This window comes from Sorex araneus, chromosome 3 (genome assembly GCF_027595985.1).
Source record: "Sorex araneus isolate mSorAra2 chromosome 3, mSorAra2.pri, whole genome shotgun sequence".
Taxonomy (NCBI): domain Eukaryota; kingdom Metazoa; phylum Chordata; class Mammalia; order Eulipotyphla; family Soricidae; genus Sorex; species Sorex araneus.
This window is the reverse complement of record NC_073304.1, coordinates 34,553,533-35,111,172: the sequence shown is the minus strand read 5'-3', so window position 1 is coordinate 35,111,172 and position 557,640 is coordinate 34,553,533. Positions and strand designations below refer to the sequence as shown.

At 39.4% G+C, this 557,640-nt stretch overlaps 2 protein-coding genes across 5 annotated transcripts; one reads left to right on the top strand and one right to left on the bottom strand.

Annotated features, from left to right (window-relative positions):
- Positions 1 to 264,397: 264,397 nt before the first annotated feature.
- On the top strand, positions 264,398 to 545,040 carry FUT8 (fucosyltransferase 8). 4 transcript variants are annotated; one of them, XM_055132353.1, is made up of 13 exons: positions 264,398 to 264,544; positions 311,951 to 312,040; positions 368,177 to 368,224; positions 382,667 to 383,094; positions 396,574 to 396,609; positions 408,951 to 409,066; positions 409,177 to 409,339; positions 427,291 to 427,405; positions 460,656 to 460,893; positions 502,143 to 502,389; positions 514,309 to 514,485; positions 522,274 to 522,424; positions 542,288 to 545,040. In XM_055132353.1, exons 4-13 carry the CDS (start codon positions 382,892 to 382,894, stop codon positions 542,603 to 542,605), a joined length of 1,764 nt encoding a protein of 587 aa, XP_054988328.1. In that variant the 5' UTR covers positions 264,398 to 264,544; positions 311,951 to 312,040; positions 368,177 to 368,224; positions 382,667 to 382,891; the 3' UTR covers positions 542,606 to 545,040. The 4 variants fall into 4 exon arrangements, with proteins under 4 accessions (XP_054988328.1, XP_054988329.1, XP_054988327.1 ...); XM_055132354.1 differs by lacking the exon at positions 368,177 to 368,224; XM_055132352.1 differs by lacking the exons at positions 264,398 to 264,544; positions 368,177 to 368,224 and adding an exon at positions 265,686 to 265,733.
- Positions 385,360 to 385,866, bottom strand: LOC101554322 (mitochondrial import inner membrane translocase subunit Tim23-like). Its single transcript, XM_055132355.1, has one exon. The coding sequence runs from the start codon at positions 385,864 to 385,866 to the stop codon at positions 385,360 to 385,362; it is 507 nt and encodes a 168-aa protein (XP_054988330.1).
- Positions 545,041 to 557,640: the final 12,600 nt, after the last annotated feature.

Sequence of the window (557,640 nt, the reverse complement as noted above, 5' to 3'; positions counted from 1 at the left end):
TGAAATTCTTGACTGGAAGGCCCAGGTTGGGTCAGCTAGGGAGCAGCTTTGTAAGCAGGTGAAAGCTTGAGATATTCTTTCATGGTATTCTCTTGATTAAAAAAAAATGATGTGAATTTTATTTCCACATATTTTAAAAAAATTATGCTCGATATAGAAATATTTATAAAAACCTACCTCAATATAGTCTCCTTTGATTAAAATACTTTTATTTGTTTTTTTGTGTCATACACTATGGTCCTCAGGGATTATTCCTTGTTCTGCACTCAGAGATCAGTCTTGGTGGAGTTCAGGGAACCATATGTGATGCTGGGAATCAAACCTGGATTGAGACTTTTTCACTGTACTATCTCTCCAGCCCCAGAATAATTACTGCTTATAGTAGTTCTGGGTCATAATTCAATTTGTGCTGGGTTTATTTGAGGGTGAGTTTTGTATAATTTTTCTGGGTTTCAGGATACACCTGGTAGTACTGGGTTACTACCAGGATATACCTGGTAGTACTGGCTTACTCCTGGGTCTATGCTAATGGATCACTTCTGATGTGTATGGGGAACCATAGGGGTCCCGAGGCTCGAATCCAAGTCGGCTGCTTGCAAGACAAGTGCCATACCCACTATACTATCTCTCCAGCCTTCATTACAAATCTTGGATTCTCTGTTATAGGGACTCCTGGGAAATCCTGTATGGGGCCTGAGACCTATTAGGAGGTCATTACCAAGAAATGATCTGATCTTGGGGGAGGAACATAAGTTGAATAGTTATTGGTATTTATATATTTACTTCACAAATCCTTCTCTATTCCATTATTGGAATTATATGCATAGTAGGTCACGGAAACCAAATGCTCCTGAGTGGTGACAATCATAAGTTCTATCAGGTGAAGGTGCACTGAGACTGACTGCAAACATGGTCCCATAGCCGTGGAAGCACCCGGCAATCTGATAGTAGAAGAGGTGTTGAAGAAGCAGGTCCTAGACTCTCATTCTGAATTTCTTGGTAAGAGATAAGCCAAAAGGAGGGTGAGATGGATCCATTTCTAGGGCAATTAGAAAAAAAGGGAAAAAAAATTTTTTTTCTCAGTAAATGTGGTTAAGAAGGTTGAGATGGAAGCCAGTTGTCCATATTGTAGAATGAAGTTTCCAAAGACAGTCATCTCAGATCTGGTGCTTTTGTTTTTTGTTTGGGGCAGCACCGGATGGTGCTCTGGGCTGCCTGTGGTGGTGCTCAGGGGATCATGTTACATCAGGGATTGAATCCGCCGGCCTGTATGCAAAGCATTCACTCCAGCCCTTTTAGTTCTGGCTCTAGCTTTTGAGATGCCAGCACAAGAATGGATAAGGTCGAGAGAGAGAGAGAGAGAGAGAGAGAGAGAGAGAGAGAGAGAGAGAGAGAGAGAGAGAGAGAGGCAGACAGAGACAGAAACAGAGACAGAGGGAGAGGAAGTACCTGATATAGAGACAGGCTGGCTAGAGATAGGGGGGTAGTGGTGGGAGGGAAACTGGGGACATTGATGGTGGGAAATGAACGCTAGTGAAGGAATGGGTATGGGAACACTGACTGAAATCCAATCATGAACAACTTTGTAACTGTGTATCTCATAGTGATTAAATTTTTTAAAAGGGGGGTAGGGTGGGAGGAAGAGGGGGTAAGGTCCTGTTCTGTCTTTCTCATTCTCTTCTATTCAGGGGATCTCTGACCATGTCCTGTCCCAAGTACCATCTCTCTGATTGGAAGGTCCCACAATGCCCAAAACACAGGAGAAGTAGGAGAACCATGTGTTTACTCTGCTCAGATTGCCTGGGATACAGAGAGAAAATGAGTTAGGTACTCGGACAAAGATATGGCTGGCTGTCCCTCCATGCCTCTTGCAGGCTCCAGGCTTAGCTGAGTCCCCCTGTCAGGCCCCCAGTTTTCCTCTCTCAGGATGGGAAAGTTGGGAAACCCAGATACTGGTCTGTTGCCAGTGAGGGTGAGTTAACATCGGATGCCCGACCCTCTCCTCTTGTCTAGCTCACAATAACAGCTCTGGACAAGAGGCAGGACAAGTTGGGTACCTACAACACAGCTTTTAAGGAGGTGCTCACCCTCAGGATTGAGTAAGGGCCCCATTTCCAGAGTTTTGGCCCCTAACCTGGTACTAGGCAATGGGTTGTCAGGAAATGGCCTTTCTCAGGCTTAAACTTTCCGTTATCCCAAGGCAGTGATGGAGTTTAGCCTGAGAGATCAAACCAACACACTGTTCTCTGCTTCCTCCTCCCAGGCCTCGCGCCTATCAAACCTTCCTCTCCCTCATGAGTGAGTTCTGAGAGGAGAGAAAATTGCTCACTATCCCTCTGGGTTCCTTCAAGGCTGCTGAGCAAATTAGCACCAAATTACTTGGGAAAAGAACACATTTGATTAAGCACATAAAGAATGTCGATTCCAAAGACAGTAAGGTGAAGTGGGGTTATATTTCCTGAGCTAAGGAGCTGGCGGTTTCAGGGAGAGAAGCAGAGACATGCATGGCGCTGAGAGGGTGACTCAAGAGAAAGATGCAATACTCTGTAGTGAGCTGTTTGCCTAGTGATATAGATTTTTGATAGAAATATTATTTCTGGTTAAAAAATCCTACTTCTGGTCTGCCCGCCCTCCCTCCTTCCCACCCTCCCTGCCTCCTTTTCACCCTTCCTTCCTTCCTTCCTTCCTTCCTTCCTTCCTTCCTTCCTTCCTTCCTTCCTTCCTTCCTTCCTTCCTTCCTTCCTTCCTCCCTCCCTCCCTCCCTCCCTCCCTCCCTCCCTCCCTCCCTCCCTCCCTCCCTCCCTCCCTCCCTCCCTTCCTTCCTTCCTTCCTTCCTTCCTTCCTTCCTTCCTTCCTTCCTTCCTTCCTTCTTCCCTCCTTCCCTCCCTCTCTCCCTCCCTCCCTCCCTCCTCTCTCCCTTTCTACCCTCCTTCCCTCCCTCCCTCCTTCCCTCCTTCCCTCCCTCCCTTCCTCTCTTCCTTCCTTCCTCCCTCCCTCCCTCCCTTCCTTCCTTCCTTCCTTCCTTCTTTCCTTCCTTCCTTCCTTCCTTCCTTCCTTCCTTCCTTCCTTCCTTCCTTCCTTCCTTCCTTCCTTCCTCCCTCCCTCCCTCCCTCCCTCCCTCCTTCCCTCCCTCCCTCCCTTCCTTCCTTCCTTCCTTCCTTCCTTCCTTCCTTCCTTCCTTCCTTCCTTCCTTCCTTCCTTCCTTCCTTCCTTCCTTCCTTCCTTCCTTCCTTCCTCCCTCCCTCCCTCCCTCCCTCCCTCCTTCCCTCCCTCCCTTCCTTCCTTCCTTCCTTCCTTCCTTCCTTCCTTCCTTCCTTCCTTCCTTCCTTCCTTCCTTCCTTCCTTCCTTCCTTCCTTCCTTCCTTTAAAAAAATTTATTAATGAATCACCAGGGGGCACAGTTACAGATTTACAAACATTCGTGCTTGCATTTCAGTCATACAATGATCGAATATCCATCCCTCTACCAGTGCCCATTCTCCACCACCAATGATCCCAGTATCCCTCCCACCACTTCCCCCCTTCCTCCCCCACCCCTGTGGCAAGGCATTCCCTTTTATTCTCTCTTTCCTTTTGAGTGTTGTAGTTTGCACTAGAGGCATTGAGTGGCCATTCCTTTCATTCTTTTCAACTATTAAATAAAAGCTTTTACCAGTCTATAGGGCCCTGCTTGCTTTTAGCTTGAAAAACATCTGCTTGCAAATAGCACATCTTGGGAAGGCCTGTTCTGACCCTTCCCTGGGGAAGTCTACCCTTCCGTGCCAACCATGTTACCTGGGTGCTCTGCCTCTGTGCTTGGAAGACACTTTAGGACTCCAAGGAATGTGAGAAGGAGCTGCCTGGCACCCCTGTGCATACTCAGTGCAGCAAATCTACTTCCAAATCTCCAGGGCTTGCCAGATACTTTATCCCTCAGCCCTTCCATAAGAAACACAGGCTGGTGCCCATTTAGATGGTCTCACAGGGCTTATTATTCTGAGAAATGCACCACTCCTTTCCTCTGTGGCTTCATCAAATTCTCAGGGGAGAAAAAAGGAAAATTCTTTGTGTTTCCAGTCACCAGATGCCTTTCACACATATCTTTCCTTTAAGCTTATAAAAAACCAAGGTTGGGTCTGGAGCACTGGCCTACATGGGGAGCCCAGATTTGAGCCCTGGCAACACATGATTCCCTAAGAACTGCTGCCTGGAAAAGCCCCTGAGCACTACTGGGTATGATTCAAAACCAAAACCAAGTCAAAACAAATTTCAGGGCTGCCTCCCAGTCACAGAAAGAAGCCTGGCCTGTTCTTCGACCAGAAGTGACTACTGAAAATGAAGCAAGAATTTTCATTTCCTTTGAACCTGCACAAGGCATGGCAGAGTTGTTTATGTCTCCTGAAGAAAGCGTTAGTTATCGGGGCTGGAGTGATAGCACAGAGGGTAGGGCGTTTGTCTTGCATGCGGCTGGCCTGGGTTTAATTCCGAGCATACTATATGGTCCCCGAGCACCGCAAGGAGTAACCTCTGTGCATCGCTGGGTGTGACCTAAAAAGAAAAAAAAAGGTGTTGGTTCTCTTGCTCAGTTCAGTTGGGGATTAAAAGTCTAGCTTTAATGTTCTCCCTGCTAGGAATAAACACAGGTCTTTGCAAATCTAGCACAACACTGAATCTACATTCTTAGGTATAAGACGAAGAAAGGACAAAATGGGCACTGGTTGTCAACTTTGTTGTCCGAAGCGCTGGATACTGTCTAGAAATGAGCCATCCCATGCCTATGCAGGACCCTGGGCATGTGAACCAAGGGAGGCAGCCCTCACAGGCCTTGATCTTCGGAAGTTGCACATCAGGCCAGAGAACCGCTTCCTAAAACTGACTGTAGCTCCTACCTCAATCAGTCAACATGGCCTGAAAGGTCATGCTCAAAATGAAGCTCCAGAGCTCAGCACAGGGGCCCTGCAGCCCTGGGCATGCCTCCCAGTCCTGGCCCAACCCTCTTCTTCCTTCTCTGCTTCCGCCCTGCATTGGGAGGGGCCTGTGTGTACGTGTAGACACCTAGTCCACAAGCCAGGGCTTCATGCCGTGTGTCACCCTGTGCCCATCCCTGGGGTTTGGGGAAGCATTTGCTTGTTGAGAGTTTGTTTAGGATGATACACCAAGAGGAGACCAGCATATCAGGAATGAATCATATCAGGCAGGAAACTCTGGGGATGTTATCCAGAACAAAGCCTCTTAAACCTTTCCGACTCATGACCCCTTTTTGCCTGAGAAGTTTTTACAGGAACTGGGATATACCAAATAGCTATACAAATCAAATACTTACTGATAGCAAATCTAAAATTTATTTCATAGCACAGCAGGTAGGGCGTTTGCCTTGCACCTGGGAGACCCGGGTTCTGTTCCTCTGTCCCTCTTGGAGAGCCTGGCAAGCTACCGAGATTATCTTGCCTGCACGGCAGAGCCTGGCAAGCTACTCGTGGCATATTCAATATGCCAAAAACAGTAACAGCAAGTCTCATAATAGAGATGTTACTGGTGCCTGCTTGAACAAATTGATGAACAACGGGATGACAGTGCTATGACAGTGCTAATTATTAATTTGGGCTTGGGTTGCATCCCGCAAGGCTGAGGGATTGATCACTCCTCGCTCTGTGTTCAGGAACGACACCTGGTGGTTCACATGTGGTGTCAGGGATTCTAATTGGTATTGGCCACATGCTAGATAAGTGCTAAGCCTCTGTACTGTCTCTATGGACCTTATGTTTATTTTGAAGCAAATATTTCACACCATTCCCCTTCAGTTATGGGACTCAGTTTTAAGAAGCAAGGATCCAGAAGATGAGGCTGACTGGACCATCAGGGAAGAAGTTAGTTGGGAGTAATGAACCAGAGTTCAATGCCTCATAGACACAAGCCTACCAGAAATTCATTAGCCACCTTCTTATCAGCACCCAGGTCTCCAGTAATAGCTAATGACCAACACATTGAATTAGAGCCACAACCTGGTTGGAAAAATGGCCTTTCTCAACTTCTCTGGGATCCAATCAAATGCCAGATGAGCTGAGTCAGGGAATGAATGTTGTTCATCATGTAGGGGCCAGGCAGACTCATTGCTCATCTTTAGACAGTTTTACGCTCTGCATGGGGAAGGAAAGTGGTGGCAACAATATAAGCCTGTTCCTTTTGACTAATCTATGAGGGGTGGTGAGAATACAGCCTGTTCTTTTTGACTAATCTATGAGGGGTGGTGACAAAACAGCCTGTTCTTTTTGACCAATCTATGGAGGGTGGTGACAATACAGCCCAGCCCCTCTCACAAGCCTGTTGAAGGTGTCCCTGTTTGTTCTCTGCATAAACATGGCTTAGGCACTCTCCAAATCCTCGTCTTCTAGGCAGAACAGGCAGAACACTTTCTGACTTTTCCTACAAAATACACAGTCTCCTTTCCAAAATACATCAATGTTCATACTGCACTTTGGTTTCAAAGTTTTTTTTTTTTTATGACTGGAAATAACCTGTTTATAGCTTAAAACTTTCTTATGGGATATACTGTGTCAGCATTCTTTCTATTTCCTTGACTCTTTCATATGTTTATTTAACTTCATTGATTACTTGGGAAGAGCAGTTTGTATTCTAAGTCTTAATTACTTAGAAAGAAATATTGTCCAACAAAAACAATATTGATTAACATTTTTTTAATTTAAAAGGTAGGTAGAGCCCTTTGGTACATTTTCAGTGTTTTAAATACATTCTCTCTAGGAAATCCTAGAAATAAGATTCATAAGACAGTCTTTTTTTCTTTGTTTGTTTGTTTGTTATTTTCTTTTTGGGTGGAGGAGTGTGAACCAGCTGTGTTCAGAGTTTACTCCTGGCTCTGCACTCAGGGATAACTCCTGATGGTGTTTAAGGGACAATTTGGGGTGTCAGGAATTGAACCTGGGTCGGCCACATGCAAGGCGAATGCCCTATCTGCTGTATTATCACTCTTGCCCCAGTTTGTTTGGTCTTTGGACCACATACAGTGGTGCTTGGTGGGCTATTCCCAGCTCTGTGCTTGAGGGTTATTCCTCATGATATTCTGGGAACAATGCATCTCTTGGGATCAAACTGGACCTTCTGCATGCAAAGCATGTGTTCAGCTCCCTGAGGTATCTCTCTAGCTCAAGCCCTATATGTTTGAATTTGTGGACTTCCTAGAGAAGATAAGCTATTAAGCATCTGGTAATGAGTATGGACAAAATAGAACTTGGAGAGGGAAATTTAAGTTCACCAGCCATTTAGTGTCTTGACCAAGACGTCAGTATCATTATCTTCTGATTCATGACACTTGATGTCACAGCCACTGGAGTTGGCTGTGCTGAAGGTGTACTTGCTCTATTACCCTTCTCTTCCATAAAGTGATGCCTGCGGTCATAAACATGAACAGTATCAGTGGCTTTCCTGCTGGAATATTGCTTTGATGAGTTCCCTCAGATAGCTCTCCCATAGATTAGTCAAAACATACGCCTGGAGATGCTTAATGATGCATATGTGTTTGGTCAGAAAAATAGTACAGGGGTTAAGGCCCTTTTTTGCATGTGGCCAACCAAAGTTTGGTCCCTGGCATTGCATATGGTCCCCTGAGAACTACGAGGAGTGATCCCCAAGCATGTTCAGGAATAAACCATAAGCATAGCCAGATATGGCCTAAACAACTCCACTGCAAAAAGATGGGTTAGTATTGCCAGCAAGTCACCCACCCATTTTGCCTTCACCCAGATGCTTGGTGTCTCATTTCATCTATGTTGAAGACTCTATTGATCCAGTTTGAGTGACTGAGGAGAGCCTCCTCATGTAAGACTTTGTTCATAGGCTCATAGTTATATCCTGAATTGGTTTGTTGATGTGCCCAAAAAATTGGTGGAGCTTCTAAAGCTCTCAGGTAAGTTTTAGCCATTTGGTTTCTGTTTATTTCTAAAATAGAAATAATGATCACAGGAGCATAAAAAATCATACACTACTTTCCTTTTCAACATTGCCCAGATGCGGCCCTGTAATTTTCTTTGTTTTATTTTATTCTCATCACATACCAACTACAAAGGGATTAAAAAAAACCAAACAAACAAAGCATAAACATACTTAAGAGCTTTTAAGTGCCTGGCATGCAGAGTTCCAAGCTGAGGGTTTTTTTGTTGGTGGTATTGTTGTCAGTTGTTTTGTTTGTTTTTTGTTTTGTGTCACACCTGGCGATGCTCAGGGGTTACTCTTGGCTCTTGGCTCTGCACTCAGGAATTACTCCTTGTGCTTTTGGGTGACTATATGGGGTACTGGGCATTGAACCTGGGTTGATTATAAGCAAGGCAAATGACAAATTTGCTGTAGCCCCCAAACTGAATTTTTGTAAGTCTAAGACCACTTTTAGCTAATCTCAGAAATCATCTGAATAATGAACTTCACCTTTTTTAAAAATAGAAATGTTTATTGGAAAGTAGAAGGGAAAGAAAAAGATACTTCACAGCTGGGGAGCAAATTTCTTAGAAAATTAATTCATTTGATTAAAAAATTGATTGGAGAAATCGCTTATTTTTCAGAGGAGTGTGGGATATATTGTGAAGTCAGAAGCACGTGTCTGTGGGTGTCATTTATGAAGATTAGGAACGCATGAGTGACTGCAAAGCAGGCAGTTGTCTGTGGCTAGCTTCTTCGGTTTTGTTATTGGGCTCTAGGGAAATAGATTTCTCATAAAACACACAAATGAGTAGACTTCAAAGATCAAACCTAGTTCTGCTGTGTTCTCAGACTATTCTTAATGAGTAGCAGCAAGACTGGACTGTAGTTTGAAGAGGGAATAAAATATGCATTGAACAGGTGCTCCTGAGAGCTAGCCTGCTTGGACCAGGAGAGTGTGTGCTGAGACACAGTAGCAGATGTAAGAAGCTAAAAATTTGCCACCAGGAGCTGAATTAATCTAAGCTGAAACTGTCTGAAGAATATTCACTTTATCACTATCATCCTGCCTGTTGTTCGTCGATTTACTCAAGCGGGCACTGGTAACATCTCTATTGCTCCCAGCCCTGAGATTTTAGCAGCCTCTCCTTACTCGTCTTTCCCAACAATTGGAGGCTCTTTCGGGGTCAGGGGAATGAGACCTATCGTTACTGTTTTTGGCATATCGAATACATCACGGGTAACTTGCCAAGCTCTGCCCTTGCGGGCGGGATACTCTTGGTAGCTTGCTGGGCTCTCTGAGAGGTATATATATACATATATATGTATATACATATATATTAGATAATATATACAATTATATATAATATACATATATATATTAGAAACTAATATACATACATAAATATATTACTCTATAATTTATTGCCTACTGTCTGAACTCCTTCAAATATAGTGTGGTAATTATGGAAAATGGGTAGGAAGTATCTTATGATGTGTCTGGAAAGCGGCCTGGAGCATGCCGGCGGTTGGGTAGTGGAGATCAGCTGCCAGGGCTGGGTCCCTTGCAGTGGGGAGAGTTCTCACCCGCCCCACTCTGGGGCTCCCCAAGTGAAAATAGCCTGGAGTGGAGTCTGGTGGCATGGATATGGGGGTCTTATTTTATACTCTTGTCTGGGAGGAGCAGCCATTGAGATCTTTGAAGAGTATTAGGATAATGTTTTTTAAGAGTCCAAATAGAAAAGAAAAGAAACTACTCAATCAAAAAAGGAGAAGGTGGAAAAACTATCCAATTTACATTCCTGAGTTATTTACTTATTTATTTTTTTGGTCTCTAAGTCAGGATCTGGCAAAATACTGTCTGCTGGCCAAGAACCATCAACCATCTGTTTTTGTTTGGCCCCTGAACTGAGAATGGTTTGTTGGTTTTTTTTTTTTACATTTTTAAATAGTTGGGGAAAAAAATCAAAAGGAGACTATTTTGCAACATGTGAAAATGATAGGAAATTCAAATTTCAGTGTCCAAAAATAAAATATCCTTGGCACACAGCCCCACACATTCATTTTATGTACCATGTTCACTTTTAAGCTGCAGGAGCAGAGGTGAGTAACAGCACGGGAGACTTTACACTTCAAACTCTTCAAGCTCTTCAAACTTTAAATAGTTACTATTACCCCCCTTTTAGGACAAGCTTGTTTTCTCAAAAGAAATGCTTACCAGTGGGCTGTTAGTAGCTGTCCTTAAAACAAAAAAATAGCCTTTCATTTTATATAAGCCATAAATATATTGGAAAATGTAATTTTAAATAAATCAATTTTCTTAATAAGTTAATGTGTCATGGAAATCTACAAAAAGGAGCATGGGGAAGGGAAGCCTGGGAAACTTGCTGGTTATGGAATTTTTGTTTTGTTTTTGTGCCACACCCAGTTGCGCTCAGGGCATACTTCTGTCTCTTCACTCAGGGATCACGCCTGGAGGGAGCCAGGGGACCATATGCTGTGCTGGGGATTGAATCAGGGTCAGCTGCACAGAGGGCCAGTGCCTTACCCACTGTACTGTTTAGCTCCAGGCTCGGAATATTTTTCTTACTTTTCTTTTTAAAGTGATCTCTTGTGGAATTAACATTTCAGGAAACATGTGTTGGTAAATACAGCTAAAAAGTAATTGTTTATATATCCATAGTAGTTAAGAGAAGAAAATCGTCCACTTAAAGGACTGGGCAGTAGAAAAACTTTGGTGAGAGGAAAGCCTACTTTTGTTTCACAAGCACTTTAGGTAGTGGGTCATTTGGTCATGAAAAGTTAGATTCCAGAAACTTCATCTACAAGATGGAAAATGAAAACAAAGTGAGTCTTAAATAATTCTGCCTAGAATCACGAGGGTACCTGGAGTTTGGGCTAGTCTAAGAGAAGGATTAAGGAGTGAACAGGACAAAAAAAAAGGGAGGTGAGAAGGGTCTGTGGGAGCTGGAGAAGAATCAAGGAACAGGGCAAAGTCAGCCAGAGAAGAACTCACACAATACTGGGTGGCGGGACAGTCATGGCCAAGTAAGATCCTCTGTGGAGCCCATTGCAACATGGAAATCATAATGTTCGAAATGCAGCCAAAGGTGCGGTTAGAGGAATTAAAAAGTTAAGGGTTTTCCTTTTAGCTGCAGTTTCTCTCTTAAGCTGGTCAAGCTGTTTGCAATTTATTATTGAATATGGGGCTCTCTTGGGCACTGGGAGATCGTGAGCCAGCACAGGTCCTTGCTTACACTGAGGGCAGGTATAGGGGGTGAGGGTCTTGTTCTATGCCCCTTCAGAACAAATAGCGACTGGAGCGATAGCACAGTGGGTAGGGTGTTTCCCTTGCATCCAGCCAACGCCAGCTGGATTCCTCTGTCCCTCTCTGAGAGTCCAGCAAGCTACCGAGAGTATCTCACCTACATGAGAGTATCTCACCCACATGACAGAGCCTGGCAAGCTACCCGTGGCGTATTAGATATACCAAAAACAGTAACAAGTCTCACAATGGAGAAGATACTGGTGCCCGCTCGAGCAAATTGATGAAGGGGACAACAACGACGGTACTACCCTGCCTTCCCCTAGGGACTGGAGTGCAGTACGCAGCTAGGGCAGAGGAGTGTGACTCGACCCTGTCACATCCCCACCACACCAAGCACTGACAGAGTAAGAAGGTAATTAGTTTGAGGCGTGTGTGTGTGTGTGTGTGTGTGTGTGTGTGTGTGTGTTGGAAAATCCAGCACAAGAAAAATGTCCGGAAGGAAGGCTGAGTATGAGACTCTCTGTCCTTGGCATGTGTTTCACTGACCCATCATTTGCAAGCACAGACTCAAGGAGAAAACTGCTAAGAATCAGAAGATAGTGGCCACGGGTAGTGAAACCTCAAGTTGTGAGCTTAGGGTCCTTGGGGGACAGCCATGACTGAACAGCTATGAAGCCAGTGCCCGAGAGGCCTCTTCCCTTTGTTGTGTTTGAAAGAATGTCTCCTCCAACTTTTATTTCCATATCTGTAAGAAGCTGCTGCATGAATTGCTTGATGCTGGGCTAATGGCTACCTTGGCAAATAAAAAAGGGCCTGATTTCCTTGTGTGGCGCCATGCCAGTGGAGGCAACTAAACAGCAGTAAAGAGGTAGTAAGGCTAGAGGGTGATTCTGATTTCGGCATCAATAAGAAATTGAAGGCGAGGTGGCTGTGAGAACACTCCTCCTCCAGAGTAGGAGCACATGGGCATATTTTTGTTTGTTCATCTTACCCACTATTTTACCTTATTTTTATTTGTAAAAGGAAAGAAGATAGAAATTTAATAATTTATAAATTAAAAATATGCAAATATATTACAAGCCAAAGTATAAGGAACAATTTATATATAGACCTAATAAGGACTTAGACTCAAAACTATTCTTCATCTATTACCATTCAGATTTTCCTTCAACTCAAAATTGCTCGTGTGCTGCTGGCATGCCCAATCCTCATACCCTAACCCCTTTTTTTAAAAAAAATTGAATCCTTGTGAGATAGACCCTTACAAAACTGCTCATGATGAGATTTCGATCACACAGTGTTCCAACACCTATCCCTCCATATACCTGGCCCAAGCTGGTCCCCAGCACCACACGACCCAGTGTGTATTTCCAAGCATCAAGCACATAGGTTTTTTGGATTTCCTGGCAGGCAGGAAGGTGACCAGCTGGCTGGGAACCTGGGTACTTGGACTTTCCATAGCATGACGTTGTTGTTGTGGGGAACATGTTAAGGACACGCAAAAATCATCTAAGGATATTTTCTAGTCTACTTTCCATCTTCTATTCCCCTATTGCCTTATTAAGGTTAACTCTGTGGTGCATGGCATTGTGGGCTGAAGCCAAACATCGAACCCTTTGTGTCACTAAACTATTTGAGGGTCTACCACTAAGCCATGTCCCTGAGACCTGTAGTCTATTTTTGGGGATTTTTTTCTAACTAGTATAAAATATTCAGTCTATTCTTCTAACTGGTGCTCAGGGGAAATGGGGAACACTCCCCACCTACCATAATACTTGGTTAACTGGGCCTGAGTTCAGTGAGCAGGCCTGGAGATGAAATGCTGCTTGGGTCGTGTGGTGCTGGGGACCAGCCTGGGCCAGGTATATGTCAGGTAAGCACCCTAACCACTGTACTATCTATCAACCCCTCCAACCTGATTTTAGTAAGTGCATTTTTTTTTTGTCTTTGGATCATATCTGGTGCCGCATACTCCTGGCTTTGTGCTCAGGGTTCACTGCTGGTTGTGCTTTTGAGACCGTATGTGGTACCAGAGATTGTACTGGAATTAGTCACATGCAAAGCTAGCATCTAAACTCCTGTACTCTCTCTCTGGTCCAAGTGTATTTTCCGGTGTTAGAAGTAAGCCTAACCATGGCCTTATGCTCCCCTACTTTGTCAGCTAACAATCATGCAGACAGGAGCTGGCAAAGAAGCCTGGTAAAAGATCTTAGGTTAAGCTCTGGTTCCTGTCTAATTTGCCATATTACTTAGTGTAGAAGTTGGCCACATGTCAAGAGGCACTCTTACCAAATAAAGAACATATAATGTGGGGGCTGGAGCAATAGCTCAGCGGGTAGGGCATTTGCCTTGCATGCAACAGACCCAGGTTTGATTCCCAGCATCCCATATGGTCCCCTGAACACCACTAGGAGTAATTCCTGAGTACAGAGCCAGGAGTAACCCGTGTGCATTGCCGTATGTGACACCGCTCACCCCCCCAAAAAAGAACATATTATGCTCCTTTTTTGTTTTCATAGAGAGCAAACTAAAATATGACAGAGGAGAATCAGTCTGCACAAGAAAATGGGCTTTGAATCAGAGAAGAACGTTGCAGAGAGACAGCCACTATGTGTAGCTCACCTGCCCAAGTGGGACATTGACTAAATAAGCCCACTAATTATTGATTTCAAGTGTTGGACATTTTACCAAACAATTCTCATGTGTAATTTCACTGGGTTTTCATATTGGCCCTATCAGGTGTATTATTTATTATTATTATTTTTTGAGCCACACATACAGTGCTTGGGGGCTACTTTTGGAACATTGCTTGGGGTCATTCTTAGATGTGCTTAGGGAACCATGTGGCGCTGGGAAACAAATTCAGGCCACTGACAAGCAAAGCATGTGCTCAAGTCATTTGAGTTATTTTCCTCAAAATTATTTATTATTTTATAGATGATAATTCTGAGCCTCAGACTGGTCACAGCTATGCATGGTCATATAGCTAGTTCCCAAGCCCTGACCAAATCCAGGTCTGTCTGCTTGGAAGGCCCAACCTTTCCAGTTGATATTAATGGGTTCAGGGGTGTAAGGTACGGCAGTGCACCCACCACCAGGGTGTCAACATCCCTCTACCACTGTCTCTAGGTCGTCCCTTCTTATCATTCCCACCTTCAGCAGACCCAGCTCTTTGTTTTCAAATTTATTTATTTTTAGTGAATCACTGTGAGGTACAGTTACAGACTTACAAATTTTCATGCTTACATTTGTGTCATACAATGGTTCAAGTGCCCATCCCTCCACCAGTGCCTGTTCTCCACCACCAATGTTTCCACTCTCTCTCTCATCCTCCCATCCCCCCACTCCCTCCCTCCACCTCTGTGACAGGCATTTTTCCTTTTACTTTCTCTCTCTTTTAGGGTTTTGTGCTCTGCAATGCAAGTATTGAGCGGCCATCATGTTCAATCTATAGTCTACTTTCGGCACACATCTCCCATCCTGATTGGGCCCTCTAAACACCCTTTACTTGGCAGTCCTTTTTCAAATCTGAGCTGTCTTTTCCCGCAGCATATGAGACCGGCTTCCAAGCCCTGGAGCACATCTCCTGGTACTTATCTCTACTATCCTTGGGTGTTAGTCTCCCATTTTGTTACTTTATATTCCACAAATGAGTGTAATCTTTCTATGTCTGTCTCTCTCTTTCTGACTCATTCCACTTAACATGATACTTTCCATGTTTATGCACTTATATGCAAATTTCATGACTTAATCTTTTCTAAAAGCTGCATAGTATTACATTGTGTAGATGTGCCAAAGTTTCTTTAACTAGTCATCTGTTCTTGGGCACTCTGGATTTTTCCAGATTCTGGCTATTGTAAACAGTGATTCAATGAACATACAAATAGAGATGTCATTTCTACTATACTTTTTTTGCGTCTCTGGGATATATTCCCAGAAGTGGTATTGCTGGGTCAAATGGGAGCTCAATTTCTAATTTTTTGAGAAGCATTCATACTGTTTTCCAAAGGGGATGAACCAGTTGGCATTCCATCAGTAGTGAAGGAGAGTCCCTTTCTCCCCATATCCACGCCAACACTGGTTGCTTGTGTTTTGGATGTGGGCCAGCAGTTCTGTAGGCAGACTCAGGGTCTGTTATTATTAACCAGTGCTTATTCCAGGTGTTATCTTATAATCCATATATGAGTGAGATCAATCATGGCAATGCCTTATAATTCCATCCAAGTTTGTAGCAAACTGCGGGATTTTACATTTCTCCTAGCTGAGTAGTATTCCACTGAGTATGCTACAGTTTCTTTGTCACTTGTCTGCTTTGGAGGTCTCTCCCAGAGGTGCACATGGAACCATGTGTTACCAGCAATGAACCTGGGGTTTTGAACATGCAGATGTTTCTATAGATCTTCCAAGAATCAACACACATACCAATTCTTCTGTGAGACCTTTCTTTGAGTTCATGTTTCTTCATGAGGCTTCCACCAGGCCACTACACAACTCTAGGGGCCACTACATTATTTATACTTGAGTCCACATGTATGAACTCTTCCAGATTTGTGCTGTGGTCTGCACTATAATTCCAGACTTGTTTTGTACTTGTTGCTTTTTTTGATATAAAACTTTTATTCATTCATTAATGAGACTCTGGGCTTGGCCTGCTTGTGACTTTAGCCATTTGTTTTCCTGACTTATTACCATGCCACTCTGTGTGTCCCTGAGGGCCATGATCCTGTATCCTTAACACCTGACTTAGTGCCCAGCATGTAACAGAAAGTCCATAAACATCTGTCAAAGCAGAGCTGGCTGACTATGGCCTGCAGGTCAACTCCAGGTCACTGCCTGCTTTGGAACAGATTGTGAGCCATGAAGCATTTTTACATTTTGTGTTTGATGAAAAAACAAAACAAGACAAAAAAGAACAGTCTTTTGTGATATATAAAAATTCGGTAGTTTCTATTTCAGTGTCAGTCGCCAGGCTTCATTGGAACAGAGACACAGTGTTCATTTAAGTATTGTCTTGGCTCCTTTTGCCTTGCAACTGCAGACTTGAGAAGTTGCAACAGAGACTATGTGGTCAACAAAGCTAAAAATATTTACTATCTGACCCTTTACAGCAGAGTTTGCTGACTCTGTTGAAGGAAGACGTGAACCAGTTCCCTCCTGCTTAGAGCTTACGACTCCACTCCTTCCTGGCAAGCAGCCTCAGAGGAAAACGTGGTCCCTGTCCTTGCCAGACTCCTCACTCTAGCTTCTCACTCATGCATGCCATCATGTTTTACTCTTTCATAGCCCACTGTTCTTTTTGTTGTTATTTTTGGTCTATACCTGACAGTGCTCAGGGCATACTCCTCACTCTGCACCCAGGGAATCATTCCTGGTGCACTCAGGGGCCTACTGGGATGTCAGGGATCAAACCCTGATTGGACACATGCAAGGCAAGCACCTTACCTGTTGTACTAATGCTCCAGCCGAGTCATTATTTTAGACTCGTGGTCAACGTTCCAGAAATGCTCAAGCTGTGTATTTCTACACTTCCCAGATCATCCCATGACACAAGATTCCAAGATTTTAGATCTCTTCCCTCCCCTCTACCCAACATGTCCACTTTAGCCCTGGGTTCCTTCTGGGAAACAAGCAAATAATTCAAACCCAGAAAATTGTTCCCATTTCCTCCTCCTTCCTATAAATATAACCACTGGCTCTCTGTGTGTACAGATTATCCACCTACTTAGTTTGCTAACTATCATATTAGGTCCTAATGAGTTATGGTTCTAAATCTTTCCCAACATTTCATTAATTAGCTAATTCATGTAGCTCACAGATATTTGCTTAGTACCCATATGTACTGGGCACCACACCAAATCAGATGTGATTTCTGTTTTGCCTAGCTGGAAGACAGCTATTAAACATGAAATGGATATGTAATTGTATATCTCCAGAATGATATGGATTTGAAATTAGGACATTCTGAAAAGCTTATTCTGCATGTCTGTAAGAGGCATTCACAACTGACAGTCAATTGGTGCTGAATAGGAAGGGATGGGCCTTGACTTTGCTTCAATAGAGGCAAAGAGATATTGGTTGGTTAGGTAGTTCACAAAGCCTCCAACGGTTATCAATAACTAAATACATTCTGTTATTTGAATTAATTTGGTTACTTCAAATCTGACGTCTTTATATTATTGTTTATAGCCCAGCAAATGTTTTCACCAAGAGTCATTGAGTACCAGTGTGAGAATTCTGTATGCATGCTTTAATAACTTGCTTACCTAACTTTGGTACCAGTTTATCAGGCCTGTTGATGAACTGCTGAAAGGAGCTGCAAATAAAAGTGACAGGTTTTCCTTTATTTGCCTTGACACCATGTATTCCTCCGCCGTCTGCCGTCAGCATCTTAGCCCTCCACACGCTGATGAAGGACGTGCTTTGTTTTAGTTTTCCCAGAAATGGTGCTGAAAGCAGAGTGACAAGAACAGTTCATTCCCCACTCTATAAAACTATCCCCCCACCCCTCATGTGACCGGAAATAGCCAGTTCCTGTCAGAGTTGCCACCCTCCCCCCCGCAGCCCTCTCCTGCCCCCTCCCCCTCCTCCGTGGGGAAGTTGAGACTGACTCAGCATGTGCTGAGTCTCACTGAAGTCTGGTGAGAATGGACTCACCAGTGCCGATATTGAGATGTTGATTTTGAGATGCCAATATTGAGAGTCACCAGTGCTAATATTGAGATGGAGGCTGCCAAAGTGATTGGGAGCAATGGAGGTGGACAGGCCATAAAGATGCATGGCCTTGCTCTGCTTAAAATACCTATTTTGGCCACAGGAGATGGTATAAGGATTGTTCAGGGGTGGTACATGCCTTGCATGTGTGGGACCCCTATTCTATTCCCCACACCACATGTTCTGGCAGCGTTGCAATGTGTAGCCCTGTGGTCAAGCCCTGCAATGAGGTGTAAGCGCACGAAGAAGCAGGGTCTTCTGTTTCAAATGGCTATCTCAATGGGCATCCACCTATGTTCACAATGTGCAGTGTGGTGGCAATTGCAAGAGTTCTGAGGGGGCACATTGAACTCTGACCCCTCTATTTTGGGGGTGAGTGACTTGGTTATGCCACTTAACTTTGTAAGACTCACTTTCTTTAAGTGTCTATGAAATAGTTGGGAACCTATCTCAGAGGGCTGTTTTGTGGTTTGAATGAATTCATATGGATAGAAGTTAGCAAATTAATCTGGATAAAAATTAGTATCCAGTGCAGAGTAAGGTCTGGGAACAAGTGTACCCCACAAAGACCTGACTCTGTTCTGAGATTGATGGATGTGACAACATAATTAATCTTTATCCCTCCTCTCTCCCAAACTAGGTACTATGCTCCTCAGGATACCAAGGCACAGAGGTTAACTAACTTGTCCAGATTACCCAGTAAGTAAGTCCCAACGCTGGAACTTGAACTCAGAAAGATTGAATCTGACTTCTGTGATCATCATCATGATATTACACAACCTCTCAATCAAGATGGCCTATTACTCTGCTTTTATTTGTGTGTTTTAACTTTTACTGTTCCTGTCTCTTCCAGGAAACTGCCAATTCCTTCTTACCAGGTATTCTCTGATGACCTTATTTTCTAAGCCAAAAATCTGAGACACATATTCTGAGGGAGGATTTTGTGACACAGAAGGTAAGTGGTGTGGAGGAATGAGTCAGTCTAAAAGATGTGGTTTAGCTACTGTAAAGGAAGGGTTTCTAAAATATTTGTGGTTGCTCCAGGAGACTAAGGGCTAGAATATTTGAAATCAATATTGTCCTGGAGAAGCCAGCAGAGTGAATGAAGATATTCTTTCTTTGTTCTTTAAATCCTTCTCCAAATAGACCTTTGTGTCAAAAGCCCTCAGTCAAGGCAGGTGGCTGGAACTGGGGTGGGTCAAAGTTTCTCTTTATACCCAAGTTGCCCACCAGGAGCTCTTATTTCCCTCCTCAGATTCCAAAGCAAGCTTTCTTTTGCTTTAGAGTGTCCAAAGAGTCACTGGAATCCTAGAGACAAAGAAATAAATCAAAGATAAATTTTCGTTTTGTTTTCTAGGCCATACACAGTGGTGCTCAGGGCTAACTCTTGAGCTCAGAGGACTCTCTGGGGTACTAGGGATCAGTCCCAGGTCAGTCATGTGTGAGACAAGCACCTGACCTGTACTTTATCTCCTGTCCAAACCAAAGATGATTTTAAAAGGATTTTAATGCTTGGGTTGTTATTTTCTGAAAAATTTTCTACGCCAGCATTCTGGGCGTGGCCCTGTTTGATCTGTACTCATGGCAGATGGATGAGAAGGGGGTGGGTGGAGAGGGACATTCTGGTACAGCTTCGAGATGGAGGGCAGACATGGTGGTGATATTGTCTGTGGGAGGAGATGGTGACTGGAAGATGGGAGGGACATGTGGAGCCCATTGTATGTTTTGGGCCCATTGTATGTATTGGAATAGGTACTTCAGAATGTACCTATTCCAAAATGAATAGATAAAATAAAGAAGCAAAGATGGCATGGGAGGCTGTACACTCTTCTTTAAGCAGAGAAAGTGGTGCAGGCACTTATATTGGAATGATAATCTCCCAAGGTAGGCTGGGAGGAAGAGGCAGCTTTGATAAACTGGCACACAGCCACAATCACTTTTTTTTTAATCTAATCTCTGTCAGGTAAAGGATGACAATTTCATAAAAAAATAACTCCCTCCCTCCGGCTGAAGTGGCTGGAGCTATAGGACAGCAGGTAAGGCACTTGCATGTGGTCGACCCGTGTTTGATCTCCAGCATCCCATTTGGTCTCCTGAGCCCTGCCAGGAGTGATTTTGAGTGCAGAGCCAGGAGTGACCCTTGAACATTGCTGGGTGTGGCCCCCAAACCAAAAAATAAAATAAAACAAAACACCTCACCCCACCCTCCAAAACAAATAATTAAAAACCCACAGTATGGGGATTAAGGGACTGTGAATAGTTCAGTGGGTGAGTGCCTGCCCAATCTATGCTGAATACCATTCCAGCAGTTGTGTTCTTTGCAATGCCTACACCACAACCTTGGATGTACCGCAACCAAGTGTGTGTGACCTATGGTCATCACAACCACTACTTACAAAGGCAAGGGAAAGGGGATACATTAAACATACAAACACAGACTCAGTTCCACCACATGCCAGCTATGTGACCTTGGACACTGTGAGTTTGTGGTGGTTCAGTTTTCTCATCTGTTGAATGGAATTAATGGTGCTACCTGTTTTGTAGGTTTGGGACGATTCCATGGCTTAAAGCCCTTAGCACAAGACCTGGCACATAGCAAACAGTCAAGCGTGCATTATCTTTATGAGCAGTCCTTGCTTTGTATGCTTCCATTATGTACTATCCTAAGTTGTCAGAGTTAGTTAAAGAATACCAGTATCCAAATAATATGGGCCAAATTTCAGTTCCCACTTTTATGAAATATGAATCACTGTGTAAAGTACAAATTTTGCAGCTAACTACTCTTCAGCTCACAAATCCCTATGGAAATGACAGATGCACATAGTGATTAGTGACAAATTGTGTCACCTCTTTTAATGTCTGTTGGTCTTTTGGTTACTGTGCATCTGTAATTCTTAGCACACAGACAGTAAAGCAATTAGTTCTGTTTCTTCATTGTCTCCCAGTGAGAACCCACCTGTCACTTTACAGAAATGGTTAGCCAGAAAGGGAAGTGACCAACTGAAAGTGCAGAACAGAAAGGAAAAGTGGTAAAAAGTGAAATGCGATAGGATTTGAAGATTTGAAAATGGCAACAAAAAGAATGAGATATAAACTTGCGTGAATCTCTGGCACAAATTGTATTAAGTTTTATATTCATACTCAATATGAAAACCACCCAAAATAAAGTTAAAGTCTTTTAAATTGCTCTAGAAACAGAGAGCTACTAAATGGTTGAAAGGTGTATTGACTTCTGGTCTTGGGAAATGTAGAAGTGGTGTTTATCCCTCAGAAAAGGAGAAGCTACAGGAGTATCTAAAAGTTGTGAAAGGAGGGGCCAGAGCGATAGCACAGCGGGTAGGGCGTTTGCCTTGCACGCGGCCGACCCGGGTTCGATCCCCGGCATCCCATATAGTCCCCCAAGCACTGCCAGGAGTAATTCCTGAGTGCAGAGCCAGGAGTAACCCCTGAGCATCGCTGGGTGTGACCCAAAAAGCAAAAAAAAAAATAAAAAATAAAAAAATAAAAGTTGTGAAAGGAGCATCATGAGTTCAAAAGTTTCCCTGCCACAACACCTTGGTTAGCTTTTATGTATGCAGAGAACTTTAGGCCAAGAAAATCTGGTGAAAGCTATTCTTTGCTTTTTCCACTGGAGAAGCCCACAGTGGAAATACGAGTTCTCTCTCTTTCTTTTGTTTTTAAAAAATTTTATTGATTCACCGTGAGATATGTAAAAAGCTTGTAACTACAAGTTTTCGTGTCTGAGTTACATGAATGAATCACACAATGATCAAACACCCATCCCTCCACCAGTGCACATGCCCCACCACCAATATCCCCAGTATACCCTCACCTTTTCCACCATCCCCCTGCCTCCATGGCAGACAATATTCCCCATTCTTTCTACTTTTGGGCATTATGGTTTGCAATGCAGATATTGAGAGGTTATTATGTTTGGTCCTTTATCTGCTTTCGGCACACATTTCCCATCCCGACTGATTCCTCTAACCATCATTTTCTTAGTGATCCCTTCTCTATTCCAGCTGTCCTCTCCCCACCCACTCATGAGGCAGGTTTCCAACTATGGAGCAATCTTTCTGACCCTTCTATCTACTGTCCCTGGGTGTTGGTTTCATGTTTTGTTATTTTATACAAGATCTCTCTTGAACACATATTCCTCTTTCTCTTCCTTCACATTTCTCAAAGTCAATTTCTTTAAGTAAAACAATTTTGCTTCACTAAAATAAGTACCTAAATATTTATATTATTATAGATATATTTATTCATTATTATATAAATATAATTTATTTATAATTTATATAATTATAATAAAATATAATTACAATTTATTATAATAGCAAAATAAATAGCTAAATAGCTTACTAAATAAGTATTTAAAATACTCTTGATAGGCACTGGAGGAATTTACTGGAGATCGGGTTTTGTATGGAAACAAGAAAAGTGGTTGTGATGAAAAGGGGAGAGATATTCCAAAGGAAGTTACATCAGCAAAAATATTTGGTGTTAGAGAACTCCTAGAGATATTTCACAACAAAACTGTAATGCAGAGAATATGGAAAATTCCAAAGGAACATGAGAATTCATAGTAGCATATAATTGCTTCTTATTCTGTGCGCTAAGTTCCAGGGTAAAAAAAGGAAACAGGTGCTCAAACATTTTTATTCTAAGAGGGGATCTCACAAACAGTGCTCAGGGGGCCTTGGGCCCTCTCCCAGAAAACCTCACTGAGTCAGGGATTTGGAGTTAGTCGTTATCTAGCTTCATACCCCTATTCTGCCTAATCCTTTGGGGGCCACCTTGGACAGGAGTCAATCTGTCTAAACCTCCATTTGCTCATCTATACAGTAAATGACTATAGTTTCTATCTCTTAGGCTTATCAAAAGGATCAAATCAAGCAATATTTATAAATAACTTAACTCAGTACTTGGCATCTGGTAAGCTCTTGGTTGTTGTTGTTCTATTGATTTCTATTGTCATTAGTAGTGAACAATCATCAGAATTAACACAGCCTAGGATCCCAAATCTAACTCTAATGGAATATGATGCATTTCAATCCTTGCATGACAGGAACTGTAAGACCAGTTTTTATAATTACCTGAATTGGGGAAGGGGTAATGTTTTCTCTATAGTGTTCAGTGGCCCTAGTTTCATCTAAGAAATCTATTTGCTAGGCATATTACAAGCATAAACCTAGGATGAAAGCACACAATTTGATTTCTTCTTAAAAAGACTGAAGTAATATGGACTAGTAACTATAGCTTAGTAACACCCCAGACAAGGACTTATTGTCTTCTTGGTGAGATATGACAATTTAATAAATTTTCTTTAACTGAAGTTTTTTTTATAATTCCATTAGCTATTTAGTGGCAACAGGCAATATAAAATAAACATTTTTGGGCCTTCTATAGGGGCAGGCTTAGGGGTGGGAAAATGGGGACAATGATGAGGGAAGGTCTCAGTGTTGGTGGGATTATTGTTGGAATATTGAATGTCTATAAAAAAAGCACCATGAATAACTTTGTAAACCACAGCATTTAAACTAAGTGGGAATAATTGAGGAAACAGAGGTCTACAAGAGTGTAAATATCACACTTTAAGGGTACAATGTTACCATACCACATCCACCTGCACACTGCCCAGGTCTTTCTGCCACAGTCCATAAGTCTCTGCCACCATCTCAGCCTACTCCCCACCCCTTGGTAACTTCAGTTCTATGGCCAGAGCCTAAGGGTTGGTTTCCTTTAGACATGGACTCTTCCTGTTCTACTCCTATATATACCAAATGTAAGTGAGATCATCAAGCCTTTATGTTTCTCCTTCTGATTTATCTACTTGGCATGACATTCTCCAATTCCATCCATGTTGTCATAAATCAAGATTTCATTTATCTTTGTAAAGAAATGATATTACATTGTATGTATATACCACATCTTCTATATTTACTCATCTGTCTTTGGGTACTTGGAGTGTCTCCAGATCTTGGCTATTGTAAATAGTGCTGTGATGAACACAGGTATGCATATATCTTTTAAAATTAGTGTTTTGTGTTCTTTGGATAGACACCTTGGAGTAGAACTGTTGGAACATATGGCAGATCTATCTTTAATTTCTTGAGGCATCTCCAAACTGTTTTCCATAGTACCTGGACCAATTTACATTAGTACTAGCAGTGAATGAGGATTCCTTTTTGTTCACACCCATGTCAGCTCTTGCCTCTTATTTTCCTACATCTTATTCCTTCTTTTCTTTTTCTGGCAGAGGCCAACTCCACGGAGCATGGGCTTCCAACAGCCTCTTTCCTTTGGTAACCCAAACAGATCCAGCTCCTCTTGCTTCTGTGTCATCCACCACGTTTCTAACTCGAGGGCTGGAAACTCTCTGGCCTGGGGCTTCTGGTGTGCCTGAGGGTGAGGAAGCAGGAGAGCAGGTGAGGCTCTTTCCAGCAGCAGCACGAGGAAGCTGACTGATGCTGTGGCTCTCACAAGTTATGGAGGACCATGGAACAAAAGAGGCCACTTTCCCTTCCCTCATCTGAAACTGTCTTCATCCTCTCCTGCCTGGAGCAGAGCTACCCCTCTTGTAGACTAGCCCTTACAAGAAACCAAAGCTTTCTGGCTCTTGGTTCCTTTCAGTTTGACAGTCAGAAATTGAGAGAGAGAAAGAGAGAGGGTGGGGGGGAAGTAAAGTGCTTGTCATAGAGACAGGCTGGAAGGAGGGTGGCAGAAGTGATACTGCAGACACTGGTGGTGGGAAATATTCACAGGTGGTGGGATGGGTGTTGGAACACTATATGACGGAAACTGAACCATGAGCAGCTTTTTTTTTTTTTACTATTTTTATACATTTTATTTTCATAAAGTAGTTCACAATAGTTTATTACAGATAATATTCAAACACCCACCCAATCAGCGAGCACCTTCCCACCAAAGAAGAGGGATGTGTGTGAAGGTTGTTGTATTTCATTCTGGGGCCATTTAAGCCCATATGTAAGAGAATACAAACAAGTATGTTAAAACCAAACACATGTGTGCTACTTTAGGTACATCAGTGGGCTAGAATATAAGAGGTTGTGTGGCCAAGAATGCAGCTGCGTGGCATGAGCCGCTTTGTAACTGTGTATCTCATGGTGATTCAATGAAAGAAAGGAAGAAAGAAGGAAAGAAAGAAAGAAAGAAAGAAAGAAAGAAAGAAAGAAAGAAAGAAAGAAAGAAAGAAAGAAAGAAAGAAAGAAAGAAGAAGGGAGGAAGGAAGGAAGGAAGGAAGGAAGAAGGAAAGAAAGGAAGGAAGGAAGGAAGGAAGGAAGGAAGAGAGAGAGAAAGAAAGAGAGAAAGAGAGAAAGAAAGAAAGAAAGAAAGAAAGAAAGAAAGAAAGAAAGAAAGAAAGAAAGAAAGAAAGAAAGAAAGAACGGAAGGAAGAAAGACATTGCTCCAAAAACTTTTCTCTTTTGCAGGCCTCATGGGGATGGTGTGTATAAATGGGGATGGGAGGTGGGGTGGAGAGGGATGCGGGGGGGGTAGCTCTTGCAATGGAAGAGGAAGGTTGCTTAGGGTGCAGGGAATCTGAAGGGAGTTCTTTATCACTACTATTCCAAGGTCCAAGGGGGATCAGCCTTTGTCAGACCAGGATCTTTGACAACTGTTATGTTGGCCCTGGGGACCTCTCGGAGTTCTGGCTGCTCCCAGGCCTGGAGGAGGGGCCGGAAGTCTGGCTTCCTGAAGGCTCAGAAGGACTCCAAGAAGTTGGCAGGGTGACATCATCTGAGTCACAGATCTCAAGAGAATATGGAAGGAGTTTGCTTTTCTAAAGCATTTCTTCATGGAATATGAAACTTTTTGCCTTCCACAAGGAACAGGGACTCTGAAGTGGTGGAGAAGAGGTGCTTTTCCCAGAGCTGATCTGACTTGAATGGGGAAGAGAATCGAGGATAAGACAGAAACTGGACATTCTGTGACTTGGGGGCGACTGTTGAAGCTCTGATTGAAATGATCTTGATGATCTCGGGTCTCACAGCTCCTGCTCCTGTATTGGCTTCTGCCTCCTATGGAGAGGTCGAGTGATCCTGCTTTGCTGGTGGCAATTGACCTGGGGAGAATCATGTCCTGCTTGGAAGTTCTGGAGCCCAGCTCTGGAGCCTGGAATTGGAATGAGACCAGTACTGTGCTTGGGTGTGGGAGGCAAGACTATGGAATGAGAAGAGATGGGGGTAGAAAATGGGCTTTTGCAAGAGTTGCAGGTGGCAGCTCAACATTTTCCCCCAGGTGTCCGGGCTGGTGAGGTCTGTCTGGTTGAAAGCTGGGGAAAGGTCTCAGGAGCACTCAGCAGCGCTGTTCAAACTGAGAGGAACAGCCTGGCCAATTAGGTGCTGACTGTTGGGTGGGCAGAGGTGAAGCTGTGATAGTCCAGTGAAGAGACAGTTGTCAGCAGGGATGGGAGAAAGTGAGAACCACTCTGGCTGAGTCTGCTGATTCCCACTGCTGCTGCTTTGCTCGAGAGTTGAGTGTTGAGTGGCTGTTTCCGGAGTCGCTTATCTCTCCCTACCAGCTCCTCAGCACTCACCGGGCCTGTTCAGCGGTCCTCTGCGCATGACCTCGGAGCTACTCAAAGCCTCTCTCTCCTCCAAGTCCAGTAGTTAGTGGCAGTGACCTTATCTTCCCAGGAGGCCCAGACTTCCCAGGAAGTGGTGGCCCTGGGATGTAAGCCCAGGTTGGCCAGAGCCCAAAGATCAGGCTTCGTACCAAGGATTCTGGATAATCTTGCCCACAGAGTGAGGGGCTGGGAAAGAATAGATTGCCTGCTTCTGGGCTGGGGCTGAGCATTCTCTCAGGAGACAGAGGTCCCTGGGATATTTTTTTCTGGCACAAGCAGAGGGGACCTTGGAAGGTGGCCTTTGTTTCTTGCACTTCTCTCTGGAGAAAAGCAGGGGCAGGAAGCTACTGGACTTGTCCTAAGCATTTAAGGCAGAAAATCTGCCTGTGAAAAATCTGGTCTGGCAGTATTTAGCTCCAAGATCTTCTAGTATATGCAGTCACTTGGGAGGGGCATTTGGAATTTGGCTCTTTGGACACAATTTTCCAACAATACACTTAAGTCATGTGAGCATCTATTCCCCCTCTCAGTGCTCAGAGACCTGAAGCTACCCCAGTGCAGTGGGGCTGGATGAAATCTGGGTGAAGCAGGAGGGGCCAGCTTTATCATTCCAGGGAAGAAGAGACTTGATCAATTTCTGCCAACTAGAAAACATGGTTTATTTATTTTTTTACTTTATTTTTTGGTTTGGGGTCACAAACAATGATGCTCAGGAGTTAATCCTGACTCTGTGCTCAGGGATTACTTGTGAGGGTGCTTGGGGGACCAGATGGGATGCTGGAATTGAACCTGGGTCAGCCATATGCAAGACAAGTGCCTTACCTGCCATACTATCTCTCCAGCTCAGGAAAGACCTGTATTAGGGCATGAGTGAAGTATAAGCTTGGTGCTGTTGATGCAAAATTCATCAGATGCTGTAGGGAGCCCTATAGAACACATTTGCATTTATCGTCTATATGGGTACTTCTGGTGATTTCCGGCCAGACACAGAAAAATGTGAGGTTTTCAAAAGTATTTCCTAGAGGTAAGCCACTAAGTTTCACATCAGAAGGGTCCAAGATTAGCATTTTAGCAACATGGCTGCAGCAATATATGCTGTATTGAGTGGAAGAATTTTTAGAATTCTATTTCACAAATCAGGATAGGCAGAGCAGGTAATTCCTCAGGAGTCAGGGTCTTTCCACAATGGCAGAAGAGCAAAGAGTGTGAAGGACTCTGTCAGGAAGAGCAGATTCTATTCCCTAGGTTTTCTAATTTGGGAGTCCAGAAGGCCATACAAAGCCCCTCAGTTTTCTTAGTGTGGCACTAAGTCCTCCTCTTTTCCATTGCAGAGACTTAAAAAAAAATTGTGTCATCAGGTCTGTGCTCTGGAGAAAGGAGAGACAGGTACCCTGAGTCATGAGGATCTTCGTCCTTACTTTTGAATTTTTGGGCCACACTAAGTGGTGCTCAGGGTTTACTCCTGTTTCTGTGCTCAAAAATTATCTTGGCAAGGCTGGATTGATAGCATAGCATGTAGTACATTTGCCTTGCATGCGGTCGACCCAAGTTCGATTCCCAGCATCCCATATGGTCCCCCAAGCACTGCCAGTAATTCCTGAGTGCAGAGCCAGTAGTAACTCCTGTGCATCGCTGGGTGAGACCCAAAAAAGGGGAAAAAAGATCTTGGCAGGGTTCAAGGGACTATATGTGGTGCCGGGGATCAAATTCAGGTCAGTTGTATGCAAGGCAAGTGCCCTACTGACTGTGCTATACCCTGACCCTCATCCTTTCTTTGATGCAAGGTATGTATTTAGATACACATAGAGACTGGGAAGACACCAAAGCTTCGGGTTATTCTTATGTTGAAAAATAACCAAAATTCATTTCCCCCCCAAAAATGTCTACTAAAAATACATATTCCTTATATTGGGAGAGGAAAAATACCCGTATTGTTGATATTTTTTCTCTTTCAGGAAGAAAAAAACCCGTTTATGTAATGCTCTGAGTTATAGAGTGCTTTAAACACAATCACAATCACAAATTCTAAATTAATCCACTCAACAGCACTCTCTGATGATAAATTCTATTTAGGCATCAGAACACAAGCCTCAGGAGGTTTAGAGACTTTGTCAAGGACACACAGCTCCCTGCAGCCCAGCCCTAGTGGCATCCAGGCCTGCCATGTGGGTTTCATCATCCATCAGGAGAGAGGGATCTTGGAAGGCCCAAAGAAATGGAGGGCAGAAGGGAGCCAGGAGGCTCAGCACTGCCCCAGCTCACATGACTTAGCTGTGACTTCTGAGTTTACTGGATCCTGAGTCCAAGCTGAACAGAACTCACATGCTCAGGATATCTCTCCTCCTGGGCCTCCTCCTGGGCTGGATTTTTCTTTTCCTTTTTTTTTTTTGCTTTTTGGGTCACACCTGGATATGCACAGAGGTCACTCCTGGCTCTGCACTCAGGGGTGCTCAGGGGACCATCTGGGATGCTGGGAATCAAACCCGAGTCGGCTACGTGCAAGACAAACACTGTGTTATCACTCCAGCCCCCTGTCAGCTGGATTTTTTCCTGCCAGTCTCAGCTTTCTAATCGAGAGGAAAGAAAACTGTCCCCTCCACCCCACCCCTACTACATAAAGTCCCCCACATTCCTTTTCTTTCTTGGGCCCAAAGTGCATATGATAAAGAACTGCACTTTATTTTGTTTTCTTGTTCATTTTACTTACATAGAAGAATTGCACTCATCTGTGGAATATAAAACAACAGAATGGAGTCCTAACACCCAAGAATAACAGAAGCAAGTACCAGATTTGCTCCATGGCTTGGAGACCAGCCTCACATGCTGGGGGAAAGGGCAGCTCAGATAGAGAAGGGAATACCAAGCAAAACTGTGGTGGGAGGACCCGTTTGGGATGGGAGAGGCGTGCACGGAGCAGACTATAGACCGAACACATTGGCCACCCAAGACCTCCATTACTAACCACAATGCCAAAAGGGAGAGAAGGAACAGAGGGGAATGCTCTGCCAATAAGGCGGGGTGGGGAGGGGATTCGGGTGGGAGGGGGTGGGAGGGATGATGGGGTCATCAGTGGAGAACGGGTACTGGTGGAGGGATAGATACTCAAGCTGTATATGACTGAAACACAAGCACGAGAATATGTAAACCTGTATCTGTACCCCCACGATGATTCATTAATAAAAAAATTAAAATTTTTTTAAAAATTGAGTATTTGTGAGATACAGTTACAAAGTTCTTCATAATTGGGTTTAAGTCATATGGTGCTCCAACACCCATCCCTTCACCAGTATACATTTCCCACCACCAGTGTCCCCAGTTTCCCTCCTGCCCCTCTCCCCCTGCCTCCATGACAAGATGACAAGCCCTTCTCTCTCTCTCTCTCTCTCTCTCTCTCTCTCTCCATTTGGGCATTATGGTTTGTAATACAGGTATTGAAAGGTTATCATGTTTGTCCCTTTACCTACTTTCAGCACTTGGTTCTTGTCCAGAGTGATCATTTCCAACTGCCTTTGTCACAGTGTCCCTTCTCTATCCTTGTTGCACCGGCCCTCCTCCCCCTGTTCCACCACTTGTGGCAAGCTTCAAATCATGGGAAAAGAGCTATACTTTATAGACCATTTGATTGACAGCTATAAGGTCCAGGATTGACAATTGCCTCATACCAGAAGGTCTGGGCTCTTTCTCTGTTTTTTTTCTTTCTATTTTTTTTTTAATGAAAAGAATAGGGAAGGAGGAGGAAGAATATGGTAAAAGGGACTGTTGGTTACAGACAACTGAGGATGCATCAGGAATCATTCAGTTTCGAACAGAGTCCCTTTAATCACTGGCTGACAGGTGAAGCAAGTCCACAAGTTGCTTGTGGACTTTAGATTAACCCCTGCTTTAGGCGTCACTGCCAGGGTCTCTCTGGGCTTTGCCCTCCCTGCTGGGGGAATGATCTGTCCCTGTTCATGAATGGATGCCAACTGGAAGAATTCTAGAGTGCAGCTGATTGGGAAAGGAAGATGCATTGTTTTTCTTTTTCCAGAAGATCAAAGAGGTCTCATGTTGGAGTCAACTCTGATCTGCTTGTGAGAGGCCACCTATTACATTGTCTAGAGTTTTGTGAACCATCATGTTGGTAACTTGAAATCACAGCAGCATTTACACTACGGAAATGGGCAATCATGACAAGTCCAGGCTTCTCCCTGCCAAAAAACTGGAAATAAACATTTACCAATTTCTCCTTGGACAGCATTGTCTTCCTGGTTTGGGGTTCACAGTCGGACCCCCACAGTGAGGGACACCAGGACAAAAATATCTGCCTCTGGCCTCTTTCTTCTGTAATTTCAAAAGGAAAGCCTGGATTTCCTTTTCCTCTCCCCACATCTCAGACAGGACCTGGCCCAGGAGGGTCCTGGGCCCTCCATTCCCTGTTCACTCAAACAAGGCCCAGGACAAAGGGGGGAGTTAGAAAAAGTTTTTCAAGGGGTCTAAGGGAGCCAATATCCTCACGATTCAAATTCCACAAGCTTTCTGATTGTGGCCAGCAGAGGGCACTACAGGACTAATGATGTGTCTGAATTCCAACTCTGATTTTAGGAGGAAAAAAAAATCTTTTTAAAAGAAGAAGAAAAAGAAAGAAAAAAACCCACCTCATTAATTAAAAAAAAAATCAGGGAGGGGTCAAACTGGATCGGTGATTTTTAAGTATATCATCAATTAATAATCAAACTGTAGGGCACGAGTGATAATAATGAGTACTGCTATAGGACTTTACAATTTATAAAAACCAAATGATCGACAACGTGCGATTCTCAGACATCCCCTCCGTGCTCCCCCCATTCCCCACCCCCCACCCCCAAATCAGGTGGCAGCAGCACAATGTAGTTTCTGCATGCTAATCCATGGGTGAGATCCAGGGTCAGAGTCTGGGCCTCAAAGCCTGGCCCTGCCCTTTGCCCACAATCTGACTTTAGACAGGTCACAGCACCTTCCTTCCTGGCGTTGGATACAGCACTAACACTTGACATGGGGCTCCTCTGGAATGCAGGAAGGGATGCTTGCAAACACTGTTCTGGAAGTAATCACCCCCCAGTGAATGTTCGTTCACTCTTCTTGTGCAACACCAGGAAGGGAGTCTGCAGGAAAGGCCCAAGACGTGCCTGAAATCACACCACAGAGTTGCAGAACTGACCTGATCATAAAGTAAACACTCAGAGTCGCATCACTAATGAAGGCACTGCCAGATCTGAGGTCTTGTCTCTTCACACCATGTGTCCCTCCCTCCTTCTCCCAACCCGACACTGCTAACAAACCCTCACGCTGGGCTAATAATGCCCAGCATTCCTGCTAGAGTTCTTGAAAGCCACTTAAAAATTCCTCTTTGAAATCCTATTTATTTAATTCGTTATTCTTTCCTCTCCTCCCACCCCCTCCCCCTTCCCCACTTTCCATTCCACCTCCCCCGTGGTGCTGGGAATTCAACCCAGTGTCTCCCACCAGTGATCTAGTGTTGAGCTATCGTCCTGACTTCAGATGACTCACTTTTTCCTAGAGAGTTCAGTTCACTTTAGCCACCGATTTTCAGGCTTCATGGATTATGTAGTTGCGTGGGCCAGGGGAGACTGGGTCAAGAGCTCAGAGGACTTGAGGGCAGGCAGGTTAATGAGCTGTGAGGAACAATTGGGACATAAAGATGTAAGGTGAAAGATCTTATCTGAAGCCAGGAGAGAATACACAGGCCTGCTGGGATCAGGCCTTGTGACTTTTCTATTTTCATTTTGAAGTAAATTAGTTTTACGTAGAGAACTGTAAGGTAAGTCAGGGAGAGAAAGTCTTCTCAGGTTGTGATGTAGGCAGCTGAGAACGTGCCCTTTTGATTTTCTGCTCTTGAGGAGTAGAAACTCCAGATTTTGGTATGAAATATCCCAATTTCATTCACTCTTTATTATTATCTTTATTATTATTATTATTTTTTAATGTTTTATTTTTTTATTATTAGTTTATTTTTAATTAGAGAGTCATTGTGAGGGTACAGTTACAGATCCATACATCTTTGTGCTCATGTTTCCCCCATACAAAGTTTGATAACCCATCCCTTCACCAGTGCCCATTCTCTACCACCAGTAAACCCAACATCCCTCCCCCCCTCCCCAGTCCCGTCACCCCCCACCCCACCCTGCCACTATGGCAGGGAATTCCCTTTTGTTCTCTCTTTCTGATTATTGATACCTTTTTTTTGGGGGGGGGGGCACACACAATAGTGCTGAGGATTCATCCGTGGCATGTTTCTCGGGAGCTGCTCCTGGCCAGGCTAGGGGACCATGGTGCCAGGCTTCCTGAATGCAAAGCAAAAGCTCCAGCTCTTTGAATCATCTCCTTTTGTGTTTAATTGGAAAAAAAAACCACCTTGATTGAGGCCCACATATCTGATTATATATTCATAGCACCTGTCCTGGGTGCTAGTTTATAATCACTGGCGGAGCCCTGAAGTGGGGTATGGTAACCCATGAGGGTTTTGTTTTTTGGTCAGTGCTCAAAGGGCAGCATGATTGTAATCTCTGATATAAGGGCGTAGGTGGCTACAGGGTGAAATGTAACAAACTTAACACACTTTCCTCTTATGGTGATGGGAAGGTGCCTGGTGGTGGAATTGGTGTTTGAACATTATCTATAATGAACTATTGTGAACAACTTTATAAAAATAAAAATGATGAAAAAATTTTTTTTTGCTTTTTGGGTCACACCTGGCAATGCACAGGGGTTACTCCTGGCTCTGCAATCAGGAATTACCCGTGGCCATGCTCAGGGGACCATATGGGATGCTGGGATTTGAACCCAGGTCGGCCGCATGCAAGGCAAACGCCCTATCCACTGTGCTAAATCTCCAAGTCCCTGAAAAAATTTTTTTAAATTAAAAAAATCAAAGGGCAGCATGAATAACCCTTTTATAAAAAATAATTTGCCCCCCACTTTATTTATTTAGTTTGCTTTTTGGGTCACACCTGGTGATCCTCAGGGGTTACTCCTGGCTCATGCACTCAAGAATTACTCCTGGCAGTGCTCAGGGGACCATATGGGATGCTGGGAATTGAACCTGGGTTGGCTGCACGCAAGGCAAATGCCCTACCTGCTGTACTATGGCTCCAGCACCCCCTCACTTTATTAAACACTGTGGTCTACAATATTGTTCGTGATGATTTGTTATTGTCATTCAATATTCCAGTACCAGTCCTACCTCCACTATTTCATCTTACCTCCACCATTTTTTTAACCACCCTTCAAGCCTGTCCCCATAGCATGCTGACAATAGTTTAGTTTATGTTGCTTGTTACCTCAAAATGGCTAATAAAATGACAAAAACTATTTTAGTAAAAGAAAATTTGTGATAATTGTTGTATCTAGCCATGTGGACATTAAGTCTTTGTCTGAGGCTTTACTAAGCTGTTGTTGCAAGGTAACCTTAGGTGTTAATATTCCTGTTAGTTGAGATTGGTTGGCTTCTACATTATATCCAGTCCACCGACTACTGGGACGTCACTGTTGGAGATATTGGGTATAACCTCTCTAAGAGAGCCCCAGAGAGCTCAGCTGGGAATGTGTGTCAGGTTCAATTCCCAGCATCCCATATAGTCCCCCGAGCAGCGCCAGGAGGAATCCCTGAGCTCAGAGCCATGAGTAACCCCTTTGCATTGCTGGGTGTGAGCCAAAAAGCAAAAAAAAAAAAAGAATCACTGAGGCATGAGGCTGGAGCAATACTACAGCAGGTAGAGTGCTTAACTTGGATGCAGTTGATCTAAGTGCTGCCAAGAGTAATCCCTGAACACAGAGCTAGGAGTAAGGCTGAACATAGCTAGCTGGCCCAAAAAAAATCAATGAGAAAAAAAAAAGAATCACTGAGGCACAATAGCCACCAACACCATGTGCTTACTCCTACTGGAACATGGTTCAACTGTAAGTTTATCTTACAGATCAACAAACTAAGTGCAGAGAGGGTATTTTTTGGGAGAGGGACAGTCAGGTTTTGGGCCACATTCAGAAATAGTGGGGTTACTCCCTGCACAATTATCAGTACTGCTTAAGAACAAGTGCTGCTCAGGGACCATGTGGGGTTGAGATTAAAGCCAGTTCCCACATGCAAAGAATGAGTTCCAGTCCTCTGAATGATCACCTTGACCCTGAGAGAGGTCTTGGTGATGTGGTGATCACTCAGGTATAATCAATTGCATTGCAGCCCCTTGGTCAGGGCTGAAGAGAGGACCCAATGAGAACAAAGGAGATGCAATGAGATCAACCAGAGTAGCTGCAAAGAGGTTACGCTTCCTTATTAATGGATTTGAACCATGGAGGGTATGAGGCTGATTTTAACATTGTTTTATCTCCTCAAATATAAACCTCTCTAAAAATGTGGCAAGGGAAGAAATAGTTGGCTTTTAATCCTACAGCAGTTCAAATCCTCTCTATTTTAGCTGCCCTAGAGGAGGTTGCTCATTGTCCCCCAGTACTTCTCTCCATGACTGGGGGGGAGTGGGCCAAGACCAGTAGTGTTGGGAACTACTCCTAATATGATGCTTGGAGGTTTGGGGTCTCTTCCAGTGGTACTTCGAGGAACAAGCTGTGCTGGAAACTCAAACCAGGGCTCCTGCAGACAAAGCATGCACTCCACCTCTGAGCCATCTCCTGGGGCCCTACCCTTTACCCTTTCTATACCTCCTCACCCTGTTTTTTATGTTACAAATTGAACTCTTTGAGTTTTAGCTGGGCAAGTGGCTGCCCAAATTCTCCACTTCCCCGGTTTCCTTGTAGCCAGATTTGAGCAAATGACTAGATTCTGGTCCGAAGAATATGAGCAGAAGGGCAGGGATGAGTGCGTCTTTGGCACAGGCATCACATCTTGAAAAGGAAGTCTCTTCCCCTTTCCTCCTTTAGCTCCTCCTCATGGGAGGAGAAGTGGCAACAATGGTATGATGAATCAGACCCTGGAATGAAGCTACAGAACTATCCCTCTACCTCGGTTTGGCTTCCCTTTGTTGCATAAAACGAGCAAGCAAAAACAAAAAAAAAGTTTGCCTCTACTATAAGGGCCAGAAAACCGAACACTGGGCTTTTTCTCACTTCCTCAGTGGTGAGCAGGACGGCTCTGTGTTCAGTCAAATGGAAAGAGAAATCAGCTGCTGGCCTTGAGACGGATTTGTTTCCAGCATAAAAGAATGGGTTGCGGTCACCTCTCTTGTCTTGATGGCCTGGAGCTGAGGCAGTCCTCTGAGTCCCCGCAGATAGCAGAACCAGAGTGAAAGAAGAGGCCAGGGGGCTTGATAATGTAATGAGCTGCTGTCTGGTAACGTCATCGAGGCCTATTCTGGGTGACTCGTTTTATGAGAAAAATAAATCTCTGGATTTCCTATGTGAGAAAAGCAAACCGCACTTCGCTGAAGTCTCTGTTAGTTGAGGTTTATGTTATCAGAGCCAAAATGCCAAAACAGCAGTGGAACTTGGTGTGAGAGAGAAACCAGATGTGGATGATGTCATCTGCCCTGTGAAGACAGCTATGTCTGAGGTTATCCAATGTCGTTGGCCTTTCAGTTCTAAGAGACAGGAAGGGAGCCTGGACACTCTGCAAAGCGCCTGCCTTGTGAGTCTGAGCCACCAGCTCCGCCTGTGGCACCACCCCCGCCCCCATGCCATGCAACAGCCCTGCTGCTGGGGATTGCCAGAGCCACAACAAAGTGTGTGAGCCACTGTGAACACTGCAACCAAGAATGTGTGACCTTTGGTTATCACAACAATAACCACATCAACAAAAGGAAGGGAAAGGGAATAAATGTAAGACACAGGAAGTTTTCTCTTTGCTTTAACCTTTTAGATTGGGTTTTTAGTTGCCACAAAAGCAAACAGTATTGAGTTTTGAACTGAATTGGCAGAAGGTTAGCATACTCTTTTTGTTTAGAAAACCCAATCCTAGTTGCCCTCACTTGACATTCTAATTTCTGTCTCCTGGGGCTTGCCACAACGCCAGGTGATACCAAATTGTGAATCATATGGCTCAGTTTCCCATTCCTAGCATCGAAATATGCTGTATTCCTGGAGCTTTTCATCTTCTTTTGCTCTCTCTTAGATGCGCAGTGTGGCTCTAATTAATCTGTGTCCTGAGCAATCTCACGCTGCTCCTAGGTTACCTCTGGGTCCATGGGCCATAACCCTCTTGTACTTACTGATCTCCAGAGTTTTCATCACTCTGAGAACAGACCTTTTAGTCCAATCTTGGTGCAGACCAACATTAATAAGCAATTGCCACAGGGAGATAATACAGAAGAAAAATGACTAAAAATATACAGTGAATCACAGAAAATTACATCTCTTAAAACCTACAGTGTATTCCTTATTGCCATAGCAACCCCTGGCTGGTAAAGACAGACCTGATTTATTGCAGGCTTTCCCCAGCATTGGATTCCGCCGGAAGTGCCTCCAGCCTGTGGTGCAAGTCCCAATAAGGAGGAGGATGTCACTTACCCGCTGTTTGTTCTCCTCCATCCCTTCCAGTGGTGTTTCTGTGGTGAGGATACTATTATTCTTTCAGTGTAACTCAAATTGCCTTCCAGTATCTTTGAGATAAGGGTGAAAGTTTCTAATTTTTGACAAAATATTCTGTCTGCTCAGGAGTTTTTGTGGCAGAGGAGAGCTGGCTTCCTGGGGTGAGGAGGATGGCTCTGTGGGTAGAAATGTGAACAAAGGAAGAAAGGAGTTTCTCTTTTCCTTTTATTTCCTTCTGGTCCCCCCTATTCTGTCCTACACCTCCCTGACTATTCTCTCGCCCCTGTCCACTGTGGAACAACAAGAAGATGGGTGTGTTAAGATTTGACTTGCTGCAGGTTGGCAAATGGAAGGATAGTAAAATGCATGTATATAGACACTATGTCACTCCATTAAAACTCTAAAATTAATTGATATATTAGGGGGTACTTTGTCATAGTGTTAAATGAGATTTTTTGGTTTGTTGTTTGGGTTATACCCAACAATAATGCTCAGGGGTCAGTCCTGGCTCTGCATACAGAAATTTCTCCTAGTGGTGCTTAGGGGACAAAATTTGATGTCTAGGATCAAACTTGTTTTGGCTGCATGCAAGGCAAATGGCCTACCTGCTCCAGTCCTGAAAATGAGGTTCTTTTTATTTATTTATTTGAATCACCATGAGATACAATTAGAAAACTTTCATGACTGAGTTTCAGTCATACAATGATCGAACACCAGTGCACATTTTCCACCACCAATGTCCACAGTATCCCTCTTTTCACCCCCACCCCACACCACCCCTTGCCTCCATGGCAGATACTTATAAGCAAATTTCATAACTTCATTTTTTTCTAATGGCTACATAGTATTCCATTGTGTAGATGTACCAATCTGGAGTTCCGACCTCCATCGACCATCAAGAATCAGGGACACTGTCTCATTTGCCAAGGCGTCAAAAATCAGATGGACTGGGCATGTAATGCAATTCAGAGACATCCACTGGGCTAGAGCTTTAACAACTGGATTCCATGGGACGTCGAAAGATCCCGTGGCCACCCACCTACAAGATGGTCAGACTTCTTTGTCAAAACCCTGAATGAATGGTTTGAGGCTCTTCGTGTTCCTGGAGTGAGCAGATACCATTGGACTACACTAGCACGTGACAGGGACGAATGGAGATGTTACTGGCACCTGCTTGAGCAAATCGAAGATCATCTGGACAGGTGATACAAGTGATACAAGGGATGCACTGTAGCTTCTTTAACCAGTTGTCTGTTCTTGGGCACTTGGGTTGTTTCCAGTTTCTGGTTATTGTGAACAGTGCAGCAATAAACATACAAGTGCAGATGTCATTTCTACTGTGCTTTTTTTGCACCCCCAGTAAATATTCCCAGAAATGGTATTACTGGCTCACATGGAAGCTCAGTTTCTGGTTTTTTGAGGAATGCCTATATTGTTTTTCAAAAAAAGTTGGACAAGTCAGCATTCTCACCAAAATGAATGAGAATCTCTTTCTCCCCACATCTGCACCAGCACTGATTATTCTTGTTCTTTTAGATGTGTGCCAGTCTCTATGGTGTAAGATGATATCTCATTGTTGTTTTGATTTTCATCTCCCTGATGATTAGTGATGCAGAACATTTTTTCGTGTGCCTTTTGGCCATTTGTATTTATTTTTTGAGGAAGTTTTTGTTCATTTCTTCTCCCCATTTTTTTGACGGGGTTGGAGGTTTTCTTTTTCATACAGTTCTACTAATATCTTATATATTCTGGATATTAGTCCCTTATTTGATGGATATTGGGTAAATATTCTTTCCCATTCCATAGTCTCTCTCTGTATTTTGGTCACTGTTTCTTTCTTTTTTTTTCTAGCTTTTTGAGTCAGACCTGGCAAGGTTCAGGGGCTACTCCTGGCTCTGTACTCAGAAATTCCTCCAGGTGGTACTCGGAGGACCATATGGGATCCTGGGAATCGAATCCTGGTTGGTCGCATGCAAGGAAAATGCCCTACCTGCTGTGTTATGGCTCCAGCCCCATGGTCACTGTTTCTTTTGAGGTGGATAAGCTTCTTAGTTTAATGTAGTCCCATTTGTTTATCTCTGTTTCCACTTTTTTGGTCAGTGGAGTTTCATCCTTAAAGACAACTTTAATTTCAATGTCATGGAGAGTTCTGCCTATATTTTCTTCCCTGTATCTTATGGTTTCAGGTTTGATATTGAGGTCTTTAGTCCAGAAAATGAAAATGAGATTCTTTATTTTTTATTTATTTATTTATTTTTTGCTTTTTGGGTCACAGCCTGCGATGCACAGGGGTTACTCCTGGCTCTTGCACTCAGGAATTACTCCTGGTGGTGCTCGGGGGACCATATGGGATGCTGGGAATCGAACCTGGGTTGACCGGGTGCAAGACAAATGCCCTACCTGCTGTGCTATTGCTCCAGCCCCTAGAAAATGAGATTCTTAATGTTGCCCAGGTTATAATAATTTTGGAGAAAAGTTTAGGCCAGAGGTTGGGGGATCTTCTCTAAAAACTAGCTCTACTCTAGAAAAAAACCCATGCCGGCAGGGATATGGGGGAAAAGGAACCCTCATCTATTTTTTTTTTTTACCCAACCAAGTAATTGCCTGGAATCCACTAAGAACTAAGGTAGTATGAAGTTTCACCCCTTACGTAGGCAGGTTCCACACCCCTCTGTCAGCATGAAGCAGCTTCAGAAGATGGACCACCGACCATTTTCCCCTTAAAGATTTAAGGTGGTGAAATCTCTAGTGGGGGGAATGTGATGTAGGCAGGTAGATAGGGAAAGGCCCTGGACAATGAAACTGGTCAGCAAAAATTTTGGAAAGAAAAATTCCAAGGCTGATCCACTTTGTGGATAAGATAAGACCTTGAGCAGTGGACTCTGAGGAGATTGGACCCCCTCCCCATGAAGGAAATTCCTCGAAGTCCCTCAGACCTCTCCCTCAATCTGATTAACTTTAGTGATTCAGCCCAAAGAAGACCATCACCACTCCCAACCTCCCTGTAACCTCCTTAGCAACAGACTTTTACCTGGAACCCTCATCTATTACTTGTGGGAATGTGTCTAGTTTAAGTTCTATAGAAAAGAGTATAGAAACTTCTCAAAAAATATTTAGTATTGAGAATCAGATACATAGTACAATAGGTTTGCCTTTTATGCAGCTGATATGGATTCTATCTCCTACACTACCCACCAAGCCCTGCCAGGAGTGATCCCTGAGCAACGAGCCAGGAGTAAGCCCTAAGCACTTACAGATATGTCTCCAAAACAGACAAAAATTCAGATTGAGCTTTTATTCTTCTAAGAATTGACCCAGTGATTTCTCTTCCTGGCATCTACCCCAAGAGCTCAAATAATATTCCAAAATAGATATTTGAACTTCTATATTCATTGTAGCACTATTCATGATAGTCAGGATTTGGAAATAATCTACATGTCCAATAACAGAAAATAAACTCTGGCGTATAAATACACAATGAAATACCATCCAGCTCTAAGAAAGGATGAAATCATACAGTTTGCTGCTATGTAGATTGAACTAGAGGGAATCATGCTGAGTGAAGATAGTCATAGGGAGAGGGGGCAAATATTAGATGATCTCTCTCATACACAGAATAAAAACAAACTTAGAAAGGGTTCCTTCTCTATGACTAGTCTTCGTGGTGTCTGCATGAGAGCTGATAAATAGCAGGATGTTTTGAGGAAATGCCAAAATTTGGCATACTGGTCCCAACTTCAGAGAGATTCAAAGATGGTATTCAAAGGTTAGCCTTTCTGACTATAAAGGAAATTATGCCATTCTTTTTTTTTTTTACCCTTAGGACCTCACATTTGTGTGCCCATGGAGATCACTGCTTTCAGTGATAGGGCAGAAGAACTTAAGAAACTCAAGTGCCAACTGAAGATGCTTCTATAGATTCTCACTTTTGCCACCTGGCATGGATCAGAACACAGGAAACAGGGACGACTGGAACCCATGAACATTTTCTTGGTCTCCAACCCCAAGGAAATCATTGCTTGGGATGATGGCATCTTAAACACTGATGAAGGTATTCTATTCAAGGGCCTTTATTCATGGATGATAAGTGTATCCTTTGGCAGGTTGCTATAACTGATCTTCTGGTTGGCTGCTCTGTGGGTGAGACTAGTTCTGGGCTTCCAGTCCTCTGAAAAACATGGTGATGTGTGCCTAGCTGGCTGGAAGCCTGGTAATGATACCATCAAGCCTGATATACAGAAGAACAAAGAATGTTTCTCTAGGCACAATTGAACCCGGAGTCATTTTAGGCAGTCTGCAGTGAGAAGCCATAAGAACAAAACCTCTTGTTACTATTGTCAAGCTTCAAACACTGGACCTTGGACTCAACCCAGATGTGATATGGGATTGGAACAGTCTCTCCAGTAGGGGTAGGGGTGGGGCTGTCTTCCTTCCCTTGGAGAGAATAGACTGAGTTGTACTGTGGGTCAGGTCTACTGATGTGTATAGAAGACATCAGGTTTGACCTTTTGTAGTTTCTATTAAAATTGAACTGAGGGGGAAAAATTAAGAAACATAGCAAGGAAATAACAAATGGCCAATGTACTAGATCCTGAGAGATGGGCCACAGAACTAAATTTGCTAAAAGAGGGGTGTGGGGGTGGAAGTGACCTGGAGCCGTTGGTGGAGGGACACTGACACTCTGGGGGTGGGTGTGGTGTTGGTACATTGTATTCCAGAAACTCTATTATTAACAGTACTGTAAATTGCAGTGCCTAAATAAGAATCAGAAAAAAAAATAAAAAGCTTTGCCTGAACATGTCAAAGGGATAAAGGAAGCAGTTGGAAGGAGCTCATATTGTGGCCAAATAAATATGCCACCATCTGAACTTCAAAAAGAAAAAAACAGTGAAAGTAGGGGTTTATAATTCATTGAATAAAGTGAGAAATACAAATCCATACTGCTATTAAACAAAGAAGTTAAGAAAAAAAAGGAAAACTTCTGTACAGTAACATCCCAATTAATGAATGGAGAATAAATTGTAGAGCTAGAAAATCACCATTGACAACCTTCATAGTATTGATTCAGGCAAGATTGATCAGATAATATAGAAATCAATAAGTGGATATTTGACGAGAAACTGTATATTTATACAATCTAAAATTATCTTCCTACAGAATGCTTATTGATTTTAAAGAGAAAAATACTAACTTGACACTGGAAAGGCTTGACAGACTTAACCTGAACCAAGTGAGCAAAGTTCCCATCAAGGGACAATGAGACAAATCAATATCCTTTTTTTTCTCCTGCTGGGGTGCACTGAGGACATTACCACTTTTGCAATCTTCCTTCCCAAATGTGCCACCTGAATCCAACTGGGAGACAACATCAGACAATCCTGAAACGAGAGACAGCCTATTCAATCAGTAGCTGATAGTCTTCAAAAATGTCAGTGTCATTAAGGGCAAAGAAAGATGGAGGAACCATTCTAATTGAAGGAACCTAAAGAAATGTGGCAATGTGGCTTGAATTCTGGATCGATTTTTCCCCTCTTCTTCTGCTGTAAAAAATGTTGTTAGCAGAGCCAGAAAGATAGCACTGGGGGAAAGATACCATAGATGACACTGAGTTGGCAGCAATCCTAGTTCAAATCCCTAGTATGACATATGGTCCCCTGAACACTGCCCAAGGTTACTCCTGAGCACAGGACTAGGAACAGCCCCTGAGCACTGACTGGCGAAGGGGAGATGAAGAGTACTGTAGGTAGTGTGCTTGTCTTATAGGTGGCTGCCCTGGATTTAATCCCTGTCACCCCCAGAAGGTCCTCAGGTAACCCTTGAGCACAGAGCCAGGAGTAAGACCTGAGCAACACTGAGTACCAAAGCACATCAAAAACAGAAAAAGATAAATTTTCAAAAGATATGTAGATAGGGACCAGAGCAATAGTACATCAGGTAGGGCAATAGCCTTGCACGCGGCTGACCCAGGTTTGATCCCTAGCATCCATATGGTCCCCTGAAAACTACACCAGGAATAATTACTGAGCACAAAACCATGAGTAACTCCCTGAGCATCACTGGGTGTGACCAAAAGAGCAAAATAACAAATAAATAAAGATGTGTAGGTAATACTATTTTAACAAAATTAATTTTCCAGTTTTTATAATGTGAGGGGCATATGAAAGAGAATAAGAAAATACTCATGTTTTTCCTAAGGATACACACACTTTTAGATCTTTAGGGCTAAAGAAGTATCATATTTATAACTCACTTTACCTTTATCAGCTAGTTCAGAACAAAAGTATATATTTAAAGAAGGAAAATGACAATGAGATTAAATGTACAGACCTTGAATTTCTTATATTTTTCTGTAAAGCCTATTCAGTGTTTTTCTATAAGCCTGAAATGATTTCAAAATAAAATTTTAAAAGTGGCTTCCTATACATACTAAAAGTTGTTTGGAGTGTGTTTCCCCTTTCCTTCCCTCGCTCTGATGATGCTCAGAGTTCAGCCCTCACACACAGCACAATGCAATTGAATCCCTCCTTAAAATGGGTGTGGGAAGATGGTGTGTGTTTTGTGTGTGTGTGTACACGTATGTATGAGGAAACAACTTCCTCAGGCATCACAAATGTATAGGCATAAGATCAGGGTAAAGTCACTTGTTGCCACACTGAAATTAAGAGTAGTGAATGGAGTTGAAGGCACCTTGGTAATTTCTACTGAAGCCAGTCCAATGAATTAGGTGTTGAATTCAATAGTTGAAACCAGAAAATATGTCTGTCTAGGAATAGTTCAAAATGTTGAGAAAGGGTAAGCCATCAGAAGGCTTATTCAGAAATCTTTATTTACTGTTACCTGGAGTAACGGACTAGTTCCTGATGTTCCATTTGCCCTCAATGGTACAAACATCTCCGAATGTAGCAGTTATGTATACCTAGGTTGAGAACTCAACATGACAAACAACCTGGCATCTGAACTGTGCAGGAGGAAGAGAGCAGCGTGAAACATCTTTAAGAGCGTCAAAGAAGTTATTAAGAGGATGAAGAACTTCCGGTTCCAGGCACATCTTTTCGACTCTACCATTCTTCCTGCACTAATATTTGCCTCAGAGTCCTGAGCCCTACTGAAAATAGGATGAGAACGCTATTTGGGTATTCCAAAGAGGAATAGAAAGAGCTATGCTTGGAGTATCACGTTTAACTCAAGTGAGAGAATGAATTCGGAGTTCTGACCTCCGTGGACAATCAAGAATCAGGGACGCTGTCTTGTTTGCCAAGGCGTCGAAAATCAGATGGGCCAGACACGTAGTGCAATTTAGAGAAGACTGCTGGACTAGAGCTTTTACCTACTGGATTCCACGGGATGTCAAAAGAACGCATGGCCACCCACCTACGAGATGGTCAGACTTCTTTGTCAAAACCCTGAACAAATGGTTTGAGGCTCTTCATGTTCCTGGAGTGAGCAGATGCCAATGGGCTACACTAGCATGTGACAGGGACGAATAGAGATGTTACTGGTGCCCGCTTGAGCAAATAGAAGATCAATGGAATGACAAGTGATACAAGCGGGCACCAGTAACGTCTCTCATTGAGAGACTTATTGTTACTGTTTTTGGCATATCCAATACGGATGGGTAGCTTGCCAGGCTCTGCCGTGCGGGCGCAATATTCTCAGTAGCTTGCCGGACTCTCCGAGAGGGGCGGAGGAATCCAACACGGGTTGGCTGCGTGAAAGGCAAACGCCCAACCGCTGTGCTATCGCTCCAGCCCAGCCCCAGAGTGAATTTATTAATTGCCTTTGTGTCTACCAGTCTTCAACCTACTTCCAGAAAATGTGTTTCCTTCTTATCTTTTCTTATAAAACTATTTCTTCTGACCATACTGGTTAGGTGGTTTTGGGGGGACATTTTCTCAGATTGCTAGCCCTTTAGTAAACCTGCTTGTTTCTCAATCTTATTTCTCGTCTCTTATTTATTGGCCTTTAGAGGCAAGCACCCATGCTTGCTTATGGTAACACTTGAGCTTCTGTGAGATGTAGTGACCAGCTCAGAAAGAGCAAGAGCAAGCCAACAATGTGAGAAAGCTCAGGACAGCTGTCTGTTTGTCTCTCTTCCTCTCATATACATACACGTACACACACAATCTCCTAGAATACTTCAAACAGACAGCACTTGGTTAAGAGGACTTCTTTTTTATTAACCTTATTTTACACTTTTTTTAAAAATTGAAATATTGTGAGATACAGTTACAAAGTTTTCATGTTTGAGTTTCAGTCATACAATGATCCAACACCCATCTCTCCACCAGTGCATATTTCCCATCACCAATGTCCCCAGTAACCCCACCTACCCACCTTTTCCCCTGCCTCTATGGCAGCCAATTTCCCACTTATTCTCTCTCTCTACTTCTGGTTATTATGGTTTGCAATACAGATAATGAGAGGCCATCATGTTTGGTCCTTTATCTACTTTCAGCACACATCTCCCATCCCGAATGATCCCTCCAACCATCATTGACTCAGTGATCCCTTCTCGATCCCAGCCGCCTTCTCCCTCCCCTCCCACCCCCCACTCATGAGGCATGCTTCCAACTGTGGAAAAAATGAGGAGGACTTCTAACTCTCCCCCAAAAGGGGAGTTTTCTGCCCCTAAAGTCATGGAATGAAGCTCGGGATATGGAAACTTCGTACTTTCAGGAGCCAGGTGGTGTGAAGACAACCATAAAAAAACTAGTGCCTTGGGGGCTGGAGAGATAGCACAGCGGTAGGGCGTTTGCCTTGCACGCGGCCGACCCGGGTTCTAATCCCAGCATCCCATATGGTCCCCTGAGCACCGCCAGGAGTAATTCCTGAGTGAAGAGCCAGGAGTAACCCCTGTGCATCGCCAGGTGTGACCCAAAAACCAAAAAAAAAAAAAAAAAAAAAAAAAACTAGTGCCTTACCACTTACATTTGGCTTTGCCTGCCCAGAGCCTTGCATCTAAGACCAGGACCTGGTGTACAAACCTCACAGTACTTTCTACAGTGCCTATATAATGGTTGTGACATGAAAAATTTCAAAGGGAAGCCTGCTATATGCTGCACTAAAATCATCCACCTCTTCTCTAATAGCTGTTTGCTTTAATTCACTCATCTCAATATTGGAAGCTGCAGTGAAGCAGAAAGCAGTTCTACTATTTATAAATAATCCTCATAAAACCAACTAAAATAAAATTCTTCCCAGTGGTCTATAGGCAATAACAAGAGAAGTCTCAGGGATGGGTGGGGCAGAGTTCACCTCTTTCCTGGAAGAGAACATTCATCTCACCCCATGAAAGTCTTCAGGACATTTTTCTTGTGTTTGGAGAAAAGTATAGGAATTGGGGGGAAAAGTTACTTTTCAGTTCTAAATAGATGATATTTGTCTCAGTTCACCAATATCTACTAGATGTGAGCTGTACAAATCAAAAAGGCACAAGATTTCAGGAGAGTCATGAGAAAGAACCTTTAAGTATTTGAGAGATGATCAGCCCTGATCGGATTAGTTTAGGAGTAAAAATAAAGACACTGAGTCTAAACTACCTCAGTGCTCAGGAGTTGCTCCCAGCAGTGTGCAGGAGAATAGGCAGTGCCAGGGACTGAACTCAGGCCTCCTGTGTGTAGAGCATCCATTTTAGTCCTTTGAACAATTGCTGGTCCTTCTAACTTTTCTTTTTCTTTTTTTTAAAGAGGTCACCATCTGTCCTTTTCTGCATCAGAGATGAACCTAAATGACTGGCCAAAGGTTGTCAATAGATTATAGAGGCTCCACCTTCCCATGCATCAGATGGCTCATTTGCTACCATACAAATGATTTTGTTTCTAAGCTGCTGGTTAACAAGTAACCATTTCATTATCAATCAATGGGAATCAGGCAATGAACCGTCCACTACTACATTAGAACTTGCTTAGACAGGACTGGAAGAAATGATAAGACTGGTTCTCAAATGGGAGTGGATGTGACCAAGAAATTCCCTTTCTTGTTACCCTAATGCTTGTGATGGGGATGTCAGAGTCTTTCCTTTGGCCCATGCACTGAGACCTCTATGTTGCCATTATGGGACATGGACAATAGTTGTCCCACATGAAAGGATGTTTAATTAGCTCTTACATGGAAATTGCTATTTTTGTAGTACAACCTATGCCTTACTTCCATTCTGAGAAGCATATCAATATTTTTCAAACCAATATTTGCAACTTTAAGGAAAAGTTTCTCATAAAGATCTCAACACACATGTTTAACACAGACTTTAAAAAGAGTTACTAAGTTTGGGGCTGGGAGACTTATATCTAGCATATGCCTAACCTGGGTTTATTTCCCGGCACCACGTGGTACTCTGAGCACTGCACGATGTAGCCCTAGAAGCCATGGAACATGGGTTTGGCCATAAAGGTTCCCGGCACCCCACTGGGGTGGCCTGGGTGGTCTTTTGCACCGCAATGCCCCCGAGCAGCCTCTCATTCTCTGGCCCTGCCCTGAATCACTGACCTGATTGGCCAAGAATCACCATAGTTAAGGTGTGCATAGTCTGCAAAATATGGAGCACATGTTGTGTAGGAGCCCTGAGGTAAGAAGAGTTCCAAGCAGAAAGGAGGTGGCTAATGCCCAGTTTAAGTCAGAAGGCCTAGGAGTGAGGCTGCATGTCAGGATGAGTGGGCTGTTGTCTCTAGGGGTGAGAATGGCCGGAGAATCCATTTGTCCTCATAATGGTCTCTGGTAATGGTTTATTGCTATGAATTTGGGAAACTCCTAGTTGGTGGAGAGGGCACTTCAGAGTTAGCAGGATACCATAACATTCTGTTTCTTGATTGTAGAAGAACCCTATGACTCTTTGATCCTCATTGCATTTATTGTAATAGGTTAGTGATGGCTGTGAAATTTTTGTCTCTTTTCCCATAAAAAATGGGATCCATTTCCTTTTTAAAAAATCTATATCCTTAGACTGGCTTTGATAAATAGAATATATTGGAAGTGACAATGTAAAACCTTCTAAGGGTCTTAAGACATTAGCAGCTTCCAATTTTGTCCAACTTGGAAGCAGTTGCTATGTAAGAAATCTTCCATGCATCGAGGAAGCCCAACGTAATTAAGTCGAGAGAGAAAGGTATAGAGAAGAGTCAAAGTTCCAGAAATGTGAAAGATCTTAGCTACTTTTTTTTTTTTTGCTCACATACAGACTATGAAAAATTAGCCAATATAGCAAATGTAACTAATATAGATCAGCAGTGGTGTTGCTTGTCTTGCAGGTGTGAGGCCCTGGGATTAAATCCAGCACTGCAAGAGAAAATAAGAAAGATGTAGCCTAGTAAATGGCTTGAACCAATGACACATAAAACAGGCTATTTATCCAACAGATCCTTATCCAGATTGCTAACTCACAGATCACAGAATCATAAATCAGTAAGTTTGGGGGTTACTTGTTATCCAGTAATAGTTAATAGAAACATAAAATAAAAGCTAATGGAATTATTGGCTCATCTACCACTACCACAAAGAAACTATAAACTCAAGAGGATAAAAGATTTGTTGTTGTTATTTTTTATTTGTTTTTAAAAATGTATTTCAAATAGCAAACACTTCAGTAAATTAGGAACAGTGTTTCCTCAAAACTCCAGATTCCAGGAGCTAGAGAGAAAGTACAATGGGTAAGGAGCTTGCTTTACACATGATCCAACTGGTTTGGACCCCTAGTACCCCATATGGTTCCTTGAGCCCCAGCAAGAATGATCCCTGAGTTCAGAGTCAGAAGTAAGTTCTAAACACCAGTGGGTATGCCCCCAAACTAAGCCAAATCAAAACAAACAAAAACCAACTCCCCCTCTCCCAGAATCCAGCTATGGCCTATATGTCAGAATAAAATATTTTTCCTCAAAGGAGTTCCTCTTTATTTTCTGTGCTGTACCCCATATTTTCTACTCTGTTTGGCCATTATACCTTTTTATGGGAACCCCATTGTCCAAGGAGTACATTCATTTTACTTTTAAATGATTCCAGAGAGTGCCATAATAGCAACATTTATAAACAATTTAGCTATTTAGCAATAGGGAACTTGGTAAATAATTTATATATCCTCTATATAATAAAAACCTTGAATTTATTAAAATTGATGCTATAGAAGGGTACCAATAGGCATAGAGAGGTATTTCCAACTGTTTGATTCCACTTCAAAAATCTTATATGCAATGTTTATGTATGCCTAGGAACTAATGTTGAGTAACATAGGGATTCTAAGCTTTCATTTGAGTTTCCACAAATAACTACATATCTAGCTTATGTGGTATGATAAAAAAAAAAGTAAGAAAAGTGTAATTTAGAAAGTGGAGGTAATAATGGAAATGGGAGGAAGCCTGCCAGGCACCTAAGGTAAATGGTATAAGGCTGAAATGATGAAACATAGATTCAAATGTCCTTGGTTGCCTGGGGCTCCCACTTGATATTTGTTCTCCTGTGACCAGAACTCACTTCCGGTAACAACATGACCTCAATTAATACCTGAAATTTGGACTCCTGTAGAGTCTTTCCTGAAATAGGAATCAGAGTCGGAATAGTGGTTATTAAGTGGGGTAATTGTGAGAACTTCCTCATCAAACAGTGTTTATTAAACACTCTGTCTTTTGTATGAGTCAGGGAATAGGGTTTTCTTCCCTTTTATCATTCACAGATGTGTTTCTCGACAAGAATAAAGCTCCCTTCCTAAAACGGACCAGAATCTTCATTTGCTTGAAATCACACTACTTACCAGAATTTTCCAGGGAAAAAAGTAAGACTTCAACCACAGACCACCGAGTAAATGCCTGGTTGCTCTTTGGGACTTTTTGCCTGGCTCTCACTTTGCTTTATTATAACCAACCAGAAAATACAATAGTATATAGTGGACAGCTGTTGCTGAGGATCTTCTTTTCTTCTATTAGAAACATTACCCTGATTTTCCTCTAGGGAATGACTTCCTTCTTTCCTTTTTCATGGTTGGGTGTGGAATCATCTCTTCCACTGGTGTATGTGATGTCCAAATGACTCGGCATGTCAGTCAGCCTGGTTCCTTCTCCCAGACATAGGTGAAAGGGCCACAGCAGGCACATGAACCAGGTTCTAGTTCCTAGATTGCTAAGACTCGGTGCTGGATTTTTTTCTGAACTATGGAGAAAGGTATTAGCTATTTATTTGGAACACTGGAACACTAAACTGATAAGTTAAGGTAAGAATTACTTGGGGACAGCTTATCACCTCTCAGGGTAAGTTTGCTGAGAGTAAAAACAACCAAAGGAAAGCAGAGTTAAAAGGAGAAAATCCAAGTTTTAATGCCATCTTTTGAAAACCTCAATCCAGCTTTTCTAGAATTTTCTCTGCAATTTTTTTTTCAGGTTGCAATTTTCAGTTGCATTTGCTACCTGTCCCCCAAAGATGGCTTAGGTTGGTTTTTTCTCATTGAAAGGTAGGACTTGGATGAACTACCTTTGATAAGACCGAATGAATAATAACCTTCTCCTTTTTCATAGTATTTTATAGCTTTTGAAGCATATTCTCACATAATTCTATTTGAACTTTACCTTAATTGACAGAGTTTTTATTATTATTTTTGAGGCAGACCATAGATCAGGGGCCTCTGGCTATGTTTTTTTGGAAGTAATAAAACCAAGATGTGACCTAAATAAAAGAAGTAATTTTGTTGCCAGTCTTCTTGCTAACTCAAACATTCTTTGGACATGTAGGAACAGAGGTCTGATAAGACTCTGAGTGACCCAAAGATAGTGGCCACCCCTGCCTCTACCTCACCCCTGCCAGAGGAGAATCTCTGTAGTAAGAATTTGAAGGAAGACCACCAAAGTTCAAAGTTCTTTTCCTTTGACAACACCCTACTTAGAAAGCTCCAAGCAGGACAATTTGAGGGAAGATCCCATTAAAACCAACTTTGTGAAAACAAGGGGTACACTTCCCAGTCTGGGATTGCCCACATTCCACTTGGGATATATATCTCCTTTCTTTTACCTTATGGGATTCCCTCTTCTCTCTCTCTCATCTTAGATTTCCTAAATAAAACTATTTTACTTAATTATCTTCTCTGGAAAAAAATTTTTCCTGCAACATAAAGACAAGAACCTGATTTTGCGGGGATATGAATTCCCAATACCTCTTACTCCCTCAATCCAACATTCAATTTATGAAACTGAGTTTCAAAGAAACTATCTGCTAGGCAGGGAAGCAGAGGGCTGTGGAGTGGCAGAACTGTGGCACAAATCCAGGCTCTTTCCACTACATGGAGAATCTCCTATAGCTGAATCAGATTTGGGTGGTCAAAGAGGAATCAGGGTGGGCTCCTATTTTTACTCTTTGTCTCATGATTGCCTGGTCAAGCACTAAATACACCATAACAGCAATAGCTAATATTTGCTCTTCACCATGTGTTCAGCATATGGCAAATAATTCTACGGCCAAGGAATATAGGTCTGACTCATCTTCTCCGGCTGTTCCCAACAGTCAGTTCATTCTAGGGGTTATTACCATCACCAGCACCTAAGATAATGTAAGTAAAACTCTGAACAAGGACTGAAATCCAAATCCATCCCCAAACATCTCTGCCCTTTTAATCACTGGCTCAAATCAGCCCCACAGCATTGACTTGTCAATGGTTCCTGACTTGGCTGTTGGATGTCCTCTTGGAGCTGGGATATACGGTTCTAGTTTTCTTTTGGCTCACACATCTCCCCTCCTGGCCACGGAGTGGTGCTCTTTCACACTGCACAAGAACAGGTTCTCTCAGCGTCTCCAGTGTCCTGGCTGTTCTCTCTTTTCTACTGCGTGCTGACATTCAGAAGCCCTGTGCTGTGTTGTAGGGAGATCAGGAGAAGGTGGTACCAGCAGAGAGGTGGATCAGCACCCCCAAAACCTTGCAAAGCTTCCCAGTTTGTCTCTGGGCCAGGATCTCTGGCTCATTATCTGTTTGTTCTACAAAGAGCTGCCCTCCTATGCAAATCCCGCCAGGGCACACGGCAGGAGAGATGAAAACAATGACTGACTATCAAACAGAGGGTTTATGGGAACCTGCAGTTAAACAAACAAACAAACAATAATACAGTAGATGACAAGGAACCCCAGCCCACTCAGCACCCCACAGCGACTCTGCCAACGGGAGGGCCTCTATCTGGGCTGTTTGCTCCCGCAGCAGGAAGAAGCTCCCCTGTATCTCTCTTAGTCTCTCGCATCTGAGTCTTTATGACTCACTCAAGGTTGGCACCCATTTATCTTTGCCTGTGCCCTGTGGTTTTAGGCTGGCAGGGGGCCTGCTCCAAGTGTGGAGTTTGGGGGATGGTGTAGTTCTTGGTGTATCCCTGCTCGGGTCCTGCCACTCGTGGTTATTATCCAATAATTAATGTGATGATGACAATATTGATAATGAGAGCTAAGAATGGCTGAGTCTTTTGCTTTGTCATGAGAGGAAAAGTGGCCCATCAATATGAGATAGCCAGCTTCAGAAGATGTGTAGTTTAAAAAAAGGAGACAAAAATAGCCATGGTGCCCAGATTAGAAGAGAACTTAGGTCAAGGAAAGCAACCTGGTTAAGGGTGAGCCAGAATGAATGGGGACCAGGTGGTCACTGCAGATGGCTTTGCAGTGAACCCTGTCTCAGAGCTATGATTCATAACTTATTCAGTGCCCATGTGACCATGGATGGGCAAGGCCTTCACCTCCAAGCCTCTAGAAATATCCCCCAGAATTATCCCCCCAGAAATATCCCCCAGAATATTCCAAGAGGACCACTGTCAGGAAAAGGCTAAGAAACAGTGGCCTATATAACATCATTAGAATGCTATCTTACAAGTTTCTGATTCCCAGAACTCAGGTAATCATTGCCAAATATTTGTTGACCACCTCTGGTGCCAGGCATCTGTAGAAATCTCTTGGGAAAGAAAACATGTTCCAGGGTCAGAGAGACAGCTCAAAGGGGTTGGGACACATGCTTAACAAGTGGAAGACCTGAGTTTGATACCTGCACCACGTGGTCCTCTGAGCACATCCAGGAGGACCTATTGAGCACCAAATTGGAAATAATCCCAGAGCACCACCAGATGAACTCCCCAAACAGAAAACAAACATATCCCAGTTTCTCCAAAGTACACAAGTTTCTTTCCAGTGGCCAATCTTCTCTCTGAAGCGACACATTATTGATCTCTTACCTGCTGCCCCACCCCCCAGCAGGTGGTTTCCATTCATCCGTTGTTTCCCTTTGTTTCTCCTGCAATCACTCTGCATGATGGGCAGCCCCTGTCTCTCCCAGACACTCCTCTCTCAGCTCTGCTTCCACTCCACCAAGCAGTCTCCTGACTGCTTGCATTTCTTTCTGCCTGTGTTCTCCGCTCTGCAAGATATCTGTCACCAGAGGTTGTCACAGCCTAATTGGGCTTCAATTTACCTTTTCTTCTGCCCCTTTCACAGAGCTCATATGTGAATCTGGTATTTTTGCTGTGGAAATTCTCTGACCCCCTTTGCTCTTGCCTCAAATGGAAGCCCCGTGGCTTTGCAGAAAAATCCCATATTTATCTTCAACCTAAACGCCACAGCCGTTTGTTGAATACTCACATGATGCTTACAACTGGCATGCCCTCAAGGGGCTTGTAATGTTGGTGAAATGAAGCAGACCCATGTAAAATGATTTGAAACAGGAGAGCATGGTGAGGGTGTCAGTATTATTATTAGGTGCCCAAGTGTGTGTTGCTCTAATACAACCACTAACATCAGCAACAGATGCTCACATATGTCACAAATTTACACACATTTTATGAAAATCTTATTATAAGCCTATGAGGTTGAGATTATTGCCCCCCTTTCATGTGCCAGTAAACTGAGTCCTGGAGAATTTAATTATCCTGTGGGTTCCTGGATAGTAAGACAATCCAGCTCTTTTCAACTCTAAATGTTGTGTATTTAAAATCCCAATTCTGGATCTTGAGGATGTTTCAAAGCACCTACCTTGCAACATGAGGCTATGATTTCAAGATCTGATGTCACCCATGTGCATTGATTCTATTGTCTTGGACCCTGAGAGACACACTGAAGTGTTTGCTTTCTGGTGCTCAGCCAGGTGTTTGCAAACACCACAATAAAACTGTGCATCTTTCAGCCAGCACTGCAATGAAGATGTGCAGCAAACATTGAGGCCAGGAGTGCAATCCTTGGAGGATGTGTGAGAGGCTTACAGTGCCTTCTGATGAGCACTGCAACCAGAATGTGCTTGATTACCCTAACTAAATTAATGTGACCCACTGCGAGCATGTATGCATACAGTACCACTAAAGTGTGTGATCCCTGGGAGCACCTCAGACAAGTACATGCAACCCATAGTCATTGCATATATGTGGGTTGCAACAGAAATATAAAAGGGGGAGAAGGGAAAGGAAGTAAGTGTGACCTTCATATCTGTAGGCTACACATAGGGGGGGTCTTTGGATATTTTGCTCGTGACTGTTTTTCTAGACCTGTTTTCTCAGAGTTTACCATGGTAAATGTCTAGTTAAAAATATTTTTATATCTGGGGTCAGAAGGGAGCTCAAAGTCTAGTACACATGCTTTGCATGCAGATGACCTGTGTTCCATCCCTAGCACCACCGGGAGCAACCTCTGAGCAATGTGCTGATAGTGGGCCCTGGGCAGCACAGAGGTGTAGTACAAAACCAAGGTAAATTTTTATTGTTAAATATCACAACTTTTATAACTATCATATTGTTGAATATCATATATTATTATTATATCTCATTGACACAAAGACTTAAAAAAATATAGACAAATGGTCTGTTTCCTAGTTAGATGTGGGAGGGATGCTGGGTGTTTGGAGACTGTGCAGATTAAGTTAGGCCTCAGTGGTCTGAGAGATGAGCTTGTTGGAGGAGTGGAGGGGATAGAAAGGCAGGAGGGCGAAGAGAGAGTGTTTATAGGAGCCTAGGTTCAATCTCTAGCATACAATTCCTGGAATTCCCGCCACCCACACACCCCCACAAGCCAGGGAGTAGCTCTGCCTGGTGTGGCCCCAAAACAAAACAAAAAAAAGGCAAGTAAGAAAATCAGAACAGGACTGGAAATAATAATACAGTTGGTAGGGCATTTACCTTGCACTCAGCTGATCCACGTTTGATCCCTGGCATACCATGTGGTCCCCTGAGCACTGCCAGGAGTGATTCTTGAGGGAAGAGCCAGGAGTTACCTGAGCATCACTGGGTGTGACCCAACCCCCCCTCCCAAAAAAAAGAAAGAAAAAGAAAATCAAAACAGCAGAAATGAAACACTATCGCAAGAATGAATCTCATACACTACAACATGCTTTTCTTTTTGACATTTGAAATCTAGTTTTTGTCCCTGCCCAGTTCTTCTGTCCTGGCTTCTCTGTGGGGTCCCGGATAACCCCTTTACTGCCTGCGTCAGAGTCTCTCACAAAACGATAGAGTCAGAAGGGTGGGTGCTGCTTCCTGCTCCTTGTATCCCCAGGAGGGTTGACCCTGGAGAGCAAAAGCAAGTTGAAGTGAATTGAAATTAGCAAGTGTCTCATGCCAGTCAGTCTTAAAACATTTTTAACATTTAAAAAAATAATCTTTATTTTTCTTCTGCTTCTTAATGTGATGCTTTTTGAAAGTAGTAATGCAGAAAGAGCTGGGTAGAGAAAGCCCTGGGTGGTTATAAGGGGAAATGAATGTGGTGCTGTTATTTGTTTTTTAAGCCCTGGGTCTGATCTGTCCCAGATTGGATTCTCATTCTTGCTAATATATTTTTTAAAAAATGGGGTGTGGGGGGAATAAATAAAGTTGTATCTCCCCCTTCAAGTCAGCCTGGAGGGTCTGCTGCAAAGAGGATTGAGGGGGAAATTTTCAATTTTCTTGGTTTGCTCTGCGGGTCCTTGGCTCCAGGACACTGTTTAGTGCATGGAGTGAAGTGGAAAATGAAGAACAGGTGAGCACTCAGCTGTGAAAAGCTTTAATGGCCCCAGCACCCCTTTGGGAGTGAGGGAAGGTTCTTGCTAGTGCTCGGGACCAGCTTTCTTCCAGTTCAGTGGACTTTGTTTTTGTAATGGGAATTGAATTCCCTTGGGATGCCTGTACAGAGGAATGGCACTGCCTGCTGCCAGCCTGGAGGGGCTTCAGCATCCTTAAAAAGAGCCAAAGGCTTTTGGTGAGTGGGGCTCTGGCCCTTGGAAATATTTTTATTTTTTTCCCCTTGGAAATCTTGAACTGCCAAAAAAGCAGCTCAGGTGACTGTGAGCTGGGTGATGTGGAAACTATTTGGGGCTTCCAAGCAATGAGCGCATTTCTGGAGAGGAAAGGGGAGCTGTGGATTGATGAAGAGGATTCAGACCCTTGGGACTTGGGGATCCACACCGTATTTCCAGGGGAGCAATGCTGTGGATAGGCCTCATTCAAGCACTCTTTTGTTTTGTTTTGGGGGCCACGGTCGTTGTTGCTCAGAGATTAATTCTGGTTCTGTGCTTAGAACTGGCAGTTCTGAGGGGGGTCAGATGTGGTGCCAGGAATTCCACTGGCATTGGCTGCATGCAGGACAAGCATCCTAAGCCCTATCCTATCTTTCCAGCCCATCCTTCAAGCTCTTTTTTTTAAAAAAAAAATTTCTTTGACTTTGGGGCCACATCCATTGGTACTTGGGGCCTAGCTTCACCTTAGTCAGTGCTTGGGGGTTACTCTTAGAGGTGCTTGGAGGACTGCGTGGGACTGGGGATAAATCTTGGGGCTCCTGCAGGTAAAAAATGCATTTCAATCCTCTGCTCTGTCTCTTTTAAGCTCGTAAGCTTCCAAGAATGAGGCCTTAGATTTGGGTCGAGAGGCCAGGAAAGGATGTCTAGCCAAAAATAACAGAAAAGAATCAGTAGTGAGCGCAAACACTGTTTTTACTTTATTCCAGACCTGTGCTAACAAGTGAGAGCTATGCTTCCAGTCCCTAATTTTAATAGAATTTGTCAAGTCCCTTCTCTTCTGCCCTGCAAAGTTTTCCTGGCTACCGGACATTGAATCAGGGGAATGGAGGGAGGGAGAATTGAAGCAACAGGAAGGAAAAGGAAAAATTTGTTGTTGCTGTTGTTGTTGTCGTCTGCTTTGAATTTTAAAGTCATACCTTGCATGCTCAGGACTACTTCCAGCTCTGTGCTCAGGAGACACTCATGCAGTGCCAGGTACCGAACCCAGGCTTCCACGAATATAAAGCATGTGTACTCAGCCTGTTGAGCCATCTCTCTGGCATGAGAAAGGTTCTTCTTGCTGGGTCCTTCAAAATTCTCTTTTGCTGGGGAAAATGTTTGCTCTGAGAAAAGTGTCGATGAAGGTTAAAAACTGAAGTAAGAGAAACGTTCTTAGCTAATTCAGCCTATATAACAAATATGAAATTGGGAAGTAGGAAAAGCAGAAAAAGAATTGTGGGCTGGGTGTTAGGTAGAGTTGTCAGATAAAATAAGGACACTAGTTCCATTTGAATTTCAGATAAACAACAAATACTCTTTTAGAATAATGTCTGTATTATTTTAGGGTGTCCCAAATATTGCAAGGGAAATCATTATACTAAAAAATGATTTGTTGCATATATGCTGATTCAAATTTAACTGGATATCATTTTATGTTGTTTTGTTTTATTTTGCTAAATCTGGAAGTCAAGGGCAGAGTTTTATGAGATGCTTAGAGTTGAGATTTTGGAGCAGTTGGTGTATAGGGGCGGGGGACAAGGACGACTGGACAGAAGAGGCTATGATTTTTTTTTTTTTGCTTTACGGGTCACACCCAATGATACACAGGGGTTACTCCTGGCTCTACACTCAGGAATTACTCCTGGCAGTGCTGGGGGACCATATGGGATGCTGGGAATCGAATCTGGGTCGGCCGAGTGCAAGGCAAACACCTACCCACTGTGCTATCACTCCAGCCCCAAGGCTATGATATTTTTTTAAATGTTGTGGTGGGCCACAAATTGGATCCCCCTGTTCTTTGATGCTAATAGGATTAGAAAACAAAGTAAAATATACATTTGGTTTTAGAGCTGTCTTCTTTAATTGTCACTGTGTAGAGATTAGGTGATAGAAGATTCTGACTGTGTCTCAGATACATGTACATTATTTCATATAATTATATGTTGTGAGATATGAGATATCTCATCATATGAGATGATACGTATCTCATATCATCATGCATGTACATTATCTCATATATGATATCTCATATCATCCTTACATGTTGGGTGGACAGCATTATTCTTGCCTCTTAGATGAGACAATTTAAGGGTCAAGCTTAAATAAGTTGCCCCGGGTCACACTTGTGGGTCTGGGTTCTAAACTTAAATCCACTTGACCATCTGTGTTTGAAACATAAGTCTAGAGTCCCCTTTAGAGACCCAGGGAATGGATGAATGGTAGTTCTATCCCCAGCACCACCCCACCTGCTGAATAAGATCTTCTGGGTACTCACTGTGAAAAGGTACTATCTCTGATACATTGCAACCAAGTGCATGACCTGTATTGACATCACAACCAAGTGTGCAGTCACTGGTCATAACCTCAAATCATAACAGAAAAGGAAAAGGGAAAATGTAAATAATAATAAAAAACACTTGAATATAAATATAAATAAATATGTAATCATCTCATAGCCTGATCATGTTCATTTTTCAATTGAAAAAGAAAAAGCTCTCTGGAAGTAAGAGGGAAAGAGGGATTGTGCCTGCCACAGAGGCAGGAGGTAGGAAGGAGTGGGGGTGCTGGGAGAGATACTAGGAACACTGGGGTGGAGAATGGGCACTGGTACGGGGATGGGTACTCAAACATTGTTTGACTGAAACGCAATCATGAAAGTCTGTAAGTTTGGAAATGTATCTCACTATGATTCATTACAATAAAAAATAATAAAATAAAAACTCTAAAAGAGAAGAAAGAAAAAATGGTATATGTATTCAATAGAATAATAATAGCTCTAAAGAGATGTGACAATTTTGCCATTTTCCATAATTGGATATAACAAAGATCTGGAAAAAACCCGAGTGCCCAAGGACTGATGACTGGTTAAAGAAACTCTGGTACATCTATACAATGGAATACTATGCAGCTGTTAGAAAAAAATGAAGTAATGAACTTTGCATATAAGTGGATCAACATGGAAAGTATCATGCTAAGTGAAATGAGTCAGAAAGAGAGAGACAGAAAGATTGCACTCATCTGTGGAATATAAAATAACAGAATAGGAGACTAATATCCAAGAATAGTAGAAATAAGTACCAGTAGGTTGGCTCCATGGCTTGGAAGCTGGTCTCACATGCTGGGGAAAAAAGGCAGCTCAGATAGAGAAGGGAACACCAAGTAAAATGTGGTTGGAGATCCTGCCTGGGAAGGGAGATGTGTGCTGAAAGTAGACTAGAGACTGAACACAATGACCACTCAATACCCCTATTGCAAAGCACAACACCTAATTGGAGAGAGAGAAAGATCAAAAGGGAGTACCCTGCCACAGAGGCAGGGTGGGGTGGGGGGGAGATGGGATTGGGGGGAGGATACTGGGTTTATTGGTGATGGAGAACAGGCACTGGTGGAGGGATGTGTTTGTGAACATTGTATGAGGGAAGAACAAGTTCTAATATGTGTGAATCTGTATCTGTACCCTCATGGTGATTCACTAATTAAAGAATAAAATAAATTAAAATGAATAAATAAATAAATAAAATAGTGAGTTCTGTGTTGAAACTCCAACAACAGTAGTGAGTTTTGTGTTGAAATATGGAATGTAATCAGGGTAAAGAGAAAATGAAGTGAAATTTATCAGTTATGCAGGTGGGGGTGGGGGTGGGGGCTGAGGGGTGGGGAGTATACTGGGTTTTTTTGTGTGGTGGAATATGGGCACTGGTGAAAGGAGTTCACCAGTGCGGTGTTTGAGCATTGTATAACTGAGACATAAGCCTGAGAACTTTGTAACTTTCCACATGGTGATTCAATAAAATAAATTTTAAAAAATTAAAAAAAAAAGTATCAAGATTGAAAAAAAAGATGTGTCATTTTAAGAGAAATAAAAAATAAACAACTGTAGTATGACCTTAAAAAAAAAGCTCTCTGGAGAACAGTGTTACATATAGTGAGTGGCAGCATTAAGCCTAGACCCTAAGTGGGGATCTGGGGATTGAGAGCTCCAGGGACAATTGTAGAAAATGCAGAGCAGGTCACTGACTGAACGTTTATTTTCTGCCTCTCATGGCTTCCAATGCTCCCCACCTTTCTCTGCTCCATTCTGCCCTTCTCACGCATTGATCTGTGTCGCATTTCTATGGGTTCCTGCTCTGAGCCAGTTGCCACAATATCTGCCAGGTGTTAACCGATAAAGCCCAGGGGAGGATCAACCATGTCAGTCCAGGGGAGAATATTAAAAGTAGCAGGAGTCTAACAAATAAATGTGTGCTAGGACAGACATGGGGCCTAGCCACTAGGCAGCCTTGCAAGGTGGCATTGACTGGGGACATTCACGATGGTCCTGCTGTTCCCGTGTTTGTGAATCTAGCACCCCATCTCTGCAAGACCTAAGTCTGATCAGTTTTGGTACTGATGGTTCATAATAACAAAGCTCAGAGAGAAATGCAATCAAAAAGCCCATTTAAAATTTTACATAAGGCATCAAAGAACTAAGTTAACCAGTGCCTTCTCTGTTATGGGGAGGCAAGATACATGAGAGGTCAAATATGATGTGGTTGCTTGAATCTTGTGGAATCAGAGCAGGGGAAGCTGGGTGGGGAAGACCAGATTTGGATGGCATTAAAATCTAAGGTCTCAGGCTATCACTTCCACATAGCAGATGCTCCCAAAATGGACCTACACCCCAGCAATCCAGGCATACTCTCTTCTGGGTAAGGAGGTAACCCACAGACCTGGGGGGGAGGGGTGCAGATATGATCCCCATCCTAAGAGGGTAGGTGTAAAAACTAAAGCACGCCGACGGGCGGCTCTGTCTCACCGCCCGCGTCCGGTGCTTCGGAACCGCTGTGTGTGCTGTCAGTCAAGGGAAGGTGACGGAAGGAAGAAGGCTAAACTGGTTGCTCGATCAGTTTATTTCTTCTCTCCTTCTCCTGAGTCTGGCCTCCCCTTTTGCCCCACAGTCTTAGTTTATATAGCAAATTACATAGGGCAGTAGCACAAAGGTGGGTTTAACATCAACAGATCGACAAAGAAGGGTAAGACCATTTCTTGAGGAGATTAACAAAATCTCATCTAAGGAAATCTCATCTAAGGAGATCCACTCAAGGGAGTGATTCCAAACAAGGGTGTGTTAGGGTGTGAGCTAGTAATCTGCTTAAATAGTTACAGTAAATCTACTTCTAATATTTCTAGCAATGTCATTCTGTATGAGCACAGTAAGAGATATAAAGTTTGGTTTTTCCTGAGGACATCTCACTGTATAGTCCTCAGGCCAGGTTAGTCTTCCTAACCCCAGCAGGGTCCTAGTCTCGTCGTTACCTTTGGATCATGACAGCATTGTCCATGATCATGCCCTCAACTTATAGTTGAGTATTATGGGGCTTTGGCCTGGCCTATCTCGATGCCAGGGTAGCACATAACTCACCGCTTGCCCTGGATCCATCCTGTCCCTCGTCGGGACCCTGCTTTTGGGGTTCTAGAAACTGAGGGCAACTAAGTTAAGAAAGCAGATGCCCAGGAGTAAATATTATTGGAGTCAGTCAACTCCCAAGTTACAAGCACAATATTGTCTTCCTGTGTCCATACAGAAAGGACATTGCTTTAAGGTAAACTATGTTCCCTAGGTCAAGGCTAAAAGGACAAACCCCATGTTATCCTACAGGTAGGGAGTGCAGAGAGTTGAAGGAATTCTTCTGGAATATAGCCCCAATTTCTCAGTAATGGGAGTAATTACCAGCACCAGGGTAGGAAACATGCAGTTTCCAGGAAAGAGAGAACTGTGGCTGCAGGAAGATCACATCTAAGCATCCATGGATTTTGGTAGGGAATACAGTCACCACCAAAATAGCCTAACAGACAGGGAACTGGGATGGAATACTCTAGACTTTCTTCCTTACTGATCTCTGTGTGCCTGCCACAGAATTCTAGAATTCCTTCATTCTGATTACACGAGTCTCTTCCTGCTCCAAGAGTAATATTCTTCCTTTAACCTGAATGTAGATATTTCTGTTCTCATCAGTTAGGTGAAGAGTTTATTCATGTAATCTCATACTCTAATTTTTCTCCTTATGTCATGGTTTTTAGGGCTAGGATAGATAGGTATTTCTCAGGGGCCTTCTTAAACCAAACTAATTCAACTTTACTGAAGAGAAGAGTTAAGAGGGGGAGAAAATTCAAGAGCAATCCACGACTCTTAGTTTCTTGGTGAAAGTGGAGAAATAGTAGAGCAGGTAGGGCAGTTACCTTTCATGCAACTGACCTGGGTCCGAACTTTGACACCACGTCCTGCTGAGCCCACCAGAGATGATTCTTGAGCTGAGAGCAGGAGCAAGCCCTGAGAACTGCTGGGTGTGGTCCAAAAATTTAAAAATATATTATTCTCTTGACATTGCCTTTACCAGAAGCATCTGTGTTTTATGGTTTCGGGGCCACACCTGACAATGCACAGGATTTATTCTTGGCTTTGCACTCAGGACTTACTACTGGTGGTGCTTGGGATACCAGAGATCAAACCCAGGTCAGCCATGTGCAAGGTAAGCACTTTACCCTCTGTACTATCCCTGTGGCCCCAAGAGAGTTTATATTTTATTATTATTACTACTATTATTATTATTCCCCCACTTTATTTAAATACCATAGTTACAAAGTTGTTCATGATGATTTATTACAGGCATTCAGTATTTCAACACCAATCCCACAACCACTGTCACCTTCCCTCTACCATTGTCTCCATTTTTCCCATTTACCACTCAAGCCTGCCTCTGTAGCAGGCCCACAATAATTTATATTTTATTGTTTGTTACCACTACATGGGTAATGGAATGATTGAAAAATTCTGCAGTGAAAGAAAATTTCTGAAATTTGTTTTATCTCACCCTGTGGATATTAAGTCAGTGTGTCTGAGGATTTACTAAGCTGTTGTTGCTAGTTAAGCCTTCAGGGTTAATGTTTTTGTTAATTGAATTTAGTTGGCTTCTATGTTACATTCTCATCCAATCTGGTGTGCTTCTACTGGTGTATTAGCATTGTAAGGTTTGGAGATTCTGCTCAGCCACTGATACAGCTGTACACTCCAGAAAATCCAGAATATTTAATGGGGCTTTGAGCTTACATGTTGTTGGTGGTGAAATATAGGTGTGGCTGCTGGGGCTTCCAGAACTACAGGAAAGTGGAGGGAGGTCGCCCACCCCAACTCTGAGAAGGCCTAGAGTTTTAAGCCAAAAAAGCACCCCAAAATAAAAAAAAAACCCATACCTGAAGTTTCTGGCAATTTGGCATCTCTGTGGAGCTCAGTTGTCAGGTGGTGGAGTCTGGCTGTAGGCATAGCTGCATTGGTGTGTGAGTGTGTGTCTGCTGGGGCTTTGGTGGGCAGGAAGTTGGCCTGCCCTCGTCTTCCTGAGATTGCCCTGGAGGTCTCAATCAGGACTAGTGTATCCGAGAAATTGTTGCAGCTAGTTGATTTCTTTCAAGGTTTAATTATGAGTCTCTGGAACAGGGCGGTAAATGAGTTTATATGACGGTGGCAGTGGAACAGGGGCGTTGCTGCCACTGTTTGTGTTTTAAAGGCATCTCTTACACATAGATGATTTGAGACCCAAAGGGATGTTTCTCCAGTGGCTGACTTTCAGGTCAGTAAAGGGAGGTGATGAGGGTGAAAAATGGCCTCCACCAAGAGAGGCTCACTTCCTAATCCCTGGAATCTGTGAAGATAATACTTTTTATGAAAGGGAGACTTTACAGATATGGTAAAAATGAAAGATATTAAGGTGTGGGGGTTTCCTGGTTTTTCCACTGGATTACAGGGACCTTTAAAGAAGGCAGCAGGTAGTGAGGAGCCTGCAGAGGCAGAGGTTGGATTTGAGTTCTAAGAAGGTCGGGAAAGGACCAAAAGCTGAGAAATAGAGACATCCTCTAGGTTCTATATATTCATACCTTCTGCCCAGAGCTTCCAGAAGTACAAAATGATGCGCCTCCCCACCCCCCGCCCCCTGCCAACCCACCACCACACACATATACACACTGCAATGATTTTAGTCTTATGAAATTCATTATAAATATCTGACCCTCAGAACTGTAAGAATCCATTTGTATTATTTGAAGCTACTCAATTTGTGGTGATTTGTAACTGAAGTCATAGAAAACCCACACAGAGGGTATCTTTGGCAGAAAGGTTCCTCTCAGGCATCCTTCAGTCCCAGGCTACATTAAGAACTATTTTACATGGCTTCTGGCCAACGGTTTCGGGTCTCCATGTACCCAGGGTCTGAACTTCTGAGCATAGCAGTTGCTGGGGTAGTCTGTCCTATGACCAGCTGGTGTCAAAGTGGGTTCATTTGCTCACCCCATTCCAAGATCTCTGACAGAGAGCCTCATCACCTCAGAAAGGTGAATAAGAGAGTTTGGCATAGGTGGCAAGCATAGAAGGTTGGTAGTAAAAGAGTAACAGAGGACTGGAGCCATAATACAATGAGTAAGACGTTTTTCATACATGCAGTTGACCTGGGTTCAATCCCCCGCATCCCATATGGACCTTCAAGCACCGCCAGGAGTAATTCCTGGGTACAGCGCCATCACTAGGTGTGACCCAAAACAAAAACAAAAAATAAAAATAAAAAGAGTGATGCACAGGTAAACTGTCTTCTTGCCCTTGATTGTAAAAGCAGCTAAAGGGAAGGAGCTTTGAATCTGCTTTGCACTTGAAGGCTGGAAAAATCCCAAACAGAAACTTCATGCCATCTAGCAGATTGCTTTCCTTTTTAGGGGGATGGTGATGGTGGTGTTTGGGCCATAGCCAATAGCGTAATCAGGGATATTGCTGACTCTATGCTTAGGGTAGTACTGGGGTCAGTCACAAGCAAGGCAAGCACCTTAGCTCTCTGTATCTTTCCAGATCAACTTTAGCAGGACTTCCTTAGTCCTGTTTTCCAGGTCCTTGGGTGATCATTAGAAGTTGTCAGGCAGAGGTCCTTCTCTGTTAAGCTGTTTTCTTTCTTATTCAATTAAGTCACACACATGAAATGGAAATGAAGAGGATGTTGCTTACAATGTGTCTTTAGAGTGAAATGGAAATGAAAAGGCTAAAATCCATCTGCGAGACAGCCTTTTAAGTCAGAAATCAATACAGTGCTCGCCTTCTACAATGTGCCAGTTCAGAAAGCAAAAATGGCTCCAACTCTCAATTTAACATTTCAAAACTGATATTAAATTCCAAGATTTTATATCTGCTATTACCCATTTAAGATCAAGTTATAAATCTGAAGTCTCTCCCCAGTTTATGAGTCTGGCAGTGCGCGATAAAAACTTTCAGAATCAAGCTCAATAAAAAAATCACAAATCTCGATCTTGTGATTTTTAACTACCAACATTCTTTGTAAATAACATCTTCCTGTCTCAAGGTTTGCCAATATTTGTAATTTAAAATAAATAGGTATAAAATAGAAATGTCATGTAAATGCTTACCTCTTGGATAGAAATTGTTAGGAAAGGATTTAATTAACAAGATGTCTTCAGAGTGGTGTGTATAAAGATGATCATGAAAAGTCAGAAGACAGAATCTTTAGTGACAACCATGTCCTACTATCAATGACATTCACAGGGAAATAGAAGACAAGCAATCATCTGGAAGTCTTAAAAAAGACTCCTCCTTTCTCTTTAGCATTTGTTCCAGTCCTAAAATGGCTGATCATGTGCCTAGCCTCCCATCTATTTGGGCTTTAGGCTAGAATTTCATTCCACATCTGTGTCGGGTGAGTGAGATTCATTATTCAGAACTAGAGACTTGTAAAAATGAAGAGGATCCAAAGAGATGGTACAAATGTTAAGGTGCTTGCCTTGCATTTAGCTGACCCCAGCTCAATTCCTAAAACTTCTGGGAGATACCCCAAGTGCAGAGCTGGGAGTCGCACTCAAGTACTGCAAGGTATGGCCCCCAAGCAAACAAAAAATGAAAAAAGGAGATATTTTTATTCAAGTAGGTTGAAATTTGATTTTTCTGGGGATCCACACCTGGCTGTGCTCAGGGCTTACTCCTTACTCTGGGCACAGGGATCACTCCTGGAAGGAGTGAATATGTGAAGTTGTGAAGTTGTGATCTGACCCAGGTATACCAAGTACAAGACAAGTGCTTTAACCACTGTACTATCTCTCCATCTTTCAATCAAACAGGACTTTGAATTCTCTGGGTTTCCTATCTATAAAGAGAAGTTAAATAATATGCCTATGTATATGTACTCATGTGTGTAGTATAATATATGCTAACATTATTAAAACAAGTTAAAATGATTATCCCCAAATCCAGGACAGTGGTCAGCTCTGAGGAGGAGGGATAGGGATGCAATAAGGAGGATATGTAGAAAACTAGAAAATTTGTGGTCTTATTTTTTCAAACATGTAGTTCACAAATGTTCATTATTTTATTGTTTTGTCTTTCTTTCTTTTTATTTCTTTTTTGGGTCACACTCAGCTATGCTCAAGGGTTACTCCTGGCTCTGCACTCAGGAATTACTCCTGGTGGTGCTTCAGGGACCATATGGGATGCCAGGGATTGAACTCAGGTCAGCCGTGTGCAAGGCAAATGCCCTACCCACTGTACTATTGCTCTGGCCCCTATTTTGTCTTTCTTTGCCCAACTGTTATATTTCATTGTTAAATAAAATTTAAATAACAGTCTAGGGTTGTTTGGGTTAAATTTTTTGGGGTGTGTGTGGGCATACCTGGTAGTATTTGGGGGACCATATGTGGTGCCAAGAATGTAACCTGGGCCAGCTATATACAAAACAAGAACCTTACTTGTTGTACTATCTCTCCAGATCATTTATGGTTATTTTTACATTCAACTGGACTGGGTGAAGGGATGTCCAGGTAGTCAGTAAGCATTATTTCTGGATGTTTGTAAGGCTCTTCATTAGATAGTAGCATTTGATTCAGAGTTGAATGGAGAAGAGCTATTCAATTGTCAATCTATTCAAAGTATCAACTGTCAATCTCCCTCATAGTTCCCCACCCATATGGGAACGCATCATTCAATCTGCAGGGTGTCTGAATAGGAGCGTTGGAGGAAGAGTGAATTCTTCTTTTCTTGAGCTAAGATATCCATTTTTTCTAACACTTAAACATCAGAGCTCCTAATTCTGGAAAGCTTGGACTCAGGAACTCACAACATTACCTCTCTAACCCCCACCCCAATTTATTATATTTTTATGCCTTAAGTCTGGGACTGGAGGGATCACACATTTTGCTCCCCTGGTTCTCAGGCTTTGGGCTGCTTTTTTGACTTTCCAGGAAGGTGGCAGACAATGTGACTTCTGGGCTTCCATAATCCAAACCTATTCCTGTAAAGAATCCCATTTTCTCATTTCTTTCTATCTCTTTTTCTGTTTCTCTGCCTTTATCTCTGCCTGTCTCTTTGTCTGTCTGCCTGCCTGCCTGTCTGTCTGTCTGTCTCTCTTTCATATTTTAATGATGTTCCAGGTTGTTCTGCTGGCTCTACAGTGAAGAAGGGAGTAAAGAATGTAAGTGGCAGGGTTGGATAAAAGGCAGAATAGTTTTCTGCCTAGGACTAACTCATACAAACTGCTTAATTTTCAGGACTTTTGCAAGTCACCAGTTGAAAACCAATTCTTAAATATTAAATTGTAGAAGATCACAATTAAGTAAATTCTACTAAAACTAAGGTTAATAAGTAAACCCCAACAAATAATAATTATTTTACTATTTTACACTAATATTTGTGCTCTTGAAGTTATTCCTATCTAGTGTATCTGTGTGGTAAACATACTATATAATGCACATCTTTTCTTTACAGCTCTGTACTCAATGACATAATACTGAAAGATTGAAACTGTCCAGGCTGGGAGTATTTACATCATAAAAATTGACAACACTAATTGGGGCTTTCTAAAATCCCAGTACTCCCTGGTTGACACTTAAGAGCCTGTTGTTAAATAGTCATTTGTGTATTAGTGGACAGAACCTAAATGCCTCAACATCTTCTTAGCTCTAACTTCATTCTGAACATTCTTAATCATCTTAATCATGTCTTGCTCCTCTACAATGACTTCCACAAAACCAACCCAACAGATTCTCAAGGTATTAGGCAACAGACTCTGAAGTATGAACTGTCAATGTTGCTCACAGTTTGCTGTTAATGGTGCATTCTTCTTTTTGACTATTTCACTTCCAGATGTCCATGCTGTCAGGCCAAAGTGACAGGGCCTGACACTATCTCTTTGCTCTGCTTGGCTCTTCATGCTCAAATTATCTCTCCTTACCAATCCCTATTTGTCTTCAGCTGACAAATCTCTGGAAGCCTAAGATCTTGGTTTATATGGCATGAAACTGGCAAAGTGTGGTACATTGTCCTGCAGGAACTCTGGCATGTGTAGTTTGCAAATTCCCTGCTGGATTGAAAGAGTACCCTTTGGTCTGTGTCCTACTGCTTTCAGATTTAGGAGCATCCTGAGCTTAACAAGAAGCAGGCAGGTAGATAAAGAAACTGTGATATATATATAGATATATATATATATATATATATACACACACACACACATAATATACACACATAATGGATTACTACTTGGCTATAAGAAAAACAAAATCATGTAATTTGCCGCTAAGTGAATGGAACTGGTGAATATCATGCCAAGTGAAGTCAGCTGGAAGAAGAGGGACAGGTAGAGAATGATCTCTCATATGTGATATCAAGAAACAAGGTATGGGAATGAAAAATGGTTGAAGACAACAGAACCTGAGAAATAGTCTACAGAACTACTTCTCCAGGGGAGATATGGGAGGAGGGGATGACTGAAAGGGGACCCTGAGAAATCGTGTAAAGAAGAGGACACTCTGGTGGAGGATGTGATTTGGAATGTTGTATGCATGAAACCCTGCCATTAACAGTATTGCAAATTACATTGTTTCGAATGAAAAAAAAAAAAAGCAGGAACTGGAAGAACTATTATGTACCTCTCCTTAGGCTACAGAAATGCCTGGTACTCAACCCGCTGAGTACTAGAAATGGTCAAAGAATAACAGGAGTTCTAAAGGGACTTTAGATAACTTGGTTGCTATTCAGAAAGCAGAAGGATGCTGCTAAGAATAGTCAACAATAAGGGTGAGGATAAGTGAATAAGGCATTTACTTTGCATATGGTTGATCTGGTTTGATCTGATTTGATCTCGATGGTCCCCCTAGCACTGCTAGGAGTAATCCCTGAGCACAGAGCAGGGAGTGCCCCTAAGCACTGCCAAGTGTGGCCCAGTCCCAATACCTGGCAGTAAGAAGAGTGAAAAATAGGAGCTGCAGTGATAGTACAGTGGATAGGGTGCTTGCTTTGCACGTGGCTGAGCTGGGTTGATCCCCTGCACCCCACTGGTCCTCTGAGTCTGCCAGGAGTGATCCCTGAGTGCAGAGTCAGGAGTACATCCTGAGTAAAACTGGGTGTGACCCAAATACAACCCCCCACAAAATTGTTAAAAATAGAGGTTAGGGCACTGGGGAGACAGTTCAGTGGTCAGGGGTCCATGTATCCCGGATCTGAGTTTAAATTCTGGCCCCACATGGTTTCTCATATGGCCAAGATGGCCACCCAAAGCTTCGTTGGCTCCCAGCACTGCCTTCAGGTTGAGCAACCCCACATGGGCAGCCAGAGCTCCAAACCCTCTGACCTGGCTGGCTGAGTAGGGCATGGCTCTGTGTCCCCTGAGCATTGCTTGGGAGTTTTTCCTGCCCAAACAGAAAACAACAAGAGCTGGAGCAATAGTAGTTTTTTGGGAAACGGCTTAGAGAAGAACTGAAGAGAGGTAGGACATTTGCTACTACCCACTACTGAGTTTGATCTCTGGCCCCGATATGGTCCCTCGAGCCCTGCCAGGAGTAAGCTCTGAGCACTGGTAGGTGTGGCCCTTAAACCAAAATAAATGAGTAAATAAAAAAAACTATAAACATTAAGAGTGGGGGCGGGGAAGTAGGGTAGGGGACTCAAAAGGTTGAGAGCACACTCTTGCAGTCTGGAATCCAAGTTTAATCTTCAATCACATGGTCCCCTAACGCTGTGCTTGGAATAGCCCTCAACACCACTAGGTGTGGTTCCCTCCACCACCACCACCACCACCACAACAACAACATCAAACAAAACAAGAAAATAAAGGTTATTTCAAAGTAGAGCTTGACTTTTTTCCTTTCTTCAGTTCTACCCTAAGCCATTTCCAAAATAAACTCCATAAAAGATAGAAAAAACCCCAATCCCTTCTAAAAGGGCAGGGGTCAGGGTAGGAGGAAGCGAAGTTATAGGACTGTAAATTCTATAACTTAAAAAGAATATGAGGGACCAATGAAAATTTTCCTTTCCTTTTAACTACTACTTTATGTCCACATAATACTTATTTGAGATGTAACATTAAAATTTTGTAAATGGTTATCTTGTCATGACCACGTGGTCCATGGAACTCTACCTTCTATTACTTTACACATTGTTTAAGAATAAAAATCAAGCCATTTTGAAAGGAGTCAAATGGTTCCTCTGTGGTTTAGGATAGAATTTGCAGTGACAGCAAGTAGATTCAAAAAGAGTTGTAACTCAAACAATTTAGATGGAAAAGAAGGCAATACACTCTAGAAACCTGCAAGATGATTCAACAGGAGGCTCTGGGGAAGGATAGTGGCTCTAATGTAGAAAAGACATGGGCAGAGTTTGAATAGATTTTGTCATGAAATGTGAGAGAGGGAAAAAGGTCATATGTCTACCTTCCTGTGTAATCTTATATAATGCATGATTTTAAAGATGTATGTGCTACTGAATTAATGTATGGCTTAACTTAAAAATCATGTTATAGAAGACCAATGATATGAGGAAAAGATCATGGCAGTGATAAATCATCATGAACATTCTTAGTATATAAAACCTATCCAAGTGTAAGTCCAAAGGCAGATGAAAGAAAATAAATTTACCTGGAAGGAAAGTTGCTAAAAAGAATCAGGGGTTATATTTGTATGTAAGATTGAAGATGACTTTTATTTTTTCTTTATACATTTTTATAGTTTCCAAATTTTACATAATAAATACTTAGAAATTTTATTTTTATAAGGAAACTTATACCACAGAGCAACATTTCTTATTTTTAAAATAATATGCTAAGACCTTAAACGCTGCTATCTCAGTACCTCTGTGTTCTTTCTAAGTAGAGGAGTGTGGAAGAGGAATGAAATTATGGCTAACCCTTACTGTCTCAGACACCCAGCCCCATACTGAACTTTGCATGGATTATTCCATGTAAGCACCATCCCCCTTCTAGAAAGTTGCCACGAATATTGTGATGTCACAGGTGAGAAAACTTACCATCAAAGAGATTTCATTTTTGCCCAAGTCCCACCACTAAAGCATGGGGTCAAAGCACTTAAGCCTCCCAGCATGCTGATGCTTTTTGTCACAATTTCAGTCCCTCGAATTGTGTTTCAAGTTTGCTTCAATGTCGTTTCTGTTCTTACTCTAATTCTTCTGTTTCAGGTAATTTGCAGCATCCCTTTTGAAGGAGCATCCCAATCAGAGGGTGTGTATTCCTTGGGAGCATAACCTGCTTAGTTTGGTATTATACACAGGAAAACACGTAGAGCCGGGTCCATATCGGAGCCGTTTCTCTAGGAGGCACTCACACCTGGTTGCTATTGTCCTTGCTATCCCAGTTTCCCTCACTAGGAACTCAAAATTTGGATTTGGGAAAGGGAGCAGCCACATTTTTTTGCTCATTTTTTCAATTTGGATTGGATCAAGCCTTTTTGGTGGGGCCAAAGCATGTGCTCTGGCCCTTTGAGCCAGTTTCCTGGCCCAGGATCCAGCCATTCTTGATCCTTACAAATGTATTTGTACTGCTCCATAGAACTGGTCTGTGGAGACTGCAGTGGAACCTTTCTTGACCTATTTCCTCACAACTAAAAACACGTGCCATGGCATTTCTTCACTGTTTACAGTATATGTGATGTGTAAGTTTACCTCGGCCTGCTAACTATTCTCCCTTCTCCATTAACACTCATGATTTTTCCTAGAAGACTCCTACACACACACACACACACACACACACACACACACACACACACACACGCACAGATTGTTACAGGATCCTAACTCCTTGGAATACAGCCAGGACCTTCTCACTGCTTCCGAAGCTTGCTCAATAGCCTGTTCTGGCGAGACTGACTTTTCAGCTAATAAGTTGTTTTTCTGCCAACAAAGTGCTTTTTCCTATTGAACTGTTCCTGTCATTTTTGGGTGACATGGCCTTGTGTTGGGAACATACGCTATCACTTCTCCACCTTCCATTGTTGGACAAAAAGCACTAATGTCTCTCAGAGGGCAAATGATTTATCTTCCAAAATAAATAAAGGAGAATAAAAATAACCTTGGAGATGGTGCAGTGGCCAGGGCATATGCCAAGCATGTGCCTGACTCAGGTTTGATTTTGGCACCACAAGGTCCCCCAAGTGTGACCAGGGGTGACCCTGGAGGCTTCCAGCACTGCTTAGTGGCCCACCACATTCTCTGGCCCTTGTGCTGAACTAATGGCCTGACTGGCTGAGGCTTGCTGGTGGGGTCCCTGGATCTTCTAAGCACCACTTGAGAGCACTCCTCCACAACAACAAAAACTTATGGAAAAAACATTAAAATAACTGTAGCAGACCTCCAGCAATATTTTTTCTTAAATGAAAAATAGTATCTTCTGTTAAAACTGCCTTGGTATCGTCCCTTTTTGTGATTATGAGTTTAGATCTCCTAGATCCAAGTCCGGTTTCTCCCTTCAGTGACCATAATCTCACGCAAATGTTTTAAGCTTTCTATTCCAGTTTCTTTATTTTTAAACTAAATGGGCCAAATAAAAAGGTTGATAGGGTAATAGTGAGACTCATGATTTAATGTATTAAAGAACTTAAAATAATAACATAAAAAAGGCAGTATGTACTAGCTCTTAATTTATCTTAATAAATTTTTGTTTGTTTTGTTTTGGGCCACACCCAGTGGCGCTTAGGGCACTCATGCCTGGTTCTGCCTTCAGGGATCACTCCTGGTGGGGAAGGGGGCTGGGGGGTGGGGGGGTTTGGAGGGCCTTGTGTGGTGCTAGGTATCGAATCTGGGTCAGCCACGTGCAAGACTACTGTAATATTGCTCTAATTCCTTAATTCATTTTTGTCTTTTGGGTTTTGGGCCATACCCATTGGCACTCAACACTTAGTCCTGACTCCCCCCTCCAAAAGAAAGAAAACAAAAATATAAATATAAATAAAAAGAAGTGTATCAAGTATAATAGTAATTTTTGGTGAATTTTCTGGTGAAGATGCTTATGGAAATTTTTTTTCACTATGGAGACATTTGAAAGTGGTTAAAATTTACTCCAGAGAAATAAATGCACATTTGAAACTTCTGAAATTAAATGTAACACACGAGCTTTGTCTGACAAACCCATTCTGCTTAATATTTCTTATTATTTGTAGATCTGTTGATCATGTAAAAGAATTTTTTGTAAATAAAAATTGATTAAATGTGAACCACAATATACCAACAGCCCACTGAACATAAAAAATATGAAGATCAATTTTGACGAAGTCATTAACAAATTTGTAGAGGATAAGCTTGGAAAACAGAAACTGTAATGCAGTTTTATGGTACTAAATTGACATTTCGGTATTTGTCCCACTTTTTAAAAGTATTGATGTAATTAAAATATAACAACCAATTACTTTTTCTCATTTAAAAAAATCTTTTAACATTGATCTGTTTATTTTTACTGACATAATTATATATATATATATATTTGAAACTCAATAAAATAATCTTTTTACCGTGTTTTTTTTTTCCTGGACATTTTTTTTTTACTTGTTTCACATCATAGTTATGCTGGTCATGGTAGCATGGAGGAGGAAACCCCAAGACCTGCCTGTGGTTTCCCTGGCATGTCGCTGATCTGAGTTCTGCAACAGCCATGTGGACTATGAGGTGTGGAAACTCCAGAGCCTATTAGGGCTGTGACCAGGTAAAGAGAAAGTTTTCTCACCATCATTATGTTTATTGGGGGTGAAGGGTATTATTGGGCCACTTTGGCAGTGCTCAAGGATTACTGCTGGCTCTGTGCTCAGGGATCACTCCTGTGGTACTCAGGAGATTGTATGCAGTACCAGGGATCAAACCAGAGTTGATGACATGCAAGGTAAGCACCTTAATCTCTCATTATACTGAAGCACTTTCCCAATATGTAGGATAACATTGATTTGTCCTTTCAGCCTTGCTGCAGGGAACTTAGGTTTATCGGGTTATACCCATCACAGTGCTCCCAAGTCACTCCCATTCCTTTATTTATTGTAAACTCTTCTCTATGCTCTCCCCCACAACCAGTTAATCACCTTTCCCCCTAATCATAGATTCTGTTAACTTGTAAGATCAGCATCTAAGGACACTGAACTTTCATTCTAAATTATGCTTTTGCATAGATTACCTTAGAGCAGTGTCCTTTTTGTATGGACACAGGAAGACCGTTAATATTATGCTTTTGTAACTTGGGAGCTAATTGACTCTGAATAATATTCACTCCTGGACATCTGCTTTCTTGACTCAGTTACCCTTAGTTCCTAACACTCTAAAAGCAGGGTCCCGACAAGGGACTGAACGGACCCAGGGCAATTGTGAGTTACCCTGGCATTGAAATGGGCCAGGGCAAGTGCCATAATACTTAACTATGAATTAAGAGCATGTTCATGGACAAACTCTGTCATGACCCAAAAGAGGTAACTGGATAAGGATCCTGCTGGGGTTAGGAAGACTAACCTGGCTTGAGGACTGTAGTCTGGAATAGATAGTGAGATGTCCTCAGGAAGAACCAAACTTTAACTTTGATATGTCTCTTACTGTGCTCATACAGAATAACACTGCTAGAAATATTAGAAGTAGATTCACTACAACTATTTAAGTGAATTACTAGCTGAGGAAAGAAGAAAGCAACACACTCTGGATGGGATCCCACCCTTGAGCGGATCTCCTATAGTAATCTGGAGTAATCTCTTTAGATGAGATTTTGTCTCTGAGTTAATCTCCTAGAGGAGTGACTTTACCTCTCTTAGTTGATTTTTTTTCTTTTTGGGTCACATCTGGTGATGCACAGGGGTTACTCCTGGCGGTGCTCAGGGGACCATATGGGATGCTGGGAATCGAACCTGGGTTGGCCGAGTGCAAGGCAAACGCCCTACCCACTGTGCTATTGCTCCAGCCCCTTAGTTGATTTGTTAATGTTCAACCCCACCTTTGTATCACCACTCTATGTGATTGCTAAATAAACCAAGACTGTAAGAGCAGAGGGGGTCAGAGTCAGAGTTAGAAGGGGGGGGCAAGGAATGAAGAGTGTGTGAGATAGGAGAGATGAGATATTGAATGAATAGCAACTAATCAGCAACCAGCTTGGTCCTCGTTCTTTCCTTCGTCTGCCCATCACCAACAGCCATCCCTACCGGAGCATACCGCTCAAGATCACTGAACTAGGGCGACAAGAGAGAGAGCCGCCAAGAAAGCCAGCGAACACATCCTTGCACATATATATATTTTAACACCAATACAGGAGAATATTTGACACTACTTGACCCCAGCCATAAATGGTGTGATTGGAGAGTTCTTCTTGGTTGCATAGCACAGACTTAAAACAGTCATGGAAACAATAATATCTAAAAATTTGGCCCAGGAGAAGTGAGTCTCATTCCCATCACTTAAGAATAAAATTTTGGGGGCTGGAGCAATAGCATAGCGGGTAGGGCGTTTGCCTTGTATGCGGCCAACCCGGGTTCGAATCCCAGCATCCCATATGGTCCCCTGAGCACCGCCAGGAGTAATTCTTGAGTGCAAAGCCAGGAGTAACCCCTGTGCATCGCCAGGTGTGACCCCCCCCAAAAAAAAGCAAAAAAAAAAGAATAAAATATTGGTGCTAGAGAGATATTAAAACAGATAAAGCACTTGCCTTGCATGCGGCCATCGTGAGTTTAAACTCTGGCACCCTAAGTGGTCTCCAGAGACTACCAGAAGTGATCCCTGAGCATGGACCCAGGAATAAGTCCTCAGCACTGCCAGATAAAGCCCAAAGCCAATTTTTAAAAAAAGAATGAAAATATTATTTCCAGCATCCCCTATGTCCCCTCCAATGCCAGGAATGAGCTCTGAGCTCAGAGTGAGGAGTAAGCTCTAAACACCATCAGCTGTGCCCCCCCTAAAAAAACCCCAACAAACAAACAAAAAGAAGGAAAATATTGTGGGGTCTTTCTAGTGCTGGTCATGATTGAAAGAAGAGGGGTTTCACAGATGTAGCACTCCTGCACTGGGAGACATTGAGCCGAGGATGGTAAGGATCTTGTCTACCCTTGGGCACTCAGCGCTCAAGCAGACTTTTCACTGGTGTCATGACTTTTCAGGTCATGATACTTTTCACTGTACCAAAGTTACCCTTGCAGAATAAGTAGGAGAGATTCATTATTTCTGGAAAAGAGGAGATACAAAGACCCCAAACCAACTCTGACAGACTGAGCTAGTCTGCAGTCCATTTGTCTAGCTCTAGGTGGGCAAATAAATCTCAGGAATAACTGGAAAGGTTACTGACCTCAAATAGTTGTTCTTATAATAGCACCACCTCCCATTCCCATCCATAACATTCTTACTACTGCTATCACTTCATTATAGTATCATTGCTACTACTGTAACCCTTTCTATTCTGCTTCTTAGAAACATTTTTTTTTGGGGGGGCGCTATTCCTGGAAGCTCAAGACTATCATTCTCAAGGATGATAGTGCTCAAGGATTATTCCTAATGGGATTCAGGGATCCATATGCTATGCCAGGGATCAAGCCAGGTTGACCACATGTAAAGCAAGTGACCTAGATGCTGTACCATCTCTCTGGCCCTTAGAAACTCTTCTGAATGTACAGAAGTGGTACCTGGAGGGATGGGGATGAGAGTGCCACATTTACCTTCTACATGACAAGGACACATCTCAGTGTTCATCTGATCACCAGGGCCCTGAAGTCCAGGGCTGCAGAGTAGGGGTGGTCAATGGTGAGTCATAGGTGACCCAGATGTGACAGTAGGATAGGAAAAAACAGACAGGAGAAGGCAGGGGAGTGTGCAGGGCCATGCAGTCAGGGCACCAGTTCTCCTGTCAGTTCAGTCAAAGAATCTAAAATGGTCAGGTGCCAGGAAGAGAGAGTGATGGCACAGGATTCCAAAGGCAACTGATTTCTTCTTTAAAGCAATTAAGGTTATTGATTTAAATCGTGACAGGCTCAAGGGCACTAAGAGATTCTCAAAAGGAAATAAAACTGCTTCTCCAGGTGAGTACTGCTTTTTATTTAGGCAGGGGTCTAAATCTATTCAGGTGAAAGCTACTGGGTCTTGCCTTGGAGCAACCTGAGGAGACCTATAAAGGTTATTGATTGGACTTACTAAACTTACACTGTCTAATAATAAACCAGCTAGACCCATCAATCAGTCCCTGGCATTCCCGAGAGAATGATTACCGGGTGGATTGATTGCCCCACGGAGAGGGCAGTTTGTGGGAAAAGCACCAAAGAGGTGGGGACAAGAGAAGCTGCACAATGACAGTCTAGGGCAGCATGCTGGGGAAGTCACTTCTTGCTCAGGAGAGGTCCTGGAGGAAGACCAGTTCTCTGGGAACAGGCTATGACGTCTCTGGAGAGCAGAGAGCTCAACAGTTTCATCAAGAGGGCACAAGGAAGCTGCCTGCTTAATGCAGGCTGGCTAGAAAAGGGCAAGAGGTTGAGGAAATTGACACAAGGCAAGGAAGGAGGAGGCTATGGAGAGCAGCAGAGAGCTGGAAGACCAAGCAGCCGACAACCTGCCTTGACAACTGCAACAGGGGGCCCTAAAGCAGGCATCTTCAACCTGTTTTTACACTTGAAGACCAGCCCTTGTCTATATTCTGTCCCACAGATCAGCAATGATAACCCCTGCAGCAGGCCAGTGGTTTTCAATCTTTGTACACCTATGGATGTGCCATGCTCTGGAGCACAGGCTGTCAGCCAACAGGAAGGACTTAGATGAGGAGCTATTCAACTTCACTGTCTCCATTGCCTTGAGAAGTGAGACATTCTTCCCTGGAGCTATTTACAGTCTACTGGAGAGACTCCATGTTCCTTCTTGAAAAAGTCAATTGATCTGAGACTTTGGACAATGAAATGTGGAGTCATTGGCATATGTATAAATTCCATGAGAATTTAGGAAAAGTGAAATGAGAGATGTAGTGATAGAAAGGGTCTTAGAGACAAGATGAGACGTCAACTTGGCTTCCTTACTTCAAGAAAGGAGTTAGACGAGTAAATACCCCTCCTAGAAATGGAGCAGTCATTGTCTAAGAGGACAAGGAAATATTTAAGGACTATGGAATTATGAAGTGTCTAAATGTTAAAGCTTTGGAATGTTTTAGTCCCAGCCTAGGCTCAACCAATTAATACCTATAGGGTCAAATGACTTGTCTTAGTTTTATCATCTATAAAAAGGGGATAAAGGGGCCAGGAGTTAGTACAGTCATTACGGTTCATGCTTTGCCTAGAGTCAACCCTGATTCAACTTCTGGCACAATATAATCCCCCCAAAATACTACTGAGTGTGGCTCTGAAGGCCCACAAGCAACACTGAGTTCATTGTGTTGGTCTTGTTGATCTCAGCACCTCAGGACCAGAGCAATACCACATATTTGGACCCTTGTATTAAACTGTCACCTATTGACTGAGAGAGAGTGCAGGGGCCCTGGAACACTTGGGAGTTCCCCACTATATCCTAAATGTTGATAGTAATAGCACTTGTATGGTAAAGGGATTGTCAAGATTAAAAGATAGAGGAGTTTGCAAAGCATATAACAGAGACTGGAGTATAGGCAACATGCAGTGAATAATAGTCACTGCCATTATTACTATTATTATTATTACTACTAATAATAATAATTACTATTATTACTATTATTTTGTGATGATAATAACAGAGTTTAGATTACAGCCAGACTGTAGAGAGGCTCTGGTTGCTCATTGACTAACTGGAAGAATGAATAATGTGCAGGAAGAGATTCTTTTACTATCTTGAGTGACTCTGCATAGGAAACCACATCCAAAGCATGAGTGTTTTCTCCCAGTGGAATGATCTTCCAAGGAGTTCCATGAGGTTATTTATTCACCTTCCGAAGTCCAAACTATCTTCCCTTCTCTTCTCCCTGTCCTATTTTTGCTTCTTTCAGTGTCTAAAGAAATCACTACTGAGGGCTGCCCCCTTCCTTCCTGTGTCAGGTGTTCTTTCCCTGGCTTATTACCTGTTTCTCTTTGTGCACAAGAAGTCAGAGTTGAATTCTGTCCTCCTAAGTCACTTTTATAGCTCTGATCTGTTCAGTAAGCTGTGTGTTTCTCGAATATTGAAACAATGAAAGTATGTACTATACTACTGTTGGGACAATAATAGTACTGTGGGTCGAGCACATACCTTGCACATGGCCGACCTGGGTTTGATCTCTAGTGCTAAGACGCTGCCAGAGTTATCCCTGAGTTCAGAGCCAGGAGCAAGCCCTGAACACCTCTAGGTGTGGTCCCAAAACCAAACAGCCCCCTTCACCCCACTCCCCACCTCATGCAAAATGTAAAAAAGCTGGAGCTGAAGCCTCAGACTTTATTCTTTGTTGACTCTGAAGTTTCTGTGCATGCTTTCCCCTGCAGCTCCCATTTCGTTCCCCCAAGTCCATACCTACTGTTTTGTTCTGGAATCCAGGGGCACCGTGGGGTTCTGACCTCAAAATTTCTTCGAATGCTTCCATGGGAAGAAGCAGTGCCACTGGCTAGATCTCAGAATGAAGGAAAGAGAAGCAGCTGCCATCACTTCAGGCCCAGGCTTTGATCAATACTGGTCTACAAGAGGGAGAATCTTCTAGTGTCATGTGGGTCTTCACAAGTTCCCACTTGTTCCACCAGAGCTCTCTAGCAGTTTATCTCCCACAGGTTCACAGGTGTTCTTCCTTCTCAGAACGTGTAGTTGTTATTTTTCCTGCTTGGAATCCTCTTCCTCTCAGGACCTTCATAGACATCTCTTTGTCATACTTTAGTTTTCAGGTTAAATGTCACTTTTCAGAGCTGCAGAGATGACTCAACAGGTTGAGTGTATGCTTGGCATGCAGGGGCCCTGAGTGATCCCTGGTGCCAGATGGTAACTAAAGCACTGCAGGTGTCACACCAAAACAAAGCAAAAACAAACAAACCAAAACAAAAGTAATATTTTATTTATTTATTTATTTATTTATTTATTTATTTATTGTGGGGGGAATCACTCAGCTGTGCTTAGGAGTTATTCCTGGCTCTTGTGCTTAGGGATCCCACCGGCAGTTCTCAGGGTACTGTATTTGCAGTTTCCAGGGACTGAACTGGGATCGACCACCAGCAAGGCAAGTGCTTCAAACCTTGTAATATATATTTTTTATTTTATTATAAAAATATATATTATAAAAATATTATTTTTTCAGCCTAACAAATTACTTTCAAAAGGGCTTGCATGACCACTGTGTTTCTCTGACAGCATTAATTCAAGTTCATGATTACTATAGGCCTGCTCACTGGCTTGCTCACTTGTTGCTTATTGCCTAATTAGAATGAAAACTCCAGGAAGGAAGGTATGTCATCACTTCCCTTCACTGCTATGTCCCTAGTCCTGAGTCCACATTCTAACACCAAAAAGGAATCTAATGACTAGCTAGCTCATCCTCTCCCCTTATAATATTCATATCACTCCACTCCCTTTTATCAGATCATTCCCATCAGTGGAGATGCATGCTCTAATTTATCCTGTAATAAAAAGAAAAACCAAAACAGACAATGCTCTTGACTCTTGTTTCCTTTCAGCCTACACACTTACATATTATTTATTTATTTATTTAGTCTGTTTGCTATTGGTTTGCTCCAATACCCTGAAGTGTTCCGGGCTTACTCCTGGCTCAGTGCTCAAGAATCATTCTTGGCAGTGATTGGGTAGACCATATTAAGTGCCCAGGATCTAACCAGGGTTGGCCATCACCAAGGCAAGCATTTTAACCCCTCTACTATCTCTCCAGTCCACATGTCATTTACTTATTTTATACTGCATTAAATGAGAAGCAGCATGAGGGAAAGATCTATTTCTATTTTGTTTGTTGCTATACTCTTAGTGTTTCAAAAATGTTTCATGACTTAAAAGTGCATATAGGTGTGGGTATTTCAATCAAAACTTATAGAATGAATGAATCATTTTGCTGGATAAATTAATAAAACAGCAAAGTCTTCTTTAATTAGCAGAGAAAAACTGCAGTTTCTATCTTTAGCAACATTTTAATAACTTGAAAGATCAACATCCAACTAAGAAGTAAATATATATAAGTCTGATCTGTGTGAGGATAACACTACATCTGTGTAAATACTGTCAGGAATAATTCTCTTCTGCTCTTTGTTGCTACCTTCTAATGTGGAAAATGCAACAAGATAGTTTAATGGAGTAAGGATAACTATCAATAGACTCTTCAGCATTTAGATAATGGCCCCAATGCTAAAAATGAGGCTCAGTTGTAATAACTTTCCCCAAACTCTGTGATCTCCTCTAATGGCCCAGGGCATAATCTTCCACAAAAGTGCAAGCAGAAACAAAACACCAGGAATTGCTTTCTAAAAAATTGGGATGCAATTAAAGTGTCATCCAGGAGATGGCGACCTTTTTTTCCAGGAAGGGCTATTTTTTAGGGTAGAGAGATGTTGGGATTCTGCCAGGTTCGTAGACTGGGGCAGCCGGGGTCCTTTTGGGAGAAGAGACCCTGAAAACAGGGTCTGCAACAGAATACCTCACTCCTATTAGCAGACTCCTGTAAGTAAAATGATTGTTGCTGAAAAAGACACATTTTTAAAGGCCTCAGATGCAAGAGCAACAAATGCAGGATAGCTGGCAGGTCCACAGTCAGGATGTTTTTCTCAAATCCAGGGAATTTGAAAATCTAGGCCAGCTCCGTGGCAACCAGGAAGAATGGTCCTTGCTTTTAGACTTTTCTTAGGCTTGAGTGAAAGCTTCCAAGAGCCAACTAGAAACTTCTCCAAGATGGGCACTCAACTTGGCCAGCATTCTACCACAAAAATTAATCTGGGGGCTGGAGTGATAGCATGGCGGGTAGGCTGTTTGTCTTGCACGCGGCTGACCCGTGTTCGATGCCCAGCATCCCATATGGTCCCCTGAGCACTGCCAGAAGTGATTCCTGAGTGCAAAGCCAAGAGTAATCCCTGAGTATTGCCAAGTGTGACCCCAAAAGCAAAAACAAAACAAAACAAAACAAAACAAAAATATTAAGCTGGGTTTGAGGTGAGGGTGCATCAGTCACTGTAAGTGGTAAAAAATTGTGTGGAGTTGGAACATGGGTATTCATTTCATTTTTAGAGAATGTCCATTGTTCTGATTTGATCTGATCTCAGAGGGCTCTTAAGAGGGCTCCATGGTCCAAAAATGGTGAACTCTGAGGTTGAAGAGTGGACAGTGGGTAAAGTACTTGTCTTCCATGTGGGTTTGATTTCCAGTGCCCCATATAGTCCCCTGCTAAGAGTGACCCCCAAGTGTAAAGCCAGGAGGAAACATAGCCAGGGGCAGTCCCTCAACCCCAAGATAAACTTGCTCTAAAAACTTTCTTAGCTTTTCTCCCCAGAGGCTTCATGACATGACTTTTTATTCCAAACAATCCCTGAGAGACTTCAATTTCCCATTTTTAATAATGAGCTGTGTCAGACAGAGGCCTACCAGAGACAGATGCATCACCTGTTATTTGAACAGAGAAATTAATATTAATATGATAACTGACAAAGCGTGAAGTTGTCAAACTGAAAAGATTTTAGTAAGCTCACTGTTTATTTATTAATTTATTTGTTTGTTTGTTTATTTATTTATTTATTTATTTATTTATTTTATGGTGCCAAAAGTTGAACAGAGGTCTCACACACGCCAGGCCTATGCTTTTCTGTTGAGCTGCATCTCTGACCCAGGCTGAGGAGGTTCTAGAACTGAGGTAGAATCAATTCAGATAGTCTCCCAAACATCTTATTTACTATAACATTCATAGCCCTTATTCATTCTGTTCATCCAGAAGATTTCATGCTCCTAATGGAGTCATCACTAAAGTAGTCTCTGGGGACACATGAAAGGAATTTTTTTTTCCCCACTGAGTTTGGGATTCCCAGTGCTAAGAGAGCAGTCATTAGCCTCCTGGGGCCTACAGCATGGATAGCAGTGGCAGCTCTTTCTGTTTTCATTCTCTGGTCAGGAGAGGCTTCTCAGCTGGGTGGGAAGCAGTGGAGAACTCTTGGCCAAGGCCCCTTGGCATCTGTAAGCACTGGTCTATTTATAGACTTGGTGTTATCTCTCTAGGGAAATTTTCTGGAATTCTAAACCACAGGCCAGTTCCTAAAGCACAATCTCTTTTTTTTTTCCCCTGGGCACAAGAGAAATCTCCCAGTACTATAAATGTGCATGATCATCATATCAAATAAATCTGATTCATGGAATGTAATCAAAGAAAATTTGTTTTGATTTCCCACTCTCCTTTCTCATCTATTTAAGGGAATAAGCTGTTTTCCTGCCTCAGATAAAATTTAGGGCAAGTTCAATTACTTTTTGAACATGTTAAAAATCCCAAACAATCAACTATTCACACCACACAATATACATTTAATAACTGAAAAACTCAGTATCATGATTTGTTACTTTGAAGTTGAAGCTTTCCTCAAGTCCCAGTGCAGACTTCTTGGAAGGAAGCAAGAAAGGAAGCTGAGGGTTGGCAGATGTGGTACGTGGACACGGTGCGTGGACAAGGGCATCTGCTCTACCCCCTGCTCCAGCTGACAAACTCTGAGTTCTGCCTGAGTTGTCATTCTAGAAATGAGAAGAGGTGAGCCAGACAGAAGCATTCTGGCTTGATTGTGTCGACATGGACCTTCAGCCTCTGATCTCTCTGTATCTAGCAAAAGTTGAAAGCTGACTCTAATGGCCTCTTTCCGATGGCATTTAGTTCCAATCACAGAGGAGCTTTTCTCTCAAAATTGCTTCACAGGAAAAGTACTCTCTATTCCAGCCACTCACTTACTCACTACTTCCTCAGCCCGAGAGACGGAGGAGATTCAGTGAGCAGCCCTCCTAGCTCTCAATATCTCAGTGCTGGTGAGGGTGGGTTGGAGACTTTTCCACAACTGTCAGATAGATGAGCTTCCAGGAGGACTGCAAATTAAACTGACAAAAGACAGATGAACAGGAAAACAGGTTAATTTTGTATGTACATGATACGCTTCACAGAAAAGCAATGAAAACCTGCAAATTCAAATCTGCTATCTTCTTTAGTTCTTTATTTTACTTTGATTTGGTTTTGGGGCCATACCCTGCTGTGCTCGGGACTTTCTTCTGACTGCTGGGCTCACTCATGAAGGTGCTCAGGGGACAGTATGTAGCGTGTGTGGGGGGGGTAGGGGGGGCGGCTGGGGCAGGGTAGAACCCAGGTCAAGAGAATGCAAGGCAAGTACTTTATTTTTTATTTATTTAAAAAAAATTTATTCTTTTATTGAATCACCATGTGGAAAGTTACAAAGCTTTCAGGTTTAAGTTTTGGTTATACAATGCTGGAACACCCATCCCTTCACCAGTGCACATATTCCACCACCAAGAATCACAGTATACCTCCCCCCCAACCCCCCCCACCTCCCCAGCCCCCTTCTCTCCCACCCCATTTACTTTTTTTTTTTTTTTTGCTTTTTGCTTTTTGGGTCACACCCAGCATTGCACAGGGGTTACTCCTGGCTCATACACTCAGGAATTACTCTTGGCGGTGCTCGGGGGACCAAAGGGGATGCTGGGAATTGAACCAGGTCGGCTGCGTGCAAGGCAAACGCCCTACCCACTGTTCTATCGCTCCAGGCTCCCCCCTCCCTCCTTCCCCACCATGTATCATTTTTAAAAAGAGCAACATGGGCCTGAGAGATAGGAAAGGAGGTAAGGCTTTTGCTTATATGTGACTGCAGAAGCTGTGCCCCTTGTTCAAATCCCTGGCACCACATATGTTTCCCTGAGCACCAGCAGGGGTTACCCCTAGCATAGAGTCAGGAATAACTCTAGAGAATTTAGAGAATTGCAATCTAGAGAATTGCGAAACAAAGCAAAACAAAACACAGAAGGGTAACAAATTTTGAAGTGATAGGTTTAAAGGGTTTGTTCTTGGAGGGGTGATACATTGTGATAAGGGAAAATATGGGGAAAATTAATAGGAGATAGAGGTTATTTTAGTAAGACTCATTATGCAGATTCCAGTCAGGGGCAAAGGTGATAAGAGTCATTCTCTCTAATTATGTGAGACAGGGAAGGGCACACTTTCCCAGAGGGAAATGTCTGGGTTGCTCTAAGGAAGAGAAGGAGGTCAGAACATTTCTCTTATGCCTATTGTTTCTTTGCTGTCTTCTGCTCAAAAGAAGCCTTATGCCTACATGGCACATTTGGGGATGGCATATTTTGTCACCCTCACTGCCTGTCTTGTCTTTTTTTTGTGTGTGACTATTTATAAATACTTGGAATTTTATTTGAAAAACAACAACAACAACAACATCACAGCCATGAACATTGTTGCACTTGAGCCCCTCTTGGTTCTCCACAATGATACTGAGCATGCTCACAAAGGGTTCCCATTGTTAGTCTTAGTTAAACAACCATCTTCTTTTAAGAGAAGGGAAAAAAACACCCAGCATACTACCATTTAACTTCTTTTAATGTTTATTAACAAATGCTGAAAAATACTAAAGTATAGACAAGGAATAATCATAATTTTGTGGCCAACATTACAAATACAAAATTATAAATTTAAAAACATCCTTAGTAGGGACAAACGGGAGTACCAAATATCATAGCATCGTAGCTACTTCCTCTTCAACTTCCAAGTACTGCACAAAGTTAGAATTAGTCTTCTCCTCCTCCTCTTCTGTCTCCTCCTCTCCATCCTTCTTTTCCTGCTCCTCCTCCTCCTTCTTCTTTGTATTGGAGTCACACCCAGTGTTGCTCAGGGACTACTCCCATCTCAGTGCTCAGAGGGAATGTACAGTGTTGAGGATTGAGGCCTCACACATGTGAGACAAATGCTCCACCACCTGTTACATACCCTGTCCAGCATACATTCTGTTTTAACATCTTGCACATGTGTATTTTGAGAAAAATGAATAAAGTAATGGTTGTTTTATTATTTAAAATATTACAATATTCTTCAGTTTTCCAAACCTGAAGAAAATGGACAGAACAGGTCTTTTTAGGTTCTTTAGGTCCTGGCAGGCACACAATGGTGTAAAATTGTCCCCACGGCCCCAGAATCATCTTAACAGAAATCACTAAACTGTTTCTAATCCCTTGTAAAAGGATAAAGAATTCTGGGATTGCTAAGTAGGACTATCACCCACCTCACTGGTTTACCATGAGGATTAAATGAGATTTTACAAACATATTTTGTAATTTGTATTAAAAGGCACAAGGCACAGCCGTACATAGGACTCTTATAATTCCAGATACTTGACAGTAATCATGATTACGTAGAATTTCTAGACCACTCAAAGCAGGCACTTATGATTCAAAAAGGAAACTTTGCTCTTTCAAACTAGACCTAGAGCAAACAATGGTGCTGCTTGGCAAGTGCTGATGAAAATACAACACAAAACAAAACACCTCTGCTTAGCAGCAATGGGAAGTTACTGTGTAACGGCAAGCAGCGCCCCACCTAGATATAGTTGGTTTGCTTAGGGGCACCTCCAAATTATTACCTGATATGACGACAGTTTCTGCTCCTTTTGTTTAGTTTTAGCTTTTTATTGAATTAATATTGGTTAGCAAATGTCCAGTTCCTGTCCTTCATCATAGGATTGGCTGCTTTTACCCATTTACCTATCTTCCTTTAGGATAGTCATTAATTTGTTCAAATTAGTGTAAGAATTTGTTCCCTTTGTGCATTAGTTTTGCTTTGTCTTCCTCTGTATGTGATCTTAACTCAGGTGGTCTTCAAATTGCACCAATAGCGGGAGCTGGAGCGATAGCACAATGGGTAGGGCGTTTGCCTTGCACTCGGCCGACCCCGGTTCTAATCCCAGCATCCCATATGGTCCCCTGAGCACCGCAAGGGGTAATTCCTGAGTGAAGAGCCAGGAGTAACCCCTGTGCATTGCCGGGTGTGACCCAAAAACCAAAAAAAAAAAAAAAAACCACCAAATTGTACCAATAGCGTCAGCTTCTTGTTGCCTGCCTTGTGCTCTGTGGGCATGCTTGCTCTCCTAAGGAGGCACAGGGCCAAGCTGCTAACTTAGGTCCTTTATCCGCTGCTTATCTTCCTTCACTGCCTGGCTGTCTCACTCTCTCTCATGGCTTTCTCCCATCACTACCCCAGTCATCTATCTGCATGAGATCATTAGCATAGAACCTGCCTTTAGGGGAGGGACATAAGCAGAGACAGATGCCTGGAGGATTGCCCTTTGGCTGGAAAATGCAAATTATATTAAGAGAAATTCTCTGCACTTCTAGATCCTGGATGCTAGTAGAAGTTGCTAAATGATAGTAATTTTTTGCATTTAATGATTGCTCACTACAGGTTCCTTTCAAACATTTCTCACATTATTTTGTTCATAGTGGTCCCACATGATCTCATCTGTGATCTCAGAAGCAGCACTATTGCTACCTTTTTATTTTAAAAATATTTATTTGGTTTTGGGGCCACATCTAACTGTGTTCAAGGCTTACTTTTGTCCATGTACTCAAGGAACACTAGGGGGTGGTGAGCTAGGGGGTGGGTGATGGGGAGAGGGCAATATTCAGTGCCTGGGATAGAACCTAGGCTGGTTGTATGCAAGGCAAGTGCCTTATCTCCCTTATCTGCGGTACTATCTCTCTGGATTTCCATATGGGGTTTTGATGAGGTTCAAATGAGATAATGCTTGTGAAGCACTGCTGAACTTGATGGATGATTCTGGATGTAGTGGCATGGGTTATGTTTGTGCATTTGGGCTCCCAACTCACTCCTCTGCAGAGTGTTGTCCCTTTGTGCCTACCTCCAGGTCCAGGGCTCTCCCTTGCTGCCTCCCTAAAGGAGTTGTTCTGATGATGCAGGTAGTGGATGGAATTGCAGCATCTAACAAGAATTTAAGTCCCAGAATCTTGCTTTTCTGTTACAACAATGATGATGATGATGATGACGACGACGACAATGACCACCACCACTACACACACACACACACACACACACACACACACACACACACACACACACACACACACACACCTTGATTACTGTATCTCCCCAAGCCCCTGTTTTCTTACCTGAAAAACAAGGATAATAAAGTAGGACTGTGAAAATGGTTAAGTAAAGCAATGCTTATGATCAGCTCATGCTGGTGCTCAAAACATGGTGGTTCGGGGCTGGAGAGATAGCACAGCGGGTTGGGCGTTTGCCTTGCAAGCGGCCAACCCGGGTTCAAATCCCAGCATCCCATATGGTCCCCTGAGCATGACCAGGGGTAATTCCTGAGTGCAAAACCAGGAGTAACCCTTTGCATTGCCAGGTGTGACCCAAAAAGCAAAAAAACAAAAACAAAAAAAAAAAACATGGTGGTTCTTGTTCTTGTTATTGATTTCACAAGAGAAAGCAGGATTTGTATTCAAAGGTAGAAAGAGAAAAGTTTGTTTGATTTTGCCTGATATTTAAAAAGAGAATTATTAGATATCAACTTAAGAAAGTGAGAGTACCTCAATCTGTCATTACATTCTTGTTTGCATTCAAATCCATTTGTCTTACTGGGGATAAAGATGATTTGAAGAAAAAATAGTTTGGAAGTCATTTAAAACAACAAGGATTTAATACAAAAAAATCCATAGCACTGAATGCTCATATATTTCTTAACATAAAAGCTTTTACTTTGGAATCTTGTTCACCCTTCCTTCCAAATCAGACTGTGGATGTGTGTGTGTATGTGTGTGTGTATGTGTGTGTGTGTCTGTGTGTGTGTCTGTGTGTGTGTGTCTATGAGAGAGAGAAGGAGAGAGTGTGTGTGTGTAAGAGAGAGAGAGTTTGTATGTGTGTGTGTTCATGTGTGTGTGTATATCTTAGGGGTGGGGAATACAAACAATTCATTAGGAAAAGTACACTGGATTAGTAAGTGTTCCTTGGGCAACAAGGCAGGGACTTTGAAAGGAACAAGGCAGCAGTGTGGGCAAAGAGGCAGGAAGACTGAAGACTTGGTGAGGCCGGCAGGACTTGGGGAAAAGAGAGCTGGCACTAGTCTCCCTGCAGCAAGGTTTCTAAGGACTGATTCCTGTCCACTTGTCCCAGAGGCTTATGGAAGTGGCCCTGCTGGGTAGTCCCGACTCCTGCTGAGAGGGACTTAAGTGGCGATGCTCAGAACTCATTCATTTGTCACAGTATGAGAGCAGGGGGAGAGGCCTGACACTTTCTCAACCCCCAAACGTCAAAGAAATACAGGTTCTTTGCTTCCAGGGAAAATTCTGAATGACAGAGGTCAGTGTTTGTGAAAGGCATGGGCTTCAGATAATTTCCTGGATAACTTGTTATCTATTAGCCATGAGGCTTCTTGCCAGAATGTGCTAATATCTCCAGACTTTCTCTTTCAGACTCTGGGGAATGGATTTTGTTGTTATTGTTGTTGTTTGCTTTTTTAAGGGGAAAGGGACTGGGGTCAGGCAGCTGTCTGCCGGCCCCTGTGGCCAGAAGGGAGTCTCTGCTGTGCACTTAAGCTGTTGGAGTGAGTGAGCCTCCAGGTCACCTGTTGTCTCCTCCCCCTAGCCCCAGCAGGGTTCCCTCTTCCTCAGGCTCCTTGGCTCACACCCCTTAGGGAAAATTTGGCCTTTCTCAGAAAGTTTTGGAAATTTTTCTGAGAGAAATATTTTTCTGGGCTGATATCATATACTTAAGAGAACAAGGAAACTCTTCAAATAAGCTTTTGTTTGAGGAAAGGGCAAGGAGGGTGTCAGAATTCAATAGGCCTGTTCTGTAGTGTAAGGGCAGAACTTGGCTGAAACCCAGGTGGACTCAGTATCATTAACCATCAGTTACACCCATGACCTCTATATTTATACTAAGGCACAATGAAATGTCATCAAGTGGGAGAGGTACACAAACAAAGAGCATCGTTCTTTTTTTGTATTATAAGGATAGCTGTATGATAAGTTCACTATTTTAAATGTGACAACCTCTGGAAGAGCCAAAAGAAAAAAATATATAAAGTTTCATTCCTTAGAGGTTTATAAAATGTCACATTAGTATATTTGCTACATTTTTCCTTATGATATTTTATACTAGTCTATGAAAAGGGGGTTTGATTTAAAAAAAACAATAGTGTACAGAGGATAGGGATCAGAGGATAGTATGTCTGCTGTCTGCTAGCACTGGGGTTTGGGACTTGCTTACTGTAACAGAGAGTCAGATTTATGAGGAAAAATAGGGCAGAGGGCAGGGGAGATAACAAAAAGTGCTGGCACATGTGCTTTGCATGAGGGGGCCTGGTACGAGAGACTCTGAGCTCTGTGCTAGGAATAGTCTGTGAGCACCTAGTGTGGCCCCCAAACTAACCAACTAACTAAAACTAGAGCAGAGACTACTGTCAAGCAGGGTTTAGTCTTTTAGGAGCTTCTGTTTAAGCATCTATTTTCATTTGCATGCATATGGAGGTAGGCCAGGCAGAGCTTTCCTATGAAAAGAAAGAGTTCATGTCAATTTATGTGATCATTAAGCAAGAAGGTAGAAACTGGGGCATTCTTCTCACAGTAAATCTGTAGAAAACCAGCTAAAATATTTGAAATAGCAGTTTTTCCAAATTGCAGAGAGAAGGGAAGCAAATGAGGTGATCCCTAGATTGTCCTATCTTTTTTTTTTTTTTTCTGTCTAGAAGTGCGCAAGCAGAATACAGACAGGAGACAGAGACCAGGGGAGGCTGATAATTGCCAAGGAGAGAGGCAGGGAGGAGGGAATCACACAGAGAAAGCCCTCTGAAACTTTGGAAGCTGAACTCATAAATATTTGGCAGGACACTGAGACACATACAAAGGCTCCCTGAATCTGAATAAAGAACAAGTTGGGGGTGGTGGTGGTAGAAAACAAGTACTGGGGAGCTATAGACTCACTATGTCCAGAAGTTTCTACACAGTGGGAGTTATTTGAGCTTTCCCAAGCTAGAATAGGGACTTCGTTGAGCATTTGGGATATTCAAGAGAGAACCCCCTCTCCCCTAAAGTAAGATCTTAGTAAGACTAGCTCCAGAGAAAAGTTTATTCTAAACTGTCCCTAACAAAACTTCAATTGAACCTCAAAAGGATGGTGATACTCCTTGAGAAACTTAAAGTATACACCAGAACCGAAGTCAATACCCTATAAAAGAGGAGGGAGGGGGGAGAAAAAAACAACCAGATACTCCATAATGTGGCTTCCATAATGTCCAGCATATATTAAAAATTTATTTTATGTGTGGAAAAAAAACAGCAGGAAAAATGTCAAGAAATAAGATATAATTAGCAGGTGAGATCTTAAAAGCTATACTAAATATGCTCAAGGAGTTAACAGGGAGTTAAGGGAAAATATAAACATAAATAAAGAGAGAAATAGAAACTTCAAAAATGGGACAAATGGAACTTTTAGAACTGAAAAATACACCACTTGAAATGAAAAATTAGGTACTATAATGGATATCAGTGAATTGAAGATATACAATAGAAACTATTTCAACTGAAACATGCAGAGCAAAAAATAAATAAATAAATAAATAAATAAATAAACAAAAATGAACAAGTTAAATGACCCGTAGGACAATATCATAAGTTCTGACATGCAGGTAATGGGAATATCAGAATTAGGGGAAGTAGAAAAGTATTTTAAGAAATAATGGCTTGAAAAACTTTCCAGTTTCAATCCACATATTCAAGAAATGAAACCATCCTGAAGTGGCATAATCTCAAAGTAAACTATACCAAGGCACATAATAATCAAATTGCTAAAAGAAAAAAATTGATACAGAGAATTTTTTTAAACAATCACAGGGAATAGACAGGAGAGATTGTACTGCAGATAAGGCTCTTGCCTTGCATGAGGCCAACTTAAGCCCTTGTCCCTGGCACTTTATATGATCTCATGAGCATGTCAGGACCGATCCCTGAGTCTAGAGCCTGGCGTAAGCCCTAAGCACCACTGGGTGTGACCCCAAAACAAAACAACAGTAGAAAGAAAAATGCACAAAACAAAGCACAGGTTGCATGCAGTCAAAAGTAGTGTAAGGGGACTGATGGCCAGAAGAACAAGACTTCTTGAGTGATGAAGTATTTTGTATCTTCGAAACAGTGGTGGGCTGGAGCAGTAGCACAGTGGGCAGGGCTACTTTGCCTTGCACGAGGCTGAGCCAGGTTTGATTCCTCCGTCCCTCTTGGAGAGCTGGCAAGCTACCGAGAGTATCCCGCCCGTACAGCAGAGCCTGGCAAGCTACCCGTGGCATATTCGGTATGCCAAAAACAGTAACAAGTCTCACAATGGAGATGTTACTGGTGCCCGCTCGAGCAAATTGATGAACAACTGGACCACAGTGCTACAGTGTGCAGCAATGGTAAGGGTAGTAGTTTTGATTGTATATGTCTGTGTGTGTCTAAATTTTGATATCATGAGTTCATATTCACACAGCCAATTCTCATCCAGCCTATTTCACAACTCCTTTCTATGATAGATTTCCGGCCCCAACATTCACAGCTGGGGCTCAGAGGACGGCACAGTGCCTGAAAGCACCTTTCTTGAAAGTATGAGGCAGGAGATTGTACCTGCCACCTGCATGTACTGAACTTTGTCTCAGCAGCTTGGCAATTTGGAACCACCAGCTCCACAACTAAATGGTGATATCTGGTGCACAACCAGATGTGCGGTGTCCCCTGCTCATTCCCCACAAGTACCACAACCAAACATGTGAGCACCAATATTAAAGTGGTGTGTGTCCCCAAGTCACTGCAATGATAGCCTACGAAAGAAAGGAAATAAAATTAACATATTTACTCAAGAGTTACAGGTTCACCCAATGTACTATTATAGAATGTTACTATAAAAAACACATTTACTAAAATATGCTCAAGATTTTTTTTATCAGATCAAATGAGTGTATAGTCAAACACGTACAATCATTTTTTTTTCTTTTCCCCCCTCATCCCCCTTCCTGTGCCTCATAGTATGGTGTACGCCACGCCGCGTTGGCCAGCGTGGGGCTTTTGCTTAGTTCACAGTCCAGAGGTGGCTGCTACATTAAAAACCTTCAATATTTCAACAAAAACTTACTGTTATTATTTGGAGTTTCCCCCCCAAGTCAGACCTGTTCAAATGGAACCCTTTCACATTGCTGACAATTATAAATGTTAAGTTTTGGATTTCTGTATAAAGTCCAGGGAAAATTCTGCCAGAAATTACATAGCCCAGCTCACAGTCCCAGTGCACTGCTGTAAGAAGTCTCTGAATTCAAAGTCTTTAGGCACAGAGTGTCCGATTTGCGCTCAGCGGCTCCGGATTTATCTGGGCCGAGGGCGTGCCGGTTACGCCCCCTTCCCATGAGTTCCTGGGAGCCCAAAAAGTAAAAACCGAATACCTGTGGGTTTGGAGTCACAGAAGATGGCGCCTGCCACGTGGGTGCCGCCAGGCCGCTGCTTTCCGTGCAGGAAGACAGGGTGGGGAGGAAAAAAATCGTAGCAGTGGGGCTACATATCTCTTCATTTCCAGCAATGAAAAACTAATTATCAAATGTAGTAGGTCTGTCTCTCTTGGTTGGAAATTCCAACAACTATAGTGAGTTTTGTGTTGAATTATGGAATGTAATCAAAATAAAGAAAAAATGAAGTGAAATTCATTAGTTATACAGTAGGGGGTAGGGGGTGGGGGCGGGGGGTATACTGGGGTTTCTGGTGGTGGAATATGGGCACTGGTGAAGGGATGGGTGCTTGAATATTGTATAACTGACATATAAACCTGAGAACTTTGTAACTTTCCACATGGTGATTTAATAAAAAGTTTTTTTAAAAAAAACACGTACAATCAAACTTGTGTTGAAAAAATTATCTGAGATTTTCTCCTTACCAGTGTGGTTGGTTATTTATATATTTTATTAACTAATTAGATTCTCTTTGGAAGCCCTGAACCCTTTTCCAAAGCACGTTACTGGGGGCTGCTTCTTGTGGCGCTTGGGGGTTTATGTGCTTGGGGGATCTAACGCACTGACCCTTTGAGCTATACCTGGTCCCTTAAATATACTTGAATGTCTAGAGCCCAGTCAAAGGAAAAAAACCCACAAAAGTTATTTTATTTATTTATTTAATTTTCCCAGTCCTGGCAGTTCTCAGAGTTTACTCGTGGCTCTGTGTTAAGGATCACTCTTTGGGGGCTTAGGGGACCATATTGTGTGCAGGGGATTGAACCCGGGTCAACGGCATGCAAGGCAAATGCCCTACCTGCTGTATTATTGCTCCAGCCCCACAAAAATTATTTTAAAATAAAAAATTATATATAAACATTTATTGTTATCCAAGTAGTAAAGAAAGTTAAAGAATGCTAAGGGAGCAGTTGTAAACATTTTTGTTTCTGTTTTTTATACTTATATACATTTATTGAGATTCTTAAGTAATCCTGTGTAGGATAAGGTCACTGGTCGGGACTGAAGATATAGTGTAATGCAAAGATAAGCACTTGTCTAGCATGGGGCTGCGGCCACAACCCTAATTTGAATCCCAGCACCACATAGGATTCCCCAAGCAGCACCAGGCATGGCCCCTGAGCACTGGGCCAGTTGTGGTCCTTGAGCACCTGCAGGTGACAAAAAAAGAGCAGTATGACAAAAAGGAGAGCCATTGGTATTTATAATCAGTATTATAGTAAAGACAAAGACTTTTAAAAAACAATATTTATGTTTTACTTTTACTATTATTATATTTTTGGGGTTTGGATCTACACCCTACTGTGCTCAGCACTCCTGCTCTGGTCTCAGAGATCACTCCTTGTGAGACTGAGGGGACCATGTGTGATGCTGAGAATCAAACCTGGGTTGGTCATATGCAAGGTAAGCACCTTACCCACTGTATTTTCTCTTTAGCCCTTATTTAAAAATTTTAAAACAGTAAGCAAGGGAGGTGGAAGAAATGGTGGGAATGGTCAAAGAGTATAAACTTCCACTTAAAGACAAACAAATTGAGGGGTTAAGGAGATGGCTCAGAGGTTTGAAGCACATGTTTGTGTATGCCTGGATTTGAAGCCTAGTAGCACACGGTCTCCAAACACTCTCAGGAGTTGTTCTCCCCTCAAAACATAAGACTTTCTGGGACTGATGTGCAGCATGGTAACTATTGCCAACAGTGTTGTTTATCACGCTTCAAAGTTGCTAAAAGTATTTCCTTTCCCTGTTGGACAGTGAATGTTCCATTTCTAGGAGAGGGATTTACTTATCCAATTCCCCTCTGTTCTTCTTGAAACAAAGAAGCCTAATTGGCATTTTAATTTTTCTCTAAGATCCTATTCAGACCTCTATCCCTCATACCACTTTTTCTGAATTCTCACAGAACATATGATAAGCGTCAATGACTTTACATTTCATTGCATATGGGCTGTATAACTCAGTAGTAGAGCATGTGCCTGGTATGCAGTGAGACCCTGGGTTCATCCCTGACACTGAAAAAAAAAGAAACCATTGCTGCTTCATACACACAAACAGTAACAATATGAGTTGATGTGTTATGTAACCTTATTACAATAATAATTTTTTTTTTTATTTTTGGGTCATACCTGGCAATACACAGGGGTTAACTCCTGGCTCTGCACTCAGGAATAACTCCTGGTGGTGCTCGAGTGACCATGTGGGATGCTGGGAATAGAACCCGGGTCGGCTGCGTGCAAGGCAAACACCCTACCCGCTGTCCTATCACTCTAGCCCCTACAATAATAATTTTGAGGGTGACAATAATAGCTGGAGATGATCACGCTGGACAAGAACTGAGTGTCAAAAGTAAGTAAAGGGATATACCAGATAATCTTTCAATATCTGTATTGCAAACCAAAATGCCCAAAAGCAGAGAGAGAAATAGAGAGAGAGACAGAGACAGAGAGAAAGAGAGAGAAAAAAACTGGAGATGATGGGAGGGAAACTGGGGACACTGATGCTGGGAAACATACACTGGTGGTGTTGGAACATTGCATGACAGAAACCTAATCATGAACAACTTTGTAAGGTTCTATCTGACAGTGATTCAATAATAAAATCTTAAAAAATATTTTTTTTTGCTGTACATACATATGTCAAGTGATCATATTGTTCTCTTACACTTACACTATGATAAACACCAATTGTATCTCCATAAGACTGGAAAAAATAACATCAAACCCTTTTCCTGTTACTATAAATACTTTTTTTTGTTCTGTTTTGTTTTGGGCCACACCCAGCTCTGTTCAGGGTTTATTCCTAGCTCTGCACTCAGGAATCACTCTGTCAGTTCTTGGGGAACCATGTATACTCCTGGGGATCTAATCCATACAGAACTGGCTGTGTGCAAGTCAAGTGCCTTACCCCTGTACCATATTGTTGGCCATTAACATTTTTTTTTAAATAAGAAACAATTACATAAACCATTTAGTGAGAAGAGTGGCCTTATTTAAAACATTTTCAAATATTTTTAATGTTAGTCTTAGTAGAAGACAGATATTCATTTGCTTATGCATTGGTAAGTTATTTTAGTCAAAGCATATGAAGAAAACTCAGTCTCACACAGATATAAATGAGAAAAGTAGGACTTTTTTTTTTTTTTTGTGTGTGTGTGTGTGTGTGTGGTGCTGGGGATTGAACTCAGTGCCTCACACATGCAAAGTAAAGCTCTACACTGAAATACCTCCCTGACCTAAAGCAAGGGCCATTTTAATTAACTTTTTAGATAATTATTATCCTTTTTTGCTTTCTATTTTTAAAATTAATTTTCTTGGGGGCTGGAGTGATAGCACAGCAGGTAGGGCATCTGCCTTGCATGAGGCTGACCCAGCTTCGATTCCCAGCATCCCATATGGTACCCTGAGCACCGCCAGGGGTGATTCCTGAGTGCAGAGCCAGGAGTGACCCCTGTGCATCACCGGGTATGACCCAAAAAGCAAAAACAAAAAAATTAATTTTCTTACCTTTACTTAAATGTCATATTTTACAAACTTGTTCATAATATAGCTTTTATTGGTATTCAATGTTCCAACACCAAACCCACCACCAAAGTGATCTTCTCTCCACCATTGTTCCCATCTTCCCAACCATCCCCCAAACCTGCCCCTTTAGCAGGCACAAAATAATTTATTTTATATTGCTTTTTAAAATAAAATGGTTAATGAAATTATCAAAAATACGTCAGTAAAAGAAAATGTGCGAAAATTATTATATCATACCATAGGGTTATTAGAGCCTTATCTGAGGATTTACTATGCTGTTTGTTGCTAATTGAATCTTCTGTGATTGTTCTCATTTGTGGAGTTTAGCTGGCTTCTGTGTTATTTTCCTATCAAATTTTGTGTGTTCCTACTGGGATGCCAGAGTTGTAGAATTTGGAGGTATATGTGACTGCACAGTCTAGAAACTTTAGGATCTATATTGTGAGACCAATGTACCCATAAATCTCTTCTGTGCTTTAATAGTGAATCAAAAGAGCAGGACTGGTGGGTGATTTGACATGGCTTGGATGTGAGTGTCTGAAGCTTCTGAAAATATGGGGTGAGGATTGGGTGAGGCTGCCTGCCTCTACTCTGAGAAGATCCCACAGTTGTCAGTCTGAAAACTAACTGGAATTTTCGAGGTTTGATGTCTCTACAGAGATTAGATGCGAAGCAGTGGAGTTGGACCATTCATGTGGTGGCAATTGTGGGATGTGGGTGTGACTGCTGAGACTTCATCAGGGTGAGACTTAGCCCTCCCCTTCCTGAGGAGTTTTCAGTCATAAGACCATTATAACCATGAGTTATCATGGCTTAGTTGGCATCTCCTCTGAGATTTAGTCACTGTCACTGCCACTGTCATCCCGTTGCTCATCGATTTGTTCAAGCAGGCACCAGTAACGTCTCTCATTGTGAGACTTATTGTTACTGGTTTTTGGTGTATCGAATATGCCACGGGTAGCTTGCCAGGCTCTGCCATGCAGGCGCAATACTCTCGGTAGCTTGCCGGGCTCCTCGAGAGGGGCAGAGGAATCGAAAACTGGTCGGCCACGTGCAAGGCAAATACCCTACTGCTGTGCTATTGCTCCAGCCACCAGAGAATTAGTAATGAATCATAAAAGCAGGGCTGATGGATGAATTGATGTGGTGGTGACTATGGGATGTGGGATTGGCAGCCTTATGTTTTGAGTTTTAGTCACACTTGCTGGTGTTCAGTGGCTACTCTCTGAGTGGTGCTCAGGTGAGGTCATACCTTTAATGCTTGGGGACCATACAGTGACAGGGATTGAACCAAGGGTTCCTGCATGCAGAGTATGTGCTCCAGCACACTGAGCTACCTCCCTAGTCCCTATTATCTTTTTTGATATCATACCAAAGGTAGACAAATGGTAGTTTCTTAATAATTGGTTGCAGGGTGGAATCTGAAACTAGGCCTATGAAACATTTTGTTGGTCAGAGAGATGGTAAGTGGGGAAAGGCACTTGCTTGCCTTGCATGCTGCTTCTTGGGCTGCAACTCTTGTTTGGTTCCTGGCATTGCATAAGTTTCCCTGAGCACTGCCAGGTGTCATTCCTGAGCACAGAACCAGGAATAGTCCCTGAGCACTGTTGGGTATAGCCCAACCCAGCCTCATTCTCAGAAAGAATATATATGTCATAATAAAACTTATTTTTAAAGCATTTTATTAATCTATTGCATTAGTATTCATTGCTCTATCTCATGCTTTGAATGGATTTCTTTTATCCATGCATGATTTTGTAATCCCATGAGAAAATAGTTAACAGGGAGTCAAAGCAGATATTCTGAATGTTAACACATTTCATTATACATTATCCAGAAAATTCACTGGTAGTAATATCACCACCAATCTTATCAAAAAGGTTTTTAAGTATTGAGAACTATCAAGCACAACATGGCAGAAGTATGTCTTCCAAATTTCTAATTTTAGCTTTAAAGTTCAAATTTTATCTTCGGCAACAAACACTATCAGTGTTTTTCTTGAAGTGACAGGCTCACTTTGTTCATTTTTGAGAAAATGTCTGCTAAATGTCCAAGTCTGAATAACGATAGTTTATCTGTCAGTTGTTCTTTCAAGCAAAAATTGTGTTCAATAAAAAAAAGTGGCTAGCTCAGCTAACAGCTCAAACAATTGCACAAGAACTACTCCTTGAGACAACCATTATATTTTGCTCTGCATCAAAAGTGCTTCCCAGCTATCAAAAGAATGTTGAAATAACATACATAAGGACCATGAAGTAATAGTTACTAATTTGGACTGCTTAATCAAGGATTATTCTTAAGTTTAACTGGGTTTTTTCTTCCTGTAGTGCATGATGGTGAAAAACTTAAGAACTACTAGTACAGAGCTGCCTCTATCAGTACAAATGTCAACACAGTCCAAAAGAAAAATAATCACTTTGTGAGGGAGAAAGAAAGAGGTCTATACCCTTCTAAGTTCTTAGCTCAAGAATCCTATAAATAAAGGACATACTAACAGGAGAAAAAGGTAGCAAATTTCATGTGCATAGAGGGTGTCATTATGAATATGGAACCCAAGCAGCCAGTTTATGTGACTTCTAGATGTAGAAGTCATAAATCTGGAGAGAACTGACATGACAAAGACAGTTTTCGGTTTGGATATTAGTTTAATGATGGAAGCAGGGCTTGTTTACATAGCTTCCCATCCCTGTCTTCATGATAAGGGTGTCTCCAGCTGGGTCTGCATGGAAGGGTCAGAGAAAGTTCTTAGGTTTTTTTTTTTAAGGAAACTTTCTTCACTGTTCATTTCTTTCTTCATTTGCTGCTTTCTTCCATTCAAAATCATCAGTATGGGGCCATAGCTACAGTACAGTGAGTAGGTTACTTGCCTTGTACATGGCCATCTAGGGCTGATTCCCAGCACCTCATATGGTGTCCTGAGCCCACTCAGGAGTGATTCCCTGAGTGCAGAGTCAGGAGTAAGCTTTAAGCACAGCTAGCTATGTTCCCCCCTAACTCAGCCCCCCACCCCCTGCCACATACACAACCCCCCACCTCACCACCACCAACAAAAAAATCCCTAAGACAAAAATCCAAACTCATAAGTATGCCATTTCGGCACATCTTGGGCAACCTGATCTGGAAGCATCTTATGATTATTATCAAGCATCTTATGATTATCATTTCATAATAATTTTAGGATTATTATGAAAATATTTTTTCCCATGGATACCCTAAAATGCCTCTAGAACCCTCCACAGGAATCTATGACACACTTTAAAAACGATGGCTATATATTCTCATTGTAAGCAATGGTAGTAAAGGTAGTAGTAGCATAGTGGCAACAACTACTCTGGTCACTGACAGCATAGAAGGAGAATGGTCAAATTATTAAAACTTAGAAAGTTAGAAGGAGGGCTTTGGGGAGTTGAGTTTTGACTGGGCCAAAGAGATAGTAGGGGGTTCAGGTTCTTGTTTTGCATGCAGCTGACCTGGGTTTCATTGCTGACACTGCATATTGCTGTCCCAAGCACAGAGCCAGGAGTAGCCCTTGTATCCCTTGAGCACTGCAGGGTTTGGCCCCCTCCCTCCAAAATACAGACATGTTGACCTCCTTGGGGAAAAATAATCACATATGTGGATTCCAACCATAAGGGCCTCACTTTGGAAAACAGAGCCCTGAGAAGGGGAGTAGACAGGTCTGGGTAGCTCGCTCTCTCTCTCTCTCTCTCTCTCTCTCTCTCTCTCTCTCTCTCTCTCTCTCTCTCTCTCTCTCTCTCTCTTTCTCTCTCCCTGCAGTGAGGAGAGAATACTGCTTTTCTGTCTTGCAAAAGCTGCAAGCTGCATGGTGCACTGTGTTATGTGAAGAGGAGTTGTCATGTGAAGAGGCGTTGCTGAAGGGAGACTCACAGGAACTGAACCAGATGAGCAAACAGGAAGAAACAAGTCCTTTCTCGCTCCTGCAGGCAGAAATGCAGCTTTTTAACCCAGCAGTTCCCTCTGCCCCCTGATTGGCAGGGACCAGCAGAGGCAGTAGGCAAATTGGAAATGCAGTTTGCAGTCTTAGCTCCAGAGTCTCAAAGCAGAGGGTGAGTTTGGAACTGAGAGACAATAACAAGCATGTCTGGATTTAGTTGTTCCTGTTTGCATAAATATTTAGATATCCTCCTGTCCTTTATTTTTATCTTCTGACTGTATAGAACGTTATCAGGCTTCCCAAGGACCAAAACTGTACATGCACAAGGAGATACCAAAGTCGTGTCCTCCCCCACCCCACCCCACCCCACCCCTTTAATCTCCTACCCTTTTTATCTGATTTATCCTTCTCTAGCAGCTTTCCCCAAATTAAGCAAAAGGGGATTGTTTTCTAATTCCCTCTTATTCTGTTTTTTAGATTTAAAAGCAGTTGTTTATTAACAGATTATAAACATATGGGAGGGAGATACTTTAGTTCTTCCTTCTAACAAGGTTGATTGGTTGCCAGCTTTCTATCTTCTACAGAATGGGTGGTCTTTTTCCTTCATTCCTTCTCATGAAGCAGATTATTGGAAGGGCCAGAGGAAGTTGTTAGCCTCTTGGAAACATTTCAGCAGTATAAATCTCATCAATCAGGTCCTCCATGCAGATGATGCCATATTTACCAAGAGATTGAGCAATCAGCGCATTCTCCGTTAGGATACTTTGCTGCTTGTGGATTTTGCTGCAGCTACATTGTAGATCAATTCAGTTACTGGCTTCAGATTCTGGCACCCACACTCACAATGTATGGTTCAATATGTTCACTGACACTTCCAGGTGCCATGGAAGATCTAATGAAGGCAGAGAATCTGCAACACCTTTCAGATTTTGGGGCTCACACCATTGATACCTCTGGTTCTGATGACAAAAAACAATTTGTGTTCTGCAGGTAAGTAAAAACTACCGCCTTTTCTTGCCATCTTCATTCTGTACAGCTGCCTATATTCCTTGTGACACTGCTTAGCTTTTTCCTAGATAAGCTTCCTTCTCGCTTTTCAAAGCATTCTTGGGGCAAACTTCTCTTCAAGTAGTTGGCCATCAACTCTGTGGATTCCCTTCACTTTTTCTTAAGGGTTTCTGGCACAGTGGGAACCTTCTTTTTCTTCTCTCAGATTTCTGGCTTAGCAAAAACCTCCTTTTTCTTTTCTATATCCTTCATGGTGCCAATCAGGAGTCACTTTTATCTTTCACACAAAAGTGTAGTATTTTTTTTTCACTTTGAATTTTTTGTTTTTTATATTCTTGAAATTAGCTGAGATTTTTTAGTTATGTTATACAGTATTTCATAGTTCTTCAGTCAAACTCTATTATTTATTTAACCATCCTTCTATGTTTGGGTATATAGGCTATTAATAATTTTCTTGAAGTTATAATTATGTTTCATGAGGTTACTAGGGTGCATGAGTATTTTTAAATTATTGGAGGTGTGTTTTCTGAGTAAATTACTAGAGTTGGAACTTTTCAGTCAAAGAGTGATGCTTTTATTGCTAAATTTATTTCCACAGAGATTGTGCCATTTTTTTATTACCACCAGCAATATATGAGAATATGTTTCTCTGCAACCTCATCATCTGACTTACCATTAATGTTTATAATTTTTGCCAGTCTGATTAATCATTAATGCTATCTCAATATAGTTTCAATTTGCATTTTTCTTAAAATTGAGGTGAAAATAGAATATGCATGTAAAGTGTCAGTTTTGCATTTCTTGTTAATTTTCTATTCATGACTTTTGCTCATCTCTCTAGAGAATGTGGTCTTTTCCACGCAATTCAAAAAAAGCTACTTAAGATACCTTATTAGCCAACCAATAACACATCAGTTTCATAAAATAGTTGCTTATCTATAGGTCCTGGGAGACAGTTTAAAGGGCTGGAACACCTGCTTTTCAGGGGTTCACTTTCCAGCACTGCATAGTCCTTTTAGCACCCATGAGCACTGGCGGGTGGTCCACACCTCCTGTCAATGTTATTTATTTATTAGAGATATTGATCTTTTTGTCTATGTTTTGAGAATATTTTCTATAAATTTGACGCTGGGGCTAGAGCAATAGCATGGCGGGTAGGGCGTTTTCCTTGCACGCGGCCGACCAGGGCTCGATTCCTCCGCCCCTCTCAGAGAGCCCGACAAGCTATCGAGAGTATCTAGCCCGCATGGTAGAGCCTGGCAAGCTCCCCATGGTGCATTCAATATGCCAAAAACAGTAACAACAAGTCTCACATGGAGAGAGATTTTACTGGTGCCCACTTGAGCAAATTGATGAGCAACAATGAGCAATGGGATGACAGTGACACTGCCAGTGCTTGATGCTAGGGGGAGGAGGTCAGCTGGAATGCTGGTGGCTACTCTCAGTGTGGTGCTTAGGAGACCATGTGGTGCTGAGGATCGAGCCCAGGCCTCCCTGGAAAGCAGGCATTCTGGTTCTCTGAACTTTTTCCATAGCCCTGACATTTAAATTTTTTAAATTGGGGCTGGAGAGATAGCATAGCTGGTAGGGCGTTTGCCTTGCACGTGGCTGACCCTGGATGGATTCCCAGCATCCCATATGGTCCCCTGAGCACTGCCAGGGGTAATTCCTGAATGCAGAGCCAAGAGTGACCCCTGTGCATCGCCAGGTGTGACCCAAAAAGCAAAAAAAAAAAAAAAATTTTTTTAAATTGTAGTTTTTAGGCCCACAAAAACAAAAAAAAAAATTTAAGTTAACTTCATTCCATAATCTTTTTTTATTGAATTTTTCATTTTGAAATATTAGGAAGAGTTCACCCTCCTCTCCCACCCACACCCCTACACACACACACACACACACACACACACACACACACACACACACACACACATACACACACATGCCACGGACAGGTTGTAGGGGAATTTACTCATATTTTATTCCATCATTTGGTCTATATTCATGTTTTTTTAAATTTTTATTGAATCACTATGTGGAAAGTTACAAAGTTCTCAGGTTTATGTCTCAGTTATACAATATTGAAACACCCATCCCTTCACCAGTGCCCGTATTCCACCACCAAAAACCCCAGTATACCCCCGCCCCCGCCCCCCGCCCCCAACTGTATAACTGATGAATTTCACTTCATTTTCTCTTTACCTTGATTACGTTCCATATTTCAACACAAAACTCACTATTGTTGTTGGAGTTTCCCCCCAACCCTAAACCTCAATCTGAATCTTCCCTCTTTATCTGTCCTACCTCTGTAATCTTGAACATGTCTCTCAAATTTCTTTTAGCCTATTTCCCTGCCTATATATATTTTGCAATTTTAGTTTTGGTTTGTCTTTAAAAAAATTTAATGTTGAGAGGAGAAGGATAGGGAAGGAAAGAAATTGGGAGAGGATGTCAGAAGAGGCTGATGGGAATTAACAGGGGCGGGGAAAGGGACTTTCAAGGTTGTGGAGGTTGTGGCATAGCTGTATGTCAAAATCACAGAGTCAACAATACTGAAACCAGGAGATCTGAACCACACCAAAACTTAAAAATGTGCCTGTCAAGGAGGCAGGCTGGGGGATGGGAGGAAACTTAGGGACATTGGTAGAAAGAAGTTGACACTAGTGGTGGGACTAGTGCTGGACCATTGTATACCTGAAACTCAACTATGAATAACTTTGTAAATCATGGTGTCTTAGTAAAAATATTTTTTTAATTAGTAAAAACAAAAAAAAAAAAAGAAAGACAGCCCTACTACCAAGGAAGCATTTGATAATTAGTTTTCCATTGCTGAGAATGAAGAGATATGAAGAGATATGTAGCCCCACTGCTCCAAGTACATAACTCTCTTTTTTTTCCTTTTTCCTTTTCCTTTTTTTTCCCCCCCTCATCCCCCTTCCTGCGCCTCATAGTATGGTGGACTTTTATGAGGCATTTCTCTCTGAAAATGGGAAACTACCAGGAAAGAGGGATATTTCCTCTTCTCGGCCGGCGTGGGGCTGTTGCCTAGTTCACAGTCCAGAGAAGTGGCTGCTACTTTAATAACCTTCAATATTTCAACAAAAACTCACTGTTATTATTTGGAGTTTCCCCCCCAAGTCAGACCTGTTAAAAAGGAACCGTTTCACATTGCTGACAATTATAGATGTTAAGTCTATAAGTTTTGGATTTCCATATAAAGTCCAGGGAAAATTCTGCCAGAAATTGCATAGCCCAGCTCACAGTCCCAGAGCATTGCTATAAGAAGTCTCTGGAATCAAAGTCTTTAGGCGCAGAGGGTCCGTTTCACTCTAAGCAGCTCTGAATTTATCTGGGCCAAGGGTGTGCCAGTTACACCCACTTCCCATGATTCCCTAGGAGCCCCAAGTGTGAAAATCATATACCTCTGGGTTAGGAGTCTTAGAAGATGGCTCCTGCCATGTGGATGCTGCTGCCACCACCATTTTCCGTGCAGGAAGACAGGGTGGGGAGGAAAGATCCACCCCTGGGCAGCACGGAGTTGTAGCCCAGTTTACAGTCCCAGTGCATTAAGAAGCTGCGCTGGATGCCCGAATGTGTTAGGTCTCTGGAATCAAAGTCTTTAGGCGCAGAGGGTCCTCTATATTCATTTTTACATCTTGATTTCTGACCCATTTGAAGTTTGTGATACCTTTTCCCTATTTATCATTACTTATGACATATCATAATCTACTCTAAAACTTGGGATACTAGTGGCTTGAATAAGACTTCTTCTATTATTTTGTGCCAGTTCTGTGTGTAGATTTGGCCCAGCCGAGCAGCTCTCCTACTCACCTTGCTTGCATCCTCTCTTGCAGTGCATGGGTTTAAAGGCTTGGTTTGGGGCCAAAGAGATAATAAAGGGGTCAAGGCAGTTGTCTTGCATGTGGCCAATCAGGTATTATCTCAGACACCACATTGATCTCGCAAGCAATGCCAGGAGTCATCTCTGAGCACAGAGCCAGGAGTAAACCCTGAGCAGTACTGGATGTACCATGTCTCCCCCTATCCCTACACCCCACCCTTCTCCCATTAAATAAAAATTCTTGGGCAAGATCTCTCTGCATCCCCATGTTGTTTCACAGCTTGTCCACATGTTCTTTTCAGTAGGGTAACAGAACTGCTTCCTCTTTTAAAAAAAGTGTTTTTGTTATGTTATATTTCACATCGTTTCCCTATTAAAAGGATCAGTAGTATACAATCATCACTGTAATCTAATTTTAGAGACTCTAATATCCCCCCTCCCCAAGACATCCTGCATTCATTAGCAGTCTTTCTTCATTTGTAACAACCCACACCTCTGTTCGAGCCTTGGATAGCCACTTATTTATTTTCTCTCTCTGTAAACTTGTCTATTGGAATCATATAATATAGTCTTTTTTAAAAAATGACCTTCATTCACTTAGAATAATATTTCAAGTTTCATCATGTTGAGGCATGTATCAGAACCTCATTCCTTTTATGTACAAAGTATAATTCATTCTATGTCTAGATCTCATTTTGCTTATCTAGTCACGTCTTGGTGGGCATTTGGGTTGTTTTCACTTTTGTGCAATTATAAATAATGTTCTTTATACAAGTGTTTGTACAGACATGCATTTTGATTTCTCTCAGCTTTTTACCTATGCGTGGAATTGCTGGGTCATAAGAGACTATGTTTAGTCTTTTGAGAAACTGCCAAACTCTTTTCCAAAGCAGTTGTACCATTTAAATAATTTTTTTCAAAAGCTTTATTATCATTTAAGACAAATCATCTGATTGTTTTCTTTTTAGACCCATGATGACCTCAAACAAAAAGCAATTAGTTATTCTACTACCGGATAAGTTTATTCAGAGAAAACAATAATAACAAATCTGATTCAGCTTGCTTTCCTATGAACACATCTCTCTCTCTCTTTTTCTCTCTCTCCACAATTCTAAATTTCTTTCAATAAAAACTATTTTGCATCACAAAAAAAAGAAATTTGATGCATATGCACTTTACCAATTCCAGGGTCAGCACCTCTTATACTGAGTAGAGGTGCCACCTTCTTTACATTTTGTTAAGAAAGCAAAAATCATTTCCCTTCAGAGATGCAAGGCAATGTGTTGGGCTCTGTTGTTTGCTAACTGTGGAAGCATGGGCAGGCCCTTCTAGGGTCCTACTTCCAGTGACGTAAGGTGAATTATTGTTAATGTTATTACTTGGTAGTCAATTATGCTTGCATTTTTAATACAATCTTCAATAATTTTTTCCCTAAATTTAGTTATTGAATCACCGTGAGAACAGTTACAAAGCTTTTGGGTTTAAGTCTTAGTCATACAATGATGAAACACCCGTCCCTTCACCAGTGCACATTTTCCGTCCCCAAAAACACCAGTATACCCTCCATCCCACACCCTCCCCGCACCTGTGTGGCAGATGATTTCCACATTATTCTCTCTTTACTTTGGAGAAGTCTGTTTGGATAGCAATACATCACTTCACTTGTATCACTTGTAGTCCCATTGATCTTCGATTTGCTCAAGCGGGCGCCAGTAATATCTCCATTTGTCCCTGTCTCGAGCTGGTGTAGCCCAATGATACATGCTCACTCCAGGAACAGAAGAGCCTCAAACCATTCACTCAGAGATTTGACGAAGAAATCTGACCATCTAGTTGGTGGGCGGCCATGAGGTCTTCTGACATCCCGTGGAATCCATTCTGTAACAGCTCTAGCCCAACGGTCATCTCTGAATTGCATTACATGACCGGCCCATCTGATTTTTGATGCCTTGGCAAACGAGACAGCATCCCTGATTTTTGACCGTCAACGGAGGTCAGAACTCCGGATTCCTTCTCTCACTTGAGTGAGACATGTTATTCCCAGCATAGCTCTTTCGATTCCTCTTTGGGATACCCTAATAGCATTCTCATCAAGCAATACATAGATAACATTTATTGAGCATTTACTATACAATGAGCACTTCATTATCTCACTTCATATCTCAATACATATTCACAACCTACTTTGTGGATACTATTATTCACATAAACTTCTCCAAAATTCAGCCACAAAGTCTGAGACATATTTCTGTGCAGAGAAATGTCCTTTAGGAGCAGTACACTAAAAATTTAAGGTATGATAAGCATATGTTTGGTCTTCCACCCCAATTCCTTGAATAGTGCTAAAACCATTGTACTATCCAGAATGACAAGGGTGATAGTAGTATCTTTTGTCATCCATAATAAAACCTGTTCAAGTGATCTCTTTTGGGAGTTTTAGTTTATAGTCCCTGGGTCTTGGCCATTAATGAGATTACATGTGTTGGGGGCAGTTTGTGGATGTGACTGCCAAGTTACTGGAAAACTGGGGGCCAGGGGGAGAGGCCCAGTTTCAATCCAAGCAGGCCCATTGGAGCTCTCAGTCATGGATTCCCGCCTACTTCTGTGCTACAGGCCCTAACTGTATCTTTTGATCTCTTTTGAGATTTGTGGGTCTCTGAAATAAGGCCAATAAATGAGGTTATATAGCTGAGCTGGAGGTGGTTTGTGGGTATGTCTCCCACATACCTAACTTTTGGCGTTTAGTTTCTTGATAAACTTGGCTCCAAGTTGTTGGGGTCTGACCAAAGACACAGCAGCAATTTTGGGGTATCTGGAAGTTGAAGGCACCATCAGGCTGCTGATGCACTCACCCCACAGGTATAGGTTGACCTGCTGGCAGCACCATTCCCCTGTAAAAATTTTTAAAAGATAGGGGGCTGCCCATAAATAGCTAAAGCAATTCTTGGGAAAAAGAAAATGGGAGGAATGAACCTCCCCAACTTCCAACCCTACTACAAAGCGGTAGTCATTAAAACAGCTTGGTACTGGAACAAAGGCAGAGCGCCAGACCAATGGAACAGGGTTGAATACTCTGACACACACATCCCAAATATATGACCATCTAATCTTTGATAAGGGAGCAAGAAATGTGAAGTGGAGCAAGGAAAGCATGTTTAACAAATTGTGCTGGCAAAACTGGACAGCTACATGCAAAAAAATGGGCTTAGACCTCCACCTATTACATGTACAAAAGTCAGATCAAAATGGATTTAAGACCTTAACATCAGAACAGAATCCCTAAGGTACATTGAAGACAAGGTCGGCAAAATCCTCCACGACATTGAAGACACTGGTATCTTCAAAGCTGACACACCACTGGCCAAGCAAGTGAAAACAGAGATAAATAAATGGGACTATCTCAAACTAAGAAGCTTCTGCACCTCAAGAAAAACAGTGACCAAAGTACAAAGATAATCTACAGAATGGGAAAGGATATCTACGCAGTACCCACCCGATAAAGGATTGATATCAAAGATATACAATGCATTGGTTGAACTCCACAAGAAGAAAACTGCTAACCCGATCAAAAAATGGGGTGATGAAATGAAAAGAAACTTTCCCAAAGAAAAAATCCGAATGGCTCAGAGGCACATGAGAAAATGTTCCACATCACTAATCATCAGGGAGATGCAGATCAAAACAACAATGAGATATCTCACACCACAGAGACTGGCCCACATCCCCAAACACAAAAACAACCGGTGTTGGCGTGTATGTGGGGAGAAAGGGACTCTTCTTCACTGCTGGTGGGAATGCCGACTGGTTCAGCCCTTTTGGAAAACAATATGGACGATTCTCAAAAAACAAGAAATTGAGTTTGCATTTGACCCAGAATACCACTCCTGGGAATATATCCTGGAGAGGCAAAAAGGTATAGTAGAGATGGCATCTGCATTTCTATGTTCATTGCAGCACTGTTTACAATAGCTAGAATCTGGAAAAAACCAGAACGCCCAAAACAGATGACTGGTTAAAGAAACTCTGGTACATATACACAATGGAATACTATGTAGCTGTCAGAAAACATGAAGTCATGAAATTTGCATATAAATGGATCAACATGGAAAGTATCATGTTGAGTGAAATGAGTCAGAAAGAAAGAGACAGACATAGAAAGATTGCACTCATATGTGGAATATAATATAACTGAGAAGTACAAGTTGGCAGTGATGCAATTTCTGGCAGATATTTCTCTGGACTTAGTTACTAAAATACTAAAATACAGAAACCCAAAACCGTGAGGCCGCTAGTGCGGTCACTCGACCTCATATCTCTTCATTCTCAGCAATGGAAAACAAATTATCAAATGCTTCCCTTTCAGCAGGTCTGACTTTAGGGGGGAGAAACTCCAAACAATAATAGTGAGTTTTGTTGAAATATTGAATGTAATCAATGTGAAAGTAAAGTGAAATTTATTAGTTACACAGGCGCAGTGGGGGACTAGGGGTGTGGGGGGGCTAGAGGTATGTGGGGGTGGGATGGAGTTATACTGTGATTCTTGGTGATGGAATATGTGCACTGGTAAAGGGATGGGTGTTCGAGCATTGTATAACTGAGACTTAAATCTGAAAACTTTGTAACTTTCCACATGGTGACTCAATAAAAAAATTAAAAAAAAAATAAAGATAGGGGGCTGGAGCGATAGCACAGCGGGTAGGGTGTCTGCCTTGCACAAAGCTGACCCGGGTTCAATTCCCAGCATCCCATATGGTCCCCTGAGCACCACCAGGAGTAATTTCTGAGAGCAGAGCCAGGAGTAACCCCTGTGCATCGCCAGGTTTGACCCCAAAGGCAAAAAAAAAAATTAAAGATAAACTAAGATATCGAATCAAATATTCGTGTGTTCAATATGCTAAACAATAACAAGTCTCACAATGGAGACATTACTGATTCCCACTTGAGCAAATCAATGAGTAACGGGATGACAGTGATACAGTGAAACTAAGATATATAATTTTTTGTAAGAGTTTATTTGAATAAAAACCCATTCCAGCTGGGCAGCATCCAGTGTAGCAGATAAGAAGCTCCAAGAATCTGTATGAAGGAAAACTTTAAGAGTCAGTGGGGATTGAGAACAAGAAAGTTATTCTAGACTGAAAGACAAGTTGATTATTGCAAGGTTAGTCTCCTTCAGGAATGACAGGGACCTATCAGGCAGATTGCCTTGTGCTGACCAGGAAATCCTTGCTGAGGATTCAGGCTAGCCACATCTGTAATGACATCTAGATTTGGTGCATGGTATCTGTATGAGTGACTCCATCTGGAGTCTGTTGTGTTACCTTTAAGAAATGGCAAAGTTGAAAGAAAGGGTGGGCAACCTGGGAGTCACTGCTTGAGCATCTGAACTGAAGGGGACTCTTGGGGGACTGAGTCCTTAAACAGGGTAGTCAGTATCAGAATTGAATTAAATGTTATGATACCCAGTTGTTGGTCTAGAGAAGTGGAGAGTTGTTGATGCAGAGAATGCACATAGTTGACATCAGAATCACTGGGAAGGTATCAGACACAGGCATTAAACATATCTGAATTTGAATACTAGATTTCATTTTCCATCACTGTGTCTTTAGGCATGCTATGATCTTTCAGAATTTTCACTTTCGTCCTCTGAAAAATAGGGATATTAATTTCAACTTCACTCAGCTAATCCAGATGATTAATCTAAAGCATTTAAGTCATAGTAATAGTATATAGTCATTTGGACTTTGAAGGGGGCAAAACAGTAAGTCTGGCAAAAGAAGCCTATTCCATGACATAGCAATAAATGGACTCATGTGAGGAACTGTTTTGACCAGGACAAACCATCTCCTCTTCCTCTTTTCTCTTCTCAAAAATAGAAAGAGCATTTCCTAACCCCAGTATGATATGATAAGTATGCATTAACAGAAAGACCTGGATCCTAATTTTGTTTTTTCCTTGAATTACTGCTCACGATCATGAATAAATCACTCTAACAAAATGAAAGGATTTCCAAGTTGAGATCACATTTCAAAATGAAAAGTGCATTTTTACCAGGGTCTATAGATTTATATACACAAGTGGGGGAAAGTTCCATAATATAATACCATTACTTACTATCGGGGAATGGGACAGAGGAATTGAACCCGGGTCAGCCGCATAACACAGCGGGGAGGGCGTTTGCCTTGCATGTGGCCAACCCGGGTTCGATTCCTCTGTTCCTCTCAGAGAGCTGACCAGCTATGGAGAGTATCCCGCCTGCACAGCAGAGCCTGGCAAGCTACCCTGGCATATTCGATATGCCAAAAACAGTAACAACAAGTCTCACAATGGAGATGTTACTGGTGCCCGCTCGAGCAAATCGATGAACAATGGGATGACTGTGCTACAGTGATACTTACTATTGGAATCTTTCATTAGCATGCCGTTGTTTTGTAGAAAAGTGCCACAAAGGTTGTGGTTTAAAATAACGCACACTAATAATGTCATGAATTAGGCAGAGCTTAGCTGGATACTTCAGGGTCTCACAAGATTCTAGTTGAAGTGTTGGCTGGGCTGCTGTCTTACCTGATGCTCAATGTTCTCCTCCAAGCTCCTGTGGTGGTTGGCAGAATTAATTTGCTTCCAGTTGCAGAGTACTTCTCTTTCAATGCCAGCAAGGGAATTGCCTTATTTGGTCAGGATAATTTCTCATGCTTATCTCAAAATCAACTGACAATGGACCTTAAATGCAAAATCCCTTCCTTTGTTACACAAGGAACTTTAATCTTGGGAATAACACTGTCATTGTTTGTGACACAAACTCAAGGGAGATCATTAGATAAGGTCTTGGTGGGGGAGGAAGCAGTCACCTGAAATTTTGCTTAGTATGAATACGACAACTTGATATTTTCTATTCTTTTATCCACTTTATTGGGTGGTTCTGGGACTTGAATCTAGTGCCCTACACCTTCAAGGCAAGTGCTCCAACATAAAGTCACATGCTTAGCTCACTTTTCTATCTGGAAAATTAGATTGTATCACCCATTTGGTGAATAGCAAAGTGGGTAGGGCCTTTGCCTTGCACGTGGCCGACCCAAGTTCCATTCCTCCATCCCTCTTGGAGAGCCCGGCAAGTTACCCCACAAGGCAGAGCCTGGAAAGCTACCCGTGGCATATTCGATATGCCAAAAACAGTAATAACAAGTCTCACGATGGAGACGTTACTGGTGCCCACTCAAACAAATTGATGAACAACGGGAAGACAGTGCTACAGTGCTACCACCCAATTAATTGGTTAGAACCACCAACTTGAAAACTGTGATGTGGATGATTTTCAAGGGTCAAAATCCATGCTTTACAACACAAACTAATCCCTTAGACGCACAGAGGAGCTGGAGACAAATGTACTAATGACCTCAAAGCCTTACTTCTAACACACTGGCTCCTTGACCTTCCAAGTTGGAGGGTGAGCTTTTCAGCATGCTGGGGAATTTCTCTGAGTAAGTTCCAGAGGAGGGGATATCAGGACAAATCCAGAAGTCACCAGCTATCATCAGGTTCATTAGCTCCATGGAAGGCCCAAGAGTCAGGGTAGTGGGGGAGGGCCCAGGCACAACCAGCCACCAACCAGCATTAAGCCCTGCTCTGGATTATTTATTCAGAGGGGAGGGGAGGGGAGGAACAGGGAGGAGAGGGGAGGAGACCTCACCCAGGGCTAGAGTCTCGCATCTAAATATTTCTTCAGTTAGAAAAGGGGGTTCTGGAAGGAGGTTCCTTTCATTTTGTTTGTTTTGCTTTTGGTTCAGACCTCCCAGATTCTATTATGAAAGGACAGATCCTGTAAATTCTGCCCTCTGAGGAATCAAAAAGAAATCTAAGGGCTCCTTGAGCAGCTGCTTTCAGGCCCAAGCCCTGCACTTCGATCCTCAGTGCTGGACCATGCATCAGGCATGATCCTGGCAACACTGATGTTTGAGCCTACGCAGCTCTGCTAGATCTTAGATGCCACCAGTGTTTTGGGGCTGTGCTGTGGTCAAGAGTGTGCAAGCACCACATCTAAAAGGGCTCATTCCCCAGTGAGCTCCACAATGAAAGAGTTGTGTGAAACTGCAGCCAGGAGTTTGCGCTCTGGTAAGTACATGAGTGAGCATGGCAGTGTCCTCGGGACAGTATCACAGCTCGAATGTGCACAAACACTGCCACTAAAGGAGCGTGATTCCCAGCAAACACCGCAATAAAAGGTTTGAGAGCCACAACCAAACAAGCACACAACCCCTCGCCACAACAGCAACACTAACAGAGGGGTAAGAAGTGGGTTAAAGAAAGAATATATATATGTATATATATGCATACATATGTGTGTGCATGTGTGTGTGTGTGTGTGTGTGTGTGTGTGTGCATAAAATAAGTAAAGGAAACTCAAGTTCTTTTCCCGATTTTTTTTTTTGCCACACCCATTGGTGCTTTGTGCTTATTCCTGGCTCTGAGCTCAGGTATTCACTCCTGGCAGTGCTCAAAAAACATGCGGTGCTGGGAATTGAATCCAAGTTAGCTGTACATCTCTTCAGCCTTCAAGTTTTTCTCCCTCCCTCTCTCCGTCCTCCCTCCCTCCCTCCCTTCCTTCCTTCCTTCCTTCCTTCCTTCCTTCCTTCCTTCCTTCCTTCCTTCCTTCCTTCCTTCCTTCCTTCCTTCCTTCCTCCCTCCCTCCCTTCCGCCCTCCCTTCCTCCTTGCCTGCCTTCCTTCCTTCCTTCCTTCCTTCCTTCCTTCCTTCCTTCCTTCCTTCCTTCCTTCCTTCCTTCCTTCCTTCCTTCCTTTTCTCTCTTTCTCTCTTTTTTCCCCTCAAATACAAGATCTCCCCGAGCCACATTTCTGATTCACAATTTCTTTCTTTCTTTCTTTCTTTCCTTCTTCTTTCTTTCTTTCTTTCTTTCTTTCTTTCTTTCTTTCTTTCTTTCTTTCTTTCTTTCTTTCTTTCTTTCTTTCTTTCTTTCTTTCTTTCTTTCTTTCTTTCTTTCTTTCTTTCTTTCTTTCTTTCTTTCTTTCTTTTCTTTCTTTCTTTTTTGCAGTGGGTAGACCATTTGACTTGCATGTGGCTGACCCGGGTTTGATTCCTCCATCCCTCTCAGAGAGCCCAGCAAGCTACAGAGAGTATCCCACCCACACGACAGAGCCTGGCAAGCTACCCATGGTGTATTTGATATCCCAAAAACAGTAACAAGTCTCACAATGGAGACATTACTGGTGATCGCTCAAGCAAATCGATGAACAACCGGACGACAGTGCTACAGTGCTACCCAGTCTCACAAATTTAACACAAGTGCTCTGATGCACTACATGTCAGCCCACAAATTCTTTCTAATCAAAAGCAGCTGGGGCCATGGGCCTGTGCTGAGGCTGCTGGTAAGAGTCCTAAATTCTGTTCCATGGGTCTGTCTGAGAATCTAGGGATCTGCAGGGTGGTATATAGTATTACATACACTTCCAGTCTTTGTGTGAGTTGGGAGCTGAGGTAAGAATACTGGAGGGTCAGGGCCAGAGAGATAATACAGTGGGTTAAGGTGTTTGCCTACAGGTGACTGGCCTGGTTCAATCCCCAGTCCCACCACGAGTGATCCCTGAACAAAGAATCAGGAGTAAACCCTGAGAAATATTTGATATAGCCCCCAAACCAAAAAGCCAAATAGAATGACAGGCCAGCATAGAATTTGTATAGGAAGGAGGGTGTAAATGACCAGCCCCCTCAAATGCTCCACATGGCAGAAAACTCTGCCCGCCTCTGGGGTGGCTGGGAAGAAGAGGCGTTTACAAGGAGCCCTTATACATCTCACAAAGGAAACTCAGTTGAGGAGGATGTGGGACAAATCTGTTCACGAGGCTCTCTCCCCCTGACAGTTTGCAGCTTCCAGAGGCGGCTGCAGGCTGCGAGGTGGGTGGAATGTGTCCTGACCTTTGTGAGCTGCGAGGAGCTCCAGAATGACTCATCAGCAGCTGCTTCGAGGCCCCACATTGGTGTCAGGAGGAGAAGCTGGTGTTCGTAGGGGCTCAGGTCCAGACTAGGGAGCCCCGGCTCCCCACCAAGGCCCAGGGGCATGGAAACCTAGGGGTGTTCTAGTCTCTTGGTTAAGAAAGATTAGCCATCCTGCAGGGAATACCCTGACTGAGATTTCAAGGTACTGCAATCTACTCTGGGGTGGGGGAGGGGCACAGTCTGCAGGAAAACTTGGTTTGAGTCTTTGAGGTCTTTTTGACTGTTACTGGTGCAGGCGCTCGGGAATGCTCATTCATTTGAACATTAACTGAAAGAAAGTTAATCAGGAAGTTGAAGGCACTGCAAAATAAATGCAGGGTCCATTTATAAAGGGTCAAATTATCTATTGTTTGGATTCATTAAAAAAATTTTAAAAATTTTATTTTCATAAGTTTGTTCACGTTAATTGATCACATTCAATATTTCAACACCAATCCCACCACCCCGTTATACCTTCCGACCACCATTATTTAAACTTTTCCCACCACCACACAGGCCTGCCTGCCACAGGCAGACACTAGATAATTTATTTTCTATTGCTTATTATGAATATTATGAGAGGTCGCATGACCGCAAAAGTGGCCGTGAGCTCCTGGAATTCTAAAATTGTAAGTGGTTGGGGTTTAAAGACATCTCTGTAGGGAACTAATCCATTCTAGGATTCATTTGTGAGTCTCTGGATCAAGGCCATTGATCCACTTATAAGGCACCCCGAGGCGTTCGTGGGCATGGCAGCCAAGATCCTGAAGGGGTGGGGAGCTGGGAAGGGATGGCCTGTCCCCGCTGCCATGTGGCCTGGAGTCTTCAGTCCCTGGCCCCATGTACTAGGTTTTCCTTCTGGAAGTTTTCAACCACCGAAGATTCTTTTGGAGTAGGCAGAGAGGGAACACTTGCTCTATCTGAGCTACCCCGGTGAAATCGGGTAGACACGGGGTCCAGAGAAATCTCTGGGGAGCTGCTGTCTTCTGGGATTCATTGCTGCATCCTATTGTTTGAATTCTTTTGCCCCATTTTTCTTCCCTTAGCATAGCACATGGAGAGCCAAGTGTGAAACAGTTCCATAATGGAGTCCTATGTGATAAAAACCAGAGGAATGCTAGAGAAAATATGCATAAGAGGCCAAGAAGAAAGAGGTCATTTCAGTCTGAGTGGCCAGAAAATAAAGTAGGAAAATAACTGAGGGTTTGAGTCTGGGGTTATAGGTGACAACATAACTTTCAGAGCTTCTGTTATTTATTGTACATTTCATAATCAATTAATTGAGTTATGATCAATCATTTAATCGTTTCCTTGCTTGGGGGATTGGAGCTACTTTATAAATGTTTGTGCTATAAATAACACTGTAGTGAAAATTCTTAAATCATTTTTATGAATTTACCAACTTTTAAAAAGATTTTTTTTCTTGGAAAGGAACAAATGAGTTAAGGTATGTGCACAATTTAAAAAACCCATTTCCTTTTTTTGGGGCTGGAGAGATAGTAAGCAGGTAAGGCACTTACTTTGCATACAACTGAGTCAGGTTCTATCCCTGGCACCCTATATGGTCCCCCCAGCCCCTTTAGAATGAACTGAGCACATAGCTTGCCAGAAGAAAGCCATGAATACCTCCTGGTATGGCCCAAACAACCAACCCCCTCTCCCATCATCACCAAATCTCTTCCTTTTCTCACTACCGAAGCTATAAACACTCACTACAAGACATTCCAACACAACAGAAAGGTGTGGTTTTGAAAATGAAAGTCTCCTATGACCTCATGTCAGACATATTTTGTAAATAGCATACCCAGTATACTTAGTTTTTAATCTTTTTTTCAATGAAATGCTAATATGTAACAGACATGTCCTCAGACTTACTTTCAGAGCCCTCTCATGCTTGGTCCCATTTGGGTGGGGGCTCAGTTTCCCACTGTAATTTCTTCCCCTGGCTTTCCTCCAGTCTTTGGTTGTTTACAGAGACAGTGAAACTGGAGTCCTGAACTAGACTGATCCTTCTGATTAGAATTGCTTTCCCCTCATTTGTGATGATTACAGAAGGTACTTCCAACCATCTCCCTAAATATGCTATCTTATCATCTGACTTTTCATCTTCCTCCCTCCCTCCTTCCCTCCCTTCCTTCCTTCCTTCCTTCCTTCCTTCCTTCCTTCCTTCCTTCCTTCCTTCCTTCCTTCCTTCCTTCCTTCCTTCCTTCCTTCCTTCCTTCCTTCCTTCCTTCCTTCCTCCCTCCCTCCCTCCCTCCCTCCCTCCCTCCCTCCCTCCCTCCCTCCCTCCCTCCGTCTCTTCCTTCCTTCCTTCCTTCCTTCCTCCTCCCTCCACCCTTTCTTTCTTCTTGTTTTATGTCTAGAAAGCTCTGTGAGAACCCAGGTGTTGTTTTATTCTCTGCATATTCCAGCACCTGGAACAGAGACTATCACACATGCTGAATAACTGAGTAAGATCAAACCAAGGAACAGTTACAGTTTTGAAAAATGCCTTCTAATATATTTAACAGTATATCAAGGATATCTTTTCACAGCAATATATAAATCTTTTTTGCTTCCTAAGGCTAGAGGGTAGTACCATAACTTATTTACCTCTTTTTACAGGCATTTAGGTTGTTTTCAAATTTTCAGTAGTGTAAAAAATGTTTTATTACACATATTTTGAGGGCAGGAAATGATTTTAGGCCATTCCTGGAGATATTTAGGAGTTATTCTTGGCTCTGTGTTTAGGAGTCACCCCTGGCAGTGCTCTGGGGTCCACATACAGTGAAGAGGATGGAAGGCAAGCTCATTACCTCCTGTACTATCTCTGGTCTGCATTATATAGTCTTATATATGTTTCTTAATGTTTGCTAGACTTTTCTGAAGTGATGGACAAACCTACAAGCGCAAATATCTAGCTTAATACTGGAAATGTAGACTGGTCCTAAGAGATAGCTAGCATGGGGGAATAAATAGGAGATTTAACACAGACCCTATACTGAAGGCATTGAAGTAATAGGAATCACTGGAATATATGGAAGGAAATTTAAAAAACTCAGAAATATAAATCTTAAAGTCTGTTTTGGGAGAACAGGAGGAGGAGGGCAAGAAATTATCCATCATTTAACAAATGTGTGTTGATGGGTACTTCCTAAAGGTGGTGAATATAATAATACAATGAGTGACATAGACCTTGTTCTTACTTTCAGTGGCTTAGAGGCCAAAGAAGGGAAGGATAGGAGAATAACAAAAGCAATCAGGCCCTGAAGTAAAGAAGAGGAAATAACCCCAGAAGACATTTTAAGGAAACTGTTCTAGAGGTCATGTAAACTGAGACTGGAGTAAGTAGGAACTAGCCAGATAATAGTAATAGGATGAGGAGTGGGTGATGGTGGGATGTGTTTCAGACTGGGGAAACAGCACTTCTAATGCTTGGTGTGTGGGAAGGGGCGTGGCTATCCAGGGCATTAAAAGAAAAAAGGTTTCACTTGACAAGAGAGCTATAGGCAGTCATGAGATGGAGAGAGAAGCAGGGACTTTTGAGTTATATGAAAGGGGTTGGTTCGGGAGCCAGACCAGCAGTGCTTGAAGGCTACTCCCAGTTCGGTGCTCCTAGGCTACTTCAGAAGTATCTGGGGGCTATGGAGATTCAGGGATCAAACCCAGGGCCCCAGCATGCAAAGCATGCACTTCTACCTTCAAGCTCTCTTCCTAATCCCAGGGGGTGGTTTTTCCTTTTTTTCTCCTCATATATCATTTAATGAAAAATAATTTTTTAAACAAAACTTGAGTGCATTCATATTAATGGTATGATTAGTGATAAGAAGATATTTCTTTGAACCAATTTTTTACAAATTCTAAAATTTAGAATGAAATTCGTTAGAACATTATTTGTCACTTTTTGCTAACTATAATAATAAAGTATCCTAGGACCATGAGCAATGTATCTTGAGAGAAAATAGTAACTGAAGTAGGTGGAAAAATATCATTGTAGCAAACATCCTTGTTTCTTAAAATATTAATTTTTATTAAAAACTCCATTATTCACTAAGTTGTTCGTTACACAGCTGTTTCAAGCATTTAGTGTTACAAAACCAGCAGTGTGGTCCTCCTTCCACCCAAATCCCCAGTTTCTCTTCCAATCCCATCCTACCCCCTTAGGCACATAAAAAATTTACTTTATATTGCTTATTCCAACAAAATTTTAAGAAATGACAAATAGAATAATTAGAAACTCAATCAGTAAGAGCCAATTTGTGATTGCTATGTGATTTTGACCTATGTAAAATAATTTAAAACCATTTAATAAAATAGAATAAAATACCTATTTTTATTTATATATGTTTTCAACTCTGGAATCTAAAGTATCACTGTATCACTGTTATCCCATTGCTCATCGATTTGCTAAAGCGGGCACCAGTAACGTCTCCATTGTTAGTCTTGTTGTTACTGTTTTTGGTATATTGAATACGCTACAAGTAGCTTGCCAGGCTACCTGTAGGGCAGGCTATCTGCGGGCAAGATACTCTTGGTAGCTTGCCAAGCTCTCTGAGAGGAGCAGAGGAATCAAACCCGGGTTGGTCGCATGCAAAGCAAATGCCCTACCCACTATATATTAAATTTTGTTTTATATTTGGTTCTCATTATTGTAATAATCATGTCTTACCTATCATTAATAAACATTTTAAACCAACCTATATTAAAATATTTTGGAATTTGCATGGAATAGGTAAAGCCTACATATGTTAATTTCCCTGCTATATTTTTTATAAACACTGTGATTTACAAAGTTGTTCATGATAGCTTTGTTATAGGCATTCAATGTTCCAACATAAGTCCCACCACCATTATTCCTTCTTTCATCATGGTCTCTAATTTTTCCAAGCGTCCTTCAAGCCTGCCCCCATAGCAGACCCTCAATAATTTATTTTATATTGCTTGTTATCAATAATTTTGCTAACAGAATAATAAAAAACTGTTTTCTTAGAAGAAAATAAGTAAATTGTTATATCTACCATGGAAATATTAAGTTCTTGTATGAGAAATTATTAAGGTGTCTGTGTTTATGTTTTATTAATCAAGATTGGTTGCTTTCTACTTTACATCCCATCCAATCTGGTCTGCTACTAGTAGTTTATTAGTGTTGTAGAGATTGACATGTCACTCTAGGAAGTGCATAAATGTTAACAGGGTGATACATCTGTATATTTATAACTGGGAAGTGCCTTTGGGGTATGGGCTAGACTGCTGGGGCTTCCGAAAGTACTAGGAACTGGGGAGAAGTAGTCCATTCCAACTCTGAGAAAAACCTGGAGATTTCAGTCACAAAACTCACATCCCTGATTTTTTCCAACAGATTAATTTCTGGATGAAACTCAATCCCGAAGCAGTGGAGTCTGACCCAGGGCATCGCGATGATTTTGGAATGTGGGAGGTTGGCTGTTGGGGCTCTATTTGGGTGGGCAATGTGCTGACCTGCTCTTCTCCAGGGTGCCCTGGACATCTCAGCCTTTCATGTGTGTCCAGAGGAATTTTTCCAGCTTGCTGATCTCTTTCAAGATTTATTTATTTATGGTCAAAGAGGACCTTACATGACAGAGGTGCTGGAGGTATGGAATGGCTTTACTTTTTAAGACAGTGAGAAATTGTGAGCATGAAGATGGTATGGTCAAGATTTTCTAAAATTAAAAACAAGTTAATTTTGATGTTGAGAAAAAAACAGATTTAAGTTTCAAGAACAAGGAATGAGGCTGTAGAGCATTTGCTTTGCCTGCATGTGACCTTAGTCTGATCTCTGGCATAGAAAAAAAAAAAGAGAGTCAAAACCAAGAAAGGTGAATTGGACAGGTATTGATCTTCCAAATGGAGGAACTGTTGCTCATGTGTGAGAGACAGTGTTTATTTGACCAGAAAAATTATGACTGTTCACATTTGCAGGTGGGAGGTTGGGGTGTTTGGTGACTTTAGTCTCTTGGTGAGGCCACTGGCAATGAGTAATGCTGGGAATAGGCTTAGAGGAAGGCACTCACAGCAGTGCAGGGCGTGGATAATTGACCAAAAAGAGAGATCCACTAGGCGAGAACTGAGGAAGGGTGAATCCTGAGCCTGGCAAATTGTGAATTATTTAGAATACTGAAAAGTTCTAAAGGGATCAACATTTTACTGCAAGGATTTATGCAGTGAGCAGATGTATGCGTAATAGGAGATTTGGATTCCAAGAGTGCTAACTGCCATCTTTATGTGGACAGGTTTCACATTACAACTTTAGCCAATTGCATATAATTATGATGGGGTTTTATTGGGGGGAAGTCCATATTACAACAACAAAGCATGCAATTAAATTAGCAATAAAGTGTGGCGGGAGGATTCTGAACCACTTCAGCTGGTGGCAGGCACACAGCAGTGAGGAGCTTGTCTATTTTCAGGAAGGTAAAATCTCAGTGGAGGAGACTTTAGGACCACGGATGGAGTTCATAAGGTATCTCAAATCTAACCCAATTTGAGGCCCAAATTTATACTACATTTTCAGAGGTGTGTTAGTTATCAGGACCACCTGCTAATTTTAATTTATGTGAGCCCTCTCACAGAGTCAGGTCTTTATCTGTCCTTGACTTTGTCCTATCTGCATTTATTTGATAAGTCACTCTATTGCCCCAAGTTTGCATCAGTGGGGTGTCACTTATCTTAACAGCCCCTACCTTTTTTATCAGTTGAGGGCATTACAATGTCAACACATATAGCATTTCCATCTATCAGGGCTATTATAGTATCCTTGTGTATAACAGTGTGTGTGTGGGAGGAGAGTGGGAGGGGGAGGTGACAGTTTTATATAATTGGAGAGAATTCTAGAATGAGAAAGTAGGAGGTGGAATGGGTACTAAGGGTCATTTGAACTTAATTCAGAATTGTTTTTGAACTGCAAGGTTTAATGACAGGGAGGGAGGGGACAAAGTAGGTTTAAAGTGTTGGAGAAGAAAAGAACCAAGGGGCCAGAGATTCCATCAAAAGCTTGGTGAAGTAGTTAGTGCTGAAAATATAAAGGGTTGCTCTTTTGTGACAGGAAAAAAGATGGACAGGATCAATAGAGCAGCAGAGAAAGAGACTGAAGTGTGTGTGGCATTGTGATTTATATTAAGACGTGTATACTTGGTCTTTGTCCTGGTTCCTAGAATAGGGCTTCTCAAACCCTTGGAATTTCCTAGGATGAGAGAGTGGGAAAGGCACCTTTTGTCATGTTAATAAGGTAACTTTTGGAAACCCCCTTGGTAATCTACAGATGGAGATAGGTTGCCAGGGAAACCAGCCTCTGATTAGAGGGGTTGAGATTTTTGGTATCCCATCCTCCCTCAGCCTCTGGGAAACAAAAAGTAATTGAAGACTGAGTTCAACCTTAGTCTCCAATAACCAATGACTTAATCAATCATGTCTTTGCAATGAAGCCTCCATAAAAACACCTAAGGTTCAGAGAGCTTCTAAATTAAAGAACACAGGAATTGCCCCTAGATGTGCCACAGTGGTATGCTGGTAGTTTTGAGTTCAAGTTGTTTAAGAAACAAGAAATAACAGATAAAAGAATGATTCCTTAACCCTCTGGTTCACTAAAAGAAAGGAGGGGAGAATACTTTCTGTTCGTAATATTCCTCCCCTTCCCCCCCCACCAACCCAACACGTGTCTAGGCCTGACTGCAAATATGTGTATGCTGTCATTCCTCACAGATTTATTTGTGTATCTTTTCTAAAGCCCCATGCCTTGGGGCTTTTTTCATTTTTCATTGTTCCCAGTCCTCCATGTACATGAAATTGGATTTGTCTTTTCTCATGTTAATTGATTTTATGCCACTTTAATTATTTAGTAATTTTAATGATTTATTTTTAGTGTCCAGTCATAAAGACCTAGATGGTCAGAAAAATTCTTTCTTCCTTGTAATAGTTACATAAATCAAAACCAGATAGAGAATCTGGAGAGAACCCGCATTTACAGTCATTATTATAATTTTGACAATATCAACCACTCTCTTCAATGGGAAAACAATAATGTTTTCCATAAATAGTAATGAAACAACTGGATTTTCATATTATAAAGTTCAACTTTGATTTTTACATCACATTCGTTATTTACATAATTTAAGAAAGATCATAGACCTTATACACACAGGTGAAACAAGAAACTTTTAGAGACTATAAAAGGAGGATATCTTCTTTTCACAAGTCAGTTTATATAAAACCAGAGCTATATAAGAAAAAAGTGATCAGGCCACATTCAAATAAAAAGTTTGTACCATCTTAAGGGATTGAATAGGTAAAGCATAGACTGGGAGAAAGTATATGCAGATCAAAGAAAGTTGCCAATAAAATCAAAGCATTCCTGGGCAGAGAGGTGGTTCAAAGGCCTGGGGCCCTGGGTTAGATTCCCTGCACGGCACAGCATGCTTCCCTGAGCACAGCTGAAGCAACCTGTAAACACTGCCAGGTGTGATCCCCAAAAAACAAAGAAGCACTTCAAATTAAACACTACACTAAATACCACAACGAAATAATAATAAAAATATGTAACTCAATGGAATGTTAACTCAAGTGTCTAAAAAGGCAGACACTTCACAAATGAGGAGGTATGATGAACGACTGATATGAAGAAATACAGAAATACTCAACATCATTAATCAGCAGGGAAATGCAAATTAAACATTCACCCTAGATTTGGGTAAATGTAGAAAATATACTTATTTGTACAAATAGTTGCATAAATATTTACTAATACTTGTAAAACTCAAGTGTAAGTCCAGTATTTACCTATTTATTATTAAGATATTGACAACATCATATATAGATAAGGATTTGGATCAACCAAAACACTTATAAACAAAAGTGAAACAAGTGTTTCCTTACTTTAGGAAAACAGTTTGATGTTAGAAATGCATAGACTCTATGAGCCAGCAACTACATTTCTAGGAATTTTCTCACGAGGAATAAAAAGCATATGTCCACATAAAGATTTATACAGGAATACTCATAACTCTGTTAATTTGCTGAATAACCTTAAGCCATTTAATTTACCACTCTGTGCCTTCTCTTTTAAAAATGGGGTTACAATCAATGTATTGATAACTTGTTGCGAAATTGTGATGCCATATCTACGAACTCCTGAGGAAAAAATACAAAACCAAGAACAACAGCACCAGTTCTTTCCAATGTGGCTGTTCTGGTTTGTGTAACTTGCTTTGCTACTGAACAAACTTTAGACCCATGAAGGCAGAAGACAGGTGTGATCTTTGGCACAAGCTGGAAGCGTCCATACAATGAAAGTCATAAGTAGACAAAAGATAATGAATTCTGTCAGCATAAAGAGTACGAATCATTCCTCCAGGGCATACCTTCTAGGAGCTATCTCCACTAAAGAATATCCTGAAACACAAAAGCCACAAACAACATTCTTATTTGGAATTTGGACATTGGTAAATAAGTTTAAGAATCTTTCAAGCTACATATGGAGATGCTTAGGCAGCCCCTACCCCCTGCCCCCAGCATTTAACATATATAAAGAACTATCCTACCCCAGGCTGAGAAGGGGAGATATCTGTGAGACCTCATGATGGGCAAGACTTATTTTGGTTATGTCAGGTATCACTCTCTCTCTTTCTCTTTACTGACTGCTATTCCTGCCTTTGTGCTTGGGTTTGATCTCAGCAGTGCTCCAGCATCCATGTGGTGCTGGGAATTGAACCTGGATCTTCTATGTGCGAAGCATGTATTCAGCCCTTTGAGCTCTCTCTCCAGCCTGCAAGGCTTTATTTGGGAGGTGAAAGGACTTATTAGTGCTCTTTGTGGTTGACACTTGGGGCTTTCTTCAAGCCCACTACTAGTGGGATCCTGTTTCCAGGGACTGGCTTAAGAATAAGAACACACTCAATCTTGGCCAATGATATACAAAGGGAATTTTATAGGGCTCTTTTAGGAAAAGTTTTTGTGGGTCTAGTAAGCAGTCACAGGCAGAACATCCGTTTTTTTCCCTGAATGTCCTTGTGCCTGCTGAAGGGACATCTTCTCACACAAAGGGAGCCAGCTGAAGGACAGAGGCAGCCCTTGTGAGTTCAGCAAAGCAGAGAAATGCAAACAAGGTCCTCCATGACAACACTGCTCCACTCACTGTATTATATCTGGAACCCATCACTACTAGTCTTCCCATCCTGTGAAACAATTTATGTCCTGCACTTTTTTTTTTCTTTTTGGGTCACACCTGGCGATGCACAGGGGTTACTCCTGGCTCATGCACTCAGGAATCACCCCTGGTGGGGCTCAGGGGACCATACGGGATGCTGGGAATAGAACCTGGGTCTGCCAAGTGCAAGGCAAACGCCCTACCCACTGTGCTATTGCTCCACTTTTTGCCCCTCTCCTGCACTTTTTGATCTGGCATTTTTATTACTTGTGCCTCAGGCCTCCTAACAGGATGAGATTAGACAAAACCCCCTTATTAGCTAGTGGGAGCTTAAAGCTAATGCAATTTGTGTATTAAAAGAGATAAAGGGCCACAGGCTGGGGCACCAGGACAATGGAGCCATTCACACTTTTATCCAGGTCAGTTCTAACTCCCACATCACCACTAAGGTTATTGTATTTCTTGGCTTTCTTGTTTTAAAATCAAAGTTAGTCTAACTCTGAGCAGTTCAACGGGCAGATAATCTGTCCTGTGGGTTTCAACCTTTGGAAAAACAATGCCAAGGTGCATAAACGTGTAGGGGTGTGGATTTGATCTGTTTCTTTGCCAGGAGTCCCACTGAATCGGGATTCAAACCTTGGGGCTCTTCCAGTGACTTTGCTATTTCTGAGTCAGAACTGGGGTTAAGGAATCTTGGGTGAGGTTGGAAACTCAATGCCCAAGGCATTCCACCCCCGGAAGTCTGCCCTTCTCCATGCTCCTACTGGAAGGAGTTCAAGTCTCCTAATCAGAGTTGTTTTCTTTTTCTGTCTTTCTGATCTTAGAGCTCTGGGATCTCTTGCTCTCTCCTGTCCTTCAAAGGCGTCCTTCCCTCACGCTCTCCTCCCTCAGAGTAACTGTATCATCTCATCTCTAAGCCTTGGCTTTTACCAAAGACAGGAAGCTCTATTAGCTTTAAGCAGTTTCTGCCTTCTATCCTGTAAGACTTCCTAAGGCAAGCAGACCTAAAAAAAAAAAAAAGACAGAAAGAAAGAAAAAATAAAAAAAAAAAAAAAAAGAAAGCCTGACTAGCAGTGTCTGCTTGGTAAGAGAAGCAGCCAGTGGAAAAATACAGCAAATAAATTAGTAACGCAATTATCTTGTCACAGGTGCCTGAGGGGAAAAAGGGGGAGGGGGAAGAACTCCGCCCAATGGGAGGGCTGGCTCCATGCTGAGTGGCAGTCAGCCAACCCAAGAGGGTGAGACCAAGAGGAAGTTGGTGGGATCTGAGCCTTGCTGGGGAACCTTTCCCAGTAACTTGCAAAACCTGCCTCACAGCCTAGAATTGAGAGCCTGACTACCAATTTCCTGCCTTGAGGTCCCAGTTCTGTAGTGTCCTTAAAAATACATCCCTATAAGCATTTTCTCTGTCTCTCCCTTGTGGGCACACATGGATGACTATAAATACTAACCTCAGTAGGGAGAGGGAAGGATCAAATGATCTTTTAGTCATCCAACATGGAGAGAGGCCCTGGCAGCCCGCCTGGACCTGGTCTTCCCAGCAGTCTCTTGGAGGTCACCCTTCCCTCAGCCCTGAAGTGCCCGTCAGCCTGTACCTGTCACAGTGCTCTGGTGGCAACAGGACTCCTGCACTTCTAGACTTGTCACAAGGATAAACAAGGCAGCAGGTGTATATTGTAACCTGGGTTTAATAGAACCTTCCACCGCAAGACTGAAGACCTTAGAGATCATTAAGGTTTACTCCCTATTTTTACAGAGGAGGGTCCAGAGACCCAAAGAAACCAGGGATTTGGCTAAGGTCATGGGATGCACTGAGATAGTAGCTCAGTTTGACTCTTTGCCATCAGCCTAGTTTTAAAATCCTGAGTCTGTCCTTTGGTCCTGACTGCATGCTCATGTCCTTTGGAATGAGCCACCTGCACTTCACCTTGTCTCTAGGGTTGCACAGCTTGCTGCTAAAGGCTCTCTCCAGTGGTGGGATGACTGACCCAATAGAGGTGTGCAGAGCCTGTAGACCCTGGACTTCAACCAGGCTCTTTGTCAGTCTCACTGTCATCCTTCAAGCAGTTTTAGAAGGAACTGGAAGTATCAGTTACTCATAAGATAATCCTGAGCATTTTTCTAGACATGTTCATTTGTGACTTTGTGGCAGCATTGAACTCCCTTTGGTGTCAAAGAAACAACTCGGGCACTCTGATGGCATAGAGAGCCTATAAGGCATGGTAACAAATGTCAACAGGGGCCAGAAAGATATAATATGGCAGGAAGATCTTTGCATGCTACCAACTGGAATTGGTCTCTGGTACTCCATATAGTCACCTGAGCATTGCCAGGAGTGATCGCTGAGCACAAAGCTAACACACTGCTGTACGTGGTCCCAAATAGAAATGTCAGCAGTGCACAAGATTGAGTTGATGCATGTGACAGTCATTAGTCTCTCAAATGAGGATAAGAATACCAACTTCATAAAATAGTTGAGTTAAATAAGATGAAGGAACATAAAGGTCTTTTACCTTTTAGCTATTATGGCTATTGATTTCTTTTTTCAGTTTTGGGGCCATACCTGCTGTGCTCAGGGCTTACTCCTGGTTTGTCGTTCAGTGATTACTCTTGACAGTACTTGGGGACCATAAATTGGTGCCAGGGATAGAACTGGGTCAGCCATGTGCAAGGTAAATGCTTTAACTCCTGTACTATTTCTCCATCTCTATAGATATCTCTTATTTATTTATATTGGAGTTTTGGGGCCATACCTCCCCGTGTCTAAGGGCTACTCTGTTTGTGCTCAGAATCTACCCTGGGTGGTACTCAGGGGAACTATGTGGTTCTAGAATAAAAACAGGGCCAGATACATATAAGGGAGCAGTCTATATTAGCTGACCCTACTATAAAGTCTTATCGCTTATTCCTGAGCATAGATTTAAATACTAGACCAGCTAGGATCCCTTCCCAGACTCACCCCCCCCCACCCCCAAACTGTTTACCATCTGTGCATGTCACCTCCTACAAATCTGGTTGTCAAGGTGCTGAGGTATTGATAACAGCTGTCTCTGAGTTGATGAGATTGTGGGTGGGTTTTTATTTCTTTTATTTCTTTGCATGTCTGTATTTTCTGATTTGTTTGTCACGAGCATTTGTACCAAGAAAACTTTATGTTTAGTTTCTATAACTCTATTCATTATCTCTAGGAAACTTTCCCTGAAGGATCTCACTGTTCTGAGTACTCCATTTAACTTTAACCTCCTCAAAATCTTTCTCTTTGGGCTATAAGCTCTCTTTGCATTTTCTTGTGAGCTGATTTGTAGATAGTCTTAAAGGGGTTTGGCATCTGTGCATAGGTACAACTCTGACTACAACTCTCTCAATTTCCCCATGGCACTCAGCCCAGGTGACAGAGAATTTAAGGGTGCTTGGTTAGAGTGGGACTTAGTCCTCTCAATTGAACTCGAATTTTCCATCTTATAATCCCTTGACACCAAGGCTTGCAGCTGAGTGCCATTTCTGGGAACCCTGACAAATACACTGAGCTGCTTTCAGCAGGAATTGGATGTGTCACAAGGCTTGAGGCAGTGTCTTGGTTGATGCATGACCCTTGGCCTAACTCTTACAAAATCACCAGACAGCTTGAAACGTGTAAGACATGAGAGTGAGTCTCAGGTGTTATTATCACAGAGAAGAGGAGGCGAGAGCAGAAGAAAATGGTGGAGGGTCATACAAAGGGATACGGTCTGCAAAGTCTTCAGAAAGAAGGTAAGTCTTGGATATGCCTGAAAGGTGAAGTGAAGAAATGATGAGATGGAGAGAAAAGCATGAGTCGGGCATTGTACAGAGGAGCTTGCAGATAGGATTGTAGCTATAGCAATATAGTGGTTAGGGTCTATTTTTTTTAGGTTGTTTGTATGAATTTTGCTAATAATTTATTCAGCGAACTTGATAGATTACATAGATTACAGGAGGTAAAGATACTCTTACAGCAGTGACTAAACAGATCTTGAAAAAGGGATTAGAAAACTCCAATGAAATTAACTGGAATAGTTCTTGTGTAGGTATATAGAGGACTGATGACTTAAGTCATATGAGATGTAAATTCTTCACTAAATTTAATTATTTTTTCCTTTTCATCCTTTTAAATTTATAATTAATTAATTTTTAATTTATTTTTATCTTTCATATTGACATTCTTTAATTTCTTTTTTTAAAAAAAATTATTGAATCACCATGAGATAGTTACAAGCTTTCATGTTTGGGTTACAATCTCACAATGATCAAACACCCATCGTTCCACCAGTGCACATTCCCCACCACCAATATCCCAGGTATATGCCCCCTTTCCCACCCTTCCCCTGCCTCTATGACAGACAATATTCCCCATACTCTTTCTCTACTTTGGGGCATTATGGTTAGGATCTTAAGCTCAAGAACCAAAGGACTTGCCAGAGTGATAGTACAGTCAGTAGGGCACTTGCCTTACATAAGGCTGATCTGGCAATTTCCTGGCACCTCATGCAGTCCCTTAAGCTCCTTAGGAGTGATCCCTGAGGACAGAGCCAGGAGAAAGCCCTGAGCACCAGCATGTGTAACAAAACAAAACAAAACAAACAAAAAGAGTCAGAGGACTTGTATTTGAGTCATTACCTAACTGTGGTCTTGGGAAACTCACTTACCTTCCACAGACCTGGGTTTTCTTATTATTTTTTTTTTTTTGCTTTTTGGATCACGCCTGGCAATGCACAGGGGTTTCTCCTGGCTCCGTACTCAGGAATTACTCCTGGCGATGCTCAAGGGGACCATATGAGATGCTGGGAGTCTAACCCAAGTTGGCTGCGTGCAAGGCAAACATCCTACCTGCTCTGCTATCACTCCAGACCCCAGACCTGGGTTTTCTTATCTAACCCAACTAATTATAGTTCTTGCCTATCAGGGTTTTTATAGAGTTAAAGAAATAATGTTTGCAAAAGGTGTTTTATTTATTTTAAAAAGTCTTGTTTCTTTATTATTAAAACTGCCTCCCCCCACCCCGCCCCTCTCTGCCCCTACCCCATCCTTTCCCTTTGTTGCTGTTGTGATGACCAGGATTTGCCATTCTCGCTTGTGCAACTCACTCATCAGATTGGGGTGCTGCCGTTTTGCTGCAGTGGTGGCTGAAGTTTACACACTTCAGTTGTGGTTATTACAGGCATGCGGACCAAGAGTTATACTTGTTTAGTGATAATTCTTGAGGCCTCCGAGGGTCATATCCTTGACACAGTACTCAAACATTTTTTTGTTGCCAGACTTGTTGGGAGGTCACACTCTGAAGTCCACACATACCTGATTGTGTTCTAGAGATTACATACTCTGTGGTGGCAACAGGGGTCACAGGAAGCAGAGGCGCTGGGGCCATGTGATCAGTGCCTGTGGACAGTACCAGGAACTGAACTCATGACTTGATGTCTGCAAGAAAGAACTATTAGCCCTTGAATCATCCCTAGGGCTGTTAGCTCTTTAAGTAGATCCCACTAACTTCATGCCTGGCTTTTTGCCAGAGACCATGGAAGGCTGATGAAAGAATGTATTTGGATGGGCATAAAACAACAACAACAACAACAACCTCCAAGTACACAGTTTATGTTGGGTCCTTGCTTCATTGATGCATTACATCATGCACCAGCTGACAGAATTTCAGTTCTGTATTCTGTGCTGAATAATACACTGAAAAATATTTTTTATTTTTCTCCTGAACAAACTTCCAAAATGGATAGAATTATTCCATTCAGATCTTCCCAGCTTAAAAAAGGGAAGGTTACTGACTTATCCTTTAGTACAAAGAGTGTTGGCATAAAAGATATCCTTGATATTCTGAACACTTACATTTTTTGAAAATTTTTAAGCCAATTGTTAAATGCAGTCATTATGAAAACTTGAAGGCTATAAACATAAAATTTTAAATTATTAAAATAATGGTAATAAGTACTCAAAACTCATGCTTCACAATTGTCCTATTTGGTATGCTACTCTATCCCTTGATCTATATTTAGAGATGTGACATCAGTAGCTTGGATATAGCCATGGTGGTCAGACTTCTATCCCAGAAGCCAGCGAAAATCTCAAATTATCAGCCCCTACCCCAAGTCCCTAAAAATGTTTGAGTCTAGGGACAGTGGTCCTCAGAGTGCCTGGTATTGCCATAGAAGATGAAAGTGTTTATTGGACAAGAACTGAATCCCTAACCAGGTGAGGAGTATATTTGCTTGCTTTTAATATGATCTTATGCTCAAGCGTTTGATTAAAATTATTTGCAGAGATAAAAACCATTTCAAATGACTAGTCTGGTTCAATCTTCTTTTAGAGTTCAGGAAATGAAAATAGTTACAGTGAAATTCCAGCAGAGTGATGTAACTTGCTCTACGTCTTCCAGAATCTAGTCTACTGCCCTGTAAGAGGGAACATACCCCATGATAGGAGACAGATTCCAATAAATAGTTATTGGAGAGGAGGGATCAGCCTGGCTTCACAGGGCCCTGGGTTTGAAACCTTTCTCTCTGCTACTTTCAGGTTCTAGACAGAGCAGTGATCACTGTGTGTGTGTCACTGCTTTGCCTGGGAGATGGAGCAGCTCCCTCCCAAGTCTTCCTTATACTCTGGTTTCTCTTCAGATCGCATAAATCTTTTGCCTTTTACCAAGTCTTCCTTTTCTCCTATAATAGAACTGGCTTCTGATCACAGAATTACTACTGGCTGTTTCAAATTCATCTTTCCTAATTAGAGGCCAAGTTGAAAATCGTATCCTCTCAGAGTTTCTAAAGTCAATCCCAATTTTTGGTTGGGGAAAACCTGAGTAGAGCCTTAAACACACATGCACACATGGACACACACACACAAACACAGATTTATTTACCTGGTTTTTATAGCAGACAAAGCTATGTTCAGGGTTTACTCCTGGTTCTGTGCTCAGAGGTCACTTGAAATGTAGTGCTGGAGACTGAACCCAGGTCAGCTATATGCAAGGTAAGCACCTTACTACCTATCAAACCCCAGCTATTTATTTTATTATAAAAATCCAGAAAAGAGTGAAAGAAGCTGCTGTGGAGTCAAGTGGGTATGGTGGTGGTATTATACATGTTTGAGAGGGGAGAGCTGGGAGGGTGGCAAAGTGGAGAGAGAATAGATATGAGAGTGAAAAGATAATAGAAACATTTAGGCACATTTTCTGCTGCTGGCATCATAATCTTTCAAAATATTCTCTCTCTCTCTCCTTAAATTTCTGTAAATAAAACTATCAGAGTTTAAAACACACACACACACACACACACACACACACACACACACACATTTAAAAGAACCAGGCTGGGCAGATGACTCAATGGGCTGAGCAGATGCTTTGCATATGAATAGTCTGAGTTCAATATCCTGAACTACATGGTCTCCTGAGCACCTCTGGGCTTGACTCTTGAGGTCTGGGCTGGAGTAGGACCTCCGTACAGGCAGGTGTGGCTCAAAAACTAAAGCAAAAATAAGACAAAAAATTCATTTTTAGGAGTAGGATCATGGCTGAGCCTGGCAAGCTACCTGTGGGGTATTCGATATGCCAAAACCTGTAACAAAAAGTCTCACAATGGAGACATTACCGGTGGCCACTTGAGCAAATCAATGAACAATGGGACAACAGTGCTACAGTGCTACAGTGCTAGGAGTAGGATAATTTTAGCTCTGGACATGAAGAAGTACACAATTTCCTGAGACTTCATAAAGTCTTACTAACTGCTTCCCTCTAGTGAACCCTGTTCTGTGTTATCTGCTGGACATGCTTCATTATGCCATATCAATCACACAGTGCCCACAGTACATGAATGCTTCACACAAAAAGATCTTTATAGTTACACTAATGAAAAATTCTGTAATCTATTTGTATCACAGAGCTAGGGCTTCCATTAAAAAATTTCTAAGAGTAGGTGACTAAAACAACCAAAAATTAATTTTCTCACAGTTCTGAAACTTGAAGTCCAAGAATAAATTATGGACAGGTTTATTTTCCTCTGGGCCTCTCTTCTTGTCTTGAAGACAATCCCCTTCTAGCTGTATCTCACAGGGTCTTTCACAGATGTCTGGCACCTCTGTTTTTCCAGAGCTTCTTCTTAGAAGCTCACTCTAATAGCCTCATTATAGGGTCAGATTTGTCCCACTCTAATGATATTATTTTAACTTAATCACCTTTCAAAAATGTACCTTTGTGGGCAGGATAAATATTACACCAGTATTCTACTGAACTTCAGGGACCAGTTCGCTTTTCATGAACATCGTCTTGTTGAGATTCAGCTGCAATCCGACCTTTCCACACTCATGGTCGAAGTCGGTCAGTATTTGTGCTGCTTGGCTAATGGTTGGTGTTATGAGAACAATGTCATCAGCGAAACGGAGGTGGTGTAATTGCCGATCATCTATCTTCACTCCCATTCCTTCCCATTCCAGTTGTCACATGATGTTCTCAAGGGTGGCACTGGAGAGTTTTGGTGAAATGGTATCACCCTGCTGCACCCCTCTCTTTACATCAATGATCACTTCCTTGTAGAATGGTGAGTTCCTGGTGGTGAATCCACAATACAGCTCATGGAGGATTTTGATATACTGAGTTTGGCCAGGGCTTCGATGACCGCCTCAGTCTCAACAGAATCAAAGGCCTTCTTTAAGTTGATGAACGTTAGACAGAGCGGCATCTTGAACTCTCGTGAAACTTCAATGAGTTTGGTCACTGTGTGGATATGGTCTATCATGCTGAATCCCCTTCGGAACCTGGCTTGCTTGCATTGTTGTCCTGCGTCTAGCGTTCTGCCTATTCTATTCAGGATGACACGAGCGAACAACTTGTAGACGACAGACAGCAGGCAGATTGGGCGATAGTTGCTGATGTCATGGATGTCTCCCTTCTTGTACAACAGAATGGTCCTACTGGGACAGAACCTTGCATTTAGACAGGTAGCGTGTAAAGAGTTGGGCCAGTGTATTGATGAGTACTGGTAGTAGATTCTTCAGGTGTTCGGCTCTGACCTTGTCCAGACCAGGTGCTGTTCACGTCTTTACCAGTGAAATGGCGTGTCGGATTTCAGAAGGGAGAACGTTGGGAACAACATATCCATCCTGCGGAATTTGGTATGTGGGCAGGTGGACATGGCTGTCAAAGAGATCTGAGTAGAAGTCGTGAATAATTTTCTCCATTGCCTTTCTGGATGTGATAGATCCATCGGGACTTTGGAGGGCAGTCATATTGGTCTTGTAGTTGGCAAAGGACAGGCGAGCGTTGCGAATACTTTTCCCGGCTTCTGCACTGGCCAACACTGCTGCTCTTATCTCTTTGAGGTCTTCCTTTATCGCATTCTGCACAGCTTTGTGAGCTCGGACGTTAGCTTGTGGTTGCCTGAGGCTCGTGCCAAACCACATTGACAAATGAGCTCGAGAGTTTTCGAAGACAGGCGTCTGTTTGTGGCTTTCTCACTCTCGGCATTCTCCGAACAGACATGAAAAATAAACTGGTCCCTGAATCTCCATTTGCTCTCAATGGAACGAACATCTCCAAATGCAGCAGCTATGTGTACCTGGGTCAAGAAATCAACATGAGGAATGACTTGGTGCCAGAATTGCGCAGGAGGAAGAGAGAAGTGTGGAATGCATTCAAGAGTGTCGAAGAGGTGGTTAAGAGAATTAAGAACCTCCAACTCTGGGCACATCTTTTCGATTCCACCGTTCTTCTTGCACTAACATATGCCTCAGAGACCTGGGCCCTACGCAAAAAGGATGAGAATACTATTAGGGTATCCCAAAGAGGAATCGAAAGAGCTATGCTGGGAATATCATGTCTCACTCAAGTGAGAGAAGGAATCCAGAGTTCTGACCTCCATCGATGGTCAAAAATCAGGGACACTGTTTCTTTTGCCAAGGCATCAAAAATCAGATGGGCCGGTCATGTAATGCGTTTCAGAGATGACCGCTGGACTAGAGCTGTTACGGACTGGAATCCACGGGACGTCAGAAGACCTCGTGGCCGCCCACCAACTAGATGGTCAGATTTCTTTGTTAAATCTCTGGACGAACGATTTGAGGCTCTTCCTGTTCCTGGAGCGAGCAGATATCATTGGGCTACACTAGCTCGAGACAGGGACAAATGGAGACGTTACTGGTGCCTGCTCGAGCAAATCAAAGACCAATGGGGCTACAAGTGATATAAGTGATATTCTACTGAAATAGCAGTTGAGGCATTTGCCTTGCCTGTGGCCACCTCTGGTTTGGTCCTAGGAACTACATAAGGTTCCCCCAAGCCCTTCCAGGAGTGATCCCTGACACTGTCACTTGTGCCCCCAACACCCCCACAAAAAGAAAAACTTTCCCAAACAAAAAAATGTTTATCTTTAAATACTGTTAGATTCTGAGGGAACTAATGAGTGAGGTTAGAGCTTCAATATGTGAATTTAAGAGTATAAAATTCAGCTCGTAACTATTCAGGAAGCTTTTTTTCTGTAGTACATGAATAGGACCCTGATCAAACACTTGAATATTAGGGTGCCTCCACATTGGGTAAAGTGCCTCCAATAAAAACAAAAACAAAAACACGTTGATTTGATTATTTCTACAAGTTCCATGTCTTCTTCAGATTGCTTCTCCTGTTTTGGAAGGAGAAGAGTTTGGGGCTAGCAGTTCTCAGGGGCTACTCCTGGTTCAGTGCTTATAGGTCGCTCCTGGTGCTGCCTGAGGGAATCACACGGAGCAGGAATGGAACAAGGGCCTCCTGCATTAAAGTATGTATTCCCAGTGAGGAATCTCTCCAGATCCTTTTGGCTTGGTTTTTACAGGAGTTTATAGTCATTGGTGAGAAATACTCAAAGGAGTTTCAATAGTAGCAGAAGCTGCTGATGACATGGCAGCAAGTGCATTTGTTCAGTTTGGAGGAAGAACAGGGAGAATATTGGTAGATTAACTAGGGTGAGTAATATCAAACTGTCCCCATATAAAATATACATTATGCAAAAATGCCCAGATAATTCATTTTTTAAAGTTTATTTTTAACTACCCAGGTCATTAAAGAGACACCAAGCAATCATATTTCTCAATCCTTCTAAATGTATCTTATGGCGAGACAGGAAAGACTTTTACTACAGCTCATAAAAAAATTTTACATTGCAAACTTTTTGCATTGCAACTCCAAAGTCCTTTTGTAAAGCTAGAAAGAATAAAACCACTATTCTGGGTCCAAGAGAATTGATGGTCAGATTCCCTTTGGTATTCTTTCTGCATATTAGGCAAGGGCTATGTTTACTTGCATTTCTTGCCCCTGTCCTATCAGATTATAAACCATATGAAGATAAAAACAAATGTGAAGTGTCAGGGATGTGGCTCAGTGGTTCTGCATATACTTTGCATGTGAGGCTCCAGCTTCACCAAACAAACAAGCCCAGCTATGTAATCACTAGCTTCAAATATTCTTGCATGAAGTGGATACTCAGTCTAACTTTGAGTGGCCACAGAGAAGTTATCACTCTCCTGACTTTGATTGACCAATGATCTTTGTTCCTCTGGCAATGAATTGAAGACAAGGGTCAGCAAGGGTCAGGCAGTGAGTTCCACCCAAATTTCCTACCACCACTCCATAATATTCAATGGGCTATTTCTGAAATTTTCTTTTTTTTTTCCTTTTTTATTTTCTTCTGCTTTTTTTTTTTTTTTTTTTTTTTTTTTTTTTTTTGCTTTTTGGATCACACCTGGCGATGCACAGGGGTTACTCCTGGCTTTGCACTCAGGAATTACCCCTGGCCATGCTCGAGGGACCATATAGGATGCTGGGATTTGAACCCGGGTCGGCCGCGTGCAAGGCAAAGGCCCTATTCGCTGCGCTATCTCTCCAGCCCCAGGGTGGAGGGGGGAGGAGGGAGGGAGGAGAGCCGAAGAGTGGAGAGATTGGGGGGAGGGGGAGGGTGGGAGGACGGGAGGGGGAGGCGGGGGCCGTGGCGGGGGATGCTCGGCTCTCGCGAGAAGACAGCGGTGAGTCTGTTTCTGAAATTTTCAGACTTAGAAATTAAATCAATTCAACAGATACTTATTGTGTAGTTCAAGACAAAAGTGCTTTCAAACACCTTAGATTATAAATTGAAAAGAAGGGCCAGAGAGATAGTATAGGAATTAATGCACTTGCCTTGCATACAGTTGGCCCTGGTTTGATCCCCAGCACCACATATTTGTTTCCTGAGCACCCTAGGAGAGATCCCTTAGCACAGAGCCTGAAGTAAGTCCTGATTACTGCTGGGTATGGCCTGAAAACAAAAATAAAAAATAAATGAGTTGAGATGAAGATAATTATCTAGAGAGGTAGCTTAAAACCAGACTTATTAAACCTTTCCTATTTCCAAATTTTTTTGTTCAAAAAAAATTTTAATGACCCCAAGTATATAAAACAGGGCCACAAGTCAAGCATTTACTGATAATAAATCACACACTTATTTTATTTTTGATACCTGATGTGTTGAAAAGTTGTATGGCTAAAACCCAATCATAAACAACTTTGTAACTGTATGTCTCATGGTGACTCAATAAAAAGAAGAAAGAGAGAGAAAAATAAAAAAGAAGTGATCCTTGAGAGCAGAGCCAGAAGAAAGTCCTACACGCCAGGTATGGCCCTCCAAAACAAAAATAAACAAATAAAAACATGTTATGGAAAAGGTCAAAATTCTTTTTTAGTAGGATAGACTTGCAAAGTATTTTTCTTGTTTATTAAAAAAAGAAGACTGATACAAAAAGATCAACATAAACTTTGTAAAACTGTTTTAATGAATCTCCTAGAGCACCAAAAAAAAATCCATTGCTTTATATTTCTAGTTTCCAAATTTAAAAGAAAAGAGGGGGAAAAAAGTAAGTCCTTTTCAGAAAGGCAAAATTTACTTGGAGCTTGGGCAACTATATGTGGTACCCGGAGTTGAACCCATATTGGCCTTGTGCAAGGCAATCACCTGACCTGCTCTGGTGTGTAGCTCTAGCCCATAAAACATGTGCTATTTGAAAAAGAAAAGCTACGTGTTAAATGTACGTCAGATGGGGAAGAAAAATTAAGCTACTTTGAGACCCTCCACTTTCTGTAAACAGCTGCTCACAAAGATTGAAGGGATTATAGTTTCAAACTACTATTGTCTGTAAACTGCATTGACACACTTATTGAAGAGGTGGTCCACTGTAATCATTGACAAGGGAATAAAAATTGGTTATTTGTGTGATTTGTACTCTTAACTAGGGAATAAAAATTGGTTATTTGTGTGATTTCTGACCTTTTTTACCTCCATAAATGCTTTAATATATCTGTGGTGATGTGTATTTTACATGAATATATGTGCATAATTATATTCTTATTTTCTGGTGCCATACAACAAAATTTCAGGTACACCACATCCAAGTATGTCAGAACCACATTGGTCATTACAAGTACAGATGGGAAATAAAGGTTAGAGAAGGAGGAGAAGGTAAAAGGGGAAGGAGCAGGATAAGAAGGTGAAAAGAAGAAGGAGTAGGAGAAAAAGGAGGAAGAATAGGAGTATTAGTTGATATGAGAAACTTAATGCTTTGCTTGGTGTTTGGGCACAAGTATTTTTAGGGTTGGATCACTGCATTTTCATGAGCAGGCTTCTACTCATTAAAGTTCTGTTTTTAGCTTGTGTAAACTGTACCTGAAACTCATTTATTCTACACATATTTGTTGTGTTCCTACTATGGGCAAGGCACATTCAGGCTCTGGGGATTCAGAAATACCAGCACCATGTCTGAACACTCATGAAACTTACATTCAATTGGGATCTTCTAGATTGTGTGGGTTTCTTTGAAATGAGTAAGAACTTAAAAGACACAGGGCAAGTCTGAGCACAAAGTTTTCCTAAGTTGTTTAATTCCTACCCACCCACCCCACCCCATCATTTCTATAGCAATTCAGTAGCAATTTGTATGTGTATGAATTGTCCTTCTCAAGTCTTTCCAAAGTATACAGCATCAGTTTTCACAGGGAAAAGAACTTCTTTCTACACTCACATTTCACTGGCTTTTTGCAATAATTAAATAACATAATCAGAACTGCATGTACAGCAGAGAGAAATGGTTCGGGGAACAAATAGCACTACCTCCTAGTGAGCACTCAGCTCTATTTGTGGGAACAGAAGCACCTGAGAGCACCTCTTCTAAGTGAGTGCCTGGCACACAAGAGTACTGATGGCTTTTCCATGGGAAACAAAACAGCCGTCAACCCAGGACACAGTGGGGTACGGGTCTGTTTGGAGAGTTGCTGATCCACCTGTCTTCTCCAGACCAGATACAAATTAGACTTGTAGGTGGCTTATGTCATCCTTTTATTAGGGTCTCAAATACTAAGTACAAAGAAGTCCTCTCTCTTTCTTTCTTTTCTTTTCTTTCTTTCTTTCTTTCTTTCTTTCTTTCTTTCTTTCTTTCTTTCTTTCTTTCTTTCTTTCTTTCTTTCTTTCTTTCTTTCTTTCTTTCTTTCTTTCTTTCTTTCTTTCTTTCTTTCTTTCTTTCTTTCTTTCTTTCTTTCTTTCTTTCTTTCTTTCTTTCTTTCTTTCTTTCTTTCTTTCTTTCTTTCTTTCTTTCTTTCTTCATTTCTCCCTTCCTTTCTTTCTTCTTCCTTCCTTCCTTCCCTTCCTTCCTTCCTTCCTTCCTTCCTTCCTTCCTTCCTTCCTTCCTTCCTTCCTTCCTTCCTTCCTTCCTTCCTTCCTTCCTTCCTCCTTCCTTCTTTCTTCCTTTCCTTCTTCCTTTCCTTCTTCCTTTCCTCCTTCTTCTTTCCCTTCCCTCCTTCCCTCCTTCCCTCCTTCCCTCCTTCCTTCCTTCCTTCCTTCCTTCCTTCCTTCCTTCCTTCCTTCCTTCCTTCCTCCCTCCCTCCCTCCCTCCCTCCCTCCCTCCCTTCCTTCCTTCCTTCCTTCCTTCCTTCCTTCCTTCCTTCCTTCCTTCCTTCCTTCCTTCCTTCCTTCTTCCTTTCCTTCTTCCTTTCCTTCTTCCTTTCCTCCTTCTTCCTTCCCTTCTTCCTTCCCTCCTTTCCTCCTTCCCTCCTTCCTTCCTTCCTTCCTTCCTTCCTTCCTTCCTTCCTTCCTTCCTTCCTTCCTTCCTTCCTTCCTTCCTTCCTTCCTTCCTCCCTCCCTCCCTCCCTCCCTCCCTCCCTCCCTCCCTCCCTCCCTCCCTCCCTCCCTCCTTCCTTCCTTCCTTCCTTCCTTCCTTCCTTCCTTCCTTCCTTCCTTCCTTCCTTCCTTCCTTCCTACATTTGGCAGTGCTCAGGTCTTACTCCCAACTCTGTACTCAGGAATCACTCCTGACAATGCTTGGGGGAAGGTGGGGATTGAACCCAGGCCACGTGAAAGACAAGCAGTCCAGCCCCCAAAGATGTTTTTAAAATAATTTTAATAAAGATAGGGTAATGTATCTCTATCGTAGAGCACATGCCTCACAAGCTTGACTTCCTAGATTTGATCCATGGCATCGCAAATAAAAATTAAAATTCATCAAGGGGAAAACAGGTTTTACCCTCCTATATTTTATTTTGGATTGGAGCAATAGCACAGTGGGTAGGGCATTTGCCTTGCACGCGGCCAACCTGGGTTCAATTTCTCCATCCTTCTCCCAGAGCCTGGCAAGCTACCGAGAGTATCCTGCCCACAAGGCAGAGCCTAGCAAGCTACCCGTGGCGTACTGGATATGCCAAAAACAGTAATAACAAGTCTCATAATGGAGACATTACTGTTGCCTGCTCGAGCAAATTGATGAACAATGGGGACGACAGTGCTACTGTCACTGTCACTGTCACTGTTATCCCGTTGCTGTATTTTATTAAACCCTGTGATTTAGAGATATTCATAGTTGGGCTTTAGACATACAACATTCCAGCACCTATCCTGCCTCCAGTGACAAATTCCCTCCACAAGTGTTCCCAGTCCCCTCTCTTACCCTCTTATCATCAGCCTGCCATATTGAGAGGCACCTTTTAAAGTTTGGTTGTTAAACTTTGGGTCTCATGATTTCCGTGTTGTTGACTGTGATTTGGATATTGAACTCTATAATTTCTTAACACCACATGTACCTTGCCCCTTGCCCCTATTGTTTCTCATCTGTGTCTTCTCCCTGGCCCTCCATTCAATGTCCCTATATTTTGGAATGAAGGTTTGATCTAGGCACCACCCTCCCCATCCTTAAAACCATTGCATTTTCTCTTCCAGTTACTCTAAAATACCAGAGGGGGAGTGGAATGTGGTATTTTGTTGACTATTCTTCTTTTCCCTGCAATTTTTTCTTATGTATCTTCTTAGTTGGGGGTCCCCAACCCTTTCATCTGGGATATTACATATGTCAGATTAAGGCAGCCCCAACACAGTGTCACTTTGGTTTTCATGCCTTCCAAGCTCCATTCCTTGGGCTCTGGCTGCCTTTCAGTGCATTTTTCTGGGACTCAGCCTTCTGCAACTCTACAAAATTGGAAAGATCTAGTACATGGGTGGGGTAAAGGATGAGCGGCAGGTAAGTGGTTTCTTTCCATCGGAGATCAAATGTGAGTCAACATTTCAGCCCTCTTTTCTAGTTGCTGTCCTTTGGGCTTGGGGTGACAATTATCTGTTCTCAAAGAGTGGTCCATAGATCCCCAAAGCTTTCCAAGAAACTTCTGAGGCATTCACGTAATATAAACTATTTTCAGGGCCAAGGAATATGACTCAGAGATAGTGTGCCTGCCTTGTAATCATGAGGTTGTGAGTTTCAATCCATGGCACTGCCTGATTGCCAAATGTGATCCTGGTGGTGCTGCCATTGGGATTCCTGGTGTCACAACAAGTATGTGTGAGGTCACACCCTGTGATCCCGAGTAAACATCCCGGTCAAATGCATTACTATCTTTCACTGTGGAACTTCACAACTTCTCCATAGTTAAGGTCTTTTCTAGTGAAACTGATGGTGATTCATGAATGTGATTCAAATAAATATGTTCTACAATGAAATGTGTCAACATTTAGAATGTTTGCCGAACTCAACTAGTTTTCTAATGATCACGGTTATACAAAATATTTCAAGGTTATACAATTTTCTAATGATCACGGTTATACAAAATATTTCAAGGTTAAAAGACCTATGTAAAGAGCACAGTAAGAGGCTGAGAGCTGGCTCAAATGTCTGGAGTGTGTGTTCTGCATGTGGGAGCTCTGGTTTCTGTTTTCCAAGCACTTCCAGAAACATTACCTGGTGTGACTCTCAAACCAACCAACCTACCTCCCTATCAATCAACCTACTGCACAATAAACTAATGAACTTTAATGCAACAAAAAATGTTCACTGATAGACATTCAGATTTTACATTGCAGCTAACCTTTAAGAAACTCATTACATTTTTGTATAGCATGGAAAAAGAATACTCACAATTATCTAAAAAGGCTATAATATACTCTTAGTTTGCTAAAGCAGACATGATAATCTGATCACCTATTAATCCAATATTTTAAACATTTGTGAAAACAGAAAGCAATTTCACTCTTCACTAAATTTTTGCTGCTGTTCTGCAAGATGTGGCTTTTTATTTATATATTATTACATTTTTTGTTTGGTTTTGGGCTATATCCAGCGATGCTCAGGAGTTACTCCTGGCTCTGAACTCAGGAATAACTGAGCTCAGGAATCACTCAGGAATCACTCCTGGCAGAGCTTAGGGGATTATATGGGATATTGGGGATCAAACCTAGGTTGACAGCATGCAAGGTGGGCCTCCTATCAGCCGTACAATCTTTCTGGCCCCAAGATGTGGCTTTTTTTTCTTTTTGGGTCATACCTGACGATGCACAGGAGTTACTCCTGGCTCTGGGCTCAGGAATCACCCCTCGCGATGCTCAGGGGACCATATGGAATGCTGGGAATCAAACCCGGGTCAGCTGCATGCAAGGCAAATGCCCTACCCGCTGTGCTATCACTCCAGCCCCAAGATGTGGTTTTTTAAAATGAAAGTTCTATTTATGCTAACATGCAATGGGCTTATTATTTTTTTAATTATTTAATTATTATTTCAAATTTTCTTAGATTAGACATAACCTACACAAATATTAAGAATAGAAAGGCTAGGTCCTGAAAAGTTTGTAAATAGCTGAATTAAATCATTCCATTGTCTGGAGAGCCAATCAGAGAGAGGAATTGTTTTCCCCTTTACCCAAACAACTCAATAAGCCCATATCACTACCTTTGGGCTTTTATTTTATTTTGGCTTTGATTTGGGGCCACACCTGGTGATGCTCAGGGATTACTTCTAGCTCTGTATTCAGAAATCACTCCTGGTGGTGCTCAGAGGACCATACGGGATGCTGAGGATCCAACCCAGTTGGCCTCATGCAAGACAAGTACCTTACCTGCTGTACCATCTCTCCTGCCCCTGTGTTGTGTTTAAACTCAGTGTGCCTTTTTCCTGCAGAACTGCTAAGAAGTATAGAAAATTGCAAAAGAACTGCAGATTTCTGAAATCCAAGGACCCCAAACAAAGAGAGAGCAAACTAATTAAATAAGGAGTTTCTCTGAGATGTGCCAGGCTGACCCAGGCACCCCCACCCTCCCTGCAGCCTGGTCAGAGCTGCTTATTTTTTTCTGCTTCATAGGCCTGACCTCAGCCACCCACCCACACCCACTGGCTAAGTCTCAACCCCATCCTGGATGCTATTGTTCTCCAGGGCCTCCAAACACAAAGAAACATTTTTAAAGCTTTGAATTGATCCCCACACCCTGAAAGCTCCCGGATCCCCTCTGATCCAGATAGGAGGCTCTTTGGTGGGGCCGGAGAGGCAGTTTTAGCTTGTGTATCCACTAGCCCCCTGTTCTCAGTAACAGAGCTCAGATGAAAAGGGAAGTCCCCAAAACTTAGACTGAAAGGAAAATGTGATTCTCACAGAGGCCGTAAGCCAGAACCTGCCAGTAGAACATTTCCATGTAAATAAACAGGGCCACCTGGACCATCTTTCTCTTCTTTAATAACCAATGGGACACCTATTGATTGCACATGCCAGTCCCTTGTAAATTAGAAGAGGAATGCCTTCAAGTCGCTCCGGAGCTGCAGGGATGGCAAAATTGGCTCACTCATACTTCTTGCTCATGGAGCAGGGTGTATTGGGCCACATAAACATAAAGCATATCCATCATCAGGCACTGCGAACGCCTGGGAAACAATTCTGAAGGCTAGGGAGGCTTCTGGGCATGCTGCAGACTTTAATTAGGCAGTTCCTTCAACGCATCCTGGAGAGTGACAGGAACGCTGATTGCAGGCCTTCTGCGGTGCCTGCTCAGCTTTCACATGGGAGGAAGGGCTTGCCAGAGAGAGACCACAGGAGGTAATTGCCTTGCACGTGCTTGTTTGCACACAGCTAACCCTGGTTCATCTCTAGCACCACATAAAATTCCCCAAGTCCAAGCACTGCCAGGTGTGACCTCTGAGCACCGAGCCAGGAATAAGCCTTGAGCACCACCCTGTGTGGCCCCAAAACTAAACCAATCCAAACTAAAACAAACCCAAATAATCAAATGGGAGAAAGTCCAAGCAAGCATAGGTGAGAAGAAGAAGGGCTGACTCCCACCTCTCCCCCTCACCAGGATGGGTGCTAGCAGGTCCACAATCACGATCATGAAATCCCGTTAATCATCGATTTCTTGAGCGGGCTCAGTAACCTCTCCATTCGTCCTTTCCCTGATATCTTAGAAGTTTTTCTCGACTACGCCCTCCCAATGATGTCGCACTGGAGGCTGTTTCAGGGTCAGGGGAATGGGATCCAGCTTGTTACTGGCTTTAGCATATGGATACACCATGGGAAGCTTGCAAGGCTGTCCCATGTGGGCAGGAAACTCTCAAAAGCTTGCCAGTTTCTCCCAGAGGGAGAAGTAGGCTACAATATATCTTCAGGGAGCTCACTTTTAAGTCTCTGGATGTTAGCCGTTGATGGAATTACACACACCTGGGTTCCTCTGCCATACCTTCATGTGTGAAGCCTGTCCGAACGTGTGGAGAGGGGCCTCGAGTATGGCTGCATCTAGGTTCCGATGATCTTCGGCCGCCGGGAGCTCTGCTTGGGGTGGGGAGGGAAGCTGGAGCTCGTCCCCTCCGAGGGGCCCTGGGGAAGACAGCCAGGTGTGCGGGCAAGAGACTCTCTGCATCACTCTCTTCTGGGAGCTTGCTTTTAAGTCTCTGGATGTTGGCCACTGATGGGATTACACACACCTGGGTTCCTCTGCCGGTACCTTCATGCATGAGGCCCGTTCTAGCAGGTAGAAAGAAATATTTATCCCTCCTCCTATGATAGAAAGTGCATCAGGTTAGGGATCAAAAATAGTGGAAAACCTTCAGCTTCAAGTGCTTAAAGATATGCCATCTTGAACAAGACCCTCAAACTCTCTGAAGTTATGGAAAGTGGCAAAAGTGTGAATAGCTAGATAGTCATAAAGTTTGTGGACAATAAGATCAGTCTGGTGCCCTGTAAGAAGTACTTGCCAAAATTGAATTCTAATCAACTGAAGGACAGGCAGCTTCATGAACAGCCTGGCATCATGAACTTTCCACCAATGAACCTTAGCAAGCACCTTGCTCTTTAACTAAAAAGTAAGGCCATGTACCTCATTCCTTAGCAACTTCTTGGAAATATGTTTATCATCCCCTTCTCTCTTCCTCAACTCCTCTGACTTGGCTTATGAGTTTAAATTTTGTTTTAGGGGTAGAGCAATCACTCAGGGCTGATTGCATATTTGCAGGCAGGGGGCCCATGTTTGATCCTTGGTACCTGTCGAAGTTGATTCCTGAATGCCATCAGGTATGGTCCCACTCACATTTTTTTTTTTTATTTCACAGGGTACTTCTTAAAAATAGATAGTAAATTTAGAAAAGCATGCTAACATAGCTTACAATTTTTCTAAAAGAATTAAAAACTTGGAACCCCCAACCCCTCACAGGCAGATTTCAGAGTTTCTCTAATGTTAAGCAGCCCTGGACCATGGGGCCACTTTCACTTTCTCAGAGTGAGCTGCACTGCTCACTCTGAGAAAATAGAGAGTATGGGGTGAAAATAGAGAGTATGGGGAATATTGTCTGCCATGGAGGCAGGGGGAGGGTGAGAAAGGGGGGGTATACCAGGGATATTGGTGGTGGGGAATGTGCACTGATAAGGGATGGGTATTTGATCATTGTATGATTATAACCCAAACATGAAAGCTTGTGACTATCTCACGGCGATTCAATAAAATTTTCAAAAAAAAAAAGAAAGAAAATGGACCAGAAGGGCAATGCATATGGTCCTATTTTTCCGCATCATACATGATCCTGAAAATGGTAATTGCTGCCTTGGGAGGAAGTGAAGTGATAGTGGCTTGAATGGTTGTTCCCAGAAGAGTATATTCACTTCCCAGAACCTGTCAAAGTGACCTTTCTTGGAAAAGGCATGTGGGTAGAGACAATTAAAAGAAATATCTTAAGACAAGATGATCCAGGTTGCCTGGGGGAGTGGGATGGCTTAAACCCAAAGCCAGCAGAGAAGATGCTGACTGAGAGAAGCCAGCTGACTTCCCACACAAACACAGATCAGAGCAATGTAGCTACCAGCCCAGGGACTCTTGTGCCACCTGACACTACAAGAACCAGAGCTTCTTGAGTGCCTGGCCTCACTAACACATTGATGTCACACCTCATATTTCCCATCAATAAGACCATACATTTCTGCTGCTTTAAACAACCCTGTTAGTGGCAATGTTTCTGCAGCTCATGGAAACTACCAAAAGTTTTCTCTCTGACAGTGGACTCCAGTTCCCATTCTTCTTTAAATATACTTTCTTCTCTCATATGGGAGAGCCATGGTCTCAGCCAATCCCTTCTGTAGCTAAATCTCAGGAATTTCGAGCATGCACGTTAGGGTTGTGACTGAGGAGCTTCTCGGGCAGAATCTGCCAACAAGCAAAGTGTGGGGGAAATGACCTAACTTCTGAGCTAGACAAATCTTGACTTAAAATTTCACAGGACTGGAGAGATAATACAAGAAGTAAGGACTTGCATACAACTGACTCTACTTTAATTCCTGTTTCCTCTGAGTACCTCCAAGGGTCACTACTAAGCACAGAGCTAGGAATAGCCCCTGAACACCACCAGATGTGGCCCCCAAATTCCAAAAGAATAAACCAAACAAGCAAACAAACTTTATTACTGGCTCTGTGACTTCAAATGACTTGCCCTTCTTTCCTTCTTTCCTTCCTCCCTCCCTCGCTCCCTCCCTCCTTCGCTCCCTCCCTCCCTCTCTCCCTCCCTCCCTCCCTCCCTCCTTCCCTCTCTCCCTTCTTCCCTCCCTTCCTTCCTTCCTTCCTTCCTTCCTTCCTTCCTTCCTTCCTTCCTTCCTTCCTTCCTTCCTTCCTTCCTTCCTTCCTTCCTTCCTTCCAAAAACCACCTCTAGCTCAGTCACACAAGCTCATTTATCAGCCTTGCTCCAGAGACCCATAAATAAATCTCAAAAGAGATCAAACCCACCGTTAATCTTGGGCCCACACAAGGCTGAACATATTTAAATAGACTCGAGGGGGGCTAGTTTGCCTGATGCCTGCTCAAGCAGAGTCCCCGGCAGCAGCTTGCCCTCACAATCCAAATTGTCGCCATGTCCCCCAGCCAGACTCCATCATCTTAGGACAGACCTCACTGAGATATTGATCTGCTGAAAATTTGAGTATGTGGTTTTTGAGATTGAAATCTCCAAGCTTTCTCTAAGTCGGGATGGGCTACCTCCCCTCACTTCTCTATATTCCTGGAGGCACTGGCAGTCACGCCCCTGAATCAAATCTGGCGCTACTATGTAGTCTTATACTGGCCTCGCTTCAGAGACCTATAAATAAATCTTGAAAGAGATTGAAAGCCACAGTTAACCTTAGACATGTACAAGGCTAAACAGATCTGGGTAGATTGGAGGGGGGCAGGTTTGCTTGGTGCCCATCCAAACAGAGTCCCTAGTAGCTGCTTGCTCCCACAATCCAAACTTGCCACCATGCCCAGAGCTGGACTCCACTGTCTTGGGATGAACCCCACCAACATATTAATTTGCTGAAAATTCGGGTATGCAGGTTTAGTGACTAATATCTCCAGACTTTCTCGGGTCAGAATGAACTATCTCCCCCCACCTCCCTGTGTCTCTGAAAGTCCTGGCAGTCATGTCCACACCCAAAGCTGCCACCTAGTTAAAAAAAAAACAAAACAGGGGCTGGAGTGATAGCACAGTGGGTAGGGCGTTTGCCTTGCACATAGACGACCCGGGTTCGAGTCCCAGCGTCCCGTATGGTCCCCTGAGCACTGCCAGGAGTGATTTCTGAGTGCAGAGCCAGGAGTAACCCCTGTGCATTGCCAGGTGTGACCCAAAAAGAAAAAAAAAACCCATAAAACAAAACAAACAAACAAAAAAATCAACTCCAACTGTACTTTCCTGATAAAAATACTGAATGCCCCGAACAAACATGATGACCCCAAACAAGATGCAATACAGCACCTGTATTGCAAACCATAATGCACAAAAGAAAGAGAGAGAGAAAAGAAAGGTGCCTGCCATAGAGGCAGGTGGGGGGAGGGGGATTGAGGTGGTGGTGAGAGGAAATCTGGGGACATTGGTGTGGGAAATGTACACTAGTGGAGAGATGGGTGTTGGAACATTATATTACTGAAACCCAATCATAAACAGCTTTGTAATGGTCTATCTCGTGGTGATTCAATAAATTAGAGAGAGAGAGAGCACATGGGCTTCTCTAAGGTGGAAAAAGCAAAAAAAAAAAAAGAAAGAGAGAGACACTAGAGAAAGCAAGTGAAATATGTATTCAAGAGAGAGCACAGGTTTGAATAGCAAGTCTGACTTGCCCTTTCTATGTTTCAAAATCCTCAACTCTAAAATGAGAGTTAAAAAAACGGGAATAATGTTGACCTCATACGCAGAGGCAGATATAGGATCTAAAACTCACATAACTTTGGAAATTCTTCTAAATAAAATAAACAGAGGGAGTTGAGAGATATTACACATGTTAAGGCACATGCCTTACAGGTTCCATTCCCAACATCACATATGGTCCTCAGAGGCACTATCAAGAATGGCCTGTGATCACAGAGCTAGGAGTAGGTTTATTCCTACTGCCGGTTTGGCCCAACCCACCCACCCACTACCAAAAAAAATTACAAAGTTTCACATCCAAAATTATGAATGAGGCTTGGCAGGGCCAGGTGCAAGTGACTGAAGGTGCAAGTTTAAACTGTGAAGGTTAAAGTAATTCCCTGCTGTTTGCAGGGGGCTTTAGAGAGTACAGAGGAAAACATCAAGTCCTGGACAGTGCCTGGCTCCTGGCAGGTGTGCTGTAAAATTGTCTGGGATGAGGAACTCAGCACTTAAGTGTTTGCTGAAAAATGTGGAGATGTGTTTTTAACACATAGAAAAATGTCTGGTAGAATACGTTCTATGACAGTTTGCCTCTTGTTGTTTGACATCGATTTTTTCCTTCCTTTTCTGTAACAGAAAACTGACTTGGGGATGATCACATGCTCAGTGAAAGCCTAGCTACTGGGCGCCTCTTGCAGCTAGGTATGATCATAGAACCAAAGAAGTTACAATCAAAGAAGTAAAGGTAAAGAGGTGTAAGAGACATCTAGTTAAAAGACACTATTAAATGGTGTCCCTCCAAAATTCATATAATCCCAATATTTCAGAATATGGTCTTATTTCAAAATAGGGTCTTTATATAAGTAATTAGAGGGTAGGCCTAATTCACTGAATATGGTCTTATATGTGAAGGTCAGGATAGACAATGGGATGATTTATGTGAAGGTCAGTTTAGAGTAGGATTGCCAAGAAAGGGGAGAGGCATGGAACAGATTTTCCCTTATAGCTTTCAAAAAGAACCATTTTTACTGACATCCTGGATATCTCACTTCTAGCCTCCAGAATGATGGGACAATAATCAGAGGAGGCAGAGAACGATATGATAAATCCTCCAGTAGCCATCTTTGGCCATGATGATGAGGGCTGTATTTGAAAAAGGGAGAACAGCTAGAAGAAGGCTGAACCTTAAAAACTTTGTGGAACTACCACACTAGCCTTGAACAACCTATTTTGGGGCTGATTTTCCTGGGGAGGAAAAAATATAAACTTGAAACTTCTTTTTTCTTTTTGGGTCACACCTGGTGATGCTCAGGGGTTACTCCTGGCTCTGCACTCAGGAATTACTCCTAGTGGTGCTCAGGGGACCATATGGGATGCTGGGAATCGAACCGGAGTCGGTTGCATGCAAGGCAAATGCCCTACCTGCTGTGCTATCTCTCCAGCCCCTAAACTTGAAACTTTTATTGTTGCAATTACTTCCTTTTGGGGGAAAAATGTACAGCTGAACATTAAGTTTAACTGATGCACACATACTTCTTATGCATTAGTTATCCTTTGTGATGAGGATTAGTATTGGGATACCAGTGGTTTAAGATGGTTAAGCATTGCTTTACCTATAACACTTCAATTTTAATCTCAAAAATGTATTCATGGGTCAGGGAGATAGATCAAAGTGCTGCATATGGGAGGCCCGGTTTGATATCACATGGCTTGGTATCACATGGTTTGAGCACCACTGGGAGTGACCCCTTAGCACTAATTTGGGAATGACTAAAAATAAACAAAGAAAGAAAGAAACAATGCATTCATGTATTTTTTATAATTAAAAACAGATATATTTTATAATAGGTAAATCACATTTTAAAAAAGATGGATGAGAATCTATTGATTAAAGAGTTCAAAGGACTGGCGTCCATTCTTTAGATGCAGGAGGCACAGGTGTGATCCTGGTGTTGCATGGTCTCGAGAACCCTTTAGCACAAGCCTCATGCAGAGCTGGGAACAGCCCAAATAGTGCTGCGTGAGGCCACAAAAATCACGATGAAAGAGATATAAGATATAAGATATACACAGTCAACTACAATTTGCGAACTTTACTTAGATTTGAATTAAAAAATTATTTATGATTGAGGAAATTTTAATATTGAGTGTTTTGTAAAAATGAATTTTTAGTTTTTATATGTGCCTATAGTATTTTCATTATGTATTTAAAATATCCTTATGTTTCTGAGTCTAAAACCAGGTTTTCAGCTTTGGTATTACAGTATTTGGGATCATATAATTCTTTGTTGTGGAGCTGCCTGTGCATTTGATGTTTAGCAACATCTCTGGTTTCAATTCACCAGATGCCAGTAGCACATTGCTGCTCCCCCACCCCCAACCCACCCAACACACACAGGTTGTGACCATCAGTGCTATTTCTCCAGACTAGAGGTGGGGGTCAGGGAGACATTGCTCTGCATTGAAAACTATTGCTTTAAAATTTTAGGAATATTCCTCAAAAAAAGAGTAGAACTCCCATATGACACTATACTTTCATTTCATGGTATCTACCCCTCCCCCAACACAATAACATTAATTGGAAAAGGTATTCACACCTATGATCATTGGATCACTTAATATAGTTAGGATATAGAGATAGCCCAAATGTTCAATAACAGATGAATGAATACAGAAGTTGTGTGATATATACACAATGGAATGCTATGTAGCTGTAACAAAGATAAAATCAGGGGCTGGAGTGATAACATAGCGGGTAGGGCGTTTGCCTTGCACGCGGCCGACCCGGGTTTGATTCCCAGCATCCCATATGGTCTCCTGAGCACCGCCAGGAGTAATTCCTGAGTGCAGAGCCAGGAGTAACCTCTGTGCATTGCCAGGTGTGACCCAAAAAAGCAAAAAAAAAAAAAAAAAAAAATCAGAAAGTTTTCTGCAATGTGTTGGAACTGGAGGAAATCATGCAAGCCAAGTCAGTCAGAGAAAGGACAAGTATCATACGAGGGCCTGAAGAGACAGTACAGCAGGTAGGGTGCTTGCCTGATACACAGCTGATCTAAGTTTGATCCCCTAACTAACCACAGTCATAATGACTTTTTGTCCCAGGAGAACCAGTGAGAGTCAGTACTAGGCTTCTTGCTGAAAGAGATACTCTTTATCCCCCTGGAATTGCTTGATTCAGAAGATGTAATCAAAGCCAACGGTGACTATCTTTGCCACTACATGGGAAGCCTGCCCAAGAATAAAGACAACAGAGAAAAGAGAAAATTACTGACTTCTGGAGTAGGAGATAATACAGATGTCTTATTGATCTTGCTGAGTACCCCAGAGCAGGCCATTTCTGTATATGTAGAGTTTTAGATGATGTGAACTAACCTTTTAAAAAAAAAGAGCTTGAGAGCCAGAGAGATAGTGCAGGTATTCAGTTACTTGCCTTGCATGCTGCTGACCTCAGTTCAATCCCCAGCACTATAAGTTTCCCTGAGCATTCCCAGGTATAGCTCTGGAGGCTCCTAGCAGCACCAGATGTCACTCTAGAGACATGGATGTCACTTTAGAGACACTCTAGAGGATGGATCCCCATCATTCTTAAAAGACAGCTTGAAATAGTGTTCTGTTAAAAAAAAAAGGGGGGGTTCTGAGGTTCTGACTAATGCATCTTTCTATTTATTCTCTATTTTGATGAAAAATTTGCAGTTTTTACATTGTGGGATTAAACATAACTCTGACATGTTTGACAACCTACTTTGACAGTTCTATCTCTGACAAGGACGTGCTGAGAAGTTGTAGGAACACATCCCCTGTGTCTGTCCCCTCCTTTCCAGCCCCTCACTTTTACCAAGAACTACATAAATGAATGCTAATGATCACATGATGAAGACAATCAGAATGTTCTCCAGAAGGATTGTAGAAGGTTTGGGCAGGATTAAGGAGAGACAAGAAGCATAAAGACTTGTAATGAAGCCAACATAATAATTCAAATGAGAAGCAAGAAAAATGTGTAGGCACTACTAGCCACCAAAATTTAGAGACCCAATGGAAGAGGGATTTTCATGGTGTGGCAACAGACAGGGTAAAGGAGTCAAAAGAGAATGCTTTTACCTACAAGGCACTGGACGACCTGCTGATCTTTCCTCTTGTGTCCTTAGTTATCTCCTCCTATTCTTTCCTTTATCCTGTTACCTGGACTCACCCACCTTTGCACAAACTGTGCCCTCTCTCGGGACACTCCTACACTCTTACTCTTCACTTCCTTTAACCTCTGCTCAATTGGCATTGCACAAAAAATGGCAGCCATCCACTCCTCCCTTCAGGCTATCTAATTTTAAAATTCCCAACTCAGTCCTCATACCTGCTTGGGTTTTCTCCATAACTTCCCAAAGTTCTCTATATCTTTGATATCTTAAGTAGAATGTAAATGCTATGAAGAAAAGTCACCCTAAAAAGACCCTTCCATTTAGGGAGACTAATGGAAAAGGCTGGTTGGAAAATACAGGAGAAAGCAGCCTGGTACTTTCCCAAGGACATCAGGACAGACGGGCCTTCTAGAAAGAACAGGTGTTCTTTCTTTACCTCCCCCCCTCAAGGCCAGTTTGTTTCTGACCTTCTGAGATCAGGAAAGCTGAGTTATATTTGTGAGTCCCCTCCCCCATTTTACAGTAGTGCTAGCCATGGTTTGGTTCCCTGGCTCTTGACTCAGCTCACTAGCTGAAGTAAACATGAATCCTTACAGACTGCCGTATAGGGTCTTAGTGATGCCCTGGATAAGGGGTTCTCATGATCACTTTCTGTTCCTCCTAAGGCACAATTTAAGAGTATCAGCAACTTTGCATTTGCCTAGACACTGTGGATAAAGAAACAGTAAACCGTCTCTCTTCTTGTAAACAACATTGTCCCTAAATTTAAGCAGCACTTGTAAGGTTTCAGCTCTTAGCAGTGGGCCCATAGTTGTACCCAGGACTGACATTCAAATGCAGGAAAGGGCTACTGGATACACAGAAACACAGATACACAAAGACAATGATGGAGGGGTTTGGGTACTTCGGTAGTAGTGAAGGTGCAAAAATTCTGTATACTACCAGGAGTGACCCCCAAACACTAGGTTTAGAGTAGCCCCTGAGAGCCGTGGGTGTGGACCCTTCCAAAATTAGTGAAATAAAACCAAAACCTAGTGGGTATTTTTAAATCTCTTTCTGAACTTGATGATAGAGTAAATCTTAAGTCAAGTATTTGGATTATTAGTTATTGTAAAAGTTAAATGAGATAATAAATTAGAAATTTTAATTGCATGATTTAATTGCATAATTAATTATGACATCATTTAATTGTATGGTTAGATATACAAATATAAATTCTTTTCAGTGGGTATTGTTTGAAATAAAAATAAACATTAGTATATGATCTATAAAAAACATAGTCCTTGTCCCTCAGAAATTTTGTGACTGGTCAAAGCAAAAGTATAGCATGTAGGGGAATTGCTTTGCATGTGGTCACACCCAGGTTCTATCCTCAGCCCCAAACACGGTCCCGAGCCCCACCAGGAGTGGTCCATGGGTGCAGAGCCAGGAGTGAGTCCCGAGCACTATTGGGTGTGGCCGAAAGAACAATGGAAAAGAAAAAAAACTTTATAGCATACCCATAGAGGAAGAATATCTAATACATAAATATATAATTTTTACTAACAAAATATGAATTTCAAAGAATCATAGCTTAGGTAACATGATTATAAATTGTTATGTTAAATAATAGTATAGTAATAAGTTTATGTTAAATTTTGAGCACCAAAGTACTCAATATTGGTCCAGAGGGACAGTTCAGGAGGCATGGCCTTGCATGTGCTTAACTCAGGTTCAATCCCTGGCATGACATGTGATCCCCTCAACTCCACCAGAAGTGATCCCTGAGCACAGGGCCAGGAGTAAATCCTGAACATAGACAGGTGTGGCTGAGAAAACAAACAATTCTCAAAGTACAGGAGATCTTCCACCACTGTCCTTATGTTCCTTCTAGTATGAATTTTCCTACTCCTCCCACCCCACCCCAACCCTTCAAATCCTCTCCTGCTACTACTTGGTAACTTCAATTTCATAGCCAAAGTCATTTTCATAGTCAAGGGAAGGTTTGTCATCATTCCACACTTCTATTCCCTTGCTTTGTTTCTTTATATATAGCAGAATCATCTAATTTGTGCATTTTAGGATAAGAACATAACTCTATTTAATCAATGTATAAGTAAAAATAAATGTTGTGGCAAATTCTTCAATCACCTTTTTCTTTCTTCCTAATCCACCATACAGAAATACGTCTCCGAGAGAGAGAGAGAGAGAGAGAGAGAGAGAGAGAGAGAGAGAGAGAGAGAGACAGACAGACAGACAGACAGACAGACAGAGACAGAGACAGAGACACAGAGACACAGAGAGACAGAGAGACAGAGAGAAGAAAAGCACCTGCCATAGAGACTGGCAGTGGGGGAAATGGGGGGTGATGTGAAATGAACCAGGGGACACTGGTGCTGGGAATGTACACTGGTGGAGGGATGGGTGTTGGAATATTGTATAACTTAAATCCAATCATAAACAGCTTTGTAAGGGCCTATCTCACAGCAATTCAATAAAAAAGTAAAAAAAAAAAAAAGGAAAAAAAGATATATGTCCTAAAGGGCATGAAGAAGGGCATCATAATTCAGATCAGAGCACAACATTGTTTCAGATATTGTTCTTTGCCCACAAACCTGTTTTGGTGGCAAAAGGTTAAAAATAGTAAGCCTGAGCTTAAATATGTTGTCTACAAGTTTAATTTAGTTAATATTTCTAGGTCATCTACTTGAGGTTCATAGCTATGTTAGTCCCCAGGTGGGATTAAAAAAGGTCCCTGCCCTTAATCTCCTGTAGCACTGTTGCGCTGTTGTTCTGTTGTTCACTGATTTGCTCGAGTGGGCACCAGTAACGTCTCCATTGTGAGACTTGTTACTATTTTTGGCATATTGAATACGCCACAGGTAGTTTGCCAGGCTCTCTGAGAGGGACAGAGGAATTGAACCCGGGTGGGCTGCATGCAAGGCAAATGCCCTACCCACTGTGCTATCACTCCAGCCCTTAATCTTCTAGAGTGAAAAAAATATAAGGTCCCACAAATGAGGTGTTGCATTATTAAGTGGCAATGATAGTGATAAGCACAATTAAATTCTATAAAAGGGAAACATTAATATATATATATTTTTTTGCTTTTTGGGTCACACCTGGCGATGCACAGGGGTTACTCCTGGCTCTGCACTCCTGGCAGTGCTCAGGGGACCATATTGAATGCTGGGGATCGAACCCGGGTCGGCCGCGTGCAAGGCAAACGCCCTACCCGCTGTGCTATCGCTCCAGCCCCGGGAAACATTAATATTTAAATAAACTTTATACTTTACAAAGTCTGAGTCAAGAATTACACAGATTTCAAGACAGAAGGAAACTCTGATGAATCAGGTTATACTAGAATGAATGCGCATAGTGTCTGGAAAAACAGTGGCAAGACTTTATGTTGAGATCCAGCATGAAGGAAGGGAAAATGTTTTATAATTTCTTACAAAATCTGGGTTGATTTCAGTATTATTAAAATAATCTGTGATTCTTAAGAAGGCAAAGGAGTTTAAAGGAAACTTGAGGACTTGAGCAGATAACTTGACACTTAAGCATTTTAAATCTCAAGTGTTTCTGAAACTGGAAGGCCCATTGTGCTGATAAGAAGCACCAGCAACTTACTGATGTGACTTTATAAATTCTTGTTGGAAACAAAAAAAATCCATCATTATGTGCTCAATAAAAATCATGATCCCTGTCCTCAGAGATTTCAGGGCTTAATAGAAGATATTGATATAAGAGCCTGGAGTCCAAGGCTCTTATAACAGGACAAGGACGCTATTCAGTATCCCAAAGAGGAATCGAAAGAGCTATGCTTGGAGTATCACGTTTCACTCAAGTGAGAGAAGGAATCCAGAGTTCTGATTCTTTCGTCAACATCAAGAATCAGGGACCCTGTCTCATTTGCCAACACGTCAAAAATCAGATGGGCCAGACAAATAATGTGATTTAGAGATGACCGCTGGACTAGAGCTTTTACCAACTGGATTTCATAGGACATCAAAAGACCGCGTGGCTGCCCATCTATGAGATGGTCAGACTTCTTCATCATAACCCTGAACGGACAGTTTGAGGCTCTTTGTGTTCCTGGAGCGAGCAGATACCATTGGGCTATACTAGCACTCAACAGGGACGAACAGAGACGTTACTGGTGCCTGCTCGTGCAAATCAAAGATCAATGGGATGACAAGTGACAAATGATATAAGAATTTGATATGACTAAGGTTATGCTGGAGAAATAATAAGCCTACACATCTCAGGGAACATTTATTTATTGCTCAAGATATATATCCACTGTGGATAATCATCTGGGAGTGTTGCAATCTTGTCGTATGGTTCCAGGATTGTTGTAGCACAAACAATGGTTCCAGGATTGTTGTAGGACAAAGAGAACTGGAGAAAGTTTGAGCAAAGAGAACATAGAAAGTTTGTAAGCTATAGATTTAGGTGATTTTTATCACTTCTACCAATAGCCAATTGGCTAAAACTCAACTATAAGTGATCAAAGAAAGAATCATCTTCTTGGTGCTCCTTGGAAGAAAACTAAAACAGGACTTGACAAACCCATAACATTTCTTTTATATGCTTTATGATCCAAAATATTCTTAGTAATAGCTAATATTCATATTTTCAAATTCTTTTGCTAATATTTGAGATAACTTTTACTATATCTTCTTTTTATTTTTACTTTTGGGCCACACACAGAGGTTGTCAAAGTTTACTCCTGGTCTCGTGTTCAGAGATCACTCCTGATGTTGCTTCGGTGTTGGATAACATTGGTTTATCCTTGCTCCTCCCAGAGGGAGCTTAGATTTATTTAGTTACTCCCACGATAGTGCCCCTGAGGCACACCCAATTTCATCAAACACTAGTAATCTTATATTACTCTTCTCTTTCCTCTATGTCATTTGCATGGTGTAGCAATGTCCTTATTATATAGACACAGGAAGGCAGTTGATGCTATACTTTTGTAACATGGGAGTTAATTGACTCCAAGTAATATTTCCCCCTGGGCATCCACCATATTTACTTGACTTAAGCCTCAGTTGCCTTTACCCTCAAAAGGAGGGTCCCGGTTCCTAATACCCTAAAAGGAGGTTCCCAGTGAGGGACAACAATGGACCCAGGGCAAGATGTAGGCTATCTTGGCATCAGAAAGAACAGGCTAAGTATTATAAGAAGTATAATAAGTTAAGAGCATGGTCATGGAACAAACTCTGTCATGACCCAATAAAAAAGTAACTGAATAAGGACCCTTCTGGGGTTAGGAAAGACTAACCTTGACTGAGGACTATAGTCTGGTATATAAGCGAGATGTCTCCAGTAAGAGCCAACCTTTAAGCTTAGTATATCTCTTACTGTGTTCATATAAAATATTATAAGAAGTAAATTTCCTATTATTGTTTAAATGGATTACTAGCTAAGAAAAGGAGAAATCAATACCCTGGATGGAATCCCACCCTTGAGCGGATCTCCTAGTAATCTGGAGTGCTGAACCCTCAGATGAAATCTTGTCCTTAAATTAATCTCCTAGAATTTTCCCTGAAGGAGTGGCTTTATATCTCTTTGTTGTCATGACGTTGTTTAACCCTACCTATGTGTACCCTCACCTTTCGTGATTTCTATATAACTATGCTGTTAGGGGAAGAGGATGAACAAGGCTAGGGAAAAGGGATGAGCGGGACTATGACTATGACTATAACTATGACTAAGACTACGACTAGGACAAGTGCTACAATGATGGGGAAAGGGAGAGAAATTATTGTGCTGCAAGGAAAGAGGTCAAACTCCACTGGGGAGGAAGGAGGAGAAATTATTATGCTGAAAGGGGAGAAAGCAAACTATGTTGGGGAGGAGAGAGAAATAAACTGTCTACCAACCAGCCTGGGACCCTGTTTCTCCATTCTCCTGGTTCTTTGCCTGTAGGCCACCTAGGGGAATGGTTCTGTCACCGAACACACTTGGTTTTTCCTTGCCTCCACACTTCTTTTGAAACTCACACTTGAGGGACCATCTGGAGTCTAACAGGGATCAAATCCAGGTCAACCATGTATAAAACAATCACCCTCCTATTTATTGCACTATCTCAACAACCCCTATTATTTTTATTTTAATGATGGTTAACTTGAAGCAAAGAACTTACATAACTTATTCAAAGAATTGGTCAAAAAAGATTAAAATTCAAGTAGTTTTTCGCTACAGTTCACTCTTGACTGCTATCTATAATACCTTGTCATTGATTTAATCAAAACGGAAATCAAGTCATGATCCTATGTATGCCATGCCTATTCATTTGGGTACATAATATAATCTAGCAATGTTGTTATGTTTGATTCTCACCAGGTTCCACTTACCAATATTCCCATTGTGCAAGTTGTAAAAATATATTCACAATGCTCGTGACCTGCCTATCTTGATTTCCCATCTGTTACAAAGAATGTGGACTAGAACTTGATTATGTATAGGCTATATGGGTTGATTCTGTTTCTAAATGCAACATATTCTTGCATCAGCAATCATCAAAAGCATTGTGTCCTCTATTTCTGTCCTTGGGTGAGGCGTTCTGTTTCCCCTGTCCTTAACTGCTCTCAGCACACGTTCTTCTTATTCTTTGGAGAACAGAAGTTAAGTAGACTCTATTTTTCTCCTAAATCAACGTAATGGAGCAGATTATATAGCAGACAAGTGATGGGGGAGATATTGGCAGCTGGGCCCAAGCATAGCTGAATAATGAATGTACTAGGAATCCAAGTTACTGCAAGCCTTAGACTTATTCAAGTTTCCTTATGTAACTCATGTGTCCAATGTCAGGCTAGCCTAAAACATTATAGCTATAATTTTAATAACATCTGGACTTCAAAATTGAGGAGGCATTTTATTTATTTTGTTCAATAATATATAGTGAACATCTAGACAGTGTCCTGCTGGTGCAACAAATGTTAGTTGAATGAAGATACCGATTAAATTGTACTCCTCTTGGGATACTCAGGTATAAGAAAGTGGGAGCACAGACTTTAGAATCAAAACCTTGGGTTCAAATCTCACAAGCTGAGGTCAGAGGGATAGCTTGAAGCACTGAGGGCATGCCTTGCATGCAGAAGACCCAAGTTCAATTGCTGTCACTACAAGGTCTTCTGAGCACTACTGGAAATGACTCAAGCACAGAGCCAAGAAATGACCCCAATTTCTACCTCTATTTCCCAACAACAACAGTCTTCCCCAGGCACCCCCCACCCAAAGGATCCGGCATAAAATGTGCTATCCTTTGGAAGTTGTTTATTCTCACTGAATTCTTCTTCCTTCTTCCTTAAAATAAATAAGAAATAAAAGAAATTACCATCTCTTAGATTGTTACAATAATTAATGTGGGGCCAGATAGACAGTATAGAAGGTAAGACACTTACCTTGCATGTAACCTACCCCTTTAGATCCCATGCACTGTATGGTCCCCAGAGCCAGGGGTCACTCCTGAGCACAGAACCAGGGGTCATTCCTGATAGCAGACAGGAATAAACCTTCTCTGGCTATGGTCCCCATCCAAAATTAAATGTAATAGTTTATGTCAAGCTCTCAACACACTGTAGTTGTTATGGACATTGTCACTATCAGAAAAATTCTTGAAAACCCAGTACTGTTTTCAACACTGCCCTCAAACATTTAGTAATTTCTCAGGCACATTCACCAGTATGTTTTATTTACAAAATCTCACACATCTCTTGGATTTCCCCACTAGTTTCCTCTTTGTCAGTTGTATTTCTGAAGTAGGCAGGCAGGGAAATTAATTTCATCAAGTCATAAAACCAAGAAAAGCTTGGAGAGTTAAGAAATTACCTGAGGCTGGGGAAATCCTTGGCACCAATATTCCACATTGCCCTGTGCATGGCCCCATCTCTCCCATCCCCCAACACACCAAATATTGTGTTGGTGAACCCTGAACACTACAAGGTGTGGTCTTGTTGATCTTCAGCACCATCAGCTCATATTATTGGGTCATCAGGCCCACACAGTCCTGCCTGGGATCTCTGGAGCAGCCCACATAGCCACTGAACACTGGTGGACAACCTGCCCCCTTAAAAACAAGAGATATGTTATAAAAAGGAGTTATCCAGTCCTTGGCTCAAGATTTAATGACAACTAAGAGCCTAGGCTGGAACCCCTTTAGAGACAATTCAGCAGGAACAAAGCCAGTAAGAATGAAGAATAACAAACTCCAAGGCCTTTTTCTTTGACAAGACCCTAGCAAGAACTCTTTTTTCTTTCTTTTTTTTTTCTTTTTGGGTCACACCCAGCGATGCTCAGGGGTTACTCCTGGCTTTGCACTCAGAAATTCCTCCTGGCAGTGCTTGGGGGACCATATGGGATGCTGGGGATCGAACCTGGGTCGGCCACGTGCAAGGCAAACACCCTACCTGCTGTGCTATCGCTCCGGCCCTGAACTCTTTTGTTTTAATTTAATCTTATTTTTATAAAGTTGTTAATAATAATTTATTACATCCACTATTCCAACAGCAATTCCACCACCATTACACCTTCCCACCACCATATTTTGAATTTTTCCACCCCAACCCCCAAAGCCTGCCCCCAAAGCAGACCTAAATAATTTGTTTTGTTATTTGATCATTGTGAGATTGTAACCCAAACATGAAAGCTTGTAACTATCTTATGATGATTCAATAAAATAAAATTTAAAAAAATTATTTTGTATTGCTTGTTATGAATAACACACTAAAAATGATCCAAAAAAGTTTCCTTAGAGGAAAGTGTGTGAAGATTGTCATATTTTACCCTGAAGCCATTAAGCCCTTTTAAAAGAGATTACTAACATGTTGTTAAAGGTTGAGCCTTTTGTGCTAATATATACATATATATTTTTTTAAATTAAAAAAAATTTTTCTGAAATTGGTTGACTTCTACTTTATACCCCATCCAATGTGGTGTACTACTCTTGGTACATCAGTGGTGTAGAGTATGAGATGCTGCTCCAGGAATTCTAAAATTTTAAATAGGGTGATACAGCTGAGATTTAATTATTTACTCATTTGTTTGTTTTAACTGAATGGTGACTTTGGGGTCTGGAGGCATCTTTGTGGCATGCTGCTCTCGTGTTGCTCTCTTCTGAGAGCTTTATTTGTGAGTCTCTGGGTCATGGCTATTAATGAATTTATATGGTGCCAGAGGCAGTTCATGAGCGTGACTGCCAGGCTCCTGGAAGAACAGGGAGATGTGGGGAAGGTCGCCCATTCCCAACTCTGTGTGAGCCTGGAGATATTGGTCACAAAATTTTCATTTTCAGCAAATTCACTCATGGATGAGGCTTGTCTGAGCCTGTGAAGAATGGCTGTGAGCACGGCCTTGAGCATGGCTGTGATTGAATTCTGGAGGCTTTTGGCTGCCAGGGCTCTGTTGGGGTGGAAAGCCTCACTGTCCACACCTCCCCACCCCCAAGGTTGCCCTGAATGAGATAGCCTGGTGCCGGGTCTGGAGGCTTTTCTGGGGTGTATTTAAGGAGGACTCTTATCTGTACAGAGCTTCCCAGTTGGAAGAGCATGGGAGACCCAGAATTACAGGAAAATTACTCAAAGAGCCAAAGCACAGTCTTTGCATGTAGGACGTTCAGGTTTAATTCCTGGCACGGCATAATCCCCCAGCACTGCCAGGAGCAACCCAAGCACACAGCTGGAAGTAGCCTCTGAACACTTCAAGTATGGGTCCCAAAGTCAAATGAACAAAAAACGCAAAAGTAACATATCTTCATTCTGGGATCATCTATATCTCAACCTGGGGTGCATAACTCCTTTCTTTTACTTTATAGGCTATCCTCTACTCTTTCTCCTCTGGGGAAGACTTCCTTCTTGAAGGGTCTCTCCTCTCCCTCCTTATATTTTCTAAATAAAACTATTTTAATTTTTTTAAAACAGCAACCCAGGCATTCATTTTGGAGTGTGCCCCACCCTCTTTGGTGTGCATTTCCTCCCTTTCATTCTCAGACACTCCATCCTGGCATGCATCTCTGCTTCAGATGTACAAATCTTGTTCCTTTACTTTGGGGTTGTCTCTTCTCTCTCTCTCTCTCTCTCTCTCTCTCTCTCTCTCTCTCTCTCTCTCTCTCTCTCTCTATCTGGAGAACCCCACAGTCTCTATGGATTCAATTTCATTTCTCCTTCACAAAACTTTTCTACTTAACTCTTCTGCTCCTGAAATTACTTCCTGCAAGAGAGACAAGAGAACCTGGTAGCAGGTTGGAGGTCGGGACTGATTCTTTTCCTAAGAGGGCACAATCTCATCTCAGCCTAAAAACCTTTGCTGGCAGTTCCCTGAACACCCCAGTGATAGGAAGCAGTTTCCATGCTCTTCAGGCCAGGTGGGATGCAGACACAGCAGTAAGATGGCTGTGTTGGTGAGACTGGCAGGCAGGTTCGTGTTCTGTCTCTGTCATGTAAGAGCTTGTGCAGACTTTGAACAGCCCTGGCCTCCCTGGGTACTCATTTCATGAAAACACAAAGCAGTGAACCAGCAGAGAATGAGATTAACCTCTTTCTGGAGGCCACCTCCTCCTATATAAGGGAACTTTTGCACTAATATCAAATCAGGTTTTTTGGGGGCGGGTTTTGTCTGATACTGGGTTTTCAGTTTTGTAGACCTTCCAGTTAGGCTGCTAATGACACTGCGTCCCGCTTGAATGTCAACTCTGAGTCAATAGCATTGAAACTGCTGCGGCTGCCACCCTCTTCTTCGGAGTGGTATGCTCGGGGTTCCGGAGAGGAAATAATCTGAGAAGCATTGCCAGCTGTTACTTAGAACCACGCCTGCCTCCAAAAGTCAAGGTCATCACCACCTATGGTAGCCGATGCCTGCCAGTTTCTCTCTCTTTTAGAAACTGTTCTTTGTTGGCAGCTCCTCTGTCCATCATACAAATAGGTTCCTGGCAGGCCTCCCAGCTGGTCCTCCAGACAAAATCAGACATATCTGAGCTCCAGCATGTTTCGTTTTGTTTCCACTCCCCTACCCCCACCCCCCCACCCCTGCACCTGGTGATGCTCAGGGGCCACATCTGATTCTTGCTCAGAGACTGCTCTTGACTGTGTGCTCAGGAGTGACCCAAGGTTGTGGTTGCAGCAGCTACCTACTAGGTAAAAACCTTAACCTTTGAACTATCTCTGGAGGGGGAGGATCGACATTTTTAAAAGGGAAGAATTATGAAATAAAGTGCAAAAGCCTAGGGCTGGAGTGATAGCACAGCACATAGGGCATTTGCCTTGCATGCGGCTGACCTGGGTTCGATTCCCAGCATCCCATAGGGTTCCCTGAGCACTGCCAGGAGTAATTCCAAGTGCAGAGCCAGGAGTAACCCCTGTGCATCGCTGGGTGTGACCCAAAAAGCAAAAAAAATAAAAATATTTTTTAAAAAGTGCAAAAGCCTAATTTTCTTGGGAGCTGATTAATGGAAAAGTAATATCTAGGGACAGAATGAGGACTTCAGGGAGAAACAGTGGAAAAAGCGAAGGGGGTCCGGTTGGGGATGATTGGATGATTGATGATGTGGAGAGAAATCAGTAGTCTCCAAGAACAGCCAGCAGAACCTGCCTGCCCCTGTTGCAGAGGAGGGGTCTGCAGAGCTGGTCACAATCTCCTGAGAATACCAATGAAGCTGGGAGCTCAAAAGCTCCAAGACACACCCTTGGTGCTGTTTGATAAAACTAGCGTAATCACCTCTAAAGCCTGTGCTGAGAGTTTTTCTAACTGCTATCTCTAATCTTCAAACAGCCTTGTGTTACTGGAAAAAGCCAACACCCACATCCACTACCACCCCTTCTCCAGGCAGGGCGTTGGAGGTGAAGGGCCTTGTTGCCCTGAGTGTAACCTGCGCCCTCCCTAAGCATGATGGTCATTTTAAAGCCTAGGTGGGTCCTGGACATGTTAAGGAAGAGCAATTCCAGTGAGAGGGATAGAAAGATGTAGATTGTTAGTGTACAATATAGAAAGAATCTGTTTTTTGAGAGGGTAGGGGCAAAGAAGAGAAAAATTAGAAAAGAAAGAGGAAGTCTGAGAGCAGGGTGGGAGAGACCCAAGACAGAACTAAGAGATTCCTGGAGACCCATAACTAAGAGAAAGAACATCCATTTGTTGGGATGTTTAGGAAAATGTGAATCCTAGTTCTCTGTGCATGGCTCTGTGGAAAAAAATTGTTTCCAGTATCTTTCACATCTCTAGATAAAATCATCTGATCCAAACTAGGATTCATAACTTCGATCTTCCTGGAAACACTGACAATACAATGAACAATGGCCACCTCATATTTAAAAACTTAACTGGAGTGTTGGAGAGATAGCTCAATAAGCTGAGCACAGCTTTGCCTGAGAAAGGCCTGATTTCCATTCCTAGTACTGATTCCATGGTTCTCTGGAACTTCTGGGAATGTCCAAGCATGGAGCTGGGAGTGGTCCCTGAACACAGCTGGGTGTGGCCCCCAAAGCAAAAATAAATTTAGAAAATAAATACACAAATGGAACTGTGACCCATATCCGCTGTAATAAGCTACCCAATCACAACCTCTATAAACAATAATCCACAATCTCCAACTTCCTTAAAATTTGTTCCTACTTCCAACTCAGGGCGAAGCAGAAAAAGTCAGATATGCCCTCTAACCCAGGCACATGGGTGCCCTGCTCTTGCTTAACCCATTTCCAGCTTCTCTCCACCAACAGCTGCCAATGTCAGAGGCCCCCTGAAATATCTCTACTTCTCACCTTGAACTTTGCCACTCCTATCTTGGAGTTTCTGCCCGAAGCAAGTGTACACTATGTCCCAGCAAATCCTTCATACAAGTTGCTGCTGCTTTTCTCCCTTAGGTGTCTTTGTAGGACTTGTCTAAATTAACCTGGTAACACCTTCAAGAATGCCTGAAGCAAAGCATTATACCCAAACTCTTCCCTCTCGAAGCATTGGAAAACACAAGCTTTTTCTGTTGAGCACAAAGATCCTCTCCCACTATTGCTTGAGAGTCAATGAATGAGGCAACAGACTTTATTGGTAACCGAAAGATAGTGGGTGGACTTATGTCCTCAAAATAACCATCTTGCCTGCAAAGTCACAAAACAGCAGGTATTTGGGGGTTGGGGGTGAAGGAGCTACTTTCAACATGGTGATTATCAGTGGCTCCCAGTGAACCATAAAATATTAGGGATCAAACTCAGGGATCCTGCATGCAAAGCATGTGCTCCATTCACCCCTTAGTTATCCCCTTGGTAAAAAATAGCTTTTAGAAAAAAGAGAACCAGGAAGCACAGTTTTAGAGACTCCAGTTGCAGACTGGTAGGCGGCTGCAGACTGGTGGACGCCAGTGAGTTCAATAAACTCCCTCCTGGGAGGGTCCCAGGAGGTTCACAAACAAAGGCTTCTGAGTAAGGGTTTCACCTGTCTTTATCGCAGGTTTTTGAGGGAAAGACAAGATAAGGGTAATGACAATCCCTGCCCAGAGAAGCTATATAGACTTAAATTTTGAAGCCAGCTCTTAATCTCTTTGGGATTAGTTTCATTTCTAGAAAGTTATCTAGAGAAACTTCAATGCCACACCCCACGCATGCCTATGAACCAGTCTTCCTGGCCAACAAGCTCTCTATCCATGGACACAAAATAGCACCACCACTACCAGTAGGAAGTTACAGAAAATAAATCGGTTTTATTAAAACTGCTGAATTCCCATTATTCTGCTCTGTCATGCTGCCCTGTCACCAACCCCTGTGCGATGCCAATTACCACCACAAGCACCAAAGCCACTTTTCAAAACATGGTCAAACACATTCCAACAGGACCAGTCAGGCGTTAAAACACTGGGACACAATTGTCAAAGCAAAGAGTTACGTGCCAGTAAATATGAGTTTGGGCTCTAGTTAAATAAACACTTGGCCGAAAGCCTGAGGTTAACACTTTATGGGCAGATGCACCCATTATTGCTTCACTGGAACATGGGTAAAGGAAGGACAAAAAAGGGTGAGGTGAAGAGAACGGGCACAGAATTTGGTCAGACTGAAACTGGCTGGTTTTCTGTGCATCATCTCTGGGCAACCACAGCTGTAGGGATTATGGGTAATGCTGTCAGCTCAGATCATCTGTAAGACTGGTTTAGGTATTTTTAGGGGTTCTTTCCAGTGGTTCTTGAGGGCACCAGGGAGCCACTTCTGGTGGTACAGCAACTGGCAGTGTGCGCTTAGAAGTTAATGAACTCAGGCTCAGGGAAGGGAGTAAGGGGCGGGGGTGGAGGAGTGTGTGAACAGGGAGTGTGTGAACACATACAGCACTGCTGATAGATGTGGGGAGCATGAAGTGTTGGAGATCGAACTCGGCGCCTCATGCATGCCAGGCATGCAGTCCAGTGCACTTGCTATCTCCCTGAATTCTTAATGCTTAGGTTTCATAGTTACTCAGAACAGCCAGGAAACCAACAACTATTTCCTGACCACTATGTGTAGCCGCTGTGTTTCCAGGACTGATTCCTCAGGGGTGTCCACGGAGGATACAAAACAAAAGCCCTCCACGATCTTTTTGAGGCTCCTTCTCCAGGGGTGCTATCTGCGCTACATAGATGCTCACATTCCCTGAGCCAAATTTCTGAAAATATCCTCTTCTGACTTTCTAACATCGGAAGATGTGTTTAGTTCTGTTCAGCACCATTTACTGGTTTTTTGTTCTCTGCAGACCGTGCAGGCTGGTATTGCCATTATCCCCTCACCTAAAGGCTCATGTTGCCTCCATCCCACCACAGGGAAGGTAAGGTAGACTGTACCAGCTCCTGTGACTGACTGTGTAGACTCTGGAGTGGGTAGCGTTACTGGGGGCAGGGACAGGGGGTGCTGGAGATGGTGTGTTTGTGTAGTGGGGCGGAGGGTAAATGGGGAGGGGTGGTGTTAGGACTAGCAGCTCTCCCAGAGCCCTGGGTTGTTCACCCTAGCCTCCTTTTCAAGCCATTCTAGATAAACAAAAATGATAATAGGGGCAAGGCCTTGGGGTGGGGCAGCTGGAAATAACCCAGTTTTTTTTTTTTTTTCTAGCCCTGTATAGGGAGTGCCTCAGTGAAACAATTCTTCTGGGATTCTAATGGCACAGAAAGCAGGAAATGCACTCGAGTTAGCTAGTTATTGGGACGGCCCCTAATATGCACTTTAACTGTAAAGAACGGGTCATTTCCTGGATATAAAGGAATAGTTTTAAGAAAAAAGTCACCTACTCCCAGCTGCCAGACCAGCCAGCTGCAGGGAGGAAACAAATGAGCTTCTATAGATGGCACCGTTTGTTTCAAGAGAGGTAAATTGTGGCTTCTTTTTGTCTGTACCCTGGGGGTGGGGAGCTAATACTTTAAAAGCTTCCCTTAGGGCACTAACTAGAATGGCCACAGTTGGCACCCCAGAGAGGACCACTTTTAAGAAAGGCTCAAAAATCAAGGGATCAAGTCAGTAAAGGACACGGAGTTTTGGGGTTATTTTGGCTGCTGCTTGTTTTGTCTGGGGGCCACACTCCACACACCACATTTGGTGCTTCCTGTTACTCCTGGTTGGGGAGATTAGGGTCCGGTCCTGGTGGTGCTCCTGTTGACCATTCAGGACCAGGGACCAAGCTGCAGATGAAGCATGTGCTTCAGCCTGTTGAGTCAGGCTGGGAAGGACATTACTTGCCAAGTTCCTCTTCTTGGGTCAAGAATGTAATTCAGTTGTAGAGCTTTGCATGGATAAGACTCTGAGATTATTCTCCTGCAAACTGTTCCCCTCCCCCCCAACACACACACACACACACACAATTCTTCTCATCTTTCCCCATCACCTTTGGTTAATAAGATCCAACAATAAAATCTCACCCATCCCATTGTCCAACCACATTTGGCATGTCCAAAGTATCTACTGAGCAGCCTGTCTATGCGCCTGGGCTGGGGGGGGGGGGGTGGTCTCAAAGCAGGCAGGCCTGTTCCATCTTGTCCTGCCGCTGGTACTCCCCACCCTGCTGAGTGAGGAGCAAAGGGTGCCGGGAAGGCGGGGACCCCGCCCAGTTCCTCAGCGTGTCTCTCCCAGGACTCTGTGCAGCTTTCTCCCACCCGCTCTTTGCGACCTGCCCAGGGGGGCCAGCCTGGAGTATGGATTCTGACGGGCTTGTTTTACTAAGCCATCCCGGACATGCTCGCTCGCTCTCTCTCCCCCCTGGTTGCTGAGCGCACGCCGGACCTGGGAGCTTCAGAGACTGGGCAGCCGCAGGAGGAAACCACACTGCGGGCGTGGTCAGCTCCCTGGAGGAAGAGTGCCCAGGAGGGGCAGCCCCTTACTTGCCGAGACTGCCCGAGTGGGGGCAGGGCGCTCAGTGCCCCAGCCCAGCAAGTGGCCTCTCAGGGCCTCGCACCTGCATCCCCCCGGAGGACCCTGCAGTCCCCCAGACATGGGATGTGTGAGCTGGGGCTGAGTTTGGGTCTGAAGATCCTTGAAGTGTACGTGAAGAGAATGGAAGACACAGCTGGCCAATAAATCCGGGCTTTAAAGCGGCCGTAGGAGAGCACTGAGTTTTGTAAGAGACAAAATTTGGATACAGCTGTAGGGCAGATGGCTACTTAGTCCCGAAAACCGAAGTAAAGACCCGTTTAATTAAGCAAATGTGGGGACCAAGTAGCTGCAAGGGAAACCTGCTGTGGGCGGTGGCTGCCATGGCTGCCATCTGTGTTGGGACTCCGCTGAGAAAGGACCGGGTCTGCTGGAGGGCCGTTGGCAGGTGCCAGACTGATCCTTGGCTCTCCCGTTTTCTCTGGGTGAGGCATAGAGTTTCTTTCTAGTTTCTTTATAGTTATTTCTGACCCATGTGCACTTCCAACCTCAGAGGTCAGAGAGTAGAACCTGGAGATGTTCACTGACTGTCACGGTATCACTGCCATCCTGCTGTTCATCGATTTACTCGAGTGGGCGCCAGTAACGTTTCCATTCGTCCCAGCCCTGAGATTTTCAGCAGCCTCTCCTTACTTGTTTTTCCCAATGATTGGAGGCTCTTTTTTTTTTAAAAAAAATTTTATTTATTTATTTATTTAAAATTTATTTTTTTATTGAATCACCATGTGGAAAGTTACAAAGCTTTCAGGTTTAAGTCCCAGTTATACAATGCCCGAACACCCATCCCTGATTGGAGGCTCTTTTCAGGGTCAGGGAAATGAGATTGTTATTGTTATTGCATTTGGAATATCGAATACACGACAGGGAACTTGCCAGGCTCTTCCATGTGGGTGGGATACTCTCAGTAGTTTGCCGGGCTCTCCAAGAGGCATATATATATATATATATATACATATACATATATATATACATATATACACATGCATATATACATATATATAGGCATAGGCATAGGCTGGAGCAATAGCACAGTGGTAGGGTGGTAGGGTGTTCGCCTTGCACGCGGCCGACCGGGGTTTGATTCCTCTGCCCCTCTCAAGAGCCCAGCAAGCTATTGAGAGTATCCTGCCCGCGCGCAGAGCCTGGCAAGCTACCCATGGTGCATTCAATATGCCAAAAACAGTAATAAGTCTCAAAATGGAGACGTTACTGGTTCCCACTCGAGCAAATCGGTGAGCAATGGGATTACAGTGATACAGTGATATGTATACATATATATGTTTCCATTATGAATGGCAATGTTATGTATAAAAAATAAATTTTCATTTTACTAACCTTAAAATCCTGTAGGACTTTCTTCCAAGATCCTACAGGCAATAAATCGCAAGATCACTAGCAAGAAATTTGAGATTTTTCATCATCAATCATCATAGATACTTTAATTTTACTTTGGTTGGTATTAATAGTGTGCATTCTCGTTGCTGCTTAAAAATTAGAGTGACTGGGATTGAATACTGGTTAAGACACTTGCTTGCACGCATCTGATCCTGTCTTGATCCCCCACCATGTATGCTACCCAGAGCACTGTCAGGAATGATCTCTGAGAACAGTGTCAAAAGAAAGCCCAGAGCAGGTTTTTGTCCCCTGAGCCCCCCTAAAGAACCAAATTACAGTAAATATTAAGCACCACTGACTGGGGAGCAACCCTGAGCTCTGTGGCAGGAGTAACTCCTAAGCACCACCAGGTTTGCCCCCAAACCAAACCCCAAGCCCTATAAATCATACCAACTATTAGACCTGTTTCTAGAACTTGGAAGAATTAAATGACATTTATAGCTAGAATCAGGAACTAGAATTGTTTGTTAGGTGAGTTTGATAGGCCTGGACTGAATCCTTGGTTTACATTATCTTGAAAACAGTTCAATACTGAACTGTTTATGTAAAGTAGATGTGCCTACAGATTTTCAGCTACTGTGCCCATTCTGAACACAACTTTGAATACAAGTGAAAACTAATATCTAACATCTGCTATGCTAATTAACAAGTCTTCTGGTTTATATTAATAGTTGAAGTTGTAGTATACTTCTTTCATTTGTCTTTTTTTTTTCCTACTTAGAGCTTTGCTTAGAGTTTTTTAGATACTATTTATCTCCAAAGACCACATCTCTTTTAGGTGATCATAAATTTTAATTGACTGCTTTTTTGATGTAGATGACATATAAATCATATCAACTATGTGAAATGATTATAAATGACAATGAAGGCACAAATTAAGGTTAACTTAAAAAGTTTGATAAGAATTGTAGGTCAGCTGATCTCTACTTCAACTTCACCATGAAGTTAGAGTCACTTGGTTTCCGATATAGATAGAAATAGCTACATAAGGTCACATGGTGCCACAGGCTGACAAACTATGCCAAGTTACTAGAAAAAAAGAAAGAACTTATGATGTATACAACTTATGATGTATAATTTTTTTCTCTATGGGGGTTCCCTCTTCTCTCTCATGGCTTTCATACTTCTGAAAATAATTATTTTATGCCCCCCTTCGAAAGAAAAAAGTTATGGGCAACACACTCCACAGTACTTCAGTGTAGGGGGCCGAAGTCAGGGCCTGCTCATAGTAGGCATCATTTGAACAAAATGTTCTTTCGTTGGGCAGGGGCAATGGTTCAAGGATTAGAGTGCCTGTTTTGCATGTGTGAAGCTGGAGTTGCATCTCTGTCACCACATGCATCACCTAATCTGGCCTCTGAAGTTAAAACACAAACACAAACCAAATTTGCTTTCCTTAAAAGCAGCAGACCACTGCAACTCCCCCTTCCAATGTCTTTGGGATAAAAAAGCAGGTTATTTCACCGAAAGCCAACAGTGTTCAACGAATGGTTAGCTTCCCCTGCTCTCAGCTCTATATTGCAACTGTCCTGTCCCCAAGCACAGGGTGCTAGATCTAGCTAAAAATAAACCAGGGATCGAATCCAGAAGCAGGGGTGCTAATCTTCCTCCCCTGCCGTATCATTTTCATATGTAAAGAAGCTCAATGCCCTTTAGCAACTAGGGTAACAGGATTGTTTTCTCCTCTTTGAAATTAAACTACTTTTTGGCTAGAAAGAAGTTATTTAAAACCTTAGCATTATTAATGCAGGAAGGAACTGCAAAGAACATTTGGTCCAAGTTCCCCATTTAACAGATAAGGAAAGGAAGGTCAAGATACACAGTTTAATAGCTACACAGCAGACCTGCTGACCAGTCTGAGAGGATCTTCCTTCCACACAACAGTCTCAGTCCTACTGAGATAGGACTCTGGGAGATGATGAAATTGAATCTTAAGTATGTACGTATTAAGTATTGAAGTTAAGTATGTTGTCTAAATACTAGCAATTAGTGCTCAGGAAAATGGGATGATAAAAATATGTTCTCACTTACAGTAGCAATAAAAGTCAGGAAATGTGTGGCTGTGACTGTGACCCTAGTTTGAATTCCAGGCACCACATATGGTCCTCTGAACACCACCAGGGATCATTCTTGAGCATATAGTCAGGAATAGGCCCTGAAAAATGCATGCTATAACCCGAACCCTTTTCCCCCAATAAAGACAAAATTCTCTAGGTAGATTTCTGAATAAAGTAAAAACACACAATACTCAAAATGAAAAAAATGCTGAAAGAATAAATAGGAGAATATTGCTATGGTCATTGGTTAAGAATTAATGCTCTTCCTAAATAAGTCATGAGATTTGACATCATAAATGAAAATACCTACAAATATAACGGAATTGCTCGGGCAGGCACCAGTAACATCTCCATTGCGAGACTTGTTGTTACTGCTTTTGGCATATCGAATACACCATGGGTAGCTTGCCAGGCTCTGCCATACGGGTGGATACTCTTTGTAGCCTCTTTGAGAGGGATGGAGAAATTGAAGTATGGTCAGCCATGTGCAAGGCAAACGCCCTACCTGCTGTGCTATCACTCCAATCTTATAACAATAACAATGGTAAAACTGGGGCTAGAGAGATTGCACAACAGGTGGGGTACTTGCCTTACATGCAGCTAACTCAGCATCTTGTATGGTCTCCTGAGTACCACCAGGAGTAATTCCCAAGTACAGAGCCAGGAGTAACCCCTGAGTGTCACCAGGAGTGGCCCCCCAAACAAAAACCAAACAAATATCGACAATTGGTCAGGCAGGTGGCTATTGAGTCTGGAGCTCGTGATTTGCAAGTGGAAGCCCTGTTTGATCCTTGGCACCAACTGGTTTCTCCAAGCACTGCCAGGTGTGTCCCCCCAAAACAAAGTTCTCAAATAAAGAAAACTCTGTAAGCAGAGACAAATACAAAAGCAGCTAATTAGCAATAAATATAATACACAAAAGGTTGATATCCACAATAGAAAGGTTTGATAAATAAATACAAAATACAAATAATTCAGCAAGGAAAGAATGGGCACTGGATAGGGACTGGTCAGCCGTAGAAAGAAATGCATATTGGGACATCCCACAGTTGCCACCATGTAAATTCATCCATGGGCCCAGCTTGACAGAATCGTGACTAAATCTCTGAAGAGATGCAAGCTGAGCCCCTAAAATTCACTGCTACGCTGGTTTTGCTGAAAACTCTGAAGCATTCTTTTGGGGGCGCAGGGGATGGCCAAGTTCTGCCCTACTGAAGCCCTGGCAGTTGTACTCACACCCCACAGCTGCCGCCATGTCAACGTCCCGACTCCACTGCTTCATGACTAATCTCTGTAGAGACTCCAAACCAATGTAAATTCCAGTTATACCAGTTTTCAGATTGAGAATTCTGAAGAATTCTCAGAGTAAGGGCGAGCAGCTTCCCCAGCCTCTCTACACTACACCCCATACTTCTGGAAGTCCCAACAGTCACACCCATAATCTGTCACATGTTAACTCATCAGCCCAGTTTTACAGATCCTGAAGTTTCTGGAACTCCCAGTATGTGCACATCCAATCAGATGGGAAAGTAACATAGAAGCCAAGTAAACTCAGTAAACAAAAACAATAACATGAAAGGCCCAACTAGCAACAAACAGCTTAGTAAACTCTCAGACAAGGATTTAATGACCCGATGGTGAGACATAACAATTTCCACAAATTTTATTTTACTGGAGTATTTTGGTAATTCCATTAGCCATTTAGTTGTAACAAGCAATCTAAAATAAGTTATTTTGTGCCTGCTAAGGGGACAGACTTGGGGGTTAGTTGGGAAAATGGGGATAATGGTGGAGGGGAGGTCACTCTGGTGGTGGAATTGGTGTTGCAATTCTGAATGCCAGAAACAACTATATTGTGAATAACTTTGTAAACTATGGTGCTTAAATAAAATAAATTAAAAAATGAAATGTGAATTGAGTCAGAGATAATACAGGGATTCAGACACTTACCTTGCATATGGCTGACCTGACTTTGGTATCTCCCATCGCATATGATCCCCTAAGCACTACCAGTGATAACCCTTGTGCATAGAGCTCTGAGACCTCCCTGAGCACTGCAGTCAATTGTCCAAATGTACAACTCATTCACCCCCAAAATTAATCATCATTGAACATATGAAGAGATGGGAAATAGATTTTAGTTGTGGTTTTCAGACCAGGCACAGTTTCAGAGCCATCCAGTTAAGGGTATTTAAAGGCAAGGGATGGTCTTCAAGAAAAGGGACTTTTCAGAAAGTTGGAAAGGTACAGCACTATGACTCAGGGAGGTCTATTCTTATTGTTTATTTCAAGAACAGAAGTTTGGTAAACTGTTTTTCAGAAACACAGTTTGTGTTTATAATGGTAACAATACTGCTGAGAATAGCAAGGTTAGGTCACAAATTTGAATATTTCCACAACTATCTTCACCCCACTTTTAGGTGTAATGTGCTCCTCTGTAAGACCTAGGGACCAGAAAAAGCTATGCAAACACCCACTTTTGCTCTTTTGGACTACCTTACTGCTGAAAATAATTGTTACCAGCGGCTAATTGAGCCTAGATGTTCAGACATTGGGTATGTGGGATTTGTGTATGTTCTCCTCCCTTTAATTGGTGACTACCAAAACTGTTGTTACTTTAATACTGTCACTGTCATCCCGTTTGCTCATTGATTTGCTTGAGTGAGCACCAGTAACGTCTCCATTATGAGACTTGTTGTTACTGTTTTTGGCATATTGAATACGCCATGGGGAGCTTGCCAGGCTCTGCTGTGTAGGCGGGATACTCTCAGTAGCTTGCCAGGCTCTCTGAGAGGGGTGGAGGAATCAAACCCAGTTGGCTGAGTTCAAGGCAAATGCCTACCTGCTGTGCTCTTGCTCCAGCCCTGCTTGAGAAAAGTAAATTGAAATATGATACATCAATTTTTGTCTAGTTGATTAGAAAATAATGAAAATATCTACACTATCCAGATGTAGATATAAGGTAAAATACATTTTTAACTAACAACTGGTAATAATATTATAATTAGGGCCAGGGGCCAAGGTGTTGCCTTGGTACCTGGTACCATATTGCCAGGTGTATGGCCTATTCAGGTTTGACCTCTGAACACCATCAGAAGTGGCCCTTGAGGACAGAGCCAGGAATAAACCCTGAACACTTCTGGATGTTTCTTCCCCAAAATAACTCCATCATCATCATCATCATCATCATCATCATCCCATTGATCGTCGATTTTCTCGAGCGGTCTCAGTAACGTCTCCATTAGTCCTAGCCCTGAGATTTTAGAAGCCTCTCTTTACTTGTCCTTTCCAACGGTGTCGCATTGGAGGCTCTTTCAGGATCAGGGGAATGAGACCCATTATTGTTACTGGTTTTGGCATATGAATACACCATGGGGAGCTTGCCAGGCTCTCCCATGCAGGCAGTAAACTCTCGGTAGCTTGCCAGGTTCTCTGAGAGGGAGAACTAGGCTATAAGATGTTGCTTCCCGGAGATTGGCTTTATAGTCTCTGGATTTGGCTGTTGATGGGATTACACAGCGCCGCCGGAACCGGCACAGAAACCCAGGTGTGCAGGAACAGGGCTGAGATCTCCAAGCCTGCTTGGATCGGGACTGAGCCTCTTCCGCCCAGATCCCCCATTTTCCAGTAGTAATCACACCGAGAAACTGCCCCCGGCATGGTGTAATCCCATCTGTATAAGATGCAGTTAAAAGTAGGAAAGGAGCAGAATGTTTTTCATACTTTGAGAAGTAGTTTTCTTTATTTTTAGTTGCTGAGTAAAACAGCATTGGTTCTGAAGATGGTATAGATTGTACTAGAATCTCTCAAATGTGCACTTCGCAGAATAAGATGCTAGCTAGACCTGCACAGGGCCACCCAGCTGAGAGTTTGCACAGTCTGCTCTGGGTCCAAGTGACTCCACATGTAGCTGAAATGAAACTTCCAAGAGTTTCAAGTCACTTTGTTGATCACCTTATTGAAACAAATCGGACAGGGAGTTTGGGTAATGCCACCTTGAAACGAGGTGGTGACTTAGTCATTTTCACACTGATTTATGGCACTAACCATCTTTTTATAACTTGCTGATGGTAAGACTGGTCCTGAAAGAAATCAACCTGAAACCTACTTAATCTGGGACAGAGAAATTTGAGTGCTCAGCTATACCAATCTTTCCCTGCTCTTGTGTTTTTGGGGGCATGAGATGGGGTGTCCTCAGCATTCGGGGAAGAGGCCAAGATCATGCGTTGGCATGGCATAGGTTTGAATTTGTTTTCTTAACACACACACAAAAAAATGTTTCATCATTTTATGATTAGCAAGACACTTGCAGCAAAACCAGCCTTCTCCAATAATTGCAATTCTCACATTATTAATCAGACGTGACTTTAAAGAGCTTTGACCATAATCATAGTAACACCATTTATAATCTTATTCAGAAGAAAAACTTATTATTATTATTATTATTATTATTATTATTATTATTATTATTTTGCTTTTTTGGGTCACATTCAGCAATGCTCAGGGGTTACTCCTGGCTCAGTGCTCAGGGGACCATACGGGATGCCAGGGATCAAACCCTGGTTGACCACGTGCAAGGCAAACACCCTACCTGCTGTACTATTGCTCCAGCCCCAATTTTTAAAATATATAATACATATATAATTTTTACTGCAATTGTTTGACGATATCAGACACTTGCACCCATGTATGATGGAGAGTTTATTTATCTATTTGTTTGTTTATTTGATTTTGGGCCACATCCAGTAGTATTCAGGGCTTATACCTGACTCTGTGCTCAGGAATCACTTCTGGTGCTCAAGGGTCCCTGTGTGGGGCTGAGGATCTAATCAGGGTTGAACAAAAGTAAAACAAGTGTCTTGCCCCTATATTATCTCTTCAGCACCAAAGATGGTGTATTTAACGACCCCCCAAATGTTTGTGTGTTCTGACTGCCACACTGTCCTGCCATTGATTCTTCTCTCTCCTCCTCAGGTCCCCTACTTCCTGAGACAACAATTTCAAAAGAGAGCAAGTAATAACTCTACAATGGTATCTAAATATTGAAGTGGAAAGAAATAGTCACACATCTCTTACTTTCAATCAGAGATCAGAAACAACTAAGCCTAATGAGGAAGCCATGATGAAAATTGAGACAGGTCAATAGCTGGCCTTCTTGAGTCAAACAGTCAAGTTGGGAAAACAAAAAAACAATTTCTTGGGAGGAGTGAAAAGGCTAGTCCAGTGAACACATGAATGATGTAAATAAGTGGTAGAGGCCAGGGAAATAGCCGAGGAACTAGCATGCATGCTGAACAACCAAACTAGCATGCATGCTGAACATGTCCAAACATGGACAGACTTCATCCCATCACTGCATGATTTCCTACTGGCAGCAACCCCTGAGCACAAAGCTGGGAGTAGTTCCTGAATACTTTGAGGTATGATTCCCTTCCTGCTTCCTGCTCTCAAAAACTGAAACAGTTTTACTGCAGATATAGAGATAGCATAAAAGCATAGAAGATCTAACCAGACACAACATTTTCTTTAGCCAAAGCCTAGTCCAGAGCCAAATCTGAACTCTTTAACCATATGAAGGCTTAAAGAAGTGAGGAAGCTGCAGAAGCAAAGTCTGAAAGTAGCAGAACTTGGTTCATGAGATTTAGGGGAAAGTAATCATTTTAACGTCAAAAGGCAAGGTGAAGTGGCAGAAGTTGCAGCAAGTTATTGGAAGATCTAGCAAAAATCACAGTTTAAGGGGGTAATGAAAAACCAATTTTTCAATGCAGCAAAGACATTATTGGACATCAATTGGAAGAAGATGTCATCTAGGACTTTCATATCTAGAGAGGAAAAGTCAAAGTATGCCTTCAACTTCAAAAAAACAAACTTACTAATGCAGCTGGTGACCACTGCTTAAAAAGCTATATACTGTTCTTTAAGGCAAACCTAAAACTTAGTATTTCTCATTCATTAAAGTCTTTTCATTCATTTACTCATTCATTCAGTGTTCAGCACTGAGAGGAATACAAAGTTGTATAAGACTCAGCTTTTGCCTTCAGTTTAATTCTAGTTATGATTTATGAAGCATCCACTCTGTGGCAGGCACTGAACTCAGGCCCTGGACTTTTTTTGTTTTCTTGTTTTGGGGCTACATCTGGTGGTGCTCAGGACTTAACCTGGTTCTGTGTCAAGGAATCACTCCTGGTATGCTCAGAGGACAATATGAGGACAACATTGTGGACTCATTCTTCACTGCCACTGTCACTGTATCAGTGTCATCCCGTTGCTCATAGATTTGCTCGAGTGGGCACCAGTACGTCTCCATTGTGAGACATTTTTGTTACTGTTTTTGGCATATCGAATATGCCACGGGTAGCTTACCAGGCTCTGCCGTGCAGGCGAGATACTCTCGGTATCTTGTGGGGCTCTCCGAGAGGGGCAGAGAAATCGAACCTGAGTCAGCTGCATGCAAGGCAAACGCCCTACCGTTGTACTATCACTCCAGGACTCATTCTTACAGTTAAAAAATAAAAAATAAAGTACAATTTTCTACCTCAGGGAGCTTATAGTTTGATCAATATGCTAATAAATATCTTTTCACTTGCAATATTTTATTTTTAAATAATTGCAGGTATTGAACCCAGGGCCTTATACATGAAAAACAAGTACTCTACTGCTAAACCACTTAGAATTCTTATTTAGAATATTCAAAAATACATCTTTATTTCTTATTATTAGGACAGTTCTCTGGCCCTTGTTGGGAGATTGATTCTAGAAACTCGACAGATAAGCTCTGAGCTCACTATTATTTGTGACTGAAAGGGGCAAAACAGACATTTCCCTATCATTCCTCAATAGGTTTAACAGTGCATCTGCCTCGACTAGAAACATCCACTTTGTTCTCCAAATGAGGTCTTACATATACTGAGTCATTTTTCTGGCTTTTGGAAGAGCTCAGTTCAACCCTTCAATTTCCCACCTGCTTTGTTTAATAATTCAATGATTTAATAAATGCTTTTGAGGAGGAGGGGAAGGATGGTGATGGTTAGGGTTTACAAGGCCTCAGGGAAATTAGCTGCTTATTATTCCAGAGTCTTCATGTTCTGAGTTGTGTCCTCGAGCTTCTGTCTGGCTGAACAAAATGTCCAAAGGCCTTTCCTGCTTTAAGGGCCTAACTTGACTATCCCGAGGGTCTTCTTTTTTTCCCTGAGAATAACACAGATCATACATACAAAAAACCATGGCTGGTTCCTGTCTCTTAGTCTCCTTCTTGTGGCTGCTTTTAACTAATCCTTTCTTCATTTTAATTTCTTCAGATTGCATTAACATGAAACAGTTGTTTTTCAAACTCCCATAGGGCTTGGAAGGTAAAGGGCAGATAAGTCTGGGTGTGGTTATGGAGAGTGTCTGGGACAATTTGTAGTCCTGAAGAGGGACAGGTAGACTCATTGGAGGGGCACTTGAATAGGAAGATACTAATGGCATAGAATCAGGAAAAGGAGTGTGTGTGTTGAGGGTGGGTGTTGGAATCATAGAGATGTGGGTTTAGATTCCAACTCTATTATTACTAGCTACATGTTCTTAAGCAATTTCCTCAGTCTTCTTCAGCTTCAGTTTCCTCATCTGTAAAATGGAGTGAATGATACCCACCTTGTCGTTGTGAGAACAAGTAATAAAAGTTTCTTGAAAGTAACGGGCACTCAGTTCACGGTCACTGTGGCTATTTGCTGAGTACCTTTCTTGTGCAACATGCTTATCTAATTTGGGGAATATGTGTTGAAAGTGTGGCTGATAGCAATTTCCTGTTCTTGGTCTTTGGAAGTTTGCAGGTGCAGATAGGGAAAAGTCCTACTGAATATGACATTAAAGAAAGGGCATTTGCCTTGCACATGGCCAACCCGGGTTCAATTCCAGCATCATCCCATGTGGTCCCCTGAGCACCACCAGGGGTAATTCCTGAGTGCAGAGCCAGGAGTGACGCCTGTGCATCTCTGGGTGTGACCCAAAAAGCAAAAAAAAAAAAAAAAAAAAGGAGAATCCAGTTTTGGGAGTCTCTGCCTTTTCCTGATGTTATCTCAAGACAGCTTTCATGTCAGAGGGATGTGGGCTTTGCAGAACCACCTCTAAAGTGTCGATTCTTACAGAAGAATCGACAAAGTATATTGTTTTCTAGCAAATAAGGCATACTCAATTTATTCATGCTTGTCAGTTCCTGAGACTGAGCCTACAATGGCACAAAGAGGTAAAACTTTCTACTTAAAGTGTGATACTGGCTATCCCTTCAGGGGGTACTTTTCTCTAACTACCCATATCAGCATCTTTCCTAGAGTGCCCTTTGAGATTACTTACATGCAGTAATCCAGTGGTGTAGGTTTTATCATTACCACATTTAAAAGAGTGGAAAACTGTAGCCAAGTTGCCTAAGATCAGATCAAGGGCCCCAAATAAGTAGGTGTGCTGAGGTTCAACTCAGTAGTATTTGATTTATATCCTTGTTCTTCCCTCTAACCTGATCACCTCCTTGGATGTTGACACAGGACTCACCAAAATTTTCTATTTTAGCCCAGTGCTTTATAAACCCATGGTTGTATGATTAATTGGGCAGAGGAAGGCTATAGACATTCTTCTACTCTAATCCTTGGACTCAAATATGGACTGGACTACCCATGTATGATCTGTGTTATTCTCAGGAAAAAAGATGTCCTTATTCACTGACACAGCTGTCATTATGCTTGCCATCAGCAGCATAGTGTTAGGATAAGGGCATGGGGCCAAAACTACTGGGGTGGGCTCCTTGTCTTTTTGTCAGAGTCCTGTCTTCCAAATAGATAAGCCTAGATGGCAACCTACATGTTTAATACCAATAACCACTTCTCTTAAGTGAGGATGGGAAAAGGAATGCTAGTACCCATAAGTTTCCTCTCTCTTCTCTCCCTCTCATCCTCCCTTCCCCCCACTCCTCTTTTTTCTCTCTTTTATGTTGGAGTGAGAGCCTGATAGCCTATTTCTGGCTTGACCTGATGCTCAGGGGTAGTTCCTGGTGATGCTCAGAGACCATGCACTGGTAAGAATTGAACCCACTTTTCCACTGTCTATGGGTGACCGGCAGAGAACAACAGGGCAAATACAGCATCCTCTTAGCTATAAATGACCTTCAAGTGGCTGGATAGTTCAACAGGCTGAGAACATACTTTGTATGCAGGTGGCCTGGTTTCAAGTCCTACATTGCAAGATCCCTGAGCAGTACCAGCATCCAGTTCAGGGCCAGAGGTAGCCCCTGAGGACCATGGGTATGACTCTAAAACAAACAGACAAACAAACAAACCCTCCAAATCTCTTTTTGTTTAATTTAGCATTTAATTCTCTCTGCTTCCATTGACAGCTTAAGAAAAACCAAATTGCTGGTTAGCTGGTTTGAATTTTTTTTTTAAAAAAAATTTTTTTTAGCCTAATGAAAAGCCTGACTTAGAACTCTTCAACTATTCTTTTCCCAATACTGTGTGTCTATAGATAAACAGGCATATATATTATCTCCTTTTGTTTACTTCTCCCCAAATGGAAGTCCATTAATTTCCCAATATATTTAACAGAATGACTTGCCTATTGCCAGCATTGGGAGGATATATTAATCCTTAGTCCTGAAATGTTTGAGTTAGAAAATAATGGGAAATAGAAGAAATAAAAGGACCTAGATGACTCATTTATCTCAGATGTTCACCCTAAACTACTTCAGAAATGCCAGCAATGAATTAAAACAAGAATTCTAGAGGAATGGTCTAAATCACACTTTACCACAGAGACTCTCAAGTTCCTTAGCAAGAAAAAGGCACTTTGTGTCCAGAAAGGAGGAACTTGATGATAGTTTGAACCAAATGGCATGAACTTAGCTTCAACTGGTCTGGAGATAAAGGATGTCTATAGGCTCTCAATGGGCAAAACCCCTTTAGAAGATAACAAAGGGAAACAAGGGTCAAGCTTAAGTGCTGACATCCTGTGATAAGTTAGTGCTTAGTAGGAGAGTGGGCTTAGAAAAGAGCATGATCTTTACTTGCTCACTGAATCAGAAATCAAATCTGCACTTCTGATTCTTTTGTGGTATTCTTTCTGCTCTAATATTTCCTGGATATAACTACAGTATTCCTTCAGGGGTCCATTACAGATTTTTCTGTCAAGTGATCTGGAAGCTGATGATGGAAGAGTGCAATGAATGGTAAAGACAAATGTTCTGACAGAGGCAAAATTAGGGAAAAGACATGATATATATTAACATACAGGAAATTTCTCACTGATTTTTTTGCCACACCCAGTGGTGCTTGGGGCTTACTCCTAGTTCTATGCTCAGGTATCAGTCCTGGTGAGGTTTAGGGGATCATGTGTGATATTTAGGATCAACCCCCTCAAGATGACTGTGTGTGCAAGGCAAGCACCCTACTTGGTATATTTGCTCACGTCTTAAAAGTTGATTTTTAAAAATTGTGTTTAACTAGGTGCTACGGGAAAATAATCTTACAACAAAATAGACATTGTTGATAATGTTAATTACCCCTTTGGTTGCTATTAAGAAGTGGCTTTGATTTTATTCAATTATTGTCAAAGTTGTAGACATGGCATTGGAATTGATTGGTAACACAGACCAGGAAGCTTAATAAAGAAGGTTATTTATTTAGAGCGAAAATGTAAATAATATGACAGTGGCATAAGCTAATCAGTGGAGTTACCTGATCTCCCTAGAAAGGAGTATTCATAAGTTTCATCTATGGTCACTCCCTTCAAAGCTTACCTAGTATTCTACACCCACACCATTGTTCCTTCTTCTCTGAGTATACCCATTCCCAGGACAGTGCAGAGGGCAGGGTGAGAAGAAGTGGTGCTGGTGTGTCTTTTGAAGTTCACAAATCTCTATGTAGTGCACTTTTTCATTGTGTTTGGATGGGTTGAAAACTGGGAAGGAGCTTTTGGGGATCAGTTCTATTTGCCATCTGGTTGGGCAAGTGGCTCTTGAATGCCAAGAAAACTGTTTCTTCCACATCTAGGTATTATGTTCAGATAATAGCATTTGAATTCAAAAGTTCAGCTATGGACTTTTCATTTTGGTGCCATTTCAGCTGTGGCAACTCTACCTGCCTGGGCAGGTCATGCTCAACCTGTTAAAAAAGGAGAGGGCAATGAAGACTGACGATAGCAAGACTGCTAATGACACAAACCTGGCTTCCTCTGGATCTTTCTTTTAGCACCAGAAGGATTCACTCTTCAAGGACTTAATATAAGCACAATATTAAGACAAAATTCCAAACCTAACACCCTCTCCTAATTGTGCCATCAAATATTTTTTGATGGGTAAACAAAAAGCTTCATTGGTGACAAGGTGGAAGATGGTTGTCAAAGCAGCTGGCTTATCTACACATACACAGTCACAGAAGTTTTTTTTTATTATTTAATTTTATTTTTGGCAGATGTGGGGTTAGGGGTGGGGTCATACCTGGAGGTGTTCAGGGCTTATTCCTAACTCTGTGCTCAGGGATCACTTTTGGTGGTGCTTGGGGGAACATGTATGGTGCTGGGGATGGAACTAGGGTTGGCCACATACAGAGTAAATACTATAACCCTCATACTACCTCTCTGTATCCAATAAGGGGTTATATAGGAGGAGGATAGGGAAGAAAGGTTGATCTTCAGACTAGTAAACACCAGGATGAACAATAAAATCCCCTTATAGTCTGGTTCCCTGAGGCAATCTCCATCTTTTCAACAAACTTAAATGAAGTAAAGAGTTAGACTTTGGAGGTGGGAGAAAGGATAAACTGAGATCAAACTGCCTATCTTTAGACTTTGGAGCAAGGAAAGTTGTCCTCATGTAATATTGCCCCAGGTACAATTTCCCATTCCACTGTCAGTTTTCACCTCTGTTTCAATGGAATTTGGAGGTATGAGTTAAAACTGATGCTTCCTGCTGCTGAAATAACCCTTTCTACATTTTATTGGGGATTAATTTTATAAGGGGAAGTTGCTCTCTCTATTCTTTTTAAACCTAGTTCTTTGATTCCCCACTGCAGGTTGTTCAAAAGAAATGGGGTTCAGACTCAGATCTGGCCATATCCTGCTGAATGAGGTGATCATGGGTGGGGGGTATGGGTGGAATAGAACAAACAGATCTGGTGGGTAAAATATTCCTGCAATGGTAAGCTATGTTCTACCTTCAGGATTCTTTCCCATGAAAGCAACCGTTTACCCAGATCTATTTTGGTGTAAAAGACTTGCCACTTAATAATTCCATTTTGGAACTTCTAGAGAAATTTCCACAATTCACAACTTGTTTTGTCCAATTACTTTATAAAACCAGTATCACAATCCTGAGAGTATATCAGTCCATATTGAAAGTCGTGTCTAAATTCTTCTGTCTCAGCTGAAGAGATAGTACATGGGATAAGGTGCTTGCCTTTCATGCAACTTACCTTGGTTCAATTCCCAGTATTCCATATGATCGCCCGAGCACCAACAGGAGTGACCCACTGAACACAGAGCCAAAAGTAAACTCTAAGCACCACTGGGTATGACCCATAGACTTTCACCCTTTCCCTCTTCCCCCATCTTCTGAAAAAAAAAAAAAACAACTTTCTCTCTGCTGAACTGGCAGTGGGATTGTCAATATTACAGACCTGGATCAATCCTCTGAACTGTGATAATTCCCATTTCCAGATAAAGATATTGATGCTCATAGAAAGGATAGGTAAAGTTTCTCAGATTAAAATTATGAATGATGGAGTGAGGATGGAACCCAGGATAATCTAATTCTATCCTATGTGAATAGGATTTTTTTTGTGTGTGTGGCAGTGCTGGGGATCAAACTCAGTACCTCACAGAAGCAAGACATGTGCCCTACTGCTGAGCTACATCCTAGTCTTAAAACCTTCATGTATTATTATTAGCATTATTTTCATAATCATTATTATTATTATTTTGGGACCATGCTTGGTGGTACATAGGGGCTCTTCCAAGCTTGGTAGAGAGGGTTTCTTCTGGTGTTACTTGGGGACCATGTCTAGCCAGTGCTCAAACTTGGGCATCCTGAATGTAAAACATGTGCTCCAGTCTGTTAATATATCTCTCTAGTCCTAGAATCTTCATTTTTATAAAAAGTTTTAAAATTTTTATTTAATCACGATGTGGAAAGTTACAAAGTTTTCAGGTTTATGTCTCAGTTATACAATATTCAAACACCATCCCTTCACCAGTGCCCATATTCCACCACCAAAATCCCCAGTATACCCACTGCCCCCGCCCCCCCACCCCAAACTGTATAACTGAAGAATTTCACTTTATTTTCTCTTTACCTTGATTACGTTCCATATTGCAACACAAAAGTCACTATTGTTGTTGGAGTTTCCCCCAAAGAAAGACAGCCCTACTAAGGAAGCATTTGATAATTGGTTTTCCATCAAAAGATTGCATGTTTTCAGTTTTTAGAAATTGATGTGTCCCAGTCCCGCAAGCCGGAGCCGTGTTAGTTGCTGCTCAGTGTCGCCAGGGCTCCATCTGGAGAAGGTGTTGAGAATCTTCATTTTGAAACCCAGCAGTGATCTCATTTACTTGGCAAACAACTCACTGTCCAATATATTTATTAAGCATGATTTTGGTGACGATTATCATCAACCTATATACCCTCCTCATAAGATCCAGCTACTTGTAAAATTACCTTACCTTCCAGTGCTTTGGTTTCATCATTTGTTAAATGGAGGATGATTATAGTATTTATACCACTGAGTTGCAGGGAATATTAAATGAATTCAAAATGAAAGTACTAGGAAGAGAACATGGCATATAGTAAGTTCTCCATAAGTATTAAAGATGATTATTTTTGTTGCCTCTTAGTTACAACTAAAAAAACATTTTCAAGAGCACTATTTCCTGGACAAATGACATATAGGATAATTGCCTGCACTTACATAGATTTGTGATAGTTTGTGAATCAGAGAATAACTACTTTTTTAGTTCTTTTCCCCAAACCTAGCTTGATGCCTAATTTGAAGTTCAGGGTCTTATGTGTTCCTGATATGTTCTGAAGGTTAATTGAAGTTAGTTCTAGTTGTAATGGTGATGGCAGACAAAATAGAAGTAGATCCCTAGTTTTCAATATTGGTTGTGCCTTAGAAAGTGTCTGGAGAGCTTTAAGCCATGCCCAAGTTACGTCTCAGACCATGAATATCAGAATCTTTGGGAACAGGACCCAGCCTTCAGTATATTATTGCTGTTAATATCCTTTTTGTTTGGGGGACATTCCCAACTGTACTTAGAGCTTACTCCCAACTCTGCCCAGGGATCACTCCTGGCAGTGCTGGGGAACCAGATGCTTGCCAGGGATTGACTACATGGAAAGCAAGTGCTTTATCTGCTGCATTATTTCTCCTGCCCACAGTATATTTTAATCTCCAGGTGATTCTATTATGTAGCCATTGTGCTCCTCCCAAGATATGCTGGTCAGCAATTCTGGAGATGGGATCCAGTTTTCACATGCCTCTACAAATCTAAGGACCTTTGATGGAAACTACTCCATATCCTTCCCATGTGCAGGTCTATGATTTTGCTTCTCTGCCCAATAGGGTGTGAAGTGAAAGGAAAAGAGACAGTGCTTTAGTCCTGAGTTTCCCTAAGGAGGTGCAAGCAGATCAGTACCGTAAGAAAATCCTGTTTATTCCAACCAGACCTCCACTAGCCTAGAAGAAAAAGGGGTTCTTCGGCCTCAAAGTCTATTTCTTTAGGGGCAGATGATCCTATGTAAAAAGTAAGAATATTTTGCCTAAGACACCCTCTTCTCCATTTTTTTCCAGTCCTAACTCTGCCCTAGAAGTTTCTCAGGCCAAGAATATGTAAACAAGCTCCAAACCAACCCCATCTGCTTTTCATTTCCTGCAGAAAGCTAAAATGAGTTTTTAAAGGTTGCTTAAAATACGTCCCTCTCCCCTTGCTGCCCTGTGGGGCATTTGCTCTGCGTCCTCAGAGCACCTCAGCTCTTCCTCCTCCTCCTCCACCTGGTCTTTTCTGTAGTTTTGGCTTCAAACAATGCTTAGTTATTCCTGGCATTTGCTTTTTTGGTTTAACGCACAGCCAATGATGTCTTTTTATTCTTTTTAAAGCACTGTCTTCAGTCTCCTCATTTGTCCTTTTCTCCTCCAGCAAGTATAGTGCTGTCAAGATTTGAAAGTAGCCTGGTTCCCTTGGGTCTGGAAAATGGCCTTTCTGTTAGAATCAGTGAGAGAGAATTGTGGGTGGACCAAAAGGACCTGTCCTCCTGGGACTCAGATACCCATCCCTGGCCCTCCAGAGCACACTTGGGAGCTTGAAGTGCATTGAGGCTAGAGGGTGGGAATGGAGTAAGTCTGAGTTTGCTTCCTGAAGTTGAGCAATGACCTCTAGTGACCTTAAACCACTCTGGATTTGTTTGGCTTCTGTTTAGCATCTGTTAAGTAGAGACCTTTGCCACCAATTAACAAGAAAGAAAGAGGCCCTGTTCAGTTAGGGGAAAAAATTGCTAGATGGTAAGCAACTAGGAAAGACCAGTTCCTGGTGAAATCTAGGGTGCAAGAATGTGCCTCTGGATTCTACTTTCACTATCAGTGGTGATGCTGGCCTGTTTATTCAAGTACTTAGTCTGAACCCTGTTCCAGGGCAGAATCTCAAGCCCAACACCTTCTCCTAAATCTGCTGCCCTGTTTCCTACTTTATCTTAGAATCCTACCAAGAATGGGTTATGGTAATGGTAACAGCTTTTGTTGCTTTAAAGTGTCTTCCCTTCAAACCTGTCAAAACATAAATATTGGAGCAACCTCTTTCTACCAGGTATTGTGCTTTAAAATGCAGCTCTGAACTTTAAGAATCCTATGTTCCCATTAAAGAGACAGGATGTATGCACGCTCACAGATAACAGCCTGAGAACATGCCAAATGAACCAAACAGATAACAGAGGTCAGAGGAGTGTGCAATTTTTAGTGACTAGATACTGGGCACCCACTACTACATGTAATTTTGCTGTAAGAGCTGAGGTAAAATGGGCCAAAATAAAACTCATGGTTTCATTAATATTTGGTGTAATGAGATAAGGCAGAATATAAATAAATACACATTTAATATGTCAGCTTCTGTCAAGTGCCTCAAAAGAAAATGAAACAAAGCAAGGTGATTTTTAAGATAGGTGGTCAGGAAAGGCTTTCCAGATAAGGAATTTGAATCAAAACTTCGAGAAAGAGGGAGAACAAGTCAACTGAGTATCTGGAAGAGTTTCCCAAGTAAGCTAAATAGCAAGAGCAAAGGTTCTGGGCTGGGAGTGTGCTAGATGTGTTCTGAGAATGACCAGTGAGGGTGGAGGGCAATGAAATGAAGGTGAAGATAGGATAAAGTTTAGGGAGGTGATAAGGAGAATCATGCAGCATCTTGCAAGCCTTGGTAAGAATTTTATTCTAAAACTATTAGGAGATTTTGAGCAGAACGGTGACATTGTTGTAGGAAAAATCCAGGCAGGAACAAAGTTGTTAGCCTTACCACAAGAACCTAGATTATTGACTTTGTTGCATGAAAGAATGCAAAAGCAGATCTGAGCAATAAAGTACTGTAAGCAATTTATTAAAACAAAAGTATATACCAAAAACCTTAATACTTGATTGAGACTAATATTATTTCTAAGTAAGAGAAGCAGTTTATTAAAGGCAAGATACTTTGCTGGAGTGATAGTACAAGCAGTAGGGTGTTTGCCTTGTATGTGGCTGACTTGTGTTTGATCCCGAGCATTCTATCTGATATCCAGAGCCTCACCAGAAGTGATCCTTGAGCACCGAGTCAGAAGTAGCCCTGAGAACCACTGGATGTTTTCCAAAACCCAAATAAATAAATAATAATAAAAAAATACACACTCAACTGCCACAGTGTGAACATACTCAAAAGAAAGTGCTGTTTCTAATAAATATGTAGGCTGCATAGGTATAGAATGGTAAATTTATAGTGGGGCATGTATGACATAGAAGGAGGTTTTTAACATGGTGATTTCTAAGAGTCAAGGCATTGTTCAGATTCTAATCATGTTTGATAGTTTTTGTGGGGGAGAGATTTGGTAACGGCACCTATAAACTCTCAGAAAGTGAGTGGTGTGATTACATGATGTAAATGTATTATGAAGAGTGCAAAATGAACTTGGGAGTCATCTATCAGTCACACAGTCCTTTCATCTGGTCTTAGACATTTTTTTTAAAGTAGGCAGTGGGCTGGAGATGGGGGAAACTTGGCAAGGAATTTCCATAAAATCAAAATTTTTATGGAAAATTTTTATGTGATGAGGAATTACTCCTACCCTGTCCTATCCCTAGATTTAGAACTTATAAAGGACCAAAAAGTTACAAAACTTACAAAGGATCCAATCCAGGCTTAAGATCAGTGTAAGGCTTCAATTTCAGACTGACCCAACATAGGGCTGGAACAATAGTACAGAAGGGCAGGGCACTTTCCCCACTTGGCCAACCTGGGTTCAATCCACACATCCCATGTCGTCCCCAGAGCACCTCTAGGAATAATTCCTGAATACAGAGCCAGAAGTAAATCCTGAGAATTGCTGGGTGTGGCCCCCAAACAAACAAACAAGCAAATCCAAATATAAAAATCACTAACCCAACATAAATCCCAGACTGGATTTCAAGAGACATTCAGAAACAAAGGCCCAATGTGAAGACTACCAGAATTTAAAGTCCTTAATAATGACCTAGCAATATACACACACACACACATATATATATATATATATATATATATATATATATATATATATATATTTCATTTAGGGGCCATACTCAAGAGGAACTCAGTAGCTATTCCTATTTCAGTACTCAGGAATCACTCCTGGATTTGCTCAGAGGATAGATGGTGACAGGAGCTTGTATTTATCCCATTTGAACTATCTCCCCAGCAATGGATTATTTTCTCTACAGAAAGCTCCAGAATATGGCAGTTTGGGGGAGCAAAACCCTGTTCGTTCCATTCTGAAGTCACTTATACTAAACCCAGCTTGAGGTATGTAATTTATCTTCTTTTATTTTATGGAATTCTGTTTCTCTCACTTCTCTCATTTTACTCTACTCTTTCATATTTCCTAAATAAAACAGTTTACTTCATTATTTGTCTATTCTGGAAATTCTTTTCTGCAGCGAAAGATAAAGAACCTAGGCCTAATGGGACTGATTCAGTCTGAGTCATGGATCCCTGAAAATTTGGGTGTTAGGGCCCAGCTTTGATGCTTCACAGATCAGGGAGGAGACCGGTACTCAGATGTCTGCCTTAGGGAGGCTGGCAGGATTTTAATGTCCAGAATACCCTGCAGGAGCTCGTGCAAGCTTTAACCAGTATCTACCTCCTTGAGCACTCACCCCACTAACTACATTTTTACCTTTTTGGGTCCAGCACTTGTAATTTATTGATTTTATTGGCAGAAACACACCAGGCTCACAGGCTTGCAAAAAAAGCTTGATCAAAGATGGGAACTGATCAAAGATGGAAAGAGGAGGTAATTGATGCTGACATATTAAAAGACTCGGTCGAACCGTCTTTGTATAAACATACAGATGTTTGCTTAAGGGAAAAATAGAATGGTGCAGTTGTTAAATTTTGCAGTGTCTGCACAGGGAATATTTTCCAATGAGAGGCAAAAATTTCTGATTCCTTTCTTGTCTTGGTCAATTCCGTGCCACATGCACACTGCTGTTCTCCTGTCTCAACATGGAAGGATCATTTTGTGTCAGGACAGAGGCAGGTGAAAGGAGAAGGCTGAGGCCAGTGAGGAGGCTACAGTACAAATGATGGTTTGAACTAGGATGGTAGGATGTGATTGGCAAGATGTGACTGAATTCTGAATCTATTATATACTTTTTTTTCTAGTTTTCATTAGATTTTTTAATTTTTGAGCAATACCCAGTGGTGTATTGGTTGGGGGATCATTCCTGATAGTGCTTGGGAGACCATGAATTGCTGTGATTGAATCCAGGACTCCTGCATGCAAAGCATGTACACTGGCCCTTTGCACCATCTCCCTAATCCTGTGCTTTTGTTGTTTGTTTTGGGAAATACCTGGTAATGCTCAGAGGTTATTCCTGGCTCTAAATTCAGGAATTACTCTTGGTGGTGCTTGGGCAACCATATGGGATACTGGTGATTGAATCTGGGTAAGCCACGTGCAAGGTAAGCACTCTACCTGATGGACTATCTCTCTCATCTACCTGTTTTATTTATTTTGTACACATCACCCGTGATATTTAGGGAACTACATGTTGGTTGGGAATTAAATGGTCTTGAACATGCCAGAAATGTACTCTACTACCTGAACTATACTTAAGTATCAGATGAAGTAATTTTGCTTATTTTTAGAAATACTATTGGCAGTGCTGGGACTTACTCCCAGCTTTGTGCTCAGGAGTCACTCCTGACTGCTCAGCATGGTCTCCAGATTGAAACCAGGTCTTCCGCATGTAAAGCATGTATTCAGCCAATTAAGTTACCTCTTCAGTCCCAAAGAGGTCTTAACTTGTCTAGTTCTTCAGATAAAAGTAATATTAGGGACCAGAGATATGACTCAAAGAGCTAGTGTGTTTCCTTTGCTAGTGGGAGGTTTGGGTGCAGTCCCCAGCATCACATGACTTCCCCAGAATCCCTGAAAGTAACCCTCAATTGCAGAACTGGAAATAGCCCCCAGCAATTTGGAAATTTGCCTTGCATGTATGAGACCCTGGCCTAAATCCTTGCCACATATACCCCCTCCCACTGTCCCCCACTCTGACTCGAACACACACAGAAATAGAAAGATGACAGTGGAATAGTTCAAAGGTTTAGAGCACATGATTTGCATGTTGGGGAGCCCCGAGTTTCATCCTTGACATCACATGGTGCCCTGAACACTGGGGAGTGTCCTCCAAGCAGTAAGTGAGATGTAGCTCTTGATCACTACACTACTAGATGTGGCCCCTAAATCACTTGTATCACTTTTCATCCCGTTGATCTTCTATTTGCTTGAATGAATGCCAGTAACGTCTCCATTCGTCCCTGTCGCATGCTAGTGTAACCCAATGGTATCTGCTCACTCCAGGAACAGGAAGAGCCTCAAACTGTTCATTCAGGGTTTTGACAAAGAAGTCTGACCATCTTGTAGGTGGGCAGCCAGGCGTTCTTTTGACATCCATGGAATCCAGTTGGTAACAGCTTTAGTCCAGCGGTCATCTCCAAATTGCATTACGTGTCTTAGCCCATCTGATTTTTGACGCCTTGGCAAAAGAGACAGCGTCCCTGATTCTTGATCGTCGATGGAGGTCAGAACTCCGGATTCCTTCTCTTACTTGAGTGAAACGTGATACTCCAAGCATAGCTTTTTTGATTCCTCTTTGGGCGACCCGAATATTGTTCTTGTCCTGTTTTCGTAAGGCTCAGGTCTCTGAGGTGTATGTTAGTGCATGAAGAACAGTGGAGTCGAAAAGATGTGCCCGAATACAGAGGTTCTTCATCCTCTTAACAACTTCTTCGACACTCTTGAAGGTGTTCCACGCTGCTCTCTTCCTCCTGCACAGTTCTGATGCCAAGTCGTTCCTCATGTTGAGTTCTCAACCCAGGTATACATAGCTGTTGCATTCGGAGATGTTCGTTCCATTCAGAGCAAATGGAACACCAGGGACTAGTTCGTTTCTCATGAACGTTGTCTTGTTGAGATTCAGCTGCAGTCTGACCTTTCCACACTCACGGTCGAAGTCTGCCAGCATTTGTGCTGCTTGGCTAATGTTTGATGTTATTAGAACGATGTCATCAGCAAAGCAGAGGTGGTGTAGTTGCTGACCGTCTATCTGCACTCCCATTCCTTCCCATTCCAGTCATCCCATGACATTCTCGAGGGTGGCACTGAAGAGTTTTGGTGAAATTGTATCACCCTGCTGAACCCCTGTCTTTATGTCAATGATCACTTCCTTGTAGAATGGTGAGATCCTTGTGGTGAATCCATAATACAGCTCGCAGAGGATCTTGATGTACTAAGTTTGAATGGCCTATTTGGCCAGGGCTTCAATGACCACTTCAGTCTCAACAGAATCAAAGACCTTCTTTAAATCAATGAACATTAGACAGAGCAGCATCTTGAACTCTTGCAAAACTTCAATGAGCTTGGTCACTGTGTGGATATGGTCGATCATGCTGAATCCTTTTCGAAACTTGGCTTGCTCGCATGGTTGTCCTTTCGTCTAGTGTTCAGCCTATTCTATTCAGGATGACTGAAATGTACAACTTGTAAACGATGGACAACAGGCAGATTGGGCAATAGTTGCTGATGTTGTGTATGTACAACAGAACGGTCCTGCTGGTTTTCCATTGGGACGGAATCTTGCATTTGAACAGGTAGCGTGTGAAGAGCTGAGCCAGTGTATTGACGAGTACTGGTGGCAGATTCTTGACCTGAACACCTGAAGAATCTTCCACCAGTGGCCCCTAAATAAGCAAAACAAAAAAGTCAAAACAAATTTTCAAAAAGCAAAAATAAAATCCATTTGAAAAATTCACTTGAAGAATTTACATGGCAACAAATACTAAAGGAAAATAACATGGACTGGGGATAATTATCCTGTGTTAAGGGATGGAGGTAATAACATGTAGACAGCAGGGAAAGATTTCATAGAACAATGACGGTGTGACTTCACCTTTATCCAGAGAATAGAAGAATTAGTTGATCAGACAGAGACCATACATACACTGATCAGTTTACATATTGATGATACCCCATATTACATTCTTCTAGGTCATAAAAAGAGGAGCCGTGATTATTTTTTTATATTTTACTATGTTATTTAAAATTTTTTTTAAGAATTTTATTTTATTGAATCACCATGTGGAAAATTACAATGCTTTCAGGTTTAAGTCTCCGTTATACAATGCTGAAACAACCATCGCTTCACCAGTGCCCATATCCCATCACCAAAATAAAACAAACAAACAAACAAAAAAAACAGTACACCTCCCATCCCGCCCCCCGCACCCCCCCTGCCATGTAACTGATAAATTTCACTTTACTTTCTATTTACTTTGGTTACATTCAATATTTCAACACAAACCTCACTATTATTGTTAGGAGTTCCCCACTAGAGTCAGACCTGTTGTGAAGAGATATGAGGTTTTGGATTTCTGTACTTTAGCAACTAAGTCCAGGGAGATTTCTTCCAGATATTGGATCATTGCAAGCTTGTAAACCCCATCTGTGGTCGTCATAATATGGCAGTCACCACGCCCTTCACCCCCAGTAAGGAAGAGGCGAGAGAGAGAAATACCTTTCCCCTCCTGGGCTGGCATTGGGCCGCGGCTTAGTTCTCAGTCTGGAGACATTCTGCGAGGAGTTGCCCATGCCAAAAAATTTAGGAGCAGTAATTATTCCTTCTAGAACAAGGGTGAGTGACTCAGATAAGGACAAGAATTTATCCTTAGCCTCTGGGGATTTTATTGCTTTAAAGGTAAACTAATCTGCATTCTACACCCCCCCAGTGAAAATAATCTACATTCTTAAATCAGATTATTGCCCTATCTCAAGGTGACACAAGTTGGAAAAATTGAGTTTGAACTATACTGAGAAAATCTTTTCTGATCATTTATGGGGAGAATGATAGCATACTATTCACACTCCATTCACTTTCCTTCCTGAAATATGTATATTTTTTTCCTTGCCTGTTAAGAATTTTTCTAGACTCTCTCCCTTCTTTATACACAGGCTTAAAAACATTCTTCTGTTGTTACCCTGCCATCCCCTTCACACACAGTACTAAAAATCTAAGTCTATAACTTAAACTTCAAAAGCAGACATTTCTATTTGCCTTTACAATGGAAATATGTATTTTTTCATTTATTTATGCAGGCCACATAGGAAGTTTTGTAGTTTCCTTTGTAAAGAAATATATGTGTGCATGTGTGTGTGTCTGTGTGCGCGAGCACGTGTGCACGCACGTGAATGTGTACACATGCACCTGAATATTTTAAAGCATCTTAGAATGGGTTCTATAGAAACAGATGAGATGGAGTACTGTCTGCAGGTTTTCACAGAAGGCACACCTGTGACAAGCTGAGTTGCAACGCAGCTGTTATTAAGGCTTAACTGATTCTAGTGGGATGGAGCCAGGAGCAGAAGACCCTCTGGAGCTGGAATGAAATATTAAGGTTAGTAGTTAAACAAAACAAAACAAAAATAGGGGTCAGGGTAAAGCACTTGCCTTGCACATAGCCAAACAGGTTTAATCCCCAACACCAATATGGTATTTTGAGCCCCACCCAGGAGTCATCCCTGAGTACAGATCCAGGAGTCAGAGCTGAGTACTGATGTGTGTGGTCCAAACAAGCAAACATTAAAATACAATATTGAACTGGATCAAAATACTCAAGGTAGCCTCAGAGGCAACCAAAAGATCAGTTGATGTTTACCTGGGAAGTTCATAGAATGAGATAGAGAAGGGAACATTTCACATGTATTTCTCCACCAAGGTGCGTTAGTACTATTTAAAGTAGGAATGGTATGTGGGAATCAGTGTGGCTAATAATTCCCTCACAAATACCAGGTCCCAAAAAGAAAAGAAAAAAAAAGAAAGACAAATACCAGGTCTTATTCCAGTCAGGACTCAAATTTCTGTTTACATCATTACTATTGCTTAAGTGTCCTGTCTCCCTAAAATCACTACCAGACTCCCCAGCCCCCACACCCACATCCACTGCTCTTGTGTATTTGGTTTCAAATTTACAATCTCTACATTTAGCTGCATGTCTAACTAATCACATTTATGATGTTGGGATTTTTTATAAAAAAACCACTGTGAGATAGACCCTTATGAAAATGTTCATTGTTCATGATTAGGTTTCAGTCACATAGTGTTCCAACACCCATCCCTACACCAGTGTACATTTCCCAGCACTAGTGATCCCAGTTTCTCTCCCATCACCCCTCCCCGCCCCGCCGCCCACTCCCTAGCCCCAGTCTGCCTCTATGGAAGGCACTTTTCTTTTTTTAAAAAAAATTTTAAAATTTTATTGAATCACCGTGAGATAGTTACAAACTTTCATGTTTGGGTTACAATCTCACAATGATCAAACACTCATACCTCCACCAGGGCACATTCCCCACCACCAATATTCCGGGTATATCCCCCCTTTCCCACCCTCCCCCTGCCTCTAAGGCAGACAGTATTCCCCATACTCTCTACTTTTGGGCATTATAGCTTGCGACACAGACACTGAGAAGTCATCATATTTGGTCCATTTTCTACTTTCGGCATATATCTCCCATCCCAACTGGTTCCTCCAGCCATCATTTTCTTAGTGATCCCTTTTCTGTTCCATCTGCCTTCTCTCCTCTGCTCATGAAGCAGGCTTCCAGCTATGGGGCAATCCCCTTGGCCCTTGTATCTACCGTCCTTGGGTGTCAGCCTCATGTGATGCTACCCTACACTTCACAAATGAGGGAAGGCACTTTTCTTCTCTTTTTTTCTCCCTCTCTCCCTCCCTCCTTTCCTCCATCCCCCTCAACCCCCCCCCTCTCTGCCTGCCTTTTGGGTTTGTGTTAGAGATACTGAAAGGTTATCAGGAATATCCCTTACCTACTTTTAACACTCAGTTCTTATGGCACAAGATCATTTCCAGCTATTGTCACACTGTTCCCTTCTTTATCTTACATATCCTCCACCACACACAGCTTGTGGTTGACCCCAACCATTGACTAGTCCTCCTAGCCCCTGTTTTCTCTGACCATGGATATTAGTCTTCGAATATATATATATATATATGTACATATACATATATATGTTTGTATGTGTGCATATATATTATGTAAATATCCACAAATGAATGCAGTCTTTCTATATCTGTCCCTCTCCTGAATTATTTCACCCAGCATGATACTCTTCATGTCCACCCATTTATAGGCAAGTTTCATGTTTTCATTTTTTCTAACAGCTGCATAGTTTTCCATTGTGTAGATGTGCTATAGTTTCTTTATCCATTCATTTGTTCTCAGGCACTCAGGGTGTTCCCATATTCTGGCTATTATGAATAGTGCTGCAATGAACATAGGAGTGCAGATGGTGTTTCTGCTGTGTGTTTTTGGACCCCCGGTGTATGTTCCCAGAAGTGGTACAGCTGGGTCAAATGGGAGCTCAATTTCTGTTTTTTTGAAGAATGTCCGTATTGTTTTCCAAAAAGGCTGGACCATTCAGCATTCTGACATGGGGATTTTAGTCATTGAATTTTGAGATAAGCTGTATTTCTGATTTCTTGGAAGAAACTAATTGTGATTCTTAAGGATCGAAAAGTTTCTATAAAATCAGCACTTAATAAGGTATATGACATTAGGTATTTTTGTAATATTAAGAAGATTCCTTTCATACCTATTAACATTTAAAATAATATAATATATTAAATACCTTTTGCAATTTTTTTCTTTTTGGGTCACACCCGGCAATGCACAGGGCTTACTCCTGGATCTGCACTCAGGAATTACCCCTGGCAGTGCTGAGGGGACCATATGGGATGCTGGGAATTGAACCCGGATTGGCTGCATACAAGGCAAATGCTCTACCCGCTGTACGATTGCTCCGGCCCCACCTTTGGTAATTTATAGAAATAAAAATGTTCTAGTTTAATATCCTGTGATATTATCAAGTTTAGGTATTATTTTATTATTGGAACTAACCCTTGCTTCTATTAATCAGTCATTTTCAATAGCTAATATATGCGCATGGTACAAAAATCAGAAGGCACAAAGAAGTAGATAGTGAATTCCAGTCTCTCTCCTTTGACTTTCTTTCATTTAATGATCCTCCTTATGGCAGCTGATATTGACGAGGTCTTGTGTATCATTCCAGACATGGCTTATGCATTTTAAAATATTCCCTCAAAAAATACAAATACTAGAACACCCTCTGTATGACTCTGCATATGTTTTTTCTCATTTAACAAAATTTATTATAATATATATGTGAATACATATAGATCTGTTTTATTATGTAATAGTGGTTATATACAATTCAATATGTATATAAAGCAATTTAAAAATTGGTTCTTGGGGGTGGAGTGATAGCACAGTGAGTAGGGTATTTGCCTTGCACGTGGCTAGCCTGGGTTCCATTCCCAGCATCCCATATGGTCTCCAGAGCACCACCAGGAATAATTCATGAGTACAGAGCCAGGAGTAACTCCTGTACATCACTGGGTGTGACCCAAAAAGAAAAAAAAAATTGGTTCTTTACTGATGAGCAGTTCTCAGTCATTTGCACCATAAGCCATTTTCATAAGTGTATCTGTAGGGTTAAGAGCCTAAGAGTGGAGTTGCTTTTTGGTTCAAATCTACTTTTAGTTTTGAAAGCTATTATTGGGGCTCCTCAGGATGGCACCGGGGTGAACAACACCTGCCTTGAGTTTGAGCCCATTCACAGTGTGGTCCCAGAGGCTCTGCTTGCACAGAATATCCCAGGTGCACGGTCAGGGGTGTGTGAAACGAAAGTGCATGTGTCTGAGTGAGTATTCCAAGAAAAATGTTGTGCCATCACCTCGGCCAGGTTTTCGGCCCCTTCCACTCCTGCCCCAAGCATGTGTGTGATCACAACAACCCCTAGTGAGCACCACAGTCAGAATGTGAGAGTCCCACAGTCAAGTGTACCCGCAGGGAACATGTGAGTAAGTGCTTCAACTGGCAAGGCTTCTGGAGCCTCATAACTGAACTTCCTCCTGAATGATATGAAGTAGTTGTGGAAACTCTTAGCTTCACCACACCTTCCAACTAATTGGGCCATTGCAAACAAGGAACATGTGGATTGACTGTAGGGGGTAATCAGCTGTGACTGCGGGAACTTTGCACATGTTTTTTTTTCTTTACCTGATATAGCCTGTTTCTATTTATCCTCTTATCTAACTAGTATTTGTCTTTCAAGTACTCAAATTTGGCTCTGAGGAAACCATCTTTGTTTCCTCTAGGCCAGTTCCCCGCTGCTCCCAAGGCAGCCTGTGCTACCTCACCATGCTGTGTTGTAAATTTGACTTTTCATGTCAGTCTCCTGCCACAATCCAGCCCCGTAAGGCCAGTGATTGGATCTGAGAGGTTTGCACATGGTACCCTCAGACAGACACTGCAGCTCATGCTTGAGAAATGAAATCTATTTGCTATTATTTTATTTTAGCATATCAAGTCTAGGTCCACAACAGAGACCCATTTACACATTTGTGAGTGTTTTCTTGGTTGAGATTTGGAGTTGAATGATCTTTTTGCACATAAAGTAAAATAAAATATCCAAAATCGATTGCTTTTTGTTGTTATTTTTTGTTTTGGGTTCATACCTTGTGGTGTCAAGGGGCCTCAGTGGTTCCAGGGATGATGGAACCAGGAACAAAACCCTGTGAGCCCTCTTTCTGGCTCCAGAAAGCAGAAGTTCAATGCTACTCCAGAACTTAAGGACTTCAGCAGCTTTGGGCAATTCACAGGCCTTTTTAGAACATTTTATTTCCTGTGGGAGAGAAATCACCTAAATACCTGTTCCACAAGGCAATTAAGAGGAGTGAATGAAACAAAAGCATGATGTGGTTTAGCAAACTCTCCAGTTCCTCTGAGGTGAAACACAAACTTGTCCATGATATATATATATATATATATATATATATATATATTTTAAAAAAGAGCTACCTTGGGGCTGGAGCAATAGCACAGCGGGTAGGGCGTTTGCCTTGCACGCGGCCAACTTGGGTTCGATTCCCAGCATCCCATATGGTCCCCTGAGCACTGCCAGGGGTAATTCCTGAGTGCAGAGCCAGGAGCAACCCCTGTGCATCGCCAGGTGTGACCCAAAAAGCAGAAAAAAAAAGCCACCTTCTGAGAAGTGGGAAAAGATGTTTAAGAGGGGGCCACGGACAAAGTTAACAGGAATCTGAACACAAAGATGCTGCAGACATTTAGACCAAAAGGGAGGGAAATGTAAGTGTTTTCCTTCCTGTCCATTATTTTTTATTTTTCCATTATGTACACATAAGGGATATCTTCCGAGGTGCTGACTAAAAACCCCCAGTGTTGCTGACTAGGATCGTTTTTCATAAATTTTCAAGGAAAGATGGATCTGACATTCCTCCAGCTGTTGCAGAAGCTGTGATGAGGGTCACCTAGTACAGAGATGCCTCAGACCAGCAATTGTGATTGGGAGGTGAAGTGGGGAAAGAGTGGGATGTGGCCGTGTTAGTGGGAAGAGGCTTCAACCTGAGGAAGTCCCTCTGGATGGTTGGTCTATATGGAGGCTCATTCTCTAAACATTAAAAATTCTCTGTTCTGTGACTGTCTCTGAGAAATAGTCACAGAGGATGAATCAGGCACAAGATGTCCTGCTCACAGCTATAAGCAAATTGCCTTCCTGGAAATTGCTCTGCAGGTTTCACAGCCCAGGTTCTCCTCTTGTCTACTAAAGTAACAGGACACAAAGATGAGACATAGTTAGACATAGCTCTAAACTATGAGACTTAGTTTTCCACTAATTAGGGGAGGGGTGACTCTCAAGTGCTTCTTAGGAAGACTGGGGATTCCTCTGGGTGATTCTTTGTTAGCTGAGCTGGAAGTTCAATGTAGTGCTGCTCAGGCTCTGTGGTGCTAGGGAATTCCCAGTTTGCATTGCTGGGGCATAGGGGCCTCTAGGACTATACCCACAGTGCTGGGCAGGGCTGGGGGGTGGGGGGAGATGGTGGTAGGGATCAAACTGATGTTGCAAGGTGTGTACCTTAACTTAAGCTTTATCTCTCTGGCCACTAGAGTATTGTTTTTATGTGCTTGTTATTGCCCCTGGATTGTTAAGACTTGGATGAATGATTTTAGGGAATCTTCTCCCACCTCAAACTGACCATAAACTAGACAAACAGACAGACAGACAGACAGACAGACACACACACACACATGCACACATGCACTCATGCACACACACACACACACACACACACACACACACGCACGCATATGTGTACACACACCGAAATACAAGATGAGGAAGATGGAAATTTGATTCATGTTGGTGGTAACCAGAAAAGTGAAGACTGGTGCTAAGACTAGACTATGTATGTCCTCAAGGACCTCAGGACAATACAGGGGAAGAGGAAGCAGAGGAATTGCATTGCAAAGGTTTAGGTGAAGACTGGGGACCTCAGAGTGCCTGCTGGTTTTCTGCTTGTTTGTGGCATCTCATTCCTGATTCTCTGACATTTTCAAATCAGTCTTGTGCCTAAGAGTACCAGTCTTCCAAAGTAGGATCTGTGATAAGGGATGAATGAGGAAACAGGGCTAGGAAACCTTTTGTGCTGACCCTGGGGAGGAGTAAGGCCTCCAACCGTGCCTGAGTAACTGAGGTCTGGTTAATACTCCTGCGCACTGGAGGCTGTTTGCCAGTTTTTATCCCAGCTGTGCTTTCTTGAAGGTCAGCAATGGTGACCTAGTAGGCACCAAGTCTACTGGCCCTTTCTCAGGCCTCATCTTCCAATTGACTGGCTCCTCTTCCTTAAATGCTCTTTCTAGTGAGCTGGTTCTCTCTGCTGTCTTTGACAATACTTTTCCTAGTTTCTTCTTTACTTATGACTTCCTCTAGGCCCTAACTTTTTATTTTTCTACTCTTTCTCTCTCTCTCTAGGAAAACTGGCTTACTTTGTCACCACCAGTATACTAGTATATATTTTTTAGACTTTTTTTGTATTCCCCCCCCCTCTCAAACTGACAGAAATAACTGAGACAAAAGGAAGATGTACAATGTCTGCACACTCTGTGGAGCCCTGTGGAGAGCAGTGGAGGTCTTAGCCGGGGTCTGAAACCAGGGCCTCACAGACTCCCAAGAATCCAGGTAGAGTTTACTGAGCATTGTTCGCTGCTCTCTGCGTACCTGTTCTCATTCTGCTTCCTGGCTATTTCTCTCTTCTCGCTTCTCCTTTCCCACGTTCCCTAAGGCCTCTGAAGCCTCTTTGGTGATTTCCCTATTGTTGGTTGTAGCCTCCCTTGAGGCTCTCTTATTTCACTAGCCTGCTTTCTGTGGTGGGTCCTCTGATTTAACAGCCCCCCTTCCTCTTTCCCACTTTGCTACTTTCCATGGGGAATGGTACCCACAGAACTAGAGGGATCTTGCCATCCTAAGCCCCTAGTCCCCTTTTTGAGCCAATTTCCCGGCCCTGGGCCAGCCCTTACCCTCAGGTAACTTCTTTTAAGGCCACACAACTGAATCCTAGGCCAGACAGGACCTGGAGAATAGCTGTTTATTGGAAAGAGGCTGGAGAAGAGGATAGGAGTGTGGCTGGAGCTTGGCCATGTCTATGTGAATGTGTTCAAGGGCTCTCATATGGGACTGAGAAGAAAAACACAGGCAAACTAAGGGCCAGATTTCCCTCTTTTACATGTCCCAGCATGGAACTCAGAAACTCAAGAGTTCTGCATTTGGACCTGCCTTTAACCTTGTTGCTAGTATATGGCACAGAGCATTAAAAAATGACTTTGTTAGTTTGAGTTATAGCTTTTGGATATAGGGAAGTTGGGCCTCAATTTGTACCCATGTCCTGGACCCTGTGGAGCTGAGGGGCAAGTCTGTGTCTCACTAAGGCTAGTTTGTTGTTTCAAACATTCCCCAATGCTTTGATTATATTGTTACCTGCCTCCCAGTTTCATAGTTAATGGGATATAAGTGACTCTGGTTGCTTCATTATTCTAGATTGGAGCTGACAGTCAATTGGGAACTGCCTTCAGGGCCATAGCAATAGTACAGTGGGTAGGGCACTTACCTTGCATGCTGCTGACTGAGACTGGATCCCTGGCAATCCCATATGGTCCCCCAATCACTGCTAGGAGTCATTTCTGAGTGAAAGCCAGAAGTAACCCCTGACCACTGCTCAGCGTGTGTGTGTGTGTTGTGTCTGTAGCTGCCTTTCATGAGGAGAGGGTCGGGCCAGGCTACAGTTGGCAGGGTATATGGGGAGATCAGACTGCCTGGAGCTCCCTGGGGGAGACTTAGAGATCAGCAGGCAGGGCAGCCTGAGAACCAGTGATTGGAGCCTCCAGCAGAGAAGATGTAATTCCATAGGTCAGACAAGGGTCAGAAAACCGAAGGCTAGTCTCAGGTAAGCAGTCAAGAAGTGACAAGCCTGAAGCTGTTGGTGAGAACAGGACATACCGCATACTGGTGTGAAGGAGACTTGATTCTTTGTTTGCAGGAGGGACTAGGGCCACACCTGAGTGTGCTCAGGGCTTATACCTGGCTGCACTCAGTGATCACTTCTGGAGGGCTCAGGGGACCATATGGGGTGCAGGGATCAAACCCAGGAGCGCCACATGGAAGGTAAGTGCTCTCCCCACTGTACTATTGCTGTGGTCTGGAAACTTGCTTTTTGAGGTTACTTAAAAAAATTCTTATTGAATGTTATTGTCTCTCATCATTAAAATATAATATTAAAATATTTCACTCCTACATATTAAAGTGATACTTCTGTGTGATAAAGTACATGAGTTTAAATCTGTTTCTTTACTGAAGTTATTATCTGTGATCCAAATTTTTCCATAGTTCTCAAAGGTCGAGATTTGTCTAACCAAATCCATGCAGACCCCTCTAAGGGGAATGAATGATTAACAGGAAAAAAACTTATTACTTAGCAGGACTTAGCAACACCTGCCAATGAGAAATGCAGAACAACAGCAGCCACACTACACTGAGAATACATCTGCTAATGAGCATCTCTAAAGCAATCATGTGGCAGGGGTTGGGCATGGGGGTGGGGAGGCTTGACACCGGGACAGTGGTGGAAAGAAGTAGACACTCTGATGGAGGGTGTGGTACTGGAATGATTTATGCAAGAAACATTGCCATTAACAGTACTGGAAACCAAGGCATCCAAAATAAAATTTAAAAATTAAGGAATCATATTTGAGAAACAATTCATGAGGTAGGGGAAAAGATAAATGGGTAGGACTACAGTTAGGAGAAGTGAACTAAGGGAAGATGATACTCCAGAACCTCTCTGTACTTCCGATGCTGAGTCAGGTGCTTGTGGTATAGGAAAAAACAAAAACCAACAACAAGACTGAATCCAGGTTTCTGTTGGGCACAGCTGCACCTGCCAAAGCAGTGTAACTTGTGTTATTCTCATTCCAGATGTGCCAGAAGCAAGTGTTTGACAGGGGAGTGCTGTGGTTGAGTTGAGAGACAAATGGGTAATTTATAATATAGGGAAGATGGGGGTAATTTATAGTCTAAGAAAATTTTGAGTATCAGAAAAAAAATTTAAAAACATGTTAGCATAAATTTTCTGAGCTTCTAAAGCAGTCAAAAAGGACAGACTCTCCAAAATTCAGGGCTAGAGAGATAGCTCAATGGGCTAAGCACATAATTTGCATGAGATGAACCCTTTTTTTGTTTGTTTTGTTTTAGTTTGTTTCTTTTGAATTAAGAGACCCAGGTTTGATTCCTTGTAGTCTGTTTCCTTGAGCACTGGTGGGAGTGACCCTGGAGCAATAGTCTATGAGCACCATCAGGTGTGGCTGTCCCTTCCAAAAACAAAACAAAACCGAAATCCAGATACTGGCCTGTTCTTTCACATGAAATTGCTTTTATCGCATATTAATTAATTTGGGTTCTCTTGAGGGAACTCCTGGCCTTTTGAAGAAGTTGCTGATGCCATAGGAGGCTGCCTTGTGAGGAACTTGAAAACTCACTCTCTGCTTAACCCAGCAGGCATCAGAACCACCTGCAAGTGCTTATTCAAAATGCAGCTTCACAGGAACTACCTTTCCTTTTTCTTCATTTGAAAGTATCTCTTGAAAGTAAGAATGGTGAGGTCCTTACTTTTAACAAGTAAAAATTATCTTCTATATTTTAAATTTTTTAAAAGCTACTTCAGTTTTACTAAGAGCAAACAATATTACGTTCACCAGGGAAAACGAAATCTCACTTGTAAAGGTTTGAGAAAGAGCAAAATTAAGTTTAAAACCTCCCCATAATTACTTAGAAATAATTATAAAAGCAAAACATTCTAAAGCAATACCACTCATAGTCTGAAAAAAAACATAGTCTTTTATTGAGTTATTTGAGCATGATCTGTCATGCTGTTGGTAAGACAGAGGGTGGGCTCAATCTTCACAACCACCAGGCTGCGAAGATAGGCAGGTGGAGTAGGAACAAGTGAAGGGACCAAAAGCTGGTAGAGAGGACTACCTTTCTGGAAGGAACTAGACCATTGAATACGCCATCCTCATTGCTCAATCCTCCCTGACACCAGAGGGCATAAAGAGTCCCCAGGGTGGTCCATGTGGTCCATCCTTTCAGAGCAAAGAGCAGGGGTGGAGAATGGAGCATGAATCATACAGGACACAAGGAGAAAACCCAGCATCCAGCAGACTGCTAAGGGGTGAAGTGGCTATTGTGTTTATTTCCCAGCACTAAAGAGAAACATAAAGCAAATTCTTACTCATCATTATCTTGTTGGCATTGCCTACAACATATTTCTAATAAATGTGTTACTAAGTGGAGTGGTCTAAGGGAAAGGGAGCCAATTTTTATGTTCTACTCCTGGACTATATAACTAAGCCTCACTCTGCAAAAAGCACAAAGATCTGAACTTATTATTTTTTTATTATTTATTTATTTAATTATTGAAGCACTGTGAGATGCAGCTACAAGCTTTCATGTTTGAATTTCAATCATACAATGATCAAACACCCTTCCCTCCATCAGTGCACATTCTCCACCACCAATGTCCCCAGTATCCCCCTCCTTTCCAGCCCTACCCACTGCATCCATGGCAGACAATTTTCCCCATACCCTCTACTTTGGGGCATTGTGGTCTGCAATACAGCTACTGAGAGGTCATCATGTTTGGTCCTTTATCTACTTTCAGCAAGCATCTCCTGTCTCAAATGATCCCTCCAACCATCATTGTCTTTGTGATCCCTTCTCTATTCCAGCTGCCTTCTCCCCCAGCCCATGAGATAGGCTTCCAACTATAGGGTAATATTCCTAACCCTTGTGTCTACTGTCCTTTGGTGTCAGTTTCATATTATGTTATTTTATATTCCACAGAGATCTGAACTTTTTAACCCTCTCCACCCCAGAGGATCAAGCCCAAAGACTCAAATAAGCAAGTACTCTACTGCTGAGCCATTTCCCTAGCCCCAAAATCTCTCAGGTCCAAGTGCTTTAAAACAAGCACTTGGACCTGAGAGATAGCATAGGGGTTAAGGCACTTGCTAGGTTTGATCCCTTGTACCACGTATGGTTTCCAGAGCACCGAGGACTCCAAGGAGTGATCCTTGAGCAAGATTCAGAAATAAGTCCTGAACATTGTTGCTGGATATGGCCTCTAAATCCAAATCCAAACACACACACACACACACACACACACACACACACACACACACACACACACACCAAGCACCACAGGCAATGCACAGTCAACTTTCAGAACAACTAAGCTATAAAATGAAAGCCGAATGGTAGCAGTTACCCAGTTATGTCAGTGACAACAATTATTTGTGTGAAGGAAACAAATCTGCACAAACTGTGTATATACAGGTGAAAAGGAGGACAGAATGGTTATAAACAGTGTTAAGAGTTTGAAAACTTGTTCTGCTCTGATGACATTCATTCACATTGTCAAATATACTTCCATGAGTATATGGAGCATTGACATATAGGTCACAAACAACACCCATCCTGCTCCCAAGAGTCCTGGAAGTCGACCACAGTGTCTAAGTTTTCTTGGTCCCCATCAAACCTGTTTAGAATCCAAGACTTTCAAACTGGTCTTAACTCTAAAAAAGCATCCATCTATGGCCTGAAAGAGGTAGGTTAATCTCTAACCTGGCTTGAGAGGACCCCCAGCCTTTTAGAGAGTGGTGTTCCCAGGCAGGCATCAATGACAAGACTCACCTGTCCCCACTCCTGGTTTAAGGGACTGAGTCTTTGGTGCTTTGGCTTGGAAGCCCCTACTATTGATTACCCTGTCAGCAGTTCCCAGACAATAAGCATTACCTTCTCAAAGTAACCTTAAGCTACAATGGAAAAACCCTGAGGGCAGCAGAGTTGCACAGGAAGTTTCCAGAGCAGCATGGTTTTGTGCCTCTGTGTGCATGGAGGTTCTGGATTGGGGCCTTCTGCCTCCCCTTAAATTCTTCTTCCTTTGACTGGTATGCTGACAACCTGCAAGGCTCAGGGCAGGGCAGGGGGGTACTTGGGGGGTCCTGGGGGGGTCAGTCTGGCTTCCTTGGAATGGTCAGAGAGTTGCCGGCAAAGAGAAAGTTGAGGTGTGTAGGTCTTAGGTCAGGGAGAGAAATGCCCTCTCTAGTCCAGGAGTCAGGAAATAAACTCTCTGTTCCTTGTCAAGGGATCCCCAGTGTTTTCAGGGCTGACACAGAGAAGAAATATTTATTTTCTTTGATGCTTGTCTGAATTGGCAAGCTAGGGCAGCTGGAGCAGGGAAAAGCAGATCCAAGACAATCATGTGATGGAATTACACCTGCTGAGAGCAAGAAGCATGTGGCTCCCCAAGTAAACATTCTTGCAGACTCTGCATTGCAAACTCTGGCTCAAGAGGCGCTTGGCTAATTTGTCTTTTGCCAACTAAAGGCAAAGGGAGGAGGGCAAAGCCTGGCAGCTTTCCCAGCTGCCTGGTGATTTGAGGATCACTCTGACCACTCCCCTCCCCCACCACTGCCCTCCCACAGATGCCTAATAACAGCTACGGATATGTTCCACTTCATCAGGGAATAAGGAAATGAACATTTATTTTTCAACTAAAATTAAGCTCAGAGTCCACCCCCAACCCCCACCTTCACCCTGCCTCTGTCCTCTACCTGGTTGGTAGGATCCTTGATATTTATTATTATTATTATTATTATTATTATTGTTATTATTATTATTATTAAAATTTTCTCTTCTCTTCCTCTGGGCCATACTAGAATCTAGGGGCCTATTTAGTAACAGGAAGATGATATAGGAGTCTGAGATGGTCAGTTAAGTGTCCAACTATGAATGTTGCTTGTTTTGTTATAACATAGCAATTGAACTTAAAGGTTTCCCACTGTAGCACTTACTTTGCTTGCAGGTTCTGCCACCTGGGGTCCCATCCATATTTTCAGCTAGAGAATTCCTTCAGCATTAGTTTTGTGCCAAGTTTTAGAGAAAAGGAGCTTTAAGTGAGTGGAAGAAGCTGTCAGGAGACTTTAGACCTTCTGGTTGTCTCTGTCAGCATCTCCCAGTCTTCACTGTAGATCATTAATATGTGTCTCTGTAGTAGAGCCACATAAAACAGCTTAGGGCATGCCTGTCTCTCCCCAGCTTGCTATGTTTAAGGCACCACTACAGAGACATCCTGGAGGCCACTGCCAGGCCTGAATGCTTGCCCAGAGGCTTATAGCCTTAAAGGCTATGCTCAGAAAAAAAGGTAGGTTCCCCGCTTTAAGGATGCCTTCCCTTTAATGTTTTTGAAGAATCCTTTCTCCTCCATCCAGAAAGCTCCAATTTCTCTCTTTTAGTCCCTTCCTCATCCTTTGTATACAGGTAAGTCAATCTTGTTTTTTTGACCGGGAGTCGGGTGGAGTGCGGTGTGAGGGAGGCACACCTGGCTGTGTTCAGGGTTTATTCCTGGGGACCATATATGGTGCCAGAAATCAAACCCCGGGTTGGCTGCATGCAAGGCAAAGGCTCTACCTGCTGTACTATCACTCTGGCCCTTAATTCCTTATTAGGCTTGGCCCTTGAGTAAGTCAGTGGCTACATCCCCAAAGACCAGACTAATAGCCAACATCACCAAGATACAAAATCTTGGCTCATTTGTGGGTCTACAAGGCTACCAGGGGAAGAAAGAGTTTTCATTTTCCTAAAGCCAGAAGAAAAATAAGCATTACATTATCATGGCTAAAATCTCTCAATAAGAAGCTACTTCTTTGGCATCTCCAGGGATACCAACATGCCCCCTTGGGAGAGTAACTAGGTGTTGCTAGCACCTTACTGTGAGGTTTACCTGACATTGCCTAACAGTGTGCAGAAGAGTGGGGAGAGTGGGAAGAGGCATGGTTCTGCCCTATTTTACAAGCTTGTCCAGTTACTGACTCTGTGGTGGTTCTGTTGCATGAGGCTGACAAGGAAACCTTCTCTTTCTGCTGGAGATAAGCCTGCAATATTCCTGTGTTGGTTTAGGGCTGAACACCACAGGCAGGTAGCAGGTGGAGTAATCAGCTCGGATATCGTAACTTGAGAATTATTGTTGTTTCTTAACAAACAAAGACCTACATAGTAATGTTTAGAACAGAGGGAATTACATATCAGGCAGAGGGTTCTGAGGGCAAAAACTTATTTTATTGACATGGAGTGAAGATTTTTTTTCACTTACTGTCTACAATCTTGGGTCTTAGTTAGGGGTCATGACTTTATTATCTCCTCCATAAAATGGGTATAATAATATACTCTCTCAATAGGCATGTGGGATGGATTTAAAAACAAATTTAATGAATCACCATGAGATACAGTTACAGAATGCAAACTTTCATGATTACATTTTAGTCATACAATGATCAAGTACCCATCCCTCCACTAGTGCCCATTCTCCATCACCAATGTTCCCATTATCCCTCCCTCCCACCCACCCCCCTCCCAGCCTCTGTGGCAGGCACATTTTCTTTTACACTCTCTCTCTTTTTTGGGGTGTTATGGTTTGCAATATGGGTACTAAGTGGCCGTCATGTTCGGTCCATCTTTCAGCACACATCTCCTATCCTGAGTGAGCCCTCAAAGCATCATTTACTTGGCAGTCCTTTCTCTATCTCAGCTACCTTTTGCCCCAGCATGTGAGGCTGTCTTCCAAGCCATGGAGCAATCCTCCTGGCCCTTATCTCTACTATCCTTGGGTGTTAGTCTCCCTTTATGTTACATTATATTCCACAAATGAGTGCAGTCATTTTATGTCTGTCCCTTTCTCTCTGACTCATTTCACTTAGCATGATACTCTCCATGTTGATCCACTTATATGCAAATTTTATGACTTCATCTTTTCTAACAGCTGCATTGTATTCCCTTGTGTAGATGTACCAGCGTTTCTTTAACCAGTCATCTGTTCTCGGGCACTTGGGTTTTTTCCAGATTCTGGTTATTGTAAATAGTGCTGCAATAAACATACAAGTGCAGATGTCATTTCTACTGTACTTTTTTGCATCTCCGGGATATATTCCCAGAAGTGGTATTGCTGGGTCAAATGGGAGCTCAATTTCTAATATCTTGAGAAATGTCATATGGTTTTCCAAAAGGGCTGAACCAGTTGGCATTCCCACCAGAAGTATGGGAGAGTTCCCTTCTCCCCACATCCATGTCAACACTGATTGCTTTTGTTCTTTTGGATGTGTGCCAGTCTCTGTGGTGTGAGATATCTCAGTGTTGTTTTGATCTGCATTTCCCTGATGAAGGGCATTTTTTCATGTGCCTTTTGTCCATTCGGATTTCTTCTTTGAGAAAGTTTCTGTTCATTTCATCACCCCATTTTCTGATGGTTTTGGATGTTTTCTTCTTATAGAATTGAACCAGTGCCTTGCAGATCCTTGATATCAACCCCTTATCAGATGTATTGGGTGAGTATCCTTTCCCATTCTGTAGATTGTCTTTGTATTATGGTCACTGTTTCTTTTGAGATATAGGAGCTTCTTAGTTTAAGATAGTCCCATTTGTTTATCTCTGTTTCCACTTGCTTGGTCAGTAGCATGTCATCTTTGAAGATACCTTTAGCTTCAATGTCATAGAGGGTTTTGTCAACCCTGTCTTCAATGTACCTTATGGATTCTGGTCTGATGTTGAGGTTTTTAATCCATTTTGATCTGACTTTTGTGCATGGTGTTAGGTAGAGGTCTGAGTCCATATATATATATATATATATATATATATATATATGTATGTTTTGCATTTTGCATGTAGCTGTCCAGTTTTACCAGCACCATTTGTTAAAGAGGCTTTCCTTGCTCCACTTCACAGTTCTTGTTCCCTTATCAAAGATTAGATGATCATATATCTGAGGGTGTGTGTAAGGATATTCAACCCTGGTCCATTGGTCTGTGTTTCTGCCTTTGTTCCAATACCATGCTGTTTTAATTATTACTGCTTTGTAATAGAGTTTGAGATTGGGGAAGGTTATGCTCCCATCTTCTTTTTCCCAAGAATTGCTTTAGCTATTCGTGAGGGTTTGTTGTTCCATTTGAATTTCAGGAGTGTTTGATCAATTTCTTTGAAGAATGTCATGGGTATCCTTATCGCATTGAATCTATATAATGCTTTGGGGAATATTGCCATTTTAACAATGTTAATTCTTCCAATCCATGAGCAGGGGATATGTTTCCATTTCCTTGTGTACTCTTTTATTTCGTGAAGTAACGTTTTGTAGTTTTCTTCGTACAGGTCCTTTACCTCCTTAGTTAAGCTGATTCCAAGGTACTTGATTTTCTGAGGCATGACTGTGAATGGGATTGATTTTTTCCTATAGCTTTCTTTTCTCTCATTATTTGCATATAGGAAAGCCATGGACTTCTGGGTATTGACTGTATAGCCTGTGACTTTACTATACAAGTTTATTGTTTCTAGAAGCTTCTTGGTAGAGGCTTTAGGGTTCTCTAAATATAGTATCATATCATCTGCAAATAGTAAGAGCTTGATTTCTTCCTTTCCTATTGGATGCCTTAATATCTTTCTCTTGCCTAACCGCTATTGCAAGTACTTCCAGTACTACATTGAATAGGAGTGGTTAGAGTGGGCCTCCTTGTCTCATCCCTGATCTTAGAGGGAAGGCTCTTAATTTTTTCCCACTGAAAATAATGCTTACCATAGGCTTGTGGTAGATGGCTATGACTATATTAAGGAAAGTTCCTTCAGTACCCATTTTGGTGAGAGTTTTCATCATAAACGGGTGCTGGATTTTGTCAAATGCTTTCTCTACATCTATTGATATCATCAGATGTTTTTTTTATCTTTTCTTTCATTGATATGATGAATTATGTTGATTGACTTCCAAATGTTAAACCACTCTTGCACCCCCAGGATGAATCCCACTTGGTCGTGGTGTGTGGTGTATGATCTTTTTGATGAGTTGTTGGATTCTATTTGCTAATATTTTGTTATCTTCACATTCATGTTCATCAAGGATATTGGCCTGTAATCTTTTTTTTATTGTGTTTAATGAGCTTAGAAGAGTGTGTTATATCACCAGTGCTGCATAAATGTTAACTGTTGTAGTCAGTTACTGTGGTGGCTGTCTAAAACCAGGTGGATCACTGACCATCCAGGCAACTGCAACCAAAGCCCTACTTGCTCCTAATTGGCCTAGGAGCTCCTAGCTGGATACCAATGAGATACTTACTGTAAGACATTCTAATTTTCCCTGGGAGGAACCCAAACCCAGGCTTACTATTAGAATCCAGGTAACAAAAATTTTTTATAGGGTTTTTTCTGCCTAAATAGACCCTCTTAATTGAAATAAGTATCCCTGAATAACCATGCCTCTGCAAAGCTTTTTGGTTTCAACACATTACTATTTTCTTTTTTTTTTTTTTTTTTTTTTTTTTTTTTAATTTATTTATTTTTAATTAGAGAATCACCGTGAGGGTACAGTTACAGATTTATACACTTCTGTGCTCACACTTCCCTCATACAAAGTTTGGGAACCCATCCCTTCACCAGTGCCCATTCTCCACCACCCGTAAACCCAGTGTCCCTCCCACCCTCCCCAATCCCATCTCCCCCCCACCCCACCCTGCCACTGTGGCAAGGCATTCCCTTCTGCTTTCTCTCTCTAATTAGCTGTTGTGGTTTGCAACAAAGGTGTTGAGTGGCCGCTGTGCTCAGTCTCTAGCCCTCATTCAGCCCGCAACTCCCTTCCCCCACATGGCCTTCGACTGCAATGTAGTTGGTGATCGCTTCTCTGAGTTGACCTTTCCCCGGAACGTGAGGCCAGCCTCGAAGCCATGGAGTCAACCTCCTGGTACTTATTTCTACAGTTCTTGGGTGTTAGTCTCCCACTCTGTTATTCTATATACCATAGATGAGTGCAATCTTTCTATGTCTGTCTCTCTCTTTCTGACTCATTTCACTCAGCATGAAACTTTTCATGCCCATCCACTTAACTACAAAATTCTTGACCTCCTTTTTTCTAACAGCTGCATAGTATTCCATTGTATAGATGTACCAAAGTTTCCTCAACCAGTCATCCGTTCTGGGGCATTCGGGTTTTTTCCAGATTCTGGCTATTGTAAACAGTGCTGCGATGAACATACATGTGCAGATGTTGTTTCGATTGTACTTTTTTGATTCTCTGGGATATATTCCCAGCAGTGGTATTGCTGGGTCAAATGGGAATTCAATATCTAATTTTTTGAGAGTCGTCCAAATTGTTTTCCAGAAGGGCTGAACCAGTCGGCATTCCCACCAGCAGTGAAGAAGGGTCCCTTTCTCCCCACATCCTCTCCAACAGCGGTTGCTTTTGTTCTTTTGGATGTGTGCTAGTCTCTGTGGTGTGAGGTGGTATCTCAAAGTTGTTTTGATCTGCATCTCTCTGATGATTAGTGATGCAGAGCATTTTTTCATGTGCCTTTTGGCCATTCGTATTTCTTCCTTGGTAAAGTTTCTGTTCATTTCTTCGCCCCATTTTTTGATGGGGTTGGATGTTTTCTTCTTGTAGAGTTCAACCAGTGCTTTATATACCATTGATATCAACCCCTTATCTGATGGGTATTGTGTAAATATCCTTTCCCATTCAACACATTACTATTTTCATACTAGATTTGTTTAAGGGTTGGGCACATAACTGTGGTGCAAGGTGGGTGGTGGCGGCACAGTGCTCAGGTATTGCTTACACTGGGGCTCAGGGACTGAGAGATTCCAGGAATTGAATTAAGGACTTCTGCCTATGAAGCTTGCACTTCAGCATGTTGAACTCTCTGTCCAGCTCTTAACAATGATTTTGGGGTGAGGTGGGGGTTGAGACCACATCTGATGATGCTGGGGGCTACTCTTAGCTCTGCGCTCAGAGACTCAGGTAGGGTCAGGGATCGAAACAGGATCAGCTGCAGACAATCATATGCCTCAACTCCTATACTATCTGGCCTCCTTGATAATTTATTTTAAAAATGTTATTTACTACTGAGTTAATATTCCCACTTTTCTCTTGTTCCCAAAATATCTTTTAGAGTTGTTTTTTTTTCCTAATAATAATGCAATCACAGCTCTTATGTGCGTTCTGTGATTTTCTTTCTTCAAATCTAGAACAAGATCTCTGGATTTTTTCTTTTTTATGTGTGTGCGGGGTGGTGGTGGAGGAAGTGTGTGTGACAAAGACTTGAAGACTCCACACCATCTGTCTTACAGGATAGACAACATCACAAGTTTGTCTCACTGCTACTTTATAGTGTTGTTTGTATGAGCATTCTGAAAAAAAGATGAAAGTCATCAGAACTTGACTGGATTCACTGGCTTTTCCAAGGACATATGGCCCTATTGTTCACAGGGAATGAATGAGAAGGCAGAAGAAGGCACATTCAGTTTCTCTCTTTTTGTTCTCTCTTTGTTGGGGAGGAAACTCTGAGTTTATAAAACAGTACCTCCCCATTCTCTCCTCTTCGTAGCTCTGTTAATCGCCATTCTACTATCTCTAAGAACTTTGTAACTATAGGAACCCCATATAAGAGGAACTGTATTTGTTCCTTTGTGACTAGCTTATTTCTCTTATTTCACTTAGCATGTCTCCATGGTTGCATACATATTGTAACGTATGTCAAAATGTCCTTTCTTTTAAAAGCTGCATGATATTCCTTTGTATGTATATATTACATTTTGCTTATCTGTTGATGGACACTTAGTTGCTTGCATCCATTTTGGCTGCCAAGAACAAAGAATGCATCTGTGAACATAAATTTACAAATGTCTGTTCATAGTCCTGCAAGTTATATTTACTTTTACCTTTTGTTCTCATGCATCCTCCAAAGTGATCATCTAAAGAAACTTGACATATTTTCATGTTGTTTTGTTTTTGTTTTCAGGCCACACCTGGCAATGTTTACAGCTACTTTTGACTTGGTGCTTCAAGGTCTCTCCCACACGGTGCCATGGCTCTAGACTGGGGTTCCTTCATGGCAAGCATTCACTCCAACCCTCAGAGCCATTTCCTAAAATGAACCCCTAAAAATCTTGTTTAAAATTCAGGTTTACTTCTCTCACTCTCTCCCTTTTACCAAGTCTAGTATAAAACTATTCTTTAATCTTGCCATTATCTGTGACTTATTGCTGTCACTAGCAACAATAAGAAACCTGGATATTACTCAAAGAACATCTTTCTTTCTCCTTTCCTTTCTCTTTTTTTTGGGGAGGAACAGGGTTCTTGGATGAAAGCAGTAGTGCTTATGTCTTGCTCCTGGCTCAATGCTCAGGAATCACCCTTTGCAGTGATCAGGATACCATATTGTAGTGCTATAGATTGAACAAGGAAAACTGAATGCAAAGCAAGTGTTTTAACCCCTGTATTATTAATCTGGTCTTTAAAAAGTTATTACTTCTGTTTAAGTTCTAGCTAGATTAAATTTATCATGGTTGTACAAAAATTCTTATTCTGTAAGGGGTATTTCATTTTTCTCCTCTTTCCTTCCCTTGGTTCTTGCCGTAATTAGGGGTTATATACTTTCTGGGTCATAAATCTGGCACATTGGACTGCAGAGCTCACTGGGGTCACATACTTTTATTTTTTAATTTTATTTAAAATGTTATTAATTGAATCCTTGTGAGATACAGTTACTAGTTTTCATGATTGAGTTTTAGTCATACAATGATCGAATATGCATCCCTCCATCAGTGCACATTTTCCATCACCAATGTTCCCAGTATCCCTCCCGCCGTCCCCACCCCGTTCCACCACCTGCCTCTGTGGCAGGCATCTTATTTCTTACTCTCTCTTTACTTTGGGGCATTATGGTTTGCAATACAGATACTGAGAGGCCATTATGTTTGATCTTTAGTCTACTTTTAGTACTCATCTCCCACCACAAGCGATCCCTCCAACCATCATTGACTTAGTGGTCCCTTCTCCAACCCATTGCCCTTTCCCCCAGCACATGAGGCAGGCTTCCAAACCACAGGGCAATTTTCCTGGCTTTTGTCTCTACTGTCCTTAGGTGTTAGTCTCATATTATGTTCTTTTATATTCCACAAATGAGCACAGTTATTCTATGTCTCTTTCTGACTCATTTCACTTAGCATGATACTCTCCATGTTCATCCACTTAAGCAAATCTCATGACTTCATCTTTTCTAACAACTTCTCAGTATTCTCTTGGGTCACACACTTTTAGATGCACCGATTACACCTCTGCTCACCAGGGATTACATTCATAGTTGAGGTGCTTTAGTGCATTCTGGTTGTAGAACTTATGTACATATTTTCCAACTCATACACCTGGTTGTGGCATTCACACATCTTTTAGTTATGGTACTTGCACTCCTCTGGCTGCTGTGTGCCAGAGATCACACTCTCTGCTGCAGCTTAGAGGATCCCAAAGAACAATTTCCAGAATCTTGCTCAGCATGTGTAGGTGGCATTGGAGATGAAGCTTATGGCCTCATGCTGGCAAGGCAGGTGATTTTTGCATTAAGCCATCTCAAGACACCTCACAAAATATTCCTATGCTCTAATACAGTGACAAAATGTGAGAACGAAAACTTTCTGAGCTAAAAGAGTTTCTAAATGCAAGTGGCTAGAGTTGTATGTGAATGTTCCATACTTCTGGAACTGGTATTCAAGGCATTTATTTCAGATTCCAAATTAACATGTGTGGTTTTCTATGTAGCTACCCACAAACCATGAGAAGAAACAAGGCAAAGTAGAACCCTGAATTGGATGGGGCTGGTGAGCTAGTACAACAGGTAAAGCAGTTTTCTTGTACATCAGTGATCTGCGTTCAATTCTCAGCACAACAGATGGTCCCCACAAGAACCACTAGGAGTGACTCCTGAGTGTAGAACCAGGAGTGAGCACTGAGCACCTCTGGGTATGATCCAGAAAATCAAAACAAACAAAAAGAACTCTGAATTGGATGATCAGGATATGGAGAACATATAGAAGTAAGGGTACTGTCTACAACTTTTTCTTGGTTTGGAGGCTTTACCCAATAATGATTAAGAGCTACTCTCATCTCAGTGCATGGGAATTGCTCCTAATGGTGCTCCAATGGTGCTCCATGGTGCTCCATTTCCTATATGGAAATGGTTTCCAGATATGAAAATGGAAATGACATACATTTCCACATTTACAAAGCACATGCAAGTCAGACCTTTGAACTATCTCCCTGGCCCCATGTTATTATTCTTATTAATTGGTACAGACTCACAACATTTTACACTAAAAATAAAATATATATATCTCTTCCTCTTCCCAAATCCATTTCTATTGGCTCTGGGTATTTCCTTAAGATTGCTTGGATGATGATAATGAGGCAGGCTTTGTCATCTGTACTTTAGAAACTTTCAACAGCTGTTGGAAAATGCTTTCATTATTCCCCTCCACAACTTGTTGCGGCATATCTTATTACAAAAACTCTGTGGTCTGCCAGAGGAGTTTTGGTTTTGCCAGTTATGATGACTCTAAAGCTCTTTGTCAATTCTCTTTAGTTCTGGAACACTTAATCAGCTAGCTGGGTTGCATGTCAATTAACCACAAAAAGCAGAATCCAAGATTTTTTTATGGTTTAAAATCTGTAATTTAATTATTATTGTTTCACCAAGAGCTCTTTATCAGAACTTCAAATAGTCCTTGTCATCTTTTTTAGTTTTTCTGTAGCACTGTAGCACTGTTATAGCACTGTCATCCCGTTGTTCATCAATTTGCTCGAGCAGGCACCAGTAATATCTCCATTATGAGACTTGTTACTGTTTTTGGCATATTGAATATGCCACAGGTAGCTTGCCAGGCTCTGCCGTGCAGGTGTGATACTCTAGAAAGCTTGCTGGGCTCTCTGAGAGGGACTGAGGAATTGAACCTGGGTCGGCCGTGTGCAAGGCAAACACCATACCTGCTGTACTATCGCTCCAGTTCTTAGTTTTCCTATTTAAAAAAATTATTTTTCTTGTTTACCCTTTACAACCAGACGGTTGTCTCTTCTACGGAGCTTACAATGTTTCTAGTTTAAGGGAAATCATTTCAGAAGAATATAGGGAAAAAAGAATTCAGATGAAGCTAGAGGCATCTCGATGATTCAAAATCATTGATCAAACTAGCTGAAACAAAGATTAACAAGTGAGACTATCAAATTAAGGAGCTTCTATATCTCAAAGAAAATGAAAGCCAGAATAAAAGATACCCCCCCCCGCCCCACACAGACTGGAAAAGGATATTTGTCCACCAATCATCGGATAAAGGGTTGCGATCCAAGATATATAAATCACTAGTAGAACTCTACAAAGAAAACAACAAGCAACCAAAAAGAAAATATGAAATCATAAAATTTTCTGCTATGTGGATGAAGCTGGAAATATCATGGTGAGTGAGGTCAGTCAGAATAAGAGGGACAGACACAGAATGATCTCTTTCATATGCAGGATATAACAAGCCATTGTAGGGAATAACAAATACCCAAAGGCAACAGAAACCGAGAACTTGTCTTCTGTAGAAAGCTAACCAGGGGGGTGGGGGCAATGAACTTCTGAACAATGATGGAGAGAAGCACACACCTGGGTGGAGGGTGTGGTGCTGGAATAATTCATGTATGAAACCCTACAAATCATTTCATTTTGGGTTTGTAGACCACAGAACCCAAAGTAAAAGTAAAATGAAATAAAGTCTTTTAAAAAGAATAGCTCAGGGTTGAATTACTGGCTCAATGGACAAATTGTTTTAGAGTTTAAGGATATTATGTCAGACCAATAATGAATGCTCATTAGTATAACTGTAAGTTGTTAATGAAAGTGCAGATTTCAGGACCCCAACCTTAGAGATCCCCTGATTTAGGAGAGTGTGTCTTAATAGAGTTTGTGTCTTCCGTGGGTGCCAGTTTAGACCAGCTCCAGGTGATTCTGATGGCAGGGCTCTGCATTTGTGAAAAACAGTATTTCTATTTTTTATTGAATCACCATGAGCTACACTTATAAAGCTTTCATGTTTGCATTTCTGTCATACAATGATCGAACACCCATCCCTCCACCAGTGTACATTTTCCACCCCCAATGTGCCCTGTATCCCTCTCCCTCCCCACTCTGCCCCCCACCCTGCTTCATCCCTTCCCTCCTCCTGCCTGTCTGAAAGACAGTTTGCCTCATACTCTAACTCTATTTATGGCCCACACGGCAGAGCCTGGCAAGCTACCTGTGGCGTATTCAATATGCCAAAAACAGTAACAACAAGTCTTACAATGAGAGATGTTACTGGTGCATGCTTGAACAAATCGATGAGCAACGGGATGATAGTGACAGTGACAGTGACAGTGACAGTGCATCCCTGGGAAAAAATATCACACTTGCTCATAGTGTGTAATGTTTTAAGACACTCCTGAATTCAGTTTGCTAAAATTTTGTTGAGTATTTTTGTGTCAATGTTCAACAAGGAGGTCATTCTTATGTTTTTGTTTTTTTTTTAAGAAATGTTTCTGTCTACTGTGGGTATTAGTGTGATATTAGCTTCATAGAAGGTGTTAGGAAGGATTCCTGTTTCTTTAATATTTTGGAAGAGCTTAATGATAAACTACAGTTAAGTCCGTTCTGATGTTTTGATAAAACTCACCAGTAAACCTATCTGGACCAGGACTTTTATTTTTAGGGAGATTCTTGATTACTGTTCCAATTTCCTTGTTGTGATTGGTTTATTTAGGCTTTCTATTTATTCTTTGTTCAGTTTTCAGAGGTTACATATTTCTAAGGATCTGTTTATTCTTCCAAGCTCTCCAATTTATACCTTTGATTTCATTTTTTTAAAATTCTGCATAATTTCTGGTGTTTTGTATTCTTTGCTTGGTCTGGGGTTGTACCTAAGGGTTTGGAGTCCATACTCACCCCTCATGCTTGACCCTATTCCCAGGTAAAGTCTGTACCTTTTGAAATTCAGAGTGATTAACTTCACATTGCTCACCTTCACTGTATTTGAGTCCTTTTGGCAAGAACCAAAAGGAATCTTTTGGCAAGAGCCTTTCCAGGGCATTCTTCATTTTGGGGGCTATATTCAACTTGAAACAAAATAATGCAAGCTTCATTTATGTTTGAATAAATTTTTTTCCATATATAGTAGAGAGCCTACCTGCATGCCCTCAACTGCTTGTGGTTCATTAAATATTCTACTTCTGAGTATTTGTGAATTTGCAACTGCCTTGACCCCAAAGAGGGGTATTACTTCCCTTCTGATGCAAGTTTTCTGTTGAGTTTCCCACCTTTTGAATCTCTCTCTCTTCCTCTTTCTCTCTCTCACATACACACACACACACACACACACACACACACTTGTTCATTCAGCAATAATTATGAGTGAGTGTCTAGTATATTACAAGCATTACAGAGATGACATAAAAGATACAATATCCTCCCTTGGTGGAATTTATGTTGCTATGGGAAGACAATTTTAGATAAACCAGAAACTTAGACAATGGCCAGTATCATGAAAAGGAGATATGTTGGTGTTATACAGCATAAACGGGACTAGAGAGCTGCTAGAGCAGGTTGAACATTTTGTTTTTTGCCTGAGGAATTTTACATGACTTCAGATATATGAAATAAGCACTGTCACTGTAACTGTCATCCCATTGCTCCAGCAGGCACCAGGAACGTCTCATTGTGAGACTGGCTGTTACTGTTTTTGGTATATCTAATATGCCAGGGGTAGCTTGCCAAGCTCTGCCGTATGAGCGAGATACTCTCGGTAGCTTGCTGGGCTCTCCGAGAGGGGCAGAGGAATCGAACTTGGATTGGTCGCGTGCAAGGTGAACGCTCTACCTGCTGTGCTATTGCTCCAGCCCATGAAATAAGCATATGAATCAGTTATTTACCAAAAAGAAATAATAGAGAAACTTATAATTTTTTTAATGACTCTCACATTTAGTTGTGCAACCCCTTATGAAATAGTGACCCACAGTTTAAGACGTTAAGTTCTAGACTGGGTGGTTATGAAAGGCATTTCTGAGGAGGTGAGACTTGAATAAACTAGCTTTGGAAAGTTTCCATACAAGTTCTCATTTTTTCTCTGATCATTTGTGTTCTTTTGCAGAGAAAATAAATCCTTAAGAAGTCACATGCTCTGATCATAGCAGCTCCATTATTGATTTTTGCTAGAACACCTGTAACTTTATACTGGAATGAGTAGTCAGGATTTACCTGCCACAGCTCTGAGCCTCCTTACAAGCACCACTCTTTATAAAGCATTTGGTTTATAAACATTGCTCTTTACAAAGCATTTGGTTCAGCAGTGGCAAATGAACCAAGGGGTCCCTGGATAAATAAACTTTATCCAATTAATCTCAAGTGTTATGCTTTTAAAAACACTGGAAATGAATTCTCACCCCTTAAAATACCCTGAACTTTCTTTCCAACTACATCTTAGAGACTGGAAATCTTTTTAATTAATAAGCTCTTCATTCTATAGCCAGTTAAAAGGCCTAAAGTGATACATACCTCATAAAGATATGTATCAAACTGGTCTTGCTTACATATTATGGCTCTAAAGAACAAATGGAGATGGTAAAGAGAGGAAAGAGGTGTTTGGGGAGAAGTAGAAAAGGAAAAATGTAGGACATGTAAGAGTTGAAGAAAGGGGAAATGGAGGAGTAAAAAAGTTTTGTGTCTTTACGTATGGTACTTAATCCCTAAGGATTGTAACTTCTTTAGACTTCTCCAAAGCTTGAGAGAGTCAAGCACATTTGTTAGAGAGGACGGCGATGATTGTCATCTATCCCTTCTCCTGCCCTGTCCTGAAAACTTGCCTCTATGTTTTGGGAGAGGAATTTCCTTAGGGAAGAGAGTAGTATATCTGAGATTTGCCTCAGGTAAAGTGTGAAGAAAGGCTTGAATAATTAAAAACGTCAATGGTAGAAAGTGGTATGCTATTAAATGTTTCTTCATTTTCAATGAAGAGTGTAGGGACTCAGAAATCCTCTGTGGGATAAAACTCCTTTAGCACGTGACCATCATACCCCAATCTCAGAGGGCTTTCAGTGAGGTCTCACAGTTCAGAAAAGGGGTGGTGGGTTGGGGTTGGATTCTTTTTTTTTTAAATTTTTTTATTGAATCACCATGTGGAAAGTTACATAGTTCTCAGGGTTATGTCAGTTATACAATACTCCAACACCCTTCCCTTCACCAGTGCCCATATTCTATCACCAACCACCCCAGTATACCTCCTGCCCCCTCCCGCCCCCCCCAGTCCCCGCCCTTGTAAGTGATAAGTTTCACTTTGTTTACTCTTTATCTTGATTACATTCCATGTTTCAACTCATAACTCACTATTGTTGCTGGAGATCCCCCTCCCCCCGAAAAAGACAGTTCTGCTGCCAAGGAAGCATCTGATAGTTAGTTTTCCATTGCTGAGAATGTAGAGATATTAAGTCCCGCTGTTTGTTACATAGCTTTTCTTCTTCTTCTTTTTTTTTTCCCCCCTCCTTCCCGTGCCACCGAGTTCATGCCTGCTTAGTAATCCTCATAGTATGATTGACGCCACGCTGCCTGACAAAGGGAAAAAAACCGAGAAAGATGGTTATTTCCCGTCATTAGCTGGCGTTGGGCTATAGCTTAGTTGATAGTCTAGCAGCATGTCTGCAAGCAGTTTCTGGAACCAAAAGTAGTGCGCTGGTATCGGCCCTGGCTCGAGACTCCACCAGTGTCCCGCTGTTCCATGTACATAATTTTTTTCCATTATATCCCGTTCTCAAGCCACCAGGTTCGTGTCTGCTTAATGGACATCATAATATGGCTAGCGCCACGCCGCATTTCTTTCCAAGAAAGAAATATTTCTTCTCCTCAGCCGGTGTGGGGTTATAGCTTAGTTCAGTCTAGAGAGATGGCTACCACTTTGATTGCCTTCAATATTTCAACAAAAGACTTACTATTCTTGTTAGGATTATCCCCCCAAAGTCCAACCCGTTACAAAGGAACCATTACATATTGCTGATGATTAGATGACATTAGGTCATTAGATGACATTAGGTTTTGGGTTTCTGTATAAAGTCCAGGGAAAATTCTGCCAGAAATTATATCACTACAAACTTTTACCCTTTTATGGTGATCATAAATGGAAAAACCTAGAGAGAAATACCCTGTGCTTAAGTATCGGCGGTGGGCGGGGACCGGTACTCCCCCGCTCCCTGGGATCTCCCGCAAGTCCCACCGCAGCAGGATTGGTGTCTCCATTTTGTGCTCAAAGAAAAGCGGTAAAAGCTGTGTTGTGCCCAGGAGGGAGGGGTTGAGAGAGAGAGATTAAAAAAAAAAAAGAGAGAGAGATACTAGGCCCCCGCTAGCAGCCTGGCGTAAACGCTCAGTTCACATTCTGGAAGAATTTCAGTGGGCTGCTGGTGTCCAAAGTAGCTCTTTTGGGCTCCTCGGTCATGCTGGAGTGGCAGCAGTGGCGAAAGGGGGGGATGGGATTCTTGATAGTACTTCCTGTATAGAACAACCTATCCTCATTTTGTTATCCTGGTTCCCAATTAGAATGGTAGAAAGAATGGCGGGTGGGGGGGGGGAGGGAGAGGAATAGGGAAAAGAAAGGCTCAAAGTGCTTTTTGGACTAATTCAATGAATAGTTCATAAAATGAAATATCACTGTATCACTGTCATCCCATTGTTCATCGATTTGCTCGAGCGGGCACCAGTAGCGTTTCCGTTCGTCCTAGCCCTGAGATTTTAGCAGCCTCTCTTTACTCATCCTTCCCAATGATGCCACATTGGAGGCTCTTTCAGGATCAGGGTAATGAGACCCATCATTGTTACTATTTTTGGCATATCAAGCTTTCCAGGAGCTTGCCAGGCTCTGCTGTGCAGGCAGGGTACTCTTGGTAGTTTGCCGGGTTCTCCAACTGCTTGGGGTGGGGAGGGAAACTCAATCTGACCCCCTCTGAGGGGCCCCAGTGAAGGCAGCCAGGTGCAGGGTGGGGCCAGCAGACTCTAATAGTAAGTTACTTACTACTTACACGACAGCAAAATTAAGTAAACCCTAGGATCCTCAGGAGGCTCAGTTTCCCAGAAGATTAATCAAAGAAGTCAAAGAAATCCAGGAGTCAAGGGAGAAAAACAACAACAGGCTACATTTCAATCTTTAGAAATGCAAATATCTAAAAGAAAAGTGAAGGAAATCTGATTCAAAATCAGTGACATTTTCTAAATTCTTTTCTCTTCTTACTCTGCATCTACCAGAGACTTTTACCCACCAAATATCCTCATTTTTAACTCTAGCACCAAGGTTATATGGTATTTCTCCTCTTTATTTATTTCCTTATACTGTGACCAGGAGTGCAAGCACCCAAGAGTACAGTTTGAGCACTACAACAACCCCCACTCTCACCCCATGCAAGCACTACAACCATGCAATGCACAAGTACCATTACAAACAATCCCAACAATTGTTTGCCAGCACATGTGCAAGTGCCACAACTAAAGTGTGTGACCCTGGATGAACATTGTGAGTGGGCTAAGTAGGTGAACCTAGCAACCCATGGGGACAGCAAAATTGGGAACAAAGGGAAGAAAAGGGGGAACAATAGAATGATGCTAGAAGTTAGGTGAAATTCTGGGAGGGGCATAGAGATGTCAAATAAAATACAGGCTGCTCAGTTTAATCAGAATTTCAGATGAGTAATGATTTTAAAAATTCTGTTTCTTGCATAGGACATATTCATACTAAGAAGTTATTTGTTCCTTTTCTGATATTCAAATTGAATTGGGAATTCAGCATTTTTATTTACAAAATCTGGCCACCCTAAGTAGTAGAAACTTAGCCAACTAGTGGGATCCTACTTTTTCTGGGGTTTATCAGTTTTCTCAGGAAAGAATATCCCTCAGCAGGGATGTTGCTCAGCAGCAGAGTACTTGCCTTACATGTGTGAGACTGGGGTATGATCCCAGCCCCAGATGAGTGGTAGTACTAAAGACATGTGATCCTGCTACCTCCCCACAGCAGGCAGGGGTACATCGAAACTTGGCTTACTACCAATTGAGAAAAGATGACAGTGCCAATATGTCTTCAGTGCCATCATTCACCTACTCAAACCTTGTCTGCTATTGCTCTCTTGAATAATGTCTGGGAGGGTTGATGAGGGAACATAGGCATGGCTTAAACTGGATTTTATATCAAGTTTTCTCTTGCTTTCAGAACTACCCAGCATTCCCCTCTTTGGAGAAACCATGTCAGCCCAATACCTGAGTCTTTCTGGGATTCATGAAATTTTATAACCAGTTTCATTCTCATATAGATTTAATTTTCAGGCTTCTTCAAATATCATTTTTTTCTTTTGCAATGGCTTTCATTAGTGCTTGTTTAGTCTTTCTGAGTACATGCCATTAAATATATATTTTAAATTGGTACCAGAGAGGCAGTACAAGGGTTAAGTTTAATGCCTTGTGTGCAGTCTGGATCAACAGTACAGTGGGTAGGGTGATTGCCTTGCACTTGGACAATTCGGGTTCGATTTTTCTCTCCCTTCTTCTTTCTTCTCTTCCTCCTCCTCCTCCTCCTCCTCCTCCTCCTCCTCCTCCTCCTCCTTCTTCTTCTCCCCCCGACCCAGAGAAAAATCAAAGATAACTTTTATATCTTTGACCTTGCAGACTTGGTACCTTGTCACTGCTGACTCCCCAAAGAGAGCTGAACTAGAGTGCCTATATATCTTCAACTTTAACCAAGTGTGGATTTTAAACCTAACCATTCCCTTTGGTCTATGGTTTTGAGTATAAAGTTAGACAAAGGCAGGATGTATTGTTTATTGCTTGCATTAAATGTTCGGGGTAATTGGTTTTTAAAACCTCTTCAGTCACAAACAAATGAATACTCAGGATCATTTGTTAAGTTGGGAGCGAAGGGTCCCAAGTTTCAATAAGGAGTGAGAATCGAGATTTCTTAGTTCTTCAAGTATATACTGATACAAACACAGAAAGTTTTATAAGAAGTTTGATGACTTGCCAAAAACCTTCTTTCTGCCAACTCATTGTCATAGTTGAGCTAGTTGGTACATATGGCAAATATCATAGGCAGTAAAATTCAGACTGATCACAGTTAAGGAATGAAAGGTAATGGTAGGTAAGAATTGGACAGGAGTACAAATAACTTTCATTAAACTTGATCCCATCTTATAAATGAAGCTGACTCAGAGACCAGTGTATGAGGTAAGAAACATCATCGTTACTTAAATTCATATATGTTAGACACTGATTCCCAGAGTTAGACTCACCTGTGAATTTAATAAGTTAAAGGGCCCATATTCATTCTGAGAAAACACAAGGTAGAACTAAAGAAACTTATGCAGAAGGAAATTTTCTTGTCTAGTTGCCAAATGTGGTTTTCCGTGATAAAAAATTTCCCTAGCAAATACTGCAGGGCAGTAAGAGTGGAAGGACATATTAGAAAGGCTTCTCTCTTGGTGGTGGTATTACCATACAGAATCAGGAAGATTATATGAAAGTCTTTCTTGATTCAATCCATAAAGAGTGTGCACGTGCACTCACACACACAGACACACACACACACAGATAGATAGATAGATAGATAGATAGATAGATAGATAGATAGATAGATAGACAGATAGATAGATGGCAGGCCTATCTCAGGAAGACCAAAATGTTCCTGATTAATATAATGAGCAAACCAACAAAAACACACCAAATGGCATCCCACCCCACCCTGAAAAAAAAAAGCAAAATCCAAATAAACCTTAAACAAAACTCTTTGATGGGACCTAGATCTGAGTCTATCTGCCACCTCTAGGCAGAGAGTAGTATTAACTAGCAAAGTGAGTTCTTAAGAAGAGTTTCACATGAGGGAGAAAGATGGATTATGTCTGTTATTTTCAGGTAGTACCGGAGAGAATGTAATATTAGATTTTATGTTTATTTTAATTGTTTTGATGTCTTAACCTAACAATAAATTGTGAGTTCATCACTTTTATGCAATAATAAAAGGTGCATAAAATCTTAGTGCTGCTTCTTACGCAGACTCCCCTCCCCAGCACTGAATGTTACTAAGATACATTTCATACAGGTAAACTGGCAATTTTATTAGAACATAAAGGACATGATAATTATCCCACATAATTATTCTTCAACAGATAATATAAAAAACCTCCAAATTCTAATTCCCCCATTCCATGAGAACATACTTAGAAAAGGGGCAGCTTTGTTGGCCCTGGAGAGTATGTTTACTAAGTGACATTTTGATTGTACAGAAAGCCCAAATTCTTTCTTCAGGATTCAAAGATCAGAGATGGCTGTGGAGGGGAAGAGAAATGATTAATGAACATGATAAAACTGACATTCTTTACTGAAATTTACACTGCATTAAATTTTAGATCAGACTATACAAGAATCTTCTTGATTTTTTCCCCCAATTATTTGTGAAGTTAGAGAGTGTGCATGGAAACAAGGCATGCATAGACACTGCAAAAAAGTTGTTACCAATTTCTGCCACAGAATCCTGGCATGACTTTGGTGATCAGACTCTTGGCTTAAAAGAAGAAAGACAAGATTACCATGTCTTTTCACAAGGTTGCCATATGGAGAAGTAATTGTAACCCGCTCTTGCAAATGTCAGAGACTTTTTGAGATTGATGCAAACTCTTGAGACTTTAGTCTACCCTAGTGCACCCCCATGTCTTCCACCAAGTGTGAGACATCAGGAGAAACTGTTGTGACATCAAGAATGATGGGGTAACACAACTCTAGAAAGGTGGAGAAAGAATACTTGCTATATTAAGGACAAAAAGTACAGAGTAAGAATGAAGTGACTTGATGTGACAATCTCAGCAGTTCACTTAGTTGCAGTTACCAAAGATGAAGGAGGAGGAAGAAAAGACAGGTAAAAGAGGGATGGAGGAAGAGCGGTTTCAGTTGTGACAGTTCTACTAAATCATAAATTAGACTAATTATTAGTATTAGCAGTTACCTATTATTTCATTCAGTGGTACTGTTTTATAATTCTACCACTCTTAAAATGACAATGCATTTTGTAACAGATCTGTATGAAGGAGCCTATATAAAATTAAGTTTACTATTATTATTAAAGTTTAGGAGTCACTAATGAACTGATATGACTGAATTTAGAAGGTGAGCTGCTAACAAAGAGGCTGAGAGAGAGAACTGAAGTTTCAAGTAGGTCATCTATAATCTGCTACTAGAAATGTGGCAGTGGGGATGTGATGCAGGATAGAGGAGGTCAAGTAGGATAAAATCTGTGATAAAATCGAAGGTGTAGGTTCTACTTCTAATTTTGTTATCATTTTGACCTTTTACAATAGAGATGAAATGAAAATGTTTGTCTTGTATCTACCTTCCTGGGATGTAATAAAGAAGAACAAGACTCTGAGAGAAATGGAGATGCTAAAGAAATACATTAAGTAAATGTCAGGTGATATAACCCTTGAAGGTCTTCTAGCCACAATAATTTCACTTGAAAGCTATTTAATTAGACAACAAAGGACAAAAAGTTCTACAGTTCCAGATTAATACTCCCTTCATATATCTAGGTTACAACAGTTCCAGGACTATAGGCAAAATAAATCCTCAGAAAAATCAGGAAAATATCTGTGTGTTTACTTAGTTGCATTTTAAAATAATTAACAAAAGGTGCTTATTCAAGTAAAAATAATAGCACTGTAGCACTGTTGTCTCATTGCTCATCGATTTGCTCCAGCGGTAACGTCTCCATTGTGAGACTTGTTGTTACTGTTTTTGTCATACCGAATAAGAGCTTGCCAGGCTCTGCTGTGTGGGTGGGATACTCTCGGTAGCTTGCCGGGCTCTCTGAGAGGGACGGAGGAATCAAACCCGGGTCAGCCACGTGCAAGGCAAATGCCCTACCTGCTGTGCAAATTCAGATCATATAAACAAAATTCAGACATTCAATAAACATCAAGTAAATACCAACTACTTTATGTACCAAGCACTCTACTTGGTGATTGGAGTAGTGAGTGCTTTCAACCAGAATCCAATCTCCACAAAAAAATCAAGCTGTTTACTGCTCTGAGTTTAAACGGGCAGGTCTGAACATCTGAAATCTGTTACTATAAAACTAGACATAAAGACTAAATTGAAATAGCGAGAGAATAAGGTAGTTTTTTAAGTCAGGGTCTAGTAACCTACGACAAGAGATCTGAGAGCTACTTTGGAAACAATTTCTTGTGATTTAGTATTCAGTCTGCAGAGAGGCAAGTAAGAATACTATCCTGATTTCACCCCAGGCTCCAGGTAGCCTCATCCTTATTCTATTCCTACTGAATTTCTGGTAGTCAAAGGATCATCTTTCTTTGGTTCCCCCAAGTCTCATAAGTCAGGTGGATCAACTTCCCTGTCCTTCATTTCAGCTACTCCTATGCCCCAACTTAGTTCATAAAGGTGCCAATGAAGGGGACTCTTGGTAGCTAACTTCTGAATTCGCTGATCCCAAGATTTGAAAGTATTTCCAAGAGAAAAGGGATTACCAAGATTCCTATTTAGAGGTTCTGTTTGCGTCTGAGGACTTAGAAGCATCTTGATTGTAGGCTTGCTTGCCACACCATATGGCATGGATAATTGTGATGGGTCTGGCAATGTAGGATGACTCCTGATTTGTTATTTACGGAGCCTCACAATAACCCAGGCATTATAGAAAGTGGTATCACGGGCTTAGCCCTTGATGGATTTGTAATCTCTGGTTATACTTTTTTTGCATGTAAAAGAGTAATTTAAAAGTATGCAAGTTCATTCCAATTCCTAAATATTTATTGATTGCCATTAACTTGGACCATTAAACACCCTCCTTTGGAAATTCTCTTTGCTCTCACTAATGGAGCATTCTCAATAATAGACTTTTTCTTTTTCTTAAATGTTCTTCTCCAGCTTCCTCTTTTTAAACTAAACTAAGGAAATATTATTATAATTGAAATCTTTTCCTATTCAACTAGAAATGAACATTTAACTTAAAACAAATTGCAGGCCAAGATTTAAGGGACCATTAATTAGTAATGCTGCCAGAGGAGTAAGGTGACTAGATGACTGAAATTGTGCAGAACAGCCTAATTTTGCCACTTATCCCAGTGCTATTGGTCCTTCAAAAACACATTAAAATATTGGATGAGGTAAGTTGGTACAATTACAGCATAGTTCCTGACTCCTCAGATAATCATGATACTTACCCCCACTATTTTCCTCCCCTTCAGTTCCATTCTTTCAGTAACCACTTCTCTATTGTGTATCCTAGAGATTCTCTCTCTCTCTCTCTCTCTCTCTCTCTCTCTCTCTCTCTCTCTCCCCATCTCTTTCCTTACGTTAAGTCAACTAATATACTCAATCTTAATATTTGATAAAACTTTCTCTCAATCTTTTTTCTTAGTGAGTTATTGGCTGTTTTATTCTATCCCTTATACAAGACTGTTTCTTTGCTTTGGGGGCTACACCCTGCGACACTTAGGGGCTACTCTTGGTTCAGTGCTCAGGTTTGCTCTATATTCAAAGAGCTCTCCAGTCATACTTACATGCATCCATACTGAGAAGTACTGATCAGTACCAAAATATCAGCAGTTAAGAGTGGACACAGGGGGCTGGAGTGATAGCACAGCGGGTAGGGCATTTGCCTTGCACGCGGCCGACCTGGTTTCGATTCCCAGCATCCCAGATAGTCTCCCGAGCACCACCAGGAGTAATCCAGAAGTAACCTCTGTGCATTGCCAGGTGTGACCCAAAAAAGCAAAAAAAAAAAAAAAAAGAGTGGACACAGGAGGACATTAGCATTAAAGTGCTGAGAGGGGGGATGATAAAGAGCACAAATGATAGTATAGCAGATAAAGGCAAGCAGAAGAATTTTTATTAGAAATCAGATAAGCACATCACATACCATAGACAGGCAGAAGAATGATCAGAGAACCATGTGGTGCTAGGGATCAAACCCAGGCCTCCTGCATGGGAAGCACATGGTACAACCCATTGGGCTATCTCTTTGGCTCCTCTACCAAACTTCTTAAGAGAATGGCTTACATCAGTACTAGTATCACATAGTCCCATGATCACTGCTGGGAATTAGCACAACTGGTATGATCCTCAAACAGAAAAAAAATTAAATTAGCATTAATAAGAGAGTCAGAGAGATAACTCATTGAGCTATAGCACATTCTTAGCTTGAGGGAGCCCCAAGTTTGATTCCTGGCATTTCATGATTCCAAGCACCATTGGGAGCAATCCCTGAGCACCATGCGGGGAGTAGTCTGCAAACAATGCCAGATGTGGCATACTCTCCCCAACCCATTCAAATCCAAAATTAAATCCACTTAAATATAATTAAATACATATGTATTAAGTTACATATCTGATCCCACTCATAAATTGAATAAGATTTGATTGATCTAAGACTGGACTCTAGTGTTTATTTTGAAAACTTCCTGAGTGATTGTCAAGTATGGCCAGAATTAAGAACCTAAGAACCACAACTCTAGAATATTTTTGTCTATTCTTCAGATCTTACCTCATTCTTTAGACCCAGACTTTCAGCTCTTTGCTGAGCAACTGAGCTTGAATGTCCCTCAGTACTTTACTTTCTAGGCTTAATCTCTACACTTGTAGGGCAACCTTTCTCCTTTCTCTCACTCTTCCAAGCTGGCAACCTAGAAACCATTCTGTAAAACTGTTTCAGAGAGAGAGAGAAAATAAAAATATCTGGCATAGAGGCAGGCTGAGAGGAGTGAGGAATGTGCACTGGTAAAAGGACACTGTATGACTGAAACTCAATCACCAACAACTTTGTAACTATGTATCTCATATGATGATTCAAGTAAAACATTTTTAAAAGTTTTTTTAACTAGGGAGACAGCTCAAAGGGTGTGTGTGCACACTCTGCATGCAGGAGGCCTACGTTTGAAATATATATATATATGTATATATATATATATATATATATATATATATCGTGCAGTGACTTCTTATTTTTCCTTTCTCCTCTTCATTTTCTCCATTTTCTCCTCCTCTCTTCTTTTTATTCTTCTCATTTTCCTCCTCCTCCTCTTTTTCCTTCTTCCTCTTCCTCCTCTTCTTCCTGTTCTTCCTCCTCCTCCTCTTCCTCTTCTCTTCCTCCTCCTCCTCTTCCTCTTCCTCTTCTCTTCCTACTCCTTCTTCCTTCCTCCTCCTCCTCCTCCTCCTCCTCCTCCTCCTCCTCCTTCTTCTTCTTCTTCTTCTTCTTCTTCTTCTTCTTCTTCTTCTTCTTCTTCTTCTTCTTCTTCTTCTTCTTCTTCTTCTTCTTCTTCTTCTTCTTCTTCTCCTCCTCCTCCTCCTCCTCCTCCTCCTCCTCCTCTTCCTCCTTTTCCTCCTCCTCCTACTCTTCCTCCTCCTCCTCCTCCTTTTACTCCTCCTCCTCCTTCTTTTTCTTCTTTCTTCTTTCTTCTTCCATATCTGGCTGTGCTCAGGGATTCCTCATGGCTCTGTAATCAGAAATTATTCCTGATTAGCTCAGAGGCCATATGTGGTAGCAGACGTTATACCTATTTCAGCTGCATTAAAGGTAAATGCCTTACCCACTGTATTGTTTCTCCAGCCCTTGTAGTAACTTAACTGATGCTGCTGTATAACTTCTTTCCTTCCTTCCTCATTCTAATATCCACACAAAGTAGAAAGATTTTTCGAGAATACAGATCTGATTGTACAAGAATCTGCCTGCTGTCTGTCGTCTACAAGTTGCTCACTCGTGTCATCCTGAATAGAATAGGCAGAACACTAGACAAAGGACAACCATGTGAGCAAGCCAGGTTCTGAAGGAGATTCAACATGATAGACCATATCCACACAGTGACCAAACTCATTGAAGTTTCGCAAGAGTTCAAGATGCCGCTCTGTCTAACGTTCATCGACTTAAAGAAGGCCTTTGATTCTGTTGAGACTGAGGCAGTCATCGAAGCCCTGGCCAAACAGGGCGTTCAAACTCAGTATAACAAAATCCTGCGCGAGCTGTATTGTGGATTCACCACCAGGATCTCATCATTCTACAAGGAAGTGATCATTGATGTAAAGAGAGGGGTGAGGCTGGGTGATACCATTTCACCGAAACTCTCCAGTGCCGCCCTTGAGAACATCATGCGACGACTGGAATGGGAAGGAATGGGAGTGAAGATAGATGGCCGGCAATTACACCACCTCCGCTTCGCTGATGACATTGTTCTCATAACACCAACCATTGGCCAAGTGGCACAAATGCTGACCGACTTCGACCACGAGTGTGGAAAGGTCGGATTGCAGCTGAATCTCAAAAAGACAATGTTCATGAAAAACGAACTGGTCCCTGAAGCTCCATTTGCTCTCAATGGAACGAACATCTCTGAATGCAGCAGCTATGTGTACCTGGGTCGAGAAATGAACATGAGGAACGACTTGGTGCCAGAACTGCACAGGAGGAAGAGAGCAGCGTGGAATGCATTCAAGAGCGTCGAAGAGGTGATTAAGAGAACGAAGAACCTCCGACTCCGGGGACATTTTTTCGATTCTACCGTTCTTCCTGCACTAACATATGCCTCAGAGACCTGGGCCCTGTGCAAACAGGATGAGAATGCTATTAGGGTATCCCAAAGAGGAATGGAAAGAGCTATGCTGGGAATATTATGTCTCACTCAAGTAAGAGAAGGAATCCGGAGTTCTGACCTCCGTCGACGGTCAAGAATCAGGGATGCTGTCTCGTTTACCAAGGCATCAAAAATCAGATGGGCCGGTCATGTAATGCAATTCAGAGACAACCACTGGACTAGAGCTGTTACGGACTGGATTCCAGGGGACGTCAGAAGACCTTGTGGATGCCCACCAACTAGATGGTCAGATTTCTTCGTCAAATCTCTGAATGAATGATTTGAGGCTCTTCCTGTTCCTGGAGCGAGCAGGTATCATTGGGCTGCACTAGCTCGCGACAGGGACAAATGGAGACATTACTGGCGCCCACTCGAGAAAATCGAAGATCAACAGGACTACAAGTGATACAAGTGACGTGATACAGATATGATTATAACCTCTCAATAGCCAGCACTGGTTTTCTCACAAACAGAATCTAAATACCTTAGTGAGTCTTTCACAATCTGGGCCCTAAGTCTATAAAACCACTCTTTTGTTTTATAGATTCCTATCCCATGATGTTTCCTGTAATATAGTCATGACTCTCAAATCATGACATATATTCTTTCTTGACTTTGCTTGTTCTTTTGGTATGTAATACTGGATTCAACTCAGATGGTTCAAATGAAAGGACCATTTATAGAAATTCAGTCAAGGTTAAGGGGACCCAACAAAAATTGTCAACACATTCAAAATATAGTGAGGAAGCTCTTGCCTTACCTATGCTTGAGGGGTCAAGGGAATGAAATAGTCTAACTACAGTTTATTGATAACTAGAATCGTAGAAAGGAGCTATCATCAGGCACTTGGGGTAGGGAGAATACTAAGTACCTCAGCCCCTTTCTCCTCCTGCCCTTTAATCTCCAGATGTCTTTAGTTTGCCAAACTCAACTAGAAACCAGCAAATTACTCAGGTCAGATGAAGTAGTATATAGATTACAAAGCAGGGCAGATAGAGTTAGATAATGAATAAAAGTAAGAGGGAGGGGCAAATTAAATAGAGAATAGTTAGATGATCCCCTTTTGTAAAAGCTCTTGGACACAGTTCAAGGCATACCTTTTATGTGGCAGCTGCTGTTATGTCTTCATTATTGCAGCTATCAGTCTGAATTATGATACAATTATTTATGCTTCCATCTCTAGCATTTTGTGCCACTGGAGGAAAGGGACAGTGCTTCATTTAGTCTCATGTCTTGCAGGTAACATGCACTCAATTACTTTTACTCAGATTTAATTACATTTTCATATTATTTCCTTCTCAGCCTCTGTCAGAGAGATTCATATATACTTGTAAACCATACTCCTCACATATTTTCCATTTCTAATTTTCATAAAAGTTTTTTTTCTAGGAACTTATTTATATTACTTGTCTAATTTTCTTCTTAATTATGTTTCTTAGGTTATAAACTACAAGCTTTACTTCACCAACAAAAGCTGAGTATACTGCTATCACTGAATCTGACAAGGGTCTAAAATATCTCTAGTTTTATTTCATGTCCTATTTGATGCTCATATAAACAACAACAACACCTTTCTGGGGCTAAGGAGATGATTCAGATGGCTTAGGGCATGCCTTGCATGGGAGAAGCCTGGTTTATTCCCTGGCACTGGCATGTTTCCCTCAACACTACTAGGCACAACCTTATGCATTGATCTGTGAATAGCCCCTGTGAACCAAATAGCACTGTCGTCCTGTCCCCGTTGTTCATCAATTTGCTCGAGTGGGCACCAGTAACGTTCCATTGTGAGACTTGTTGTTACTGTTTTTGGCATATTGATTATGCCACTGGTGATTTGCCAGACTCTGCATGCAGGCGGGATACTCTTGGTAGCTTGCCAGGCTCTGCAAGAGGGACAGAGGAATCTAACCCAGGTTGGCTGTGTGCAAGACAAATGCCCTACCCCCTGTGCTACCGCTCCAGCCTAAAAATTAGTCTAAGATTTTATTAAATTCACCAAATAGCCTCCTTAACTTATGAAAGCATCAAGCTTGAAAAGGAAGTCAAAGAATCCAATATTTGTTTTTCGTTGGACTTTAAACTCTTCTGAATACAAGATATACTTGGCTTAACATGTTTTGCATATAAAGAAGGCTAGTCCTATTCTTTATAAGTACCAAGTGCAAGTGCAGTTAACATATTTTTACTATGAAAATTCCATTGTGTATTGATGGTTTTGATCACATTGGTGTGGAACTTACAGATTTTTATGTAAAAAAGACTATTTTTAGATTCAACTAAAGTATAAGTTGAGGTTTGATAGTGAAAAATATAATGAAAAAATAACAATAACTATAGAAGTCATGAATTTTCATCTCATCTATTGTATTTTTTATCTTAAAATTTTAAACTTTGGTCTTTCTTCATCGTGTATCTCTCTTATTTCCTTAACATGCTTATCCTCCCCCTGTTTTATAAGCAAATAGAGAGTATCGTTAAACTAGACATCTTTGTCAATAAATTGTATCACCTGTGTCATCATTTCTAGATCTGTGTCTATTGTGATTGATTTGTTTTTCTTATTATGCGGTATATTTTCTTACTTCAATTTGCATACCTGGCACAAAAATTGCTGATAAAAAAATTGGATTCCAGACACTGAGACTTTCACATTTGAATCCTTGATAAGATTTTTTTTTCCATTTACTTACTACCTTTTTGTATTCCCTTCACTCATCCCTTTCCTTCATTGTTGTTTAAATTGAAGTTGCAGTGACCAGAGTCTGCACACATGTCTGGTTGTAGTGCTCAAATATTTTTACCTGTAGTGATCCTTGATCTGATTGCGGAGTTCACTGAGGTTGGTATTCCTGTAATTACAGTGCTTGCATTCCTGGTCTCTGGGGCCCCCATTCTCAGTTGAGACCATAAATTATTATTATGTGACTTGCCAGGGGTTGCTGTGATATTCGCACAGGTGCTCACAAAGTTTGCACTTCCTGGTCATCTTTTAAAAATTATTTATTTATTTTTGTTCTGTTTGGGTGCCACACTCAGTGGTGCTCAAGGCTTACTCAAGGTTCTGTGCTCAGGGATCACCGTTGAATAGGCTTGGGGACCACATAATGTGCCAAGAATCAAAAATGGTTTGGCTGTGTGCAAGGCAAGCACCCTACCCATTGTGGTATTTCTCTACTCCATCTCTTTTATTTATTTATTTATTTGCCCTTTGCGGGGGAGGGAGGGGAGGGGGGTCACATCCAGCAATGCAAAGGGGTTACTCCTGGCTCATGCACTCAGAAATTACTCCTGGAAGTGCTCTGGGGACCATATGGGATGCTGGGAATTGAACCCGGGTCGGCTGCTTGCAAGGCAAACACCCTACCTGCTGTGCTATTGCTCTAGCCCCTCCATCTCTTTGAAAAGCATAGTGCATGATGCCATTTTTGTGGTGCTTCTACACACTTTGCTGTGGTGGCCATAAATTTCCATGGCACCAGGGATCACACACAATATAGCTGTCAGGCTTAAAAAATAGAACTGCCTTGAACATCTCAGTATATATGGAATACAGGGGATTTGAACTCAAGGCAGCTTGCAGGCCGGCTTGCTAAATCAAGGCTCTATTTCTCCAGGCCTGAAAGTGTGAGTTTTGTTGTGCATTTTGTGTTATGGTGGATTGAGCCTCGGACTTCACATGTTTGAGATGTGAGATGTACATTCCTGGAACACATTGCTGGCCCTTATTTTATATTTCTTTTAATGTTTTAAAATTATGTTATGGGACACAGGTTACTTGGAAATAGTTTGATTCTTTTGAGATTTGCATTTAAGCTCTGATAGGCAAGAGCAGAGAAATCTTAAGTTTAGGGAACCTGATGGGCTAATAAGGCAATACCTTTCTGAGTACTGAGCCATGCCCAAAGTGTTGAAAAGATTTTCCATTCACAGTGAAGGGAATCTGAGCTACTTCCAGTCTTGTGTGAATGCCAATAATTGCTCCTTTCATGGGTTTCTTTCGCTGACCTCTAGTAGTTTCCTCACACATGTGTGGTGAGGAAATTCTCACCATTTCTCAAATGAAAACTCATGGGAAAGCCCCTATATCTCTCTAGAACTTTTTCTGTGTGTATGCAATTTTCTTCTTTATGATGATACATCCTACAAATTCTAGCCTTGTCAACTCTTTAACTCAGAACCTCCCACCCTCACCACAGGCTTTGTTGGAGTACATTTGCTTGTGTCTGGAATCTCACCAGCCAGTGACTGCAGTGATCATAGGCAAGTGCCCTACCTGCTGTACTATCTCTCCAGTCTTTTTTTCTCTTTATTTTTAAAGAAATACTTAGAGGGGGTTGCTGGAGAGATGGTACAGGAGTTAAGACACATGACATGCATACAACTGTTTCTGATTTGATCCCTGATAGTCATAATCTTCTGAGCACTGCCACGAGTGATCCCTGAACACAGAGCTGGGAGTTGTCCCTGAGCTTCATCGGTGTAACCCAAAGACCCCCTCCAATAAATAAATAGATGGATGATGGATAGATGAGTAAATAAATATGTGGGCCACAGCTAGCAGTGCTTAGGGAACTGTTGGCTCAGGGTTCAGGTTGCTTCTAATGTATTTGAGGATCAAGAATGTTTTCCAGTCTGTTATCTCTCTAGCCCTCAGGGTTTTTTGGTGCCTTTTTTTTTTTCAGAGAGAATTAATAAATAGCCCTCAAAGTGATTTTTTTTAAAAGATAGTACTATGTAACTCCCATTTACCCTTAGTAGAGTAAACTTAGATAAGAAAATTTATGTTTTAATAGATGAAGAAGTGTTTATTTACAAACAGGAAGGAAAATATAAATTCTGTAGCACACATATATATAAAATGACCAAACAATTTGAAAATGGGGAAATTTATAGTGTTAATTTTCGTTTCATTTTTGTTTTGAAAATGTCAGTACTATGCACTGGGTGTAATAGGTGCTTTATAAATTTGTTCAGTATCTCAGTGGTATATGAAGTAATTTTCTTAACAGGGAAATGTAATGGAAAAGTTTTCACTACATAGAAAAAATAAAAAATTAATGAAAAATCCATAGTATGATATTTGTTATTAGTGCATTTATATTATAAAATATTATATAACAACCAAAAATACTAAAGCAAAGTGATGAGCCTTTAAGCAGCATGTTTTCAAAGATGGTTTGTTAAATAAAATAAACAATATCATAATGTATATTTTAGTACTCTTATTTATTTCACAGTAAAATGATTAAAATGAATTGAAAATACAATAGTTTATTACACATAATCTATATCTTAGTCATTGTATTATATAATTTATATATTGTATGATATATATATCTTTTTCTTTACAAAAATAATTCTATTTTGTTTTAAGACCATGACCAGCTGTGCTCAGGTCTTACTCCTGCCTCTGTGCTCAGGAATCACTCATGGTGGGGGTCCAGGTACTATACATAGTAGCACTGTAGCACTGTCGTCCCATTGTTTATCGATTTGCTCGAGTGAGCACCAGTAAGTCTCTCCATTGTGAGACTTTGTTGTTACTGTTTTTGGCATATCAAATATGCCACGGGGAGCTTGCCAGGCTCTGCCATGCAGGCGGGATACTCTCGGTAGTTTGCCAGGCTCTCCGAGAGGGACAGAGGAATTGAACCTGGGTCGGCCGTGTGCAAGGCAAATGCCCTACCTGCTGTGCTGTCGCTCCAGTCCACTATACAGAGTTGAACTATATATAGTACTTGTGATCAAAACCAGATCAAGAGTTGTCAAGGTAAGCATCTTACCCACTATATTATCTCTCTGTTCCAAAAGTACAGATTAACTTTTCTTGCTGTTTTGTTTTGTGATTTTGAGTTAAGTTTGATTGTGTTCCTGGCTCTGTGCTCAAGTACTGCTCCTGGTGTGGCTTAGGGGATCACATGTAGTGCCTGGGATAGAACCCAGACTGGCTGAATTCAAGATAAGCACCTTACCCACTGAATTCTCTCTCTCACCCCTACCTTATATACCTTATTAAGATATAATATATTGTACTTGATATACTAGTATATTAAATACTTAAGGTAATATACAAGTAAATGCTGATTTATTCAGACAATACACCAAGAAGGACATGCACACTCTGAAACTAGTGCCTTGGGGAAGGGGACAAGGATAGGGGAAGGTAGGGGACAAGGGAGAGACTCACTTTTTCCTTTATGCCCTTTGCTAGATCCTTCAATTTTTTGTGCATACATTATCTACTTTTTTAAATGCTGCTACAGAACATATAGTTTTTCCAGTGAAGTAATTAAAGTTCTATAAAAGAATTAGACTTCTTTAAAGCAACCTAGGAAAGTTCTTTCATCCCTAGATTGTATTTTAAAAGGGCCAGACCACACCTACTCTTTCTACTATTATTCTAGGAAAGTATAGGGCACCTCTGTGACTATGGCTGTGATTAATTTCCTATTCCTTATGAAAAGAATTATTGTGCTGGCTATCTGAGTGATTGGCATCTGGAGCATAATGCTTGCTTGAATATGGGTGCTTGTGAGAAAGAACAAGGTCATTTGTTTCTAATGACCCTATATACATTTTATGGCATTTAATTAACCTTTATAATATAACCAACCCATCTTTCTGGCTTTTTTTTTAAGCTACTGAGAAAGTGCCTGGTGCAGGAGCTTCCCAGTAATGCTGATTCACAAGTTGTAATTTTGGCCAGTTGCTACCCTTCTAACTCCATAGTAAGAGCAAATGGCATTTAAAAGAGAGTGACACAAAGCCCATCAGTGGGGAGGCCATGTTTTTGGCTTTAAGTATGGAGTTACATCTCTGGTAAGTTATCCTAAAAGAGGGGCTGGAGAAATAGCACAGCGGGTAGGGCATTTGCCTTGCACCCCGCTGACCTGGGTTCGATTCCCAGCATCCCATATGGTCCCCTGAGCACTGCCAGGGGGTAATTCCTGAGTGCAGAGTCAGGAGTAACCCCTGTGCATCACCGGGTGTGACCCAAAAAGAAAAAAAAAGTTATCCTAAAAGAATGACTTCTAAATATATTGATTCCTAAAAATAACTGAAGTATCTCAGGTAGAAACCATTAAAATTTTTATTGGAAGACATGGGGGAAAATTGGAAACATATGTGCAAGTTCAAAATTAAAAATGCATGGCTCTTTATGCAAATCAGAAAAAGTTCTACTGTACATGCCTAAAGTATTTTCTTCTGACACTCTTATCTGCATTAAAATTTCTGGCACTACTGATAGCTTGAATTCTTGAAACGCCAATGTAGGAAGTAGATAGTGCCAGAAAGAGGTATCCAAGATCCAGCCAGCAAATGGAACAAAATAAAGAACAAGATTCCTAATTTCTAAAGCTTATTTTGTAAAATTGGAAATATTATTTAGTAGAAATCACTATAACACATGAATAAAAGGAAAAAAAAAACATTGCTACCAAAGGAAGAAACATTATTTAAGCCAGCAGTGTTTGGGTGGATTATACATTGGCAAGAAGAGTCCTGTTCTCTCCCCACCAGCAATCTAAGTCAAAGATAAAGAATTGAACCAAAGAGAAACTGGGGGACTGGAAACATAGGTCAATGGACTGAACACATACTTTTCATGCAGGAGAAACCCATGATGCCTCAAGCACTACTGAAAGAAACCCCTAAGCACAGTCAGGAGTAGCCCCTGAGACTGCCAGGTATGCCAGGTATGCCTTACCCTCCTCCAAAACAACAGCCACCACCAATAGAGAGGCTCAGTAGTGTAAGGGTTTCTCAGGTGAAAAGGAATGATGACTGGAAAAGATGAAGAAGCCCTTCCCTACATAAGTAGGTCATAAACAGGAGCAAACACACTCAAATTCTTGCTGTGTTGCAGAGCCAGAACAGAGGAACAGGCTGTGTTAATTCAAGAACATGTGAAGGAAGCCCTATGCTTCTTCCCAGAAGCAGATAGAGGGGCACTCATACTATTTGGGAAAATGTGGTGCCCAAAGACTAGGGAATGTGAAGAAGTTCTATATCACAGGAATGATTGTAAACAAGGTGAAGTTTCCAGGAGCTAGGTCAATAAATGCTGGATATTAGAGCACATATTCCTGCTGCATGGAATCTGAATGAGGAAACTACTGGCTTTGTGTCATGCTTAAAATGGGTGAGAATACACAGATTGTGATTGGTACACATAGATGGATCTGTTCAATGCATTGTGGAAGGCCTGGGAGAACTTGCCAAGCAATGGAGGATCAATCCATGAAGCAATAGAGCTTCTCTGGGTTACTGAGCATGACGCTAAATCAACACTTGTACTTTATAATCTGGCAGCTCTTTAAAAGCATACTTTTGGGTGTCAGAGAGATAGTAGAGACAGTAAAGCACTTCTGCTTTGCATGAAGCTAATTCTGATTGGATCCCAGCATTGCACTGCAGTTGGATCCCTCCACCCTCCTGCCCTAGCACCTTCAGGAGTAATAGTTGAGCACAGAATCAGGAGTAGACCCTAAGCTACTACTGTGGCTCCAACCCAGGGAGCCAAGTGATTCCAGGGATAGAACCCTTGGTCCCTATATGTAAGGCATAGACTCCAGCCCTTTCAGCATCTCCCCAGCTTGTAGGATGAATTTTCTTTTAATTCTCAGAGATAGAAGCCAACTGTTGTTGCTTATGGCTTGTGGCTCCAATCCACCCTTCAGCAGCCCCATAGTTCTTTTTATTATTTATTTGATTTCGGGACCACACTTAGCATTTATAAGGCTTACTCTTGGCTCCATATTCAGGGATACTCCTGGCAGGGACCATGTGCAGGTGGTGCTGGGGATCCAACCTGGGTTGAGCACATTTAAGGCAAATGCCCTGACTGCTGTTCTATCTCTAGAGCCCATCTTCCAAATCTTTTAAAAAGAGAAAGGGGATGGGTGACGATGGTGCAAGGGTAGGGAGGTTTGGGAGAGTTGGGTTACACCTGGCAGTGCTTAGGGCTTACTCCTGGCTCTTTGCTCAGAGATCACTCCTGGCAGGTCTTGAGGGACTATATGCAGTGCCAGAGATTGGATACATGCAAGGCAAACACCTTACTAACTGCACAATCTCTGTGGCTTAAGAAAAGAGGAATTTGAAAGATTAAAAAGTTCAAGGTTAAAATAGAGGGGTTACAAAGGGAAGAAAGAATGGACATACTTGAGAGGAAATTTAATCAGGGCCATTGTTAATTTATGCAGTATTTATGTGTAAATTTGAAATGGCACTTCTTCTGGGGTTGCAGACCAGGGCATTAATTTTGGCAAAAGACAGTGCCAAACAGCATGATTTAGTGACTAAATCAGGGCTTAGATTATGACGACCCATTAATTTTTTTGACAAGTTATAGTTAGTTGATTAGCATTAGTAGCTTGATGTAATAAAGTTTTAATCTTTATCTGTTGGGTGGCTCTCCTCCTGGATGAAACTTAGATGAGGTAGGCCTCCTTTATCTTCAAGAGAGACCATCTGTAACACACAGTTTCCAGGAAGGCAAAGAACTAAAAATTTAGTCAGGATTCTGGGGAAATAGCACAAAGGACGAGAGTACGTGCTTTGCATGTGAGAGGTCTGGATTGGCTCACCAACACCAAATAGTTCCCTGAACACTGTCAGGTTCCAGGCATATTGGGGAAACTGGATAATTTTCATTTGATTATAATAGAACATTTTTGTATTGTTTGGAACAATTTATTAATTTAATTGCATAGTAAAGTGATGGTGGTATCTGTAGATAAAATCTCCTCATGCTCCTCAGCCAGAGAAGAATCAAGCCTACACCATTAAAAAAAAAGACATAACTCAGTTGACTTCTATCTCTGAAAACTAAAATATTCAATGTCATCAGCAAAGCGGAGTTGGTGTAATTGCCGACCGTCTATCTTCACTCCCATTCCTTCCCATTCCAGTCGTCGCATGATGTTCTCAAGGGTGGCACCGAAGAGTTTCAGTGAAATGGTATCACTTTGCTGAACCCCTCTCTTTACATCAATGATCACTTCCTTGTAGAATGGTGAGATCCTGGTGGTGAATCCACAATATAGCTCTTGGAGGATTTTGATATACTGAGTTTAAATGCCCTATTTGGCCAGGGCTTCAATGACCACTTCAGTCTCAACAGAATCGAAGGCCTTCTTTAAGTTGATGAACGTTAGACAGAGTGGCATCTTGAACTCTTGCAAAACTTCAGTGAGTTTGGTCACTGTGTGGATATGGTCTATCATGCTGAATCTCCTTCGGAACCTGGCTTGCTCACATGGTTGTCCTTTGTCTAGTGTTCTGCCTATTCTATTCAGGATGACATGAGTGAACAACTTGTAGATGACAGACAGCAGGCAGATTGGGCAATAGTTGCTGATGTTGTGGATGTCTCCCTTCTTGTACAACAGAACATCCTACTGGTTTTCCACTGAGACGGAACCTTGTATTCAGACACCAATCATTCTCATAATGCCAAACATTAGCCAAGCGGCACAAATGCTGGTCGACTTCAACAATGAGTGTGGAAAGGTCGGATTGCAGCTGAATCTCAATAAGACGATGCTCATGAAAAACGAACTAGTCCCTGAAGCTCCATTTGCTCTCAATGGAACAAACATCTCCAAATGCAGCAGCTATGTGTACCTGGGTCAAGAAATCAACATGTGAATGACTTGGCGCCAGAACTGCGCAGAAGGAAGAGAGCAGCGTGGAATGCATTCAAGAGTGTTGAAGAAGTGGTTAAGAGGATGAAAAACCTCCGACTCCGGGGACGTCTTTTCGATTCCACCATTCTTCCTGCACTAACATATGCCTCAGAGACCTGGGCCATACGCAAACAGGATGAGAATGCTATTCGGGTGTCCCAAAGAGGAATGGAAAGAGCTATGCTTGGAGTATCATGTCTTACTCAACTGAGAGAAGAAATCTGGAGTTCTGACCTCTGTCAATGGTCAAGAATCAGGGACGCTATCTTGTTTGCCAAGGCATCAAAAATCAGATGGGCCGGTCATGTAATGTGATTCAGAGACAACTGCTGGACTAGAGCTGTTAGGGACTGGATTCCACAGGACGTCAGAAGACCTCGTGGCCGCCCACCAACTAGATGGTCAGATTTCTTCGTCAAATCCCTGAATGAACGATTTGAGGCTCTTCCTGTTCCTGGAGCAAGCAGATATCATTGGGCTGCACTAGCATGCGACAGGGACAAGTAGAGACATTACTGGTGCCCGCACAAGCAAATCGAAGATGAACAGGGCGACAAGTGATACAAGTGATACAAGTGAGAATATTCATCCTACAAGCTGGGAAGATGCTCAAAGGGCTGGAGTCTATGCCTTACATATAGGGACCCAGGGTTCTATTTCTGGAATCACATGGCTCCTGAGCACCACCATAAGTGGTACCAAAACAAAAAAAAACAAAACTTAGTTCTTCTGCATATAACACTTAAATTCTAGACTCAAAGTAATGCTCAGGAGTTTCTCCTGGCTCTGTGATCAGAAATTATTCCTGATGGTGCTCAGGGGACCATATGGAATGCTGGAGGTAGAACCTGGTCTGGCCACATACAAGGCAAATGCCACATCTGCTGTACTATTGTTCTGGTCCTTGTAAAATTTATTTTAATTCCTTTGGTGTCTGAGGGGTAAGTGGGAGTTGAGAGGCACTGAAGGATTAAAACTTTCTTTTTTTTTTTCTTTTTGGGTCACACCCGGTGATGCACAGGGGTTACTCCTGGCTCTGCACTCAGGAACTACTCCTGGTGGTGCTCAGGGGACCATATGGGATGCTGGGAATTGAACCTGGGTCGGCCGCGTGCAAGGCAAATGCCCTACCCACTGTGCTATTGCTCCAGCCCCAAGGATTAAAACTTTCTTACCACAAAAATCAGATCTATATGTACTGTACTTTGTTTACCAGAACTTCACTGAGCCTCTATGTTAGTAAATTAAGCTTATAGAGAATAAATATGTTCTTTGAATATTCAAAATACTCTTGTAGGAGCCCAAGTGATAGTATAGCAAGTAGGGCACTTGCCTTGAATGCAGAGAACCTGGGTTCTAACCCTAGCACCACATATGGTGTCCTGCCAGGAGTGATTTCTAAGTGCAAAGCCAGGAATAAGCCCTGAACACCACCAAGTCTGACCCTCACCCAAGGAACCTCCAACCGCCTCCCCCCACAAGTCCCCAAATTCTATTATAGGGGCATATATAACTATGATAGACCACTGATAAATAAAAACTTTGCTATACTGGTGAATAGTGGTCCTGATATACAACTAAGGACACTTTAAGTACAATGTAATAAAGAATCATAACTATAATGTCAAGCTTAAATAAGTAAATTATATTCATCTCTGTGGAATCTATATGTCTTAGGCTCTCCAGGAAAATTCAGATTTTTAAGTATTAGATTTAGTTGTTAAATTTAGTTTCACTCCATTTGGTGAGATATAAATAGTTACCACAACCATATATATCTTAGAGGAGCTGGTTAATGCATTTATTGTAAGTTGTGGAGAAAAACTAATCAAGGATATTTTGTTTTAAGAGGCACACATGATATTAAAAGTGAAGGGCTATATAGATTATTTTATTAGTCCTTTATTTAAAACATAAAAAATACTTCTATAAAAAGTAAGACAAAGTTAATTATACTTATTTTATTATTTAGGAATGTGGACATAAGTATGTATCAAGTTTTCTATGACACTTTAAGAGCCACTTAAAGTAAATAGAATATACTTGGAAACTACATGAATGTTCTAATGACATATAAAGATATTTCCTTTATTTAGCTAAGTCCTTTTTGGTGAAATAGTATATCCTTTTTCTTTTAGTTATTCATGTATCAATTTACTCAGCAACTATTCCTTGAGCATCCTCCATATGTCAGAAACTATTATAGAGACTGGGGAGAGACTGTTGCATCAAACTGATTCAACTATCCTTTGTTAGAATACTATTGTGTTCTTTGTTTTCTTTTTAAATGAAATATTGTACTTAAAAATGTATGAAATATTGGATTTGGTACCAGTATATCTGGACTCTGAATTTAATTATACTCAATCTTGAATTATATTAATGATATCAACTATTCATAGTTAACCCTAAATTTCATCCCTTAGTTAATTTTTTCTTAATTAATGTAATTAGGCATTACATTCTTCACAATTTCTGAAATTTACCTTCTGTTATCCATTTTCTCTCTCAATTGGTTCTTGTTTAAATCAGTTGAATGACTGTGAACTGTGTCACACATGATTGTATAGGTCTTTTATTGAAGTGTTTTTCAACAGTGGACTCTCAAAATATTACAAGGCCCCACTGGTGAAAATCACATAAATTCGGGGCCACTGCATTTGACAGGACAAACTACTAGGACAAGGGGGCCATAGTAAGGAAACAAGATTGGAAGGGGGCGATGATTTTTTAAAAAAGATTGATAGACACTGATCTACCAAATATGGCAGAGATATGAGGGCCCATCAAAATCCATGTGCTATTCTGTATTTTTCCAATTTAGCTAACACTAATTTAAAATCATATGATTTATATTGTCACAATTTACATGTTAGATATCAAAAATCCTTTGTTTCAATACAGAATACCATTAGCTTTAAATGCATGCTTTGCATGTGGAGGTCCTAAGTTTGACCCCTAGAACAACATATCCCTTATAGTATGGCCCTGGTGATATTCTGAGCACTGCTTGGGAGGTAAAAAAATTATATAAATAGATATAGATGTGCATTATATGAAGGATAGGGATATAGCTCAGAAGAAGAGCACCTGCCTTGCACATGTGAAACCCTGGATTTATTTCCTGGTATTGAAAAATAAATTTTAAAAATCCACAATCTCCCCCCACCCACTAGCTTTTAATAAAAGTTTTCTGAAGATTAACTTTTCAAATGTCTATCTTTCCTATGTGAAGACAATTATATTCTATTATCATAGGGCTTTCACTTTTTAAGAACCTGAAAAGCAACAATGAGCATTTGCATTTATATAACTCACATTTTTTTTTGAGCTTACCTGGAGGGCTGAAATCATTTTAGTTGGTGAGAAACTAGCTGATCCATGTGGAGTCAAACTCCAGCATACCTCACCTGACTTCAAAAACAAACCAAGACCATTAAATGAAAACAATGCCTTGGGGAATTTGCAAAGGCTAATATGAAAGAAAGGCTTACACTGAGTTTAATAGCAAAATGCTGAGAATAGAAGGAAAAAGTGGTAATATCTATATCAGAGTGATTAGGAAATATGTAGAAAATTGAAGGAGAGGACCTAGAGCAATAGCACAAATGAAAGGGTGCTTGCCTTGCATGTATCCAGCCTGTATTCAATCCTCTGGTACCCCAGATAGTCCTCTGAGCTACATCAGGAGTTATTCATGAGTGTAGAACAGGAGTAAGTCCTGGGCACCACCGGTGCAGCTCAAAAACTAACAAAAGCAACAACAAAACTTGAAGAAATGAATACAGTATTAAACCAGAGTTGTTATATTATGCTCATATTCTACTTCCCAGCATGGTGATTGGAGGTCATTTCTGGTAACATTCGGCGGTACTTGTAATGACAGGATCAAACCCAGGGCCCTTACATGCAAAATATATACTCCAGCACTTTGAGCCATTTCCTTGGCCCTAAGATGTCAATTCTTATGTGTGCCTCACTCCGTCAAAGAGTCTGTGATGTTCATGACATAATCTCTGACTGAAATAGTAGCCACCACTGTCTTGAAACAGTATTTGGGATTTAAGAAAGATCAGACCAAAAGTCAGAACACCTCTGATAGGGCTTTAGCAGAAACACCTAGTAAGCATGTGAACTAAGAAATGGTAGGAATCTGAAAATTAACATTGTATTTTATGCCATGAGGAAAAGGAAATTATAAGATAACAAAAATTTTGTGAGCAGAAGCCAAAAGGTAGAATAAATAACAGAAGAGAGTTGGTATTAAGAGCCAAAGAACAGAAATTACATGGGGAATCTGAGACAGATGTAGTAATAAAGGAGTAGATTTCTAAATGCTTCAGTATCTGATGGCAGTTCAGCTCCAATTTAAGTTTTAGTTTGTATGTTTTGAACTGAAAAGAATTCATAATCCACCTTGAAGTTATCTGAATTACTTGGTTCCTTCCATCTTTAAGAGTTCAAATAATTTAAATGGACTTCTCAGTTATTTGCTATGTTAGTATAGGATTCAGAAGACTGGGAGTATATTTTAAGCTAAATGATCAGCCTTGAAATAGATATAAATCAGCTTCTTTGACACTATCTATGTGAGTTTGTAAGTCTACTTGTAAATCATGCCAGCACAATTTATAGTGGGTTGTTATTCGAACCTTTACTCTTTGTTTTAAATACCATCAGTTGTGTTGTAGCTTTAACTATCAGAAATAAAATGACATTTAGTTTCTGGTCCAGGAAATCTTGTCAATCATCTATTTCTTTTTTTCCTAAAATTCTGTTTTTATGTTATCTGGACTTTGGATTTAGATTAGATAATAGCAATAGTGTCCACAAAGCTTGCCTTAGCTTAGAGTTTTTATATAACTATAAATAGCTAGCAGTTACTGTGTGCTTGCTTATTCTCAGGCATGTTTCTTAAGAGCCTCACACATAAAAACTCATTTCATGGTCATGGCAACCCTAAGCGGTAGATGTTATCATTCCCCTTTAATATGAATGGAAAAATGAGACAGAAAGTTTTTTAAAAGTGACTACAATAAATAACATAAAAATAACTGACTTTTCAAACAATAGTAAAAGGAGATGAGGAGGGGAGGGGGAAGAAAATAAAGGGTAAAGTGATCAATCAGTCTGTTAGTGGGAATAGTAGCACTGTCACCTTGTTACTCATCGATTTGTTCGAGTGGGCACCAGTAATATCTCCATTGTGAGACTTTTTACTGTTTTTAAATAGTACTAGAACTTTATTGGTAGGTTCTGTGAGACTTATACACATATAGAGGTATGAACCTCTATGCCCCATTTTTTATAGAATTATAAACTAATGGCAAGTCATTGTAATTTTAAATTTCCAAAGGTCCCATTACTATTAAGTGTCAGTCAGACTCAGACACTTTAAAATCTGTGTTCTGAATGAACACTCAGCACTGACTTGTTCCCATGGAAACTGTAGAAGATCCTGACTAACCAGAGGTTATGAGTTTATTGATCTCCCTGGCAGTTATATTGCAATGAAAATTAATTATCTCATTCAACAAATATGCTACATAGTGGTGATCAAGATAGAGACGTAGGATCTTTGCCCTCAAGGGGACTTCTAGTATTTCAGACTTTTGTTGGTTTGGTTAGAGTCATTCTGTTGCCTCAGAATTTAATTTTCCCTTGGAGAAAATTATAAGATTGAGTTTTTACCCTTGCAAAGCAGAACATTGGAACTTTGAGACTTCAGTGATGTTCATTGCAACTGAAACAAGTATTTATAATATACTGATAAAGGAAATTAATTTTCTTTTAGTTGAAATTTTTCTCTATGAAAAGTTTTGTTTTGCACAACCTTTTCCAGCCTGCATCTTAATTTGTAAGTATAGTAGTAGGTGTTTTTTATTTATTTCTTTACATTTCTCAGGGGTTTCACACATGTGGTTATGGTATTCATACATTCTTGGTTATTGTGCTTTCATTCATGCTCTTGTGGTGCTCCAGGAATCACACTTGTGGCATCTGGTTCTTACATGGCAGTGTAGGGATCTCACTCAGTGAAGGCTGATGTATGGGAATAGAACTTGGGTCTCATGCAAGTTAGATGCCCTACAATTTGGTTTGGCTCCTGTATTGTCTTTTTAAATTTATTTCAAGATCCTTTTTGGATTTCTCTTTTTGAAGAGCACTAGCAATACAGTTGAATGCTATATAACTTATCAAGCTTCTATGACATCACATCAGGATGCATTTTCAAGTAACAGAAAGACCTAGATAAAGGGCCAGAGAGATAGTTCAGGGGTTAAAGTGCTTGCTTTGTATGTGGCTGGTCCAGGTTTCAACTCTGAGCAATGCTGATGTGGCCCTAAACCTTCACCACCCCTCCCCCCACCAGTAAAAAGAGAATAAACCATCCTAAATTATATTGGCTTAAACGAGTTAGGAACTTCTGCCTTTATCACAGGTAAGAATTTTGGATATGGGGAGTGGAGAGATTGTACAGAGGGGTGGAGTACTTGCCTTGCACTAGTTGGACCTGGATTCAATCCCTGTAATCCCATATGATTCTCTGTGCACTGTCAGAAGTAATTCCTGAATGCAGAGCCAGGAGTAACCCCTGAGCATTCCTTGGTGTGACCTGAATACCAAATTATATATATATATAGTTATATATATAATTAATCATATTATATATATATATATATATAGTGTGTGTGTGTGTGTGTGTGTGTGTGTGTGTGAATGGTGAGGATGTGGTAGTGGTAGTAGCTCAGTGGTAGTGTCTTTGCCTTGACTTGTCAAGCCTGAGTTGCATTGCCAGCACTGCAAAAAAAAAAAAAAGGAGTAAGTGAGCACTCCAGAACTGGCCTGGAGGTTTCATAAAGCTGACAGGGACTGAACATTACCCACTCGTTTTAATGCTATTCTGGTGTATAGCTTCAAGCTCCAACTGCATTGTTCCATGAGCACCATTTGGAGAGACTGAGCCTGGGGTAGCTGCTGGGCTCTTCCAAGTGTGGCCCAAAACAAAACAAAACAAAAAACCAAAAGAAGTAAAAGAACAAGGTATCACAAAGTGTCATTTCTTTGAATAAAATTATTTTTTAATAGTTTCAATAAAATAGTTCCAAAGTGCTAATGTTTATGGTTTTGCTGTGTAGTTACTGCACCCATTGCTACCAAAGTGCCAACATCCCTGTCCTTCTGTCAATCTAATCTGCCTCTCCATTTATCATCACTCACTGTTCCCCACATTTCTTGGAAATACAGGTTTTGTAACCCAAGGACAAGGGTTTATCATAGTTTGATACTGTTTATTCCTTTGTTTTATCTCTATACCACAGATAACTGAGCCATTTGGTATTTGCTCTACTCACTCTGATTGTTTTTAAATGACATGTCACCCTCTGTTCCTTCCTCATTGCAGTGAACTGTGTTATTTTATCTTTCCTTATAGCTGCACTATACTTGTTTGTACATATATGATGACTTCTTTATCCATTCACCTGTTAATAACTTATTTTTTAATAGAAAACTCCCCCAGTTTTATGATTAGATCTCAACAACTAGAACTTAGCTATGTGGTTGCATTTGCTGTGAGAAACACAGGGACATGTTATATTTTAGCTAAGTGGCAATCACTTCACTTGTATTACTTGTCATCCCGTTGATCTTTGAATTGCTCGAGCAGGCGCCAGTAACGTCTCCATTCGTCCGTGTCATGTGCTAGTGTAGCCTGATGGTATCTGTTTGCTCCAGGAACACGAAGAGCCTCAAACCATTCGTTCAGGGTTTTGACGAAGAAGTCCGACCATCTCGTAGGTGGGCGGCCAGGCGTTCTTTTGACATCTGTGGAATCCAGTTGGTAACAGCTTTAGTCCAGCGGTCATCTTCAAATCGCATTATGTGTCCAGCCCATCTGATTTTCGATGCCTTGGCAAAAGAGACAGCGTCCCTGATTCTTGATCCTCGATGGAGGTCGGAACTCGATCCTTCTCTCAGTTGAGTGAAATGTGATATTCCAAGCAGAGCTCTTTGGATTCCTCTTTGGGATACATGAATAGCATTCTCATCCTGTTTGCCTAGGGCCCAAATCTCTGAGGCATATGTTAGCGCAGGAAGAATGGTGGAGTTGAAAAGATGTGCCCGGAGCCGGAGGTTCTTTGTTCTCTTAACAACTTCTTCCACATTCTTGAAGGCATGTTCCAGTCTGCTCTCTTCCTTCTGTGCAGTTTTGGCGCCAAGTTGTTCTCATGTTGAGTTCTCGACCCAGGTACACATAGCTGCTGCATTTGGAGATGTTTGTTCCATTGAGAGCAAATGGAACATCAGGGACTAGTTCATTTTTCATGAGCATCGTCTTGTTGAGGTTCAGCTGCAGTCAGACCTTTCTACACTCGTGGTCGAAGTCAGCCAGTATTTGTGCTGCTCGACTAATGTTTGGTGTTATGAGAACCATGTCATCAGTGAAGTGGAGATGGTGTAGTTGCCGACCTCCTATCTCCTCCTATCTTCACTGCCATTCTTTCCCATTCAAGTCATCGCATGACGTTCTCGAGGGTGGCAGTGAAGAGTTCTGGTGAAATGGTATCACTCTGCCGAACCCCTCTCTTTACGTCAATGATCACTTCCTTATAGAATGGTGAGATTCTGGTGGTGAATCCGTAATACAGCTTGCAGAGGATCTTGATGTACTGAGTTTGAATGCCCTGTTTGGCTAGGGCTTCGATGACCGCTTCAGTCTCAACAGAGTCAAAGGCCTTCTTTAAATCTATGAACGTTAGACATAGCGGCATATTGAACTCTCACAAAACTTCAATGAGCTTGGTCACGATATGGATATGGTCAATCATGCTGAATCCTTTTTGGAACCCGGCTTGCTCACATGGTTGTCCTGCATCTAGTGTTCTGCGTATTCTGTTCAGGATGACTCAAGTGAACAACTTGTAGACGATGGACAACAGGCAGATTGGGCGATAGTTGCCGATGTCATGGATGTCTCACTTTTTGTACAACAGAACAGTCCTGCTGGTTTTCCATTGGGATGGAAACTTGCACTCGGACAGGTAGCATGTAAAGAGCTGAGCCAGTGTATTGTCAAGTACTGGCAGCAGATTCTTCAGGTGTTTGAGTCTGACACTCGGGTCTAAGTGGCAATGGCACCACTAAAAAATTGGGAGCTGACTGTTATGAAGAATGAGAGACAAGATGCGGAGAAGTAATTTGAAATCTCTGCCACAAGTATTATACATGTAGTTGCATTTGGTAAACATTGATTGGTTCACTTTCATAAACTTGATGTCATATCAATCCAGGTGTTGCTTAGGCTGTTAAAGAAGAGAATAAATGCTAAATATTCCCATGTTATTTATTTATTTTTTACAATATCATAGCATATCATTCCTTCAAAATTAAACCCATCAAGAGTTGGCTTATTCAAAAGGAAAAAATATTGCAATAATAGCACTGTCACTGTAGCACTGTTGTCCTGTTTTTCATCGATTTGCTCGAGCAGGCACCAGTAACGTCTCCATTGTGAGACTTGTTGTTACTGTATTTTTGCATATTGAATACACCATGGGTAGCTTGCCAGGCTCTGCTATGCAGGCGGGATACTCTTGGTAGCTTGCTGGGCTCTCCAAGAGGGACAGAGAAATCAAACCCTGGTCGGTCATGTGCAAGGTGAATGCCCTACCAGCTGTGCCATCGCTCCAGCCCATTGGAATAATATATGGGGGAATGTAAATAGAAAAAAGGCAGAGATATAAACAAAGTCAGAACAAATAATAAAAAACTGGGACCACCCAGAATTTCATTTGAATGAATACAACTTTCTAGATCCTCTCTACTTCTTTCTGCCCATTTTCATTCACTTTGCTTCTTCATTTTGCAATATGTATCCTGTTACATCTACCAAATTTTCGGTCTGTGTAGAACTTAAGATGCTTTTTCTTTCAAAGTCTCAAAGTTTTGGATTAATGGCTTTGTTGGCCCATTTTGAGTCAAGTGTCCACTACTTGACCAATCAATTGTGGTCATGGGGCAGTCATCAGTAGCACAAGTATTTTGCTGCTATCATATGATGAAAGTGGAAATTAAAGGAACAGTCTCTCTGACCTGTATAAAAGGGTGGGGCTGGCTCTGCAATGGCTTAGGTTGCTCTATAATTTTACATGATGGGAAAACACTAGTAATCTGAATGAAATGAACGATAAAGGGGAACAGGATCTACTCAATGCAAAAATTGATGTATCACTGTATCACTATCATCCTGTTGCTCATCGATTTGCTCGAGCGGGCACCAGTAACATCTCCATTGTGAGACTCTTTGTTACTGTTTTTGGCATATTGAATACGCCACGGGTAGCTTGCCAGGCTCTGCCCTGTGGCGTGAGATACTCTTGGTAGCTTTTTTTTTTTAGCAAAATAAATAGATTTTATTTGGAGGATTTTTAAGGTGTGGAGGGGGGGAGAGTGAGAGTGAGAGAGAGAGAGAGAGAGAGAGAGAGAGAGAGAGAGAGAGAGAGAGAGAGAGAGAGAGAGAGAGAGAGAGAGAGAGAGAGCAACACACTCAAGAGAGAACACGGGCTTCTCCAATGGCGGAGATGGGCTCTCCAAGAGGGGTGGAGGAATGGAACCCCAGTGGGCCCCATGCAAGGCAAACGCCCTACCCACTGTGCTGACGTCTGGTAGGACTGTAGTATATAGAAAGTTTACTACTGTCAGGCATTATGCTAAGGTCTTTTATATGTTGAAACAACTATTCCTCACAGCTTTATCGTCATTCTTTTATTTTACAGATGGAAAATCCAGAGCACCAAAGGTTAAATAACTTGTTCAAGATCATATAACTAGAGACCAAGTAGAATTTGTGTTAACCTCAAAGTTTTAAACTAACAGAATAATACATTGTCCATTGCTTCTTCTCTATCTTCAATTAGAAATTATGGTTATTTTTGATGAAGCAATTATTAGATTTTTTCCTTCAGTTCTGCTATAATAAAGCTCTTTGAAATTGACAAATCTTATAATATATCTGGATCTTAATCTCTTCATCTGTAAAAAAGATTGGATTGAATCAAATTACTTTCCCCCCTTGTTAATATAGGCAATATTTTATTTTTGAAGGCAAGAGTGTGAGCTATTAAATTTAAAAATTTTAATTCATACAATATTTTGTGTGCTTATTGAGCAAGATCTGCATTAGTAATATGATGAAATTAAAGATATACAAAGTATAGTTTCTGCTTGCAGTATTATGGACAAACAAATGAAATTATCTTTCAGAATCATAAGTCTACACAAAAGTGATATAACAATGATTTCACCAGTGACATAACCATCAGTTTGATCATATCTTTAAGGGTTTTTCTTGGTATCTGCCATCCTTAGAGTGTTGACTTTAAGATTAGTTTCTTTTAGGGTTGCTTAATTGCTACCAGTGGCAATCTGGTTCTATAAACCAGAAGACTTGAATCCTAGTAGGAAATAAAATCCTTTCCTTTAAGCCTATACCCCAAGCTCTTTCATTTAGTCTGATTGAACCAGAACTGAAATAGGTGTATTAGAATAATAGTCTAGGACCAAACATAACCTAGATTCTAAAAATAGAATGCAGCAGAAAATAATCCTAAATTTCAGTGACTTAAAGAAAAACTTGTATTTTTACTTAAACTATATATTTGTCTTGATTTGTGAAGGATGTGGAGTAGGCTGTTACACTGTGTCCTTTTTGGGGAACCTATGCTAAAAAAGCTTTATCATCAAGGATTTGTATTTGGGATAAAATGCTTTACCTGGAAGTGAAAGATACTGTTTTGTTTCAGTGGGTTGGAGTGATAGCACAGCGGGTAGGGCGTTCACCTTGCATGCGGTCGACTCGGGTTCGATTCCTCTGTTCCTCTTGGAAAGCCCCACAAGCTACTGAGAGTATCTCGCCTGCAAGGCAGAGCCTGGAAAGGTACGATAATGCCAAAAACAGTAACAGCAAGTCTCACGATGGAGACATTTCTGGTGCCCACTCGAGCAAATCGATGAGCAATGGGATGACAGTGACGGTGCCAGTGGGTTTAACTTGGCTCTTGTAGACAGTGTGTAAGATTAGCATGCTAACCACCAGAAGTATTCAGTGTTAGTTGTTTATTTTACAGCTTGCAACATATATCCCTATTGGTTGACTTTTTGATGGAATCATTGGCAGTAGCAGTAGCAGCCCAACAATAACAACCACTACATCCAAGACAGCACTTAGACACTCCCTCCTCCCAAACTATACCACACAGCCTTAGTCTATATAAACAAGATATCTCTTCCTTTTGCTTTCAGGTAGAATACAAATTCTGTAAATGAAGACTTTTGGAAGTGACCAGTCAGGTCACGTATCCCTTATGCAAATAACAGTTTGTAAGACATTTCATCTGATAGCATGTGTAATAGGGGACCAATCAGATGTCTTGTTGATCTTGCCTCCCCTTTTCATTTTCTCCATATAAACTTCACCTCACAACCCACTCTAGATATTGGCTCTAACTAGTCACATGATCCATCTGAACTGTATGAATAGAGGTGGGTAACAGGGAAGTATATGTGAATATGTAGACTCTTTATGTGGCTGGAAAGAGGGTAAGCATGACAAGTCTTTAACAAATAGGTTAAATATGTTAGTAATCTATAGCTGGAATTTGGGTCATTAAAAAAAAACAAACAGAAACAGGGCCGGAGACATATTACAGGGCTATCATTGCTTTCTCTGCATGCAACCAACTCTGGTTTGATCCTCAGCACCACATATGGTTCCCTGAGCATGGTCAGAAATAATCATTGAGCAGAGAGCCAGAGAGCCTGAGCTGGGTGTGGCTCCAAACCCAATCTCCTCCCCATTTTCCTTTCCCACCCCAAACAGCAGAACTAAAAACAATGAATTCTAGAACAAGAGAGGCTGTTGAAGAAATAAGCAATGTGAACTATATGATGTTTTATCTCAATGGAGAAGAAAATTTCAGCCATGGAAAAAAGTAAGAGGGAGGATTAATTTGATTAGTTTCATCAGCCTCTAAATCAATCATTTTCATTTACTCTTCAGATTAGAAGATTGGCTCTAGCTCCTTAAAGAGTGTGTATATAAAGATTTAAGGAGTTGGCTCAAAAGTGACTTAAAACACTTATTGGATTTGAAACAGACTTTCTCCCTCATATTTTATTGTTGTAGTTACTGTCCTTGGTGTGTCAAGCTGGCTAGATTTATAGCTTTAGACCTGGCAAAAACCTAAATCTATCTAGTCCAACCCCTTTATTTTGCAAATGAAAAAACTACAGCTCAAAATCCACAGAATGATTATCTCAAGGTCATACTTTCTAGCATATAGCAATAACTGGGATTCTCTAGAAGACTGCCTGCAAAATGGAATCCTCTAAGTAAAATATAGAGCACACTAGAAAAAAAAATATTAATACTGTTCCCAGAACTAGTATTCAGTTGTTTCACATGGGTGGAAATGAAAAAATTTCTAAACTCTCTGATAAATAGCTGCTGATGCACTTCCAAAGAGCCTCTTCCACCTTCTCTGAAATCCTATTGCTCTCTCTGCTCTAATAATAGGTTATACATAAAAGGATTGGCTTGAGAATTTAATGATAGAGGTGGAGTTTATCATGGGACTTGACACTCAAAAATATTATACCTTGACTATTATTATTTTTATTGTAGTCATTAATAAATTGGCATTCAATTTCAAATTAGTTCCTACATAACTGTTCACAACTTTGAAAGTGTGATAGCATTTGAATTCATTAACTTTATCTAGCTAATATCTCAATAAAATAGCTATTCTATACTCTGTTTGATTTTTATGTTTTCTACTGTTTTAAGAGTCAACTCTAGGTGCTGGATAATGATAGTACAGTGGGCAAGGCACTTAATCTTGCATGTGGCTTACACAGGTTTAATTCTCAGCATCCCATGTGGTCCCCTGATCCACCAGGAATGATCCCTGAGCACCACTGAGTGTGACCTCAAAATAAAATATTAACAACAAAAGAGTCACCTTTAATACTCAATAGCCCTGATTGATGATTAAGAATTTGACAAAGGTCATAAAAGAAAATCACATGCTGATCAGGCCTTCCTTATTTTTAGTCTAGCAACTCAAGAAGAATGTTGTTAGGTCTTTTGTTGAGCAGAATTTGTAAGTTTTGGGATAAGTTAAGATAGGCCTAGAGCACAGTAAATGAGGGATGGGTTGAGAAAGTAATGGAGCACTTTAAGCAAATATCAGAAATCAGGATTGATTAAAGGCAGAGGGAGGGAGCTTTGGAAAGGAGAAAGAAGATAGAGAAGAGGGCTCATGAAGCAATGGGGCAGAGAAGGGATGGAGACTGAAGCTTTTGGAGAAAACATTATTTTACAGAGGTGTTTTCTGGTGGCCAGTGGTGCTTAGAACTGAGGTTGTTTGGGTGGTTGATCAAAAGATGCAGTTCATCAAAAAAGATTATGTGGGCTTCTCCAGAGAAGAAGGTTGAATGGAATTATATATCTCTGAGATGTAGTCAACCTCAGAATTGGGATTTATGCTGACCTGGGTTCAATTCCTCCATCCCTCTCAGAGAGCCCAGCAAGCTACCGAGAGTATCTTGCCCACACGGCAGAGCCTGGCAAGCTACCTGTGGCATTTTCAATATGCCAAAAATAGTAACAAGAAGTCTCACATGGAGATGTTACTGGTGCCCACTCGAGCAAACTGATGAGCAATAGGATGACAGTGACAGTGACCTTGTCTTTATGAAGTTTATTTTATAGGACTTCTCCCAAATTTCTCTGGCTTGGGGTTTTCTATGTAGTTAAGAGTCTGTTGCTAGAAGAAAATTTCAAATTTCTAGTGGTCCTCTCATGTTATTGTAACAGCATTTTGTTTCTCTTGAAGCTTCTCCTTTTTTAGAGTGCCCACTTTTTTCTGAACGATTTTTCAGTTTCTGCATCTCCAGAGGGGTTTAGTTTTCATGTCATTAGATTACTTCAGGGTAGGTGAGAAGGTAATTTCGTTATTACTTTTAGAAACTCATTTCTGGGAGTTGTCTTTTTCCAGAACTTTTTTTGAGTACAGGGAATTTCACTCTTCATGATTTTTTTCTCTCAGAAATTTTACATGACAAGAGAAAGGCAGAGTTTCAGAAATACTCTTCTCTGAGAGAATGTAGGAAGTATGATTTTTTAGAAAAGAAGACTATTGTGAATTTTGTTGAAATTTACTATTGACCTAGAACTTGTTTATTGCTCCCCCTCCCCCTCCAATGTCATTCCTAGCAGTGCTGGGGGTGCTACTCCCAGCTTTGTGCTTTGGGTGCTAGCTTTGCAGTGCTGGGGATTGTCTTGGCCTCCAGCATGGAAAGCATGTACTTAGCTCATTGGATTATTACTATTGCTCTGACCTGGAATATAATGTGTATGGATTTGTTCTTAAAAATCAGTTGTCCCACATTTATTTCCAGCCTGGAAAACTATTGATAACAGTGATATAACCAATTTCACTTAGCTCCATGGAGTTGGTCCTTGGGGAAGCCATATGTAAAATTATCACATAGACCCCAAAAGTTTTTGTATTATAGTTTATTTATAGCTAGAGTAGGTGCAAGTTGTTCTTGGCTATAGTTCCAGTCCCATGATGTCCTGTGTAAGAAGAAAAGTGTCCAGGCCTCAGGCAGGTCCTAATCTCCTGTTGTTCACACTTTTCGTTTGGTTCCACTGCTCATGCTGAACGGGTTCCATGCTGTTCAGTGCTCTTGATGACTTCTTGGTCTGTTGTTGGAACTCTTTGGTCTCTTGGCTTTCCCTTTGTTCTCCTGGCATGCGCAAATGTGAGAACTGCTGATTTTCTTGCCCTTCACTCAGGGGACAGATATGGGATCAAAGGAAGTAAGTTACTATGTTTTCTTTTATGTTTTAACTATGTCTTCCCTGACCTATTTCAATTGCTTGAATGTTTTCCCTCATGCTGGTGAGATTTAAAATGACCAGTTGGAATTAACTAGGTTTCCTGGCATCCCTCCCAATCTCCTCTTCCATTCCTCCCTAACAATAGGTTGAGAAGCACACTGATTCAACAAAGCAGAGAAAAAAATCACCAAGGATCTGGTTTCTGAGTATATTCCAGAATTACTAAAGTTATATGGTATTTAAATATAAATTATGCAGATACATAAAAATGCACTAAATCCTACATGAGTATTCTAGAACAGGATTTTTTTTTCTTTAAGCAGAAGGAGGTAGAAAAGATTAATATTTAGTTCCTAGGTTTGGGGGAAAGAAACATGAAAGTTAAATAAATAAGAAACTGGATGTTTTGGACAGGGGACATAGCTCAAGTGGCCAAAGTACATGTTTTATACGTGGGAACTTGGGATTCTATCTAGGCCCTGCGTGGTCCTCTAGGCAACATACTGTTTAGACCACCACAAGAAGTGATCCCTGAACAATGAGAAAGGAGTAGCCCCCCTTTTCTTTGGGTCACACCTGGCAATGCACAGGGATTACTCCTGGATCTGCACTCAGGAATTAGCCCTGGTGGTGCTCAGGGGACCATATGGGATGCTGGGAATCGAACCTGGATCGGCTGAGTGCAAGGCAAACACCCTTCCTCCTGTGCTATCATTCCAGCCCCGTGAAAGGAGTAGCCCTTGAGCACTACAGGGTGTGACCCAAAAGCCAAATTTGAAACAAAATAACTGAGGTTTTTAGGAAAATATGCGTTTTTAAATTTGGAGATCTTAAAATAATACACAGGATGGAGAGATAATACAGAAGGCTGGCACCTGCCTTGCATGCAGCAGCTATAATCCTGATTCCAATCCCTCAGCACTGAGTCAGGAATAGCCTCTGAGCACTGCCAGGTGTGACACAACTTCTGTCCCCACCCCCATATTAAACAAGTTCAGCTTTATAACCTTTATTGACATTCGTTATTTTATGATGTTAGTGAAGCAGAAATGGTTCTTTCCCGTCTTAAAAGAACTTAAGTTATACTGTTAAAACATTTTTTTGAAGTGCTGCTTAAACTAAAATATAAATATCCATCTCACCTCTGCCTTCATGACTGATAAAAGAAAATGTTAGCCTTTAATCTTACTATGGTGTAAGTCTAAAATGTCTATTCATTTTCAACAGCCAAAGCTATGTAACCCTCATAGAATTTTGTGATTTATAAGTCTGGTGTACAAATCCCCTTAGCAGAGGGCAGCAACCATTCAGTAGATGATTGCTGAATGACACCCAAGCTCTGAGTTAGAACATAATTCTTCCTCTGCCAGTACTTTTTTTTTTGTATGTGACCTTACACAAGTCACTCTGCAATTCTCTTAATGTTTTCTTCTTACAGAGAGATAACAATCACAGAAATTACTGTAAACTACTTTGTGTGTGTGTGTGTGTGGGGGGGGCGTTTAGTTTAAAGGGCTGACAAATACCAGAGTCAAAAGGTTTAGGAAACCTCCCTTGAGAAGAAACAACTTCTTGAGAGTAGGGTTTCTTCATCTTTGAATTAGCAGTATCTTAATTGTATCGCTGTAGTACAGTTGGCCAATAAGAGTTCAACAAATATCGTAAATTTACGAATGTCATTAGGCAGATTGTAGTCTTGGCAGGTCACTACCACCATAAATCTTTTTTTCTGCGATCCTTATTACAGGTAGCGTCAAAAAGCCACTGCTATTTTCTGGATAAGTTGCCAAGGCATTTACGTAAAGATAGCTAACATCTGGAAAAATAATGCTTGTCTTTAGGGTACCGTTTGGCGTCTCCACCTTTCTGCGCCCCAAGGCTTGGGATCTGGGTCTGGCGGCTACAGGGAAGAGTCCGGTACGGGAAGCTCATCCTCCGGGCCTCTGATTGGCTAGGCTGCACTACACTCACGTTCTTCGCATCTCTGATTGGCCCCCGTGACACGCTCCTCGGCCCGCGACTACTTTGTGTGACCAGGCGGCGCGCTTAGTCCTCCAGCGAGCTGTGTGAGCAGGTCAGCTCTGAGCTGGCTCTTCGGCCCACTGCTCTGCATCGCGGGCGCCAGGAATTCCCCGAGTCCGAGCGGGTAGGCAGCATCCTAGGGAAGAGACTCCCCACGCCCCTCCATGTTCTCTTTCCCGTACTGAATAAACTTCCGCTTAGGCTGTTGCAGCCGCGGGTCGGGGGAAGAGGCCAGGCATCGAACTCAGGCTCTCGTGGGGTGTCTTGATGTCGGAGTGACTGTGGAGCACACAGTTCTCTCAAGATAATACTGAGTTTCGCTAGGCATCGTGTAGGAGCGCGATGCCATCCTCTGATCGCACTGTGCTTCGGGAACTGAGCAGCAGCGACCACTGCTTAAAAAAAAAGTAACTCGGGAACCGGCCGCAAACCTTTAGGACCGGTGCTCCTGCGGGTCGCGGGCTGAGCAAGCACCCGCGTTCGGGAGACTACGGCATTCCCGGGAGGTGGCGCTCCTGGGAGTGGAGAGCGGGGCTGGACTCGCGCCCCCTCAGCCTCCGGCCTGCAGGCGGTAGAGGGCGGCCTACGCTCGCGTACGAGCCGGCGCCCGAGCGCGCAGCTGCCGCTCAGCCGCAAGTCTCTCAGTTTCGCCGTGGCCCCGCGGATCTGCCTGGCGGTGGATGCTGCGGCTCGGTTCACCGCCGGGCGCCCGGAGAAGGGGGCGCAGAGAGAAGCCCTGGCACTTGCCAGGGTCGCTGTAGGTGGCGGCGGTCGGCGCATGCGCGCCCTCTCCCAGACGCCTGGCACGCCGAGGGGCGCGCGCCCCCATTCGCGCGCGCACGCCTGCGCTAGCCGAGGCTTCCCCGCCTGCGCTTGTTGTCAGAGCCGCTCCGGCGCGTGCGCGCGTTATCTCCGGCGGACCCGAGTAGCCGGGTTCCCTCAGCTCCAGGCCCCCGCCCCCCCTTTCCCAGCCTCTCGCCCCCCCCCTCCCTCGGCTGTCCCCCTCTTCGCGGAATGGGGCTGGCGCTGCTCGGGGTCGCGCGCCCTGGACCGGGATCGCTCTTGGGCTCGCGCTGTCAACGACTGCCCGTCTCGCGCCGCCCCGCGCTCTCCCTCAGTCAGTGGCGCCCAAGGCTCCGTTAAGCGGCGGCGGCGGCGGCGGTTCCTGTTTCCGTTTCTCGCTCTCCCTTCGGTCGGGAGTAGCATCCTCCACTCCGCCTCCCCTCCCACTCCCCCAGTGCGGGCCAGCTGCGGCGGAGGGCTGTGGCGGCGGCGGCCGGGGACGGCGGAGACCGCCTGTGCTCCCGCCTCGGGTAAGGGCTGGGGAGCCGGGCCCCTGCACCTCGGGGTCTGGCGCGGGGCGAGCGCGGGAGCGGAGGGGGGCTCCGCGGCTGTTGGCGGGGGGGGGGGGGGCGCGGGGGGAGGCTGGCGTTGCTCTTTCTCCTCGGACGACCCCCCTCCGGGCCTGTTGCTGCAACTGCTGCTGCTTAGCCAGCGGCTCTGGGAAAAGTGGGGAGGGAGCCCCCGGGACGCTCGGGCGGGTGCCTTTGTGCGGCCTGGGGGGCGCCCGCGGAGCGGGATGAGGGGCGCCCGTCGCGCGGACCCCCAGTCGCGCGGACCCGGGCAGCGCCTTCTCGCTCCGGGCAGCAGAGGACAGAAGCTGGGGGGCGGGCGGGGGCGGGGAGCGGCTCTCTCTCTCTCCTTCACACCCACCTGCTCTTTCTCCGGTCACTTGGTCCCCGGAGTCTCTGTGGGGACTGTGGGGCGGAGGCAGGCGGTGCCTTCTGGGCTCTCGTGAGGGGGTGGGTGCTCGGGCTAGAAGGCAGCGGGTGGACCCGGTACCGGGGCGTGCGCCCCTCAGGGACCCAGTGCCGGGACACTTAACGGCGAGATTGGCCCCCCTGCACCCCTCGCACCCCGTTTTTGATGTGGGAGAGGATGAGCTGGCGCCTCTCTGAGCGTCTCAACTTCCTTGGGAGGGTTAGATGAGTCGGTTGGATCAGTTGCAGGAGGCCGGTGGTGCCTGTGAGCGGGTCGTGGGGTGCAGCACCTGCTCTCCCGCCGGGGGATTGCCATCTTCGCCCTCATCGGGGCAGAGACGCAGTGCATTTCGAAGTTAAAGGGCAGTGTCATAGTTAGGCTCAGCCCTGGGCAGTGGCGAGCGCTTGGCCATGTAATAGCCTTTTCATTGAGGCCTTCACGAAAGGCATGGACAGGTGGTGATTTTTCTTCCTGTGTTAGGATTAGTCCGAATCAATTAACAGCTGATTTAAGCTAACTGAAAAATATGGATCTAGGAAAGGCAGCAAAAGCGATCTACCATTTCCAGTAGATAGCTCCAAACTTGAAGGCAACACAGAGCAAATTTCAGCAAAAGTTTTCTATCAGTTTAGACTTAAAGCTCATCAAAAGTGACTGAACTTTGGCTTGGCTCTCTTCAGAAACTGTAGGTAATGTTTATAGATTTTTTTCCTGCCCCCCCCCACCCCCCACGTTATTTCTGGGGTTTGCTTATTTTCTTAGTTAGATTTAAGTTTCACGTTTCGTGAATTCTAAGGGGTTCATATAGAAAACATTTTAGAAAAAAATTAAACTTTGTTAGAGCTATGCGGAAGTAATGAAGTTGTATTCTCCCTTTAACTGGAACGTAAATACCATGCCAGATATTAAGACTATATTGCTAGCTTTGTGAAATACATCATAAACTTGTATTGGAAGTATTAATTACTTGATTTATAAATGTTACCTTTAGTTCTTAGTCTAAGGTAGATAATAAGATGTTTGGAATTGCAATTGTTTTTTAAAGCATAAAATGTATAGACATAGGAAGTTAAAAATCGATATAGGATTATAGAGGGATTGTTTGGAGGGGTGGACTTTCTCTGCTTTATGAACTGAGAATTCTACTTGGAGAGCTGGACAGCTGGAATGAAAATTGCATAAATTACAAAAAAGATCAAAAGTAATATTCATGAAGGGCATATTGTAGTTTATTAGTATAATGATTCAAAACAGTTCTCATAAAGCAGCATTGTATCTTGGGATACTCTTAAATGTAAAACAAAGTCACTTGTTTTCCTACAAATCTTTTAAAATGCATAGAATTAAAAAAATTATTCCATTCTACAATGTTTGGTTACAATTTTTTAACCAGTTATTTTAAGAAATTGGGATGTGTTTAAAAATGGTGAGTTTTGAAATTTGCGGTGTTTTGAAAAAATTTGTGTTTCTTGTTTATTTTTTTAAGTGCAGTTTTATTAGTAGGTTGGTCTAGAGGGGGAGCTAGTGCCAAAGCAAAAGGTAGCTTTTAATATATGTTTAAACACCCCAAACCAAAATTTTACTTCTAGAAGAAACAAAATTTAAATTAAGAGTATGGGGGTTAATAAGAACCTCTTTGTGTACATTGTTGTTTGTGATATATGTGTATATATTTTATACATATACTATTACAAATTAATTGAAAATTCTTTTATGATCAGAATCATGAAAGCAAAGGCATAAGGTTTATTAAACTTACTTAAATCTCTGAAAATATGCCCCTTCCCCCAATTTAGAGTTGTGATAGTGTTTTAGGCATTTGTTCCTTGCATCAAAAAGGAAGGAGTTTTGACTGTGCAATTTGTATAATTTCATTTTTTCCTTTAGATTTTTGTACAGGCAAATATATAAATTGTGTGATAAAATGGGTATTTACTGAAAGTAAAATGAGGAATGGACCCTTTAGACATCTGGAGAGCAGAATTAGCAAGGTCACTTCTTCCCTTGGATCTCCTGCAATATAATGCAGTGTCCAGCTGATGTACTAATTTGAACTTGTGGCTTTGAATATGAAGCAGTTATTTTTTGGCCTGTGGCACTTTGTCTTTTTTTTTTTTTTAGTGTTTTAAACTATAATTGGGTATGTGAATTTACTTCTCACAGTTCACATATTCTTTCAATTCAAAGCTAGGAATGGATAATGTACACACTAAAATCTTTAATTTTTTAAATATAGTCGTTGGGCTCTTTACTTTCCATTGCTTTTTATTATTTAAATGAAATTTCAGTGTGTATAAAATAATAGATTGTTTAAAAGAAATTATGTGAGCTACAGAAGTGTGAGGTACTTATTATTTTTTAGCCATTATATATAATTTTTTAATAAGTGTTTTTAAGAAACCTGCCTCGTCTCAACCTTCCTTTTTGTTTACATTCCACTCATCTACCTTCATACAGCTTAACCTACTCCTCATTATCCCACAATTTTCTCTTTGGTATACAGGAATCAAACCAATAAAATGAACTGTTTTACTTTTCCTGGCATAAGGTTTTTTCCCTTTGATTAAATGGCTTGTTAGCAGCTCTACAGTATTGTAAACATATAACGTATAAATTTTATATTTTTTACCTTTTTCTTTAAATCGGCAAAAATCAATTAGGGACTGATTGGATTATGTCATATTGAGTTACTCAGGCTTTTTTCAGAAAGTAGAATTACAGAATTAAGTTAAATTTAAAAATTAATTTATTTTCTTTGTGAGGAAATCTGGGGTCTCACACATGAAAGGTGAATGCTTTACCCCTGAACTATATCCCTGACCCCTTCATTTTTTTTTAAAAAAACAATTTATTGGCCAAAATATTGGCCTGATAATACTTCATTTAATATTTATTTAAAATACTTTTTTTGTGGTAAGCTTCTTGGTCAGAAATGACATGCTTTCAATTTTAAGATTATATATAATTTTTGCTTGAAATAAGTGTTTCAGGTGTGCATTATTATAAATCAGTGCCTGAATGTATGTACTAAATTTACTTCATTGCTATATGACCAGTTATTTTACTTTATAATTGACCCATTTTTTTTTTTTCTTTTGGGGTTTGGATCACACCTGACACAGCTTAAGGGTTATTCCTGGCAAAGTGCTTGTGAGACCATGTAGTGCTTTGCCTGAAACCTGGGTCTTTAGCACGCAAAGCGTGTGCAGTAGCTCTTGAGCTATCCCCATGACCTGAGATGTTACTTTTTTTTTTAAGTGCTAGAAAGGGATGGGGGTGGTTCTAGGAAACAAACTCAGGCCTTGTGTATGCAAGGCAAGTGCTCTACAACTTAGCTCTACAGCATTTCTGACCTAATTGATTGACAAATTAAACCATTATATGACAAATATTGATGTAGTCCAAACTCCCCTTTGCTGTTATTTTCTTTTGTGCTGGTTTTGTGAAATAACCTTTTATTGAAGTGTTGGACTAAATCGTTAAGATCCAGAGACTGGAGAGATATTAGGTGCTTACCTTACATTCACTTGACCCAGCATCCTGTATGGTTCCCCTAGTACTGCCAGGGGAATGATTCCTGAGTGCAGAGTCAGGAGTAAGTCCTGAACAGAGCAGGATATGGCCCAAAATCTCAAAACAAACAAACAAACAAACAAACAAAAAAATCCAAAACCCCAAGTGGACCCTGTTGTAAATATTGACCTAAACTGTAAGAATTAAATAAAAGCAGGGAGTGTATTATCACCACCAGAAATACATGAAGTAAACAATATTTTAAAAAGTTCACTACTGATATGCTTTTCTTATTGTTTCTTAGAATTGGGGTTTTAAAATTTGTTTTTCCAGGGTTGGAGGGAGAGTACAGGTGGATAGGACACTTGCCTTGCAGCCATCTCTGGGGTTTGATTCCCAGAGCACTGCCAAGAATAATCCTTGAGCTACAGTGTTCCAGGTGTCCCCTAAACCCCATCCCTGCCCCCAAACTTACTTTTCCAATGGGATAAAGTGACTAAAAAGGACTTAATGCCTAAATTAAAAAAAAAAAAGTTTTCTAACTTAAAAGAAGGGCCTATAGTATATTTATGTTTAGATGATATGGGGCCAGAGATATTAAGGTATCTCTGACTTAAGGTACTTGCCTTGCAGGTCGCTGCAGCAGCAGTGGCCCTGGCTCAAGTCCAGAGACCTAGGTACCAATGTTTAGTCCCCTGAGCACTGCCCAAGGGTCAGTCCTGAGCACAGAGCCAGAAATAACCCCTGATCACTGAGTGTGGTTCAAAAACAAAAATAAAAGATCAGTTTTGATGACTGTTTTTAGTATAAACAAGGTTCACTATAAAATTGCTAATAAAATATTGATAATTTAGATGTAAGTGGAAAGTTAAGCTAATGCTTATTTTAGGATTTTTTTCCCCTTATTTTAGGATTTTGCGTTATGAGAAACTCTATGAACTTTAATGCCGTGGTTTAATTGTTGTTACTGTTTTATTATAAGTGAACAAAAGTAAAATGAAAATGAAAGTCTTACTTGATTTACCTCAAACACACAGCTAAGACAAACCTATTTTGTGTCTATGTAGATTTTATTTAATTAAGATTGTTAATGAACCATGAGTGAGTTTGAATTTTTAAAAATTTTGTGCTTAGTTATTTGTAACCCTTAAATGAGATATCAAGTCCCATTAATACCTGAAGCCAGAATAACTATGTCTGTAGTAAAATCAGTATTTTCAAACATTATTTACATCAATCTTATAATAGAAATCCTAACTTTGTTATTTTAAGTTAGCATTTCATAATTTATTCATAATTGTGAATTTATTCATAATTATTCAGAAATTCACAATTAATTCCATAAATTAATTTTTAAACTAAGTTTGATTTCAAAAATATAATTGATTATAATAGTGATAAATTAAATATATAGAATTTGTAGTTTCTATATTGCATCCATTGTGGGTGATGTTGGATCTTTCAGTGAAGAGAGGGATATTGGAAAGTCAGAGGGTGTACTGGTTGATAAACCTGCCTTATTTGGAGGTGAGGGAGAGTACTTCAGGGTTTTTTCCCCCCCTTTCTTTCACATCTTCTGTTGTCCTCTTTTTCTGAACAGTAGTAAGAAATGTGGAACTTGATAGTTTTTATAATATATTTTTCATAGAATTTGTAGAATTTTCTGGCAAAACATTAACTCTTGTGTTATTTTTATTATAGTGATTATTTTTCCTTTTGAGACAGTAGGCAAGAAAGCAAAAGACCTTTAGTTGGTATAGGTTTATTGTATTTATTACAATTATTTTATTTATTCATCTATTTAGGGTTTTGGTGGTACTTAGAAGCTATTCCTGGCTCTATGTTTGGAGTTAGCTCCAGCATTGCTCAGTTAACATTTTAGTACCAAGGGTTGAATTTGGGTTTCTTGGATGTGAAGCATACACTCAGTCTTTGAGTTCTCTCTGATATTAAAAACTATAATTTCTTTCGGTAGGGGGCACATGCTGTTGCTGAAGCCTTGGTTCTTTGCTTAGGGATAACTTCTGGCAAAGCTGAGGACCATATGTAGTGCCAGATTGAACTGGTGTTGGCTGTGTGCAATGTAAATGCCTTATCCTCCATATAAAGATGTGTAGTACTATCTGACGCCCCTCCCCCTTTTAAAAAAAATATCATGTGAAAAGGGATATGGAGATAATGACTCATTGTTTTTTTTTTTTTTTTTTTTTTTCTTTTTGGGTCACACCTGGCAATGCACAGGGGTTACTCCTGGCTTTGCACTCAGGAATTACCCCTGGTCATGCTCAGGGGACCATATGGGACGCTGGGATTTGAACCCGGGTCGGCCGCGTGCAAGGCAAACGCCCTACCCGCTGTGCTATCTCTCCAGCCCCTAATGACTCATTGTTAATGGTCCTATTTCAGTTTACATTATTACTCTACTTAATATATCATAATCCCCTCTTCCAATTTTCTGGAATGCATTCTCGTGTTTATTTCTCTTTTCATCTGTGGAGTTTCTGACTACAAGAAATTAAATAGTTTTAGACCATTTCTTTACCTTTGTGTGTGTCATTGCAGAAATAAAATGTAGAAAAATACTGTGTCCATTGAAAAGAAATGTTAAAGTAAAATGAACAATATTCCCTATGCATGGCTATACTATTAAGCCAGTTCAGAAAGTGTGTATTTAATAATTAGGACACTAATCATTTGAGAACTGTCTTCAATTTCTGTAGCACATGGAACTGTATGTCAGTAGCATGTGGTATTGTATCAGTAAAAATTGTATTATATTTTTCATGTCTTGAGTTATTTGACTACTTACTTCATTATTAGCAAATGCCAAAAGATTATAATTTTGAGCATGCATACTCTTTATAATTAAAGTTTTATTTATTCTTTGGCTGCACCTGGACTGGCAGTACTCAGTGGGTGCTTTTGACTTGGTGCTCCAGGCTTGCTCCTGGTGGTGTTCATTCAGAGGACCATGCAGTAAACTGGGATATAAAACAAACTTCAGTATGGAAAGCATGTGCTCAGTTCATTGAACCATTTCTCTGGCCCTGCAATTAACATTTAAGCAGATAAACGGTTTGCTTTCCTTTTACGTAAGTTTCCTATCTCATCCCTTGCCCCTCTCCCTCTGTTGATGATTGGGGGTCACAACCATACTTTTAGAGTTTGCATTTAGTTAAGTATGGTGCTTATTCTGGTTGTAACTACTCAGAGGGGGTTCTTTCTATGTTTATACGGGCTCTCCAGGGGTTGTATTCTTAAGTTGTTTAGTTGTGCTCACTGAGGTTGTAGCCTTTAGTAGTTGTAATGCTTCTACATACTTGACTGCAGTACAACTGGAAATTGCTTGTGGCACAGCTGGCGAATGCAGGGGCCAATACCAGGGATTGAATGTGTGACCTTATGCTTGCAAGGCACTTAAGCTTGCAAGACTTCAGCCAGTGAGTCATTTCCTGGCCCGGGGTTTCAGATTTTTTTTTTTCTCTTTAGAAAGTATAGTGAAACTCAAGAGATTAGGAAGGTGATAGTTGAAATTCTTGAGGCTGAAAGAACTTTCCTTAGCCTCAGTAAACTGATCCTTAGTAACTTGTGAAATGAAGGTATATTGAATAATCCAGACTGATTCCTCTGATAAAATTACAGACAGCTGGGTCTGTAGTTTAGTAGACTGGAGCATATGCTTTGCATGCAGGAAGCCTGGGTTCTATTTCCAGCCTTGCTTAGTTCTACAGCATTGGCAGTAGTGACCCCTAAGCTCTGTGCTGAGAGTGACCAAAAAATTTTGCAGCCTATGGTAAAAGACAAAAGATATGACAGACATATGGGCCTCCATTAATTATTATTATTTTTTAAAGATGCAAGCAGTAGAAATACTAGCTTGATGCCTCATATAGGCAAAAAAGTATCCATAGGATAAAAGATTATTATGCCATAAATGCTGAGTAAGCAGTAGAGATGTATACCTGTTAAGGATGCACAAATAATAAGCTACAGAAATTTGCTAGGTGGTTAGGAATGGATTTGCTTAATAAAAATGACTAATAGTGTTCGGTTATAATGACACAAAGGTGTCTTAAAAATAAAGTTACCATTAGATTCTTTCAGAACACATGTATTGCATGACAGACAAAACTGTTTGCAGAGGCCTAGTTAGGGCAGGTTATACAAAAAGAAAGTAATGATCCATAATAAAGTTTTCATGTGAATGGTGTGCATATTTACTATGTATATATTTATGCAGTAAGTATCACTTTCTGGCAAGTAAAGGTCAGAAAGAAAGTGTAAGTTTTAGAAAGTGAAGGGCAAAGAAAATTTTGAAGTTTCTTTGTATTTCAGTGGTATTTTTGGTATATTTCTTAAAATCTCTATGAACTTAAAGCTGAGGTATGATTTCCTTCTTATACTTTTCAAAATGGCTTTATTGAAGTTCATCATAACGTTCACAGTTCAAGTGAATTACATGGTTGTGCAAGAGTTATCATAATACAGTTTTAGAAAACTTATCTTCAAAAGCTTATTCTGGGCTGGAGAGATAACTTAAAGGGCTAGTGCACATTGTTTGCTTGCAGGAGACCTGGGTGCAGTCCCCAGAATTGCATGGTTCTCTGAGAAATGCCAGGTGTGACCCAAAATAACACTGTAGCACTGTCATCTCATTGCTGTTCATTGATTTGCTTGAGTGGGCACCAGTAAAGTCTCCATTGTGAGACTTGTTACTATTTTTGGCATATTGAATACCCCCCAGGTAGCTTGCCAGGCTCTGCTGTGCAGGTGGGATACTCACGCTAGCTTGCTGGGCTCTCCGAGAGGGGTGGAGGAATCAAACCCAGGCCGGCCGCTTGCAAGGCAAACACCCTACCCACTGTGCTATAGCTTGAGTCCTAAAATAAATAAAAGTCACTGTCACTGTCATCCCATTGCTCATTGATTTGCTCGAGCGGGCACCAGTAACATCTCCATTGTGAGACTTGTTGTTACTGTTTTTGGCATATCGAATATGCCACAGGTAGCTTGCTTGGCTCTGCCCTGCAGGGGTTATACTCTCGGTAGCTTGCCGGGCTCTCCGAGAGGTGTGGAGGAATCGAACCCAGGTCAATTGCGTGCAAGGCAAATGCCCCACCAGCCCCCCCAAATATTAAAAAAATAAAAAGAAGAAAGAAAAAAAACCCTCTGTTCTCTTTGAGATGTCTGTGAGCACAGCCAGGCACCCCGGCCCCTCTGTTCTCGAGAAGCAGACGCCCCCCACTCTTCTCTCAGCCATTCCTGCCCAAGCCTCTGTTCACTGTCGCCTGGCCCTCTGGGACCTTTCCTCCACAGCGATCGGTTCAGGACAAGCCATGCTCCAAGCAGGAGCTGTCATCCGGAAGACACTGTGATCCCCGAGCGATTTTTTGAGCATGCGGAAAAGTGTTAGGACAGTTCTAGAAATGAGAGGGCTGTGGGAAGTAGAGGAAGTGCTGGAGTCTGGGACACGGTACCCGAGAGCCAGGAGACCACACAAAGGACTGGTACCGAGTACCACCGGGAGTAACCTGGAGAGGACGTCGGGACAGTAACCTTTAGGTCGCGTAGCAGCTGGCTCACTGAGGCTCAGACACCCTCCCTGGGGGGTATTCTCAGCATGGGGCACCTTCTGCGCCTGTGCTTCGCTCCCCCAGGGATCGAGCCTTGTAGGCGATGCCTTGGGGTCTGCATGGAGCTAAATGGCACGAGGGGTGGGGGAGTGTCTCGAGGGGGTTGCAGAGCATCCGCCCAAGTATGCAGGAGGCACCACCTGCAGCTAGGGGACCGTTCTGGAGGGTCACACGTGGGCAGCACCAGTTGCCGACAGACCCCCACGGAGGCCGGAATAGGTGTCTGTACCCCTGAGCAGAGTGGGAAGGCAGCTCCTCGATGCAGGCCCGACTGGCCCTGAAGGGAAGCACAGCCACTAAGCAATGCCGAGGGCTGCCTGCCCACCGGGTCTCTTCTCTTAACATTAGAACCCCGAGTGTTTTCCTCACACATCCTGACCTTCACTGGCGGCAGGTTCTAAACCAAAGGGCATTTCCCACAGAACCCTGCCTGGCCCTTTGGAATCTTCATGCTGAACTGCAGAGGCAGCTTTAAAATTTTTTTTTTTTTTGCTTTTTGGGTCATACTCAACGATGCTCAGGGATTACTCCTGGCTCTGCACTCAGGAATTACTCCTGATGGTGCTCGGGGGACCCTATGGGATGGCAGGGATTGAACCCAGGTGGGCCGTGTGCAAGGCAGACGCCCTCCCCTCTGTATTATCATTCTGGCCCCGAGGTGGCGTTTTTGTTTGTTTTTCTTTTGGCCATACTCAGGGGTGTGCCAGACCCTCTGTGCTGAGAGGACCAGGGACCGATCAGGGGCCCAAGGCAGTCGAAGCAAAGTGGTGGCCGCTCCGGCCTGACAGGGGCAGGTTAGGGATGGAAAGCCAGAGATGTCACAGAGGGGCCAGTTGACCCTCAAGTGGCCAAGCACAGCCCTCCTGTGTGAAAGGGCCTGGTCGCACCCTGGGCACCCCCTGTCCAGCTCAGCTCCCAGCACCCTCGGGCACAAGTGCTGCGAGGCTTAGTTCTGGACCTCCAAGCCCCGGGAAAAGTATATAATTAAAAAATAATAACAAAGATTCCTTTTGCTCGTTTTACTAATTCCTGCTTATATCTTCATAAACAATCATAGATTTGCTTTGTTTTTGTGTATAGTTTTGCCATTTTTAGCAATTTGACTTGAATGGAGTAACACAGTATAAATTTTCTTCTGCGTTAGGTTCCTCTTTTAATATTATTTAATAACTGAATAGGGAAAGTAGAAATGCTTTGAATTTGGTGTCAGGACACTTGGATATTAGTATTGCATATATGAGTATTGTATATAAGCAGTTGTATAAATTTGGTTAAGTTTTGTCCTTTGGAATTCTACTTTTCCACAAAATAAATAATTTTGAGGACTAGAGAGATATCTCAGGTGCCTAGTTGGATCCCAGGCACCACATTATATCTGTTGCCCCTTGCCAGGTGTGGTCCTGGTTAACACTGACCTTATCATTAGTGTGTCCCCTATTAAAGAACCACTGGGCTAGGGATATAGCTTAGGGTCATGGTACATGCCTTGAATGTGAATGTATGAGACAGGGTGTTTGATATCTGGCACCATAATGGACTTTCGTCTCCTAGCAATGTCAGATGTATCCCTGAAGGCCCCCAATACCACTGGGTTCAAGTAGCACTTCATTGCCAGGTTCTAGCATTGATCTATCTGGTCCTGTTAGCTGATTATCACAGGGAATACTCCCAAAAGTTGAATCTCAAAGCTTTTTATGTGTTAACAGCATTTTAGGAAAAGTATAGGACTTAAAATTTTTTTTTACATATCTCATTTTATTAGGGCACAATGATTTATAATATTTTTTCCCTTATGATAGTAATTTGGGCACTAAGGTTTGTAATCTGTTGGTAGGATTTCATACATGAACTGTTTTAACATCACACCCTTCACCCATATACCCACTTTTCCTGACCATTTTCTCTGTATCCTCACCTACCCTCCCCACCCATGGTAATCTTCTTATTGAAGACAAGTTTTCAGTTTCTGTTGTTTTTGGACATTTGTTTTTCTCCTATTCTGCTTCCTCATATCCTGCATATAAGAGAATTTTGCATTTGTCCCTCTCCATCTGACTGACTTCACTCAACATGAAGTCTCCTCCTCATCCACATGACAGAAAATTTCATTTGATTTTTTCTACAACTTAATAGTACCCCATTCTATATATGTATCAAAGTTTTCTTTATTCATTCACCTGGTCTTGTAATTTGATTTCAAGAATTGGGTTGCTTCCAGATTTTAACTAATGTGAATAGTAAACACAGGAGTGCAGACATCTTTTTGTAGTTGAATTGTTGGTTCCTTGGGATAGATGCCCAGATGTGAAATTGTGGGGTCATATGAAAACTCAATTCCCAATTTTTTGAGGAGTGTTCATATTTTTTTTCTGCAAAGGTTGGACCACTCTACCAGTGGTAAATGAGGATCCCGTTTTCCCCACATCACGACCAGTACTGGTTGTTTTTATTCTTTATGTGTGCCAGTCTCACTGATGTGAGATGAGATCTCATTGTTGTTTTGCATTTCTCTCATAATGAGTGATACAGAGCATTTTTTCTTATACCTTTTGGCCATCTGTATGTTTTAAAGCAGGTTTCTGTTTTCTTCATCAAATTAAAAAATTTTTTTGGAGAGTTCTACTAGCACTTTATATATCTTGGTTATCAACCCTTTATATGTTGGATGGCAGTAAAATATCCTTTCCCAGTCTGGGGTGTCTTTTTTATTCTGGCCATCATTTCCTTTGTGGTACAGAAACTTCTTAGTTTGATAGAGTTCCATTTGTTTATTTTTGTTTCAGATTGTTTGGCCTGTACTTTAGAATCTTTGAAGATAACCTGTTTTCAATGTCAAGAAGTGTTCTGACTGTGTTTTTCTCAGTATATGGATTCAGGTCTGATATGAGGTCTTTAATCCATTTTGATTTCACTTCTGTGCATGGCATTATAAAGGGATAAGAGTTCTTTTTTTTTTTTTAATGTGGTTAATTAGTTTTCTTAGCACCATTTTTTTGAAGAGGCTTTCCTTGTTCCACTTCATATTTTTTGTTTCTTTATAGAAGATTTACTGTCTTCCTATCTTTTTTTTTTCCCTAGAATTGCTTTGGCTTTTCTGGGGATTTCATTGTTTCATATAAATTTCAACAACCTTTGATTTACATCTTTAAAAAAATGTTTATTTTTGTAGGGACTGCATTGAATCTGTGGTGCTTTGGGCAGGATTGTCATTTTGACAGTATTGGACTGTCCAATCTATGAACCTGGGATGTTTGTATTTTGGAATGTCCTCTTTTATGTACTTATTTTTTTTAATAGCATTTATAGGTTTCTTTGTATAACTCTTTTGCCACTTTTGTTAAGTTAATTTCCAGGTCCTTGACTTCTGAGGCAGAATTGTGATTTTTTTTTTTTTCTCACAACTGGCAGTACTTAGGTATTCACAGGACCATATGGAATGCTGGGGATTGAACCCAGGTTGGCTGAGTGCAAGGCAAATGCCCTACCCACTGTACGACTGCTCTGGTCCCAGTATTGATTTTTTAAAATTTCTCTTCTAATGCATTATCTTCGTTTATGAAACCCATGAATTTCTCTGATTCATGATTTTGTAACCTGCCACTTTACTGTATAGATCTATTGTTTCTAGGTGCTCGTTTGTAGAGTTTTCAGGATTTTCTTAGTATCGTCATACACATAGAGTGGGAATTTAATTTCTTCTTTTCTGGATATCCTTAATACTGCTTTTTTGCCTAATTGCTATGGGTAGGAGTGATAAAATTGAGCATCCTTGTCTCATACCTGAATATTGAGTAAAGGCTTTCTCAGCTTTTTGTTTTGAATATGATGTTTGTTATGGGCTTATGATAATGGGTTTTCTATTGTCTACAAGAGACACATAGGAACAATCAGGGAAAACTCAAGCTCAAAGTTAAAGGATGGGAAACAGTATTTCAAGTGAACAGTCTATTTAAAAAGGCTGGGGTGGCCATACTCATATCAGACAACATAGACTTCAAATTAAAAGTCATAAGGGACAGAGATGGTCTTTTCTTAAGGACCAAAGGATTTGCACATCACGAAGAACTCATACTCTTAAACATTTATGCACCTAATAATGGACCATCAAAATACTTGAGATAACTAAAAGACCTGAAGGAAGATATTAATAGTAACACAATAGTGGGAGCTTTCAGCACTGCTTTGTCATCTCTGGATAAATAAACTGAACAAAAAACTCAACAAGAAAGCACTGGTGTTGAAGGAAGAAATGGGCTTAGCAAACAAATACAGATCACTACATTCCTCCCAAAGTCAAATACATATTCTTCTCCAGTGCAAATGGAACATTCTCCAAGGTAGACCTCATATTGGATCACAAAACATTCATCCTTAAGAAGAGAGAAATTGTATCAACAGTCCTCTCAGCACGATGTGTTGAAAATGGACATTAAACACAAAAAGAAGCAAGCAAAAAAAAAAAAAAACTTGGAAATCAAAAGATACCCAGAAAAAAATGACAATGAAGATACGAACTACCAGAACATATGGGACACAACAAAAGGCATGTTACGAGAAACATTTATAGCAATGCATGTGCTCATTAGGAAACAAAAAAAAAAAGGCCCACATAAATGGATTGAATATACAGCTAAAGCAGCTAGAAAAAAACCCACAGGAAGAACCTAAACCCACAGAAGAAAAGAAATAATAAAACTTAGAGCGTAAATCAAAATGAAAATTAAAAAAATAATCTAAAAGATAAATGAAATCAGCTGATTCTTTGAAAGAATAAACAAGATTGACAGATTCTTAGCCTGACTTAGATAACCCTGTAGTAAACTGAGTCAGAAATGAAAGAGGAGAGGTCACAGCAGATGCAGAGATTCAAAGGATCAGAGATTACTTCAGAAATCTTTATGCCAAGAAACTGGAGAAATCTAGAGGAAATGGATAAATTCCTAGATTTCTGTAACCTTTCAAGACTGAATCAAGAAGAAACAGAACAATAACAATAAAAGAAATAAAAATGGTAATAACAAATCTTTCCCCCTAAAAAGTTCTGGTCCAGATGGGTTTACTGGTGAGTTCTTCCAAACTGCTCAAGAAGTACTAATCTTAATCTTTTTCAGGCCCTTTGAAAAAGTTGAAGAAACAGGGACCCTCCCCAGAAGTTTATATGAAGGAACGTTAATAGAAACAAAAGGCAGACAGAGACATGACATAAAAAGAAAATTATAGACTCTGATAAACTCTAATAAACATGAATGCCAAGAACCTCAACAAAATCTGATAATACATTGAAAAATTTTGTACGTCATGACCAAGTGGAATTTATCTTGGAGATATAAGGATGGTTTAATGTATTGTAGGTCAGTCAATGTAATATACATATCAGCACAGGTAAAAGTAAAATCATTTCAATATGCAGAGAAAATATTTGATAGCAGCACTCATTCTTAAAAAAATTAAGTGAAATGAGGATGGACAGAACTTTCTTCAATTTAACTAGAGAATCCTAAAGTGACTTATTTATTTATTTATTTATTTATGTTTTACTACGCCGAGCTATGTTAAGGTTATTCACAGTTCAGTGCTTCAGATAATGCTTGGGAGAGATCATGATGCAGTGTTTGGGACTACACATGCCAGGTATGTGCTATAGCCCTTTGAGCTATCATTGTCCCTAAAGTGACTTTTTGTTAGAGGTTTTTGGGCCGTTCCTGGCATTTCTCAGGTTTACTCTTGCTCTTTGCTCAGGGATCACTCCTATCAGTGCGCTGGATATCAAACTGAAACATTTTCATCATAGAGGAAAAGAGATACTTTCTATTACTTACAAGCTTTAAAATATTGAAAATGATCATCTTCATATTTTCCCAGAAATTTTTATTTTTAATCACAATAGTGAATGAACAGCTGTCAAAATACATAGCTATTTATAGGTTTAAAATTTTTCCTTGTATAGTACTCTTAAATGCTTGCCTTTAAGAAATAGATATTAAGGATGTTTTAGTAATTAATTTTTGAATATTTAAGCAAAAACATTAGAATAAGACTAGAACCATATTTAAGCAGTGAAAAATGAGTTTTGTAACAGCCAAAAGTGACAATATAGACTGAAAAAAAGACAAACATTGTTTATTACTTAGATAAGATATCAGAAGTTATCTTTAGAAAAAGAATAACAAAATACACTAATGAGGTTGTGCCTTTCTAGTTATATGAAAATGTGATGAACAGTTAACTGGGAAGTATATTTCAAAATACTTGCTTATATTGGTTGGTATTTCCTATTGACTTCCTGAGAGGATATTCATATCTTTATTACTCTTGTTCTAGTCCATAATTCTACTCTCAGATTTTGTAGTCTGCATTTATTAAACACAGTAGGAAAATTAAAACCATCTAGCAATAACTTTATCAGATTTGTGTTTATCTGAAAATTGTGTGATTTTTCTTCCTGACCAATACTACTTTCCTTATTCTTTCTGCTCCCCCAGTTGGTTTTTGTTTTGTTACCCAGTAGCTTAGAGGAAAAGTTATTGTGATTATTGTTTCAATTTTGATGTTTTATATTTTTTGACTAAAACTATTCTATTGTTGTCAAAGACCTTTTCAATGGAGACTTTTATTCAGCCTTTCCCCCTCTTGACCGGCCCCCTCCTGGTGATATTCAGGTAGCCAGGTGTTGCTGAGGATAGAATCCAGGCTTTTGTATGCAGAGCTTGTGCTCCAGTCCTTTGGTCTCCGCAGTCTTTCCTTGCTTTTACTTCAGATATAGTACTGTAAACCCCTTTTTCCTGCTACCTTCTCCATATAACTTTGTAATTTGGGGGGCTGATTTTTTTATTCACATGGTCATTATTATTTTTTTTTTTGCATTATTTATTTGGTTTTTGGGCCACACCTGATGGTTCTCTCAGGCTTGGAGTTCAGGACTGGCCCCTAGTGGTGCTCAGAGTTCCATATGTTGTGCAGGGTATTGAGTAAGGATTTGCTACAAGCGAGGCAAGTGCCTTAACCCCTTTGCTATCCCTCCAGCCCCATATTTCTTAAGTATTTGCTGTATACATTTTGCTTTCTCTAGATTCTTTGAGATATTACCTGGTCATTTGGCTTTCAAGTGAGTTCTTTTAGATGGTGCTCATAAGAAACTGAACTTTAGAGGAGAGATCTACTTCTTTGTCATGCCATCAAGCTCTGCAAATTCAAATCTGAATTTTTTCACTTAAAATATATCTTTCTTCCTAACTTTGCTTATTATGTTGTTGACTTATTCTTCCTGTTGTCCAAACTTGAATTCTGAATCATTTTTAAATTCCCCTTCAGATTCGTTTGGTTGGCAAATGAAATGATCTTACTACAGTGTTTTTCAATTTTTGTTTGTTCTTTTCAATCTTACTTATTTATGTTTGTTAGAAGTATAGGTATCACTACTACTAGCAATCATAGTTTACTAACTACTATAATAGCAGGGAGAGAAGGCAGGCAGAGACAATTCTCTTATGATAGATGGAGAAGATTATATTGTAAGGAGGTAGCATTTACAAGCTTAACATCAAAGAATAGGGGCATTCTGGGTGTAAAAAAGTAAAGACATAGATAGAAATTTATCATATGTTAGCTCACAAAACTTTTGCTTTTATCTTTTCTCTATTTCATGTTTTTCCTATTGGCATGTATTTCCTTTCTTCAAATAATGCTGAAGATTAGTGAATGAACAATGAAAAGTCATAGTAACAAACATTAATTTATATTTTTCCACATAGCTTAGGAACATTAACTTATATTTTTCACAAAGCTTAGGATGAGTAGAGGAAAAAATGTACAAGGCCAAGTATCGTAGACATTGACTATTTAAGCTTTGACTAATATTTACTCTAGAATATGTCTTCAAGATGTTATTTTCAATCTATGTATGGCTTTTTACCTCTTTTCATATTTGTGTGATTGTCCTACAGCTTAATTTACTGTTTTTTTTACTTCCTAAAACCATGTGTCTTGTAATTTTACAACAGGAATCATTAAAACAACAATTCTAAAATGGCTTAAGGGGCTGGAGAGATAACTTAATAGTTAATTTCCATCTTTCACTTGTGAAAAATCTGGTTTGGCCCTTGGCATCACATGGTCCCCTGAGAACACCACCAGGAGCATCCCAGTTGTGCTCCCCCTTCCCTTAAGAACAGAGCAGGAGCCTAGTCTACGCCCTGAGAATCCCTGGGTATGGCCCCAAATTATAAAATATTTTTTGTTAATCACAGTGCCTCAAAGAAATTAAAAGCAGTTGAAATAAAGACTCTTCACAGTATAGGTAAGGAGAACAGAGATGAAACAATCTAGGAATAAGCATATCTAGGATCTTAAGTGATACTTTCTGACATTTTCCAATTTCACCTTTCTCTGGTGTTCATCTTATTTTCTGCTTATGTCAGAAGGCATAAGTCTGATGTGCATGACCTCAGGCTGCTGAGAATTTGTTTTTTGAAGAAAAGCCTCAAAATTTCTGGGGCTCATTCTCTGGCAATTGTCATTGACACAAAATGGGAGTTGAGTCAATTCCCTACAGGATGGAAATACTGTTAACCAGATAATGGAGGCAAATGTAAATTAGATAAAACAATCTATAGTTAGCTCCAAAAAGGAAAAAAAGAAAGAAGTGGAGATACAAGGAAAGAAAAATGCATCCAGGTAGGTAAATAGGAAGGGGGAGTAGTATCACTTAACTTCTTGTGGCAGCTTGGGATGTGACTCAGTGGTAGAGAGCACTTGCCTTTCATATTTGAGACCCTCAGTTTGATTCCTGGCACTACACAAAACAGAACCATTGTGTGGCAAGCCTTGTGTTAAGCATTTTACATTTTTATAACTCAATAGAGGCAGCTGGTATTTCCAGAGGATAACCATTTTAGAACTATAGTTTTAAAAAAGATTTTATTTGGCATATTTCTTTTTTATTTTTCTACTTACTAAAAGCTCTTTTTTTTTTAAAAAAATAATTTGTGTGCAGTGAAAGTCACACTTTCTGGTAGACAACACTGTGGCTTTTGACATAGCTATACACTATGTATCCTTCTCCATTATTGAGATAGGAATCTCTTATTGCTCGTTTATAGTTAACCTCTCTTCTGTCTTTACCCCTAGACAAACAATTCTGTAGATCAAACCTATTGTTTTGCTTCTTTCAGGTGATATAAATTGAATCATGGTTATAGACTTTTGAGTCAGCCTCTTTCACGTGAAGAGTACATTTGAGGTTCATTTATGTTGTTACCTAAATCAGAAAATTTTCCCTTTTTTTGTTGAGTGGTAATTAGTGCATAGTATGATTGTACCATTGTTTGTTTATCCGTCCAGCTTTGGGGGATGTTTGGATGGTTTGAGGGTTTTGTGTGTGTGTGTGTGTGTGTGTGTGTGTGTGCGCATGTGTGTGCAAATTTAAATAAAGCTTTGATAAACACTTGAAAATGTATGAATGTCTACTTTTATGATTATAAATTTTCTTGTATGAATGTAAGTTTTCATTTCATTTGGGTAAAACATACCTAGAAGTGGAATTGCTTTATTTACAGGTGAGTTTATGCTTAATTTGTTAAGAAACTGCCAAAATCTTCTAAAGTCTTTATCACTTAGTGGTTTTGTTGTTGTTGTTTTAGTGGTTGTGAAGGTGGATGGAAACTATTCATTCTGGAGGTGGGGGCACCAGAATCACACTAGGTGAAGCCCAGAATTACTGTGGATGGGCAGTATACGGTAGGATGGGCCATATACACTGCCAGAGATATCAGCCCCAGGACCTTACACATGTAAGGTTTGTGCCCTACCACTTTGAACTTTTTTTTTTTGGGGGGGGTCACACCTGGCAATGCAAAGGGGTTACTCCTGGCTCTGCACTCAGGAATCACCCCTGGCGGTGCTCAGAGGACCATATGGGACGCTAGGAGTTGAATCCGGGTCGCCACATGCAAGGCAAATGCCCTACCCACTGTACTATTGCTCCAGCCCCTTTGTGCCCTACCACTTTGAGCCATATTCCTAGCTCCAAATATGAGTTATTATAATTATTGTTTGCAGTGCTAAGAGTTGAGCCCAGGACCACACACACATGAGATATGTGTGCTACCACTGAGCTACATCCAACATCCAGTGACTTTTTCAGTTTGGATTTCCACTATCAAAGTACAAAAATGCAGTTAACTTACATATTAGCAATCAATACTGTTATAAATTTTTCGAAGCTCTTGTAGAAGGAATATCATTGCCATACAAACTTGGATTGTAGTTGATTGATGCTTTAAAACTCTTTCCTAAACATTCTGAGAATGTTTTTCTGCTTTTGAAAACACGATTGTAGGTTTTTTTGTTTTAAAACAGGAGCACATGACCTTGAGAAGGCCTCTGATAGCATTTAGGTCAGAACTGCTACATTGCATAATACAGAGAACATCATGTATATAGAAAAAGCTTCTTGGAGTGGTGCATTGCAGCAGTTCTAGCTATTTATAACTAGAATTATTGGGATTTAGGTTCAATGGAAAGTTTGAGTACTATCAAATTAAAAATTAAAATATCAGATTTGGCATAAGACAAGGTTGCTCACTTTCACCACCATTACTCAATAGAGTATTGGAAGCCCTTGCCATAGCAATTAGGCAAAAAGGAGATATTAAAGAAAGAAGTTGAACTAACACTTTGCAGATGATTTATACTAAGAAAACTTAGAAGATTCTATAAAAAATAAAAAGACCAAAACAAAACACCACACCCTCAACAAAACCGAACCACTCAATCTCTTAGAAACAGTGAACTTGTAAAGTAATGTAATAGGCTTCTAGAAACAAACTTGTACAGTAGTGTTTAAAATTCACTGTATCACTGTCATCCCATTGTTCATCGATTTGCTTGAGTGGGCACCAGTAATGTCTCCATTGTGAGACTTGTTATTGACTAACATAAATTTAAAAAAGAATTAAAAAAGCATTTTCACTGTTTTTGCAAAATGAAATATCTCAGAGTAGGTTCTGAAAAATGTTCTTACAGACATTATATATATTGATCAGATGTGGGAGACAGGCCTATTGAGAATAATCAGGGTCTGCCATTGAGTGTATGTGAGTGGTTTGGGAATTTATTCTGTTTGGACCATTGCTTTTTCAGCAAAACAAGGTTGATAATCTCTTCCCTTTGTGCATATAGATAAAATTATCAACTTGACCTCCTTAAGTTGCCACTACTTACTTTAGCTTCTGTTTCTTACGACTATGTAGTATTACTCAAAGGCATATATATCAAAAAAGGCTACTAGCAAAACAGAGAAATGAAATTTAAAAAAAAGGAAAACATTTAATACTTGATACTAAAACGTCTTTGATATTTTAATTATGAAAAAATAAGAACTTTGGTCTGGAAGAATAGCACAGAGCTTTATAGTGCTTTATTTGCAACATATGACCATAAGATCAAATTCCTGTGTTCTACACATACTGATTATAGTCTGGGCAGCTCTGCTATTTGAGCCTGGCAGCTCTGTTCTCTTTGATTCCTGATGCCATAGTGCTTTCTGCATGCAAAGCAGCCAGGTTTGTATAAGCACCACAAAAAGGAGCATGACCCTGGCAAGCACCACAACTGAAAAGATGTGCAAGGACCATGGTTATATAGTATGACCTCTGGCAAACTTGTTTGAGATCTTCAGTGACCCCCTGTGAGCACCACAACCATAACTTTGTGCCTCAACTCAAAGTGGGGTCTCCAGTGAGCATGTGTAACCCCCACAACTAAAGGGGTGCAAGTTTTATAGCACAACCAAATGTGTATTCTACTGATGAGCTCCATAGCCTAATACAAAATATGTGAGCACCGTAAACATGCATGTGTGCAGCTCCTGGTCATTGTAACAGTAACAACAAAAATATAAGAGCGAGGAGGAATAAAATAAATTAAAAATTACTTTATTGGCCTTAGTTGTTTAGTATTTAGTATGGAAGGAGTAGAGGGTAATATTTTTTATTACTCAGGACTTCCAGTGCTCCTAATATGCTGCTACCACTACCATAGCAATGTCTTTATAACTGTGCTAAATAGACTGAAATGGGTCACCTAATGTTTAAGGTTTTAGAAATGGAGTTTACTTGAGCCAGGATTTGTGGATGAATACTTGATCTCTTTAGTTCTAACCAGTAAAGTGAGAATATCTGAAATCCCAAGGAATTTGACAAGATTTAAAAGAACTTATAATTCTCAGTGAGTATTCGTATTGCCATTTCATGGTGATAATCATAAACTTATTAAACACCAAAAAATGATAATTTGGCAGGTTTGAGCTGTGTTAGGGTTAGTCAAAGGAGCGAGTTTTTATAAAGCAGTAAAGTTGGGTATAGAGAGGAAAGTTTAGAGGTTTAGGAACTCGAAACTTGAAAATCTCAGTAGGACAGTGTTAGTATCATTTTGTTTCCTTGGTGTTATATTACCTTTGTGTTTTCTGTACAGACAAGTTGATTTCATACCTCTCTATGGCAAGGATGTTTTACAACCAATTTTGATATAAATTATTTTGGTTCACTCTTGTTATTTTTCAAATGGAATATTTTGTAATTATGCGGAGAGGAATAGAAAATAGTCTAAGAAGTAGAATTAAAGTACCATCTTCTTTTTTTCTCCAGTGAATAAAAAAATACTTCATTTTGGAAATAGCATGTTTTCTAACTCAAACTATAAAAGTCATAGTAATAAAACTGTCAAAAACAAACAAACACTGTCATCCCATTGCTCATTGATTTGCTTGAGCGGGCACCAGTAACATCTCCATTGTGAGACTTGTTACTGTTTTTGGCATATTGAAGATGCCATGGGTAGCTTTCCAGGCTCTGCTGTGCAGGCAAGATACTCTCGGTAGCTTGCCAGGCTCTCCGAGAGGAGTGGAGGAATCGAACCCAGGTCGGCTGTATGCAAGGCAAATGCCCTACCCTCCATTTTATGGCTGCTATCACTCCAGCCCATAAAACTGTAGTATTGGAATAAAAATATATATACACAGAGCATAATATGGAATAATGGAATATTCCATTATTATGTATATTATTATTATACATTATTACATATATATTATACCCAGTTCAATTCCTCCATCCCTCTTGTAGAGCCTGGCAAGCTACCGAGAGTATCCTGCCTACAAGGCAGAGCCTGGCAAGCTACCTGTGGCATATTGGGTATACCAAAAACAGTAACAAGTCTCACAATGGAGACATTACTGGTTCCTGCTTGAGCAAATTGATGAACAACGGGATGACAGTGGTATTATAATATATTACATAATTTGTTATACGTTATTATATATTACATATTACATATTATATATTATTTCCACTGTATCACTATCACTGTCATCCCATTGTTCAATGATTTGCTCGAGCAGGCACCAGTCTCCATTCGTCCCAGCCCTAAGATTTTAGTAACCTCTCCTTACTCATCATTCCCAATTATTGGAGACTCTTTCAGGGTCAAGGGAATGAGACCTGTTATTGTTACTATATTATTTATATACACAGATAATATTATACATATATACACACAGATAATAATAATTACATTATATATTCCATTATATATACACACAGAATATATAAAATATATACACAGAGCATAATATGGAATATTGGAATAAAAAATATAATATATATATATATACACACAAAACAATGGTACAGAATTGAGAGTCCAGTATTAAATCCTAACATATAGAGTTAATTTGTGCCCTAGATTCAAAAGCATAAAATGGAGAAGTCTCTTCAAATAATAGTGTTGAGAAAACTGAATAACTGTATACAAAAGAATAAAACTGGATCACTATCTTACACCATGAATAAAATAAATAAACACTCTAATAAAAAATATATTAAAGAAAATTGGTAGAGCACTCCATGGTATTGGCTTCCCTGAAGGGTTTTGACTTCATCTTTGGGGACTTAACTTCTTTGGTGTTTTGGGCCACACCAGCCCCTTGTACTCAGGGTCACCTCCCAACTCTGTGCATTTGTGTTACTCCTGGTGGTGCTCAGGGGATCATGAGGTGGTGGGAATCCAACTCTCTCTCTTGTGTCAGGGATTTATTTTGACAACAGAGAAAAAACCAGAACTAGATAAGGTTATTTAAAAAGCTTTTGCAAGTGATACTCCTTAAAATGAAATGCCGTCTTCCTGAATATGAGAAAATATTTGCATTCTATAAGTTTGACAGAGGACTAAATAATCAAGATATATTAGGTACTTGCAAAACTCAATAAGAAAATGAAGAACCTCATTTTAAAAATGGGGAGAACTGAATAGACTTTTAAGTAAAGAAGTCATATACAAGGTTGGTAGGGACATAAAAAAAAAAAGCTCATCATTTATCAGGGGAGTGAGAAGGTATAATATCACTTTACTGTCATCACTGTCATCACTGTCACCCTGTTGTTCGTCGATTTACTCAAGAGGACACCAGTAACGTCTCTTATTTCTCCCAGACCTGAGATTTTAGCAGCCTCTCCTTACTCGTCTTTCACAACGTTTGGAAGCTCTTTCAGGGTCGGCAGCATGAGACCTATTGTTACTGTTTTTGGCATATCGAATACGAAACGGGTAGCTTGCTAGGCTCTGCCCATGCGGACAGGATTCTCTTGGTAGCTTGCTGGGCATATATGGTGTAGTAATTATGGAAAATGGGTAGAAAGTGTCTTATAATGTGTCTGGAAAGCGGCCTGGAGCGTGGTGGCGGTTGGGTAGTGGAGATCGGCTGCCAGGGCTGGGTCCCTTGGTGCGGGGAGGGTTCTCACCTGCTCCCCCTCTGGGGCTCTTCGAGTAAAAACAGCCTGGCCCAGAGTCCGGTGGCATGCTATGGGAGCCTCATTTTATACTCCCGTCTGGTAGGAGCGGCTGTTGAGATCTTTTCACCAAAGAAGTCATATAGAAGGCTGGTAGGGATATAAAAAAATGCTCATCATTTATCAGGGGAGTGAGAAGGTATAGTATCACTTCACACCTATGAAAAAGGTATATATCAAAAAGTCTAGAAACAAATTGGTAGGGGTGTTGAGAAATAATATACTCATACAGTTTTGGAGACGATGTAAATTCATTGTCACTGAGGAAAGCAGGATAGAGATTTTATTAAAATATTAAAAGTGGATCTAGTATCTGATCCAACAATTCTGTAAGTAGTATTTATCCAAAGAATACATACAAAATAGTTATAAGAGAAGATAGTATGCACAATATGATCATTGCAGCCAGTTTACAGAAGCCGAGATATGGTTTCTCAATGATGATGGGTGGCTAAAGAAGTGGCATATATACACATGACAGAATATTACTTGGCTCCAAAAAAGATGAAGAGATAGAACTGGAGAAGGGACTGATGCTAAGCAAAATACAAGAACGACATAGTGGATGATCTCACTTATGTGGTATATAAAAAGTCAAATCAAGGGAACAGAGAAAACCTAACAAAAATTCTTGTACTCTATTTGTAGAACTCAGGTTAATGAAGAGACTTGGTGGAAAATTGAAAGGGTGGAGGGGATCCAGTGAGTGGTGGAATAGTATTGGTTCTTGAGTGGTAGGCATGGTTTAATGACACATTTTAAAGAGATAGGGCATTTTAGCCCTAAACATGCAGCTTTATAAACCAATGTTACTGTGATGAAACATAAAATATTTTATTAACTGGTATTAGAGGAGGAAGTTTGCATAGATATCTGCCATCCTTTCCCTCCCCAGCCCCCTTCCCCACAATGCCAGAGCTCAGAATCAGTGCCTCAGAATCATAAAGGAAGTGCTCTACTGCTGAGCTACCTCCCTGACACTGACTTCCTTTCTTGCCTTTGAATTTTTATATCAGATTGTTTCTCTAAGGTTAACAAACCTAGATATTTGGTGTGTACTTACTGAAGGACTTAAGCTTTTGAGGTTCTTTTATGGATTTGAATATCTTACGAAGTTTTATGTAGAGGAAAGTGAGATATGCAATTCTCTTTCTTAAAGGAAAAGATATACTGATTTATTTTTCCTCCTGATTTTTGTTTTGGATCAAACCCGGCAGTGCTCAGGGCTTACTCCTGGCTCTGTGTTCAGGGATGCTCCTGGTAGGACTCCAGGGACCATACAGAGTGCTGGATTGAACCCTAGTTAGCAGCATGCAAGGCAAGCACTCAACCTGCTGCACTATGTCTCGGAACCCTTTGTTTTCCCTCTTGCCAACTTATGTGGACAAGGCCTGTTCTCTAGGTATAGAGAGTTGAAATGATACTTACTATATATTGATGACATAGTTGAACAGTTCTGGATACTCACTACCCGTTTTCAGATTATTTTATGTTATAAATAAAATTTTATTTAGTTGATTTAGGTTTTTCTTCTTCATGCTGGAATCTGCTATACACATACCTCTGTTGCAAGGCAGTTTCTCTTGTTTCCTGGTCAGTGGTTGAACTCTTCATATCATTTCACTTTTCCACTTCTAAATTCCAGAAATTTTTGTTCTCAATATTTTTGACTGTATTTGTTCATAGGCATAGCATTGCATTTAGAAGTTGCAGTGAATGATACTTACATAGTTTCTGTAGGTTATTTATTTTTGTTTTTTAGGCCACACCCGTCTGTCTCAGGGCTTATCCTGGCTCTTCACTGAGCTGTCTCAGGGTTTATTCCCTGGCTCTTCACTCCTGGGGTACTGGGGATTGAATCTGGATTTACTTTGTGCATGCAAGCACCCTACCTACTATACTGCCTCGGCAACCCCAATTTCTGAATTTTTGATTAAAAGAATTTAGACTGGAATATGAGTATATATGTGTAGTTAGATTTTTAAATTTCTTAATGAAGAATACATAATTTCTAAAAAATAATGTATGACCATTAATTCTCCTTCCCCTCATCCCTCAGATAGATAAATTGGTGGTTAATAGACTACCAACAGTTTTAGGGATTATGACTAGATCACACATATCCTCCTACTTACCTGTATTTTTGGGAAAACTCCTCTTAATCCTGCTCTAGTAACATGTTCCACATGGAAGTTTATTATTACAGTTACTGGTTCAAGGATGGTTATGTGGGATGAGCAACTAGTAGCTGTTTTAGGTTAATGTAACTGCACCTAGCATCATAATCATTCTCGCTTATGTATTTCACAGCATTTTGTTTTTCTTTTATTACTTGGTGTTTTTTATCTTTTACTTGTGTTTACAGTATATTTTATGAGGGTTAAGGGATACATCAAGGAGACTTAACACATATATATGTGTGCCTAATGAAGGAGCATCAAAGTAACAAAAGGCCTGAGGAAAGATAATTAGAATAACACTATAGTAGTGGGAGATTTAATGCTCTCATCTCACTTTTGGATAGATTAACTGGACAGAAAACCAAACCAGTAATGAAATAGCCTTAAATGAAGAAATGAAAGAGGTGTGCTTAGTAGACACATACAGGATTTGCTGCCCCTTAAAAAAGCCAAATGCATGTTCTTTTTCAGTGCACATTGGATATTCCTCAGGATGAACTGCCTTCTGGGATATAAAACAAAAGTCAATAATCATACTATGCAGAAAAAGATTCTTGTATATAAATAAAAATGAACACAGGAGTACCAGAACATATGTAGCTCAGTAAAAACTATACTGTAAGAGTAATTCATAGCTGTATAGGCTTACAACAGGAAACAATGAAAGACTCAAATAACCGTATATCTTAAGAAACTGGAGAAAAAGGGAAATGAAGTCCAAAGTAGAAGGAAACAAATAATAAAAGAGAGAAAATTGATACAGAAACCAATAAAACAAGCACACAGTATCAACTAAATCAAGAACTTCTTCCTTCCTTCCTTCCTTCCTTCCTTCCTTCCTTCCTTCCTTCCTTCCTTCCTTCCTTCCTTCCTTCCTTCCTTCCTTCCTTCCTTCCTTCCCTTCTTCCTTCCTTCCAATCAATATAAACAAAGTGAGCTAAAGACTCAGGAAGAAAAATATGAGAAAACTAAGTTGGATTAGAATGAAAGGGGGGAAGTTGTAGTGGATATTACAGAGTGCAAAAGATTACTATGAATAACTATGCAGTGGAATTGGAGAACCCAAATTGGCTAGATTTTTAGAATCCTGCAATCTCCCAAGATTGTATTTCTAATCATGCTTCTTCCCAAGGTCAGCATTACCCTCATATCAAAAGCAGGCAAAGGCATCACTAAGAAAAAAAGAAAATTATAAAAAAAATCTCAGATGATCATAGATGTAAAAATTAACAACAGATTTTTTTCTTTGTGTGTGTGTGTGTGTTGGGGAAGGTGGAGTGTTGCTCAGGACTTATTTCTGGCTCCATGTTCAGGAAGTAATCCTGGCTGGGTTCAGGGGCCCATGTGAGATGTCAGCGATGGGCCCTGGGTTGGCCACATGCAAGGCAAGTGTTCTACCTGCTTACTCTCTCTGACCCTCTCAAAAAATATCTTAATAGATTTACCATTTTTTTTTTTGTCTTAGGGTCACACCCGGTTATGCACAGGGGTTACTCCTGGTTTCTGCACTCAGGAATTACCCTGGCGGTGCTTAGGGGACCATATGGGATGCTGGGAATCGAACCCGGGTCAGCCGCGTGCAAGGCAAACGCCCTACCCGCTGTGCTATTACTCCAGCCCCTTACCAGTTCTTTTAAGGATCATACTGTATGCCCAAATGGAACTTATCTAGAGATGCAAGGATTATTTGGCATATACAGATCAATTATTATGATATAACACATCAACAAAGGGAAGGTAAAAAAATCACATCATATCAGTAGATGGAGAGAGTATGGCCAAAGTCTCTTGGGGCTAGAAAGAACTTACCTCAATATACTACAGGTCTGTAGCACTGTTGTTCTGTTGTTGTTCATCGATTTGCTAGAGTGGGCACCAGTAACGTCTCCATTGTGAGACTTGTTGTTACTGTTTTGGGCATATTGAATATGCCACGGGTGGCTTGCCAGGCTCTGCCGTGCAGGCGGGATACTCTTGGTAACTTGCTGGGCTCTCTGAGAGGGACTGGGGAATTGAACCCGGGTCAACCGTGTGCAAGGCAAACGCCCTACCCTCTATGCTATCGCTCCAGTATCCACTCCAGGTCATATGCAGCCAATTCTTAGATAACACCATAATCGTGAAATAACTGAAAGCCTTTTCTCTTAATATTGGACACAAGGTGAGGATGTCCACTTTCTCTGCCATTACTCGACATAGTATTAGAAATCCTAGCCTCAACAATTAGGCAAGAAATCAAAAAAGAATTCAAGTGTTTATTATTTGCTTAAGACATACATAAAAAAATCCTAAAAATGCCACCAAAAATCTTAGAAAAAGCTAGACAGTCAAGTGGCAAGGTATAAAACTAGTACACAAATCTGTTGCAATTTTGTATGCAAAGTTAAGAGAAAAAAAACAAAGAAAAACTCATTTCCACTTATGTAAATGAAATCAAGTACATAGAAATCAGCTTAACAAATGAGGTGGGAAAAAATAAAGTTGATCAGAAACTAGAAATCAAAATTAAAATTTAAGGTGCAAGGAAATGGATATGTTCTATAATCATAAAATGGAAGAATTAACATCATTAGAATGACCACCCAATTAGTTTTGTGTATGCTTTGTATTCAGAAGGCCTGTGTTCTTTCACTGCAAGATCCTCACAGCACTGCATGGAGTGATCCCCTGAGTACTGAGCCAAGAGTAGCTATATTTTATTTATTTATTTATTTATTTATTTATTTATTTATTTATTTATTTATTTATTTTAAAAGTTCTAGGGTTGCACCACCAGTTGCAACCCTAGAACTTTTAAAATAAAAAATGTTGGGGCCAGAGCCATAGCACAGTAGATTGCGCATTTGCCTTGCATGCAACCCACCCAAATTTAATTCTTGGCAATCCACATGGTACTCTGATCTGTCAAAAATGATCCTTGAGCGCAGAGTCAGGAGAAAGCCCTGAGACTTCCCTCAAAACAAAAAACAAGCCCTGAAAAAGAAGATAAGCAAAAAATGATCCAACCCAAAGCACTAAGATTTAGGGCAGCACTCATCAAAACTTCAATCTATTCATTAAGAAATAAAACAAATTCTGGTAAAATTTGTATGGAACCATAAAACTCCCTACTTAGCTTAAGCAAGTCTGTAAAAAGAACCAAAAACCCCCAACTCAGTGAGGCTTTAAAGTTCCTGGCTTTAAATTGTATGATCAAGTCAGAAGTAAAATAATCAAAACGTGGTTTGATTATAGAAATCATGTAGAAACCACAGAGGAAAATTTTTTATTTTTTTTAAATTTTTTATTGTGGAAAGTTACAAAGTTACAAAGTTTTCAGGTTTAAATCTCAGTTATACAATGCTCGAATACCCAGCCCTTCACCAGTGCTCATATTCCACCACCAAGAATCCCAGTATAGCTCCACCCCGCCCCCTCACACCCCAAACCCCCCCACGCCCCTAGCCCCCCCACCCTAAGGCCCCCCCGCCTGTGTAACTAATAAATTTCACTTTACTTTCATTTTGATTGCATACAATATTTCAACAAAACTCACTATTATTGTTTGGAGAGTCTCTCCCCTAAAGTCAGACCTGCTGAAAAGGAAGCATTAGGTAATTTGTTTTCCATTGCTGAGGATGAAGAAGTGTGAGGTCGAGTGACCACACTTAGCGGCCTCTCAGTTTTGGGTTTCTGTAATTTAGTATTTTAGTAACTAAGTCCAGAGAGATATCTGCCAGAAGTTGCATCGTTGCCAACTTGTACTTCTCAGTTACATTATATTCCACATATGAGTGCAATCTTTCTATGTCTGTCACAGAGGAAAATTTTTAAATAAAACTGAATCCCTGGGTCAGAGAGATTATCCAGTGTGTATGACTCTTGCACTGTATGTAGCCAACTAAACCAGGGTTTGATTGGTGCCACGACATGTGGTCTTATGAGCCCCAGTAGGAGTGATCCTTGAGCACATCTGGCTGTGCCCTCACAAAAGCCACACCCATACTTCATTTTATAGACAAAAGTTAATTCATATGAGTTAAAGACCTTGATGTTGGACTGAAATCCATACACTCTATCAAGGAAACACAGGACTCTTCTGCGTTACTGTTACTCTCAAAAACACAGTTCCACAATACCAGTACCAATAACAAGCTTAACCTGGGAGGAGATAGCTTGAAATCAGTATCATGTCTCCAGCTTTTTCTTTCTCAGGATTACTTTGGCCATTTAACAATTTTTTTTCTATACATTTGGGATATTTTTCTATTTTTATGAAAAAAGTCATTGAGGTTTTTATGAGAATTGCATTGAATCTATGGATGGCTCTGGGATAATACGGACTTTTCAACAATATTAATTCTAGGTATAGGATATATTTCCATTTGCTTATTTTTTCAATTTCTTTGGTCAGTTTTGTTGCTTTCAAAATATAGATTTTTCACCTCCTTGGTTAAACTTATTTCTAGATTATTTTATTTTAAAAATTTAATTGCTCCTGTGGATTACATCCCAAAAGTCTGCCTCTGAGAGGCACTTTTACTATTTTAGAAAAAAAATAACTTTTGGCACTATGGTTCACTACTGTTACTCGTAGGGTTTCATGCATAACACTTTACTATCTTTTAACTTCTGCTCCTCCTGGTTGAACACTTCTCTAGACCTTAGTTGTTGCCTCTTCCCTGTCCTGTCCCTCAGCTCTCCCCCCTCTCTCCGCCCCAGTAGCATGCTCTTGTGAAGGAATTGTTTTAATTTTTTTTTCTTTTTGGGTCACACCCAGCAGTGCACAGGGGTTACTCCTGGCTCTGCACGCAGGAATTACTCCTCGCGGTGCTGGGGGACCGCATGGGATGCTGGGAATTGAACCCGGGTCGGCTGCGTGCAAGGAAAACGCCCTACCCGCTGTGCAATTGCTCCAGCCCCCAATGAAGGAGTTGTTTTAATTTTTAATGCATAAGATAAAAATATTCTAAATATGATAATGTGTAGGTACAAAAAAATTTAGATAATTCAAAGTTTGGAAATAGATCCAGCAAACACACTTAGACTCACTGCAATCAAGCTACTGAAACCTAAAAAAAACAAATCTTGAAGCACCCAAATCTTAAAGCACATGATATATTATAAAAGGACATATAAAGGATGAGGTGAACTAGAGGTGATGTAGGGACAGTGGTGGAGGGTCTTGGGCACCTGGATGGCAGTGAGATACATATACATCAAAGCCCTAAATGTTAACAGTATTGTTACACATGTGATCTAAACTATGGTTCTTTCTTTAAACTTTTTTTTCTGTGTTGTTATGTACTTAAGAGAAATTTGCATTTATTTGTATGGTTTTGTTTTTTCTTGTTAAGTGTATAAAATGATGTATCGCAAAATTTAAACGATTCTCTAATACTTACATAAATCTTGTTTCTCTCTCCCCTCCTTCCTATTCCATTTTCTGTTTCCATTCAATATGTCTGCATCAAAAATCATCCCCATCTAGTCTTTTATTCCTGAAATGCTGAGAGTGTGGGGATGAGGAGGCAGAACCCAATCAATCAGGAAATCTGGTTATGGTGGGGGACATAAATCCTGATCATTGTTTGCTTATTTCACAGACCTATAGAGCTTTCTTATTTTCTCAGTTATAAAAGAATGTAAGTCTATAGACAAGATATGCTATGCCCTAAATCTTGCAATAAATTGATATTCAGAACTGATACTAGACTCTAAGTCTTTTTATTTTCTATTTCAGAATTCTTTTTTTCTGTGCTAGAATGCTCTTGAAAATCACAATACAAATCTTGGATTCTTTATATTCTATTTAAAATGTAACTAAGGCAATATATACTGGCATTTTAATTTAGTTTTATGTTGGTGCCCTTTTAAGCAATACATGGATGGTGCAAGGACCATTCTAGGTGACACTTGGGTCTGACTCTGTGGGTCTGAAGGTTCAGTGCTCTAGTCTGTGATGTGGTAAAGAAGTGCTGATAAACATGGCAGTGCTATGGCATAATGTGCTGGGGATTGAATTCAGGACTTTCCCTTTCCCCTGACCCCAATGCTTGGATGTAAAAAATGACACATTGATTTCAAAAACACAAGTGATTTACTTAATTTCAAAGACATAATGTTAGATCATCAGATTCTAGCTTGTTGATTTTTAGTGTATTTACTTGAGGGAAAAGCTAGCTAGGTTTGAGGGGGAAAAAGAAAAGTCAGTTGTTGTCAACTGTAGATCAGGAATTCATTCTGAAATTAAAAATTGTTAAATAGATATTTGACTTTTGTGCTAAGTGCTGGGATAATATAGTTATGAAAGCTTCTACCATGAATAAAGTAAACTCTAGAACCTGTGGAATATGGGAACTAGTAAAGGAGACTATAGATTCACCACGAAACTCATATTTTTTGTGAGTATCATGTTTATATGATTCCCCTGGATGAGACTTAGAATGATCATGATGAAGTAAATCTGATCATACATCTGTGCTTTATTTATCTGTTACTCTCAAATACTAAGTTTGATCTTTGCTATATCTTTGTAAGATGAGTAGAAGCAACATTGGTAAATAGAAAATGTTAAATACTAAATTGTTAAGCCAATATACTAATAACTGCTAAGATATTAAAAAGATAATGGACAGGGAGATCGTGATGGGGTTGGGGTGCTTGCTTTATGCATGGAAGACCCTAGCTTGATCCTTGGAGCCGTATACGGTCCCCTGTGCACCAGCAGGAGTGGTCCCTGAACACATGAATAAGCTGTGACCACAGCTAGGTGTGGCCTCTGTGCCAAAAGATGAATAAACAGACTGCCCTCATAGTCTGCATACAGCCTTTTAATTAATTAACAAATTTATTTATTGAGTAATCATGAGAAACACAGTTGCAAAGCTGTAAATTATGAGGTTTCAATCATACAATGTTCTAACACTCTTCCCTTCATTAGTGTACATTTCCCACCACAGTGACCCCAGTTTCCTTCTCACCATCCCAGTGTATATAATATAGTCTTATGGGAACAGAATTGGGGGAGCAATTTTAATGTAAAGGCAAGTTGAAAAGATTCAGAAATTTAATCAGTTTTCCTTTTGAGAATTTAAAAGGAACGATGATGTAACTTATGGAAATTTTAGTGTTTTGCCTTCTGACTTCCTGACTGGTTGAAAGGATAATAACCATAAAAGGATCTTGACTGTAGTAGATAATTTATAGTTTTCTTTCTTAATTTTTCTGAAAGCTTTCTGAACAAATATATGAATTAAATAGGGATGACAAGTTAAAGTTCTGTTTTAAATGAATTTTGGCATACAACGCTGGCTTGAAGTGAAAAGGGAATCAGTTTTGTAGTTTAAACAATTTCTATATTAGGACATGTTTATCTATGCCATATAAATAAAAAAATTACTGGCCTCTATAGATAAAGTTATTTGAGGTTTGAGTTTATGTTGACAGTGTAAAGTATAAGACAAACTCATAAAGAGAGGAGGGTAGTTTGGACTTCTCTTTGTTACCACTTTAGTTCCCACTTTAGTTCCTACTTTAGTTCCTTATTTTGTTCAAAGTAGGGTTACTTTTCAGGATTATATAGGAAGCATTTTCTTACTAATAGAGACTAGCTTCAGGGTCATAATAATAAATTTTTTTTGAAGTAGTGGTCCTAACAGTTTTTTTTAAATTATCTTAGTTTTTATTAAATTTCAAATACTTCCCCCCTCCCTTTAATATTACCTAATTTACTGATTTCTCTTTCCTCCAAAGAATGTTAGGAAAAGCAATTTTAAATACTACATTTAATGTTAATAATACAGGTGAAGGAGAAAGAAGGAGATAGAGTGCATACAATTTGCTTATATTCAGAAATCCTTCTTCTTTCTCTTAAAGTTCTGTGTTGAAGAAATACTGATTTTCTATCTTTTTTTCTTTTTAAAGTTAAGCCAACAGCAGTTCCCTAAATTATAATATAGACTGAAAAAAATTTGACAGTAATATTACTTATATTAAAAAGCTTCCGCTTGGTTATCCCCAATCCTACTCTATCTCACTTTTTTTTTTCCTTTTTGGGTCACACTCGGTGATGCACAGGGGTTACTCCTGGCTCTGCACTCAGGAATTACCCCTGGCTGTGCTCAGGGGACCATATGGGATGCTGGGAATAGAACCCGAGTATGCTGCATGCAAGGCAAACGCCCTGCCCGCTGTGCTATTGCTCCAGCACCTACCCTATCTCACTTTAACCTGGCAATCTTATATATACAGTATTACTTTCATGTTTGGTGTTCTTCCATGGCAACTTTTGGGATACCTTGATCTTAACTTCATGGATTATATAAAATTCTGTAGAATCTGAATTATCTTGACTAATTAAATATGTTACAGCCTTCATTATCTATGTGTAAATAATTAAAAAAATTTTAATTGGCGCATACCAGTGGTACTCATGGGATCATGTATTTTGGTTAATCAAACTCAGACCTCCCATATGCAAAGCATGTACTCATTACTTTGAACCCATCTTCCTGACTCAGTCTATTTTTATTCTGAACAGATAGTATCTTTTTTTTTTTTTAAATGATCAGCTTCAGGGATTTTGGTTTAATTCAAAGTGCTAGAGTGCTTTTATTTATTTGTTTATTTATTCATTCATTTATTCATTGAGGAGGTGCTCTCAAGCAGTTTTCAGGACTCACTGGCAATACTTGGCTGATTGGGACAGATAATTCTGTTTGTGGACATGGTTAGTGGTGCAGTTTAGGCCCAGAGGTATTGGGCATCACAAGAATAACCCTGGCTGTGCTTGGGGTCCACTAGGGTTACACGAACCTTATTTACCAGTGTTTAGGGTCTATAAGGAATATTCCTTATAGACAGCTTGCCTTGGGAACAGGTACTGGGGTGGAAGAATTAAACTGAAGTCCTTGCACATACAAATCATGAGCCCCTGATAACTGAGCTATCTTCTTTTTTTAAACCTGCGTGAATAACAGTGATGCTTTATAGTCATGTGAAGGAATGTGTTGTTTTTCTTGTTGATTCTTGAAATTTTGTATTCTTACAGATGTTTTTATTTATTTATTAGTGAATCACCGTGAGACAAAGTTACAGACTTAAAGGTTTCATGCTTGCGTTTCAGTCATACAATGATCGAGTACCCATCCCTCCACCAGTACCCCTTTTCCACCACCAATGGTCCCACAGTTTTTATTTTTAATGGTTTTCTATATTATCTGACTTAAAATTTTTTTATTCTTTGCTACTCCTGTCTTTGTTGCTGTTGACATGACTGCTCACAGGCCTGACTCTGGTACCTACACCTTTTTATATGTCGTTTATATATCAGGTTGCATTGCTCCTGTACTTGGCTGTTATTCACCAAGGTTTGTACTGCATTATTTTTGCTCACATCTGTGCTTGCCAGGGGCAACTGACTGTTGCACTTGCACATCATTTTTAGTTGTGATCACCATAGGTCATAATCCTTTCTGTGATCTTTATATATTTGACTGGTATGAATAGAAATTGCTTGTGGCTCTAGGGATTTCAGATAGAGCTACAAGACTTAAACAGGAAAACTTCCAGTATTACTTTGGTGTATGTGGGATGCTGAGGATTTGAACTCATGACCCATTGCTTGCAGAGATGGTGTGCTAAACTACTATATTATTCCTCTTGACTCTCAGCATGCACCACTAGATCTGGTGGCAGTGAAGGGAATCTAAGGTCCACTCGTAGTGATGCTCTGTGGCCTGGGCATGAGGTGTCCAGAATTGAACTCAGGGCCTTGCTTCTTATTTGTCTCCTTAACTTTTCTTTAAATTCTTCACATTTTCCTGAAATGATTTTAAGTTACTTGGAAAGTTTTGATCCTTTAAGGTATTGCTTTTAAATCTCTGCTTATTATAGAACCTTTTTGAGTACTCTTACTGATGTGCTTTGAATTATGAGTTTTTCTGTTTTGCTAATTACCTGGATACAGATATTAAGTTGAGGATTGAGGTTGTTTCTTCAAGGTTTGTTTTTAAGCTCCACTGGGATCATTGTAGAATAGTTCTTATTCTAAGATTAATATAGCACTGCTGAAGTCTCTATTACTTGAATTCTAAAAGATCTTTCTGCTCACATTATATAGAATTTAGGTGTTTCCAGCTTCGTGTGAACTTTGGATTGTTTATGTTTTTAGCTCCCTGAAAAATTTATTTTGTCCTGGCTTCACAATATTTCATCTTAAGTGTGTGCAGACAAGTATTAAGTCAAAGGATCCGTGAATTTTAAAAACAAAGTTTTTTTTTTTTTTGCAGATTTGATAGTTGCTGCTTCAGAAGAGTGTGTGTGTGTGTGTGTGTGTGTGTGTGTGTGTGTGTGTGTGTTGGTGGGGTGGGGGGGTTAGCATGGGGACACTGATGGTGAAGTGGAAAAGATGCACCTCCATACTACAAAGGAACCATGCATAGTAAAGCAGCACATAATCCCACCATGGGTAGTGGGTGAAGTGGGTGAAGATTGTAATCCTGAAGACTCAATTAGTAATATCCAACTACATAATCTCTCTGAAAAGTACTTCATAGTAGAAATTCTTAGGATATTCAGTAAGCTCAAAGAAACAAAAGGACAGCCAATAAAATAGAAGAGGATATGAGAATACTACAAATAGAAATGACAGCTGAGAAACTTGGTAGGCAATATGAAAAACTCAAAGACCTCATAAGCAGAGTTAACTAAGTATTTGAGGACAGAATTAGAGGTTTAAAAACCTCTAGACAATAGTAGAAAATGGGGGAAAAAGCCTCAAAATAAATGAACAGTAACAAGAGAATTCGGATAAATTCAAGAGGCACAGTGGAAGAACCATTGGGATGCCAGAGGGTTAGGGAGGCAACCCTGAAGAAGAAGCAATAAAGACATTATTGCTGAGAAGTTCCCAGAGCTGGAGAATATGTGCATCCAGATCCAGGAAGCCTGATGGGCACCAGCTAAAAGAGATCCATGTAAAAATATTTCAAGGCATATCCTAATCAAAATGATGAAAACCATAGAGTACTGAAAAACAGCAAGATCAAAGGAAGAAATTGCATACAAAGGAGTGCTCTTAAGATTTACAGCAGATTTATGAAATGAAACCATCTGAGCCTGAAAAAAAGTGGTGTGATAAAGAAAAAAGTCAATGAAATATGAGCCCCTCACCCAGAATACTTTACCCATCCAGACTTTCATTCAGATTTGAAGGAACATTGCACAACTTCCTGAATAAACAACAGCTCAGGAACTTCATAGGCTCGAAACAGTCTTTACAAGAGTACTAAAGGGGCTACTTTAAGATGAGAAATCCCATGAGCACACCAAACTTCTACAGAAAGATGGCACAATACAATAATCTTTCTCAATTCAACAAGCTAAATGCACCAGTTAAGAGACATAGAGGGGCAGGATGGAATAGAAAATCGAGCTCAATGATTTGCTGCCTGCAGGAAAGACATTTGCATAGTCAGAGAAAACAGACTCAGAGTCAAAGGTTGGAAGACTTTTCTTATTTAGCTCCCTCAAAAAGTGTGAGTGACCATACTAGTAATCAAATTACATAAATTTCAAGCTCACAAAGCTTATAAGAGAAGCAGGAGTCATGATCAAGGGACATGTACATCAGGAAAAACTTACACTCCTAAACATTTATACTTAACGAGAGAACAGCAAAATACTTAAAACAACTGTTAATAGACTTAAAGAAAGACATTGAGAGAGCAACATAGTAGTAATTGGAGACTTCAGACTTCTGTCACTTCTCAATAGATAACTTGGCTAAAGCTTAGTAAGGAAATACTTGGTTTGAAGCAGGAAATGGAAGAGAGGAGTTTACTATACCTACCTACCTACCTACCTACCTACCTACCTACCTACCTACCTATCTACCTATCTATTTGCTGTCACTTTTCATCCCCCCAAATCCAAATACACATTCTTTTCCAAAGGACATGGGACATTGTCTGAGATAGACCTTATGTTGGAACACAGAATGTGTCTTCACAAAGTCAAGAGGATGAAAATCATACCAACTATCTTCTTAGGCATAATGCACTGAAAATAGAAGTCAATCACAAATAGAAACAGCGAAATAAGCACCTGGAAATTAAACAGCTTGTTACTAAACAAGTGTTTCAGAGAAGAAATCAGAGGAAATTGAAGGATTCCTGTAAGCAAATGAGAATGAGGACACAAACAGCCAGAACTTGTGGGATACAGCAAAAGAGGTATTAAGAGGAAAGTTCATAGCTATGCAAGCATTCATAAAAGGAAGGAAGAAAGGGCCCACGTAAACTGGAAAATAGCTTCAACAAAAGGAGCGCAGAACAGGCAGGAAGAATGAAATAATAAAAGAGCAGAAGTTAATGAACTGGAATAAAAAAAAATCTGAAAGGTCAATGAAACCGAGAGCTGGTTCTTTTAAGAAATAAGCAAGATTTATAAACCACTGGAGGGAGGGAGGGAGGGGAGGAGAGAGAGAAATAATAAAGGGAAATGGGGAACATTCCAACTGATACTATAGAAAGTTAAAGGACCGTCAAGGATAACTTTGAGACTCTCCATGTCACAAAATGAGAGAACCAAGAGGAAATGGACAAATTCTTGGAATGTTGTAACCAACCACCCAAGGTTGAACCAAGAAGATATGGAGCATTTGAACAAACCTACACTTTTGAAGAAATGGAAATGGTATTCAAAAGTCTATCCAGAAACAAAGCTTAGTTACAGATGGATTCACTAGTGAGTTCTTCCAAACCTTTAAAGAAGATCTGCTGCCAATCCTTTTCAGTCTTTTTTTCAGGTACTTGAGAAGAAGAAAAACACTTCCAAACAGTTCCTATGAAGCAGCCATCACTATATTACCCCAAACAGACAGATACCACATAAAAAAAAGAGAATGACAGATTAATATCCAGAGGAACACAGATGCAGAGTTTCTCAACAAAATACTAGCAAATCAAATCCAGTAATTCTTCAAAAAAGATCATACACCAGTGTTTTAAAATATGCAAGTCAATCAGTGTATAATATATCAGTAAAAGAAAAAAAAACTCATATCAGTAGATGCAGAGAAAGCATTTGACAAGATCCAGTGAACATTCATAATAAACACTCTCAGCAAAGTGGGAATTGAAGGAACATTCGTCACCATAGCAAACATATTTAATGGGCCAAAACTAAAAGCCTTTCTTCTAAGATTAGGCACAAGACAAGGTTGCCTACTCTTGCCACTTCTCTTTAACATAGTACTGGAAGTACTTGCCAGAACAATTAGGCAAGGGAAAGAGATTAAGGGTACACAGATAGGAAAGGAAGAAGTCAAGCTCTCATTAATTACAGATGACATGATATTGTATTTAGAAAATCTTAAAGACTTCAAAACTCCCAGAAATGGATTTGTAAAGTGGCAGACTAAAAAATTAATATACAGATGTCTGCAGCACTCTTATATGCAAAAAAAATTAGAGGAGGGAAATATTAAAAAGAAAAAATCCCATTTTTATTTGTGCCTTGGAAAATCAAGTACCTCAAAATCAGCTTAACTAAAAAGATGAAAGATGTATACAAAGAAAACTACAGCATGTTGCTTGAATAAAAGAGGACATGAAACAGACATAGAAAGATTGCACTCATATGTGGAATATAAAGTAGCTGAAAGGTACAAGCTTACAATGTTGTGATTCCTGGCAGACATTTCACTAGACTTAGTTACTAAAATACAGAAATCCAAAACTATGCTGCTACTAGTGCGGCCTCCGGACCTCATATCTCTTCATTCTCAGCAATGGAAAACAAATTACCAAATGCTTTCTTTTCAGCAGATCGACTTTAAGGGGGGAGAAACTCCAAATCAATAATAGTGAATTTTTTTTATTGAAATATTGAATGTAATCAAAGTAAAGTGAAAGTAAAGTGAAATTTACCAGTTACACATGTGGGGTGGGGGACTGGGGAGGTGGGGGGAAGGGGGGAGGTATATTATGATTCTTGGTGGTGAATATGTGCACTGGTGAAGGGACGGGTGTTTGAGCATTGTATAACTGAGACTTAAACCTGAAAGCTTTGTAACTTTCCACATGGTGAACTAATAAAATAAAATAAAAAAAAGAGGACATGAAGAAATGGAAACACATTCCCTGCTCTTGGATTGGGAGGATTAATATAATTAAAATGGCATTACTCCTCAAACATAATACAGATTCAGTGTAGTCCCTATAAGGATATGCATGATATTTTCCAAAGAAGTGTATCAAACACTTCTGAATTTCGTCTGGAGCCATATACTCCCCCACCTTCCCAGATAGCTAAAGCCATTATTGGGAAGAAGATGGGAGGTATCCTTTACCCAGCATCAAACAATTCTACAAAGTGATAGTAATTAAATTAGCATGGTACTGGAATAAAGGCATCTCAGATCATTATAGAAAAACAGTTTTATGTCCTGAGACACACTCAGGTGATAAGTTAATCTTTAATAATGGAGTGAAAAATATGAAGTGAAGTGAAAAAAAAAACCCTCTTTAACAAATGGCGTGAAAACTGGTTAGCTACATGCAAACAAGTTTACTTAGACCTCTTTCTAATGCCGTGCACAAATGTCAAATCAAAATGGATTAAAGACTTATATGAAACTTGACTCCATAAAGTATATGGAAAAACAGGCAGAATTCTCCATGACATTGAAGCTAAAGGCATCTTTAAGGATGAAACATCACTGACCAAGCAAGTGGAAGAAGAAAACATGAATGAGGCTACATTATATTAAGAAGTTTCTGTACCTGGAAGGAAACGATGGCCAGAATACAAAGACAACCCACGCAATAGGAGAAATTATTTGCCACTGACTCATTTAATAAGGTATCAATATAAAGTATATGACACTAGTAGAACTTTACAAGAAAAAATATCCAATTCCATAAAAAAAAGAAAAAAACCAGAAACTTTGTCAAAGTGGCCAAAAGACACATGAAAAAAAAAATCATCTATATCACTAATCATGTGGAAGATGAAAATAACAATGAGGTATTGTCTCATTCCACAGAGACTAACACACATCAAAAAGAACAAGAACAACCAGTGCTGGCATGCATGCTGGAAGAAAGGGGCAGTCCCACTCATTCACTGATGGGAATGTTGATTGATCCAACCTTTCTGAAAAACAATGTGGACATTTCTTAAAAAAACCAGGAATTGGTCCAAGAGCCCCAAAATCAAAATGGAGAAAAAACATTTGCTCCTCTATGACCCTTTTAGAACTATATCCAATAGCTACAATAGGGAAACAATCTAGTTGTTCAAGAACAGCTGAGATGACTGGATAAAGGAACAGTGGTACATATAAACAGTCGACTATTACGTGGCCATAGGAAAAGATGGAATCATGCAATTTGCTGCTACATGGAGGAACTTGCTGAGTTTATGACGAGTGAAGTTAGAGGAAGAGAGGCCAATATAGAATGATCTCTCTCATATGTGGAACATAAAGAAACATAGTGATAGAAACAAAGATGTGAGAGTTGGTATTCAGTCAGAAATTGAGTTTATTAACAATTCAATAAATTGTTACTTAGGGTGGGAGCCAGGAGGAATGGGCTGGGAATAGGACACGAAGGGGCAGTGACTGTGATGGAGGGAAGTGTTTACTCGGAGGAGGAGGTGGTGTTGAAGGTTATGTATGAAATGCTATCAGCAGCAGTACTGTAAACCACAGTGCAAAAACTTATAGGGAGAAAAAGTCACATTGACAGAGGCAGACTGGTAGGTGGGCAGCAACCAGTGGGTTGCTGGGATTGGGTAGTGGGTAGGTGGGATTGATGGAGGGAAGTGGACACTGGTGAAGGGATCTGTGTTAAAATATTGTATACCTGAAAGAAAATCATGAATAACTTTGTAATTTCACGGTGACTAATGGCACATAGGGCGTTTGCCTTGCACGCAGCTGACCCGAGTTCGATTCCTCCATTTCTCTCGGAGAGCCCAGAAAGCTACCGAGTATTCCTCCCACATGGCAGAGTCTGGCAGGCTATCTGTGGTGTATTCGATATGCCAAAACAGTAACGACAAGTCTCAAAATGGAGACATTACTGGTGCCCGCTCGAGCAAATCAATGAACAACAGGATAACAGTGCTACAGTGCTTTTTAAATAAAGGAGAAATAGATATGCTTAAAAACAAACACACCCAGCCAAAAAACCAAATGTAAACCCTGAGCTTAAAAAAAAGCATTGACTGTGGATGACAGCACAGGTTGGTAGACTAATGACCCAACATACATTTTCCAGGCTGTTGGAGAGTAAATTAGTGTGGTCCAAACTAAACTGGGAGATCATGCTTTTTTTAAACAACCTTACTTGATGGCTTCTGGCCAGAGCAAGGGAGTGTCATGTAAAGTGGTGTGTGTGTGTGTGTGTGCGTGTGTGTGTGTGAGAGAGAGAGAGAGAGAGAGAGAGAGAGAGAGAGAGAGAGAGAGAGAGAGAGAGAGAGAGAGAGAGAGAGAGAGAGAGAGAGAGAGAAAACAAGGGACTTGAGGAAGAAGGAAAAAAGCAGCGCCCCTCAACGAAGGTGGGGAAGACACAGGAAAAGCCCTAAATTCCTTACGAAAGGCCACTTTCAGAGGGGAGCAGAGAACTACAATTTATGCTTTTGCCAAGGGTGATAGTGAAATGTAGGGAAAGGCTTGAAAGAGGCCATCATTTAAAAACTTAAATAAAGAACCTGCCGTGTGGGCAGGCTACTCTTGGTAGCTTGCTGGGCTCTCTGAGAGGAAAAACTGCATTGTGTCTTCCAGGAGCTTTGTTTTATAGTCTCTGGATCTTGGCTGTTGATGAGATTACATGGCACTGGGGGCAGTTTGTGGGTGACTGCCAAGCTTCTGGAAAGCTGGGGATCTGGGTGGAGGAGGCTCAATCCTGATCTGAGCAGGGTTGGAGATCTCAGCCATGGGTCTCACATACTTGGGTTCCTCTGTTGGTTCCCTCATGGGTGAGACTTGTCTGAGTGTGTGGAGAGTGGCCTTGAGTATGGCTATGACTGGGTTCTGAAGGGTTTCGGCTGCTGTGGCTTTGCTTGGAGCGGGGAGGGAAACTCAATCTGCCTCCCGCTACGAGGGGGCCCCAGTGAAGACATCCTGGCATGGTGGCAGGAGATTCTGTCCCCCCGCCATTAAAATTGTTAAATTGATACTGATTTGTGTTACAGATCTTACAAAGGAGGATGCTTCTGAGTATTTAGGTCCATCTTCTATTTTAAGACTGTATACTTGGTTTTTGTGAACTCTTCTCGGAGGCCCAGTTGTCATCCCATGTCAACAAAAATGACCATCTTTTGTTGTCATGTTTTCATTATCTTTTAGACTCCAGGAAACTGTGCCATCTCCTACTCTTTTGCTTTTTTTTGAGTTCTTCCAACAGTTGATAATTTTGATATTCCCAAGCATGTGGTGGCTGCCATCTTGCAGTGCTGTTGTTTGAAGACTGGCCCTTTCTTCTCAAATGGAATTCTCCAGAGATGTTTGGAATTTTTCAACTGCCTCCTCATGATACATTTTCCTGTAATTCTTGCTATTTAACACCTTTCTGGACACAACCAGTCTGTGATTTTTCAAGGATATACCTTATGGTATTGTGCTTTGAATCTTCCTAAATGCAGTGGTCTCTAGAACAAGTCTTTGGTAGAAATTCAAAGTGATCTTAGGTTTTATCTAGTTATTTCTTTTTAGGGAATGCATATCTGCGCTAATTGGCATCTAAAAATTATTGTGTCATGTATTTCATCTAGTTGTGGAATTTATTGTCTGAGAACAAACCTGATTTCAACTATCCCATAATGACTAGAAACACAAATTTCGTTCTGCTGGATTATTATATGAAGTTGGTATTTTCGGGTGACACTACACATAAGGAATCAGCCCTGGCAGATTTTATAATTTATGACTATTTAGGAGTGCACGGGGTCTGGAAGTAATTGACATGGTAGTGGGTTTGTGTTCTTTTCAATTAGATCTATCAGATGAGATAATATAAATAGAAGACTGAACAAATATGATTATTTTTGGTGTAGAGTAATTTATTTAATGTTCTTACAGGCCACAGGATAGATGTTTACCCTTATAATTTGAAATGAAATAGTTGGTTTACTTTTGGAATGGAGGAATTGAAGTTGGTGACCATGCTTTATTTCTAATCACCTAAAGTTGTTGTTATTATGCTTTGATGTCATTGAAGAAAGATTGCTTCTAACAGTGAATACTAATAGCATTTGAAAATAATCACATGTAATAATAAAATAACTCACTGAAACATTTCCATAAATGTATCTGTGTATTATTCTTAGGTGTTTGTACTCAGTGACTTGCATGTAAATAATCAGGGACAAGGACTGAGACCTGCAAGTAGGGAAAGGGACGAACATGATAACCTTTCAATATCTGTATTGCAAACCATAATGCCCCAAAGGAAAGACAGAGTGAGAGAGAAGATATGTGCCTGCCAGAGAGGCAGGCTGGGGTGAGGGTAGAGATGGTGGGAGTGAAACGGGGCATTTATGGTGGAAATGGACACTGTTGGAGCATTGTATAATTGAAACCCAGTCACTAATAACTTTGAAACTATATACCTCATGGTAATTCAATAAAAAAATTAGAGAAAAAGATCTTAGTCTGTCTTGTTACTTTATGTGTCAAACATAGTTATATATGTATAGGAATGATAGTGACAAAAGAAGTAGGAGATATGTTCTCTAATCAGAAAACTGTATGTGATGGTACATCTGTAAGCCAGCCAGTATTCTAAGAAAGATTGCTGGAGTGCAGAACTATAATACTTTCCATTCAGAGAAGTTATGGTGGGTTGAATTTTAGAAAGTTGAGAGATAAGCATTAATAAATAAAGAGGATAAGGGATACAAATCCCTGTTATGGAAAATAGGAATGGAATGTTTCAGGCTGACAAGAATGAGCAAAATTGTTCTTTAGAAAGCAAATTAAATGGCATGAAAGTGAATTTGTGTTGAAAAGAGATTATTTGTTTTATTGTTAAATTTTTTTAGAACTAATCAGAATGAAGGAGATTTTGAACATTAGTTTAAAAAGACAATTATGATTGCCCTAAATGTTAAAATAGCAAAAACATTCTGTGTTCACAAAGTAAGTTTTTGTGTGTTTCTACTTGTTTTACAATGCATTATGAAGCAAATTAAAATGTTGGGTTTCACTGCTGCTAAGTGTGATTTGCAAAATGAAGAAACATTTCCTTTTTTTTGATTTTTGTTTTACTTTTTTTTGCTATACCTGGCAGTGCTTAGGAACCACTCTGGGTTTTGTGCTCAGGCACCACTCTTGGCAGTGCTTGGGAGACCATATGCTGTAAGGTGTTTGAGCCAGGATTCTGGCTGCAGCTGCATGCTAGGCAAATACCTAAACCTTTGTACTATCTCTCTAACCTCTACAAAACCATTTCTTACTGATACTTGAAAAGCACTGCTTACAGAAGTGAATATACAAAAGCATTGCATGTTGTAATTAGGAAAAGGAAAAATTAAAAGCAATCAAAAAGGATAATGTTAACTGAAATTTGAGTAGGGCTGAATTACATGTGTTTTTCTTTTATTCTAGGTTATTGCTTTCACTACGAGGACAGCAATGACATTTTTCATTCAAGACAAAGTGCTCTATTGCCTTTCTTGATTAACTGAACAAACTCAGGTCAGTATGTTTTGTGGTCAGCACTTCTCTATTTCAATTGTATATAATGTTTTGAGAAATTAATAATTTTCTGTCTAAAACTACATATGTGTATTCTAGTGAAGTAGAAAGAATAAGACCATCTGTACTCTATTGCACTTAGTTAACAAATGTTTTCTGATTACTTATTAAGTGCATTCTGCAGTGCATAAAATGAAAAATATTTTACTTATTTAACAACTTTATAATAGAACAGATTGTGCAGTATATGGAGCATTGTACTTAATTTTTTAAAAAAATAATCTGGCCCTGAGGCTCAGAATGAGTACCCAAAAGTCACACACAGTGTTGCTGGTGAGGAGTACACAGGGACATGTGGCAATGATAGGGGTCACCATGCTTTACCCTGCTTGTTGTGGTTGGGGTGGCACATATAGAACTTGGAATTGAAATTAGTGCTTTACCCTTCACCTAGTTCATCAGCCATGATTCATTGTTCTTTTGGTATCATTGAATGACTTAAAGTTTGAACAATTATTCTTAAAATTTTTTGACATTTTTTAGCTGACTTTGAAAAGTTTCTTGTTCAGATTTGGCATATGTTAAAATTACTTGTTTTCAGTATTGCTTATGAGGTTTGACATTCATCATCATAATCTCATAAATCGATCATGTTATGTACTTATCATCCTTTCCTGCCATCTCAGTTCCTAATCTTTTTTTTTTTTGCCCCTATAGTTTACTTTTTCTGCTATTTTAATGGAATCGTTAGTATGTAGTTTGTAAAATCTGACTTCGTCCTAGCATAATGCATTTGGAATCACCCAGGTTGTGTGTGCCAATAGCAGGGTTTGTTGTTGTTTTTGAGTAGTGTTCTGTTGCATGGATGCTTATCCGTTCACCAGTTGATGAACTCTTAGGAAGTTTATAGGTTTTGGTGATTATTATAGTCATACATTTCTTTAAAGTTTTTTAAAATTGTAATTATATATATTTGTGTTGCTCAGTGATATTTAAAATCACTTACATTATTTGTGTAGTTATTAACATCATTCATCACTGTAACTTTTCTTTTTGTAAAATTGAAACACAATACCTTTTAAACAGTGACTCTCCATTCTTCTGGAACTTGTCAAGCACCTTTATATTTTACTGTATCTATGATTTTAGCTACTCTAAGTAGTTCTTATGAGTGAACTCTTAAGATATTTGTCTTTTTCTGACTGTCTTACTTTTCTTAGCATGATATCCTCAAGGCTCATTTATACTACAAAAGTTTGTGAAATATTTGAATAATTGAGTCACTGTGGGATATAAAGTTACAAAGTTGTTGATGATTAAGTTTCAGTAGTACTGCTGAGTACCTATCTCTTCTCTAGTATTCACTTCCCTCCACCATATGTTGCTGATCCCCAGACTGCCTCTAGGGCAGAATTCTTTTCTATTTTCCTTTTAGGCATTGTGGTTTGCAATACTGTTACTGAAAGGATATGCTTGGTATCCTTCAGTGATCACTTCCCACTATCATTGTCATAGTGATTCTTTCTCTGACTTAACCTCCCTCCTCTTGCTGTGGCAAATTTTTTATTTAGGAATAGTCCTCTTGGCTTTCATTTCTGTTGACTTTGGGTATGATTTTCCTACCATTTTTCTTTTTATCTGTCAAATGAATGTGATCCTTCTACGTCTGTCTCTCTTCTTCTGATTTATTTCACTCAGCATGATACTCTCCATGTTTACATGTATCAACAAATTTAATTTTTTTCTAATGGCTACATAGTATTCTATCTTATTTATGTAGCATAGCTTCTTTGTCCACTTGCCTGTTCTTGGGTTTCCAGATTTTGGAGAAGTTTGTTTTTTCAAAGCTGAATTTCATTGTGTATAAATGCTGTACTTGTCTGTTCACCATTTGGTAGACTTGTTTGCCTCGTGAATGATGCTTTATGAACACAGCCATCAACTTTTCTCTTTGAGAAATACAAATGGCCAAAAGGTACATTAAAAATTTCTCTGCATCACTAATTATCTGGGAGATGAAAACCAAAACAGCAATGAGATATCATCTTACTTCACAGAGACCAGCACACATCAAAAAGAACAGGAACAACCAGTGTTGGTTTGGATTCAGGGTAAAGGGGACTCTCATTCATTGTTGGTGGGAATGCCAACTGATCCAGCCTTTTTGGAAAACAATATGGACCTTCCTCAAAAAAATAGAAATTGAGGGATTGGAGCGATAGCACAGTGGGTAGGGCATTTGCCTTGCACGTGGCCAACCCAGGTTTGATTCCCAACATCCCATATGGTCCCCTGAGCACCGCCTACCTGCTGTGCTGTCACTCCAGCCCCCTATTTTTATTTTTATTTTTTTAATATTCATTAGAATTTATTCATAGTAGTTAAAAACTGGCAGTAGCCCAGGTATCTATCACAGCAAAATGACAAATAGTTATAAATGCATGCAGTAGAATACTACAACTCAGTTAAAAGAAACAAACGTGATTGCTTGGATAAATAACTTGGATAAATCTGAGAAAATTTTTGCTTTTTTTCCCTCATATTTGGTCCATACCCAGTGTTGCTAAGGGCTTATTTGTAACTCTGCACTCAGGAATTACTCCTTTCACCATATGGGATGTCATGGATCTAATCCCAGTGGTCATATGCAAGGCAAGCACCTTACCTGCTCTACTATATCACTCCAGCCCCACTAAGTCTTATATGATTAACTTTATATTAAGGTCCTAGGAGAGGACAAAGTAGTCTGTGGGGAAAAAAATCAACAGTGGTTACCTCTAAGGATATAATTGTCACCAAGATATCAGTGGAAAAAAGGGCTATAAGGGAACTTTCCAGAACATTGAAATATTCTATATCTTGATAGGGATTGGGTTATCCCATCATATAGTCCTGAAACAAAATATTTGCTTACGGTTTTGCTTCTGTAATACTGTTAGATTCATGATGTAATCCATTTAGATGCCCAGTATAGTGTTCCCTTTTATTTATTTATTTTTTTTGTCTTTTTGGGTCACTCCTGGCTCTGCACTCAGGAACTACTCCTGGCTGTGCATGGGTTGCCAGGGATTGAACCCAGGTTGCCGAGTACAAGGCAAATGCCCTACCCGCTGTATTATTGCTCAGGCCCCTAGTGTTCCTTCTTTTGAAGAATTTCTTTTAACATCTCTTATAAGGTGGGTCTAGCAACCTTTTGTTCCCTCAACTTTTATCAGAGAAAGACTTTATTTCTTTCCCACATTTTCTCCATTTCTCTTCACAGAGACTTTCTTTTTCATTTTATTTGCCCCTTTTCCTTCTCTTCATTTTTTTTATGACTGCATTCCACAGACATGCCTGACTGTGTGTTTGAACATTTCTTGGTTATGACAAGATAACATTTCTTGGTTATCTGATAGACTGAAAGAGTCTATTAGATTGCTGTGCTTGCACATTCAGCTACTATGCTTACCAATGGGTGAACCTTCTAGGGAGTCACTGTGTTTTTCACACACATACTTGCCGGGGGGTTAAACTTCATGTCTACGGGGGGTAAACTCCCATGTCCTTTATAAGCCTGATACTCACTAAAGGTCACATCTTTTATTTGTGCTCCTTCCAGGTACCTGACTATAGTGTATCTAGAAATTAATTGCTGATGATCAAAGACAGTAGAGTGTGGCAGGATCACACTTCACACAGGAGGCAGCTCCTGTGATTGAGGTTGGAATCTTATGCTAACAAGGCATTCTATTCCCTTCAGCTACCCAGAGCCTCTCTTTTATATTTTTAAAGCATACTTTTGTTGGTTATAGTATTCTAGATTGGTGTCTTTTCCTTTTAGCACTTTATTCTTTACTCCTTAATATAGTTGCTTTTAAAATTTTTATTTTTATGGTTTCCAAAGATATTTGATGTCATTTTTTACTTTGCTCTTCAGTAGGTAATATTGTCTTTTTTTTCTTTTGATTTTTAAACATTTTTGTTGGTGGTGGTGACCTGGCAATGCTCAATAGTCACAGTGTTGGTGATTGAACCAGGAATTTCCACATACAAGACCTGTACTCTTATATTTTATGTAGCTTTAATATCACTTGTGTAGGTATTTTAGTATTTGCTCTACCTCTAATATATTCTGAGCTTTTTTGGATCTAGCTTGTTATGTCACTAAAATATCCTGTTTCTGTTACAATAACGTTTTGTTGATATGCAAGATTTACTTTTGATATATTTTTTAGAGTTCCCACGTTTCTCCTTATATTACCTATCTGTTCTGCTATAGTCCTTAACACAGTTCCTTGAACTATTATTTTTTAAATACGGTTCACAGCAAACAATGCCCATATGACCTGAGGTCTTAACCAGTGATACTTTTCCCATTGGTGTCTGTCCGAGAGCTGTGGTATTTTGACCTGAGCTTATTTTATTTTATTTACTTATTTTTTTTTTGTGGCTCCAAAGATGAAACTGAGGGTCTCAGTGCTCTGCCTAAGCCACATTTTTAGACCCAGAGCAATTTTTAAAAATCTTTATAATTTTAAAGATACCCAAATGAATGGGAGAAAATATTTGCACTCAGATATAAAGAATTGATATTCAAGATATATTAAGATGTATCAAGATATATCTAAGATACCCAAATGAATGGGAGAAAATATTTGCACTCAGATATAAAGGATTGATATTCAAGATATATTAAGATATATTAGGATATATCTAAGATACCCAAATGAATGGGAGAAAATATTTGCACTCAGATATAAAGGATTGATATTCAAGATATATTAAGATATATCAAGATATATCTAAGATACCCAAATGAATGGGAGGAAATATTTGCACTCAGATATAAAGGGTTGATATTCAAGATATATAAAGTACTCACGAAGCTTAACATAAACAAAAAACCTGAAGATTTCTGTCAAAAAAATGGAGATAGGCAATAAACAGACACATCTCTGAAGACATAAATTTCATTAAATTAATTTTTTAAAATAGTACAAGAAAATCTGCAATGCTCTATTATCAGTTTTTTACATATAAATAGGAAATGAAAATAGAATGTTATACTCACTAAAATCATATGTGGTACCTTTGTAGTATAGCTTTGACTGGGACTGGGTAGTAAAGCATACAATGTATTCCATGGTGGGTCCCCAGCCACCAATGACATTGACAGTGATAATTCTAAAATCTCTGGGCATTTGAGGTTTGGTTTCTTCTTTTGGATTGTGGTTTATATTGTAAAATACTTCATGATTTTGCATTGCTAACTAGATATGAATATTAGGTAAGAGAAATAAAGGTAAATGAACTTTCACACTGAGATTTTTATGTTAATCTAAATATGATTTAGGCTGTGTTACTGTAGATGTAATGTCAGAAAGCAATAACTCTCCTACTGTTCATGTTTTTGGCTGTTCTTCTCCTTGGGTTTCATTTATAATCCTTTACTAGGGTCAGAGGTTTTCAGTTCTTTATCTGCAATGCTTTGTTATTGTAGCACTGTAGCACTGTTGTAGCACTGTCATCCCATTGTTTATCGATTTGCTTGAGCAGGCACCATCTAACATCTCCATTGTGAGTCTTGTTACTGTTTTTGGCATATCGAATACGCTACGGGTAGTTTGCCAGGCTGTGGTAGTAAGGGGGTAAGGTACTGCAGTATTGTGATCAGATCTCTTACCTGTCTCTTTGTCTCTTATCTTACCTTGCTTGGTGCTCTGTGTGTCTAGGGCTATTTCCAGCATCTCTTGGCCAACGGCAGTATGATTTAATGCAAGGGCTTGAGGATGTGGTGTTGCATGCGCCCTGCGGTGCTGGGTACCTCTAGACATCCTGATTGTGCCGGGAACTCTCAGGGCATACCTGATTATGCTTTGGGGACCTCCAGGCTATACCATGTAATGCCTAAGGGCACATATTCTGTGTTGAGGATTGAACTGGGGTTTCTTGTGCTCTAACTTCTTTACTAAACTCTCAGTTCATTAATATTTTCTTATGTTTTTCTTACTTATTTTTGAGTTAAGGTTAGTTTACATGACTGGATGCGCTTTAGGGTTACAGTTTCATCCATCTTATATCAAAGTATATGTTACCATACCACAACTGCTACTAAAGAGCCTGATTTTGGTATCTCTTTCTGAAGATTAAAAACAATGTTTTAGGAATTATATTGCCAGAGTGATTCATGCAATATGTTATTAAAATATTGAAGTTAAGTTCTCTTCCTGCTGATTGATCAAACTCTATAAAATCTCTACAGATTAAGTCTTGAAAAACTCCAGTTGGCTACAAACAGGAGAGGTAAAACTTCCTCAGAGACAAAGATTCCCTTCCAGTTTTTTATTTAAGATAGTCTACACTGAGCTTCCTGCAATTGAAAACTATAATTCTTCAATTACAATTTAAAGTATTTCTAATGAAAATGGCTTATGTTCTTGGGCTTCTGCTTTACACAGCTGTGCTTCTCAGTATTTGCTTGTTTGTCTCTCCAATATTCAAGGTTATGATTTGTCCTCTGATCTTATTTTTCTGGTGGATCTAAGAAATATTTAAAAATGTAAACATTTTAATTTTATTTAATTTGTAGAAATCTTTTTTTAGATTTTTTTTTTGTATTGGGTAGAGTGCTGAATTCCATGCTGTTTATATGCTGAACTTGATTAAAGGTTGTTTTGACTTAAGTTTTTTAAAATGTTAAGTTTTGTTATGTTAAAGATTTGGTTTAATATTCTTTGACTTGCCAGTTTATGAATTTGGAATTCGATTTCCTTTTGGTATCAGACTTACTCATTTTGAAGTAATGTGATCTAATTTTCAAGAATGAGTAGGAGGTATGTTGGTTTTAGTACTGAATCCTGTTATTGGTGAATGACTCATTTTTATCTTTTTACTGTTCTTCTGGTTGCAAGTGTATAGAGTAATATGAATTTTACTCAACTTAGTTTCATATGGCTAATTTGCAGAATTTCATATTTATACTACTAATACCATACAAAATATTTATTTTCGTAAACCTTTTTTTGGGTTTACACCGTGTCTTTTTACTAATTGCACTTTGATAACTATACTGAACATGGTTTTTAAAAACTGTAATAATACTTTGGACTTACAGAAACAGTTAATTGAGTGACTGAATCACTGATTTATTGAATCACTTTGAGATAGTTACAAGCTTTCATGTTTGGGTTACAATCACACAATGATCAAACACTCATCCTTCCATCAGTGCACATTCCCCACCACCAGTATCCCCGGTACACCCCGCTTTTCCCACCCTCCCCCTGCCTCCATGGCAGACAATATTCACCATACTCTCTCTCTACTTTTGGGCATTATGGCTTGCAACACTGAGAGGTCATCATGTGTGGTCCGTTAGAACAGGATAATATTAATTCTTAAATATTTTATGATACAGTAAAAAGTCTTAATGTATACCATGAATTTGATGCTTAGCACTGCACTATACTGTAGCACTGTTGTCCCATTGTTCATTAGTTTGCTTGTTACTGTTTTTGGCATGTTGAATATGCCATGGGTAGCTTGCCAGGCTCTGCTATGTGGGCAGGATACTCACCGTAGCTTGCCGAACTCTCCGAGAGGGACGGAGGAATTGAACTTGGGTTGGCTGTGTGCAAGGCAAGCATTCTACCTGCTGTGCTATATCACTCCAGTCCGATGCTTAGTTATCCTGCAGAAATTATAAAAAAGCAAATTGTTTTACATTATACATAAATTAACATTAAAAATATTTCCTCTGATTAAACCATCACATTAAAACATTATTGTTATAATTTAGGCTGCTTTTATTAAAATAAGAATTATCCTTATTCTACTATTTTAACTTGACTAGTTAAAATTTGGGTACATGTGCTTTCTTTATCATATGTAGAATGTTTTTTTTAATATGGTTGAATTATTTTTATTTTTATTTTTTAATTTTATTTTTATAAAGTTGTTCACAATAATTCATTACACTTGATATTTGAACATTGATCCCACCACCATTACACCTACCCACTACCATATTTTGAATGTTTCCACCCCAAATCCCAAACCGTGCCTCCCAAAATAGAACCTAAACAATTAATTTTGTATTGCTTATAATAATAATTCGCTAAAAATGGTCCAGTAAAATTTCCTTAGAAGAAAGTGTGTGAAGATTGTTGTATTTCATCCTGGAGCCATTAAGTTGGTGTATGAGCTACTGTTGGTACATCAGGGGTGTTGAATATGAGAGGGCTGCACGCTCCAGGAATTCTAAAATTTGGAATGATTATACAGATTTACTCATGGGTGAGGCTCATCCAAGCCTGTGGAGAGTGCTGTGAGCATGGCCTCAACTGAGTTTTGGAGGTTTTCAGCTGCCAGGGCTCCAGTGGGGCGGGGAGGGAAATAATTTATTTTTAAACTCATGCCTTTTTGCAATTAGCCGTGCATTTTCTCATTCTACTACTTTCTTAAAAAATGGTAATGTTTTTCATTTAGTGAGGTTTTCCATTAAGTTTATCAGACAATTTATTATACCCCTTGTGAAAAACCATGTATTTAATTTATTCGTGTCATTTGATTTAGGTTTTTTTTTTGTGCTTGTGCCATTTCCTTGGCTGGATTTCTAGAGATCTGAGTCATTTTTTTCTTCTTAGATTATTTTCTCTTTTTTTCTTTCCAAGAATCTTTTATGTATTTGTTATTTCCCATAGATCTAATTACTTTTTATTGGATCTTAAAAAAATCTATTTTTTTATAAGATTAGAAAACTGTTTTAGGAATTTTATTGCTAGAGTGATTCATGCAATATGTTATTAAAATATTGACATTTTGCAGTTGGGTGATAAGTTATCTTAATGTGTCAGACTTGCAGTTATAGGTTGTGAATTGTATTTAGTCAAATAATTTAATGTTGTGTTGTTTTTACAAATTGGGTTTTTCCTTATTAATATTTGTGGGTTTAATTTGATGTCTTTATGAGAATTTATTAGACTTTGAAATTATTCTGACTTTTCCCTTGGCCTGTCTAGCAAAGACTATGAATGTAGCCATTTGAGTAGATGGTATTAGATGGTATTAACAGAAATATCTAGAAACTTTTGCTTAATATTTAATTCTGAACTATCTCCTCACCCTAAAAGCTATCAAAGGAAAGCCTTAAGATTTTCTGTGTAGCATCATTTCTTCAAAGTTAGACATTTTATAAATGCATTTCTATTTTTTATTATTGTTATTTAAGTAACTCCTCGTGATGCTCGGGAGTTACACCTGGTTTTGTACCCAGGGTGCTTGGCGGGGACCATATGGGGTGCCAGGGATCAAACTCAGTTTGATCATATGTAGGTCAAGTGCCCTCTCTCCTGTAATATTTTTCTTTGGCCCATATTATTGTTATTTTTAAGATTTTACTATGATTTAGGGATAATCATCTTTCTCTTAAGATCTTGGTGAACCCAAGGGAAGAAAGGATTACATAAAATTACAATTTTTAAAATAAAAATAATACAATTCCTCAATTAAAATTTTGTATTATTTTATTTTCAGAAAAACTAGTATTAAAATTTATAGCACATAATATTTGTATCAGTATGTGTTATAAAGGAATATCTCTAAGAGAGTGCTTATTAAATCTTTATATCTTTGCCTCTCTCTTACTCTTGCTGTCCTGCTTTTTTTCCAGCAAGTTTAATGAATATCTATTCTGAGTTTAGATAACAAAATGATTAAGTCTCTGCTTTAGGAAACTGATATTACTAGTTGAGCTGGAAGTGTGCTTTAATAATTATATTACAGATTTATTCCACTATTTAAAGTAGAACTTTATTTTTTAATTGAATCGCCATGAGATACATAGTGACTAAGTTGTTCATGATCGAGTTTCAGTCATACAGTGTTCTAATACCTGTTTCTTCATCAGTGTACATTTCTTAATTTCTTACTGTGGTCCCCAGTTTTCCCGCCTGCATAGAGCGTTCTTATTTGGTATGATTTAATAGGGTTTTATGGGGGATGTGGGGGTCTGGGAAATTAAAACTTTTCTCCATATAAATTTATGCTAATTACATTCCCAGATTTCCACTGGGAAGTGTACTAATAGTCTATTTAAAACATTTTCTCACAGATATGCTTGAAAATAAAATATCTGCTATTAGGAGAAGGCTCAAAGAGTTAGTACATAGCCTTTTTGCAATATAGGAGGCCTGGATTTGATTCTGGGCATCACATGGTTTTCTAAGGACCCAAGGAGTGCCCCCAAATTTACAAAAAATAATCTGCGTGTCAGAGGTGTCATAGGTATTTATTAAGAATTATTCCATGGAAATCATTGGTAGAGGTGAATGGGCACTGGTGGAGGGATGGGTAAACGATCACTGTATGAGTGAAATGCAAATATATTAAATAAATTGAAAAAAATTATTCCATGGAGCTGAAATACTGTCTAATTCTAGTTCCTAGTCATTTCACCTTGGGACCAGAAATTCCTGTTGGTATATAGCTTCATAGGTGACCGAATTGGGTTGTTACTCGCCCTTAGGATTAGCAAATGAATTTTGGGCCACTCTCCTTTTAGAGAATGGATGAAATAGAGTCTTTAAGGCAGTGTTGGCAGAAAATGTGTGATACTGCCCTACAGGTGTGGGGGCTGGAAAAGTAAGTGGGTAGGTAATTGACTGCTTCACTTCCCCTAACCTCTGGTCTTGATCCCTAGCACCCCTTATCCAGTCAAGAATATGCCCACACTGCTGGATGTGGCTCCCTCACCCCCACGTCAAGAAGCTAATGATTTTCCAGGTTTTTGTTTTTTTTTGGTGGTGAAATCTTAGTGGTGGTGGTATGGAAAAAGATCTTGCATTATCAGAGATGAGTAAAGCGAATTCTGCCTCCTGGTTATTATTGCTGAAGAGCAGAGATTGTTTGGTGTTTCTGTGAGCATGAGTTTGCTCTAAGAAATTCCTGGCTTACTGGGGATTAAGGCTAGAGAAGAGTTATACATAGTATTGTTTGGGGGCCGGGGAAGGGAGCGGTGTGTGTGTGTATCTGTGAGTGAGTGAGTGAGTGAGTGTGTGTGTGTGTGTGTGTGTGTGTGTGTGTGTGTGTGTGCACGTGCGCGCACACTGGTACTGTGTGTGTGCTGGTACTGTGATATCTCTTAGGGTTTTATTTTTTTTATGAAACAAGATGGTTTTTTTCTTTTATTTGGGGGGGTCACACCTGGTGATGCACAGCGGTACTCCTGGCTTTGTACTCAGGAATCACTCTTGGTGGTGCTCAGGGGACCATATCGGATTCTGGGAATTGAACTTGGGTTGGCTGTGTGCAAGGCAAATGCCCTACCCACTGTGCTATCACTCCAGCCCCCCAAACAAGATTGTTTTTATTGAAACATTTAGAAAAATGTGAGGGAAGAAAAAGGGAGAAGTACATGTTTGAAAGAAATCACAAGTTTCTCCAGAGTGGAAATAAGAGCAAAGAAGCAGAATCAAGCAAGACACATGTTCAAAGGAGAACATAGGATTGAAGAGCAATCCTAGTTAGAGTTTTAAAGAACTCTTCCAAAGTTTGTTGTCATTCATGTTTATTCTGTTTGTATAATTAATTCCCTGTAGCAGTTTTATCTGTTTACTTCTGAACTTATTGCTCTCTGAGCATTTTTCACTGAAACCACCAAAGTTCTGTCTTATAAATGAAAACCTCAGAAAACTGTTAAATTGTTAAAATTTGTGAGTGATTAAGCATCCTCAATTTCATCATCATCTTCCTGTTCAGCATGTTGGTTCCATTTCCATGATATTCTCATTAGATAATTCTTCACTATGTGATACAAATAACTCGATTACATCTTTATTTATTTCATTACATTTAGTTTGATTGCCAGCCCAACAGTTTTATGAACTTTTTGCAATGGTTGCTAAAACTCTGGGAAGTATTCAATTGAAGTATTTGAAGTATACTTCAAAAATTTTGAAGTATTCCATTTTTTTTTATTAAATTACAGTGAGATACTTAGTTACAAAGTTGTTCATGATTGGGTTTCAGTCATACAATGTTTCAAAACTCATCCCTTCACCAGTGTATGTTTACCAGTTTTCCTCCCGCCCCCTATCTCCCACCATTTGAGTCTATGGCAGATCTTTCTCTTTCTTTCTCTTTCTCTTTCCCTTCCTCTCTCTCTCTCTCTCTCTCTCTCTCTCTCTCTCTCTCTTTCTCTCTCTCTCTCTCATCCGTCTCTTTTTATTTGACCACCAAATAACTCAAGATTATGTTCAGTAGTCTTTTATTGTTCTTGTTTTACCCTTTACCCAAATAACACAAATAAACCCGTTACTACTGTGGGTTTGTTTTTATTTATTTTGTTTAGTTTTTTGGGTCACACCTGGTGATGCTTAGGGGTTACTCCTGGCTCTGCACTCAGAAATCACTCTTTGTGGTGCTATGGGCACCATATGGGATGCCAGGGACAGAACCCAGGTCAGCAGCCTGCAAGGCAAGCACCATACCTGCTGTACTATCGCTCTGGCCCTCCCTTTACTCTTTGCCATTTCTTACTACCCCCTTGATTTCTTTCCTTTGCTGTCTTTTTCTTTCCTATACTCTGGGATCAGGGGTGATCTAGATATGGATTTATGTCTCATACTTTTCACGGAAGTCAATTTGGAACAGATCAAATTCCATCCCTCTTTTATTACATTCCATTCCCCCATCAGTTACTCTTACCACTGATAAATGAGATCATCTATATTTATCTCTCTTGTTCTGGCTTACTTCACTTAATATTATACCTTCGAGTTGCAGTGAATTACATGAGTTAATTGTTCCTTGCAGCTGTGTACATTCCATTGTGCGTAATATACCACATCTTTATACTTCACTCATTTGTTGTTGAACACCTAGGTTGGTTCCATATCTTAACTATTATACTAAGAGCTGCAAGAATAATGGTGTGCAATGAATAATATGTTCTTTTGAATGAATGGTTTTATGGATAGATACCCAGAACTGGAATTGCTGGGTCATATAGCATCTCTGTTCTTTGTTTTCTGAAAAATTTTATACTGATTTTCATAGGGATTGAACCAGACATTTCCATTGCAATGGACGAAGTGTTCCGTTTTCACCATTTTCCCCAACACAGATTGTTCTCAATATTTTTAGTATGTGTCATTTTCACTGGTATGAGATGATATCACTCTATTGTTTTGATTTGATTTTCATAATAATAAGTGATGGTCATATTTTCACGTGCCTATTGTCCATCTGTCTGTCTTTCTCCTAGAAGTGACTGTTCATTTCTCTTCCCATTTTTGAGTGTTTTTTTTTTTTTTGTGAATACTTTATATATCCTGGACAAACCCTTTATCTGATGTGTTGAGTGTGAATATTTTATTACATTCAGTTGGGTGTCTTTTAGTTTTAGTCTCTGATTCTTTTGCCCTGCAGAAACTCTTTTAGTCTTGTTTTTTTTTTTTAAATTTCTATTGTCTTTGCCAATGGAACATCATTGAAAACACCTTTGAGATCCAAATCTTGAAATATTCTGCCTATATTTCGCTCAGTGTATTTTATGGATTCTGGTCTGATTGCAAGATCTTTGATCCATTCTGAATTTCTGAATTGACTTTTGTGCAGGGTATGAAACATGGATCCAATGTTTTAGATCTATATCTATATCTACTTGTTTTTTACATGTGGTTATCCTGTTTCCTAGCACCATTTGTTGAAAAGGCTATAATAACTCCACTTCATGTTTCTAATTCCATTGTTGAAAATAAGTTAACCATAGATCTGGGCCATTTGTCTTTGGTTGCGTGATTCTTAGTATGGCGTTGGCTATTAAGGGTACTTTATGATTCTTACAAACTTGGATGATCTTATTGACAGTGTTGATTTTTGTGTCTGTATGTGGTAGGGGTTGGGGTAGGGTTTGCGCCACACCTAGTGGTGCTCAGTACTTACTCTTGGTTCTCTTCTCAGGGATCACCTTTGGTGGTACTCAGGGATCCATATATAGCGTCAGGAATTTGAACTGGGGTCTGCTGAATGCAAACAAGCACTTTAACTCCTGTATTATTGCTCTGGCTCTACTCCTAAAATCTTTTAGTGGTATGTTTGGATGGGAACTTCAGAGAAGTTGATTCCCAGATCCAGAAACAAGTGTGGAGACATCTTTGCTTAGAGTATACTGGCAAGGCTTGTGAGGGAATCCCTACTTCATAATTTTCCCCAAGGCTCCCATAAATGTTCAGGCTCTATCCTTCTTTACTCAGTAGGCTCTTGGGTCAGCAGGACAGTTTTAGGTATGACTTCATGTGCATAGATAAATGGAATTTCTATCCCTAAGAGAGCAGCAGCATGAAGACATTTACAAACAGATTTTTGAAAAGTGAACAAAAGTCAGTACTGGAGAATGAGTTAGCAATTATATTGGGAATGGTGTTTGAAAATAATGTCAGGAGTATATGATTGATATCACAAGATATTAAGTAACATAGCAGATTATAACCATTTAAAGATGTCAGAATCTGAACAAAGGTTGTCCTTTTGTCAAAAATATATATGTGTACGTTTATTTCTGACTTACAAATTTGTTTCATTATCTTAGTGCCACGGCTGTTTTCATTATTATGGTTTATAGTAAGTCATGAAACCAGGTTGTATTACTCATCTAACTTTGTTCTTTTTTAATTTTGGCCACTGTGCTAGTTATTCATTTATAGCTCCTCACCTTTTTTTCTTTTTTGCTCTGTGAAAATGCAATATTATTCTTTTGCTGACTGGCACAATAATAGGCTTTGATATAGTACACAGTGCTGAAAAGACATTATAGGAGAAAAGATTTTTCTTTAAAGCTTCTCTGTACTTTTTTAGCAAACTCCATCAGCCAATGTGGACTTCTCCAGTGTTAGCCTACCTACATAGCTTTTGGAGCATGTGTAGCATTTTCTATAGTATGCTTCTGCAGTGCTCAGAGGGCAACAGAAATGCAGCTGTCAGTAAAGACTAGCAGTTTCTCACTGTATCTCTTCCTCATGTGTGCTTGTAGCCCTACTTGATAGGGCAGTTCTAGGTGAACATGTTTTTCTAGTGTTTCAGTAATGAATTTCTGATAAATTCGAGAAGACAGTTTCTTAGCAAATTCTTTGGAATAGCACTGGACAAATTTATCTTTCACTTAGTGATACAGAACTGTGTCCTCTCCAACAGACTTTGTCCCTCAAACCTGGAGTTGGGCTAATTGGGAGCACCTCTTGTTTGGGCATTCTGTCTTTGCCCAGTAAGGTACTGGTGCACTTGTGTTCTTTGGAGTCCCCTTTGCCCTTACTTTAAAAAATTTACTCCAAACCCTTTTTTAAAGTTAATGATGCTTTACCTTTTCAAATTACTGTGTGGCTGCTGTCTGAATCTAGAGTGATAGAACTATTCTAAACCCTTTATAATTCTATACTCATTTTAGAAGCAGTTTGTGACTATCTATAAAGAAAGCCTACTGGTATTTTGACTGAAATTGCATTCACTCTGTAGGTAAATTTGGGGGAAGAATTGACATCTTAATAATGTTGAATCTTTGACTTCTGAATGAGGCATTATCTTTATTTAAATGTTCAGTTTCTTTCAGTAATGTTTTATGATTTTCATTGTACAGATATTTATCATATTTTTCTAGATATTCTTCAGTATGTTATATTTTTAATGCTTTTATGAATGGCATTTTAAACAACTCTACTTTCTAATTGTTCACTGCTAATATATGTTGGTATTATGTCCTGCAGTTTCGCTAAATACTCATGTAGTTCTTGTAAATTTTTTGGTAGATTTCATTTGACAACTTTATATTATATGAATAAAGTTTTCACTTCTTCCAGTATAATTTGGTTACTCTTTCTTTTTTTTTTTTTCCTGATTTCACTGGTTAGATTCTCTAGTACAATGTTTCCCAAATCGAGCAGTATTCTCCCAACTCCACATGAGTGTATGTGTGCTGGAATGATACAGGATGTGATAGCTTCCTGGAAAATTGGGGGACACTTTGTTTTTGCTCACTTAAAGAAGAGAGATTTACGCTTTTGTTAATTGGGCACGTTTATTTGTTTGTGGTTTTGTTTTGTTTTATTTTGTTTTGGGACCATACCTGGCAGTGCTCAGAGGTGACTCCTGGCTCTACACTGAAGAATCATTTCTGCTAGTACTCGAGGGACTGTACCTAGTGTTGGGCATTGAGCCCTGGTCAGCCTTGTATAAAGCAAGTGCCCTACCTGCTGTACTGTATCACTTACCCTGTAATACCTGTGTACATTTCTTAAAACAGTTTTATGAATTTTTTCTGTAGAATAAGTACATGCAAGAGTACTTATCCCTTGTTATACTGTGTATTAAATAGAGTGAATTGTATAAAAGTGTATAGCACTATAGTTAGGCACTTAATGTTTACCTTTTTAATTTTTTAAAAGAACAGTGAAAACTTTTCTAGTTATATGGTAGCAGAACTAATGTTCACAGTTTTCTTGGAAACCATCCAAAAAAAGAAAAGCAAAGCAAAATCCCAAAACATAAAGACAAAAATTCTTCCATTGACATCTAGAAATTTTCCTAGTTTAAAAGACACTTAACAAGAGCTGTGTTTATATAAAACACTATTAGAAAATGTTCAACATAGTAGATGGTCCTGAGGGAGAGTTCTAAGTTAGGGAAGAACTGCAGAATTTTCTTTTATATATATACTGGAACGGGGCTGGAGCAGTAGCACAGCAGGTAGAGCGTTTGCCTTGCACGCAGCCAACTTGGGTTTGATTCCTCTGCCCCTCTGGGAGAGCCTGGCAAGCTACCGAGAGTATTTTGCCCGCACAGGAGAGCCTGGCAAACTACCCATAGCGTATTCAATATGCCAAAAACAGTAACAAGAAGTCTCACAATGGAGATGTTACTGGTGCCCACTCGAGCAAATCGATGAGCAACGGAATGACAGTGACAGTGACAGTGACAGTGAACAGTGATACTGGAACAATAGCACAGCGGGTAGGGAGCTCTGCAGACCGGGATTCTATTCCTCCATCCCTCTTGGAGAGCCTGGCAAGCTACCGAGAATATCCTGCCTGCACGGCAGAGCCTGGCAAGCTACCCATGGTGTATTCGATATGCCAAAAACAGTAACAAGTCTTACAATGGAGATGTTACTGGTGCCTGCTCGAGCAAATCAATGAACAATGGGATGACAGTGCCACAGTGCTACATACATATAGAGGGTTATAGAAAGAAGAGCTTAGGCAAAATTTAGTTATTTGGTAAATAGTTTCATCTAGGATGGCTCTCAGAGAATTGATTTTATAAATTAATAGTCATTAAAAAATTTGGGTTTTATCAAGAAGGAGGTTGGCTGCAAGGGCTTAAGAAGACCAATGAAAAATTCTTAATGATTCAGTCTTCACACTAGATTTTTCTGTTTTGTCTGTTTCCCTCTGCCTGTCCATTTCCCCATCCCTAGCTCATCCCCAGAGGGTGATATAGACCTCTTCTGACTCTTGATCTTGGAAAGCAGTATCTTTATGAAACTTCAAAGAATTACTTGCTCTCTGTCATTGCACTATTTTAGATCCTATTATGTAGATATTTTGCAGTGAGGGAATGTATGTTAATGAAAGGCTTTCATGTAGACATAGCTGGAAAGGAGAGTTCAGTGAGGTTTTGCAGCAGTTATTTTAGTGATGACACATCTTCAACTTAAATTACAGTTGTCTTTTTGTTTTAGCCTTCTCTGATGGTTCTAATGGAAGTCAAACAAGAAAATTTTTTGCTTATATGCTTTTCATATGCTTTGTGAATGAAAAGATCAGCCATCATATCTTTTTTTTATTGCCATTATTTAAAAAATTATTATAGCACCATGATTTACAAAGGTTTTTTTTTTTTCTTTTTGGGTCACATCTGGTGATGCACAGGGGTTACTCCTGGCTCATGCACTGAGGAATCACTCCTGGCAGTGCTCAGGGGACCATATGGGATGCTGGGAATCGAACCAGGGTCAGCTGCGTGCAAGGCAAATGCCCTACCCACTGTACTATCGCTCTAGACCCATACAAAGTTGTTTTTAATACATTTGTTTCAGACATATGTCTCAACACAATCCCACCACCCGTGTGACCTTCTGTCCACTAGTGTCCCTAGATTTTCTCCCACACCCAACCCTACTTCCTTAGTAGGTACATAACAAATTTATTTCATATTGCTTGTTACAGCAAAATGACAAGTAGACTTATCAGGAAATAGATCAATTAGAGTCAATTTGAAACAGTTGATTGCTATATATTGTACAATGGTGTTTCTAAAGTCATAATAATGAGGATTTAATGAGATGGTTAGTGCTGGTTGAATCTTCTGTGTTGTTATTCTCACTTATGGAGTTTCATGGGATTCTACATAAATTTCCCATCAAATTTGCTGTGTTTTTGTTGGGCTTTAATGTGAAATTTGGAGAAGGTGTCATGTGGTCACTTTAGTGGTTGTGTACTTCAGGAACTATGAAGCTGGGCTGTTTAAATGGTTGAGAAGGTGGTATGTGGTGGCTGGTAGATCTAGCCCAGGGGAAGCAAATCTTCCTGCCCCTGTTCCAAAAAGACAGGAATGAAAGCTTGGCAATTGATCTACTAGAAAGTTTGGTGGTTTGGCAGTTTGTTCCATTTTATCTTTTACTGCATTACTGTTTCTAGTTGTTGGTACTTAACACAGTTCATTCTTGAGTTGGTGAGTTGTTATATGTGCTTCATGTAATTTATTTTCCTTTTATAAGATACTTCTTGACTATAGGTATAGCCAGTCACCTGTAAATATAATCTGTTCTTTGAATTTTAAATTAGTTTTGTCATTTTCAATATGGAAATTGTGTTTTATTTGACAGTTTGTTGCTTTGTGGCCTCATGTTTCTCTTGTAATGTTTGCTTATCACTGTATCACTGTATCACTGTCATCCTGTTGCTCATCGATTTGCTTGAGCAGGCACCAGTAACATCTCTATTGTGAAACTTGTTACTGGTTTTGGCCTATCAAATATGCCACAGGTAGCTTGCCAGGCTCTGCCATGCGGGCTCGATGCTCTCGGTAGCTTGCCAGACTCTCTGAGAGGGAAAGAGGAATTGAACCCCAGTCAGCCGCATGCAAGACAAAACACCCTACCTGCTGTGCTATTGCTCTTATAAACTTTTTTTTCTTTCCTTTTCTTTTGGAGTGGCCTTCACCTCCTTTGGGAACTCCCAAAGTGGTGTTCTGGAGCCCCCAAAACCTGCAGTAATTTACCAAGATGACTCAAGAAAGGGTCTGAGGATGTGGTGCTTCTTGGGCCCTGTGATGCAAAGGATTAACCCAGTAGTGCTGAGTTCTTCCAGATCCACACCTTAGGTACTTGGGGGGTGTCTTCCAGGATGCATCCAGGGATACTTAGGGGGTCATGTGGTGCTGGAAATTAAATCTGAGTAGCATGACCCCTAACTGTTGTGCTATCTCCTGTCCCATGTTTGCTTAGCTTTTAATTAGTTAAAATTTTATAAATTTAAAAATTAATCAGTTTTTAAAATCATGTTTATTAACATGATTAGCAAAGTTATTCATAATTGGCTCTTTTGTTCCAGCATCATTCCTACCACCAGTGTGTACTTCCCTCTTCCACCAGGGTCTCCAGGTTGCTTCCCTCCCCCCATATGGACATGGACGTATGCTATAACTATATAGAAAATGTATTTGATTTACTCTGAGACTATCATCATAAATATGTCAGATATAATCAGTACTTTAGTATTGTGAAGAATCACTGTTGATTGCGCTTGGGGGATCTGTATAGTGCCAAGGAGCATACTAGGATCAACTTCATGCAAGGTGAGTGCCTTAAGTCCTGTACTTAGGTCTCCATCCTACTTAATTTCTCTTTTGGGTATTTAGAGGAAGTTAGAGAACAGATAATCTACCACTAAATAATAAGACAATGGCAAAAACCTATTCTTTGTAGTATATTATTTGTTTTTAAACCTTATCTTCTTGTGATATTTGGTAACATGAAGCAAATGTTCACTATCTTCACCTTTAGCAAGGATATTTTTGACTAAAAATCATAAATCTTAGGAAATTTGAAAGCCATCTTTATTTTAGTTTCTTTTCAACAAAAAATGTACTGTTTACTATTTGTCTTATTTGGTAGAAATTAGTTATCAACATATAAAAACAAGTAAATTCTCAACTGTTTAGGATGTTAAATCCAAGACTTTTAAAAAACAATATAAATTATTTTAAGTTACTCAGATTTGTTAAAAATTTTAGCTTTATTGAGGTACATAACTGACAGATTTTAACATTTTTAAAGTTAAGTACATCGTGGCAGCCTCATACGTGAACATTGTAAAAGGATTTTTTTTTTCTTTTTGGGTCACACCTGGTGATGCACAGGGGTTACTTCTGGCTTATGCACTTAGGAATTACTCCTGGCGGTGCTCGGGGAACCATATGGGATGCTGGGAATTGAACCCGGGTCGGCCACGTGCAAGACAAATACCCTACCCACTGTGCTATCACTCCAGCCCCTCTAAAAGAATTCTTGACGGAGTTAAATATTAATGTGCCCATTTTCACTTAATTTTCTTTTATTTTTTTGCATAAGAAAATTTTTCTTAACAAATTTCAGTTGTATAATATTGTTAATGATAGTAACCAAGTTTTACATTAGAGCCTCATTCTTTAATCATGTTAGAGTTGGAAATTTGTAAGCTTTCACCAATTGCTTTTTATTTCCATGCCCTCCCCCCCCCCCAGCTCATGATTACTTTTCTGCTGTTTCTATAAGTTTCTTTTCAAGAATCTATGCAAAAAATGATACTTTGCAATATTAATCTTTATCTTAGTTTTGGGGTCAGACTTGTTGGTGCTCAGGGACATTCCAGGCTTTGGATTCAGGAATTACTCCTGGTGGTGCTTGGGAACTACATGGGATATCTGGGATCAAACCCAGGTTGACTATGTGCAAGACAAGTGCCCTGTCTCCTGTGCTATCTCTCCAGCCCACATTCCAGGCTTTCAGCTCAGGGTTTCTCACAGCAGCGCTTGGGGAGCCCTGTGGTACCTGGGTTTCCTTCATGCAAAGCATTGTGGTCACTGCTTTGTGTTAAATCTCCAGTTTTCTCCAATTTATTTTAGATAGTCTATGTGTGTATACATAGATATAGTTATATACACAAACACATGTATACGTATGACACATATATATTCGCACATACCACATCTTATTTATTCATATGTTGATGATACATAGATTGATTCCACAACTTGGCTAGTGTGAATAATGCTATAATTATGGAAGTATAGATACTGCTTCAAGATTATGTCTTTATTTCTTTTGGGTATTCCTCAGAGTAGAATTGCTGTATCATATGAGCTGCTTTTAATTTTTTGAAGATAATATTTTTCATAGTGATGACATCAATTTCTATTCTTTCCTCCATGGTCTATACAGCACTTATCACTTGGGTTTTGTTTGTTTGTTTTGTTTTGCTTTTCTTTGGGACCACACCTGGAGATGCTCAGGAATTACTCCTGGCACTGAACTAAGAAATACTTCTGGTCATGCACAGAGGACCATGTGGGATAGGGTGCCAGGGATCAATCCGGGGTTAACCATGTGCAAAACAAGAGTCCTACTCACTGTAGTATCTCTTCATCCCTTTGTCTTTTTGACAGTAAACATTCTGATAGATGTGAGGTGATACCTCATTGTGGATTTGGTATACAGTTCTCTCATAGTGATGTTGAACACATATTCATGTACTTGTTAGCCATCTATGGGGTTTCTATGGAAAAAAATGTCAGCTCAATTCCTTTGCCCACTTTAAAGTTGATTTTTTTAAATAGTTGTAAGAATTCTGTGTATTTTTAATGTTAATCCATTAACAGATAATACAAATTCCACATATTTTCTGTATGTAGGTTGCCATTTCATTTTGTTGACCATTTCCTTTGCTATGTAGAAGCTTTTTAGTTGATACAGTTCTTGCTTATTTTTGCTCTTACTGCTTTTCATTTGAGGTTATCCAACTTAAAGAAAAAAATCCTGTTAAGAATCAAGGAATTTACTTTTGTTTTCTTTTATGGTTTCAGATTTGAAGTTTGAGTTTTAGGCTTGAAGTTTGAATTTTTCAGTTTCAGGTATGAAGTTCAAGATTTCAGTCCATTTTGAGTTATATTTTGCCTATGGTATATGTAAGATAGAGGTCCAGTTTCACTTCTTTGATATAGCTCAGCATATTTTGGGGTGGGCCAGGGGATAGGGGGCTCAGAAGTGGTGCTCAGGGTGTTTGGGCCTTCCAGGGCTGCATCTGGTGATGCTTGGAGACCATGTCAAATTGGGAATTGAACTAGGGTGACTTCATGCAAGACATATATCCTTACCCCAGGTAGTCTCATCCCAACACCATTAATTGAAGAAATTATACTTTTCCCTTTGGATATTATTTACTGTTGTGTAATAAGTTAATCAGTTATATATACATATGTTCAATTTGCTTTTTATATAATGTTGATCTATGTGTGTGTTTTTAATGGCGGTTTTTGTGTTTTGAGTATTATCTTTGTAATGTGTGAAATAAGGAAGCACGATGCCTCTAGCTTTGTTCCTTTTTTTTTTCTTTTTGTTTCACACCTAGCATTGCTCAGAGGTTACTCCTGGCTCTGCACTCAGGAATTACTCCTGGCGGTGCTTGGGTGACCATATGGGATGCCAGGGATTGAACCCAGGTTGGCCACGTGCAAGGCAAATGCCCTACCCACTGTGCTATCATTCCGGACCCACTTTATTTTTTTTCTAAATGTGTTATTTGGGCTCTTTTATGTTTCTCAATACACTGTAAATTTTTTCTGATAAATTTGCCACTTGGGTGAATATCCTTTCCCATTCTGTTGTCTTTGAATTCTGTTCACTGTGTCTTTTGAGGTAGAGAAGCTTCTCAGTTTGAGGTAGTCCCATCTGTTTATCTCTGTTTCCACTTGGCTGGCCAGTGGAGTGTCCTCTTTAAAGATACCTTTAGCCTTGATGTCATAGAGCATTTTGCCGACCACATACCTTATGGACTCTGGTCTGACGTTGAGGTCTTTAATCCTTTTTGATCTGACCTTTGTGTATGGTGTTAGGTAGAGGTCTGAGCCCTTTTTTTTTGCATGTAGCTGTTCAGTTTTGCCAGCACCATATGTTAAAGAGGCTTTCCTTGCTCTATTTCACATTTCTTGCTCCCTTATCAAAGATTAGGTGATCACATATTTGAGAGTGTGTGTAAGGATATTCCACCCTGTTCCATTGGTCTGCAGCTCTGTTTTTGTTCCAGTACTATGCTGTTTTAATTATAACTGCTTGTTGTAGAGTGTAAGATTGGGGAAGGTGATGCCCTCTTCTTCTTTTTCCCAAGAATTGCTTTAGCTATTCGTGGTGGTTTGTTGTTCAATTTGAATTTCAGGAGTGTTTGATCCATTTCTTTGAGGAATGTCATGGGTATCCTTATAGGGATCGCATTGAATCTCTCTAACGCTTTGGAAAGTATTGACATTTTGATGATGTTAATTCTCCCAATCCATGAGCAGGCAATATGTTTCCATTTTCTGGTGTCCTCTTTTATTTCGTGTGGTAGCGTTTTATAATTTTCTTTGTATAGGTCCTTTACCTTTTTAGTTAAGCTCATCTCAAGGTACTTGATTTTCTGAGGCATGATTGTGAACAGCATTGCTTTTTTCAAGTCACTTTCTGCTCTCTCATATTTGAGTATAGGAAAGCCATGGACTTTTGGGTATTGATTTTATAGCCTGCAACTTTACTGTACAGATGCAACAAGGGGTTAATATCGAGGATTTACAAGGCACTGGTTGAACTTTACAAAAAGAAAACATTGAACCCCAGCAGAAAATGGGGCGATGAAATGAACAAAAACTTTCTCAAGGAAGAAATCCGAATGGCCAAAAGGCACATGAAAAAATATTCTTCATTAATGATCAGGGAGATGCAGATCAAAGCAACCATGAGATATCACCTCACACCACAGAGACTGGCCCACATCCAAAAGCACAAAAGCAACCTGTGTTGTTGCGGATGCGGGGAGAAAGGAACTCTCCTTCACAGCTGGTGGGAATGCTGACTGAATCAGCTGTTTTGGAAAACAGTATGGACGATTCTCAAAGGATTAGAAATTGAGCTCCCATTTGGCCCAGCAGTACCACTTCTGGAAATATATCCCGGAAATGCAAAATAGTATAGTATAAATGACATCTGCACTGTGTGTTCATTGCAGCACTGTGTACAGTAGACAGAATCTGGAAAAAACCTGAGTGCCCAAAAACAGATGACTGGCTAAAGGAACTCTGGTACATCTACACAATGGAATACCATGCAGCTGTTAGAAAAGATGATGGATCAACATGGAAAGTATGTTAAGCGAAATGAGTCAGAAAGAGAGGGACTGACATAGAAAAATTGCACTCATTTGTGGAATATAAAGTAACAGAATGGAAGACTAACACCCAAGATTATTAAAGATAAGTACTGGGAGGATTACTCCACAGTTTAGAAGCTGGCCTCACATATGGGGGAAAAGGCAGTTCAGTTAGAGAAGGGATTAGCAGGTAAATGGTGCTAGGAGAATCCTCTTGAGATGGGAGACACACCCTGAAAGCAGACTATAGACCAAACATGATGGCCACTTAATACCTCTATTGCAAACTACAACACCCAAAAGAAGAGAGAACAAAAGTGAATGTCCTGCCACAGAGACGGGGTAGTGGGTAGGGGAACAGGGTGGGAGGGATGCTGGGACGATTGGTGATGGAAAATGGGCACTGGTGGAGGGATGATACTTGACCATTATATGACTGAAATGCAAGCATGGAAGTTTGAAAGTCTGTAACTGTACCTCATGGTGATTCACTAATAAAATTTTTTTAATTAAAAAAAAAAGAAAAGAAAAGTGCCACTTGGAGTTTTGATAGGGATTATGATGATTCTGTAGATTGCTTTGGGAAGTATGAATATTTTAATAGTACTTTTCCAGTTCATGAGAATGGATGTTTGTGTTTTTATTGTTTGTGTCATCTTCATCTTCTTTTATCAACTTGTTACAGTTTTAAGTGTATATAGGTCTTTCATTCAATTAAATTTGTTCCTAGGCATTTCATTTATTTTAATGACAATTATGAATGGGATTATTTTCTTAATTTTCTCTTTAATAGAAACAATAGAGTTTTATATATCAATTTTGTATTCTGCACTTTCACTGAATTTATTGATTAGTTATAACAGTTCTTTTGTGGAATCTTAGGGTTTTCTATTGTGTAATATACAAATATTGACAATTTTACTAATTTGAATGTTTTTTCCTTTCCTCCCTTCTTCCTTCCCCTTTCTTTCTTTTCTTTTCCTAATCACTCTGGCGAGGACTTCCAATACTATATTGAATTTAAGTGACAGTATGTGTTGTCTTTGTTTTGTTCCTGCTCTTTGAAGAAAAGTTCTCAATTTCACCTTTGAGTATGATGTTAGCTGTGTACTTGTCATATCTGGTCTTTATTAATTATGGTGAAGTCCTTACCCTTTATTCTCACTTGGCTGAGAGTTGTTACCATAATTATATGTGGAAGTTTCGCAAATTCTTTGTCAAATTCTTACTGTGGGGATATTAATTTTGTTTTTCCCTTCATCTTGTTAATCTGGTGTATCACATTGACTTGTTATTGTTGAGCTATCCTTGCATGCCTGGAATAAATATCACTTGATCATGGAATATAATCCATTTAATGTACTATTGTATTTATTTTTCGAATATTTTGTTGAGGATTCTTGGTACCATCAGGGGCATTACTTTGTAGTTTTCTTCTCCTTTAAAAAAAAGTTTTGTCTGATTTTGTTGTCAGGGTTAAGGCTTAATTTGCAAAAGGAGTTTGAGAGTGTCCCACCTGCTCCACTTTTTGGAACAATTTATGTGGAATTGATATCATTGAAAAAAATTTGTACAGTTTACCAAAGTACTGGAGTGATAGCACAGCAGGTAGGGCCTTTGCCTTGCATGTGGCCCACCCTGGTTCGATTCCTATGTCCCTCTCAGAGAGTCTGGCAACCTACCGAGAGTATTCACCTACAGAGCAGAGCCTGGCAAGCTACGTGTGGTATATTCAATATGCCAAAAAGAGTAACAAGTCTCACAATGGAGATGTTACTGGTGCCCGCTCAAGCAAATGGATGAGCAACAGGGTGACAGTGCTACAGTGCTACAGTTTACCAAGGAAGCCATCCGTTTCATAGACACTTTTTTTGTGGTGTGGGCAAGGCGGTTGGCAGCATGCAAGGCAAACCCCCACCCGCTGTGCTATCACTCCAGTCCCAAGGCTTTATTTCTTATTTAATATGTTTACCTGTAATCGGTTTATTAAGACTTCCTGTTTCTTTGCGATTTGTTCTTGACGTTCTAAGAATAAGTCCATTTCTCCAAGGTTGTTCAGTTTGTTGATACATAGTAGTTAGTAGCACAGCCATGCATTACTTAACAACAGTTTACATTCTGTTTAGTGTGTCATTAGCCTTCCTCACCGACACCTTTTTTTTTTTAAGATCATAATAGTGTGTAATTACGCAAACCTAGATGATGTAGCCTACTGTACAATTAGGCTATATTTTATAAAGTCGTATATTCTGTATGACTACTAGTTTTTAACTGTCTCTAGAAATTTCTTACTGTTGCATGGGAAAATTATTGTTTAATACAAAGCTTATTAAACTGTGGCTCACGACCTCATGTTGGATTGTGTAACTGAGTGTGTGTGTGGGGGAGGGGGGGCGGTTCACAAAAATTGCCAGCAATAAAAAGGTTTCAAAATGTGCAGCAAATGAATTCAAAATCCAGTGTACAATGAATACGATGTGATTCTGGCAGAACTTTCCTCTGTTACATTGCATGACTCCAGTGTAACCTTGGTTCTTAAAACACATTCTGCACTTCATATTGCATAAACCATCACACCACAGTGCTAGCAAACACTGCCAGAAACTCCTTTACTCAGACTCAGGACTATTGTATGTTACGATTTGCATTGTTCTTTTTTTTTTGTTATTGATTTTATTTTCAGGGATACACCATTGAATACCCAGGTTTTACTATCAGCTCTGCTTGGGACACCATGTGCTGCCAGCGTTGAACCCGAGCCTTCTGCATGTAAAGCATATGCTCAGAACATTCAGCCATTTGTGTTGCAGTATTTTTACTGTACATACAAAGTTTTCTGCTTGTATAGAAATAATAGTTTAATTATAGAAGAAAGCACTTTTAATATTTTCATATCACCATCCCTTAACATATATCAAATTAACATAGCTTTGTATTATGTTGTATTAGAATATTTGATTAAAATTTTTTTTTCAGGCTTTTTGGGTCACACCTGATATTGCACAGAGGTTACTCCTGGCTCTGCTCTCAGGAATTACTCCTGGTGGTGCTCAGGGGACCATATGAGATGCTGGGGGCCGAACCCCAGTCAGCTATGTGCAAAGCAAATGCCTTACCTGCTATGCTATCACTCCAGCCCTTAAATCGTTAGTTTTTTACAGAAACATAATTGCAGTGTATGGGGTTGAGTGTGCCTCAAATTTTTCCTACTTATTCATTTTCTGTTTTTTTGTAACCTAAGTTTTTTTTAAAAAATTAATTTTTACAAAGTTGTTCATAATAGTTCATTATAGATAATAAACACCAATCCCACCAGCATGCACCTTCCTCCCACCATAAGAGGAATGTGAATGAAGATTTTTGTATTTCATTCTGGAGACATTGAAGCCCTTATATAAGAGATTACAAGTGTGCATATTAAAACCAAACGAATGTGTGTTACCTTTGGTACATCATTGGGCTAGAGGTTGTATGGTTGCCAATGTGGCCGCGTGCTCCAGGAGGTTCTGTGTTGCTCTATTCTGGGAGCTTTATTTCATAGTCTTAGGATCTTGGCTGTTGATGAGATTATATGGCATCAGGGGCAGTTTGTGGGTGTGACTGCCAAGCTACTGGAAAACTGGAGCTGGGGGGATGAGGCCCAGTTCTGTTCCTAGTGAGCTTGTAGATCTCAAGTCACAGGTCCTGCATACCTGGGTTCCTCTGCAGGTTCCTTCACAGGTGAGGCTCATCTGAGTTTGTGGAGAGCAGCCTTGAGCATGACTGTGATTGGGGTCTGGAGGGTCTTGGCTGCCGTCGTTCTGCTTTGGGCAGGGAGGGAAACTCAACCCGGCCTCCTCCAAGGTGCCACAGTGAAGGCTGTTCAGTCTCTAAGCTAAGTTTTTTTATTTTTTATTTTTAATTTCTAACTTTTTAAATTGAATCACAGTGAGATGCACAAGTACAATGTTGTTCATGAGTTCATGATTGAGTTTCAGTCACATGTTTCAACACCCATCCCTTTAGCAGTGTGCATTTCCCACCACAAATGATCCCAGTTTCCCTCCACCAACCCCTGCCTACCTCCAAGAAAATGTCTCTTTCTTTCTTTCTTTCTTTCTTTCTTTCTTTCTTTCTTTCTTTCTTTCTTTCTTTCTTTCTTTCTTTCTTTCTTTCTTTCTTTCTTTCTTTCTTTCTTTCTTTCTTTCTCTCTTCCTTCCTTCCTTCCTGCCTTCCTGCCTTCCTGCCTTCCTTCCTTCCTTCCTTCCTTCCTTCCTGCCTTCCTGCCTTCCTGCCTTCCTTCCTTCCTTCCTTCCTTCCTTCCTTCCTTCCTTCCTTCCTTCCTTCCTTCCTTCCTTCCTTCCTTCCTTCCTTTCCTCCCCCCCTCAATTTGGGCATTATGGTTTGCAATACAGATACTGAAGGGTTATTTATCATGTATATCCCTTTACATACTTTCAACTCTTAGTTCTTGTCCAGAGTGTTTATTTCTAACTATTATTGTCATATTAGTTTCTTCTCTACATTAACTGCCTTTCCCACACACACATACACACACACATCTTGTAGCAAGATTCCAGTCATTGACCAGTTCTCCTGGCCCCAGTTTTTCCTGGCCTTGGATATTAGTCTCACACTATTTTTTTAAAATCCCACAAATAATGCAGTCATTCTGTATCTGTCCCTTTCCTTCTGACTCATTTCACTCAGCATGATACTATCCATGTCCATCCACTTATAAACAAATTTCATGACTTCATTTTTAAACAAATTTCATGACTTCATTTTTCCTTTTATACAGTTGCATAGTATTCCATTGTGTGGATGTACCAGGGCTTCTTTATCCAGTCATCTATTCTCAGATACTTGATTTCTTCCAGATTCTGGCTATTGTGAATAGTCCTGCAATGAATGTGGCAGTGCTGATGGCTTTACTGCTGTGTTTTTGGGCCTCTGGGGCATATTCCCATAAGTGGTATTGCTGGGTCAAACGGGAGCTCAATTTCTAGTTTTTTGAGGAATATTCATATTTTCCAAAAAGACTGGACAAGTTGACATTCCAACCAACAATGAATGAGAGTACCTTTCTTCCTGCATCCACGCCAGCACTGGTTCTTGTTCTTTTTGATGTATGCCAATCTTTGTGGTGTGAGATGATATCTCATTATTGTTTTGATTCGCATTTCCCTGATGATTAGTGATGTAAGCATTTTTTAATGTGCTTTTGTTCATTTGTATTTCTTTTTTCTCTCCATTTTTTGATTGGGTTGGACTTTTTCTCTCAATTTTTTGATTGGGTTGGATTTTTTTCTTGTAAAGTTCTACCAGTGCCTTATATATCTTTGATACTAACTCCTATCAGATGGGTATTGGGTAAAAAAAATCTTCCCATTCCATGGTCTGTCTTTGTATCTTGGACACTATTGTTTTTGAGGTGCAGAAGCTTCTTAGTTTTATGTAGTCCTATTTCTTTATTTTTGATTCCACTTGCTTGGTCAGTGTAACAGTTGCCTTTAACTTCAGTGTCATGGAGGGGTTTGCCTACATGTTCCTCCATGTACCCTTTGGATTCAGATCTGCTGTAGTGGTCTTTTGATTTTGATCCGACTTTTTGTGCATGGCCTTAGATTTCTGAGTACATTGTTTTACATGTCATTGCCCAGTTTTCCCAGTATCACTTGTTGAAGGTTTTTCTTGGTTTACTTCATAATTCTTTCTCCTTTATCAAAGATTAAGTGATTATATATTTGAGGGTCTGTGTTAGGATATTCAGCTCTATTCCATTGATTTGCACCTGTGTGTTTATACCATGCTGTTTTAATTACAAATGTTTTGTAGTACAGTTTGAAGTTGGGGAGGGTGATTCCTCCCATCTTCTTTTCCCCAGGGATGTTTTTTAGCTCTATGTGGGGGTTTATTCCATATGAATTTCAGGACTTTTGGATCTATTTCTTTGAAAAATATCTAGGTACTGCATTGAGTCTGTACAGTGCTCTGGGGAATATTGCCATTTTGACAATATCAGTCCTTGAAACCATAAGCAGGACACGTGTTTTCATTTCCTTTTGTCGTCTTTTATGTCTTTTAAAAAACTAATTTTATGTTACTTCACAATATTTGATTGCAGTTAATATTCAGACACCAATCCCACCACCATTACACCTTCCACCACCAAATTTTGGATGTTTCCATCCCAAGCCCCAAGCTCTGTACCAAAACACAAACAAAATAATATATTTTGTATTGTTTGTTATGAAGAGCTGTTGTACATGCTTACAAAAGAGTGTTCATATAGAAAACAGTGTGAAGATTGTTCTATTTTGGCAGGAGCCATTAAGACATTCTATAGGATATCACTAACATGGTGTTAAAATTTGGATGATGTGAGCTTTGGTATATATGTCTGAAAATAAGTGTATGGGCATATATATGTGTATATATATATATTTCTCTCTATGATTTGTTGCCTACTGTTTGAATCCCATTAAATATGGTGTGGTAATTATGGAAAATGAGTAGGGAGTGTCTTATGATGTGTTGCGTGGCCACAAAAGCGGTAGCGTGGTCCAGGAATATGTTCACTCGTATGTGAAGCTCAGACTGAGCATGTGGAAAGCAGCCTGGAGCATGGTGGTGGTTGGGTTGTGCAGGTCGGCTGCCAGGGCTGGGTCCCTTGGGGCAGGGAGGGCTCTTATCCGCCCCTGTCTGGGGCGCCCCAAGTGAAAACAGCCTGGTGTGGAGTCTGGTGGCATGGTTATGGAAACCTCATTTATGCTCCCTTCTGGGAGAAGCAGCCGTGAGTTCTGGAGGGTGGCCGATGGGGGATGGGGAGATGATCTGGCGCCGGCAGGAGGTGGCTTATGGGTGTGACCCCCTGGAGACTGGGGGAAGCAGGCAGAGGATCTCTGCTCCCAGGTCCCACTGAGCCCAGAGTCCACCTCTTTTATGTCTTGAAATGGTTTTAGTAGTTTTCTTAGTATAGGTCCTTTACCTTTTTATTCAAGCTGATTCTGATGTACTTTATTTTCTGAGTCAAATGTGAAAAAAAATTTTTTTTAATGTCTCTTTCTTATCTTACAGTATTATTTGTATATAGGAAAACCATGAACTTGATTTTGTATACAATACATAGGGAAACCATGGACTTGATTTTGTATACAATACAATACATGAAATATTGATTTGCATCTGTGTTCATTAGGGATGTAGGCCTGTAATTCTTATTTTTTGTGGTACTCTGCTTTTGGTATCAGGGTGATATTTGCCTCACAGAAACTGTTTTGGCAGTAGGTCTCTAAAGGTATGAAAGAATTCACTAGTGAATCTCTCTGGCCAGACTTTGGATTACCATTTTGACTTCCTCGGTAGTGATAATGTGTTCAAGTCTTGCTTCAGCCTTGGGAGGTTATATGAATCCTGGAGTTTATCCATTTCTTCTTTGTCCACCTGTTCACGGCATAAAAATTCTCAATGTAATTTTGCACGATCTTTGAATTTCTATGATTTCTGTTGTGATGTCTCCTTTCATTTCTGATTTGGCTTATTAGGATTTTTCCTCTCTCTTTCTTTGTGATTCTTGTTAGTGGTTTATCAATCTTGTTTACTTTTTTAAAGAAGCAGGTCTTGGTTTCATTGATCATTTGGATTGTCTTTTGGGATTCTAGATCGTTAATTTCTACTATTACATTTTATTATTTCCTTCCTTCTGCCTTGTTTGGGCTCCTTTTGTTGGTCATTTTCCAAAATCTTAAGCTGTGAAGTCAATTTATTTATGTAGACCCTTTCTTCCTTTCTGATGTCTGCTTGCAGAGGTATAAACTTTCCTCTTAACACTGCTTTTGCTGTGTTTCACAAGTTCTAGTAGCTTGTGTCCTCATTCTTGTTTGTTTCCAGTAAGGTTACACTCTAACCTTCTGATTGTTCAGTAGCAAGTGATTCAATTTCCAGGTGTTTGATTCAATTTTCAATTCTCTGTTTCCTTGTGTGATTAACTTCTATTTTCTGTGTCTCCTGGTCTTAAAAGATAGCTGATACAATTTCTATCGTCTTAATTTTATGGAAATATGCATTATGGTCCAGCATGTGTTCTGTCTTAGAGAATTTCCATGTGCACTGGAGAAAAAGGTATATTCTGCTTTAGGGGGATGAGAAGCCATATCTGTTAGCTCCCTCTCTCATTTCATCCTTTAAAAACATTATTTCCTTGCTGAGTTTTAGTCTTGCTAATCTACCAAGGGGTGACAAATCAGTGTTGGTTTCCAGCTGCTGTTGTGTTGCTACCAATGTCCTCCTTGAAATCTATTAGCAGTTGTTTCATGTATTTTTCTGGCTCTACATTGAGTGCATATATGTTTAGGAATGTAATTCATTCATTTTTCCTTATTCACCTTAGTTCTTAGTTTGTGTTCTTTCAGAGGGACATTTTTTATGTTTAGCTGAAGGCTTAATGTATACACAAATGAGTTCAAAAGTCCTCATATTATGGCTCGACGAGAAAAAGAGATATTTCCTGTCCTCGGCCAGCATGGGGCTATGGCTTAGTTCACACTCTAGAGACATGGCTGCAAGCAGTTTCTGGAGCCAAAAGTAGTTCCTCCGGATTCTGGTTGATCTGCAGCAACGCAGCCGCACAAGAGTGTGGCTACCCAGGTCGAATCTCGGCGGAGCATGTGCTAGTATCGGCCTGAGACTCCCCAAGTGTCCTGCTGTTCCAACTACATAATTTTTTTTTTAAATTTTAATTCCCCCCCCCCCCCCATTCCTGCACCTCTAAGTTTGTGCCTGCTTCATAGACCTCATAATATGGTGGACGCCACACCGCGTTTCTTCCAGAAAAGGGAAAAGAACCGAGAAAGGAGGATATTTCCTCTCGTCGGCCGGTGTGGGGCTATGGCTTAGTTTACAGTCTAGAGAAATGGTTGCTACTTTGATTACCTTCTATATTTCAACAAACAACTCAGTATTATTGTTTGGAGTTAACCCCCACAGTGATCAGACCTGCTAAAAAGAAACCCTTTCACATTGCTGACAATAAAGATATAATAGGTCATGCGGCCGCAATAGCGGCCATGCGGTTTTTTTTTTTTTTTTTTTTTTTGTATGAAGTCCAGGGAAAATTCTGCCAGTATTTGCATCCCTGCAAGCTTTTACTTCCCTTTTGTGGTGCTCATATGGAGAAGCCTGGAGAGAAAAACCCTGCCCCGCTGGCGGCAAATGGGCCAGGGGCTCCCATCCCAGTCTGGGAGCCTCTCCGGGAGCTGCTCGTGTCCAAAGTAGCTCAGTTGCCGCTGGGGTCGAGCTCTTAGGGCAGCAGAAAGGACTGGGCCCGCATGGTGCTGTGCTTAAATATCGGTAAAGGGCGGGACCGGCAAACCCACCCTCTGGGATCACCTGGACGTCCCGCTGGTACCTGCATTCTGTGTTCTAAAACCGGCTGTTGCCTTTCTGTGCCCAATAAGGAAGAGTTGAGAGAGAAAGCCCTGCCCCGCTGGCAGCGAATGGGCCAGGGGCTCCCATCCCAGTCTGGGGGCCTCTCCGGGAGCTGCTCGTGTCCAAAGTAGCACAGTTGCCGCCGGGGTCGAGCTCGTAGGGCAGCAGAAAGGACTTAAGATCTTTTTCTTGTTTTTTGGGCTGTAGTCAGTGGAATTCAGTAACACAGTATGGAGGGAACTATGTGGTGGCCAGGGATTGAACCATAGGCTGAATGGAAAGGATGCCCTCAGGCCTATCTCCCCGTCCCAGAATTAAGATTTTTAAATAATTGTATCATTGAATAATTATGGTATTAACTGGGATACCTATAATATTTAAAATATAACCCCCAAATAAGTCTTAAAATGTGCACGACTTAATTTGTTTTTATATACAGTGTAGCTTCTTCCTTAATATGTCATTAGAAAATATATTTGGAATGTCACAGGAATTCTGTGTATTTATTGATAAGTGTGTACTTTGGATCACTGATTTATTTGATAGTTATGTTAATAGGTGACATGACAAGGGATAGGAAATATAAAATGCAAGGTTCTGCAAAAATACCATAGGAAATAAGTGCAGTGTAATTTCTTTTAAAAGAAAATTAAGAACTCTAAAACTCAAGGGAGGCTGACAAAGCTGCTTATATTTATATAATTGTTAACTATTCATTGTAGAACAAAACAATAGAATATTAATTATATAGCAAAAATAGCTTTAACTGTGAAGAAGTTCTACCAAATTCTTCATTCATTAAATCTGCTTTTGGTTATTATTTCACAAAAATGTAATTGTGGTTGGATAGTTCAAAGAAAAGCTTTAGAATAACAGTAATTATAGCTACAGACTTAGTTGAAGTAGGAATTTTTAAAGGTTTCTCACTATACTTTCACATCTCTCCCTCACTTTAAATAACCCAAATATAGATGTAAAGGTTTTGGTAAGCTCAGCATTCCTGAAAGTTAAGTGCCATATGTTTAATTGCATGCAGATGTGATGATTCTAAGTGACTTTATTAAGATTCTTGAACCTTTTAGTTCTCCTGATGCTTTACATATTTTTTTTCCAACTTGTTTCTGCACTGCATTTTTTGGATACATGTGTATTCCAAACTTAGTTCAGCTGATGATTTTTTTTCCCCACTTAGTATTTTTTTATCAAAGCCTTGCAATATGCTAAAAGTACCTACAGGGAATTTGAGTTAATATTGATGTTGCTACCCATTGACTGAAAATATTTAATAAAATCTTATATCTGTGTTTTAAGAATTGTCTTCAGATTTAATTTTGATAGGAAATTGCTTTTAACTTGGTGTAAAATAATTTGCTGGGGCCAGGGAGATCAAAGGTCTGTAGTGCTTGTTTTGTATGCTAGGAGTTCCAGCATGTATGGACCCCCAAGCACCTCAGGGAAGAACCACTCTCTTCCTCTAAATGTTGTCATGAGTAGTCCTTGAGCACCACAAGATGTAGCTCCAAAATAAAATAAAACATTTGCTGAATCTTGTAAATTTTGAAACCACAAATAATAAACCAGAAGTTACATATGCACCCATGTTTGTGCTCTCGTCAACTTTCCTTTCTTTGTTTTATGATCTGGTGGTGTGCGTCATGTCTGAGCTGTGGTATTCTATTCTGGCTAAAAACAAGGTTTGGGAGCAGTATCCCTTTGCCAATCAATTATGATATCTTTCGGAGATGCTAGTGATGCTCAGTATTGATCATAGGTTATAATAACTTGGATTGTAGTTATATGTTTTTACAGTGCTACTATGTCAGAATTTGATTCAGAATTGTAGTAATTTGCTGTTGAATTGCACATAGGGAGTTTTGAAACTCTCTTCCTATTACTAAGAAATTAACACTTTAAGGTGGAAAAGCAAATGAAACAAACTTTGTTATATTCATAACAACATATTTAAGTAAGAAGGACACAAAGATTTATGGTCTCTACTTTTAAGCAAAGTAGGCAGAAGAATGTATATATGTAAAATAAAATAAAATAATTACTATGAATGGTTAAACTTGAATTTAAATACCTGTTTTACTCAGAGATTTTTTAATTTGGAGAAATTCCATAGATCTTAATCTACTTTCTGATTGCATATAAGAAACTAATTAAAAGAAGATGATGACCTTTAAATAGGAAACTTGTAGGTCATTATACATATAAGCTTATGAGTGATAATAGGTAGCAAGATAAGTTTGTTTTTATAATATTGGATGTTAGCTAATGTTGATGTGTTGCTCATTGCAGGTACTTTTAAAGAGAAGCTGTCAGTTTTTTTTCTCACAAAAGAGTAATAGTAGTATCAGCAGAATATTGGCTTAATGTATGTTACTTTTAATTACAGAGGGTAAAACTGAACAAAAGCAATTTCAGAGTAAACTATTGAATTCAAATGAAGAGTGAAATAAATTAAAACATAACTAGAAAACCATGTACAAATAATAATGTAACATTTAATGTATACATTGGCTTATTAAAGTATGTTTTAAAATCGATAAAATTTGAGATGGAGTATAATCTTGATGAAAGTACAATTAATGTTTAAAGATAAAGGAAGAAGATAACAGAAAAGCTTTTAGGAAAAAAATAGCACTGTTGTCCCGTTGTTCATCGATTTGCTAGGGCGGGCACAGTAATGTCTCCATTGTGAGACTTGTTGTTAATGATTTTGGCATATTGAATACACCACGGGTAGCTTGCCTGGCTCTCTGAGAGGGACGGAGGAATGGAATTCGGGTTGGCCGTATGCAAGGCAAACGTCCTACCTGCTGTGCTATAGTTTAGATAGACTGAAGGAAATGTGAAAAGAAACTTATTTAAGACTTGCCATCCATCATTTATTTCATTTTAAAAACTATTTTCTTCTCTCTTCCTCTCCCTTTCCTTCTCTTCCCTCTCTCCCTCTCCTCTCTTCCCCTTTCCCTTCCCTCCCCCTCCCTTCTTTTCCTTTCCCTCTCCTCTCCCATACCCTGAAGTGCTCAGGTCTTACTTCTGACTCTCGACTCAGGGGACGGGGATTGAATATGGGTCACCTGTATGCAAGGCAAGCATCCTACCTGCTGTCCTATTGCTCTGGCCCTATTTTTCATTTTTTTCTTTTGTCATTTTTCTTCCTTTCAGTACTAGTTCTCTCTGAGAAAGACTCTTCTGTGGTGTGAGAGAGTGCAAGAGAGTTTTTTTTCTTTGTCATTTATGACCAGCATAGGTTTGGACTTAAAATGTGTTTATTAAGATAAAAGGGAATAAATTGCAATTAGATGTTTAAACTTTCAAGCTTTAGTTACTTCATGAAAAATGAGACTGTTTTTGATGTGACTTTATCAGATTGTGGGTAATTGAGTAATTCAAATAAAAGTGTTTTAAGAACAGGATACTTTATAAACATAGGCTAAATCTAGCATAATAAATATTTCAGTATCCAGTCTACAACATTGTTGAAGTTATAATTTTTAACTTTAGGTTGCTATCTTTTTTGGGGAACCAAGTGTATATAATGCTTTTATGACAGAATATGCAAAGGGTAAAAGAGAGGTTGGACTGGTTTAGAGTTGACCTAAATTATAGAGCTGTACACCTGAATCTGCTTTTAGTCCAAAAGATATGGTACTCTAAAAGGGACAAAGTAAGCATTTTGAGTTTTTCCATGTGTATCTTTGCTTCTTGAGCTTTTCTGTATAAGTGACAGTGTTTTCATTTTTTTTTTTTTTGCCATGTGGTGAAAATCTAAATTTGGGACTCTTCATTAATTGCTGATAAGTGTTTAGTTGTATGAATATGAGTCAGGGAGCTGAATTAAAGTGTGACAAAGAATTTTTAAATGTTAGCCTTAGGTATTGTCATTTGGATAGGCTCTAGATTTTTAACATCTTGCCTGGATACTTTGATGGGGCAGAGAATAATGATATGTGGATTTACATTTTTTGAAAGATACCTTTTGCATGGTCCTAGACTTGACTGTGTGTGTCAGGAGACAGTGAGAGGGGGAGAGGGAGAAGATTTGGGGAGTTTTTATGGGCTTTTATATTTGGGATCCTTTGTTACTGTCTGCTCCAGATGACCTTCCTATCTCTTGTTCTGCGTCTTCACATTTTTATATATACTCAAAATTATTTTTTACATCTTATTGGATGTGCTGTGGGCTTAACCTTTTTGTCAGTCAGCTAGGAATAGATAGAGAAGTGTGATAAGTTTACAGAGAAAGACAGAAATTGAAGTAGTTATAACATTGTTGGCTAATAGTTATTAGCACTTAAATCCCATATGCTATCTAAATACTTTTTCTATATTATATTCCCGGTACCCATGGTATTGATATTTTAATAAATATTAGTTAAATGAAATATTAACTTAAATATTAACTCACTATTAGATGATAATAACCTCGAATTCAGTTTTGCAGATGAGGGAACCAAGGAATAGGATTTTCAAAGGCTTCTTTTTGGGCAAGGGTTTATTGATTGTTGAGACTGAATATTTACCTACCACACAGTGCTTCACAGAGATAATCTGGAGGCCTCTTTGGGGGAAAATTCTCTGCCTACACTTCTCTAAGTATTATAACCATTAGCAGTAAAAGGCGAATGTATCAAGGTAAACTTGTTTGGTATGGGGGCAGGGAGATAAAATACAAAACTAATCCAATATTTTGTTTGAATGGAGGTATCAAAAAGGAAGTGGACAATGTAGTTTATTTTCAAATCCTGGAGAAGCAGATTCTGGATATTATATTACATTTATGGTGCTAAATAAGGATAAAAAAGAATTTAGTAAAAGATTATAATACTAGTTTATAGAACAGTATATTTCCATGTATAATAGAAATATGTTAACCACACGTGTAAATTTTTTGAGAAATTTCCATTCATTTTTAATTGAATTATAAAATTAATGTTTTTTTCTCATAGTGTGAGAATTTCCCCCCCCCCAAATTTTATTTTATTTTTTATTTATTTATTTCTATTATTTTTAAATTTTTTAGAAATTTTATTAGTGAATCACTATGAGGATACAGTAACAGATTTACACATTTTCATACTTGTGTTTCCCTCATATCCAAATTTTATTTTATTGAAGCTCTATGAGTTACAAAGTTATTTATCATTGGGTTTATGACATACAGTGTTCCATCACTGATCCTGCCACCAGAGTCAACTTCCCTCCACCAGTGTTCCCAGGTTCCCTCTCCTACTCCTGTCCCAGCCTCAGCCTGTCATCTTGATAGGCATCTTTTAAGTTTGCTTATTAAAGTTTGGGTCTTGTGAGTTCAGTGTTGTTGACTTTGTGATTTGAATATTTAGTTCTGTCAATCCTTAACACCACTGTTGTACCTAAATACTCTTGACCTCTGTCCTGCTGCTGCTTATCTTGTCTTCACTTCTCTCCTTCACTTTATTTTTTTCCTTCTCCATTAACTCTGGAGTCAAAGGTGATTTTTAGGCATCTCCCCACCCCCGTAAACGATAGTATTTCCTCATCCAGTTACTCTAAATTTATATCACTTTATCACATATAAGTGATATTATCCTGTTTGTCCTTCTTCTGACTTGTCATCCCATTGCCCATCGATTTGTTCGAGCAGGCACCAGTAACATCTCTCATTGAGAGACTTATTGTTACTGTTTTTGGCATATCCAATATGCACGGGTAGCTTGCCAGGCTCTGCTGTGAGGGCTCGATACTCTCGGTAGCTTGCCGGGCTCTCCGAGAGGGGCGGAGGAATCGAACTTGGGTCGGCCATGTGAAAGGCGAACACCCAACTACTGTGCTGTCGCTCCAGCCTCTTCTGACTTACTTCATATATCTTCCAGTTCCATTCAAGTTGCAGCAAGTTGCATGATTTCATTATTCCTTACAGCTGCATAGTATTCTGTTGTGTGTGCATGTGTGTATGTGAGTGTGTATGTCTATATATATCTATATACATACATATATAATATATATCTCACCTTCATGATTTCAAATTTTAGCTATTGTACTGAGTGCTGCAATGAATAATAGTGTGCATATGTCCTTTTGAGTAAATGTTTTTCTGCCCTAGAGTAGATATCCAGAAGTGTAATTACTGCTCAATTTGAAGTTTACTGAAAATGCTCCATACTGTTTTACATAGGGGTTGAACCAGACAACATTCCCACTAGCAGTGGATGAGAATTCATTTTCACCACATCCCTGCCAACACAGATTGTTCCTATTATTTTTGCTAAGTGACATTCTCACTGGTATGAAATGGTATCTCATTGATTTGGATTTACCTAAAAGCTTTCCATATTTCACATGAAGCTCAAGTGCTATTGACTACCTTACTGAACAGTGTAAATATATATATATATAAATAAAATATGCATATACACATGTATGTATATATGTATATATACACATTATTAGAAGATTTAAGAATGATATTGCTATGTTCATAAGAATTTTCTATTAAAATTCCAAATCAATGACTTATTCTTCTTCTGTTATAGAGTTAACAAGATGCTAAGAAAAAAAAAATGTAGTCACCTGTAATTTTGCAGAGATCTGATTGTGATCTGCCAGCACTATAAGTCTGGTGAAAAGAAAAATTAGCTCAATGGCAAAAAGACAGCACAGTTGTTCCTTCACAATTTTTGTTTCCTCTTTCCCCCCCCACTTCTTGTCTGAAACATAGTAACTATACTGTAGCTGTTATTTTGAAATTGCATGTTTTTTATTAGAAATAAGAAGTGTATGTAAAATCTAAAATGAATGGTCCACACCTAGATCTGGCGGTAAAAAGTAAACAGTAAGACATTAAGGAATTAAACAAAAGTACAAGGGAAGAAGTCAATGGTGATTACTCTAGATTTATGAACAGTGAGCCACACTGAGGCAGTCAGAAACAAATAAAGGCCATCAGCAGTGACATTTTTGGTAAGTAATCAAAAGCAAAATTGTATTTTATGGAAGAAAATTGTATATCATAATGGTATTTACAGTACTGTGGCTTTGGCGAGGCTGCAAGAAGCCTCTTTTCCAGATGAAGATGGTGAGCTGTATCACAATAGCCCAGCACATGCCTGTACCACATGACCAGGCCACGGTCCAGGCAGGCAGTGGGAACTTCCCGTTTGTTCACTTTTGGACAGGTGTCCAAAATTAGCTAAGCGCTATTTTTTTTTAATGAGAAAAAAATAAGAGTTACGGGCCCTATCACTTGTATCACTTGTCATCCTGTTGATCTTCGATTTGCTTCGAGTGGGCGCCAGTAACGTCTCCATTTGGCCCTGTCATGTGCTAGTGTAGCCCAGTGATATCTGCTCACTCCAGGAACAGGAAGAGCCTCAAACCATTCATTCAGGGTTTTGACGAAGAAGTCTGACCATCTCATTGGGGGGCCGCCACGTGGTCTTTTGACATCCCGTGGAATCCAGTCGGTAATGGCTCTAGTACAGCGGTCATCTCTGAATCGTACTACGTGTCCAGCCCATCTGGCCTTGGCAAATCAGTGTCCCTGATTCTTGACCGTTGATGGAGGTCGGAACTCCGGATTCCTTCTCTCACTTGAGTGAAACTCCAAGCATGGCTCTTTCAATTCCTCTTTGGGATACCCTATAGCGTTCTCATCCTATTTTCATAGGGCCCAGGTTTCTGAGACGTATGTCAGTGCAGGAAGAACGTTGGAGTCAAAAAGATGTGCCTGGAGCCGGAGGTTCTTCGTCTTCTTAACCACTTCTTCGATGCTCTTGAAGGCGTTCCATGATGCTCTCTTCCTCCTGTACAGTTCTGGCGCCAAGTCGTTCCTCATGTTGATTTCTCGACCCAGGTACACATAGCTCCTGCATTCGAAGATGCTCGTTATCTTGAGAGCAAATGGAATATCAGGAACAAGTTCATTTTTCATGAACATCATTTTGCTGAGATTCAGCTGCAGTCCGACCTTTCCACATTCGCAGTCGAAGTCGGCCCTTCTACCTATCAGTTTTGGAAAACCTCTGTGCCCTGCTTCCAAAAGTCAACCTAACTGCATTTCAAAAAGAATTTAAGACTTTACAGACCAACATCTAGAAAAATGTCTATTTTGAAAGAGAAGAGAACTTAATAGAACCCAACTTAACATAAAACCCCAGTGATTTGGACCAGCTGCTCTTTTTTTTTCTTCGCATCTTGAATAGTTGAAACTAGAAACTTAAAAATTATTACTGTCTTTGGATTCTCTACATAGTCTTCCATTTTTATGTGGCTCTCTTTGAAAAATTTAAAGCAGTTTCTTTGTAAATCAGAATTAACTTCAGTAATAATTGGGTTTTGGGGATTTTTAAAATTTTAGCTATTTAAGTTTAAAAATCAAGCATCAAAAAATAAACATAAGACAGGGCCAGGATGTTGATCATAAATAGAGTATTGCTTGACAAAACATAAACAAGCGTAGAGCAACTGAACGGCTATTTCTCTGCTTTTGTTAATTTTCTGGTATAATTTATCTTTCCCCCTCCTATTTTAACTTTTGCTGTATTTCAGTGTTGTAATTTTTAAATTAGAAAGCCTATAATTTGGGTTTTAAACATTATATGCTGTAGTGCTAAATGCCCTGATATTGGAGCGGAAGGGGCTTACTGTTTAATCACCCATCATCTATGGTTGTTTGTGGGCCGTCTGCTATAATAATGCACAGTGTAGTGGGTCCCTTTAGTTGTAATGTCAGATTTTAAGGTTTCTGACACTTTAATTTTTTACAGTTCTGATTGAAAGAAGCGATGAGTTTCAATAAAAGTTTCAACATCCAATAAAGAAATACATCTTTATTTGCTCACCCTTTGAATTGTATTAAGGCTTTTAATTAAATTTCACCATGCTCCAGGCTGCTTTCCACACTAGCTGAGCCTCACGCATGAGTGAACATATTCCTGGATTATATTATTATATATATAATTAATGTATATATTTCCCTTTATGATGAACATATTAATCATAGAGGGAAATATGTATATATATATGTATATATGCCTCTCAGAGAGCCTGGCAAACTATTGAGAGTATCCTGCCCTCACGGCAGAGCCTGGCAAGTTCCCCGTGGTGTATTTGATATGCCAAAAACAGTAACAATAGCAGGTCTCATTCCCCTGACCCTGAAAGAGCCTCCAATCATTGGGAAAGATGAGTAACAGGAGGCTGCTAAAATCTCAGGACTGGGACGAATGGAGACATTACTGGTGCCTGTTCGAATAAATCAATGAATGATGGAATGATAGTGATACAGTGACAGTGATATAGTTAACAAGATTTAAAAGACAAAGGTATTGCTATTCACTATTGTCTAGGGACTTTTTTAGGAGGTGAGCATAATTTTTTTTTTAATCTTAGGAAGAAATGGAGTTGGGAAAGATTTATTTAGGCTTCTGATATTTAAGGCTCAATGTATGCTATATAGTTAAAGCGGTTTCCAGGGGATTCCAGAGAATTATTGCTGCCATGTAAACTTCAGAGCATAGCACCTTTTAAAGGTAGATTTGGAGGAGAAGCATACTACTATTACTCTTGAGACCTGCCGTTTAAAGTTTTTTTAGTTTAGGGATTATATGTACCTCTTTCTAGAACTCTTTATAGCCTCATTATTTGCTTTTTTGGGATTAAATGTATTTAAGGATACTGTGCTCAGGTAGGAATTTTTAAAATCTTTGTTTTCCTCAAATACTACCCCCAACTTGTCATATTAAATAATATTTCTTAACTCTAAAAGTGGAATATGCATTCTTTAGGAGAAGCTTGGTAATGGAACTGCCTGCTTTTATATATAAATAGATTTCCAGCAAAGATAAATAATCTCATTTGCCTTCCTCCACTGGTTCTGGGGTTCTCTGGACAGTAACACTCTAGTAAAGTTGAGAATCTGCTTTGTACAAGATAGTAAAGATTGTGTTTTCTCTAAGGAGCATGCACAAATGGGAATTATATGTTCTTTCTGAAATTTCTTTGTTCTGTATTATGTATCTTATTTGGCAATGATCCTAATTTTAATGCATTTAATTAAAGAAATCTTAGAAAGTTATCTGTAAATTCATAGAGCTACTTGACAGCTCTTTATATTTACTTGCTGAGAAATACCAGATCAAAGAAGTTTTGTTCATGTGACAGAATAAAATGCTTTTTGTTTGTTTACTTTGGGGCCACACCTAGCTGTGTTTAGGGCTTAGTTGTGGTGGTGTTTGTGGGACCACAGTTGGTGACAGGAGTTGAACTGGAATGGGCTGTGTGCGAGGCAATGCCTTAAGCCCTGTACTAATTCTCAGGCCCAAGACTAGACTGTGCTTTTATCACCAGTAATTTCTGTTCTCTGAGTTTGTAGTTTCAGTGGTATGCTGATAACATCAATGTATAAATATAATTTTTCCCTCATGATTGTGTTTTATTTGTTGTGAATGTATTCTTAGTTTAAATTGGGTGTAAGGAAGGAGGTTTTTTGGAAAGCAGTGTTTACTAACTTGGGGATGGGTAATGGAAAAGGCAGGCTAAAAATATACTTGAATAAAATGAAATGATAGCAGCATGGGGAAATCTGACATGAGAGGGAAACAAATTATAAAACATAATTATAAGCAAATTATTGGAATATAAATGTTAAAATGTTTTGAGATGACAGTAAAAAAATAAATGATTTATGTATAACACAATCTACCTACATCAGATCTTGTAAAATTTGAGTTAAAAGCATCTTGTTTAATTGAAGATTGTGTTTTAATTTTCTAGTATGTACTCATTTTTTGTGAATGAACTATGGAAATCCCTTAGTTATTCTAAAGTGATTGCCTTTTATCTTTTTAGATGCTTGAGGTTCAATACCTACATGTGAATAGGCATGAGACTGAGTGTTTTCAAGTTTCAACAAGTCTCACAATGGAGATATTACTGGTGCCCACTCGAGCAAATCGATGAACAACGGGACTACAGTGCAGTGCTATAGCTATAGCTAACAATGATTAGACTCTGTTTCAGAACCCATTGTTCATATTTTGTGATGGTTAAAAATCATATTGGCTCTTGTCATAGAGTTAGTACTAATTTATAATTCTAATATATGGAAACATTAAATACTCTCTAGTAAATGCTGGACTGGAGCGATAGCATAGTGGGTAGAGCATTTGCCTTGCATGTGGCTGACCTGGGTTCGATTCTTCTGTCCTTCTCGGCAGAGCCTGGCAAGCTACCCATGGCGTATTCCATATGCCAGAAACAGTAAGTACAAGTTACTGTTGTGCAATGGAGACGTTACTGGTGCCTGCTTGAGCAAATCAATGAACAATGGGACTACAGTGCAGTGCAGTGCTATAGTAGATGCTGTATTTATTAAACATTCCTTAATACAGAGTAGTTTATTCATAAACCCATACATAATTTTGATTATTATAAATACATGTTCTGAGCAATCACTATAATTCTGTACCTCTCTTTCTTTACCTTTTAGATTGGGTATGGGGAACATATGATCCAATTGCCATATAAGGTCCTTGAAATCTTGTGGTAGTCCTGATACATGTATGCTTCTCATTAGCTGCTTGTGTTCTGCCTGTCTATTTTGTATGGTGTGTGAATTATGCTATTAATATCCAAATAGCCCTTGGCAGAAAAAAGGATTCTCCTGTTTAGGTATATTTTATATTTTTGGGAGGGGTATTTCCAACAACTGGTTACTATTTCTGCTCTTCATTGTTAGTTCTAAGTATGTATTTTCATCAGAAATTGTTATTGAGAGAGTAGGCTTTCTTTTTAAAAATTTACTTATATGAAAATTTGTTTTTTCCATTTTTGGGTCACACCCAACTGGGCGTTACTCTTAGTTCTGTGCTCAGGGATTACTTCTGGCTCTGTGCTCAGTAATGACTCTCGATGGTGCTCAGGGGGTTTACATGTGTGTCAAGGATTTGATACAGTGAACCACAGAAAAGGCAAGTACCTTAACCTATTCTATTTACCTCAAGTTATATTTTAATATTAGGTGTCTTTCAGTGAGTAAACTAGTTAAACTAGTAATTGTATCTTCACTGTTAATACTTTTCTCTATTACACTATTTATGCATACCATATTACAGGTATAATGTGATTATATTACTACCACAGCTCTGAGTTTTTAAATCTTTTTTGTTTGCTTTTGGGCCACACCTGGCAGTGCTCAGGGCTCTTTTCTGTTTTTTTACTCAGGGATTATCCCTGGTGGTGCTCTGGGGATCATATGAGGTATGGGGGAATTGAAGTTGGGTTGACCACATACAGGACAAGTACCCTACCCATTGTCCTATTGCTCCAGCCTCACGAAATTATTTTTAAATTGAATCACTGTGAGATAGAACATTACAAAATTGTTCATGATTACATTTCAGTCATACAATGTTCCAACACCCATCCCTCCACCAGTATAATTTCCCAGTCTCTCACTGATTTAAAAAAAAAAAAAACAAGAAACCAGAGACAGTTTTAAATATATACTCTAATAGAAGTTTTATTATCAGTAAGTATACTTTCCTATTGAATGAATTAAGCACATTATTATTTTGTGGTTAGAAGTCTATGGTCTTTGGTGGAAGAATGGGTGTTCAATCATTGTATGATCAAACTGAAAATCATGAAAGCTTTGTAAATGTATCTCACAGTGATTCAATTAAAAATAATTAATTTAAAAGAGTCTACAGTCTCAAGTACAACTGTATAAGTTCAGTTCTCAGTTTTGCGTCTTTGTAGTTATGTAACCATGGCAAGTTATTCATTTTTATGATTATTGCCCCAATTTTATCTGTAAAATGGGACTTATAAAATTAACTGATTTGTGGCTGGAGAGATAGTACACCATGGGTAAATCACTTGCCTTGCTTGTACATGTGCATCACTTGATCCCTAATGTTTTTTAGGGTTCCCTGAGTGCAGGGAATAATCCCTGCACACAGAGCCAGGCATAATCTCAGGTGAGTGTGGCCCCCAAACAAAACAAAAACAACAAAACAAAAGAAAAATTATGAGAGTAATTCATTTTGTGAAGAACAATGCTTATGAATAGTACAGGCTAAATACATATTTGTTATATGTAGTTATTTACTCACTCATAGAATATTATTAGTATAATCTAATAGGCTTTAGAAGTTAATATTTTAATTTACAAAAGTTTTGAAAGCTTCAACACAGTTGTTTTTAGTGTTATTATTGGACACATTTTTTAAACTGCTATCCAATAGTGTTTTTGAGACTCTTGTGCATACAGATTATTCAGTAACTTTGCTAATGAGTAGATTGTTACTTGGTAGCTTTAAGATTTTTTTTTGGTGGGGGGGATGTTCCACACCTGGCTATGTTTAGGGTGTGCTCCTGGCTCTGTGCTTGGGGATTATTCCTGCTTGTAAATTGGGGACCATATGGGGTACCAGGATTGAACCTATTTTGACCATGTGCGAAGTTAGTGCCCTGTATACGATTCTATCTTTTTGTATCTTATTTACTTATTTGTTTTGGAGCTATGCCTGGTAGTAATCAGGGTTTTCTCCTGGTTCTGCACTCAGGGATCTCTTCTGGAAGGTCTTGGGGAACCATATGTGATGCCGGGAATTGAATCTGGGTCAACTGCATGCTAGACAAACTCTCTACCCACTGTACTATTTTCTCAGCTCTCAATTTAATTTTTCCAAGGCATACCTGATTATACAAATAAAAGTTAAATATTTTATTTAGTTATCATTGTTTAAGTTGCACTCTGCCCTCTTCTACCCACTGTGTCCTTCACTTGAATCTTTATTTTGTTTCTACAAACCTAAATCTTCAGAGATTTCAGTGCTTTCTTTTTCTTTTCTATTGGTGTTTTTTTAAATGAATGTTATTTATTGATATTTATTTCAAAGTTTTTGTTTTTGAGTCATCCCTGGAGGTGCTTGGGGCTCTTCCCAACTCAATGATCTATATATTTGGATGCTGCACAGGATATTGAACCTAGGGCTCCTGTATGCAAAGCAGGTGCTATAGCCCATTGAGCTATCTCCACAACTTTATTCTTAAACTTTTTTTTTTATGGTGAAAAAGATTATATTTAGGACTAGCTAGCTGGACTGTTTAGATGATTCAAATTTTGTTGATGACATCCAAGTCATCGTCATGGTCAGGAGCCAACCAAACATATGCCTTATTTTCTCCATCAGGGATAATCAGAATATTGACCTTTGCCACATCAATGCCATAGAGCTTCTTCATGGCTCTGGTGCTCTGTTTAGCCTGGTGTTTTTGACCTTGACATTTACAATGAACATAAGTGCATTGTTATGTTGTAATGGAATCCACTTAATCAGTCCCACCAAAAACCATCTTTAAGCAAGAAAGCAAGGAGATTAAATTATTTAAGGTCAAGACAGACTATAACTAAACAATCACTTGAAATTGTGGTCCAGACCAGGGATACAGAAATTTTTTTATAGTTTTTCTGATAGTCATAGCAGTGGTGAAACAAAGAGATGGCCATAAGAATGACATTTCTTGGTTGGTTGCAGTTACAATACTGAGGTACATTGAGGCAGTAGGGGCATAACTTGGGACTTGGAGTGGGGACCTTTGTTGCTGGGAATCCTTGTGTTTGGATACATTGTATTTTATATATTTGGATGCATTTTTAAAATTTATTAAATTACTAATTGCTTTAGTCATCCTGCTTCTCTTCCCATCTTGTTAACAGATGGATTTGGGCCCTTCTGTTCTGTTTTAGTCAGTTTTATGATTTATGACGTATTTATCTCTGCCAGGTTCCCAGAATGGAGCTCCCGTTGTGAGAACTTCTCTGTTTACAGAACTCCTGTTTCTGGCAGTGTTTCTGGTTACCTGTGCTTAATTGCCTGCTCGTTTCTAACTTTTCCCATCACTGCAATAATCACCAAAATAAGGTATTTTTTAATCAAAGGGTACAGGGCAAAACCACAAAAACTGCAGTTTAGCCTTTGCACATAACAGTATCTTCTATTTTCTTCATGGCTGATTCAGTGGTCAGAGGGAATTTGATGATGGCATAATGGTCAAGCTTGTTTCTACAGTGGCCATTCTTCCACACTCTTCCATAGATATTTGGGCTGCCTTATCATCTGCAGCGTTTTGGGTCTTTGGATGGTAGGTGATGTGCAGATATTCTCTTTATGGTAATGATGTCTTTAGCACTGCTTTCTTGGTCTTTAAAGCTGTGGCTTTGGCTTTAGCTTTATATAGGATGGGAGATTCCTTCTTGGCTTTCAGTACATCTTTGTAGAAAGGGTCTCTATCCTTAACTTAGGCTATAATAAAGAGAAGTAATTGTTCTCTATTAGCTTAGGTGATGGTAGTTAAAATGAAAGAGAAGGATTCAAGGGATTCCTTCAGAAAATAAGAATGAAAAAAAGACCCCTAAATTTTAGGAGTCTAAACAAAGCATTTGATTGGCATATAGAGACCCTTGCATGCACATAAACGTCTATATTTGAATATTTATAGAAGATAATCTGTCAAAATTACTGTTATTTTAATTTACCAAGCTTGCTGATTGCTGCAGTTGTATGTTAGCTGAATTCTAGATGAGGAGCTGTAAATATGATCTAGTGTGAAAAAGCTTTTTTTGTCCTTGAAGCTGTTTGAATATTCCCATCCCTCATATAATCCTCCCCCCCCTTTTTTTAGTGTGGGGACCCTTGTGTCTGGACTTTTATGCTTTTTCTTAGGGAAAAGTATTAAGGTCGTATGATAAATATTAAATTTTTAGTTAAAAATTATTTACTGTAAGTGATAAAAAATATTGACATCGTTCTGTGTGACCAGTCTTTGTTTCAAAGAAGCTGTTCCAGAACTATCTAGGGATATATAACTTGTTTTAATTTTTTTTTAATGCTTTTTAAAAAAAAATTCTTCTTTGAGGAAGTTTCCGTTCATTTCTTCTTCCCATTTTTTGATTTGGTTGAAGGTTTTTCCTTGTAAAGTTCACCAGTGCCTCATTTATCTTGAATATTAACCCCTTATCTGATGGATATTGGGTAAATAATTTTTCCCATTCCCTGGGCTATCTCTATATCTTGCTCATCATTTCTTTTGAAGTGCAGTAGCTTCTTAACTTAATGTAGTCCCATTTATTTATCTTTGGCCAGTGGTGTTTTGTCTTTAAAGATGCCTTGGGCTTCAATCTCATGGAGGGATTTGCCTATATTTTCCTCCATGTCGCATATGGATTTAGTTCTGATATTGATGTCTTTAGCCCATTTTAATCTGACTTTGTGCCTGGCATTTGACAAGTCTGAGTTCTTTTTTTTTTTTTTTTGCATGTAGTTGCCCAGTTTTTCCAGCACCACTTGTTGAAGAGGCTTTCTTTGCTCCACTTCACATTTCTTGCTCCTTTGTCAATGATTAAGTGATCATATATTTGAAGATCTGTGTCAGTATGTTCAACTCTATTCTAGTTATCTATGAGTTTGTCTCTATTCCAATATCATGTTGTTTTAATTGCTACTATTTTGTAGTAGAGTTTGAAATTGGGGAAGGTGATGCATCCCATATTCTTTTCCCCAAAGATTGCTTTAGCTATTTGTGGGAGTTTATTCAATATGAATTCCAGGAGTATTTGTTTATTTCTTAGACAAAATGTCATGGGTATCTTTATAAAGGGACCACATTGAATCTGTACAATGCTTTGGGGAGTATTGTGATTTTGATGATGTTAATCGTTCCGATCCATGAGCAGGGGATGCATCTCCATTTCCTCATATCCTCATTTATTTCCTTGAAGGAAGTGTTTCGTAGTTTTCTCTATACTACGAGATCCTTCACCTCGTTAATTAAGCTGATTTCGAGGTACTTGATTTTCTGAAGCACAATTATGAATGAGATTGTTTTTATAATATCTCTCTTTTCTCTTTCATTATTTGTATGTAGGAAAGCCATGGACTTTTAGGTATTGATTTTCTAACCTGCCACTTTTACCATACAGTCCTGTTGTTTCTAGGGGCTTTTTTTTTTTTTTTAAGTATTTAGAATTTTCTAAGTATAGTATCATGTAATCTGCACATAGTGATAGCTTGACTTCTTTCTATCCTGTTTGGATGTCCTCAGTATCTTTTTCTTGCCTAACTGCTATGGCAAGTACTTCCAGCATTATATTAAAAAGAAGTAGCGAGAGGGGGCAACTTTGTCTTCTCCCCAATCTTAGAGGGAAGACTTTTTGTTTCCGCCCCCCCTCCCCCCATTGCAAATAATGCTTGCTGTGAACTTGTGGTGGATGGTTTTGAATATACTCAGGAAAGTTCCTTCAACTCCCATTTTGTTGAGCGTTTTTTACCCTAAATGGATGCTGGATCTTTTCAAATGCCTTCTCTGTATCTATTGATATGATCATATGATTTTAATCTTTTCTTTTACTGATAATTGTGTATTATGCTGATTGACTTGCAAGTGTTAAACCATCTTTGCATCTCTGGGATGAATCCTATTTGGTCATGGTGTATGACCTTTTTGATGAAGTCTAACATTTTGTTGAGGATCTTTGCATCTGTATTTGTCAGGGATATTGGGCTGTAATTCTATATTTTTTGTGTGCTGTCTCTGCCTGCTTTTGGTGTCAGGGTGATATTTGCCTCATAGAAACTGGAAATGTTTGTCTTTCTTTAATATCTTGAGGAAGCTTTTACAGGATTGGGAATAGGTCCTCTTAAAGATTTGAAATTATACACAAGCAAATCCATCTGGGCCAGGGCTTTTGTTTTTGCAAAGACTTTTGATTACTATTTCAGTTTCCTCAATAGTGATAGGTAGGTTCAGGTATTCCAGATCTTTTTGAGCCGCCTTGAGATATTATAGGAGTCCAGCAATTTATCCCATTTATTTGAGGTTCTCTTGTTTTGTGGCATAAAGATTGTCAAAATAATCTCTGATGATTCTTTGAATTTCCATGGTTTCTGTTGTGATGTTCCCTCTTTCATTTCGATGTATTTGCGTGATTTGGGGGTTAGAGATTTTAAAGGGACGCCATAAGGAGTAGTTCTGGAAGGTCCAGCCTTCCCTTTGTGTGTGGGTGGCCGGATTTCAGGCTAAGGGGAGATGAATAGCGTGCCTCAGACTATTCTATAAAATTTTAAGAGATTTTTTTTCCATGTTAGCAACAAAGAAAATACATGGTTTTAGATATTTAATGTTAAACCTTTGGTCCCATTTTTGTAGTTAATAATTTTGGTGGTCCAGATTAAAATAATATCTTTATTTAAAAAATTATTTAAGTTCTATTCCTTCTATTCTTTTTGTTGTAATGAGGATTAGGGGGATCTCACACACTTGGTTGCAGTACCATCTGGAGTAATACACTTTAGTTGTGGTATTCACGCAGCATTGCTTGTGGTGTGGAGATCACACACTTCTGTCACCAGGGATCCCAAACATCAGTGCTGCCAGGATAATGCTTCATATGGGTGGTTGAGGGATTAAGTTTGTGACATTATCTTCAAGAGAGGCACTTTGTTACTAGCTATCATTTGGTTACCAGATATTATCTTTTTTTGGAAATACTATATTTCATCAATATCGTATGTTTTAGAGTCTGACTTCTAAATCTACATCCCCAGCTCTAGATACATTTACCTTAACTTATTTAATCAGCATGCATTTTGTTAAAGTTCAGTTGAATAGAATTTAAATTAGTTGCATAAAAGCAATGAACTGTTTTACTCTGATTTGGGAAAATAGATGTATTTCATGTTACCATAGATAGCACTGTACAGTATAGTGATTTATGAAGCAAATTTTGAAAAAGATTCATCTCATGGTTATAATAAACACTGGGATTGACATCCAAATATCAAACTTCACTTCTAAAACCTAGCTTTATACTTATTATTTTTCCACCAGAAGAATAGTCTTAAAATTTGTTTGTTTGGAGGTTTTATAAAATTATCTTAAGAATTAAGAAATGGTTCTTATTTTCTGCCAGTTGAACAGTACAGATAATCAGCAAATTGCAGTACGTATGGATAGATATTTTTAATAACTTGGGGCTGGAGTAGAGAGATTAAATCACCTGCTTTGCGTGCTATTCAGGTTTGTTCTCCAGTACACATATTTTTGGTCTCTCAGCACTGCCAGGGGTGACCCCAGAGCACAGAGCTAGGAATAGCCTCTTGAGGACACTGGGTGTAGCCCCCAAACAAACAAGAACAAGAACTCTGGAAATTTAGCCAAACTTTTAGGAATCAGTTTTAGTATGTTTTAATTTATTGTGATTGGTCCTCAAAGGATTCCTATACTATTAGATTGTCCATATGGTTTCTGTTGCTTCAGAAAGAATGAAAACATGTATTCTTTGGAAATTTACATTTTAAAATTATAGGGCACAGACAGATCACTCATAGTTTAGGTAATATTGAGATAAATTTAGAGCTTCATGTTTTCTTTAATACCCTAAAAGCATTAAATATCAATTTATCATTTAGTAAGATATGAATTATTTCCTGTTCAGCCAGTAAGGGATTTAGAAAGCCATCAATTAGAAAGTCAGCAAGTAAGAGATTTAGAAAGTCACCACAAAATGAATTAAAAATGGGAGCTGGGAGTGGTGGGGGGTAAGGGGTAAGGGTAATGGGTCTCCGATCTCAACCCCAGTTAACCATCCTGTTTCCACATAACTCTTGTATGGAATTTGGAAGTAGTTGTGAGGTCACACTTAGCACAGGCTCACTAAAAATGCTAATTATGGAACCATAACATGCTTTCTCCGCACTTTTCCTCATGTTGTTAAATGCCCATTTGTTGCAGTTCCTTTTACCTAATGCATCAATTCTGGCTTCCAAGAAAACAATGAGGCATACTGGAAAGCAAAGAGAATGAAGTGTCAGAATTAGATACAGAAATGACTGGGATACTGGAATGATCAGAATAGGTATTTAAAGTAACTAAAGGGAAAAGTAGACAACATATAAGAATAGGTAGATAATGTAAATAGAGAAATCTGAGAAAGTATAGAATGAAATGCTAGAGATCAAACTGCTGTTAACAGAATTAGAGAATATTTCCATGGATGCATTTGTAGATCTCATAGTAGAATCTCTTGAAGCTTGATTAATATACCAGTACAATTTGGAACACATAAAACCAAGGAGAATATCTACTGGTGAAAAAGAAGGGATAATTTTAAATTTGCATTGTAAGCAAGATATGAGAAAAATGGTGAGGGACAGATTTAAAAAATACAACACTGTCACCTGCCTCTACCCTTTATTAAGTCTTATGTGCTTTAGGGTAAGAATTTTAGAGCATTTATCTTAGTGTTTACCATTTTTCTTGCCTAAAGTTTGGTATAATAAATGAAAGAGATAATGTAGGTTCACAAACAAAACCTCATTGGCATTTTTCATTCATTCTCTGCTACTAGGTGTTCTCATACAACAGATAAATTTTGAAAATTACTGTGAAAATATAAATTCTTGGTAGACTGGCTGGTATTTGATAATTATTGACTTTTATGTTTGAATAGTAGAGCTCCAAATACCATACATTTTATTTATTATTTTGAGTGAACTATCAGAAGAGCAGAAGCAAGTTGAAAAGAACCATGGATAGAGAGCCCTTTTATAAAACTCATTTTATTTTACCGGTTTTGAGACCAGATTAGGCAGTGCTTGGAGGCCACTCCCAGCTTAGTGCTGAAGTACTTGTGCTGCTGGGTATGGAACTTGGGTGTCCTGCATGCAGAGAATTTGCTCTTGCTCTTTGAGCTATCTCCTTTTCTCCTAAATACTTTGGTAGAGAAATGGAAAACAGTGTACACATTTCAAACTTTCTAAAAGGGGAGATGCAAATGAGTAAGGTTAAGGGTTTGTTATTATTTGGTATTATTTATTCCTTTCCCCCTCCACCCCTTTATATGTATGCTATAGATGACTGAGATCATCTTATATTTGCCTCCTCCCTTTTACTTAGTCAATGAGGCACTTTTCAGTTTCATCCAGTTTGCACTGAACTGCAGGATTTCATCTTTTCTGTTTCCTCTATAGTATTCTTTTGTGTGCATATATACCACATTTTGAAAAAAGAATTTATCTGTCATTGGACATTTAGGTTGTTTTCATGCCCTGACTTTTGTGATAAGTGCTGCAAGTGATATCTGTTGTTAGTATATCTTTTTTGGATTAATGCTGTATTTTGGGGTAGAGACCAAGAGGTAAGGTCATGGGTCATATGAAAGCTCTAGATTTTCTTTATTGAGAAATCTCCATATTGTTTTCTATAGAAACGCAACCAGACAGCATCCCCATAGATAGTTAATAAGGGCTCATTTTTTACTGTTGTTTTTTCCTCATTTTTTTGATATATGCCATTCTTATTGACATGAGATAATATCTCATTATTTTTGCTCAAAGTGGTGTTTTAAGAATTGGCATTCAATATCAGAGGGTCTGATTTTTTGCAAAGCATGCTAATAACAAAGGCGTTTGCAGTGTCTTCCTATTGAATTATTAGATTAATATTAGTGCTTATTTGCATGCTAAATGCTTTGTCATTGTCATTATCCTTTTCCTGCCTGGGAGACAAATAATTTGATAGTGACCCTTCAGGGATTTTCTTAATAAATTTGATGATGAATCTCAATATATTATAAATCATAATTAGATTGAATGGAATTGTTCTTTGTAAAAAAATCCTACCAAAATAAAACATTAAATTTCTTTCCTTGTATCACAAGTAGTAATTTGAAATACAAGAATTATTAGTTGTGTATCAACATTTGTCATGTCTTTAATTTGGGTTGGGGAGTTGGGTGGGATAGGTTGGTACACACCAGGCAAACTTAGCGAATCATGTGTCCAAGGATCAAACTTTATCATGTAAAGCATCCTTCCAACCCTTTGAAGCATCTTTCTGGCTCTTTATCCTATCTTGGCTTCTGATTCTGATTAGCTGTACCAGTCTTGATCAAGTTAAGTCACTTGATCAACTTAACTTGATCAACTTAAGTTCTAGCTCCAACTTTTAGAAGCTAGAACTTCTTTGGAGCTAGAACTTCTCTTACTCAATAATAAGAATTAAATGAGGCATGGGCCAGAGTGATAGCACAGCGTGTAGGGCGTTGCCTTATATGTGGCCAACCTGGGTTCAATACCCAGCACCCCGTATGGTCCTCCAGCATTGCTAGGAATAATTACTGAGTGCAGAGCCAGGAGTAACTCTTGAGCATTGTTGGGTGTGGCCCAAAAAACCAATAAAAATTTTTTAAAATGAGGCAATGTTTACCAAGTGCTTAGTTCATATTTAGCATGCAATAAAAGTGTTACTTTCTTCTTCCTTTCAGAATTAGTAATACCTGGATTCCAGTCCTTAACTTCACTAGTGACTAATTGTAAGTAATTTAATTTTGTTGGACAAGCCACATATTCTTTCACCATAAGATTCTAAATGCCCATTTCATTATGGGTTTTTTTTTTTTGTGATTGAAATCAGTTTCTACTATAGTTAGGAAGTTTTTGTTATATCTCTTTCTGAATGCTATAAATATATGAACCTTCCTGAGTAAATTGGTTGGGATAAATATGGTGGGATATCAAACCTAATGCATTTTAGGGATATGTAGTAGAAGGAATGTAAACTAAAATTTTTCAATGGGAAGACTGCTATTAGACTTTATTTTTGCTTAATCTAGTTTATTAGGAAAACTGAAATGATGGATTAGAAATTCTGTTGTCAATTGAAATAGCTACATCTAAAAGAAATATGTATAGGATTCAACTTCTTTTACAACCCATAAAAATTTTTGTTTTTATTTTTTTAATTTTAGGTTATTTCTTAAAATGAGTCTTTAGTAGATAATGATTTCTTTGTGGCAGATTAATTGGACATATCTAGTTGGTAAATACCAGAGAAAGAACTAATTCAACAGTAAATATTTAGCTATAAAATTGAGATTGATGTATACATGAATTACATTAAATGACTTATTAAAATTACTGTTGAATTCAGCTATATTAACTCAATTTCTTTGACATAATCACAGGAGAGAAATTGTCTGTGTGATATATTGGAAGGTGACAGAACGAAAAATCAGGTTTCATTTTTAAGGATATTACAGTTTATGAATTGCAGTTAGATTTGTTTGAATGTGAATCATCTAAAAATTGAGCAGCAAAGAAAGACATCATTGCTTTTGTATTTTATAGCACTTGAATCTTGAATTTTTTTTCAGCAAGCACTTTATTACTGAGCCAGAACTCTGGCCTGAAGATTTTATTTTGTAATATGTTGGTAACTTTTAAGAATTTCCACTTTATCATTTTGTTTGACATGTTTCAAACTTAGATGCATATTATTCATCCTGAAGAAGACGCACAAAATAGAGAAATTTTTTGTATGCATTTGTTTATTCCTAAAGAAAGGATAAAAGAAAATAGAATCAAAATTGAATTAAAAAATCCATGTGGATAAGCAAATATGTGAATATTAAAGATGTGGGTATGTTGATTATGGTTCTGTGTATTTTTATGACAAGACAGAAGTCTTTACAAAGTTAGAATATGTGCACTAAGTACGTAGTTATTGAAAACAATTTCACTTTCCAAGAGGTGTATGTTTATTTTAAAGAAGTCTGACACATTAGTATTAAGCTGAGTAATTATTTTAATTACCTTTTTGTTAATAAATACTGGATCTATTGTAATTCTATAAATTATATATACCAGTTATTATCTGGGAAAATAATAGAGTAACAGTGATATCAGTGAATATCGCATGCATATTGTATTTTATAAATTTGGTTTATAAAAAGTTGTAAAGCTCTATTTTGGTCTCATTGTTTTTGAAAAATTATCTCATGATCTAATAAGAAAAGGTGTGTTTATAAAAAGGTGGTCACATATGCTTTTTGAAACTGAAAATAGTTTACTGAAGGTCTGATTCAAACCATTATCCTGTCTTGCTTGTTATCCTTTTTGCTTGTTATTTAATAGAAGGTAGAATATATAGCCACAATCAATGTGTAGTTAGATCCACTAAAATAGTGGGTATGTCTTGCTCATTGTTATAACCTAGAATCTCAGATAGTACCAAACTCGCACTAGATCACTGTATCACTGTATCACTGTCATCCTGTTGATCATTGATTTGCTCGAGTGGGCACCAGTAACGTCTCCATTGTGAGACTTCTTGTTACTGTTTATGGAATTGAATACGCCATGGGTAGCTTGGCAGGCTCTCCGAGAGGGACGGAAGAATTGAACCTAGGTTGACTGCATACAAGGCAAACGCACTATCTGATGTGCTATTGCTTCACACTAGATAGTGGATAAATATGTATGAATTTATGAATGATGAGAAATTTTGGACAATTTTTTAAAGTTTATTATTAGACAATTATAATATTGTGAGCCACAAAGGTCTTCATAGGTCAATAGAAAATGAGTACTATTTTTTCCTGTTACTTTTTAAACTTTATCTGAAGTTACACTTTTTTATTGAGATACTAAGATTTTTTATATCAATGCTCATTATTTTTATTAATACATCATTTCAAAACCACACCCAACTACATTTCTGTTACTTTTCCCCACAGTTCTGTAAATAAAAACTGCTATGGGTGCTTTATTGAATGTTAGCTACCTGTCAACTGATAAATTAAAGTTGGTGTAACTAATGATTTATAATAGTTAATTCTTTTTTGGCACTTTCATGCCTCACTGAAGATCACTGGTTGTCCTATGATACTTAAAATTATTCAGTATAGTTCTGTGGCCAGCACTTTAATACATATTTTAGTCTTAGACTACTTTAATATTCACTTAAATTAATAAAAATAGAAATATTTTAAAATAATTTTAATAGTCTGACTATATCTATAGTCAAATAAATAATATTTATAATAATTTTAGCTATGTTTTTTACTTTTAATTGGTTCAATATGAATGTTATTAATGCTGATTTTTACACAGAGTTAATAATTTGGCCATAGTAATAGCAAGAAAATGTAGAAAAGGCAAACACTATCTTATTTTTAAGTTTTTATTAGAGAATCACTGTGATGTACAGTTAAAAACTTATGAACTTTTGTGTTTGCATTTTGCTCATACAGTGATCGTTTACCCATCCCTACACCAGTGCCCATTCTCCTCCACCAATGATCCCAGTATCCCTCTCACCATCCCCACCCCATCCCCCACCAACCCACCCTGCCTCTGTGGCAGGGCATTCCCCTTTGTTCTCTCTCCTTTTGGGTGTTGTAGTTTGCAATAGAGGTATTGAGTGGCCATCATGTTCGGTCTATAGTCTACTTTAAGCTCGCATCTTCCAACCGGAATGGGTCCTCCTGACGTCCTCTACTTGGTGTTCCTTTCTCTGTCTGAGCTAAGGCAAACACTATTTTAAACCTTTAATTATATTGCTAAATTTTATTGAATAAATTTATTTATATATATTTATGATTACTTTGTATAGTGCATTAATATATTTTACTTCCCACAGGGTATTGGTGTTCATATTTTACCAGTTTGAGTGTAGGGTGGAAAGCTTACTTCTTTTTAAATCCCATTAGCCACTTCATTTGTAATGTGTCTTTCTTTCGTGCATATATTTGAGACCATATGGACAGTATTATGCTTTTGTTTACCTGTGAAATATACTGGAGACAACCTAATAAGAGAAGGAAAATATGATTACTTTTTTGTCTTTTTTGTTGTATTCTCTTTATGTTGGAATATATGAGGCAAAAGGAAAATGACAGGATTCATTTTTGTTCTTTTAATATTTAGATCCCTAGCAGGTCTCTCATTTCCTTCCACCTTTTCCATTCTTTTCTTTTTGTTTTTAAGCCGCACTGCTCAGTATTCATAAGTTTGTAACTGTACATCGCAGTGATTCTCTTGGGGGACCGTATGGGGTGCTGGGGATTGAATCCAAGTCACCTGCAAGCAAAGCAAGTGCCCTACCCACAGTACTCTCTAGATTCTCACATTCAAACTGTATTTATTGTGTATCAACTGACTAGGGCTTCTAGCTGTTTTTTTTAATTAAAAAAATTTTATGTATTATTTTATAAAGTAGTCCACAACATTTGATTCCATTTCATATTCAAACACCAATTTCACCATCATATGCCTTCCCACCACCATATTTCGGGTGTTATCATCCTGGACCCCATCCCTGCCCCAAAGCAGAACTGAAATAATATAATATTTCCCTCTAAGGTTGGTTGCCTCCCGCTCTGAATCGCATCAAAAGTGATGCAGTACTCTTGAAGTATGGGTAGGGTGGGTCCTATGAAGTGTCACATGACCAGGAATAGGTTCGATCATGAGTGAGGTTTGGCCTGTACATGTGGAGAGCGACCGTGAGCATGGTGACTGCGGTTGAGTTCTGTAGGTTTTCAGCTTCAGGAACTGAGTCTCGGGGAAGGGGAGGGATCTCACCGGCCCCTCTTTGGGGCAAACTGAGAGAAACAGCCTGGTGCAGGGTCTGGCGGCATTGTTAGGGCGAGCATACTGTCAAGCTTCCTTCTGCGAGAGAAGGACATATGATCTCTCTTTTAGGTGTTTCAGTGGGAGGGATGTGGAGAAGTTGCACTGAAAGTCATTTCACTAAATCAAATGGAGTTATTTTTACCCCTTCTTTATTGGTGGGGGCTTTTTGGGTCACACCCGGCAATACACTGGGGTTGCTCCTCACTGCATTCGGGAATTACTCCTGGCAGTGCTTGGGGGACCATATGGGATGCTGGGGATTGAACCCGGGTTGGTTGTGTGCAAGGCAAACACCCTTCCTGCTGTACTATTACTCCAGCGTCAAATGGAGTTATTTTAACTAGTTTCTGTATTTGGGAGGAACGTTTGAGGTACTTAAATATAAACTGAATTACACTTGCTACCCCTAGTTATAACTAGGTTTCCTGTTGCTTGTTTTAAAATATGTGTAGTTGAGGATGACACCCAAGGACAGTAGATACAAGAGCCAGGGGGATTGCTCTATAGCTGGAAGACTGCATCATGAGTGGAGGGGAGAAGGCAGATGGAATAGAGAAGGGATCACTAAGAAAATGATGGCTGGAGGAACCAGTTGGGATGGGAGATGCATGCCAAAAGTAGATAATGGACCAAACATGATGAACTCTCAGTGTCTGTATTGCAAGCCATAATGCCCAAAAGTAGAGAGAGAGTATGGGGAATATTGTCTGCTATAGAGGCAGGGGGAGGGTGGGAAAGGGGGGTTATACCCGGGATATTGGTGGTGGGGAATATGTACTGGTGGAGGGATGGGTATTTGATCATTGTGAGATTGTAATCCAAACATGAAAGCTTGTAACTATCTCACGGTGATTCAATAAAATTGAAAATAAATACATATTTTTTATTTAATTTAAAATAAAACTGTCATCCCGTTGCTCATCGATTTGTTCAAGCGGGCACCAGTAACGTCTCTCATTGAGAGACATTTTGTTACTGTTTTTGTTACTGTTTTTGGCATATCCAATACGCACGGGTAGCTTGCCAGGCTCTGCCGCGTGGGCTTGATAGTCTCAGTAGCTTGCTGGTCTCTCCAAGAGAGTGGAGGAATCGAACTCGAGTCGGCCACGTGAAAGGTGAATGCCCAACCGCTGTGCTATCGCTAATAAAAAATGTGTAGTAGGATACTTTCTACCAACCCTTGAAGTTATTTCGGTCAGCAGATTTTTCTTAAAATAATCATTAAAAAAATAGATATCATTGGTTTATACTTCTTCCACTTAATTGGCTTTATGCCTTTTGGAAAATTATTTAATCTCAGTTTGCCTTGACTTTCTTAACTCTAGAATGGAAATAATGATGCATCATATAGTTGTTGAGAAGATCAAATAATTGTGAAGCAATGAGAGAAATATTATATATTCAGGAAGTACTATATAAATGTAGCTATTATCATCATTGTACAAAAACTGTAGGCCTATATGAAAGTTCTTTTAATCAATTGAAATTATTGGCATACAATATATGAAGAGTTCTTAAAATAAAAATACATATATTGTGTGTCAGGAGTTCTTACAAAATATTTAGTGCAGGGGTTAAGGTCACTTGTCTTTCATGTGACTGGCTGGTTTGATTCTGGCACCTCGTTTGATCCCCTGAACACAGCCAGGAGTAAACCCTGAGCTCTGTTGGAAGATGCCACTAAAACTTAAAACTAAAATAACCTAAATTGAACTTTAAACTCAGTGAAGATAGTATACCTAGTTCAGTTATTTATATACTTAATGCAATATAGTTTTATTGCCAGAATTTAATTGTCTGACCTTAGAGCTTTTACTTTCCAAAGTATCATGATAACCATCAGAATTATCAAATCCCTCAATCCTGTTTTTGTCAAGCATTATGTGTTTCTGTCTTCATAGTTAGCCTTTTATTTCCTGCATTTGTTGTTTTTAAAATTGTTTTTACAATAGTATAGATTTTCAAGAATTTAATTTTATACCTCTTATGTGTGTAATTGTCACAGCACCTACTAGCAAAGTTCCAGTGCTATCATATTGCAAAACAGACATTTTCTTCCTCTGGCAAATCACCATAGTTTTCACTGTCTAGAAATCAGTTTTATCATTTGCCAGTTTGTTTCCTTTAATTTTATTTTACATAGCTATGAGTGAAACTCTCAGGTAATAGTTTTTCGCTTTCTTATGTATTTCACTTGAAAATTTTTATTTCTATTACCTCATGGTAATTAGGTAATTAGGAAATTTTCTATTTCTATTACCTCTATTTTGTCCCACAGAGCACAATTTCATCTATTTAAGTGGCAAACTAATATTTTTAAAAAATCTTTAATATTTGATAACTTGACAATAATATATCACTGGCCTATCAGTGAAATTATATGTGGGTATATTTCTTTTCAGCATCTGCTTTTGATATTTACTGTCTATTAAATGTAGAAGTGAATTTGATTTTTTTGTTCTGATTCTTCAAAGCCTTTATTCAGTTGACCTAGGGTTTTGACTATAGGTAGCACTGTAGCACTGTTGTCCCATTGTTCATCGATTTGCTTGAGTGGGCACCAGTACAGTTTTCATTGTGAGACTTGTTGTTACTGTTTTTGGCATATTGAATACAAACACAGGTAGCTTGTTGGGCTCTGCCGTGCAGGGGGGATACTCTTGGTCGCTTGTCGGGCTCTCCGAGAGGATTGGAGGAGTCGAACCTGGTTGGCCACATGCAAGGCAAACGCCCTACCCGCTGTGCTATTGCTCCAGTCCATAGGTAATTTTCTATAGGTACATGGGTAATATTCATGTGTTTATCTTTATTCCCAGCATATAACAGATACAATAAATGAACACGCTCTTTTTTAGGCACTATGCTATAAAATCTCCTATTGGTATCGATTTATTTTTTTTTAATTTTTGCATCCTACCTAGTGCTTAGGGGTTGCTTCTGGCTTTTCACTCAGGAATTACTCCTGACAGTATAATTACTCCTGACCATAAGTAATACCAGGGATTGAAATTGGTTAGGTGTGTGCAAAGAAGCTCTTTACTCCTTTTATGAGCAAATCGATGAGCAACGGGATGACAGTGACAGTGACAGTGACTATCTCTTCAGCCCCTAATTTATTATTTCGGGGGCTGCTTTTTGGGTCATACCCATCAGTGCTCAGGGCTTAACTACTGGTTCTGTGCTCAGGGATCACTCTTAGTAGTTCATAGGGGACCATATATAGTGGTATTATTGAATTTGGGTAGGCCACATGAAAGGTATGTAACTAACCTCTTTGTGATGTCTCTGGCTTCTCTACCTAGTCTTTTTCAGATTAAGAAATAAGATAATCATGGTGGATGGTGAATCCTTTAAGAAGGAAGGTTTTACAGAATTTGTGGAGTCTTGTAGTGATTCTTTTATTCTCTCTTGCTTTTAAAATTCTTATTTTGTTCTGTAGACTCCATTAGGGACTCAGTTATTATTAGTTAATTAGTTTAAACAAGTAATTGTTATCCTATTCTACTTTTTAGTGATTGGTTTTGCCAGGTAGAATGACATAATCACTACTCATTCTTGGCAAATAATATATGCAAACCTTCTGAAGGAGACTTTCCTCAGTCATTTCCTCTCCCTTAAATGAGATAAATGAGGCTAATAAATTGTTCTTTTACATATTAATGGTATGTGACTGGGATTGAGGCATTCATCCTGATACCATGAAAAGTAAGCTGAAGACATAAGCTGAAGACAAAAGTTAGCAGGCCAAGGATGCAGGGGAGAATAGAAAATGAACATATATAATTGACTGTCTTGGTATGATTCAATTAAGTATCTGTCAATTAAATTAAAATTTTCTTAAAAAAATTTGGGGCTGTGTATAGGATGTGTTCAAGGCTTAGTCCTGGTTCTGTGCTCAGGCATTAATTCTGAGAGTGGTCAAGAGAGCATATGTAGTATCTAGTCATGCTTTCATGCTGCTTGTATGTACATCAGCACATTATAATCAAGTAAAATAATAAGGGGTATCTAATTTGTTTGGATTTATTAGTATAGCCACTTTTTAGTGATATTAATTTATTATGGCTAAAGATAAATGCTAGGTTTCTTGATTCCCTTTGAATAGTATAAATTAATTGCACCAGTAAACACACCTGTTATGCTAAAGTGAATGAGATACTCTTGATAGAAACCTCATAAATGATTAAAATGATTTTGTGCCTGTACTTCATAACTGGAAAGATTAATTTCCATGCTTTTCTTTGGGTTCAGTGAATTAATGGTGTATTTTCTTTGCACATATATCAGGATGCTTGGCATTTTAAATTCACATGTGCATGTATTGTGAACTTATAGATAAGCAATGTGAAAATATGATGGATAACTTAGTAATGAATGAAAATTGAATTTTACAACCTTAGAAGAGTTTTAGAAAATGCTCCTTCTTCATTTTTGCTTCCTCCCCCTTTTTCTTCCTCACTTTGTACCTTTCAGTTTAGATGGTTTCTAAAAGTGCTTGTTGATTATAGATAGCGTCAGAGGATCATTTTAGGACTGGGAGATAGCTCTTGTACGAGTTCTTGATTCAGTCACCAGCACTATTTTCTCATTCTCCCTTTTATACATAATTCCCCCCCACCCTGCCCTTGCTGCCATGTGCAGTTGGGTCTGTAGTCCCTATTAACCAAATGTCACCCTGTTGCACTGACGTCCCGTTGTTCATCGATTTGCTCGAGAGGGCACCAGTAACGTCTTCATTGTGAGACTTGTTGTTGTTTCTGGCATATTGAATATGCCTCGGGTAGCTTGCCAGGCTCTGCCATGCGGGTGGGATACTCTTGGTAGCTTGCCAGGCTCTCCTAGAGGGCTGGATGAATCGAACCTGGGTCGGCCGCATGCAAGGCAAACGCCTTACCCACTGTGCTGTCAATCCAGCCCATTATAAAATGAGTCATTTTAATTTATGATGTTTTTTATTTGCTTTTTTCTACTTAATTTAAATTAACAACTATCTAATTTTATAAAATATCTTTTCTTATAGATGGAGGCTTGATATTAAAAAAGTTTTAAATGAATTCTGTAATAGTGTTTAATTTTAAATGAATTGAGATCAAATAGAAGTCATTTGAGATGTAGTTTGGGTTGTGCTAATCTAAAATCAAATCAAATTATAGATGAATAGAGCTCTTTATTTGTAGTTTATAATCAGTTACTGCTTTTCTTCCAAAGATGCATTTTAATTAATAATATTTATTATAATATGACATAATATTATAATATTTCAGCTTTCAACTTGATGTCTTTAATATATAATAATTATTTTGTAATTGTTATCTTTTGGCAGTCACACCCATAAACTGCCCTGGTGCCATGTAATCCTATCAATGGCCAAGATCCAGAGACTATATAAAACAAAGCTGCCAGAAGCGTGTGGCCGAGAAGCAAGCGGCCATGCGACCTCTTATAGTCTACCCCACTGATGTGCCTTAAGCAGCACACATGTGTTTGGTTTTAACATACTTGCTTGTATTCCTCATATACATTCTCCCTTCCTCTTGGAGAGCCTGGCAAGCTGCCGAGAGAGAGTATCCCGCCCGCATAGGAAGAGCTTGGCAAACTCCCTGTGGTGTATTCAATATGCCAAATACAGTAACAATAACAGGTCTCATTCCCCTGATCCTGAAAGAGCCTCCAATCATTGGGAAAGACGAGTAAAGAGAGGCTACTAAAATCTTAGGCTGGGATGAATGGAAATGTTACTAGTGTCCGCTCAAGCAAATCTGTAAAAAATCTACAAAGGTGGCGTGTGCGCGCGAGGGATGGAGAGACACAATGATGTGTCGTGTCGTGCTGTTCTGTTTTCCGAGGGCACTCGGGGCAGTTCTCTCTTGCACGTGCCTCTCTCGTTTGGTGTTTTCGAGCTGCTGTGTATGACCGAATTGGGACAGTTCCTTGTGCTCTGCTTCTGTGTATGCTGCTGTGCTCTCTTCTGTCTGTCTTTCTGTCTCTGTCTCTGTAGTCTCTCCTCTGTTCTCTTCCGACCTCTCTCTGTCTCTGCTTCTGTGTCTTCTCTGTTCTTCTCCCATGTCCTCTCGTGTGTCTCCTCTGTCTCTTCTGTCTTCTTCTTCTGTCTCCCGTGTCTCCTTCCACAGTCTTAGTTTTATAGAAAATTACATAGGGCAGTAACACAAAGGTGGGTTGAACAAATCAACAAAGAAGGGTAAGACCATTTCTCTAAGGAGATTACTAGGAGATCCACTCAAGGGTGAGGTCCAGACAAGGGTGTGTCGGTGTGAGCTAGTAATCTGCTTAAATATAGTAAATTTACTTCTAATATTTCTAGCAATGTCATTCTGTATGAGTACAGTAAGAGATATATCAGACAAAGTTTGGTTCTTCTTGAGGACATTCACTGTATATTCCAGACTACAGTCCTCAGGTCAGGTTAGTCTTCCTAACCCCAGCAGGGTCCTAGTCTCGTTGTTACTTTTGGATCATGACAGCATTTGTCTATGACCATGCTCTCAACTTATAGTTGAGTATTGTGGCGCTTTGGCCTGGCCCATTTCAATGCCAGGGTAGCTCACAGCTTGCCCTGGGTCCATTCCATCCCTCCTCGGGACCCTGCTTTTGGGGTGTTAGGAACTAAGGGCAACTGAATTGAGAAAGCAGATGCCCGGGAGTAAATATTATTGGAGTTAATCAGCTCCCAAGTTTCAAAGCATATTATTAACTGTTTTCCTGTGTCCATACAGAAAGGACATAGCTTTAAGGTAAACTAAGTTCCCTGCAGCAAGACTAAAAGGACAAACCCCATGTTATCCTACACAAATCGATGAACAACGGGATGACAGTGGTACAGTGACATAGTGATCTCTTATTCTAGTACTTATACAATAAAGTTTTAAACATTTATATTTTTCTATTTCTTAGTTCATTCACCTTGAATTGCTTCTTTGTAATAGTGATTTGCCTTTTATTTCTTCCATCTATTAAGAAAATAAGTTATTTACAGAGAACTCTTATGTATGTACGTATATGCATATATATATAATTGCTATTTAGGTACTTATTAAAGACCTGTCATTATTCTCCTCTAAGTATAAGATAACCCCCTAAGAACATTTATCATTGATTTTGGTTTGTCAGTTATATTGCTAGTTATTTGATTTGAATAATTTTCTTTTAGCAAAATCATTAGTTCCTTAACTAATGAAGTAGCACCTTGCAACTGTTACTATTTTCAGTTCACAAACTAGAGATAATTTAAACTTCCTTTTAAATTTTTTCAGCTTTGTTGAGATGTAACTTAATTTATAGATTTGTAACTTAATTTATAAATTTATAAATTTTAGTTTAGTGTGGGTGACATTTCTTTATACACTTTGATATAAATGTGATTTTATTTATGTTTTAGAACCATACTTCATGATGTTTGGGGAGTTGCTCCTTAAGGTGCTGGGAGTAAGATCACGTGGTATTGGGATTGAACCCAAACCTTCAGCAGTCAAACATGTAAATTAGCTTTTTGAAGTATCTTGCTGGCCCCTCAGCTCCCTTTAATTTTTAAAAGTTTAATTTTTTAAATTAAATCACCATGAGTTAGACATAAAGTTGTTTATGATGAATTTCAGTCATACAATGTCCCAACACCCTTCTTTTCACTGGTGTACATTTTCTGCCACCAATGTCCCCGGTTTCCATTCTGGGGCATCTCCTCCCTCCCCCTCCCCCACAGCCTGCCTCTCTCTATCCCCCTTTCCTTCTCCCTCTCCCTCCCTCTCCCTTGTTCTTGCCCTCACCCTCTTTCTCTTTCCCTTGCTCTCTCTCTCTCCCCTTTGCCCTCTCTCCCTGTCTTTACTTTTAGGCACTGTAGTTTGCAATACTGTTACTGAAAGAGTATCATGCTATGACTTTACCTCCTTTCAGCACTTAGTTCTTGTCCACAATGATTATTTCCAACTATCATTGTAATAGTGGTCCCTCCTCTATCCTAACTGCATGACCCTCTCCCACCTCATTAGGCCTCTCCTCTCCCACCTCATTAGGCCTCTGCTCTCCCACCACCCCATGGCAAGCTTCCTACCATTAACCAATCCTCCTGGCCCTCATTTCCATGGTCTTGGCTATTATTTTCATCACAGTGTTTTTTTTTTATATCCCACATTCTATGAGTGTGAGCATTCTATATTTGTCCCTCTCCCTCTGACTCATTTCTCTGCATGATAGTCTCCATGTTCATCTATATATAAGCAAATTTTATGACTTCAGTTTTCCTAATTACTGTGTATCCCACTATGTAGAAGTACCATAGTTTCCTTATTCAGTCATCTGTCTCATGCACTTAGGCTGTTTCCAGATCAGGCTATTGTGAATAGTGCTGCAATGAACATAGGAGTGTAAAATGACTTTCTGCATTATATTTTTGGGACCCTAGGATATATTCCCAGGAGTGGTATTCCTGGGTCATATGGAAGCTCAATATTTAGTTTTTTATTTAGGAATAATCATATTCTTTTCCAAAAGGGCTGGGTTATTTGACATTCTCAAAAGCAGTGAATGAGAATCCCTTTCTCCCTGCATCTGCGATAGTACTTGTTGTTGTCTGCCAGTTTCAGTGATGTGAAACGATATCTCATTGTTGTTTTGATTTGTGTTGCCCTAATGATTAGTGATGTTGAGCATTTTCTATGTGCCTTTTGGAAATTTTTATTTCTTCCTTGAGGAAGCCTCTGCTTATCTTTTCTCCAGTTCTTAGGTATCTTGATTATCAACACTTTATCATATAAGTGTTGGGTAAATAATTTTTCCTGTTCTGTAGCTTTTTTTTTTTATCCTCAACATTACCTTTAAGAGTGCAGAAGCTTCTTAGTTTAATGTAGTTCCATTGGTTTATCTTTGCTTCTATTTGCTTGGGTAGTTTTATCTTTGAAAATGCCTTTAGCTTCAGTGTTATGGAAAGTTCATTTTCCTCTGTGTATCTTGTGGATTCAGGTCTGATATCAAGTTCTTTAATTCATTTTGTTTTTTTTTTTTTCTTTTTGGGTCACACCTGGCGATGCACAGGGGTTACTCCTGGCTCTGCACTCAGGAACCACCACTGGCCGTGCTCAGGGGACCATATGGGATGCTGGGATTTGAACCTGGGTCGGCCGCGTGCAAGGCAAATGCCCTACCCGCTGTGCTATCTCTCCAGCCCCTCTTTAATTCATTTTGATTTGACTTTTGTGCATGGCACAATATTTTTTGTGCAAAGAGATCTGAGTTTATTATTTATTTATATATTTTTTTTATGTAGCTGACCAGTTTTCCCAGCACCACTTGAAGAGGGTTTCCTGCTCCACTTCATATTTTTCATTCTTTTATCAAAGATTAACTGATGATATATACCTGCAGGTCTGTGTCATGAAATTCAGCTATATTCCATTTTTCTGAGGGTCTGTCTTTATTTCAATACCATGCTATTTTAAGTACTATTGTTTTGTAGTACAGTTTGAAGTTGAGGAAAGTAGTGCCTTCCATTTTCTTTTTCCCAAGTTTTGCTTTAGCTTTTTGGAAACGGGTTATTGTTCCATATGAATTTCAGGAGTGTTGTTGTAAAATACATGGGCTTCCTTACAGGGACTGCATTGAACCTGTACAATACTTTGGGGAGCATTTCCATTTTAATGATATTAATCCTCCTGGTGTGATGCACATAGTTGATTTAATATGCAGATTTAAAAGCTTTTGCTTCTGTTTTTGTTGTTTTGTTTTTGGCCTGTATCTGTGTTACTCAGGGCTTACTCCTGGCTGTGTGCTCAGGGATTATTCCTGGAGATACTCAGGGACCTATGTAGTGCTGGGGATCAAACCCAGGTCAAGTATGTGCAAGGCACAAGGACCTTACTATCTGTACAATATATATGGCCCCAAAAGCTCTTGATTTTTTATGTTACTAGGCAGTTATGGTGTAAGCCGTGTTAGCTACTGAGCACCAATATGTTTTTTTTTTTAAAGTTTATTTATTTTTAATTAGAGAATCACCATGAGGGTACAGTTACAGATTTATACACTTTTGTGCTTATACTTCCCTCATACAAAGTTTGGGAACCCATCCCTTCACCAGTGCCCATTCTCCACCACCCGTAAACCCAGCGTCCCTCCCACCCTCCCCAATCCCATCTCCCCCCCACCCCACCCTGCCACTGTGGCAGGGCATTCCCTTCTGTTCTCTCTCTCTCTATTTAGCTTCTACGGCCCCGCAATAAAGGTGTTGAGTGGCCGCTGTGAGCACCAATATGTTTAACTACATGATTCTCAGCATATTGCTATTTTACATAATTGAAATAATTTAAATGTATTTCTTACTCTTTCTATAGCATACAGAGTCCATGAAGCACAGGACAATAAAACTACCTACTCATACCAACAGGAAGATTTCTTCGAAAGATTTGTCAGACCGCTACCTGAAAGAATAATCTATCTGAAGAATCATGTGTTGAAAACAACGGAAGGCTACTACTTCTGCACAAGACAGAAACAGACTTACCATGTTTTCAATTCTTTGAACTTCATTAAATCAGGGGAGAGTTGAAAATCTGAAAATGCGGCCATGGACTGGTTCCTGGCGTTGGATTATGCTCATTCTTTTTGCCTGGGGGACCTTACTATTTTACATAGGTGGTCATTTGGTACGAGATAATGACCACCCTGATCACTCTAGCAGAGAGCTTTCCAAGATTCTGGCAAAACTTGAACGCTTAAAACAGCAAAATGAAGACCTAAGGAGAATGGCAGAATCTCTCCGGTAGGTTCAAAAAACTGAAGAATGGAGTAATAATATAACTTCTTTTTTAAGTGCAGACCACCATTTAAAAAAAATAAAGCTATACATTCTTCTTGCAAAAATTTAAATATCCTGGGTATTTTTTATACCAATGATCTCTGTGTTTAACACAGAGAATTTCTCCATATTGGCAAATCTTATTTGCTGCTATTTTGGTATAGGAAAATGATGACATTTATTTTTGTGCCTATTTCCTTTGTAGTCATCAGCATTTTCACAATTTTGTTATATTTTAATTTATATTTTCATAATTTTTATAATTTAAATTTTTATAATTAATGGTGTTGAATATATGAAGTTCCCATTCATATATTTTATTTGGTGAAATACTTATTCAAATTGGTTGCCTGCTTTTAAAAATTAAGCTTTATCTTATTGAATTATTTAAAAATTGATATATATTTTAAAATTTCATAATTATAAAAATATAATATATATAAATTAAACTTAAAATATAAATTTTAAAAATATATATCAATTTTAAAATTGATATATAATTTTAGCAGAGTGATAGCACAGCAGTAGGGCGTTCGCCTTTCACTCGGCTGACCCGTGTTCGATTTTTTTGCCCCTCTCGGAGAGCCCGGCAAGCTACCGAGAGTATCGCGCCCGCACGGCAGAGCCTGGCAAGCTACCTGTGGTGTATTGGATATGCCAAAAACAGTAACAAATAAGTCTCATGATGAGTGATGTTACTGGTGCCTGCTCGAACAAATCGATGAGCAACGGTGACAGTGACAATATATTTTAAAATTGATAATATACAATGAATTGTGGGGCCAGAGCAATAGTAAAGCAGGTAGGCAATAGTAAAGCAGCCTTGCATCTTGCTGACACAAGTTCTATCCTTGATATCACATGTGATCTCCCAAGTCACACCAGGAGTGATCCCTGAATGTGGAGCCACGAGTAAGCTCTGAGTATCACTGAGTGTGGTCTGGCCCCAAATCTAGAAATAAATTAGATATATCCATACACACATATACATCTGCCAAAATTAAAACAGTGACTTAAAACAGCAAACATTTGTTTGCTCTTAGTCATTCAGTTTGGCTTGCCTCATTTTCACTCATTTCCTGATTATAGTGGGGTCAGTCATGTGGCTACAGTAACCTGATGCTTGCATTAGGAGGTCAGTCATGTGGCATGTAACCTGATGCTTACATTAGGGGGTCAATCATGTGGCTAAAGTAACCTGATGCTTGCATTATGGTTGGGCAATACATATGACTATGCAATTTGGTGATTAGCTGGTGCCATCAACTGATTTCATCACCTACATACAACTTCTCCAGGATAGACTAGATTTCTTATGAAGTAATAATGTTCTGAGATATGACTGGGAAAGAATAAAAACTCCAAGTCCTTTTGAGCCCTAGCATTTGAACTCACACAATGTTACTTCTGATATACATTCACTTAGTCTAAGTAAGTCAAAAGAATACTCTTTATTCAGGTAATGAGGGTGAAATTGCGAAGAATTGGTAGTTACATTTAAACCAATATTTTATCCTCAGAGGTAATAATGAGAAGATTAGATTAGAGCATATCATTGTGGTCCTGAACAGCCAAAATTTACTTGATTGGTAATAGAGTACAGTAGTTGGTTTGCAGCCTATGAATAATGCAGTGAAAATGGTTGAGGAAGGTTTAGATTGTCATGTGATTTGAGGCATGTGCTAGGCTGTAGTGCAATTAACTTGGAAACAATATTAATCTAGACATGAGGTAATACTTACCTAGTTAAAATTAATGATTGAATTTGTTGGCTTTGGTTCCAAAGTACATTAGTTATTTTCCAATATTTTCTTTTTCTTTTTTTTTTTTTTTTTGGTTTTTGGGGGTCACACTTGGCAATGCACAGGGGTTACTCCTGGCTCTTCACTCCAAAGGAAAAGAGAACCACATTACTCAGCAACGAGAGTGTTTTGGTTTTAACTCATAATGGCTGGAAGGAATGCAAGTCCTGGTCAGCTATCCATGATCTTCATATAGCAAATCAGAATTTCCGTTTTTTTTTTTTTTTTCAAACTAATTGTACGTAAAAGAGTTAACTCTAGACTGACTTAGAAGTTGACGTGAATGACTAAAGTGTCCTCCATCCATGAGTTGGCAAAATCTTCAGAGAGACTGCTGGAGCAAGGACCCTTTCATGTGCTTCCAGTTATGATATATTGCATAGAGGCTGGTAAGTGTTAGTCCTGCTAGACCACCTCGTGCTACTCCTCAAAGTCCATCAGTAGATTTATGTAACATGCCTGTCGTGGTTCCAGCTGCTACTGTATTGAGATCATCTTCTGCACTTTGTGTTTTCTCAATGACAACACCAAATGCGCTAAAGAGCAAAGCCAGAGAGCCTAGAGTATTAGCCCAAACAGCCCCTTGCTTAGTCACCGTATTCAAAGTCTGGACATTTCTTGGTTTGGACCAGGCCATATTCTGGGTTTCCTTCAATCCTAGCCATAGACCACTGATTGCCCCAAATGCAGCCCCTGTCATACAACATCCTCCAATAGTTAAAAAGGCCAGCTCAAATCTTCCCCTGGTTTTATTAGCTCCAGTTGGTAAAATAAACTCATCTTTATCCTGTACGAGATATCTTAGATCCATATTTAAATAAGGAGACAAGGGATTCATACCAGTTAGTGGGACGCCAGCCAGTGCTTTGCTGGTTCCGAAAAAGCTGGCCAGCCCCCCAGTGGTTTTGTTGCCACTTCTCCTGCTGCCCTCCATGGTGATGCTAGCAACTGTCTGCCTGCTCCTCACCGCCGCCAAAGGGTCGGGGTGGTCGGCTCAACCATTGCCCCCGAGTAACCAGCGGGAAACCCCACATTCCCACTGGCTCCTTCACACTGATTTCATTTTTTTCTAACAGCTGCATAGTATTCCATTGTGTAACTATACCAAAGTTTCTTTAACCAGTCATCTATTCTTGGGCACTCGGGTTTTTTCCAGATTTTGGCTTACAATTTTATTTTTTGCTTATAATTGATTTCTACTTATACATTTATTCTTTTAATGTATCTTTAGTTTTTAAAGCATATTTTTATTAAACTATTTTAAAACAATTTTGTCATTTCTAGAGCAGTGCAAGAATTTTATCCTCCTTAAACCTGTCGCGCATCTTTATTACCTCAATACACATTTGTTATTTTTATTTTCAGTTATTTTAATCCATGTATATTCTAGGCTTCATATTTTGCTTTTAAAATTTTGAGTTAAATTATTATATATCTTCATAATTGAGCATGCATTTGTTTTTTCTAATGTTCTTTATTCCTTCCTGCAGTTCTGTTCTTTCTTGTTGAATCATTTCCTTCAGATTGAAGGATATTCTTTAGTATTTTTTTTTATAGGTCAACAATGTTTTACTAAAATCACAGTAAGACATTTTTGTAGAAGAGACAAACTTGCTCTAAAATTTATAATTAAAATGAGAGGAACAGGTATATCTAAAACAAATTTGAAAACTAGATGAAGGAATCAGTTCATTTGGTTTTAAACCTGATTACTTAGATGGCTGCAAAACTTAAGGCAAATATTATTATTAAGGCAAGATATGTAGATAGGGCTGGAGCGATAGCATAGCGGATAGGGCGCTTACCTTGCACACAGCTGACCCAGGTTCGATTCCTCTGCCCCTCTCGGAGAACCCGGCAAGCTAACGAGAGTATCTAGCCTGCATGGCAGGGCCTGGCAAGCTACCCATGGCGTATTCGATATGCCAAAACCAGTAACAACAAGTCTCACAATGGAGATGTTACTAGTGCCTGCTCGAGCAAATTGATGAGCAAAGGGATGACAGTGACAGTGATATAGATAGGGCAACAGAACATAAAAGGAATAAAAGAAAACTCACAAGTAAAACACACAAAAATAATTCAAAGAATGATGTGGCATCTCTTAATGTGACCCTGGGGCAGTTGTACATCTGTAGGCAAGAAAATCTTAACCTAAAATGAACATATTATTTAAAAATTAATTTCAAATAGATCATTTATTTAAATGTAAGACTATAAAAATTCTAGAAGTAAACAGGAGGAAATATTTTGGACTTAGAGTTCATCATTCATAAAAGAAAAAACCCAAAGAAAATAACAATTTTGAGCAACTGATAACTAGATCTGTTAGTATTTTTGTAATACAGGTTTGATGTCAATAGGTTTTTTTTTCTGAGAACATTTTTAGAATTAGTTTTTGAGGGATATTTGCTAGGGTAGAATTTAGTTCAATCATTTTTTCTTCTTTTTATTGATTCACCGTGAGGTACAGTAACAAAGCTTTCATGTTTGAGCTTCGATCATACAATCATCAAACCCCATGCCTTTGCCAGTGCACGTTTTCCACCACCAATCCACCTCCCCCCCTTCCATACCTTCCCCTGCTTGTGTGGCAGACAATTTCCCTACTCTGGTTACTTTCGATATTTGAGCCCAGTCCCACCAACTCTCATATCTGTCAAAAATGCAGTGCTAGACAATGTGCTTTGTATTGCTGTATTGTTATAGATACAATATAATGTCTCAAAGCTGCGTGCTTTGGGAATTCTAAAATTTCAATAATTAGAGTCTGGAGAAATCACTGCAGCAAGTTGCTCGGGTCCGAGATTCGTTTGTTTGTTTATGGATCATGGCTGTGTGGGAGCTTAAGTAGACGGTGGCCAGGTGTGGGCATATTCTCAGAGTACCATGGGGTGAGGGAAAGGAGAAGGATCAACTCCTCCCCTGTCCCATGAGGCCTGGCATTTCCCTCCACTGCCATTTGTACCTGGAACTTTTTGCTGAGTTCTAGAAGATGACGGCTGCTGGGAATCCTAAAGGACAGGCGGAGGGATGGCACCTGCCCCCAACTGGCCCAGCTGGGGGCCCATTTCAAAGTTCAGAGCCATCTCTGCAGCAAGTTGCTCGGGTCTGAGATTCATTTGTAGTTCAGTAATTTTTTTTTTTTTTTTTTTTTTTTTGCTTTTTGGGTCACACCCGGCGATGCACAGGGGTTACTCCTGGCTCTGCACTCAGGAATTACCCCTGGCGGTGCTCAGGGGACCATATGGGATGCTGGGATTCGAACCCGGGTCGGCCGCGTGCAAGGCAAATGCCTTACCCGCTGTGCTATTGCTCCAGCCCCTGTAGTTCAGTAATTTTTAAAATAGAATTTTAAATGTATTTCATTGTTTCCATGATCTTCATAGTTACTATTGAAAAATAAGAATTTTTAATTGAATGTATCTCTTTGGCTAATTTTGGATTTCAGTTTTTCCTTTTATATTATTGACCACGATGTACCTAGATTTAACTTTGTTTTTAAAATTCAGCTTGAAATTCACAATTTCTTGATTCTGGTAGTTGATATTGGTAGTTTTTGGAAATCCTCAGCAATTATTCTGCTCTTCTTTTCTCCTTCTCATAGCAGTCTTCTTTTTGTGGAGTCTCATATGAGTTCTATATGTCTTTTGTTCTGTAATTTCTCTTTGAACTGCTTCTATTTTATTTAAAAAAAATTATTTTCAAAGGGCTCACAGTAATTGATTATATTCAGTATTTCAATACCAATCCCACCACCATTACACCTTCCCAATACCATTGTTTAAAATATTCCAATCATCACCCAAGCCCCAAAGGCAGATGCTAAATAATTTATTTTATATTGCTTGTTATAAATAATTGACTGAAAATGATCCGAAAAGATTACCTTAGAGGAAAGTGTGTGAAAATTGTTGTATCTCATCTTGGAGCCATTAAGCCACTGTATTAGAGATCACTAATATGTTAGAGTTTGAGTCTCGTGTATATATATGTATGTATATTCATGTATACACACATACATATACATATAGCACTGTAGCACGGTCATCCCATTGCTCATCGATTTGCTCGAGTGGGTACCAGTAACGTCTCCATTGTGAGACTTGTTACTGGTTTTAGCATATTGAATATGCCACAGGTAACTGGCCAGGCTCTGCCGTGTGGGCGGGATACTCTTGGTAGCTTGCCGGGTTCTCCTAGAGGACCAGAGGAATAGAACCTGGGTTGGCCATGTGCAAGGCAAACGCCCTACCTGCTGTGCTATCGCTCCAGTCCAGTACACACATATGTATATATGTATATATAATTCTTTTATATCACTATTGATTGTCTTCTACCTTACACTCCATCAAATGTGTTATGCTACTCTTGCTATATTAGTGGAATCATTGTATGGAATGTCTCATGCACGCTCCTGTAATTCTAAAATTTTTTCAGAATTTTAGAATTCAGTGCTAGAACTGGAGTTAAATTTTTTTTAACTGGATGGTGATTTGGGGGTTTGGAGGCATCTCTGCAGTGTGTTCTCTTCCAAGATTTACTTGTGAGTCTGGATCGTGGCCATTAATATACTTAAATAGTGTCTTAAGGTAGTTTGTGGGGGTGACTGCCAGAAAAGTGGAAGCACAAGGAGATGGGGCCCATTCACAACTCTGGAAACTTTAAGATTTCAGTCACAAGTCTGGCATACCTGGGTTTTCCAACATTCAATCTCAAGCGTGGGGGACTCAGGGTGAGTCCATGAGTGTCGACTGTGAGTGTGTAGGCATTTGAATTATGGAGGTTTGCAGCTTCCTGTTCTTTTGGGGCAGGTGGTGAGACACACCTGCCCCCCTCCTGTGTCCAGATGAGATCAACCTGGTGTGGGATGTGAAGGCATCTCTGCAGTGTGTTGCTCTCTTCTGAGATTCATTTGTGAGTCTGGGTGATGGCTATTAATGTGCTTAAAATGAACTGCTTCTAATTTATTGTTGAATTCATTGCAGTGATACGTACATTAAATTAAAAATAATTTTTTTATTCTGAAGTATTACTTTATTTTTAGTATTTTTTTTACTCTATAAATACTCCATTTTCATCCATCTTATGTTTCTTTAGTTATTTATGAGTGTTGTATTTTCTGCTATACCTAGATGATACCTGGATTGCCAATTTATTTTTGTTTTATTTTTAATTACTGACCATACTTTTTACCTCTTTGCATGTCTACTGTTATTTTATACTAGATATTCTCTCTAATGAGATTATAGAGGCTTCCCTTTGTTGGTAATGTATTGTCTGACATTAATTCTTAATAATCCATTACAATGAGGGAATGGGCATGTTTGCATTATAATTTTGGTAAAAATTAGCACTCTTCTATTTTTTTCTGTCTCCAGTCATAATTATTACCTGCTTTATGTTGAGAATATTTTTCTTTAAAGATTTAAAGTTGTATAGGAAAGTTAGTCTCTTACTTTTAAGTTTAGTTTTGCTTTTTAGTGGTAAACATTCAGTCTAGTATCTCACACATGGCCCTGCATTTGGGTGTTTTAAGCTTTGTTCTTTGACTTCCTGTCCCATGTAACTCTGGCAATTCTAAAGAAAAGACTCACTGTGAGTTTAAACCTCAAGCAGGATTTTGTCTCAGAATATCATAAGACTATGAGAAATTTCAATCTGTTTTAAAATTTCTCTCTGACACTCCTTGGAGCCCCAGAATTCATGAAACATGGAGAATACTGAGTATTTATTTAGTGTTTCTATAACTTTCCAGACTTTCATAGCAACCTTTTATGGTATATAAGTAAATACCTAAAATCATTGGTTATTCCCCAGGTATAGTTACAGATCTCTTTTCTGGAATTTTAATTTGTTTTTACTCTTAATACATCCTACTCTTCACTTTTAAATGGTTATATTTTCAAGTTACATGTATATGTGCATATTATAATTATTAGAAATAACAGGGTTCTCCTGCAGAGAGTCTGTTGCCCCCGTGCCTGTCTTCACCAGGGCCCCTCAGAGGGGCTGGGTTTCAGTCTCCTTCCCCGCCCCGAGCAGAGCCCCCACAACCAAAGACCTCTGGAGCCCAGCCACAGCCATGCTCAAGGCCTCTCTCCATATGTTTAGATGAGCCTCATGCATGAAGGAACTGGCAGAGGAACCCAGGTGTGTGGGACTTGAGGCTGAGATCTCCAAGCCTTCTTGGATCGGGACTGGGCCTCTCTGCCCAGTCCCAATTTTCCAGTAGCTAAGCAAGATTTTCCAGATCCCCCATTTCCTAGTAGCTAGGCAGTCACACCCAGAAACACCCCCGGAACCGCGTAATCCCACCAACGGCCAACATCCAGAGATTGTAAAACCAAGCTCCTGGAAGCTCGCGGTCACGCAACATCTTATAGCCTAGTTTTCTCTCTGGCAGAACCTGGCAAGCTACCGAGAGTTTCCTGCCCGCATGGGAGAGCCTTGCAAACTCCCCATGGTATATTCATATGCCCAAACCAGTAACAATGATGGGTCTCATTCCCCTGACCCTGAAAGAGCCTCCAAATCAGCACCATTGGAAAGGATGAGTAAAGAGAGGCTTCTATAATCTCAGGCCTAGGACGAATGGAGACATAACTGAGACTGCTCGAGAAATTCGATGATCAGCGGGATGATGATGATGATGATGATGATGATGATGATGATGATGATGATGATGATGTTGATAGGGTTTTCCATTATATACATTATTATGGTTGGACTCAAAAGTACTTTTCCTGGATTCAAATGGTTGAAGTTCATTTTTCTTAATGTTAATGTCATTGATTCCTATACTTAAATCCCTGGAGCTCTTCTAGCTCTTGCCCTTCTAAAGACCTGATACCTTAGGATTTCCTTTGATTTGCTGTTTTGTTTTGTTTGGAGGCCATATTCAGCAGTGTTCTAAGGCTATCCCTGGTAAAGTACTAGTGGAGGGTATTTTGCTAGTGGAGGGGAGGGTTTACACTTCGCAGTGGTTGGGGGTCTTGGGATAAATTATGGGTCTCCTGAATGCAAAGCCTATACTCCAGTCCTTTGATCTATCTCTCTGGCTGGCCACTTTGACTTTGTTTTAAACCTTTCCTCACATTCTGCCCCAAGTTGGATGGTTGAGGGTAAGGAGAAATTTCAGGTGAACTGGAAATTTAAGCTCTTTGATCAATCTCTGCTTCATCAATTGATAAAGTGCACCTCAAAGGATAAAGAGATTAAGATGAGATGTATAAAGATTGTATTTGCTGAACCTATCTTATCAAAAGTTGGAAAGTAAGTCTAGAATTTAAGGGATAAAAGACAAAGTTAAAAAAGAAAGATACCTTTGATAATAATTCATAGTTAGAAAACGTGTTGCACAAAGTAAAAATTCCTTCTTCACTTCAGATAACCCATCGTTGTCATGGATTTGGAGATGCAGATTTGTGGAAATAGAATTAACATATATGTGTTGTTCTTATGTTTATAATTCATTATTTCCCAAAGGGAGTGATATTCTTGGAGGGAGCCATGGAATGAGTTAGGGGTCCAGTAGTAGCATTGGGCTCAATTTGGAAGTACTTTCTTTGATTAAAGAAGATAGATTTCCAGGTTAGTGTTGAGCATTTTTATATTTTTTTTCTGAAAAGAGCCAAAGAAATTTGGGAACCTCTGGATTTTATGCAATTCAGTAAAAGCCTAATATGGAAGAAATTTTATTTTTCAATTATAACATCTTTGTCATGGATACAACAGTTGGTTATGTAGCCGATAAACTTTATAAGGTCATACTTTTTTTTTTTAATCCTCTAATCATTCTTTTTCATGGAGACAAACTGTTAGTTGGAAGTTAGTGCACTAAAATCAGTTATCTTTTCTTTCACTCTTAAGATCTTGATTTTTCTTATTTTGTTTGCTTTGGGGCTACACTCTACAGTCCTTGGGGTTTCTCCTAGTTCAGTGTCAAGGGGTCATTCCCAGTGGTTCTTTAGTGGGAATCAAGGAGCCTAGGATATCAGACCTAGGCTTCCTGCTTGCACAGCATGCTGTTGTTGCCCATCAAGGCATTGCTCCAGCCTCAGAGTGGTAGCAATGAAAGCAGCTTGACAGTAACACTGTAGCACTGTAGCAATGCCCTCCCGTTGTTCATCGATTTGCTCGAGCGGGCACCACTAATGGCTCACAACAAATTGTGATACTTGTTATGGTTTTGGGCATATCGAATACGTCACGGGTAGCTTGCCAGGCTTTGCCATGTGGGCAATATACTCTCGGTAGCTTGCTGGGCTCTTCAAGAGGGACAGAGAAATCAAATCCGGGTCGTCCGCGTGCAAGGCAAACACCCTACCCGCTGTGCTATCACTCTAGCCCAACACTATAATTGGTACCTAAATATGTATTTCTACATATCAGACCCTGTTCTAAGCACTTACATGTACTGATTCATTTTATTTACACAACAGGCTTATGAATTATGTTGTTCCATTTTCCCAATTATGTATGTAGACTGAGGAACAGTTAAATAGTTTGCTGAAATTTATGTAACCATGAATCGTAAAACTGGGGTACAAACTTAAGCATCTGGTTTAGTAATCCAGATTATTAATCAAATTTCTTTGGTGCCTATAAAAGTAACTCCAGTGGCACCAAAATACATGCCACAATCCTTTTTCTAATACCTTTTGTTTATTTTGTGTATAGAAGAGACTAGACCATAGAACATTGATAGGCCATTAATACCCATTTGCTATCAGACTCCTTTCCTCTCTGTTTAGCATTGAACAAATTTTAGAAGAGGGAAAAATATCAGAGATAAAGAAGAGGCATTACCAAGAAAAATATCCTAATTGTTTTTTGTCTGTTGGGTTTTTTTTGGATGGAGGTGGGTGATGTTTGAGCTCCCAACCAGGCTGGTGGTTCAGTATGAGGACCTGAAGATGTAGTGCTGCTCAAAGCCTTGATTTGAGGATTATCTGGGATGACAGCAGAGCGGATAGGGCATTTGCCTTGCACATGGCCAACCTGGGTTCGATTCCTCCTCTCAGAGAGCCCGGCAAGCTACCGAGAGTATCCCACCCCCATAGCAGAGCCTGGCAAGCTACTGGCAAGCATATTACCCGTGGCATATTCGGTATGCCAAAAACAGCTAACAAGTCTCATAATTGAGACGTTACTGGTGCCCGCTCGAGCAAATCAATGAACAACGGGATGACAGTGCTACAGACAGTGCTACCCCAGTAGTACTTGGGGTCTTCCAGGGCTATACCCAGTAATGCCTGGAGGACTATGTGATGCCAGGGATGAAAGTGGGTTCAGCTACATACAAGCCATATGCTTTAATTTACCTCATAGTATTTTTTTGCCCCATAATACGATATTTGACATGCAAGCACATGACTGTTAAATTCATGAGACAAAAATATGTGAAATGAGGAAAATCTATAAATTCACTCTTTAGCTCGAGACTAACACTTAAGTAATCAAGCAAGAATGAATTTTGTAAGTGTATATTTGATCTGAAAATCATTTCATTAAAATACAGCCTAAATTCACATTTATAGAATATTATATCCAGCAGTAGTACAAAATTCACTATTGAAAAGTTACTCCGGATTAGGAGTTTTACAGTTTTTTTAGAGGTTCTTTGGAGTAACAGTGAAGGCTGATGCATATTAAAAGTTGGGCAGGAAGAAGCATTAGATTGTAGAGACATCATTAGAATACACTCTGTGGAGAAGATTGATTTTTTTTCTTTCCAACCTCTGCTCATTTTCTGCTTTCAACAAAGATGATTCAAAGGTTGTAATGTGGCCAAATGGTAGAGTGCATGCCTTGCTTGTATGAGACCCTGGGTTCAGTCCCTAACTTGGCAACAAAAAAGATCAATAAAAGCTGGCCATGTTGAATGTAGGGTATCCTCATGTATTTTCATGTCTTATAATTTCATCATCCATATTAATAAATTCATTAAGATGTCAAAATCACCACTAAGCAAAGACAATTAGATTAACTTTTAGTAATTTGGAAGTAGTACATGTGTAGGATTTCTTGAGCTAGTTATATGATTCTGAAGAGCAAAATAGCCACTAGATTTTTTTATAGCTGCTAATTAAAAAAAAGTATTATAAATAAGAAGGAAATAATAAAGCTTACTCAGAGTCACTGTGGAGTAAAAAGTGGTGAATCGTTTGACAATTCATTTCAGGTTGTTTAGAGTTAAATAACAAAATTCATCTGATTAAATTTACACTGTTAAACTCTTGTATTAGTTATATCTTGCTATGCAAAAACTTACCAAAAATTAGTATAAAACAACATGAATTACAGATTTGTAGTCTTCACTGCTCACCTGCTACCTCTACTTTGCAGTTTCTTACTAGGTTTCAGAAAGTGTTGGCTTGGTCTGTGGTTTTATCTCAGAATTAATGGGAAAGGTTAAGAAAATCACCTGGTTGTTAGCAGAATTCACTGACTTTTTGGTTGTTGGATTGAGGACCATTGGTTACTTGCTCTCTGTTGCATACTGCATGTAGTCTCTGCCAGATCTCACCTCTCTTTAAGGAAGGTTCTAAAATAATAGTTTATTACATTAAAACTAGAGAATAAGAGAATATGATATCAAAATGAAGTTTTGCTTTTTTCATAAGACAATTACAGAAGCTGTGCTTACACAGGGGAGGGGATTTATCAAGGACTTGACTACCAAAAGTCATAGATCTATAGTGGTGTCTCAGAACCAACCCTCTACAACAGGTTGATTCTACTTACATGCTTTATTGTATTTAATAATAATCATAATAAAATTCAAATTCTCCTTGAGCACCAACATGTTTTCTTATTTAGAAATAAAACATTTTTCTGTAGATCACATGGTTGTTTAGTGCCAAAAGCCTTATAAGAACCTAAACAGTCTGACAATAGGAAGTTTAATAGTGAAATTTTTACACTTAAAAAAAAACTAAATTATTTTTAAAAAGAAAATTTGAAAAGTTTTAAATGTTGCTTTTTGTGGACTTTTAAAAGTTGCATAAATGAGGTATGAGAAATTCTTACATGAAGCAGATTGCTCACTAGTTACTGATTTTCACTACTGTTTCAGACAAAATTCTGTCACTGTCAGTTTCTTTTTATGGTTTGGATATAAAGATTGAGCAGCAAATAATGGCCAAATTTGAAATTTATTTTTTTGAGAGGAATAGAAGACATAACTTGAAGGTAGAGTTGTTTAACATACTATCTTCATTTAATCAATATTTTAAGATTAATATATTATGTTCTTTCTATGAATGATGTCTTTAGTTACTAGATTCTGAAAGCTACTGTTATTAGTACGAAGTGTTTTCTAATAAAGAGTTAATTTTTTTCCTCTTTCCTCCCTCACTTTATTCCTTCTTTTTTTCTTTCCTTTTATGTAATGTTCCAGAATCACCTATGAATTACAATGCTCAAGGCTACAAATTGTGGCTAAAAAAATATCTACCCGTTGTTTTAAAATCATTTATTTATCTTTGTTATACTGTAAGTTACTCAATCCTACCTTCCATCAAAATGGAAATAATTGAATATAGCAAGAGTAAGGTGATTAAGACTGACTTTAAATTACTGTACTCAGTAATTAAAAGTTATTTTTTCCTTCCCTCCCTCCTTCTCTTTCTTTTAGTGCCAGGGATCGAGCCCAGGACCTCACACATGCAAGGCAAGTGTTTTACCAGTGAACCATATCCCCAGCCCTTTTAGTTATTTTGAACTTGCCTTTATTTTTATTTCTTTTATATAGCATCCCTGTAATTTTATGTATATATGTTTAATCTTTTTCATAAATTTTAAAGGTCTGGGTACAAAAGGACACATTTGTGAATGGTCTATCCTTTCATTCATGTAATGACAAGTTGATTATCACTGTTTACTTGGAAGCAGGTCTTTCTGATGAACACTATTCTGCTTTCAAAATATTAAATAAATATACATTGGGATTAATCAGCAATTGGACACAAACAAGTATGACAATTTTCATATTAATAATCACAAACTTAAAATATGAATGGAATATGCATTCTTTTATATCAGATATTCTTATAATAGCTCATTGTGGGATTTGGTTGTATTCATTTTTACTGAGCTCTGATAAGTTTTGGCAAACAAAAACCAGTGAGATAAATCCAGCCCTCTCTTGTCTTGTATTTTGTTTTATTTTAATGCCTATACACTAAAATTGTACATAATCTGTTGATAACTATTTGGGAAAAAACTTTTTTTGGATGATTTAAGAGAAATTTTGTTTTCCTGAAAATTTTTTTTAATGTCATATTGACATTTTAGAATTCACTTAGATAAAATCATGAAATAGTTATTGGATAAATTAGTATTCTAAACAAAACTGTCTGAAAGAGAATTAAAAAAAAGAGAATTCTTCATATTAGAGTTAACTTGTGAATTATAATAGGTAGAAGGAAGTAAAATACAAAATAGCTCATTGCTTTTCTTGTTTTTCTAGATCAAATTAATCAATTTGATTTTTATCTAATATTTTTAAATCCCAAAATCTGTAGAAATGTGTTGCTTGGCACACAGATATTTCATATAAGAAATATGTAAGATTTCTAAATGGATTAGACACTAAAAAGTACTTAATAGAGAATGTGCTGTCTGCAAATAAAGACTAACGTAACATTCAGAAGTACACTTTAATGTTATTTCTTGTTTATATTAATTTGCTCTTCAAAAATATCTCTTTACCACATGATATGTAGAAAAGCTAATTGACTTAATCATTTTATTCCAAGTTAGTGGCTGTAGTAGGAAAATTTTCTCTTGCAAAAAGGTATAAAGTAGTATTATATTCTCAGTACATTGTCAATGCAGACATTTAAAAAATAATCATTCAAATGTGTCATCTTTTAAGTATTAATTCATAACAATACAATTTGATAACCTGCAGAATATAGTATTAATTACAGTAGTTTTGATAAATATAATCAGAGGTTACCATATGACAAAATAATAAATTGCCTACTGAAATCATGACATCTCTAGGTTATATAGATACACCTGTATAAGCATCTAGATTAATATCTATTAATTTTTTTTTCTTTTTTTTTCTTCCTTTTTGCATTTTTTGGGTCATACTAAGGAATTACTCTTGGTGGTGTTCAGGGTACCATATGGGATGCTGGGAATTGAACCAGGGTCACCTGCGTGCAAGGCAATCACCCTACCCACTGTACTATTGCTCCAGTCTCAATATCTATTAAATTTACTCATAGCAATAGCTTAGAGTTATATAAATAAAAATGACTTATTTAACATAGAAGTTTCTCATTAATATTGTCACATTGTCTCACTGTTGTCCCATTGTTCATCAATTTGATCGAGCAGGCACCAGTAACATCTCCATTGTGAGATTTGTTGTTACTGTTTTTGACATATGGAATACTCCATGGGTAGCTTGCCAGGCTCTACTGTGCAGGAGTGATAATCTCGGTAGCTTGCCAGGCTCTCTGAGAGGGGCAGAGGAATCGAACCCGGGTTTGCCACGTGTAAGGTAAATGCCCTGCTGGGATTTGTGTGGTCAGAATAGGAATATATATAAATAATTACCCAAACTTAACTCTCTAAGACCGTTAGAACACATGATTGAGCACAAACTGCCTACATATTTGTTTGCATAAGATAGTGTCTTGCATAACCTAAGCTCATTTCTTATTCTACCATAATACTTTTATACCTGGGACCAATGTTGCCTTCTTCTTGAGAGAAGTTACATAACTTGCCTTGCCAGTTAAGGGGATATGTACACACTATGTGTGTCCTAGTTCCTGAACCAAGGTCACATCAGTAAAGCCTTATCCTGGGACCTGAGAAGAAAGAAAAAATCATTTCAAGTTACTTCAGTATTAAATAGGGCTCATTTCCCCAGCATGATGAATAGTGCATTCCCTGCTACTATTCATAGTGCTGCATAGCACATACATGTACCCATACACACAAAATTGTTGCAAACCAACCTAAGCCAATTTATTATTTAATTTATTTTTAAAAAACATGTATATTAGTAGCTTCCGAAAACTAGAGGTCTTTAAGGAAGTTGGTCTTGCTCCCCCATATTGTGTCAATGCTTAATATGTGATAATGAAAGCAAGTCTCAAATTGAATTCTGCCACATATGTAAACAATATTCAGTAGATGAGCATACAGTCACACAATTATTTTGTAAGTCCAATGAAGTCAAGGATTGCTTTTTCTCCTTTTAGGTGTTTCTGCAGTATTTGTGTGAATGATTTACTTGAGGAAGTTGTGACATTATTCTAACAAAATCTGACCGATCTTGTATTCATGTGTTAAGGAATATCTAAATCAGCCCAAGGAACTTATTTATTTGTTTATTTATTTATTTATTTATTTTTGTGGGGTTGAGGCACTTGGGCTGGTGCTCAAGGTAATCCCAGCAGTGCTTGGGGATCACACATGGTACAAGTCACCTGGGCTGGCTGCATGCAAGGCTAGTGCTTTCCCCACTATATTATCTCTTGTCCCTGGGTAGTTTTTCAGTACCTACGCCCAATATTTCATTCTAAAGAGTACAGACTATTGGTTTTCTCAGAATTTTGCATGTTCCAATGTTACTCACAGGTTGAGGGAGATTGCAAGGAACAAGCACTTGCCTTGCATGCTGATGACCTTGGTTCAATTCCTTGCACCACAGAAGGTCATACAGCATTGATAGGAATGATCCATGAACACAGAGGTTGGAGTAAGCCCTGAGCTTAGCTGCATGTGACCAAAAAAAAAACCCAAACTCCCCAACAAAAAAAGTTGTTCACAAAGTGCTATTCCATATTTCTAGCATTTTTATGTATATTGAATTAACCTTACTGATACAATTATATTTCTTGAGTTTGTTAATAAACCAGCAGAATCTCCTGCCCCCGCGCCAGTCTGTTCACTGGGGCCCCCTTGGAGGGGGGTGGATTGAATTTCTCTCCCCACGCCAGGCAGAGCTCTGGCAGCTGAAAACCTCCAGAACCCAGCCACAGCCATGCTCAAGGCCACTCTTCACATACTTTTACGAGCCTCACCCATGAAGGAACGGACAGAGGAACCCCGGTATGTGGGACCTGTGGCTGAGATCTCCAAGCCTGCTCGGATTGGGGGACTGGGCATCCTCCACTCAGATCCCCAGTTTTCCAGTAGCTTGGCAGTCACACCCACAAACTTTCCCCCCCACACACACACCATGCACCATGTAATCTAATCAACGGCCAAGATCCAGAGACTAAAACAAAGCTCTCCCAAAGAGAGCGATGCAGAAACTTGCATGGCAGAGCCTGACAAGTTACCTGTGGCATATATGATATTCCAAAAACAGTAACAATAATGGGCCTTATTCCCCTGACCCTGAACTCGAAAGGGATGGATGGAGACATTACTGGCGCCGGCTAGAGCACATCGATGAGCAATGGGACAACAGTGATACAGTGTTAACAAACCAGTTAATAACAGACTGTCTCATTTTGATTGGAAATAAAGTTGATTAGACTTAGTATTGCTATTGCTTTGGGGATTAAGGCTTCTCCCTCTCTTAATCCTAACCCTCCTCACCTGATTTATTGAGATTGACATTGACATTGCATACATTTAAGATGTACAGTGTGAGGGTTATTTAAAACACTATTGCCTTGCATAGTCACTTTTTGGGAGGTGTGATGAGGACTTTAAAGATTTATTTTCTTAGCAACTTTCCAATATATAACATAGGGCTGGAGAGATAGTACATTGGGTAAACTGCTTGCCTTGCATACTTCCTGACCTGGGTTTGATTCAGCCCCTTAAGATATGTCAAGAGTGATCCTTGAGTGCAGAGCCAAGAGTAAACCCTGAGCACTGTCAGATGACCAAAAGCCAAACCCAAATAAGGAAACTATATATATATATGTGTGTGTGTGTGTAGTTCATTGCATTGTTATTCACCAGAGTTACCATACTTACATTAGATTCCCAGAGCTTATTATTTTTAGCTGAAAGTGTTCCTTTTTCTCACAAATTTATTCCATAGCACCTTCATAAGATGCACGTGCAGAAGCTATATATTAACATTGCAGATTACCAGTAAGAAATATTAGTCATGACAAAGCTGCTGATATACTATGTTTAATGCAGTTTTAGGATGTATGCATCATTATTAATATTAGAGACAATATTGGGGTAGATATTTAGTTGAAACATTGCTATGGGACCTACATACCTTAATCTGAGTTGGGAAAGGGCATCATTGATACTGTATACACTGGATTGTAATGTGAAAACTTGATTATATTATTATTATATATACATATATGTGTATATACGTGTGTCAGACTTAAGGTTTGAGTAGTTGTTTAAAATTACAATGTTAGTAACATCTAAGGACTGTAGTATTTCTGATTTGTTTCATTTCCAATTAGTCTTTGAAAGGAAGGACAGATCAAGGTGAGCCTCCAGGGTTATTAATTGCATTTGCATTGCTCATGTTGTCACCATCTGCTTTATCTTACCTAAAAGTGTAATAGTAAACTCATTGAGCTAATTACATATCATTTGAGGCACTGTCATTGATCCTTATTAGTCATTAAGATAGTGCTGATTACATTGTATGTATCCATACAAAATTATACTCATAGTTCTTTAATACATTTTGATCTTTCATATGCTTTTCCTGTATTCCTGCCCTTTATTCTGCATGAAACTCTTTTGTTATCCAAAAACTCTTCCTTTAAGTTTTAAAATAGCTAAAGTATGGCTTTCCTTCAAGGCTCCTTATCTATGCCAGATATAACTCTCTTTCGCTGTCTTTTTAGTCCAGTCTTACCAGGGGTGGAGAAAGTGATTCAGTGGTAAACCATGTACGTGGTCCTAGGTTCAATTTCTGGCATCACCAAAAATCCAGAAACCAAAAAAAGTTTCACACTAAATCCTAGCTTGTTATGTATACTTTTATTCAGATTCATAGTTGATTCCACCAGGTTATGAACTATGAAAGTAGTTATTTGAATTCATACTTAGTAACTTATGAGTTACTTAGTAATTTATACTGCAGCAGTCATCGAAGCCCTAGCCCAACAGAGTGTTCAAACTCAGTACATCAGGATCTCACCATTCTACAAGGAAGTGATCATCATCTTAGGTTCAGCAGGGCGACACCATTTCACCGAAACTGGTGAAATGGTGTGTATCAGGCACTCAGAAAAATATTTTTTGTTGTGATCCTTAGCTTCGTGGACACATCATATTATCAGATTTTCATTTTCTTGCTCCTCTTCTTTCTCTGTCTCCTTCTCCTTATCTCTAATCAACACCTTAATCTGTCTTTCCTTGCCTTTCCCTTTCTTTGTTTTCTTCAGTGATGTACAGAAGCAGAACACTTTTTAGCAGTACTTCCTTTGAAAAGGATGTCATAGAATCTGTTAATTGTCATTCTTATTCTTACAAATAATCAGGGTAGGTTTGTTTATCTTAAATCATTTTTTAAAAGAATTTTAATTTCATTAGGAACTTAGTAAATATTTTAGTTAATTAATAGCATCATTCAATTGTATGCATATCAGAGAAATAAGGAATAATGGAGTTAACCTGAAATTTTCACACTTATAATTCTACAGAGAAACCAGTGCATGAATTAATGGTCAATAAAGTAACTATTAAATAAATTTATTTAATAGTTAAATAAACTATTTAAACATAAAAACAGTTCTAATACTTTGCAGTTGGCCAGATGATGAATTTTTCTCTCATGAAAATAGTTATGTGAAAAGACCCATTACAGGATTTTAAAAAACCATTGAGATGCCGAATTCCAGGCCCTGTAGAATTTCAGGGTGAAAGGAGAGGTGGACCCTGGGAAGAGAGGTTTCACCAATGTTTGAACTAAGATCCAGTGCTCCACACCAGGGTGTTTCACTCGGAGCGCACAAGGAGGGCCAGTGAGACCCCTTTCTTCCCCCTAGGGACCCAGCCCTGGCAGCCAAAAACCTCCAGAATTCTACCACTGCCCTGCTCTCAGCTGCTTTCCACATGTTCGGGCCGAGCCTCGCTCACGAGTAAACCTTACCCTGGACCACGAGACACTTCATGGGACACACGCTACTTGTAGTCCAAAAGTACTGCACCGCATTTGATGGGATTCAAAGTAGGAGGCAACCAACCTTAGAGGGAAATACTACATTTTTTTCAGTTCTGCTTTGGGGCAGACATTGGAGTTTGGGATGGAAACACCCAAAATGTGGTGGTGGCAAGGTGTAATGGTGTAAAGGGATTGGTGTTTGAATATCAAATGTAATAAAATATTGTGAACTACTTTATAAAATTAAATTTTTTTTAAAAAAAAGAACAAAGGTCCTGTGAGGAATATCAAAAGAAGATCATCTACAGCTCTTAGCTTTTCCCCCTTGGCAACCACCCTAGTGATGGACTGGGAGGTGGGGCAATGCACAGTTTGGAATAACTGTATAAAACTTGGATCTCTTAAGATGTATACTTTCATGCTTTAATGCCTATTTCCCCATTTGGCTCTCTCCATTCTGGAGAAGTTTATGTTCTTTCTTAAGCATGTATCTTTATCTACCTTTCTCCTTCCCTCCCTTTATTTCCCTAAGAAATATATTTTTCCCTTAAAAATAAAAGAATAGTTGTATGAATGTATTTCTTACTTTTTATTTTCTTTTCAATTTTTATTTAGGCACAAAGATTTTGTATTAATAATAGAGTTTTAGGCACACGCTGTTAACCACACCGTAACATCAATGTCAGCATCCCTCTACAAATGTCTCAAGGTCCCTTCAACCCCCATCCCATCTCCCTATAATAAATTCATTAAAAAATTATTTTTTGGGTCAACATGCTTTCAATAGTGTTGACACTTATGGTTTCGATATACACCCCCAAAGTGTTCAGACCCTCAGCCAGTGTCCTTGTTACCTCCAGTTGTTCTCCTTTCTACCAAGAAAGACCCCCCACCCATACTTACTTTCCTCTTAGTTCTATAATCCAGGCCAAAGGTTTACCATGATATGATACCTTCCATTCCCTTACCTTATTACTCTATATACCACAGATGAGTGAGATCGTTGGTATATGTCCTCCCCTCTAACTTATAAATTACATATTTTATATACACATTGTTACTTAAATATAGGATTAGTTTTAGCTATTTCATTATGAAGAAACTTGATTTTTGGTGTTAATAGTTTATGTGGATTTTCCTTGGCCTATCTATCATTTGTTAGTTTTCAGTAAAGGGGGAAAATGTTGATTCAAATTCAGATAGAAGTATCTGATAATCATGAAAAGGGTGTGGGTTTCTACTTCTGAGAGTTTATAATACTTTCAAACTTCAAGTTTCTTGTTCTGACTGTGACTTTAACCCTTAGCCAGGCAGCAAGGTGATCTACACATAAAGTACAAATCTTTGAAAGAAGTATCCCATAGTGTTGGTAAATTCTTACCTCGTTGGAGTTTTGACCAGTTTAACTATCATTAGCAAATCAACTTGGCACCATTGAATGAAGGTAGTTAAATTATTAAAGCTTTAAAGAGTTTGTGATTTCACAAACCGTGTTGTTACTTGTATTGTTACTGTTTGGTGCCATGGGGAGAGCTGATGAGTATCTTTAGATTGATCTTGGCCTTAAACTTTTAGGTGGTGTAGATTGAAGATAGAATAATATTTTGAACCCAGATCAGTCACGTGCAAGGCAAATGCCCTACCCACTCTGCTATTGCTCCAACCCCTCTTTTTTAACCAAGAGAAATGTAGGTTTTGGGTGTGGGGTATGTATGTTTGATTCTGACGTTCATTTTAATAGAAAGGTACTTAAATATGGTTTAACTGCAGAAAAATTATAACAATTCTCTGTACCATATTATTGGGAGCAAAAGTTTTGAAATCTAGTGTAAGATAATAATTTTTATTACTTGTATCACTTGTCATCCCGTTGCTCCTGGATTTGCTTGAGCAGACTCCAGTAATGTCTCCATTTGTCCCTGTCGCATGCTAGTGTAGCCCAGTGGTGTCTGTTCGCTCCAGGAACACAAAGAGCCTCAAACTGTTCAGGGTCTTGATGAAGAAGTCTGATCATCTCATAGGTGAGCGGCCAGACGTTCTTTTGACGTCCCATGGAATCCAGTTGGTAACAGCTCTAGTCCAGTGGTCGTCTCCAAATCACATTACATGTCTGGCCCATCTGATTTTCTATGCCTTGGCAAATGAGACAGCGTTCCTGATTCTTGATTGTCAATGGAGGTCGGAAGTCCAGATTTCTTCTCTCACTTGAGTGAAATGTGATACTTCAAGCATAGCTCTTTCGATTCCTCTTTGGGTGACCCAAATAGCGTTCTCATCCTGTTTCCGTATGTCCCAGGCCTCTGAGGCATATGTTAGTGCAGGAAGAATGGTGGAGTCTAAAAGATGTGCCTGGAGCCATCTTCGTGCTCTTAACAACTTTGATGCTCTTGGAGGCGTTTCATGCCACTCTGTTCCTCCTGTGCAGCTCAGGTGCCAGGTCATTCATCGTATTGAGTTCTCGACCTGTGTACACATAACTGCTGTATTCGGAGATGTTTGTTCCTTTGAGAGAAATTGCAACTAGTCTGTTTCTCATGAACACTGTCTTTTGTGAGATTCAGCTGCAGTCCTACCTTTTCACACTCACGGTCGAAGTCAGTCAACATTCATGCCACTTGGCTAATGTTTGGTGTTATTAGTACAAAGTCATTGTTGAAGCGGAGGTGGTGTAGTTGCCGACTTTGTATCTTCACTCCTGTTCCTTCCCATTCCAGTCATCGCATGATGTTCTCGAGGGTGGCACTGAAGAGTTTCGGTGAAATGGTATCGCCCTGCTGAACCTCTTTCTTTACAATGATGATCACTTCCTTGTAGAATGGTGAGATCCTGGTGGTGAATCTGTAATACAGCTCACGGAGGATCCTGATGTACTGAGTTTGAATACTCTGTTTGACTAGGGCTTCGATGACTGCTGCAGTCTCAACAGAATCAAAGGTCGTCTTTAAATCAATGAACGTTAGACAGAGTGCCATCTTGAACTCTCAAGAAACCTCAGTGAGCTTGCCAAGCTCAATAATTTTTTAATTGGAAATAATTGAAAGGTCTTTGCTTCGAGATCACATGTCTTAGCTCTTTAGAAGTTTCCAGTTGCTTATTAGCCAAAGGATTAATTGTGAAGACTTTTCCACAACTGTGTGCATTTCAGCCTGGTGTACAGTTGTTTGTTTTTTGGGTTTTTTTGTTTTGTTTGTTTTGTTTTTTTGGCAGCTCCATTTCAAAAGCAGCCATTGATTGTCTTTAAATACATGAAGATTTTCCACTTTGATTTTATGTCATATTTGTTCCTCTATTAGAAAGTAGAAAAATGATAGTGTGTAACTTGAAATAAAGTCCTCACAATTTCGTTGACAAGTTCTTGGAACTTTATTTTAAAAAGCATAAAATCCCACAGAGTAAGGAAGCAGCAAGTGGCTAAAAGTAACAGAATCTATATGTCACTTACAGGACAGAGTGATGTGGAGAGTGGAGTCAGGATGGTGGGAGTCAGGTGCAGTAGGAGAGAGAGAACTCTGAGACAATGGTGAGCGGAAGCAGGCATAAGGTGGAGATGGAATATTATTTTCATAAAACCCTATGGGTGATAGTATTGTTAAATTGTAAACTATGGTGACTAAAATCTTTGTATCACTGTAATCCTGTTGTTCATCAATTTACTCGAGTGGGCAACAGTAACATCTCTATTACACTCAGCCCTGAGATTTTAGTAGCCGCCTTTATTCGTCTTTCCCAATGATTGGAGGCTCTTTCAGGGTCAGGGGAATGAAACCTATTGTTATTGTTTTTGGCATATCGAATACGCCACCGGTAGCTTGCCAGGCTCTGCTGTGTGGGCAGGATACTCTTGGTAGCTTGCCGGGCTCTCAGCAAGGTATGTATATATTTATATATACATTATATATATTAATATAATGAATATAAATATAAAATATATATTTTAGTCACCAGTTAAAGATGGTGACTAAAATAAAATGTAAAATAAAAATGCAGGCCAAAAAAAAATAATGCCGGCAAAAACCATGTAAAAAGAAAACATGAGGAACAAGTAAAGTTTAGAAACATGTTTTACAGGAAGGTTTGTAATATAATTAAGTGATCCTGGGGTAATTATGCTGTTTCAACATTTTATATTGTAAAGTGATTTTTGGGTTTTGCTTTTAGCTTTTGGTTTTGGTTTTTGGGCCACACCTGCTGATGCTCAGGGTTAATTCCTTGTGGGATCAGGGGTACCAGAGATCTAACCTGGTCTGACTCATGCGATACTCTCTTAGGTCTTAGTTTATATTTCTGATTACTGATAGAATGAAATATGACATCAGTCTTCAGTTTTTCCTTGATAAAGTTTATCTATTATTCTTAATTTTCCTTCTCTGTAAAACCAGTGTTTAGTAATCTAAGGTCATATGTTTGTCAATGGAACAAGGGATTGACAAGGAGTATAGCCTGATATTGCAATTAATTTAGAAATAATCTGTATTTGATATTTGAACAGAGACTCACACTCATATATTGGCTTTCCTTATTTTCTGTAAGCCTTTTTCTTAACCCTCTCAATATCAGTTGTTATTCTCAACACTAAACTCAACACTAAAAATGATATATATATTTTTTTTTAGAGGTAGAAATTTATTTATTTATTTTTTTAAACTTTTTACTAAATCACCATGTGGAAAGTTACAAAGTTCTCAGGTTTATATGTCAGTTATACAATATTCAAACACCCATCCCTTCACCAGTGCCCATATTCCACCACCAGAAACCCCAGTATACCCCCCGCCCCCACCCCCTACCCCCTACTGAATAACTAATGAATTTCACTTCATTTTTTCTTTACCTTGATTACATTCCATAATTCAACACAAAACTCACTATAGTTGTTGGAGTTTCCAACCAAGAGAGACAGACCTACTACATTTGATAATTAGTTTTTCATTGCTGGAAATGAAGAGATATGTAGCCCCACTGCTACAAGTACATAACTCTCTCTCTCTCTCTCTTTTTTTCTTTTTCCTTTTCCCTTTTTTTTTTTTCTTTTTCCCCCTCATCCCCCTTCCCGCGCCTCATAGTATGGTGTACGCCACGCCACATCGGCCAGCGTGGGGCTTTTACTTAGTTCACAGTCCAGAGAGGTGGCTGCTACATTAAAAACCTTCAATATTTCAAAAAAAAATTACTGTTATTATTTGGAGTTTCCCCCCCAAGTCAGACCTGTTCAAAAGGAACCGTTTCACATTGCTGACAATTATAAATGTTAAGTCGGTTTTGGATTTCTGTATAAAGTCCAGGGAAAATTCTGCCAGAAATTACATAGCCCAACTCACAGTTCCAGTGCATTGCTGTAAGAAGTCTCTGAATTCAAAGTCTTTAGGCGCAGAGGGTCCAATTCGCGCTCAGCGGCTCCGGATTTATCTGGGCCGAGGGCGTGCCGGTTACGCCCCCTTCCCATGAGTTCCTGGGAGCCCCAAAAGTAAAAACCGAATACCTGTGGGTTTGGAGTCACAGAAGATGGCGCCTGCCACATGGGTGCCGCCAGGCCGCCACTTCCCATGCAGGAAGGCAGGGTGGGGAGAAAAAAATCCACCCCCGGCAGCACAGAGTTGTAGCCCAGCTCGCAGTCCCAGTGCATCGCTGTCGGATGCTGCGCTGGATGCCCGAATGTCAAAAAAATGATATATTTTTAATGTGTCTATTAGAAGACAGAACCAGAGATTACTTACTTCCTACAAAATTTTAGACCTGTGAACTAGATTTTTTTTCTGTTTATTCTATTTCATCCAGTGTTTACACTTTTTCTATACCTTTGAAGAGAAATTTTCATCTATTACTGCTAATATGCTATATGAATCAGAGACTTCTGGAGTTGCCAATAAATGTTTTAGGAAAGCAATCATACATTTCGCTATGTAATTTATAAACTAAATGTTTTTTGCTTCTCCAAACTACAGAATACCAGAAGGCCCCATTGATCAGGGGCCGGCTTCAGGAAGAGTTCGTGCTTTAGAAGAACAGCTTGTGAAGGCCAAAGAACAGATTGAAAATTATAAGAAACAAACTGGAAATGGTTGGTCCAGTGTTTTTTCTCTTCAATATATCTATAGAAGCACAAACAAATTAGAATTTTCCTTTCATCAAATGCTGAAAATTTTGATACCATATTTTCTTCGAGTGCAGGTCTGGGGAAGGATCATGAAATCCTAAGGCGGAGGATTGAAAATGGAGCTAAAGAGCTCTGGTTTTTTTTACAAAGTGAATTGAAGAAATTAAAAAACTTAGAAGGAAATGAACTCCAAAGACATGCAGATGAATTTCTGTCAGATTTGGGACATCATGAAAGGTACTTCTTTTCTTTTACATTTCACTTGGGTTTTTGTGATGATTATGATCTAAGAATGAGAAACTGAGTCTTTTTATTTCCCAGTTGAATGATAAATGAGCGCTATGATATTTAACAACAAGAACAGTACCCAAGGTCTCAAAGTGCATTAATTGTCAGATTTAATTTATCAAATCAAATATATCATTGGAAATATTTAAAATGTATTCCTAGAAACCTTCACGGTTTAAAAGTAATGATATCGGTTAACAAAATTTTGAAATATATAAGTTTCCTTTATGCATAATTAATATTTGAAGTGGTAATTTTACAGTACACTGGAATGCCTATTGATGCTGGCATCAAAAACTTTATTAGCACTTTTTTTTAATTAAATCACCGAGAGATACAGTTACAAAGCTTTCATGTTTGAGTTGCAGTCGTACAATGATGGAACACCCATCCCTCCACCAGTGCACATTCTCCACCACCAATGACCCCAGTATATCCCCACTTTCCAACCCTTCCCCTGCATCTATGGCAGACAATTTCCCACATATTCTCTCTGTACTTTTGGGCATAAAATAGCACTTTCCAAAAAATTTTCAATTAAAGGTTAACAGATTTTTGATAAAAAGGAGCTTTCTCTTAATTGCTTTTCCAATTAAATGCTAGTAAGAAGCAGCTGAAATTTTTCTAGTAAAATTTGTTTCTTCTATTTATACATTTTTTAAATTAGGCAGTTTATCTTCTATGTACAAGAAACATTTTAGTATTAGTATATCTGTACATAACAAAAATATAACTGAGAATCATCATAAGTACAGGAAAACCTGTTTTTTGACCTGTTATATTTATAAGTTTATTCCCAATAGGACTCTTATGACAATTACTGTCTCATCTGTGAACAATAAAAGAAAATTATAACAATGATATATTACCTTACCATGACCTACAGTTATGAAAAGAAAGAGAATTACAACCAGAGATTCTTATATATTAATATCATCAGTAATATTAAATTTTTTAAAAAATTGTTGTGCTGTTTTAAGTAAAATTACAAATAAAATCTATCAGTATATTAAAATAGTTTGAGCACTAATGAATCTACAGAAATAAACGCATGAATTTTAAGGGTCATTGAATTATTAGACTATATCCTAGGGCAGTCCCTTTGAAATTTTTAACCTTGTTTCCAATCAAATCATACTTAGACCATTAGACAACATGCATAGTAATTCTGTCCTAAATACCTCTTTTTCCTATTGATTATATCTGGATATCAGTATTTTTCAATTGCAGATGTGTGCTTGTGTGTGCTTTTATTATAGTTTTCAAGAAAATGTATATATGAAGATGATTGAATTGGGTAGATTATATTGTATTGAAAAAATACTATTAACTTACTTTAAAGTTTGAGTTAATATTGAGCATTTAGATTTTGTTTTAAATTAAAAGAATTATTTAACAATAATTTGTGCATATAATTTGTATGTATTTTTGTGACAGTATATACAAATGAAAAGATAAACATAAACACATGAAAGAAATTGGACTCATTAAAGTTGATGTAGGTCAGTGTTGCTCTTTTATTTTTAAAGTAAATTCCTTTCAAAATATATTTAAACTGACAGTGACGTTGCAAATAATGATGTTTCCACTGAAAACAAATAGAAAGTAAAGTACCCACATCACTTTTTTGCTTTCTTAAGCATAAATTATAATGAACTTGGCTTCAGAGGGTAGTAATTTAACCCCAGGCAACTAGATAAGAATGCAGTGATACAACTAATGAGCAAAACAGAACCAAACATTAGAGAATCAACTTTAGAACTGATGAAAGAACAAATAGATAGAATTGGCTTATATACATATACATATATATTGAATATGCAATCTTACTAATTATTTTTGAGATCTTTAAGTGCAAGAATTAAAATGAAATGAAAATTTTATTTTCCTATGGTGATTTCTATATAGCACACATTATTTTACACATACCCAAAATATAGTGTATAAGTAGTCTGACCTATATACTTATTTCTCTGAGAAGTAAGTTAGAAGTCTATCAGTTTTCTTATTTGCCTTTTTCTTAATCACCTTAACATTTTCAGTTGAGAAAGATATTATAGCAGTAAAATTGCGAGCTTTTATCTCAAGAAGAGGTTTCTTAAAATTTTGTTCTAAGAAAAGCAGTGATCCTAGTTTTTGCTTTCTTAGTCAACTTTATTGTGGCTGAATTTATATACAAATCAGCTATATATTTTATAATTTTGTACATTTTAAACAGCTCACATTCTTGTAACTACCATCGTAGTCTATACCTAAGAATATTGCTGTTCCTCAAAAAGTGTCCTTATGTCCCTTTTTTTTGTAGTTAGCACTTCTCCCAACCCTTGGCAATTGCTAGATTTTTTTGTTATTATTGCTCCTGCCCTGAGTATTTAAATTTTTTAAAACTGCTTAAGTGACACAGATATGGCTCGTTTTTTGAGAACAAAGGCTCTATATTACCACTATTTCTTTGTTTGAATTCACCTCTTGATAGAGATGATCAGTGTTTCTGGGGCCGGGAGTAGGGATAGTCACATTTTCTCTCTGGGATAGTGGTGACTACCAGTAAAGACTTTTCCTTTGCTGTTCATCATGGTGAGGGACTTTTCCTTTGCTGTTCATCATGTTTCTATTCTAAAATGTAAGTCCCATTGTTCTTTACATTCAAATAATACTCAGAATGAATACTTGAGGCCAGAATCTTATACCTGAATCTGGAATTATGTTTTCCTGACTGAACTGATCAGTAATATTTTTTTATTTCTATTTTTAAGAATATATATTAAAGTATAATACAGAGTAGCATATATTTACTATATTGATTTAAGCTTTATCACTAGACTTTCAATTTTTGATTTCATTCTTATGATTGCATATTGATCATGCATCTTAGTAATACAGTCAGATTTACCTATTGTTTTTATAACATTGATTATAAATTAGCCCTAGACTCTCTGAAATATAGGGGCATTAGAAATTCAGAATGATTAATTTAGGTTTTATTATTTATGGCTGGAGTGATAGCACAGAGGGTAGGGCGTTTGCCTTGCACGTGGTCAACCCAGGTTTGATTCCTTCATCCCTCTCGGAGAACCTGGCAAGCTACTGAGAGTATCCTGCCTGCACAGCAGAGCCTGACAAGCTACCCGTTACATATTCGATATGCCAAAAACAGTAACAATAAGTTTCACAATGGAGACGTTACTGATGCTTGCTCGAGCAAATCGATGAACAGTGGGACGACAGTGCTACAACAGTACTATTATTTATGTAGGTATGATTATGTAGGTTCAGTGCCTAAAGTTATAACCAAATAGATCTTTCCTTCAGCATTTGAAATAATGGAAATTTCATCATTTATCACCCTTTTAGGTTGCTTAGAGACATATGTAACTTAATCACTGTTGCTTTGGTTTTTGTCATCTTTATGTTGCTAGATATCGGTTTATGAAATATTTATTGGAGTTTGTTTAAAAAAAACAGCAATTACTGAGATTGGGGAGAGTTAGCTCAGAGGGCTGATGTACGTGCTTTGCATGCTGAAGATCAAGTTTTGATTCATGGCCCAGAACTACCTGGTACCCCAAGAACACAGGAGCTGTCCCTAAGCATTGCCAAGTATGGCCTAAAAACCAAAAAGAGAATAAAAAATATAGCAGTTAGTAAATTTCAGACTGAAGACAGGAAGGTTGATTTTTTTATTTAAGTAGATTGAAATCTTTGAGAAGAAATTTGGTAAAGCAGCAAGATTGATTTCTTTGTTAAATGCGTTGAAATTTTTGAGAGCAAAGTAGCAGTCTCAGTCTTAATCCCTGATTTTCATCTTTTCATTATCAATAGTAATTTATAAAGAAGCTTTGCTGAGACTGACTACAAATATAAATCTAATTAATGAACGGTATGTAGGGCTAATTATGCTGATGACTTTTCTCTACTGAACTAAGAGACATTCTTTTGATTTAAGGAAGGAATTTGAATAGTATGTGGAGTGTGAGTTCAGGTGCCTGATGCATTTTGTGGCAAAGAGCCTCCTCCTAGGCCTCTCCAGCAAAGTAACAAAGAAACAGGGGACTCTTGGTAGATGGTCAAAATGGCCCATTTAATTCCAGAGTTGAATAGCCTATATAGACAATCTGAGGAGGTTAACTGAATGTAGGTGTGATTGATCATTTACAGAGGAAAAGCTTTTTAATGGAGCAGTTCTCTTGGAGGGATTTACTCAAAGAGTTGCTCTGTCTCCCAGGAGCTATACTGAGAAAGTTGTTCAGTGGTGACAGGCATCCATATTGCTTTTCTCTTTTCTTTCAAGTCTAGTTTTCTTTCTTTTTTTTTTTTATGCCCTACACATACATTTACATAGACACAGAAGAAGGAAGGAAATCTCTTAATTCCTTTGAAATGCAACTTAATTGATGACTACTAAACTGAAATGTAGATAACTTCAGTCCTTTAGTCTCTTGGAACACAATTTTATATTATTTTCTTCAATGGAATCCAGCCTTATTTTTAAGTAGTAAGTAGATCATTCTTCCTAACAATCATGGGTATAGAAGTCATCTTTATTCTACTCATCATTTAGTCACTATTAAGCAGAACATTCTTCTTCATCTTTTGTAAGGGAATATTCCTAGTTGGGCTAATTACAAAGTCATTGTGTTTCACAACAAAAAAATGAGAAAGACACATAGAACCTCACCAAGCTCTGTGAGTGAAAATTTCATAACCACACAGAAGGCTCTACTGGTATCACCTAGTATTGTAAAATCTCAGAAGGTGACTTTAGTGATATTGTGTTGAGGATATTTCATGAATTCAGAGAAGTGGTAGCAAAAGTAGTATAAGAACTGTATGCTGAAAGTAGGTAAAGGAACAAACATGGTCACCTCTCAGTATCTATATTGCAAACCATAATGCCCAAAAGGAGAGAGAAAGAGAAAGAAAAAAGTGCCTGCCAACTGTTTCGACTTGGGGTGCTCCAGAGAGAGTGGGTAGGAGCCCTCCTTGCCCCGAGGGACCCAGCCATGGCAGTTGACCTCCACAACCCAACTGCCACCTCCACAACCCAACTGCCACCAAGCTCAAGGCTGCTCCCCACATGCTCTGGCCGAGCCTCACATATGAGTGAACATATTCCTGAACCACTTGGCCGTGACACATCATAAGACACTCCCTACCCATTCTTCATAATTACCACACCATATTTGATGGGGTTCAGACAGTAGGCAACAAATCATAGAGGGAAATATATATGCATATATGCATATATACATATTTTCAGATATATATGTACCAAGAGTATCTCGCCTGCACGGCAGAGCCTGGCAAGCCACCTGTGACATATTTGATATGCCAAAAACAGTAACAAGTCTCACAATGGAGACGTTACTGGTGCCTGCTCGAGCAATGGGATGACAGTGATACAGTGATATACCAAAGCATACATGACCCAAACTTTAACAACATGTTAGTGATATCCTATGGAATGTCTTAAAGGCTTCTGCCAAAATAGAACAATCTTCACACTGTTTCCTATATGAACACATTTTTGTAAGCATATTCAGCAATTCTTCATAACAGACAATACAAAGTATATTCTTTTGGTTTGTTTTGGGACGGGTTGGGGCTTGGGATGGAAACATTCTGAATTTGGTGGTAAGAAGGTGTAATGGTGGTGGGATGGTGTTTTAGTATTAAATGTAATTAAATATTGTAAACTAACTTATAAAATAAAAACAAATTAAAAAAAGAAAAAGAAAGTGCCTGCCATGAAAGTAGCATAAGGATGGGGCGGGGGGGGGGTGGTGTTGTGGGAGGGAAACTGGGGACATCGGTGGTGGGAAATGTACACTGATGGAGGCATGGGTATTGGAATATTCTGACTGAAGCCTGATCATGAACAGCTTTGTAACTGTATCTCACAGTGATTCAATTAAAAAAAAAGAGTAGAAATGAGAATACTACTTTTAAAAATGACAGAAGTAATATTTGGTGATATAAAAACCACAATTGCGGGTCTGAGCAGCAGAATAATGACATCTGAAAAAATGATAAAGAAGCTCCAAGATGAGATGCAGGGAGTCTCTGGAAAAAAAATACAGAAGATGGGGAGAAGATTTGAATGGAAAGGAGTAGCACATCAGAAAACTATAGGATGAGGTCAGGAAGAGCGATATAAGAATAATCAGTGTTTCTGAAGAACCAGAAGACACATTTGATGAAGAACCACTAGAAAAATCATAGCTAAGAATTTCCGATAGTTGAGAATTGTAGGCACTGAGATCTAAATGGCCTTGCAGGGTCCCACTGAAAATACACCCAAATAAAAAAAAAAAACTCCAAGATGCATTATAATCAAGTGACAAAAGCCAAGTATGAGAGACAGAATATTGAAAGCAGCAGGATCAAAAAAGGAATTTGTATATAAAGAAAAGCCAACAAAATTCATAGCATACCTATTAAATTGAATGTGGGATATAATTAAAAACAAACAAATCTAATGAAATAAACACTTCACCAGGAATCCCTATGCAGCTACGTCATCATTCAGATTTGATGGAACAATACGGAGAGCTTCATGGACAGGCAAGAGCTTAGGGAACTCATCCATAGCCTTGGAACCAGTTTTATAAGAAACAGGAAGAACCTTCCTTAAAAGACAAGACAACTTATCAAACTTTGCCACTGAGTATGGCATTCACCCATTGTGCTTATGTTTGTCCTACACAAGATTAGGAAACTGTTTATTCCTACCTTGCTAAGGGACTCCATACTTTTTTAGTAATGAAAAATGTTTCATTTATGTTGAATGTTTTATGTCTACTCAGACCATTTTGTTGCTTGTATAGAGATTTTTATTACAATCTTTTGCTTAATAACATAGATATTTAAGCATTATCTATAATATATTTGCTAACATAAAGCCTATATTCCTTTAGATGTTAAAACATACTTTTGTACTTTCATAGTCTATTCATATTTTTCTATAAAATTTTCTTAATTCTCTAACCTTACTAAATTTTATACTTGTAGGATTTATCCTTTTATGTTAAATTTAATATGTACTAACACAGAATTGTTCATTATTAATTTTTTAATTTACATACCTATAAAAAAGCTGCAGTTATTAGCAAAAATAGTTTTCAACTTAAAAATATAAAATTTGTTTTGGCAGAAGAATCTATTATTGGAAAAGATGTCTGATACAGTGAAACTTAATTCTATTTTGCTTACCCTCACCTTACATTGCTTCTGTGTAGTATTATTTTTCTCTGTGTGTGTGTGTGTGTGTGTGTGTGTGTGTGTGTGTGATTTTAAACTTAGGAATGATTTTGAGATTAGAAATAATTTTGAATCTTAGAAATAATTAGAAATAATCGTGACAGCTCCTCTAACACTGTTCTTGGCTTTAGCCTAGAACAGCTCCAGATTGTCCCAGCTTCCTGCTCTTAGACCCTGCAAGGGAGGAGCCACCCAGGATCAGCTTTACATCACATATAGAAAATCCAAAGAGTCCCAGACAGAATCAGTCCAAACAGAAAATGGCTGACACACATCATAATTAAAATGGCAAAAGCCTTAGCGATAGCATTCTAAGGACAGAGAGAACAAATAAAACTAAGAGAGAATTGGTATTCTACAATTTCGTTAAGCAACAAAATATCAGTGAAGAGTTGATTTTTTAAAAAGGAGCCAACTATAGTGACAGTCCCTAGCTAGACTCAAAGGAAAAAAGAAAATTGTTAATTGAATAAATTGAATCACTGTAGCACTGTCGTCCTGTTGTTCATCAATTTGCTCGAGTGGGCACCAGTAATGTCTCCAGTTTGAGACTTACTGTTACTGTTTTTGGCATATCGAATATGCCACGGGTAGCTTGCCAAGCTTTGCTGTGTGGGTGGGATACTCTCGGTAGCTTGCCAGGTTCTCTGAGAGGGACGGAGGAATTGAACCTAGGTCAGCCACGTGCAAGGCAAATGCCCTACCCCCTGTGCTATCGCTCCAGTCCTAAATTGAGTCAAGAATGAAAATTGCATCAGAGACCTCAGAAATACAGACCCTAAAGAGATTATGATGAGCAATTTTATGCCACTAAATTGGAAAATCTGGAAGAAATAAATAAATGTCTTGAATCCCACATCCTCCCAAGACTTCTGAGGAAGCAGAAAACCTAAATATTCCTATTACCCTCAAGGACAGGAACCTTTCTCAAAATAAAGATCAGGAGACAGATGGATTGGTTCACAAGTGAGTTCTTCCAAATCTTCAAAGAGGACCTATACTCATCTTTCTCAAGCTTTTCCACAGAATAGAAACAGCAGAAACCCTCCCAAACTGTTTTTATAAGAGTAGTGTCACATTGATACCAAAAGCTGACAGAAACTACTAAAAAGAACATTTCAGACCAGAACATAGATCCAAAGATCCTCAATGAAATTCCAGTGAATCAAATACAGTAAACATATTTATATGCCATAGTTATAGAGTGTCCAGACCCTGCACCAGGCTGTCTTCACTGGGGCAACTCAGAGGGAGGAGGGTTGAGTTTCCTTCCCCATCCCAACAGAGTCCCAACAGTAGTAAACTTCCAGAATTCAACAGCCACCATACTCAGGGCTGCTCTCCACAAACTCAGATGAGCCTCACGCATGAGGGAACCTGCAGAAAAACCCAGGTATACGGCACCCATGATTGAAATCTCCAACCTTGCTTGGAGCGGAACTGGGCATCCTTCTCCCATCTCTCAAGTTTACCAGTAGCTTGGCAGTCAACACCCACAAACTGCCCCTGGTGCCATATAATCTCATCAATGACCATGATTCAAAGACTCAGAAATAGAACTCCCAGAAGAGAGCAACATAGGCCTCACTCATGAATGAATCTTATTCTTAATTTTAGAATTCCTAGAGTGGACCTCATACTCTACACCACTGACATACCAAGCTTTGGGGGTCACGATTTGAGATTTGGGATGGAAACTTTCTAAATACGGTGGTGGGAGGTGCAATGTTGGTAGGTCTGGTGTTTGAATATTAAATGTAATGAATTATTATTAACAACTTTATAAAAAATAGACTCTGCCTTGACTACTATGACATAAAAGCATAAACTGCCAGTTTTAGTATTTTAAGAATTCTACTACTGTCCATCTTAGATTTAAAGTAGTTTTATCTTCATGGAACTATCTAATAATGTCAAATTGTAGTACTCTGTGTGAGCAGGTTTAAAGCCTTACAGAATATACTGATATTTTTTTTTCCTCCAGTAGGCATTTGCTGGCATATTTCTTTTCTGATATATTTATTATCCCATTGAATTGCATTTCTAAAAATATCATTGCTTTAGATCTGGAGAGGTAGAACAGCAGGGCAGGCGCTTTGCTTGCCTTGCATATGGCTGAACTGGGTTTGATCCTGTCACCCATACAATTCCTTGAGCACCACCAGGAGTGATCTCTGAGTGTAGAGCCAGGAGGAAGTCTTGAGGATAGCTGGGTGTGGCCCTCACCAAAAAAATAAATTTAAGGCTTGCATTTTTATTGAGGTTCTCCAAGTTACAGTACTGTTAATTATACTTTTCATGCCTGTATCATTTCAACACCACATCCATCACCATTGTGTCCACTTAGTGTCACAAAGACCACCCCCCCCGCCCGTCCCCGCCTCCTAGGCAAACTCAGTTCTATAAAAACAATCTTGAGTTTTGAGGACTTTTGCCATTTGTTATTCCCTTACTGTATTTCTTTATGTCTTACATATAATAGAGATTTTTTTAAAAGTTTATTGTGGAGGTGATAACATCTCAAATATATAGATGAATAAAGCTAAATTCCTGTAATTCCACAAGACTATAAATCAATAAGAACATTTGTTTGTTCTTTATACAAAGAAAGCCAATGACTTTTGATAAATATCATGAAATTTATGAAATAGTAAAAATAATAAACACGATGGGAAAGGACTTGCAAACTGAAAAAAATTAAATGAATTTATATTTGATCCCTACAACACTAATATAGTTAAAGACTTTTCATATGTTCATGATAAACTTCACAATTTCATCTGTGTCTTTATGGACCTGGACTTTGCCATTTTAATACACAAACACACACACACACACACACACACACACATTTGAAACTCTAGAGGCCATGGAGGTAGTTTAAATGATCCTTAGTACCTGTACTATATCCCCTGTACCACATTCCTTTTCCCAGCAGTACCATTGCAATCCTTTATACCCCTGAGCACCATCTCTAGCACTGAGCCATTAGGCCTATACTCCTAGGCCAGGAATCTCTGGAATTTGATCCTCTAAAAAAAGAGTAATCTCTATTCAGTGTGAAAAACCACAGGTTAATTATGTTGGGAGATAGTAAGCTTTCAATTTCTTTTGTTTTTTTTTGCAACTAGATCCTTTTGCATAAAAAGATGTTTTTAAATCTTAAATAATAAACATAAAAATAAGAGAGACATTATATTCCTATAATTTAGACTCGGTTTAAATTGGGTGAGAATGAAAATAGTCATGATGCAAAGTATTCTGTGTATGAATGATGTTGACACTTACCTGAAATGCTTCACAGATGACCCTCTTATTAACCATGTAAAGCTCATCTAGTGTCAATATAGGGAGTATTCTACACTAGTTATAATTTTTATTTACCCAAAGGGGCTATTATTAGGTATTCTTTTAAATGTATGTAGTTTTAATGTGGTTTATTTTTATCATAGTAAATAAGATTAATTTTTTTTCCAGTTGGCAGGCATTTTGGTTTTTTGTTTATTTTACTAAATATTTCTTAAGAACCAAGAATAAAAGACAGCTGAAATCAAGAACTAGTGTTCTCCTAGATAAATCACAGTTACTCTGAGCTAGCTCCATCATCTGTTAAAAGAATTAATCCTGCTCTTTCGGGTGTGATACAGCGCTAAGTCATATATTGCTGTTAAACCTTGCTCAATAGATCCATAGTTTTTGATTTATTACCAACGATTCTTCAGACACAAGGTAAAAGGCCCAAAAAGAGCCTGCTAACATTTAAAGTTAGCATTTTAGTTTGACAGCGGAGAATTCTACCAGTAGTCTAGCCATGCATCCTACTTAGGAATATCAAACACATGGTTGCTGAAATATAGCTGAAATTACTCTTTTGAAGATACCAACAAATTTGGGCTCATATGGTGAGGGCCTATTTTCTAGCTGATACCTGTTTTTATTTTAGTTTTTTTGCTATACCCTGTGGTGCTTAGGGGTCACTCCTGGCGGTGCTTCAGAAACTTATGTGATGTTGGGGATTGAATCAGGGTCAACTGCATACAAAATACCATAATCCCAGAACTATATCTCTTGTCCCATTATATTATAAAAGAGATAATGATACTAAGCTTGTAACAAGCAATAATAGCATACCTATATATTACTGTTTTGCATGTATTTTTCACTGTAGCACTGTTGTTCTGTTGTTCATCAGTTTGCTCAAGCAGGCACCAGTAACGTCTCCATTGTGAGAATTATTGTTACTATTTTTGGCATATTTAATATGCCACGGGTAGCTTGCCAGGCTCTGCCATGTGGGCGGTATACCCTCTGTAGCTTGCTGGGCTCTCCGAGAGGGATGGAGGAATCGAACCCCAGTCAGCCATGTGCAAGGCAAACACCCTACCCACTGTGCTATTGAAGGCATTATAATGCTTTAAGATGAAGTTGTGGGGAGATATCAAAACAGCTTTCTTAGGATAAAAATCAATACGAGTAAGCAGTATAGTCAAGTAGAGAAATAGGTTTGTCTGGCTTCCAAAGTTTTTTTTTCCCCTGATTCAGACTTTTTGCACTAAAATATTGAAAGAGATCTCATTTTTGTACTTCAGAGATCACTTACTTTAATACTTGTTAGTGAAGCAGTCAAAATCCCAAGTTCATTACTGCCATTGTAGGTGAATTTAGAAGTGTATTACTACATAATTTATATATGTACGCATTTACAAATAGAATATGTTTCTAATTTTATAATTTTCAGTTAAGTAATATTTTTATACTTTACTTTTTAATAGTTTTTAATTGAATCACCATGAGATACAGTTACAGTGCTTTCATAGGTTTCAGTCATACAATGTTCTAACACCCATCACACCACCACTGTACATTTCCCACCACGAATATCCCCCATAGCCCTCCTGCCACTCACTTTCCACTCCAGCCTGCCTTTTTGGCAGGCACTTTTCATCTATGTCTGTCTCTGTCTCTGTCTCTCTCTCTCTTCTCTCACCTCTCTCCCCCACTCTTGTTTGGGCTTTACAATTTGCTATATGGATGAGAGGCCATCTTGTTTGGTCCTTTACCCATTTTCAGCATACATCTCCCATCCAGAGCAACCCCTTCCAACCATCATTGTCGTAATGGCTCCTTCTCTATCTCAGTTGCCCTCTCCCTCAGCCCTTGAGGCAGGCTTCAACTGTGGACCATTTGTCCTGACCCTTGTTTCTATTGTCCTGGGTGTTAGTCTCATACTATATTTTTGTTTTTATTTATCCCACAAATGAGTGAAATCATTATATGTCTGTCCTTCCTCTTCTGATTTATCTCACTTAGCATGATACTCTTAAAAATTTTCATCTACTTTTAAGTGAATTTCATGATTTCATGTTTTCTAATAACTATATACATTCCATTGTGCAGATGTACCATAGTTTCTTTAACTGGTCATCTGTTCTTGGGCACTTGGGTTGTTTCCAGCTTCTGGCTGTTTTGAGCAGTGCTGCAATAAACATACAAGTGCAGGTGTCATTTCTGCTGTGTGTTTTTGCACCCCAGAGATATATTCCCAGAATTGGTACTGCTGGATCAGATAGAAGTTCAGTTTCTGGGGCTGGAGCAATAGCACAGTGGGTAGGGCATTTGCCTTGCACACGGCCGACCCGGGTTCGATTCCCAGCATCCCATATGGTCCCCCAAGCATCGCTAGGGGTGATTCCTGAGTGCAGAGCCAGGAGTAACCCCTGTAAATTGCCAAGTGTGACCCAAAAAGAAAAAAAAAAAAGCTCAGTTTCTAGTTTTTTGAGGAATGCCCATATTGTTTTCCAAAAGGCTGGACCAGGTGGCATTCCCACCAACAATGAATGAGAATCCCTTTCTCCCTGCATCTGTACCAGCACTGGTTGTTCTTATTTTTGATGTGTGCCAGTATCTATGGTGTGAGGTAATATCTCATTGTTGTTTTGATTAGCATCTCCATGAGGATTAGTGATGTAGAACATCTTTTCATGTACCTTTTGGCTATTTGTATTCCTTCTTTGAGGAAGTTTTTGTTCACTTTTTCTCCCTATTTTTTGATGGTGTTGTAAGGTTTTTTTCTTATAAAGTTCTACCAGTGCCTTATAATCCTGGCTATTAACCTCTTCTCTGATGGGCATTATTGGGTATTTTTCCCATTCGGTGGGCTATCTCTGCATTGTGATTTTTCGAGGTGCAGAAGCTTCTTAAGTTAATGTAGTGCCATTTGTTTATATTTTATTGCTTCCATTGCTTGGTCAGTGGTGTTTTATCCTTAAAGATGCTTTGGGCTTCAGTATCATGGAGGGTTCTGCCTATGTTTTCCTCCTTAAGTACTTTATGGATTTAGTTCTGATATTGAGGTTTTTAAATCATTTTGATCTGATTTTTGTGCCTGGCATTAGACAAATCTGAGGTTTTTTTTTTTTTAATGTAGTTGCTCAGTTTTCCCAGCACCACTTGTTAAAGAGTCTTTTCTTTCTCCACTTCACGTTTTTTGCTCCTTTGTTAATGATTAAGTGATCGTGTATTTGAGGTTGTGTGTCAGTATATTCAACTCCAATCCATTGGTCTTTGGGTCTGTCTCTGTTCCACTACCATGCTGTTTTTGTTACTACTGCTTTGTAGTAGAGTTCGAAGTTGAGGAAGAAGTTCCATCTTCTTTTTCCCAAGGATTGCTTAAGCTATTTGTAGGGGTTTATTGTTCCATATGAATTTCAGTAATGTTTTGCTTATTTCTTTGAAAAATGTTATGGGTATCCTTATAAGGTTATAGGGACTGCATTGAACCTGTATAATGCTTTGGGAAATATTGCTGTTTGATGATGTTAATCCTTCCTATCTATGAGCAGGGGATGTATCTACATTTCCTCATGTCCTCTTTTATTTCCTGAAGTACTGTATCATATCGTCTGCTAGTAGTGATAGTTTGACTTTCTTCCTTTCTTATCTCGATGCCCTTGATATTTTTTTATTGTCTAACTACTATGGCAAGAACTTTCAGTATTATATTGAATAGAAGTGGCAAGAGTGGGCAATCTTGTCTACTCCCTGATCTTAGAGGGAAGGCTTTTTGTTTTTCCTCATTGACTTATAAGGCTTGTGGTAGATGGCTTTGACTATAAGGAGGAAAGTTCCTTCAACTCCCATTTTGTTGACAGTTTTTATCATGAACGGATGCTGGATATTGTCAGGTGTTTTCTCTGTATCTATTGCTATGATTATATGGTTTTAATCTTTTCTTTTATTGATATGGTATATTATGTTATTTGATTTGCAAGTGTTAAATCATCCTTGTGTCCCTGGGATGAATCCTGCTTGGTCGTGGTATATGATCTTTGATCAGTTGTTGGATTCTATCTCCTAGCTTCTTATTCAGGATCTTTTAATCTGTGTTCATCAGTGATACTTGCCTGTAATTCCCTTTTTCCTGGAAAAGCTTGAACAGGATTGGGAGTAGATCCTCTCTAAAGGTTTGGAAAAATTCACTAGTGAATCCGTCTGGCCCAGGGCTTTTGTTTTTAGGGAGACTTGTTTACTATTTCAACTTCCTCAATAGTAATAGGTCTATTCAGATATTCCAAATCTTCTTGGGTTAGGCCTTGGGAGATTATAGGAGTCCAGGGGTTTATCCATTTCTTTAAGGTTCTCTTGTTTTGTGGCATAAAGATTCTCAAAGCCATCTCTGATGACCCTTTGAGTTTCTGTCTTTTCTGTTGTTATATCCCCTCTTTCATTTCTCATTCTGTTTATTAGGTTTTTTCTCTTTCTTTGTGAATCTTGCTAGTGGTTTATCAATCTTGTTTATTTCCTCGAAGAACCAGCTCTTCATTTCATTGATCTTTCAGATTGTTTTTTTGGCTTTCAGCTTGTTGGTTTCTGCTCAAACAGTAAGTTTTGTTATTTCCTTCCTCTTGCCTGGTTTGGGCTCCTTTCTTTGGTCATTTTACAAGATCGTAAGCTATGAGGTTAAGTTACTTATGTGGACTCACTCATCCTTCCTGAAGAATGTTTACAGAGCTATAAACTTTCCTCTTAACACTGCTTTTGCTGTGTCCCAGAAGTTCTGGTAACTTGCATCTTCATTCTCATTTGTTTCCAGGATTTTTTATTTCCTTTTTTTTTTTTCTATTTGGGTGACACCCAGCTATGCACAGGGGTTAGTCCTGGCTCTTGCACTCAGGAGTTACTCCTGGCGGTGTTTGGGGGACTATATGGATTGCTGGGAGTCAAACTCCAGTCAGCCACGTGCAAAGCAAACACCCTACCCACTGTGCTATTGCTCCAGCCCTGATTTCCTTCTTGATTTTCTCTGTTATCCACTGGTTGTTCAGAAGTGAGCTGTTTAATTTCCAGGTGTTTGATTTGATTCTCCTTTTGCTTATGATTCACTTCTATTTTCAGTACATTGTCTTCTGAAAATATTTTTGATACAATGTCTATCCTCTTAATTTTGTGGATTTATGTTTTGTTGCCCAGCATGTGGCCTTTTTCTGAGAATGTTCTATGTGCACTAAAGAAGAATGTGGTAATACATATTTTTAAGCATTCTTTTAGACAGAACTTAATACAGAGCAAAGAAATGGTGTCATTAGAGCTATAACTCATTACAGATTATTTCTGAAGTTTATGGTAAACTGAATCCATATATGGTAAAAATTGTCATTCTTTGGCTAGAGAGATAGTACATGGATCAAGATACATGCTAGCATGCAGCTCACCTCTTGTGGATTCCAAATGTGGTCCCCAAAGCCCTGTGGAGAGTCATTTTTGAACATAGACCTATGAGTATGCCCTGAGCACCTCTGGGTGTGGCTCAAGAACAAAATTAAGAAAATTACCATTTTTATCTCATTAAAAGTTCTTGAACATTTTTATTTTGCTACTTTCAATTGATCTTCTTATGATATTTATGACTTTCTGTGAGCAACTATTTTGAATTTTGTTTTTTAAAAAAAGCTTTTGGAAAGTTGCCATAGTTCTTTAGTTAAATAAGAAATAAATTATGTGCTTTAGAAGGTGCTAATTGCTTAGAGAAAAGTAAAAGAGGTAAGGAAGAGAAGGAAAGCTAAGGGATGATGATGGTGATTAACTGCCGAATTTTTAAGAGAGATCATCAAGGATAGCTTAATGGAGAAAATAATTTTATGAGCACAGACTTGAGAAACATTTGAGTGAGTCATGTGGGTATGTATTCTAAAACAGACATTCCATGGGAGGGAAGAGAAAATGCAAAGGCCCTAATGAGGGAACATCCTTGGTTTGTTCAGCCATTAGTAACAAGATCACCTGGTTGATGTGTTTAAAGGACAGTAATAAATGAGATGAACAGATTATGAGGGGAACATGTTGTTTGGGCATCGTAGGTCAAAATTATGACTTGCTTTGACTAAGTGAAATAAAGAGCCAATTCAGTGTTAAAAAAAACAAAGTGGTAACATTTGAGAATATTTTAATAGGACTTGGGTACTGTTTTGAGAAGGACTGTAAAGGTAGAGAGTAAAAACAGGCACATATGTGCAGAGAGGCTAATTTACTAAACCAAGTGAGAAAAGATGGTGGCCTTCTTGGTAGCAGTGTTTTGGTGGTAACATGGTCAAAAATTGGTTATATGTTCGCTGACAGACTTGTGAGGGTTTGGGGATTAGAAAGAAAGAGGAGTCTTGCTTTTATTGGTAAATGTAAGTCTCCTTTTGTTTAGTACAACATAAGTAAAACTTGTCTCCATTAGTCCTGAAGTTCTTTTCCTAGTTTTCATGGTATTTTAGCTTACCCTTCAGAAATCCCTTATTTTAATTGAAATAATTGATCTTCATTTTAGTGTGGGAAAGTATCTTAGTGATGATTTTATAAAAAGTGGCATCTAAGGGCCAAATCTGGCTTTTAGGTTGTCAGTGTAAACAAAGTTTTACCAGTGCACAGATGCAAACATTTACTCATATATTCTCTATAGCAGTTCTCTATTTGACAACAGAAGCCCATAAAACTTAAGATATTTACTGTTTGATCCTTCACAGAAAAAAAATGTTCCCACTGATTATTTAGATCAGTTTTTAAGAGGTGTCAAAAATTTCCTCTAATCTTTTTCCAGCCACTCAGAGTGTTTGCCAGTATTGACAGAAAATTTGAAAGGGTACAAAAAGATTATATAGAGAACAAAATATTCATACTAACGTCTTTCTTTCTATTGTGTTAATCTCTTTCTTCGTAATTGTATCTATCTCAACCTGACCTCTGTGGTGTTTTATGTTGGGGAATAAGTGTAGCTGACTGAGCTAGGGAGTAAAGTTGTGGTTTGTTTTTATTTTTTCCAACAGTAGAGATTTACTAAAAAAGGGCTGAGAGAGAGTTCAAATGCCTTGCATGTGCAATGTCCTGAGTTTGATTCCAGGTATCACATGACTGCTCAAGCACCATTAGACCAAGTACCATAGTTAGGACCACACCACTGGACCAAGCATTATCAGGCATGATCTGTGTTAAAAATAATGACTATAAGAGTGAATTTTTTATATTAAAGGCTAATTGTCATGTATCACTGGGTGAACATCAACCTTTTTGAAAAATTTTAATTTAATCCCTTTTTAATAATTTTTGATATCTTATGAAATACAAATAAGTTAAACCTTCAATGTTGTTTACTTTTATAGATCTATAATGACGGATCTATACTACCTCAGTCAAACAGATGGAGCAGGTGATTGGAGAGAAAAAGAGGCCAAAGACCTGACAGAGCTGGTCCAGCGGAGAATAACGTATCTTCAGGTAAGAGGTTAGGTTAAGAATTAAGCATGAGTGAAAAAAGAAGGTACATTGTAATAGAAGAAAGAGCTGTTATTGGTGGGATGGGGCAAAAATGAGTTACTTTTGATGGTTAGTCTTCTAGCCATTGTATTTGAAAGCATTTACTTACTCTTTTCTCATATTAATTAAGACAGATAATGTTATGGGTCGAGTGAAACATAGATGGTTTAAAAAAAGTTTCTGCTTTTTAAAAAGTACAATTTGGGGCCGGAGCGATAGCACAGCGGGTAGGGCGTTTGCCTTGCACGTGGCCGACCCGGGTTCGATCCCCGGCATCCCGTATGGTCCCCCAAGCACCGCCAGGAGTAATTCCTGAGTGCAAAGCCAGGAGTAACCCCTGAGCATCACTGGGTGTGACCCCCCCCCAAAAAAAAGTACAGTTCACTGGTTGTGTTTACCCATACACCACACACCCCTATGATATAAAATAAAACCATTTTTTTCCTTTGAAAGTGCTACATTTTAGGGTCAGAGTACAGCAGGTAGAGTACCTATCTTGCATGTGGTCCCTGGTATCACATATGGCCTCCTGAGACTCTCCAGGAGCTCAGATCCTTAAGATCTGAGCACCTCTGAATGTGACCAAAAACTGAAAATATATATGTATAAAAGAAGAGAGAGTGGTATGCTGAGAGTGATGCTGTAGTGTTATAAATTTGAAAGTAGTTTTTTAGTTGTTGTTGTTTAATTAGTCTTGAGACTAGAAAAAAGGAGACCATTTATGAGGACCATTCTGCAAGTAACAGATTCTGAAATATGTAGCCATTTACCTTGGAAACAAATGAATTTTAGAGAGATTTATTGGGAAAAGAATTAATAATTGACTTCCAGGTAGGTGAAAGAACTGAAATGACTGGAGTAGTTTAGGCTGGTTATGCCTAACTGATAAAGAACTTAAAGATAAAGAAGTCTTTAAGAGAAAAACAGCGAAATTTGTAAGTAGAATTCAAAGTATTCGACATTGAAATGACCAAGAAACATCCTTCACATTCATCCTTTTCTAGTACTATTGATGGTATACTAACTGTTAATAATCACTTGGCTTTCTTTTTAAAATTTGAGTGTCTTAAAAGCAAAATAATACCCATGACTTGATTCTGTATTTTAAGGTGCAGATTTCCTGTACTTAAGTAGGAAAAAAAGAGAAAATCAAGTGTTTAGAGAGATCATTAAAAATCAACCTGATCTTGGCATGCTGTCTTGGTCTCATACTCTCCTGGCTATTCATCAGAGGTGTCTGCAGAATGAGATACACTTCGCCTCCTGTAGGGAGAAGGTAATTAGCTCCTATCAAGTAGAACCTCATTCAATGAACTATGAACAGCTGGTAGTGCAGAACTATCATCCTCATTTAAAATGGAAATAACTATAGCTCCTGAGTTTCTTCCATTTCTACATATTCATTAAATTTACATCCAACAAAAATTGTATTTCAACTATGATTTGGTCATAGGTCATGGCCCCACTTTCTAACAAGTACCTGCTATCTACTTAGCTTCTTTTGTTTTCCTCTTTTGACTTTGAAATGACCAAGTCCATTCAATAAAAGTGGGTATTTGCTAGTATCTGTAGTTCTGTATTAGAAAATTGCCTTGGAATTTTCTAATTTCTTGCAAATCATATCAATGCTTTTTTAATCTTTCATTTTACTTGGGCCTTATCTTTAGTTTCACATATTAATATTTAATCAGTTCTTGTTTTCAAATACTTTCCTTCCATTGATAAAGAAAAACTGATTTTGATATTTAAGAAGATTGGGGAGGGGATCCCACAAAAGAGGTTTTAAGAAAATGTATTTTTTTTATAGTTCAGTGTATTTGTGATTATTTCTTCCACCTAAACCAAAAGTCCTTTTGTGTCATAAAGTATATTATCATATCTGCATTTACCAAGTGATGCTCTGTAGAAACTTAGAGACTGGGTCTCCTCCCTATAATTCTCAGACAGACATGCTTGCAGTTCACTGTGAGAACTTGAGGATCTTGTGCTGCTCAGACTTTGTGGTGCCAGGAATTACCGGTGCCATTCCAGCAACTCTTGACACCACAGACTGTGGTGCTCAAGGGCCTATAAGGCTGCACCTGGTGATGTTTAAGGGACCATGTGATACTAGGGATTGAACCAAGATCAGCATCATGCCAAGCATGCACTACCTCTCCAGCTCTATAAATGTATTTTTAATACATTATTTGTAAGAAATTAAAAATGCCACCCTGTTTTCTCTAGATAGAAGAGTCCATTCTTTCAGTCCAATAGAGATAAGATAAATAATCCGATATTTGTAAAGAATTTTTCTCTGACAGGAATTCTTATTCCCACATATTTTTTTAAGTTTTAGGTGCAGCAGTTACTGACAAAAGAAAGATTTTTCACTGAATTTTGTTTGTTTTGTTTTGTTTGTTTTTTTGTGCTGTGCCACAGAATGAACCCACAGCCTCACACAGGAAAAACAAGTGCGCTACTGCTGAGCTCCATCACTGGCCTTGTCACTAGATTAAATGGATTAGAGAGTTTAATCAGAAAAAATTGAGCTATTTATATAGATTTTTAAGAGTGATTATTTTCTTCCCAGTATAATTTTCTTGGTATTCAAATCTGTTGGTATTCCAGTACCATTACTTTTAGTGAAATATGACTGTAAAAAAGCTACTTAAGCAACTTAGATTCTAAAAGACTTAACAGGGCTTAGAAAATGAGTATCTTACAAGGGTATAAAATTAAAAAGGATAAAGAAAAATCATTGACTTTGATACTGGTACTCAAAATAAAGCAGTTTATATAACTTATTAGTGAAGGCTTTAGCTATCTGCCAGGAGCTATATAAAGGATAATATATAAATTGTATCTAAATAGGAAATATTAGGGGGGAAAGTACAGTAAAAAGAAATGTTTTAATATTTTAAATATGGAGACTTAGTCATTAAAATATCTTATTTCTTATAGTAATTCAAGTCATTTTATAATTTACGCTGTACAATTTGCTTGCTTAGTTGAAATTAACTTACTAGATTTTTAGTCATACAGATGAAATTTATTATCAGTTCTCATTTATCACCAACAAGCACTTTTTAAAAGACCTGGAGGTAAGCAGGACATAGTACATAGAAAACAACTTATATTAAGTCCCTATCTTAATCCATAATAGATTTTATTTTTGTGGGGTTGAGGACGGTGTCTCCCAATCCATAATGAGGAGGCCTAGGGGCAACTGGACAGGTGGTTCAATGCAACAGCCTGAGGATGCTCTGCTGTTCTGGTTCTGCAGTACTGGGCCACCCTGGTGCCACTTGGGGGCCTCCAAAACCATACCTAGTGATGCTTGAGGACCTCCAGGGTGGCATATGGTGATACTCTGGGGACTATTTGGTACTGAAGATCAAACCTGGGTCATTCAAGGCATGAGCCTTAACCACAGTTTCATAAACCTTTTTTTTTTTTTTTTTTACAGTTTTCCAGTCTTTGAACTGAGCAAATAATCAGTATGTCTCATGCAGGTCCTTGACATAAAATTCTATTAGATTTGTTCTCAGTTTCATACTTACATTCATTTATCCTATACCCTAATTTTACTTGGGAAAAGAAATTTATCACAAGATACTGGGAAATTAAAAGGTTGCTGTGGAAACTGGAATTTAGTGGTATAAAATTTTCCAAAACTGACCAAAAACTGGGAGATGACTTAAAAGACAGGCAAGCAAGCTTTATGTGCAAAAGCTTGGGTTCCATCCCTGGCAGCTCATGATACTCTGAGCACCATGCAGGAATAGCTTTGGAACATTAACAGATGTGATCTTCAAACAAAAATAGGACAAAAAGAATGAAGACTAAACAGAGGTAAGCAGAGTGTAGAAGATAAGGCATATGTCCATCCCTGATTCAAATCCCAAGCACCTCCAGGGGTCACTCCTGAGCTCAAAACCAGGAATAGCCACCCTGAACACCTGATGTGGCCCAAACCACCCCCATGTCCCCCAAAAGGTCATAGTAGTCTGATAGCAGCCCTAAATTAGCTAGTAGGCTTGGGCAGAATGAACCAAGTTTTTATATTAAGGTCTTTTGTTTGTTTCTTTTAAAGGTTTTTTTATTTATGAATGTGTACTACTTGGTTGTTTTATTTTATCAAGGTTTTTTATAAGCTGTCAGTACCACATCCTGTAGAGTTTAGGAACCAGAGACACTCACAGTGATGCTGAGAGTTGGGGATGAACATGGATGGAAGTCTTGGTCTTGCAAGTGCCAGGAATTGACCCAGAACCTCTGTCAGCAAAGGATGTGTCCACTTGAGCCACATCGCCTCTGCATCACATGGAAGAGATTCTGTTCTCAATGTGGCTATTAGAATGTACACTATAGTTTTATATTCTCAGCTCATACAATACAAAAGATTGTATATGTTAGTGCTTTAACTTATTTAGAAGATGGCTACTGTGGTAAAAAGACCTTATTAAGGTAAACAGCTTATGGCTCAAAGGTGTTTCTCACTTTAACTTGAAGTCATCTGTTTGATACAAGATGGCTTTAAAATATTTTTCCTACTGACCACGAAAAGGAATTTTTCAGAATTGAACTGATTTTCTTTTTCTTTCTTTCTTTTTTTTAATTTTCATTTTATTGAATCATGATGAAAAAAGTTACAGAGCTTTCAGGTTTAAGTCTCAGTCATATAATGATCAAACCCCCATCCCTTCACCAGTGCACATGTTCCACCACCAAGAACCCCAGTCTATCCCAGTCCCACACTCACCCCCCCCACCTGAGTGGCTAATGATCTTCACTTTATTCTCTCTATACTTTGAATACATTCAATATTTCAGCAGAGAACTCATTATTATTATTTGGAATTTTCCCCCAACAATCAAACCTGCTGAAAAGGCATCATTTGATAATTTCTTTTCCATTGCTGATAATGAAGATTATATGAGCTCGCACAGCCACAGCAGCAGCCACGCGGTTTTGGATTTCTGATATTTTAGCTCAGTTCACAGTCTAGATGCATTACTATAAAAAGCCGCTGGGTGCCAAAATGGGTGAGTAGACCTCCCGGATCATAGTCTTTAAGGAGCAGAGGGGCCGTTTCTTGTGCGGCTGCTCTGGATCTCATCTGGGCGGAGAGCATACCAGTAACACCCCCATTCCATAATCTCCGCGTACCACATCACTGCAAACTCATACCGCTGGGTTGTGAGTTCTAGAAGATGACGGACGCCACATGGGTGCCGCTGCTGCCGCCTTCCCCGCAGAAAGAAAGGGTTGAGAGAGAAAATCTTTTCCCCTCCCCGGGCGGCATGGGGTTGTAGCTCAGTTCACAGTCTAGATGCATTTCTGTAAGAAGCTGTAGTTGACCTCCTGGATCTTAGTCTTTAAGGAGCAGAGGGGCCTTTTTGTGCACAGCTGCTCCGTGAACTGATTTTCTTGTGGAAGTTTTAAAGTCTGTAAAAGGTAGAAAGAGGAAAAGGTTTTTTATTGTTGTTGTTTCCTTGAGAACTTTAAAACATACATTTTGAAAAGAGTTTTTACTGAAATTGGTAGATTAATGATGCTCTCTTTTTTGAGAAGAAAAATGAGGATGTGAAAATGAAAAATCACTGTTTTACTTTTTAAAGGAGGCTCAAGGTTTGACTTTTCAACCGAAAAAATACGTATATAACATATTGTAGAAATAACTAACTTCTCTTTTCCTGTATGGCTTCCAGTAACTGCAACTTTTCTTTAGAATGGAATATAACAGGTCACTCAAGCACAGCTTGTATGTGGCCCAAAACTAAATATGTATTTGAGATTGGGGAGAAACCCTTCAACATCGGATGTACTTGACTCCGTTTTTCTCTTACAGGACAAATTATTTGTATATCAAATTTTTTTGATTTACCATTGATTTACAGTTCTCATACCTCTGTAGGTACATGTCTGACTACAACTCACACCAAAGTTTTGTTGGTTTTGCACTCAAAATATGATCTCTTCATTTTTTTCACCTACCTTCCCCTTTCTCTTTAGCAGCCATTATTATTTCTTGAAGATAGTTTATTTTGTTGTGTTTTGCCCATTTGTTGCTTTGATTATTTGTTTTCCACATATGAGTGAAGCTACCTGGTAATTGTCTTTTACTTCCTGACTTAATTTATTTAGCATTACCAACTTGGGGTCCATCCATTTGTCATAGCAGGCATGACTTTATCACTAATGATAGAGTAGTACTTCATGACTTATTTACATATTTTTATACACACATCAGTTTTTTTAATCTTATCATCTGATGAGTATTTAGATTGAATGCATGTTTTAGTTACTATAAATAATAATTAAAAATTTGTGAACATTAAGGGTGTAAATGCCCTTCCAAGTTAGTATTTTCATATCCTTTTAATAAATTTCCCAGGAATGTGACTCATACTTGAATGAAGTTTAGTTAACACACTAATGTGTCCATAGGCACATCACATTTTTCTTGATCTTAGGAAGTTAGATAACTGTGCCCTATTCTTAAGGCTTAAGGGCCATTCTGGACTTTGAAATTATTAGGAAATGCTGCAAAAAAGTGAAAAATAGATTTTTAGAAAAAGGATATAGGCTTAGAGTATGAGATGAAACAAAAGTGCTGCTTTATATTAATTAAGCTGAGATCTGTGTTTATCAAATAACTCACATTTTTCATTGTGCTGTGCAGAATGCACCTTTAGTACTGACTTTAAGGTTACAAGTAAACTTAACTAGTAAGCAAATTTACAAATGTTTAATCTGCAGATAATGAGAATCACTTATAATTTACAATGAATTCCAATAAATTACACATTTTTTTAAGATCACAAATATTACATACACAAAATTTTGGGGGAAAATATTGTTAACTACCTTGATACTCTATAATACTTTTCCCCTACATTTGTTTTTCAGGCGTGTTTTGGGGGGGTCACTCCAGGCAATGTTCTTCGATGTATAGCAGAGGATTAAGCCCAGGCCTTCCACATGCAAAGATGCCCTCAACCCATTAAGCTCTCTCTAGCCCTCTCCTACACTTCTTAACTGTACACTACTTGATTCTACTTTGTGATATTTTCTTTGAACTGACTGGTTTTGAATCAAGAGATTATAGATACTGAACTGTACTTTTCTCTAGCAAGATTAACCAAGAGTTTTTAAATAATTGATATTTGTGATGCATAGAGTTTGCGGCTTACCTTATTCATTTGATTACTGGTACCAATAGACATTCCTTTTGTTAATGTTTGTTTGGGGGCCACGCCCCTCAATGCTCAGGAATTACTCCTAGTTCTACACTCTGGTTAACTCCTGGTGGGGTTTAGGAGACCCTATGGGTCACCTGGGATGAGGTGAGACCCCAAAGACACCTGGGATCCAATTCTGTTCAACACATGCAAGGCAAACTTAGAGTACTCTCTCTTCAGCTATAAGACATTCGATATTTTTGTAGTACTGCTATAGTTTGTGCCATACAGAAAAAAGAATTTATATACGCCTATTTCATGGTATTCTCATCAGGAAAGAAAAAGAACACATAATTGTTCATGCTACTCTTGGACTGTATATGTTACCCTTTTAAGGATATTAATGAAAGAAAAGAGCTTTGTAAAATAGACATCACTGAGATTTGACTCCACTTTTCTAGTAATTTCTATGCTGGAATTACTGTGGCACAATCTACATCACAAATCAGCCTTATGTACCATGCACCTACTTGTTCCCCAAATAGCTGTACAAAGCAACTATAAATTGAACAAATGAATCTTCAGCTTAGCTTTTTCATAACAGAACCCCACCAATGCTGATGGCCATTTCATTGTCACATAATACTTACAATGACCATATGAGATGAAAGGAAATTCTAAGTTATAGCTATCTTAAATCACTGTGATTAAATTTTGAAAAAAATTTATGAGAGTAGCAAACATTCTTATAAATATTTGGCTTGTTTGAGTTCTTAGGTGTTTGAGTATTTATTTTATGTGAACTGTCACCCAGATTTTCCCAAATTATGATAAATTTTGTGATAAATATGTGTGCAATTGCATAATTTGTATCATTTACAAATTCAAATAAAACCATTTCACAGGTTTGATTTCTCCATTTTTTATGGAAAATTAAGACATTCAAATTATTAAATTGGTCTTATATTACACTCAAAAGTTTGAGTCCTTCTAAAAACATTTTAATTTCTTATTAAGGTGCTTTTAGTGGTAAGTTTAAAGACTATGTCTCCTTTTGATATATTAAGGAAGTTTTGAGAATGAATGTTTGCCTCTTCTGTATGCTAAGTAGTTTTGCAAGTTAATTGTCATATGCATAATTAAGGAGAATAAATTGTCTTATAAGGAGAATAAAGTGTTTTGTAAACACCTTAAGGTGTTTATAAAACCATGTCTTGTAAAGGGGATATACTCTTAACTTTAAATCTTATTATTCACCATTAACAAATAGCTTAAAGGTTTCTATTTCATTTTTTTCCTGGTGTTATAATGAAGGTGACTGAATATAATGTTCAGAGTTGCTTTTATTATTGATTTGTGAAAACACACATCATCTTTTGTGTCTGCTCATCTATCACAACAGAAACCTTAAAGGATTAGATACATTTCTCATATATCTAGTTGATAGATGAAAGTATAAAATTTAAATATCTAAATGAGTAGAACAATTAAATATGAAGTTCTTAGATATGGGTTTTATCTACATAAGGTGATTAACAATTTATTGTCATTCTTAGAAATTATCTGTTGTGAAAATACAGAAATCTGAGATAGTTCACAGAATGTTTGGACTCTACCCCCTCACACACACTAAGTGTGAAGGACAAAAAAAATTGCTGATGTGAAAATTGTGTGGGAAGTTGTCTTTTAAAATAATTGTTTTATTCTCTGACCATAGTAGGTGATTTTCTTTCTCTGAATTACAAAAAAAATATGACTTTGATTTAGTAATGATAGCATGAAGAATTACATGCAAGCTAGATGTTAAACTCAGAGGTGTGAGTCAGCATCCCTACCAACAGTGAATGAGGGTTCCTTTTTTTTTTACTACATCCACATCAAACCTGGTTTATTTTGTTCTTTTTTAAATTTGTGGCACTTTCACTGGTGTGGAGTTCATTGTTGTTTTGATTTGCATTTCTCTGATGGTAAGTGATGGCAAACATTTTTTTTTTAATGTACTTGTAGGCCATCTGTATGTCTTCTACAAGGAAGTGTCTATTCATCTAGTCAACCCATTTTTTAAAAATATGGTTCTTTTTTCTCTTGGTGTTAAGATTTACAGGTGCTTTATTTTTTAAATTTAATATTTTGATTTTATTGAATCACTGTGAGATAGTTACAAGCTTTCATATTTGGGTTACAATCACACAATGATCAAACACTCATCCCTCCGCCAGTGTACATTCCTCATCACCAATCTCCCCAGTATACCCCCCCTTTCCCACACTCCTCCTGGCTCCATAGCAGACAGTCCTTCAAATATGACCCTGCAATACCACTTCTGGGAATATATTCCGAGGATGGAAAAAAGTAAAGTAGAAATGACATCCGTACCTGTATGTTCATTGCCCAGCCTGGATTAGTTGGCATTCCCACTAACAGTAAAAGAGCATCCCTTTCTCCCCACATCCATGCCAGCACTACTTGCTTTTGTTCTTTTGAATGTGTGCCAGCCTCTGTGGTGTGAGATGATATCATATTATTGTTTTGATTTGCATCTTTCTGATGACTAGTGATGTGGAGCATTTTTCATGTGCCTTTTGGCCATTTATATTTCTTTTTTGAGGAAACTTCTGTTCATTTCTTCTCCCTATTTTTTGATAGGGTTGGAGGTTTTTTCTTGCATAGCTCTACTAGTATATATATCCTAAATATTGTATATCCTAAATATTATTTATATATTGTATATCCTAAATATTAATTCCTTTTCAGATGGGTATTGGGTAAATATTCTTTCCCATTCTGTGGACTCTTTGTATTTTGGCCATTGTTTCTTTTGAAGTGCAGAAGCTTCTTAGTTTGATGTAGTCCCATTTGTTTATGTTTGCTTCCACTTGCATGGTCAGTGCTGTTTCATCCTTAAAGATGCTTTTAGCTTCAGTGTCATGGAGAATTCTGCCTACATTTTCCTCTATGGTCCTTATGGATTCATGTCTGATATTGAGGTCTTTAATCCACTTTGATCTGACTTTTGTGCCAGGCATTAGACAGAGGTCAGAGTTCATTTTTTTTTTTTTTTGCAGGTAGTTATCTAGTTTTCCCAGCACCACTTGTTGAGGAGGCTTTCCTTGTTCCACTTCACATGTCTTGCTCCTTTGTCAAAGATTAAGTAGTCATATATTTGGGGGTCTAAGACAGAATATTGAACTCTATTCCATGATCTGCAGGTCTGTTTCTTGCCCAAACCCATGCTGTTTTAATTACTACTGCTTTGTAATACAATTTGAAGGTGGGAAAGTTGATGCCACCCCCTTCTTTTTCCCAAGGATTGCTTTAGCTATTCGTGGGGGTTTATTGTTCCATATGAATTTCAGGAGTGTTTTGTCTATTCCTTTGAAGATTGTCATGAGTATCCTGATAGAGACCACATTAAATTTGTATAGCGCTTTGGGCCAATATTGCCATTTTGATAATGTTAATCCTCCCTATCCATGAACAGGGGATGTGTCTTCATTTCCTAGTGTCCTCTTTTATTTTTTGAAGTAGTGTGTTGTAATTTTCCTTGTATAAGTCCTTGGTTAAGATGATTCAAAGGTACTTGATTTTCTGAGGTACTATTGTGAATGGGATTATTTTTTTAATGTCTCTTTCTTCTCTTTCATTATTTGTATATAAGAAAGCTGTGGAGTTTTTGGTTTTGATTTTGTTAGCCTGCCACTTTACTATACCGACTTATTGTTTCTAGGAGCTTTTCTGTAGAGTCTTTAGGGTTTTCTAAGTATAGTATCATATCGTCTGCAGATAGTGATAGCTTGACCTCTTTCTTTCCTATATGTATGCCCTTGGTATCTTTTCCTTGCCTAACTTCTATGGCCAGGACCTCTAGTACTTCCAGTACTACATTGAATAGGAGTGGAGAAAGCGGGCAACTTTATCTTGTACCTGATCTTAAAGGGAAGGCTTTTAGCTTTTCCCCATTGAGAATGATACTTGCCGTGGGCTAGTGGTAGATGGCTTTGACTACATTGAGGAAAGTTCCTTCGATGCCCATTTTGCTGAGTTTTCATCATAAACAGGTGTTGGATCTTGTCAAATGTTTTCTTTGCATCTATTGATATGATCATATGGTTTTTATTTCTTTTATTGATATGATGCATTATGTTGATTGATTTGCAAATGTTAAACCATACTTGCATCCCTGGGATGAATCCTACTTGGTCATGGTGTCTGATCTTTCTGATGAGTCATTGGATTCTATTTGCTAATATTTTGTTGAGGATCTTTGCATCTGTTTTCATCAGGGATATCGGCCTGTAACTCTCTTTCTTTGTGGTATCTCCATCTGCTTTTGGTATCATGGTGGTATTTGCTTCATAAAAACTGTTTGGAAGTGTTTCTGATCCTTCGAATACCTGAGAAAGCCTAAAGAGGATTGGGAGTAAGTCCTCTCTAAAGACTTGGAAGAATTCACTAGTGATTCCATCTGGGCCAGGGCTTTTGTGCTCGGGGAGACTTTTTATTACCATTTCACTATCCTTGATGGTGATAGGTCTGTTCAGGTATCCCAGGTCTTCTTGGTTCACCCTTGGGAGGCTATAGGAATCTAGGAATTTATCATTTTCCTCGAGATTTTCTTGTTTTGTGGCATAAAGCTTCTCAAAGTAATCTGTGAGGATCCTTTAAATTTCTGTAGTTTCTGTTGTAATATCCCCCTTTTCATTTCTGATTCGACTTATTAGGGTTTTCTCTCTCCCTTATTTTGTGAGTCTCACTAAAGGTTTACCGATCTTGTTTATTTCTCAAAGAACCAGCTCTTGCTTTGATTGATCTTTCGGATTGTTTGGTAGGTTTCCATCTTGTTTATCTCTGATCTGAGTTTTATTATTTCCTTCTTCTTGCCCAGGTTGGGCTACTTTTGTTGGTCCTTCTCCAAGCTCTTGAGCTGTGAGGTTAGGTTACTTATGTGGGCTTGCTCTTCCTTCCTGAGGAATGCTTGTAGAGCTATAAACTTTACTCTTAACACAGCTTTGGCCATGTCCCATAAGTTTTGGTAACTCATGTCCTCATTTTCATTTATTTCCAGGAATCTTTTGATTTCCTCTTTGATTTCCTTTCTAAACCACTCTGTTCAATAGTGAGCTGTTTAATTTCTAGGTGTTTGATTTGATTTTCTGTTTGTGTGTGTGATTTACTTCTGTTTTCAGCGCATCATGGTCTGAGAAGATCATTGATACAATCTATATCTTCATTTTATGGAGGTATGTTTTGTGTCTCAGCATGTGGTCTATCTTGGAGAATGTCCTATGCACACTTGAAAAGAATGTGTACTCAGCTTTTTGAGGAGGGAGTGTCCTGTATATATATGTATGAAGCCTCTTCCATTTCTTCCCTCAGATAAAGTATATCCTTGCTAAGCTTGAGTCTGGTTGATCTATTGAGAGGTAATAAAGCGGTGTTGAAATCTCCCACTAGTATTGTGTTGCTATCAGTGTCTTCTTTCAAGTCATAAGTAGTTGCTTTAAGTACTTTTCTGGTCCCTCATTAGGTGCATATATATTTAGGAGTGTAAGTTCTTTCTGCTGTACATATCCCTTGATCAATAAGAAATGACCTTCACTGTCTCTTGTGACCTTCTTCAATCTGAAATCAATGTGATCTGATACCAGAATGGCCATTTCAGCGTTTTTATTGCAGTTGTTTGCTTGTAGAATTGTTTTCCAGCCTTTGATTCTGAGTTTGTGTTTGTTCTGACTGTTGAGAAGTGTTTCTTGCAGGCAGCAGAATTTTGGGTTCAATTTTCTGACTCATCCTGCCACTCTGTGTCTTTTAATTGGTGCGTTTAGATATTGAGCGAGATTATTGTTACAGGGTTTTGTTCCATTTTTCTGCCAAAGTTTGGTGTGTTTGAGGGGCTTGTCTTGTCTTAAAGTAGCCCATTTAGTTCTTGTAACCATGGTTTTGAGTCTATGAAGTCCCTGAGCCGTTGTTTGTCTGTGAAACTGTGTGTTTTTCCTTCTGTTACGAATGAGAGTCTAGATGGGTAAAGTATTTTTGGTGAGGCATTTATTTAATTAAGTTTTTTTTCACTGTATCCCACCACTGTTTTCAGGCTGTGAGGGTTTCATCAGACAAGTTGGCTGTGAATCTTAAAGATGCTCCTTTATAGGCAATTTCTTTCTTTTATCTTGCTGCTTTCAGAATTTTGTCTCTGTCTAAGGTTTTCATCATTTTGACCAGGATATGTCTTGGGGTATTTTTATTTGGGTTTCTTCTAACTGGTACCCTTCTGGCCTCCTGAATGTGGTCGCATGTCTTCTTCAGCTCTGGGAATGTCATAGCAATAATGTCTTTGACAGTTTCTTCTTCATCAGGGTTTTCTTCTTGTTCCTCTGGGACTCTGATAATTCTTATGTTATTCCTCTTGGCTACATCCCTATCTTCTCTTGACATCTGTTCTCTGATTGTGAGTCTCTTTTCCATTTTCTGCTCTTTTCTGGAGAGTCTCTGCACTTGATCTTCTAGCCTGATGATTCTATCCTCAGCAGCTGTTACTTTGTTGCTGAGGCCTTCCAAAGAGTTTTTCAATTCACTTACTAGGTTTTTCAGATCTGTCATTTTCGTTTGTATTTTTTTTGTCATTTTTGTTTGTCATTTTTGTTTGCATTTTCCCTATTTCTACTTTCAAATCCTCTTGTATTTTATTGGTGGTACATTCGATTGCTTCTTTGTAGCTCTCTATGCATCCTCAGTAGCTTCCTTCTAAATTCCTTGTCAGAGAGTTTGTCTAACACTTCACCACTGTTCGGGTCATCTGGGCTAGTCTCTTCACTAAATAAGTTTGGTGGGCTTCTGTGTTGCTTTACTATTGTGATCTATGTGGTTTATACCTTCACGTTCACTGTTACTGTTGTGTTTTTGGTGTAATATTAATTGAGGTGTGGGTAATGACTTATTGGTTTAATGTGTTTCTGTTGATTAAGATGCTCTAGTGAAGGTTCCACCTAAGAGGCTAACTATGGTTGTTGTTGTTGTTGTTGTTGTGTTGTTGTTGTTGTTGTTGTTGTTGTTGGCTTGGGATCACACCTGGCAACACACAAGGGTTACTCCTGGCTCATGCACTCAGGAATTACTCCTGACGGTGCTTGGGGGACCATATGTGATGCTGGGAATCATACCTGGGTCAGCCAAAATGACTTATCAGCTGTGCTATCGTTTCAGCCCCCAGAGGCTAACTTATGGTTCTTATGGGGTATTGAGGGAGAGAATAACTCGTGGCCGCATTAGCGGCTGCGGTGCTGGGATACCTGGATTGGATGGGAGGAGGACAAAGGGCATTTCCCGCAGGTCACCTGAGTTCCCGTTTCCTGTCCCTCACAGCTCTCTACAGGTGCTTTATGTACCTTGGATATAAACCTGATGGTAGATGAGTGTTAGACAAGTATTTTCTCCTAGTCTGCGAAATGCTTTTTAATTACAGTCATCTTTTTTGTTTAGTAGTGTAGAATCTTCTTAACTTGCTGTGGTTCCATTTGTTTATTTTTATTTCTGTTTGCTTGGCCTATACTATTGAATCATTCAAGTTGCCTCTAGATTCAGTGTATTGAAGGATTCTACTTGTGTTTTCCTCAATATAATTTACCAGTTCAAGTCTGATATCAAGGACTTTAACCCATTTTGAATTGACTTTTGTGCACGGTGTGAGTTCATTTCAACCAATTTCATAGCCACACACACTTTATGCAAAGCCCTACCATCATAGCCATACTGAAATGAAGCATTTTTCTTTACCCGCCCAACTAGAGTGGTGGTGGTAGTGGTGGTTCATGATAGAGGGAGTTAGAGAAAGGATTTTTAAAAATATGTTTCTATGTCTTTAAAATCTAAGAAAATTTCTGAACATTTTATGCATGAAACTGATCAAAATCAATATAGAAAATGGTTTAAAAACTGAACTGGGGGACTTCTCCCTCTCCTCAAGGCTGGGTTCCAGATGGCTTTGGGCCTGAGACCCTGAGGACCTCTTCTTCATGGATCCAGCTCCTAGATCAGGGAACTATACCATTTGACATCAGCTTTAATTATCCAAACCCAAAATCTTGTGAATGCTAGAGTGTCCAAGCAAGATTATTACTGAATACACTCATCATATTGAAACCCATGAAATGCAGCAACCATACTTCATAGCCCTTATACAGTCATAAATATCAGTTAATTAAACAGAATGTCAGTTGAAGAACCCTTGTCACACTCAAGTAGCACTATATGGTAAAGGAAAGAATCTGAACAGCAGAGGCATTATCAGTAGCTCTCTGGTATAAACAAATGAACAGATCAGTTCTTAAGTAACTGGAAATCTAAACCTCCACTATTAACCCACATAAGAATCAAGGAGTCTCTTGTCCCCGAACCTGGCTGTCTTCACTGGGGCCCCTCAGAGTGGTATGGGTTGAGTTTTCCCTCCTCGCCCCGAGCAGAGCCCCGGCAGCCAAAGACCTCCAGAACCCAGGTGTGCGGAAACCAGGGCTGAAATCTCCAAACCTGCTTGGATTGAGATTGGGCCTCTTCCACCCAGACCCCCCATTTTTCAGTATGTTGGCAGCCACACCCACAAGCTGCCCCTGGCACTGTGTAATCCCATCAACGGCCAAGATCCAGATACTAAAAATCAATGCTCCTGGAAGTGCGCTGCTGCATTCACAGCCACGCGACCTGCACTGCGACCTCTTGTAGCATAGTTCTCCCCCTCAGAGAACCTTACAAGGTACCGAGAGCATCCTGCCCTCATGGCAGAGCCTGGCAAGTTCTCTGTGGCATATTCAATATGCCAAATACAATAACAATGATGGGTCTCATTCCCTTTACCCTGAAAGAGCCTCCAGTGCAGCACCGCTGGGAAGAACAAGTAAAGAGAGGCTGCTAAAATCTCAGGGCTAGAATGAATGGAGATGTTATTGCTGCTGGCTTGAGCAAATCGTTGATCAATGGGATGACAGTGACAATGAAAATTCAAAGACCTGTGGGGAAACTAGGAGTCCAGCTATTGTTTCAGGTAGAGATAGAAACACAGGCAAATCCTCCAGCCTATTAAAACTCTTGGTAAATGAGGACTTGAAATCAACACTCCCTACATTGGCAGTAGAAATTATGCAAGCACTGGCCAGTGAAATTAAGCAATCACTAGACAGGAAATTAAACCAACTCAAAGAAGAACTGGAACTGATTTTAAAATGACAGATTCCATTCAAAATGAACTAAAGAATACAGTTGCAAGCCATAGAGAACCACGTAGATAAACTGGAAGATAAAATACAAGCCAGCATTGATAAGGAAGTGGCAAAAGAAAAGAGAAGCAAATATTTTTCTCCCGCTCAGTTATTGTTTAGTTTCATCCCATGTTTCTTTTGCTTTACAACAACATTTAACTTTGAATTAGTCCCATTTGTTAGTTTTGATTATGTAGCCCTTGACAGTGGCAACTTATTGTTGAAAACTCCTTTGAGGTCTTGGGGCATTCTGCCTATATTTTCTTTAATATTCTTAATAAATTCAGGCTTGATTTCAAGTCTTTGATCCACTTTGAGTTGACTTGAATGTGAGGTGTGAGATATGGATTCAGCTTTAATTTCTTGCATATAGTTATCCAATTCTCCCAGCACTCTTTGCTGAAAAGGCTGTCTATTCCATTTCATGCTCTGAACTCTTTTGACAAAAATTAGCTGACATTGCCACTAATAATGAATGAGAGTTCCTTTCTCCCAACATCTGTACCAACACTGATTATTTTTGTTCTTTTTTGATGTGTGCCATTCTCTGTGCTGTGAGATGATGTCTCATTGCTGTTTTGATTTGTATCTCTCTGATGATTAGTGATATAGAGCATTTTTTCTTGTGCCTTTTGGCTATTTGTGTTTCTTTGAGGAAGTTTCTGTTCATTTCTTCTCCCCTTTTTTTTGATGGGGTTGGGTTTTTTTTTTCAGTTGTAAAATTCTACCAGTGCCTTATAAATCTTGCTGAAAATAAGGTAATGGAACAAATATGATAACTCCTTAGCATCTGTATTGCAAACCATAGTGCCCAAAATGGGGAGGGGGGAGAGAGAGGGGGGAGGGAAGGGAAGGGGAGGGGAGGGGAGAAGAGGGAAGAGAAGAGAGAACTGCCTGTCATAGAGGCAGGCTGGGTTGTGGTGGGTGGTGGGAGAGAAACTGGGGATATTGGTGGTGGGAAATGTACACTGGTGGAGGGAAGTCTTGGTATAATAATCAGATATTTTTGGTATTTTTATCATGAATGGGTATTGAAGCATTGTATATCTGAAACCCAATCATGAGCAGCTTTGTAACTGTAAAAGCAAAATGACCATATATAGGGGTTTATCCTTGAGTATTCTATTCTGACCCATAAATCAGATCGTTTTTCTTTATTTCAGTACCATGCTGTTTTGGTTACCATGGCTTTACAGTATAGATCCAAGTTAGATGATGAGATGCCTCCCTGTTTCTTATCTTTCATTATGGTTTTGGCAATGTGGAAACCTTCATGGTTCCACACAAACTTTATGATTCACTGTTTTAAGTCCTTGAAGAATGTCTGAATTTGAATAGTGATTGCATTCAATCTATATGTTTAGGTAAGATGGTCATTTTGACAATGTTGATTTTTCAATTCATAAGCATAGAATGTTTTTCCATTTCCTAAAATGATCTTCCATTTCTTGAGTGTCTTGAAGTTTTTATGGTTTGAAAGCTTCTCAGCTCTTTCATTAAGTTGATTCCTAGATACTTGATGGGGTTTTTCTTTGACACTATTTTAAATGAGGTAGACTCTTTGATATCTTTCTACTCTGATTTATTGTATAAAGGAATGCAACTAATTTTGTGTATTGACTTTGCTGGCACTTTGCTATATTGGTTTATTGCTTCTAGGAGCTTTTGTGTGAAGTCATTAGGGTCTTCAAAATTTGACTTCCTCTTTTCCAATTTTTATCTCTTTGACCTTTTTTTCTTGCCTGATTGCTATACTAGGACTTCTGATACAATGTTAAATAAGAATGGGAACAGTGGACATCCTTGTCTTGTTCCTGATCTTAGCAGGAATGCTTTCAGTTTTTCACCAATAAGAATAATATTGGCTATGGGCTTTCTATAGATAGTTGTTACTTGCTTGTGGGAGGTTCCTTCCACTTCTGTTTTATGGAGGGTTTTTGTCATGAATAGGTGTTGGATCTTGTAGAAAGTTTTCTAGATATCAATTGATATGATCATGATTTTTGACCAACTGTATATATAAACACACATATATATCACACACATGTGTGTATAGATGGGTGTGTGTAGATGTATATATGTATATGTACAAGTTTGACTATAGGTATATATATAAATATATAAATATATATAAAGCACAGTTAAGCTTTCAAGATGTTCAAAATATTAACTGAAGCAAAAATGAATACGTGATGAGATACGATTACAAACCTGTGGCTATTCTTAGAGAAATAGTTTGTCAGTTTGCTATGAATTAAACTCATGTACCATGTTAATTCCTCATGTATAATTTATAGAAGTGAAAACATACCTACATAAAAATCTGTTTGTTCATGTGTAAAAGTACTCAATTTGCAATAATCAAAACTGACAGCAATCCAGATGTCTTTTAGTGGGTGAATAAACTGGTAAAATCCATGTAGCAGAATACCACTCAGTAAATGGCTGTAGATACACAAAACAACTTGGATTGAACTCGAGTAGTATTATATCAAAATGATTTTTTAATCAAAAAACCTAGGTATTAATATAATTTCATTTGGAACACTCAAAATAACTATGGCCCTGGAGCACAGATCAGTAATTTTCAGGGATTAAGGTTCAGGGAAAGGTGTGACTCTGAAGGAAGTAGTATAAGATGGGTTTTCAACCACTGGTCCATGGACCCGTCCTGGTCTACAAGCGTAGAAAGTTGGTCGATAGCTGCCAGTTTGTGGAGTAGTATGTTGACAGTTGTCAGTCTGCAGGTTTTAAAAAGTTGAAGTATGTTGGTATGAGAATTTCTTTGTTCTAAGGCAGCAGTTTGTATCCTGACAGTGATAAAATTTTATATGATTTCTTAAAACAAAAAGTAATAGGAAAACTGAATGAAAATAAGATCTATATTTTAGTTAATAATTTCATATAATATCAGCTTCCTAAAATTGAGTTGATTAAATCAGAGATTCTCACTGATGAAAGTATTGTTTTGTGATTTATTGTGGTTCTTTAATTATTTCAGTGTAATCAGCAAAAGTGCAGTACTAAAGATTTTTAGAACCAAATAAAAAAACATGAATTGGTAAAGCATTATTAGGCTATGAAAGTGAAAAAAAGTGGTTTGAAGAGTTTGGTTTTATAAATGGTATTGATTTCAAAGAAGTGTATGTTCAGCGTATAGTGGATTTTCAGTGCATGGCTAGCTGTGAGGAGAAATGGAACAAAGCCTCTCTAGGAGAAAAGTTAGCAATATTTGATACTTGGTTATTTTGATGGTTTAATTTAAAGTTAGAGCGTAAACAAATGTCAAAAGTACTAGTCCTACTCAGTGAAATGAACACTTTGCATAGTAGAAGAACTAGCAAAGCAGTATAAATTACTGACTTTTATTTTAAGCAAAGCATCTACAGCAGTCTGCATAAAAAAGGCATTTCAACAGTGTTTTTCTTGTGTCTGTGGGTTCGCTATTATTTTTTAAGGGGGATTAGCAGGGTCCATGACTCAGGGACCATGCAGTGCCAGGTATTGAGCCTGCACTTCTCAACATGCAAAGCTTTGCTCAGCCCAGTGAGCCCTCTGCTGCGTCTTTTCATCCTATTTAAGACTATATTAATTATTCCAAGATTTGTTTTTACTTTTTTGCCTCATTTTCTTCCATCTCCCCCTTTTATCTTCCCTATCTCCCTCTTTTTCTCTCATCTTCTATTCCTCTCTACCTCTCCTTCCTTTTTTCCTCTTTTCCTTTATGTCCTCTATTCCCATTCTGTTTTTCCTTCCTTTTCCCTCCTAATCTGAGTACTTGCTTTATCATCCTTGTGTTATCAGGAATAAGACTTCCTGTATTATTGTATCACTGTCATCCCGTTGCTCATGAATTTGCTCGAGCAGGCACCAGTGACATCTCCATTGTGAGACTTGTTACTGTTTTTGGCATATCAAATACGCCACGGGTAGCTTTCCAGGCTCTGCCGTGTGGGCAAGATACTCTTGGTAGCTTGCTGGGCTTTTCAAGAGGGATGGAGGAATCGAACCCGGGTTGGCCACATGCAAGGCAAACACCTTACCCATTGTGCTATTGCTCCAGCCCAATAAGACTCATTAGAGCCTAAATTCTAAGGCTGTTCTAAGGTTCTCCTGGAGGAGATGTAAATGTAGGGGACATGCAGGATGAGTACTTATTTACCTCTGGACTTCAAGGGGGTAGGGGGAAGGCGATAAATTTGTGCCACCCCCGAATCTTAGAACCTTAGAATTTAGGCTCTAATGAGATTTAATTTATCCACATCCAGAAATAAAGGATATGAAAGGAGCCTCTACCCAAAGAAACCAGTTTTTTTGTCTTTCTGCAGAAAAGAATTCAGGAACCTGAGAAATAGTACAGGGCTTAAGTCACTTGCCTTGCATGCTGCTCACCCGGGTTTGATCCCTGGCACTTTATATCACCACCTGTACAACACCAGGAGTAAACCCTGAGCACAAAGCCAGGAGTAGGACCTGAGCACTGTCAGAGGTATGACCCCCCCTCCTTTGCAATCCCCCCACCCCCAACACACACACACACCACAAAATGAAAATAGCAAAGGAAAACATAATTCAGTCAGGAGTCTAGGTAACAATCCAACATCTATGGCATCAAGAGATGTACTGGAAAATGAAATGCAGGAGTAGAACTGTGGTACCTGGGTCGTTTTTTGGGAAAGAATTCAAGGACTAGATGTATAGATAACATGAAGAGATTTATTAAGGATAGAGTTTAACCAGAAGGTGGGTGACTCTCAAGAGAGTCACAGTAAGTTTGGGAAAGGGGTATATAAGGAGTGATCTGGACAAGGCATGTATATGCACTGAGAAATAGTAGCATAGAAGGGGAGGTGCTAAACTTGCATGTGTATTATTAGCATCTATTATGCAGCTGTGGGTATATAAATTAATATGTATTTTGGTCTTCATGGAAAGTGAAATAAGATCAGACTTCTAGTTCCACCAACTGACTGAAACTGGTTATCCAAAGTCCTCTTTCTACCAGGAAGTTGAAACCACAAGGCAGCCTACTTCAGAGTCTCAGTCTTTTTTTTTTTTTTAGATACATGAAATAGTTTTGTTGCTATAGGTAATTTTAGTAATTTTCCCATACTGCCCCTTCTCCCACACTTGTATTTTTGTTTTGAGGAAGGAGACTGTGATGAGTTCTTTGAAGTAAAATTGTGATAGATGATCTTTCTAAAATTCATGTTTAATTTTGTGAGCATTAAAAAGAAATTTTTTATGGTGCAAGGGATTGAACCTAGGTCTCTCACATGTGAGATATGCATTTTGTTAATGAGCCATATCCCCAGCCCATGCATGCTGTTTTAAAACTGTTTGATAAGACCTGGGAATGAGGCTATAAATTTAGTGACAAAACTCAAAGGTGCTTAAGGAGATTAATATGTGTATTTATGCAGGTTTAGCAGAATCTAGATTCTCAGGTCAGTATTTTATTTACTTCTCGGATGAAAGACTTGGATTCATCTTGCCCTTTCTCTGTCTCTGTGGCTTTTATAGTAGCAGAGAATCTTCCCACCTGGCTCTTACATCCACGTAGAGCTTCGTAAGCTCTGATTACGAAGCTATCTGATTACTTTGTTTTGTAGACCTCAATAGAAAAAATACCTCCTATATATCATCCTCATAATCCTGTTGATCGTCGAATTTCTCAAGCGGTCTCAGTAACATCTCCATTCGTCCTAGCCCTGAGATTTTAGCAGCCTCTCTTTACTTGTCTTTCCCAAGGATGCCGCATTGGAGACTCTTTAGGGACAGGGGAATGAGACCCAGCATTGTTACTGGTTTTGGCATATGAATACACCACGGGGAGCTTGTGAGGCTCTCCCATGTGGGCAGGAAACTCTCTGTAGCTTGCCAGGTTCTCCCAAAGGGAGAAGTAGGCTATAAGATGTCTCACAGCCACGTGCTTCTGGGAGCTTGGTTTTAAGTCTCTGTATATATTTGTTACTTATAACATGAAGAGATTATAAAAAGATTATAACCTCCTATATATATTTGTTACTTAGTACTGGATTTATAAAATTTCCATCATTTTTTTTAGAAAAAAAGATTTAAAATATGAAGTAGAGGCTTCTAGGCAAAGGACAAACATTTTTAAAATGCATTTAGAATATACCATTTGTTACTCCAGAATAATCTTTTATTCCAAAGCAGTTTATACCTTAATCTGTTAAAACAACAGTTTGTATACTGTGTATAAGGTTTTCTGGGTCACACCTGGCTGTGCTCAGGGCCAGTCCTGGATCTGAGTTCAGGTATCACTTCTGGCAGTACTCAGAAAAGGGTGCTAGGGGTTAGTTCTGTGTTAGCTGTTTGCAAAGCAAGCACTTTACACGCTATACTATTTCTCTGGCCCTTCCATTAAGTTTCTACAATTAAAATGATGTAAAATACCCACAGGGAAACAAATTTCCTAAAGCACTTAGTAGCTACTTGTACCTCAACAGTTGTGTTGTCCTTACTACTTGAAACAAGATTGTTTTTTGCTAAGGCAAGTGGAGGATACCTTAATATTATCTAAATTTTGTTGTGAAGCATTTTCATTTAATATACTAAGAGACAATAATTTCTGAACTTGGCTTTTAAGAATGAGAATGCTTTTTAACTTTCTCTTTTATGGTTATTAACTATGCCCAGAGTCTTCATTTTAATTACCACTGTGCAGTACTTCAATTCTATTTGCTTCATTACCTTCTCTGCTTTGATTCTGAAAATAATTTTGGATAAATAAAATCAGATTGTTTTCAATACAAGGAAATAGTTTTACCACACTAATAATGAATTTTTTTTCTTCATTGTCAACACAAACCTGGATCTTGCAAATCATCTTAAATAAAAAGTGTGAGTCTTGTGATTAGGACAGTCAGAGAGCAAAATAAAATTTAACATAACAGAACTCATTCTCTTAGGTGTTTTTCACACCTCTCTCCTTTGGAAATAAGGTTTCTATAGATTAATTTCCCTGTATAATGAATGCTGTGAGAGGGGAGCTGAAGAGAACCATAAAATGACTAAAAGAGAGAAGTTAGGGAGATAGAACAAAGGGCTGTAGCATGTGCCTAGTATATGAATGCCCTATATTCAGTCCCTGACACCATCTGATTCCCCAAGCACTGCTTAATAAGTTTCTTGGCGCCCGCCTGACACTGCACCACCAATTTGGGCCTAAGTTTTCATCATCTTGACCCACACAGCCAAGCAGTAAGTGACTCCAGGCCTTTTGATCCTGGCTTGGGAGTCTTCTCCTATCACCCCACCCCAATAATAAACTTCTAGAAGGAAACAGGGGAAAAGTTCCTTGACATTGGTCTTAGCAATATTCCAAGTGTGACACTGGAAGCACACAAAACAAAAGTAAGAATAATCTGGACTACATGAAATTAAAAAGCTTCTGCATGTTAAATAAAATAATCAACAATTGATATAGCCCTTATAAAAAGAATTTAGCGGTTTCTTAAAAATTAAAATAAAATGGGGCTGGGAAATAGTGCAGTGACTAGTGCACTTGCCATGCATGTAGCTGACTTGTGTTTAATGCCCTGAAACCCATGTAGCCTGTAAAGCCCTGCCAGTAGTGATCCCTGAGTGCAGAACCAGGTGTAAACCCTGAGTACTGCTGGGTGTTGCCCAGAAACCCAAGCAAAAAAGGGAAAAATTAAAATTAGACTACCATATTGTCCAGCATTTTCACTTCTGGGTATTTATATGAAGGAAATAAAAGCAGTATTTCAAAGATCAGCACCATGGTTTTCATTGCACCATTATTTTACAGTAAGCCAAAGTAAAGAAATAACCTATATGTCTCTCAATAGAAGAATAAATGTGTACAATGTCATGCTTAGTCACCATAATTCTGTTTTCTTTACTGAATTAGTTATCATTTGTGTTTAGGAGATGATGCTACCTTAACATAACATTTTAGAGGAATATTGATTCAGTATTTCCATTGTTGATTATTAGGACAATAAGAACATATTAAGTTTATAGTTCTAGTAAGATAGGATCATTCTTAGAAACTAAGAGTTATCAGAAGAAAAGCCTTAAAGGAAAAAAACTGAAGGAAAAGATATTCAAGGCAGAATTCTATTTTCTTAAGTCCTTGTTCCTTGATTACATATACAATGGTGTCAACTTTGTCACAGAAGTATAACTGTAAAAATGTTATATAATTTTTTTCTTTTTGGGTCACACCTGGCAATGCACAGGGGTTACTCCTGGCTTTGCACTCAGGAATTACCCCTGGCAGTACTCAAGGGACCATATGGGATGCTGGGAATCGAACCCAGGTTGGCCGAGTGCAAGGCAAATGCCCTACCTGCTGTGCTATTGCTCCAGCCCCAATGTTATATAATTTTTATAATTACTCTTTAATAAAGGTGATCTGTACAAAATGCAGTTAAAATTACCAAAGTTTTATTTTGCCTGTATGAAATAACGTTTTTTGGAAATTACAAAGAAAAATAGTATGTCTAAATTAACTCTGAGCATACACAACGCCAGTTCACTTCATGGTACCTATAAAAAGAAAGGATGGATAGGCAAGGAGGAGTTGTGATGAAAGAAAAAAGAAATGTTTCCCTCGATTTTAAATTAACACATTGAAGCGACATCACACAGTTGAATTCATAACAGAACCTGAATTAGAACAAAATTGTATCTTAGGTTACCCTGTGCAGAGCTGTTTAATTAAATGTCTCATGTAATTTTGACAAATTTACCTCATAATTCTAAAATAATTATTGTCATTGCATGGAGCTTAAATGTATGTGTCTGTCAATGAATCTGACTTTAAGAAAACCCTGTACACAAAAATCTCATTAATAAAGTAAAAATCTTACTTTAAGTAAAATCTTACTTAATTTTGCTTCTCACTATTATTCTTTACAACCGGGACTCCAATTCAACAATGAAAAGGTATACTTAGCATTCCATAAGCATGCTATATAATCTGTAATCTTTTTTTCTTGTATGAGCTGAGACTGTTTGAGGAGGGCTAGTGGGCTACACCTGGTGGTGCTCAGGGCTTACTCCTGACTCTGTGCTTCTACATCATTCCTCACTGTGCTCAGAGTATACCACATTGGATGCCAGGAATCAAACCTGCTTGTCTGCATGCCTTAACCAGCTTTGACTCCTCTACTGTCACTCCAGCCTCAGTTTATTATGTCTTATAAGATTTTTCTTTATATAATTTTTCTGTAAATGTAATTTTATTTATAGTTCTTTTCAACCCACCTGAAATTGTTTTCTTCCTCTTTCATAATTACTTGTCTATCAATCTTTGAACATTCAAATTGTCTGCTAGCTCTTTATTCAGGGATCACTCCTCGGCTGCTTGGGGGGGGACCATTTGAGTGCATGGGATGCCAAGGATTAAACCCTGCAAAGCAAGTGCCTTTACTGTTTTTTCATCCCCTGTGGATATGGTTTATTATCCTACTGAATTGTGATCTCCCAAGTTCCCTTGTATATATATTTATTGAATGACCTGTGCTTGATCATTGAATAAAAGTGAAGGCATACAAGTATTACAGGATACTCAGATTCTTGTCTTTATGTAGTCAAGATGGGAAGTGAGAGACAATAAGAAATTGTCCAGATTCAGAAAAGTTTTTAAGAGAACAAAAAAAAAAAATGGGGAAAAGAGCAGAAAGCCTCCCACATCTATGGAATATTACAAAGGCTGAAACCTTTCTCTTTTTTTTTTATTATTAGTTTATTTTTAATTAGAGAGTCATTGTGAGGGTACAGTTACAGATCCATACATCATTGTGTTCATGTTTCCCCCATACAAAGTTCGATAACCCATCCCTTCACCAGTGCCCATTCTCCACCACCAGTAAACCCAACATCCCTCCCCCCCTCCCCAGTCCCGTCTCCCCCCACCCCACCCTGCCACTATGGCAGGGAATTCCCTTTTGTTCTCTCTCTCTGATTAGGTGTTGTGAAACCTTTCTCTTTTTCATATCTTTGTAGGGGAGCATAGATGGGCACTTTTCATTGGATTTAAGCTAAACCTGAGCTGGGAAGATCATGATTTATACAAGAGTCTGTTGCTAGGGTGTTGAGATGAAGAGTCTTGGCTCCTGGCTGGTCTTTTCATTTCTTATCATGATTTTTAATTTCTCTAGAAACTTGTTTCTGTTTGTATTTTTCCAGATCCTCCCTTCTTTGGGTGGTGCCTCAGTTTCTCCATCTACAAAGAACTCAGTATGTGCATCCCAAAGGGATGTGGTTTTCATGCCTTTGGGCTATTTCATGGCTGGTTAGGTAATTTATCTTTGATTACACCTTTGTTTTATTGGTAAGTTTGAAGGAAAACTTGCCATGGAGGCCCAATCATCTATACTTGTAATAACAGAGAAAAACAAATTAGATTCTGTCCCAAAGGAGTGTCGTAGTACAGTTTGTTAGCCCCTAACGAACTTTCTTCAGTGTAAATGGAAGTGAAGTGAGAGAAGATGGCAGTGGCACACACATAAAACGCAGATAAAGGAGAATTCATAAGTATTACAACATAAGATAAAACTAATAGTAGAGAGTATAGTAGCATTGGATATACTATAGAATCATCTATAATACATCTGTTTCATTGGATGGAATAGAAAAACAGATTTTATTAAAAAATATCTATGTTAAAGAATTAATATTATGTATGGCCAAAGTGATAATATGGCAGGTAGGGCATTTGCCTTGCGTGTGGCTGACCCACACCTTATTGGTCCCCTAAGCACTGCTAATAATTCCTGAGTGCAGAGCCAGGAATAACCCCTGATACAGCTTCACTGTATGACCCAAAAAGGAACTGATGGGGCCCTCTGTACTTATATATAGATAAGCCAGATCTTCGGGAAGTAGAACATTCTGGATAAATGGAAACTTGATAATGGATGTTTAGAAAGTTGAAGACTGCATATATTAACATTTTAATATATGTTTGTGTGTATACAACTCATACAGATTTCCATAAATCTCCTTTTGTTTGTTGGGTATTCTATAATTGTCACTTGTCACTTGTCATCCCATTGATCTTCGATTTGCTCCAGCGGGCAAATCTCCATTTGTCCAGTAACATCTCCATTCGTCCCTGTTGCATGCTAGTGTAACCCAGTGGTATCTGCTTGCTCCAGGAACACGAAGAGTCTCAAAAGAAGTCTGACTATCTCATAGGTGGGCGGCCACATACTGTCTTTTGACGTCCCGTGGAATCCAGTCAGTAACAGCTCTAGTCCAGCAGTCATCTCTAAATCTCATTACGTGTACGGCCCATCTGGTTTTTGATGCCTTCGAAAACGATAGCATCCCTGATTCTTGATAGTTGACAGAGGTCAGAACTCCAGATTTCTTCTCTTTTGAGTGAAATGTGATATTCCAAGCATAGCTATTTTGATTCCTCTTTGGGTGACCCGAATTGTGTTCCCATCCTGTTTTCGTAGGGCCCAGGTCTCTGAGGCATATGTTAGTGCAGGAAGAACTGTGGAATCGTAAAGATATGTCCAGTCTATAACAAATGTTATATTTTGTTAGTGAATAACAAAAACTTAACTCCGACACGGAATTTCAGTAAGGTTTCCTTACTGTCACTGTTATCCCGTTGCTCATCGATTTGCTCGAGCAGGCACCAGAAACTTCTCCATTGTGAGACTTGTTGTTACTGTTTGTGGCATATAAAATAGGCCATGAATAGCTTGCCAGGATCTGCCGTGTGGGCGAGATAGTCCCCGTAGCTTGCTGGGCTCTCCGAGAGGGGTGGAGGAATCGAACCCGGGTTGGCGGTGTGCAAGGCGAACGCCCTACCGCTGTGCTATCGCTCCAGCCCAAGGTTTCCTTAGATCAAAATAATTTTTTTCTTTTTTTTATTGAATAACTGTGAGATAGACCCTTACAAAGCTGTTCATGATTAGATTTCAGTCATACAGTGTTCCAGCATCCATCCCTCCAGCAGTGTATGTTTCCCAGCACCAGTGTCTCCAATTTCCCTCCCTTCACCCTACCCTCAGCCTGCCTCTTTAGCAAGCACTTCTCTCTCTCTCTCTCACTCTGTCTCTCTTTCTCTCTCTCTTTCTCTCTCTCTTCCACTCCCTCTCCCCTTTCCTCCTTCCCTCTCTCTCCTCTCACCCCTCTCTCTGCTTCTTTCCACACACCCTCCATCTTTCAGCATTGTAGTTTCCAATACAGATAAGGTTGTCCTGTATATCCCTTTACCTACCTTTAACACTCAATTCTTGTCCAGTGTGATCATTTCCAACTATTAATTGTCATGCTGACCTCTTTATCTTACTCACTCTCTTCCCCACACTTACGGATTCAAACCATTGAGCAGTCCTTCTAGCCCTTGTTTTCCCTGGCCTTGAATATTAAGTACAGCTCTAGTCCAGCGGTCCTCTCTGAATTGCATTATGTGTCTGGCCCATCTGATTTTTGACACTTGGGCAAACGAGACAGCATCCCTGATTCTTGACCGTCGATGGAGGTCGGAACTCCGAATTTCTTCTCTCACTTGAGTGAAATGTGATACTCCAAGCATAGCTCTTTCGATTCCTCTTTAAGATACCTGAATAGCGTTCTCATCCTGTTTTTGTAGGGTCCAGGTCTCTGAGGCATATGTTAGGGCAGGAAGAATGGTGGAGTCGAAAAGATGTGCCTGGAGCCAGAGGTTCTTCGTCCTCTTAACCACTTCTTTGATCCTCTTGAAAGTGTTCCTTGCTGCTCTCTTCCTCCTGCGCATTTCTTTCTCATGTTGAGTTCTTGACTCAGGTACACATAGCTGCTGCATTCAGAGATGTTCATTCCATTCTGAGCAAATGGAACGTCAGGGACTAGTTCGTTTTTCATGAACATTGTTTTGGTGAGATTCAGCTGCAGTCCGACCTTTCCACACTCACGATCGAAGTCGGCCAGCATTTGTGCCGCTTGGCTAATGTTTGGTGTTATGAGAACGATGTCATCAGCAAAGCGGAGGTAGTGTAGTTGCCGACCATCTATCCTCACTCCCATTCCTTCCCATTCCAGTCGTTGCATGACGTTCTCGAGGGTGGCACTGAAGAGTTTCAGTGAAATGGTATTACCGTGCCAAACCCCTCTCTTTACGTCACCTCTTTACATTAGCATCTCCATGACTTCTCGAGAATGCCGAGAGTGGGAAAGCCACAGACGCCTGTCTTCAGAAACTCTCCGCTCACTCACCAATGTGGTTTGGAATGAGCCTCAGGCAACCACAAGCTAATGTCCGAGTTCGCAAAGCTGTGCAGAGAAGCAATAATGGAAGACCTCAAAGAGGGAAGAGCAGCAGTGTTGACCGATGCAGCAGAAGCCAGGAAAAGTATTCGAGATGCTCGCCTGTTTTTTGCAGACTACAAAACCAAGATGACTACCCGCCGACATCCTGATGGATCTATCACATCTTCCAGAAGGGCAATGGAGAGGGTTATTCACGACTTCTACTCGGATCTCTTTGATAGCCACGTCCACCTGCCTACATACCAAATTCCGTACGATGGATATGTCGTTTTCAACGTTCTCCCTTCCAAAATCCGACAGGACATTTCATTGGTAAAGACTCGTACAGCATCCGGTCCAGACAAGGTCAGACCTGAACACCTGAATTTTTGCCACCAGTACTCATCAATACACTGACTTGGCTCTTCACATGCTACTGTCTGAATGCAAGTTTCCATCCCAGTGGAGAACCAGCAGGACCATTCTGTTATATAAGAAGGGAGACATCTACAACATCAACTATCACCCAATCTGCCTGTTGTTTATGGTCTAGCAAGTTGTTCACTCGAGTCATCCTGAATAGAATAGGCAGAACACTAGACGAAGGACAACCATTCGAGCAAGACGGGTTCTGAAGGGGATTCAGCATGATCTATCATATCACACAATGACTAGGCTTATTGAAGTTTCTCGAGAGTTCAAGGTGGCCACTCTTGTCTAATGTTCAGCGATTTAAAGAAGGCCTTTGATTCTAGTGAGACTGAAGTGGTCATCGAAGCCCAACAGGGCATTCAAACTCAGTACATCAAGAACCTCTGTGAGCTGTATTACGGATTCACCACCAGGATCTCACCGGGAATTCTAAAGTTTTAAATATGGTTATATAACTGAGGGTAACTTAATTTTTTTTTAACTAGATGGTGACTTTGGGGTCTGGAGGCATCTCTTTGATGTATGGCTCTGTGTTGCTCTTTTCTGAGAGATTCATTTGTGAATGGCTGGATCACGACCATTAGTGAGATTATATGGCACCAGAGGCAGTTAGTGGGTTTGACTGCCAGACTACTGGAAGCACAGAAACGTGGGGAAGAGGTCACTTATTCCTGACTCTGGGCAAGTCTGGAGATTTCAAGACTCTAGAATGAAGCCTTTTTATTTAAAAACAAACCAAAAAAAGAACTGAGCTCTTTTAAGGCCTCGATTCTTGTGCTTTAAACTTTGACTTTTAAAGCTTTTAAAGCACTTTTAAAGAGTGCTTTTATTTTCAAAAAAGTGGGCATGTGGGCTATATACTGTGATACTCAGGGCTTATTTCTAGCTGTCTACTCATGGGTCACTCCGGGAAGTGTTGAAGGGAACCTTTTGTGATACCAGAAGTCAAATTGGCATTGCCTGCATGCAAGAAAAATGCATTACCTGCTGTACTCTCTCCACCCAAGAGTTTCTTTTCTTAATGTTAGATATGTCTTCTTCCAAATTAAAAAAATAACTTACAGTTTCAAAACTAAAGGCCAAGCATTTCAATTATTATTTTTCCTTGCTCTTATTTTCCTTTAAAAATAATATGAAAACTAATATAAGGTATACTGTTAAGGAAAACTATTTAAAAGAAAAATTTATTGAAAAGTAAGTGGACATTTTCTTTCTCATGTGAATTTTAGAGATATTCCAGTGCTATATTTCTCAAAAAAGGGAGAAGTCTGATGTCAGTGTTCTTAATATGTCATTTTATTTACAGTTCTTTCCTCTCCTTTGATATCTTGAAAAAATCAATTGAGTCAATAATGAGGCTTTAAACTAGTTTAAGAATAATTTTATTGGGGCTGGAGCGATAATATAGCAGGTAGGGCATTTGCCTTGCATGTACTTGCCGACCTGAGTTCAATTCTCAGCATCCCATATGGTTCCCCAAGTACCACCAGGAGTAATTCCTGAGTGCAAAGCCAGGAGTAACCCCTGTGCATCACTGGTGTGACCCAAAAAAGGCAGAAAAAATAAGAATAGTTTCATTACAAGTATCTTTGGAAGATAATATACAGAAAATAAATTATATTTGTCTTCCAATACTATGTGACATCACACCCTATGTTCTCAACTCATTGATAACTTATAATAACTGGAATAAGAATGTTTATTGCCTCGTGCATTTCAGAACTCAAAGAATCATCAAGTTTAATTATTAGTTAGGAGAACATTATTGATCAAATCTTGATTAATTTTATTTAGTCTTTTTCAAATTCGTAATGTCTCAACTTTTATTAAGATTCTTGAGGCTTTACCTAGTCTGAAGAAACCCCAGCTTGTCACATATGAGTATGAAAAGGTACTTCTGAAAATAACTATTGCATTTTCCTTTCTGATCTTTTCTTTCAGATTGATTTTATAGCTGCACTATCCTAGTCTTTGTTTCCAGGACTCTACTTGACAGAACAGAAGACTAGAATATGGTTATAGATTTGGGAGGTGGCAAGTCTATTTGCCAAAATTGCTTTATTCAAGGCTTATATAAGTTGAGAGCTGGTTCCCTTGATTTTTTTGTTGTATGGGATAAAATACTGTATTTCTGAAAGGGATCAGTCCTTTCTCTTCTCTTGCAGACAAAACAGCTTAGAAAACTTCTCAGGCTAAGGCATGTGTACAAATTAGGATAGAATTCAAACTTTAGAATGGGGAAAAAGTTATTCTCATATCCACTTATTGATTCAACTACCCCATTGCACTGTCATTTGCTTTACAGAATAGATAGATATAAATATATATATTATATTCAGTCCTGATTAAAAATTGATGCAACTATTACTTGATGACCAATGTAGAATGAGTTCTACATTATGTATTGTGAAACTATAGTAGCTATCTATAGTTGTTTATTTTTAGCAAATCCCATGACTGATATTTTGTAATTGTTGAGCTCAGATAACCTTTTACTGTGTGATTTTAACTTCTGTAAAAAGTATGTTTTGTTTTGTAACATATAGAACTCTGGAGATATATGGAGTAATTATGTAAATTTCAGTTTTTTATTTAATATTTGAATGTCACTGGGGAAAGTGAACTGAGAATGCTAAAGTACAAATGAAATTAATGGACACTTCTACTTCTTTAATTAAGATCTCATTGTATACAGAACTAAAGTCAGAGATGATCACACATGTATATTCTGAGTAGTAGAATATTTTTTTTAATTTTTTTTTTTGAGGTGGGGAACAACACATAGTGCTGCTCAGGGGCCAATTCTAATGTGGTGCTGCTCAGGGTACTATACGTACTGCTAGGGATTGAATCTGTATTAGGATGATGCAAGGCAAAGTACCTCCCCCCTGCCTTTACCCACAAGCCATATAATATCTCTGGCCCTTAGTGTAACTTCCTAATTTATTTGTTTAATGATATTTTCAAAGTAACCTCTTGTTCACTGTCCTTTTCATATGTATTCATATAAAAATGTCAGCAGATTCTTTGAAGTCTTTTAATACTAAAAACTGCATTCTCCTTAATAAGATATGATCTTTCTGGAGAGTTTATCTTCCCCTCTATTTCTTTTCCTCCTGACAGAATCCTAAGGACTGCAGCAAAGCAAAAAAGCTAGTATGTAATATCAACAAAGGCTGTGGCTATGGCTGTCAACTCCATCATGTCGTCTACTGCTTCATGATTGCCTATGGCACACAGCGAACACTCATCTTGGAATCTCAGAATTGGCGCTATGCTACTGGTGGATGGGAAACTGTGTTTAGACCTGTAAGTGAGACCTGCACAGACAGATCTGGCAGCTCTGCTGGACACTGGTCAGGTAAGAAACTTGTGTGGCATTCAGACCTCTGGGTCAAAATGCTGCATGACTGAATTATCAAGTTTTAGGTTTAACTATGACTTATAGTCATCTTTTTCTCTGCATAATGCATTGTTAACCTAAAACAATATTTTAAAAGTATTTTATGATGTTTTTACTTTTAATATTAAATTTATAAGGTAGGCAGCTTCAAACTACAGCTTGCTTAAGAATCACATGGAAGCTTGCTAAAACTCTGATTTCTGAATCAGTATGTCTGAAATGAGACCTGAAATTTTCCATCTCTAACAGTTTCTAGGTCCAGGGAGAACATTTTTATATCCTAATTTTCTTTAGTTTGTGTTGGTTTTTTGCCTAGTAAACTAGTGGTTTTTTCAATCTTTTTAAGACTAAAAACCAGTGAAAATAGAAATATATTCTAGCCAGTAGGCAGAAATTTAAAATGTTACTTATCATAAAGAATATATACTAATGTATGATTTTTGGTTCTGGGGAAAGCACCATACCCAGAGGTATTTAGGGACTGCTCCCAGGTCAGTGCCTAAGGGATTGTTCCTGCAGTTGCATGTTGGTTAGGGGACCTGCAATGTCAGGGATAGAAACCAAGGATCCCTCAGGCAAAGCATGTGCTCTAGCCCTTTGAACTATCTCCCTGGATCACAGTTTAATTTATAAAATTTCACTTGCCTTCTTCCTTTTTGTCGTTGTTGTTGCAGAGCAGAGGGGGGAAGGAAGGGATGTTACATATACACATACATACTAGGTGGTTGTACTCATTTGTTAGATTGTAGTGCTTGTAAAATCAGCCTTTACTTGCCAGGGGTCAAACATTTGGTATAGTACTTGCTGGTGGTTGTATACTCTTAGTTGCAGTGCTCACATAATCATGGTATGCTGAAAATCACATTTTTTATCATAGCACTGGAGGTCTGAAACTGCAGAATCACTGGAACACTGTTGGGTGCATTTGGGATAGCACTGGAGATTACACTCACAGCCTCACTGTTAAAAGACAGGGGTTTTGCCACTGACCATCCTGGGGCCCCATTGTATAAAAACTCACACATTTGCACTCTAATAGTATTGCAAAAAGATCCAGATATACCATGTGTTAAGTGGCAATAACTTTTTTGTGGACTAACAAGAAATGTCTGTGCGTGGTTACCAGTATACAAACTGGTTAGCAACCACTGCACTAAACTTTCTATTGCTGTTGAGATATCTCAACAGTGTAAGGTATGGTTTAGAAGAGCGTAAATATTTAGAGCTGGAAGTGTAACTCATGAGTAGAGTACTTGGCTTGTATATGTGCAAGACTCTTGTTTGATTTTTGGCACTATGAGGTAAACATTCTGATTCCTAGATCTTAATTTCTTTAGGGTCACATATATTGTAGCTTTATTAGTTTCTATGGTACTATAATATTTACCTGTCCTTTTATGATTTTTGATTCATTAGTATCTGCACATTTGGGTAATCAGGGTCTTCCACCAGACTTTAATAGTTTTTCTTTGGCAGAAAGAGTTCTTTACTAGTAATTCAATTTGCATTTCTGGGTGTGTGTGCTGGGAATGTCCTTGGTACAGCAATGTTGGGCCTACTGTTATCAGTTAATTTGTGTGGACATAACCATTGTGAGCTCTACAGACAGGGTTGAGTGAATGTGTTACTAATTGGAAAAATTGAATAGGACTACTGGTTCTTTTTCTTTCCCAAGTGAGGCTGTAGGATGATTCTACGATTGTCTGGATTCTCTGCTTAGGCATACTAGTGGCTGGGACTGTGGAGGCTATGAATTATCTTTTCAACCCTTTCAGTGCAACAGGATGGAACAGTTCATCATTTAGGGACCAAACCAGGTCTGAGTGCATTGAACAATTCTGGTCAGTTGAGGTTATTGCAGAGAGTGAAAAATTCTTATGTTCAAGTGTCATCATATGTAGGGCTGTTTCTAAGACTCCAGAGCTTCCCTTTTGCCCTATTTAGATTTTTGTAGTAAGACAGAATAAAGACTATATTCAGGAATGAACAGGACAATGAGATAGATTCCTTGCCTGGGTACAGTGAAAGAAGCACCTCTATTACTGGTAAAACTCTTTTTCTTTCTCCTTTTCTTTTCTTTTCTTTTCTTTTCTTTTCTTTTCTTTTCTTTTCTTTTCTTTTCTTTTCTTTTCTTTTCTTTTCTCTTCTCTTCTTTTTTCTTTTCTTTTTTCTTTCCTTTTCTTTCTCTTCTTCTTTCTTCCCTTCTTTCTTTTTTTGCCAAAAGAAAGCTTTTATTGAAACTTATTAAGAAAGATGTGAGGGGAAAGGGAGAAGTGTCTGTTCAAGAAAGAACATGGGCTTCTTTAGAGTGGAAATAGACAAAGAAACAGAGACACAAACCAGTGAAATTACATGTTCAATGGAGAATACAGACTTGAAGAGCAAGCCAAAATTTTTTTTTTAATTTTTTAAATTTTTATAAAGTTGTTCACAATAGTTCATTGCAGATAATATTCAAACACCAATCCCATCACCGTGCACCTTCCCACCACCATAAGAGCGGTGTGTGAAGATTGTTGTATTTCATCCTGGAGTCATTTAAACCCTTGTATAAGAGATTACAAACATAGATGTTAAACCCAAACCAATGTGTGCTACTTTTGGTACACCAGTGGGCTAGAGTATAAGAGGTTATGTGGCCGCAAATGCAACTGCATGCCCAGACCATTCTGGATCACGCTCTTGCTGGGGCTTTATTTCATAGTCTCTGGATCTTGGCCATTGATGAGATTATATGACGCCGGAGGCAGTTTGTGGGTGTAACTGTCAAGGTACAGGAAAACAGGAACTGGGGGGGAGGAGGCCCAGTCCTGCTCCAGTAAACTTGGAGATCTTAGTCACAGGTCCCACATATCTGGTTTTTTCTGCAGGTTCCCCATAGGTGATGCTCGTCTGAGCCTCTGGAGAGAGGCCTTGAGCCATGGCTATACGGTTGAGTTCTGGAGATTTTTAGCTGCTGGGGTTCTGCTGCGGTGGGGAGGGAAATTCTACCTTCCCCTGTCCAAGTTACCTCCATGAAGACAGCCTGGTGCGGGGTCAGGACATTCTGTGTCATTTTATTCTGGGAGCTTTATTTCATAGTCTCTGGATCTTGCAAGCCAAAACTTTATTTGTCCCTTGAACTCAAAGCCGGTTTATTCCCCAAATGTCCTGCTGAAACAAATTTGTTCCTCAATAAATTTTCCCTTTCCCTGCCTTCTCTGAGCTTGAATGCTTTAAGCCACAGAGCTTTCAGGTATACTCATCAGCCTCTCTCAGATTTGGCCTGGAACTGTTAGGGTTATCTCAGCAACCTTTGTCTGGATGGGAAGGGGTCTTTCCACTCTAAGGCAACTCAGAAATTTTCCAAACCAGGCCTTCAGCTCATGGAAGCTCTAACCCTCAGCCTTAATTATCAATTATTCCCCCTACCTGAGTAAATCTTGGAAGCCTTCCCACACATTATATAGTGACTTTGCTTGGGGGCAATGAGCTTCCTAGTCTTACTAACCTTTCTTAGACATTTCATGTTAAGAATCACTGTTACAGTCTATTTGGTCTATTACAATCTCTTTAGTTCCATCTTATTGGTGAATTGAAGAAAAACTAAATAGTACCATCTACTCTTCTGGGCATTATGAGAATTTTAAAGATCAAAAACCTCCTCCTTTGGTTTGGGGGCCCTGCAGCAGTACACTGCTCAGGGACCGTGCAGTCCTGGGAATGGAATTCAGGGCCTCACACTCTATCACTGAGTCACATGTCCAAGTCTAAATTTCCTTTCTTTCCAAAGATTTAGTGTTACAAAGACTAGAATATACATTAAGTGGTTTTTTGTTTGTTTGTTTTACTGCTGATCTGTTCTTTCTACCATGATGATCTTGGACCTGGAGAGGTAGTATATAGTATCTAAGGCGCTTGCTTTGCATGTGACTGACCCAGGTTCAGTCCCTTTACCATGTATGGTCCCTCTGAGCACTGCCAGGGACATAGAGCCAGGAATAAGCACTGAGCACAGTCAGGTGTCTCCCAAAAACACAAACAAAAATATAAGTGGGAGGGGTTGAGGAAGGGGTTGGAGTGATATACTTCAGCAGGTAAGATGCTTTCCTTGCACTTCTTGGAGTAATTCCTGAATGCAGAGCCAGGAGTAACCCCTGATCATCACCAGGTATGGCCCCCAAAACAAACAAAAAATGAAATTATGACAGTGATCTTTAAACAGGGTCTAAAATTAGGCAGCTTTTGTTAAAATCCTGGCCTTATCTTTTGTTGCTTAACCAAGGCCTTAGTTTCCTCATCAGTAAAATGAAGAATAGTAATTTACTTAGTTCTAGTTGTTGATAGAATTAAATGAAATAGTATATGTAATGCATTTAAACTGTGATCTTTGTTAGCTGTTGTTAATGATATTTATTGTGTGAGCAAATATATGAGTGCCTACGATATCCAGAGTTCAACTAATTGATTAAGTGAAATGACTAATAAGACAATATACTTGATCTGTACTTAGAAATCAGACATTTTTCAGAAAGCTGGGGCATTCCGTTGATTTAATTTCTCATGGTGCTGAACATTTTTTTTCATAAGATGGAGCACTAAATGTGGAACAGGGAAATATGTTATTGACAGTAAGACAAACTTTCATTTCTTTTTTTTTTTGCCTCCCAATGGAAATTTAAAATATTCTTCACGGAAGTCTTAGGAAAGTTGGAAAAAAGTTAGGAAATTGGATAATTTATATGGAATGTTTCATGTTGTTTTATAAAAAAGGTCTTATATGTATTAGAGGTATTATCTGGTGACTTTGGTCTTATATAGGATGATTAAGGGGCCTTATTCTATATATTAAAATATTTATATTTGTAACTTATTTCAATTTTTAAAGTGAACTTCTTAGACTAGAACCTAGCTGAGCTTTAGTTTTAAGGTCACATCTTCCATTGATCCAATCTGTAGTTTGCGGTTGGTACAAACAGAATAGATTAGAAAGATACGGGAAAAGCAATTCTCTTTGACTCATTGAAGCTGATTTTTATATTGTGGACTTAATTGTTTGAAGCTTCTTTGACTGTGGAAGGCTTGGGTTCTTAGTAGTCACTCTTTCTAGAAAGAGGCAACTTGTGGGTGATAGTTAATAAAAACTGAAACATTACCTTACTAGAATTATCAGATTTAGTATATAGTTTAGTTTGTCCCTGTATATATACTACACTAGTAGGTGTTTTGTAGTGTATACAAACTACTTGTTTGATTTTGTTTGCTTGAGGGACAGTGACCATGTGGTCCTAAGGATTAAACTCACCTACAATGAAAAGTATGCACTCAAATCCTTTCAAGTTACCCCAGACTAGACCCCTTCATTTGATTTTTAATTCAATACATGTTGTAGTCTGAAGTAGTAACTGCAGATCAACTAGGTGAACTAATAATGGCTTTATTTTGAGACATTCAAAATTTCTTAATATTGAAATTTAATCTGTTGTAGAAATCATCCTTTGTGTAGAATTTGAAACCTACTATATACACTGTGTTTTATCCACTGTAGTACAGTTTATTGATGGCATATTTCTGGTACATCCATAGAAATGTACTTACAGACTAAGTCCTCTCCAGTAAATGCATACCTTTTAGCTAGAGGAATAATTTTCTGAATGTTTAGGTACTAAATAAAATAACTAGCTTTAATATCTCTGTCGTCTGCCCTTCTCCCCCATCCTGTAACTTTTCCCAAAGGTTTCATTTAATTTCTAGCACTAGAGTTATCAATTGTATTTTCCTCTTGGTCATTTGCCTGAATAGCCATTTATCAGAGTAGCACAAAATTAACATTTTAATTAAATAGATCTTTCCTTTATCACTATAGATATTATATAAAATCATACATTTTCATGCTAATAAATTATATTGTGCCTGTTGGATACCTTTGATTAAACTAGGGATTATTTTTAATATACTTTTGAAACTTACCATAACTAATTTAGATGCTAATCTTACATCTGAAAGAAGGAAAAGATTATGTTTAAATTTAGAATTGGCAGGAAGGGGGCAAAAGGAGGAGGAAAGAGACTTAGGGCAACAGCCAGCAGTGTTTGGGATCTACTCTTGGCTCTCAGTACTCAGTGGACCATGCAGTGCGGGTATTGAGCCTGGGTCTCCTGCATACAAAGCCTGTATCCTGATTCATTGAGCTCTCTCTTTAACCTGAGTTTATGCTATTTTAATTTTTGTGTAAAGTATGGTCACCATCCACTTATGTTCCTATTTGTACATTATCGATATTTGTGCATTTTGGAGAAACTAGCCTATTTCAAGAATTAGAGAAACAATAAATTTTAATAACGTGTTTAAGCTAGTCATAAATCAACTAGATCTGTAATTGTTTAAAATATACAAAGACTCGGGCTATTATTCTTGGCACTAAATATTATGATATTATTATTGTTCATATACCCTTAATAAGATGTGTTTGCATGAGGAATTTATTGATGTCTGTTTAAATCTGACATGAATACAATAATTAGTATATACATCTAATCATTTTTTTTAGATTTTTATACATTTTATTTTGATAAAGTAGTTCACAATAGTTCATTACAGATAATATTCAAACACCCACCCAACCAGCAAGCATCTTCCCACCACAATAAGAGGGAAGTGTATGTAGGTTGTTATATTTTGTTTGGGGGCCATTTAAGCCTGTATATACAAGAATACAAGTATGCAACATAGCAAGTATGTTAAAACCAAACACACGTGTGTTACTTTAGGTACATCAGTGGGCTAGAGGTCCTGTCGCCACATTCGCAGCATTCGTGGCTGCATGCTCCAGGAAATACTGCATCACTCTCTTCCGGGAGCTTTATTTTATAGTCTCTGGATCTTGGCCATTGATGAGATTACATGGCACCAAGGGGGCAGTTTGTGAGTGTGACTGCCAAGCTACTGGAAAACTGGGGATCTGGGTGGAGGAGGCCCAGTCCCAATCCAAGCAGGCTTGGAGATCTCAGCCACAGGTCCTGCATATCTGGGTTCCTCTGATGATTTCTTCATGTGTAAGGCTCATATTTGATCATTTTAATAGTTATAGCATTTTAATTGTTGAATTCTGATTTTTCCCATTATTTTGTACTTTTAGATGAAATTTTTATAGTAACTACATGAAGTAAAATATTAAAGACCATGCTTCCACTTAAAAAAAAAAACCAACTTTGCCATCACCTGTAGGTGTCAGTTCTATTCTAAAGTTGCTTATAAAACAGTTGATTTATTTTTATCACAAAGTGTTTTCTAAACCTGAACTATGTATAATCAGCTTGATTCTTCCAGATGGACTCTATGATAATTCAGAATAGGAAATTTTGTGTTCAGTGGTTTGAAGTGTCTTTCAGTGGTTACACAACACCACTACATAGGCAGTAATATATGATGACCAGCTTCCAAAGTGACTTTTTAGCACCAAGGTTGAGAATGCTGTTACTCTTCCTTGGGTTTTTTTTTTTTTCTTGGTAAGCCTAGGGCTTTCTCCAGCATGTGACTATTTTCCTTTTGCCCTTTGTTGTGAACACTTTGTTCACTGTGGTTTGGGGTTGGTTTCTGTAGGGATTAATCAAACTGGTGTAGATGTGCAAGATTAGAGGAGGTAAACACAAGTTCTCTCTTTTCAACCATCTTCACCCTGCCTCGTCAAAATCAGTTATGACCCAAGCCTGCAGGAATGCAAAGCATGGTCAAAGCCTGTGACTGTATGTTTACCACCAGGTCCACTCAGACACAAGCACCTGACCTAGGGTAGTTGTGGAACTGTTTCATTATTTGGTAGGTAAATTGAATCATTTTCAGATAAGCAGGATGGATAATGGCATAAAAGGAAAAACTTGAAACAAAACATTAGCCCATTGATATTGGTCATACTATGTTTATCCTTCTTTGATATGAAGAGCCTTTTGATATGGAATGGAAAACTTTAAGAAGCACCATTCTATGTTTGAATTTTTCAGTGTTTATTTTATCTTATAGGAATCTTCAGGTGGCAGTAGGATCTGGTTTTTTTTGGTTACTTAACCAATACTGACCCCTTCAGCAGAGCACAGTAAATACCATAAAAGAAACAAAACACATCTACACGCATACCCATCCAGATCTCACATCATTACCATTAACCTGCTTGCTGTGCTTTTTTTCCTAAATGTAGAATTTCCTAATAGTATTTTGCTATGAATGAATCATTTTACCAATATATTCTGCCCTTTCAGACAAGATTCGGGCAGAATATGTTCAGAGATGAAAAGAGATATGGTTTAGAAAGTAGCAATGCATAATTAACAAAATTACTGTGGAATGGGAAAATTTCATTGGAAAGCTTTTGAAAAACCTTCTTAATTCTATTTAGAACCTATCCAAGATTATTAGAGCTAAAACCCAGGTGCTTTAATTTCCTTGGATATTGTGTCATCATAGCCTCTATATCTGTCTTAGAAATCGAGTGTTTTTTATAAATACTACTATACCTCTTATATTACAAATATATTTCTTAAATATTTGGTATAAATTGAATTATTACAAATCAAGTCATGTTTTAAGCATTCTGGTAGAGCTATGTAAAGGATTCCCAAAGGAAAGCCTTTCATAATGTAAGAAATCATTTTTTTAATATGGACTCATAGTTCTCTGAATCTTTCCTTCCTTCCTTCCTCCCTTCCTCCCTCCCTCCCTTCCTTCCTTCCTTCCTTCCTTCCTTCCTTCCTTCCTTCCTTCCTTCCTTCCTTCCTTCCTTCCCTCTTACCCTCCCCCCTTTTGTTTCTCCCTTCTCCCTTTCTTCCCTTTCATTCCTTGCCTTCCTTTCCATACCTCCTCTCCTCTCCTCCTCCCCTTTCTCTCTTTCCCTCTTCCCTTCCCATCCCATTTTCCTTTCTTTTCTCCTTCCTTTCATCTTTCCTCCCTCATTTACTTCCTCTACAGTTCCACTTTCTTCCTCATTTATTTTAATGGTAGGGTTTTTCTGTTTCACTCAGGGACACGTATATAAATCTTTGAGACTTGGTCAGTTTTTCTTTTGACTCAGATATCAAAGAATGAAATGAAAGAATGTAATCACTATCATTTTTATTAAGGGTTTATTTGTTTAAAACAGATGGAATGATAAATAGAAGAGAGTATGGGGGAAATTGTCTGCCATAGAGACAGGAGAATGATAGGAAAGGGGGGTGGTATATTGGGGACTTTGGCTGTAGAGAGAGAATGTACACTGATAGAGGGTGTTTGATCATTATGTGACTGAAAATCAAACATGAAAGCTTTGCAACTGTATCTCACGGTGATTCAACAAAAATAAATACATAAATAAAACTGTAAAAAATAAAGATGGAATGAGTCTACAAATATAACTATTCTAATGCAAAAGAAAGTTAAGAATGCCTCCCACCCTTTTCATTTAGTTTTATATAGCAGAACTCTTGGAATGATTTAAATCTATGATTTCCTATCTCTGTTCTTCAAATTTACACAAATTATAGACAAATACTATGGAATAGGAAGTAATAGTCCATAATCTTCGGTAGAATAATATCTATTTTCTTCTTCTCTAAATGGATGTCGCAGTAAAAAAAAATCTTACTTAAGAGGCTTATGTGAGATGGTAGTGTGTATTTTTATATTTATAATTTATTTAAAATATATTTTCCCTCTTTAGCATTTTCTTACCTTTACTAAAAAGCCAAAAATGGGTCATAGATTTCAAATATCCTGAAGCGGTACTTTAGCAATTATGCTTCCTTTTTTTCTATTTTCCTTTTCTTTTTGAAGTATGAGGTGGTATTTGGGCTACTCCAGGCTGTGCTCAGGTATCACTCCTGGTGTAGTGAGGGTTTGAAGCAGGGACAACTACCAGATGTGTGCACTACGGTCTTTCAGAACCTTTTCCTGTTTTTCTTACCATAATGCAAGGAATAAAAATACTCATGGCAGTTTGAATAGGATCAAAGTTGAATTCACCTTTTCCTAAAAAGATATGCCTTTAAGATTCACTTAAAACTTTACTAATATAAGTAGTTTTCAACCTTAATGCAATTAGATTGCTCCCTAGAGGCAAGAAATTGCAAATAGTACTACATTAAATAAAAAATTAATTTTCCCAAAAGATATGACAGTTTTTAAATTATTTTGGCTTTATATCTTTAGAAATATAAAATACTTTTTTAACATACTTTATATTTGTTTTGGTCTAAATATGAATAGGGAAACTAATAATAACATTTTAATTATAGGGTTTCTTTAAACTTTATGCAAAGGAAAATTTACAGTGTAAAGGGTAATCAAATTATTTTATTGCAGAAGTGAATATATGTTTATTTGAATGGCAGATATCTAAATGTGTATGTGATAATTTATTAACACATCTATCCACAATTTATATACAATACTATTTGTATGTTTACATCAATACAAAGTTAACTTGCACTATTTGTGCTATCATAATACAAGTTTAAATGTTTCTTAATGCTATAACATGTTATAAAGATAAGTAAAATCTAGCCTACACTTAGGAAGTTTCAGTGAATATGTTAATTCTCATACAGCTATAAATATAAAAAATGCTATGTTATGTATCATAAGAGTTAATGTTCTGCGGGTTGCTAAAGGGTAAACAAACTTTTTGGCTCAAGAAATTATAAGTTTCTCTTTTTTTTAAAGCCTCATTTTATTTATATTTATTTATTTTATGCTTTTTTTAATTTTTATTTTTTTATTAATGAGTCACCGTGAGGGTGCAGTTACAGAGTTTCATGCCTGTGTTACAGTCATGCAATACTCGAGTACCCATCCCTCCACCAGTTCCCATTCTCCTCCATCGATGGCCCCAGGGTCCCTCTCTCCCTCCACCCGCCCCCCCCCCCGTGTTATCCGGGGGCCTGCCCCACCCATGACAGGGAATTCCTTAGTGTTCTCTCTCTCCTTTTGGGTGTTATGGTTTGAATGGAGATACTGGGTAGCTATCATGTTCAATCTATAGTCTCCTATCCTGAGTGGATCCTCCACTGCACTGTTGTTGGTGTTCCCTTCTCTGTCTGAGCTGCCTCTCTCCCAGCATGTGAGGTCAGCTTCCAAGCCATGGAGCAGGCCTCCTGGTACTTATTGCTACTATTCTATTTGATATTCTGCAAATGAGTGTGATTTTTCTGTGTCTGTCTCTTTCTTTCTGACTCATTTCACTTAGCATGGTACTTTCCATGTTGATCCACTTATATGCAAAGTTTATGACTCCATCCTTTCTGACAGCTGCATAGTATTCCATTGTGTATATGTACCAAAGTTTCTTTAACCAGTCATCTGTTCTCGGGCATTCGGGTTTTTTGCCTCTCCGGAATATATTCCCAAAAGTGGTCTTGAAAAAAAAAAGAAATTATAGGTTTCTCTAGGGACATACACAATGTCTTTAAAGAAGCAGTTGGAAAAAACAGTAACTAGAAGGGTAGAACACCAGTCCATTCCTTCCTTCCTTCCTTCCTTCCTTCCTTCCTTCCTTCCTTCCTTCCTTCCTTCCTTCCTTCCTTCCTTCCTTCCTTTCTTCCTTCCTTCCTTTCCTCCTTCCTTCCCTCCTCTTTCTTCCTCTTTCTTTTTCTGTTTCCTTCTTTCTTCGTTTCTTTCCTTCTATTCTTTCTCTCTTTCTTCTTCCTTCCTTCCTTCCTTCCTTCCTTCCTTCCTTTCTCTCTCTTTTTCTTTCTTTCTTTCTTTCTTTCTTTCTTTCTTTCTTTCTTTCTTTCTTTCTTTCTTTCTTTCTTTCTTTCTTTCTTTCTTTCTTTCTTTCTTTCTCTTTCTTTCTTTCTTTCTTTCTTTCTCTCTCTCTCTCTCTTTCTTTCTTTCTTTCTTTCTTTCTTTCTTTCTTTCTTTCTTTCTTTCTTTCTTTCTTTCTCTCTCTCTCTCTTTCTTCTTCTTTAGGTACTACTTAGCTTTATCAACTGAAATTGGACATTGAAAATTGGAGAGTGGACTGGTTTAAAATTTTAATCTAGGGCCAGAGCAATAGTATAGCTGGTAAAGCATGTGCCTTCCACACAGCCAAGCAAGATTCATTCCCTAGCACTAAATGTTGTTCCTTAAACCCTGACAAGAGTGATCCATGAATATAGAAACAAACAAAACACATGCTTGTTTATGATGATACTTCCATCCAGTCTTGATCTGTGCAGTTCAGACTGTCCAATAATAGGATTGGCAAAATAAGATGATACAGTTTCCTTTTTATTCTAGATTATATCTAATCCCACTATGGAGCTACACAGAATTTTTATTACTCTGTGGCACAATTAGTCTGAATCCTCTGGAAATGTGAGACATTAGTGGCTGGTTTGAGTTGGAAAGTTAGCAAGCCTTTTGGGAAAATTTTATCTCTGTTTTAAAGGTGATGATATCTTTTTCAGAGGATGATCTTATAACTTGATGTGAATGAGAATTTTAGATAAGTCTATTTAGGTTATGTATGTGCCAATAAGTGGACCTCTAGGTCACTCATACAACTTATTGTATACCTGTGTCTTGATTTTCATATCCCTCATTTATAGAAATTTACATTATTTCAGCATTTGCAATTATGTATCATGATAGAGTGAATATCTTCTTGCATGTCTCCTTCTGCATGTGTTAGTTTTCCTAAGGCCATGCTTATCAAACTTTTTCACATCATATATGAAATAATTTTATTGCCCATGTTATCACATAGAAGTTGGTGGCATATGACAGAGCTCAGAGTTATCTATGGCTTTTAACACAATCTTAAGCTCTAAAAAAAAAAATTTCTTTAACAAATAAAATGTTTTGCTCTGGAAAAGGTGCTGACAAATTGGTCCTCAGGCCAAACTTAACCTACCACCTATTTTTTTCTAACTTTTTGGAATATTTGCTTTATTTCCTTTATTTTTATACACCCACACCCACACATATGCATCAAAAAGCTTTTCTTTTTGAGATATTGTGGATCCAAACCAAGTCTAATGCATTCAATGTACAGATTTTGCCACAGCCCCTGAAAGGAAATTTTGTTGGCTGAACTATTTTAAGAGGTTATTGTAAGTTCAAGACACTATGTTCCTAAATATTTCAGATATTTAAGAATATCTAAGAAAATATTCCTATAGGCTGTGAAACTCAGGGTTATGTAATATGTAACCTACATCCAAGTCATTCCATTTGTCTTAGTAGTATGTCTTTATCTTTGCATTTTTTATCTTTATCTTTGTGTTTTATTGAGGAATCTATCATATAATGAACCACACAGATTAAAGTAATCAATTTAATGTTGTAATTAATATATATATACCAGCATAGCAAATATGCATTAAGTTCCACAACATTTCTATTACCCCTGGAACTTCCTTCATGTCCCTTATCAATTCTTTTTTCTCACACCAGTTATGAAGGTTGCTGTTGGTATTCTTTATTCCTAGAGATTATATCTACTGTTCCTGAACTTCATATATATCAGACAATATGTATTCAGTTTTATTTGCATTGTTGTAAATGTTAACTTTTATTTTTCTACATGTTGCTGTTCTATGAGTGGTAAGATTGTGATTAGTGTTTTCTACAATATTTTCATGATTATATATATTTTTTTTAAAAAGTCCCACTATTCTCTCTTTTTTTTTTCTTTTTGGGTCACACCCGGCAGTGCACAGGCGTTACCTCCTGGCTTTGCACTCAGGAGTTACTCCTGGCGGTGCTCAGGGGACCATATGGGATGCTGGGAATCGAACCCGGGTCGGCCGCGTGCAACGCAAATGCCCTCCCCATTTGCTATTGCTCCAGCCCCAGTCCCAGTATTCTTTTTAAATATAAAATTCAAGATCAATTACTCTCAGTTTTACATAGTAGGTATACATTGGAAATACAAAATAATAATTAAATATATGGCACAGTAAGAGGCATAATATTTAAAATGCTGTGAACTTATAAAAGATGGACTGCAATACTTTGTGATATGCAAGAATCAATGCAAGTTAATGAGAGTGTGACATAAAATCCTTGTTACAGCTACTCTCTGTGATTGTTATAGTGTAAAAGTGGCATTAGACCATATGACCAAATGAATATGGCTATGCCTAATAAAAGTTTATTTACCAACACAATAATCCTGAATCAGAGTGAATCAATCTAAATGCTAGAGAATACCACCTATGTTTTATTAGAAAAGTTTTACTAGAAGCAAGGCCATGTCCGTTTCTTAACATTGTCTTTATTTTTCATTATAATGGAAGAACTCTCTAATAGTAACAGATAATATCATATAAAGCCCAGTATGGCTTTAATATGGCTTATCTTAAAAGCCATATTTTAAAAAATAACATTTGCTAACTCTTCTTCTAAAATAGTAATTACAAAGCAAATTTAGTTTAACCATCGTGTACTTGTAAACAGTTGTTTTGAATTTGTTAAATATTTTTCATGTAAATCTTTTTCATGACTTAAGGTAAAATTAATTTATGGTGAATTGAACAAATCTTAAATGCCAATTTCATTGAGTTTTGATCATTTAACCAACTTAACCTGTCTATTCAAGTCTTACTCATTTTAAAATTTGAATTGTTTCTCCTTTTTAGGTCTTATGTATAGGAGTATTATGTGAAACTTTTCTCCAGTTGAGTCATTTTAATTCATTATAAATATACCACATTTATATATTACATTCCCATCCCTTTTTTTGAGATTTTAAAGGGTTTTTGTTTGGTTTTGGTTTTGGTTTTAGGATTTTTGTTTTGTTTCAGTTTTTTGGGCCACACTATACAGTACTCAAGGGTTACTTCTGCTCTTGCTCAGGTATCATTCCTGGCAGTTCATAAGGAGACTACGTTGTGCTAATAATTAAGTCTGGGTCAGCTATGTGCAAGGCAAGCTACCTTACTCAGTTGTGCTATGTCTCCAGCCTCAGGATATTTTTTAATCTCTCTGAGAAACATACCTAATTTATTTATTTCTCCTATGTACCAAATAGTAATTCATATCTAAAATCTATTTTTATTTTAATTTTTAAAAAGTATTAAATTATCTTCAAGCAAAATAATTCTTGAAAATTTTTAATCTCCATTTCCAAATCTGTCAGATAATGGAAATACAATCTAATTTATGTGATTCACACGTTTCTGCTAAGATGCAATTGAATCCATAGGTGTGGAAATGTTTGAATATATATATTTTAATATGTTAATCTTGTTATTGTATATAACTCAAATTTCACAGGGATAGAATTTCACCTTCACCTATTTGTATTGGGTAAAATAATCCTAATATTAAAAAGCTGTCTAATTTTTTTCTCTGTAATGTTTCCAGTAAACATGAAAATAATTATGAGAAAAAATAGTTAATATTGAAAAAATTTTGTTTTTAGGGTAAATAGTAATAAATAAGCTAGGAGCTTAAAAGATTACTCAACAGGCTGAAGTATATATTTCAAATGCTTAAGGGACTGGGTTTTAATCCCCCAGCACCAGCTGGTCTTTCTGGGTATTGTCAGATGTGGCCAAAACCAGAAATAATTTTTTTAATTATTATAGCTAAGTTTAAAGTTATGGACTAAATAACATTTATTCCATTACAACATATTAGCTGTTTGTGTGCCCATCCATCACTGATTCAGCAGACATCTATTGAATACATGTTTGGTTCAAGCAATATGAAAGTTATATACAGATATATGTCAATGGCTAGCATTTGACGAATCTCACATGTAACAACTAATTTGCATATGTTATCTCATTTAATACTTAGAATAAATCTATTTGGGTTCTTATATTTATTCACATTTTGGTATGTAAATAATTTTTTAGATATAATTGGAAACCACCTACCTGATTTTAAAAACTGATTTTTAAAAATATTACACTTGAGTGGACTGGAGCGATAACACAGTGGCAGGGCATTTGTTTGCCTTGCACAGGGCCGACCAGGGTTTGATTCCTCCATTCCTCTTGGAGAGCCCAGCAGCTACCGAGAGTATTCTGCCTGCACGGCAGAGCCTGGAAAGCTACCAGTGGTGTATTCAATATGCCAAAAACAGTAACAAGTCTCACAACAGAGATGTTACTGGTGCCCGCTTGAACAAATTGATGAACAACAGGATGACAGTGCTACAGTTACACTTGAGTATCAGGAAACTGTAGTTCCTAAAATCTGATATTGTAAGGCTTACTACAGATTTTAATGTTTGTTAAAAACAAACAAAAAAGGAAAAAAGAATATGTGAGATTACATGGCATGGCAGGCACAATATATTTACTATTTTGTCCTTTACAGAAAGTTTGTGAATCTCAGGATAGATGATTAAATCAGTTTTTGTGTTAGGATTTTCTGTTCTTAAGAATACCCTATTCCAAGCAGGACATTAACACAGACTTTTTAAAAGTCTTTCTCATATGTGGTTAAGGAGGTTAAAAATAAAGTAGAATTCCAAAGACTTGGGAAATATAGTTACTCCAGTCAGAAAAATGAGAAATGGCCTTTGAACTGGTCTTGGAAAAGTTGTGAAATGACCAGAAATGCTAAGTGTAGAGTTCTTCCCACTTAAAGTGGTTGATAAAGTATGATTTAAGATATCTTGTGGCAGTTATATATGGCATCTAAGTGCCAAAGTATCAGAACTGCTGGGCATGCACATATATATATATATACATATATATGTATATTCCCTCTGAATTATGTGGAAAAAAGTCCTTAAACCATCTGTTTCTCAATTTAGCCTTTAGTAGAATGTGAGTTTTAAAAAAATCAGTCTGATAATTTATTATGTTGAGTTTCTCAAGAGAGTCCAAAACTATCTGAGAATGTACTTAGGTACAGGTATTTTTTTCCAGCTGATGTGTTATAAATCAGTGTTTCTCAACCTTTTTCCAACTGTGGTCTCCTTTCAACCGTATTTCCTCCCTGTGGCCATTCTTCTCTTTTTGGTCCCCTTGGAGTATCTTGGGCTCCACGGAAATGCCTAATGCTCCTTTAAATGTACTTTGCATTTTGCATATACATTCTTAATGTAGGTGAAACTTAAAACTAATATTATCATTCAGTACAACAGCAAGTTTCGTGGTTGTTCTTATAGGAAAGAATTCAGCATGTAGCTTTATAGTTCATTAGCAATTATTTGATTTAAAAAAACTGGTTTTGAATAATGGCAAAGGTGGTCAAGTTAATATAGAAGTGCTTGTTAGAAATTTTTTTAAATTTAATTGAGGAAATGTTGTAGGATTGGCATGTTATTATTTCTGAACCCTTCCTTCTGAAGAGTTGCAGTAATGTAAATGGTGAATGTCACCCTGAAAGATTTGTACTTTATGAATTAAGTACAGGAAATTGGGTTGTTTCCTGCTGACATAATTTAAAATATGACAGTTAAATAATCAAATGGTCAGAATTGGTTGGATATTTATCAAAGGGATAAAAGGATACATTTATGTGAATTAGTATTTAAAACACTAAAAATAATAGTAGGGAGGAACTATTTCATCCTTCACAAACTGTGTAGTTTTTGCAGAAGAGCATCCATAATAAAAGAAATGCATGTTTATATTCATCGATATTCTAACGATGGCTTTAAGCAATTTATTTTGAAAAATATATATGATTATCTAATAAATGTATATATGAACAAATCACTGGTCTAAACATTAACTCCTTGAACATTTTTTTCTAGTCTGAAAAAGTACGCATAAAGAATAAATTTCCTGTTTTTTATATTGGTACAAATATTTCATTTGGTATTGGTTTTACATAAAATTGTATATTTGCCTTTTCAGTCACTTTAAAAAGTGCTAATTGCATTTTACTAGAATAACCCTAGTCTCTTTGACTATTTATATATACCCCTCTCTCAGACTAGAAATAACTATATAATTAAAGAAAAAGAGGGGTGGTCACAAATATATAAGAAATACTTCTGCTAATACATTTACTGTACCACTGAAATGAGTTGTTAGTAGTTCTTTAATTATGTGGACCTTGGTGAGCACCTCAGCTAAGTATGCAAGCACCACAGTCAAGCCTGTTGCGCAGTTTCCAGTCAGCACAACAATAATGAAGCAGGAGTTAATTAATTGTGTTTATTGAGAAGATTAAAGAAAAATAGGAAATCACTTGAGAAAAGTTAGATAAAGTTATTTGCTTTGTAACTAAAAATTTCTGAATCCTTTTTCTAGTTAGTGACAAATGGAAAAGATAAAAGCTTTTTTTACCTGTTATTTTATTCTTTTTTTTTTCTTTTTTGGGGGGTCACACCTGGCGATGCACAAGGGTCATTCCTGGTTCTGCACTCAGGAATTACCCCTGGCGGTGTTCAGGAGACCATATGGGATGCTGGGAATCGAATCTGTGTCGGCCACGGTGCAAGGCAAACGCCTTACCCGCTGTGCTATTGCTCCTGCCCCTTTTTACCTGTTATTTTAAAATTTCTTGTCATTAGAACATGAAACTATTTTTTTTTAATTTCCACTTCTAATGTCTCAATTGAGAGAGAGAGAGAGAGATTTGGGGACATGGGAGATGGGTCATACATCTGAAGCAAATGCATGTGGGAAACCCAAGTTCAATCGTCATCAGTGCGAGGTCCTCTGAGCACCTCCAGAATAACCCTAAGCACCATTGGGTGTGGTATGAAATTAAAGGAAGGAAAGTAGTGAGAGCACGATAGATTTGGACATTCCCTTGAAGCACCATAGATAAGCATCTACTTTCTTTGGCCGCCATTACAAAGAACAATGAGAATGATAGCACCAGCTCTCTCCTAATTTATTTAAAAGAGGGTGTGGGAGGTAGTACAGTGGTTAGGACTGAGGCCTAGCATGCAGCAGACCCAGCTTTAATCCCCAGGACCACACAGCCTCTGGAGCATTATAGGATATATCCATAATGAACTCCTACTGCAGAGCCTGAACTGAGTATTTCTGAGAGCTACCCTGAACACCACTTAGGAGGCAGGAAAAAAAAAAAAGAATGTTAACTCTGGATTATTTAAGAGTGGATAGTAGTTACCATTCCTTTTATATAGTTTTATGCCATGCTGTAGTAACTTAATGATGTGCAAAGGCCATAGTCCACATGTAGGTAAATTCTAACTCAAGAAATTAAGGGGTTGAGTTTTTGTTGCATAATGATGAACAGCTGTAATTGCCAGCAAGTTTGCCCTTTTAGGCAGCTGGTTTTATTTAGCATCGGTATGCCAATTGCATGATATTTGCCTCTGGTGTCTGGTATTCTTCAATTAAAAGTTAAATGTATTCTTATCATCCCCTAACAAAACTGTTATGCAGTACTGAATCTAGGCTCAGACAACTGTTCTTGAATCCATTTTTTAAAATTCTATGTGAAATTAATCTTTATGTCTCATCATGCTTGAATGAAACAATGCTTATTATTATAATGGAACCTAATTAATAGATAAGTGAATGGTTGAAACCTTTTAATAGATATAGATATTACATCAATAGAGAATTAATGTTATTTAAGATTTAATTTGATTTTTTGTCCTTAACAATTGAGAATAAGTAGATAGAAGGGCTTGATTATATATTACTTTATATTATATATTATTTATTATATACATCATATATTATATATCTTTTGTTTTAAAATTCTATCGATCAATAGAGATTAAGAAACTGAAGGGTGATTTGTTATGTCTCCCATAAAAGAAAGAGGACTTTAGAAAAGCTAAAACTTAAACCAAATTATAACCTTTATATCGTTGACAAAAAAAATTCTTATCATTTTGAACTTAAAAACATCCACACTGAAGAGAAATTATTTCCTAAGATATGAGGTTTCAGTACTTATGTGCTTTATTTAAGCTATTTTTCTATGGAGCCTTACAATTCAGCCTTTAAAAAAATTTTTTTAAGTCTTTGATTTAATAGAACACACCGTTTATGTTTCTAATTTTTGGTAATTTTTTTTGTCAGTTGGTTAGAGATTTCTATTGAAATCTTTCCAGACCCCTCTTGAAAAGAAATAGCTTCTCTAGTCCCATAACTAATCATTTTAGTAGTTTTTATGGTAAAGGCAGTGTCTCCTTTAATATTTCCAGAAATAACCCCAAAGAGAGGCAACATTTCTAAAAAATAATTTATGACAAGAAAAAACAAAAGGATCAGAGATTGTGTTAATTGGATAAGTGTCAGAGGTCAGAATTTTCTGAATTTAATTTCATCTGCATCATATTATTATTCTCTTATTGCCAGTTTTACACATTATTTGTCATAATTATTTTGTAATTTGGTAAAAATAGTCCAGAAAATATTTAAAAAGTAACAAATTTTAAAATACATAAATTACATGTGTGAATATATGTCTTTAACTTTTTTAAATGAATGTGTTTTTTAAATTGATACATATTTTTATTTATATAGTGGTTGGGATCAAAATTAAGGCATCACTGATAAAAAATTATACAGTCCTGACACTGAGCTATACCTCCATTCCCCTAAACTATATTTCTTGTAGCATCTTTAGATTTATAGAACATATTAGTAGAAAGTACAGAGTTCCCAAATGTTCTCTTCTGATTGTCCCAGTATGGTCTAATTCCCCTGGTTTTAACTTTTGCATGGTGTGCAACATTGTTAAAATTCTACTATTGTGGACACATTATTAACTAGTATGTTGCTTGTGTAGGCCCTGCAGTACTAATGTTAGTCTAGTTACCCTGGTAGTTCTGAGGGTCTCCTGAACCACACCCAGTACTGCTCAGGGGCCTCCAGAGCTGTCACTGTCACTGTCACTGTCATCCCATTGCTCATCGATTTGCTCGAGCAGGCACCAGTAACATCTCCATTGTGAGACTTATTGTTACTGTTTTTGGCATATCGAATATGCTATGGGTAGCTTGCCAGGCTCTTCTGTGCCAGCGAGATACTCTCGGTAGCTTTCCGGACTCTCCGAGAGGAGCGGAGGAATCCAACCCAGGTTGGCCGCGTGCAAGGCAAACGCCCTGCTGCTATGCTATCACTCCAGCCCCTCCAGAGCTGTACCTGGGGATACTTGGGGGGACCATGTGGTGCCAGGAATTGAACCAAGTGTAGCACATGTCAGGCATGCTCTGACCACTGTTACTATCTTCTCCTTCTTCTTTTAACTCCATGAGGCGTTATTTTACCTTTAATATAAGAGTATAGATGGAGTAAGATTTTAAACTCTGGAATCAGATCAAGTCCAAACTCCTGTTTCTGACTGCTGGAGTCATGCTCAATAGGCTGAGAAAAATACTTAGCTTCCTTTGTAAAATGGGATGAAAGGATTCATCTCAAAGACTATAAATTGATTTGGATAATGTATGAAAAACATTTATTGTAGTACATGGCATGTAGTAAATATTCAAGAAAGTTAGCTCCTAATTCAAATTGCTAATTTCTATCTGGAATGGGTCGAAACAGAGGCTTATTTGGGCCACACCTGGGCAATGCTTAGGGGTTATTCCTGGCTCTGCATGCTGGAGTCAATCCTGGCAGTGCTCAGGGGTGTATATGGGATGCAAGGAATTGAACCCAGGTGAGCTGTATGCAAAGCAAGTGCCTTACCCTCTATACTATCTCTCTGGCACCTGGAAATGGAGCATTTTAGAAACAACTTGTAACATAGGTCGTTTAGTAAAGCAGAGGAGGAAAGGAGGAAAGAAAGATCTGAATCCTCATCCTAGACTCAATATTTATGTCGAGAGATGAAAAAGAATTATGATAAAATGGTATGGTTTGGAGCTCTATCAGATAAGACCTTCTAGTGATATATTGCTACCTGCATGAGAGGTGGGAAGATCAGGCCTGCTGGCCATATTAGGAGAAACAGTAAATATCTTGACAAATGAGTAACAGAAATATTCTTTTGCAAATTCTAGTCCAGGTTGCAAAGGTGGTTGTGGTTGTACTGTCCCTATCTTAACAAATTGATGCCAGTGTAATAATTTATATTAGTTAAATTACATCAAAGTAGAGCTACTAGTGGTATATGCTGGCTTAAGCATGAATGAAAATGTACTAGGAACCATAATGTGAGATAGCAAATCTGTACAAAGTATTTCCTTTTAAAAGTAGTCTACTACTTACCATCATAGAGGTCTCCTCCTTGCCCTATTCGCCACTCCTCCTTGCCTTGTATTATGTGCTTTGTTAGTTAAGCTTTCATGCTTTTTGCCTTATAATGCTTTTTCTTCATTCATTAATATTGCCTGCTCTTGTTTTGTTTTGTTTTGGGACCACACCCAGTGATGCTCAGGACTTACTCCTCAGTAACTAAATTCCAGATTTACTGCTCAGGAATCTCCTAGGAGGTTTGGGGAACCATATGGGATGCCAGAGATTGAACCCAGGTCAGCCACATGCAAAGCAAACACCCTGCCTGCTGTACTATCTCTTGGCCCCAATGCCTGCTCATTTCCAAGTTAAATCAAAAGGAGTAATTTTTTTCTTTTTCTTGAGAAAAATAGTCTCCTTTTCATTATGTTGTTTATTTTGATACTTTATTTAAACAATGATTTACAAAGTTGTTTATAATATAGCTGTCATAGGCTATTAAAGTTTGAGCACCAATTCCACCACCGAAGTGACCTTCCCTCCATCACTGTCCTCATTTACCAGACCACCCTCCAAGATTGCCCCCTTAGCAGGCACACAACAATTTACTTTTTATTGCTATCTCACTATACAGTTGTTAAGTTCTTTAACAACTAAAGACTTAGAGAGATTTACTAAGCTCTTTGTTGCTAATTTAGCCTTTAGTGTTATGTTTTTCATTTGTTAAGTTTAATTGGCATCTATCCTACTTTTCCTTGTAACTTGGTATGCTCTTACTAGAATTTCAGTATTGACGAATTTGGAGAGGTCCTGCAGCCACATAGGTGGCTACACAGTCCAGGCACTTTATCTATGGTCTGGGATAATGAGTTGAAAAGATCCTAGAGTCCTCAGCCAAGACACCATTTGGTATCTGGGCAGACAGTAGTAGTGAAGAGGTATTGTTGGCCTTGGCTTGGCTGCAACTGTGAGTTGTGGGTGTGACTACTGGGTTCTTCAGAGTGGAGATTTGGCCTGCCCCACTCCTGAGGGAGCCCCACAGTTCTCAGCTGGGGTTTCTCTTAGATGTGTGTCCGTGAATTTTAGTTGCTTGGCTTGCATATCCTCAGAGATTTAGTGTGAATCAGTAGAGCAGGGCCGTATGGGTGAGTAAATATGGTGTAGGCTGTCGCAGGTCAAAGGGAGTAATTTCTTTACAGTATTTACTTCAACTGTGCCATCAGAGGCCATAAATTGTAAAGTATTAGCTCTCTTTCTAGAAATGTAACAACCCAAAAGAGGAGAAAAGTCGGGTTAGATGATTAATAGAAGATTGCCAGGAGCACTGTCTTGGCACATAAAGCCTTTCCCCACTCCCATTTACTTTCTTCTGAAATGGAAGCAGAGAGAGCTGCAGGAGGAAAGATAGATTCTTAGTTATAGATGGAAGCATGTTAAAGCTAGAAGTATGTCTGGGTAACTCTTGGAGCTACTGAATTGAATTGGTCTAGCCCAGTGCTTTTTAAGTGCAAAAAAAAAATGCCATTGATGTTTAACACTCTGGATCATGTAGCAACTATAAAAACTTTTTCATAGACCAGCAGGAAATTTCTATAGGCTGGCACCAGTCCACAGAACAGTGATGGAAAACTACAGGTCTGGCATATAATATGAAGGAGATTTGCTGCTCTGATCCTGGTTTCAATAGACCAAGATGCTTACCCATTTTGTTCGCAGATATGTAGATCTTCTGCACACTGCTTTCTTAAGCTATCTTCTCTGTTATCTGATCCCTTTTATTATTTTCTTCTTCCATCATAACTGCATTTTCACTTTCTTCCATGAAATGGCCAGAATTTCCAGTTACAGTTCTTTTTTTTTTTTCCCCTGCCCCTTCCCACCCAAGCTTGCAATGCCAGGGATCAAACCCAGATCCTTCACATGTAACAGTTACACTCCACCACTGAGCTATATTCTTGGCCCTGCAATTTTTATTTCATAAGATATTAGGCAATACCCTTACCCTATCATCATGAAAGTCAGAATGGGCCTTTCTAATTGAATGTAATTTGTAAAACTTAGCAGAAAAATACAAATAGCTATAATCCAATGTGAAACATCTTTTTGCTAACTCCACTTACATACTTGTCATTGAGGCAGCTATAAAATTAATTGGAATGCAGCATGCCAACTGACAGCTCTGTTCTGTAAGCTCTTGATGGCATACCTGCACATTTACTTACATCTTTCAGGAATTCTCAAGAAGTAAAAGTCTGTTACTACCTTGAAGTCCTTAATCCTATATAGATGTGACATATGTTAAGCAATAGGAGGACTGTGGAGAGTGAAATTGTGGTTTGTATCATAAAATGGAGCAAGACGTTGAGGTTTGGCTTTAGTAAATTTGATGAAATTGAAGCCTGTCTTTCATAATGATTTCCATTTCTCAGTTGTCTTCTTTCTTGCAAATGAAAAAAACTGTTTTAGGATTCTTCAAAGATCCTTTGACTGAGAAGGAGATCCGAAGTAAGGAGAAAGTTCTAAGTTATTAGGGGAAAAAATAACCTCTAGCCATGGAATTTATGTAATCTGAATAATCAAAAAAACTATTGACAATATTTCCTTAATGAGCAAGCTCTCTATGGAACCCTGGGGCCTCTTGGCAAAGCAACTATGTATATAAAAGTTAAATGGTTATATTTGTTTCAGAAACATTAAAAACGACTGCAGGGAGACTTCTATTTTGTAGCATGATCACAAACAAATTTCTTTGGTCTTATTCTTTTGCCAGTGTCCTAAACCACCTTATCCTAAACGGTATTTCCTGTTTTCCATTAACCATTCTTTTAGTCCCCTTTTCAGAGCTGTCAGAGTATCATTGAGATCAGTGAACCAGGAATCTAGTTGCCTCTACAAAACATTTCTGTTTCGAGTAAAAGCAGCATGCACCTCATAAGAATGCTGCACAATTATCCCCATAGTGTGATATGCTAATTCTTAAGAATGTTGCTAACACTGCACTGTTTCATGTGATTGAATTTAGAAGTTTTCACTCAATTGGTTGAAAGCTTCAAACTGGCGGTAATAACAGTCTTTTGAGTTGTTGCTTAAGTAACACAGTGATAGAATTCATGACAGATGACAGTTGCTTATTAAAGTTCAAAAAGAGATCTCTATGAACCGCTGTAGTTGAAAACAAAAGAAAAGTAGCCCAGATGTTTACCTTTTAATAGTATATTTTTCCTCCATATTTTAAATGAGAATGGAGTTCAATCATTAAATGAGGATATAAATATTAATGATGTGATTGTTTAAAAGCCCTAAAACAGACCTCACACATTTATGTTACCTTTTTTTTTTAATGGCCACCTTTGAATCCAACTATATTCAAGAAAGCTCCCCCAGGCTTCTATAAATCATACCAAATTAGTTAGCTTTTGTCTTGATCTCCTTTTACTCTTTCCCCTCTGACAAGTCTCAGAGAATTTAGCTAGAATTTAAGTAATTGTATTTGACCACATAGTGTTAAAGAACATGACAATACCAGAAGTCTAAGTAATCTTTGTAGATGTAAATTAAGCAAAAAGATTCTTAAGATTCTTTGCTATACTAGAGCAGAAAGTAATAATAGCTTTGATAATTTACTTTTTTGTTCCTTGAGTATGGAACAGAATTTTGACCAAGTTAGTTATACTAGAATGTTACAAAACTAGAAGTTGCTTCTCTTCCATTTGAATGTTTGTTAATTATTTTGAATATATGGAACCTGTTCATTTTATTGCCTATGGCAATAAAATGGATATACTTTGAATCTATATATTTCATATGTATATAGTATACTTGAGAGTGCATCTTTTTTTTCATTTATTTTTATTTTTTTTTAAATATTATTTTATCACCATGTGGAAAGTTACAAAGTTCTCAGGTTTATGTCTCAGTTATACCGATTCAAACACCATCCCTTTACCAGTGCCCATATTCCACCACCAAAATTCCCGGTATACCCCCCGCCCCCCACCCCAACTGTATAACTGATGAATTTCACTCATTTTCTCTTCACCTTGATTACGTTCCATATTTCAACACAAAACTCACTATTGTTGTGGGAGTTATACCCCCAAACAAGATAACCCTATTAAGGAAGCATTTGATAATTAGTTTTCCATTAAAAGATTGTATGTTTTCAGGTTTTAGAAAAGGTCGGATGTGTCCCAGTCCCGAATCCTGGAGCCGTGTTAGTTGCTGCTCAGTGTCGCCAGGGCTCCATCTGGAGAAGGTGTGCAGGCTGCACCTCCTCCTTCCGGCTCCCTGGTGTTGTTAGCCCCAATTCGGGTCCGGAGCATTTTCCGGGCTGCGTTGCTCACCAGAAAGCCTGGCCGCTTTGAGAGTGCATCTTGACTCACTGAAATGTAACAGTTTGATAGTTTTCAGAGAATATATTTTGACAAATTATCTTTTCATGGACCAAAATCTAGACAGTTTTTAAGAATTTATTTTAAAACAGAGTATACATTTTCCCCAAGAATAGTTGTATATAATAACAGGAGGTTGGCTCCATGGCTTGGAAGCTAGCCTCACACGCTGGGGGAAAGTCATCCCAGATAGAGAAGGGAACTCCAAGTAAAATTTGATTGGAAATCCCGAGTAGGGAGGGAGATGCACGCTGAAAGTAGACTAGAGACTGTACATGATGGCCACTCAATATTCCTGTTACAAACCACAACACCCAAAAGGAGAGAGAGAGAGAGAACAAATTCGAATGCTCTGCCACAGGCGGAGTGGGGTGGGGGGAGATGAGACGGGGGGTGGGAGAGATACTGGATTCATAAGTGGTAGAGAATGGACACTGGTGGAGGAATGGGCTCTCGAACATTGCATGAGGGAAAAAACAAGCATGAAAAGGTGTGAATCTGTAACAGTACCCTCACTGTGACTCACTAATTAAAAAATAAATATTTTTAAATTTTTTTTTAAATTTTAAAAAATAAAATAGAGTATACATTTTTTTTTTTTAGGTTTTGAAACACACCCAGTGGCACTCAGGGACTATTTCCAATTGGTCCTCAGGGTCATTCCTAGTGGTATTTGAGGAACCAAATGTAGTGCCAGGGATCAAACTGAGACCTCATGTATGGAAAGCATTTGAATTGTCTCTCTGAGGGAGTTTTAACTATCTCCTTAGGGGAATTCAGCATTTGCTTTGTCAGACACCATGCTGAGCTCTTTTCTCATAGGCTCTCATTCTTTAAAGTAGCTTGAACATTTTTTATGTATATTTTTTATGTATATTTTGGCCATTTGTATTTCTTCTGTGGAGAAGTTTTTTTTTTTTATTTCTTCTCATTTTTTGATGGGGTTGGATGTTTTTTCTTGTAAAGTTCTTCCAGTAACTTTTATATCATTGATATTAACCCCTTATCAGATGGGTACTGGGTAAATAATTTTTCCCATTCCATGGGCTATTTTTGTATCTTGGTCACCCATTTCCGTTGAGTTACAGAAGTTGCTTAGTTTAATGTAGAATTTATAATGTAGTCCCATTTATCTTTGCTTCAACTTGCTTGGCCAGTGGTGTTTCAACTTTGAAGATGTCATGGAGAGTTCTGTATGGAGGGGTTTTGTCTATATACCTTATGGATTCAGGCATGATATTGAGGTCTTTAATCATTTTGATCTGACTTTTGTCAGATGGAATTAGAAAGAGGTCAGATCATTTTTTACATGTAGCTGTCCAGTTTTTCCAGCACCACTTTTTGAAGAGGCTTTCTCTTCCCCACTTAAATGCTCATATAGTTGAGGTTCTGTGTCAGGATATTCAATTCTATTCCTTTTATCTGAGGATCTGCCTTTATTCTAATACCATGCTATTTAATTACTACCACTGTATAGTGCAGTTTGAAGTTGGGGAAGGTGATGCCTCCCATCTTCTTATTGCCAAGAATTGCGTTAGCTATTCATGAGGGCTTTTATTCCATATGAATTGAACAGATACTTCCTCAGAAAAGAAATAGAAATGGGCAGAAAGCATATTTAAAAAATGTTCTGCACATGTTTTTGTAAATCATCAGGGATATGCAAATCAAAACAGCAGTAAGATATCTCACACCACAGAGACTGGCACACATCAAAAGAACAAGAACAACCAGTGCTGGTACTGATTTGGGGAGAAAGGGACACTCATTCATTGTTGGTGGGAATGCTGACTGGTCCAGCCTTATTAGAAAACAATATGGGATATTTCGCAAAAAATTAGAAAATGAGCTTTGATACAATCTGGCAGTACCACTCCTGGGAATAGACTCTAGGGACCCAAAAACACACTGTAGAAAAGCCATCTGCACTTCTATGTTCATTGCAGCACTGATCACAATAGCCAGAATCTAGAAACAACCTGAGTGCCCAAGAGCAGATGACGGGATAAAGAAGCACTGGTATATCTATGTAATGGAATACTATACAGCCACCAGGACAAATGAAGTCATGAAATTTGCTTATAAATGGATGGACATAGAGAGCATTGGTGCTAAGCAAAATGAGTCAGAGGGAGAGGGACAGACATAGACTGATTGTACTCATTTGTGAGATATGGAACAGAAAAAAGCGTAGTATGAGACCAGTACCCAAGGACCACGAGATCTGGTCCATCCACGGTTGGAAGCTCGCCATAAAGTGTGTGAGGGGGAGGGAAGTAAGGACAGAGATGAGACCACTATGATAATAATAATAGCTTGAAGTTAACACTCTGGACAAGAACAAAGTGCTGAAAGGAGGTAAAGTGACATATATGATCACTTCTCAACACATGTTTTGCAAACCATAATGCCCAAAATGAAGGGGACAAAGAGAGAGAGAGAGGAGAGAGAGGACTTTCTGCCATAGATGCAGGCTAAGGGGTGGGGGGGGGTGGAAGGGAAACTGGGGACATTGGTGGTGGGAAATGTACTCTGAAGAAGGGACAGGTATTAGAACATTTTATGACTGAAACCGTGATACAGCTCACGGAGGATCTTGATGTATTGAGTTTGAACGCGCTGTTTGACTAGGGCTTTGATGACCGCTTCAGTCTCAACAGAATCAAAGGCCTTCTTTAAATTGATGAACATTAGACAGAGCGGCATCTTGAACTCGCAAAACTTCAGTGAGCTTGGTCACTGTGGATATGATTGATCATGCTGAATCCTTTTTGGAACCCGGCTTGCTCGCATGGTTGTCCTTTGTCTAGTGTTCTGCCTATTCTATTCAGGATGACTCGAGTGAACAACTTGTAAATGACAGACAACAGGAAGATTGGGCAATAGTTTCCGATGTCATGGATGTCTCCCTTCTTGTATAACAGAATGTTCCTGATGGTTTTCCACTGGGACAGAACCTTGTGTTCAGACAGGTAGCATGTGAAGAGCTGAGTCAGTGTATTGATAATTACTGGCGGCAGATTCTTCAGGTGTTCAGGTCTTACCTTATCTGGACCGGATGCTGTACACGTCTTTACACATGAAATGGCGTGTCGGATTTTGGAAGGGAGGACATTGGGAACGACATATCCATCCTGCAGAATTTGGTATTTGGGCAGGTGGACATGGCTGTCAAAGAGATCCGAGTAAAAGTCATGAATAATCCTCTCCATTGACTTTCTGGAAGATGTGATAGATCTATCAGGACGTTGGAGGGCAGTCATCTTGGTCTTGTAGTTGTTGAAGGACAGGCGAGTGTTGTGAATACTTTTCTCACAGTCATGGAAGTGCTGACTGACGTAAAGAGGTGACGTAAAGAGAGGGGTTTGGCACAGTGATACCATTCCACTGAAACTCTTCAGTGCCACCCTCGAGAACGTCATGCAACGATTGGAATGGGAAGGAATGGGAGTGAAGATAAGATGGTTGGCAACTACACCACCTCTGCTTTGCTGATGACATTGTTCTCATAACACCAAACATTAGCCAAGCAGCACAAATGCCGGTGGACTTCGACGCAAGTGTGGAAAGGTCGGACTGCAGCTGAATCTCACCAAAACAGTGTTTATGAAAAACGAACTAGTCCCTGATGTTCCATTTGCTCTGAATGGAACAAACATCTCCAAATGCAGCAGCTATGTGTACCTGGGTCGAGAACTCAACATGAGGAACGACTTGGCGCCAGAACTGTGCAAGAGAAAGAGAGCAGCGTGGAGAGCTTTCAAGAGCATCGAAGGAGTGGTTAAGAGGACGAAGAACCTCTGGCTCCGGGCACCTCTTTTTCACTCCATCATTCTTCCTTCACTAACATATGCCTCAGAGACCTGGGCCCTAGGAAAACAGGATGAGAACACAGTTTGGGTATCCCAGAGAGAAATTGAAAGAGCTATTCTTGGAGTATCATGTTTCACTCAAGTGAGAGAAGGAATCAGGAGTTCTGACCTCCCTTGACGGTCAAGAATCACGGATGAAAGTAGACTATAGATGGAACATGATGGCCACTCAATACCTGTATTGCAAACTACAACATCCAACAGGAGAGGAAATGCCCTGCTGCAGAGGCAGGGTGGAGTGGTAGGGGTTGGGGTGGAGGTGGTGGAAGGGATACTGGGAACATTGGTGGAGGAGAATGGGTACTGGTGGAGGGATGTAAACGAAAGGCAAACATGAAAGTTCATAAGTTTGTAACTGTGCCTCACGGTGATTCACAAATAAAAATTTTTTAAAAAAGAAACATTTTGCTTAAAAAAAAAACTATCAGGGATGTTGTCTTGTTTGCCAAGGCATCAAAAATCAGATGGGCCAGTCATGTAATGCGATTCAGAGACAACCGCTGGACTAGAGCTGTTACCGACTGGATTTCACTGGATGTCAAAAGACCGCGTGGCTGCCCACCTACAGGATGGTCAGACTTCTTCATCAAAACCCTGAACGAAAGATTTGAGGCTCTTCGTGTTCCTGGAGCAAGCAGATACGACTGGGCTACACTAGTGCACAGTAGGGACGAATGGAGACATTACTGGCGCCCGCTGGAGCAAATCAAAGATCAACGGGATGACAAGTGACAAGTGATGACTGAAACCAAATCATATCAACTTTGTAACTGTGTATATCACCGTGATTCAATCTGAAACCAAAAACTTGATGACTTTAAGTACTTAGAATCAATCCCATTTTATAGATGAGTACGGTACTGTTTTTAAATGAAGAAACTAAGTTGAAATTGAATATAACCTGTCCAGGAATGCATAGTCATTAAGAGATAACGACTTTGACATTTATTTTTATGACTCTAAAGCCTGTACTATTAATCACTATGAATTATAGTTACATGGCCAGGCATTTGCCTTATTTTGTTTTGTTTGATGCCTTCCCTCCTCCAGCCTCAAATTAAGGTCATGAGTTTCAGCAGTTGACACAGTCTTTGGGCTATCATGACAACTAGCAGCTATGACTATTCAAAGCAACCTTTAGGAAGGTAATGAAAACCTTATTTTTTCTCTTCTGAACCTATTTGGCGGGGGTGGAGTATGAACTTATGTAAGTAGTAAAAAAAAAAAACGTGTTTAACATTCTTAAGAGACATGAAGTCAGACCCAGAAAGCTGTTCAAAACCCCCTCCTTCTCCAACTGAAATTTAAGATCCAGACAGTTAAGTCCTATAGGAGATTGTTTTTTCCTACTGGCAACCCTAGTCCACACCTCTTTGTTTTGCTAAACTAACTGAAGAAAAAGTTATTCAAGATGAAACCCCAAGGATACTTACCCCAATTTTTACCCTTGAAACATTATAGCAGGGCCTATGATAAATACTGAATTTCTTGAGCCTTTTCTATTGAATCTACGGAAAGCTAATAACTCAAATTGGCCAGTTCCAGGGATAGTGTCTCTATCTTACGTCACATGAGCTAATTTAACTGTTTTAGCAGTTTTAACAACTATTTTAACTGAAGCCACTGTAAATTGACTAACTAGGGAAAGGCCTTCTCTAAAAATACTCATTTATCTGCATCTAATTGAGGTATTCCCCTTTCAAAGAGTTATCTATGTTCCTGGCAGAAGACTTTAAGTATATTAATACAACTTCTGAGTCTTACCTACTCTTAGTGAAAGGAATGGTCTTAAAAAAGATTATTGGATCTGGAGCAATAGTGCAGTAGCTTAGAGTACCTGCCTTGCTAGTGTAAGATCATGAGTGTGTCTGACATGTGCTAAGTGAGTTCCTAGCAGCTCTTCTGTTTGAGTTTAGCCCAGCTCTACTGTTTGTTTTCTGTGTACAAGTGATTTCTGGCCTTACCATACTCATGCAGGTGTGTGAACACCACTAAAAGGGTTGCAACCCCCAGCAAGCCCGTAGTCAGGAAGTGTGACCTCTGGCAAGCACCCACAGCAGATGCCACATAACTTGTGTGTCTCAACTAAGAGTGCATGTACAAATCCCCCCGTTTAACAGATTGCAAACCTCAGAGAATACTGCAGCCGAGTATGAACACACAGCTAAAAATGTGTGAGCACCACAGCTAGGTGTGTATGCAAACCCCAGTCATCAGTCATGCAACAACAACAAAGGAAAGGGGGAGGGGGAATAAAAAATTTAAATAAACTAAAACAGGATTATCCAAGAGGAAATGGCCTCACAAATTAGTGCCCGAAAAAATAATGACCAGGGACTGGAGTGATAGCACAGCAGGTAGGGTGTTTGCCTTGCACGCAGCCAACCCGGGTTTGATTCCCAGCATCCCATATGGTTCCCTGAGCACCGCCAGGAGTAACCCCTATGCATCGCTGGGTGTGAGCCAAAAAGCCGAAAAATAAATAAATAATGACCAAGTCAATTGAGATTGAACTGATTAGCCAGTTGGGTAAAAGCTCAGGTTAAAAACCCAAGCTGATTTGCTTGGGGAGCTGAATCGGTAGTAAAGTGAGTAATGCAATTGTTTTACATGTAGCTGATGAACCTTGAGCGCAGAGTCAGGAGTAATCCCTGAGCCCTGCTAGGTGAGACCCATCCCACCAAAAGATCAATTTGCACTAACTGATTACAGTGAATACTTACAATTTATATATGACTGGTAACATTTATCTTGTTCTAAGATTGCTAGAATGCAGTGTTTTACAACACTGAAGTCTTAATAAAATGAAAAAATATTCTTTTTTATTTTGGGCATTTTATTTTGTTTTATTTTTATTGCTCCTGCCCCAGTTTTTATTAGTGAATCACCATGAAGTACAGTTACAAACTTATGAACTTTCATGTTTGCATTTCAGTCATGCAGTGATCTTTTACAGTCCCTCCACCAGTGCCCATTCTCCTCCACCAAAGTTCCCAGTATCCCTCCCACCCCCCATTCCATCCCCCACCACCCCACCCTGCCTCTGCCCCAGGGCATTCCCTTTTGTTCTCTCTCCTTTGGGGTGTTGTAGTTTGTAATAGAGGTATTGAGTGGCCTTCATGTTCAGTCTGTGGTCTACATCTTGAAAAGATATTCTTGATCAAAGGATTTAGTTGTATGTTTTGACAATGTAGATTTAAGGTAGCAGACTATGGTATATATAATAGAGTAAAAACTAGGTTTTTACTCTATTATATATACCATATAAAATCCTGGCTTTTTTATATATCACATTGCTTTTGAAAAATTCACGTACCCTCTCAGTGTGTTTGTAATATGTGGGAGTTAAATATGGTTCTCAAGCTTCAAAATTTAGCACCCATTACTAGAGATGGTTTTAGTTAGGTAGCATATGACATAATTTCAGGCATTTTTCCTGATAACATTCCATAGAATTGATGGTTGAGAAGCATTCATTATTTGTTTTTTTTTGTTTTCCTAATTATTTCAAAGACAGTCTCCATTTGGCATCATGGTACCTATAAAAGTTCTTTAACTCTAGGAAATTATTTGGGGTGTTGAGGCAGAAGTGGGTGGATGCAAGTACTGAGTCCTCTGTTCCTCAAGAGTTTCTACGGAAAGAATTTTAAAAAGCCAACTTTTTATTAGTTTGTTTTAAATTTTTTTCCTCCACACTTGTGAGGAAAGCAATGTTTTTATAAAATTGGTAAGTTTGGGAGAGTGAACTAAACATATGATGTTTTCTCATGGCTGTGGCCCATTCTCAGAAGGCATGTTCTTCTTCCTTTACCACATAGTAGGACTGATGGGCAAACTCAGTTTAAGATTGGATGGGGACTATTAGGAAACCCATGAGGCTATAAATCCAAAACACAAGACCAGGTTTTTCAATTACACTTTGGTGATCTAGATGATATTTTGATTGACAGTTTATTACTTACCTTTTCCTCATTTGAATTCAAATTTATAGATAATTTAAAAGAGATATCAGTCCCTGAAAACCTGTTTCTTTTTTTAAAAAAATTAGAAATAAATTTGATCTCAGAGCCCTTTATAAGCATTGGTTATTTATATAAATCCTTTTGTTTTTGTTTGGGGGGCCATGCTTAGCTCTGCTCATGGACTACAACTGCTGGGGGCTGTACTGTCCTGGGACTGAACTCAGTCAGGGCTCCTGCTTGAAAAGTAATCACTTCAACCATCTCTTGGTTCCTAGAATGCAATTACAACTTTGGTGTAGATTAAGTTATTTGAGCCATAATCAGTGAGTAGGGCACTTGACAGTTTTTCTTTAATTTATATTTTTAATATATATCACTGTTATACTGGGTGGAATATTCATAACTTTTTAATAGTTTATTGGTGATATTTTGTTTTCTTTCATTGAGAGCAGTGGTTTTTGAGTGAGACTTTTCACTTTTTATTTTTTAATCATTGGGGGTTTGAGGCCATACCAGTGGTGCTCAGGACCTACTTCTAGATCTGTGCTCAGGGGTTGCATCTGGCAGTGCTTGGGAGAACATGGTGCTGGGATTGAATCAGGGTTGTCAGCAAGCAAGACAAGCACTTTAATCCTTTGCTCTCTCTGTCTGTCTCTCTCTCTCTCTACCCCCTCTGTTCCTTCTCCATCCCTCCTCCCCCCCACACACACAACAGTTCTTGGAGAGCAAGTACGCATCATCATGTATAATCTGAGTAATCCAGCGTTTCTTGCATAGGAGGTATTCAGTAAATATTTAAATAAGAGAATGAATGAACAAAATATTAAAAATAAACTTATTTCTCTGTCTTAAAAGTATAGGCATAGTGTTATTTTTCCTGGTAGCTGACATGGAAATAAGAAAGTTGGAGCTTAAGGACGTTGAGGCTTTAAGGTAATAAGAGGATGATACTTTCATGTTAGTAAAATTATGAACTAATTTCACTGGATATTCAGAAAAATATTGATAATGGGACTGGAGAAATAGTAAAGTGGGTAGGACACTTACCTTGCATGCATCTGACCTGGGTTTGAAGCCCATTACCCCATATAGTCACTTGAGCACCTCCAGGAATAATCCCTGATTACAGAGCTAGCAGTAAGACCTGAACACAGCAAGTTGTGGATTAAAAACATATGTGCATCGTGCACACGTGTGTGTGTGTGTGTGCGTGTGTGTGTGTGTGTGTGTGTAAGAAGAAATCACAAAAGGAAGTTTATGACCATAAAAATGGTTTATGGTCATGTGTGAGAGACTAGGGTCTTTTACTAGGGTCGAACTTAGGGCCTTACATATGTAAGGCAGGTACTCAAGCATCAGAAACACCATATCCTTAACCTAGCCTTTTTCCTTTCTTTTTCTTCAATGAAATATAAATTACCTCTTTTCTATTTTCTTTTAATATACCATTTCTCTTCTTTCCACATAAAGTGCCCTATTTGCCTTGTCTTGCCTTGCCTAAGGGGGTCTTTCCGAGCTTAATTCAGCGTACCATTCATACACATAGCTTTGTAGCTTTGTGTTTGGTTGGTTTGAAAAAAAAAAACAGGGTCTCACATGTGCAAGGGAAGTGTACTATCACTGAGCAATATAGCTAGCCCTTCCCACACATATTTTTTATTGCAGTTTATCTTTTTATTTATTTATTTATTTTGCCACACTCAAGGGTGCTCAGGGCTTACTCCTGGCTCTGCCTGCACTCAGGGATCACTCCTGGGGACCATATGGGATGCCAGGAATTGAGCCTGGGTATAGCAGTGCAAGTATAACAGTGCTGCAGAACAAGCATCCTACTGGCAGTACTTTCACTCCATTACAGTTTATCATTTTTTTAACAACTCCCTGCCCCCCTTTCTTACTGTTTTCTGTTGTTCTCATGAATGGGGGTGACACACTTCAATTGCAGTACTCACACACACTTGGTTTCAGTATGCCGTAGATCTCATGCTTAGTTATAGAACAAGGGATCAAAAGGAACTGTGCTTCAAGAATCACATTTGGCATGTGGGTGGCTCCAGAGTTGTAACTCAAGGCCTCATGTCTGTAGGACATGAGCCCAGCTCCCAAATTTTTCTTAATGGCACCTGTGAATTATAATATTGATAAATTTTTTATTGCTATTTACTCGTACAGTGTCATATTTAAGAAGCTTTTTTTAAGACTCTTGAAATGAATTTTATGTAGCAAAGAGATAATATTAGCCAGGCCATTATTTTTATCTATGTATTATACAGCATTGGCTTTACTTAAGCTTAAGATCCTTCATCTTCAAACTTTGCTACCTAAAGAGTTATTTCATCCACTGCCCTGCTTTAGTCACAACTTTTAAATTTTAGTTATGCCAGAACTGACTTCCTACCAACTATGCAGTTTTTTGAGTGATTGTATTCACAGATCTTATAACTTATCTTAAAATATCCAAAAAAAAATTGAATTTGAGGATCATGTTTCACTCTGGTAAATATATTTTAAACTTATTCTAGATTTATTCCCTGTAAGTATCACTGTCATCCCATTGTTCATCAATTTGCTCAAGCGGGCGAGCGGGCACCAGTAATGTCTTTATTTGTCCCTGGTGCATGCTAGTGTAGCCTGATGGTGTCTGCTCGCTCCAGGAACACAAAGAGAACATTGTTGTTACTGTTTTTGGCATATCAAATTATATCACGGGAATTGTTTTAGCTATCCTTGGACGTTTGTTATTCCATATGAATTTTAGGATTGCTTGATCCATTTCTTTGAAGAATGTCATGGGTATACTTATAGGGATCGCATTGAATCTGTATAATGCTTTAGGGAGTATTGCCATTTTGACAACATTGATTCTCCCTATCCACGAGCAGGGTATATGTTTCCATTTCCTCATGTCCTCTTTGATTTCATGGAGTAGCGTTTTGTAGTTTTCTTTGTAAAGGTCTTTTACTTCCTTGGTTAAGCTGATTCCGAGGTACTTGATTTTCTGGGGCACGATTGTGAATGGGATTGCTTTTTTCATGTCCCTTTCCTCTGCCTCATTGTTTGCATATATGAAGGCCATGGATTTTTGGGTATTGATTTTGTAGCCTGCAACTTTACTGTATAAGTCTATTGTTTCTAAGAGTTTCTTAGTAGAGGTTTTAGGCTTCTCTAGATATAGTATCATGTCGTCTGCAAATAGTGAGAGTTTGATTTCTTCCCTTCCTATCTGGATGCCCTTAATCTCTTTTTCTTGTCTAATAGCTATCGCAAGTACTTCCAGTACTATATTAAAGAGGAGTGGTGAGAGTGGGCATCCTTGTCTTGTGCCCGATCTCAGAGGAAAGGCCCTTAGTTTTTCCCCGTTGAGGATTATGCTTGCCGTAGGCTTGTGATAGATGGCTTCAACTATCTTGAGGAAAGTTCCTCCAAACCCCATTTTGGCGAGGGTTTTCATCATGAAAGGATGTTGGATCTTGTCAAATGCTTTCTCTGCATCTATTGATATGATCATATGGTTTTTGTCTTTACTTTTGTTGATATGCTGGATTATGTTGATTGATTTCCGAATGTTAAACCATCCTTGCATCCCTGGGATGAATCCCACTTGGTCGTGATGTATGATCTTTTTGATGAGTTGTTGGATCCTATTTGCTAGTATTTTGTTGAGGATCTTCTCATCGGTGTTCATCAGGGAAATTGGTCTGTAATTTTCTTTCTTAGTGGTGTCTTTGTTTGCTTTTGGTATAAAGATGATGGGAGGCATCACCCTCCCCAACCTCAATCTTTACTACAAAGCAATAACAATTAAAACAGCATGGTACTGGAACAAAGGCAGAGCCGTAGACCAATGGAACAGGGTGGAATATCCCTACACACAACCCCAAATGTATGATCATCTAATCTTTGATAAGGGAGCAAGAGATGTGAAGTGGAGCAAGGAAAGCCTCTTTAACAAATGGTGCTGGCACAACTGGACAACCACATGCAAAAAAATGGGTTTAGACCTTGACCTGACACCATGCACAAAAGTCAGATCAAAATGGATTAAAGACCTCAACATTAGACCACAAACCATAAGGTACATTGAAGACAAGGTCGGCGAAACCCTCCACGATATTGAAGATAAAGGTATCTTCAAAGGTGACACGGAACTAAGCAATCTAGTAAAAACAGAGATCAACAAATGGGACTACATTAAACTAAAAAGCTTCTGCACCGCAAGAGATACAGTGACCAGAATACAAAGACTATCCACAGAATGGGAAAGGATATTTACACAATATCCATCAGATAAGGGGTTGATATCAATGGTATATAAAGCACTGGTTGAACTCTACAAGAAGAAAACATCCAACCCCATCAAAAAATGGGGCGAAGAAATGAACAGAAACTTTACCAAGGAAGAAATACGAATGGCCAAAAGGCACATGAAAAAGTGCTCTGCATCACTAATCATCAGAGAGATGCAGATCAAAACAACCATGAGATACCACCTCACACCACAGAGACTGGCACACATCCAAAAGAACAAAAGCAACCGCTGTTGGAGAGGATGTGGGGAGAAAGGGACCCTTCTACACTGCTGGTGGGAATGCCGGCTAGTTCAGCCCTTTTGGAAAACAGTATGGACGATTCTCAGAAAACTAGAGGTTGAGCTCCCATTTGACCCAGCAATACCACTGCTGGGAATATATCCCAGAGAATCAAAAAAGTACAATCGAAACAACATCTGCACATGTATGTTCATCGCAGCACTGTTTACAATAGCCAGAATCTGGAAAAAACCCGAATGCCCCAAAACGGATGACTGGTTGAGGAAACTTTGGTACATCTATACAATGGAATACTATGCAGCTGTTAGAAAAAAGGAAGTCAAGAATTTTGTAGTTAAGTGGATGGGCATGAAAAGTTTCATGCTGAGTGAAATGAGTCAGAAAGAGAGAGACAGACATAGAAAGACTGCACTCATCTATGGTATATAGAATATCAGAGTGGGAGACTAATACCCAAGAACCGTAGAAATAAGTACCAGGAGGTTGACCCCATGGCTTCGCGGCTGGCCTCACGTTCCGGGGAAAGGGCAACTCAGAGAAGCGATCACCAACTACATTGTAGTTGAAGGCCATGTGGGGGAAGGGAGTTGCGGGCTGAATGAGGGCTAGAGACTGAGCACAGCGGCCACTCAACACCTTTATTGCAAACCACAACAGCTAATTAGAGAGAGAGAACAGAAGGGAATGCCCTGCCACAGTGGCAGGGTGGGGTGGGGGGGAGATGGGAGTGGGGAGGGTGGGAGGGACGCTGGGTTTACGGGTGGTGGAGAATGGGCACTGGTGAAGGGATGGGTTCCCGAACTTTGTATGAGGGAAGTATAAGCACAAAAGTGTATAAATCTGTAACTGTACCCTCACGGTGATTCTCTAATTAAAAATAAATAAATTATAAAAAAAAAAGAATAAAAAATAATCAATAGAAAAAAAAAGCATTAGATATAGATTAACTTCAGAAAAGCCTTGCTACCATCCTCATTGAAGAAAGTTTTTATTTGTCTGAATATAAATGTCTGACTAAAAAAAAAAAAATTATATCACGGGTAGCTTGCCAGGCTCTACCGTGTGTGGGGGGGGAAATAAATAAAAATAAAGAGGTCACATGGCAACGAATGCAGCCACATGCTCCAGGAAATATTCCGACGCTGTCTTCCGGGAGCTTTGTTTTATAGTACCATATAAGGACCCTTTTAAATTTAGTAGTCCAGGGATTAACTTATTCTAATTCATTAAATGCAAGGACAGCATCTTAACTAAGTATCTGTATGTTCAGGTTAATATTTTATGTTATTGAAAATTATATTTAGTACATTTTATATTATTGAAATTTCTCATGCATCTTTTTGTTATCTAGTTATAACTGTGGTTCTTAATTCAGAAAATAAATTATATCAGACTGTTACACTTTGTTCTCTTTTTATTGCAACATAAAATTGACAATAGTAACATAACATATAGAATGTAGATTATAGAACTAGAACTTAGGTTATGAAATGAATAATATATAATAACCTATAACAATTCTCTACCTTAACTTTAAAATAATATACAGGTAAACAATACAGATTCTGTTATTATCATATATAATATGTCTTAGTTGGCTGAGGAAAAAAGACATTAGTGTTATCAGTTCTTTTCTTCAAAAGATATGTTTTGTTTATAATTATAATCTTAAGGGTTCTCAACTTATTATCCTCTATAATGAAAGTAATGCCATATGCTGTAATGACAAGCTAGAAGTTATAAAAATACTATCATCTAATCAACAATTACAAAACAGCAGTACTTTGCAAGCTGGTTATTTGTACCATAAATATTCTCTGTATAGACACTTTTTATGCTAGATATCATCCTTATGTAGGGTATGAGGCGTTAATATGACAACACATTATAGGAGAAAAGAAAATGTCTTGGACTTAAAGTAGACCAACCTAAGTTTAAAAACTTGCCTTCATCACTTTTATAATTGCACCTTGGCAAAATTACTTTTTGAAGATAATTTTTAAGTTGTATATGTATAATTGCTATGCTATATAATAATATATAAATATTAAGTTATAAAAAGCAAAAATTTCTTGTTTTTGTTTTTATTTCCTCTCCATTTGGGAGGAAAGCAGTATTTTATAAAACTGATAGATCTGGGAGAATGAATATTTTCTCTATAATTGAAATATATGTTATATATAAATATATGTATATGTTTTTATTTGGAACCATAATGGATATGAGGGATCAAATCAAGATCAGCTATGTGAAAAGCAAACACTAGCTCTTCATCCCTGTTTCCTGTATTTTTATGTACTAGAAAGACACACATGTTCACTTTTTATGGAAAAGCACTGAGAGTTAGTTATTGTTAAATGCTAGTTGTCTTAGGAATATAATGTGGTGATAATGGAATATTTTGATATTCTCTCAGGTGAAGTAAAGGACAAAAATGTTCAGGTGGTCGAACTCCCCATTGTAGACAGTCTTCATCCTCGTCCTCCGTATTTACCTCTGGCTGTACCAGAAGACCTTGCAGATCGACTTGTGAGAGTCCATGGTGACCCTGCAGTGTGGTGGGTGTCCCAATTTGTCAAATACTTGATTCGTCCACAACCCTGGCTGGAAAAAGAGATAGAAGAAGCCACCAAGAAACTTGGCTTCAAACATCCAGTTATTGGGTAAGAATGTTATTTATTCATCATTAAGTGATATGTAGTAGCAGACTTACATCCTTTTATAATAAATTATAAACTTTATAGTACATAGTTTAGTTTTCAAAGCTCTACCAAAACTTATAGCTACCAGAGTTCACCATCAGCCTCAGAGAGACCACTCATCCCTTATTTACTTTCAGTAAATGAGTCATCATTCTTTTTCACCCTTATTTACTAAATTATTCATTCAACTAAATAAAAAAATCATATTTCCAAAATTAGCATTCTCCTCTAGGAAACAAAAAGAAGAATTTAATAGTATTTTTTAAAGAAAGAATTTTTTTTATGTGAGCGGGGAAGAAAACTTGCTTAAAAGAGAATGCTGGTTTTTCTGGAAAGAGGAGACCAATGAAGTGAAAGAAAGGAATTACCCTAAGTTGGGAAGTGGCTGTTTCCAGAGTGAGATTTGCTCATTTTGAATATGATACATAATGCCAGTTACCCTAACAGGCCATTAGATGACATTGTCACATTTGTAACTTTTTTGTTGTACATTATGAATAGACTTCAGTAAGGATCACTGAACATTATTTTGCATTTTTCATGTTCTATTTTGTGTTATGGAAACTATTTTTACAAAAAGGCTGTGAATTGTACTATAATGTTAAGATTGTTATTGCAAACTCTCTTTTGGCTACTTGGAAGATGCTGTATGCTGTGTATTTAGTCTCATATTTATGTTAAGAGAGATATATTAAGAAATCCTAGGAGCCAGAGAAATCCATGCAGGCATCTTCCCTCACAAGCATGTATTCCTGTACACATGCATAAAAAGTTATGGAAAGAATTGGTTTTCTCAGTCTGGTGCCAGATTTCACATATGGGAAAGGTTTTCTTTCTCATAGAAAGAATACTACATTATAAATGACTGGGGTAAATTCTTGGCTTTTTGTCTAATTCTAGACAAAGTTACATAAAAGGCTTTGATTTTTCTATCTATAAAATAGGGAAGGTAATTTATGCCCTAAAAGATAATAATGTGATATTATAAGAATAAAAACTTAATTTTTATTTTAGTGGAAAATCTACACTGCAAAGTATTAACACCTTTCAATATTACTGATACTTAAGTAATTCTTGAAAATAGAAAGTATGGCATTCTGAGTTTATACTGTTTGTGATAAAACTAGCTATTTATTAATATTAATTATTTAAATCATCAATTATTTATGAAACATTTATTGAATACCTGCTACTCTGGGAACAGAACTCATTTTTTAAAATTGCTTTTTTTGAAGACTTAATTGCATACCGATTACAAAAAAAGTAGACTCTAAAGTCAGTCTGTTTTCAAATCCTATTCTATTTTCATTTCTACTGTTTAGTTCTAGTTATTGCTATATAATATATGTAAGTATAAAGAGGGCCAAAGATAGTCAGATGCTTTGTTTGCATGCAGTTGACCCAGATTCCATCCTATCACCCGTGTGGTACCCCAAGTCCTGCTATGAGTGATCCCTGAGCACAACCAGAAGTAAGCCTTGACTACCACCAGGTGTGGACCAAAATCTTAAGAAGTAAATATTTAAAAATTTAAACTGTTATGAGAACTAAAATTTAATAGATTGTTTTTTTACTTTTGTTTTGAATTTTGGGGACCTCATCTGATGGTGCTGGGTATTCTGCACTCCTGGTGGGACTCTGGAAAACATAATGGGTGCCAAGGATCAATTTCAGGTCAGCAATATACAAAGCAAGCACTCAGCCCACTGTGTTAGCTCTCCAGCCCTGTTTCCTATATTTTTGTGTGCTGGAAAAATACCCATGTTCATTTTTCATGAACTTATACTAGAGAATTCGCCCAGTATAGAAATTTGAAGTACCACAGATTGCACATTTTTGATCATTTTTTATTGAGGTACCAGAATTTATAATGCTTTTACTCACCCTTTTCGTATCTACATCTTTTCCATACCACACCCATCACCAAAGAACCTACTTCCCAGCACTAGTGTATTCATGTATCCTCCCAAACCCATGTAAGCTCAGTTCTGTAGACAAAATCTTCCATTCTGGTCAGTTGGACCATTCCCTTACTATTTTTGTTTGTTTGCTTTTTGGTTTTGAACCGTATCTGAGAGTACTCAAGACTCACTTCTGACTCTGCACTCAGGTATCATTCTTGGCAGGACTAGGGGGACCATATGGGGTGCCAGGGTTCAAACCCAGGTCAGCGAAGTGCAAGATAAGTGTCCTACCCACTGTCATAGCTTTGAAACCCACTATATTTCTTTTTTATTACATATGGGAAAGATCTTTTATTAATTTATTTGTATGGAGATGGTGGTATCAATACATACATAGATGAATATAGATAATGTGAATCCCACAAAATTGTAAATCAATGATTACTTGAGTCTGTGCTAATGCATTTTAAAATTTACATGAAATGGGAAAATCCTGCAAATGTAAAATTTAGTAAGAGTGGAGAGAATTAAGAAAATTTTAAGGAGAAAATCTGCATAGGTATTTTTATCTTAATTTAAGAAAGGAATTATTGACTTTATATTAGAAACTATAGATGTATTGAGTATCTATTAATAAGTAAAATATTATAATAAAAAATCTCTGTAAGGATTAACTCTGCCTGAGCAGACTTAAACATTCATCATAAAGAAACATTAATTCATTATTGAAAATAAATAAAATGCCTTAGTGATCTAGGGTAAAATAATATACCTTCCTTAATCTAGTAGAGGGCAACCGTAGGCACCCTGAGTAAGTTCCATATTCAATGCCAAGTTCTGGGAAATTTGTCTTTTAAGGAAGCTTTTTTAATGCTCAGCCAAGTGCAAGATAAGTGTCCTACCCACTGTCATAGCTCTGAAACCCACTATATTTCTTTTTTATTACATATTGGAAAGCTCTCTTTTATTAATTTATTTGTATGGAGATGGTGGTATCAATACATACATAGATGAATATAGATAATGTGAATCCCACAAAATTGTAAATCAATGATTACTTGAGTCTGTGCTAATGTATTTTAAAATTTACATGAAATGGGAAAATCCTGCAAATGTAAAATTTAGTAAGAGTGTATATCAATCCCCTAAACTGTTGCCTGTCCAGGAAGCTCTGTATTATTCCTTCAGATCTGAATGATAATCTTGCTGAATAGAGTATTCTTAATGAGGTGTTCATTTCAGTAATTTTTAATGCAATACACCTCCATTCTCTCTGGCTCATAGTCTCATTTGATAGATCTGATGTCTGTTTTATGATCTGTCCTTTGTATGTATGATTCTTTTTTATCTTTCTGCTTTCAATGTTCTGTCCCTCCCTTTGGAATATGTAGTTTTGAATACAGTGCATCAGCTAGTTTTCCTCGTTGAGTCTATTTTTGCTGGGACCCTTCAGGCCTCTAGGATGTTAGTCCTCAATTCCAAGGAAATCGTGTTGATGTGTTCTTTGTTGGTTTTCATCAAATGCTTCCGATCCTGTTTTCTTCCTCTGGACCTCCATCCTACTTGTTGACTCCAAATCTCTTGTTGTGGCTCCATTTATGTGATTTTCACCTGTAGCCTCCTTGGAGTATCCTGATGGTGCCCTTGAAGCCCTATGGCCCTGATTGAGAAATGCTCTGTTATATGATAATGAGAAAATGTAGCTGAAGATATTTTAGTAATTTAACTACTATAATATGTTTATCTTTCTCTCTCTTTCAAGATCCCGTTCGGACAGTGAAGTTATTACTAAAACTTTCCTGATCCAATAAAAGTATATTTCTTCCTCCCTAACTTCTCATCAAATACTCTTCTTTTCTACTGTTTCTGACTATAGTAGTTTTCTCATTGCAACTCTTATACTTTCTTGTGCTTTGTTAGTCATGTGCTGTGCTGTGCTGTGCCATGTTTCTTTGAGCTATTAAACATTCTCATCATGGTGTCACTAAAGTCAGTCTGAGTTAGTTTTGGATGAAGTTTCTGCATTATTGTTTTTCACTCATTGTATTTGGTGGACTTCTATGCATCTTCCCCATTTCATTTGCTATGTTCCTGCTAGGCTGAGAATGAATCTTTGTAGTTAGCCCCAAAGGAGAGTCTGGGAAATTAGAATGGGAGTTTCCCCTTTCCTTCTCTGCCTATCTTCACCCAGTGAAAATGAAGTTTAACTGTGAGCAGTTTGAAATTTAATGAGTACTAGACGTGGCGTCTGGCCTGTTAGTATGGTGAAGATTGGGCATGGAAGATGCCCGGATGTAGCTGAAAGGGAGGTGAAACTGCCTCTAGTTCCACAAAAGGGGGTCTATAGATGTCAGCTGGGAGATTTATCTCACCTAGAAGGGTCAGGGAGCAAGCAGAGGATCATGGCATGTAGTGCTGAGCCCATTAGTACGGTGGAGCTTCCATGACCTTGAAGCTAAAATCATCTTTAAGGATGAAACACCACTGAGCAAGCACTGTCGCACTGTTGTCCCGTTGTTCATCGATTTGCTTGAGCGGGCACCAGTAATGTCTCCGTTGTGAGACTTGTCGTTACTTTTTTTTGCATATCGAATATGCCATGGGAAGCTTGCCAGGCTCTGCTGTGTGGGCAGTATACTCTTGGTAGCTTGCCGGGCTCTCCAAGAGGGATGGAGGAATTGAACCCGGGTCAGCCGCGTGCAAGGCAAACGCCTTACCTGCTCTGCTATCGCTCCAGCCCACTGTGGCCTTTAAACCAACACCTTAAGCCAACAAACATTTGAAGACCCTGGCCTCGGCAGGGTGTGTGTGTGTGTGTGTGTGTGTGTGTGTGTGTGTGTGTGTGTGTGTGTGTGTGTGTGTGGCGGAAGGAGGGGAAGAGGGACAGCATATCCAAAGCAGAACACCGATATTGCAACAGCCCTCTGGCCTAGAAAGCAAACGGAAACAAATATAAACAAGTGGAACTACATTATACTAAGAAGCTTCTGCGCCTCAAAAGAAACAGTGACCAGGATACAGAGAGCACCCACAGAATGGGAAAGAATAATTACCCAATACCCATCTGATAAGGGATTAATATCCAGGATATTCAAGACAGTAGTAGAATTGTACAAGAAAAAAACCTCCATCCCTACCAAAAATTGGAGAGAAGAAATGAACAGAAAGTTCCTCAAAAAAGATATACTAATGGCCAAAAAACACATGAAAAAATGTTCTTCATCACTAATCATCAGGGAGATGCAAATCAAGACTGACAATGAGATATTGCCTTACACCACAGAGACTGGCACACATCAGAAAGAATAAGAACAAGCAGTGCTGGTGCAGATGTGTGGAGAAAGGGACTCTCTTTCATTGTTGGTGGGAATGCCGATTGGTCCAGCCTTCTAGAAAGCAATATGGGCATTCCTCAGAAAACTAGAAATTGAGCTGCCATACGACCCAGCAATACCACTTCTGAGACTATATCCCAGGGGTGCAAAAAAGCACAGTAGAAATGACATCTGCACCTGTACGTTCATTGCAGCACTGTTCACAATAGCCAGAGTTGGAAACAACCTGAGTGCCCGAAAACAGACGACTGGTTAAAGAAACTGGTAAATCTACACAATGGAATACTATGCAGCTGTTGGGAAAGATGACATCATGAAATTTGCTTGTAAGTTGAAGGTCATAGAGAGTATCATGCTAGGTGAAATGAGTCAGAAAGAGAGGGACAGACATAGAAGGACTGCACTCATTTGTGGAATATGAAATATCCACAAATATAATAAATATCATATAATAAATATCATATGAGACTAACACTCAAGGACTGTAGAGACAGGACCAGGAAGATTTTTCCATGGTTGGAAGCCTGCCTAATGAACAGGGGGAGAAGGCAGCTAGGATAGAGAAGAGATCACTATGTCAATGATCGTTGGAGGGATCGCTCGGGATGGGAGATGTGTTCTGAAAGTAGATAAAGGACCAAACATGGTGGCCTCTCATTATATGTATTGCAAACCATAATGCCCATAAGTAGAGAGAGAGTAAGAGGAAAACTGTCTGCTACAGAGGCAGGAGGAGGGGTGGGGTGGGATGGCAGGGAGAGGTGGTAGGGATACTGGGGACATGGTTATGGAAAATGTGTAGCAGTGGAGGGATGGGTGTTAGATCATTGTATGACAGAAACTCAAACATGAAGCTTTGTAAGTGTAGCTCATGGTGATTCAATTAAAGAAAAAAAATCCTTTCCACATGTTCCTCCTCCAATTACTAATTCACTGTTCATACGTTAATAAAAGGGGGAAAGGTAGATTTGTTTCCCTTTAGTTTAACAGTCACACTTACAAGCCCTTAGATATATGGGCATGTCCTAGGTCAAGTTTAAGACCAGCCTTTCCTATGGACCTGGATTAAAGAGTTTATTTCATTAGTGCTACTCTGACATCTTCATGCCCATTCTTTCCTTTGCTTTCCAGACAGTAGCCAAAAGTGAATGGATGCTTTTCTGTCCTAGGAGTAGATACCCAGATGTGAAATTGCTGGGTTGTATGTCAGCTCAATTTTAAGTTTACTGAGAACCCTCCCTACTGTTTTACACAGGGGTTGAACCAATTGACATTCCCACCAGCAGTAGATGAGTTAATTTTTCACCACATCCCTGTCAACACAGATTGTTCTCAGTATTTCTGCTATCTGCCTTTCTCACTGATGTGAGATGGTATCTCATTGTTGTCCCAATCTGGATTTCTCTAATAAGTGATGGTGAGCAGATAGCTAAGATTTGGAATCAACCTAGATATCCAATGATAAATCAGTGGATTATGAATATGTGGCATACAATGGAATACTATGCCAGGATAAGGAATAGTCAAATCATGCATTTTGTTGTAACATGGATACACTGGAAGATAACACGTTAAATGAAGTAAGCCAGAAAAAAAAGAAAGGACAAGCACAGGATATCACTTATATGTGGTTTTCAGAGTAACTGGATGAGAAAACACAATGGTTTAAGGGAAAATATTGAGATTACCCTTGACCCCAGAGTAGAGGGAAGAGAGTGAAAGAAATAAAAGAAATAGAATTAAGGAGGAGGGGAGAAGAGATAAATGAGAAGCACAGGGCCAGGGGATTCAGTATATCTGTAGTGGTAAGGAATGAGAGAGCTAAACATCCAAACCACAGAGTCAACACTGAAATAATAAGAACCAAACTCTAATAACCAAACATAAAAGATGCTTGTCAAAGTGGCAGGCTGGGGCTGGGATGGAAGGAGTGGAGCTGTAGGTAAAGGAATACTGGTGAAGGAAAGTTAACACTGGTTAACTCAGTGATGGGACATTGTATGCCAAAAACCCTATGAATAACTATAACTCACAGTGCTTTAATACAATAAAATTTGAGAAACTAAAAATCCCTAAAAAAATAATTCTAGCATTGTCACCTCAAAAAAAAAGAAAAGGGAAAGAAGTGAATAATATTGTTTGTACACCAGTTCTTTTTTCCCTACATCCTTATTACTTGCTGCTTCTCTCAGGAAACTGAAGTTGAAGTGGAAAAGAATGATTAACTCCACTGAATTTCATGAAAATGTTGATAAGACCCAAGGAAATGTAGAATGGAAAAAGAAAATAAAAACAAAGGGAAAAATAAAATAAAAATAAATGAGCTATAGTAATGGAAGGATCAAAGGAAGAAGAGCTTTTGTTTTTTTTTCTTTTTTAACTTTTTTATTGAATTACTGTGAGATAGACCATTACAAAGCTGTTCATGATTGGTTTTCAGTTATACAGTATTCCAACACCCATCCCTCCACCAGTGTACATTTCCCAGCACCAGTATCTTCTGCTCCCCCCCATCACCCCTTCCCCCCAGCCCCTCTGCCTGCCTCTAGGATAAGCTCGCTCTCTCTCTCTTCCTCTCTGTCTCTGCTCCCCTTTGGGCATTGTGCTTTGCAATATTGATACTGAAAGATTATCAAGAATGTCTCTTACCTACTTTAAACCCTCAAATCTTGTCCAGCATGATCATTCCCAGGCATAATTGTCACACTGGTCTCTTCTCTATCTTACCTACCCTCAGTCCCACACACACTTGTGGTTAGTTCCAACCATTGACCAATCCTCCCAGGGACAGATATAGAATTACTGCATTCATTTGTGGTATATAAAATATATATATATAGTTGAAGAATAATATCCATGTCCAGGAAAACAGGGATTAGAAGAACTAATCCCTGACCAAGAATCACTAAACAATTTTCTTCAGTTTCTCAATGTCTACTAAAAGTAGGCCTTTAAGAAAGGACAATGACGGAATATCTATGGAAGAATAACAATGTTAGACTTGTTCAGGATATTAGAAATCATTTAATATAATGTATCTCCTTGATCTGACAGAAAACAGATGTTTTTGAAGGTATTTTAGTAAATATAAAGGTAACAAAAGGCAGCGAACCTAATTTCTTTCATACACCTTTCAACTTAATCCTAACAAAAAGTCAAAGTTATTTTTGTATTGCATTACTTTTACTATTAGATATCAAGCTCCTTCAGGATAGAGCATCTCATTTTCACTTATTCCCAATTGTTCACAGTAACTGAATTATGGGAAGACACAAAAACCTACTGTAAATCTTTATAGATGCCACCTGACCTAGTTTTTATTTTTTTTTTAACAAATAAGGAAAGGGTGGCAAGTAATGAAGGACCAGAATGATCAAGTAAGTTGCCTAAAGTCCTGTACATTGGAAAAAAACTGAAATCTGGGATATTCAGATTCTTGAATCCTAATGCTCTTCTATTAAGGCACACAACCTCCACCATATTTTTTTACTTGCAAATACGCATTTTATTCAACAAAGCTTTGTATTTATATATTGCAATTTTTCTCTTTTTCTTCCAGTAGTTTCAGTTTTTTCTGGGTTGGTAATACAAAACATTTTCATCATTCGTTGCTAAATTTGAACATCGTTGTCATTTCTACTCCTTAAAAGTCATATTGTTTTGAAAACAGAGGAGTATATCCAAAGGATTATATGTCATCTACAGAGCTTACAATTTATTATGCTTTATTTACATTGATTCACTAAGTTCAGTATATTCCCTTTTTGAAGATGTGTGTCAGCAATGTCTTTGACAGTACTTGATTCCAGAATCAAATTTTAGATATTTTTTAATTGAATTACTGTGAGCTACATGTACAAAACTTTCATGTTTGAGTTTCAGTCATATAATGATCTAATACCCATCCCTCCACCAGTGTACGTTTTCCACCACCAATGTCCCCAGTATTCCTAACTACCCCACCTCCCACCCCTGTACTCTCCCTGCCTCCCTGTGCTCCCTGTGCTCCCTGTGCTCCCCTGTGCTCCCCCTGCCTCTGTGGCAGACAGTTTTCCTCTTACTCTCTCTCTACTTATGGGCATTGTGGTTTGCAATACAGATAATGAGAGGCCATCATGTTTGGTCCTTTACCTACTTTCAGAACACATCTCCCATCCCAAGTGATCCCTCCAACCAGTGATTCCTTCTCTATCCTAGCTCCCTTCTCCCCCAGCTCATAAGGCAGGCTTCCAACCATGGAAAAATCTTCCTGACCCTGTCTCTACTGTCCTTGAGTGTTAGTCTCTATTATGATATTTCATATTCCACAAATGAGTGCAGTCCTTCTATGTCTGTCCCTCTCTTTCTGACTCATTTCACTTAGCATGATACTCTCTATGACCTTCCACTTCTGAGTAAATTTCATGATGTCATCTTTCCTAACAGCTGCATAGTATTCCGTTGTGTAGATGTACCAAAGTTTCTTTAACCAGTCATCTGTTCTCGGGCATTCAGGTTGTTTGCAGATTCTGGCTATGGTGAACAGTGCTGCAATGAATGTACAGGTGCAGATGTCATTTCTACTGTGCTTGGCACCCTTGAGGTATATTCCCAGAAGTGGTATTGCTGGGTCAAATGGGAGCTCAATTTCTGGTTTTTTGAGAAACATCCATATTGTTTTCAAAAGAGGCTGGGCCAGTCAACTTTCCTACCAGCAGTGAACGAGAGTCTGTTTCTTTCCTCATCCATGCCAACATTGGTTGCTTTTGTTCTTTCGGATGTGTGCCAGTCTCTGGTGTGAGATGATATCTCATTCTTAGTCTAGATTTGCATCTCCCTAATAACTAGTGATGAAGAGCATTTTTTCATGTACCTTTTGGCTATTTAGATTTCTTCTTTGAGAATGTTTCTGTTCATTTCATTGCCCCATTTTCTGATGGGATTGTATGTTTTCTTCTTGTAGAGTTCAACCAGTGCCTTGTATATCTATGATATTAACCCCTTATCAGAAGAATATTGGGTGAATATCCGTTCCCATTCCATAGGCTGTCTTTGTATCCTGGTCACTTTTCTTCTGAGGTGCAGAAGCTTCGTAGTTTAAGATAGTCCCATTTGTTTACTTTGCTTCCACTTGCTTGGTTAGTGGTGTTTCATCTTTGAAAATACCTTTGGCTTCAGTGTCATGGAGGGTTTTGCCAACCTGTGGAAAGGGAAATTTTAAGAATAGTTTTAATTAATGAATATAAAATTGACTATAATTATTCATATTTCTATTAAAATTACTTTGGAAGCATCAAGTGAAAGAAAATAGTATATAAGTCAGTGCCTTATTCAGTGTAGGACAAAGTAAATCTTTGCCCCATTTTGAAGCTTCTCTTAAATAGGATAGATGAGATCAGTATCTGCTATTTTTGACAGAGTGAAAATCAGAGGAAGGATTTTCATTATGTATACAACAAAGAGGCTGAAATGGCTACATTAACCTAAAATAGTGAAAATCCTCAAAAGATTTTCCTGCCTTGATTGTGCTGTTGTAAGAATCCTTAAAGGTCTGAGCTTTCTGCAGAGAATTTAAAATTTTACAAACTAGCAGTTTTGATGAGTATACAGGGTAAAAAGAATTAAACAAAAATCTTGCATCAAAATGTTACAAACATATGCTCTAAAGCAAAAACTGTGAATCTTGGTATCATTTTCTTTCAAGAATCTTAAAAATTGCATCTAGTTTTTTCTGGAGGGCTAGTATCTTGCTGTCAAGGATACAGAAGAGCTTGAGAATCACCCATTTATTTCTAATTTGCCATTTTTTGCTCTCTCACAAACTTAATTTTTTATTTTATTATTATTTTTTTAATCACTGAAATAGACCTTTACAAAGCTGTTCATTATTAGGTTTCAGTCATACAGTATTCCAACACTCATCCCTCCACCAGTGTACATTTCCTAGCACCAGTATCTCCAATTTCCCTCCCATCATACCCACCCACCTCCCAACCTGCCTATATGGCTGGCACTTCTCTCTCTCCTCTCCCTCTCCCTCTCCCTCTTTTCTCTCTCTCCCCTTCTCCCCCTCTCCCTCTCTTCCTGTCTCCCTCCCTCTCTCTCTTTTTCTCCCTCTCCCTCTCTTTTTTCTCTCTGTCCCCCACCCCCTCCCCCTCTCCCTCTCTCCCTCCCTCTCTCTCTTTCTCTCTCTCTCTCCTTCCCTCCCTCCCTCTCTGTCCCTCCCTCTCCTCTCTCCCTCTTCATTTCCCTCTTCTTCCCTCTCTCCCTTTTCCTCCCTCCTTTTCGGCATTGTGGTTTGCAATACAAATACTGAAAGGTTGTAGTGTATATCCCTTTACCTACTTTTAATACTCAATTCTTGTCTAGGGTGATCATTTCCAACTATTATTGTCGTACTAGTCCCATCTCTATCTTTTTTTGCCAATTTTTACTGAAGTATTTTTGAGGGTTTTCTCATTTTCTTTGTATTAGGTTAACATGCAGTATGTATGTGTATGTAATTATATATATATTGGATTTTTTTATACTTGCTTTATTATTTCTAATGTAAAAAATGAGAGGGGAAAGAAGGGACATAAAGTTGAGTGTCTTAAATGTCCATAATGGATCAGATCATTTTTCTTAGCATGATTTTCTCCCTTTACCCCTCTACCCTCCAGAGTCCATGTCAGACGGACAGACAAAGTGGGAACAGAAGCAGCTTTTCATCCCATTGAAGAATACATGGTACATGTTGAAGAACATTTTCAGCTTCTTGCTCGCAGAATGCAAGTGGATAAAAAAAGAATATATTTGGCCACAGATGACCCTTCTTTATTAAAGGAGGCAAAAACAAAGTAAGTGAGATGAGCTAGTGATTCTAAACTGGGATGATCTTTTTTCTGTTGTAAAGAATCCTAATTCCCTTGATTTTAAGGGATGACTTATCTAAAATATTAATACTAGGAAATTTTAATTCAAAATAATTATATATGTGTAACTATTATTATGACCAAAGTGGAAGTGCCTGCAAAGAGAAGCTTTATTCTGAAGCTCCTTCTTTTGGTTTATAGGCACTTGCCATCTTGCTATGTACTCATATGACTGTTTTGTGCACTTGGAGAGCAAACTTTCTGATATTTCTTCTAGTGAAGGCACTCAGTTCATCATGAAGGGCCCATCCTCATAACCATATCTAACTCTTATTACCTCCCAAAGACTTCGTCTTTAAATATTAACACACTGGGAATTAGGACTTCAACATATGAAACCCACTGAAACCCACGCAAAACTAAGAATTCAATCTATAACACTAAACTGCTATACGGGACTATTAACAATAAAACACTCCAGATTCTTGCTTTTTTGATCTCACTATTTTCATTAATAATTATGGGCACCTGAAAGCATACAAAAGATACACATTTTCATTTTATAAAATCTTCTGGAATTTGAGCGTTATATTAAAGAATAGTAAATAATCAAAAGTAAACTTTGTTAATGAGAGATTAATAGCTTCTAGTACATATTGAAAAGTACCATCATTTATTGATCATGCCTATATTTCAGGCATTGTGCCAGTTTCTGGAAATTTCGTGATAAACAAGACACTGCTCTCAAGGAATTTTCAAAGTAGTTGGTGAATGGACTAGTTACCCTTTATTTTCTCTTTATGAGTAAAAATCATATTAGTTATTTGTGAAAATAGGGAATGAATGAGAAAATTATAATTTTAGCTCTGCTTAGGTGCCATCCAATCCAGAAATCATCTCTTGACTAAATGCAAAATGGTCTTAGAATTTAGCACTTGCTTGCTTCTTTCTCAATAGAATATAAGTACTTCAACATAGTGCTTCATAACTTTCTGTTCTGGTAAGTGCACAATAAATATTAAATTATATTTTTAACCCCACAAATTAAAAAATATATTAGTAGTCAATCACTTAAGCTTTTAACTAAATTGTTTTTGGTATCATGTAACAGTTGGGGAAGGAAGAAGTTACAAGTTGGGGTAATAGCTCCAGTGGTAGAGCCTGTGCCAGTTATTTTTTTTTCTTAATCTGTGAAAATCTTGAGTCTGATTCTTGGCCATATAGGCCCCCCACCCCCAGCACCACCAGTTGCCTCTGAGTACCATTTGGCCCAGGTACCACATTGCCTTAGCAGTGAACCTTCAGACCAAAACTATTAGGTAAGCAGGCCAACAGTAGCCCCAGACTATAAAGCAAGTGTTTATCAAAATCTATAAGTAATCATTTAAATCCTTTTTCTACCCCTCTCAGAATGCAAATTCAACTGATATAAATTGCTTTATTCTTTCTTAGAATCTCTAAGTACTGAGTGTCTTTCTCTCACATACCTATATAAAGAAGACAAGAAATTCATCAATAGTAAAAGCCAATTTATATATTTATAATTATCCTATAAATGTAAGAATTAGAGATTAAGTAAACATTTGTTTATGAAACAAATTATTTTTACATATGCTTTTCATGTTTGATCAAACAGATAAGATAGAAACAAAATAGAAATAATTCATCATACTCTATTTTAAAATACCATCCTGTGAGGCCTAAGATATAGTACAGCAGTTAAGGAGCTTGCTTTGCATACGACTGACCCATGTTCAGTAGAGTCCCTGAGCACTGCCAGGAGTGATTTCCTTAGCATAGAGCCATGAATAAGTCCTGAGCACAGCTGATATGGTCCTAAACCAAAAAATAAATAAGTAAAATAAAGTACCATATTGAATTTATACCTTGGTTGAAAAATATTTAACATTATTTTATATGTGTTTTGTCTCTGGATATATCACAAGCTTATTTTCTAAATATTTAGCAAAGCTCTTTTCATTATTTCTTTTTTTGCTTAATTGGAAAAATAATTTGTGCTTATTAGAAAATATGGAAGATGCTAAGTATGCAAGTAGAAGAAAATACTAACTTACAACCCTATCACCTAGTGGCAACAGCTGTTTAAATATTGACAGTCCTCAATTCATTTATATATAATTACACGTTTTAATAGTTGATTATATTATGTACAATTTGAACTCCTTTTCACTTAATACAACAGTAGCTCTGTTTTCTGAGTTTATTGAAAAAAATTGTAAATATCTTTTTTTAATGACTATCCATATGTGGATATACATTATTTATTTAACCTAATATTCTCTATTATTCTCCTAATATTGGATTAATGGATTATTTTCTAAGTTTAACTTTTATAAATAATGTTCCTCTAGTGTTTGCCGAAAATTATCCACATTCTTTCTTAAGATTGATTTATGGACTTGGAAGTATTTAGGTAAAAGTAAAGATAATTTTAGTGGCTAGAGAGATAGTGCAAGGGTTAATGTGTTTTCCTTACATGCATCCAATCCTGGTTCCGTTTCTGGTACTGCAAAATGGTCTGCTGAGCACTTCCAGGTGGGGTGCAGAAAATTTTTTATTTTTTTTATAATTTAATTTTTTTTTCTTTGTGGGTCACACCTGGCAATGCACAGGGGTTACTTCTGGCTCATACACTCAGGAATTAATCCTGGCAGTACTCAGGGGACTATATGGGATGCTGGGAACCGAACCCAGGTCGGCTGTGTGCAAGGCAAATGCCCTACCCGCTGTGCTATCTCTCCAACCCCGCAGAAAAATTTTTGAAAGAAAAGAATAATTTATTGTTTTGATCTACAGAGAACATGATCAACCGTTCTGGTACATGTGACCTACTGCCTAGCTTCTTAAACTGTGTTGCAACCCCCTGTGTGGTTACATTAATGGATGCCATATTGCAAAAAATATGGCAGCAGTATAAGGTTCTGAATGCACAGTGACCAAATATTAATTCCAAGTCAAATGGGTAATGAATCCAAATTTCTGGCAGCACATGCTTGTTTTGAATATCTCAATATAAACGGGTTACAAGTGAAAGAATCCCTTATCTATTTGGAATGTAGGAATAGTAGAATTTGAATTCATTCTTTGTGGCCAGCAGTTAGTAGTGACTGCTCTTTCTATGATAGCTCATGTGAAGCACTTACCTTGCACACAGCCACCTGGGTTTAGTCCCAGACATCACACATGGTCCCCTGAGCCCCTCCAGGAGGAATCCCTCAGCATAGATCCAGGAATAAGTCCTGCGCATTACCAGATGTGGCCCCTAAACCAAGAATATAAGAGACAAATGAAGAATTAAATGATACTTAAGATTCACACAATGGAGAATCCTATTTCAGTTTATTTATCCTGATAGTTTTATATGGAATGCTTCTTTATGAAGATGAGTAGTTAATGCTTTGCTGCTTGGTATTACACCTCAAGTTTCTATAGGTTGCAGTAGAATGCTGCTACTAGAATTAATGAAACTAGCATCAGCAATCCAAGTATTATGGCAATAATTGTTGGTGCATTGCAGCAACAACAGAAAAGCGAATGGAGGAAAACAATCTCCCAGATTAAATATGTACATATGATCTTTATCAAAAATGCAGGATGATCTCTCTGTAAAATTAAGTTCATTAAATGAATAAAAGCAAGAAAAGTATTTGTCCTATAAAATAAAGACAATGGTAAATTTCTTCACATTTATTAAATACAGAAGAAATAAATGATAATATATAACTACCTTTGGGAGTATTCAACTGGTAGGCAATATATATGGAGCATATTAATTGCAGTATGTGTTCTTAAGGAGTTGTACACCAAGTACCTTGAAATCATAAGCATTATTTCCCTTATGAGAAAGGCAACAGAAAGTAAAATTTGGTGTTTATAACTACAAGTGGGTCCTTTGTGGGCAATATAAAAATAAATGTTTTTAAGTTGGGAGAAAAAAAAACTTTTATCATTGCTAGTGTTTGCAACTTCACGGTGGAAGAATCTCTCTCTGAAGATACTTGTGGGCCAAAGACAAGATATAAACATGTTTGAGCATAAAGTTCTTTTACTAGAATTGCAAAATCTCCCTTTCCTATATTTTTATCTTGTTTTTAGAGTTCTCTGCTCTCAGTATCCTTCTTTAAGAGGTTTTTGCATATGGCAATAAGACATTGGAATTTTGGTGACCTTTGGTTTGATTCCAGGAAGGGGACTTTAGCAAGGGAATTAATGTCAGTGTCATATCTCAGCAAAAGGATCACTCCTTTCTTTTACTGAGAAACTAAATTGTTCAGACAGTCTTTATTCAAAAATAAACTTGTACTATTATATTTTAACAGTTCCTCTTCTTCAGCCTTTTCATAATTATTTGTTTCTACCCCTGCCTGGGTTATGCAGCTTCAGAGGAATAATATTAAGATGGGTTTTTCGGTGGGTGGGGACTTTTCTTTTTTAGGATGAATGTGACATTTCCTTCATCTCCCTGATTCAGAGCTGAGGAGAGCAAAATGTCAAAAATAATGAGGCCAAATGGATCTGAACACTGAATACTAGTTTGATACAGTGCTCAGAGACTTTGCCTTCACAATCATTATTAGAGGCAATGTCAAAAAACTCCTTGGGGGCTGTGCAATCCAGAGAGAAATCTGAAGCAGTTGTTAGAGAATTAGGATAAAAGCCCCAAATGTAGCTAGCACTCACTTATTTATTCTCATGCCATTATGTGGAGCACTAGATGTTGTAGTGCAAAGAAAAATAAGGCCTGGTTTCAGTTTTAAGGGAAAACTGTAAAGAAACTGATTTGTACATTAAGTCCTCAATTAATATGATCAGTAGATTGTGGGGAAAAAAACTTTAAGCAAAGTGATATGTAACAAATAAGTTTTACCACAGACTTATTGATATGAACAGAGTTAAGTACCTATAGCTTACTTTTGGTCATAAGAATATCACTAAGGTCCAGGGAGATAGCTTTACGGTACTAGACCATTCTTAACTTACAGGAGCCATGAGTTCAGTCTCCATCAGGCTATTGCTGATGAGTACTGATGAGTGCCGTGAGTACTGCTAAGAGTGACTCCTAAGGACCGAGTCAGCAGTAGTCCCTGAGCACTTCTGAGTGTGGCTCCCCAATAAAAAGGGAGGAAACCAAACTATTTGAAGAAAATCATGGAGATAGTAAGAAAAGTTGCAGAATACACACAGGCAAGGACTCCAGCGAGAAATAAGGTTGTTGTGTTTCTTTTTTATCAACATCACAATGAAACAATAATAAAATGAAAATTTTCAAGAATTTGTAGTAAACATTTCTTTCAGGGTTAAAATCACTGTATCGCTGTCATCCCATTGCTCATCGATTTGCTCAAGCAGGCACCAGTAACGTGAGACTTGTTACTGTTTTTGGCATATCGAATATGCCATGGGTAGCTTGCCAGGCTCTGCCATGAGAGCAGGATACTCTCAGTAGCTTGCTGGGCTCTCTGAGAGGTATGGAGGAATCGAACCTGGGTCAGCCGAGTACTAGGCAAACGCCCAATCCGCTGTGCTATTGCTCCAGTAGAGAGATAAAACAGTTCTCAAAAGCACAAAACAGTGGAACTATAAGAAAAGATTTAGTCATTCAGTTCACTGCAATTTGTGTTGAACTGGAGAGAATCATGTTATGAGAAATAATTTAACAGGAAAAATGGAGGAAAAATACTGAATGCTTTCACTTATCTATGAAATGTAGAGAGATAAAACAATAATAGTACCAAATGATGACAAACCATGAGTGCATCAGCAGCCTAATGTTGCCTCCTGGCTTCCTGATACCCCAAAATTGCCACTGTGCCTCTTTCCAGACCCCAGCAACTCAGAACCAAGTTTCCTGAGAAATTAAATTATCGAAAGTTAGGTATGTAGGAGTCACATCCACAAAACACCTCTGGTTCAGCTATACAATCTAATTTATTGGCCTTGCTTTTGAGATCTATAAATAATCTTAAAAGAGCTCAAAAGCCGCAGTTAATCTCTGACCCATGCAAGGCTAAACCAACCAGAGTAAATTGGGGGGGAGGGAGGGGGCAGGTTAGCCTGGGGGCAGCAAAGCCTCTGGCAGCTGCTTGCTCCTACAATCCAAAATTGCTGCCACGCCCACAGCCTGATCCAGTGCGGATCTCACAGAGATAGAATCTGCTGAAAATTAAGGTATGTGGGTTTTGTGACTGAAGTCTCCAGGCTTTCTTGGGTTCAGGATGGGTCACTTCCCCTCATCTCCCTGGACCTCTAGAAGTATCTGCAGTCACATCCACACCCAAAGCTGCCACTCAGTTAAAAAGCCGCTCCAACCTTACCATCCTGATAAAAATACTGAACTCCCTGAATAAACACGATGGCCTCTCAGTACCTGTACTGCAAACCATAATTCACTAAAGGAAATGGGGACAGAGAGAAAGCAGAAAAGTGCCTCCCAGAGAAAGAGGCTGGAGCTGCGGGGTTGGGGGTTGAGGGATGGTGGGAGGGAAACGGGATATTGGTGGTGGGAAATGTACACTGGTGGAGGGTTGGGTGTTGGATCATTGTATGACTGAAACACAATAAACAGTTTTGTAGTGGTCTATCTCACAGATACTCAATTTAAAAACCTTATTAAAATAAACAATGACAAATATTTGGCATTGGAATACAGAACCAGTTGTCAAGAAGAACAGAGTGAAGGAAGAGAATAAAGATAAGACCAGAGAAACTTGTGGACAGTGGTGGATGGTTGGGGACAGTTTGAAGGGTGATGGGTACAGTAATTTTGTATATTGATACCATAAAAATTAACTTGTAACTACCTAAGCTCTTAAGAATTAAAAATAAATAAATGATTATATATTTAAAAGATTAGAGAAGTAAAAATCATAAATTCTAAATTTAGAATTTAAATGAAGTTTCATCATGTTTATATTCTAAAGGAAAAACTCAGTAACCAAATTTGAAAACACTTAGAAGTCACTCATTGCAAATAAGAACTGTAACCTTGTCGTATTTTGTATATATTTATATTTTGTATATAAGTATATGTGCATGTGAGATGAGGTGAAGGGGATGTGTTGTGCTACATCCAGTGATGCTCAAGGTTTACTCCTGGCTCTGTGCTCAGGGATCACTTTTTATGGAGGTTTAGGGACCATATGCCATGGATTCAAACCAAGGTCAGCAACATTCAAGTGCCTCACCTCCTATGCTATCTGGCCCAAAGGTTTCTTACCTTTTGAGTGTCAGGAGGTTGGGCCACACCCAGAGGTGCTCAGGGAACTATTTCTGACTCTGTGTACGGGATGACCCCTGATAGTGCTGGGAAACTATGTGATGCCAAGATTTGAATCCATTGTCAGTGGGTATACAAGGCATATCCATTGACATCTATATGATCTTTGACCCTAAGAAAAGGCATCTTAATAGCAATGATGCATGCTTTATATTCATACACATAACACTCGGTATACAAAGTACTCCAGGTCATTTCTACTCCTCTGATAATTTCAAAGATGCTTCACCAACTACTTTATTGAATATCATAATTAAAACTTCTCTTACCCTTATAGAGGACTCTTGAGGCTAGAACAATGTGCAGGGGGTGAGGAGGTTGCTCCCAAACCTCCTGAGTACTGTTTGTGAGCCCAGACACACAAAAAGAGAGGAACTTTTAGTCAAAGGAGCCGATCTGTCTTCCACTTACAGAATATTACTTGGTGGTAGAGTGTAATTCCAGTGGCCTTGTATAAATTTATCTCTTTTTTTCAGGTACCCCAATTATGAATTTATCAGTGATAACTCTATCTCTTGGTCAGCGGGACTACATAACCGATACACAGAAAATTCACTTCGGGGAGTGATCCTCGATATACACTTTCTCTCCCAGGCTGACTTCCTAGTGTGTACTTTTTCATCCCAGGTAAGTGATGATAGGGCACTTTTCAAATGAGAGATCCTTTTTTAGTCATTATATTCAGAATTTCCTGAAAGATGGTGAGAAAGTGTCTATGTGTGTTTTATATTATTACTCATATCTAGTAATATTTTTGTAATATTTTGTAAATGGTTGGTCCCACTGATCTGCTTGGAGAATCTGATTTTGTGCTTATCTGATCAGAAGTGCAAATAACTAGTAACACCTCCACATATATTTTAAATCATTATTATTCTTGATTTGCCACATCATCTGAACCTACAGTAAGCCTAAATTTTAGTCCCACCTAACATCTGTTCCTCTAGTGTGGGGTTTCTCAGACTAGGCATTTTTGACACTTTAACAGATAATTTGTTTGAAATTTTTGAGGAGTCTTGGTAGCTCTGTCCAATAGCCTCCCCCACTTCAATTTCTGACAACCTAAAATATTCTAGATATTGATGAAATTTCCAAGGATAATAGTGGGTATTGGAGGTAAAGTTTCCTTCATTGAGAATTGCTGGTCATAAAGCTGTAAAATCAAATATATTCACATCTGAATAAATGCCTACCTTAGAAGACTTGCAGGAATGTATTTTGTACTTTGATTTCCTTCTTCCATTCCTCTTTAATACTGCCTACCATTATCATTTGGTATTGTTAGCATTCTGGGAAGAAAATTATTTTTTCTCCCTCTTTTCAAGAATATGTAGTAGAATTATTGATTTTTAGAACTGTTAGTTTTGACCTAGATATCAGATAATGAAAATCTGTTCATGCTTGAGGAGCATACTCTTCATAGAACTTTGTTCTGTTTTATGCATAATATTTATTTCAGTGTGTTCTCCAGATCTTAGGACTAGATTAGCAGTTTATAATATAAGAAGAAACAGTATATTACTGGGAGACTTTTTTTCTATCTAAAGTGCTTATATATTACACTCTTCCTAAAAATTTTGGCAAGTGTTTTTTTTTCATAGTGATCATGCACTGGATTGTTGTATTTCTCCACAAGTAAGAGTAGATAGAAACATTCAGCATATAGAATATTTCTGTACTAGTGTATCATCTCAACTCAGTTTTTGTTTATTGAAGAAAAATACAATGTGAATTTTTTATTTTGAAAGGATGAGTTATAAATACAAGTAAGCTTGTATATGTGTTGATTTGAAGGAAATTGATCTGCAAACATTTCGAGCTATGTCACAGATATTCTAGAAAATGGAAGAAGACTGAACAAAGACTACTGAATAATGACTGCCATTCAAAGAGTGGCAAAAGAATAAATGTTGAGAACCAAATTTAAGTCCATAATAAAACATTGACAACCAATTTGCAACTTTTCTTTGATGATAATCTAAGTTCCCAAGAGATAGAGTCCATTTAATATCTTGTTCTTAATACTTAACCAGTCCTGAATTTTATTTATGTAAGCTTTCTGTTTCCTATGTACTATAGTTTCTTGTCCTTTGAGGATTTTTGTGCTATGTATCAGTAGTGAGAAATAGTTTATCTGCTGGCCGTGAGCTATTGTAGATGATACCAGGAAAAATGAAGTGCTGTGCTAGTAAAGGACATTGCAAGGCTTGATTGATGATTGCGAAACTCCAGGCACTAGTGTTTTAGCACTCTTCTCAGAATTCCTTCTTTTTGGAACCCAAAGCTCATCCCTCCCCCCTCAATTTCAGGCTTTACAGTACTATTATAATAAGGTTTCAGGTATACAATGTTGTAACTCCAGGGTAACAGAGTAACATGTTACTCATTGATGGAAGGAATGTCTTCAGTTCCCATTTCACCCTCTTAGTAAATTTAGTTTTAAACTCATCTGATTCTCAAGGTCTGCTCTTTAGTGTTTTATTGTTCCTTTATTGTGTTTTTCATATTCCACTTCTAGTAGAAATCATTCTGTCTTTATTCCTCTCCTTCTGACTGACTTCCTTCAGCTTAGTATCCTGTAGTTCCATCCATGTAGCAGCAAATTTCAAGATTCCATCTTTTCTTTTTTTTAAAATTTTTTATTTTATAAAGTAGCTCATAGTATTTTATTACATTTAATCTTCAAACACCAATCCCACCACCATTATACCTTCCCACCACCTTTCTTTGGATGTTTCCACCCGAACACTAACCCCTACCTCAAAGAAGAACTGAAATAATATATTTTGTATTGTTTGTTATGGAAAACCGCTGAAAATGTTCCAAAAAAGTTTCCTTAGAGGAAACAGTGAAGATTGTTGTGTTTCACCCAGGGGCCATTAAGCCCTTCTATAGTAAATCACTAATGTGTTATTAAAGGTTGATCCTTGTGTACCTATATATTTTATATGTAAAAAAATAAAATATTTCCCTCTAAGATTGATTGCCTCCTACTTTGAACCCATCAAATGTGGTGAGATACTCTTGGAGTGTGGGTAGGGGTGTGTGTGTGTGTCGTATGAAGTGTTGTGTGGCCACAAATGCAGCTGCTCAGTTTAGGAATAGGTTCAGTCATGGTTGAGGCTCTGCCCGAGCATGTGGAAAGTGGCCATGAGCATGGCAGCAGTTGAGTTCTGGAGGTTTTTGGCTGCCAGGGAAGGGTCTCACCCACCCCCCTCCAGGGTGCCCCAGGCGAATCAGCCTGGCGTGGGGACTGGCAGCATGGTCATGGCAAGTGTCATTGTCTTGTTATGTTCCCTTCTGGGAGAGAAGGACATGCGACTCTGTATGGTGTCCAATGACGTGATTATGTGGCACCAGCCAGAGGTGGCTTATGGGTGTCACTACTGAGTTGCCCGAGACTGGAGGATACAGGTGGAGGATCTCCATTCCCAGGCCAGTTGAACCCAGAGTTCTCAGTCACAAAGTCCCCCATACCTGGATTTTCTGGGGATTCACTCGTGGGTGAGCATGGCCCAGGCATGTGGACAGCAGCCACGAGCATGACAGCTGTTGAGTTCTGGAGGTTTTCAGCTGCCAAGACTGAGAGGAGTCTCACGCCCCCTCCTCCAGGGCACCCCAAGTGAAACAGTCTGGCATGCGGTCCTGTGGCAATTCCATCTTTTCTTAAAGCTAATAGTAGTTTATTGTGTATATGTAATCACAGTTATTCTATCCACTCATTTGTTCTTGGGTACTTAGGTTATTTCTATATCTTGGATATTGTGAATTGAACTAAATAGGAATGCATTTTAAATGGTGTTTGAAGGTTTGTGGGGTAGATTTCAGGAAGTGGAATTGCTGAGTCATATAGAAGCTTGATTCTTCATTTTTAAAGAAATCTTCATAGAGTTTTTTTATATTAAAAAGACTGAACCCTCTAACAGCCGGATGATGGTTTTTGTTTCCCACATCCCAGTCATCCCAGTCCATAGAGTGTCTTTTCATTTTCAGTCATTATTTTTTTGAAGTATAAAAATTTCTAAATATGATGAATTTCATTTGTTTAGTTTGCTTCTGTTTGTTTAGCTGGTGGTATTAAGTCAATGAAGACGCCTCTAAAGAGTCAGTATCATAAAAAGTTGTATCTTTTCCTCAGTATAATTTATGGATTTTGGTCTAATTCATTTTGAATTAACTTGTTTATGGTGTGAGATAAAGATATAAATTCAAATTTTTGCATTGGGAGGGGAGGGTAGCCAGTTTTCCCAACATTACTTATTTGAGTCTTTCCTTGCTCTACTTCATATTGCTAGATATTTTGTCAAAAATCAACTGTACATATACCAGAGTAGCTTTGCGGGGTCCTCAATTCTATTCCATTTGTCTGAGATTCTGCCTTTATTTTACTATCATGTAGTCTTGATTACTGTAGTTTTATAATATAATTTGAAGTTGGAATAGAAAAGCCTCCCTTCTAAATTTTTTTTCCCAGGGTTGCTTTACGAGTTTTATTACTGCATATAAATTTTAGCAGCATTTGGTCCTTGTTCCTTAAAACTGCCATGGGAATTTGTATTAAGTCTTCATTGAATATTTTGGTAAGATTATTAATTTTAATATTAATCCTTCCAAGTCACGAACAGGGCATGTCTTTCCATTTCTTTGTGTCTTCTATTAATAGTGACTTATAGTTTTTAATTGTTTACCTACCTCTTTAACCTCCTTCATTAAACTGATTTCAGATACTTGTTATGGGGACACACTTGTGAATGGGACTTTTTTTCTCTCATACTTCATTGTTTATAGATATGCTATGGATTTCTGTGTGTTATTTTTATAGTTTGCTGTGTAACTGCAGGTTTATTGTTTCTAGGAGGATTTTTGTTTTGCTAGTGTCTTTAGGGTTTTCTAAGTATAATGATGATGTCATCTATAAAATAGCGTTAATTTGACTTCTTTTTCTATCTGTATCCTTTTAATGTCTTTAACTTGCCTCATAGTGGTGATAGTGGACATCCCTGTCTTGTGCCTTATCTTAGAGGAAAGTTTATCAGTTTTATATAACTGAGTATGATGTTAGTTATCGGTTTGTGATAACTGGCTTTATATTGAGGAAAGTTCCTTTCCCACCCCTACTTTTATTGAGAATTTTATCATAAATATTAGGTCTTTTTAAATACTTTCTCAGAATCTGTTGATGTGATCATAAGATTTATATTGTATTGATAAGGTATATTTCATTAACTGACTCATGTATATTGCACTGTTCTTGCTCTTCACTCAGGGATCACTCCTGGTGTGGCTTGTAACGAACCTGGGTCAGCCACATGTGCTAGCCACCTTACCCATTATACTATCTCTCTGAACCTTAGAAAACCATTTAATGCTTTGTGCAAAACTGGTTTCAGAAGTATGAACTTCTTACCTGTTGGCTTGTCTGTGAATGTCATCCTTAGACAGATAGAGTACTCCTTTTGAGATGGTTGTTTCTTTCTTTGTATTTATATCTCACCATCCTGTTCTGGCTTGTAAAGCATCATTTGATAGATCTGCTATGAATCTTATGGGATATACCTTTGTATATATGTTTTTTCCTTGAACTTTCTGCTTTTAGTATTCTGTATGTCTTCCATTTTTGTCTTTCTTAATTACACTGTGTTTTGGAGTTGTTCTGTAGGGTTAATTTTAGATGAAACTTTTTGAGCTTTTTGAGTCTGGATACATGACTAAATCTTCAACTCTGGGTGACTAGTAGTTTTTCATCAATCTCACCTTCCTATTCCTTGAAGGCACCTAACATTCTCATATTGTTGTTCTTGAACTCATTCCATAGTTTTCTGGTATATTACTTTCTTTTCATAAATTGTATCATATTCTGTTCTTTATGATGCTTCATTTTGTCTTTGAGCTCACTGATTTGTTCCTCAGCTTCTGGCATTGTAATACTGAGGCTTTCCAATGAGTTTTATATCTTACCAATCATGCTTTTCAGATCTGTGACTTCTGATTGCCACTTTCTCATGTCTTCTCTCATACTTTCTCTTTCTTTATTGGCGATCTGTGCTATCATTTCTTTCATCAAACAACCTCATAAGGGTCACTCTTAGATGGAATTGTCATCTTAAAAGTTATAGAGCTGGTGAGGACTAAGGGACCCATACAGACTATCATCTTCAGTTCTTAATTTTGATGGACTTAATTTTCATTCTTCATTATGTCTACGGTGCACTGGGGGCTAGGGATGAGGATCTGATTTTTGTTCTGGCCTAGGTAGCCTGGGAAATCACATTCTCCATTTCCATCACCAGGAGCCTGTGCTGCTGTGTTTATGTTGAGACAAACTGCTGGTGAGTCTTAACAGCATAAATCTGGCTCCTTTTATATAAAGTTCAAAGTGAATCACCTTCTCTCAGTACCTATATTGCAAACCATAATGCCCAGTAGAATCACAGAGAGACAGAGACAGACAGAGGGAGGGAGAGAGGAGGAAGAAGGAGAAGAGAGGAGAGGGAGAGGGGAGAACCTGCCATCAGGAGGGGTGAGGGGTGGCGAGAGAATAACTGGGGTCATTGGTGGTGGGAAATGTACATTGGTGAAGGGATGGGTATTGGAACATTGTATGACTGAAATCCAATCATGAACAACCTTGTAACTGTGTATCTAATGGTGATTAATTTTTTTTTTAAAGTGACTCACCTTGGCTTCATGGGTTTGGGACTCCAATCTTCCAAATTGCTTTTTATGCATGCAAACTCTCAGGTCCATTCTTGCCACACTGTCTACAGGGCCATTCAGAGAATCCTTTTTTGTGTCTGTTTTATTGAATTTACAACCATGTATGATCCATAGAGCACCTTTCTCTGCCATTTTAACTCCACCCTCCAGTCTTAGAACTTCTGATCTTCCTGGGTCATGTATCCAATAAGCGAGTTCTGGGAATTCTCATTCCTTAAATGAAAAAATTTCAATAGCCAGTAATATGATTATACTCTCTGATTTTTTACTTTTGTTACCCTTAGTTTTCAAAATTTCTTCATCAGGACTGATTTTCAAAGATAAGTTTGTCCCAAAAGCTTCCTAAATGAATGTCCCTAAATGAATGAGAGCATGAACCAGAGAGATCGTATAGGAGTTAAGGTGTTTGCTTGCCTTTCCGTGCCCAGAGGGATTTTTGAGCACAGAACAAAGATTTTACTCTGGGCACCATGTATGATCCCCAATTTTTTTTAAATGATTGAACAAAAAAAATCTCAGGATTTAATCTGTATTTGAGAGGTAATACTAACATTTTTCAAGAGCAACAGATAAATTTTGAAAGCCTATGCAGTCACATTCCAAATCACATTCTCTGTTATTAGTAATTGCTAGTTCCCAACACATCTGTTTTGTCACTTAAGTTATTTTATTACTTAATGAAACTACCTTAAGTCTGAGCAAAATATTGTAATTGGACAACTAATGGCAGTCTACAGTTCAGTTATATACAGGGAATATATCAGAAAGTTGTTTTGAAAATATTGTTAAGTATTAAAATCGGTTTTTATTCTGAAATCTGAATATATAAAATGGCTGTAGGTACTCACTTTAAAGATTGGGTAGTCAGTATTGTCTAATAAGCAGTCAACATTGTTCAGTACTTTCAGCCATTAAATCATAATAGGACAAAACTATTTTCTCCCTTCCTCTATGACACTTCCCTTCATGGTACTTAATACATCTTTGTGGCACTCTGTCATCTATTCCAAATCCACACAGTATATAACTGGCCTTTTTATACTTTGAATTCATATTTTTGATAACCTAGAAGGAGAAACCACATGCTACATGGATTTTATTCCAGACAGATGGCTCTGGATAAGAATTTCCATTGAAGCTGGCTCATAAAAACAACAGCGGCTGGTGTTCTTTCTTTGAATAGCAAAACAAAGTAGTTTTCAGACGTGCAAAAAAATCTCAGCTTCACTACGAGCTCACTTATAACTTCTCACACTAGGAGATCCTCCTGTTCGAGTCTATTTTGACAAAAATAAAAATATAAGAATGTCCTATCTGCTCTGAAAAATATCTTTGGAGGCTCACACAAACTCAGAAGACCTTCAGGATAAAATTCAAACAAATGAACTGATTAATTATTTGATTAAAAATAAAAGTTTATCTATGTTTTAACTTTGGGGAGGCTTTTTGCTCTTACTGAATACTGTGTGCTTCATAGTGTTGTAAAATTGACATAGCACCATATCGGTACAAAATTAAATAAAACATCTATGTGTTGTCAGCCATTGCTTTGTAAAATAGAGTGCTGATTTTGGTCATTCCATATGTCAAGTATCAAACCAAGTTTTGACATCAGCTGGAGGGTGATAGGGATTTATGAAGCTCATGGAGGCTTAAGTAATTTTACATAAACATCACACTATAGTTTTTTTTCTAGCCCCTGGCAGTAAATTGCCTCAGTTAATACTCGGAAAATAATTTTATTGGCTCAGAATGTTGTATATTGATCTCAAGGATTACGTATCACCTGGGGACTTCCATCTGTACTGCCAGGCTAGTATTATCCTTGAATCATTCAGTAGCTACTTAATGAGTTCCTACTAGGTAGCAGGTACTTAGTTATAGGTACTTTTTCTGAGACAGCTGCATATATGGTTGAGAGCCAAAAAGAGTTATAATTAGAACTCTTTCTTTTTTAAGTTTAGTTCACCTTACTGTGGCTTAATTTCATCTGTAAAATATGTTGAATAATAATCGTAACCACCAAAGTGTTCTTATAAGAGATAAATGAGTTGAGAAAAAGAGTATGTAATAGTATCTAGGACCATAATCAATACTTATTAAGCTCAGCTACTGTCGTTATCATCATTTTTATGAGATGGGCAAAGGATATTATACTGGCCCACCTGATAGTCTGAAATTCTACTATTTGTTATTTATTTAGCTTAAGAAAATACATGTTATTCAGCAATACAAACACATCAACTATTGATAATAAAACATAAGCTAACTAATAGGACTATCCCACATAGCACAGCGGGTAGGGCATTTGCCTTGCATGCTGCTAACCAGGTTTTGATTCCTCCATCCCTCTCGGAGAGCCTGGCAAGCTACCGAGAGTGTCCCGCCTTCATGGCAGAGCCTGACAAGCTACTGTGGCATATTCAATATGCTAAAAAAAGTAATAGGTCTCACAATGGAGATGTTACTGGTGCCCACTCGAGTAAATCAGTGAACAACGGGATGACAGTGCTGCAATGCATCCCACAAAAGAAGGGTGTACTGAAATCATAGTTCAAGAGAGTAAGATATTTAATTGTGAAAATTGATAACATCCAAATTCATTGCCACTGTGGTTATTATTATCATCACAAGGTCAATGCAGTGTTGTCATAGCTGTTAGACTAATTGAAGAGTGGGTGGAGAGATCCAGAAAAGACAACTCTCAGGTTTGTCCATGACTGGCTTTGACCTTATATTCTTTTCTCCTCTTGTTACAAAGAAAATAGGATCTGTCCAAGAAAATATGCTTAACAGTTTAATAGGCACAGGCTGCTATGGTTCAAGACCTGAATGTACATCCTAATATTGTATAACCTTTAGGCATAGTTTTAACTGACCTCTGATATTTATAAAATGAATGTGATAGAATCTTATGGAGATAGTGAAAAGATTAAGTTTGATAATACCTAAAAAAGTCTTGGAATTATCAAAAACTCACTACATTTGCCTGTATCATTGTTGGTGTATTTCACTAATATTTGAGCAGCTTTGTTTTAGGTATTTACCTTTGTCCTTATTCTCGTTTTTACTTAATTTTGCATGCCCTGTTTGGACTGTAAGATAAATGTAAAGTTTGTTTCCAATTAATAATGTCATAAGGGCCACACCCAAGAGACCTGTTTGGTGTGGGTGTTGAGGGCACTCAGTGATGCTCTAGCCTGTGGGGGGAGGTAAGGGGCCCATCAGGCCATGCTCAAGGTGCCATGAAATACCAGTGATCTAGCTCAGGATTGACATTAGGCAGAACATGTGTTGTACATCTCCCTGCCCAATATATTTTAAACTAATTTTTTATACTTTTATATTTCTAATAGTAATCTGAAGCATACCATGAGATTCCCATTATAAAATTAGTTAATAATGTAGCAAGTTTGAAAGCAAAACATCTAGATTCTGTGTGTAGCTGAAATACAAGCATTAGAATTGGGGCAGATCATTTACTCTCTTTGTAATTTGGTTCCCATCTGAAAATTTTAAAATGCTATCTAAGTGTACTATCATTTACAAATCATATATCATTTAAAGATTGCCTCTCAAGTTCCTGGAATTCTAAGTCTAATAAGTCAAGATGATTCAGTTTGCTCGTAACAGTTGAGAATGAGCATTTCCATTTAATTTTTCATCTTCGTGATTGTTGAATCTTAAAGGAATGTTAAATATTCCTTAATTGTGTCTAAAAATATTATCAATTAATTTCAGCCTTATCATATTAAATAAATGCATTGGTATAGGGACAGCAAAACACTGTGATGACTACAACTGAATATTTCAAAAAAATTTATTTGAGTTGAATTACCTGTTAAAGGAAGACTTTAGAATGTATAAAGGAACATTTTTAAACAGACTGGTAGTATTATTTCTTCTGTTTTTACCTGTTCTTATAGAAGTTTCTAAGACCAACTCCATAATAATTATATCAATTGCTTAATATGGTATCCCTCCACTGAAATATTTATAACCTAACTTTATCACCAAATATTAATTTCAAGGAATGATGCTCAGATTATGTAATTTCAATTGAACGGAAAAATTCTTAAGTAGCTTTAAATGCCTGCAGTAGGTATATCTTCCTCAAAGGGTAACTTAGTTTATTTCAGGCTAATATACTGTACTATCAATGTAGCACGTTTAAAATTCCTTTAAACAGATAGCACATATATTTAGCCTATTGCTAGTACTAGCTGTCAGTAACTACGTGAATTTCTGTTGGGAAGAATTCCCAAAACCAAATCCAAAATAGGAGCAACAAGTATGTGATTGATTGTTACTGAATTAAAAGAAACAGCAGTATGTATATATTTATAATCCTAAACCTTGAATTCTTCAAGGGCACAAACTATTCCACTCAGTTGTATACTATAAATGCCCAACATGGAACACTATGGGACTTTTGTATTTTTGCAACTCAGTTGATTTTATTAAAATTAAAATTAAAATGTTTGGTTTTTTAATTTATTTTTTAATAAGTGAATCACCATGAGGGTACAGTTACAGATTTATACATTTTTGTGCTCATGTTTCCCTCATACAAAATTCGAGAACCCATCCCTTCACCAATGGCCATTCTCCACCACAAATAAACCCAGCATCCCTCCCACCCTCCCCAGTCCCGTCTCCCCCCACCCCACCCTGTCACTGTGGCAGGGTATTCCCTTTTGTTCTCTCTCTCTAATTAGGTGTTGTGGTTTGCAATAAAGATGTTGAGTGGCCATTGTGTTTAGTCTCTAGTCTGCATTCAGCACCCATCACCCTTCCCCCACATGGCTTCCAACCACATTTTACTTGGTGTTCCCTTCTCTATCTGAGTTGCCCTCTCCCCAGAATGTGAGGCCAGCTTCCAAGCCATGGAATCAACCTCCTGGTACTTATTTCTACTTTTCTTGGGTGTTAGTCTCCTACTCTGTTATTCTATATTCCACAGATGAGTGCAATCTTTCTATGTCTGTCTCACTCTTTCTGACTCATTTCACTTAGCATGATACTTTCCATGCTGATCCACTTATATGCAAACTTCATGACCTCATTTTTTCTAACAGCTGCATAGTATTCCATTGTATGGATGTACCAAAGTTTCTTCAACCAGTCATCTGTTCTAGGGCACTCGGTTTTTTTTCTAGATTCTGGCTATTGTAAACAGTGCTGCGATGAACATATAAGTGCAGATGTAATTTCGACTATACTTTTTTGCTTCTCTGGGATATATTCCCAGCAGTGGTATTGCTGGGTCAAATGGGAGCTCAATTAATAATTTTTTGAGAATCGTCCATATTGTTTTCCAAAAGGGCTGAACCAGTCGGCATTCCCACCAGCAATGTAGAAGGGTCCCTTTCTCCCCACATCCTCTCCAACAGTAGTTGCTTTTGTTCTTTTGGATGTGTGCTAGTCTCTGTGGTGTGAGGTAGTATCTCATGGTTGTTTTGATCTGCATCTCTCTGATGATTAGTGATGTAGAACACTTTTTCATGTGCCTTTTGGCCATTCATATCTCTTCCTTGGAAAGTTTCTGTTCATTTCTTTGCCCCATTTTCTGATGGGGTTGGATTTTTTTTTCTTGTAGAGTTCAACCAGTGCTTCATATACCCTTGATATCAACCCCTTATCTCATGGGTATTGTGTAAATATCCTTTCCCATTCTGTAGGTTGTCTTTGTATTCTAGTCACTGTATCTTTTGCAGTGCAGAAGCTTTTTAGCTTAATGTAGTCCCATTTGCTTATCTCTGTTTTCACTTGGTTGTCCAGTTGCATATCATCTTTGAAGATACCTTTATCTTCAATATCGTGGAGGGTTTTGTCAACCTTGTCTTCAGTGTACCTTATGGCTTGTGGTCTGATATTGAGGTCTTTAATCCATTTTGATCTGACTTTTGTGCATGGTGTCAGGTCGAGGTCTAAGCCTATTCTTTTGCATGTGGTTGTCCAGTTGTGCCAGCACCATTTGTTAAAGAGGCTTTCCTTGCTCCACTTCACAATTCTTGCTTCCTTATCAAAGATTAGATGATCATACATTTGGGGTTGTATGTAGGGTTATTCCACCCTGTTCCATTGGTCTGCGGCTCTGCCTTTGTTCCAGTACCATGTTTTAATTGTTACCGCTTTGTAGTAAAGTTTGAGGTTGGGGAGGGTGATGCCGCCCATTGTCTTTTTCCCAAGAATTGTTTTAGCTATCCATGGGCGTTTGTTGTTCCATATGAATTTTAGGATTGCTTGATCCATGTCTTTGAAGGATGTCATGGGTATCCTTATAGGGATCGCGTTGAATCTGTATAATGCTTTGGGGAGTATTGCCATTTTGACAATGTTGATTCTCCCTATCCATGAGCAGGGTATATGTTTCCATTTCCTCATGTCCTCTTTGATTTCATGGAGTAGCATTTTATAGTTTTCTTTGTAGAGGTCTTTTACTTCCTTGGTTAAGCTGATTCCGAGGTACTTGATTTTCTGGGGCACGATTGTGAATGGGATTGCTTTTTTCATGTCCCTTTCCTCTGCCTCATTGTTTGTATATAGGAAGGCCATGGATTTTTGGGTATTGGTTTTGTAGCCTGAAACTTTACTGTATAAATCTATTGTTTCTAAGAGTTTCTTAGTAGAGGCTTTAGGCTTCTCTAGATATAGTAACATATCGTCTGCAAATAGTGAGTTTGATTTCTTCCTTTCCTATCTGGATGCCCTTAATCTCTTTTTCTTGTCTAATGGCTATCGCAAGTACTTCCAGTACTATATTGAAGAGAAGTGGTGAGAGTGGGCATCCTTGTCTTGTTCCTGATCTTAGAGGAAAGGCTCTTAGTTTTTCCCCATTGAGGATAATGCTTGCCGTAGGCTTGTGGTAGATAGCTTCGACTATCTTGAGGGAAGTTCCTTCAAAACCCACTTTGGTGAGGGTTTTCATCATGAACGGATGTTGGATCTTGTCAAATGCTTTCTCTGTATCTACTGATATGATCATATGGTTTTTATCTTTACTTTTGTTGATATGATGGATTATGTTGATTGATTTCCGAATGTTAAACCATCCTTGCATCCCTGGGATGAATCCCACTTGGTCATGATGTATGATCTTCTCGAGGAGTTGTTGGATCCTATTTGCTAATATTTTGTTGAGGATCTTCACATCCATGTTCATCAGGGATATTGGTCTATAATTTTCTTTCTTAGTGGTGTCTTTGTTTGCTTTTGGTATTAGGGAGATGTGTGCTTCATAGAAACTGTTTGGGAGAGTTCTTGTTTTTTCAATTTTCTGGAAAAGCTTGAGGAGAACTGGCAACAGGTCTTCTTTAAATGTTTGGAAGAATTTGCCAGTGAATCCATCTGGGCCTGGGCTTTTGTTTTTGGGGAGATTTTTGATTACAGTTTCAATGTCCTTAATATTAATGGGTCTATTCAGGTATTCCAAGTCTTCTTTGTTCAGTCTTGGGAGATTGTAGGAATCAAGGAATTCATCCATTTCTTTTAGGTTCTCTTGTTTTGTGGCGTATAGACCTTCAAAGTAGTCTTTAATGATTTTTTGAATCTCACTGGTTTCTGTTATGATGTCCCCCTTTTCATTTCTGATTCGATTTATTAGGGTTCTCTCTCTCTTTCTTTGTGAGTCTTGCTAGCGGTTTATCAATCTTATTTATTTTCTCTAAGAACCAGCTCTTTGTTTCATTGATCTTTCGGATTGCTTTTTTTGGTTTCCATGTCATTAATTTCTGCTCTAATTTTTATTATTTCTTTCCTTCGGTCTGGTTTTGGGTTCCTTTTTCTGGTCCTTTTCTAAGGTCTTGAGTCGTGAAGTCAAGCTATCTATGTGGGCCCTTTTTTCCTTCCTGAGGAATGCTTGGAGAGCTATAAATTTTCCCCTTAACACGAATTAGCTGCATCCCATATGTTTTGGTAGCTCATGTCTTCATTCTCATTTGTTTCTAAGTATCTTTTGATTTCTTCTTTGATTTCCTTCCTGACCCACTCATTGTTCAACCTTGAGTTGTTTAATTTCCAGGTGTTTGATTTGGTTCTCCGTGTCTTTATATGGTTAGCTTCTATCTTCAGCGCATAGTGGTCTGAAAAAATGGTTGATACAATTTCTATTTTTCCGATTCTATTGAGGTATGTTCTGGGGCCCAGTACATGGTCTATTTTGGAAAATGTTCCGTGTGCACTGGAAAAGAATGTGTATTCTTTCTTCTGGGGGTGTAAAGCCCTGTATAGGTCTATCAGGCCTCTCTCTTCAATTTCTTCTTTCAGAGCCCGTGTTTCCTTGCTGAGTTTTGTTCTTGTTGATCTATCCAGAGGTGATAAGGCGGTATTGAAGTCTCCGACTACCATTGTGCTGTTAGTGATGTCCTCTTTAAAGTCTGTTAGGAGTTGTTTTAAATATTTAGCTGGTCGTTCATTAGGTGCATATATATTTAAGAGTGTGATTTCCTCCTGTTGTACATATTCCTTGATAAATAGAAAATGACCTTCCCTGTCGCTTTTAATCTTTTTCAACCTGAAATCTATGATGTCAGATACTAGGATGGCCACTCCATATTTTTTAAGGGAGTTGTTTGCTTGCAGGATTGTTTTCCATCCTTTGACTTTGAGTCTGTGTTTACTCTGTTTGTTCAGGTGTGTTTCTTACAGGCAGCAGAATGTTGGGTTTAATTTCCGGATCCATTTTGCCACACTGTGTCTCTTGATAGGTACATTTAGGCCATTGACATTGAGAGAGATTATTGTGATGGGGTTTTGTGTCATCTTTCTGTGGGGTTTGTTGTTCTTATGGGGTTCCTCCTTGTCTTACAGTAGCCCCTTTAGACCTTCTTTTAAGTTTGGTTTTGAGTCTATGAAGTTCCTGAGCTATTGTTTATCCGAGAAATAGTGTATGGTTCCTTCTAGTTTGAGTGAGAGTTTAGCCGGATAAAGTATTCTTGGTGAAGTGTTCATTTCGTTGAGTTTTTTCACTCTGTCCCACCATTGTCTTCGGGCTCGGAGGGTTTCCTCTGACAGGTCTGCTGTAAATCTGAGGGGTTCTTCTTTGTATGTGAATTCCTTCTTTGACCTTGCTACTTGCAGAATTGTGTCTCTATCCACAGCATCCGTCATTCTGACTATGATATGCCTTGAAGTCTTTTTATTTGGGTCTCTTTTTGCTGGCACTCTTCGGACTCTTTGGATCCGGATTCCTGCCTTCTCCAGCTCTGGGAATTTCTTAGCAATGATGTCTTTGAATGTGTTTTTTTCATTGGGGTTACTGCCCTGTGCTCTGGTACTCTAATGATTCTTATGTTGTTCCTCTTGAAGTCATCCCCGAGGATTCTGATTCACTCTATAGCCATTTTGAGGTCTTTTGCCATTATTTGTTGTTGTCTGTAAGCCTTCTGCAGCTCATCTTCAAGGTCGCTGATTCTGTCTTCGGCTGTAGTCATTCTACTGTTGAGGGCATCTTCTGAAATTTTTAATTCATCTACCATTTCCTTTATTTGTGTGACTTCCATTCATAGCTTTGAAATTTCTGCTCTCATTTCTTCCTGCATTTTTTTGCTAGACCGTTCCAGTGCTTCATTCATATCCTCCTTTATTTTATTGGATGTTTGTTCCATGGTTGCTTGGATTACGTCTACTCTCCTCAAGATTTCCTCTCTGAATTCTTTATCTGAGAGGTCGTAGATATGAGTAGCCCCTGTTGAGGTTTCTGGAATCTTTTCTTCTCCCTCTCTTCGTAGAGGGGATTTTCGCTGCTTCTTCATATTATTATGGAAGTATAGAGTTGGAACTTTGTAGTTGTTTATTCCTGTTCCCTCTTGCTGTGGGAAGGAGGGGCTCTGGTTGTGCTATTGCTGATGGCAGCCTTGTTCCTATTCTAGAGTTCTTCCTTATATTCAGGTGTTCTTCCTGATTGATGTGGGGGCTCTAATGAAGGCTTAAGGCTAAGTTCTCTTCATGAAGGTTTTGCTAAGCTTCTCTTATTCACTGATAGTTTTTCTAAAGTTAAAGTAAGCTAATGGGCTATTTTGCATAAGTGATTGAGATGGCTAAGGCGATTTTCAAAGAAAAAGACTATACCTATTGTGCTAAGGTAAAAAGTGAGGCCGCAGCTCTGGCAGGAGGCCATGCCCCTTTTGAGACAATGCCCCCTGAGATACAGGCCATGCCCCCAGTATCTTCGTGGCGGGGGTCGCGGGACTCGGGGCAGGGTGGCTGCTGGACGTCCGATATCCAGGCGGCCGCATGGGAACTAAAATGTTTGTTTTTAAATGTCTTTATCTTTTATTTTTTTATTTAGACACAATTATTTACAATGTTATTCATAGTTGGATTTCAAGCATACAACTATTCTACATGTATCCCATCAACAGTGTCAGCTTCCTCCATTAATGTCCCCATTTTCCTTTCCACCTTACACACAGCCCCTTTGACATATTTTTTTAATTTGGTTATTACAGTTTGGGTCTCCTACTTTCAGGTTTGTCAGTATTGTGGTTCAGATATATAGTTGAATAGCATCTCTTCACCTATGTGTCTGAAGCCCCTGCCCCTGTTACTTTCCATCTGCCTCCTCCTTTTCCTCCTACTCTTTCTTTACTTCCCTATCTTCAATTCAGTAGTCCAGGTTCCAGAGTAATCTAGGTATTCTCCTTTTAATGTCTTGCCTTTCCTTTCCCTGTTAGTCTACATGTACCATCACCCCCAACCCCCTACACCCCACCCCACCTCTGTGGCAGGCATTCCCTTTTGTTCTCTCTCTCTCCTTTTAGGTGTTATGGTTTGCAATAGAGGTATAGAGGGGCCATTGTGTTTGGTCTATAGTCTACTTTCGGCACGCATCTCCCATCTCGAGCAGGTCCTCCAAACACCCTTTACTTGGTGTTTCCTCATCCAATATTTTGATAGAGTTTTTGGAATCATTTTGCTCATTTTTGTTAGTTCTTTATATTATCTTGCATATTATATCTTTATCTACTATATTGAGTGCAAATATTTGCTCATATTCAGTTGGATGTTTTTTAGTTTCAGCCGTGTTTGTCTTGCCATGCAGAAATTCATCAATTTGGTGTAATCCCATTTGTTTATTTTTGTTTCTGTTTCTTTTGCCATGTAATCATGTCATGAAAAACACTTGAGGTCTGAATTTTGACTTGTTCTGCCAGTGTGTTCATCAATGTACCTTGTAGATTCTGGTCTGATCTTAAGGTTTTAATCCACTATGAATTGACTGTTGTCAAATGTATGGTGTGTTGTATGGTGTGAGAAATGGATCCAGCTTTATTTTTTACATGTAGTTTTCTGACTTTCCCAGTGCTATTTATTGAAGAGAGACTGTATATAATCTACATGGACCTGGACTCCCTTGTCAAAATTAGTTGACTAGAGTTCTGAGGAGTTGTCTTTGGGTGCTCTATTCATTATTTTAATTTTGTAATTTATAAAGTTGTTTATGATTTATTGCATTCAATATTCCAACACCAATACCACCACCATTGTACCTCCCCACCACCATTATTTCCAGTTTTCCCAAGTCCCCCCTCAAGCCTGCCCTTTAGCAGACCCTTACTAATTTATTTTATATTGCTTGTTATAATTCACTAAAAATGATCAAAAACTAGTTCCTTAGAAGAAAGTGTGTGAATATTGTGATATCTCACCACGGAGCCATTTAGTCCTTGTAGATGAGATTACTAACATGGTGTTTCAGGTTAAGCCTTGTGTGTTTACATTTTCTTAATCAAGATTGGTTGCCTTCTACTTTACATCACATCCAGTGTGGTGTGCTATTCCTGGTTTATCAGTACTGTAGAGTTTGACATTACGCTCTAAGAATTCAGAAATTTTGAATGGGATGATACAGCTGGAGTTAACTTTTTAACTGGATGGTGACTCTGGGTGCCTGAGCTACAGAGCCTAGTGGGGCATCTCTGAAACTTGTTGATCTCTTTCAAGATTATAATTTATGAGTCTCTGGATCATGGCCAGTTAATGAACTTATTTGGTGCCAGAGGCAGTTCATGGGCATGACTGCCAGGCTTCCAGAAGAACAGGAAGATGAGGGAAGGGAGCCCATCCTTGAGTCTGTGAGAGCTTGGATATTTCAGTCACAAAACTTTGGGTACTCCATTCTAACTCAATGGTCAGAGAGCCTTACCTTATTCTAGTAGAATGCTGTTTTGATCACTATAGCTATATAATATCATATCAGGTTAGGTATATACCTCCCATTTTCTGGTTTCTTAGTGTTTGGTTATCAAGGTGTTTTGCTGTTGTTGTTTTTTAATGATTGCATGCAAGCGTCATTATTGATTGATATCAGCCCTTGAAGAATTTCTTCTGAATGTGGATGGGGATTACATTGAATCTATATTGAATCTAATATAATTTAGGTCGGATGGTCATTTTGACAATATTGATTCTTCTAATCGAGGGACATGTAATACTTTTAAATTTCCTAAATTCTTCTCTTTATTAAGTAACATAGTTTTAAGGAATAGATCTCACATTTTTGTTAGGTTGAGTCCTTAGTGCTTGGTGTTTGTTTTATTTTGTTTTGTTTGTTTTGGGGCCACACCTGGTGATGCTCAGGGCTTACTTCTGACTCTGCACTCAGGAATCACTCCTGGCAGTGCTTGGGGGAACCACATGGGACGCCAGGGATTAAACCCAGGTCAGCCGTGTGCAAGGCAAGCACATTACCTACATACTCTCTCCAGTCCCTTCTTGGGAAGATTCTTTATTACCATTTAGATTTCCTTGCTTGTGATTTCTCTATTTCCTTTTCATTCAGTGTTGAAAATTTATAGATTCTAAGAATATATCCATTTCTTCTAGGATTTCTTTTTTTTTTAATTTTTATTTTATCACCATGTGGAAAGTTACAAAGTTCTCAGATTTATGTCTCAGTTATACAATATTCAAACACCATCCCTTCACCAGTGCCCATATTCCACCACCAAAATCCCCAATATACCCCCCGGCCCTGCCCCCCCACCCCCAACTGATGAATTTCACTTCATTTTCTCTTTACCTTGATTCTGTTCCATATTTCAACAAAAAATTCATTATTGTTGTGGGAGTTTCCCCCCAAACAAGACAGCCCTACTAAGGAAGCATTTGATAATTAGTTTTCCATTAAAAGATTGTATCTTTTCAGTTTTTAGAAAAGGTTCCGCGGCCGCATTAGCGGCCGCGCGGTTTGGATGTGTCCCAGTCCCACATCCCAGAGCCATGTTAGTTGCTGCTCAGTGTCGCCAGGGCTCCATCTGGAGAAGGTGTTTCTAGGATTTCAAGTTTACAGTAAAGTTGTTCATAGTAACCTCTCATATATTCTTGAATTTCTGAAGGGTCTGTTGTAATACTATCAGTGCCCAGCATGGAACACTATGTGAATATTAAGTGTTTATTAAAATTAGCTGATTCACGGGGGCCAGGGATGTAGCTCAGAGGATGTCCTTTGTTCTTAGGAGGTTCTGGCTTTGATCCATGTTATCACAAAATAAAAATAGCTGATTTGTAAAATACTTTTCATTCTTTTTCTCTCAAAAACCATAATTGTAATCATCTTTAAATTTTTTGTTAAAAAAATAAAAGCACAGTGATCAAGAGTGACTTGTGACATTATTTGAAAGCAAATTGACCAAAAATATGTGATTAGAATCCACCACTTCTCTCACTTCTACTCCTAATCTAGCTCTAGTTTCTTTGAAAATCAAAAGTCTTGGAGATTGTTACAAAGATCTCATGTATACTAACAAATTTTTCTTTTTTTCTTCCAAGGTCTGTAGAGTTGCCTATGAAATCATGCAAACATTGCATCCTGATGCTTCTGCAAACTTCCATTCTTTGGATGATATCTACTATTTTGGGGGTCAAAATGCCCACAACCAGATTGCCATTTATCCTCACCAACCTCGAACTCTAGACGAGATTCCCATGGAACCTGGAGATGTCATTGGTGTGGCAGGAAATCATTGGGATGGCTATTCTAAAGGTGTGAACAGAAAACTGGGAAGGACTGGCCTCTACCCCTCCTACAAAGTCCGAGAGAAGATAGAAACAGTCAAGTACCCCACATATCCTGAGGCTGAGAAATAAAGCTAAGATGGAAAAGCAACTCCGTTCAAATCATTTGAGCCAAGCTGTTTATGAAGGAAAGTCCTGACCATACAAATCATGGTTACATGCATAGACACCTTTAGCACAGGAACAACTGGGAACAGATGCTTCATTAGTGGAATTCCTCTTTAACAAGGGCTGTGGAGCCCCAATCCATGCACAGTTGGATAATGTACTCACATATAACATGCAAGCAGGTTGTTTCTATTTCCCCCTTCTTTCAAAATTATATCCCCATGAAACAAACACTGCCACATTATGTTATTTAAGTAACAGACATTTTTTGTGTGAGACTTCAAACATGGTGCCTATACCTGAAAGACCTACGTTACCTAATAAGAAGACCTGAACTCCCTACCCTGTGGAAGTTGATTCTTACCCAGTGGTGGTATTATAACCACTGCATTCAATTCAACAGATTCAGAATGAGAATGGATGTTTTTGTCTGGATTTTTTTTTCTAAGTAATTGCCTAAGTTCATCCACCTCATCATTAATAAGTAAAAGATACATCAAAAAATAAAATATTCACTCTCCATTAAGAACTTTTATAAAATAATGCCATGAACAGATTCTTTAGTAATTAATGTTTCTGGACATTCTTTGATAACAAAAAATAAATTTTAAAAAGAGGAATTTTGTAAAGTTTCTAGAATTTTCCATTGCACGATACGGTAGTCAGCTTTATGGTGACTATGGGAAAAAAACTGATAAAAATAATAGTTTTATAGTCTTTCTGGTTTACATTTTTTGTTTATGATTAAGGAGCTAATCCAGTCTTAGTTCAGAGAGTCATTGGTCCGTTTTAATACTGAACCTGAGTTTAGTTGCTGCACATAACAAAATTGCTAAGAACATTCTGGGAGCTTTAGGTTCATTTTGAACAGTTTATTTAATCATTCTTATCCCCCCCAGAACTTCATTTCCAAAACTCAAGATTTCAGGCTTTTGATGACCTTTCATATTGCTGCCACTTAAACTTTTGTGACCTGGGTGCTGTCATTTATCCACAAATCATTCTTCACTCCTTTTTTAGCATGTCTTAAATTTAAGAGTATCAGAAACTTTTAAAGGCAGGAATTACATGCCTCACAATGTATAGAATTTGGGAATGAGAGGGACCAGTGTGGACTTGGGATTATGTAGAAAACAGATGTGAGGTTGTCTCTTTCAGCTACTTTTAGTAACCCCATGTTAGTATTACTTCAGAAGATAAAGCTAACACTCTTCATGGTCTCTCTTTTTCCTCCATGTAAAAGCACTTACTGTTTTCTATAGGCTTACTCATTTGGATATCTGGAAACTGGATCTCATACATTTATTCTACCTTCTAAAAGAAAAAAAATAGGCGTATGTAAGAACCAGTAGCAGTCCTGCTGTAGAAAATCAGGAATCCAGGCAATGGCTGTAAGGCACATCCTCACTAAATGGAAATACCTGTATTCAAAGCCACCAAGTTTCCCCAGATTCTTTCCTTCTAATGAAGGAAAGAGCAAATATTATTTCCTTTAGTGTGAAAAGTTTTCAGTGTAGTTTGGTATAAATAAGACATTTGAAACAAAAATCTGCAACTGAGCAGTTACATTTGAATATGTGTTATAGTCAAAACCTGACTAATAATTGTGAGTCTAATTTTTCCCCTTATAAGAGAGCCTAAGTAAATCAGTTACATTTCATTCAGTAGTTCTAAGTTCCAGGGTCCAAAGAACAGAAAGATAAGGGAAAAGGAGTGTCTTCAAATGGAGGCAGACTTAATTTTTAATGTTTTACCTTACAGTTCTAGAATTTCCTTTTAGTTATATATTATGTTTCTCTGTTTAGATTTTTTTATTTTATACACATTTTCTTTTACTTTCATTGTGTTTTCTAGAAAACGTGTCCCTTTTCTTTGATCATTACTCTGTTGAGTAATTTTAGATGTATTTACAACATTTAAGACATTTAGATGTTGTAAATGTTTGTGTTTTGAATTCTATTATGTTACTCCGAAAAGTGATGGTCTTTGATGATTTTATTATCTAGAGGGTGAGAGGGCCATACCCAACAGTGCTCAGGGATCATTCCTGGTAGTGCTCAGGGGACAATATGTGATACTTGGGGTCAAACTAGGGTTAGCTACATGCAAGACAAGCACCTTAACCCCTGTAGCATCTCTCTGGCTAGTATTTATTTTAGCAGGCATTTAACTTCATTAAATCCAACTGTAAACTGTTGGCAGCAACCCAAATCTCAATTCAGTTATTTTAACTTTACCTGGAGTTTGTTATACACATGTAGTATTTAGGACCAACCAGAAAATGTGTAATTCTTTTCCTACAGAGTTTGCTCAGTTTCTAGCAGCTGTAACTGCTCCAGTTCTTCAACCACAAAAGCTGTTTTTGTATCAGTGCAAAAGTCATAAAAATGGGAAACTTATCTTGTGTCATTATCTTCTTTCAGCCTCTTTTTTTTAATTTTAATTTTTTTAATTAATGAGTCACCGTGAGGGTGCAGTTACAGAGTTTCGTGCCTGTGTTACAGTTATACAATACTCGAGTACCCATCCCTCCTCCAGTGCCCATTCTCCTCCATTGATGGCCCCAGGATCCCTCCCTCCCCCACCCTCGTGCTGTCCACCCCACCCGACCTCCCCCCCTTGACAGGGAATTCCTTAATGTTCTCTCTCTCCTTTTGAGTGTTATGGTTTGAATGGAGATACTGGGTAACTATCATGTTCAATCTATAGTCTGCTTTCAACCCGCTTCTCCTATCCTGGGTGGATCCTCCACTGCACTTTTGTTGGCGTTCCCTTCTCTATCTGAGCTGCTCTCTTTCCCAGCATGTGAGGTCAGCTTCCAAGCTGTGGAGCAGACCTCCTGGTACTTATTGCTACTATTCTATTTTATATTCCGCAAATGAGTGCGATTTTTCTGTGTCTGTCTCTGACTCATTTCATTTAGCATGATACTTTCTATGTTGATCCACTTATACGCAAAGTTCATAACTTCATCCTTTCTGACAGCTGCATAGTATTCCATTTGTAGATGTACCAAAGTTTCTTTAACCGGTCATCTGTTCTCGGGCATTTGGGTTTTTTTCCAGATTCTGGCTACTGTAAATAGTGCTGCGATGAACATACAGGTGCAAATGTCATTTTGACTAGACTTTTTTGCCTCTCTGGGATATATTCCCAAAAGTGTTATAGCTGGGTCAAATGGGAGCTCGATTTCTAATTTTTTGAGAAGTGATCATATTGTTTTCCAAAAGGGTTCAGCCTCTTTTTCAAAGCCTGTTTTGTTTGCTTGTTTTGTTTTGGAGGCAACACCCTGTAGTGCTCAGGGATTACTCCCGTGTTTATGTTCTGTGGCCACACTTGTGGTGCCTGGGATACCACGTGATATAAAACATGACTGGCCTTGAATTCAAAGTGCACAAAATTTTTTGAGCTATCACTCTGGCCCAAATTTCAGCCTCTCTTTAGAATTTGCTTGCTATTTTGTTTAGTTTCCAATGGACTCTGTAGTGTTGGTTTTGCATTTTGTTAAGAATTTACAGTTGTTGGGGCTGGAACGATAGCACAGCACGTAGGGCGTTTGCCTTGCACGCAGCTGACCCGGGTTCTAATCCCAGCATCCCATATGGTCCCCTGAGCACCGCCAGGGGTAATTCCTGAGTGAAGAGCGAGGAGTAACCCCTGTGCATCGCTGGGTGTGACCCAAAAAAAACAACAAAAAAGAATTTACAGTTGTTATTTATTAAATACATTTTCAGTAAATGCTTAAACTGCTATACAGGAAGTGCAGTGCAGACTTGATAAAGAATGATAGGAGGTTAGAATTTTGACCTTTTAAAATTTTGACCTTAATAACTAAGCAACCAGTGAGTTCAAGCATATAGAAAGATGTAAATTTTTAATCCTATAGGTGTAGATGTTATTGTTACAAACCCCATTTATAAAATTACTAGCTTGAGCTATTTGGACTTGGGTAATAGAATCCTCCAAATTAATTAATGACAAAGCAGTAAAAGATCCTATCAGGCATTCATTCCTGGTTTTATCATTCAAGTTTGATTTGCTCAGCTACCTATTGTGAACAGGTTCCCTGCCTTAATCTAAGATTTCTTTAGTTTCAAATGAGCAGATTCCTTCTCTCGGTTTATCTTTTCTATCATAGTTCACCTAGTCTGTTTCCTGGGTTTTCTATTAATGTTGAAAACATGAACTGCCTCCATATATCTCCCTGGAGAGTTTTAGATAAGCTATTCCCGGGCCAGAGGTATGATGAAACTACTGCTAATACATACCTGTGGACATTTAAGTTAAAAAATTTCAAAATGTTTAGCAAATCAAGGTCACTGCTCAAGAGGAAGATGGCTGATGCATTTTTTGTGTAAAAGTTGTGTAGGCCGAGCCTTTTTTTTTTAAAAGGTTTGTATTAAGACTGGCCATAGCCATTTGATATCTTGGGAAGAGACCAGGAAAGAGGATTCAGTGTGGTTACTGCCTGCATCCTGTAGCTTTTCTCTATAGCCTTTCCCTTATCACTATCCTCTGGAAGTCGTTAGTATTCTCTACCTGTGTAGATAGAGAAAAACCATTAAAAAGAAAACGCAGCAGGTTTGTTTAGAGCACAGGTGGATGTGAGAGCTGTGGAATTAGGAATTGGTATGAGTGCTTTGTAAGAAAGTACGCATAGTTTAGAAAGTGGACTCGGCCAGTTGCCTTAGGAAAGATGAGACTAATTTCTCACTAGTCTTCTCTACTGGATTGCAGCCCCTGAGAATTTCTGACCCAGCAGGAAGTGTAGGCTAGTGGGTACAAAGGTTGAAAACCCAGTTTCCTTTATCTTTTTTTGGTGCATACAAGCAGGTCCTTGGAACTCAGATATTCTAGGAGAAAGATAAACAGATCATTGGAGCCCAGATATTCTAGGGCAAAGAGCACTGCTCTGAACTGGAATTCAGAACAGTTAACATTCTGATTTGACTGTACCATTAAATGTAAATAGATAAAATACTTTTTCAGAGTTCCATTATTTTCATATGTGAAATGAATAGTTTGGATTTTACCAGTGAGATAAGCATAATTATCTGATTGGTTTCTACATATCTGAAGAGGATAGTCACAACTCAGCATTAATTATTATCCTAAGGCATTTAGTATTGTTAGATACTATTGTTAGATCTTTGTTTTTAAGGTGATAGAAATCTATAATACAGATTTTTCAGATTTTTTAAATATTAGCTAACGAAGAAAAACCACTAAGAAGGACAGATAAGACTTCCATGGCTACTTTTGTTTCGTGGTTTATTAGTTTACAACCCCTGGACTAGATCTGGAATGTTCTTTTCTAACCTCAAGATTTTGTTCCTAGTAACATGGTAAACAGCTGTGCAATGCTTTCTAGTCAGTTGCTTCACATGTCCTAGTTCTTTGGAAATATCTTCTTTATCCTGGGTTTCAAAATGTGTTAAAGGACAGCTGTACTGTGATAACTCAGTCCGGGATCTACTCAGACTTGTCCTTGAAGTTCTAAAGCTGTTCTGTTTCAATTTTCCAGAGCACCAATCTTGATTTTCTATGCTCAAGCTCAGAGGCAATGACTCGACGATTTATAAACTGAGGTGCCACCTTAAGGAATTTGTACTATCTTTCTCCATTACACATAGATATCAAGATATCATAGTAAGCCTCAACTCTCTGGTTCACACTATAGAGACAGTTATTACGACTCAGTAGAAAGAAGAAAATGTGTTGAGCTAGGAGATGCTACACGATTAAATATGTGCATCAAAATAAGATACATTTCCCACATACAAGTTGATAAATTAGATAATCTAGTAGATTATTTTAAAATTTATAGCTGCAAGAGCCAGAGATAGCAGATTAGTCTTATTTTTATATGACTTTTGAGTACAAATATTGCAATAATATCCACATTCTTTGAGTACATTATGCTCCTGGGAGTTTCAGAGCACTTCACCTGGGTTGATTTATAATCACTGTATTAGGTCATTACTATCAATGCCTCTGTTTTGTTGAAGATACTGAAGAATAGAAATCTTAAATACTTTGTCCATGGTGAAGTAGAGCCAGGATTCAATGAAGATTGTAGCTTTTAACCTTTTGAACAATACTGTGTTGGTGCATACTGCCTCTGGGATTTCAGCATGATACTATGTTATGGTGGATAAGTCAGAGCAATGAAGACTGCTTCACCATAGTTGTGCTAAAGATTATCTTTATTCAAAGGGTTTGATTAACTCAGGTCTCTTTTGGCTTGTTATAGAACTCTTCCTGGCATGTTCATATAGTCTACTAATGCTTTCAAAAAGGACACTGATGGGAAAACATATGATGTGATCATTAAAATTATGAGTTCTTTTGTCAGTCTATATGGGTTCAAATAGATTCAAATCCTGGATTTCAGGGGGGGTTTTGCACTGTGGCCCTGAGCAATAAACTCTGTATCTCATTTCCCATTAATTAAATGAAAATATTAGAAACTACTAATTAATGGTTTTGGAGAGAGTTAAAAAGCTAACTTGAAAGTCTTTTAGCCCAATATCTGGCACAAAGCTGAAAAAATAGATATTTATTGACTACTATTATTGAATTGTTACCAGCTTTTAGCAATTGATAAAATTGAGGAGACTGAAACATATTTAAAGATCAAAGTGGAAAAATAATCCAGCATATACTCTGGACCGGGAATCACTATTAAATAATACCAATGCATTTAACATGCTGCACTGCTTACAAGTGTAGTTTGCTCTTAGATCTAGAAGCCCAGTTGTATCTCAGTGCAGCCTGTAGAGATGTAACTGAAGAATTATTACTTTATAATACATAAACATAATATTGGCCCCTAGTGTGTTGTGACACCCACTCAAAAACAGAAGTCCAGGCAGGGAAGGTGTTAAATCTCACTTTTGAAACTGTGTTTGGCACTCTGATGAAATCATATATTAGGAAGCTGCTATGTGAAAAAGCAGACAAGATTGTTCTATGTGACTACAGTATGCAGAAGCAGCAACAATGAAAATTTAATATATGAAAGAACTAATTTATTATGTTGATATGCCATGAAAAAAATTAGGTAGCATTTTCCTGTTGTAGGAACTTCCTGCTGCGGACACCCCTTCCTTGTGGAGAGGCCCAAGCAGAACTGAACACCAAACAAATCCTCAGGGATGTAACAGTGACTAGATGATGAATAATACTGGATCGCACTTGGTCACCTTCTACTTTGTGCAAGCTCTGAGTGATTCACTCGCTCTCACATAATCTTCACGTCAGCCTTAAGAGATAGGTATTATTTTCCCATCTGACAGTAAAAATAATAATATGTATTTATGATTCATTATGCTCTACAGAGTATACTACATTTTAAAATATATAAACTTATTCCTTTTTTATATGAGGAAACAGATTAAATCATTTTCCAATCTTTCCCACAGGATGACATAGAAAATTCTAATATTTAGTATTCTAGAATAAATCTGAAGGGATTTGGGACATTTATATGTGACTTGGTGACAGATTATGTAAATCTAAAGGGTTTAGCTAAAATGATGTCATGGAAGACAAGGAAAGTTATAAGTGATATAGTTACCTCTGATTGCACTATAACAATGGGCACTAGGTATAAAATATCAGTTATTGTATTCAGGAAATCCCATACAAATAGTGTTCAAATGTAATTTTAACATTTATAAAATACTGAATAGTAAAGCAAAATTGTTCTAAATATTTCATTATAAAAATTATAGCAGAGCATTCTGTGGGGCATCTGCAATCTATTTTTGTTTTGCAAACTCAAGATACTTGCATGGCAAATGGCTAATAGGTGCTTTAGTAGAACCAAGGCTTCAATCTCAGACTTTCTGCCTCTGAAATCTGTCCTTCTACCTTCTTTTCAGACTTGCCTTCCTGCAGTGAAGAGTCAAATTGTGTGACCCAGACTTTATCTTAGAGGGTACTTCATCATCTGAGTTTTTGTCTTTCAGGTTAATTCTATGTGAAATTCTTACCATGATCTTTAGTTGCTTCAAATCCTACCCCCTTAACAATCTTAGAACCACCATTCTATGCTTCATTCTAGTCACTTCTATTCACTCTCTTCTTATGAATGATTTTAAATAAATGAGCGGGTGAGACAACGATTCTGTAAGTTAATACACAGCAGATTGCCACTGTGCTCTGAGAATGCTTGCCTTTACTTTCTCTCTCTTTGCAGCCTTCATTGGAAGTTGAGTGCTGGCAGAGTGTGTTACTGAATTACAATAAATGGCTATTAAACTATCGCCCAGCTGCTAAATTCAGGAAGAATTCTAGATGTTATTTTGGCCTTCTGTGGATCACAGCATATATCTGTACAGAAACAACAGAACCCTATTACATGTAGGTGAAAATTCTGTGACCAGAGTTGATGTTAGAAACAGTTTTATGTATGTTTGTTGTAGATTTTTTGTTATTTTAAGTTTTTTATTAATTTACACAAAGTACATAGTTTTAGGAGGCTTCTCCAATTTTCATTTGGTCACCGTGATTTACAATTACTAGTGTTTCAGATGGGCTGGAGCAATAGCACAGTGGGTAGGGCATTTGCCTTGCACGTGGCCAACTCAGGTTCGATTCCTCCACCCCTCTCAGAGAGCCTGGCAAGCTACCCGTGGCGTATTCGATATGCCAAAAACAGTAACAAGTCTCACATGGAGATGTTACTGGTGCCTGCTCGAGCAAATCGATGAACAATGGGATGACAATGACAGTGTTTCAGATATATAATGTTCCATTATATATTTCCAGAGTGCCAGCATTCCTCTACCAATATCTCCAAACTTTCTCCCATTCACCTTTTTCAAACTCAGTCCTTTATGCAGGCCAACTCTCAGGGTCTATTCTCATTGACTGTGTTAGATTCCCATAGTGTTTCTTTACATGCCTCATATGAGGGAGATTATTGTTTTTGCCCCTCTCCTTTTGACTAATTTTGTCCTCCTTTAGAGTATCCTTCATCATAATACTCTTATGCATGAGGCAGTGAATTGCAGGATTTTGTTTTTAATAGTTGAGTGACATTCCATTGTGTGTAGATATGTATGAATGTAAGTGTGTAGAGATAGGTATACATATATAAACACAGCACAGTTTATTCACTCATTTGTTTGGTGGGCCCCCTGGTTGTTTCCAGATCTTGATAATGTGACTAGCAAGGCAATAAACATAGCAGTGAAAATGCCATTTTTAGATAGTTTGATGGGGTGGAGTGATAGTACAGCAGATAGGGCACTTGCCTTGCACGTGGCCGACAAGGGTTCCATCCTTGGCACCCTAGATGATCTCCCAAGCCCTGTATGTAGAGCCTTGAACACTGCCAGGTGTGACCCAACACAATAAATTCTAAAATAATGGTTTGGAATTCTTGGGTTAGATGCCAAGTGGAAATTGCTGGATTAAATGGAAGCTCAATTTTTAATTTTTTGAGAAGTCTCTATCCTTTTCAGAGGCTGAACTAGACAACATTCCCATCAACAACAGATTAGGGTTTCTTTTTCCCACATCCCCCTAGTCATTTCTCTGTCTCTCCCTAGTGTGACGTGATATATCATTGCTTTGTTTTTATTTCCCTAATGCTAAGTGACAAAGAGCACTTTTTCATATACCTGTTGGCCCACTATGCACCTGTTTTAAAAATTTAGTTCTTCTCAATTTTTGATGGAAGTCCCTTATTTTTCCATTAAATCTTTAAAGCACACTGTTTATACGAAGATTGATACTGCATTTAGTTTTATCTAGTTATTATTTGTCTAGTTTCCAAGTCCACTTGCATTTGAATTTCATGTTCCAAGCTTCATCAGGGTGAGGATGAAGATGAATGATACAGATAGATAGGGGGTTGGTTTTGGGTTTTGTTTGGTTTTTTTTTTTTTGGTTGGTTGGATTTTATTTTTAAATTTGACAATGCTGAGTGACTTGCATGTGGACAGTGACATGGGGCAGACATCTGAGGCCTGGTTAGTGACCCATAATTATGAGTACTGATTAGTTTGGAGCCAACAGTACTGTCAACACTCAGTTTCTTTTGATTAAGATTCTGCCTCTTAAGTCCTAAAGTTCATTTAACTTTCCCATCTCCAAGAAAAATAGAGTTCAATCCAGAGATCATTGCTTTGAGGAGACCTCAGGAGCTGACTGAACTAGAATGGGTTTCTCTTATCCACTGTTAGCAATTTTTGCTTTATCAGATTCCTCTCCTGATAGAGAAGTAAGCTTGAGCCCTGTAATATGCAGAACTTCTAAGCCAAAAAGTTCTCAGGAACAGTTCCTTGGGAAGAGAGAGGACACTTATGGTAAGACAAGGAGGTCAGGGGGGAATAAGATTTTAATTATTGTGGTCACTCAGCTTCAGAGATGGTTTTTTTAAACCCATGCTGGAGGATGTATCCTCCCAAATAAGATAATTCTAGTTTTTATTCTCATTGTTATTAGGTCTAGTGTATTTCAATACCTAAACTTGAATCTATCAGGGTTTTGCTTAGCTAAGGCTTTTTAAAGACAAAATCTATTTAATATTATTTCATTCCTAGGGCTGGAGTGATAGCACAGAGGGTAGGGCGTTTGCCTTGCATGCAGCCGACCTGGGCTCAATTCCTCCACCCCTCTCGGAGAGCCCGGCAAGCTACCAAGAGTATCCCGCCCGCACAGCAGAGCCTGGCTAGCTACCTGTGGCATATTCAATATGCCAAAAACAGTAACAACAAATATCACACTGGAGATGTTACTGGTTCCCGCTCAAGCAAATCAATAAACAACAGGATGACAGTGCTACAACAGTGCATTAATTCATTTTTAGTACAGGCACAGAGACTGGTGTACAGTAAATGCTTTAAAATATACGGTGATTTAGATTTAATAATGCAGTATCTTGTATTTTCTTTAAAGAAGTGAAAGTACAGATGAGACAGATTGACCATGAGATGAAATTGTTTAAGCTGAATGATATACCATGGGAGGCAGGGGGTGAAGAAAAGGGTGACACTGATCTCTCTTAGCTGTGTTGAGTATTTTTTATTAAAAAGCTTTTTTCAAAATTAAGTCGAAATATTGTGGAAAGATGTAGCAAAGACTGATACAATATTCTCCAAGCAATCTTTTTTTCTCAGCACATTGCTAGATTGCAGTTGTGGTCAGAACTTGTAACTTTAACTCTAGCCAATAGATTGAAAAGAAATAGCAAGCCCCTTCCAAAAGTTCAGTTATACTCTGTAGGACTCTGATTTTTCTCCCATCCTTTCCCTCCAGGCCAGCTGCTTTTAAAAAAAATAGTAAATAAATTCAAAATTCTAGGCTATGATGATGCCTAGGAGAATGAACCTGGATTTCTGTTTTTGTTTTTGTTTAGTTTTTGCTTTTTGGATCACACCTGGCGATGCACAGGGGTTACTCCTGGCTCAGCACTCAGGAATTACCCCTGGTGGTGCTTGGGGGACCATATGGGGTGCTGGAAATCGAATTGAAGTTGGTCACATGCAAGGCAAATGCCGTACCCGCTATTGCTATTGCTCCAGCCCCAAGTCTGGATTTCTGAATGACTTCATGGAATTAAATCCTACACTCTACTGATGACCCTGCAGTAGGCTATGATGTGACTGAGAAAATAGTACTGTGCTTTTAAAAAAAAAAAGAGTTAACTGTTGAATCACCCATATTCTAATAAGCCAGGGTTTGAGCCTAGTTACTTTCAACATAGGTAGATGATCTTAGTAGTTACTCGACTTCACTAGGGTAGCCAGTGCTATAGTTAATTATGTAGGGAGATATTGATAATGATAATAACAAAATAAATAATAACTATGTCAGTATGTGTAAAGTGCTTTATATGTATGAACTAATGTATTCCTCCCAACAGTCCTCTGAGGCAAAAAATAAATAGAATTGTTCCCATTGTTGAGGAAAATGAGAGTTAAAGAATGACTTTGACTTGTCTGAGTCAAATATTTGTTAAGTGAGAGAACTAAAATTCAAGTTGTCTGACTCACTAGCTTTATCTCTTCCTCAGTCTGCAGTACTTAGTATTTTGACTTGGCTGTGGGGAATGAATACTTTCATAAAATTGTATCTGGTTTGTGTTTTTTATATATTGTATCTATCACTTATAGAATCAGTGCTGGACTTCATTCTGGGGACCAGCACATAGAACAGGTTCAAAGTCTGTTCCTCCTCTAGCCCTTGCAGAGTGTCCTGGTGAACAGAATATAATGATAGTGTCTTCAGTCACATGGAAGAGAATCAAGTACAAAGACTTCCTTCACTCTAGTTCTGATTTAATTATTTTCCTTTTCCACTCAAGTGTAGATCTTTTCTACACTTGTCACTAGGAGAAAACATCTGCCATGTACTCTCCCTCATCTCCAACTCCTCCCATACCCCTCCCTGGTCCATGTCTGTGACACCCTCAACCTGGTCCCAATCCAGAACCTTAGTGCCTCCTCTCTCCCAGGAAACTTCATTAGTATAGACAAATAAATGCTCATTGAACCTCCAGAAGACAACCATGATTCATGACTCCCTGATTTCCTCATGTCACGTGTCTGCTGCAAATGCTGACTATTCTACAACAGCCTGCAGAGCTAAAGAGAGGACCCTGTTAAGACTTTTTCTAGTGCTATATATAGGACAAGAATTTCAAACTTCAGTCCTTGGTAAGGCTTCAAGAACCATCTGAGAAGAAAAGGGGAAATAAATAATGTGGAATGAATGGGGTTCTAAATCTGCCAACTCCACTCTGTCATAGCAGTTCGCCTTTACCTGTTCTAAGGAAGGTTCATTTGGATAACAATTACATTCTTGAAAAGAAAAGTAAACAAGCAAACAGGACCACACTTTGGAAGGTCCTTTGAGTTTCCACATATTTCAGTCCTCCTTTCTATCTTTAACTTCTAGGTTTATTACTACCATTAAGGGACAGAGATGGGTTTAAAATCCTAGCTCAATGTTGTCTCTACTTGAAAATGTCTTTTGGATCTAGAGCTAATGAAAACTATCCAGATCAGAGGTCATGGGTGGAGAAAAGGACTTTGGGGCTTGCTCCTTCAATTAAACCTCAGAATTCTGAATCTTACAGTAATCTTACATAGAATACATATGGATTGAACATGGCATGAATAGATGGAATCTTTATTATTCTGTATATAGTTCCATGAAGGAAGTGGGGGAAATTGGCCTTAGATCTCAGGGTAGCCACAACATTCATTCTTCAAGATTCAGAGAGGCCATTAAGACTGTGCAATCCAAGACTCTATAACTTCAAATTCTGACTTTGCCACTTTTAAGCCATATATCTTTCAGGATGTTGTGGATTGAATGAGTTAATAGGTGTAAAGCATTTGGTTCCTGACATGGTAATATTTGACTGACTTATTCTGACTTTTCTTAGCAAAATTCATTATTCTCCTACACAATTCTATAGAATTTTACTCAGATCACAAAAGTAATTGTGAGGTCTTCCCCCAAACCCAAACCCCAAATCAAATTTGATGGTAGAACTACAAACAGCTTCTTTGAAATTAATGTGGTTTTGTGTGTGTGTGTGTGTGTGCATGTACATGTGTGCATGTATGTGCACGCACTAAGTATCCCCATGTTTATGGTGGATCTCTATCTCTTTTTGTTCACTTCTGTCCCCTTTGGGTAAAATCCACATTTTATTCATCTTTGTATCACAAGGGCCTGGTGCACTATATGTGCTTACTACAGTTTATTTGAGTGGATGAGCAGCACTGGCTCTGACTGGAGTTAGAAGCACACCACTCCTGGCTTTTCTATCTGTTTTGCTTCCAGTAGCTTGCATCTTTCTTTGCCCGCAGATGAGAATGAATTTAGGAGACTGGACCTGCTCTTAGTTTTGGTCTTAGTTTTAAGGTTGTAGGAATTCAGAGAACACAGAGAAACACAGTTATTGAGCACCTACATTTTTCCTGGATTGTGCATAACTTTGTAATACTTAACTCTTACAGTAGTTTTGTGGAGTTATCTTCTTTTGAATCCTTGTTTTACAGATGAGGAAGCTGACTTTTAGCACATTTCTACATTTCGGTAGCTAATATATCTGAGACCAAAGTCACACCTGCTCTGATGCCTAAGCTTATACCCTGTCCACTGTCCTCACAGGGCAGGTTTCCACTGAATCAAGCCAAGCTCTGCATTTCCTTCTCACCTCCCTCTTTCACACTCCTTTTTCGTTTCTTGGTATTTTCTTTACTCCTTCATATTATCACTGTCATCCCTGTTGCTCATCAATTTTCTCAAGCAGGCACCAGTGATGCCTCCATTGTGAGACTTCTTGTTACTATTTTTGGCATATTGAATACACTTCGGTAGCTTGCCAGGCTCTGCCAGCGGGGGAGATACTCTCGGTAGCTTGCCGGGCTCTCTGAAAGGGGTGGAGGAATCGAACCCAGATCAGCCGCGTGCTAGGCTAATGCCCTACCCACTGTGCTATTGCTCCAGCCCATTTTTCCCCGATTTTGTTTATTATCACTTGGACATGTTCCTTGTTAATAGATCCAGAACTTAACATTATGTATCCCCACTGCCTTATTTTCCAGCAGAGTGCTGAGCTCCTACAAGCTTGGCAATTAGACAGAGCTCAGAGGTGCCTTTTGTGCTGGTTTTATGGGAAATGTAGTAAAAGGAAAAGATGTGAGATTAAATAATGCAGGGCAGTGTAGAGTACACATGTGATAGAGGAGGAAATTCTACCATAAGGAGGAAACTAGAATGACACCAAAGGCATTTCTCTGTTGATGTATCAACCTTACAGTGATCTACTTGTACCTGGAGCTAAAATCCATCTTAGGAAGACCCTATAGTTATTTCCAGAGTATAATCATGAGCATCACCAGCTGCTTTTCACTTACTGAGTTTCTACTCCGTACTTTTTGACACATTCCATTTGTTCCATACAATAATCCCATGAGCTAGGTAAAATATACTCCACTATATAGATGAGGAAGCTGTAACTCAAAGGA

Excerpts from the sequence above, each read along its gene's own strand:
- LOC101554322 (XM_055132355.1), bottom strand. The coding sequence starts at position 385,866 with ATGGAGGGCAGCAGGAGAAGTGGCAACAAAACCACTGGGGGGCTGGCC.
- FUT8 (XM_055132354.1), top strand. The coding sequence starts at position 382,892 with ATGCGGCCATGGACTGGTTCCTGGCGTTGGATTATGCTCATTCTTTTT. Across the intron at positions 383,095-396,573 it reads AGAATGGCAGAATCTCTCCG|TGCCAGGGATCGAGCCCAGG; the intron begins GTAGGTTCAAAA and ends TCTTTCTTTTAG. Across the intron at positions 460,894-502,142 it reads CTCTGCTGGACACTGGTCAG|GTGAAGTAAAGGACAAAAAT; the intron begins GTAAGAAACTTG and ends ATATTCTCTCAG.